Raw genomic sequence first — 460511 nt, forward strand, 5'->3', positions numbered from 1 at the left:
ATGTTACTTCCAATCCACACCGACTGTGATGTCCCACTGAGGAAGTCAGGGATTCAGTTGTAGAGGGAGGTACAGAGGCTCAGGTTTTTATTAGCACTGAGGGTATGATGGTGTTGAGCACTGAGTGATAATACTTTATACTTTATTGTCGCCAAACAATTGATACTAGAATGTACAATCATCACAGCGATATTTGATTCTGTGCTTCCCACTCCCTGGATTACAAGTATCAAGTATTATAAATATTAAAAATAGTTAAAATTAGTAAATATTAAAATTTTAAATTATAAATCATAAATAGAAAAATGGGAAGTAAGGTAGTGCAAAAAAACCGAGAGGCAGGTCCGGATATTTGGAGGGTACGGCCCAGAGCCGAGTCAGGATCCGTTCCAGCGGTCTTATTACAGTTGGAAAGAAGCTGTTTCCAAATCTGGCCCTACGAGTCTTCAAGCTCCTGAACCTTCTCCCGGAGGGAAGAGGGACGAAAAGTGTGTTGGCTGGGTGGGTCGTGTCCTTGATTATCCTGGCAGCACTGCTCCGACAGCGTGCGGTGTAAAGTGAGTCCAAGGACGGAAGATTGGTTTGTGTGATGTGCTGCACCGTGTTCACGATCTTTTGCGGCTTCTTTTGGTCTTGGACAGGACAACTTCCATACCAGGTTGTGATGCACCCTAGAAGAATGCTTTCTACGGTGCATCTATAAAAATTAGTGAGGGTTTTAGGGGACAGGCCAAATTTCTTTTGTTTTCTTAGGAAGTAAAGGCGTTGGTGGGCCTTCTTGGCAGTGATCTCTGCTTGGTTGGACCAAGTCAGGTCATTTGTGATATTGACCCCAAGGAACTTAAAGTTTTTGACCTGTTCCACAAAATAATAGCAGCCTGATGTGGGTATTACTGTTGCCCAGGTGATCAAAGGCCGAGTGGAGAGCTATTGAGATTGCATCTGCTGTAAGCCTATTGTAGTGGTAGGAAAATTGAAGCAGGATCAGGTGTATGCTCAGACAGTTATCAATTCCAGCCATGGCCAATTTCTCAAAGCACTTCCTCACAGCAGAAACGAGTACAACTGGGCGATAGTTGTTGAGGTATTGAGCAGTTCTTGGGTACTGGTATGATAGATACCCTTTTGAAGCAGGTGGGGACCTCCAACTGCATCAGTGAGAGATTGAGATGTCCTTGAACACTCCAACCAGTTGATTGGTGTAGGTTTTCAGTGCCCGACAAGATATACCATTGGAGCTTGATGCCTTATAAGGATTTACCCTCTTGAAAGATATACTGACATCGGCCTCTGAGACGTATACAAATTTGAAAAGTTTGAAAAGATCGGAAATACAAACATCAAACAAGTCAACAAATTCAAATATCCTGGCAGCCTAATAACAAGTGATGGCAGGTGCGACACAGATATTAAATACAGAATAGAAGTGGTGAAAGAAGTTTTCCAAAAAATGAAGAACATATTAACAGACAGAAAGATGAGCACGTACACCAAAAACAGAATACTGCAGTGCTACATTTATTCTATCCTAACTTATGGAATGCTGGACCATTTCTCCAGCAATAGAAAAGAGACTAGAAGCAGCTGAATTATGGTTCTACAGGAGAATAGTAAAAATATATGGATCACACACACATCAAATGAAGAAGTTCTCAGAAGAGCCCAAGCAGTTCGATCACTCATATCAGCAATAAGAGAAAGACAACTCAGATTCCTAGGACACATCATGTGGAAAGATGAACTAGAAAAACTGATACTCTCTGGAACGACTGAGGGGAGCAAACCTAGAGGAAGACCTCGGCTTATGTACATCAGAAGCCTAGCCAGGTGGCTACACATCGAGGAAATGGAAGTCATCCAAAAAACGACGGATATGGAAAACCATGGTCACCAAAATCTGCATTGGATATGGTACCTAGACAGACTGTGTACATTCAAAATGCTAATATTAAGTAGGTGACTGATAGCCACTGAAACTGTAGTTAATTGTTTATTATCTTTGTGCTTAGAAAGTACAAAACATTGTGTCAAGAAAGCGAGTTTTTAATCATCCATTCACCCAAAGAATCTCTTAGGTATTCCTAATGTATCTACCTTAATAAACTTAATTATTTTAATTGTTCAAAAATTTCAATTTTAGGTTTTAACATCAAAATCCCAGGGAAATTTAAGAATTATTACATTAACTTTGCAGGTTTAATTGTTGACAAGGTCATACAGTGATTTTGGCCAGCTATCCTAGACCAGCCAATCTGGCCCATTACATCTCGTTAGGTAGAAGTAACACTGGCAAGGCATCATTGACAAACCATAGCTTAAACTGAAAGATAGCAATCAACCATCATACTGTATTGTCGCATGCTTTCTGGTGATGGCTCCAATAGAAAACCCAGGACAAATGACTCATTTATTCACAGTGGAAAAAATGCCAGTAAGAGATTTAGACAATCTGAGGGAAAATTGGAGGTAATTGTATCCCCCCCAAGGTTGTTCCATTTATTATTCTCAATGTTAGAGTCAGAAAAATTTTCTGGTGACATGACCTTGTGAGTTGTTCAAGTCTGGGAAGTTTTGAGAACACACAGCAACCCTCATCGCGGGGTAGTAGCGGAAAGGGTGAGCGGCTTTGAGTTCCTGGAAGTCAACATCTCAGAGGATCTGTCCTGGACCCAACACACTGATGCAATCATGAAGAATACCATGCCAATAGTTCCACTTCATTCTGAGTTTAAGGAGATTTGGTATGCTGCCACAGACTCTAACAAATTTCTAGATGTTCCGTGAAGAGCATGCTGACAGATTGCAGCAACACCTGGTAAGGAAGCTCCAGTGCAGAGAATCGAAAGAGGCCGCGGAGGGTTGCAGACTCACCCAGTTCCAACAGGGGTGCAACTCTCCTTGCCTTTGAGGTGTCTAAAGGAGGTGCTGTCCACCGTTAAGGACCTTCACAATCAGAGATTACCCTCCTCTCATTCTAACTTCAGGGAGGAGGTACAGGAACCTGAAGGCACACACAGGGTTTTAGGAACAGCTTCCTGCCCTTTGCTCTCAGATTACCTGAATGGTTCATGAACACTGGCTCACTATTCCCCTTTTGCATTATTTAACTATCTATCCATTTATTTTTATTGTACTTTACAGTGATTTTTATATGTTGTGATCATACTGGTACAACAAAACAACAAATTTTACGACATACATCAGTGATAATAAAGCCGATTCTGAGTAACTACAAGAGATCTGTGATCTGTGCATGGTGTAGACCACAGGAGCACAATATGCAGCCTGTGGGATTGGTCTGCCTGGCCACCTGTGAACAGCAAGCCATGGATTCCTACCAAGAAATAGATGGAACAAGTGCATTAAGCCTGATCCTTCTTGCCAAAGTCCTAGGCAGCACAGAACTTCCTGTTGGACAGTTTAGCCACATGTCTGTTTCTATGTTCATGCTTACCAGCTAATAATGAGCCTCGAAAGCACGTGGAATTCAAAAGCAACATCTCACATTTTCAACATTTATTTTTTCTTGTTCTCCTCGCCTGGTATTTCAGATTTCTCAGAACCTACATCAGCACAGAACAGACCTTTTCTTACTCCCTAGCCTTCACCATCCAGATGAAGCTAACACCACTGCTACTTGTAAAAGCAGTCTCTCTTACCTGCAATCTATCAAGTTTTTAAACAAATCTTTTCACCTCTTCTTCCTTTTTACTGCAACTTAAAACTTATTTTATCTGTATTTTCCTTCAGTTCTGGTGAAATTCATTGACCTAAAATGTTATCTGTGGTTTTTATCACCACAGATGTTGTCTGATCTGCTGAGCATTCCAGCATTTTATTCCTATTTCACATTTCCAGCAGCATCGTCCTCTTTTAAAAAAAATCTTCATCCCTCCTTGAACTCTCCAAAAGATCTGTGCTTCATTATCGGTGGTCTTTCAACTACCAATATCTTTTAAGATGCTCCCTCATCAAGCTTTTAGTGTTGTTTTAAAAAACACACACACAATTCTGCGTCTGTAGCTGTATATCGATTTGGTGCCACATGAATCCAAGTTGTTGTTGCTGACTGACGTTGCTTCACGCTGGACGCAGCCGATCCCGGAACCTTTGGAGAAGCTCTCACGGCCGGAGGGAAGGAGTTGTCGGAGCGACGAGAAAGCGGTGCTGGACAGGTGAGTACCTTGGGAGTTTCTGGGGGTTGCTGAGTGGCGTCTTGATGTTGGCCGAAGCCCAGTTCGGTTGTCTGAGGCCTGGCTCGGGGTTTCCTGGAAAGTCGGCCGGGTCCTAGGCGCGGACCGGCAACTTGTCCCGCACTTGCTTCGCTTCCGTGGTGGCAGTGGGGATACCCCGGGCCCGGTGTAACACCGAGGGTGGGTCGCCTTAATCCCGTATTCATCCACCAGAGTTTGTCAATACACGTCAGGTGAGAGAGGTCAATGTGCTCTCTGTTCCTATTACCCGTCTGGGGATGAGTCTCACATCCTTCTCAGCAACACCGAAGGGCCGGGCTGCTTTACGATCCCAAGTCGACACCCTTACGGCAATCTAAAACCTACTTTGGGTCTTGGCGTGTTATGTAACGAGACAGTGAAGACCACCCAAATCTGTTTTATTTAAAGAGGGCCTGAGTAAGATTTTAAAGTTTGTAAGGCCATTTCAAGTGTGTGCTGGTAATATTTGCACTTAAGCATAGATAATTTAAAACGTGAAATCCATGGATTCTTGCAAGTAAGTTCTGTGGCCAAGTCAGGTGGAGGGAATTGTCAGACAACACATGACTGCTTTGAACAGTGAAACAGGCTTGGCTGTACTACTTGTGTTTGGCTGGAGCCATGTGATCTTTTTGCATTCGTGTGATGGTGAAAATTAGCCCATTACTCTAGTGAATATGTGTTTTAAACTTAAAACCTCGACACTTCTGACATGGAGACAAATGTGCTACTATTTGCTATTGCTGACCCCAAGAAACGGACTTTTTTGTTTGTATCGTGAAGGTATAGTTAATTGAGAATGGTGCACTGAATCATCGTGCCCATTAGATTTGTGTGCTTCTTGAAGATACCAGGAAGTTTTATTCAGTGATAGAGAAAAATAGCAAAATTACTTATTGGTGCATTTTATTTGTTAGTGTATGCATATAAATTCTCTTCAATAAAATATATTTCAAGGAGAGAGAAGATGCACCTCAGTGGTGATAGAACAGGCCAGGGGAATTAATTGTTCTTGCAAGGAGGAGGTGTGAACATATTGTTCCAGTTTTATTTGTAATCCCAGCTTCAGTTTATTCTAAGTAACTAATGTCCCTCATCTCTGGAAATTGTTCTGCTTGTTGAAATAATGTACTTGTTTAAGGACCACAATCTTGTCCTTTGGGAAGGCTTGCATGCCTCAATGACCCAGAGAGCTATGTTGGCTGGGGCCTTGTGCTTTGACTCTTCGTAGAGTAACCCATGTCAAACAGGTCAAAGGATAGAGGCCTGACTAAGAGTGGGCGCTCTGTCCTCCAAGTTCAGGGGTTCAGCTCAGGGCTAACTATGTACTCGTTTAAGTAATGTACACAAAATGCTGGAGGAACTCAGCAGGCCAGGCAGCATCTAAGAAAAAAGTACAGTCGATGATTCGGGCTGAAATGTACTATTTTCCATAGATGCCGCCTGGCTTGCTGAGTTCCTCCAGCATTTTGTGTGTGATACTTGTTTAAGTATTGAGCTTGTTTTTCTCATTGTAGTAGAGATGTGGAAAGGTGGATTTGGTTCTTACTGACAGCAAGGTGTCTGTGCTCATTACGGTCTGACAGCCAGTCTGCACTCTCCTAGTGCCTCTGTTCCAGGGGCAATTGTTAGATGAAGCTGGCTCCAACCACAGAAGGGCCTTTGCTGAATAATTTATTTTAAATTAAGCTGCTGTACAGAAAGCTAATTGTAATGTCATATGTATCCTGTGTATGTCGGCCTAGGACAATAAATCTGTTGAGTTTGCTTAGGAAAGCCAGAACAAGTCCTACCCGTGAAACTGCTGGAAAAACATTGACAGGTGCCTAAGGCCCGAGGCAAAGCTGTCAAAAGCTTTGAATACTTCTGTCATTCAGAAGCGTTCAAAAATCCAGAAGTTTCAAAAAAAAATCCAACATTTGAAAACATTTTGAATTGAAAATAAAGTTAAGCAACACCATTTTTAAAAAAAAAACTGACCCTTGCCTCAACCCCTAAGGCCATTCAACCCCACTGAAACTAGTGGAGGGGAATTGTTTGTGCCCAAGTAACTGGAAATCGGCGAATGAATTCCCCAATGGAAATAGTGTGGAAGTTGTAAGATGTTCTGGCATTTGCATGCGTGTACAGTAAATTCCACCCCTCCCCCAACTTTCTGAGATTTACATAGGGAACTGCGAGTTTCAAGCAGAACAGTCAGCATTTCCCTGCAAATATTCATATTTTTGTATTGTTACCTATTAAGGTGTATACTGATATCATATACGTTTATTGCTTTGTGAACACAGTACCTTTGGTTGGAAACAATGTTGTTTTAAGTATATTAAAAAAACTAAGTGATGGCAGTAGGGGAATGAGAAACCTGTTGGAAGAGCTACTGCTTATGGTAGTTAAGAAGCTGATCCATGCAAATTGTTGTTTGGTCTTATTTAGGAAAGTTATAGTGAAGTCTGTGATTTGCCTTAGTGCTTTGAAAGTGGAAATCTTCCAGCTCTGTGCAGAAACTGGATGAAGGCAAGTATCACATAGCTGCCGTCGAAAACACCCAATTTCTATTTCATTTCAAGGCAAAATATCAGAAGGTATTGGTTCCCATGAAATTACCCCCGATGGAAATCAGTATTGTCACAAAAAGAGAGGGAAAAGTTGGTGGAGTGGGCTGGATCTCAGGTGCACACGTATATTTAGTAATAAGTGCATTTGACAGTTTACTATTTGAAGTCATGGAGTTTAATATTTCTGCACAATAGTGTGACTACATGAGTGACGATTCTCATAGCAAGTCGAGTTTATTATCGTCAGACCTGAAGACATAGGAACAGGATTAGGCCATTTGGCCCACTGAGTCTGCTTCACCATTTCATCATGGCTGATCCATTTCCCTCTCAACCTCATTTCTTGCCTTCTCTCTGTAACCTTCCACGCCCTGACTAATCGATAGTCAACCACAGCTATGGTGAGGTACAGGTACAATGAAAAAAACTTGCTTCAGCTACATTGCAGGCACATAGACTCAGAAAACAGCATATATTACTAAATTAACGAGATTAAACTACACAGAAATTACACAAGTGTGAAGAAAAAAAGACTGGAAGATGACATTAGTGCATAAAAACCCCATGGTAATGCAAAGGGTATTTTGTAGTGTTCCCTTGCTGAGGTAAGATCAGGCCTGTTCAGGTAAATTCAAGAACCTGATGGTTGGAGGGAAGTAGTTGTTTGAACCTGGTGATGTAGGATGCCAGGCTTCTGTACCTGCCCTACTGTAGCCACAAGAAGAGAGCAGGAACTAGAAGGTGTGGATCCTTGAGATACCACTTTCTTGCGCCAGCACTTTCTTCAGATGCTGTTGAGGGCTGTGTCCAGTACTTTCTGCAACCTCTTGTGTTCCTGCGCTTTGGAGTTGCCATACCGGGTCAGAATGCAACTTTCAACAGTGCATTTGCAGCAGTTTGTTTAAGAAGTCGATGACATGCCTGATCTCCCTAAGCTTCTAAGAAAGTAGAGGCGGATTGCGAACATTCTTTGTGATTGCATTTATGCACTGGCCCCAGGCCAGCTCATCTGAGATGATGCTGAAGGATTTGAAGTAGCTATCTCCGATCCACCAAAGAGAACTGGCATGTGGTCTCTTGACTTCTGCTCTCTGTGTCAACAATGAGTTCATTGGTTTTGTTGGCACGACTGCGGCACCTTTCTGTCTCACACCTGTAACTCTGACTCATCATGACCCGTGACGATTTGAAATATGGCCTGTTATGGTGGTATCAAGCTGATGAACAGCAGCCTGTCATATGCATTTCTGTTATCCAGATGGTTCAGAACAGAGCAGAGAGTCAATGATACAGCGCCTGCTCTGGGCCTGTGGTGGAAATAGAGAAATTGAAGTGGATCTAGGTCCTTTCTCAGGTTAGAGATGATTTGCATCATAACTGATCTCTCAAAGCACTTCATTAGGGTGGATGTATGTGTTACCATACTCTAGTGTTTGAGGCAGGACTCTACACTCTTCTTGGATGCTAGTACTAAAGATGCCTTTCAGAAATGGGTAAAAACCTCCGACCACAGAAGCTGGAGGTTAAAGATTTCCTTGTCTACAGCACCCCGTTTGTCTGCCTAGGTCTTCAGCATTTGACCAGGTATACCACCCAGACTAGAGGCTTTGTGTGGGTTCATTGTCCTGAAGGATGCTCTGAAGCTGGCTCTGGTGATTGAGATCACAGGATTGTCAGGGGTCCTGGGGCTTGGTTAGGTGTGCCATTATTCTCCCTTTCAAATGCATGCATTGAGCTTACCTGGAGGTGGTGCATATGCAACCTGGTTTCACTTTGTAGGAAGTGATATCGTGCAAGCCCTGCTACAACTATTGAACTTCTTTCTGTAACTCTGGTTTTATCTGAAATTGTACTTTTGCACTTATGTTGGCTTTCCGATGTAGAACCTGTACAACTTGTATGACTCTGGATCTCCTGTCCTAAACACCACAGAGATAGCCTTCAGCAGGTTACCAACCTTGTGGTTTCCGCAGGGTTTCTGTTTGGGAAAAACTCAGAATGTTTTGTAGGTACAAGCTGATCCACACAGTTCTTTATAAAGTCAGTGACGACCGTAGCATGCTCATTCAGGTCCACTAAGTTGACAAATCCTTGAACGTGGTCCAGTCCAACGCAACACAGACACAAACAACAGGAATTCTGCAGATGCTGGAAATTCAAGCAACACACATCAAAGTTGCTGGTAAACGCACTTCCCGCTTCTCCCTCCTACCCAAGATCCACAAACCTGCCTGTCCTGGCAGACCTATTGTCTCAGCTTGCTCCTGCCCCACCGAACTTGTTTCTGCATACCTCGACACGGTTTTATCCCCCCTTGTTCAATCCCTTCCTACCTATGTTCGTGATACTTCTCACGCTCTTAAACTTTTCGATGATTTTTAGTTCCCTGGCCCCCACCGCTTTATTTTCACCATGGATGTCCAGTCTCTATATACTTCCATCCCCCATCAGGAAGGTCTCAAAGCTCTCCACTTCTTTTTGCATTCCAGACCCAATCAGTTCCCCTCTACCACCACTCTGCTCCGTCTAGCGGAATTAGTCCTTACTTTTAATAATTTCTCCTTTGGCTTCTCCCACTTCCTCCAAACTAAAGGTGTAGCTATGGGCACCCGTATGGGTCCTAGCTATGCCTGCCTTTTTGTTGGCTTTGTGGAACAATCTATGTTCCGTGCCTATTCTGGTATCTGTCCCCCACTTTTCCTTTGCTACATTGATGACTGCATTGGCGCTGCTTCCTGCACGCATGCAGAGCTCATTGACTTTATTAACTTTGCCTCCAACTTTCACCCTGCCCTCAAGTTTACCTGGTCCATTTCCGACACCGCCCTCCCCTTTCTAGATCTTTCTGTCTCTGTCTCTGGAGACAGCTTATCCACTGATGCCTACTATAAGCCTACTGACCCTCACAGCTATCTGGACTATTCGTCTTCTCACCCTGTCTCTTGCAAGAATGCCATCCCCTTCTCGCAATTCCTCCGTCTCCGCTGCATCTGCTCTCAGGATGAGGCTTTTCATTCCAGGACAAGGGAGATGTCCTCCTTTTTTAAAAGAAAGGGGCTTCCCTTCCTCCACTATCAACTCTGCTCTCAAACGCATCTCCCCCATTTCACGCACATCTGCTCTCACTCCATCCTCCCGCCACCCCACTAGGAATAGGGTTCCCCTGGTCCTCACCTACCACCCCACCAGCCTCCAGGTCCAACATATTATTCTCCGTAACTTCCGCCACCTCCAACGGGATCCCACCACTAAGCACATCTTTCCCTTACCCCACCCCCCCGCTTTCCGCAGGGATCGCTCCCTACGCGACTCCCTTGTCCATTCGTCTCCCCCATCCCTCCCCACTGATGTCCCTCCTGGTACTTATCCTTGTAAGCGGAACAAGTGCTACACATGCCCTTACACTTCCTCCCTTACTACCATTCAGGGCCCCAGACAGTCCTTCCAGGTGAGACGACACTTCACTTGTGAGTCGGCTGGGGTGATATACTGCGTCCGGTGCTCCCGATGTGGCCTTTTATATATTGGCGAGACCCGACGCAGACTGGGAGACCGCTTTGCTGAACATCTACGATCTGTCCGCCAGAGAAAGCAGGATCTCCCAGTGGCCACACATTTTAATTCCACATCCCATTCCCATTCTGACATGTCTATCCACGGCCTCCTCTACTGTAAAGATGAAGCCACACTCAGGTTGGAGGAACAACACTTTATATTCCGTCTGGGTAGCCTCCAGCCTGATGGCATGAACATCGACTTTTCTAACTTCCGCTAATGCCCCACCTCCCCCTCGTACCCCATCCATTATTTATTTATATACACACATTCTTTCTCCCTCTCTCCTTTTTCTCCCTCTGTCCCTCTGACTATACCCCTTGCCCATTCTCTGGTTCTCTCCCCCCCCCCCCCCCTTGTCTTTCTCCCCAGACCTCCTGTCCCATGATCCTCTCATATCCCCTTTGCCAATCACCTGTCCAGCTCTTGGCTCCATCCCTCCCCCTCCTGGCTTCTCCTATCATTTTGGATCTCCCCCTCCCCCTGCCACCTTCAAATCTCTTACTAACTCTTCCTTCAGTTAGTCCTGACGAAGGGTCTCGGCCTGAAACGTCGACTGTACCTCTTCCTAGAGATGCTGCCTGGCCTGCTGCATTTACTAGCAACTTTGATGTGTGTTGCAACACAGACGCAACTCAGGAACTCAGCTGGTCAGGCAGCATCTTTATCAGTAAAGAAGCAGTTGATGTTTTGGGCCAAGACCTGGTAAGGAAGGGGGAGAGAAACAGAATGAGAAGGTGGGGAGGATGACAAGCTAGGTGTTAGGAGAAGCAAGGTAGGTGGGGGAGGGTGGATGAAGTAAGAAGCTGGGGGGTGATAAGTGGACAAGGCAAAGAGCTGGAGAACAACAAATCTGATAGGAGAATGTATCATTGGAGAAAGGGAAGGAGGAGGGGCAGCAAGGGGAGTTGACAGGCAGATGAGGAGAAGAGGTAAGAGGCCAAAGAGGGGAAACTAAGAAGAGGAAAACAAGTGGGAAAAATTACTGGAAGTTGGAGAAATTGATGTTCATGCCATCAGGTTGGAGGCTACTTAGATGGAATATGAGGTGTTGCTCCTCCAAACTGAGAGTGGCCTTGTCATGGCAGAAGAGGAGGCCATGGACCAACATGTTGGAACAGGAATGGGGATAGGAATTGAAATAGTTGGCCACTAGGAAATTCCACTTTTTGTAGCTGGAGCTGTAGTGCTTGACAAAGTGGTTTCCCAATCTACATTGGGTCTCACAAGTGTAGAGGAGGCTGCACTGGGGGCACCATGGTCCAATCCACTGATGTGAAGGGTTCTTAGTACTTGCTGCTTTGCTTCGCTTGTCCAGCTGTTCGTTGTCTTCTCCACTGGTGCTTCGCTCTTCATTCTCTGTCTGTTCAAAGGTAAATGCACAGCTCGGTGGTTGGATTTACCAAGTGTGGATGGAACCAGTACATGTTCCTTTTGGTGGTATAGACCATAAGACCATAAAATATAGGAGCAGAAATAGGCCACTTGACCCATTGAGTCTGCTCTGCATTTCATTATGTCTGACCCATTTCTCCTTTCAGCCCCAATTTCCTGTCTCTCTCTTCTCCCCCCCCCCCCCCGCCATATCCCTTCAAGAGTCTATCAACCTCTGCCTTAAATATACATGAAGACTTGGCCTCCACAGCTGCATGTGGCAATGAATTCCACAGATTCACCACTCTCTGGCTAAATAAATTCCTCCTCATCTCCGTTCTAAAAGCTCACCCCTGTATTCTGAGGCTGTGTCTTAGACTCTTCCACCATAGGAAACACCACTGTATCAAGGCCTTTCACCATTCGAAAGGTTTCAATGAGATCACCCCTCATTCTTCTGAATTTCAGTGAATAGGGGCCCAGAGCCATCAAACACTTTTCATATGACAAGCCATTTAATCTTGGAATTATTTTTGTGAACTTCCTTTGAAACCCTTCCAGTTCCAGCACATCCTTTCTAAGATAATATGTCTAGAACTGCCACAATACTCCAAGTGATGCCTCACCAGTGCTTTATAAAGTCTCAACATTACATCCTTGCTTTTATATTCTAGTCCTCTTGAATAATATCATTGCATTTGCCTTCTTCATTACAGACTCAATCTGCAAATTAACCTTCAGGGAATCCTGCACAAGAGCTCCCATGTCCCTTCGCGCCTCAGACTTCTGTATTTTCTCTCCATTTAGAAAATAGTCAACCCTTTCATTTCTCCTATCAAAGTGCATGACCATACTCTTCCTGATACTGTTTTCCATCTGCCACTTCTTTGCCCATTCTCCTAATCTGTCTAAGTAGCCTCACTACTTCCTCAAAACTACCTGCCCCTCCACCTATCTTTGTATTGTCTGCAGACATTGCAACAAACCAATCAATTTCATCATCCAAATCATTGAGATATAACTTTAAAAGAATCAGTCCTACACAGACCCCTATGGAACACCACTAGTCACAGACAGCCAACCAGAAAAGGCTCCCTTTATTCCTACTCTTTGTCTCCAGCCAATCAGCCACTGCTTTACCCATGCTAGAATCTTTCTTGCAATACCATGGGCTCATAGCTTGTGGCACCTTATTAAAGGCCTTCTGAAACTCTAGAAACACAACATCAACTGATTCTCCTTTGTCTATACTGCTGATTTCTTTTAGATTATGAAGACACGTAGTCCTCTTTTATTGTCATTTAGTAATGCATGCATTAAGAAATGACACATTATTTCCTCTTTAAAGATCATTACTGTGCCTCTACAATCACTTCTACTACCTCTTTTAGAACCCTGGGGTGTACACCATCTGGTCCAAGTGGCTTGCCTACCTTCAGACCTTAGAGTTTCCCAAGAATCTTCTCCCGAGAAACAGGAACTTCGCACACTTCATGACCCCTGGAACTTCCACCATGCTGTTAGTGTCTTCCACAGTGAAGACTGATGTAAAATATTTATTCAGTTTGTCTGCCATTTCCTTGTCCCCTATTACTAGATCTGCAGCATTGTTTTCCAGAGGTCAGGTATCCACTCTTGCCTCTCTTTTACAATATGTACCTGAAGAAACTTTTGATAGTATCTTTAATATTGTTGGCTAGCTAACTTTTGTATTTGATTTGTACTTCCTTCATGGCTTTTGTAGTTGTGTTCTGTTAGTTTTTAAAATCTTACCAATTCTTTAACTTCCCACTAGTTTTTGCTTTATTGTATCCCCTCTCTTTGGCTTTTATGTTGGCTTTGACTTCTGTTGTTAGTCGCGGCTGTGTCATCTTGCTTTTAGAATACAAATTCCTCTTTGGGATGGATATATCCTGTGCCTTCTGAATTACTTCCGGAAATTCCAGCTATTGGTGCTCTGCCATCATCCCTGCCAGTGTCTTTTTCCAATCATTTCTGGTCAACTTCTCTTTCATGCCTCTGTAATTCCCTTTACTCCACTGTAATACTGATACATCTGACTTCAGCTTCTCCTTCTCAAATTTCAGGGTGAATTCGATCATGTTATGATCACTTACCCCAAATGGTTCTTTTACCTTAACCTTTTTACTCAATTCCAGTTCATTGCATAACACCCAATCCAGAATAGCTGATCCTCTCGTGGGCTCAACCATGAACTACTCTAAAAAACCATCTCATCGGCATTCTAGAAATTCTCCTTCTTGGAATCCAACATCAGCCTGATTTTCCCAAACTACCTGCATATTGAAATCCCTCATGACTGTTGTAATATTGCCCTTCTGGCATGCATTTTTTATCTCCTGTTGTAATTTGTAGACCACATCCTTACTGTTTGGGGGTCTGTATACAACTTCCATCAGGGTCTTTTTACTCTTGCAGTTCCTTAGCTCTATCCATAATGATTCAGCGCCTTCAGACTCTATGTCACCCTTTCTAATGATTTGATTTCATTTTTTACCAACAGAGCAATGCCACCCCCCTCTGCCTTCTTGCCTGTCCTCTCGATGCAATGTGTATCCTTGGACATTAATCTCCCAGCTGTAATCTTCTTTCAGCCATGATACAGTGATGCCTACAACATCATACTTATTGATCTGGAACTGTGCTACAAGTTCATTTTCTTTATTCCATATAACAGTGCGCATTCAAGTATAGCGCTTTCAGTCCTGTATTCGTCCTTTCCAATTTTGTCTGTGTTTTCTGCTGCAGCTCATCCTGTTGACTGCAACTTTGCCCTATCATCAGCCTCTCCTTGCTGGGAGTCTCATTATATATTGCCTCTGTTTGTAAACCAACTACCTCATCATCAGCACTATCACTCTGGTTCCCATCCCCCTGCCAGATTAGTTTAAACCCGCCTAAACAACTGTAGCCAAGCTGCCCACAGGGATAGTGGACCCCCTCAGGTTCAGGTGTAACCCATCCCTTTTTTACAGATCGGTGCCTTCTCCAGTAGAAATCCCAATGATCCATAAAACTGTACCCCTGTCCCCTGCATCAGTTCCTCAGCCACACATTCACCTGCCAAATCATACTATTCTTGCCCTTCCTGGCATGCAGCACAGGCAACAATCCAGAGATTACTACCCTGGAGGTCCTGTTTCTCATTTTTCTACCTAGCTCTCTAAAATCTCTCTTTTAAAACCTCATCTTGTCTACCCATGTCATTGGTGCCAATATGTACCAAGACTTCTGGCTGCTCACCCTCATCCTTGAGAATGCTATTGACCCAGTCTGAGACATCCTAATCCTGACATCAGGGAGGCAACATACCACCCTGGGTATGTAGCAGTGATCAAGCTTGTTTGATTTTTCTGATTTTGAAGGTGAAATGTTGATGCTAATTAGGCAGAGATTTCTTCTAGCTAACTTGTGATGACAAGGAAAGCGTTGAGCTACTCTGTTCTGCGCACAACACACTGAATTTCCCAAGTGCTAGCTTCACATCAGTTTGAGTAGGGATGTAGATGGCAGTAAAAATGACGGTGGAGAATGCCCTTTGTTGGATCCACGTATCTATTTTCTTTCTGTCTGTGTTGTATTTTGTGTTGCTTGTTCATTATGGGTGATTTGTGGGTTCGCGTGGGTTGGGGCGTGGTAGAAGTGAATGAGTATAGTTACGTATTCACGCTTCGTCTAAGTTCAGTTTAGTTTGATTGGAGCCAGGAAGAAGGCAGGGTGTGATTTTTTTTCTTGACCGCTATTGCTAACTACTGCTTACACTGCTTATTTCCTTATACAGGTGTCCCCCACTTTTCGAACGTTCGCTTTACGAAACCTCACTGTTATGAAAGACCTACATTAGTACCCTATTTTCGCTTTCAGAAGGTGTTTTTACTGTTACAAAAAAAAATTCAGCACGCGATAAAAAAATCAGCGCGCGATAAAAGGCAGCGCGCCCCGAGCAGCTGCTCTCCCCCAGATTCGGAATGGCATTGCTTTAACACGTGCCTGTGAGCAGCCGTTTGCAAGATGAGTTCTATGGTATCGGAAAAGCCTGAAAGAGCTCGTAAAGGTGTTACACTTACGGTAAAACTAGACATAATTAAGCGTTTTGATCGTGGTGAACGAAGTAAGGACAACGTGAGTTTGGCTTGTGGAAGCTGACGAACATGATGTTGAAGAGGTTTTGGCATCCCATGACCAAGAACTGACAGATGAAGAGCTGATGCAATTGGAAGAAAAAAGGATAACAATCGAAACCGAATGAGTAATGATAAAGTACGACTTTAATTTTGAAAGGGTACGTCGGTTTAGGGGATATTTGCAGGAAGGTTTGAGTCCTTATTAAAGAACTGTACGATAGAAAAATGCGCGAGGCTCAGCCGTCAAGCAAGCCTTCCACATCAGCCACAGCAGACGATGAACCTCGACCTTCGACATCAAGGCAGGCAGAGATAGAAGAAGATGAGCTGCCTGCCCTGATGGAAACAGATGACAAGATGACACCCCAGTGTCCCACCACCCCAACACCAAGGCCACAGACAGATATTGTACTAATTCGCGGAGAATGCAAAGGTAGCCGGGAGGCACACAGCACGTCTTTAAGAAAAAAGCCGAAATAAACATGCTAATTAATTAGGTGCCGCCGACACGTAATTGTCGGCCCAGATCAGAGACGACGCAATCGGAAATCGGCACTGATCTGGGCCGACAATTACAGGCGACACCTAATTAATTAGCATGTTTGTTTTGGCTTTTTTCTTAAAGATGTGCTGTGTACCTCCCGGCTACAGCTGGACCCCTGCGTTCTTCGCGGCAATGTATCGGTTAGCGGCCTGGAGAGTGGGGGCCACTGCACCACCCAACCTGCGACGACTCAGTCTAACACAACATCATAAGTGTGCTCAGCAAGCTATCTTCCCGATTCCCGTAAGTGATACTACACTGTACATACATTATTCCTACTTTGTATAGGCTGTGTATCTTTACGTGTTATTTGGTATGATTTGGCAGCTTCATAGCTTAAAGGTTACTGGAGAGTGCTTGTGCGTGTTTTTGCCAACAGCGCTTGCGTGAGATTTTCTGCCGACGGCGCTTGCGTGCGATTTTTGCTACGGAGAACAGTTCAGTAATGATTGTGGAAAAGTATTTCTACTTTATATAGACTGTGTATTTATCATATCATTCCTGCTTTTACTATGTGTTATTGTTATTTTAGGTTTTATGTGTTGTTTGGCATGATTTGGTAGGTTATTTTTGGGTCTGCGAACTCTCACAAAATTTTCCCATGTAAATAAATGGTAATTGCTTCTTCGCTTTACGACATTTCGGCTTGCGAACCATTTCATAGGAACGCTCTACCTTCGGATGGCGGGGGAAACCTGTATCAAGATGGTTACAAGATTGTTTGTCCTTGCTGTTTTCTTAAAGGATCAAACACACTCTTTTGAACTTTGGAACTTTATTTTTTGGAGTGTGTCATACAGTGTCAACCCCTGTTCTTAGTCTCTGAGCAATTTTGATTTGTTTTCAAGCAACTGCTACACCCTCAGTATGTAGAACGGCAGGCACTTAACTGCCAGGAGTTGCAAATCAGGTCAGCAGGAATGGGATTGAACCACATCATCTGTGAACCATGACAAATTTACCATGGATTTTCATCTTTTCCTTTCATTGATGCCACTGTCCAGTCCATATAGTTGAAGGAAAAGCCCTTTGCCTAGAGTACTGTGTCAGGGGAGTTGGAGATGAGCAGACTTGATGGGCCAAATAGCCTAATTCTGCTTTTACTACTTATGTCTCTGTGTAACAGAGATGCACAAAGTTCAAAGTAAATTTATTGTCAGAGTGCATGTATGTCACTATATACAGCCCCGAGGTGCAGGAAATACAGGGTTGTAGTTATGGGTGATTTCAACTTCCCTCATATTGACTGGCACCTCCTGACTGCAAAGGGGATAGATGGGGCTGAATTTGTCAGGTGTGTTCAAGAAGGATTCCTGACACAGTCTGTGGACCAGCCGACGAGAGGAGAGGCCATACTGGATCTAGTTCTGGGTAATGAACCTGGTCAGGTGGCAGACCTCTTGGTGGGGGAGCATTTTGGTGAGAGTGACCACAACTCCCTTAGCTTCAGCATAGCTATGGAAAAGGATAAAAACAGACAAAATGGGAAAGTGCTTAACTGGGGAAGGGCTAACTATGAAGGGAGGAGGCAGGAACTACCGAGAGTAAATGGGAAACAGATGTTCAAGGGTGAAAGCACAGAAGTAACGTGGAGGAAGATTAGGGGCCACGTGCTGGGTTCAGGATAGGTTTGTCCCACTGAGACGAGGAAAAAATGGTAGGAAAAGGGAACTGTGGCTGATGAAACACGTGAGGCAACTCGTCAAGAGGAAGGAGGAAGCATATGTTAGATATAAGAAGCAGGAAGCAGGAGGGGCTCATGAGAAATATAGGGTAGCCAGGAAGGAGCTTAAGAAAGAAATTAGGAGAGTTTGAAGGAGGTATGAGAAGGCCTTGGCATGTAGGATTAAGGAGAACCCCAAGGCATTCTATGCGTATGTGAAGAACAGAAGGATGACAAGAATGAAGGCGGGGCCGCTAAAGGATGAAGAAGGCAACATGTGCCTGGAGGTGGAGGAGTTTGGGGAGGTCCTAAATGAATACTTTGCTTCAGTATTCACAAGTGAAAAGGACCTTGATCAGGGTGAGTTCGAAATAGAGCAGGCCTGAGTGCTAGACAATTTGAAGATTAAGGAAGAAGAAGTGTTGGATCTTCTTAAAAACATCAAAATTGACAAGTCCCCAGGGCCGGACGTGATATAACCCAGGTTGCTGTGGGAAGTGAGAGAAGAGATCGCTGGAGCAGTAGCTATGATCTTTGAATCCTCTTTGGCTGCAGGGCAGGTGCTGGAGGTTTGGAGAATGGCAAATGTATTTCCCTTGTTTAAAAAAGGTAATAGGGAGAGCCCTGGGAACTATAGATCGGTGAGTCTTACGTCGGTGGTCTGCAAGCTATTGGAAAGGATTCTTAAGAATAGGATCTACGAGCACTTGAAGAAATACAGTCTACTCGAGTATAGTCAACATGGCTTTGTGAAGAGAAGGTTGTTCCTCACGAGCCTAATTGAATTTTTTGAAGAGGTAACTAAAGAAATTGATAGGGGTAGGGTGGTAGATGTGGCCTACATGGATTTTAGCATGGCATTTGTCAAGGTCCCCCATGAGAGACTCATCCAGAAAGTCATGAGGCATGGGATCAGTGGAACCTTGGCTGTTTGGATAAAAAATTGGCTTACAGGAAGAAAGCAGAGGGTAGTAGTGGAAGGAAAGTATTCTGCCTGGAGGTCGGTGACTAGTGGAGTGCCGCAAGGATCTGTTCTGGGACCTCTGCTCTTTGTGATTTTTATAAACGACCTGGATGAAGAGGCGGAAGGATGGGTGAGTAAATTTGCAGACGACACGAAGATTGGAGGAGTTGTGGATGGAGCTGTAGGTAGTCGAAGGTTACAAGAGGATATAGACAGGATGCAGAGTTGGGCAAAAAAGTGGCAGATGAAGTTCAATCCAGATAAATGTGAGGTACTGCATTTTGGAAGGGCAAACCAGTAGGCTGAGTACAGGGTTAATGGTTACTCAAGAGTGTGGATGAACAGAGGGACTTTGGGGTTCAAATCCGTTCATCCCTCAAAGTTGCTGCACAGTTTGGTAGGATAGTTAAGAAGGCCTATGGGATGCTAGGCTTCATTAATAGGGGGATTGAGTTCAAGAGTAGAGAGGTCATGTTGCAACTCAACAAATCTCTGGTGAGACCACACTTAGAGTATTGTGTTCAGGTCTGCTCACCTCATTATAAGGATGTGGAAGCTATGGAGAGGGTGCAGAGGACATTTACCAGGATGTTGCCTGGATTGGAAAACAAGTCTTATGAGGCAAGGTTAGCAGAGCTGGGACTTTTCTCTTTGGAGCGTAGAAGGATGAGAGGGGACTTGATAGAGGTCTAGAAGATTATGAGAGGCATAGATAGGGTGGATAACTAGTAGCTGTTTCCCAGGGCACGAATAACAAACACCAGAGGGCATATGTACAAAGTTAAGGGAGGGAAGTTTAGGGGAGACATCAGGGTTAAGTTTTTTACACAGAGGGTTGTGGGTGCCTGGAATGACTTGCCAGGGATGGTGGTGGAGGCTAAAACATTAAGGGTATTTAAGAGCCTCTTGGACAGGTACATGGATGAAAGAAAAATAGAGGGTTACGGGATAGTGTGGGTTTAGTACTTTTTTTTAAAGGAATATATGGGTCTGCACAACATTGAGAGCCGAAGGGCCTGTACTGTGCTGTAGTATTCTAGTGTCTAGATTCATTTTCTGTGGGCATTTGCAGTAAATACAAGAAACACAATAGAATTAATGAAACACTGCACCCAACAGGATGGACAAACAACCAAAAGGCAACAACTGTGTAAATACAAAAAGAAAAGAAAAAAAATAAGTGATACATATCAAAACAAGAGCTTAAGTGTCCTTGAAAGTGAGTCCGTAGGTTATGGGAACAGTTCAGTGATGGGGTGAGTGTAGTTATCCCCTCTGGTTCAAGAGCCTGATGGTTGAGGGGTAATAACCTAGTGGTCTTCCTCCTGCGGCTCCTTTCTGATGGCAACGACGAGGAGAGAGCATGGCCTAGATGGTGGAGGCCCTTGATGATGACTGATGCTTTTCTACGACAGCGCTCTGTGTAGATGTGCTCAGGGGTGGAGAGGGCTTTATCTGGGATGGACTGGGCTGTATCCATTACTTTTTGTAGGCTTTTCCGTTCTGCATATTTATAGAAGTTTGTCAGAGTCCTAGGTGACATGCCAAATCTTTGCAAGCTCCTAAGAAAGTAAACAGCGCTGCCATGCTTTCTTTGTAATGGCACGTGCTGGACCAGGAACAGATCCACTGCAAAGATAACACAAAGGAATTTATAGTTGCTGACCCTCTCTACCGCTCATCCCCTGATAAGGACTGGCTCATGGACCTTTGGTTTCTTCCTGAAGTCAATAATCAGCTCCTTGGTCTTGCTGACATTGAGTGAGAGGTGGTTGTGGCACTACTCAGCCAGATTTTCGATCTCCCTTCTATATGTTGACTCATCACTACCTTTGATTCGGCCAATGACAGTGGGGCTGTCAGCAAGCTTGAATGTGGTATTGGAGCTGTGCTTAGCCTCACAGTCATAAGTACAAAGTGAGTAGAGCAGGGGGCTAAGCACACAGCCTTGTAATGCACCAGTGTTGATGGAGCTTGTGAAGGAGATGTTGCTAATTCAAACTGACTGGGGTCTGCAAGTGAGGAAACTGAGGATCCAGTTGCACAAGGAGATTTTGAGGCCTAGATCTTGGATCTTATTGATTAGTTTTGAGGGGATGATGGTATTGAATGCTGAACACAGTTCTTTGGTACCCGGGCAGGTACTCTGGGTCAGATGTTTTCTGTGGGTTCACCTTCCTGAAGGCTGTTCTTATGTTGGCCTCAGACTGAAATCACAGGGTCATCAGGAGCTGTGGGAGTTTGTGAAGGTGGCTCCATGTATTTACACTCAATGTAGCCATAAAAGGCATTGAGCTCATGGGAGTGAAACCTTTGGCTATGTCGCTTGGTTTCACTTTGTAGGAAGTGGTAGCATTCAAGCCCTGCCACAGCCATCGAGCATCCTACTGTGATTCAAGTTTGGGCCGGATTTGCTTCTTTGTGTGTGAGATGGCTATCTGGAGATCATACTTGGACTTGTATTTTAATTGGTTGCCAGACTCTAATGCCTCAGGTCTGGCCTCAGCTGATTGCAGATCTCATGGTTCATCCAGAGCTTCTGGTTGGGGAAGACTGAATTATTTTGTGGGGACACACACTACGACTGTTTTTATGAAGTCTGTGACAACTGTAGTGTTCAGGCCTCTTGAGTTCTTGAGCACTGCCCAGTCCACAGACTTGAAGCAATCCCGTAGCCTCTTCTCTGGCTCCTGCGACCAGCTCTTTGTTGGCTCCACAAGTCAGGACTTGCTCTATTAGCTTCTGCCTGTCTGCAGGCAGAAGGACAGCCAAATGATTAGATTTCCAAACTGCGGTCTAGGGATCAAACAAAGTATTCTTTATGGTAGGATAGCAGTGGTCGAGTGCTTTGGGACCCCTGGAGCTGCATCTGATATGTTGGTAATAATTGGGCAGCGGTTTCTTCAAACAAGAAGTCCTCGACAATGATTTGAAAGGCGTCGGGGATGGCGGTTTCTTCTTTGCTGATGACATTACAATTTGTGGAAAAAAAACAACAGCCAACTGATTTTCAGTGCTGAAAATATATTGGAACAATTTGGCTCAATTTCTATATTAACCCGATAATCATCATCTCAATCTCATTAATCACTGATAGATTAGACAGTTGCTTTGCTTGCTTAAACATTGCCATATCCTCTCAGACTGTTATGCATGTATTAGATGAAGTATGCAATAGTTGTTGACTGTGGGGGTACAAGAGAAGCTAGCTGCAGAAGCGAGGGAACCGTGGAGCAGCTACAATGACTGGCGATTCATGTTTTTGATCGTGCTAACAGCGAATTGAAATTCTGTCCAGTAAAATCACAAAGTTGTGATAGTATTAAGTTTATCCACCAGGTGGTGCTCCATCAGCATCATTTCTAGTAACAGATTTTCACAAGTCTGAATACCATCCATCAAATTTATATGCAGCAGCCGCCTCTGTGGAATGAAAGGGCAATGATGTTTAATGAATTCATTAGTTGTTGTTTTTATGTAGTTTTTGTTTCCGTTATGGCAAACAATGTGATCCCCCTGTTCTTTTGCTCTTAGCAAACTATCAAGCGTGTTTAAACTTGGCAAAATCTGCTTAAAATTTGAATAATTTTGACATTTTAAAGCATTTATGTTGATTTTCCTTGTGCGTTTTTAGAGTGCACAAAATTAAGGGCAGCAGCAACAACAGAAACAAAAATTTAACTGCTTTTTAAGCTGCCTGATGTGACATAAATAACTGCTTACTGTTTTTTCCAACTTCAAGCAGAAGATGCTATATACCTGAATGGTGCAGTGAATACATTGTTTGTGGTTGCACTGTCAACCAAGTAGATCTAGCTAAACATTTGCTCCGTTGGTTCAGCTGAATTTCTAGTCAATAGTGATCAGAATATTGATGGTGATGCTCTTGATTGGGGTAGTGCCATTGATTGGCAAGAGTAGGTAGTTAGATTCCTTCTTGTTGGGGGTAGTTATTAATGGAAACACTTGTCTTGAGTCTTATTTACTACTTATTAGCTCATGTCTAAATGCTGTTCACGTTTTGATACATGTTGAGGATACATGCAACTGAATGTTATGCAGTCATCGGCAAATATATTTGTTTTGTATGACTCCACCCTCTGATGTTCTTTCCCTTTTGATGCCCATTTACTTTAGTTCAGCATAATTTGATGACATACTTGCTGAAACGCTAGCTTGATGCCAAAGGTAGGTGCTCTTAGCTCTTTAGTTCATATTTGGACCAAGCCTGCAATGAGATCTGCAGCCGAATAGTCATAGTAACACCCAAAGTGGGTTTCAGTGGGTATCTAATTGGTGAATCAGTGCTGTTTATTGGCATTGTGACAACAGTTTGTTACTTTGATGATTGAAAGCAGAATGATGAGGTGGTAGTTAGCCAGACTGCATTTATCCTGCTTTGTGTGAATGGAATACATCTGGGTGATTTCCCACAATATCAGATGTATGCCAGCATTGCAACTTCATTGGAATGGTTTGGCTAGAGGCATGTTTAGTTCTGGAAGGTAGGTTTTCAGTACTGGGATGTTGTATGGTCTCATATCTTTTGTGTGTGGTGATGACTATTTGTAAAGGCTTTTGGGCTTCAAGTGCCATTTGTGGCAAGGCATATTTGAAAAATGGTCTAGATTCACATCAAACAGTGCAAATTTCCCTATGAGCAATGTTCCTAATCATAAGATTGTATTAAAATTTAACTTAATGCCATCAGGCAAGATATTGTGAACCTCGTAATCTGCCTTTTATACAACATTGAGATACTCTGAACGTAACTACAGTAAGGTCCAATCACTAGTTTAAAGGAAAGAAAGCTTTTGATAATTGTTACATCGGATTACCACGTACTGTAATTTGGGATTTCGATTTTTTTTGCTTTAATTTCACGAATACTTCCTAAAACCTCATACTGTGTGAGAAAACATGGGATAGAAATGTTGTCCTTCATGAAATTAATCTTGTACTCTGCAGGCACAAATGTCATTGCATTGAAAAATATTGTATTCAATTTTCAATGTCATTATTTCACTATCTAATTTAAAGGAATTTATGAAAGGGAGTAATGTTTTTCTGTAACCTAATCTGATGTGACATCTCTAAAAAGCATGTGATTTATTACTGTTTTAATAAATTCTCTAAATGAAAAGCTACATGAATAAAGCAGTTTGAGAAATTAGATTTCTGCTCACCTTACACATTATGAAATTTGATCAATTAAAAACCTGGTATTAAGTTGTTCCACTTGACCCGAAACAGGAGTGTGTGGGCCATGGCAGTCAAAGCTCAAACTGGGCATGGCACCTGATGATGATGATGAAGTTCAATGTATTTCAATTGCTTGGTTGCTGATTTTGAGAAATCACAGATCAATTAGAAAATGTCCTATTTAGAAATCTGTGGCACTTGAACAAAGATATAGAAAACAGTAATGGGAGAAATTGCAGTTATACATAGATAATAACAATTGACTGGAAAAGACATAAAGTTGACTGGTCATGTATTGGTTTGGTATTTTTACTAAGAAATCGATTGAGGGAGATGGTTGAGGATTTAGTGAAAGTGAAGGATCTCATTCAAGATTCTTATTGTTCATGGCAAGCCTATCTCTCGACTTTTCCTGAACATCAGTGGATAGCTAGGTGAAGATGGGTTAAGAGAATTCGGAATTTAACTTTTCCAGCCTTGAACATTAACACAGAAAGAGGTGAAAATTGAAGCACTTTGGACAGTGGAGTAGTTCAACTGAAACATTTAGTTGCAGTGTTTGTCTCTTTTGTAAACTTGGTAACACAAAACTCTCAATTGCCCTTATACTTGCTGATTCATAATGGCTGGCAGTTAAACAGTGCCTCTTTCTTGCTTTTAGATAAATCCATGATCTTAAGCTGCCCCTTTTTTTCAAAATGCTTTCTAGCCCTGTATCCTTCCATGTGGTATCTGCTTTTTTCTTTTTGACCTCTAGGCTGTGATTTTAGTGGCCTCTTCTATATTGCTTGCTCCCTTAATAAAGCAGTCAGCATAAACAAAGACACCATCCACCCCAGACGTTCTCTCTTCTCTGCTCTTCCATCGGGCAGAAAATACAGAAGCCTGAAATCATGTGCCACCAGACTCAAGGAAAGCTTCTATCCTATCCTGCTGTTATAAGACTATAGAATGGTTCCCTGCTATGATAAGATGAATTCTTGACCTCACAATCTACCATATTCTGATCATGCACTACACTCCCTCTGTAGCTGTTAAGCATTCTGTTATTGCTTACTTTGTACTACCTCAAAGCACTGTGTAATGATTTGATCTGTATGATCAGTAATGCAACTCAAGCTTTTCACTGTATCTTGGTACATGTGACAATAAGAAACCAGCTCCAATTCCATTTCCAAAGCCCTAAGCTCTGGAACTTCTGAAACATCCGCGTCTTCACTCCATTTTGTTCCTTTTGGATATGCTCTTTAAAGTTTTCTACTTTGACCAATCCTTAGTACCTTTGTGCTAACATGTGATAATTTAATTCAATAATGATCCTTTCGTTGTTAGAATAATGTTCCTACATTAAAGGAAGCTCTTGTGTGCAAACGTATCATCTTCCTGTTTACCTTTTCAGAATAATGTATGAGATAACTTGACAGAAATATGGAGCTGAGGAGGTACTTGCCAACATTTCAGATTTCTCTATTGAGTATTTTTATTTGAATTTTTTTCCTCTACGTTGTTAATATAAAGAAACGTGTGAATGGCCTTAAGATAAGTAAATATTGTAAGTGGATAAATGTAAGTATTACGTAACAGCTGGTAAGACATTTGAAAAGTGTGTGATTGAAGAGCTACTATGATGGGAAGAGAATAGCTGTGTCAAGTGGAGCACAGTGGTGAATTTAGCCATTTTGGTCCCAGTTGGGAAGTGAGTATTGGGGAATTTTCATCTACATCATATCTTTCATCCCTAACCAGTCAAGCCATACCATAGCATTCCAGCCACAGCACACTCTGAGTTAGAGACGGCATTCCTATTCCACAATTAAGCACAGATACCTTCATTCTGGCACAGCAGAACACTTTGCCATGTTCATGGATGCTTCATATGGCCATTAAATGGGGCAGCAAACATATTGGGTTTGCTGATACCCTAGGTTTCAAGTCACCAGCCCCTGCATAATTTTTGATGATTCATTCAAAAACGAGTCGATTAAACTAAATTCTTGACAGACAAAAATAAAGAATTGGGTAATGTTAACATTTTTATGTTGCGATTAGGTTTTTAAATGGTTGAGTGAAGTTCATATGAGAAAATAGGTAACAATATTGCATTTGTCTCATAAAATATGAAATTTTACTAATCTAGTTTGAGTTGAAGTAAAAAGTTATTTCATCTCTAAGTGCTTTAAAGTAGCATGCAGAGATCCAAAGCCTTAAATCAGTGCATTGAAAAAGTATTCAGCCCCCATAACTATTCTCACATTTTACTATCTCATTTTCTAAATTTAAAATATATTGAAGTGGGATTTTTTGAGCTAATCTACAAAACATTGTAAAAAAGAAAATCAAAAGAAAAATATCCAAACCAAATACCAGTTTACCTGTTGTCAATTTACCAAATTAAAAACCAAAACTGTGAGGCTGACAAAGTATTCAATCGGTTTGTAATTACTACACTAACTTTCCTCAGATGCAATACCTGTTATTACCTTACCAAAATCACCCAATTTGTTGATGTAGAAAATTGGAGGATCACCTGTTTTCAATGAGTTCATAAGAATAAATAGCCCCTCTCTCTGTAAGGTCCAATAGTATGGTAGATTTTCAACAAAATGAAGACAAAAGCACATTCAAGACAAGTCAGGAAGTGATAATAGGGAAGCATAGACCTGGGGAAGGGTAGAAGACCATCTCAGAGGCACTGAACATACCTCAGAACTCAGTGCTGTCATCATGAAAAAGTGGAAAGCTATGAAATGGCAGCCACACTGCCTAGGTCAGGCCACTCCCTCTAAACTTAGTTGCCAGAGAAGAATGGCACTTGCAACAGAGGCTACTGTGACAACATCAGTCATTGAGTGAGCTGCAGATGGAGATGAAGTTCATGGCTTCACAATTTCTAAGGCCTTCACAAAAAGGGTATTTTTGGGTGGAAGAGTAGCAAGGAAAAAGCCCTGGCTTAAAAAAAACTTATCCTTGCACGCAGAGCATCACTTAGAAGATACTGTAAAGAATGTGGAAGAAGGTCTTGAGGTTGGATGAAACTAAAGTGGAAATTTTTGGCCTCAACACTATGTGGTATGTGTGGCATTAATCTAATATTCTGCAGCAGCCAGGAAACAGCATCCCTACTGTAAAGTGTGTGGAGATAGCATCATGCTATGGGGATGCTTTTCAGCGGCAGAGACTGGAAATCTGATTAGGATTGATGTAACGATGAATGCTGCTAAACATAGATCCTGGATTAAAAATATGCTAGCCTCTGCCAGAAGGCTTAAACTGGGGAGAAAGTTCGTCTTTCAGCAAAGCACACTGCCAGAGCAACCATGGAGTGGCTTCGAATGAAGAAAATTGATGTCCTTGCATGGACCTAGACAAAGTTTGACCTTAACTCAATCGAACATATCCAGCAAGACCTGAAGATTTCTGTTCACTGCTGCTCCCCAACTAACTTGGCACAGCTTCAGCAATTTTGCAAAGAGGACTGGGAAAATATTGCTCCATCATATTGTGCAGAGCTAATACAGACTTATCCAAAAAGACTACTAGCTGTAGTAGCTGTGAGTGATGGTTCAACTAAGTACTGAGCAAGGTAGGATTAATACTTTGAATTGCTGACATTTCAGCTTTTGAATTTTTAGTTGTTTATGCTTTACAATTTTTGCTTTTTGGGGTTCTATTGGGGGGGGAAGAGGAAGAAGCACGTGATTCACACAAAAGAAATTTCAGTTAACTCGATCAAAATCCCTGGTTGTAATATTCATTTATGTGAATAAGGGGTTGGGGGCTGAATACTTTTACAAGGCACTGTATAGACAACAAATTAGGCATTAGTAAAAGTAATTTAAATGTTTGATTTTCTCTGTTGGGACACACGGGTTAATTTTGCTTAAATGTCAGCTTATACAATGTTAATCTTCATTTAGCTTCTGAATTTGTTTTAACTTTCAGCAGAAATTTCCCAGTGGTACATTTTTCTAGCAATGATAATCTATTTGCACGTCAGTCTCCTGCTGTGCTTTATTTTTGTTTTCTGTTGGTACTGAAATTCCTTCATGAGAACAGCTCACAGAAGTTTGTTTCTTTCCTCTCGTCTTTACTTAATATCACTATTCACAAATAGATTTTCTTAGAATGCTCCTCTGCCCCCCTCCTCCCCTCTGAAGTTGATGCTTGGTGTCTGTGCATGAAAGGAAAATTTATTTTCCAACCAATTTTTTTTTAATGGTGACAGACTTGTATAATATTATCCTAAAGGCCACGTTCTGGGATATTCACTTTTGGCATGTTCTTAATGAAGTGTGTGTACTTTCTAGATCTCTTGAAGAGTTTCATAATGAACTAAAGAACTTTCCAAATGCAGGCACTGCTGTAACATAGGAATCATTGTAAGTAATACACTGAAAGCTAGATTCAACAAATAACAGGACAGCAAATCTTCTGGTACTTTATTTCAGTTTGAGGAATAGGACTTCTTATTCCTCTTCCACTGATCCGAATTAACACGTTTTTCTCAGTAATCAATGAATACAAAAAAAACGACAAGAATATATATGGAAATGATGGCTTTTCAATTGTCCAAGGGAAAAAGATTTGGATTCTTGGAAGCTGCTGTTTCTGAGCAAAAAGTTCTGATGTAGAATAAGTGGATCTCTTTGCAATCTCTGCAAGTCATTTTTCAAGTGCATCTTCAGGAGGTTGATTCGCTATGGAGAGCTTCAGCTGGTTGCTGGGCAAGTCAAGGATTCACCTTTCTTCGAAAGGACTGGCAAGTAGGCAGAGAGGGTGTGGTGATTCCGTTGGTAAAAAAATGAAATCGAATCCTTGGAAAGAGATGACGTGGGATTGGAAGATGTAAAATCTTTGTGGGTATAGTTAAGAAAGTGCAAGGGTAAATAGTACTGTGCTGTACTTTTCTATGTTCTAAAAAAACACTGATCAAAGTTGTATACAGGCCCTCAAACAGTAGCCTGAATGTGGGATATAAAGTTCAATGGGAAATAGAAAATGCAATGTTATGATAATCATGGGAGATTTCAATATGCAGGTAGATTGGTAGAATCAGGGTGGTGCTGAATCCTGAGAGAGGGAATTTGTAGAATGCCTACAAAATTTTTTTTTTAGAGCAGCTTGTGGTTGAGCCCACTAGAGGAAAGGCAATTCTTAATTGGGTGTTGTGAAATGAACCAGATTTTCAGGCAATATTAGTTGGATATGATAGTAACATGGCAAATAAGTTACCAGACTAATAAACTATACTCTAGATTAACAATCCTTGGTCTCTGGGCGAGCTGTTCGAGTTACAACTACAGTGCTTGTATACCTGAAAAATGCACTGGAGGGATTACATCGGAGAAGTCATTCACCAGGATGTTGGCTAGGATGGAGTATTTCAACTGTGAGGAGAGACTTGATTTGATGTGTTTCTTTTCCTGGTAGCAGAAAAAGCAAAGAGGGTCCTAATTGGGGCATACAAAAATATGGACACAGTTACGGCAGATATTGAGAAGTGTTTTTCCCCTTAGCAGGCATTTATGACCAGGGGATATAGATTTAAAATGAGTAGATTCAGAGGAAATAGAGGAATAATTTCTTTCACCCAGAATGATATTGAAATTTAGAACGTGCTGGATCTGGAACAGAAGTCCAGAGTACTTTAAATGCCATAGGGTAGAGAACTATGGGCCTCGTATTGGAGAATGGGATTACTATAGATACGTTCATGATGGTTGGAAACACTGGGCAGATAGAGCTGCTACTTCGCAGCTTTAGCAGATGCCTTCAGCCCTGACATCGAGCGCTGTTCAGAGTTTGCACATTTCTTCTGTGAACATATTATTTTCCTCTGGATGTTCTGGTTTCCTCCCATATCCCAGAATTGGGTGGTTAGGTAGCTGCTGCTGCTGAAAACTGTCCATGTGTGTGGGCTACTAGTAGAAGAATCTGAGAAGGGAGTGTGAGGTGCTTGGGTGAAGTGGAGTAGAGGCTTTGATGGGAATGTGTGGAGAATAAAAAGAGATTACTATAAATTGGTGCTTGATGATCAGCATAAACTTGGTGGGCTGAGGGGCCCTTTTCATGCAGTATAATTTTGATTCTGTGACTTTGACTTTCCTGCAATCATGTTCAGAAGTGGAGATATCGATTGTTGATTCCTTAACATTCAACTCTATAAGCATCTCTGTAGCCTACAGTTAGCAAGTCCTGGAAACATTTGGGTAAGAGCTGCTAACTGGCAAAATAACATTCTCAATATGCCAGACAGTGGTCATTTTCAAAAAGAAAGAATTACCTGACCTGCTCTTGACATTTAGGGCCATTACCATCACTGAAATCCACCACCATGAATCTTCTGGGACTCATTGACTGGCCGGAAGCTGAACTGGGTCACTGATATGCATATTCTGATGCTCAAGAACTTTGTATCAAGTGGCACCTCAAAGTCATCAATTAGGCCCAGGTTGATGGAATAATCTTCCCTTTCTCCCCACGACTCTCGAGAAGCTTAAATGCTACCCTTTTTTGATTGGTACTACTTTGATTCCCTTCTCCCCACTACTGCTGAACAAATCTTATTTAAATTTCATTCTTTTTGTATTTTGCCTTGGTTACTGTGATAACATCCTGCAAGCATGCATATTCTATCAAAGGGGGGGACGATGACGAGATTCTGGTACAAAATAAAACTGCCACCTGAGTATTCCATTCCAAGTTGCACACAATCTTTGCTAGGAAATACTGTTTTTAACTTTCACTCTCTTTGCTGTCCTTGATCAATAGGACTGGAAGCGGTTTATCATAACTTTTAAATGCTGTTAATTATGGGCAATAAATAATGGTCTTGCCAGTCATGCCCAGATGGCAAAGTAAAAGAGAAAATACAAAAAATCAGGTCATGTGGCTAACTGGCCTCATTTCAGAACTTCACTGTACCTTGGCACAGAGTCCTGATGAAGGGTCTTGGCCTGAAATGTTGCCTGTTTATTCCTTCTGTGGATGCTGCCTGACCTGCTGAGTTCCTCCCATGTTCTGTTTTACTCTGGATTTCCAGCATTGCAGAATTCCTTGTGTTCATCATTTCAGAAATGGTACTAGTTAATGAGTGCACGATAGAGGCCATACTTAAGGAAGCAGGCAATGAAAATAGTTTTCTATTAATTGTCCATGTTACTTCTTCAATGTTGCGGAATAATAGGTATACAGCTTTATATGTTTTAGTATTAATTGTTAGTGTTTTGAGTTCAAGGGAGGGTTGTTTAAGTTTAGGTTGGTACTTCCCATCTCAGCAATGCTGATGCTAATTTCAGTGTCACTGCTGAGGTTGGTGAAGGTTGAGTACAAAAGTATGAATTTGGGTACAGTATTTACAATCACCTGAGATTTATTTTCTGAGATGACTCTTGTATTCTGCCTGACACTCCCCCCCCCCCCCCCCAGCCCCCAGCCCCCAGCTTACTGAAGGGCCAAGTCTGTCATTTGCCTGTGCAAAGCTCTTGATCCAGAATTGGGTATCAGGCTTATACATTTCAAAGTCTACAATGTCTGTCAGAAGTGTATCTCAGATGAAAACATGAGATTTTCAGTTTAGTTTAGGATGAGCTGGCTTGTGTAGCCTCTCAGTTGAGCATGTGTGGAATTGTATCATTTTGGTGCTATTGGTGAAAATTTGTTGGAGAGTGAAGATGAAGATACTGAATCAGAATCAGGTTTATTATCACCGGCATGCGTCATGAAATTTGCTAACTTAGTCATAGTCATACTTTACTGATCCCGGGGGAAATTGGTTTTCGTTACAGTTGCACCATAAATAATAAATAGTAATAAAACCATAAATAGTTAATAGTATATGTAAATTATGCCAGGAAGTAAGTCCAGGACCAGCCTATTGGCTCAGGGTGTCTGACCCTCCAACGGAGGAGTTGTAAAGTTTGGTGGCCACAGGCAGGAACGACTTCCTATGATGCTCAGTGCTGCATCTCAGTGGAATGAGTCTCTGGCTGAATGTACTCCTGTGCCCACCCAGTACATTATGTAGTGGATGGGAGACATTGACCAAGATGGCATGCAACTTGGACAGCATCCTCTTTTCAGACACCACCGTCAGAGAGTCCACTTCCATCCCCACAACATCACTGGCCTTACAAATGAGTTTGTTGATTCTGTTGGTGTCTGCTACCCTCAGCCTGCTGCCCCAGCACACAACAGCAAACATGATAGCACTGGCCACCACAGACTCGTAGAACATCCTCAGTACAATGCAATACATGATAATGTAGAAAGAAAAAAGCTAATAAATAAATAAATCAATTGCAGTAAGTGTATATATGTATTTTAAGCAATCAGGTTAAAATAGTGGAAACAGAAGTAATATTTTTTAAAAAAGTGAAACAGTGTTTATGGGCTCAATGTCCATTTAGGAATCATATAGCAGAGGGGAAGAAGCTGTTCCTGAATCACTGAGTGTTGTGAGAATTGTGAAAGAAGCCTTCACTGCATATGACCAAAGAAGCCTTTAATTAGGTTGATAAAAGCAAGAAGCTGTGTAGTTTCATGTTCCCAACATTTCCCCACAACTGTTTTCTCTTCGTTTTTGTGTACACTGTACCCACTTCACTTAAAATCCAGAAACTATTAATATCTTGAGGTCTCACTGGAAATCATTTTAAATAGCAGCACACCTTGCAGTGGCAATGATTAAGGATTTTGTAGCTCAAAGGACCCAGCAGAAGTTTAACTTGCAGGAAGTATTGTCAATAGACAATAGGTGCAGGAGTAGGCCATTCGGCCCTTCGAGCCAGCACTGCCATTCACTGTGATCATGGCTGATCATCCACAATCAGTACCCTGTTCCTGCCTTCCCCCCACATCCCTCGACTCCACTATCTTTAAGAGCTCTATCGAACTCTTTCTTGAAAGAATCCAGAGATTTGGCCTCCACTGCCTTCTGAGGCAGAGCATTCCACAGATCCACGACCCTCTGTGTGAAGAAGTTTTTCCTCAACTCTGTTCAAAATGGTCTACCCCTTATTCTTAAACTGTGGCCTCTATATGTTTCAATCAGATCCCCTCTCATCCTTTTAAATTCCAGTGTATACAAGCCCAGTCACTCCAATCTTTCAACATATGACATTCCTGCCATCCCTGGAATTAACCCAGTGAACCTACGCTGCACTCCCTCCATAGCAGGAGTGTCCTCCCTCAAATTTGAAGACCAAAACTGCACACAATACTCCAGGTGGGGTCTCACCAGGGCCTTGTACAACTGCAGAAGGACCTCTTTGCTTCTATACTCAACTCCCCTTGTTATGAAGACCAACATGCCATTAGATTTCTTCACTGCCTGCTGTACCTGTATGCTTACTTTCAGTGACTGATGAACAAGGACACCCAGATCTCATTGTACTTCCCCTTTTCCTAACTTGACGCCATTCAGATAGTAATCTGCCTTCCTGTTCTTGCCGCCAAAGTGGATAACCTCACATTTATCCACATTAAACTGCATCTACCCACTCACCCAACCTGTCCAAGTCACCCTGCACTCTCGTAACATCCTCCTCACATTTTGCAATGTCACCCAGCTTTGTGCCATCTGCAAATTTGCTAATGTTACTCTTAATCCCTTCATCTAAATCATTAATGTATGTTGTAAATAGCTGCAGTCCCAGCACCGAACCTTGTGGTACCCTACTAGTCACTGCCTGCCATTTTGAAAAGGACCTGTTAATCCCTACTCTTTGTTTCCTGTCTGCCAACCAATTTTCTATCCATGTCAGTACCCTCCCCCAATACCATGTGCTCTAATTTTACCCAGTAACTTACTATGTGGGACCTTATCAAAGGCTTTCTGAAAGTCCAGGTACACTACATCCACTGGCTTTCCCATGTCCATTTTCATAGTTACATCCTCAAAAAGCTCCAGAAGAATTTGGTCCACCGCAAGTTCCGAAAATATGGAAAACCACATTGAATTAATTCAATGTGTTTGGGCATAAGCAGAGTGGGAAAACCAGAGTTATTGATAATATTTACTGTGGATTTAATGTTATTTTTAAAACAGCATTCTTGATGTATTTAAATTGAAGAAAAGAATGAACGAATTCCAATTTCAGGTTTTCAGTATCACCAGAGAACTGTGGATTGAGGAGGCTTTGATTTGGAATTGGTAGAGAAAATGTCAAGGCTTGGTTAATTTGTTGGGTTTGCATGTGGAGTGATGCATAAGTAGAGCTGGCCACCAGTAAGTCAGCAGAGGCAAGGAATGTTAGCTTTAAGCAGATGAATAAAAGTGGTGAAATACAGTTTGGTTAGAAAACAGTATGCATCTTTTGACCTGCCTGGGATGGGGTAAATGGTCACCTTTGGTCATGTACAATGCTGTGTTCTTTAATAAATCCGGAGGGATGGATCAAGTTAATCATGGTTTGATGTATAATCATTGTTAAGTGTTTATTCTGTGACTTGCTTGATTGTCTTATGAAGGTTGGGTTTCACAGTTTTACTCCTGGAGTGGTCTTTAATAATTTGTCTTTTCAGTTCAGTTTTAGGTAAAAGTTCGACTTCTAAACTTGCCTTTTTTATACGATCAAATTTAGTGCAGCTTTGCACTGTTGCTTATTATTATAATGATCAGGTGCTAACTTCTAGATGTAGCCAAAAGTTGGAAGAATTGATGTGTGTTCATGTTCGCTGTGAGTGTTCACAATTTCACACATTGTTTTCTTAAAATTTTGATGACATAAGAGATTCACCATGCCATGGATACAACCCACGGCTCGGAGCTTAGGTGGCTTCACTGAAACTCTCGGGGCTGCTATGGTATGCTTGGAATGCACTACACTGCAGTGACTAAAATAGATTTTTAAATATTTTATTTATTTGCGCTTCACTCTAAATGAGTTATTCTGTGAAGTACCAAGCTTCTTTATAGGCATTATTGCTTTTCAATAAATGGAGTGTATCGGTCCTGTGGATTCTCTTACTCTGTGCAGTGTTGCAATGCGACTTGTTGATAATTGGCTCCTCTTTAACATCATGTATTTTGTATGCTGGAGTTGTTGCTTGATTGGTTCCCATTTTGTTTGTAGAATTTAAATGCTTGAAAATATTTCATTACTGTGAAATAATGGTTTCTGTTAGTGGAATATAATGTCTTTTTTACAGTTTAGGTATTAGTTTTCTCATTTGTTTTGTAAAATGAAAAAAAAATTGGACACCCACTGAAATGATGAAACATACACGATATGCCCTGGAGGTACTTGTCATGAAAAAACATAAATTTGTGTAATTCTCATATATTTTAACATCTTTTTAATATTGCACATCATTCAATTCTGAGTGAGGAAAACATACAGGATGATTTATTTGTTTAGCTTGTGTTACCTCTGGCTTGTCTTTTATAATTGCATTAATTTTGAGATTTTTCTGCTTGGCTCACAAAATGAGATTATATGTAGTCACCGTGTTCCTACTATAGTAGTCAAGTGCCTAATAAGCACAGACAACCCTCTTGCGAATCATTTGCATTTATTCACAAGGAGCACTGAAGATGCCTAACAGAGAGAAGGACACAAGTGTGTTCTAACAACTTTAGGCTCTTTTTAAAAAAAAGAGTAAATAAAATTAACTGCAAAATTCAATTTGCATTAAGGAATAAAAACTAATTCAATATAATGTGCCCTTATCTGTCAGAGAGCTGTTATTGTAACAAAATGACTCAATCTGTGGGAGCAAGGGAACGCATGTTATAAAATAGTTTGATGGATAATAAATTTCGTTTTATGTATGGTGCCTTTAACACAAGAAATCACAAGTGATAACCAGCATTATCAAATACAAATGGACCATTATAAGGTATGAGAGCAGAAGCCGACAAAGTTGGCTTCTGAACAAGATGAGGGAACTTCAGAGGTGGTGAGGTTTAGAGAGGAGATTTTAGGGCTGAGTGCCAGTTAGTTAAAGGTACATTTAGAAAGTGACAAACATTGTTTTTTGTTGAAGAGCCTGGATCACAGAGTGTAGAGAAATCTGAGGGTTTGGAGACTGGGGGTGGGGAGGCCACTGAGAGATTTGAAAACGAATTTGAGAATTCACTGGAAATTAATTTTGGTCATGAACATTGAGGAGAGAACTGAATGGGTATTGGTAGGGTCAATAATGACATAATAGATTCATAGTATGGCCAAGTTCATGGTGTGGGAAAGGTCTTTGAATTAGCCAATATTTATGAAAATAAAAGAATGTGTCCTCCAGCTGAATAATTAGACATTCTGTCCATTTTCTGATGGAAAGCATGCTGGCATTGGGAAAATTCTATTGTCTAAAAACAAGTTGATTCTCATGAAAGGAACAAAATTTTTAGTTGATTGATTTCTGATAGTCTACATTAGTCTTTAGCTTTTATTGTACAATATTACCCTGGTCAGTCAAGCCTCTGGGCCTGGGCCTCTGTACCCCACTCTGCAACGAGTTCCTTGACTTCCTTACCAGGAGACCACAGTCAGTGCAGATAGGAAATAACATCTTCACCTCACTGACAATCAGCAGTGGCCCATCTCAAGAACATGTGTTTAACTCTCTACACTCATGGCTGTGTGGCTAGATAGAGTTGCAATGCCGTCTAAAAATTTGCTGATGACACAACTATTGTTGGTAGAATTTCAGATGGTGACCAGTGAGGTAAATCAGCTGGTTGAGTGGTCTTGCAACAACAACCTGGCACTCAATGTCAGTAAAACCAAGGGGCTGATGGTGGACTTCAGGAACAAGAAGTCAAGAGAACATTCACCAGTCCTCATTCAGGGATCAGCAGTGGAAAGGGTGAGCAGTTTAAAGTTTCTGCGTGTCAACATCTCTGAAGATCAATCCTTGGCCTAACACATTGATGCAATTACAAAGAAAGCATGACAACAGCTATATTTCATTTGGAGTTTAAGGAGACTTGGTTTGTCACCAGAGACTCTTGCAACTTTCTGCAGCTGTACTGTGTAGAGCATTTTAACATTGCACCGTGTGGTGTGGAGGGCAACTGAACAGGATCAGGAAAAAGCTGAAGAAAATTGTAAACCTAGCTCCATCATGGGCACTAACCTGCCTGCAATGAGGACATCTTCAAAAGGAGATGCCCCAAAAAGGCAGCATCCATCATTAAGGACACCCCCCCCCCCCCATCACTCAGGAATGTCCTCTTCTCATTGCAACCATAAGGAGAACATACAGGAGCCTGAAGAGTCAACGTTTTCAGAACAGCTGCTTCTCCTCTGCCATCGGATTACTGAATGGGCAATGAACTCATGTACACTACCTCACTTTTTTTCCCTATTTTGCTCTCGCACTACTTACTTGATTTAAATATATTTTCTTATTGTAATTTATAGTTTTTCATTATTGTGCTGTTACCATAAAACAACAATCTTCACAACACATGACAGTATTATTAAATCATTCTGAAGCATCTTGTTATAATGTTTAACTTACTTGTGCACTTCTTGGGTGCTACTCTATACTTTAGAGTTTGAACATGGCTCTACTTGTCCAAAATGTAGTTTTTATTTACTCTGTCATTCTTTGTTAAAAACATCGATATTTGAAACTTTTTTACGGCAGGGACTCTATATACTAGAAATAGATGAGTACATGTAATCTGTGAAGGTAATGAATTCAGTATTGACATTCAAGATACAGAACTTGAATTATGCAGCAGACCTTTAGAATGGAAATGAATAAGAGAGAATTTCAATTTATATTTGCAGATTTCTACCTTTGTCACCTGGAAATGAGAATCAATAGTAGTTTGGTGGAGAGGATGGGAATTAAAGTTAATCTCTTTCCTGAAGGTATTCCTTTCATCAAATGGTAACTACTTGATTTTTTCATTTACAACCTCATCCTTTGGTCTCAATTTCCTATTCAATTGAATGGTCCATTCATTAATTAATGAATGAAAGGAGCCACCTACCAGTTGTGGTTTCCCCAACAGGAGATAGTTATTTCCTCAGATCAGAATCAGAATCAGGTTTATTATCACCGGCATGTGACGTTAAGTTTGTTAACTTAGCAGCAGCAGTTCAATGCAATACATAATCCAGCAGAGAGAGAGAAAAAAAATAATAAATAAAATAAAAACATAAAATAAAACATAAACAAGTAAATCAATTATGTATATTGAATAGATTATTAAAAAATGTGCAAAAATAGAAATACTGTATATTAAAAAAGGTGAGGTATTGTCCAAAGCTTCAAAGTCCATTTAGGAATCGGATGGCAGAGGGGAAGAAGCTGTTCCTGAATCGCTAAGTGTGTGCCTTTAGGCTTCTGTATCTCCTACCTGATGGTAACAGTAAGAGAAGTGCATGCCCTGGGTACTGGAGGTCCTTAATAACGGACGCTGCCTTTCTGAGGCACCGCTTCCTAAAGATGTCCTGGGCACCTTGTAGGCTCGTGCCTAAGATTGAGCTGACTAGATTTACAACCTTCTACAGCTTCTTTTGGTCCTGTGCAGTAGCTCCTCCATACCAGACAGTGATGCAGCCTTTCAGAATGCTCTCCACAGTACAAATATAGAAGTTTTTGAGTGTATTTGTTGACATGCCAAATCGCTTCAAACTCCGAATAAAGTATAGCCGTTGTCTTGCCTTCTTTATGACTACATCAATATGTTGGAATCAATATGTTAGATCCTCAGAGATCTTGACACCCAGGAACTTGAAGCTGCTCACTCTCTCCATTTCTGATCCCTCTATGAGGATTGGTATGTGTTTATTTTCTTTGTTTTATTATTTATAATATTTGAGTGGTAAAATATAAAGAGTAAATTTAAAAAAAATTGTTTTCAGTTGAGAATTGTACTTGCTTAATAATTTTCTTTTGCATGCCTTTAGCCTAAACTGTCTTCACATATTTATTTAATTTAACATTACTTTCATCCAGCTTCTGTGGTTGTCTTCCTTGCACATCCTAATGTACCCCTAAATTGTTGTTATAAACGATATGGCAGTTTCAAAGTACATTAGTTGTCAGCGGTTTCCCATTGCATATTTGAACATTACATTGGGATTAGAAGGGCAAAGGACATCTTTGCCAAGGTATTGGTAGGAATGGAGTTCTTGCACACATAGTGGAGGAAACTGATCTATTTCAATGTGCAAAGAGCATCTGACTGAAAACACAATCTGGATGCTTTGCAACACACACAAAATACTGGAGGAACTTGGGTCAGGCAGCATCTATGGAAATGAATAAACAATCAACATTTTGGGCCAAGACCTTTCTTCAGGACTGAAATAGAAGGGGGAAGATGCATGCGCTCACTCTTTGAGTGCCCAGTCTTGAATTCTGTGTTGGAGAATTAAATCAGTGGGTTTGGAAACTTTTAATACAATGATAGTTTTTATGTGATGTCAGTGTTCAATTTTTAAGTGCTTCATGTTGGCAAATTAAATGGTTGGACAGCAGTAAATGTCAAATGTATTTATTGTTTTGCAGTCTTTTCACTGAAGAATGGATGGTGGGACTGAAGATGGCCATATTAAGAAGCGGTTTGTAACCGAGGCTGAATTAGAGGAAAGGCGCAAAGTGAGACAGGAAGAATGGGAAAAAGTTCGAAAGCCTGATGATCCTGAAGGTACAGCACTGTGTTCTGAGATGTTTTTATGTACCTGACCTTTTGAAGAATATGTAAAAGGGTGTGGAGCAAAAACTTCGCAGTTTGCTGATTATCACATTGACACAAGAGATGCTGTTACATTGAGGAATCTGCTCATATTTTTGTTCCATTTTGTGTTCTTTGTTTATCCATGTCGCTTCATTATTTTCAGTGTTGCATCTACTAAAGGAGTAATCTATTCTGATGGTTAAATTAGATATGAAACCAGGTACAAAGGTAAAAAGTAGAAGTAACTGATTTTAAAGGAATAGAAGAGACAATGAGCTAAATCCTCTTCGCAAACAGTTGCTATTTCAAATATTATTATAGACATTCATTTCTGGTTACTACTTTTGATTAAACTCTTAAGTGTTGCTTTGAAGGCAGCTGTGTTATGCAGTGCTTCAGTTAATGTGACCTGAGAGGCAGAGAAAATAACTTGTGCTGCTTCTCCCCCTTTTTTTGTTGGAGATACTAACTACGATGTTACACCTGTGACCAGTGTTGTTTTCATTGAGACAGTCACTCTATTCGTTGTATTGAAGTTGCATTAAAAGATCATTTACCTAAAACATATAACTGGTTCCTTTTCTCCTTATCTTAGTACCTCTAAAGAGGACTCTTCATGTCATCCAACACCTAAGTTTATGATGTGATCTGTGTACTACTTGTTCCTTTGCAGTAAGTGTAACCTTCTCAGAGCAATCAATGCTCTTGCAAATCTTTATGTCAACTAGGGTTGTTGCTTCATTGTGATTAATATCCTCTTTGTTTGAATTAACTCATTCCAGCACTTAATAAATCAGCTCGAAGTCTGGAACATTGCTAACAGTGAAAGTTAGATGACAATGGCAAAATTGACGAGGGAAAAATGCTTACTTTTTGATGTGAAATGGATTTAAATTTTCAGTTTCCATGTTGATTGGAAGAGTAAATTCAATATAAACTTACCATGCTTAAAAAGTCATATATCAGCCCTTGAGTGTATGTGTAACTATGGCAACTGTCCAAAATCATCGTGATAAGATGTTCTTCTTGATCCATATCCAACTGGCAACACTTCTTTCTCCTTCAGGAAGGGAATTTCTTCTTTAATTCACTAATGAAAAATACGCTCATGTAATAGTTTGGAAATTCCTCCCCACAGTGCAGTCCACTGCTGAGCAACTGTCTTGTCCCGTGTTTTGCTGGCTGGTCACTGAAAAACATTCCTATCTCTGAGACCGGTTCAGAGGAGATCCTGATTCCTTGCGGGGGTGGGGGGGGGAGGTGGTGGAGGCCTGGGGAGTGGGAATGGAAGTATGATGCCAAGAATAAAAGCTGATGGAACTTAGGGTTTACATTCTTGGAAGGAAATCACTGCAATTAAGAACTCTTGCACAACCATACTGTGGGTTGTGAGTGGGGGAAAATATAATTTCAAAGTGAGCATACTAGGTTTTAAAACATAATCTGGCTTTTGACCTCTTATTTAATCTAGAAACCAATCCCCTGTAAAACATCTCTCTTGGTATTATTAACAAATTCTTGAAATAGTCTGAATTTGCTCTTGTGCTCTTCACTTTGGAAAAGCTGGTTTAAGAAACAGCCACATTTTGCTGAGAACTAGACTCTTCACAAGAATTTTGGAAATGCATTACTCTTATCAACAGATAAGAAACTCTTAATTCATTTCAATCCAATCCAGCTTCCTTGATTATTGTGTCCTATTTCCCATCAAGTTGTTCACTTTTGTTATCAATGTTTTGGCCTGCTATTGAAAGAACAGACTTGTGTTTCGCAGCTTCACTTTTCTTGCTGTTCTGACAATGGAGAAAATTCATGGCAATGCTCAGAGCAGTTCAAAATGAAGATATGAGCACCACTGTGATACACTCAGTGGCCACTTTTATTAGTACCTCCTGTACCTAATAAAGTGACTGCTGAGTGTATGTAGTCACCTGCTGCTGTAGCTCATCCACTTCAAGGTTCAATGTGTTGTGCATTCAGAGGTACTGTCTGTACACCATTGTTGTAACCTGTGGTTATATGAGGTACTCTCGCCTTCTTGCCAGCTTGAACCAGTCTGACCATTCTCCCCTGACATCTTATTAACAAGGTGTTTTCATACACAGAACTGCTGCTCACTGCATGTTTTTTGTTTTTCACACCATACTCTGTAAGCTCTAGAGACTGTTGTGTGTCAAAATCCCGGGAGATCAGCAGTTTCTGAGATCTCAAACCATCCTGTATGACACCAAGAATCATTCCATGGTCAAAGCCACTTAGATCATACTGCTCGTCATTCCGCTGTTTGATCTGAACAACAGCTGAACCTCTTGACCATGTCTGTATTCTTTTTTGTATTGAGTTGCTACCACATGATTGGCTAATTAGATATTTACATTATCTGCATGTGTACAGGTGTACCTAATAAAGTGGCCACATAATGTACTGTTACCAGATATGTACCTCTCTGTTCATCCAGTCTAGTGCATTATATTCAGAACTTAGGCGTATAGTGTGAGACCATACTCTTAAGAATTGCATTGTAAAATGAGGAACTAAAGGCATTTTGCACTCATTTGTTCAATCCTTCAGACCTTGAGCTCCATAGTTCAGTCAGTTCAATTCTCTATTTCACTCTCACCATCTGTCTCTCATCTCCTGTAGTGTTCCAACAATGACCATTCTAGCTGAGGAAAATCACCTCATCTTCCATCTGGGCAATCATAGTGTTTTATATCTCTTGGACCGGGGTGGTGTTTATTTATTCTCTTTTTCTACTCTGTTTCCGTTCATCTCCTAATTATATCTCAGACATCCCACCTCTCCCGGAAGTTCCGGGAGCCTTCCGCATATTCATAGTGGCTCCCTGATGCCCGCAAATTATATACAAAATCACAGAAATCAATTTTTTTGAGAGCGAGAGAGAGAGAGAGAGAGAGAAAGTGCACGAGAAAAAGCAAGCGAGAGAGAGAGCGAGAGAAAGTGCACGAGAAAAAGCAAGCGAGAGAGAGAGCGAGAGAAAGTGCACGAGAAAAAGCAAGCGAGAGAGAGAGCGAGAGAAAGTGCACGAGAAAAAGCAAGCGAGAGAGAGAGCGAGAGAAAGTGCACGAGAAAAAGCAAGCGAGAGAGAGAGCGCGAGAGAGAAAGCAAGCGAGAACACGGGAGAGAAAGCAAGAGAGAGAGAGAAAGCAAGCGAGAGTGCGGGAGAGAAAGCAGGCGACAGCGTGAGAGAGAGAGAAAGCAAGCGAGAGCGCGAGAGACCGCCAGCGAGAGAGAGAGAGCGCGAGCGCGCGCCATGGCAGTGTTCCAGAAAAAAAGAAAATATAAAACGTATGTCACCCCAGACTACACTAAAGTGTACCCCTGCATAATAGGGGTCAAAAATAATTACAGTGTTGCTCGCTGCACTGTTTGCATCAGTGACTTTTCTATTGCCCATGGTGGGTTAAGACTGTAAAAGACATGTTGAGGTGAGATTAACAGGTGTCATTCGTTCATTAGCATAACTAATGTTATTTAAACTAGTTGACTAGCTGCTAAGGAGCTATTCTATTGCAGATATCCCACCTCTCTTGGAAGTTCCGGGAGTCTCCCGCAAATTGATGGTGCTACCTCCCTGAAATGAGTTTTTACAGGGTGGGATGTCTGATATCTCCTGTGTACAGATCAACTGTAACTAGCTACTAGTTGTATTACATCGGTCTCCAACCTTTAGCATACATTCCCTTTGTTTTGTCCATCCCTTTTTCTCTTCCGTGGAACTTAAAACATGTTTGATTTCTAACTTTTCCCGATTGCGATGAACAGTCAAAAACCTGAAATATTACCACTGTGTTTCTCTCCTGACCTACTGAGTAGTTCTGGCACTTTCTAGTTTGATTATTCAAGTGACAATTTTCTCTTTACGTAAATCTTTAAAATATAGGGGTCTGGTTTGAAAGATTTTATTTGCTCCCCACACTCCCAGCAACTGCTAGTTATTGAAATAAATTATTTGTAATATTTGTATTGTGCTTGATGTGAAGTTGAACTTCTAATCCAATGACCTGCTATTTGTCATGTCTGATTATTAAGTCTTTATGACATCCAGCTCTGCAGATTACTTTTGAAGATGGCTATAAAATAATTTGGCAAAGACATATTTGATAATCGGCTAACAAAATAAACTCCAGACAAAAACCAGTCTGATCTTGCATGGTATTCCAGGATGCTAGAGTGATTTTACAATATCTTGTTTTTAGTGCACGTATTCCAAGAAATCAACTGATGTTTTTTTTAAATTAAAGTAGATAATGAGCATTTTTTAATTATTTGGGCTTCTTACAATATATCTCGGCTTTGGTAAAAATAAATGGCATGTCCTTACCATCATACTGACCAAGTGCAGTAAATTTTATGGAGCTGGTCCCCAGTATAAAATTTTAAATTTGAATCAAGTTTTTATTAATGCAGCAAATGATAGTTGATCTCTAATTTTTACACATCTATTTTATACCTTTAATATAGCATCTTCCAAAACAATGAGAAATCTAAGCAAGAATCTAATTAAGAGAAGAAACAAGTACTGGAGAAAGAAATTGGTTGGGATCAAGGAGACATTGGATTGTGTCGAGGGAAAGAGAGTTTAAAAGAAGCAAGCGGGGGCAGTTGGTACATTTTGCATTTCACTTTTCCCGGGGAAACATTGGATTGCTCATAATTATGCACTTGGCAAGATCAAATAAAAAGAAGTTTAAGTGGAGCGGCCACTGTGTAAGTGGGTCAGTGTTAGAGTGGGGAGTTGAAACTTTACCTCATCGAGATTTTGATGAGGAGAGGCATGGCTGTAAATAGAATTTTTTTTTTTGTTATTTATCCTGTCTTTATTTTTTTATAGCTTATTTAGAACAGTGGGGATGCCAGGCAGGATAGTGGAATGCTCTTCTTGAAGGATGTGGGAAGGCAGGTAGACGTACAGTGTCCCTGAGGATTGTAATGTGGAAATAGATTTGCGGATCAAGTGACTGAAATGGAAGACACAGACGATGAGTGAGCACATTAACGATTTATTTATAAATGAACAGTAAAACATTAAACTGGGCATCTAGCTAAACAAGTGCTTGTAGACAAGCACTTGTTTAGCTAGATGCTCAGTTTAGAACTATAACACTAAACATACCCTTTAACCTTTTTTAATTAACAGCTACCCCATTAAATTTCCCCAAGTTAGAAAACTGCAGAACTAAGTGTGCTACAAATGAGTACTCAACTAAATAAATGCAGAGGTCCAATCTGTGTCAGCAGTGCTCTTTCCCTGTGGTTCTTCAGTGCTGGTCACAACTTCAGCCTGTAGCGAGCCCTAGAGTCAAAGGAAAGAGACGGAGTCTCTCACACATGCTATTCTTACACCCCCGAGGCACCCAGGACTGGAAACCGGTGCTGTGACGTGCAAGGTGACCAATGGGAAAGAGCTACCGCATCCTTTGAATGGGCCAATCAAGGACTGACACGGTGGAAGTGGGTTTTGACTGGTAAATAAGCCAACCACTCATATTGCAATGATTAATGCTGCAGCTTCTAACGAACTGTGTTCAAGAGTTAGAGCTGGCACCGGATGAACACTGTATCACTTGTGAGGGTGAGGGGTTGATAGATAGGACATACAGGAAGATAGTGCACCCAAGGCGCAGGACACAGATAAATGGGTGATTGTCAGGAAGGGGTAGGGGGTTAAGCAGATAGTGCAGAGTACCCCTGTGGTCGTTCACAACAGGTATACCTCTTTGGATGCAGTTGGAGGGGATGACCTAGCAGAGGAAAGCCACGTTGGTAAGGTCTCTGGCATTAAGTTTGGCTCTGTGGCTCAGAAGAGCAGGGGGAAGGAGAGGCAAGTTTTAGTGAAAGTGGATTCATTAGTTAGGGGAACAGAAAGGGGATTCTGTGGATAACTTTGAGATTCCCAAGAGGTATGTTGCCTCCTGGCTGCTGGGTCAGAGACATCTCTGATTGAATCCACAGCATTCTTAAGTGGGAGGGTAAGCGGCCAGAGGTCGTGGTCCATATTGGTACCAATGACATGGGTAGGAGGGGTGATGAGGTCCTGCAAAGTGAGTTCAGGGAGTTTGGTGCTAAGTTAAAGGACAGGACTTCCAGGGTTGTTATCTCAGGATTGCTACCGTTGCCACATGCTAGTGAGACCAGAAATCATACAGTTTAATACATGGCTACGGAGATGGTACAGAAGAGAGTGCTTCAGATTTTTGGAGCAGTGTGCTCTCTTCTAGGGAAGATGGGACCTGTATAGAAGAAATGGTTTGCACCTGAACTGAAAGGGGCCAGAACAGATAGTGGAGTGGTTGTGGGGAAAGGTGTTGTAATCCTACATACTGTCATGTGACCGGCAACAATGAATATCAAGTGAGTCAGGTTTTATAAAAACAAAACAAACATTTATTAAACTCTGCTCAACAATAGCGAAAAATATTCAAACGACTAACTTAACCGGAAGTTAGCTGCTGTACGGCAACTCTGGAACAGTTCTTAAAAGGGTGAATGTGAAAACAGTTCTTAAAGTCGTAAATTCGAACACAGTTCTTAGAATGGTAAATTCGAAAGTCCAAAAGGTTTATACAGTCAATTAGGAGAGACTTTCCTGAAGTAAAGAATTCCTCAAAGGCGTGACGTTACTGCTGATCCCAGCAGGAACCTGCCTTGTCCGCAGGATTCATGGCGATGGAAATAAAACAGTTTAAGGGAACTGACCTTTTCCTCTGGAATAGACACCGCAATCCTTCCTGCTTTAGCAGAGGATATCTCAAATGCAGGTCACTTTTTCTTGAATGAAGATTCAATAAAGGTCGATCCTCTCCAAAACTGCCAAAGGATATCAGCTTTACCCGACTCGGCGAATTCCTGTATTTTGGTACAGTCTTCACTCTCCAATACTACTTACAATAGAAAGTAGAACTCCACTTTAAAACAAAACTGCGTCATAAGACGAATACGCAGCATAACGGGGTATCTGACGAATTAAATAACGAACTAAACTGAAAGCTAACTGCGTCACCCCAGGGGTCATCACGTGATCTCACACTGGGAGGAAAATTACATTATGTGACCTCCACAAGACCATTACATCATGCTCATCAGATACTCAATTACATCATGGTCATAAGACAGTCATAAGATACGCATGAGGTATGTAACAATACAAAGTCAAGAGTCAAAAGATTGAGCATGGTGGGACTAACGTTCTGAGCTGCATATATTTCAAAGCAAGGAGTATTGTTGGAAAGGCAGATGAACTTAGGGCATTGATCGGCACATGGCGTTATGACCTCGTAGCCATTAGTGAGACATGGTTGCAGGAGGGCAGGACTGGCAGCTTAAAGTTCCGGAGTTCCATTGTGTTAGACGTGATAGGGTGGGAAGGATTAAAGAGGAAGGGGTGGCATTATGACTCAGGGAAAATGTCAGGACAATGCTCAGCCAGGACTGACTGGAGGCCAAATCTAGTGAGACTTTATGGGTAGAACTGAGGTGTAGAAAGTTATGACCATGTTATTGGGATTATATTATAGATCACCCAGCAGTCTGCGGGATTTAGAGGAGCAAATTTTTTGGGAGATTGCAAACTTGCAAGAAACCTAAGATTGTGATAGTAGGTTATTTTAACTTTCTACTTATAGTCTTGGACTCAGAGTCATAGAGAAGTACAACTCAGAAACAGGCCCTTTGGTCCATCTGGTACGTGCCGAGACGTTTAAGCTGCCTTGTCCAATTGACCTGCAGGTGGATCATAGTGCTCCATATCCCTCCCATCCATGTACCTATCCAAACTTCTCTTAAACATTGAAATCAAGCTCACATGAACCACTTGCACTGGCAGCTCATTCCACACCCTGGTGGCCTTCTGAGTGAAGAAGTTTCCCCTCATGTTGCCCTTAAGATTTTCACCTTTCACACTTAACCCATGACCTCTGAGTGCAGTCCCACCAACTTCAGTAGGAAAAGTCTGCTTGCACTTACCCTATCTATTCCCTTCATAATTTTGTTTATTTCTGTCAAATCTCCCCTCAATCTTCTATGTTCCAAGGAATAAAGTCCTAATCTATTCAATCTCTCCTTATAACTCAGGTCCTCCAGTCCCGGCACATCTTTGTACATTTTCTCTGTACCCTTTCAACCTTACTTAATCTTTCCTGTAGATAGGTGACCAAAACTGAGCACACAGCTCTAAATTAGACCTCAGCAATGTCTTATTGCAACTTCAACATAACATCCCATCTCCTGTACTCAGTACTTTGATTTATGAAGGCCAATGTGCCAAAAGCTTTCTTTATGACCCTATCTACCCATGCCACCACTTTCAATGAATTATGGACCTGTTTTCCCAGATCCCTTTTTTCTACTGCGCACCTCAGTGCCCTACTGTTCACTGCGTAAGACCTACACTGGTTGGTCCTGCCAAGTGCAACACCTAACACTTTTCTACGTTAAATTCCATCTGCCATTTTTCAGCCCATTTTTTCAGCTAGTCCAGTTCCTGCTGCAAGCTCTGATAACCTTCCTCGCTGTCCTCTACACCCTCAATCTTAGTGTCATACACAAATTTCATCCAGTTAACCACATTGTCATCCAGATTGTTGATATAGATGACAAACATCAATGCACCCAGCACCAATTCCTGCTGCTCTCCATTAGCCACAGCCCTCCATCTACTACCATTCTCTGGCTTTTTCTACAAAGCCAATGCCTAGTCCTATTTACTACCTCCTCTTGAATGCCAAGAGAATGAGCCTTCCAGACCAACCTTCCATGTGGAACCTTGTCAAATGCCTTGCGAACGTCCTTGTAGACAACATCTACTGCCTTGCCTTCATCAACTTTCCTGGTAACTTCCTCCAAAAACCCTGAAAGATTGGTTAGACAGGACCTACTGCTCCCATACAGTGAAAAGGCTGGTTGGAAAAGAGTTTGTTAAATGTGTTCAGGAAGGTTTCCTTAGTCAGTACACAGAAGTCCCAACTAAAGAGAGTGTGATACTGAATTTCTTATTAGGGAATAAGATAGGGCAGAAGTTTGTATAGGGGAACCCTTCATAATGCCATTAATTTCAAGGTGATTATAGAAAAGGACAGTTCTGGTCCTTGGGTTGAGTTCTAAATTGGAGAAAGGCCATATTTGATGGTATCAGAAAGGATCTGGAAAGGGTGGATTGGATAGATTGTTTTCTGGCAAAGGTGTCTTTGGTAAATGGGAGGCCTTCAAAAATTAAATTTGAGAGTACGGTTTGAATGTTCTTGTCAGAATGCAAGGCAATGATAACCGGTTTAGAGAATCTTGGTTTTCAAGCGATATTGAAGCACTGTTAAGAAAAAGAAGGAGGTGCATAGTGGGTATAGGCATACAGGAGCAAATGAGGTACTTGAGAAGTATAAGAAATGCAAGGGAACACTTAAGAAAATCAGGTGGGTTGAAAGGAGGCATAAGTTTGCTTTCACAGAGAAGGTAAAGGTGAATCATAAGGACTTATACAGATATATTGAGAGCAAAAGGACAGAAAGGGGCAAAATTGGTCCTCTGGAAGATCAGAATGGTAATCTACACGTGGAGCCAAAAGAGATGGGGGAGATCATAAATGGATTTTTTGTGTCTGTATTTACTTGGGAGGTGGACACAGAGTCTAAAGACATGAGGGAATGCAGCAGCGAGGTCGTGGACCCTATACAGATTACAGAGGAGGAGGTGTTTGCTTTCTTGAGGTAAATTAGGGTGGATAATTCCCCACGGCCTGACAAGATGTTCCCTTGGACCCTGTCAGGGTAAGTACAGAAATTGCAGAGGCCCTACAGAGATATTTTAAAATGTCCTTGGCCACAGGCGAGCTGCTGGAGGAACAGAAGTTAGCTAATGCTGTTCCATTGTTTAAGAAAGGCTCCAAGAATAAGCCAGGAAATTATAGGCTGGTAAGCCTAACATCAGTAGTGAGAAGGTTATTGGAAGGTATTTTAAAGGACCAGATATGTAAGTACTTGGATAGACAGGGACTGTTTCAGAATGGTCAACATGGCTTTGTGCGTGGTAGGTCGAGTCAAACCAGTCTTGGAATTTTTCAAGGTTACCAAAGAAAGTTGATGAAGGCAAGGCAGCAAATGTTGTCTACATGGACTTTAGCAAGGCATTTGACAAGGTCCTGCACAGGAGGTTGGTCAAGAAGGTTCAGTTGCTTGGCATTCAAGATGAGATAGTAAATAGGATTAGGCACTGGCTTTGTAGGAGAAGCCAGAGAAAGGCAGTAGAAGGTTGGCTGTCTGACTGGAGGCCTGTGACTACTGCTATGCGACACGTTAGGTGTTGGGTCCATTGTTGACGATATCGATGATAATATGGTAAACTGCATCAGCGTATTTGCAGATGATACAAAGAATGGGGATATAGTACAGCAAGGAAGACTATCAAAGCTTGCAGCAGGATCTGGACCAGCTGGAAAAATGGGCTTAAAATGGCAGATGGAATTTAATGCAGAAAAGTATGAGGAGGACCATCTAGGGCACGTCTTACGCGGTGAGTGGTAAAGCACTGAGGAGTGTGGTAGAACAGAGGGATATAGGAATACAGATCCATAATTCATTGAAAGTGGCATTACAGGTAGATAGGGCTGAAAAGAAAGCTTTAGTCACTCTGGCCTTCATAAATCAATGAATTGAGTACTGGAGTTGGGATATTATGTTGTAGTTGTATAAGACGTTGCTGAGCCTAATACGGAGTATTGTATGCAGATTTGGTCACCTACCTATGGGAAAAATGTAAACAGGATTGAAAGAGTGCAGAGAAAATTTGCAAGGATATTGCTGAGAGTCGAGGACCTGAGTAACAGGGAGAGGTTGAATGTGTTCGAACTTTATTCCCTAGAACGTAGAAGATTGAGTGGAGATTTGATAGAAGTATAGATAATTATGAGGGCTATAAGATAGGGTAAATGGAAGCAGGCTTTTTCCACGGAAATTGTGTGTGACTGTAACTAGAGGTCATGGGTTAAGGGTGAAAGGTGAAATGTTTCAGTGTAACATGAGGGGGACCTTCTTCACTCAGAGGGTGGTGAGATTTTGAAATGTGCTGCCAGCGCAAATGGTGGACGTGAGTTTGGCTTCATTTAAGAGAATTTTGGATAGGTACGTGAATGTTAGAGGTGTGGAGGGCAATGGTCCTGGTGCAGGGCAATGGGACTAGACAGATTAATGGTTTAGTATGGGCTATGTGTCTGAAGGGCCTATTTCTGTGCTGTGCTGTTCAATATCTCTGAGGTGAAAGTAATGTGCATGCTAAAAGTAATGCCAAAACCTGTCTAAAAATTTGGCTTTCATTTTGAGTTTCTTCATCAGAACTCTTTTTATATCAAGTGTATTTTGAGCTGCTATATGCTTCTAGCAATTTGCACTATAATTTTAGATTTCCCTTCCTTTTCAGGTAAATTCACCAGGTGTAATCCAATGACATGTACTACGTGTTGGTTAAATACCAGAGAAAATATGTGGGAATGAATGATGTGATGGTACCTAGGCAACTAGTAGGATCAAAACAATTACGGTGTTGATACTCTAAACAAGGCTTGAAAACATTGTAGTTTGGACTACTTTGCTGTAAGAACTGGATTTAATGAGTTTATATCGGAAGAAGTTGAGAATGCTTTGGTGAGGATCTAGACCTGAATTAGAGACAGTGCGCATGAAACAAACCTTTACCTGCCCTAGAACTACCTGCACGTATGTGATATCGTTGTGGTCCACGATAGTATTCCTTTCTTTGTATTTTTCTTCCTGCATAATAATTCTAAGCCACAGACATAATTTCAAAGCTTTGGTTGATAATAAAAAAAAAATCAGCAAAAGCAGTTTTGAATACATGCCAAAAATCGTTGAGAAATTGGAATGACTTGTGTATTAAAATAATTAACATTAGCACACTGCAACACAAAAATCAGACATCTTCATCTCAGTGATGGATGAGATGAATCAGTCATTGAGCTGATTAACTCTTGAGCTGACTAACTCTGTTCCCAGCTGTGCTATGTAAATCATTATTGTTTTCAAAAGAAAACCATTTTATTCATTATTAATAGAAAATTGTTCATCCCAGTTTGGCAAAAGGATAAACCAGGGAAGGTAGTGCACCCATGGCTGACAAGGGAAATTAGGGATAGTATCAATTCCAAAGAAGAAACATACAAATGAGCCAGAAAAAGCAGCACACCTGAGGACTGGGAGAAATTCAGAGGAGGACAAAGGGTTTAATTAGGAAAGGGAAAATAGATTATGAGAGAAAACTGGCAGGGAACATAAAAACTGACTGTAAAAGCTTTTATAGATATGTGAAAAGAAAAAGATTGGTTAAGACAAATGTAGGTCCCTTACAGTCAGAAACAGGTGAATTGATCATGCGGAACAAGGACATGGCAGACCAATTGAATAACTACTTTGGTTCTACCTTCACCAAGGAGGACTTAAATAATCTTCCAGAAGTAGTAGGGGACCGAGGGTCTAGTGAGATGGAGGAACTGAGGGAAATACATGTTAGTAGGGAAGTGGTGTTAGGTAAATTGAAGGGATTAAAGACAGATAAATCCCCAGGGCCAGATGGTCTGCATCCCAGAGTGCTTAAGGAAGTAGCCTAAGAAATAGTGGATGCATTAGTAATAATTTTTCAAAACTCTTTAGATTCTGGATTAGTTCCTGAGGATTGGAGGGTGGCTAATGTAACCCCGCTTTTTAAAAAAGGAGGGAGAGAAAAACCGGAGAATTATAGACCAGTTAGCCTGACATCGGTGGTGGGGAAACTGCTAGAGTCAGTTATCAAAGATGTGATAACAGCACATTTGGAAAGCAGTGAAATCATCAGACAAAGTCAGCATGGATTTGTGAAAGGAAAGTCATGTCTGACGAATCTTATAGAATTTTTTGAGGATGTAACTAGTAGAGTGGATAGGGGAGAACCAGTGGATGTGGTATATTTGGATTTTCAAAAGGCTTTTGACAAGGTCCTACACAGGAGATTAGTGTGCAAACTTAAAGCACATGGTATTGGGGGTATGGTATTGATGTGGATAGAGAATTGGTTGGCAGACAGGAAGCAAAGAGTGTGAATAAACGGGACCTTTTCAGAATGGTAGGCAGTGACTAGTGGGGTACTGCAAGGCTCAGTGCTGGGACCCCAGTTGTTTACACTATGTATTAATGATTTAAATGAGGGAATTAAATGCAGCATCTCCAAGTTTGCGGATGTCACGAAGCTGGGCGGCATTGTTAGCTGTGAGGAGGATGCTAAGAGGATGCAGGGTGACTTGGATAGGTTGGGTGAGTGGACAAATTCGTGGCAGATGCAATTTAATGTGGACAAATGTGAGGTTATCCACTTTGGTGGCAAAAACAGGAAAACAGATAATTATCTGAATGGTGGCCGATTAGGAAAAGGGGAGGTGCAACGAGACCTGGGTGTCATTGTACACCAGTCATTGAAAGTGGGCATGCAGGTACAGCAGGCGGTGAAAAAGGCAAATGGTGTGCTGGCATTCATAGCAAGAGGATTCGAGTACAGGAGCAGGAAGGTTCTACTGTAGTTGTACAAGGCCTTGGTGAGACCACACCTGGAGTATTATGTGCAGTTTGGGTCCCCTAATCTGAGGAAAGACATTCTTGCCATAGAGGGAGTACAAAGAAGGTTCACCAGATTGGTTCCTGGGATGGCAGGACTTTCATATGATGAAAGACTGGATCAGCTAGGCTTATACTCTCTGGAATTTAGAAGATTGAGGGGGGATCTGATTGAAACGTATAAAATTCTAAAGGGATTGGACAGGCTAGATGCAGGAAGATTGTTCCCGATGTTGGGGAAGTCCAGAATGAGGGGTCACAGTTTGAGGATAAAGGGGAAGTCTTTTAGGACCGAGATGAGGAAAAACTTCTTCACACAGAGAGTGGTGAATCTGTGGAATTCTCTGCCACAGGAAACAGTTGAGGCCAGTTCATTGGCTATATTTAAGAGGGAGTTAGATATGGCCTTTGTGGCTAAAGAGATCAGTGGGTATGGAGAGAAGGCAGGTACAGGGTTCTGAGTTGGATGATCAGCCATGTTCATACTGAATGGCAGTGCAGGCTCGAAGGGCCGAATGGCCTACTCCTGCACCTATTTTCTATGTTTCTATGTAAAAGTATATGAACAACTAATATTGAAGAATCTCAGAGTTGTGTACTTTGATAATAAATTAACCTTTGAACTTTTGAGTATTGGTCTAATAACTAGTAATTGAAATAATAATAAGACTAAAATCTGCCTCCTTTGTGGATTTATTTGTTAAATATTTCATTTTATAAGCCTGGAATCTATTTCTATACAAGTTAACATTGGAGATTTATACTTGATTACAACATTTATACCCAAATTGCTTATTTGATCTTCACATTTCCCCTAATATTTTAAGTAAAATTACTTTAATATAATTAGGGTGGCATGGTGGCATAGTGGATAGCACAATGCTTTACAGTACAGGCGACTCAGTTCAATTCCTGCCGTGCCTGTGAGGAGTTTGCTCTTATGGATGCCCATGCTGGATCAGAATCCAGATTATTATTTTAGTAATGAGGTTAGTAATCTGTGATGTGATCAGACAGGATCCCAGCAAAATCCAAGCCAATTCACAATGTGTTTGCAGTAAACATTACATTGATCCAGTTTATCCAGTTGTAAATAATGTTTGCAATATCTGTTCTAAGCTAATTATTTTATAACTGGCTCTAATGTGCAGTCATCTTGTAATCTTATCAACTTTGCTAATTACCCTATTCCCTCTCTGGGAAAAAAAGCAAATTGATATTTTTAATATTCTCTGCCATAAAAACTTAGGTTGTACGTATTACCAGGGAATCTGAAAGAAGCTTACAGTCATTAGCATGACAAAACAGAATGTACACAGTGACTTTGAATTATATAACCTACATCTTTCCTGCTTACCAGCACGAAAAATAATTCCATGACTAAAGAAAAGAACCTGTGTTCATTTAGTTTAATCAAGAAGTGATCCAAATACTAGTCATACAAATAGAATATGAAAGGATGCACCAAATATTTATTCAGTCCGAATCCAAATGAGGTTTAATATCGCTATCATGAAGTACAATGCAATACGTAATAAATTAAAAACTATAAATAACAAATATATGTGTACTATAAGTTATGTTAAGTACTGTGTATATATACAGGAATATAAAAATTAAATAAGTAGTGCAAAAATGAGGGAAAATAGTGTGGTAGTGTTCATGGGTTCATTGTCCATTCAAAAATATGATGACAAAGGAGACGAAGCTGTTCCTGAAACGTTGAGCATGTGTCTTCAGGCTCCTTCCACCACCTTGATGATAACAATGGTATATGTCCTGGGTGGTGGGGGTCCTTAATGATGATTGCTAGCTTTTTAAGGCATCACCTTTTGACGATATATTTAATGCTGGGGAGGCTAGTGCTCATGATGGAGCTGGCTGAGTTTACATCTTCAGAGCTTTTTCTGATCCTGCACAGTGGCTCCTCCAAACCAGACAGTGATGCAACCAGTTCGAATGCTCTTCGCGGTACATCTGTAGAAATTTGCAACTCCTTGTGAAATATAGCCTCTGTCATGCTTCTTTGTAATTGCATCAATGTATTCCAGGATAGATCTTCAGAGATGTTGACATGCAAGAACTTGAAACTGCTTCCCTTTCCACCTCTGAATATTTGATGAGGACTGGTGTGTTTTCGCTCGAATTCCTCTTCCTCAAGTAAACGATCAGTTCCTCGATCTAACTGATGTTGTGTACAAAGTTGTTGCGGCTGTACTCAACCAGCTAATCTGTCTCGTTCCTGTATGCCTCCTCATCTAAAATTCTGCCAACAATTGTTGTGTCAGCAGCAAATTTATGGATGATTTTTGATCTTTGCCTAGCCACACAAATGTGCATATAGAAAGAGTAGAGCAGTGGGCTGAGCACACATCCTTGAGGTGCATCAATGTTGATTGTCAGCAAGGAGAAGATATTATTTCTGATCCTCACAGACCACGGTTCCCCGTTGAGGAAGTCAAGGATCCATTTGCAGAGGCCCAGGTTTCAGAGCTTGTTAATTAAAACTTATTGAATGTTGAGCTGTAATCAATATACAGCAGTTTGAAGTAGGAGTTACTGTTGTCCAGGTGATCCAAGGCCACATGGAGAGCTAGTGAGATTGCATCCACTGTAGATCTATTGTGGCGACAGGCAAATTACAGTGGGTCCAGGTGTTTGCTCAGGCAGGAGTTGATTCTTGCAATCACAAATCTATTAGATCACTTCATCACAGTAGATGTAAGTGCCACTGGGCGATAGTAATTGAGGCAGCTCACCCTGCTCTTCTTGATCACTGGTATGATTGTCGCTGTTTTGAAGCAGTTCCATTGCTCCTGTGTTCTTATTCATGAGATTATTGTTCTGCTGCAGCATACAACATTGAGAGGGCAGAGTTTAAAGTTACTGTAGCTCTTTGACACAATGGAGATTTGGGTTAGCTTGTTTGAATGGTTGGAATGCCAGTGAAAGCTTGTATGTGTATGTACCTGATTGTTTAGTGAAGCCTTTAAGAGAATGGACTGTATTTCTTGAACACAGGGTTTACTGCATTGGTTTCGAGCTGGTGATCTCTTTGGAAACACACCCGGCAGAAGGCAATGGCAAAGCACTGCTGTAACTTGCCTCGTACGCGGTTCCCCACTATGTCAGAGAGGCATGAAGGGAAGTTGTCCGCTAACCAGAGAAACTCCAGATGTGACATACCTTTATGCATACTAGGTTTCAATTAGTACTTTATATGGAGCTTAAATTTTTTTTCACATCAGATCACGAATTGTGATTGTGGTGTCAAATGCAGTAAGATTTTCCACTTAATGTTGTGAGGGGTCTTTTATCCTATTCATTGAAACAAGTTTCATTTCTAGCCACAGAGAACATAATACGATCAAAATGTATTTAATCTCATTCATTTATCCCTCCATTTGGTTCTTAATTTATAACATTTCTTCTGGATCAAGAAGCCTAGACAGGCCTAATAAAACAATTCTTAACACTTAAATGACCAATATGTGTTTTTGTATTATTTACCCAGTGTTTCCCCTGGAAAAATTACTGATGTAAAATAAACTGCTTAAATCAAAAGCTAAATGGATCCTGTTAATATGCCATTTGGGAATAGTTCAGTTAACTAACATTAAATGAAAGATGACGTTAGAATTGTTTAACGCACTAATATTTATTTAAAATGATTTCTGGATTTAATTTAGAACAAATTTAAGTCATCTTAAGAATATTTTACTAATATGCTTCCTCCTTCCTGAACTTTGCTCGTTTTTAATTGTAGCTTCTGACCCTTCTGGGACTAAATAAGCAATAGTTAATTGACCATGTGGATTCTTGAAAGCCTTTCTGAATTTTTAACATACCAAATTTAAATGTGTTACAGGGCAATCCTTAATATCCATTTTTAACTCTCCATATAACCTGATGTTTGTATTCAAAGTGGCTGGCCATTGCTTTGGCAATACTGTCTTGGTTTGATTCATGTTTGTTTTTCTGCTTGTTCCACTTTGCATCGTGATCCATTTACATTCGTGCACCTTTTACATTTTAATTCATCCTGTTGACTGCTATTTTGCCCTATCAACAGCCTCTCCTCAATACACATTGCCTCTTTGTAAACTAGCTCCCTCATCTTCAGCAGTATTCCTACAATACTTGCACTAAAATATATGCAGCTTAGGACTCTAGTCACACCATGCTCAACCTTTTGATTCCTAACTTTGTCTGAGGTCTTACCAACATCTGCCTCCACAAGTGTTCTGGCAGTCTGGTTCCTATCCCCTGCAATTCCAGTTTAAACCCCACTGTGCGGCATTAACCTTCCTGCTAGGATATTAATCCCCCTCCAGTTGAGGTGCAAACAGTCCCTTCTGTACAGGCCCCACCTTTCTTGGAAGAGAGCCCAATGATACAAAAATCTTATGTCCTATCTCCTACACCAACTCCTTAGCCGTGTGTTAAACTGTATAATCTTCCTAGTTCTGGCCTCACTAGCACGTGGCACGAGTAGCAATCTGAGATCACAACCCTTTCGGTCCTGCCCTTTAATTTAGCACCTAACTCTCTGACTCCCTATGCTGAATCTTGTCACTCCTCCTACCCATGTCATTGGTAGTTACATAGACCACGACTTCTGGCTGTTCATCCTCCCACTTAAGAATGCTGAGGACTTGATCTGAGATATCTCGGACCCTGGCACCCGGGTGGCAACATAGCATCCAGGAATCTTGTTCTTGTCCACCGAACCTCCTGTCCATTCCCCTAACTAATGAATCCTCAATCACTACAGTCTTCCCCCTCTTCCCCCTTCCCTTTTGAGTCACAGAGGCAGACTCGGTGCCAGAAGCCTGACCACTGTGGCTTTCCTCTGTTAAGTCACATCCTCCCCATTCCCCCCACTCCTTAAATTTTTATTTTTATTGAAGGAATGACGCAATACAGAATACATAATGGATTACATTTTCCTCCATTTTGCTTTAATATCGTACCCCCAAAACAAACCTCCCCCCACCCGCCCTCCCCGAACATATCATGCCAGCTAATATATTTACAACACAACAATTCACAAATACAAGTACGGACATTTCACAACCATACCCCCACACTACTTCAAGACGACTGCTCACACACATCTGCAACATGTCAGATAATCCAAAATACACTTGTATTTACAATTCAACCACCCTGTGAGGTAAATTATAAGCATGTTAAATGGGAGGCAACTTCCCAAGTACAATCAAATGCCCTCAACTAGTAAGTAATTCCTTAAGACTCCCAAAATATGATAAGAAAGGTCCCCATTTCGAATAGAACTTTTTCACAGACCCCCTCAAAGTGAATTTGATCTTTTCTAATTTCAGAAAAAACAGTACATCTTCTAACCAAGCAGCAGCAGTTGGGGAAGTGGCAGATTTCCAAACCAGCAAAATTCTCCTACGGGCCAATAGCGATGTAAATGCAATAATATCCGACTGGCTTGCATTTAAACCCAAATCATCATCTGCCACACCAAATACAGCTATAAGCGGGCAAGGTCTCAGTGTCACCTCCAAAACCTCACTGATAAATTTAAAAACCAGTGCCCAATAGTCATCAAGCCGAGGGCATGACCAAAATACATGGACTAAACCAGCCGGAGAGAAGGAACACCTGTCACAGCCAGCGTCTGTCCCAGGGTATATGTCTGCAAGTCTGGCTTTACTTAAATGTACCCTGTGTAAAACTTTAAATTGTATGAGCCCCAGTCTAGCACATGATGATGAGAAATGAACCCTATTCAATACTTTTCCCCAATATTCCTCAGCCAGATCCATACCGAGGTCATCCTCCCACGTACTCTTAGTTTTATTTAGATTTTGAACTCCCAAAGACATCAGCTGAGAGTATAGTTCAGAGATCAGCCCTTTATTGTTAAAGCTAAGAGTGAGTTTTTCCCATAACATAGCAGGTGGTAGATCAGGAAAAGAGGGAAATTTTTCCTTGACAAAGTGGCGAATCTGCAGGTATTTAAAAAAAATGATTATGCGGAAGGCCATACTTACCGCGCAGGTTATCAAAACTATCAAATATGTTATCAGTATACAAATCCTTAATGCGCATAAGACCGTTCAAACCCCATTGTCTAAAAGCTGAATCGAATGTGGAGGGAGGAAATAAATGGCTTTTATGAATGAGGCCCAAAACCGAAGCTGATATGAACTTATAGTGGCAGCGAAATTGATTAAAAATTTTGAGGGTGGAGAGCACGACTGGGTTAGATGTGAATTGAGAGGATTTCAATGGTAAGGAAGAATACACCAAAGCTGGGAGAGACGAGGAGTGGCAAGACCGTGACTCAAGCAGGCACCAGATTATATCTGGCTGGTGGAGCCAAAATAATACTCTTTGAATGTTCGATGCCCAGTAATAATGAATAAGGCTGGGAAGACCCATTCCACCTACGTCACGACCTCTTTGGAGAGTGTGCTTATTAACCCTTGGGACCTTATTTTCCCAAATAAAGGAGGTTATAGCTTGGTCGACTGATTTAAAAAATAACTTAGATAAGAAAACTGGCAAACACTGAAACAAATAAAGAAATCTAGGAAGTATAGTCATTTTCACTGACTGAATTCTCCCAGCTATAGTAAGGGGTAAACTGCGCCATCTCTCGAAATCAGCCTTCATTTGGCTAACCTGAGGCCTGTAGTTAGCTTCAAACAGAGATGTAAAAGAGCGAGTAATATGTATTCCTAGGTATACAAAACCATCTTGAGATAAAGGAAAAGGCAAAGATTCCTGTTGGATCTGTAGGGCCAAGTTATTAATGGGAAAGCATTTGCTTTTTTGAAAGTTCAGTTTATAGCCAGAGAAAGCTCCAAATTGACCTAATAATGACACAATAGCAGGACTACTACCTACAGAGTCGCTAACATAAAGTAGGAGGTCATCAGCATTTAGGGAAACACGGTGTTCCATGTCCCCTTTTCTAACACCTTGAAATAATGTGGTTGACTTAAGTGCAATAGAAAGAGGCTCAATTGCAATTGCAAAACGAAGAGGGGACAATGGGCAGCCTTGGCGAGTGCCACGTGTTAATGGGAAATAGATCGAAAATAGTTTGTCTGTATACCTGCTAAAGGCGAGTGGTATAATCGCTTAACCCAAGCTATAAATATTCTGCCAAATCCAAATTTCTCCAAATCACTAAACAAGTATACCCACTCCACTCTATCAAGCACCTTCTCCGCGTCCAAGGAGATAACAACCTCTGGACTTGGAGAATCACTGGGTGAATAAACAACATCAGCCAGTCGACGGATATTAAAAAAAGAATAGCGATTTTTAATAAAACCTGTTTGATCATCTGAAATTATCTTGGGAAGGGGACGTTCTAAACGGCATGCAAGCACTTTAGCCAAAATTTTCACATCTACATTCAAAAGTGAGATGGGGCGATATGATCTGCATTGAGTCGGGTCCTTGTCCTTTTTAAGAAGTAGTGAAATAGCTGCCTGTGAAAGAGAATGGGGTAAGGAACCATTCTCCAAAGATTCCTGAAACACTTCTAGGAGGACCGGTATGAGCTTATCCTTAAATTTCTTATAAAATTCTATTGGATAACCATCAGGACCTGGGGACTTGCCACTCTGCATAGCCATAATGGCATTATTAATCTCTTCCTGCTCAAGAGCCCGATCTAGGTTCTCCACCTCCTCTGGTTCAAGAGTTGGTACTTCCAAATTATCTAAAAAACGTTCCATATTTGTTTTATCTGAGGGGAACTCTGAGGCATACAGAGAGGAATAAAAAGTTGCAAAGATGTTATTAATCTCTTTTGGATTGCTTGTCAAGTTTTGGTGCGTGTCTCTTATCTGGGGGATAAGTCGTGATGTAGCTTGACGTTTCAACTGATGAGCCATAAGCCAGCTCGCCTTGTCACCATATTCATAATAGAGGCCACGTGTCTTAAGAATTAATTGTTCTGATAGGTTTGTAGATAGAAGATTAAACTTCGCTTGCAAACCAACCCGGCTTTTATATAATTCCGCAGTGGGTGCCTCTGAGTATTTTCTATCCAAGTCCAAAATAGAGTGCAATAACACTTGCATTTCCTTCCTACGCTCTTTATTGGCATGTGAAGTATGAGATATTATTTGACCCCTCAAGTAAGCTTTTAAAGTTTCCCAAAGTAAAGAGTACGATACCGACTCAGTTTTGTTAGTCTGGAAGAATGTGTCAATGTTAGCTGATATATAACTACAAAATTTCTCATTAGAAAGCAAAAGGGTTTAAGTCTCTACAGAGGCCGTTCTCTAACGTTTAAAGGAAAATATAGGTCCAGTTTCACGGGCGAGTGATCAGATATAACTAGCTGTGTATTCAATGTCTAATCATTGGTATCAAGGAATTATCTATAAAGAAATAGTCTGACCTGGAATAGGAGTGGTGAACATGAGAGAAGAAAGAGAACTGCCTAACTGATGGATTCAAAAATCTCCAAGAATCCATATAACCATTTTGTTGCATAAACATCGAGAAAGCCTTTGCCATACCGGAAAATGTTCCCCTAGGGCAAGACCTATCAAGCAGTGGGTCAATAGCACAGTTCAAATCTCCGGAAAAGATTAGCTTATGTGTATTCAGGTTAGGTATTAATGACAACCTTATTTGCAAATTGGATATCGTCCCAATTAGGAGCATAAACATTTACCAAAATAACAGGTATCTGAAAGAGAGAGCGTAAGACTATAATAAAGCGACCATTAGGGTCACTGATTACATCAGATGGTGTGAACTGCATTCTTTTGGTGATTAATATTGCCACCTCCCCTGGACCTACTATTAAATCTGGAATGAAAAACCTGACTAATCCATGCTTTACGAAGTCTATTATGGTCCTCCACTCTTAAATGTGTCTCTTGTAGAAATAGTATATCTGCTTTTAATTATTTCAGATGAGAGAAAACTTTAGCTCTTTTAACCAGACCATTGAGCCCCTTTACATTCCAAGAAATAAACCTCACAAGGTGACCTCCATCAGCAGCACTCACGTTAACCATATCAAAAGGCACACAGGGCCTACAATCCAAAACAGTGCGAGGGCATAAGTTGCACACAATAACGCACAATGACAAGGAAGTCTGATCAATCCGTAACACACAAAAGAATAAACTGCCATGGTAATCCCCCAAAACACTCCCCCCACCCCTTTACACAAACAACAAAAAAACCCAATTAACCCCTGAAACCTAGATCTACCTTCCCAATTGAGGATGATCGCAGGCAGTACCCAACAAAAAACTTCCAAGGCGTTCCCCATACAGCCCAACTTCCAATCTAATCTAGGGTGGCTCCCCTCCTTAAAATTTATCCTATCACTTATACTACCTTTAATATAACATATAGGCTAACGATGACACAGGTCAAGCTAAGCATTAAGAACAAAAAAAAACACTAGGCAACTTAAACGCCTGAGATACAAATCCCAAATATTTACATTTTGCTGGTTGAAAGTTTTTGTTAATCAGTTTCGGCAGCATAGCAGTTCGACCCGATCGCATTCCACAAATTAAACTGGAAAAAATGAACAAAGGAATGGATTATGAAAATTAACAGTTTGCCTCGGCATGAGGCCCCTTCAATGCTGCATGAATAACCTAAAAAAAAAGTCATTGCTCTTCTCGTTCTTCTTCTCCCCAGCACGAATGGTAAAACTCTTTGGCTGCCTCTGGTGTATCGAAATAATGCTTTTTACCTTCATGCATGACCCGGCGCTGGGCGGAGTACAAGAGGCCAAACCTGACCCCTTTCCCGTAAAGCAGGGATTTCACCTCCTTGAAAGCTGCTCGTTTTTTTACCCAGCTCCGCACTAAAATCTTCATAAAAAAATCACGCGGTGTCCACGGAAATACAGCTCCTGCTTCCACCTATTGATGATACGTTGCTTATCTTGAAAGGAGTGAAAGCAAACCAGGAACATTCTTGGTCTTGTTTGCTTGGCTCCAGAGACACCGGATGATTTATGTCTGACTCGGTGAGCACGCGAAAGTACGAGAGGCCTTGGGAAAAAATTTGTCCCCAGCACTTTGTCAAAAAACTCGGTCATAAATTTAACAGAGTCCGAACCTTCCAAATTTTAAGGAATGTCGACCAATCTCAAATTGGATCTCCGCGACCGATTTTCGATATCATCAAACTTTCCCTTCAGAAATGCGTTTTCGCTCTGCAATGGCGGCTTCGGCGCTCACCAGTCGATCACTGTAATCATTCAGGCCATCTTCAACCTCATCAATGCGTTTGTCGTGCGACTCGTAAGAAGACATAATTTATTCCATGGTACCACTCACTGGTGATAAAGCATCTTCAAGTTCTCTTTTTAGGGCAGAATGCACCGCTTGCGTCATGTCAGAAATAAGTACTAAACGAAGCCTCTCCAAGTCATCGGGTAGCGCAGGTCCGGGTCCAGGTCCAGCAGCGTGCAACGGCGCCATTACTGTAACACCAACCTTCTTACTCGAGGCTTCGCTATCTTTTTCCCCAGTTTTACTTCGAAGGTACACTCTACTTGCCATTTCAATGTCCAGCTATGTCCCGTGTTGTTCACAGTGGTAAATATTCAGTTATCTGGAGCATACGGCAAAGATAAACAGGTAGGTTTTCAATAAAAATTGGGAGCCACTCTCACACGCACCGACTCACTCCATACTCAACCCACTCCTGACAGAATTCAAAGTGATATACCTGTTGTTGAGGGGGATGGCCACAGGGGTACTCTGCACTGGCTCCTTAACCCCTTTCCCTTCCTGACTGTCACCCAGTTTCCTGTGTCCTGCACCTTGGGTGTAACTATCTCTATATATGTCTTCAGCCTCCAGAATGATCTGGAGTTCATCCAGTTCACCCCCAACTCCTTAATGCGGATTGTTTGAAGCTGCATCTGAATGCAGTTCTTGCAGTTGTAGTCATAAGGGACATTGGAGGTCTCCCTCCCTTCTCACATCCTGCAAGAGGAGCATTCCATTATCTTGCCTGGCATCTCTACTGTCCTAGCTGAGCAGATATAATCAGAATCAGGTTTATTATCACTGACATGTGATGTGAGATTCGTTAATTTAGCAGCAGAAGTTCAATGCAAGACATAATCCAGCGGAGAGAAAAAATAATAATAATAATAAATAAAATAAAACCTAATAATAAATTAACAAGTAAATCAATTACATATATTGAATAGATTTTTTTAAAAATGCGAAAACAGAAATACTGAATATATTTTTTAAAAAGTGAGGTAGTGTCCAAAGCTTCAATGTCCATTTAGGAATCGGATGGCAGAGGGGAAGAAGCTGTTCCTGAATCGCTGAGTGTGTGCCTTCAGGCTTCTGTACCTCTTACCTGATGGTAACAGTGAGAAAAGGGCATGCCCTGGGTACTGGAGGTCTTTAATAATGCAGGCTGCCTTCCAGAGACACCGCTCCCTAAAGATGTCCTGGGCACTTTGTAGGCTCGTGCCCAAGATGGAGCTGATTAGATTTACAACCTTCTGCAGCTTCTTTCGGTCATGTGTAGTAGCCCCTCCATACCAGACAGTGATGCAGCCTGTCAGAATGCTCTCCACAGCACAGCTACAGAAGTTTTTGAATGTATTTGTTGACATGCCAAATCTCTTCAAATTCCTTTCTTTTTCAATCTTTTTATTAATTTCATAGAATGAAAACATAACATAACAATATTACAATATTGTAATATTGTAAATCTCTTCAAATTCCTAATGAAGTATAGCTGCTGTCTTGCCTCCTTTATAACTACATGGATATGTTGGGACCAGGTTAGATCCTCCGAGATCTTGACACCCAGGAAGGGAAGGTGAAAATAACTTGAGCTTTTCTTTTCTTTCTCTGACTGAACCCTCACTTCCCGGAAGATTCGAAGAGCTAAAGCTTCAAGATCACCGCTCTGACTCTGTTCACTCAGACGACGGCCGTGGTGACGATGGCCACTGCACTTGCCCCGGCCTTTCTGTAATTTGCTTTTGCTAATCAATCCCAAACACTGGTAGGTCACTTCTTTTTGCTGTAGAGGCCTGCTGCTGCCTCTTATACTCAGCCAGTGGATCTGATTGAAACCCCCTCCTCTCAAAATTTCTGATATCTGGTTGGGCGCTAGTAAAAGCTCTTTTTTGCTGTAGTGACCTGTTGCTGCCTTTTGTACTCGGGCATTGGACCTGATTGAAGTCCCTTCCTCCCAAAACTTCCAATGTCCGGATTTTCAGAAGGTCAAAGCCCTTTTCTCTTTTGGGTTACAATTTTTTTTTACATTATCCAGTTGTCAATGATTTGGATGATGGAATTGATGACTTGGTTGCAAAGTATGTCGATGATATGAAGAAAAGTGGAGGCGCAGGTAGTTTTGAGGAAGTAGAGAGGCTACAGAAGGACTTAGATTAGGAGAATGGGCAAAGAAGTGGTCGATGGAATATAGAGTTGGGAATTTTATGGTCATGTACTTTGGTAGAAGAAATTAAAGGGTTGTCTATTTGCTAAATGGAGAGAAAATACAAAAATTGAGGCACAAAGGGACTTGGGGGTCCTTGTGCAGGATTCCCTACAGGTTAATTTGTAGGTTGAGTCTATGGTGAGGAAGGCAAATGCAATGTTAGCATTCATTTCAAGAGGACTAGAACATAAAAGCAAGGTTGTAATGCTGAGACTTCATAAAGAACTGACAAGGCCTCACTGGGAGTATTGTGAGCGGCGTTAGGCCCCTTATCTTAGAAACTAGAGAGGGTTCAAGGGAGGTTCACAACAATGATTCCAGGATTGAATGGCCTGTCATATGAAGAGTGTTTGATGGCTCTGTGCTTCTATTCACTAGAATTCAGAAGAATGAGGGGTGACCTCATTGAAACCTATTGAATGGTGAAAGGCTTTGATAGAGTGGATGTGGAGAGGATGTTTCCCATGGTGGGAAGGTCTGAGACCAGAAGGGATAGCCTCAATAAAGGAGTTTGCTTTTAGAACAGAGATGAGGAAGAATTTCTTTAGCCAGAGAGTGGTGAATCTGGATTTTTTTGCCACAGGCAACTGTGGAGACCAAGTCTGTATGTACAAACGTTTGTATATTTAAGACAGAGGTTGAGAGATTCTTGATTAGTCTGGGCATGAAGGGATAGAACGCAAGAGATTGGGGCTGAGTGGAAAATTGGATCAGCCATGATGAAATGGTGGAACAGACTCGATGGGCCAGGTGGCCTAGTTCTGCTCCTATATCTTATGGTGACGTATATGTCCTTTGATAATAATTTTACTCTGAATTTTGGCTACTCTCCACAGTACATCTGTACAAGTTTGTCATAGTTTTAGATGACATACTGAATCTGTGCAAACTACAGGAGCCGTGCCTTCTATGTTATGCAACACACATCAAAGTTGCTAGTGAATGCAGCAGGCCAGGCAGCATCTTTAGGAAGAGACTAACTGAAGGAAGAGTTAGTCCTGACGAAGGGTCTTGGCCTGAAACGTCGACTGTACCTCCTCCTAGAGATGCTGCCTGGCCTGCTGCGTTCACCAGCAACTTTGATGTGTGTTGCTTGAATTTCCAGCATCTGCAGAATTCCTGTTGTTTGCGCTTCTATGTTATGGCACTTTCTGGCTCTGGTCACAAGACGGATCCTCTGAAATGATGATGCCAAGGTATTTAAAGTTACTGACTTGGTTAGGGAACATGACTTTTGAGCACTCTGAAGCCTGGAGTAACTTGTAGTTTTTGACATCATACAATCTGTAATTTAACTGCACTCTGCAGAGGTGTGCTCATGGTGTACTGAAGTTTTAGTGTTTCAGCAGACGTTCTTCAGTTTATTTCTATACACTAAAATTTAAGTTGCTGCTGGGCAGCATTTTACTGCACGAAATTTGACCTTGATGGAATTTGAGCATCCACTGCGGATCTGTGTTACTCTGTTTAAGGTGCTCTCTGAAAGAAGAAACTAAAATTTACGATTTTGTGGGAAGTCTGTGATCAAAAGTGAATCTGTCATTGGACAATTCATTGAGGGTTATAAGATATTGAAGCAAATTAGGGCAGTTGACCCACCAAGTCTGCTCCACCGTTCCATCATGACTGATTTATTATCTCTCCTAGTCTTTTCTTCATAACCTGTGATGCCCTGCTAATCAAGAACCTCAGTTTTAAAGATACTGAATGACTTGACCTCCAGAGCTACTGTGGCAATGAATTCCATAGATTCACCACATTCTGGTTAAAGAACTTCCTCCTCATTTTTGTTTCATATGGACATCCCTTTTGTGAGGTTGTGCCCTCTGGTCCTAGACTTGCCCACTATAGGAAATACCCTCTCCACAGCCATGCTATCCATGCCTTTCAATATTCAATAGGTTTCAATGAGATTCCTCCTCATTCTACTAAACTCCAGAGTACAGGCCCAGAGCCATCAAATGCTCCTCATAAGTTAACCTTTTCATTCCTGGAATCATTCTCGTGAGCCTGCTCTGGACCCTCTCTAATACCAGCACATCTTTTCTTAGATTTGTATCCCAAAACTGCTCACAATGACTTCAAATTTGCTTTCACCAATACCTCATAAAGCGTCAGCATTGCATCCTTGCTTTTATATTCTAGTCCTCTTGAAAGGAATACTAGCATTGCATTTTGCCTTCCTTACCACGGACTCTAGCTGCAAGTTAACCTTTAGGGAACTGCACGATGACTCTTGGGTCTCTTTGTACCTCTGATTTTCTCCCATTTAGATAATAGTCTATGCCTTTATTCCTTCTACCGAATTATATGTCCATACATTTTTCTACTCTGTATTCCATCTGCCTCTTTGCCCATTCTCCCAATCTGTTCAAGACCTTCTGCAGACTCCTTGCTTCCTCAACGCTACCTGCCCCTCCAGCTGTCTTCAAAACCTTTGCAAATTGACCACAAAGGCATCAATTCCATCATCTAAATCATCGTCATATAACATAAAAAGAAGTGGTCCCAAGGAACACCACTAGTCACCAGCACCAACCAGTAAAGGCCCCTTTTATTCCCACTCTTTGTCTCCTGCTATTCAGCCAATCCGAAAACCATGCCATTATCTTTTCTATAGTACCATGGCCTCTTATCTGGTTAAGCAGCCTCATGTGAGGCACCTTGTCAAAGGCCTTCTGAAAATCCAAGTGAACAACATCTACCAAATCTCCTTTATCTATCTTGTATGTTATTTCTTCAAAGAATTTGAACAGATTTGTCAAGCAAGATTTCCCCTTGAGGAATCCTGGTTGACTTTGGCCTATTTTGTCATGTGCCTGCAAGTATCCTGAAATCTCACCCTTAACAATGGACTCTAACATCTTTCCAAACACTAAAGTCAGGCTAACTGGCCTATAATTTCATTTCTTCTGCCTCCCTCCCTTGAAGAGTGAATTGACATTTACAGTTTTCCAGTCCTCCAGAACCATTGCTGAATCTAGCGAATCTTGAAAGATCATTACTAATGCCTCCACAATCTCTTTAGCCACCTCTTTCAGAACCTGGGGAGCAGTCCATCTGGCCCAGGTGATTTGCCTATCTTAAGATTTTTCAACTTCACAAGCACCTTGTTCTTAGTAATAGCAACTACTTTTGCCCTCTGACACTCTCTAATTTTTGGCATACTGCTAGTGTCTTCCACAACAAAGACTAATGCAAAATATGGACTCGTGTCAATAATAAAGCGGTTATTTCCCTTTTGCAAGGAATTTGCTAAGGTTTTTTGAAAGCTTTTAGACAAATATTGATATTCTTTTTGGTAACAGTTTATCTCTTTAAAATGTAAAGTGCAAATTCGGACATAAAATCACTGTGACTGATTGATGTAAATAGCCATACAAGCATTTGCCATTTTATTTGTTTTCCTAACTTCTCAGTACACACTAACTTGCTTTATCTTTTTGATTTGTGTAGCCAGTCTTCACTGAATTACTTTCACACTGGACCTACATTGTAGACAATACAAATAAAATGAATTATATCAAGTGTTGGTGATGTTGGAGTTCAACTGAATCAAATCTCTGCTGCATTAGAAAACGTAATAGCCAATGTGTGTCTAGCAAGCTTCCACAAAAAGTTTGATTTTTTTTCTCTGTAGCATAAAACGATGTTGATTGAGTTTTGATTGTTCAGTTCTGGGGAAGATCCCAACCTCTGTTTAGTTGTGCTGAGGGCGAGGATGAATAGAGTGGCTGTATATGTCCCTTGAACTTGCAGAAACTGAGCAAAACTGGAAGAAGTGCATCTTAAAATTCAGATTAGATGATGGTAAGTGAGATATTAATTTGTTAAAATATAGGGGAGTTCTGAAGTAAATATTCTGTCTTGATCTGCACTAAGTACCCACTTTTAGCTACATCTATAGACCTGCTTGTAAATACAAATATCTAATCAGACAATCATGTGGCAGCAACTCAGTACATAAAAGCAATCAGACATGGTCAAGAAGTTCATCTGTTCATTATACCAAACATCAGAATAGGGATGAAATGTGATCTAAGTAGCTTTGACCATGGAATGATAGTTGGTGTCAGACATTGTGGTTTGCGTATCTTTGAAGCTACTGATCTCCTGGGATTTTCACGCCAACAGTCTCCAGAGTTCACAGAGAATGGAACAAAAAACATCCAGTGAGTGGCAGTTCTGTGGGCAAAAATGAGAGAGGTTAAAGGAGAATGGCTTGACTGGTTCAAGCTGATAGAAAGGTGGCAGTTACTGAAATAATGACACATTCCAACAGTGGTGTGCAGAGGAGCATCTTTGAATGCACAACACATCAAACCTTGAAGTGGCTGGGCTACAACAGCTGAAGACCATGAACATACTTAGTGACCGCTTTATTAAGTACATCCTGCACCTAGTAAAGTAGCCACTGAGTATACATTAATTTATACACATGGGGCTGTGTACTAAGCCTCCTCCTTTAATCACCGTATACCCATGACTGTGTTGCCACCCACAGCTCCAATCTGCACATTAAATTTGCAGATGACACTACATTGATTGGCCTAATCTCAAATAATGAGGCAGCCTACAGAGAAGAAGTCATCACCCCGACACAGTGGTGTCAAGAAAGCAACCTCTCCCTCAATGTTGCAAAAACAAAGGAGCTGGTTGTGGACTGCAGGAGGAATGGAGACAGGCTAAATCCTATTGACATAAGTGGATCTGGAGTTGAGAAGGTGAACAGCTTTAAGTTCCTCGGCATAAACATCACCAAGGATCTCATGTGGTCTGTACCTACTGGTTGTATTGTGAAAAAGGCACAACAGCGCCTCTTTCACCTCAGACGGTTGAAGAAGTTTGGTATGGGCCCCCAAATCCTAAGAACTTTCTATAGGGGCACAATTGGGAGCATCCTGACGGGCTGCATCATTGCCTGGTATGGGAACTGTGCTTCCCTCAATCGCAGGACTCTGCAGAGGGTGGTGCAGACAGCCCAGTGCATCTGTGGAAGTGAACTTCCCACTATTCAGGACATTTACAAAGACAGATGTGTAAAAAGGGCCTGAAGAGACCTAAGACCTAAGTCACCCGATCACAAACTGTTCCAGCTGCTACCATCCGGGAAATGGTACCATAGCATAAAAGCCAGGACCAACAGGCTCCAGGACAGCTGCTTCCACCAAGGCCATCTGACTGACTAATTCATGCTGACACAACTGTTCATAGTTAACCATCTTGTTACTGTCCTGTTGTACATACTATTTATTGTAAATTACTATACATTGCACATTTACACATTTATTCTAAAGGTTTTTACTCCTCAAGTAGACGAAGGATAAAGTAATAAAGTCAATTCAATTCAATTATAATTGTGGCTGATCTTCAAAACCAAAATCACTTGGCTTCCATTCTTGCTTTAATACGTTTCTTGTCTTCTTAAAATTTGCAATTGCAATGTTCAATATGTTGCACCAAAATGAATGTTATTGGTTCCTGTATTGTGCTGTAATTTTGGAGTTACTGGATAGTGCATCAATAGCTACAATATGTGGAACTTGTGATTGATTAATGCAAATAGCCTCGAGCAACTCTGTATTTGTTTTCTTGACTTCTCATTTTGTACTCACTTGCTTTAGCTTTTGGTTTATGCTGAAAATCCATTGTACTCTTACTTTTAAGTGGGAGTGCAATCATGCTCATTCTTCAGTTATTTTGTTTTTCTATGAAAGCTTCTCATGACTGATAATGGGATAAAGCTGGTAGTGAATTGAATTGTGAAAAGCTGAAATTGTAAAAATTTGCAGTTAAATCATTGGTGAAGGAATCAATATAGATACATTTCCTGTTGTGCAGTGGAAGTAGTAAGTAACTATAATTTATTGCAGGTTAAAATTGGTGTTGTTCCTTTATTTTCATAGTCAGTACCTATGGGCAAGTGTATTTTTGTTTTGTAGTTCTGGTTGATTGATTTCAACTTTTAACATCCCCTCAATCTTATGCGGATGGCCTGAAGGACTTTTATACCTGATGAATAATAGCTTCTACCCGACCTTATCATTGGTATAAACATAATTTATTTTTAATCTCCAGCTTCCAGCAGTTGCCTTAAGGTTATAAGAGCATTTGACTAAACATCTAGTGAATTGAAAAAATTATGCTGTGCTGTGCTTTGGTACATTTTTAAAAGCTAAGAAATGTGAAGGCATGCATTCAGAGAACGTATTGGAAATGCAGGTTTGGTCAATTGAAGCCAATGAGCATTGCCACCTTGTGTCCTTTCTTTTTCCATGGTACATAGTGTATATAGAAGTATAGAATACAAACCTATTTATCAATCCCAATAACTTTATCAAGCCACTATCCTAGATGGTGGTAGGCTGCATTTTTTCTTTGCTTGAGAAGTCAGTATTTGGACAATATGTCTTGACAGTTTCCAGTGCACCTGAATCTACAGCCATCCGTGATGGATGTCAGGTCAGTCTTCTGGAAGGTGAACACATGGAAAGCACTGGGCCCGGGGGGTGGTGCTCCTGGCCATGTCTTTAGATCCTGTGCAGATCAGCTGGCAGGGATAGTTGTGTAAATTTTTAAACTCTCCCTGCTTCAATCTGAGGATCCCAACTTCTTTAAGAAGACACTATCATTCTGGTACCCAAGAAAAACAACATAATGTGCCTTGGCAAGTACCACCCATTGACTTTGACATCCAATATCATGAAGTGCTTTGAGAGGTTGGTCATGTCACACATCATCCCCAGCCTTCTAGAGAACCTCAACTCACTGCAATTTGCCTTCTGCCAAAACAGTGTCTGATGGATACCATCTCTCTGGCCCTACACTTATCTCTGGAGAATCTGGATAGTAAACATACCAACATCAGATTATAGCTTATTGATGACAGCTCCACCTTCAGTACTATAATTCCAAGTAAATCATCACCAAACTCCAGAACCTGGGAGTCAATGCCTCTCTTGCAACTGGAGCCTTGACTTCCTGACCAACAGACCGCACTCAGTAAGTATATGTAGCAGCATCTCCACCTTGATTATAAACATTGGTGCACCACAAGGTTGCACCCTGAGCCTCCTACTACTCTATTCCCTATGCACTCATTACTGTGTGGCTGGATCCTACTGTAACTCTTCTACTAGCTTGCAAATGATACCACTGTACCAGGCCACATCTCAAATGATGATGAATCTAGAGTGCAGGAAGGAGATAGAATACTTTGGGACGTGGGTGTCATTTCAACAACCTTTCTCGTAATGTTCACAAAGCTAAAGAGTTGGTGATTGACTTTGGCGGGGGTGGGGTGATGCATGTGCTCCTGTGTCCATTAACAGTGTTGAAGTCAAGAGTTTCAAGTTCCTCAGAGTGAATATAACTAATAGCCCACCCTGGTCCAGCCACATAGATGTCATGGCCAAGAAAACTCACCAATGCCTCTTGTCCTCAGGAGGCTGAAGAAATTTGGCATATCCCCATTGAACCTTAGCAATTTTTATTGATGCACCGTAGAAGGCAATCTACTTGGGTTCATAGTGGCTTAGTGTGTCAGCTGCTCTGCCCATGACTGCACAGATTTGTGGACACAGGTCTGTACATTATGAATACCAGCTTCAAGCAAAAGAAAATTTGCAGATGCTCCTCTCCATGGACTCTGTCTATTCTTCTTGTCACTTTAGTACATCAACCAGCATAATCAAAGACCCTACCGATCCTGGACATTTTTTCTTCTTTTCCTTTCCATTGGGTAGTAGATAGAAAAGCCTGAAACATGTACCACCGTGCTCAAGGACAGTTTCTATCCACCTGTAGTCACTCTTGAATGGGCCCTTTTGTATAATAAAATGGACTCTTAACCTCAGAATCTATATTTGTTATGATCTTGTTCACTTGCCCTGCACTTTCTTTGGAGCTGTTACACTTCATTCTGTATTGTTTTTGTTTTACCTTGTTCTACTTCCCTGCATCGTGTAATGATTTGATCCATATGAAGAGTGTGTAAGACAAGATTTTCACTGTTTCTTGGTACATGTGATAATTGTAAATCAAAACCAATATCAGCAAGCAAAACATACAACCACTTTACCACCATTTTTATCCAGCTGTGGTTGACTTGTTTCATGGCTGCAGTGAAAAGAACCGTTCATGTTTTTCTACATCCATGTAAGGTCTTGGGAGCCCCAGCATAAAACACACTCATGCTAATTGGAGAATTGGGTGACTCTATTTAAAGGCAAAGGAACAGTTGGCAAGTGAGAGACTTTTAAAAAGGGTGGTATCAAAGTTGACTGTTGAAATCGAAGCTGTGGTAAGGGAAAAGAAGGAAGGATATATCGAGTTTTGGCAACTGGGTACAAATGAATCTTTTGATTGAATATAAAAAAGTTTAAGACCAGACAAGAGTGAAATCAAGAGGGCAAAAAGAGGGTATGAGAGGGATTTGACAAGCAAGGTTAAAGATGATCCCAAGAGTTCTTCAGTGTATTAACAGTAAAAAGGTGACTCAGGAGAGACTAAGCTTATGAATGGAGCCACAAGATACGGCTGAGATTTTTACTGTCTATTCCTGATCACTTGATAGAGGTGAACAAGATGCTAAGAGGCACAGAAAGAGAGGGCAGCCAGAATATTTGCCCAGGGCATAAATGGCTAATATGAGGGGGGCATAATTTTAAGTTGATTGGTGGAAGGTATAGGGGGATGTCAGAGGTAGGTGTTTTTTTTTTAACAGAAACTGGTGGGTGTGTCTAACACCCTGCTAGGGGTGGTGGTAGAGGCAGATACATTAAGAATATTTAAGAGACTCTCAGGTAGGCACATGGATGATAGGAAAATATAGGCTATATGGGAGGAAAGGGTTATAGGACAGTATAATATTGTGGGTTGAAAAGCCTGTACTGTACTGTTCTATGTTCTCCTTGATACTTACGAAGGAGAATATTATGGATGACAAATAAATGAGAGATTTTTGGATCATATGCATATTATGAGGAAGGAAGTATTTGCAACTTTGACGTGCAAGGGGAGCTAATACCTGGAGCCTTATGGGAGGGCAGGGAAGAAATCACAGAGGCTCTTATAGAGAGATTTGCTTCATCCGTAGTCACTGACAAAGTTCCAGTAGACAATTGTCCAATTGTTTAAGAAGGATAGCAAGGACAGGCCAAGGAACAGCAGGCTGGTTAGCCTGACTTCAGTTATAGGGAAGCTACTGTAAGGAACTATGAGGGGCAAGATCTACCATCACTCAGATGGTAAAGGTCTCATCACGTATAGTGTGGTTTTGTGCTTGGGATGTCATGCGTCATGAGTTTTCTGAAGAAATCAAAAAGGGGAAAGATGAAGATAGGCGATGGATGTTGTCTCTATGGACTCTTAGTAAGGCCTTTGTCAAGGTCTGACATGGTAGGCTGACCTGCAAGGTTAGGTCCCATGGGATTCAGAGGGGAGCCAGTGAATTGGTTTCAGAATTGGCTCAGTGATAAGAAGCGGAGGGTGGTGGTTGAAAGTCAGTTTTCCAAATGGAGGCCTGTGACTTGTGGTGTTCCCCAAGGGTCAGTGTTGAGACCTCTGTGATTCATAATTTATGTAAATAATTTTTTTTATAAAACTCTAGCATGATTACACGAGGAATTCTGCAGATGCTGGAAATTCAAGCAACACACATCAAAGTTGCTGGTGAACGCAGCAGGCCAGGCAGCATCTCTAGGAAGAGGTACAGTCGACGTTTCGGGCTGAGACCCTTCGTCAGGACTAACTGAAGGAAGAGTGAGTAAGAGATTTGGAAGTGGAAGTGGGAGGGGGAGGAGGAGATCCAAAATGATAGGAGAAGACAGGGGGGGAAGGATGGAGCCAAGAGCTGGACAGGTGATTGACAAAGGGGATATGAGAGGATCATGGGACAGGAGGCCCAGGGAGAAGGAAAGGGGAGAGGGGGAGAAAACCCAGAGGATGGGCAAGGGGTATAGTCAGAGGGACAGAGGGAGAAAAAGGAGGGAGAGAGAAAGAATGTGTGTATATAAATAAATAATGGATGGGTACGAGGGGGAGGTGGGGCTTTAGCGGAAGTTAGAGAAGTCAATGTTCATGCTATCAGGTTGGAGGCTACCCAGATGGAATATAAGGTGTTGTTCCTCCAACCTGAGTGTGGCTTCATCTTTACAGTAGAGCAGGCCGTGGATAGGCATATCAGAATGGGAATGGGATGTGGAATTAAAATGTGTGGCCACTGGGAGATCCTGCTTTCTCTGGCGGACAGAGCATAGGTGTTCAGCAAAACGATCTCCCAGTCTGCGTCGGATCTCGCCAATATATAGAAGGCCTCATCGGGAGCACCGGACGCAGTATATCCCCCCAGCCGACTCACAGGTGAAGTGACACCTCACCTGGAAGGACTGTCTGGGGCCCTGAATGGAATCCCCTTCTCGCAATTCCTCCGTCATCCCCTTTTCGCAATTCCTCCGTCGCCATCCCCTTCTCGCAATTCCTCCGTCTCCGCCGCATCTGATCTCAGGATGAGGCTTTTCATTCCAGGACGAGGGAGATGTCCTTGTTTAAAGAAAGGGGCTTCCCTTCCTCCACCATCAACTCTGCTCTCAAACGCATCTCCCCCATTTCACGCACTTCTGCTCTCACTCCATCCTCCCATCACCCCACTAGGAATAGGGTTCCCCTGGTCCTCACCTACCACCCCACCAGCCTCCGGGTCTAACATATTATTCTCCGTAACTTACGCCACCTCCAATGGGATCCCACCACTAAGCACATCTTTCCCTCCCCCCCGCCCTGCTTTCCGCAGGGATTGCTCCCTACGCGACTCCCTTGTCCATTCGTCCCCCCTAACCCTCCCCACTGATCTCCCTCCTGGCATTTACCCTTGTAAGCAGAACGAGTGCTACACATGCCCTTACACTTCCTCCCTTACCACCATTCAGGGCCCCAGACAGTTCTTCCAGGTGAGGCGATACTTCACCTGTGAGTTGGCTGGGGTGATATACTGCGTCCGGTGCTCCCGATGTGGCCTTCTATATATTGGAAAGCGGCCAGAGCGTGAGTGGAAAGTGGCCAGAGCGTGAATGAACCAGTGAAGGAGTGGAGTTTTGAGGCTTTGACTCGAGAGGCTTCGACGAGAAGAGGTGGAGGACAAGCTAGCTCGCTGTTAGTTTTCACAATGTCTCCTGAGATGGTGATGTGCCTCTCATGTGAGATGTGGCAGTCCTGGGGGAACTCCCCTCTCCCGCAGAGTCACATCTGTCAGAAATGCATACGGCTGGGCGATCTGGAAGACCGTGTAAGGAATCTGGAGCAGCAGCTGGATGACCTTCGACTCATAAGGGAGAATGAGGCAGTCATAGATGTGAGCTACAGGGAGGTAATCACACCTAGGCTGTCGGAAGCAGGTCGTTGGGTGACAGTCAGAGGGGGGAAAGTGAAGGTGAGCAGACAGGTAGTGCAGAGCACCCCTATCGCCATTCCCCTGAATAATAAGTTTACCGTCCTGGATACTGTTGGCGGGGATGACCGACCAGGTGTGAGCCACGGTTGCAGGGCCTCCAGCACTGAGTCTGACCCTGTGGTGCAGAAGGGTGGGACGGAGAAGAGGAGAGCTGTCGTCATTGGAGACTCGATAGTCAGGGGAGCAGACAGGAGATTTTGTGGACGTGAGAAGGACACCCGCATCGTTTGTTGCCTCCCGGGTGCCAGGGTCCGGGATGTCTCTGACCGGGTGCACGACATCCTGGTATGAGAGGGAAAGCAACCGGAAGTCGTGATACATGTTGGGACCAATGACATAGGCAGGAAGAGGGATGAGGTCCTGAAGTGTGAGTTTCGGGAACTAGGCAGAAGGCTGAAGAACAGGACCTCAAGGGTGACGTTCTCAGGATTGCTGCCAGTGCTACGTGACAGTGATGGTAAGAATTGGAGGAGTTGGCAGTTGAATGCGTGGCTGAGGAGTTGGTGCAGGGAGTAGGGTTTTAGATTTTTAGATCATTCGGATCTCTTCTGGGGAAGGTGGGACCTGTACAGATTGGATGAGTTGCACCTGAACTCGAGAGGGAGCAATATCCTTGCAGGTAGGTTTGCTAGCATGGTTTGGGAGGGTTTAAACTAATTTGCGAGGGGGATGGGACCCAGAGCGATAGATCAGTGAAAGAAGTGCATGGAGTAAAGCCAGATCTAACATACAGAGAGGGTTTGAGGAAAGAGAAGCAGAATAAACTGCGTAAAGACAGTAAGGTAGAAGGGCTGAAATGTGTGTACCTCAATGCAAGAAGCATCAGGAACAAAGGTGATGAACTGAGAGCTTGGATACATACATGGAATTATGATGTAGTGGCCATTACAGAGACTTGGCTGGCACCAGGGCAGGAATGGATTCTCAATATTCCTGGATTTCAGTGCTTTAAAAGGGATAGAGAGGGAGGAAAAAGGGTAGGAGGGGTGGCATTACTGGTCAGGGATACTATTACAGCTACAGAAAGGGTGGGTAATGTAGCAGGATCCTCTTTTGAGTCAATATGAGTGGAAGTCAGGAACAGGAAGGGAGCAGTTACTCTACTGGGGGTATTCTATAGGCCCCCTGGTAGCAGCAGAGATACAGAGGAGCAGATTGGGAGGCAGATTTTGGAAAGGTGCAAAAATAACAGGGTTGTTATCATGGGTGACTTTAACTTCCCTAATATTGATTGGCACCTGATTAGTTCCAAGGGTTTAGATGGGGCAGAATTTGTTAAGTGTGTCCAGGATGGATTCCTGTCACAGTATGTGGACAGGCCGACCAGGGGGAATGCCATACTAGATCTAATACTAGGTAATGAACCGGGTCAAGTCACAGATCTTTCAGTGGGTGAGCATCTCGGGGACAGTGACCACCGCTCCCTGGCCTTTATAGTTATCATGGAAAAGGGTAGAATCAAAGAGGACAGGAAAATTTTTAATTGGGGAAAGGCAAATTATGAGGCTATAAGGCTAGAACTTGCGGGTGTGAATTGGGATGATGTTTTTGCAGGGCAATGTACTATGGACATGTGGTCGATGTTTAGAGATCTCTTGCGGGATGTAAGGGATAAATTTGTCCCGGTGAGGAAGATAAAGGATGGTAGGGTGAAGGAACCATGGGTGACAAGTGAGGTGGAAAATCTAGTCAGGAGGAAGAAGGCAGCATACATGAGGTTTAGGAAGCAAGGATCAGATCGGTCTATTGAGGAATATAGGGTAGCAAGAAAGGAGCTTAAGAAGGGGCTGAGAAGAGCAAGAAGGGGGCATGAGAAGGCCTTGGCGAGTAGGGTAAAGGAAAACCCCAAGGCATTCTTCAATTATGTGAAGAAAAAAAGAATGACAGGAGTGAAGGTAGGACCGATTAGAGATAAAGGTGGGAAGATGTACCTGCAGGCTGTGGAAGTGAGTGAGGTCCTCAGTGAATACTTCTCTTCGGTATTCACCAATGAGAGGGAACTTGATGATGGTGAGGACAATATGAGTGAGGTTGATGTTCTGGAGCATGCTGATATTAAGGGAGAGGAGGTGTTGGAGTTGTTAAAATACATTAGGACAGATAAGTCCCCAGAGCCTGACGGAATATTCCCCAGGCTGCTCCACGAGATTGCTGAGCCTCTGGCTTGGATCTTTATGTCCTCGTTGTCCACGGGAATGGTACCGGAGGATTGGAGGGAGGCGAGTGTTGTTCCCTTGTTCAAAAAAGGTAGTAGGGATAGTCCGGGTAATTATAGACCAGTGAGCCTTAGGTCTGTGGTGGGAAAGCTGTTGGAAAAGATTGTTAGAGATAGGATCTATAGGCATTTAGGGAATCATGATCTGATCAGGGACAGTCAGCATGGCTTTGTGAAGGGCTGATTGTGTCTAACAAGCCTGATAGAGTTCTTTGAGGAGGTGACCAGGCATATAGATGAGGGTGGTGCAGTGGCTGTGATCTATATGGATTTTAGTAAGGCATTTGACAAGGTTCCACACGGTAGGCTTATTCAGAAAGTTAGAAGGCATGGGATCCAGGGAAGTTTGGCCAGGTGGATTCAGAATTGGCTTGCCTGCAGAAGGCAGAGGGTGGTGGTGGAGGGAGTACATTCAGATTGGAGGATTGTGACTAGTGGTGTCCCACAAGGATCTGTTCTGGGACCTCTACCTTTCGTGATTTTTATTAACGACCTGGATATGGGGGTAGAAGGGTGGGTTGGCAAGTTTGCAGACGACACAAAGGTTGGTGGTGTTGTAGATAGTGTAGAGGATTATTAAAGATTGCAGAGAGGCACTGAAAGGATGCAGAAGTGGCCTGAGAAGTGGCAGATGGAGTTCAATCCGGAGAAGTGTGAGGTGGTACACTTTGGAAGGACAAACTCCAAGGCAGAGTACAAAGTAAATGGCAGGATACTTGGTAGTGTGGAGGAGCAGAGGCATCTCGGGGTACATGTCCACAGATCTCTGAAAGTTGCCTCACAGGTGGATAGGGTAATTAAGAAAGCTTATGGGGTGTTAGCTTTCATAAGTCGAGGGATAGAGTTTAAGAGTCGCGATGTAATGATGCAGCTCTGTAAAACTCTGGTTAGGCCACACTTGGAGTATTGTGTCCAGTTCTGATCACCTCACTATAAGAAGGATGTGGACGCATTGGAAAGGGTACAGAGGAGATTTACCAGGATGCTGCCTGGTTTAGAAAGTATGCATTATGATCAGAGATTAAGGGAGCTAGGGCTTTACTCTTTGGAGAGAAGGAGGATGAGAGGAGACATGATAGAGGTGTACAAGATAATAAGAGTAATAGATAGAGTGGATAGCCAGCACCTCTTCCCCAGGGCACCACTGCTCAATACAAGAGGACATGGCTTTAAGGTAAGGGGTGGGAAGTTCAAGGGGGATATTAGAGGAAGGTTTTTTACTCAGAGAGTGGTTGGTGCGTGGAATGCACTGCCTGAGTCAGTGGCAGAGGCAGATACACTAGTGAAGTTTAAGAGACTACTAGACAGGTATATGGAGGAATCTAAGGTGGGGGCTTATATGGGAGGCAGGGTTTGAGGGTCGGCACAACATTGTGGGCCGAAGGGCCTGTACTGTGCTGTACTATTCTATGTTCTATGTTCTATATTGGCGAGACCCGACGCAGACTGGGAGATCGTTTTGCTGAACACCTACACTCTGTCCACCAGAGAAAGCAGGATCTCCCAGTGGCCACACATTTTAATTCCACATCCCATTCCCATTCTGACATGTCTATCCACGGCCTCCTCTACTGTAAAGATGAAGCCACACTCAGGCTGGAGGAACAACACCTTATATTCCGTCTGGGTAGCCTCCAACCTGATGGCATGAACATCGACTTCTCTAACTTCCGCTAATGTCCCACCTCCCCATCGTACCCTATCCGTTATTTATTTATATACACACATTCTTTCTCTCTCTCTCTCCCTTTCTCTCCCTCTGTCCCTCTGACTATACCCCTTGCCCATCCTCTGGGTTTTTTCCCCCCCTCCCCCTTTTTCTTCTCCCTGGGTCTCCTGTCCCATGATTCTCTCATATCCCTTTTGTCAATCACCTGTCCAGCTCTTGGCTCCATCCCTCCCCCTCCTGTCTTCTCCTATCATTTTGGATCTCCCCCTCCCCCTCCCCCTCCCACTTTCAAATCTCTTACAAGCTCTTCCTTCAGTTAGTCCTGACGAAGGGTCTCGGCCCGAATCGTCGACTGTACCTCTTCCTAGAGATGCTGCCTGGCCTGCTGTGTTCACCAGCAACTTTGATGTGTGTTTCTAGCATGATCAGGAAGTTTGCTAATGGTACAAAATTAGGGGGTTTTGTTAATGAAACACGCTGCAATGAATTGCAAAGCGATCTTGATCAATTAGAGAGATGGGCTGAGGAATAGCGCATGGATGTCAACTTGGACAAGCATAAAATGGTGCATTTTGGGCAGTCAAACCAGATAGAGCTTGTATAGTGAGTGGCAGAGCACTGACGAGTATTGTGGGATGGAGGGACCTGGGAGTACAAGTGCATGGTTCACTGAAAACAGCCGCATAAGTAGACAGGGTGGTGAAACAGGGCAGTAAGTTTTGGAGTGGGTATACTACGTTTGCAGCTATAGGGGTCACTGGTGAGGTTGCACTTGGAGTATTATGTACAGTGTTGGTCACTGTTATAAGAAAAATATTATCAAACTGGAGAAGGTGCAGAAGAGATTTAAGAGGATGCTGCCCTGATTGGTTGGCTCATTGGACCTTCATTCCCTGGAGTTCAGGAGAATCAGGGGTAACCTTTTAGAAGTTTATAAAATCATGACGGTTATTGATAAGGATGGCCATAGTCTTTTCCCAATGAAGGTTTGGGAGTCAAAAATAGAGCGCACAGATGCAAGGTAAGATCGATAAGATTTAAGAGAACCATAAGGTAACTTCTTTACAGAGAGCACAGTGAATACTTGGAATGAGCTGCCAGACGAAGCGGTTGAGGTGTGTACAGTTGCAACATTTAAGAAGCACTTGGGTTGGTACATGGGAGGGAGGGGCTTGGAGGGTTATGAGCATGGACCACTGGGATTATAGGGAGGATGCTGTGATCAGTTGGGCCAAAGGATCTGTTACTGTGCTGTATTAGTCTATGACTATGACTCAATAATTTGTCTTTGGTTCATCTCTCAGTTTTTCAATAGGTGGGTTGATGAAGTGAGGACATTTTGAATGGAGAAGCAATTAACAACTAATGATAAGTTAGTAAGCCACATATTGAGATTTTCTGGAGAAAATATAGGTGATGTTATAAGCATTGCAGAGATTGCATTAAATTGCAAAAAGCTATTAACAACTTAAGATCGCAAGATCCTACATCTACGGACTCCAGAGCCTGCTGGCCCCGACGCTAGCAGGCATGAACTTCAGATTGCGGCCCCTGCCACTGATCTCGGCGGCTCCAACACCTGAGGGCATATTCAAAACCCGGACTCCAGCAACGACCATGGACACCTTCACAGCGATTGCACAACCACCAACTGCGACGCCAGCCTTGAACTCCAGGCCGGGTCTTTATGTGCTGCTGTTGTGACTCCCGTCTCCCCTTCCCCCACCAATACTCTGCAACCCCGTCTCCTTCAGATCCCATCGTCAGCTCCTGGCTCCTCAGAGGCTCCATCTTCCTCTCACCCCAACCCTCCCCTCTCCATTGACACCCCCAGCCTCCCCCCTCCCCCCTCTAATCCCAGCTCTCAAGATTCCAGCCTTGAATTCCAGGCCGGGTCTTTATGTGCTGCTGTTGTGACTCCCGTCTCCCCTTCCCCCACCACCACTCCGCAGCCCCGTCTTCCTCAGATCCCACCGTCAACTCCTGGGCCTTCGGAGGCTCCATCTTCCTCTCACCCCAACCCTCCCCTCTCCATTGACACTCCCAGCCTCCCCCCTCCCCCCTCTGGTTCCAGCTCTCATCCGTGCCGGGTCTTTACCATCCCCTCCGACCTTCAACTGTCGGAGGCAGAACGCTCGGTCCTCAGTAAGGGCCTCACCTTTGTCCCCCTTCGCCCACACCTCAGCGAGTTCCGTGTTCGCCACGATGCAGAACTTTTCTTTCTCCGTCTCCGAGCCTACTTCTTTGGCAGGGACTCTTCCACCCCCACCCATGACCCCTTCTCCCGTCTTCAACCCTCCTCTTCTTCATGGACAGCCCGCTCTGGTCTTCTGCCTGCTCTGGATCTCTTTATCGCTAATTGCCGATGGGACATCAACCGTCTCGACTTCACCGCACCTTGTCCCCATTCCAACCTCACTCCTTCCAAACGCTCTGCTGTCCACTCCCTCCGCACTAATCCTAACCTTATTATTAAACCCGCCGACAAGGGGGGTGCTGTTGTAGTCTGGCGTACTGACCTCTACCTTGCCGAGGCACAGCGACAACTTGCGGATACCTCCTCTTATTTACCCCTCGATCGTGACCCCACTAAGGAGCACCAGGCCATTGTCTCCCACACCATCACCGACTTTATCCGCTCAGGGGATCTCCCATCCACTGCTACCAACCTTATAGTTCCCACACCCCGCACTTCCTGTTTCTACCTCCTACCCAAGATCCACAAACCTGCCTGTCCTGGCCGACCTATTGTCTCAGCTTGCTCCTACCCCACCGAACTCATTTCTGCATACCTCGACACTGTTTTATCACCCCTTGTTCAATCCCTTCCGACCTATGTTCGTGACACTTCTCACGCTCTTAAACTTTTCAATGATTTTAAGTTCCCTGGCCCTCACCGCTTTATTTTCACCATGGATGTCCAGTCCTTATGTACTTCCATCCCCCATCAGGAAGGTCTCAAAGCTCTATGCTTCTTTTTGGATTCCAGACCTAATCAGTTCCCCTCTACCACCACTCTGCTCCATCTATCGGAATTAGTCCTTACTCTTAATAATTTCTCCTTTGGCTCCTCCCACTTCCTCCAAACTAAAGGTGTAGCTATGGGCACCCGTATGGGTCCTAGCTATGCCTGCCTTTTTGTTGTGTTTGTGGAACAATCTATGTTCCGTGCCTATTCCGGTATCTGTCCCCCACTTTTCCTTCGCTACATCGACGACTGCATTGGTGCTGCTTCCTGCACGCATGCAGAACTCGTTGACTATATTAACTTTGCCTCCAACTTTCACCCTGCCCGCAAGTTTACCTGGTCCATTTCCGACACCTCCCTCCCCTTTCTAGATCTTTCTGTCTCTGTCTCTAGAGACAGCTTATCCACTGATGTCTACTATAAGTCTACTGACTCTCACAGCTATCTGGACTATTCCTCTTCTCACCCTGTCTCTTGCAAAAACGCCATCCCCTTCTCGCAATTCCTCCGTCTCCGCCGCATCTGCTCTCAGGATGAGGCTTTTCATTCTAGGACGAGAGAGATGTCTTCCTTTTTTAAAGAAAGGGGCTTCCCTTCCTCCACTATCAACTCTGCTCTTAAACGCATCTCCCCCATTTCACGTACATCTGCTCTCACTCCATCCTCCCGCCACCCCACTAGGAATAGGGTTCCCCTGGTCCTCACCTACCACCCCACCAGCCTCCGGGTCCAACATATTATTCTCCGTAACTTCCGCCACCTCCAACGGGATCCCACCACTAAGCACATCTTTCCCTCCCCCCCTCTCTCTGCATTCCGCAGGGATCGCTCCCTACACAACTTCCTTGTCCATTCGTCCTCCCCCATCCCTCCCCACTGATCTCCCTCCTGGCACTTATCCGTGTAAGCGGAACAAGTGCTACACATGCCTTTACACTTCCTCCCTTACCACCATTCAGGGCCCCAAACAGTCCTTCCAGGTGAGGCAACACTTCACCTGTGAGTCGACTGGGGTGACATACTGCGTCCGGTGCTCCCGATGTGGCCTTTTATATGTTGGCGAGACCCGACGCAGACTGGGAGACCGCTTTGCTGAACATCTACGCTCTGTCTGCCAGAGAAAGCAGGATCTCCCAGTGGCCACACATTTTAATTCCACATCCCATTCCCATTCTGACATGTCTATCCACGGCCTCCTCTACTGTAAAGATGAAGCCACACTCAGGTTGGAGGAACAACACCTTATATTCCGTCTGGGTAGCCTCCAACCTGATGGCATGAACATCGACTTCTCTAACTTCCGCTAGGCCCCACCTCCCCCTCGTACCCCATCTGTTACTTATTTTTATGCACACATTCTTTCTCTCACTCTCCTTTTTCTCCCTCTGTCCCTCTGAATATACCTCTTGCCCATCCTCTGGGTCCCCCCCCCCCATCTTTCTTCCCGGACCTCCTGTCCCATGATCCTCTCATATCCCCTTTTGCCAATCACTTGTCCAGCTCTTGGCTCCATCCCTCCCCCTCCTGTCTTCTCCTATCATTTTTGATCTCCCCCTCCCCCTCCAACTTTCAAATCCCTTACTCACTCTTCCTTCAGTTAGTCCTGATGAAGGGTCTCGGCCTGAAACGTCGACTGCACCTCTTCCTAGAGATGCTGCCTGGCCTGCTGCGTTCACCAGCAACTTTGATGTGTGTTGCTTAACAATTTAAGTGATTAGACAAAACCCCACCAAATGGATTTCAATGTACATGAATGTGTGTTCATCAACTTAAACAGGCTACCTGCTAAATAGTAAACATCAGAAAGTATTGGATGCCCGAAGATAATTATGCCTCATGTTGTTATGTAAACAAAGTCAGCAGAGAGAAGTACTAGAGGGCTGTCAGAGGTTACAACGGGACATTGATAGAATGGAAAACTGGGCTGAGAAGTGGCAGATGGAGTTTAACAGGTAAGTGTGAGGTGGTTCATTTTGGTAGGTCAAATTTGATGGCAGAATATAGCATTAATGGCAAGACTCTTGGCAGTGTAGAGGATCAAAGGGATCTTGGGGTCCGAGTCAGGAAGACACTCAAAGCTGCTACGCAGGTTGACTCTGTGGTTAATCACGGGATTTAGTTTAAGAGCAGAGAGGTAATGTTGCAGCTATATAGGACCCTGGTCAGACATCACTTGGAGTACTGTGCTCAATTCTGGTCGCCTCACTGCAGGAAGGACGTGGAAACTATAGAAAGGGTGCAGAGGCGATTTACAAGGATGTTGCCTGGACTGGGGAGAATTCCTTATGAGAATAGGCTGAGTGAACTCAGCCTTTTCTCCTTGCGATGGAGGGTGAGGGGTGACCTGATAGAGGTGTACGAGATAATGAGAGGCATTGATCGTGTGGATAGTTAGAGGCTTTTCCCAGGGCTGAAATGGCTAGCACAAGAGAGCATAGTTTTAAGGTGTTTGAAAGTAGGTACAGAGGAGATGTCAGGGGTAAGTTTGTTAAGAGAGTGGTGAGTGCGTGGAATGGGCTGCCAGTGGCGCTGGTGGAGGCGGAAATGATAGGGTCTTTTTAGAGACTCTTAGATGGCTACATGGGGCTTAGAAAAATAGAGGGCTGTAGATAAAGCCTAGGTCGTTCTAATGTAGGGACATGTTTGGCACAGCTTTGTGGGCAGAAGGGCCTGTACTGTGCTGTAGGTTTTCTATGTTTCTATGTTTCTAAATGAAGTAGTCTCTTTATTCAACAAAATGAGAGGCAGCAGGCATCGTATGGAGACCCTTTTCAGAGGAAGAAGGTCTGCTTGACCCAACACTATGTGTCATTTTATATGCTAAAGATCATAGGACAATTCAGGACAATTCCATATTTACAATGTATCCACAATGCTTCCTTTGAACTACACACAACCTTTACATTTCCCTCTTTGCAACCACATTACAGACACCCAAATGAAACCCAAATAATGAATTTAAATCAGCACTGTCTGGTTTTCCAATTAACTGTGGTTCACAGTTCTTTGGAACCCATTGTTCAGAGCTGCATTTTAGATTTAATCTAGAGTCCATATTCAGATTTGAAGACTGGTGGTTGAAGTTATTTGCTATATGTGCTGACCCCAAGGATGCTTTAACACCTTCAATAAGTGTAGAAAGAATCAAGGTTATGGATAGGCATCTGTAATTAAAGGATTGAACTAACAGCAAGTGTCCATGCTGCCTTACTTAGACGACACCTGTATTATCAGGTAAGTTTTTGACCGCTCCACATTTGGAAGGCTATATTGGCCTTATCCTGAATGCCGTGTAGGTTTATCAGAAAGATAAAACAATGTGTCAAGCTATATGCACCGAAACAGTTTGTATTCCTGGGAATTTAATGGGTGATTTGGCTGAGGTTCCCACGATTAAAGGGGAAATTGTATGTTTTCTACTGATGGTGGAATTCAGTATTGGACATTGGCTAATTAGAACCAGACTAATCAGGAGTGAAATTTGGGAATTATTCATTTTAAATCTTAAGTTGATAGTTCAAATCCCATGGGTGAATGCATGTGAGGGAACGACAAGGACATTGTCACAAATTAGATATACTCACTGAATAACCAAACGGCTTTGAAGAGCTGAATGGTTTACTCCTTTTCCTATGTTTCAGTGCCATGTGATCTGGACTGAGACCGCAGCTGCTACGTTTGGCATCAGCTTGGCTTTAGAACTGGCAAGGAATAGACCTCAAATACCTTTGCATAAATTTGCTCATCTGATATCTATTGTATAGACTAGATACGGTTTTCATAGAATAATGGGTAACAAATCCCAGAATTTTTTTAATATTAATTACATTTTTCTCATTTTGGTGCAGGTCATTGGTTTTGATGCTGTTATATATTACAGAAATAATGTAACTCAGCAGACGAGTTGATTTTGCTTGTGCATTGCGTTGTGGGTGCTCTATGAACAACATATGTTCAGGGGCGCAAATAGATTAGATTTCTGGAAGTTGGTCTCATCAGCAACATAGCACTGAATTTGAAATCCAATTCCCAGTTTTAGCAGTAGCATTCCAAAAGCTGAATTTTCAGTGCTCTCATAGTGAATGAGCTCTATTGCTATGACAACCCAAAAGGGCCTGACTTTGGTCTGATGATCTCCAGGAACTGTGGCGCAGTGAAGAAAACATTCTCTGATCACTGTGCCCTTTTTGAAAAGACACCGAAGTAAACAGCTAGAATTTATAGTGGTTTGAGATCAATTCCTTAAAGTCAAGAAACTCTTGTACCCGAAAGTATTGTATAAGTATGAACAATGCTGTGGTATTGTTCTGTACTGAATTCAGTGAACCTCTGATCTAGTATTATTTTACAAGTCTGTATTATCATCACATGGCAAGACATTCAGATGGTCAAGCAAGCCAATTTGATACTGCTTAATTCCTCGGCATTGAAACATCACTCTATTGTAAATTGCATTTAAGAGTTAATGGGATCTCACTAATTAGATTCCTGAGGGTAAGGAGGATGTTTATTCACATTTTCTTGTGCTGCAGTGTTATTTATAGCATAGTTTCCAGTCAATTGGGTTGAGCATTTGGGCATAACTTGTACATGAAAATTGCAGTGTCCTCCTACAACACTAATAACTATCTTTTCAACATTTAACAAGGTTTTTACTTGCACTGTACAGCTTTTAAATGTAAACAGGCTGTAACTGACCAACAAATAATCAGAAGCACAGTTAGATACAATTTTGGAATAGCTTAATGGTCCTGTCCTTACTGATTATCTCACTGAGGGTAGGCAAACTAAACTCTATTATGTAGTGATGAATCTGCACACACCAACATCTTTCCTCAGCTTCATTGAATATTTCTTCAAGCATGGATCTTTTCATTTTTGGCAATATTACTTTAGGCTCTCTGCATTAGGTGACCATGCTGCGCACAATTCCTTAACCAACCCATTGAGGACTTGATCTATTTTCATACCTGTCATGTAATATTTCAAAAAAATCACTGAGATGCTCAGTTAAGATCCAGAGGGATTAAGGTTCATTTACAAGATAGCATATGTACTGTTGGCATGTTGAATTTTTAAGGTCATGGTACAAACTGTTGCATTTCAGAAGCAGGCACACCACATCACTCTGCTACCCAATATAATTTCAATATAAACATGGGGATACAGGGAAAATGGTATGAGACCATTTGATTTCCTGTCTATATATTGGTAAACTACATCCATCTTTTCAATCACTCTTCATTAGTACTCAATTCTGTGCCTTATAAGAAGAGTGCAATTACTGAAAAGCATTGGGGTTTCAGTCTTTGATTATATTTAAACATAGATCATTAAGTTTTTGGATTTTAAAGAAATCTAAGAATGTGATGATAAGGATAGTAAAATACTGTACTGATTGTTGTATTGGAGGGAGATGTGAGATTGCTGCATTCTGTGTTTCATGGACACATGGCACTCTCAAAATATGCCACATTCGGCAATCAGACCCAAAGACTTCCCAATACACTAACTGGACTGGACAGCTGGCTCAGAGGCAAAAGGTGGAGGTCTGCGCTTCATGATAAACTCTCTGTGGTGCTTGGACACAGTTGTCTTGTCACACACTTGTTCCTTCGACCCAGAGCATCTGATGATTGTGGCGACCATTGTCTCTTCCAAGAGAGTTCTTCTTCGTAATCCTGACTGCAGTTTACTTACTGCCAAAGGCTGATGTGAAGTAGGCACTCAAGGTACTGAGTGCCACTATCAGCAAAAAAGAAACAGCCACCCTGATGCCTTTCAGATCATTGCTGGAGATTTCAATCAAGCTTGTTTGATGAAATCTTGTCCCAATTATCATTAATATATCTCCTGCAGCACCAGGGGTCCCAACACACTTGACCACTGTTATATTACCATAGGGAATGCCTCCTGTCCAATCCCTTGACTCCATTTTCAGAAATCTGAAATAATTTGGCTGTCCTCTTCCTACCTGCATAGAGGCAGATGGAAATGAGTAAGGCTCCAGAAGTAAGGACAATGAAGAGGCATGGACTTTATATTAAAAACAAACAGTTTTTATGTCCCCATAAAAATCATTCAGAATCTTCCCTAACCAGAAAGCTTGGATGAGTCATGAGATCCACAATCTTTTGAGGGTCTGATCAGTGGTGTTCTAGTCTGGAGACCAAGTAAAATACAAGAGGTCTAGGTATGACATTTGAAAAGGCATCTCATGTGTGAAGTGACAATTCTGGAGCAAATTTGAATCACTGCAGGATGCTCAACAGTTGTGATGGCTTGAATGCTATCACCTCCTACAAAATGAAACCAAGCAACAGAGGTGACAACAAGGTTTTACTCCCATATGAGCTCAATGTCTTTTCTACTTGCTTTGACTACCAAAACATGAATGCACCTTCAGGAACTCCCACAGCCTCTGATGACTCTATGATTTCAGTCTCTGAGGCAGATGTGAGTGCATCCTTCAGAAGGGTAAATCCACAGAAAGCATCTGGCCCAGATGGGGTACCTGGCCCCAAGTACTAAACACCTGTGGTGATCAACTGGCTGGAGTGTTCACCGATATCTTTAACCTCTCGCTTCAGCAGTCTGATATACCCACCTGCTTCAAGTTGGCTTCAATTGTATCTGTGGTGAAGAAGAACTTGGTGACTTGCTTCAATGACTATCGTCCAGTAGCACTTACATCCATTGTGATGAAGTACTTTGAGAGGTTGGTGATGAAACATCAAATCCTGCCTGAGAAGTGACTTGGACCCACTCCAATTTGCCTACCGCCACAACAGGCCAGCGGCAGATGCCAGTTCATTGGCTCTTCACTCAACCCTGGACAGTGAAGAGGCATACATCGGGATGTTCTTCATTGACTACAACTGGAACTTCAATGCTATCCTCCCCTCAAAACTAATGAATGTTTCAAGACTAAGGTCTCAATATTTCCTTGTGCAACTAGATCTTTGATTTCCTTTCTTGCAGATCCCAGTCAGTTGCATTGGCAACAGCATCTCCTCAACAATCTCCATCAGCACAGGTGCACCACAAGGCTGTGTGCTTAGTCCCCCCCACCTCGCTCTACTTACTTTATACTTAAGGCTAAACACAGCTCCCATTCCATATTTAAATTTGCTGGCACCTCTATTGCTGGCTGAATCAAAGGTGGTGATGAATCAGTATATAGAAGGGAGATTGCAAATCTGCCTGAGTGGTATCACAACAACCTCTCACTCAATATCAGCAAGACCAAGGAGCTGCTTATTGACTTCAGGAGGAGAAAACCAGAGGTCCATGAGCCAGTCCTCATTGGGAATCAGAGATAGAGAGGGTCAGCAACTATAAATTCATCTGTGTTTTCATTTCAAAGGATCTGTCCTGGGTCCAGCATGTAAATGCCTTTGCTCAGAAAATACTCAAGTGCTTCTACTCTCTTATAAGTTTGCAAAGATTTGACACATCTTCAAAAATTTTGACAAACTTCTATACTGTTGATGTGTGGGGGAGATTATTTTTGTATTTATTTCTTATTTCTTGCATCCAAAGATGTAAATATCTTTATGTTGTGTCTCCATCACTATGTACTAACAATAAAGAAGGGATATGTGGAAGGATATTGCCCAAACGCTAAGATTGTATACACTTTTTTTTGTACAGTCAGATTCACAATCAGATCAATGTACACTGATAAATCTGATGGCCTGGTGAAAGAAGCTGTCCCAGAGCCTGTTGGTCCTAGCCTTGATGCTCTGGTACCATTTGCCAGATGATAGCAGGTGAAAAAGTTTGTGGTTGGGGTGGCTAGAGTCCCTGATGATCCTCCAGGCCCTTTTTACACACCTGCTGCTGTAAATGTCCTGACTAAAGTAAAGTTCACTTCCATAATACGCTATCTGGTTGCATTGTGACTGGGTACGGAAACATCAATGCCCTTGAACGGAAAAGCCTACAAAAAGTGGTGGGTGCAACCCAGTCCACCATGAGTAAAGCTCTGCCTACCACTGAGCCCAACTACATGGAGTGCTGTTGCAGGAAAGCCACAAATATCATCAAAGACCCCCCTACCATCAAGGGTATTCTCTTTTCTTGCTCAGGATCCACACCACCAGGTTCAGGAGCAATTACTCTTCAAACATGAGGTTCTTGAACCGGAGTGGATAACTTCACTCAATCTATCACTGAACTGTTCCCACAGCCTATGGACTCACCTTCAAAGTCTCTTCATCTTATGTTCTTGATGTTTATTGCATGTTTGTTTGTTTACTATTTATTTATTTCCTTTTGTGTTTGCACAGTTGGTCATCTTTTATACGTTGTTTGTCCATCCTGTTGGAGGCGGTCTTTCATTGATTCTGTTATATTTCTTGTATTGACTGTGAATGTCCCCAAGAAAATGAATTTCAAGGTTGTATATGGTGACATTATATGTATTTTGGTAATAAATTTACTTTGAAAATAGTGCTTCATGCAGCCATAGTCTTATTGAATTATGCCACAGGCTTGAGGAGCTGAATGGTCCACTCCTATTGATTCATATTTCTTTGTGTGCCTTTACTGTCAGTGTAACCAGTCAGGCCTATCTGTTGCCCTTTCTTCTTCAATAGTGATGTGGCCAAGCTTCGTGAGTGACTGGTGACACCAGGGCAGCCATCACTGGGCATTGAGTCTTAGTTGTCATTTGACCCCAGCACACCAATGAACAATGTTTACTCTGACATGATGATAACTCAATAAACTCAGTCAGGAGCTGCAGAGACAGGCTTGCCAAAGTTTGCCATGTGATGAGCCAAAACCCATCTATAAGTGGCCATCAACCTGATCTACTGTCCTGCACCGGTCGTGTTGTTTGAGGAACAGGTAGATCACATGACCCTCCTCCATCACAGCATGACCATACAAATGTGCATTTGGATTTGGGAAAAAATTAGCATGTTCCACATTGGAAGATGCAAGAAGAATTAATCCTGCATCTTGACTTGTGTTAAGTAACGAACAAAAATACCGTGTTACCTCCGCAGAGTTATTGGACAATACAGAATGGAAACACTCATTTAGCCCAACTAGTCTGTGCTGACCAAGATGCTCAACTAAGCTATCCCATTGACTGTATTTGGCTTATATCCTTCTAAACCTTTCCTATCCATGTACCTGTCTAAGTGTCTTAAATATTGTTAATATACCTGTCTCAGACACTTCTTTGGCATCTTATTCCATATACCCACCACCCTCTGTGTGAAGAGGTTGCTCCTGAGGTCCCTTAATTCTTTCTGCTCTTATGTTAGTTCTGTGCCCTCGTGCTTTTGATTCCCTTCCCCTGGGGAAAAGACTCTGTATTTACAAAATTTATGCATCCTATGATTTTATACACTACTATAAGGTCAGCTCTCAGTCCCCTATGAATAAATTTGTATCCTACCCTGCCTATTCCTCCAATACTGGCAATATTTTAGTAAAAAATCATTTTCTCTAACCAGAAATATGCAAAATACCAACATGTTGAATGCTGCAAATGTGCTCCTTAAGAAATGAAATTTCCCAGATGCCAGTAGTATGGTATGTAACATCATGAGCATAAGCAAAATGTGGCACATCAGAGCAAGATTTCTTCAAAATACAGCTTTGTACAACTCAACAAAAACCCTAGCTTCTCCACAGACAATGAAATCTAATTTATGTTTTAAAGCAGCAATTAATTTGCACAACAAGCCTGAGAAACTGGTTTCTGGGCTGTTTGTTGCAGAATGAATATTGCTAAGACAAATGGAGAACTTCTCTGCTCTGAATGGTAACTTTGAATATGCACAGAGAGGAAAAAGAGGACACGGCATATTTTTTCCATCATTGTGTAGCGCATTCATGATTGTCGACATGTCTGTTTGGATTATGGGAATTAAAGTATGACTTTCTGATTGTCAGGTGTAAGTGCTACGTACTTAAACCAAGGCTAATGTCTTGTTGATGCAACATCTGATGTTGTCAGGAAATTTGATCATACGTGAGCTGTGCAAATCTGAACACCAGTCGCATCACTTTCAGCAGATAACTGCTTAAACTTGTGCGATACTGCAATTGTATCTGTTTATCAGTATGAGTCACTCTGACCGTTTTTTCCGTTTCTATTACTACTTGTAATGAGTGAATTTGCTACTTAGTGTATAATCAGTAAATGTGCCCCAAAGCTCTTCAGATACAAGGTTTAGATTTTCTGATTGGCTGAAGGGAGGCACTGAGGGTAAATTCTTCCTTCTGGTGCTGCGATGTCCACTCTGGCAGGTTTATGAGTTATTCTGCATTAGTGTTGAATTAGCTAATCTCAACCAGGGCAGTTTTCATGACTGTGCTCTTTGATTTAGCACTCTTGGCATGTTAGCCTAGATCTCTGCTCCAATTAGACATTGACACCTGTTGGGTGTTGGGTACAGATAAGGTCTTGTTCACATGCATGGTTGAACAATTACCCACACTCACTGAATATTCTTTTAGCCGGTTTCTTGGGTAAAGCAACAGAAAGGCTGTGAAACTGTGTCCTTCTAGGAGGCATTGAAGTCACAAAACAAAGGAGAAAATTGAATGTGAATAAATGTTTTTGTGAATTACTATCTTAATAATAGTTGGGAGTTGCTGAAAATTTGGTGACTTGGAATAATTTGGTGCTTATCCAAGCTGTATCAATTGTTAAATATATTTTGTATTCCAATAATCTTTCAGTCACATTTTTTATAATACTTTTTGTCAATTGCTGAATGTGGTTAGCTTATCAACACTTCATTGTGATGAATCACTGATTTATGAAAAATAGCCACAAGGATTAAAATGTCCCTCAACAACTGTACAATGAAGAAGCACAATCTGTTCCAAGTGCTAATCTGAGCACATAATGTATAGTTATGTTTCTGGAGACAGTCTGTGGAATGCCATGCTGTATTGGCTACTAACTCTGAAAAGTGAACTGGATTGAAACATTGAATTATGTCTGTTGAAGTTAAAAAGTCCTTGATTGCAATATAAGGAGAACTATTTTCATTTTGTCACATTGGTTTCCAAATGAATTCCATTTTCAGTACACCCTCTATCCTAATAACTTTTGATAGGGAATTGTACCTTGAAGAATGAAACTTTGTTTCACCTCTATTATTCTATTCTCAACGGAAAAGGGAAATAATTCAACTATTTTCCCCTTGCACTTGCCAAAATTCTTTTGTTTTCATACAAAATATCTGCACGAGTAAACAATTAGTGAACAGGTTATAGAACAGGTTGCCATTTCATGTTCAAACAATTGCAGTGCTTGAATCTTCAAAGGTGCCTTCTGTGACATGGGCGCCACAGATTGAAATGTGACCCTTTGCTTAAAATTGAGGACCTTCTTAAATAATCCTTGGATTTCACCCAAGGAGACTTGTTTATTATAGTACTGGAAACACAACAGTATGTTCTCCAGTCAGTATAACCAAGGAGTGGAAGAGAATGATAGTCATTATCATTCTCTGAAAGATAGTGTCTTGCCTGAGTACGTCCATCTGATTCCCCCCACTGAGCCATGAGTGAGCCCTCACCCATCTGCTTAATATAGTACCAATGCAATTACAGTTGAAGTCAGAAGTTTACATACACCTTAGCCAAATACATTTAAACTCAGTTTTTCACAATTCCTGACATTTAATCCGAGAAAACATTCCCTGTCTTAGGTCAGTTATAATCACTACTGTATTTTAAGAACATGAAATGTCAGAATAATAGTAGAGAGAATGATTTATTTCAGCTTTTATTGCTTTCATCACTTTCCCAGTGGGTCAGCAGTTTACATACACTTTGTTAGTATTTGGTAGCATTGCCTTTAAATTGTTTAACATGGGTCAAACATTCTGGGTAGCCTTCCACAAGTTGCTCACAGTAAGCTTCTGGAATTTTGTTCGATTCCTCCAGACAGAACTGGTGTAACTGAGTCAGGTTTGTAGGCTTCCTTGCTCGCACACGCTTTTTCAGTTCTGCCCACAAAGTTTCTATCGGAATGAAGTCAGGGCTTTGTGATGACCACTCCAATACCTTGACTTTGTTGTCCTTAAGCAATTTTGCCACAACTTTGGAGGTATGCTTGGGGTCATTGTCCATTTGGAAGACCCATTTGTGACTGAGCTTTAACTTCCTGGCTGATGTCTTGAGATGTTGCTTCAATATATCCACCTAATTTTCCTTCCTCATGATGCCATCTATTTTGTGAAGTGCACCAGTCCCTCCTGCAGCAAAGCACCCCCACAACATGATGCTGCCACCCCCATGCTTCACGGTTGGGATGGTGTTCTTCAGCTTGCAAGCCTTACCCTTTTTCCTCCAAACATAACGATGGTCATAATGGCCAAACAAGTCAATTTTTGTTTCATCAGACCAGAGGACATTTCTTCAAAAAGTAAGATCTTTGTCCCCATGTGCACTTGCAAACTGTAGTCTGGCTTTTTTATGGCGGTTTTGGAGCAGTGGCTTCTTCCTTGCTGAGCAGCCTTTCGGGTTATGTCAATATAGGACTCCTTTTACTGTGGATATAGATACTTGTCTACCTGTTTCCTCCAGCATCTCACAAAGTCCTTTGCTGTTGTTCTGGGTTAATTTGCACTTTTTGCGCCAAAGTACGTTCAAGTCTAGAACCATAGAAACTACAGCACAGAAACAGGCCCCTTGGCCCTTCTTGGCTGTGCCGAACCATTTTCTGCCTAGTCCCACTGACCTGCACACGGACCATATCCCTCCATACACCTCCCATCCATGTATCTGTCCAATTTATTCTTAAATGTTAAAAAAGAACCCGCATTTACCACCTCGTCTGGCAGCTCATTCCATACTCCCACCACTCTCTGTGTGAAGAAGCCCTCCCTAATGTTCCCTTTAAACTTTTCCCCCCTCATCCTTAACCCATGTCCTCTGGTTTTTTTCTCCCCTTGCCTCAGTGGAAAAAGCCTGCTTGCATTCACTCTATCTATACCCATCATAATTTTATATACCTCTATCAAATCTCCCCTCATTCTTCTACGCTCCAGGGAATAAAGTCCTAACCTATTCAACCTTTCTCTGTAACTGAGTTTCTCAAGTCCCGGCAACATCCTTGTAAACCTTCTCTGCACTCTTTCAACCTTATTTATGTCCTTCCTGTAATTTGGTGACCAAAACTGAACACAATACTCCCGATTCGGCCTCACCAATGCCTTATACAACCTCATCATAACATTCCAGGAGACAGAATGCGTCTCCTTCCTGAGCGGTATGACGGCTGTGTGGTCCCATGGTGTTTATACTTGCGTACTATTGTTTGTACAGATGAACGTGGTACCTTCAGGCATTTGGAAATTGCTCCCAAGGATGAACTAGACTTGTGGAGGTCGACAATTTTTTTCTCTGAGGTCTTGGCTGGATTCCTTTTGATTTTGTTTGTAAACTTCTGACCCACTGGAATTGTAATATAGTCAATTAAAAGTGAAATAATCTGTCTGTAAACATTTGTTTGGAAAAATTACTTGTGTCATGCACAAAGTAGATGTCCTCAACGTCTTGCCAAAACTATAGCTTGCTAATATGAAATCTGTGGAGTGGTTAAACAATGAGTTTTAATGACTTCAGCCTAAATGTATGTAAACTTCTGACTTCAACTGTACATCTCAATGCAAATTTGAGATATGCATGTATGAAGTACCAATTGGACTATAAAAAAGGGGACTAAAACTTGCATTTAAACAGAGCAGCAATGTGCTGCTTAGCTACTGTTGTACAATTTTAATGGCAGGAAAAGATGTGACATTGCTATGTTCATTGTTAATCTTCTGTCAGCATCTAAACTGGATGGGGATGTTAGGAAGGTAAATAGTAAGTTTGTAATTCATCATTTTCAAATATTTGATTCTGAAGTGGGAAAGGGGGGACAGGACATTTGGAAGGGAGCACTGAAATGAATGAAATTGAGGCAAAAATGACATGTTAAAACATGGTAATGATAAACTTGAACTTTAACTGATGGATTTTTTTGTTATATGCAACAATTGTGTCTCCACTTAAGGTCATAATGTCATTTTATTATGCAGATTATTTGTGTCATTTCTCACTTAAATTGATGAGACTAGTAATTGCTGGTAAATTTCAGTTTTCATTATAAAATACTATTGGCTTCTGTTATTTTAGATGGCCTTCAGCAATGAATTACAGTGGTAAAGCAGAGCCTGTTGCTGTTGTTATAGAGGGGCCATCTTCAACCTGTGGAGCATTTTTTGGGAGATATAAAATGGATTTGTGTTCACTGCTTAAATTTAACCTGTGACAAAGAAGATTCCGTGAATTGATTTGCCCCAACTTAACAAACAAACGCATCTCCCCCATTTCACGCACATCTGCTCTCACTCCATCCTCCCGCCACCCCACTAGGAATAGGGTTCCCCTGGTCCTCACCTACCACCCCACCAGCCTCCGGGTCCAACATATTATTCTCTGTAACTTCCGCCACCTCCAACAGGATCCCACCAATAAGCACACCTTTCCCTCCCCACCCTCTCTGCTTTTCGCAGGGATCGCTCCCTATGCGACTCCTTTGTCCATTCGTCCCCCCCCATCCCTCCCCACTGATCTCCCTCCTGGCACTTATCCTTGTAAGCGGAACAAGTGCTACACATGCCCATACACTTCCTCCCTTACCACCATTCAGGGCCCCAGACAGTCCTTCCGGGTGAGGTGACACTTCACCTGTGAGTCGGCTGGGGTGATATACTGCATCCGGTGCTCCCGATGTGGCCTTCTATATATTGGCGAGATCCGACACAGACTGGGAGACTACTTTGCTGAACACCTACGCTCTGTCCGCCAGAGCAGGATCTCCCAGTGGCCACACATTTTAATTCCACATCCCATTCCCATTCTGACATGTCTATCCATGGCCTCCTCTACTGTAAAGATGAAGCCACACTCAGGTTGGAGGAACAACACCTTATATTCCGTCTGGGTAGCCTCCAACCTGATGGCATGAACATCGACTTCTCTAACTTCCGCTAATGCCCCACCTCCCCCTCGTACCCCATCTGTTACTTATTTTTATACACAAATTCTTTCTCTCTCTCTCCTTTTTCTCCCTCTGTCCCTCTGACTATACCCCTTGCCCATCCTCTGGGTTACCCCCCCCCCCTTGTCTTTCTTCCCGGACCTCCTGTCCCATGATCCTCTCATATCCCCTTTGCCAATCACCTATCCAGCTCTTGGCTCCATCCCTCCCCCTTCCACTTTCAAATCTCTTACTAACTCTTCCTTCAGTTAGTCCTGACGAAGGGTCTCGGCCTGAAACGTCGACTGTAGCTCTTCCTAGAGATGCCGCCTGGCCTGCTGCGTTCACCAGCAACTTTGATGGTGTTGGTTAAATTAATGTTAAATACTCATATATATGTAGATCTACACTAAATTATAGTTTCATTTTTTAAAAAACTGTTTCTTAGATCAATATTTCTCTTGAAATAATACACCTTTTTTGATAGCCAACTTTCAGACTCTTGATTAATATTTCTAGTTCTTCCTTTCAAAAATACTGAGCTGTATCCTGAAAGGATACCTTTTGTTCAGGATGCAGGGAAAGCATTGAGCGATGTGAGCTTGGTCAGCTATGTGTGCACAATAATACAATGAATTTCAGTTAATTGGGACACATCGGGACCCGTTCATTTTGGCCTAATTAAGGCGGCTGCCCCAATTAGCAGAAGTTTCATGGAAGTGGTTAAAAAAGTATAAAAAAAGATAAACAACTATTTAATTAAGTAATAAATTGTATTTAAATGAAATACAGATTAAATTAGAACACTACTGATACTACTACAGTACTATGTAGTACTACTGTACTGTGTATTATTTTCTAATAGTTATCGACAGAGGGACCCAGCTGGTGGCAAAGTGGCGTCAGCGTCAGGCTTCAGGACGAAAGGTCGCGGGTTCGAATCCAGCCAGCCAGCTTCCCTGCACACTTTCCATCCTTGCTGGGTTACGAGCTGGTGATCTCTTTGGAAACTCACCCGGCAGAAGGCAATGGCTGACCACTGCTGTAACTTGCCTTGTACATGAATCCCCACTACGTCAGAGAGGCGTGGAGGGAAATCGTCGGCTAACCGGAGAAACTCCGGATACGATGTACTTTTCCTTTCCTGTTGACAGAGGAACTTATCCAATGGACGTTGTTGTGTTCTTTTGATTGACTCTAAATGGGAAAAAAAAAGTCATGCAGACACCTAGTGTAGATAATGGACTGCCTTCATTTAATGTATTCAATAATTGCATCCTCCAAATCTTCACTTTCATTGTCACATTCAAGATGATTGTCGATGCCTTTGAACTCTTCATAGTTCCTGATCTGAAGTGTGGAATCGTTTCATTTTCACTCCTTGCCTTTTCTGGCATCTCTCAGCCTAAATGCTTGAAACCACAGTGAGCAAAACAGGTCTCAATTGCCTTAATGCTTATTTCTCTCCAGCAATCAGTTACAAAAATCGCTGCTTTTTGAACACAAATGCACATAACTGATGCAATTTTTAAAACTGTTTGCTGTAAGCACAGTGTAGTGTGTAATGGTTGCACAAGTGCAAGCAACCGGCGCTAGTTAAAAACTGCTCAGCCATAGTCTCCTGTCTCAATTAAGCAGCAGTGTCCTAATAAGTGAAGAGAATCCTGGATATTTTCTTGATTAGTTTAAAAGTTATTCCAAATAAGCGGCTGCCTGATTCACCGATGGCCTAATTAACTGGGATCCTCTGTACCTGTTTACATGCCCCTCAAGAAACGGTTAAATTTGTGTTTCTACCACAACACTGCCTTGATAGTTCTGATTAGCAATTAGAATGGTTTCAGAATTGCTCTGAAATATTGTCCTTACTGAGTTTAAAAAAAAAAGTCTTGTTGAAAATTAGGAACACAATTTTCTTGTGTCCATGAGTTATAGTCTATGACATCTGGGTTTTAAGCTATTGATAATAGTTAATAACAGCTTTTTCCTGCATATATTTCAAGGTAGAGTATTGGTTGCCAATCCTTTAATATTTACTTGCACTTTTTACAGAAATGTGCTGGAATATATTTTAAATTCCCAAAAAGTTACAAGACAAATTGATTAATTTGTAAAGAACTTACAAGATGCAGCCTTTAATTTTTTTATTTGTTCCATTTACAGAATGCCCTGAAGAGGTTTATGATCCTCGATCATTGTATGAAAGGCTTCAAGAACAGAAAGAGAAGAAACAGTCAGAATTTGAGGAGCAGTTTAAATTTAGTAAGGCTTCTTCTGGTATTGCTTCTGGGGACATGCAGTTAAAATCTCTGAATTATTGTGGCATATCTCTCAATATAACTACAGTATATCTTTTTTGGAAGTGAGGTGACTACAGGACATGCAGATGTTTGTTGAGAGGAAGGAATGTGTTGTGCAGATCATTGCGTATTATTTTGTAGTAGTGAACTGAGATTCATGAATTTGAATCACAGAAATAGATTGTTCCATTGCTTGGAGCTGCGAGAGATATTTTGGTCTTCCTGCACCATAAATTTTATGAATCTGTTCCATGATTCTTATTTCAATCATAAATTAAAATGTGTAGTGTATGTGTTTGCCTGAATCTATGTCATCACGTTGCATTTTTCGCCAATACAATTGATTTTGCAAATGTCCCCTCCCAACCATAACAACTTAAGGGTTTCTGTACACATATTAGTTTACCTACTATTGAACAACTTGCATATTTATTCCAATGGAAAGCACTGTCTATGAGGGAATTTTATTTTTAAGTTACATGATTTTTAAAAATTTTTAAGATAATTATTACATTCAAATGCTCCTAAATTTCACAAACTGTAACTACCATTGGCAAAGCTAGTGTGTGTGTATGTATCTCTCTTTTCCCCTCACACCTAAACTGTTCAGTTTGATGGGCAATGTAGTGGATGGATGGAACAACATTATTCCAAATTTCCGCCTGGTGAACTGTGTGAGGGCAGCAGTACCTTCACACAGCCCTGTACTGGTCGTAGGTTGTAAACTGGTGAAATATAGAATTGGTACAGCAGAGAAAGTAACCATTCAGCCCATTAGTCCCACACTACCTCTCAAAGTTCTGTCAACCTGGTTAACCTTTTCCTGCACAGTCCTGCAGTCTTTTTCTCCTGTCTCTTTATTATGATTGTTATATCCTCTAACTGTTTTAATGAGCCTAAAATTTCAATCATACTATTGTAGAGCTGAAAACTTGGGACTGTGAAGAAGGATAGGGACATTGTGTAGGCAGAGAGGATTAGTTTGGTTGACCATTGTTTCCTATTTAATTGGTTCAGTGCAACGTTTTGGGCCAAAGGGCCCATTACTGTTCTGTATCACTATAAAACTTTTTTCCATGCTCCCCTTAATTCTGAGTTTGTCTAAACTATGGGAATGTGATTGTGGTGGTGGGGCCTTGCTTCTAGCTGACAGAGGCATCTTAGCCTGAATGGTGGCTTCCTGCACTTCTTTGATTCTCTTCTATGATTCAAATTTTCATTGAAGTACATTTAAAGATATAAAATAGGAGGCGATGAACCATTCTTGCTTACAAATAATGGAGGCCTTTATTCATGACTATAGTGCTCAATTAACAGTACCATTTTTTGGAAAAAGGTTGAGGGCATTATTGGTGTGGGAACAAATGATTAATGCTTCCATTGTTTATATTGTGTTATTCTGCTACTCTCTTTCCACTTGGTAGTTTGCCAGGCTTTATTAGGAATGGAATTCTGCTTCTGCAATCACATCTAAACTTTACAATCACAGTGCAGTTCTAATAATCTGGCATCCTCAGGGCTTCGGTACTGCCCAGTTAAAAGATTTTCTAGACACACATTTATTTTACTTGTTACTCAGTAGTATAATCGTTTTTCCAGTGAACTTAGTACATTTAAAGGGGACAGAACCTAGTCAATTTCAGCTTGACCCTGAGTCTGGCTACAAATCTACCCAGCTTTCTGACCCCTGATGATTGTGACTCTTGCAGTCCACTTGCTTACAATGCTAATAAACTACAGCCAAGTATGTATTATTATACTTAACCAAGGGTCACTCAGTGGATAATGAGGAGTTAGTAAAAGGTGAATAAGATGTTAAACCAGTGGAAGATGTAAAACTTCAGATGCTGGATTATTGGAGGATTTTCACTGGATCTCCAGACCTGACTGATTATCATGTTGGATTATTATTATAATGTAAGGACCCATTTCTTTTATTTTGTCGTATGCTGCTGTGTGTATGCCAGATTGGAGAAGTAGCTCTCAGAATGTTATAACACCACATGAAAAATTACCTGTCACTTGGTATAAAAATAATCCTTATGCCTGCAGGATTTATCAAAATGTCTGCTGTTATGAAGTGGACCATAACCGTTCATTGGACATTTTCCTTTGCTGCTCTATGAACATCGGATTTGATTTAAACCAAAAATAACTTCAGATGCATGTATTAATGCTCAATGTGTGAAGAGATTGCTAGCTCGCCTGATAACAGCCATGTTTTATGCATAAGGAATGTAATAAATGTATTTACCTGTATGTTTCATGTTTATCTGTGATTTTATTTGCAATGCAGTACTGGCTATAGAAAAGTAAATCAGAATCCATTTTAGTGCAACATGATAAAAAAATAAATGTTGTCTTTTATATTCCATTTTAAATAATTTGAGAATAATTAAGTTCACTGGGGTTGTCTGCTTATTGGCTTTAATTTTGTTTTGATGAATATTAGTTGTGTTTTTATCATTTCATTCAGAAAATATGGTGAGAGGCCTTGATGAGGATGAAACAAACTACCTTGATGAAGTATCCAGGCAACGTTTGCTCCTGGAGAAGCAACGGAGAGATGAAGACGATAAAGAGCTGAAAGAATACAGAATATCCTTTTGTTCAGTATCAATTAAATTTTGATTACAGGGACTTAGAAAATTAGTTTCATTTCATCATAAAACTGAAAACTTGCTCCATTGTAAATTCACCTTAATTATTCCTCCATTTCATTTCATTTTTAGTGAATAAAAAGATTTGCCAAAGGTCCAGTATTTGGGTTGGCAACTAGCTTTGCTGCTGGGTTCACCAGTAAATTGAAGTAAACTTATTTTCATAGTCAACTATAAAGTCTGCAGCATAATTTCTTCAGCAAGCATTTTCTGACATTGGAGAATGCAGAAATCTAAGTGCTTATTGGATAATTTTACTGGTGTACTTTATGCCATAATTAAGTCACTCTTATCTCATTGTAGTCCTGTTTTTTCCCTTCTGTCGCACAGTCAAATGTGTTTTTTGATGTCACTTTATTGTTAACTTTCGACTCTCTTGTGCTTATCACCTTCCCCTATAGCTTATATCAAGAAAGGTTTGCTTATATCATGTATAAGCAAATTGCATTAAAGTCATGTCCTTTCTCCCCCCCACCCCGAGTTCCATATTTAATGCCTCCAGTCATGCTTCTGTTGCTGCCTCAGTACTAAAGTCCATTAAGTGACGCCATGTCTAATGACATCCTCCCGTGTTCTGAGTTGACGAGTAGTCTTTGATCTAGTTGATCCCAGCATTCTTCTTCGATCTAGTTGATCCCAGCATCCTTCTGCCTCTTGCTTCTGCTTCTGCGTTTTATCTTGCATCTTCCAAGATTCGATCTTTTTCCCCCTTTTTAGCAGCAGGGTCAAAAGCAGAGCCCCAGCTACCTTGTGCAGTTGATGTATATCACTGTTATCTCACTGTCTCTGATTGGTCATGCTATTTGTCTGAGGTCCACAGCAAGGTGAACAAAGACTGGGAGGAGCCCTGCCCGTGCCTTTGGTTCCCATTGCAAGCACTCTTCTCTTGTAAATGGAAACAAAACAAAAACTGCAGCTGTTGGAAATCTATAATAAAAACAGAAAATGCTGAAACGCTCTGCAGATCAGACTGCATTTTTGACTTGAAATGCTGGCTGTTCAGTGTTCCAGAGGGCTACCTGCTGAGTATTTCCAGTATTTTCTAATTTTAGCTCATTCATACATTGTGACTTGGCTATTTCAATGTGCTCCTTGGTAATAAAGTCACAAGGAAATGATCCCATTTTGTCCATGCTAACCATGAATACCTATCTGTGCTAGTTCCTGTTTACCAGCACTGGGTCCATAGCCTTGGTGTTCAAATCTTTGTTTAATTACTACTTCAGTGCTGTGAGGATTTCTTTCCTCTATTATTCTCTCAAGCAATGTGTTCCACTTTCCATCCACCATCTAGATGGAAAAAGTACTCTTCTCTAAAAGCCTTTAAACCTCCTACCTTAAATCTACACCATCAGCTTTTAAACGTGTCAGCTTTGGGAGAGAAGTTTTATCTGGGACTCTAACAGGACCACCCTTTCCCCACCACTCCTCCAACTCCTCTGCTTCAAGGAAATCAAATCCTGCCTCTCCTATCCCTCTTCATAACTAACATTCTAGATCTATCAGTATCCTAGTGAATTTCCTCTACAGTGTGACCATGTCCTTCCCATAATGTGGCAAACATAAATGTATACACAACTCTAGCAATGCCTAGCTATTGTTTTGTAAAGTTGTACCATTATCTTCCTGTTCTTGCACTGTGTGCCCCAGCTAATAAAGTAAGAATCATGAATATTCCTTTAACCACTTTATCGCACTGTGTTGTCATCATTGGGGATCTTTGGACTTGTATCCTAAAATCCCTCAGTTTGTCCGTGTTCCCAAGGGCTCTACTATTCATTGTGTCCATCCTAGACCTCCCAAAATCCCTTATCTGCCTATCACCCATTTGCCATTGGTTTGCCCATTTTACCAGCTCATCATTGAGTCTGTAGCCTATCACCACCCTTCTGCTATCAGCTATCAAGTATCTGCAAACTTCCAAATCATATTTCAGTTATTTGTGTCGATAATCAAGGAACCAATCCCTGGGGGCACCACTGTGGTCACAGGTTCCCAAATCCAAAAACAACCATTCACTACTTCATACCGCCTCCTATTATTAAGCCAAATTTGGATCAATTTTGCCAACTTCTGCTGGATCTCATGGACTCTAGCCTTTTGGAACAATTTCCTTAATGGGACCTTGTCAAAAGTTTTAAAGTCTATGTAGACTAAACCAAACAAGTGCTATCTTCAATGCATTTTATCTGTTCAATAAATTCTATCAAACTGGGCAGAAGGGATCTCTCTCTAGCAATGCCTTTTTTTTTACTAATTTTTATCTTTTATTCCTGCCTCTTTGAATTTTTCTCATAAAAGTCCCTGTAGCGACATTAGTCTTACTTGTCTGTAGTTACCTGGCTTATCCCTGCTGCCCCTCTGGAGTAAAGATACCATATTTGCTTTTCTCCAGTAATCTGGCACCTCATTTGTGGTGGAGTCCCAGCAATCCCTTCCCTTGCCTTCTGAAATAGCCTGGAATACACCTCATGAGGCTCTGGGGATTTATTCATCTTTAAGCCTGTTAAATCCTTTTTATTATGATAACATGTTCCAGAATTTTACTCTCCTGCTTCCTAGAATCTCCAACTACTATATCTTCCTCCTTACAGAGTACAGATAAGAAATATTGAAGACCTCTTCTATTTCTATCTTCCATCAGTTTAAGATTATCCAAAACTCTACTGCCCATGTGCCCGCATGCTCCAAGTCCCATTTCTCTGTTGTTCCTTTAATGTGAACCGAACTTGGTTCATGTTTAAGTCATGTCTATAAACTTTGAAGTTTAATTTTCCATATACATTTACATGTATTAGAAATTTGTGTGTTGGTGTGACATACAACAAAAATGATTATCAATTATATAAAGGGTAATGAGTTAAATAAAAAATAAGTTTGAGGTTGAAGTACGTATATGGAATAAAATGTGCAGAAGTACATAAATACCAGCATGTACTTACAATGTAAGTAGCATGATAAAAAGTAATTCTACTTTTATCAAGTGTTACCAACACTTTATTAAGTGTTGCCGGTGTAGTGTAGTTACTGAGGTAATAGAGAGGGGTGTTGAGGAGTTAACTAGAATGATTGATTAGATTACCAGCCTGGGGGAAGTATTTATTTATGAGATACAACATGGAATAGGCTCTTATGGCCCTTTAATCTGCCCTGCCCAGCAATGCCCCAGTTTAATCCTAGTTTAATTATGGGACAATTTACAGTGACCATTTAACTGACCAAACAGTACATCTTTGGGCTATGGGAGCAAACTGGAGTACCTGGAGGAAACCCACACATTCATGTGAAGAAGAATGCACAGATTCTTTACATGCAATGGCAGGAAATGAACCTGGGTTGCTGCTATTGTGAAGTGTTATGCTAACCACTACACCACCATGCCGCCCTCTTAGATGGTATAAACTGTAAAGCTTTTGTTTTAATATCCCTAAAGCGCTGTACAGAAGGGAGCTTTTGGAAAAGACAGTTTTTGGGTGAATAATGTCTGCAATGACTTTTTCTGCCTGCTTCTTTGTCCTGGACAATTCTTGGTTTCATTCACCTCCAAGATATTTGGCCTTGCCAATCTCTGTACTTTCCTTCATCACTTAAATTCTAAATTGCTTCTTGGACAGTAGCTTGTTGAACAATTCTGAATTCAGTCAATCCACCTTTGGTGGCTATGCCCTCATCTACAAAGGCCCTTTCTCTGCCTCTTTCCTCTTTTGAGGTGCTGTGATGTTCCCTCTGTTAATCTGTGCTTGTTTACTTATTTCCTTGCTTAAAGCAAAATGCCTTTGCTGGCATTAATTATGTTAATTTTGTATTAAATATTGTTTGGCACCACATGAAATGATTTGCTTTCTTAGAGGTGTTTTAAAAATGGCTAGATTGCTTTACTAATTTTTCCTTCTTTTGTTTCTTGGTTTCTGCAGTCCTGTCTGATAAGAATCCATGGATAGGCTGTGGGCTAGGTAGCTGAAGATCATAGTACATGGGAGAGATTATGTCACAGCTGTTAATGCAAATTGGAGTTTGATTGTGTTTTTTATCCAGAGGGTGTGAGCACATGAGTTATTGCATTCCAATCACAAACAAGAGAAAATCTGTAGTTGCTGTAAATCCAAGCAACACACACACAATGCTGGAGGAACTCAGCAAGTCAGGCAGCATCTATGGAAAAGAGTACAGTTGACGTTTCATCAGGACTGATGAAAGGATTCAGCCAGAAATGTTGACTGTACTCTTTCATAGATGCTGCCAGACCTGCTGAGTTCCTCCAGCATTGTGTGTGTGTGTGTTTCTTTCTTTCCCTCAAAGTTGATGTTTTTACTGATTGAAGAGACACTGTTCTTGCAATTCAATTTTTTTAAAGAATTTGTATAACAAATCATACGAGCATAGCTTATTAGTATGGAAAGGTTGGCTTGACTGCAAAGCAAACAGCTGGTTGCTGTTAGATTAAATAGGCTTATAGAAAAGTGAATAATAAAGTCTTGAATAATTTTGTTTTTAATAAACTTCACATTGGAAATGTGCCTTAATTACCTTTACAATAATGTGCTCATCTCTTAAAATGACCTTAATATTTGGGTCATGAAATCACAGAGCTCCTCGGCACAGAAACAGACCAATCAGCCCAATTTATCCATGCCGAGTAAATTGCCTAATTTAGCTAATCCACTTTGCCTGTGTTTGGCTTACATCCCTCTAAACATTTTCTATTTAATGTCTTTTAAATATCATAAATGTACGCACCTTTGCAGCTTCCTTGGGCAGTTCGTTCCATGTATACACCACTCCTTGTGTCCCTTTTAAATCTTTCTCCTCTCACCTTATACTTATGCCCTCTAGTTTTCGACTCCCTTACCCTGTAAAAAAACTGGGCATTCGGCTTAACTATCTATGGTCCTCATGATTTTATAAACCAATATAAGGTCATATTTCAGCTTCCAACTAACCAGGGAAATGAAGTCCAGGCCTCTCCTCATAACTCAAACCCTCTAGCCCCAGTAACATTCATGTAAATGTTACTTCTCTTACTTTCTTGAATCGCGAACAAAGATGACAAGAGCATGAAATTGGCAATGGTGCAGTTACAGCAAAGACTGTTGAAGCACTTAAGGAAGAAATATAATTGGACAGTGTGAAGGTAGAATATATTGAGTTGTGGAAAAATGAGGGGGGAAGGCCCATATAGAGTATAAAATGTTACAGGCTAGTTGGTCCACATTTTTTTATGCTGTACATTTTGTGTAATCCTATCTTTTAAAACTTTTTGGTCATTGCATTGTTGATAGCTTCCTGGAAAGTGAGGTACCGAGCCAGTTTTGTTCCAGGGGTTTTTTCAATGGGAGTGTTTGTAGAAGGCGGCTAGGGGACATATCCCTAACAATGCTTCATGCTTTAGCAGGCTGCCAAGGAGTCACGTTCACTTGTAAAACAGAATATACTGTAAATGCTCAGCAAGTCAGGCAACATGAGTGGAGAAAGAAACAGTGCTCATGAAAAGTCATCAACGTGAAGCATTAACTTTGATTCACTCTCTACGGATGCTACCTGATCTGTTGAGCATTTCCAGTGTTTTTTGTTTATTTTATTTCTTACAGGTTTCTCACATATTTACTTTGGAGCCTCCATTTATGTGATACAGGCAGGTTCCATTCTGTCCTTGCATAAATAAATAGAACATAGAATAGTACAGCGTAGTACAGGCCCTTTGGCCCACAGTGTTGTGCCGACCCTTAAACCCTGCCTCCCATATAACCCCCCCACCTTAAATTCCTCCATATACCTGTCTAGTAGTCTCTTAAATTTCAGTAGTGTATCTCCCTCCACCACTGACTCAGGTAGTGCATTCCACGCACCAACCACTCTCTGAGTAAAAAAGCCTTCCTCTGTGTACATACATCCATTGATGCTTCTGGACACATCTTCAGTGATGTTCCTGGAATCATCGGGTGTTTCGGGTCTTTCAACATCACACAACCTCCTCCAGGTGACCCAGCCGGGGCTGGCTGATCAGACCCCAGCTTGTGTCCAGATGGCTAGCTACTTATGACTCCATGGCTCCCCTCTCTTGAGCCACAGCCATCTTGAGGCCTTCTCTGCCGCATCGGTGGTACTGCAGATGGCTCTCCTCTTCCTCTCTCACTCGATGCCCAAAATGCTGAAGGCTGTAACTAAAGAACGGGCTATGAATCCCCTACAACCAACCTCCACTGGGAGACACCTCGCTCTCCATCCAGCCTGCTGACAGTTGCTGACCAGTCCTGCGTACTTGGAGAGCTTCCTTTCAAAGGCCTCTTCCAAGCTATCTTCCCATGGGACTGTCAGCTCCAGCAGCACCACTTGCTTAGTAGACTCAGACACTAGGACAATGTCTGGTTGCAGGATGGTGGCTGCGATATGGTTGGGGAACTTCAGCTGCCCTTTGAGGTCTACCAACAGCTGCCAGTCCCTGCAGAGGTCAGAATGCCTGCAGATGTTCTTTTGACAGGTATTGGCTGCTTCCCAGCTCTGACAAAGGCAATAGTCTGCTTGGAGGGTCGGGACTGCTTCGCCCACTCAAATCCTGCTCTGATGGCTTCAGCGATGGTCTTCAGGACCTGATCATGCCTCCACCTGTACCGTCCCTCACCAAGTGCCCTTGCACAGCTGCTGAGGATGTGCTGCAGGGTTCCTCGCTTGGAGCGCAGTGGGCACGCAGATGACTCTGCCTTGCCTCATGTGTGCAGGTTTGATGGGCTTGGAAGCACATCGTACATTGCCTGGATGAGAAATTAGATGCGGTGTGGTTCAGCTTTCCAAAGATCAGCCCAGGTCACTTTCCTCTCAACAGCATTCTTCCATCTTGTCCAAGCTCCCTGTTGCTTTATTCCCACCGCCTTGCAGACTCTCATCTCCTCCGCTACTGCTCTCACCTCCTCCTGAACTAGACGACGCCTTTCCTTCCCTCTGGTGTCCATTTGGGGAGTTGGAAAGGATCCTAGCCCAGCTCGGCCTTGTGTGACCACTTCCACCAGCCTCCTGTGACGCAGCCTCGCCTCTGCCTCTGCCTCCTGAACAGCTTCCTCTGCCCTCCACTTCCTGCCAGTACTTACTTGGATCCCTGCTCTAGCCACCTTCGGGTCACTTGAGTCCCTATACTCTAGTACTTCTCTGGCTCTTGTTACCTTGAATTCTTCCTCCAAGGATTTGAAGGGCAGTTGCAGTTTGTTGTGGTGTCCATAGGGTGCGATGCTGCTCAGGCTCTTTGGCAGCCCCAGCCATCTCCTGAGGTGGTTGCTAACCCTGCTCTCTAAGATTTCGACTGTCGAGATCGGAACTGCATAGACGAGGAGGGGCCACAGGATTCTGGGAAGAATGCCATGCTGATACACCCAGGCTTTAAACTTCCCAGGTAGGCCAGACTTGTCCACAGATTTCAGCCAGCCTTCCAACTCGGTGCAGGTTGCCTGAATGGATGTTGTGTCCCTTAAAGAGCTGTCAAAAACTTTGCCTAAGCTCTTGACTGGCTTTTCTGTGATGGTTGGGATGGCTGTGCCTGCGATGCTGAACCTGAACTTGTTCTCCACCTTCCCTTTCCTCAGCACCATCGACCTTAATTTGGCAGGTTTCAAACGCATCCGGGCCCACTCCACCAGCTTTTCGAGCCCTTGCAGAATCCTCTGGCAGCCCGGGACTGATTCTGTGGTGACTGTGAGGTTATCCATGAATGCCCTGATAGGTGGTTGCCATTGAGCGGAATTCATTCTGGGCCCTCTGCACCCTGGTTCAGCAGACTTAGTGAGCATGTTCATGACTAGGGAGAACAGTGTCACTGAGATAGTGCACCCTGTGATGATGCCGATCTCCACCTTGTGCCAGGTTGATGTAATTGCTCCTGAAGAGACCCTCATCCTGAAGTTGCTGTAATAATCAGTGATAAGGTCTCTGATTCTGCTGGGGACGTGATATTTGGTCAGTGTGAGCTGCACCAGCTTGTGCGGAATGGAGCCATATGCATTTGCCAGGTCGAGCCACAACACTGACAAGTTGCCCTTGTTCTGTCTGGCCTCCCTGATGAGCTGTGTCACCACACCGATGTGCTCCAGACAGCCCAGCATCCCTGAAATGCCACCCTTCTGGACTGATGTATCAATATAGGTGTTCTTTGCTAGGTAGGTGCACAACTGGTTGGAAACTGCACTGAAGAAGATCTTCGCCTCGACACACAGCAGGGAGATGATGCGAAACTGATCTATCTGGGTGGCATTTTCCTCCTTCGGGATCCACACCCCTTCAGCCACTCTCCACTGTTCTGGGATCTTCCCCCTTCTCCAGAAGATTCTCAGGATCTTCCACAGACGCAGCAGGAGTTTGGGGCAGTTCTTGTACACTTTGTATGAGGCGTTGCTTGGTCCTGGAGCTGAACTTGCCCTTGCTCTGCGGACGACCTCTCTGACTTCCTTTAGCTGCAGCTCTGACATGTCGAACTGCACATCCGGTTCAGGTGGGTCTATTAGGATGTTGCACTCTCCCAACTCCTGCTCTCTTTCAGGATCATTATATATCTTCTTCAGATGTTGGTCTATGTCTTCCTGTGAACAGGCCAGTGTCCCACTGTGCTTCTCCCCCAGCAATTCCTTGGTGAACTTGAAGGGGTTGGTGATAAAGGCAGCACGTTTTCGAGCCCTTTCATGACGCCGCCTCCGATGCCACTCTGCCCGGCAGAGGACCCTGATCTTCTTTCGTAGTATGCACATCAGCTGGGCCAAGCCAATGCGCTCCTCTTCTCCTGCCTCCTTGTATTGGGAATTCAGCGCTTTCATCTCTTGCCTGATGTTGTGGATCCTCAATGCTCTTTGGTTCTTCGAGTAAGATGTTTTGGAGCCTTCCTTCTCCTCTTCTCCGAACCGTTCAGCTGCAATACTAACAATAATTGTTGTCATGGCTTGCAGCTTCTTATCAACTCCTCCCTTCGCCGTTGCCTCCAGAATTTGGTTAACATCATCATCAAACTGCTTCCACAGTGAAGTCATGTTAGCTGCAGGCCATTTGATCCGCCTCCTGTTAGACTTCATGTTTGAGGGATTAGTTTGCGACACTTGGAGGTTCCGGGCACTATGGGGTGACTCCGGGCCTGGCCCCTCCTTCGTCTCACCAGGTTGGACACCTGCGCATTGTGCTGCTCCTGCTCCCGCCAAACACTTCATCCTCGCTTGGTGGATCTTCAAGCCGCGATTGTTCTTGCAGATTTTGCCACATGCACACTGCTTCCTCATAATAACCCCCTTGAACTTCCCACCCCTTACCTTAAAGCCATGTCCTCTTGTATTGAGCAGTGGTGACCTGGGGAAGAGGTGCTGGCTGTCCACTCTATCTATTCCTCTTAATACCTTGTATACCTCTATCATGTCTCCTCTTATCCTTCTCTCCAAAGAGTAAAGCCTTAGCTCTCTTGATCTCTGATCATAATCCATACTCTCTAAACCAGGCAGCACCCTGGTAAATCTCCTCTGTACCCTTTCCAGTGCGTCCACATCCTTCCTATAGTGAGGCGACCAGAACTGGACACAGTACTCCAAGTGTGGCCTAACCAGAGTTTTATAGAGCTGCATCATTGCATCGCGACTCTTAAACTCTATCCCTCAACTTATGAAAGCTAACAGTAACACCCCATAAGCTTTCTTAATTACCCTATCTACCTGTGAGGCAACTTTCAGGGATCTGTGGACATGTACCCCCAGATCCCTCTGCTCCTCCACACTACCAAGTATCAAGCCATTTACTTTGTACTCTGCCTTGGAGTTTGTCCTTCCAAAGTGTACAACCTCACACTTCTCTGGGTTGAACTCCATCTGCCACTTCTCAGCCCACTTCTGCATCCTTTCAGTGTCTCTCTTCAATCTTCGACAATCCTCTACACCATCCACAACACCACCAACCTTTGTGTTGTCTGCAAACTTGCTGACCCACCCCTTCTACCCCCATATCCAGGTCGTTAATAAAAAACACAAAAGAAGAGGTCCCAGAACTGATCCTTGTGGGACACCATTAGTCACAACCCTCCAAACCGAATGTACTCCCTCCACCACGACCCTCTGCTTTCTGCAGACAAGCCAGTTCTGAATCCACCTGGCCAAACTTCCCTGGATCCCATGTCTTCTGACTTTCTGAATAAGCCTACCGTGTGGAACCTTGTCAAATGAATCCATGTAGATCATATCCACTGCACTACCCTCATCTATATGCCTGGTCACCTCCTCAAAGAACTCTATCAGGCTTGTTAGCCACGATCTGCCCTTCACAAAGTCATGCTGACTGTCCCTGATCAGACCATGATTCTCTAAATGCCCATAGATCCTATCCCGAAGAATCTTTTCCAACAGCCTTCCCACCACAGACGTAAGGCTCACTGGTCTATAATTACCCGGACTATCCCTACTACCTTTTTTTACCATTCGCCTCCCTCCAATCCTCTGGTACCATTCCCGTGGACAACGAGGACATAAAGATCCTAGCCAGAGGCTCAGCAATCTCGTGGAGCAGCCTGGGGAATATTCTGTCAGGCCCTGGGGACTTCTCTGTCCTAATGTATTTTAACAACTCCAACACCTCCTCTCCTTTAATATCAACATGCTCCAGAACATCAACCTCACTCATATTGTCCTAACCGTCATCAAGTTCCCATTCATTGGTGAATACCGAAGAGAAGTATTCATTGAGGACCTCACTCCCTTCCACAGCCTCCAGGCACATCTTCCTACCTTTATCTCTAATCGGTCCTACCTTCACTCCTGTCATCCTTTTGTTCTTCACATAATTGAAGAATGCCTTGGGGCTTTCCTTTACCCTACTCACCAAGGCTTTCTCATGCCCCCTTCTTACTCTCTTCAGCCTCTTCTTAAGCTCCTTTCTTGCTTCCCTATATTCCTCAATAGACCCATCTGATCCTTGCTTCCTAAACCTCATGTATGCTGCCTTCTTCCACCTGACTAGATTTTCCACCTCACTTGTCACCCATGATTTCTTCACCCTACCATTCTTTATCTTCCTCACCGGGACAAATTTATCCCTAACGTCCTGCAAGAGATCCCTAAACATTGACCACGTGTCCATAGTACATTTCCCTGTAAAAACATGATCCCAATTCACACCTGCAAGTTCTAGCCTTATAGCCTCATAATTTGCCCTTCCCCAATTAAAAAATTTCCTGTCCTCTCTGATTCTATCCTTTTCCATGGTGTTAAAGACCAGGGAGCGGTGGTCACTGTCCCCCAGATGCTTACCCACTGAGAGGTCTGTGACCTGACCCAGTTCGTTACCTAATACTAGATCTAGTATGGCATTCCCCCTGGTCGGCCTGTCAACATACTGTGACAGGAATCCATCTTGGGCACACTTAACAAACTCTGGCCCATGTAAAGCATTGGAACTAATCAGGTACCAATCAGTATTAGGGAAGTTAATGTCACCCATGATAACAACCCTGTTATTTTTGTTGAGGAACAAAGCTGAATGCAAAAGGTAGAGGTTTGCATGATATGGAATACATGCTTTGAAATGTGGAATTTGGGCTCAACTCTGAGTACATTGAAGAATCCAACAATTTTATAGTTTTTGATGACCAACATCTTAACTATTATTTCATACTGGAAGCATATGCGGAACATCAAAATGATGGAGTGGCACCTCATACTGTTATCATGGCTCTACAAAAGATATTTCAGGGTATCACAATTTGTTCCCTGAGGACTTTCTCCCAATGAGTCATTCTTCTACTCTTCTTCAAGCTTTGTCCATCTCTGTACCCTCTCTGTTCGTTCTCAAGCTAGAGGAAACTCGTAACTTTTCAGCATCAGTGACTCACTTGTTTATACCCTTATGTTCCAGTATAGCTCATAACTTGGCCAATCGCCTCTCCAATAATGTACTGTTCTTTTGAAGATTTTAGTTATTGATCCAGAAAAGAGCAGGAAGACGCAGTGGATCACGGTAGAGTAGCGGTTAGTATAATGATATTACTGCGCCAGTGACCTGGGCTCAATTCTGCTGCTGCCTGTTAGGAGTTTATATGTTCTCCCTGTGACTCTGAGGGTTTCCTCAGGGTGCTCCAGTTTCCTCCCACATTCCAAAGACACCCAGTTAGGGTTAATATGTTGTGGGCTTGCTATGCTGGCGCTGGAAGCATGGTGACACTTGCAGCACAATCCTCGCAGACTTGATTTGACTCAAACCACACATTTCACTGTATGTTTCAATGTATGTGACAAATAAAGCCAAGTCTTTTTCTTTGTTTTGATGTAAAGTTATTTAATCAAACATTTAACACTGTTTCTCATTGCACAGATGTTGCCATATCTGCTGAGTGTTGGACACAGCATTAGAAGGTCTGGCCATTGACATTTCTGAATTAAGTAATCTAATATTAAATATTGCTTGTGCAAATTAATTGCCATCTCTACCTAGTTGTACTCCTCCACTACTACACTCCTGAAACACTACAAAAAATGCTAATCAACAAAATTTGTAGAGTACTTGTATCTTGATACATGTAGTACCTTATATATGTCTATGTTAAATATATCCTTTCATATTTTATCGTAGTTTTAGAATCAACTGTCCACCAGTTAAATATCTTTGGCTTGTGATTCAAGATCCACTTGACTTTTACTTGGTCACTTTGCTTGAGAGCAATTATAGCTTAACAATAAATTAATATGTTGTCAGTAATGTTTGTATTCTGTGAACAAATAAAATTTAGTCAGTCTGAGTCTGTTGCCTGTTGTAGGATTGCATTGTGACCATGATGTGCATTCTGTTATATTTTGACTTGCATGCGTTCTTAACATGAAACTTTGAAAGCACAAGGCTCAAATATCCAGACGTGTAATCTGCAGTTGTACGTTTTAAATCCTTAACTGTGTACTAACAGTGCCTGCACAAGACTAACAGAAAATGTTGAATCCAGAAAAGACACTGAAAGGAAAATGACTGCTAAACCAGCAGAGAATAAGCACAAGTTCTCTCAAGCACAGCTGTTAGCTGGAGCTGTAAAACGCAAAAGGTATGTATCCATGTGGGAAACGAAGTCAGTGAGGCACAATAAATATTACAAGCAATTAAAGATAATAATTTTCATTATGCTGCAATATTAACAGTGGTTCTGAAACTTGATCTTTGCTTATGCTAATCAAGTTCTATCTTTTACTGCTTTGAGTTATTTTCAGTATCAAGTGAGTATTATTTGATTGAATATTGTTCTTTTGGGTGCTTTGATGGTGCAATTGCCAGGATATTTGACTACATGAGACCTTGTATTTCAGGAACCCTTTTCAGTGAGAATTATTGTGTTACTACTTTATCTCAGGCGCACCTTTAATTATAGCCTCAGTAAACAGTTAATTTGGACATCCAGCATTTAAACTAGTGCTTTCTAATCTGTATGCCTTATATAGTTCAGGTTATCAATTTGCATGGGAGGTTACTGCTAGATCAATCGTTTTAGTTTAAGATTGAAAGAGTTTTACATGATGTGAGTATCAAACGTTTGCCTGTTTTTCAATCTTGTATGACATCTCATTAGTGTGTTGGTATATAGCTGAACTTGTTCAACTGCTCTATGCTTCAAGAGAAATTATTTGAAGAAACCAGACTAAAATTGTAATTTTTCAATCTTAGTTTTATATGCAAGGATTCAAACTGAAATTGTCAATTAGTACCCAGCGCATGGTACTCTATTCTTGGTTGGTGCAACTGTAACGAAAACCAATTTCCCTTGGGATCAATAAAGTATGACTATGGTCAGTTTTGTTGACAAGTCCTGCTAATCACTTGTTCACTCATTAAAAACTGGGTTCACACTTGTTAATCAGTGTGTATAAAGAGAAATATTTAAATATTTGTTTGAATGGTGAAAGCAGTTAATTATTGTGATAGATTGAAATATAGTTTTATTTTCTAGAGAGTTCATTTATCAAGACCAGTTTGATTTAAATTCACCACTTTTGCTCATGAAACCACCTTTTATTGAGCATCTCTGGAAATGCGACTCAATAGCCCCTCACTAACAGCCACTGGATTCCGCAGCGAGGAACCAACCTTTCTCCGGCTTCATATGTCTAGGGTGTATATGACTTTGGTCCTGCCAAGTCCATGAGGTTGGAGTGTCTCACCCACCCAGACCTCGGTTTTTGTGAATGTTGTGTGATCTACTGTCCCCCTGGCAATTGCCCGTCGGCAAGAAATAACAGATCGTACACTGCACACAATTAATCAGAAGTATAGTTAAGAATGTTATAAGAGGAGAAGATGGCGGCGCGACGCAGCTCGCAGCGGCCACTCCGGTGGTGATGTCTGTTATTTGTCAAGTAGGGTGCTGTGCACAATCCTGATTTGATGGAGACGGACGTGATGGCATGGAGGAACATCTGGTGAAACTTCTGAAATGCCTGCTTCGCTGCTGCTGCTACTGTGTTGTCCAAAATCTCCGGAGGGGAAGGCCCTGAGCCCTCGGCTTTGCTTGTTGCTTGGCGGCGGGGGCGGGGTCGAAGCGCTTGGCAGAGGATGGTGCTCAGTGTGGAAGGGCTGGTCGGAAGCTCGAAGTTTTCGGATGGACTCAGAGTCCGCTGTGGTTGGGTGCTTCCATTGGTGCTGCATCGGCAAGTTTGCGGCCCTTGGAGGTTCATGGCAGGGAGAGTTTCTCCCTTCTACCGTCTGCGTGAGATGATGGGGCTATCAGGACTTGAGACTTTTTTTACCGTGCCCATGGTCTGCTCTTGATCAAATTATGGTATTGCTTTGCACTGTTGTAATTATACGTTATAATTATGTGGTTTTATCAGTTTTAGTCTTGGTTTGTCCTGTGTTTCTTGTGATATCATTCTGGAGGAACATTGTATCATTTTTTTTAATGCATGCATTTCTAAATGACAATAAATGAGGACTGAGTGTCCTCATAATCTAATCTATTAAAGGAAAGAAAGAAAAAGAAACCAAAGCAGTCACATGCACACAGTGGAGCTCAAATCTTGCACTTGTCTGTAACACACGCGCTGGACCCTTGGTCTGTGTGAAAGCACACACCACCTTCCGAATGTTGCTCGAAATCCATCTTGAACAAACGGGCTCTCCCGCGCAAGTATTATTTCTTCCTCCTCGAAACCATTCATCTGCACAAAGAACTTTGTGCAACAGGGATAGCATCCTCCACCATCTTCCCTTCTGTCTTCTCCCAGCTCCTGCCAAGAAAGACCTTTCTGCCCTGCGTTCTCTAGAACCTTTTTCCAATTCCACCATTCTAATTGGCTGATACCACATTCCTAAGTTGAAAAACAAAAGCCTCTTATCTCAGCTCAAACCCAAACAGGTTAAAAGCAGAACTGACTGTGTTCTTATAGAACTGCTAAATTGAAATCCCTACAACGTAGCAGCAAAAATCTTGACCAGGGCATTACACTCATTTTTTCACCACATATTCTTTCTCTAGCTTCTCGTCTCTTTCAATATCTTTGATTTTAGGCTGTCTGTCTTTTTCTGCAGAGTGTGGAACAATTCTGTGGATTTAAATCCTTTTTTCTATTTCTTGTGGAGCTATAGTAACATATATAGTATTTGTAATTTTCTTTTTGCCAGAAATCAGTGTCAGTTTTGGACATCATCCAAATCCACCAGGAATGTCTCTAATACAGGCTCAGTCAAGCTTTCTCACATCTCCAGTGTTCAGGTTGTGATTGGCAATGAGCTTAAAATTCAGAATATTACTGTTTTCCTAACTTGATTTGATGAACTAGATATTGACTAGCTGCCAAGATTCTTGTGCCTATTTTGAAGATGCTTTTTTTTTAAAGAATAAGGGTCTTTTAAATGTGGGGTAGAATTGTTCAGTAAAAAAATCAATATAAATTTAATAACATCTGAGCACTGCCCCTTCATTTGATTTTTATCTATAAAAATCAGTTACTGGGTTGTAATATGAGCAGAAAATGTTTTACTATTGACACTATGGGTAGTGTAATCCTATTGAAATTTTGCAAAGAAATATATTTAATACAAGAATATTTACTGTATTCAGGCTTTAGTGTTTAACAACACATACTTTTTGGACAAAAAATGAACTTTTTGTAACCACCTCTCCATTGAACATTTTCAGACTTCGGCTTGTGCTATGCATTTGTAGATCAAGGTAATAACCAGCTTTGGCTTTGAATTAGTTTGGATAGCTATAGCTGGTCTGAACATCTTTGACATGGATTTTTGGTGAAGGCAAGTAAGGTAGTGTCAGTATATGTAGATATGGGACAGGGGATAATCCTCATTACTCCAGAAACTGAAAAAAAATGTTGATAGAAAATTGGAAAATCATAATTCATGGATAAAGAATAACTTTGACCTGTAGGATCCCAGTACAATATGACAGTATAGTTAGAATGGGTTTGAATAATGCAAGCATCATTCCCAGTTATTTAGAACCTAGAATGATATGGTAGCAGAGGCGAGGCAGAGTTGAGGTGACAGGGCTGGAGAACGAGGAAAGAACTGAGGTTTGATCAATTTAAGTGCCGGACCAAATCAAAGTGATGGGACCCAGGCCTGAGGGCAATGAACGGCCTGAAGTTTGGCCAAAGTGGCAGGCCTCATTGGAAAGGTGGGGTACCGGCCGTATCGAGGTTATGTGGCTCAGGCCCAATAGCATATCACAGTGTCAGGCCCGGGTCTGAGAGCAAGAAACAGCCCAAGGTTTAAGCGCTGGGCCAGATTGAAAAGGTCAGGGTGTCAGGGTTGGAGGCTAGGGATGGGCTGGTGTTCAGCTCACTGCTCTGTGAGGTCTACTTGTCTCAGTGCTGAACTGAGACTGTGGCCTACAACTGATGGACTACTGGATCGGCTGCAGTGATGACTCACTTTGTGACTATGGTCTCACTTCCATGACTTCAGCTGGTTGCATGATTTGTAATTTTTTCTGCACATCAGGTGTTTGATGGTCTTTTTTAATGGATTCTATTGGGCTTCTTTGTTTTGTGGCAACCTTGACGAATCTCAAGGTTATATGTAGTATACATACTTTAATAATAAATGTACTTAAACTTTGAACACTGAATATTACAGCACAGTACAGCCCTTGGCCCACAATGTTGTGCTTATCTTTTAACCTAATTGGAGATCAATCCTGCACTTCCTTTCTACATAGCCCTGCATTTTTCTTTCATCCAGGTGCCTCTGTAAAAGTTTGTTAAATGTCCCTCATGTGTTTGCCACCACCACTACCTGGCAGGGTGTTCCATGCATGCACCACTTACTCTGTGTGTGTGTGTGTGTGTGTGTGTGTGTGTGTATATATATATATATATATATATATATATAATATATAAAACACTTGCCTCTGACATCCCCCCAAATTTGCCTCCAATTACCTTAAAACTGTGCCCCTTCCTATTAGTCATTTCCAGTCAGGGAAAACATCTCTGGCTATCAACCTGATCTATGCCTCTTATCTTGTACACCCCTATCAAGTCACCTCTCATCCACCTTCACTCCAAAAAGAAAGGCCGTAACTTACTCAACCACTTCCATTGTCTCTTATCCCTTTGACTCTGGCTGGACTTGATCAGAACCTTCTATCAAAAGTGAATTTCAGTGCAAGGTTGCTGAATGACGTTAACTGTTTAAAGATTGAGTTGCACTATTAAACTGAAATGTGCACAATGTGCACAAATCCTGCTTATAATAATACATTTAAACCTATAAGTTCAACATATTTTGAATTGAAAGAGGACATACAAAATAGATACTCAATGGCAGGGGTTCCCAATCTTTTTTGCACCACGGACCGGTTTAATATTGACAATATTCTTGCGGACCGGCCGAACGGGGGTGGGGGGGTGTTCAAGTAGGGTTAAACTCACCTCAACATGTCTTTTACAGTTAGGGTTGCCAACTTTCTCGCTCCTAAATAAGGGACAGAAGTAGCAGTCAAATCCCGGGACACTTTACCCCAGGAAAGACTACCATGACCATGAAGCCTTGCGCGGGCACCTGTGTGCGCATGCGTGACATAGAACATAGAATAGTACAGCACAGTACAGGCCCTTCGGCCCACAATGTTGTGCCGACCCTCAAACCCTGCCTCCCATATAAGCCCCCACCTTAAATTCCTCCATATACCTGTCTAGTAGTCTCTTAAACTTCACTAGTGTATCTGACATGTGACGTGCGCATGCGCGTACGTACTGATTTTTTTCTCACAAATCGGTTTTACCTTCATCTTCCTGACTATACTGTACATTATTTCTACTTTATATAGGCTGTGTATTTATCATATCATTCCTGGTTTTACTGTATGTTAGTGTTATTTATTTTCGGTTTCATGTGTTATTTGGTATGATTTGTTAGGTTATTTTTTTGGGTCTGGGAACGCTCAAAAATTTTTCCCATATAAATTAATGGTAATTGCTTCTTCGCTTCACGCCATTTCGGCACAAAAGGTTTCATGGGAACGCTCTACCTTAGCAGGGGAAATACGGGACAAACCAATTTAGCCCAATATACGGGATGTCCTGGCAAATACGGGACAGTTGGCAACCCTATGTTCAAGTTCAACAGTGTGTGACAGGGATTGAGGAAAGGTGCAACTGACTTGTATCGTTTCCTCACAGCCCAGTAGCACGTGCTTTGTGGCCCGGTACCGGTCCGCGGCCCGGTGGTTGGGGACCGCTGCTCTATGGTGCTAAGCAATGTTACTGGGGAAAAACATTGTGTTTCCCAGGTAGTTGTGGGTCCACTTGCCAGTTGGGCATTGGAGCATACTCTGCCTCCTGGCTTATATTCTGTGTGGTCACCCCAGTGACCACACACCAGCTTTGACCTTGATCCACCAGTTGAGCTATTGTGGGCAGAGTTGTAAGAATGAATGCTGATTTTTTTCTCCAATAATTGACTTTATCAGAGCTTTGGCCTTCCCTTTCATGCTGGGTGACTCCTGAGCTAGCAGCAGAGCATGGCTTTTGGCAGAAATGTTCTTATGTGTGTGCCCCATGTTCCCTGGGGCATCTTGCTATGCAGAAACTTTCTCGTTGCCTTTGTCTAGGTGTTGTGTTTGCAAGGGTAAACTCAGATTTTTGTTTACTATCTGTAGCTGCTAGGAGAGTTGTTGAGCATTTCTTCAGGAATCTAAGCCATTCCAGGTGAAGTTGTGATATTTTGTTCCAAAGTCGTCAGGCACCTTAGGACACTTACAGAAACAGGCAGAGGTCCTGAATGTCCTAAGAAGTATTTTGCTGGCTGCACTCTGATCTTGGAATTCTTGTGTCAAGCACGGCAGCATCAGCTTGCAACTTTTCCAGCAAGTATGCTGCCCGCTGGTTCCACAGCTCTTTTTTTAATGGCAAGGAATGGCTGTGAGGGAGAGGGTCAATTTTCAGATTATCTTTTGAGTTAATTGAGTCTGCATGTGGTTTTAGTAGTTTTAATCTTTATTTAAAATAAGTCTTGAGTAGTTTTTGAATGTCTTGACTGTGGGGGAAGCCTGAGTCTGTAGCTCAAGCATTTTGGTAGGTAGGACTTGGACTTGCTATCTGTGGCTGAAGGGCTATGCCTTTACAACATTTCATTAACCGTGTTTGGTTGGTTTTGTTCATGCTGTTGCTGTTAAAAGATCAGATCCAAGTAAGCAGGACCTGGTGGATAGCGGAGTAGCAAGCTGAGAAATTTTGTTCCAGTGATTTAACATTGTTCCCGAATTTAACATTGGTAAGTTCCATCCACCTAATTAGTTAATGTTTCTTACATCAATTTATTGATGGTATACACTGTAAGTTCCAGTGTATAAGCTGAGAATTTGGCCCTAAATTTTGGTCCTAAAAGTAGGGGGTTGGCTTATACAGAGGTTGCCAACTTTGGAAAAACAAATACACGGAAGGCAGGTCATATTTATTGGCTGTTTTTGAGTCAAATACAAAAGAATACAAATACCCACTGGCAAACAGTAGCTGGAGATGCGGCCCTCATATTTCCAGCAGGAGTGAATGACTTGATTTCCAGACATTATCCATTCGTTCCACTGTTGACCCATGAATTCTTTGAATGGTTTGTTTAGATTCACATCTAGTGGCTGGAGCACGGACACCAAACCACCGGGGATGACTGCAATGTCCGTATTTTCAGCTTTCAATGCTGCTTTTGTCTCATCTGACAAGTGCGCTTTGAACATGTCCCAGACAAGTAGCAACTTTTCCCTCCCGAAACCTTCGGGACATCGACGCCACACCTCTTTAACCCACTTCAAGCAACCTGCTTCATCCATCCAGCAGTGTTTTTGGACATAAACAACAACACCCCGCAGGAATTTTCTGAGCAATCTTTGTTTCTTGTCTCAACACAGGATCACATCTATTGATAAATCGGGCGCACCAACTTCGCGTGGCTTTGAAATTTTCACTGACCTCGCGGTGTTTTACGGCCCAGTTCAACGCTTGAACTTGAATCATTTCTCTGGTGACAACGTACCCAGACGATCGCTGGTGATTCACCCGCTCTAAAACTACTTCTTCCAGTTCTGGCCACTAGCATGTTTCCCCACGGTTTGCACCTTTCGTCTTTGGCATTTCCCTCAGCATGTCCTCTGCCTTTCTCCACTCTCTCACTTATTTCTCGTTTACATTAAACTTAGCAGCTGTAGAATTATTCGTTCCTTTAGCAAAATCAACAACCGTCAGCTTGAAGCCAGCATCGGGGGGGGGGGGGGGGTTGGCTTATACGCCGGAATATGCAGTAATACAAATGAAATTAATATCACTAAAATTAAATAAATGCATGACTGTGGTTTTATCATTGCAAATTGCTTGTGAATACTCAAGTGAATAATTCTGGTGCTATAGAAATGAACTAACTTTAGAGCAAATAGAGAGATGATTATTGACTTTGCCTGGGGAGCAGAAACTAATTCTGTCCATTGTTTAGGTATAGGCAGTGGATAGTTCCAAAGAGAGATGAAGAAAAATATTTTCTTTATAAAATGAAATATTGAAGTGATGCTCTGTTCATTATTTATTCAAAATGCAGCAGTGTTAATTTTCAATACTAAATGAACAACTTTAAATAATTTTAGCTAAAAGCTCTCAGTTGAGTGCAGCTGCTGAAATTATCCATTAAGCTTATTATCATCTTTTGAAGAATGTTGCTTTGGCTGGACATATTTAGATATTTGGATCTGTAGTTGCAGCATTTTTCTTTAAACTGTTGCCCTGAAGAGCAGTAAGGGTGGATATTTTACTTAACTGGAGGCAATTATGTCCTGGATACAGAATGTCATTTTCCATAGCTACTGTGTTATTATATTTTGCATAGTTGCCTTACTGCACTCATTGAAATCAATTTGGCTCTGTATTCATGTTTCCCTTGTACAGCAATTAATGTAATTATCAGTGACAACTCGCTGAAATGTAACTGAAGAGCAGCTCTTCTGGAATAAAGTGATACCAATGCACATGGAGATTACAAACAACTTGTAGAAACAGCTCAGGCTGGTCAGTCTATTGAGCATTACTAAGCAAAAATTACTTGGATCAAATTTTGCCCCATTTGGGCGTATGTAGACTGAGTGTCTATTGGATATAATTATTTACTGAGACTTGGTAGTTAGAGAATTCCAGACATGCCACGCATGATTTCATGGAATGCTGATGGAACTGCTGTGTTAAGTTCCATTACTGGACCTGCGTTTGTCCTCTTGAGTGTCAAAATAAATTATTTAATAAGCTCATCCTCATGAGTAAGGTTAGAGTTCTGTTGATTCATTGATGCCAGGTTTGTCTCTTAAGCTTTCCTTTATTGTGTGCAAATTGTGCAATTCTGATAGGTTTGGGAATAATTGAGTTGCTTTGAAGTCTGCAATTTCAATGGTCTGCAATTTCAATGTGACATAGAATTGTTCCAAAAGATAAAATCAACATTATATCTGAAAAGGGAGCATAGTGAATTTAATTTTGACTGCTGTTGTGCATTCAATAGTTGGTTCAGTGTAATTGCCTAGCAGTTCTCATGATTTTATCCGGATCTACTTTCAAAAGAAAACTATTTTGGCTGTAAGCCTGGTATGGTATGCTTCGTAATGTGTTCATTTATTTACATTTTCAATTCATGTCTTTTTCACAAGTTATATTAATCAAGTTAGTGCTTTCTTTTCTTTCTGTTATTGAAGCAAACAAATGTACTGTGCCCAGTTTCACTGTTCAGATTGCATGCTTCACCCACATATAATAATTACATTAAAATGTAGATTTAAAATGTTGACTTTAAGAGTTTGGCATCTGAATATTTTAATACAGGCATTTTGAGAGGAAAATGGTACCCCAGAGAAAGCTTAATATTGCAATTAGGGAATGAAAGGTCTTTTCATCCCAATTTGAAGATTGGGTAAATTTAAGTGCAACCCTCTCACAGGGCTCATATGTGAACCCGGCTCGTTAGCAAACTCTCAGCGGTGAGAGGCCGCCTTTCAAAAGCAATATACGTCTAGGGTCAGTATGATTTGGGGTTCAACCAAGCAAGAAAGTTGGAATGTTCTGATTAAGGATCATTGATTGTAGTGAATGCTGTCTAAATGCTGCCCCATACACAGTTATTATTCACCAGGAAATGACAGATCATACACTGGCATAAAACACAAGAGTATATTTACCAATTTTCCAACTTCAGCAAATAGTTATCAGAAAAAGTAAAAAAAAATAAAAGGGCTCATTACAGTTAAACGAGTATAAATGTACACATAAACGTTGGAACTCATTTCGCTAGTAGCTAGGTGTATCACTTGACTCATGTACTGACCCCATGTTCTGCGTGAAAGACACCAACCGCTGTTCAAACTTCCCTCGAAGACCATCTCAAACCAACTGGTTAACTCAGGAGTATTGGCACTTCATCCTTGGGACCATTGGTCTGCACAAAACACCTTACAATAGAGCTTCGCCTTCAAGCCGCATTCTGGGGCATCTCCCCGTATGCTCTGCTGCACAGCTCCTGCCAAAAGACCCTAAACCAAATTACTGTCCTTCAAAATCTGATCCCACCCAGCTCTCTCGAATCTTCCATAACATCCCACTGGGCTAAAAGTTACAACATGTTACCTAAACAAACCCAACTGGCTGACACAATATTCCTAATCTGGACAAAATGGCTCCTTATCTTTAGCTGAAGCCAAAACACTAGTCTATGAAGCTTACTAACAGGACACACTGCACTTGAAAAAACTACTAAAATAAAAAGACCTCATGGCATAGCAGTAGAAATTTTAACCAGGACATTACATAAGATAGGATTGGGGAGGAGTTATGATGGGAGATGACTGAGGGTTGTTCAGAAAGTGGATTTAATGCAGACAGTGCTGTGGAACTTTGTTGCACACAAGATTCATGACATTTCACTGTGTATCCACTTACATGTGATAAGGGAACCTGAATCTGAAGATCCAGTAGGTGAAAAAGCAGTATGTCATGATTTTATTCTCAAGTCTGCCTTGTGTATTGAACATTCTTTGCAACAGAGTATCAGAGAAACTAAGTTGCCGAGCGAGAGAGAAAAATACAATAGGATTTCCTGGTGATTGGTGAAGTCAACTTCTTTCCAATGATGAAATGGATGGCATCCGTTAGTCTTGCGAGACCATGGATCTGCACCTGGAAAGTCTTGCTTCAGTTTCTCCAGGGCGCAGGCCCGGGCAAGGTTGTATGGAAGACCGGCTGTTGCCCAAGCAGCAAGTCTACCCTCTCTAGGCCACCGATGTTGTCCGAGGGAAGGGCAAGGGCCCATACAGCTTGGCACCAGTGACGTCGCAGGAGTTTCCAGAGTGAGGTTGAAAGCAACGTCAGACCGCCTTAGGGACTTCAGCTCCGGATTTGTCCTCAGGGTTTACTTCCGAAGCCTTCCAAAGCTGTAAGTGGGTATGGCCGCAAGGCAGCGGAGGTTTGAAATCGGAGTTTTCCCTCTTAGATGGAATGCCTTCCCAGGCTGACGAGCTCCATCTACCCGAATGATGAAATATAAACTAGTTAAATGTTCCTTCAGTCATATACTGTTGTAACACAGTGATCAAAAAAATTGAGATTTGCTGGTTATCTGCAAGACAGGCAGAAGTCTTGCATGAGTAATTTTATGTGTTGTGACTAGAAAAAAGACAAGTGAGGAATGCAACTGTACACTTAAATGAAGATAGCAGAGGGGAAGAATGCAAGGCAGTGGGATTCACTTGAATTTCTGCACCAATGACCTGGCATGAATATAATGGGCTCAATAACCACTTTCTACTGTAACTTCCACTATTTGTAGTAAAGTTTACAGACATCAATGAAGTAATGACCACAATGAGACAAGCAAGTTACCTTTCAGTTATTTATTTTCCCTTGAAAGAATGATTTGATTGTACAGTTTCACAGCCCTTGGTTGTGTCAAAGTACTATACCCAGTGCTTTGAAATATTCTTCTGAAATCACATAGAAATTGACAATGCACTTGACTACATAGTACAGGACAATGGAATCTTATACTGTCTATGCATGGATACTATTTAATTTACAGTTATTGAATATTTGAGATTCAGAGTGGGAAGGCTGCTTAAATTTTCTTAAATGTACTTCTTAAACTCGTGTAGAACTCATTGATAGATTGCACTAGACTGGGTGCTGCTATCACATTTATTTTCATTTTAGTTGGCCTTTCATATTGTGGAAGGTTTAATTCTGATGTTGGGATTTAATTTGAGATGATTCATCAAAAGAATCTTCTGTAGCCTTCCATTTTTTTTCATCAGTCACTCATTAAAAACTTTCAATCATACTAAATAGAATGTTCTGTTAATTTAAATTTTTATTATGTTATTTTTAGTTGGTAAATACAAACATGCAAAGTCATTGTATGTAATCAAGCAACATAATTGATAGTATTATGTGACATTTTGAAAATACTTCAGAACACTGCTGTGGGATAATTTATTGCCTATCCATCATTGCTTTAATTGGAAGTGTGATTTTTTAGTCTTCCAATGGAGAAGCTTCAGATATCAATAGGATGCCACTATGTCAGTAAAGCTGTGGTAATTTGGCATGTTTGTATAGAAAGGGGCTGTGGGAACCTGTGTCCCAATTGGAAAGAGAATGCAGAAACTGAGTTTCTGGTGAGTGGGGAAGGGAGTGCAGGAACAATGTTTCAGGTAAGTGGAAAGAGACCATAGGAAGTTAGGGGCTCAGGAGACAGCATTGCAAACATTACCTTGTGAGCCAGATGGTGAACCATCAACAATTCTTAGTAGTCAGATAGGGGATGAAGGAAGTTTTACTGTAATGTGGGACAGAAGTAATAGGTTGGAAGAAATTAATTTGGCTTTTATGAAAGTTTGGCAAGTTTGATTCTGTTTTCCTTCTTATTAATTCACTAGAAACATGTCATGTTGAATTTAAATTGGCCTAAGCAACTTATTCAATATCATAACAACCATTACCAACAGTCATTTTTGTGTGAGCTAAGCTGTGAAAGTTCATGAGGGAGGAGGAGTAACTGAAACATTTTTTTAATATTATGCTGCTGTTTAGTTTATCTATACTAAACAGAGTCTAATTTTATACCTCAAGATGTCACTAGTGCATCTAATTACTGCAGTGTGCAAAATATTTTTTCTCTAATCCATTGGTTTCTTCATGACAAAAAATGTTTAGGGGGAATGGCAAGCAGGCTTCCAAACTTCATTTGTGCCCTTGAGCTAGTTTTTCATTAGTGATTGAAAGGAGTTTGAGTAGGTGAGCTCACAATGTTTGTTACATCCTTCCTAGATAGCTGCAAAGAAGGACTTCATTTAGGGGTAAAACAGAAAAGACTAGAAACATTCAGCAGGTCAGGCAGCATCATGGAAAGATAATTAGTGTTTCAAATCCAGAACCCTTCATCCAAACTGACAAAAAGAATAAAAGGATTAGTCAAGGACTTCTGTTTGCCTGCTACTTTTTAATTCCCTATTCCCATCACATTCCTACACTGAAGTCTCTCCAACTGTTATAATGAGGCCTAATGCAAGTCTATGGATATAATTCCTTATTGTAGCCTTTTGGACTTGATATTGAATTTGAAAGGTTTTAATTTACTGTATGTTCAAGAAGGACAAAAGGAGAAGATTGTGATACCCTGAAGATGCAAAGTGCCAGATACAGTAGGAAATACAGTCACCTTTCTAAGCCGTTAGGTAGTCGGGGGGGGGGGGGTGAAGGCCGGTATCTAAAACCGTGTTCATTTTTTAAAATTGCTAAACTAGTCAGTTGTACACTGTGTTCCACTGTCCACACAAAAATCAGTCTAAATCTCTGTTTGCTACATTTCCATTTGCAAGTATCCCAAATATCCACAAGGTTATAAGGATACAGGTGGTTTGGTGTTTACCACAGTACACATTTATGATCGTTAAATGATCTTGAAACTAGGTGTAAACTACAAAACAAAAAGCAGGAAATAAGAGTTGTTACAAAAATGCTTTAGGACCAAATTAAATAATATCTGTAAACACAAATAAGAGAAAATCTGCAGATGCTGGAAACCCAATCAGCACATGCAAAATGCTGGAGGAACTCAGCAAGCCAGGCAGCATCAATGGGGAAAAAGTACAGTTGACCTTTCGTGCCGAGATCCTTCGGCAGGACTAGAGAAAAAAAAGATGAGGAGTAGATTTAAAAGATGGGGGAGGGGAGAGAGAAACAAAAGGTGATGGGTGAAACTAGGAGGAGGAGGGATGAAGTAGAGAGCTGATCGGTGAAAGAGATACCGAGCTGGAGAAGGGGGAGTCTGATAGAAAAGGACAGAAGGCCATGGAAGAAAGAAAAGGGGAGAGAGCACCAGAGGGAGGAAATGGGCAGCTAAGGAGATAAGATGAGAGAGGGAAAAGGGGGTGGGGAATGGTAAAGGTGAGGGGGCGTTACCAGAAGTTAAAGAAATCGATTTCATGCCATCAGGTTGGAGGCTACCCAGGCAGAATATAAGCTGTTATTCCTCCAACCTGAGTGTGGGCCCATCACAACTGTAGAGGAGGCCATGGATTGACATATTTGAATGGGAATGCAAAGTGGAATTAAAATAGGTGGCCACTGGGAGATCCCACATTTTCTGGTGGATAGGGTGTAGGTGCTCAGTGAAATGGTCTCCCAATCTACATTGGGCCTCACTGATATACAGGAGGCCACACCGGGAGCACTGGACACAGTAGATGATCCTAACAGACTCACCGGTGAAGTGTCGCCTCACCTGGAAGGACCATTGGGCTGTGTTTGGTAATGAGGGAGGAGGTGCAGGGGCAGGTGTAGCACTTGTTACACTCACAAGGAGAAGTGCCAGGAGGGAGATCAGTGGGGAGGGACGAATTGACAAGGGAGTTGCGAAGGGAGTGATACCTGCGGAAAGCAGAAAGTGGGGGGAAGGGCCAGGGGGCAGGGAAAGGTATGCTTAGGAAATCTCCCAAGAGGGAAAGATCCCGTCTCCAGTGGGATCCCACAACCAAGCACATCTTCTCCCTCCTCTCTCACTGCCATTCAGGGCCCCAAACAGTCCTTTCAGGTGAGGCAACACCCCCTGTGAGTCTGTTGGGGTCATATACTGTGGCTGGTACTCCTCTTGTGGCCTCCTGTATATCGGTGAGACCCAATGTAGATTGGGACACTGCTTTGCCGAGTAGCTACGCTCTGTCTGCCAGAAAAAGCAGTATCTCCCAGTAGCCACCTATTTTAATCCCATTTCCCATTCCCATTCCGATATGTCAATCCATGGCCTGTTGTGATGAGGCCACGCTCAGGTTGGAGGAACAATACCTTATATTCCATCTGGGTAGCCTCCAACCTAATGGTATAAACATCAATTTCTCAAACATCCGGTAATGCCCCCCCCCCACCACCTTCACCATTCTCCATTCCCTTTTCCCCCTATCATCTTATCTCCTTAACTGCCCATCTCCCTCTGGTGCTCCCTCCCTTTTTATTTCTTCCATAGCCTTCTGTTCTTATCTATCAGACTCACCTTCCTCCAGCCCGGTATCTCTTTCACCAATCAATTTCCCAGCTATTTACTTCATCCCTCCCCCTCCCAGTTTCACTTATTACCTTGTGTTTCTCTCTCCTGTCCCCTACCTTTTAAATCTACTCCTCATCTTTTTTTCTCCAGTCCTGCCGAAGGGTCTCAGCCCAAAACATCGACTGTACTTTTTTCCATAGATGCTGCCTGGCCTGTTGAGTTCCTCCAGCATTTTGTGTGTGTTCCTAAGATCTCTAAACACCATCTTAAAGAATATATAAAATGTAAGGTTTACGTGATCTGATTATTGCAGCAAAATGGTGCAGTAGGGAGTTCTTGAGGTTGATTGGATGAATCATGAAAGGGCAACAATTTTTGCTTAAGCAAGTTTCATATTTCTAATGGTTGAGAATCTAATGATAATTATGACAATGATCTTTCTCTGCAAGTTGTACTGAAAAATAACAGGAGCATTGCTGGCACCAACTGGAAGTTCATTTATTGGTGAATGAATTTAAAATAGTTATAAACAGGTTATTTTTCACTAAGCTCAGTACTAGGAAACATTGTGGCTTCCATATAATTAAAATGCCAGTGCTAAGTTTAACATGACAGTAAATGTTTCCTTTGTAAAGATTGCGACTGTATCTGGGTCACAGTCCAAATATCAGTAAAAGAGCTTCAGTCAGGCACTTCCGATTTTTAAAAAAAAACAGCATTTGATGGTTTTATTGACTTGAGTATTGGAAAATGATAAGAAAGTAATTAATGAAGTTAAAACTCCAGTTAGAATTCCATTCATGAAAATGCACCAATTCCTTGAGAAATATCTACCATAACAGTATCCCACAAAAATGCCAGTGGAGTTCAAAGTTCAACATAAATTCATGATCAAAGTACATATATATCACCATATACAATCCTGAGATTTGTTTTCTTGCGGGCATACCCAGTAAATGCAAGAATCGTGATAGGGTCAATGAAAGACCTGAACCAACAGGGTGGCCAAACAACCATTGTGGGAAAGGCAACAAACTATGCAGATAGAAAATAAAAAAGAAATAATAATAAATAAATAAGCAACAAATATTGAGAACATGAGATGAAGGGCCCTTGAATGTGAGTCCATAGGGTTTGGGAAAGTTTAGTGATGGGGCAAGTGAAGTTATCCCCTCTGGTTCAAGAGGTTGAGGGGTGAGGGATATCTTGGATTGTGTTTCTGGCGATTAGAAGATGGAAATGTAATCAAATGTTTTTATGGAAGAGTAATTGAACTGTGATATATGAAGGATACAGTACTATCAGGTGGTAGAATGTAACCCACAGTGTTTATATTTTGATAATGAGCTAATTGCATATATCTTAATTAATTTTTATTCCCTGTCCTTCATGTTACAGATGATATTGGTGACTGATTATTTTCAGTTTCTGTAGCTGTTGCAGTGTAGTATCATTTATGATGGATTTCTGGTCTGAAGTTGTGTAGTACATGGAGTCTAATTGTGAGGGAAAGATGAAGAACAGGTGTTGCAGGAAAAACTGGGAGATTTGTAGACCAAGCTATGCACATGATAAAGTCAGAAAACTGGAGAGTGAAAAAATTACTTATTTTAACTTCTTCCAATTCCTCTTTTCCAGTATTGCAGCAACTTGAAATTCTGTTCTGAGTAGTTTCTGTTTAAAAGGTGTGCATCCTTGCATAACTGGAAAAACCAATTTGTGCTGGCAGAGAAAACTTGTTAATGTGTTGTTAACCCACTAAGTGCACATAACTGCAATTAAAGGACACCTTTTTAATGATAAATTATAATCTTCATTTGGGGCAATCTCATCAATTGGACAGGGAATGGCAGCGGTTCTGAAGAGGATTTGGATTTTCTTTTGTTGGAAACTCAAAAAGGATTAAATTCTGTGAATTTGGCTACATACATTGCTTTTGGCTGCAGGTTTTAAACTTGGTACAGGTCGACCTTCACTAATCCGACTACCTGTAATCCGGTTTCCTCGATAATCCGGCACAGATTATGCTTAATGTGATCTTTCTGTAATTCGGCATTTTCACTAATCCGGCCCTCCTCAGGTCCTAATGGTGCCGGACTAGTGAAGGTCGACCTGTATTTGAGTGTGCTCCCCAAACCATTCTGCTGTTTCCATGGCTTCAAACCAAAGCTTTGTTGAAAGTAAGGATGCCGTTTTGCCATCAAGGTCTGTGACAACCCTGAAAAAAGCCATCCAACTAAGATGCACAGCCTAGCCTTTTCCATGAACCATGGAAATGAGTTGTTTTAATAACTGAGTCTTGAGGTCTCAGTGGTAGTATTAATTATTTCTGATTTCTTACGATCTAATTTTAACTCATTCCATTTATTTCTACTTGGGCATAAGAGCATTTCACCACTCCATCATGTGTTCCCTTTGCTGTCCGTACCATCCTTTCCCTGACTACTATTTTCTTCAGAATTTAAAACATGTTTGAGTTCTGACTTTCTTCTGGTTCTGGTGAAATGTAATTGACCTTGAAGCATTATCTCTGTCTTTGGCATCACAGATACTACCTGCCCTGTTGAGAATTCCCAGCATTTTGTGGTTTTCAGTTCTCCAGCTTTTGCAGTTTTTTTTACTTTACTATTCTTGGCTTCAGCAATTACATTTGTGTCTTGATTGAGATAACCTGAATTAGTACAGGCTTGGGAACACTCACTGGAATGAATAATACTTTGTAGTTTGAAGATCTTCATTATACAATTGAAATAAGTTTCTGTAAATATGCATGAGATTATTATCACTTAGATGATACTTGTTGTTTAATTTTAAATAAAATGACCGGTTTTAGCTTGTATATGCAGCTGATGGTTAATGCATTTTGCTAATCTTGCTATTCAATCCAACTGACCATTTTGATGGCAGTAAAATAAATTCTAAAGAAGCTCATTAAAGTGTGAATAGCCCATCAATTCCTGAGAGAGGGACATGAATAAGCAAAGGTTCAATCTGTCTCTCTATTATCTTAATTCAACTTCAAGAGCCTTTCACCATCTCTTGAATCCCTAATACCAACTAAGTAGGGAAGATTTTTTTTTCTTTGCAGAGTATCAAAATCTAGAGGATGTATATGTAGAGCATTTGGTAGGTGGATTGGTAGAGGAAAATGAGAAAATAATTTTCATCCTGAGAATTGCAGAGGTTTGGAACTCAGTGGCCTGAAATGATGTTAGAGCCAACATGTTCATCTTATTTAAACAGTCCTTAGTTGTAAATTTGAGCTGTGACCTACTGAGCTATTGCTAGAAGGTAGGATTATGTTGGGCAGTTCGGCGAAGGTTGTGCCACACATGATTCTGTTTCATCTAGAAGTTTATTTCGAATGCTTGAAGTGATTTCTTTTCTCTGAAAGACTTGCTTAAAATATACTTTGCATTCATATACTTAAAACTCACAGAAAACAGGCCTCTTGGCCCAACTCGTCCATGCTGACCAACTGAGCTGGTCTCATTTACCTGCTCTTGGCCCATATCCCTCTAACCATTTTCTGTCCATGAATCTATATAAAGGTTTTCTTCTCATGTTGTAATTATACACCCCTCTATCAGTTCCTCTGGCAGCTCAATCCACATGTGTTTGTGAGGATGGCCAGTTGCTCAAGGTCCCATTCTAATCTTAGTTAACCTTCTTTACTGTTCACTATTATCACTAGTTTTAGTGTCGTCCACAAACCTACTAATCATGCCACTTTGCATTCACATTTAAGCAATTCAGTTAGATGACAAACAACAGTGGAAACAGCACAGATCTTTACAATGCACTGTTCATTACAGGTCTCCTGTCTGACAAACAGCTCTCTACCATCATTCTGTGTCTTCATATCATCAAACTTGTTTTGTATCCAGTTGGATAGCTTGCTCTGGATCCCATGTGATCTGACTTTCCAAGCTAGCCTACCTTGTAGAAGAACCTGCTAAAGTCTGTGCAGAGGTTGACTTCACTACCCTTATTTATTTTCCTGGTCTGTTTTTCAAAAACTTCAATCAAATTCTTGAGGCATAATTTCCTATGCACAAAGCCTTGCTGGTTTTCTCTAGTCAAGCCTTACCTTTCCAAATCCACGTGGATCACATCTTTTAGCATCTCCTCCAATAACTTATCCTCCATTTAGGCTTTCCATTTTATAGTTCCCAATTTTTTCCGTGCAAACATTAAATAAGGACACAACATTAGGCTATGGATGATACAAATATCTCAGCCCTGCAGTTTCTTCCCTATCTCCCTACAATGTTCTAAGATACCCTTGATCAAGTTCTGGTTATTTATCTACTTTATGCAATTTAAGACCTTCAGCACCTCCTGAGATTTGCACTCTCTTCAAGACATCACTATTAACTTATCTGAGTTCCCAAACATCTACGCCTTTCTCCAGAGTAAACACAAATGTAAAGTATTTGTTTAGGACCTCACGCACCTCCTCTGCTTCACACATAGACCATCTCTTTGATCTTTAACAGGCTCTATTCATTCTCTTGTTATTCATTTGCTCTTAATATACCCAAATAATCTTTTTGGATTCTCCTTCATTTTACCTGCCAAAGCTATCTCATGTCCCCTTTTACTGATTTTGCTCTTAAGTGAACCCTTTACTCCCTGTTTTCTCAAGGAATTCACTTGATACCAGCTTCCTATACTTGACATGTACTTCAATATCACTTATATTTGTCATTACTTCCAATAGTCTTGATACTTAGTACTTAGGGTTTGCGCAGCACAACTGGCAGGTGCGTTTATTTTTAATCTCTCTCTCCCTCCCCCAGTGTAGAGTGCCCTCCTCCTTCAAATTATCCACCATTGTCCCTGTACCAAAAAAGACCAAGGTAACATGGCTGAATGACTGGCGTCCTGTTGCACTCACCTCAATAATAAGCAATACTTTGAGAGGCTGGTCAAGGATTATATCTGCAGCTTGCTACCACCCAAACTGGACCCCCTACAATTTGCCAACCGACACAGCAAATCAACAGATGACGCAATAGCCACTGATCTACATGCCGTCCTTACACATCTGGAGAAGAAGGATGCTTATGTGAGAATGCTGTTCTTGGACTACAGTTCAGCATTCAACACCATAGTTCCATCCAGGCTCGACAAGAAACTCAGAGACCTCGGCCTTGTGCAGCTGGATCCTGAACTTCCTGTCAGATTGCCAGCAGGTTGTAAGAATGGGCTCCCTCACCTCCAATCCTCTGACTCTCAATACAGGAGCCCCTCAGGGCTGTGTACTGAGTCCCCTCCTTTACTCCCTGTATACTCATGACTGTATCGCCACCCACAGCTCTAATCTGCTAATTAAATTTGCTGACAACACTACATTGATTGGTCTTATCTCAAACATTAGCGAGGTGGCCTACAGGGAAGAAGTCATATCTCTGACATAGTGGTGTCAAGAAAACAACCTCTCCCTCAATGACCCAAAAACAAAGGAGCTGGATGTGGATTACAGGAGGAATGCAGATGAGCTAACCCCTATTGATATTGGATGTTGGGTGGAGAGGGTAAAAAGCTTCAAGTTTCTTGGCATCCACATCACCGAGGACCTCACGTGGTCTGTACACACCAGCTGTGTGGTGAAAAAGGCACAACAGCGCCTCTTACACTCAGACAGTTGAGGAAGTTTGGTATGGGCTCCCAAATCCTAAGAACTTTTTACAAGGACACAATGGAGAGCATCCTGACTGCCTGCATCACTGCCTGGTATGGGAACTGTACCTCCCTTAATTGCAGGACTCGTGGTGCGGACAGCCCATCACATCTGTAGCTGTGAACTTCCCATGATTCAGGACATTTACAAGGACAGGTGTGTAAAAGGAGCCTGTAGGATCATTGGCGACCCAAGCCATCCCAACCACTATCTACTCCAGCTGCTACCGTACGGTAAGTGGTACCGCAGCATTAAAGCCAGGACCAACAGGCTCCGGGACAGCTTCTTCCACAAGGCCATCAGACTGATGAACTTGCGCTGACTTGAGTATACTTTATATTACATTGACTGTTCTATTTATTATGAATTATTATAAATTACATTGATTGCACATTTAGTTGAAGATGTAGCGTAAAGATTTTTACTTCTCATGTATGTGAAGGATGTAAGAAATAAAGTCAATTCAATTCAATTCAATATACCTCGAAGTATTATTCTGAATATGTGTGCTACATACACAGAGGTTTTTGTTTAATTATCTTACCGGATACCAAAACTTGTGCTTCACTTTGTCTCTGACTTTTTGTATGATTAAAATTTTACTTTAGGTTCTCACTGATTAATTTCCCTCTGTTCTGCTATTGTCCACTTTGTTTCTTAACTGCAGCTCTATATTTTGTCAAAGTTAAAAGTATTGTTAATCTTGTGACCTTCGTGATAATCTTGTTCCTTCACTTAACATTTATATTGTATTCAAAGTGTGTTTTTATTTGCTGTTTCAATGGCACAGGAGATTTAAGCTCCACCCTGTGTTAACCACATCCTCTGTCTCTTACTGCATTTCTTGTTATTGTGGTCTGCTGATTTAACAATAACATTTTCTGCTTCAAGGCAGTCTCCTTAGATAAGGAGCAACAAGCTTGCCTTGTCAGTCAGCACCTTCTCACAGTGTGCCACTATATAATTTGAAATGTTTAACTGTTAAAAAAATTCAAGTTACTCAGTCCTGTGTCTACTGTGGATTCCTTTGGCTTCCACTTTAATTAGAATGTCAACATGTTGAAAGCTTTCTGAAAGTTCAAAAGCATTTTTAGAAATTTTGTCCGGCAGAATATCCTGAACTTGTACAGGTATTTTCCAAGCTTTGGTGTGACTTCTATACTATCTGCTCTGGATAGATTATTATGTGTGAGGGGTTCTTCCACTGTTAAAAATATAAATCTTCGAATGAACTTTGGACTTTTATCTTCACCTTCAGTTTTGTAGTTACTTTCTGTTACATTTTAAATGACATTTAAACACTTGGTTCTGTGGGATTGCTTGATTTCCAGAAGAATATTAGCGCAGCCAACAATGGGAAAACTATTCTGCTCCTGTAGGGTTTTGTTTCCAGGCCTCTTCGAAACAGTTTGCAAATTTCATGACACATGCCGGTGATAATAAACCTGATTCTGATATATCGTGGATGATCCTTAATGGTGTAAAAAAAAATCATCAGTTGGTTGTATGTCACTTTGAAGCATCCCTAGGACAGGACAAGCACATATAAATACAAACTCTTTGCCATATTCAGGAACCATTTATTTCAGCTGTAGTTTTGGTACCTTTACTAACTCCTCAGGGTAAAGGTTTGGTCCTCTGTCTCTTGCTTTGTTCTTTTCTCAGTCGGGCATACTGTTTGCCGTTCAGTACTGTTGGTGTGAATCTTTCAACAAACTAGCCTGATTCAAACAGCATTGTATTGGCTCAACATTCTTTGTCTGCGATCTGGAAAATAATTTTAATTTGTTATTCCACAACTATTAAGTTTTAACTAATATAACTTAATGCATAGTGTCTTTATTTGATTTTGCTTGATCTGTCTTAGCAGCTGTGGCCAGTAATAGTGATAGTTCCTGAAATCTTAAAATAATTCATGGTGAATTTGAATGCATTATCAAACTCAGATAGAAGAAACAAATATATTAAAACCTTAATTCCACTTTTTCAATTTCATTTCTTGTCACTTCACTGTAGCTCAACAAGCTCTGAAACAGTCAAAAAGCAGAAGGTGGATATTGTCGAAGGAAGTGGGCAAGATGGTAAGTAATGTTTCCCAAATTATCTTTGTCATGTATGCCATCTGCTCCACATTTGTCAGTATAAACATCCAGAATATGTGCATAGTGTTCTCCCTGTGACGGGAATTTTTATTAATGTCCCCTCTGTTTTTAGCATTGTTCATGTCACAAATGTGCTTCACTGATCCAACATGCTATTTCAAAAAAAGCAACAAATCTCCCATGGAACTGAACTTAATAGATAGCAAACTCCAGCTGAGGTGCGGTTCAACTAGCTATTCCTTGCCTCTACCCAAGTGGAACCAATACATCTGACCCAAAGCTACTTTTAACCAATACCTGCTGACCCAGCTTACCAGCAGTATTAACTAGATAATGATCATTGCAGAAGCCCTAGCTGATTTCTTCCTTTCCTCTCCATTTCCCATGGAAGCTGAGCATATTGTGGCTCCTGTCAGGTAATGAGCCACCTTTGACTCCTCTTAGCCATGATCAGCTGGTATTAATTTTTTTACCTTTTGAATTTTACCTCAGAAGTTTGTGGATTCAAGTCCATTCCAGAGACTTGAGCACAAAAATCTAAGCTGAAGTTCTAATTACTCTACAGAGAGAGTTACGATATTGGAGGTGACATCTTTGGATAAGGCACTAAGATACAGGAGCAGAATTAGGCTACTTGGTCCATTGAGTTTGTTCCACTATTTTAAATTGATGCTAACATCACATTTGCCTTCCTCACCACTGATTCAACCTGCAAATTAACCTTTGGGGAATACTGCACAAGGACTCCCATGTCCTTTTGCACCTCACATTTTTGAATATTCTCTCTACTTAGAAAATGGTCTATACTTTTTATTTCTTCTACCAAAGTGCATGACCAGACACTTCCTGTCACTGTATTCCAACTGCCACTTTGCCCATTCTCCTAATTTGTCTAAGTCATTCTGTAACCTCTTTACCTCCTCAAAACTACCTGCCCCTCCATCTATCTTCATATCATCCGCAAACTTGGCCACAAAGCTAGAAATTCCATCATTCAAGTCATTGACATATAAAATAAAAAGAAGCATTCCCAACACAGACCTCTGGAACACCACATGTCAATGGCAGCCAACCAAAATGGCCCCCTTTATTCCCACTCTTTGCCTCCTGTTAATCAGCCACTGCCTTATCCATGCTAGTATCTTTCCTGTAATATTATGGGCTCTTAATTTGTTAAGAGCCTCATGTATGGCATCTTGTCAAAGGCCTTGAAATTCCAAGTACACAACATCCACTGATTCTCCTTTGTCTATCCTACTTTTTATTTCTTCAAAGAATTCCAATATATTTGTCAGGCAAGATTTTTTCTTGAGGAAACTATGTTGACTACAGCCTATTTTATCATGAACTTCCAAGTATCTTAAAACTACATCCTTAACGATCAACTCCAACACTTCGCAACCACTGAGGTGAGACTAACTGGTCTATAATTTCCTTTCTTTGACCTCTCTCCCTTCTTGAAGAGTGAAGCGACACTTGCAATATTCCGTTCCTCCGGAATCATGCCAGAATCTAGTGATTCTTGAAAGATCATTAGTAATGCCTCCACAGCCTTTTCAGCCACCTCTTTCAGAACCCTAGGGTGTACACCATCTGTCCAGGCGACTTATCTACCTTCAGACCTTTCTGTTTCCCAAAAATCTTCTCTCTAGTAATTACAACGTCACACATTTCTGCTCCCTGACGCTCTTGAACTTCCAGCATACTGCTAGAATCTTCCGCAGTGAATACTGATGCAAAATACTCATTCAGTTCATCTGCCATTTCCTTGTCCCCCATTATTATCTCTCCATCATTTTTCAGCTGTCTGATATCCACTGTCACCTCTCTTTTACAGCTTAAGTATCTGAAAAAGCTTTTGGTATCCTACTTAATGTTATTGGCAAGCTTACCTTCGATTTCCATCTTTTTGTTAATGATGACTATAGTTGCTTTCTGTTGGTTTTTAAAAGCTTCCCAATCCTCTAACTTCCCACAAATTTTTGCTCTATTATTTGCCCTTTCTTTAGCTTTTACATTGGCTTTAACTTCTGTTGTTAGCCACATTTGTGTCATCATGCCTTTAGAATACTTCAGGCTGCATCACTGTCTGGTATTGAGGGGGGTGGGGATCTACTGCACAGGGCCAAATGAAGCTGCAGAGGGTTGTAAATTTAGTCGACTCCATCTTGGGTACTAGCCTGCAAAGTACCCAGGACATCTTCAAGGAGTGGTGTCTCAGAAAGGCAGCATCCATTATTAAGGACCTCCAGCACCGAGGGCATGCCCTTTTCTCATTGTTACCATCAGGTACAGAAGCCTAAAGGCACACACTCAGCAATTCAGGAACAGCTTCTTCCCCTCTGCCATCCGATTCCTAAATGGACATTGAACCCTTGGACACTACCTCACTTTTTTTTAATGTATAGTATTTCTGTTATCTGAATGACTTTTAATCTATTCGATATGCATATACTGTAATAGATTTACCTATTATTATTTTTTTCTTCTATATTACGTATTACATTGAACTGCTGCTGCTAAGTTAACAAATTTCAGATCACATGCCAGTGATAATAAACCTGATTCTGAGCTCTTCATCTTTGGGATGTATATATCCCGCGCCTTCCGATTTGCTTCCAGAAATTCCAGCCATTGCTGCTCTGCCATCATCCCTGCTAGTGTCCCCTTCCAATCAGTTTTGGCCAGCTCCTCGCTCATGCCTCTGTAATTCCTGTTCCTTCACTGCAATACTGATACATCTAACTTTAGCTTAACTGAATCCCCTTAAAATTGCTGTGTACAATTTAAAGAATTAGAGTGTCCCCAGTCGCCTTAATGTTAGTATTTCAATTGATTTGCTTTTCACGTTACATTGAAGAGCGTCAAGGATAGTACAGAGTATATATAAATACAATTTCTTTGGTTTACTCAGAAAGCATTTAATTCAACTCTATTTTGGCGGCTAAAGGTCTGGCCATCTTTTATCGTGCCTTAACATACCTTATTTCATGTGGATACAGACTGCCACATTACATGGCACTTCTACTTTCTTCTAAACACTCTCGCACAGGTTTTCTGTCATCCTCAGATAAGACAGACGTGTGTGGCCTCTGACAGTAGTGGTCGGCCATGGGTACTGCACTTCTGGTAGTCATTGGTTTGTTGAGCAGCATCGACTGTGGCTGTTGAGGCTGATCCTGGAACGGCAGGCTCTGCCACAGTTGCTGCATGTGTAGGGCATCGTGGAATTGTTGTCCGCTGTCCGCTGTGCTCTCCATTTAGCTCTCTGCTCCTGAAACTGACTCAGGATCACCCTTTCGCCTTGCTCTAGGTGTTGCTGAAGAGTACCTCGCCATTTGTTGCAGTCATCTGCTGTATCCTCCGTGTTGATTTTTAAGGCTTTCATGTCGTGCTTGCAGAGGTTCTTGAAGTGAAGCTGGAGTCTACCAACGTTCCTCTTGCCTGTTGCTAGCTCTCCATAGAGGATTTTCTTTGGCAGTATTATCATCCTTCATACGACAGACGTAGCCCAGCCAGTGCAGTCTGTGTTGTCTTAAAAGCGTGAACGTTGAACATTGTGGGAAGTCCAGTGCAGGGCAGGACCTCAGGGTTTGGGACTTTGTCTCTCCAGGTGATGCCGAGGATGTAGCGAAGGCTGCGCAGGTGAAAACTATTGAGTTTCCTCTCCTGCTTGGAGTAGATGGTCCAAGTCTCGCTACCATACAGGACGGTGTTGATAACGCATGCAATGTACATGGCAGTCTTGGTCTTTGTAGCGAGTTTCGGATTCTCCCAGACCCGCGAGGAGAGTCAAACAAGGATCGATGCTGCTTTGCTGATATTACTATTGATTTCAGCATCGAGGGAGAGAGTGTCACTAATGGTCGACCCCAAGTATGTGAACTCGTGGACCACTTCTAGATTGTAATTGTCGATGGTAATGACTGGTGTCTCCACTCCGTTCTGGGCAAGGACATTTGTTTTCTTTAGGCTGATGGTAAGCCTGAAGTCCTTGCACGCCTTAGAGAAGTGGTCCATGAGAGTTTGTAGTTGCTGTTTGGTGTGCGAAGTTATAGCAGCGTCATCGGCAAAGAGCATGTCACGTATTAAGATCTTTCACACCTTTGTTCTTGCTCTCAGGCGCGCAGGGTTGAACAGCCACCCATCAGACCTGGTGTGCCTTCTGTCGATGTCCCAAACGCCTGCTTCAATAGCAGAGAGAAGAAGATGCTGAATAATGTTGGGGCCAACACGCATCCTTGTTTGACTCCACTACGAATAGCGAAGGGTTCTGATGAGCTGCCATCGTACTGAACAGTTGCCCTCATGTCGTCATGGAATGACTTGATGATACTTTGGAGTTTCGGGGGACAGCCGATCTTGAGAATCTGAAAGAGCCCATCCCTGCTGACAAGGTCGAATGCCTTAGTCAAGTCAATGAAAGTGACATAGAGGGGTTTCTGTTGTTCCCTGCACTTCTCCTGGAGTTGACGGAGTGAGAAAATTATGTCGACAGTTGACCTCCTTGTGCGAAAACTGCATTGGGACTCAGAGTAGACCCATTCTGCCAGAGCTTGTAGACGTGCCAGAGTTACACGAGCAAAGGCCTTGCCGACATTACTCAGGCGGGAGATACCCCTGTCATTGTTGCAGTTGCTCCTATCACTCTTGTTCTTGTACAAAGTGACGATTTTGGAGTCACACATATCCTGTGGTACGTCTCCCTCCTTCCAGCACTGACAGAGGACCTCGTGTAAAGGTTGGAGGAGTGAATTCTTGCAGTGTTTGGTCAGGTCTGGAGGAATCCCTTCATTGCCAGGAGCTTTCCCTGGGGCCAGACTGTTAATTGCCTTGCTGAGGTCCTCAGTGGTTGGTTTGGAGTCGAGTTCATCCATGACTGGTAGACAATCGATGGCATCAATGGCTGAGCTAACAACATTTTCCCTCGAGTAGAGCTCAGAGTAGTGTTCTGCCCAGCATTCGATCTGCTTGATTTTTTTGGTGATTATTTCACAGCTGGATGACTTCAGGGGTGCTATCTTGCTCTGCGATGGGCCAAGGGCCTTCTTGATACCATCTTGCTGAGGATGTTCTACGAGTCTGTGGTGGCCAGTGCTAACATGTTTGCTGTTGTGTGCTAGGGCAGCAGGCTGAGGGTAGCAGACACCAACAGAATCAACAAACTCATTCGTAAGGCCAGTGATGTTGTGGGGATGGAACTGGACTCTCTCACGGTGGTGTCTGAAAAGAGGGTGCTGTCTAAGTTGCATGCCATCTTGGTCAATGTCTCCCATCCACTACATAATGTACTGGGGGGCACAGGAGTACATTCAGCCAGAGACTCATTCCACCGAGATGCAGCACTGAGCATCATAGGAAGTCATTCCTGCCTGCGACCATCAAACTTTACAACTCCTCCGTTGGAGGGTCAGACACCCTGAGCCAATAGGCTGGTCCTGGACTTATTTCATAATTTACTGGCATAATTTACATATTACTATTACTATTTATTATTTATGGAGCAACTGTAATGAAAACCAATTTCCCCTGGGGTTAATAAAGTATGACTATGATTATCATACATCGATTTGATGTTGCCTGTCACAGCTGCTGTCTGAATGTCCTCACTGAGCTGGAGCCAGTACTCATTTGCGCACTGCCTTGCAGTCTGTTGCACTTTGCTTCTAGCAGCTTGAAGTGCCTGGAGTGTTTGATCGGATGGTGAGCGCTTGTACTCTGTGAGAGCTGCACACTTGGCTTCAATGACAGGAGTCATGATGTTGGACTTTGCCTCAAACCAGTCACTGCTCTTTGTGGTCTTTCTTCCAAAGATAGAGAGTGCTGATTTATGGATGGTGTTGCGAAGGTATGACCATTTTTCTGTTGCAGTATCTCCTTGTAAGGAGGTAGTCATAGTGCCCTGTACTGACTTGGCACACTGGTCAACCTTTTCTGACTGTTTCATCTGTGTTGTGTTGATGCGAGGTTTTCCAGTATGTTTGGAGTGGTGGATTTTCTTCAGACGTAGTTTGGTCTTGCAGCATACTAAAGCATGATCCATATCGCAGTCTGCACTGTGGTATGAGCGGGTGATTAGTACAGAGTTGATAAAAGAGCACCTGGTGATGATCATGTCCAGTTGGTGCCACTGTTTAGACAGTGGATGTTGCCATGAGACCCCGTACTGCGACTTCATCTGAAAGTAGGAGTTAGTTACACACAGGCTGCAACAGGTGCAGAACTCCAGGAGATGTTGTCCATTGTCATTAATTTGCCAATTCCAAAGTGGCCAAGACAAGACGGCCAGGAATCATTATCGGCTCCCACGCTGGCGTTGAAGTCACCAAGGAGAACAAGGTGCTCATCACTGGGAATATTCCTGACAACAGCTTCTAATTTGTGGTAGACCATGTCTTTTGCCTCAGAGGCAGGGTTCAAGGTAGGGGCATATACACTGACGAGAGATACTGGGCCATGACTGGTGTGTAGGTGGAGAGTTGTAAGTCGTTCTGATCCATTTTCTGGTGGCTCCACCATTTGCAACAAGGAGTTCCTAACGGCAAAACCCACTCCATGCTCGCGGCATCGCAGGAGTTGCTGTGCCAGTGACGGATACAGCAAGTCATTCGCCTTTGGGGTCTGACTCCGGATTTTTCCTCAGGGTTTACTCCCACAGCCTTTCCCGTGAGCAGGTATAGCCGCAAGGCAGTGGAGGTTTGAAATCGGAGTTTTCCCTCTCCTGGATGAGCTACCATCCGTGGTTAACGAGCCCCATCTGCCCGGAGCAACTGGTTTTAAGGTGCCAGTGGCCCGCCTTTGCTCCTTCTCCTGTCGGTGAGAACAGTTCCGCCGGGCATAAGAACAATGCCACACGTAAAGGCCAGGAGTTGGACTTGGTTGTCTGAGGCTGATTGAGACGCATGCCATGAACAGCATTTGTTTAGCAGTGGGAGCTCGTCCCCACTACCACCCTTCTGCTATGACTACCTTTGGAACTATGACAGACAACCACCCACTGGTATTATTGATAGTGTTTAGTTCTAATGTGTCCCAATTAACCAGAATCCTGTGTGTGTGTGTATAAAAGTGTAAAATGAGAGCAAAAAGAGAAGAACTCCTTGTTCTTCTTTTTGCTGAAAATGGTTCTTTATGACCTTGACCGTGTGTTTGAGGTAGTTGTCCTGCTGCAGAATGAATTTGGGACTGATCAGATACCTCCCTGATGGTATTGTGTGATGAATGAAAATCTTCTTGTACTTCTCAGCATTGACGATTCCATTAATTCTGATCAGATCACCAACTCCATTTGCAGAAATGCAGCCCCAAACCTGCAAGGAACCTCCGCTATGCTTCACTGTTAGCTCCGGACACTCATCCACGTAGTGCTCTCCTGTTCTTCTATGGACAAACTGCCTCCTGTTTGAGCCAAAATTTCAAAATTTTGCCTTGTCATTCCAAAGCACTTGCTGCCATTGTTCAGCACCCCATCCCTCATGTTTTTGCTCTAGATGAGTCTCAGCTTTGTTTCTGCTTTGGATGAATGGCTTCTTGGCAGCAACCCTTCCATGAAGACCATTTCTGACAAGACTTCTCTAGATTGTAGAAGGGGTGTATTTGGGTTCTAGTGGTTTTTGTGACTTCTGAGCTGATAGCAGTGCTGGACTTGTTCCAATTTGGAAGGGACATCAATTTGATCTATCTTTTACCTTCTGTGGCCGACCAATTTGCTTCTGGTCCTCAACCTTGCATTTTTCTTTGCGCTTCTTCAGAAGAGATTGGACAGCACATCTTGAAACCTGTGCCGCAAAATTTATGTTTGGGAGAGACCTTGCTGATGCAGGATGACCACCTTATGTCTAATTGCTGTGCTCACTCTTGTCACGGTGTAAAAATTGATGATTTGAAGATTAAACTGTCACACCTACCACACCCTCACCTTTTAGTTTGGTCATCCTTCACCCAGTTTGATTCCTGTTTCTGTTTCAGTTAATTAGTTCATTCAACTCATTATGTCATTGATTATTAGCAGCTGTTTGTTACCTTTGTTTAGTCAGGCACTGGGCTATATACTTACAAACTAATCATTTTTATTTGCAAACTGGTCTGTTATTTCATATTTTACTTCCTATAACAAAATATTCTTTGTAAAATTTAATTTTTTTGGACAACGAATGTTTGGAAATCTAAGAGTTGCTTGTTTCTACTGACACTAAAGCTGAAGACAAAAAATAATTATCTAAAACAAAATCTATATAAAAAATCTAGGGTGCCTACGACTTTTGCACCATGCTGTATTTCCTTAGCTATGTGAATCAGAACATAATTTTCTTCAAATTTCTGTCACCATCCAACCTGCCAGACACTGAGATGCCTTTGAATAGTACAAGTCAGAGAGAGAAAAAATTAGTGTTTCAAGAGGTTGTGGGCAAATCAAAAGACTTGGCTTGACCTTGAGGTGAAGCTTGTATAACCCCAACTTTTATTGATCCTGTTACAGCACAGAAAGTCCTTTTGCTGGGTAAAGCCTCACTGAGGGAATGGGAAAGTTTCCCCTTGCAATTTCCACTTGGAATATTGCTTGAGTGAAGTATGGGAAAATATTTCAGAAGTCATAAGTGAGCACAGTTGAAATTTGCTACAAAATACCTGGAAATCCCTATTGGTAGAAGTTGGATTTTTGAGATGCGCATTAAAAATATATGAGCACTGTTGGGTATATCAAATGCAGTGCGTCAGTGCTCAGAAATGACAAAATTAATTGGCAAATGGAGGTTCTGGATTGACATTTGGAATGTGATTATGCTTCTCCATTGCTGACATAGGAAATGTGTTACAAAATACACATGGACTAAGATGTTAACTGTCCTGTGCTACCACCAGTGGGATCATCAGTTGATCTGCCACCTGTCTTCAGGAGTTTCGGCCCGCTTATGATCAAGACTCCCTTGAGGTGGTGGGCCAGCAGTGCTAAAGCACCACCTCCCACTGGTGAGCTTAAAAACTTGGCATCTGCCTCTATCAGAGTTGTTGGTCACTTTCATCCAACAGATAGACACCTGAAGAGCAGACTATGCAACTACTGAAGGGTTTGCAAAAGATGTATACACTGTCTGACTATCTGCCCCTCTGGACATACTTGGTCCACACCCATGCTGATCCTTTCTCTGCTGCTCCAGCTACAGCCCTGCTGGTTGACTTGATCCCTCTTCCAGTGAAGCCAAGGTCACATACCCACTTCTGGAGAGTGAACGCAATAAACCCACGGCAGCCTACTTCGAATAGATAGCATGAGACCTTCCACCCTCTGTCTCTGCACTCTGATCTTAATTCTGCATACTTGGTTAACTTGCGCTCATGGGCTTCATCGATGTTGTCTTCCCAGGAGACTGTGAGTTCACCAATAACCGCTTCTCTACTGCTGTCAGACCATATGATTATATGTGGTGAAAGGTATTTGCTCCGGGAAACTGCCTCTCCCGTCCAGGTCGACCTTGACACACCAATCATTGGCTGAAGAAAGTATGCTTGATTGTGAGCCTGTGCTGTACACCCTTGACTTGGAGCCTCCTTTCACAAATGATATGTGATGTTCTGTGCAGCATGGGGCATGAGATAAGTTGTGCTGCAGTACTCTCTGCTCAACCGCTTCTGTTACAACTTTGAGAACGTTGTTATATCTCCAAGTGTGCATGCCGCTGGGAAGATTGACTCTGCATGCACTCAAGATATGTTGAAGTGTTCCCTTCTCTCCACAAGCAGCACACCTGTCTGTCTTATCTTCATACCAGGTGCTGAGGTTGGCAGGCGTTGGGAGCAGATCGTACGCTGCTCTGCATAGAAAAGAAATGCGGAGCGGTTCCATCTGCCACCGAACATTACAAGATAGATGTCATTGTTCAACACTTTCCCACCAGGTCCAAGCCCCTTGTTTGGCCAGGCCAGCTGTTTTAGTTAACGTCTTCTCCTCTTCTACCTCTTGTATTTTTTGTGTTACAAGCTCACGGCGCTCCTTACCTGTAGAAGATGACCACCACTTGTGGGTTGTCCATCCAAGTCCCTGGCCGCCTAGCTGGATAGCCCCAACCGTCTCCTTGTGCTTCAATCTAGACTCTGCCTCATCAACTGCTACACGGGCTGACCACTTCCTGCCTGATCTCACATCCGGCTGGGTGTTCTTGATGACAGGGTCTTTTGAGTCTCGAAGCATCAAGAATGATCTTACCTTGGCTACTTTGACCTCCTCAACAAGGGATTACACTGGGATGGTAAGCTTTGTCTGGCTACTGTGGATTGCAACATTGGTGAGGCTGCTCGGTACTCCAAGCCACCTCTTCACATACTCGTTGATCTTCCATTCCATTGCCTCAACATGGGACATTGCCACTTCATAGACAGTTAGTGGCCACATTATCCATGGCATCAGTCTGTACTGCAAGCACCACAACTTCAACTTGCCAGGCAAGCCACACTTGTCAACAGACATCAGACCTCTGCTGATCTGTTCTCCTGTCTCTTGAACCCTCTTGGTGTCTCTCAGCTCCTCTGTGTACCATCACCCGAGGCTCTTAACTGGTTGGTCCTGAATGGATGGAATCTCCTCTCCACAAAGGGTGAAATGAAAGTCAACCAGCTTTCCTCTCCTAAGAACAAGGCTCCTTGACTTCTTGGTCTTGAACTTCATTCTTCCCCAATCCATTAGCTCCTCGAGTCTAGATAGTACATTTTCCACTGCCTCCGTGCTGGGACCCAAAAGGGTGAGATCGTCCATGAACGCTCGTATTGGTGGTAACTCCCCTCCGCCATCAAGTGCGACACCTGGTCCCACTGATTCTGCAGCCCTCACAATGACCTCCATGGCTAAGACAAAAAGGATGGGTGAAATTGCACATCCCATTGGGATTCCAACATCCAAGCTCTGCCACCTAGTTGTAAACTGCTGAGTGGAAAACCTCATCCGGAAATCGTTGTAGTACTGCATAACAAAGTTCCTCACCTTAGCAGGAATCCATAGGAATTCCATCGCAAACTCAATCAGGACATGGGGAACAGAACCATACGCATTTGCCAGATCAAGCCAAACCACAGCCAGATTTCTTCTCAACCTTTTTGACTCCTGGATGGTATGCCATATCATACTAGAATGTTCAAGGCATCCTGGGAAGCCTGGTATTCCTGCCTTCTGCACAGATGTATTTGCTAATCCATTCTCTATCACAAATGAAGATGTTCTTTCTGCCAGAATGCCAAACATAATCTTCCCCTCTACATTCAGGAGTGAAATTGGTCGGAACTGATTCAATGTGGAAGAATTCTCTTGCTTCAGGATGTATACTCCTTCAGCCTCACTCCATGACAAAGGAACAACACCTTGTCTCCACACCACCTTTAACAATCTCCACAAGTATTTCCTCAGCTGTTCACACTTCTTGAACACCTTATACGGCACTCCATTAGGTCCTGGCACTGAGCCTGACCTTGCCTTTCTGATGAACCGTTCAACTTCTGCCAGTTTGGGTTCTGACATATTGAACTTCACTCCTGGCTTGGTAGGCTTCACAAGCCCTGAAATGTCAAGCAAAGGAGCCTCCCGCTGTTCGTTAGAGTAAGTGCTTGCCAGGTGATCCTCAAGTTGAGAGATGTTAAGCTGCCCACCCTTACTTTGTTCAAACAGTTTCTTTGTGAACTCGTGAGGGTTCTCAAAGAACGACTTTCTTGCCTTCTCTCTCTTCTTTCTCTTTTTACGTTGTGACTCTGCATGACGGAGTGATGCTAACTTTATTTGAAAATGCTCTCGGAGATCAGCAAGCCCTGGCTTGTCACCCTCACTTGCTACCTTCCACCTCTGTCTCAACGGTCTAAGCTCTCTCCTCAACCTACTAATCTTCTTCTGGTGCCTGCTTGGTTGCTGTGTAGGCTTTGCTTTCTTCAACTCAACCAAACCAAACTTGTACTTTCCAACATTGTAAATCATATCAACCATCACTTCCAACTTTCCCTTTGATGCTCCCCTGAGAGTGTTCTCCAACATCATACTGATATCCTCATCAAATACACGCCAAGCCTTCTCATCTGCCATTGCTGGCCACCTGACTTTCCTCTTCTTCTCTACCTCCTCACCACCACCATCATGCAAAGGATCTACCTGGGTACTGTGGTCTGAAACCTGACCTGGGTTATCTCTTGTCTGACCTGGAGTATGATGACTCTCTCCAGAGCGAATCGCTGTGGCTTGTGAATCAGCGGTTGAAAAGACCACATCATCTGTGCTTGGTGAAGTAATCTCATCTTCATCCACTGGGATGGTATAGCACCTCAACTTTGCTTGGTGGATTTGTACACCTTTAATGTACTCTAATAAACGGCTATTGTGTAGGAAACCTTGATTAGAAGTCCATCAGGGACACCTATTTGTTCTGCATCCAACGGGCTTTTCAGTAATCTCAAGCTATTTGCTTTGTGTCACCAAACCAGTGGTCCTGTGGATTGTGAGCTATTAATGTATTAGGTTGACCACAGAATTGATAGATGGATGTGGGAACATGTAGTTTGTGGGAAAATGTAAATCTTTCACATTGAGGACTGTTCTATCTGGAGATGCTAAGAAATTTACTGCGTGAAGCCATGGAATTTTGGATGGAGACCAGTGATTTTTCTCATTAGGGCTGAATTATTATTAAGGTAGGAAGTGTATGGAGAGATGATGGAAGGATTGTGATAGGAAGGACATTCTATCTCCTTCCTGTTCTTGTTCCACTTCTCCGTTTGGTCCGTGGATATGGGGGAGGGAGCAATATGGTTAAAGTATGGCTGGTACAGGGGTCTCCAACCTTTCTTATGCCATAGATCCCCACCATTAACCGAGGGATGTGTGGATCCCTGGGCTAGCAGAATACCGTGTACCTGTCCTGTGCCTGGAGAAAGGCTACGTGCAACATAGAGTTCTCATTCTGCTCTGACTCTTTATACCATGAAACTTCTGTTTAGGTAGCCTAAGCTTTTTATTAAGTGTTATGACTCGGGGCTTATTATACAATATATGGGGATTGCAGTTTTGTCATCTGTGGTTATTGTTCAACAAGTTCATTTAAAAAACTAATTAGCCTCAAAATCTCAAGGTTCAAAGATGAAGAGTGTTTTGAGAAAATTATCTCTGTTAATTCAATGTTCAGTCAAGCAGCATTGAATCTTAACTGCATTGTTGACTAATTCACATATCGTTTGTTCTCTTTGGATGTTAGAAAATGCTAAACTGTGGTAGGCTATGCTGCTTCTGACATTTAATTTGATTATTCTCCAGATGAAGTCTCTTGTGACCAAACACAGTTTTTCCCAACTGGTGTGAGAATCGAACATCCTTCAGCCTCTGTGTGCGTTGGGATACTACCAGGCCTTGGCGCTTACTCAGGGAGCAGTGACTCAGACGCAGAGTCCAGCTCTGACAGTGATATTATCATTAACACTGGAGGACGAATCATATCTTCAGTCTTTCGATCCCATCCTTTTCCTGAAAGCCCGTGAAATGCAGTGTTTGCGGGAACAATGTTATTTGTATAGAAGTGGATTGTAATACAAAGTTCCCTGTGTAAAATGGTAATTTTTGTTTGGACTGCTAAATCTTTGGCAATCGTGTAAAATACAAAATTTTGTGTCCCTGTTTCAGAACTTGACTACGTATTGCACAGTACATCACAGACTAAAGTGACTTGGGATTTGTGTCCAAAGACTAGATACATTGTTGAATGGATCAACATTTTAAATGTGAATAATTGTTTTTACACTAGGGTGTATTGTAAAAAAAAGACTTGCAAGTTAAGGCAGTGGAAAAACTAACAATGTATATCCATGGATAGGCCAGCTTACTTTGGAGGTTTTGGGCCATTTAAGAATTAAATAAATTCTCTGTTACTTCTGAATGTTTTTCCTTTGTTTGCCTTGTATTTTCTGTACATTGACTTTGCCACTCAGTCACCTGTGTGTTGAATTTTATTTAGGTACCTAATGTTCTGAACCACAGCTGCCAAACACTTTTCTTTTAGATATTCTTTTAGCTGCACACATTGTTTTGAATATACCTGTGATCTTTAACCATCTGTCTTCATATCATGCCTTAATCTTAATGGCTCCGTCTGTCTAAGTAGACAATGGATACACCCGTTCCGGGGCGCAGACCTGGGCGATGAATATTGAGATCCTGGGCTGCCCAGACATCAAGATCCCCCTCTCAGCCTCGCGGATGTGGTCCAAAGGAATGCGAAACAGTACATTTGGCATCAGCTTGGCTGTAGGAGCTGCCAGGAGGTGACGTGATATGTCATCCAACCACCTTAGGGGCTCCACTCCGGATTTGTGTAGGGATTACTCCTTAGCCTTCTCTTCTCCCGAAGATACCCACAAGGCAGTGGGATCCGTAACCCTGGATAGGGGCCCATACTGGGTACTGTCAGCCAGAGCCAGCTGAGCCCGGGACTCGTGTAGGGCAGGGTCGTCATGCCCTGAAGTAGTGAGATATGGAGCCACTACCCACATTACCACATCTACCTCTGTCATTACTGGTAGCTTTTTATGTGAAGTGTAAAGTATAGCCCATGTATAACAGACTCGGTGCTGCGTATCTGAGCATTTAATACTTTAATGATAAAATCAAGCTATTCAAAGAACCAAAAATAATGGGAATAATCATTTAAGTAATAGCTTTAAAAATTACAATGGAACCAGGGTGCTGGTAACTGAAACAAACAGCAGCTGATCGTCTTGACTGTTTTTTAGTCAGTGACCAAATACTGCTTTCTTTGCTGTAGTCTGTAAACTTGGCTGTGACAGTGAAACAAAATGACAGGCCAGGGCAGGGAGTTGACGTTGGTCAAAACAGTGGTGTTGGGATGATTAGTGAAGGGAGTCTGCAGTCCACAAGAAAGTTAGGTGTGTGGAAGCATTAGTGGTTCAAGTTCTATGGTCTTATTGGAATAAGGAATACTTCATTTTAGAAAGAACATATCCACCTTTTTATCATGTAATACACACAAAATGCTGGAGGAACTCAGCTGGTCAGGCAGCATCAAGGGAAAGGAATAAAGAGTTGGCATTTCTGGCCAAGACTTGGTTGGGCACAGTTCACTTTTCCCATCCCACCACAAACCCACTTCTCCAATAATCACCTAAAAAGATATGAGGCCATGGATATACATGTACGTGTTTACTGCATAGCATTAAAGTCTCAAACCTTATTAAAGAAGGCAATTTAAATGATGGTTATATTAAATTCCCGTACACACCTGAGATAACCTTTTGCAGATGGATTCAACTGTATGCTTTTAGATGAAGCAATTGGGGAAACTAAAGAGAATAAAACTTTTTAACAAAGTGGGTGGATAAACAGATAAACAGTGTTTAAGCTCAACACTTGGAGAAGTAGGAGAAGGTAAATACAGAACATGCGGTCTTTCTGTACAGAAACCTTCATTTTGTATTGATTTTTTTTTGCTCTGGAAGGAAGTGATAGTTACCCAAACAAACCAAATATGGGCAGGGCAGAAGTGAAACTACAAGTCAGCAGCCAGAAAAAATGAATAATACACACAAAATGCTGTAGGGATCCAGCAAGTCGGACAGCATCTACAGTGGGGTATAAACAGCTGATATTTTGGGCTGAGACATCGACTGTTTATTCCCCTCCATAGACGCTGCCTGACTTGCTGGGTTTCTACAGCATTTTGTGTGTGCTGCTCAAGATTTCAAGTGCCTGCGGAATCTCTTATGTTTATGAACAAGAAAGGCTGTTGCTGTGGGGAAGTTGAATGGCAGCACTGACATAATGAGAAGACAGACAGCGATGGAGCCATTAAGACTAATGTGTCAGTTAAGACTAATCAACAAGATCCAAATAAAATGTCGAAATGGATGTACTGGCTTTCTATTGTCTGTGAGAATTTTGGACAAGGGAAAAGACTCAGAGCTAAAAGAGAATCAGAGGACTTATTTTAAAAAAGAATAGAGATTGGTACTCAGATTAAGTTTGATTGATGTCATCCTCTGTGAACTCTGCAATTAAAGAGCACATGAGTTTGATGAAACCAAGGGACACAGTCAGCAGGATCAAGGCAACTCAGAGACCAAGATCAAGAGCATCTTAGTAAATATAAAAATGTAGGAACAAAAGGAATCTGTGTAAGCAGTCTCACTTGCACTACTTAGCAACTGCAACCTTGGTATATCAGGCAAATGGGACCTTCTTCCTGAGAGATCACAATGGTATTCCTTAGAAAAGTCCTCCAGAAATCTCTTGTGGTGTGGTTCATTTGGAAAAGCTGGAACAAATGCAACACTGGGCTGTTAGTGATAGAGGAGGTTGACTGGGATACTACACAGGGCTTGAAGTGAGACTGCATTAAAACCCTGATGTGTGTTTCAAAGCATGTGGAGTGACTGTCAAAGTGGATATTTTGTACCAGACTTGCTTATTATGGTGCTTGTGACAGGAGTCAAAGAGTTTTCAAAATGAAAGAATTGAATACTCTGCCAATAATATTAGGATACAAGACCAACAGTACATCACTTAATTATGACCACTGGCCGATTTAACACTCAATTACATCTGCCCAATGTGCTGTCACCCAGGCATAGCAGATTTGGATTTGATGTGCCTTGCTAGAGGCAGAGACCAAAGGAAGGATCTCTAGAAGGGAAGTGAAGATGAGGGTCTGCATGTTGAAATTTCAATGGTAAAACAGTGGAGAGGAACAGCATCTGAGAAGATAACTGTAAGTAAACGTTGGAGCAGAAATGCAGGAATGAAGCCCATCAGGTAGGTGTGATGCAACACATGAAGTGGGTTCATAGGTCTGTCAGCAAGTGTCCGAAGGGACGAAACTGCTTACAAAGATGTCCATCAATATATAACTAATGTGGGCAAGGGACACAAGGAATCGATCAGGAATATACATCTTTAATGTAACTAGATGTGCAAGGTTGTATTTTTGAAGGTAGCAGAACACAAATATACAATTAACCTATTTGTCATTGTATGAGCCTGTAGTGCAAATCTGTTTCCATTCATACAACATTGTGCAATTGTTTCTTGAGCAACTGGTTGATGGTTTGCTACTACTGGAGAATATGGTGTATATACTGTTGCAAGTAAGGTTTTCATTGCAGCTGTGCAATCAGGTACTTATGCAAATGACAAAAAGTTGACTTTGAAATGTTGTACTGTGCTTACAATTTTAACTGACCACTGCCTGCCACAATCTTGAGTGAGTGAAAGTGACATTCAACAGTAGACAAGTTTAGAGGCATCTCAGGGCATGATATAGACCACATAATGCTCATCTCAGGAGTTTCAATATTGCTGCATTATTTTCTAAAGTGACAGTGCTTCTGTGTACTTCTCTTGCCTAATTCAGCAACAATTTTTCTCTTAGATGTTTGCTGTACTGTATAACTGAGCAGGTTCACATCACAGATCACCCTGCCACACTGCTACTGCTGAATGCCAACCAATTTAGTATTTTCTGTCAAAAATAGATTGGCTAATTGTACAAAGGTTCTCCAACTTTCCTGCTGGCTGACTCTCCTAATTACTGTACTTTGTGGTGAATGCTGCACGAAGCTAAATATCTTCTATTGTAAAATGAGAGACTTTATTTTAGTCTAGAGTTAGAGAATTTGTTATTTTATCTACAAACCCCATTTCCAGAAAAGTTGGGATATTTTCCAAAATGCAATAAAAACAAAAATCTGTGATATGTTAATTCACGTGAACCTTTATTTAACTGACAAAAGTACAAAGAAAAGATTTTCAATAGTTTTACTGACCAACTTAATTGTATTTTGTAAACATACACAAATTTAGAATTTGATGGCTGCAACACACTCAACAAAAGTTGGGACAGAGGCGTGTTTACCATTGTGTTACATCACCTTTCCTTTTAATAATGCTTTTTAATTGTTTTGGAACTGAGGATACTAATTGTAGTAGATTTGCAATTGGAAATTTTATCCATTCTTGCTTGATATAAGACTTCAGCTGCTCAACAGTCCATTGGTCTCCGTTGTCTGATTCTCCTCTTCATGATACGCCATACATTTTCAATAGGAGGTAGATCTGGACTGGCAGCAGGCCAGTCAAGCACACGCACTCTGTGTCTACAAAGCCACGCTGTTGTAGCCCGTGCAGAATGTGGTCTGGCATTGTCCTGCTGAAATAAGCATGGACGTCCCGGGAAGAGACATCGCCTTGATGGCAACATATGCCTCTCTAAAATCATAATATACGCCTCAGAGTCAATGGTACCTTCACATACATACAACTCACCCATGCCGTGGGCACTGATGCACCTCCATACCATCACAGATGCTGGCTTTTGCACCTTTCGCTGATAACAATCTGGATGGTCGTTTTCATCTTTGGCACGGAGTACTCGACTCCCGTTTTTTCCAAAAACTAGCTGAAATGTGGACTCATCTGACCACAGCACACGGTTCCACAGTCTTTCAGTGCATCTGGGATGAGCTCAGGCCCAGAGAACTCGCTGGCGTTTCTGCATAGAGTTGATGTATGGCTTCCTCCTTGCGTAATACAGTCTCAAGTTGCATTTCTGGATGCAGTGACGGATTATGTTGAGTGACAATGGTTTTCCGAAGTACTCCCGAGCCCACGTGGCTATAATTGTCACAGTAGCATGACGGTTTCTTAGGCAGTGCCGCCTGAGGGCTCGAAGATCACGCGCATTCAACAGTGGTTTCCGACCTTGCCCTTTACGCACTGAGATGTCTCTGAATTCTCTGAATCTCTTCACAATATTATGTACTGTAGATGTTGAAAGCCCTAAATTCTCTGCAATCTTGCGTTGAGAAATGTTCCTTTTGAACTGACTAACAAATCTCTCACGAATTTGGGCACAAAGGGGTGAGCCACGACCCATCCTTGCTTGCAAAGACTGAGCCTTTGATGGACACTACTTTTATACCCAGTCATGATACCTCACCTGCTACCAATTAGCCTGCTTAATGTGGAGTCTTCCAAACCGGTGTTACTTGAATATTCTGTGCACTTTTCAATCTTATTTTAACTCTGTCCCAACTTTTGTTGAGTGTGTTGCAGCCATCAAATTCTAAATTTATGTATATTTACAAAATACAATTAAGTTGGTCAGTAAAACTATTGAAAATCTTTTCTTTGTACTTTTGTCAGTTAAATAAGGGTTCACGTGAATTAACATATCACAGATTTTTGTTTTTATTGCATTTTGGAAAATATCCCAATGTTTCTGGAAATGGGGTTTGTATTTATTTTATGAAGCTTTATCTTCTCAAGCCAATGTACATATTTTGATATAATGAAAGATATTAAAAAAATGTGATTAGCTAAATAAAATGCATCATTAAGTCAGAATTGCAGCCAGTTTAGTAACATAATTATGATTTGCAGAGAGAGTTTACAACATTTGAACGCTGTGCCCTGGCTTAGCAAATAGTGTGAATTCTTGGCAGTTGCATTGATGGAAAATTTTGTTGCCTCAGCACATTCAATTTTGGCAGATGGGTTGAATGTGGAAGACCCATATTGAAGCTTGCAAGGTTAAGGAAGCCTCTTCAGTGGGGCAATTTCTCAATGATCAATTTCCTAACCTTTTATTCATTTAATGGCTGGTTTTGATGGCATCAAGAGGAATGATTCAATAATCAATAATGATTTCAAAATAGTGCCATATAAAAAGTTGCTGCATAAGGTAAGGGGGTACAATGTTGGGGTCATTGCATTTGGATGGATATTCTTCGTGGGATTGAGGACGGATTACTTCCATTACGGTTCTGAGGTGAGAGATGAGGTCATTGGTGCCACAAACCCTGCCAGAAGTGGTGAAAGACCATTTGAAAGGTAGGGTGGTTGGGTAGTTTACAGGGCAGTGAGCTTTTTCTGCCATTTACACTGGACTTCCCCATTTTCTAGATGCATTGAATTAAGATCGTCCATTCTCCAAGGGTTCTCAAAATCATACAATTTTTACATTATGCTTGAGAATGTCTTAAATCTTTTTCTCAGACAGAGTTCCAAATAGAATGTCTACTTAAGGAATATAGTGCCAGGCAAGCAAACAACGTGATGCACTAAATGGATCTGCTGAGGGTAGTCATCACTTCAATGATAAAGTTATTGGCCTGGCATAAAGGGCTGACATTAAATTTCTGGTCCTTTTAGTGAATTTATACCATCACTGCAGCCCACTCCATGCATCCACCACTCTCTGTGCAAAAAACCTGACATCTCCTCGGTACCTCCCTGACATCTACTCGGTACCCACTTCCAAGCTCCCCAAAACTGTGTCCTCTCGTGCCAGCTGTTTCAGCCCTGGGAAAAAGCCTCTGACTATCCACACAATCAATGCCTGCCATCATCCCACACACCTTCATCAGGTCACCTCTCATCCTCCGTTGCTCCAAGGAGAAAAAGCCAAATTCACTCAACTCATTCTTATAGGGCATGCTCCCCAAACCAGGCAACATCCCTGTAAATCTCCTCTGCACCCACCCATACCCTCCATATCCTTCCTGCAGTGAGGTGACAAGAACTGAACACAGCACTCCAAGTGGGGTCTGACCAGAGTCCATAGCTGTATAGCTGTAACATTACCTCTCGGCCCCCAAAGCCAATCCCATACTTGATGAAGTCCAAGGCACCACATGCCTTGCCAACCACACAGTCAACCTGCGCAGCAGCTTTAAGTGTCCCACCGACCCAGACCCCAAGATCTCTCCGATCCTCAACACTGCCAAGAGTCCTACCGCCAACGATCTACTCTGCCATCATACCTGACCAACCAAAATGAACCACCCCACACCCATGAGTTGAACTCCATCTGCCAAACCCCAGCCCAGTTTTGCATTCCCTCATTGTAACTCCTGACAGCCCCCCTCACCATGCACAACATCCCCAACCGTTGTGTCATCAGCAAACCCACCAACCCATCCCTCCACCTCCCCATCCAGGCCACTCACAAAAATCACGAAGAGTACGGCTCCCAGAACTGATCCCTGATAGCTTTTCTATCTTTCTATAGGATGTTGCCGAGACAATATTGCTGGTTATATAGGAGGGTAAGGATCATACTGTGCAGTCATGGGTCTTGTGTCAGGACTGGGGTCTTGACCTCAGAAACCCTTACCCTCCACCATCAATAGTGAAACCTTTATCTTTGTTGAGAGGCAACTCCCTTGGTATGGCAAGTAGTCCATGTTTTTCAGGGCCTCTTTATTAGTTAGCAAGCAGTGCTATTCAGTGGTGGGCCTGCAAATGAATTTGATGTAGTGGAAGTTGGGTGTACGGCCATCCTCTTGTATATTGGCAATGATTTAGAGTTGGTCTCTGAATGGTTTCAAATGTAAATCCTGTCTGCGTACCACAATTTTCTGCTGCTAGGGTTATGGTGACCTCAGTTCTAGAGTGTAAGCGATACAGGTTGTAATGATTTTCCCTTTAGTCCTGTAAATTAGCTCCAATCCTGTGAGAAGCCAGCTGGATGTGTGATTCAGCATTATAGCAGTGGATTAGCTAACTAGCTGAAAAGAGATGCTCTACAGAAACAGCTAAAATTCTGGTTGGTAGCTAACTGATGGAATGCTACAGGGATGGGTATTTGTAATCTATGTTAATGACTAAGTTGAAAGGTAAAATTGTATTGTAGGCGAATTTGTTGAGGGTGCAAGGATCTCTGTTGAAGATAACAATTGGAGAGAAGGACAAAAATGTTGCGGGGAGTATGACATAGGGCATGTGAATATAAAAGCAGAATGTTGTTCAAATGGACAAAGACCACGAATGCTGCTTCACAGCAGATCCTTCTATGTATAACACAAATGATTAGGAAGGCATGTAGAATGCTGGTCTTTGGAGTGGAAAAGGGAAATCTTACCACAAATGTAAAAGGTATCAGTGAGGCACATTGCATAGTTATAGTTTCCATATTTTAGGAGGAAAATACCTGCACTTGATGCCGTACCGATAATGTTTACCATTTAATTTCTGGGTATGAAGAATGATTGAACAGCTTGAGCCTAGGTTCACCGTAGTGTAAAAGTGGTCTTATTGAAACAAATAACATCCTGAGAGGGCTTAACAGATCTATACTCGCGTGGTTTAGAAGCATGTGGGGGGAGGGGGGGTTCTCTTGAAACCTGTTGAATATTGAAAGCTGTAGATGGTGGACATTGAGAAGATGTTTCCTATAGTGGGGGAATCTAGGACCAGAGGACTCAGCTTCAGAGTAGAAGGGTGTCTCTTTAGAACAGAGATGAGAAGGAATTTCTTTAGCTAGAGGGTGGTGAATCTATGGAATTAATTGTCACAGGCAGCTTTGGAGGCCAAATCGTTGGGTGTATTTAAAGCAGAGGTTGTTGGGTTCTTGATTAGTAAGGGCATCGAAAATAATGGACAGAAGGCAGGAGAATAGAGTTGAGAGGATACAAAATCAGCCATGTTTGAATGGCGGAACAGACTCAGACCAAATTGCCTTATTCTGTCTTGTGATCTTACAGGAACAAGCGAGAAAATAGAGTAGAGCCCAAGACCAAATTAATCATGATCTGATGTTCAAAGACACTTGGCTTACTTCTGCTCTTATTTCTAACATTGTTGTGTTCTTAATTTGAAGTTGAATCTTGGACCTAATCTACCTCAAAGTTTTAGTTGTATGTCAATTCTCTCCTATATCTGCCATGTCTGTTCATTCTAGATGGATTATTTCCTATTTTTTTTCTTTATTACTAATAGTTTTCCCAGTGATGCAGTTACTTCAGGTAAGATGAAGCTTTTTCAACTGCAATTTGAAAAGCTTTCTGCCGCAAAGAAAACAGCGTGGGTGAGAAGAGTTAAGCTCTGTACAATATTACTCACTGAACTTTCTCTTGTATTGCACATATTACAGGTAAAAAGAAATGTCCAATTGTAATATCTTGACAAAAGTACAGTTTATTTAGTCATACGGACAATGTATACACAAAATGAGAGAATTTATCCCTTATCCTTTTTGCAAGTTGGTAACATTATTTTCAGTGTTTCGTTTAACAATTAAAAGAAAATCAGATATGTAACACCCAAAAATACAAAGATACACTCGATACTTTTTAACAGTGGTGACAAGGAAAAAAGTTGACCACTTTTACTTAGTGTTAATCATCATGCTTTTACAAAGCACCAGATTGTTCTTACAAACAAATTGAGTCATTGAAATATTTTTTTAAAGCAATGGAAACAAAATGTTACAAATGTGCTATGTGCTGCAAAACATGCAGAGATTTTGTAAACATTTTCAGGCGGGCTGGTCAGGAGTCATGCAAGTTTGAAGGGAAAAGGTTTGGTGTTAGGCTGAATCAGGATTAACCGGTGGAAGGTTTCTTTGCTTGAAGTACTGAACAACTTGCTGGGGTAGTTCTGCTAGGATAGATTTGGCCAAAGTTTCTTTAGGAGCCTGAATAACAGAGAAAAAGGATAAAGAAGTTTAATGTTCTTTTATAAACTGCTAGTTAGCAATTGAAAAGGGACACAAACTATAAAGGAATCCTCAGCTTGCATTGTTTCAAACCAATGTTAGTATTCATTGAACATCTTTTGATGTATAAACACAAGAAATTCTGCAGGTGCTAGAAAGCCAAAGCAACACACGCAAAATGCTGGAAGAACACAGCAGGTCAGGCAGCATCCATGGAAATGAACAAACGGACGATGTTTCGGGCCAAGACCCTTCTTCAGGACTGGGAAAGGAGGTTGGGGGAAGACCCCAGAATGAAAAAGGTGGAGGGATGGGAAGAAGGATAACCACAAGGTAAAAGGTAAAGCTAGGTGGATGGGAAAGGTAAAGGGCTGGAGAAGAAGGAATCTGATAGGAGAGGAGAGTAGACCATAGGAGAACGGGCAGGAGCAGGGGCACCAGGGGGAGGTGATAGACAGATGGGAAGTGGTAAGAGGCCAGTGTGGGGAACAGAAGAAGAGAGGAAGGGGGAGGGAATTTTTTTTACTGGCAGGACAAATCGACATTTGTGCCATCAGGTTGGAGGCTACCCAGAAGGAATATAGGGTGTTGCTCCGCCACCCTGAGGGTGGTCTCATTGTGACACAAGAGGAGGCCGTGAACCAACATGTTGGAACAAAAATCAGAATTAAAATGTTTGGCCACCAGAAAGTTCTGCTTTTGGCGGTTGAAGCGGAGGTGTTCAACAAGGAAGTCCCCTGATTTACGATGGGTCTCACCACTGTCGAGGAGACCTCACCCAGAGCACCAGATACAATAGGCAACCCCACCTGATTTGCAGATGAAGTGTTGCCTCACCTGGACGGGCTGTTTGGGGCCCTGAATGAAGGTGAGGGAGGAAATGAATGGGCACTTTGGCTGCTTGCAGGGTTAAGTACTGGGAGGGAGATTATTGGGGAGGGATGGATGGAGAAGGGAACCATGAAGGGAGTGATCTCTGCAGAAAATGGGCAGGTGCAGCATTTTGGCCGCTTGTAGGGCTAAGTGCCGGGAGGGACAATTGGACAAGGGAATCACAGAGGGAGATATCCCCGAGGGAAGCAGAGAGTTGGGGGTTGGTAAAGTTGTGTTTGGTGATAGGATCCCTTTGGAGATGGCAGAGTTGCAGGGGAATGAAGTGTTGGATGTGGAGGCTCATGGGGTGGTAGGTAAGGACAAGAGGAATTTGATGTATAAAAGTAGTCCACGTGGTTTCTGCTAAAGGAGCCATTACTGCATTAGCATAGGGTTTGTTATAACACCAACTGCAAAACCTGAAGATCTCAAACTTTGTGCATGATCAATTTATGTGAGGATCTGGAAGGAGAAAATACAGATTATTATACTCCTATATCACTAACAACAAACTCTTTCTGATTTTAACATGTTTTCTATCAGCTGAACATCTTTTGTAAGAAGGGGTTCTGGAAACCCATCGGAAGCTGAGTGACTGATGATCAAGATTGGAGAAACTGAAAAAACAATATGTGAACGGTAGGTAACATTTGCCCAACTTAAACTTCTTGAGTTAAAGATGTAAGTAGTTTAAAATAAGCTTAATGCAGGAAAGTCAACTTTAGATCGATGGTGCACAAATCAGTTTATTTTTTAAAGCTGAGTAACTAGGTACCATGGAGAAGTGGGAGAATTTGTATGTATTTGTTACTAAAAATGAGTGCATAGGTACAAATATTATTTTAAAAGGTTATGAAAAATAGACCTTTATTCCAATAAGTATGGAATCAAAAATGTGCAAGTGTGATGCCTCAGTTGTACAGAGCCTGTCAGAGTCTATTAGGAATACTGATCAGTCTAAGTACTGTACTGTAAAAGTTATATTGGCCTTGAAATAAAATTACACCAGGCTTCAGGAGATTAATTATAAAGAAGAGTGCAAAAACTCAATTTATATCCTCACAAATGGCAGAAGTTGAGAGTCTACTAAATGGATATCACCAAAGGGAATAAAGAGCTTTTATAGTACAGTAACCTTCGCGAGTGGTAAAATCTTACAAATGGAGCTTTGCCTCCTGACTTCTCTCAGTGGCATTTTCCACACACACTAGTAAAAATTCGAAAGCATCTCCCCGAACTCCTGTGGATGCTGTGCCAATGAAATTGACAGCCCTACAAACTTGGAGCAAAGGCTGTGAATTGGAACTGAGATTCAGTCATGACCCAACTGAATACTGAAATCAACTGGAAGGGCTAAATAGCCTACCGGCTACTATGTACCAATAGCAATAAAAACAAAGTGACTCTTTTGCTGTGCCATCATAAAAAGAAATATCCCCACAAATCAAAGTCCATTTAAAATATAAAAAACCGCTCTGTTCTTTAAAGAAAAGTAGGTAGCAGGTTGAAGACAGTAAGTAAAAAGTTGAAACACAAAATGGGTTTTAAAACTGGTTAAAAGGGAGAGAAATTTCCATAGCAGGAAACAGAGCAGAGGGATGTTTTAATTCTTCTAAATTATATTTTTGCATTTAATTCCATTTCAAGATTAATATCGCAAAAAAAAAACATTGATTAGTCCCTGCAGCTCAGCTACTGAAGTTCTGGACTGCAGTTGCTGTGATAGGATAGTTTTACATTACCTGTGATGTTTATTTCTATTCTGGCAGCAATCTTGTTGGGGGTGAGCTGTAGCATTGCTGTGGAAAAAGATTGAATAGTATCTTGGAGCAATAATGCAGCCTCATTTACTGCCAGTCTTCAGCTGAAACTGGTTTTGTTGTGGATGTGTTGCTTATGGCATTGAAGAGTACAATCCACAATGTTGTGCTGACCTTTTAACCAACTTCAAGATTAATCTCTCCCTTACCTCCATTTTTCTTTTATTCATATGCCTATCTAAGAGCCCCTTAAGTGCCTCTATCACCACCTCAGCAGCTCATTCCACACTCACACCTCTCTCTGTGTAAAAAAACAAAACCTGCCTCTGATGTTCCCCCCTATACCTGCTCCAGCACCTCTTGTATTAGTCACCTCCACCTTGTGAAAAAGTCTATGCCTCTTATCATCTTGTACACCTCTAACAAGTTGCTTCCTCTTCTCCAAGGAGAAAAACCATAGTTTGCCCAACTTATCCTCATAAGACGTGCTCTGTTATCCAGGCAGTATCCTGGTAAATCTTTACTCGCCCTCTCTAAACCTTCCACATCTTCCTATAATGAGACCACAGAACTGAGCACAATACTCCAAGCAACACACACAAAATGCTGGAGGAACTCAGCAGTTCAGGCAGCATCTACAGAAAAAAGCAAACAGTCGACGTTTCAGGCCGAGATCTTTCCTGCTGAAGAATCTCCTCCCGAAACGTCGACTGTACTCTTTTCCATAGATGCTGCCTGGCCTGCTGAGTTCCTCCAGCATTTTGTGTGTGTTACTTGGATTTCCAACGTCTGCAGATTTTCATTTGTTTGTGATTACAATACTCCAAGTGTGGTCTAACTACAGCTTTACAGAGCTGCAACATTATCTCGTGGCTCTTGAACTCAATCCCCTGAATGATCAAGGCTAATACACCATATGTCTCCTCAGCCACTGTTTCAAATTTCACCTACAACTTTGAGGGATCGATGAACGTGAACCCCAAGATCCCTCTGTTCCTCCATTCTGTTAAGAATCCTGCCATTAACCCTGTATCCTGCCTTCATGTTTGCCTTTCCAAAGTGAATCACTTCACACTTTTCCAGATTGAGATGCATCTACCACTTCTCAGCCCAGCTCTGCATTCTACCAATGTCCCACTGTAAACCACAACAACCTTCTACCCTATGTAAAACACCACCAACCATCATGCCTCTGTTCATCCAAATCCTTTATAAAAATCACAAAGAGCGGGGTTCCCTGTGAAACGTCACTGGTCTCCAAGCAATATACGCTCCATTTACTATCAGCCTCTGCCTTTGGTGGGCAAGCCAATTCTGTATCCGTACAGCCAGGTTTCCCTAGATCCCATGCCTCCTGATTTTCTGAATGAGCCTGCCATGGGCAAATAAAAATCCATATACAACACATCCAGTGCTCTGCCCTCATCCTTATTGTTTTTCACTTCCTCAAAGAATTAGGATTGTGGCTTGCATGCCATCACAAGGTAATGGCATGATGGAAGTTGTTTCTGTGGGCAGCTTAAGGGAGTCAGGGTAATGCCAAACAAGCTAATTCTTGACAGCGATGCAAGTAGGTGTATGGCATGCTTGTCTTCATTGGCTGGGGCACTGAATATAGATAAGATAGTCATGTTGGAGCTTTTTAAAATTTTGCTTAGGCCACACTTGAAATATTGTGTGCTATTCTAGTTACCCCTATTACAGAAAAGATGTAGAAGCTTTGAAAGTGTACAGAAGAGATTTAACGTGATGCTGTGTGGATGAAAGAGGCGGGAACTAGAAGGAGGAATTGGATAATAAGTCTGGATTATTCTTTGCCGGATTGCCAGCGGCTGAGGGGAAATGTGATTCAAGTTTATAGAATTATAACAACCATAGATAAGGTAGATAGTCAAGTCATTTTCCCGAGGTAGAAATATCAAATATTAGAGCGTATACATCTAAGGTGAAAGACAGAAGTTTGAAGATGATTGGGTCAAGTTCTTTCGTTTTGTACAGAAAGTGATACATACCTGGAACGTGCTACCAAGAATACTGGTGGAAGCAGATATGAAAGTGACATTTTAGAGGCTTTGGCACGCGGCCAAGTGGTTAAGGTGTCGGTCTAGTGATCTGAAGGTCGCTAGTTCGAGCCTCAGCTGAGGCAGCATGTTGTGTCCTTGAGCAAGGCACTGAACCACACTTCGCTCTGCGATGACACTGGTGCCAAGCTGTATGGGTCCTAGTGCCCCAGTGCCCCTCCCTTGGACAACATCGGTGCATGGAGAGGGGAGACTTGCAGCTTGGGCAACTGCTGGTCTTCCATACAACCTCGCCCCGGTCTGCGCCCTGGAAACCTTCCAAGGCGCAAGTCCATGGTCTCACGAGACTAACGGATGCCTAATTTAGAGGCCTTTACATATAGAAGCATGAACGTGCAGGGAATACATGGAAATGGACTATATGCAGGCAGAAGAGATTGAGTTTAATTTGACATTGAGTTTGGTGTAGACATCATGAGCTCAAGAGCTCAAACTTCTCTCTGGAAGACTCCTCTTACAGTTAGCCTTTGCTGTCGAGGGTGTAGCCACCTTGTTCCTTCAGCTGTTTGTCTCTTTCCTGTCCTATCTCAGTCAGGGTAGCGACGTCAGTGTCACAGCATCTGAGGTCTGGAGCTCAGACACCAGAACGACCTTCAAGACTGTAGCTGCCAGCTCTGTCCATGGGACCTCACATGGGAGGTGCTAGATTTAATACTAAGAAGTTGAAGAGGCCAGTGCACAATTTCTTCTGATATTAGTTCACTGTTCCACTAGCTACCAACAGGCTTGACAGAGTGAGCACTTGAATTCTTACACACCTTGAAGGATCGGCTCAAACACCAATACCATTCCCATTCTCTCCTCCTTGCTTTCCTCCTCTCAATCCTCCCTATTCCCAAATCCTCTTCTGTTTAAAATCCATCTTTCATTCAAACCTGACCCCTTCTTCGAACACTTTAACCCCTCCCTCTTTCCCTCCCTCATTTCTCCTTGAACCCTCAACTTATACAGTATGTCCTTCCCATCTACTCTCCTTTCCCATCACCTCACCACCTACCTCCACATGTCAACCCCTCACCCCATCCCCATCCCCATCCCCATCCCCTTCTCCTTCTCCATCCTCATCCCTTTCTCCTGCTCTCGAGCCTAGAGGACCACTACATAATGTTCCCTCTCTAGAGATAAACATGTTGAAACCATTCTAAATGTTACCAATATTAGGCAAAGAGCTACTCACCCCGCCCACCACACCACAGTGGCAATCAGGAGCAGGGGTAGCACTACTGATGTAACAAACGGCCCTGGAGCAAAGCCGACTAGATTAGGAGAAAGATTCAGAGGATGGAATTTAGTGATGAAATCAAGGGGTCTCTGCCCAAGCACACAGAAGAAGCAACACTCCCTGACATGCCCTGATGCACAGCATGCTGAGGACAATGTACACTGGCCAATTAACCTAGCAACATGTGAGAGGGAAGCTGGACCCCTGGGAGAAACCCACATGGTCACAGGAAAAACAGAGCATTACAGCACAGTACGGATACGCCAGCCCACAGTGTTGTGCCAACCTTTTAACCTACTTCAAGATCAATCTAACCTTTCCCTCCTCCAAAGCCCTTCATTTCTCTATCACACATGTGCCTATCTAAAAGTTTCTTAAATGTCTCTACCACCACTCCTGGCTGCCCATTCCATGCATCCACCATTAGTCTTGCGAGACCATGGATCTGCGCCTGGAAACTCTTCACTCTCCAGGGCACAGGCCTGGGCAAGGTTGTATGAAAGACTGGCAGTTGCCCATGCTGCAAGTCTCCCTTCTCCACGACACCGATGTTGTCCAAGGGAAGGGCATTAGGACCCATACGGCTTGCACCAGTGTCATCGCAGAGCACTGTGTGATTAAGTGCCTTGCTCAAGGACACAACGCGCTGCCTCGGCTGGGCCTCGAACTCACGACCTTCAGATCGCTAGTCAAACGCCTTAACCACTTGGCCACGTGCCCACACATATGCACCCACCACACTCTGTCTAAAAGAACTTGTCATGGACATCTCCCCTATACTTTCCACCAATCAGATTAGGCCCCTCGTACAGTGCCAAAAGTGGGGTTCAAAGCTGGGTTGCCGAGGCTGTGGAGCAGAGGCTCTACTAGCTGCTCCACGGTGTTGATAGAGGCAGTGGCCTGCACACGATACCAGAGGCAGGGTAAGTGACAAACACCACAGTGTCGATCAGCACCACGACCACCTGAACTGAAAACTGACTGACTCACAAAAGTGGGAAACAAGTTATCCCCACTGCCAATCAAAGAGTTCACAGTCTATGTTACAGGAACATTAAAGTGACCACTGTTGTGCAGTGCTAGGATTGAGTGTGTTCATGAGAGTGTAATATTTACCTCGGTGGCAATGGATTTGCAGCTTAATATTGCTTCTGCTGACAGGCAAGATAATCCTCCCTTTAGATGTTGGGGACGGTGTCTAGCAGATATCTTGTTTCTACAGCACAGATGCTGTTTAGTGCAGCTGGAACAAGTGTAGGCTTTCTTCCATATAGAAGTGTTGCAGCTGCATTAATTCTTTGCAAAAACAGAAAATGAAATGTGCATTTTCACGTGGCAATTGATTGCAAAATCAGAGAATGATCTGGTTTGCTTCTAATGTGCATGAGACTTAAGGAAGTCACAGCTCTGAATTTTGGTCCATGGAGGTGAGGTTAAATAAACAAAACAAAGACATCTGGCAGTATTAAGGCTGAAACATTTTTTCCTCTAGCCAGTGGCTACAGGATTAAACACTAGCAACAGTTCTGCACGTACAGTAATAAGATTCAGCTGCTCTGTCAGAGACTGAGATTGCACTCATTTCCTGCATGGATGAAAAAATTATTGACCAAGATTGAGGACAACACCAGTATTCATGCAGTAATGTTCTTGGCTCTGCATGTCATAATCTTCCACCACCAAATGTTTGAATAAGTTGGAAACGTAGAAGGCAATGGAGTAATTGATTCAAGTGATTTCTTTTAAGAAGGGAAGTGTCCTGTGTTGATGAGCATTGTTGCTGTTATCTTTTGTCACTGCCACCAGTCTTTCACTTACTGAACCGCAGTCACAGTGCTTCAAATCAAGGTGAGATTGTGAATTGTCGAACAACTTACAGAATTCAGCACAACTGTAGAAAGTGTCCTGTTTGCTGTGCTAGAGTGATTCATGAGGTCAGTTATTGGATTGCAAAGTTAAGCATTATTCTCAACTGACTCACAAGTGTCATCATGCTACATGACTCTACCAATCACGCACAGTTTCCTCTTATCCTTCTTGACCTCTATCCTTTTCCAGGACCTCCCCACTAGCATCTAGCAGCTATTTAATGTCTACTGGAGGCCATAGCTCCTTTCTATGCCACACAGTAACCTTAAAGTTCAATGTTCTGTATTTGCCAGAGCCCTCTCCCGCAGAACCCAGGGAAACACCAAGATCTGTTGAGGTTGTACTGTTGGAATTCATGAGGGACAATCAGTTGATATGTACAGTGGACTCTGGTTAATTGGGGCAACTGCTTAATAGGGACAACTCTTAAAGAATAAAAACAAATAAAGAAAATAGCTAGGATTCCATTCATGTATTTGGGACACTATGCCACTTAATTGGGGCAGGAGACTTGACAAGCATATTCTAACCAGTGTCATTCGTGTCCACTTGTGTGGCCGGTAGATGCTACAACATGCTTAGAGCAAATAATTTTTAAATAGCATCAGCTGCACATGTTTGCATTCAAAAAGCAATGATTTTTGTCATGTTACAATGAAAATGAAGATTAGGAAGATACAATCATTGAAGCGGTTGTAAGAAGGCTGTCCATTATCTGAACTAGTGTCTGCAAATGTTCCTTGAGGAAATTGGATGAATTCCTCCATTGATAACTATTAAGAACCAATACACAATTTTATAGTACTATGAATAGTGTTCTAATTTGCTCAGTAGTTACTTAAATGCACAATTTGTTACTCAGTTTGTCTTTTTTTAATACATTTTTAACTATTTTCATGAAACTTTGACTAATTAGGCAACCACTTAATTGGCCAAAATGTATTCTGAAGTGTCTCAATTAACCGAAGTCCACTTTACTTTTTCTTTCAGTAGACCGTTGATGAGGCATCATAACAGGTTACTAAAATTGGGAGTAACATATTGGTAAGGACTAATGAACAGAACACGGTGAGAAGGAATGAGAAGGTTGATTTTGGGTTGCGAGGCTGTGGGTGGTAAGGTGCTTCAAAGAATTGGTACTGAGGCTTCAGCAGTTGGCAACCTGTATCAATGATTTGTATGGTAGGTTCAAATGTAATGTCAGAAAATAGGTAGTATTGGAGAGACTTCAATTTGCAATCCTAACAGGTAAAGTGAACGGGGAAGGACATGGCAGATAAAATATAATGTAGAAAAATGCGAGATTATGCACTCTGAAAATAAAAACAGAAAGACAGAGCATTTTTTAAATAGTGAGGACCTGGAAGATGCCACTCGGGGTCTGAGAGTACAGAAATCGGAGTAACCTGTAGGTCTAGCAGGCAATTAAGAAGGCAAATTGATTGATAGCCTCTAATGCAAGAATACTTAAATGCAAAATACAATTTGCTCCAATTATATCGGAGTCTGTGAAACCAGATCCAGAATATTGTGTAGAGATCTGGTCTGCCAACCCAAGGAAGGATACAGTTGTAACAGAAGCTCACCATCTTGATTCTTGAGAATGGATAGGTTGTGAGAGATTAGGCCAACTGGGCCTATGGCTCTGTTTAGATAACTGACAGATGATCTTGTTGAAACCAACAAAAGTCAAGGATATTGGCAGGGTGCATGCAAGAGTGATGCATCCTGCCAATCCGCCCTCTTCCTGGGGCGTCTGGAACAGGTCACGGCCTTGGATAATCTCTTTCTCTATCCAGGATAGACATTAGGAGAAACTTATCACCCAGAACCTTTGGATCCCTCTGCCCAAGAGGACCAAGGAGGTTCAGTGGCTGAGTATATTCAAGACAGAGCAATATTAAAATAATATCTGAAATTGAAATTTTTCACCCAGAACCTTTGGATTCCTCTACCCAAGAGGGCCAAGGAGGCTCAGTGGCTGAGTATATTTAAGACAAAGAGAAATATTAAAATAATATTTGGGGTCAGAACAGGAAAGTGCTGCTGAAATAAAGGGTCGGTCACGAGCATGCTGAATGATGTGGGGCTGAATGGTCTATTCCTACTTCCATTTCTTAAATTCTGATCCTTTTATATTAGTCATAATGTCACTCATGTATTGAGGGAGTAGCTTCAAGCATTTTCTATGTACTGTTTACATCTCTCAAGACTTCCACTCTCTCAGCAACTGTGGAGCATCTTTCTTAAATTTAGATGTCTGTGGAAATTCATCTCCATTACACTGCACATCTGCTTCACAGCAGCATACAAGGTGAGATCCTAACCAATGGATTACAACAGACACGGTCTCATGCAGATCTCTGACAGGCAAAGCCATGCCGACTTTCTTAGCACAATGATACACCTTAACTCTAGCCAACTTTCCACTGGAAAGAGGCTAACTTACAGGACAAATGAGAAACTGTTCAACCTTGTATCACCTCCATTCCAGAACCAGCTTCAGCAGGTGACCATACAGTGCAACTCGAACCCAGCAAAAGCTCCCCGTCCCCTGCCATGGTGATCCCTGCCCTCCTGTGCACTCATTAGACCAGGAGTCTGCACGGCGAGTAACTCACAGCACTGGAGTTGTTCAGCCAATGCTGTCTTTGTGAAATCCGCAAGAAGGATATGTGTCCCAATGCGACCTCTCCGAGGCCAACACCCCCAGCACTGAAAATAGGAATAGGAGTGGACTATCAGGCTCCTTAAACCTGCCAAATAATATGATCATGATTGATCTACGCTGGCCTCAAGTCTTCCTCTGTGTCAGTTTCCCAGAACCATCAATTTCCTCAATTTTTCAAATTGAGTTACAGAGCCCATTTAGTCAGTGCTGAGATATTTGCCTAATCCTATTGCCCTCTATACTCCCTTCCTCCATGTACTTATCCAAACAACTCTTGAAACTTGAAATCGAACCTGCCTCACCACTTCCACTGACAGCTCATTCCACTCTCTCACTACCCTGTGAAGAAGTTCTCCCCCATGTTCCCCTCAAATATTTCACTTTTCACCCTTAACCTATAACCTTTAGTTAAAGTCTCACCCATCCTCAGTGGAAAAAAACCTGCTTGCATTTATCCTGTCTATACATCTATCAAATCTCCCCTCATTCTCCTACACTCCAGGGAATAAAAGTCCTAACTTATTCAACCTTAACGAGAACTCAGGTCCTCAAAGCCCAGCAATATCCTTGTAAATTTTCTTTGCGCTCTTTCAATCTTATTGATATTTTTTGTGTAGGGAGGTAATCAGAACTGCATAAAACACTCCAAAACTGGCCTCACCAACATCGTATACATCAACATACATCCCACCTCCTCTACCCAATACTTTGATTCCTGCAGGCCAATGTGCCAAAAGCTCTCTTTACAATCCTATCTAGCTATGATGCCACTTTCAGTGAATTATGGACCTGTATCCCCAGATCCTTTTGTTCCACAGTGCCCTCATGTGTAAGTCCTACCCTGGTTTGTCCTCCCAAAGCGCAACACCACATACTTGTCTGCATTAAATTCTATCTGCCACTTTTCAGTCCATTATTCCAGCTGGTCCAGTTTCTGCTGCAAGCTTTGCTACCCCTCCTTGCTGTCTACTACACAACCCCAATCTTGGTGTCATCTGCAAATTTGCTTATCCAGTTTACATTATCATCCAAACCATTGATGAAGATGACAAAGAAGGACCCAGCGCCAATCCCTGTGGCACACCAATAATCACAGACCATCTGTCAGAGAGGTAACTATCTACTAGCATTCTTGGCTCTCCTCCGAAGCCAATGTCAAACCCAGTTTATTACCTCATGCTGAAAGTGACTGAACCTTCTTAACCAACCTCCCTTGTGGGACCTTATTAAAGGCCTTGCTAAAGTCCTTATAGACAACATCCACAGTCTTTCTCTCACCAGTGTACTTGGGTAACTTCTTCAAAAACTCTGTAAGGTTCGTAAGACACAACCTAAAATGCACAGAGCCATGCTGACTGTATCCAATCAGGGCAGTAATTTCTGGATTACTTTCTTGCCACACAGTAGCGAGTGTAGAAGCAGAATGACTTGGCAGATAAATGTGTGGCTGAGAAGCTGGTGCAGGGGGCAGGGCTTCAGGTTCTTGGATCACTGGGATCCCTTCTGGGGGAGGTATGACCTGTTCAAAAGCGACGGGTTGCACCTGAGCCCAAGGGGGACCTATATTCTTGCGAGCAGATTTGCTAGGGTTGGAGCAACACCTCATATAACGTCTAGGTAGTCTCCAGCCCCTTGGTATGAACATTGAATTCTCCAACTTCCGGTAATTCCCTCCCCCTCCCTTCTCCCATCCCAGTTTCACTCTGCCCCCTCCCCCAGCTGCCTACCACCTCCCTCATGGTTCTGCCTCCTTCTACTACCCATTGTATTTTCCCCTATTCTTTCTTCACCTTTCCTGCCTATCCCCTCCCCCACCCCTTTATCTTTCCCCTTACTGGTTTTTCACCTGGATCCTACCAGCCTTCTCCTTCTCACCCTCCCCCCACCTTCTTTATAGGGCCTCTGCCCCTTCCCCCTACAGTCCTGACGAAGGGTTCCGGCCCGAAACAGTGACTGATTGTTTCCACGGATGCTGCCCGACCTGCTGAGTTCCTCCAGTGTGCTGTCAGGAGGGTTTGAACTAATTTGGCAGAAGGATAGGAACTGGAGTGAAGGGACACAGGATTGGACAGATGGTAAAAAAGCAAAGATAGCATGCAGTCAGATTGTCAGGAAGGGCAGGCAGATGATAGGACAAAATGGCAGCAGGGATCAGTGCATTAGGGATGCAGAATCAAAATGGGTAGCAAATATAGTATTCAAAATGTTATATCTCAGTGCATGGAGTATAAGAAATAAGGTGCCAGATGTTGAAGGGTGTGAGGGAAGAGGAGTGTGTGCAGTAACTATACAAGGGAGATGGTGCTCAAAAAGCTGAAAGACCCAAGGGTACATAAGTCACCTGAACCAGATGAACTGCACCTTCAGGTTCTGAAAGAGGTAGTGGTAGCGATTGTGGAGGCATTAGAAATAATCTTTCAAAGATCACTGGACTCTGGCATGGTGCCAGAGGACTGGAAAATTGCACTCCACTCTTTAAGAAAAGAGGAAGGAAGCAGAAAGGAAATTATAGACCAATTATCCTGACCTCACTGGTTGGGAAGATGTCGGAGTCAATTGTTAAGGATAAGGTTATGGAGTACCTGGAGACATAGGAAAAGATAGGACAAAGTCAGCATGGTTTCCATAAGGGAAAATCTTGCCTGGAAAACTTGTTGGAATTCTTTGAGAACATTACAAGTGGATCAATAAAGGGGATTCAGTGGATGTTGTATATTTGGACTTTCAGAAGGCCTTTGACAAGGTGCCACACATGAAACTGCTTACCACGTTAAGAGTCCATGGTATTACAGGAAAGTTACTGGCATGTTTAGAACATTGGCTGACTGGTAGGAAGCAGCGAGGGGGAATAAATGATCATTTTCTGGTCGGCTGCCAGTGACTAGTGGTGTTCCGCAGGGGTCGGTGTAGGGACCACTTCTTCTAATGCTGCATATCAATGATTTAGATAATGGAGTAGATTGGCTTTGTTACCAGGTTTTCAGATGATATGAAGATTGGTGGAGGGGCAGGTGTTGAGGAAACAGGTAGGCTGCAGAAGGACTTGGACAGATTAGAATGGGCAAGAAAGTGGCAAATGAAATACAATGTTGGAAAATGCATGGTCATGCACTTTGGTAGTAGAAATAAATGTGCAGACTATTTTCTAAACAGGGAGAAAATCCAAAAATCTAGGATGTAAAGGGAATTGGGAGTCTTGTGCAGAACACCCGAAAGGTTAACTTGCAGGTTGAGTTGGTGGTGAAGAAGCCAAATGCAATGCAACAGCCTCAAAATTGAAGGGTGACCTTTTAGAACAGAGGTAAGGAGGAATTTTTTTTACCCAGAGGGTAGTGAATCTGTGGAATGGTTTGCCAGAGACTGCAGTGGAGGCCATGTCCATGGATATATTTAAAGCAGAAATTGATAGTTTCCTGTTCAGTCAGGGAATCTAAAGATATGGCAAGAAGGCAGGTGTATGGGGTCAAGATCTCTGAGGATCTAACTTGGTCCCAACATATCGATGCAGTTATAAAGAAGGCAAGACAGCGGCTATACTTCATTAGGAGTTTAAAGAGATTTAGCATGTCAACAAATACACTCAAAAACTTCTACAGATATACTGTGGAGGGCATTCTGACAGGCTGCATCACTGTCTGGTGGGGGGGAGGGGTGGTGTGCTACTGCACAGGACCGAAAGAAACTGCAGAAGGTTGTAAATCTAGTCAGCTCCATCTTGGGCACCGGCCTACAAAGTACCCAGGACATCTTCAGGGAGCGGTGTCTCAAAAAAGCAGCGTCCATTATTAAGGACCCCCAGCACCCAGGGCATGCCCTTTTCTCACTGCTATCTTCAGGTAGTAGGTACAGAAGCCTGAAGGCACACACTCAGCGATTCAGGAACAGCTTCTTCTCCTCTGCCGTCCGATTCCTAAATGGACATTGAACCCTTGGACGCTACCTCACTGTTTTTAAAAATATACAGTATTTCTGGGTTTTTTTTGCACGATTTTTAATCTATTTAATATACATATACTGTAATTGAATTACTTATTATTCTTTTTTCTTCTATATTATTTATTACATTGAACTGCTGCTGCTAATTTAACAAATTCCATGTCACATGCCGGTGATAATAAACCTGATTCTGATTCTGAGTGGGATCCAGGATCAGCCAAGATTGAATGGCAGAGCAGACTTGATGGGCTGAATGGCCTAATTCTGCTCCCCTATGTCTTATGGTCTAATCAGGCTCTGTCTACTCAAATATTTATATATCCAGTCCCTTCGATTATCTTCCAAAAATTTACCCACTACTGACATTGGGCTCACTGGCTTATAATTTCTCAGCATATTCTTAGAGCCTTTCTTGAACAATGGAGCAACATTAGCCATTCTCCAATCCTGCAGCACCTCACCTTTAGCTAAGGATGTTTTAAATATCTCTGTATGGCCCCTGTAATTTCTGGCCTTCCACAAGGTCCAAGGCAACAACTTGTCAGGGCCTGGGGAGTTATGCACCCTAATTTACAAGCATCTCTGCCTCTGTAACCCTTATACAGTCCACGACCTCACTGCCTGTTTGTCTTAATTGTATAGAGTCCGTGTCCATCTCCTGGGTAAATACAGTTGTAAAAAATTCAATCAAGATCTCCCCCATCTTTTTCAGCTCCATAAATGACCATGCTGATTTTTAAGAAGACAAATATTGTCCCTTGCTATCCTTTTGCTCTTAATATACCTGCAGAAGCCCTTGGGTTTCTTCTTCATCTCGCCTTCAAGAACAACGTAATGCCTTCTTTTAGCTCTTCTGATTTCCCTCTTAAATGTTCTCTTGCATTTCTTGTACTCAAGTACCCCATTTGTTTCTTGCTGCCTACACCTTCCCCTCCTTCCTAACCAGGGTCTCAATATCTCACGAAAACCAACATTTCCTAAACTTGGTAGTCTTGCCTTTTAATCTGACAGGAACGTACAAACTCTGTACTCTCAATACATCACTTTTGAGCACCTCCCACTTACCAAGCATCCCCCTGCCAGAAAACAATAAATCCCAATCCACACTTGCCAGACATTTCTGATGATCAAACTTGGTCTTTCTCCAATTTAGACCAGACCTATCATTTTCCATAATTGTCTTGAAACTAATGGAATTATGATCACTAGATCCTAAGAGTTCCCCTAAACACATTTTTGTCACCTGCTCTATCTTCTTCCCGAATAGCAGATCCAGTATTGTACTCTGCCTTTTTGGGACCTCTATAATCATTAAGGAAACTTTCTTGAACACATTTGACAAACTCTATCCCTTCCAGCCCTTTTACAGTATGGGAGTCCCAGTCAATATGAGTAAGGTTAAAATCATCTTCTATCACAACTTTTTTTTTGCAATTGTCTGTTATCTCTCTACAATTTGTTCCTCTAAATCCTACGGACTATTGAATGGTCTAAATTATAATTCAATTAACCTGGTCATTCCTTTATTATTCCTCAATTCCACCCATATAGCCTCAGTAGATAAGCCCTCCAGTCTGCCCTGTCTGAGCACTGCCACAAAACTTTCCCTGACTAGTAATTCCACTCCTTCTCCCTTTAATCCCTCACACTCTAAACACAACAGGACCCCAGACCATTGAGCTTCCAGTCCTGCCCCTCCAGCGATCAAGTTTCACTAATGGCTACAATGTCGTAACTCCACATGCTGATCCATCCTCTAAGCCTATCTTACCTTACCAGCAATACTCCTTGCATTGAAATAGATGCAACTGAGAACATTATTCCCACCATGCTCGACCTTTCAATTCCTATCTTTGTATGTAGGCTTAACATCTTTCTCCACAACCAGTCCACTACCTACCCTGGCACTCTGGTTCCCATCCCCCTGCAACCCTAGTTTACACTTCCCCCTCCAGTTCAGGTGCAAACTGTCCTGTCTATACAGCTCCCTATTTATAGATATATATTATTTACAAATATCCTAATATTTAGAGATCTATAAGGCAGGGTTGAATAATGATCTTTCAAGCAAGATATCTCTACACACAATCAGCCTTGTTGGGCAAGTCACACCCAACACCAGGCTTCTGAAACAGACACTCTTTTCTGAGGTCCTGCAGGATAGTACCCCCACCATTTCATTGAATGCATGGCTCACACCTGACCAAAGTGGAGACATGGCATTGAAAACGTTGAGTCCATGCACCAGGACAAAAAGATGACAGAAGAGGCGTACCACCTAATAACTTACCCACCTTCCTGCCCCAATCGGTAACATACTTCACCATGAAAATCTCAATTATTGGTCGTGTTGCACTTGTTTGAATGGGATATAACAAGCAATCAGACGGTCAATAATCTAATGAGAATGCACAGTCGATAGGATGCATTTAATAACAAATTATGCCAGCCATTGTAATCTTAATGGAACCAACACAAAAATGAAGAGGGCAATTTGGGCTTCCAATGCAATGCTCTTAATTTAGGAATGCACTTAATTGGACCAGACTGGTGCTTGTTCTAAAGCGAGCAGAAGACAGCTCTGGATGAGAACAGCATTAACAGGAGTGTCTGAATAATCATTCAAAGAGCAACACAGCTCAGAAGAGGAAAGGCACTCACAATCACTGGAAACCAAAGCACTTCATTTGTGCCACATTAGCATGATATTCTGAACTTGTCACACAATAATACAAGTGTAAAGATGCTTTGCCATGAGACTGTTCAAATTACCATAATTTATACTGACTGGGCTATAACAGACATCCAACAATTAAACTGACATTTACCATGGTGAGGTCGGAGATTTGGACAACATACTATCAGGCATTACAGGAAATGACTCATTCGTATGCAGATAGTTGTGAATAAATCTGAGAAATAACATGAATTTCATAATGCAGGAATTATTGTAATATTTTCCCAATAGCTTATTTACTGTATATTTAACTCTGGGAGATGATAACTGACTAATTTGTCTCATGTAAAGGGGTCTACCTTTATAATAGTCCTTCACTAATTTCACAATTGCTGGCAGGGACACAACTTTTCAATAACATCTGTTAGTCAGCTGTATGCCATCCTTTGTGAGGGGCAGTGAATAGTAACCCGTACACTGAAAAAAGATGGGTGTAGGGGCAGGTAGAGTTGAGGAAGCAGGGAGACTGCAGAAGGAGTTCAACAGATTAGGAGAATGGGCAAAGAAGTAGCAGATGAAATGCAGTGTAGGGAAGTGTATGGACATGCACTTTGGTGCAAGGAATAAAGACATAGACTATTTTCTAAACTGGGAGCAAATTCAGAAAGCAGAGGTACAAAGGGACTTGGGAGCCCTAGTGCAGGATTCCCTAAAGGTTAACTTGCAGGTTGAGTCAGTAGTAAGGAAGGTAAATGCAATGTTAGGATTGACTTTGAGAGGACTAGAATATAAAAGCAAGGATGTCATGCTGAGGCTTTGTAAGGCATTATTCAGAGCACATTTGGAGTCTTCGTGCACAGTTGTGGACTCCATATCCAAGTCGGGATGTACTGCTACTGGAAAGGGTTGGGGATGATTTTGCTCCTGAGAGTATCGTCATCCTCATGAGAATGACCCTGGGAATGAAAGGGTTAATGGATAAGGAGTGTTTGATGGCTCTGGGCCCGTACTCGCTGGAGCTTAGAAGGATGAGGGAGATCTCATTGATACCTACTTAATATTGAAAGACCTAGATAGTGTGGATGTAGAGAGGATGTTTCCAATAGTGGGAGAGATTAGGGGCGTAGGCCACAGCCTCAGAATGGAATAGAATCCTTTTAGAGCAGAGATGAGGAGGCCAAGTCATTGGGTATATTTAAAGTGGAAGTTGATAGGTGTCAAAGGTTGTGGGGAAAAGGCAGGATAATGGGTTTGAGAGGAAAATGATAAAATGGTGGGCAGATTTTGGTGCTTATATCTTATGGTCTTATGGAGCAGCGTGACACATGCATGCACTGAGGTGGTGTCGTCTCAGCTGCTGGATCTGTGGACAAGGATTTACTCAAATATCGCCGTGATGATTGTATGTTCTAGTATCAATTGTTTGGCAACAATAAAGTATAAAGTAAAAGTACAGTTTGATCTCTCTTTCATCCAGCCACAAGATGGTTCTCAATCTGCTGATCATTATGGGGAATCCTGAAAGGTGGGTGGATTATGGTGCGTTGGCCAATGACCGAAGCAGAACTTACCACTTAACAGACTTTGATGAGGGAACTGCACAGAGTTGCTAGGAAGAGAATTGGATTTGATAGTCAACATGCGTTGGGAAAACTATCTCCTCTAAAGCAGCTTTAAGGCTTTGCTTCTCCCATTCAGATAATGTAAACCATAAATACAGAGACTTACATTTCGAAATTCCCGGAATGGTACAAATTGTACAATATCCCGCGTAGTTTCTTCCCCAGTGTATGATCGTAAAACACTATTGTCTCCATCCAGGAACTCCATTGCAGCAAAGTCAGCATTTCCAACCCCGACGATGATGATCGACATGGGCAGCTTAGCTGCCTGCACAATAGCGTGTCTCGTCTCATCCATGTCGCTGATAACACCGTCTGTTATAATCAGGAGGATGAAGTATTGCTGTGAATAAACAGAGAAAATAAGATCTCCCTCCTTAACAACCAAGAAAAATTTCAATAGATAAACATTAAATTGTACACGAGAGGAAAATCTCTGTGGGTCAGATGCACCATAAATGGGGATATCTCGTTAGGGATGTGCTGCAAGGTCAAAAGTGCATTTATGTATTTTAAGGCAGCTAATAATTTAAATCAATTTTTAGTGTTATATTGATAATAGAGAAACATTTGCTTGCCGTTCTCCCAACTATTCAAGTGCAATGCTGGTAAATAAAATTGAATTTTAAATGGTTTGAAGAGAGGTTCACCAGGATGCTGCCTGGATCAAAGAGCATATGCTGTAAAGAGAGCTAGACAAACTTGGATGTTTTCTCTGGAGTGACGAAGGCTGTGGGGAGATCTGAAAGAGGTTCATGAGATTATGTGAGGCAGAGATGGAGTAGACAATAGTGTCTTTTTCTCAGGGCTGAAAATGTTTAATACCAGAGGGGATGCATTTAGGGTGAGAGGGGATCATTTCAAAGGAGAAGTGTGAGAAAAGTTCTTTACACAGCCAATGGAGGGTGCCTGGGGTGGTGGTGGAGGCAGATGCAGTAGGGACTTCTAAGAGACATTTAGATAGGCACATGAACGTGAGGAAGATGGAGGGATATGGGCATTGTGTAGGTAGAAGAGATTAGTTTAGTTATCCATTTGATTACCAATTTAGTTAGTTCAACACCACAATGTGGGCCAAAGGACCTGTTCCTATGTTGTACTAATCTGTGTACTGATGTTAATTTGGTTATGGAACAAAGCTTCCTTATTCCCACAATAACCATACTTCACTAAGTACATGAAAGGGAAAATTATAACAATGCAAAATTATAAAACACTGAGAAATGAGGTTAAACATAAATGGTTACAAATAACACCTCTTGGCATGAATGTACATCAACAAAATCAAAAGAATTAATTACAGAGAATAACTGCCCAGTTAATCAGATTCTGCTTTATAAACTGCTCCACCCATCTTAGTACTGAGAGGCTATTGTTCCTCGTACCACAGTAGTCACAAGTTAGTTGGCCATTTGCCTCTTGTTTATATGTTATTCAGATTTAGTGGAGTGGCCTGCTTCATTTGTATTTGTTAGATTGATGAGTACAAGGGAGTTGAAAGTAGAAGTGGAAAATACATCAACATTATGACCATTCACATTTCTCTTCCCTTCGTTGGGGAAGGAAATGTTAGTGCTATGGAATTCCAGTGTTTATTTCCGATCTGGCCTCAGCTATTGGATCAGTAGGTGAAGGATTATAGCTGGATTTACACCTTCTTGATGGCGATTCAGGGTGTGTCATAAATGCTGGTTTTGGAGCCTGCATCACCTTAAGTGAATAAAAATAATCAATTGCCTTTGTCTAGGGAGACAGAAATATGGCTCTGGTCTCCTTTTCTCGCTGTTAGGGAGTTGCACATGGGAGAGGATGATATGTGAAGTGGGAACAGGAAATACTTAGGATCCAAACTAATGTGTATATTTAACTTGCATCTCCAAAAGCACGCACCCTTGACAGAATAGGGTGGAAAGTTTCAGCAAGATGGAATCAATTAGATATGTGAGACAACTGGTGCGACAGCCCAAGGACACATATCAACAACTTCAAAACCTTTTTCAGACAGACAGCGCATTCCATTAGTGCTATCAGACCAAACTTGAAACACAGAGCTGCATGGGAGAGAGGTGCCCTAATGAAAGCTATAAGAAACAGTGTAAGTGGAAAAGCTAGAGATGAAAGGAACAAATAAATATCATAGAGCGTTACAGCACAGAAACCCGAGGAGGACTAATATCCCTGCAGGCAGGTTTCCTGGAGCTGATGGGGAGGGTTTAAACTAAGTTGGTGGGGGATGAGAACCAGAGTGATAGGGTTGACGATGGGCAGTTGGCATACAAGTAGCTGCAGTGTGTAGTGAGACTTAACAACCACAGGCACGGCATTTTTGAGTTTTTCCCAGCGCTGTGTTGAACGACAGAAAAACACATAGAGGGTTTTGATGGTTCCAAAAAACGTGACCATCATTGTATCCTGCTTGGCTGCGTGTACACCCACCAAGTTGAGTGAGTGATTGTCGCAATTCACAAACACTGCCAGGTTGTTTTTCTCACTTATTCTTTGATGAACACCACTTCTGTGTCAAGCCATCACAGCAGCGTTGTCATAGCACTGTGATCGACAATCTTGTAGCTCCATTTCGTCCTTCTCTAGCTGTTTCAAGATGTCTTCAACCAAGCTGTCAGCATCCTTCTGGCTTATCTGGATAAAACCAAGGAAGGACTCTCTAAAACAGACTGTTTTCCTCTCAAAATCAACGTCCACATACCTCACTACTTCCGACATCTGCTCATGGTGTGCCTGATCAGGAGTCGAGTTGAACATGAGACTGAAACCATAGTACTTGACTTTACGAATGCTTCTCAGTAAACTCTGGTGAACAGTGGATGCCATTATGTGGATGAATTCATTCTGGACACCCGGTGAAAGATAAGATGTGGATCCAGGATGACTTTCCAAATGAGTGAGGTGTTCTTTTATGACAGGGTCAAAGATGGCCAGTAGTTTCAGTAAGTCAAGGAAATTTTCAACATTGGAGTCATCGTCTAGCTGAAGTGATTCCCTGTGTCCTCGCAAAGCCAGGTTCTGAGTCGCAAGGAATTTTATGCAGTGAAGGATTCTCATCAAGATATCACACCACTTCTGCTTTTCCTTCTCAATCTGTGACTGAAATACTGCGTCAATAACTCCTGTTTCCAGCTAAATTTCTTTCCATTTCTTTCCACTGTGTGAAGCATTCCTGATGATTCTTGGCATTTTCATGAACACTAATCCTTTCAGGTGCTTCCACTGGCTGAGTCGACTTTCCTGCTCCAATGAGGATTGATGGTCTGACCGGGAATAGAGAAGACAACAGATACAAAATGCAGACTTTTTAGAAGGGGAATAGACCAGCCATGAGCGAGTCACTTCCTCACCATGACCATTTCCCAATTTCCTCTTGAACCAAGTTTTGTTCATTGAGTGGTTATTTGTTAGTAGGAAAGGTCCCTCAGTGTTCTGGAAATACTTCAAATCCAGTTTATTGTTTCTGTTCTCAACGCATCAGGCAGAATTGCTTTTCCAGTATCCTTGCCAAACTTCAGAAGTCCAATGTCATGCTGTTCAATCACTTCTGGTATGACAGTTTGAGGCTCTTTGACACCATCCAGTTCACTAGGTTCAGTGTCGTCAGGTTCAATCTCATCAGGTAAAATCTCGTCAATAAACTCATCATCACATCCACCACCACCGTCTTCCCCTCCTGTCATGTCCACGTTCTCTGTGGCAGCCTCACTCTTAATCTCGTCATACTCGGATTTATCTGACTTGACTTCCTCCTCGGCTTGTGATGCATTTGTACTTGATCCACCTTTGGATTCTAACAAACTTGTAGTAGGTGCAGGTAACTCCAGCGAACGTGTCAAACTAATTGTTCCGGGCTTTTAAAAGAAGGGCATGAAGAACTTGCTCAACTTCTTGGCTTCCTCCGCCTCCAACTTTTGTCTCTTCCGTCCTTCAGCTCCACTCTCCTACTTCTTCGTGAAGAAACGTTTCACGGTCTTCTCACACAATGCTCTGAAATAAGGCCACCCTCGTGCTTCTCACCCATGATAATCAAAGACAGATCATACATATGAAGAAAATTCTTTTTTCACTATCCGAGGATGGTTTGTCTGACTTTAATAGAAACTGCTCAGTGTCGCCCCCGCTTCAAGTGGCACCCAGGGCACGTGCCATACCTGCCGTACCTTAGATACACCACAGAGTCCATTATTAAATATGAGGTTTTAGGTAACTTGGACACACGTGATGAAATAGTCAGCATGCTTTCCTCAAGTAGAAATCTTGCCTGACAAATCTGTTGGAATTCTTTGAGGAAATAACAGGCAGTTTCATGAAAGGAGAGTCAACAGGTGTTGAGCTGGATTTTCAGAGGGCCTTTGATAAAGTGCTGCACATGAGCCTGCTTAACAAGGTAAGAGCCCATGGTATTACAGGAAATATGCTAGCATTTATAGAAGTTGGCTGACTGGCAGGGGAATAGATGAGGCCTTTTCTGGTTGACAGCCAGAGACTAGTTTTGCTCTGCAGGGGTCAGTGTTGGTACCGCTTCTTTTCACATTATATGTTAATGATTTGGATGATGGCTTTGTGGCCAAGCTTGCAGATGAAATGAAGACAGTTGGAGGGGCAGGTAGTGTTGAGGAAGTAGGAAGTCTGCAGAAGGACTTAGATGGATTGGGAAAATGTGCAAAAAATGGCAGATGGAATATTGTGTAGGGAAACGTATGGTCATGCACTTTGGTAGAAGGAATAAAGTCATAGACTATTTTCTAAATGGGCACGTAATTAAAAAAATCAGAGGTGCAAAGTACTTGGAAGTCCTTATACAGGATTCCCAAAAGGTTAACTTGCAGGTTGAGTTGGTGGTAAGGAAGGCAAATGTAATGTTACCATTCATTTAGAGAGGACTAGATAACATAGGAAATCTCATGTTCTGGTTATATTATGTTAATCGTGAGGACTGTCCAATATGGGTCTTTTTGGAAGCCAACTCTGTTACAAAATTTTCTATTATTTCTCTTCTTGGATCCTCTCGTCCTCTATCTTTAAATAAATTAACTGACAGTTTGGTAGTTAAACACACTTTGAGGATTTGGCTACAGTTCAGAAAACATTTTGGTTTATTGAGATTTTCTCTTTCTAGTCCTATTTTTTCTAATTTTTTTAAACCATCTGCGACTGATCTGTTTTTTTGGAGAATGGGATAGATTGGGGATTAAACGATTTCAGGATCTGTTTGTTGGAGGGCATCTTTCTTCTTTTGTGCAGCTCTCAGTGAAATATAACTTAGCAAATACCCACTTTTTTCGCTATCTAGAGATTAGAGATTTCTTCTGGCTTGTGCCTGCGTGCGTGCGAATTTGTGCGTCTGTGTGCATGTGCACGTCTGCGTGTGCGTGCGTGCATCCGTGATGATGCCTTTTTCATGGCTTTTACAAGGTGCGGAACGAGAGAGAGAGAGATTGTGTGGCGCGCCACTCCTCACACAGACATTTTTGCAGTAATTCTCCCTTTATTTTACGAGATCGAGTTGTGATCTCGACACTCAACCCGGCATGGATGGAAAGCGTACTCAGGTGCGGACCCGACTGGTTTCGAACCCGGGAACCTCCGCTCCCAGGTCCAGCTCCGATGTCATTGTGCCACCAGCCCGCCCGAGATTAGTGATCTTTTAAGATCTGAACTGCATATATTTCCTACCAGACCTGAAAAGAAAATAATAGATGTAATTTTTAATTTGAAACCTTTTGATAATGGCTCAATATCTTATATTTATGGTCTGTTGTTGGGACTGAGAATGGCTCCTTTAGACAAAACTTAAAAAGATTGGGAAAAGGATTTACAGACTTCATTATCTGATGAGGCCTGGAGGGCTATTTTCAAAATGGTTAATTCTTCATCATTTTGTGCTTGTCATTCCCTCCTACAGTTTAAAGCGGAGCACAGGGCTCATATGTCTAAAGACAAGCTCTCTCGTTTTTTTGCAGATATATCTTCTTATTGTGACAGATGTAATAATGGAGAGGCTACATTAATTCATATGTTTTGGTCATGTTCAAGCCTTGAAAAAATATTGGAAAGATGCATTCCAAACTTTTTCTTTACTTTTTAAAGTTAATTTTAAGCCCAATCATTTGACTGCCTTATTTGGTATTGTTGAGGAAAGATCTATAATTTTGGAGCCTTCTCATTTGTGGGTACTGGCTTTTATTTCTCTTATGGCTAGGAGAGTGATCTTGCTTAAATGGAAGGAGGTTGCCCCCCCCCCACACACACATGCTCAATGGTTATGCGACGTTATGTCATGTTTAAATTTGGAGAAGATTCGTTGTTCGATTTCTGATTCTAATCAAGATTTTCAAGCGTTATGGGGACACTTTCTGAACCATTTCGAAAATCGTTGAATTGTTATTGTTATCAAAATATAGATCTGGGCTATTATTATAAAACACTATATGGTAAAGTACCCTTTTTTTGTTTTTTTTTTAACAACCAGCTTTGTCTTGGTAGTGGGGGTAGATTTTTTTAATAATATAATTAACCATATTATTGTATTTCATAATTCAATTTATTTTATTTGATTGATCATGAATATGGGATACCGTGATTGTATCAGTGTGATTTATATATAGTGCATTATGTACTACCTTATTTTGATTTATAATAAGTATCCTTATGAATTCTGTGTTTAGGTATATGAAATTTAATAAATTTAATAAAAATATTGGAAAAAGAAAAGAAAGAGAGGACTAGAATACAAAAGCAAGGATGTAATGCTGAAGGTTTAAAGGCATTGGTCAGACTACATGAGAGTATTGTGAGCAATCTTGGGCCTGTTACCTAAGAAAAGATGTGATGGCATTAAAGAGGGTCCAAAGGAGGTTCACAAGAATCACCCCAGGAATGAAAGGGTTAACATATAATGAGGTTTTAATAGCTCTGGGCTTGTATTTTCTGGAGTTTATAATAATCACGAGGGATCTCATTGAAACTGATTGAATATTGGAAGGCCTAGATAGAGTGGATGTGGAGAAAATGTTTCCTATAGAGGGTGAGTCAAGAACCAGAGGGCACAGCCTCAGAATAGAGAGACGTCCATTTAGAATAGAGATGAGAAGGGTTTTATTTAGCCAATGGGTAGTGAATCTGTAGAATTCATTGCCAGAGATGGCTGTGGATGCCAGGTCACTGAGTATATTTAAAGTGAAGGTTGATAGGTTCTTGATTAGTCAAAGCATCAAAGGTTACGGAGTAAAGGCAGGCGAATGGGGTATAAATCACTCATGGTGGAGCAGACTCAATGGGCTGAACAATCTCCTATGTTTTATGGTCTTATATAGGCCCTTTGGCCCTTCTACTCCAGGCCACACTTTTATTCTGCTAACCCTATTGACCCCCATCTGGACCATAGCCCTCTATACCCCTCCATCCATGTACTTATCCAAACCTCTGTTCAATGTTACAATTAAACCTGTATCTACCTTTTATGCGGCACACTTGCACCACCCTCCGAGTGAAGAATTTCCCCCTCAGGTTCTTCCTAAATATTTCATCTTTCACCCATAGCTTATGACCTCTAGTACCAGTCTCACCCACCTGACCTCAGTGGTGCATACCTTATCAAATTTCCCCTCATTTCCCTATGCGCCCTAGCCTATTCAACTTGTCCCTTCAACTGGGGTCCTCCAGTCCTGAAAAAAATCCTTGGAAATTTTCTTTGTACTCTTTCAACCTTATTGATATCTTTCCTGAAGTTAGGTGACCAGAGCTGCACACAATACTCCAAATTTAGCCTCACCGTTTTATACAACTTCAACATAACATCTGAATTTGTGTATTCAATGCTTTGAGTTATGGAGTCCAATGTGCCAAAAGCTCTATTAATGACCCTATAAATCTGTGTCATTACTTTCAAGGAATTATGGATCTATATTCTTAGATCCCTCTGTTCTATTGTACTCATCACAGTCCTACAATTCACTGTGTATGTCCTACCCTAGTTTGTCTTTCCAAAGTGCAACAAATCACACTTGTCTGCATTGAATTCCATCAGCCATTTTTCCAGCTGGTCCAGATTCCACGGCAAGCTTTGATAGCCTTCCTCACTGATCGCTATGTCCCAAACTTGGTGTCATCCACAAATTTGCTGATCCAGTTTACCATATTATCATCCAAATCATTAATATAATTGGCGAGCAACAACAGAGCCGGCACTAATCCCTGCAGCACACCACCAGTCACAGGATTCCAGCCAGAGAGACAAAATCTACTTCCTCTCTGGCTTCTTCTGCTCCGTCAATGTTGAATCCAATTTACTACATCATGCTGAAAGCCAAGCGACTGGGCCTTCTGGACACGGTGGGACTTTGTCAATGGCCTCGCTAAAGTCCATGTTGACATCATCTTTCATGGTAGCCTTCTCCAAAAACTTGTCAAGTGCCTCGAAAAACTTTGCCAAGTGCTTAATAACCCCAAATGATGTCAAGCTGTATGAAAGTCCCAACAAGCCCTGTTGTGTCTGTGCACAACTACATACCTATTAAATAAAAGCATGCACATGGGAGATGGCCTTAACTGGTGTATTCACATTGCAGTGAGAGAGGGAGTGAAAGCAATGTGCGCGCATAGTCAACAGATCTGTACATAGTACTGGGGGGGGGGGGTTATTGCTCTTAAAGAAACAGATTCATTAATTACAAGTCCCCCCTTGCTTTTTAAATCTCCTGCTTACTACAAGCAACAGTTTACACAATCTCAAGCTCCACATTTTCAAGGGCCTATCATTGTGTCAGGGCATCCTGAAACCCTTTATTCCATAACATACATAGACATGGGATGTAAAAGTAGTGAATGCTGACAAACAACGGCAGGTCCAACAGCATCTCCAGGAAGGGTTAATGTTCTGAACTTTGAATCACTGAATATTGTTATGTTTTTTAAAAATTTCAGGTTTCCAGTATTTGCAGGTTTTTAGTTTCTAAAGCTCTGTAGAAACGCTTTGGGGAACACAAAGGGTCAGATAGAAGAGATTCTGCAGATGCTGGATCTCTAGAGCAACACACACAAAACGCTGGAGGAACAGCGGATCTCAGGCAGCACCTGTGGGGGAAAATAAACAGTTGATGTTTCTGGCCGAGATGCTTCATCAGGACTGGGCAGGAAGGGAGCAGAAGCCAGAATTAGATAGCAGGAGCACAAGCTTGCAGGTAATAGGTGAGATTGGGATAATGTGAGAATCTGGGAGGTGATAGGTGAAAGAAGCAAAGGTCTGAAGAAGAGAGGAATTTGATAGGAGAGGACAGTAGACCATTGAATAAAGGGAAGGAGGCGGGGAACCAGGAGGAGATGATGGGCAGCCTGTGAGGGCACGGAAGGAGAAGGGAAAGGATGAAATGGTTACAGGAATGAGGGAAAACAAAACGGGCGGGGCCAGGACATCAGAGAGGAGTGGTTTCTGGAGGTTAAAGAAATTGAAGTTGATGCCATTGTTGGACACTACAAAGTCGGATAATGAGGAGTTGTTCCTCCTATCTGGGTCTGGCATCATAGTGGCAGTAGAGGAGGTGGGGAAGGCCATGGTCAGATATGTCAATATGTGGTAATGGGAAATGGAATTGAAATGGGTGGCCACCTGGAGATCTGGGCTGTTGGTAGGAGGAAGAGGTGAAGAGCTGAAGAATTAGGAATCTGATAGGAGAGGAGAGCAGACCAGGGGAGAAAGGGAAGGTTGGGGGTGGGGGGTTGCACCAGAAAGAGGTGATGGGCAGGCGAGGAAAAGAGGAGGGGTAAGACCGTTCCAAGTAGCAGACAAAAGAAATGTTGTTGAGGGTTCTGTACCAGCTCTTCCAGATGGAGGAGGAGAACTGGCTAGCTCTGTTGTTAGGAAAGAAGTGGAGAGCTCTGAGGCCTTCCTGATGGGGTAAGGTAATGTTGAGGAATCTAGGGTGGAAAGAAGGTCATCAAGGCTGAGAAACTGCGAGCTATTGAAATGATGGAGAGCGTGTGAAGAGTTAGAGAGGTAGGTGGGAAGGGACTGAACCAAGGCCGACAAAATGGAGTCGGGATATGCGGACATGAGTTCTATCCAGTGCAGCAGGAGCAGGCAGATGCGATAGGTCTACTGGGGCAGTTAGATTTGTGAATCTAACTTGGGTAGGAGATAGTAACGGGGTAGCAGTGTACGGGAACTATGAGGTTGGTGGCAGTGGAAGGAAGATCTGCAGAGGTGTTGGTGCAGAAGACGGTTGCCTGATGCTCCTTAGTGGGATCCTGTTCAAAGGGTAAGCAAGACGAGGCATCTGAGGGGGAGCCCATCTGGCCTCACAACAGCAGTAATGTTTACGAAAGAATTTCCACAGCTGAGAGTTTGAAACCACTGGTACCAATAGTTATGCAAAGGAACTCAAGGATCCAGAACAGTACGCTAGCACTTTATGGCTATAAATAATACATGGTCTATTAAGATCTTACACATTAGGATCTATCCATTCAATAAATTGTTGAGGCAGTGTTAGAGTGCAGTATTAAAATCACAGAAAGTCTCTCCTAGCATAATTTGTTAGTTTATTTTTTATGGCATAGCAAATTCTGAAGTAATATTCCATAGATTAAACATTAAATGTACAAGCAATATCTGAGAATAATATCCATTTCAGTTAATATGACACAAGAGGGCCACTCCATTCAAACCACATTGTTATTGGCAACTTTAATATTGAATCTCGCTGTTCTACCCAATTAGTCTGACCTGGCACTTTGGCAGAGGAAGACAATATTAATAATACTACAGTCCTGCCTATTGTCTTGTTACAAGCTACAACAGGTTTGTTAGCTCATTTCCTGGATTATTTGCTGTCTGTAGTGACTAGAAATCTATATGCCGAAGCCTTCTGGTTTACTATCAGCCAAAGCAGTACCACAGCTCCTTCATAAAATCATAGTGGATGTGGACAAGGTGTCAATAGCAGGAAATTTTACCCACAACAAGGGTAGACAAGAGGACTACCTTTAGGAAAGGAGGGAAGAGATCCAGAAGTAATATAAGGGGGACCTTCTTCACCCAAAGAATAAGTGGCCAAACATTTTAATTCCGATTCCCATTCCCGTTTCAACATGTTGGTCCATGGCCTCCTCTTGTGCCAGGATGAGGCCACCCCACCACCTCACATTTCATCTGGGTAGCCTCCAACCTGATGACATGAATATCGATTTTTCCTGGTGAAAAAAAAATCCCCCCCCCCCACTTCGACCTTTTTTCTCTTCTCACCTGTCTATCACTTCCCCCTGTGTCGCCTCCTCCTTCCCTTTCTTCTACGGTTCACTTTCCTCTCCTATCCGGTTCCTTGTTCTCCGGCCCTTGACCTTTCCCATCTACCTGGCTTCACCTGTCACCTTCTAGCTAGCCTCCTTCCCCTCCCCCCCACCTTTTTATTCTGGTATCTTCCCCCTCCCTTCTCAGTCTTGAAGAAGGATCTTGGCCCGAAATGTTGACTATTTATTCATTTCCATAGATGCTACCTGACCTGCTGATTTCCTCCAGCAGTTTGTGCATGTTGCTATGGTAATTTATCTATTTAGAGATACAGGCCCTTCCGGCCCGCTGAGCCTGTGCTGCCCACTTGACTAACTAACCTACTAAGCCATCCAAATTTAGGATGTGGGAGGAAACGGAGCTCCTGAAACAAACCCATGGGGTCACGGGGTGAAAGTACAAACTCCTTACAGAGCGCAGTGGAGTTGAACCTGCTTCGCTGGTGTTATGTTTTGTAGCTTCAAGGCATTAAACTAATTCAAAGAGTCTCATGGGAGTTTGAAAATACAGGTGTAGTCTGACTTTAGGCAAGGCACCCAAGTACCACATGGTTTGCTTATTTTATTTTATTTAGAGATACAGTGTGGAACATGCCTTTCCGGCCCACCGAGCTACACTGCCCAGCAACCCACCTATTTAACACTAGCCTAATCACGGGACGATTTACAATAACCAACTAGTGCACTAATTGGTATGTCTTTGGACTGTGGGAGGATGTGGTGGGGAGGATAGTTCTATTCCATAATGTATATCACTGACTCTATAAACACCAAATACTGTGACTTGGTGGATGTGAAATGCCACACAACCAAAAAAAAAAATCATGGACAAATGTACAATAAATAAACCTAGAGAATGAATCACCTAGACAATACCAAATACCTATGTCAGGATGCTGTTTATTGACTACAGCTCAGTGTTTAACAGCATCACTCCTACTGTTCCGATAGAAAAGCTCCAGAACCTGGGCCTCTGTACCTCTCTCTGCAACTGGATCCTTGACTCCTGAACCGAAAGACCACAAAGTGTGCGGATTGGAAATAACATCTCCACCTTGCTGACGTTCAACACTGGCGCACCTCGGGGATGTGTGCTTAGCCCACTGCTCTACCCTGCACCCAAGACTTTGTGGCTAGGAACAGCTCAATTGCCATCTACTAATTTGCTGATGATGCACCCATTATTGGCAGAATCTCAGATGGAGATGAGAGGGCGCACAAGAGTGAGACATACCAGCTAGTTGAGCGGTGTCCCAGCATCAACATTGCACTCAATGTCAGTAAGACCAAAAAGCTGATTGTGGACTTCAGGGAGGGTAAGATGAGGGAACACACACCACATAGAGGGATCAGAAATGGAGAGAGTGAGCAATTTCAGGTTCCTGGGTGTCAACATCTCTGAGAACTGAACCTGGATGCAACATATTGATGCAGCTTTAAAAAAAGCAAGACAGTGGCTACAGTTCATTAGATATTTGGGATGTCACCTCAAACACTCAAAGATTGCTACAGAAGTACCATGGAATGCATTCCAGCTGGCTGCATCACCATCTGGCATGGAAACAGGGGACTGCTGCACAGGATGGAAGTAAGCTGCAGAGAGCTGTAAACAGTCAGCTCCATCATGGGCACCTGACTCCGTAGAATCCAAGACATCTTCAAGGAGCGATGACTCAAAAAGGCAGCGACAATTAAGGATACTCACCACCCAGAACATGCTCTCTTCTCATTGTTACCATCAGATAGGAGGTACAGGAGCCTGAAGGCACACATTCAATGATTCAGAAACAGATTCTTCCCCTCTGCCCTTTGATTTCTGAATAGTTCAGTTAAAATATGGAGTGAGGTAGTATTCAAGGGCTCAATGTCCATTTAGGAATCGGATGGCATAGGGGAAGAAGCTGTTTCTGAATCACTGAGCGTATGCCTTCAGGCTTCTGCACCTCCTTCCCGATGGTAAGTGTGAAGAGGGAATGTCTAGTGGGTGCTGGGGGTCCTTAATAATGAACACTGCCTTCGTAAGGCACTACTCCTTGCGGATGTCTTGGGCAGAATCAGCCTGGGAATTGTGCTTTTGCTCTGCAGTGGGGCTCCTACACGCAACCACCCTTCATCCCGCTATTGAAACTTGGAGAGTAATTGCTGAGGGAAAAAAAAAACCCTCGCAGAATCTGGATTCCATTGTCAGAGTCAAGCCCCACAAATGCAAAATGGCTGTGTTTTGCATACACCACCCAAAACATATTTCCAGTACAATCCCCCCCACCCATAAAAAACTGGCCTCTGGAAAGCAAATGGCACCGTAGGAAACCCAAGCGGGATGGCGACAACACAGTGAGAAGCTGTGTCTGAAGAACAAGGGGGCTCAGAGTCAAATTGCTGAAGGCAACTTCCACAAAGTTATTTGAGTGAGTAATTGACACTCAGGATAGTTTTCTTGCTAAGCAGTTACTGAGCAATCGTCGGGGTGGTTGGGTGAAGAACAGACTGTCCTTTCCGGATGAACAATATCATGATTTGTGCATCCTTCCTTTATTTCAATCTATTGTGTGATCAATTGACACACTGAGACTCCAGACCATTTATGCCACAGTTAATTTAAAGAGGGACTGTTCAGGAAGAGAACATACTTGGGACAATCAGAAGGGAGCGAGTGGAGCTACTGTTAGATATTAGCGTGGTTCACTGCTGTGATGGCAAGAAGCCAATGCCAATTAACTTTTGAAAACAGAATTTCATCCTATCTGAATTGTGTTTGCATGGAATGGAAAATGATGACTCCAGGTCCTTGGATGACCTACTATAACTAGACATTGTGGAATTGGAACTAAGTGAAAAGTTAAATGAATGCTGCTGGGTGTGTCTTCCTTAATCCAATGGGAGAGGGAGGAGGGTCATGACTGAGGTATACAAGGAAAATGCAGACACCTCCTTATTAGGGAGAGAGAGAGCCTGTGGTATGTTAAATACTGGGTGAAACACAAAGCCTTTGGGGTAACTGCAAGTTTGTGTCTTTGCTGTTGCTTTGCTCACACTTGAGTGCTCGGTGGTGGGTACCGATGCTTTTTTTTTGCTGGTGGGAGGAGGGGGGATTGTTGCTTGTTGCCACTTACATGTGGGAGGGAGGGGAACTGGGGGGGTGGACTTTGGGGTTCTAATATTTAACTGTTGTTCATTCCTTGGGGCACTTCTCTGTTTTCGTGGATGTTTGCCCAGAAAAAGCATTTCAGGTTGTATATTGTATACATATCTCTGACATTAAATGTACCTTTGAACAAGATCGTGAGGGACGTGCAATAGATAGTAAGACATTTCTCTTTCATACAGATATATGAGGAAATAGGTTTAATTTAAGAGGTACAAGGTTGGCGGGTGGGGGAGGGGGTGCGTGTGAAGAACCTGAGTAAGAATTATATGATGCTGGAGGCTGGATGAAATTTGGACTCCATTCCTGAGGGACAGGTAGAGGCAGATATTCTTGAAGTGCTATGGCATAGCAGGCTATAGGGTAAACACAGGAAGATAGATTTAGTGTAGTCATGGAATACTACAGAAAAGAAACAGACTCTTTGTCCCACCTAGTCCATGCCAAACTATCATTCTGCCTTTTCCCATTAAACTGCACCCAGACCACAGATCTTCATACCCCTGCCATCCATGAATTTATCAAAATTTCTCTTAAATGTTGAAATTGAACCTGTATCCACCATTTCTACTGCAGCTTGTTCAATACTTTCATCACCCTCTGAGTGAAGAAGATTCCTCTCACATTCCCCTTAATCATTTCACCTCACACCCTTAACCCATGACCTCTAGTTGTAGTCTCACCCAACCTCAGTGGAAAAATCCTGCTTGCATTTACCCTCTGTGTACCACTCATAATTTTGTATGTCTCTATCAAATCTCCCCTCATTCTCCTATGCTCCAGGGAATAAAAGTTCTAACCTATTCAATCATTCCCTATAACTCAGTTCCTCAAACCCTGGCAACATCCTTGTAGATTTTCTTTGCACTCTTTCAATCTTATTGATGAACTGCACACAATACTTCAAATTAGGCCAGACCAACATCTTATACAACTTCAACATCTAAAATCCTGTACTCAGTACTTTGATTTATGATGGTCAATGTGCCAAAAGGTCTCTCCATGAGTCTATCAACCTGTGATGCCACTTCCAATGAATTGTGAATATGTGTTCCCAGATCCCTCTGTTCTACTGTATTCCTCAGTGCCCTACTATTCATCCTATAAGGCCTACCCTTGTCTGCCCTCCCAATGTTTGTCCTAGTTTGAAGTTGGGTATCTGCCCACTGGCAAGGATACAAAGGGCTGAAGGGTCTGTTTCTGTGCAATTTTACTCTGAGAAAAGAAAGGAAATATTAAGAGCATGTGCATTCTGTTTAACAATGTGTGTAAAAAATCATAATTGCAAATTTGCTCATTTTCCACACTAGCCTATCCTAAACCTGTGTTGTCTGAAGAAGGTATCCTCTTTATTCTGGGAAGAATTGTCTGACCAGTGTAATGTAAACATACAAGCCTCAACTAAGGGAAGTTCTTGCTAGATTTTCAATTAAATTTTGATACAGTAATGAAGTTTTAACATTTGAGCAGAAAGAATGAGGACCAGAGCAGCCTACGTGTAAGTTTTGAAAGTTGGCAGGGCACGTGGCTTGTCAAGCACCTCAGTGCCTGCTAAAGTTCTTACAACCGCATGCTTTCTCTGAAGCAGCCACACACGATCAAGGCTGACTTGCTTCCATTCTGGATTTGTGAGAACCACTGGATCGAAGTGTTGAGTGTTGGTTACCGTTTAGTAAATTTGTGAAGGTCCAGTAAAAGTGCACAAGAAGAATTAATGGAATGACTCTAGTTACAATATTAGAAACTGAGGCTCTTCTCTTTGCCTCTGAGGAAGTGTGCAAGGTCATGGCAGGTTTATTGAGAATAAAGAAGCTGTTCCCATTAGCAAGTACTGGGGATGCGGATTTGCAGTGATGGGTGAAAGGTGTAGAGGGACGTGAGGAACAACACTAATGCAGAGAGTGGTGATGATCTGGGATTCACTCCCTGTAAGGGAGGCATAATAAGTCCATCAAGGCCTTCAAAAAGAAACTGGATAGTCCCTTCATGGGAAATATCATTTGCACAGCAAGGGGTACAAACTTCAGGAACAGGATTGTTCTACTAGAAGCTGGCATGGATGAAGTGGGCTGAATGGACTTATTTTATGGTGAAGAAAGCTTCCTGCTGCGTCCTCCAGGCTTCCAGAAAGATGGATTCTTATTAATGGGAAATATGATTAGCAGAATGCTCAGCAATGGCTGATTCATCCCTGGGCTATGTGAGTGGAGTGTAGCAGACCAACAGTCACATGAGGAGAGCACTGAAGTGACAATCAGTCCTCAACAGCCCCTCCACTTGCTGCGTCCCAACACCTGCTGCAATATTAGATTAGATTAGATTCAACTTTATTGACATTGTGCCGAGTACAGATAAAAAGCCAATGAAATGCAGTTAACACCTAACCAGAAATGCAAAGAATAATGTTATTTACAAAATAACTGCGAATAAATAGTAAGTGCTACAGCACACAAATATAAAAGTACTGAGACAGTACAATATGGGTGCAATACTGCTTAGCGCTGTGATGTGAGGTTCAGCAGGGTCACAGCCTCAGGGAAGAAGCTCTTCCTGTGCCTGCTGGTGCGGGAGCGGAGGCTCCCGTAGCGCCTACTGGATGGGAGGAGAGTAAAAAGTCCATGGTTAGGGTGAGATGCATCCCTGATAATGCTTTTCGCCCTGCCCAGGCAGCGTTTATGGTAGATGTTCTCAATGGTGGGCAACTGGGTGCCGATAATCCGCTGGGTTACTATAAACAAAATGGGGACCAAACCAGCTCAAGGCCTAGACTGCATCTTGTTCATCCTGGAGGATGTTTAGCTGATGAAAACATGCCCAGAATGAACTAGGTTCCAGTTAAAGCCAGGAAATCAACTCGATCATGTGGAAGTGGCCCTTTCATTTCTCTGATCTCAGGTCAGGTCAGGTCCCAACTTTACGTCCAGGCTCCAGTTATACTATGAGTGGGTGAGGTCTGGAAAGTACAGAAAACATGTTCACACCCAAACTACACCAGAGCTTCACTGGCCACTTACAAGTTCTACTTAAGTCTTTTTGAAAGAATTTGTTTGTGTCTGACAGGAATGAAGGGAAGTCCCAGGTAGGCAGTAGGAGAATGCCAAAGTTACATTAGGAATGGAAATTACTGTTTATTCAGTCACAAATCAAAGAATCGCAGTAAAAACAACCAGACCCATTTTCCATGTATTGTTTTGAAGGGATGGTCTAATGAGTACAAGGAATATAGTAAGGGACAACAGTTTCTGAGAACAATTAAATACACATCTCAACAAGTATTTATCCCCACTGTCTGCCCATACTGTCACCCTGCTGAACACGCACTCTCTTGCTATTGACCTGTGAACAAGACCCACTGTTGAAAGAGGTCAATGAACTCAGCAGGAGTAAGGGCTGAATTTCAGCCCAATTAATTGGGCAATTGTTAAGCTCGTTCAATTTTCTATAAAATCGATATCCTTGTAACTTTCCTTGTTGCCTAAGCTTTACTTGGATATTGTTTTTCATGAAGTGTGAAGAGGTAAATGTTTAGCTGGAATTGATGGTATACGCCAGGGTCAAGGATGTCCTGGATTGGATCCACAGCCCTCTAAAGAGAGACGGAGAGCAGCCAGAAGCTGGGGTACACATTGGTACCCATGACGTAGGTAGGAAAAGGGATGTGACCCTGAAGAGTGAATATAGAGAGTGAGGTTTGTTCATTATGTGTATGACATGGGCGATCATGGACCATTATGGTTCTTGGCAAATTTTTCAATAGAAATGGTATCTATACAAGACAGGTGACCCTATCAATACTCTCCAGAGATAGTCTGCCTGGCGTCAATGGTCACATAAGCATGACTTGTGATATGCACTAGCTGCTCATACGACCATCCACCATTGTTCCCATGGTTTCACGTGACCCTGTCCTGGGGGCTAAGCACCTTGTCCAAGGGTGACCTGCAGGCTAGCATAGGGAAGAAGTGTCGTACACTTCCTTTGGTAGAGACATATCTCCACCCCACCTCCTGAGAGAGCTAGGTAGGAAGCTAACAAAAAACCTCAAAGGTAGTAATCTCTGGATTACTGCCAGTGCCACAAGCCAGTAGTTGGCTGCCTCAAGGGAAGGAATGGCTGCTGGATGTTCTGGGAAGCAAGTAAGAGGTGGGAGAGTGGCATTGCTCATATCAGAGCTACAGAATGGAAGGACATTGCGGAAGGATTGGCTACTGAACATGTGTGGGTGGAAGTTAGAAACAGGAAGGGAGCAGTCATTCTTTTGAGATTATAGACCTCCCCTCCTCCCCTCCCCACCCATCCCAATAGCAACAGGGACACTGAGGATCAGATTGGGAGGTCTGAACAGATTTCGGAAAGGTACAAAAATAACAGGGTGTTGTCCTGGATGACTTCAACTTCCCGAATATTGATTGGCAACTCCTAAGTGCAGAAGACTTTGATGGGGCAGAATTTGTCAGGTGTGTCCAGAAAAGATTCCTGGCATGATATGTGGACAGGCCAACTGGAGGAGAGGCCATATTGGCTCTCCTACAAGGCAATAAAACTGGTCAGATGACAGATCTTTCGGGAAACACTGAGCACAGCTCCCTCACCTTTAGCATAGTCTTGTACAGGGATAGGAGAAGACAAAACAGAAAAGTACTTAGTCGGGGGAGTGGCAATTATGATTTTACTAGGCAGAAACTTGGGAGCATAAATTGGGGACAGATATACTCGGAGTTGTACAATGGAAATGTGCAGATTGTTTAGGGAGCACTTGTGTGGGATTTGGCTCACTGAGGCAGGGAGAGGATGGTAGGGAGAAGGAATCATGGTTTGAAGTTGATAGGGTAATGAAGAAAGGGGTAAGGTGTGATGGTCTGTCAGCAGACTAGGTTCAAGAGCCACGAGGTGATGTTGCAGTTCTCTGAATTCTGGTGAACAGACCACACCTGCAGTGTTGTGTTCTCCTCTTATAGGAAGGATGTGGAAGCTCAAGAGAGGATGCAAAGAGGTTTACTAGAGTACTGCGTCCGGTGCTCCCGATGTGGCCTTTTATATATTGGCGAGACCCGACGCAGACTGGGAGACCGCTTTGCTGAACATCTACGCTCTGTCCGCCAGAGAAAGCAGGATCTCCCAGTGGCCACACATTTTAATTCCACATCCCATTCCCATTCTGACATGTCCATCCACGGCCTCCTCTATTGTAAAGATGAAGCCACACTCAGGTTGGAGGAACAACACCTTATATTCTGTCTGGGTAGCCTCCAGCCTGATGGCATGAACATCGACTTCTCTAACTTCCGCTAAGGCCCCACCTCCCCCTCGTACCCCATCTGTTACTCATTTTTATGCACACATTCTTTCTCTCCCTCTCCTTTTTTCTCCCTCTGTCCCTCTGAATATACCTCTTGCCCATCCTCTGGGTTCCCCCCCACTGTCTTTCTTCCCGGACCTCCTGTCCCATGATCCTCTCGTGTCCCCTTTTGCCAATCACCTGTCCAGCTCTTGGCTCTATCCCTCCCCCTCCCGTCTTCTCCTATCATTTTGGATCTCCCCCTCCCCCTCCAACTTTCAAATCCCTTACTCACTCTTCCTTCAGTTAGTCCTGACGAAGGGTCTCGGCCTGAAACGTCGACTGTACCTCTTCCTAGAGATGCTGCCTGGCCTGCTGCGTTCACCAGCAACTTTGATGTGTGTTACTAGAGTACTGTCTGGATTAGAAAACATATCTTATGAGGAGAGGTGAGTGAGATAGGGCTTCACCCCTTGTGAAGAAGGTGTATAAAATGTTAGGAGGCACAAGAGTACACAACCAGCACCTTTTACCCAGGATGGAAATGTCAGTTATGAGAAGACATAATTTTAAGGAGATGGGAGGGAAGTATACAGGTAAGCTTTTTATGCAGAGAGTGATGTGAGTGTGGAATATACTGCTGGGGTGGATACATCAGGGAGATACAAGTGCCTCATGTCGGAGATTGGGTGAGGGAGAGGAGGGGTGAGCAGTAGGATGAGGGAGTGGAGGGTTGAATAGAGGGGATAGGGAAAGGAGGAGTGAGCTGGAGGTGAGGGAGAGGAGGAGTGAGCTGGAGGATGAGGGCTAGCAGGTAGATGGGAAAACAGGTCAGGATGCAGAGGGACTGTGGTTCAGTGAACAACCAGCCATTCATGCTGGCAGTTGACCTATTTTCATTATCTACTCCAGACTGCAAAGGGTTAATAGCAAGTGTGGATCAAATGAGCAGAGCTGCCCATGTTCTTAGAAACAACCCAATGCTCACTGCCAATCTTGGCAACCCTGTCTGCAAGATAATTTTCATCAGAAGAAACATTGCAGAAATATATTCATCGGTTTCATTATATAAATTTAAATGCCCTGTCTAGCTAAAATTACTCATTAATAAAATTCAGGTGCTTCAAGCAAATCCTTTTAATTGGGTTCCATTGAACTATGTAAACCAAAATAAATAATACTGTTTGCAGCTGAAGACATAAATGTTTTCTTTCTCGAAATGGCCAGGGAAATTTAACATAAAAGCAGCCTTGATCTTTGTTTAAGATTCATAATATGTGGGACGAACTGCACATCAAATGAACATCTGTAACAAGCAAACTGTAGGTAAAGCTGAACAAAATGCTTGTAGAATACGAGTAAACTATAATTAGACACTGCTAAACTTCCCACTTTCCACAGATACAATTAAATTTTAGATCCATTATGAAAAGAAATTAATTACATAAAGTTATGTTGACTTCTCATGTCTGAATACACTGTCTTTTTGACAATCCTTTTAATCTTTCTGTATCTTGTTAGGCCTATAGCCTTCCTCAAGTCTTTGAAATATTTTGCATTATTCTTTTAAATTTAAGAAATATTTTGCCATTGTGATGGAGAGGTGGTGATTTTTAAAAAAAAAAGTACTGCAAGTTAACACAACTGTATATGATACTGATTTTGAGTGAAGTCAGCCCGTTGTGCACACCACATGCTCTGGAGCAATGGGAGAGCGTGTGGCGCCCACGTGCTGGGGTCAGGCGGATGAGTTGTGACATCATTGGATTCAGTTATGAGGTGACGTGGGCTCCCTCGCCTTGACGTACAGCAGCCGTGATGATCTGTGCTAGCCGTGAACAGAAGATGCTGGCATCTACTCTCTATTGGAAATCTAAGAATTAGGGTGGTGCAGTGTCACAGCCATTTGAGGCATTACTTCACAGTGCCAGGGACTCAGATTCAGTCCTGGCCTCCAGTGCAGTCTCTGTGAAGTTTGTACGTTTCCTGTGTGACTATGTGGGTATCTTCCAGGTATTCCCATTTTCTCCCACATCCCAAAGAAATGCAGATGGGTAGCTTAATGTGCCATTGTATAAGGCCCCTTATTATGAGCAATAAACATGATGTAATTGTAAGAACAGTATAAATGAGATGTCACTGGTCGGCACTGACTTGGTGGGCTATAGGAGTGGTATGTTGTATGGCTCTTATCATTTAACTCCGCATGCACACCACAGTTAGCATGATGCTACTGCAGCTCGGGACGTTGGAGTTCAGAGTTCAATTCCAACGCTGTCTGTAAGGCGTTTGTATCTCCCCCCACTGGGTTTCCTCCGGGTGCTCTGCTTTCTTCCCACAGACATACCAGTTAGTAGGTTAACTGGTCATCGTAAATTGTCCTGTGAATCGGCTAGGGTTAAAGAGATGGATTGCTGGGTGGTGCGGCTTGTTAGGGCAGAAGGGTCTGTTCTGCACTGTATCTCTAAATAAAAATAAAGAAAATAATGGAGGCAGAAACAGTGTTTCAGGTTAATGATCCATCAACCTTTTAAGCTCTCTTCTGTTCTGCTGAAAGGCCATTGACATAAAACATTGCACAGAACTGCCTTGCCAACATTTTCTGTTCTTACGTTTTCAACATCCATGGTAATTTTGCAATTGGAATTTGGAATTGGTTTACTATTGTTGCATGTACCAAGGCACAGTGAAAAGCCTGTCTTGCATTACGGTTCATGCAGTATTTTGTGGATCTTGGAAATTGATTCAAGGAAGGAAATCAATTCAAACATAATCTCAGCAGCAGGTGAGAAAGCAAAGGATCAAATGAATAAAAGGACATTTAGGACTGATGTTATAAAATTCTTCACACAAGAAGTGATGTGCATTTAATATTTTAGTAATATTTGAGTAATATTGTGAATATATTCTTTGGTTAGCATTCTTTGTTATGTATTTCATTATGGGTTATACATAAGAAGTACGTGAATGGCATTTGTATTTATGCCACCACATCATATGCGTGCGCCTCGCTTACAGTAAAAACAAAAGTAACACCGTTCTTCTAGGCCCATGCCTTTTTCTTGCAGTTAGTTTTATATTTTGGAGTTACAAAACATAACAGTGGTGACGAGGAAGTTTTCAATGAACCCGAGATGTTAGTTTAATGAAAAAACACGCAGAAAGACATACAATTAAAAAAAAGTAGTGTGCTTCCTTCAGAAAAGGAAAGACAATTGAGTTAAAAAAGGCAGAAAATGGACAAATTCAAAAACAGTGAGTACCGGGTGATAATAGTTATAAATTTTTTTAAAAAGAGCAAAAATGGCTGGCTACATTGGAAAGATTGACGTGTTTGTCTGCACAAGAGATAACTGGATTTTGTACACTGAGCAAATTGAACACTATGTCAAAGCAAATGAGCTATGCAATGAGAAACAAGTACCCACTTTGCTGAGTGCATTGGGTTTAAAGGCATACAGTTTGCTTAGAAGTTTGATTGCTCCAACCAAACCAGCCAAAATGAGCTTCACGGATATTGTAAAAGTAATGCAAGAATATTTAGAAACAAATTGCAGAACACTTCAGGTTTCGTAAGCGGAATCAAAAGGAAAGGGAGTTCATTTCGGCATACATGGCTGAATTGAAGAGATTGTCTGAGCATTCACAGTTTGGTAATGGGCTTATTGATGCACATGACAGATTGTTTAGTTTGTGGAATCTTACAAGAAATCATTCAAAAAAAGCTTCCAACTGAAACACAACTTACATTTAAAAGAGCAGTTGAAATTGCTGTATCAATGGAAACTGCAGAGACGCATTCAAAGTAAGTGTGAACAAAATTGCAAAGTCTGAGCAGAAACCATTCTGGCCAAACAAATTGTGTTACCGTTGTGGCAGGGGCTCACGCACACCAGACTAATGTAGGTTAAAAGTTGAAATTTGCAGAAATGCAACAAAGTAGCACACATTCAAAGAGCATGTCAGGCAAACAGAAATAAATGGACTGCGCAGGGAAGAGAAAACACTAAAAAATCAAGTTGCAGTTTCAAAAAGAGCATTAATCTGCATGCCATTGATGAAAAATCCGATAAATGATGACAGTGACACAACACTTGAGATTTACAATGTGAAAACTAACAGGAGACAAACAACATGGCTTAACCAGAAGTAAACGGCAAATTAATTAAAATGGAATTGGATGCTGGCTTGGTTGCTTCACTCATTCCACAAAATGAGTTTGAATGGCATTTCAAAGTTACTGAACTGAATCCTGCAGACATCCAACTGAGAACTTATACTGAAGAAAAGATAAATCCTGTCGGACTGACATTGTTATCAGCGATCGTGTGTGGTTCTTAACAGGGCTTGTAAGTGCCAGGGCTTGTAGGTAGTTAAAAGCAGGACAGCCAGCACTGTTGGGCTGTGATTGGCTGAGACAAATACCACTTGATTGGACATCTATTCACCATTTACATGCCACACCCTCTGCACAGAGTCAACTGAAAGTGAATGAAGAAAGGTACTCAATGATACCACTGCAGTGTTCAAGGATGCCATTGGAAAACTCAAACACATTAAGGGTAACATAGTGTTAAGTGAGAATGCCACACCCAAGTTTTACAAACACTGTTTGGTTTCTTATACCATCTGTGCTAAGGTAGACAGTGAGCTAGATTGCATGGAGGCTGAAGGAATTTTTTCCCCGGTTGAATAGAGCCCATGGTCCCAGTAGCCAAGAAGAATGAATCTATCAGGATCTGTGGTTAATTAAAGTCACAATCAACCCAGTACTAAAAGTAGATCAATACCCTCTGTCTAGTACAGAGGACATCTTTGCAAACCTTTCTGGAGGAGAACACTTCAGCAAAGTCGACTTAGCTGAGGCCTACCTACAGATGGAGATGGAAGAAGAGTCCGAGGTGTTTCTCACCATGAACACTCACAAAGGGTTTTATCACTTAAATAGGCTTATTTTTGGAGCAGCATCTGCACCTACACTCTGACTATAGACCATGTTCTGCAAGGCTGCCCAGGCACTCAGGGTTATCTGGGTGACATCACTGTTACCGGTAAGGATCACAAGGTTGCGTCTCAAAAATCTTAAGACAGCGTTAAAAAGTTTAAAAGAATATGGGCTCAGAACACAATGAAACAAGTGTGACACGTCCTTTGGCCTTGGGGCATCCATCACTGCTTGAATTTTCTCAGCACACTTGTGTAATTCTTGTGCATCAATGGTGTGACCACAGTAAAGGCCAATTTATACTTGTGTGTCAAATCGACGCCGTAGGTATGGCATAGCCATGTACCCTACCCCGTAGCCTGACGCGCACCTCCCCAAAAATGTAACTATACATCACGGTGACGCAGACCACAACAACTGTGATTGGACCGCTTGGTAACATCGCATTTCCTCCCACTTTGCAATAGCTTCCCATTGGGTGACTGAAGGGCAGGGAAGGAACTCTTGTTGCAATGTTTTCCATAAAGCTTTACAGACCTCCGAAATTACGGAGGACCCTGTGCTTGACGCCAGTTTGTAGCGAGCTGCTACAGCCTGTTGACTTCCACCTGAAGCTAAAACTGGAATGGTAATTGCCAGTCTCTGAGTATACTGTGTGTACACTGATGCGAAATAAATGGTTGGAGACGATGAACCAAATCGTCAAATCTACCTGCCAACATCTGGAAATATTTGAAATGCATTTCCTCGTCCATGATTCTCAGTGGCCGGACAAGCACAGAAAATTCACCCTCCTACCCTCCTTCAGTTTCAGTTGTCATTGTTTCAAATTTTAATTTCTTCGTGTTGGGTTTCAACATGAAGAAACTCAACACAGTGGCATAGAAACCCCACCACCAACTAGCGTTTTGGCAGTGAATTGCAGAGTAACACAGACACACCAACGCACAAGTATAAATACTCACAACGGCGTAGCCCACTTGTGTAGGCTAATGCGTAGGCTAGTACGTACAAGTATAAATCAACCTTGACTGATGCTTGGTTTAAAGAATTCACACTTGTTGCATTGTGTTCTGAGCCCATAATCTTCTAAACTTTTTAACCCGGCCTCGCAAGCCTTTATCTTACAATGAGTTTTATGTTTTGGAGTTACAAAACATTACAAGACAGATGGATTGGTTGGATTTAAGTGGGAATTTCTGCGGGTTCTGAATGCAACCGGTTGTATTTATTTGGTGAGCATTCTAACTGATTGCATCATAATCTGGTATGCAGGGGGGCACTGCACAGTATTGGAAAAAGCTGTAATCCAAGCAGAAACAAGAGAGAATCTGCAGATCCTGGAAATCCAAACAACACACACAAAATGCTGGAGGACCTCAGCAGGGCAGCATCTTTGGGGAAAAAAGTATAGTTGACATTTCAGGCTGAGACTGGAGAAAAATAACTGAGGAGTAGATTTAAAATGTGGGGGGAGGGGAGAGAGAAACACAAGGTGATAGGTGAAACCTGGAGGGGGAGAGATGAAGAGCTGGGAAGTTGGTTGGTGAAAGAGACAGAAGGCCATGGAAGAAAGAAAAGGGAGGAGGAGCACTAGCAGGAGCGGATGGGAAATGGTGAAGGGGGGCATTATTGAAAGTTTAAGAAATTGATGTTCATGCCATCAGTTTGGAAACTACCCAAATGGAATACAAGGTGTTGCTCCTCTAACCTGAATGTGGCCTCATCACAACTGTAGAGGAGGCCATGGATTAACATATTGGAATGGGAATGGAAAGTGGAATTAAAATGGATGGCCACTGGGAGATCCCGCTTTTCCTGGTGGATGGAGCGTAGGTGCTCGGTGAAGTGGTCTCCCAATCTATGTCAGGTCTCTCTGATAAACAGGAGGCCACATCAAGAGCACCGGACCCAGTATATGATCCCAACACACTCACAGGTGAACTGTCGCCTCACCTGTAAAGACTGTTTGGGGCCCTGAGTGCTAGTGAGGCAGGAGGTGTAGGGGTAGGTGTAGCACTTGCTTCACTTGCAAGGATAAGTGCCAGGACGGAGATTAATGAAGAGGGATGAATGGACAAGGGAGTTGTGTAGGGAGCGATGACTGTGGAAAACAGAAAGTTGGGGGGGGGGAGATGTGTTTGGTGTTGGGATCCCATTGGAGATGGCGGAAGTTTCAGAGAATTATGTGCTGGACACGGAGTTTGATGGGGTGATAGGCAAGGACAAGAGAAACCCTATCCTTGGTAGGGTGGCGAGAGGATGGGGTAAGAGCAGATGTGTGTGAAATGAAAGAGATGTGGTTGAGGGCAGTGTTGATGGTGGAGGACGGAAACCCCTTTCTTTGAAAAATGAGGACATCTCCTTCATTCTAGAATGTAAAGCCTCATCATGAGAGCAGACGGAGGAACTGAGAGAAGGGGTTGGTGTTTTCACAAGTAACAGGGTGGGAAGCGGTCTAGTCCAGGGAGTTGTGAGAGTCCGTGGGTTTGTAATAGACGTCAGTGGATAAGCTGCCTCCAGAGATGGAGACAGTGAGATCGAGAAAGGGGAGAGAGGTGTCGGAAATGGATCAGGTAGGAATTTGATGGCAGGGTGGAAGATGGAGATGAAGTGGATGAAGTTGATGAGTTCAGCATGGGTGCAGGAAGCAGTACCAATGCAGTCATCGATGTTGTGTTGGAAAAGCGCGGGACGGTCACCAGTGTAGGTTTGGAACATGGACTCCTCCACGCAGCCGACAAACAGGCAGGCATAGCTGGGACCCATGCAAGTGCCCACGGCTACACCTTTTGTTTGAAAGAAATGGAGGAGCCAAAGGAGAAATTGTTTCGAGTGAGGACAAGTTCTGCTAGGCAGAGGAGAGCGGTGGTGGAGAGGAACTGATTAGGACTGGTGTCCAGAAAGAAACGGAGGGCATTGAGGCCTTCCTGGGTGGTGATGAAGGTGTATAGAGACTGGACATCCATAGTAAAAATGAGATGATGGGGCCCAGGGAACTTGAAATTATTGAAAAGGTCCAGAGTGTGTGAAGTAGGTGGGAAGGTCTGAACTAGTGGGGGATAAAACAGATTCAAGTTATGCCGACATGAATTCAGTGGGGCAGGAACAAGCTGAATCAGTGGGTCTACCTGGACAAGCAGGCTTGTGGTTCTTGGGTAGGAGGTAGAAACGAGAGGTGCGGGGTGTGGGATCTACGGGGTTGGTGGCAGTGGATGGGAGATCCCTATAGTCAATATTGTTGGTGATGGTGTGGGGGACGATGGTCTGGTGTTCCTTTGAGGCATTCTTTTTGAGGGGTAAGTAAGAGGAGGTGTCTGAGAGCTGTCGTTGGGCTTCAGCAAGGTAGAGGTCAGTCCGCCAGACTACTACAACACCTCCCTTATCTGCAAGTTTGATGATGTGGTTAGGATTGGTGTGAAGGGGGTGGAAAGCTGAGCGTTCGGAAGAAGTTAGGTTGGAATAGGAGAGAGGAGTGTCGAAGTCGAGACAATTGATGTCCCGTTGGCAGTTGACAATGAAAAGGTCCAGGGCAGGTGGAAGACCAGGGTGGGGTGTCCAGGATGAGGAGGGTTGAAGAAGGGAGAAGTGGCCATCAGTGTGGGGTGGAGAGCCTTGCCAAAGAAATAGGCTCAGAGAGACTGAGGCAGCGGAAGAAGAGCTCAGCGTCATGGCGGGCACGGAACCCACTGAGGTGTGGGCGTGGGGGAACAAAGGTCAGGCCCTTACTGAGGTCTGAACCTTCTGCCTCGGAGAGGGGAAGGTCAGCGGGAATGGTTGACAAAGCTGAAGCCCTTACTGAGGTCTGAACCTTCTGCCTCGGAGAGGGGAAGGTCAGAGGGAACGGCGAAGACTCGGCATGGATGAAAGCTGGGATCGGAGTGTGGAAGGGGGTTGGTAGTGTCTGAGGGGAAAGTTGGTTTGGAGTGTTCAGGGATGGTGGGGTGAGAGGAAGATGGAGTCTCCAAGGGCCCAAGAGCTGTGGGGGGGGACCCGAGGGAGACGACGGGATTGCGGAATGGCGGTGGGGGAAGGGGAGACGGGTGTTCAATTGGCTCTTTGGAAGTGTCTGAGATTGTTGAACCCGCATTGATGGCCATGGAGTCTGGATTTTGAATCTGCTCTGGATCGTTAGTGGGGATCGCGGTCTGGAGGTTGTCAGCTCAGCCAGCTCCATCGTGGGTACTAAGCTCCCCACCATCGAGGACATCTTCTGAAGGCAATGCCTCAAAAAAAGGCAGCATTCAGCATTAAGGACCCCCATGACCTCTTTTCTTCTCGTTGCTAACATCAGCGAGCAGCTACAGGAGCCTGGAGATATACAACTCACATTTTAGGAACAACTTCTTCCCTTCCGCCATCAGATTTCTGAGTGGACAATGAACCAACCCATGAACACTGGTTCACTATTTTTGCTCTCTTGTTGGAATTTCTAGTTTTTTTTAACCGTACTGCACTGTACTGCAGTTGCAAACAACAAATTTCATGACGTACGGCAATGATAATGAATCTGGGTATCCTGATGCAGAATCTCAACATAAAACACGGACAATTCTTTCCCCTCCCCCCCTCAAAACCCATCTTTCCACTGAGTTCCTCCACCAGTTCACCCTTTCCTTATTTATTTCCTTTAATGGAGGCAAGCCTGGGACTTGCTGACACGTGCCAGTAAACAGACTGCAGTGGTGGAGCTCCAGGGAGCTCAGCTGGGAAATTCAGTTCTTTGCAGTTCAGACCAGACCCGGGACCTTTGACCTCACAGAGTTCAACAGGGATTGTGGTGCTGTGGCCAAGAAGCAGAGAGGAAAAGGAATTTTTTTTGAGTTTACTTTTCGTTTAGTGCCTTGCCAACAACCACTTGATGTTGGGCATGTGACCAAGTGGTTAAGGCGTTCCTCTAGTTACCTCAAGGTTGCTAATTCGAGCCTCAGCTGTGGCAGCATGTTTGTGCCCTTGAGCAAGGCACTTAATCACACATTGCTCTAGTCTGTGCGAGGAGTGGCGCCCCACACAGACTTCCAATCTGCGCCTTGTAAGGCATGAAAATGCCCGACGCAGGCCTCTCATGGTCTGAGTCGACGTTCCCTTAGTGCCTTTAATTATGTATTAGTGTTTGGAGTGCTTTTAGTTTCTCACATCTTAATAATTGTTAATTTCAATGGTATGGTGATAGGGGCAGATACATTAGGGACACTTAAGAAACTCTTTAGATGATAGAAAAATGGAGGGTTACGTAGAAGGGAAGTATTAGTTCCGTCTTAAAGTAAGTTAAAAAGTCAGCACAACATTGTGGGCTGAAGGACCTTTACTGTGCTGTAATGTTCTATATTTAATTTTTCAATTTTAGTGTTATTTTAATAAGTTTATGGAGTATCTCTGTATATCCGAGCCATATTTAATAACCAGAAGTAGGTGTACAATTTTGCCAAGTGGTTAAGCTTTCTGCAGTGTTTTGTGGGCAGAGTCACCCCGAGAGACTTTACTGGAGTCTGGAATGCTGAAGGTCACCAAGATCAGTCCTCCACAGCAAACAGCTAGTCATTGTGGGGTGCACGGAGTGATGGCAACAGATGACCAGTCTCCCTGTGGGAAAGGTTTGCACAATGGCCTTCAGGGTGGGGTAGGGCAGTCGTGGCAGAAACTCTGGAGTCACCAAGTGAGCAGCTGGAGGAAGTGATGGGGCTGTCCCACCTGGGTCATTTGGGGATCGAGTGGCTGACTTCATTCAGACAGACAACTCAGGTTATTAAATGAAACCTCATTTGGTCCACCACAAAATGTAGGCTATCCATTGCAGTTCCATTTCCCTTTCTGACATGTCGCCACTCCCCGCATGGCCTCCCCTGTCACTCAAGATGAGGCCACTCTCAGGTCAGATATACAAAACCTCATAAATCATCTGGATAGCCTTCAAGCTGATGGTATGAATACTTATTTCAAAAATCTTCCGGTAATTTGACAGTTGTCACGTGTGACCTACCAGTTTGTACTCCTCCTCCTCCCCCTACTTTTGTATTCTGGCTTGTGTCCCCATCTTTTCCAGTCCCGACGAAGGGTCCCAGCCCAAACCTTCAATGGTTTATTCCCCTCCGTAAATGCTGCCTGACCTGCCAAGATCCTCCAGCATTTTGCATGTGTTGCTCAAGTTGTCCAGCATCTGAAAAATCTCATGTTTATGAAAGCACTGCTCAAAGAGCAGAGGCAGCTAATATTTTCAGCCACATCACCCCCTCCCTCAGAAAAATACAAGCTCTCTCACAGTGGTTTTCAAACTTTTTCTTTCAGGTGACCCACTTTAACCAAATGATTCACTCTCACCACCTGATAATAGCAATGCACCAACTGTAAGACTAATTGTAGGTTAGAAGTTCAAGTAGTAAAACTTCGACAGACTTCTATAGGTGCATGCTGGGGAGTGTCCTGTCTGGTTGCATCATGGCCTGGTGTGGAAACACCAAAGCCCAAGAATGGAAAAGTCTACAAAAAGAGGTGGGTGCAGCCCAGTCCATCACAGGCAAAGTCCTTTTCATCACTGAGCACGTTTACAGGAAGTGCTGCCAGAAGGAAGACCCTTACCATCCATGCCATGTCCTTCTCACCATTGGGCGGAAGGTACAGGAGGCCTTAGGTCCTATACTACTAGGTTCATATACCCATATAACCATATAACAGTTACAGCACGGAAACAGGTCATCTTGGCCCTTCTAGTTTGTGCCGAACTCTTACTCTCACCTAGTCCCACCGACCTGCACTCAGCCCATAACCCTCCATTCCTTTCCTGTCCATATAGCTGTCCAATTTAACTTTAAATGACAACATTGAACCTGCCTCAACCACTTCTGCTGGAAGCTCATTCCACACAACCACCACTCTCTGAGTAAAGAAGTTCCCCCTCACCTTACCCCTAAACTTTTGCCATTTAACTCTCAACTCATGTCCTCTTGTTTGAATCTCCCCCACTCTCAATGGAAAAAGCCTATCCACGTCAACCCTATCTATCCCCCTCATAATTTTAAATATCTCTAACAAGTCCCCTCTCAACCTTCTGCACTCCAAAGAATAAAGACCCAACTTGTTCAACCTTCCTCTGTAACTTAGGAGATGAAACCCAGGTAACATTCTGGTAAATCTTCTCCGTACTCTCTCAATTTTGTTGACATCTTTCCTATAATTCGGTGACCAGAACTGTACACAATACTCCAAATTTGGCCTTACCAATGCCTTGTACAATTTCAACATTACATCCCAACTCCTATACTCAATGCTCTGATTTATAAAGGCCAGTATACCAAAAGCTTTCTTCACCACCCTATCCACATGAGATTCCACCTTCAGGGAACTATGCACCATGATTCTTAGATCCCTCTGTTCTACTGCATTCTTCAATGCCCTACCATTTACCATGTATGTCCTATTTTGATTAGTCTTACCAAAATGTAGCACCTCACATTTATCAGCATTAAAACTGCATCTGCCATCTTTCAGCCCCCTCTTCTAACTGGCCTAAATCTCTCTGCAAGCTTTGAAAACGTACTTCATTATCCACAACTCCACCTGTCTTAGTATCATCTGCATACTTACTAATCAAATTTGCCACCCCATCATCCAGATCATTAATATATATGACAAACAACATTGGACCAGTACAGATCTCTGAGGCACACCACCAGACACCGGCCTCCAATCTGACAAACAGTTATCCACCACTACTCTCTGGCGTCTCCCATCCAGCCACTGCTGAATCCATTTTACCACTTCCATATTAATGCCTAACGATTTAACCTTCCTAACTAACCTTCTGCGTGGAACCTTGTCAAAGACCTCACTGAAGTCCATATAGACAACATCCACCGCTTTACTCTCGTCAACTTTCCTAGTAACCTCTTCAAAAAATTCAATAGGATTTGTCAAACATGACCTTCCACGCACAAATCCATGTTGACTGTTCCTAATCAGACCCTGTCTATCCAGATAATTTAATATACCATCTCTAAGAATACTTTCCATCAATTTACCCACCACTGACGACAAACTCACAGGCCGACAATTGCTAGGTTTACTCTTAGGATCCTTTTTAAACAATGGAACAACATAAGCAATACGCCAATCCTCCAGCACCATCCCCGTTTCTAATGACATTTGAAATATTTCTGTCAGAGCCCCTGTTATTTCCACACTAACTTCCCTCAGGTCCGAGAGAATATCCTGTCAGGACTCGGAGACTTATCCACTTTTCTATTCCTTAAAAGCGCCAGTACTTCCTCTTCTTTAATCATCATAGTTTCAGAAACAGTTATTAGCCTACAATCATCAGGCTTCTGAACCAAGGTGAGTAATGTCACTCACTGAACTGATTCCACAACCTATAGACCTACTTTCCAGGTCTCTACAACTCACCTTCTCAGTGATATTTATTTACTTATTTACTATTTGCACAATTTGCCCTCTTTTCCCCATTGGATGCTTGTCAGTATCTGTTGTGCATAGTTTTCCATAAATTCCATTTTATTTCTTAATATTCCTGTAAGTGCGTGCAAGAAAATGAATCTCAGGGTAGTATATAGAGACATACACTGTACATACTTTGGTAAGATAGATCAACCTATTGATATGAAAACCAGTCTTCAAACTCCTTCCATTAACGCTGGAAAAGGCAGCTACAGTATACATAACAGTCAGTGAGGGGGGGAAAGGCAATATGTACAAAATGCCATGGACCAACATGTTGGAGCAATGGAGGTGAGGGGGGAGGTGTATGGGCTGGAGTAGCTCTTAGGCCGCCTGTGGGGATAAGTGTCTGGGCAGGTGTAGCACATATCCCTGCTACACCTGCCCAGACACCTCCATTCAGGGCCCCAGACAGTCCCTCCAGGCAAGGGAACACTTCTCCTGCAAATCCGCTGGGGGTGCCTATTGTGTCTGGTGTTCGTGATTCAGCCTCCTCTATGTTGTTGAGACCCATCATAAACTGGGGGGGGGGGCCGCTTTGTCGAGCACCGCCACACCATGTCAGAAGTGGGCTATCCCGACGGACAAACATTTTAATTCCAGTTCCCATTCTGACATGTCAGCCCACAGCCTCCTCTTGACCCAAGATGAGGCCACCTTCAGGGTGGAGGAGCAACACCTTATTTTCCATCTGGGTAGCTTCCAATCTGATGGCATGAATAGCGATTTCTCCTGGTAAACATATTTCCCCCTCACCTCCCCTCATCCTTTATTCCCTGCTCTGATCTTTTACTTCTTCTCACCGGTTTGTAACTTCCCCTGGGTCCCCTCCTCCTTCCCGTTCTCCTGTGGTCCACTCTCCTCTCCTATCAGATTCCTTCTCTTCAGCCTCTGACCTTTCCCGCCCACCTGGCTTCACCTACCAGCTAGGCTCCTTCCCCTCCCCCCAGCTTTTTATTTGGGCACCCCCCCCCACTTCCTTCTCAGTTGTTTCCATAGACGCTGCCTGACCTGCTGAGTTCCTCCAGCATTTTGTGTGTGCTGCACTGGATTTCCAGCACCTGCAAACTTTCTTGTGTTCACTTCCTTTATTGCAACTGGTGACCGTTTTTAATCTGGGATTAACACATTATCATTAACCAAGGATAGTGAGAGATATGGGAGGAGATTGCAGGTATACTATAACATCACACATCAACCACGATCTAATCGATGCCGGGACTCGCTTGGGGAGTGGCACAGAGCACACTCTGTTGCTATAGCTTAATAATGTAAATTGCCACACACTGGAGTAAGGATGAACAGAGTGATGATTGTTATGTGATCAGAGTTGTGACACAACAGGCCACCAGGATGCTGAATCAGCACTTTTATGGCCTGGGCCGCTACTGATGAGCCTTGGGAGTTCAGGCTTCAAGACCCATGGTGGTGTGATGCGTGAGGCACAAGCTCAGCCTCAGGAGATGGAATTCAGTGCCAGCAGTTGAGGTGCAGAAGCTCGGAAGGAAATGGAGGTGGAAACTTCGTCAACAAGGCTGCCTATTATTTGGGAAATCAAAAATTCAACCCATCTGTCCATTCACCAATAACCAGGTGACTGACGTTCCCCCTCTCACTGCCTGTTACAATTCCCAGTCCGAGCACCTTCTTCCAAATTTTCTTTTTTGTTACAAGCAACAAGGACAGTTGAGGAAGGTACCAAAACTGATACCATAATCCCTGTCTCAGTCTCACTGGTGAAGAGCTCACTCACAACAGTATACCCATTGAATTGGCAAACTGGCTCTGATCAAGGATCACACCTAAACTATTCTCTCTTTCTCCTTAACTCTGATGACCAAATTCTTTCATCTAACAAGTTAATTTCTGAATTTCAGTTTCCTTCATTCTTTTAACCACCTTCCCGATAATTTCACGAGGGAGATTTCCATAGCAGCTGAGAACCAACGTGCCTTTTGTAAAAAAAATATACCTTTTATATTCTTTGACCAACAGAAAGCAATTGCCAAAACATAATCTTTTAATAATTTCATTATTAGACAGTAAGACAATAAGAGATTGGAGCAGAATTTGGCCATTCAGTCAATGCAACCTGCTCCAATCATGGCTGACTTATTAACTCTCTCAACTCCATTATCCTGCCCTCCCCATAATTATTTTACTCCCTTAATAATCAGGAACCTATCAACCTCCACTTTAAATAGTGCAAACCCAAAGACTTGGCCTTCACAACCATCTATAGCAATGTATTCCACATTCACCACCCTCTGCCCAAAGAAATTCCTCCTCATCTCTGTCTAAAGGGATGTCCTTCTATTCTGAGGCTGTGCCATCTGCTCTCATATTGCTGGAGTAGATTATTTTTGATAGACTCAGTGGCCACTTTATTAGATACACCTGCTCGTTACCGCAAATATCTAATCAGCCAATCATGTGGCAGCAACTCAATGCTCAAAAGCAAGTAGACATGGTCAAGAGGTTCAGTTGTTGTTCAGACCAAATATCAGAATGGGGAAGAAGTGACTTTGACTGTGGAATGATTGCTGGTGCCAGACAGGGTGGTTTGAGTATCTTTGAAACTGCTGATCTCCTGGGATTTTCATGCACAACAGTCTAGAGTTTACAGAGAATGGTGTGAAAAACATAAATCACAGTGATGGGTGGTTCTGTGGGCAAAAACACCTTGTTAATGAGAGGTCAGAGGAGAATGGCCAGACTGTTTCAAGCTGATGGGAAAGTGACAGTAACTCAAATAACCAGCTGTTACTACAGTGGTGTGCAGAAGAGCACAACATGGCAAACCGTGAAGTGGATGGGCTACAACAACGGAAGATCATGAACATACACTCAGTAGCCATTTTATTAGGTACACGAGGTACCTAATGAAGTGGCCATGCGGGTAGGTATAATAGATACTTGCACAGAGTGAAACAAAACTAGATTACATACTAGTGAAGTTGCTGCCTCACAAGCTCTGTGATGGGATTTAACTCTGCCTGTCTGTGTGGATTTTGTACTTTCTCCATGTGTGACCCCCTGATGCTCTGGTTACCTGTCACATCCCAAGGTGCGGATCGGTGGGTTAATTAGCCACTGGGTGAGTGGTACAACCTGGGGCGTGGGGGTGGGGGTGGGGGAGGTTAGTAAAGGAGAATGGAGATTAGTGTAAGTGGACAATCAGTGAAGACTCAGAGGGTGGAAGAGTCTGTTTCTATTTTGAATGGCAAAGGCAACGCATCTTGCACCACCCTCCGTTCTGTTTTTGGAAGGCACACTAGGAATGGGTTAACAGTGAGCTGAAGGAACCCTACCACTTAGGCAGAGTGAACCTCCTCTAACGAGAAGAAGAAACGATGCCTCACAACATTACGCTTCAGCTTCAGCTTGAAATAATGCAGCACCGCCGACCACAGACAGACAGCAGCGGCTCAGTACACTTTACAATGCAAATCTGATCAAATACAGATCTTCACACTCTCGAAAGGGAACAACTTTAAAATCTGAACAACAGAAAAATTCAGGTGTTACCTAAGTCAGGGAAACACAGTATCTTTTGTTCAGAGTCCAGTAGAAGGAAATGCATTCCTGTGGTAATAAAATCCATGTCTCTTCATTGTGTTTTAAAAACAAAACTCATTTTGCAGCTCTGGGACTTTCTTTGGAAACACGCTGTGCAACTGTTTGATACAATTGTTCATTTTACCCCGATGCTAATATTGACTCTTCAGGAAATTGCTTACCAAGTATTCAACAGTCAATACTTTTTCAGGTGGGAAAGAAAAGGTAAGAAGGTGAGGGGGAGGGGTGAGAGATAGAGTGGGGGGGGGGAGAGAGGAAGGGGAGAGAAGGGGAGGGGGAGGGGAGAGATAGAGAGAGAGGAAGAGAGGGTGGAAAGGGGGAGGGAGGGGAGTGGGAAGGTAGGGGAAAGAGAAGAGGGGAGGGGAGAGAGGGATGAGAGAGGAAGGAGAGAGAGGAGGGGAGAGGGGGAGAGAGAGAGAGAGAGAGAGAGAGAGGGAAGAGGGGGAGTGGGAGAGATTCAGTTGCTAGGTTTAACACTGTTTCTCGTCTCTGCTCTCCTGGTTTTGACCATCACGTTCTCTACGAAGTGCATTGGAGAGCAATAAAGACACCTGAGTTTTGTAATCAAAGCTGTTTGAATTGTTTATGTTCAGAGGCAGTTACATTTACAAGACTTAAGCCATGCAAAGCAGCAAGGTGCTACTATAAAAGAAATCCTTTTGTGCATTTTAAGGAGATTTGCTTATGTAATGCCCTGGTTCACACCTTTACTGTTATGCTGAATGTATTTCATTTAGTAATTCTGTAAGAGCAGTCTGTTCTGCTTTCAGCCTGTTTGGATTATTGTTGAAGATAAGGGATGATGAGGAATGTGGGCCATCCAATTAGGATGCCAGAACTGGGGGGAGGTGTTTTTGGTGAGGAACATTGAGGTTGGTCTTGGGGGCTTTTGGTTGGTGGGAGATGAAGAGAGGGGGGAAGACACTGGGGAGAACCGGTCGTAGGATTCGACCTGGTGGGAGACCCGTTTGTTTGAGATGGATTGCAAGTGACGTTCGGAAGGTGGTGTGTGCTTTCACACTGACCGAGGACACAGCAAGTGTGAGAGGGAAGTTCAAGGACATTTGACTGTTTAATTAAAATGGGTCCTTTTTTGTTTTCTTTGCTAACCCTGAAGTTAAGATTCATAAATATAATTCCTTTAATCGTATGCCGTGTACTGTCTGATAACTCATGGCACGATTAGTGTAACAGAGTGGCAAATTGCGCAGTATCCGCACAAACCGGGCTTTGGGGTGGGAGAGCCGTCTCGATCTCACGAGTTTAGTAGGACTGGAGAATGTTTTCCCTCGACTTACACAGAAGGAAACCGGGGGTTTCACTTAAAAACGGCAGTTCATGTTCGACAGGCTGCCAGTTCAACAGCTTTGGGTCATTTTGATGAGGCAGTGACTGTTTACAGGAGGCAAGTCATGCGCATGAATGGCAAGGTGCAGCCCCCATCGATGGGAAGAGTGTTCGGCCTGTTTTATCAAGAGAAGTGTGTGGGGGGGCGGTGTTGGTGGGGGTTAGTCTATCAGCAGCCAGACTCAGGAAAGGGGGTGGGGGGGTAGGTGCTCTAGTCTATCAGTAGCCAGACACAGAGAACGTTGGGGGGGGGGGTTGTGGGGGGTAGGTGCTCTAGTCTATTGGTAGCCAGACTCAGAGAACGGTGGGGGGGGGGGGGGTTGGTGGGTTGTGGGAGGTAGGTATTCTCGTCTATCAGTAGCCAGACTCAGGAAAGGGGGTGGGGGGGTAGGTGCTCTAGTCTATCAGTAGCCAGACACAGAGAACGTTGGGGGGGGGGGAGTTGTGGGGGGTAGGTGCTCTAGTCTATTGGTAGCCAGACTCAGAGAACGGTGGGGGGGTGGTGGGTTGTGGGAGGTAGGTATTCTCGTCTATCAGTAGCCAGACACAGAGAACGTTGGGGGGGGGAGTTGTGGGGGGTAGGTGCTCTAGTCTATCGATAGCCAGACTCAGAGAATGGTGGGGGGCGGGGTTGGTGGGTTGTGGGAGGTAGGTATTCTCGTCTATCAGTAGCCAGACTCAGGAAAGGGGGTGGGGGGGTAGGTGCTCTAGTCTATCAGTAGCCAGACACAGAGAACGTTGGGGGGGGGGGGGTTGTGGGGGGTAGGTGCTCTAGTCTATCGGTAGCCAGGCAGAGAAGGAGGGGGTGGTTGGGAGAGGTAGATGTTCTCGTCTATCATTAGCCAGACTCAGGTGGAAATGTACTGTACATCATCCTGCATAGATTTTTAATCAGGAGGTGTGCTCCTCAGATACCCAAAGTATTCACAATAACAGACACAGCAGGGCACTGGTGTAATTGGACGTAACATTTGAAGAATTGCCCAGAATTAATTTGACCTACAGGATCCGTGTCAAGTCTAGGGAAGATGCCCATCAAAATACTGCTCCGAATATCTGCCACAAGTTCCAATTCTGCACGATTAGCCAGAGATGTCTACGCCTTACCCCACAGTGGGAGATGTTCATTTGCCATACCCACATCAGCATTTTGTCCTCACACCATGACCTCTGCACCTAAGGTTAACCAGTGCCTCCCACTTACCGCTGCAGCTTCCTGCTGGATGGCTTGGCTGGCAAACCTTGCCACGTGATTTATTACTGGCGAGAAGTTGGTGGGTCCGTAAAATCGAATGTGTGGCAGACAGGCTGTATATGCCTGGACGATCCCTTCTACACCTTTGGCAAGGAAATACCACGAGGTTAGATAGCAGCATATACATTTCAGTCCTGTGCTTGAACCAGATTGTTTATTAACACTTTATTTTTAATTATTTAGAGATAAAACATGGTATCAGGCTCTTCCAGCCCAACAGGTCCACAACACTCAATTACACTCATGTGACCTATTAACCCGTACATCTTTGGAACATGGGCGGAAACTGGAGCACCCAAAAGAAACCTATGTGGTCACAGGGAGAATGTACAAACTTCTTACAGACAGCAGCAGAACTGAACCCTGGTGCTGTAACAGCAGTACACTAACCTCTACGCTACCGTCCATTCAAGAAGCATTACTTGTAACTTGGGACAATTACATAAAGGGATTTATATTAGGCCCATTTTATGATCTTAACATAAATCCCTTTACACACTTCCCTCAAGCTAAAAATGTTTAAAGGCACCTCAAGCAACACACATAAAAGTTGCTGGTGAACGCAGCAGGCCAGGCAGCATCTCTAGGAAGAGGTACAGTCGACATTTTGGGCTGAGACCCTTCGTCAGAATTCCAGCATCTGCAGATTTCCTTGTGTTTGTGTTTTTAAAGGCACTTCAGTTGCTTTACACTTGGAAAAAAGATCCAGCGAAGTCAAGTTCAAATCCCACCTCGGCAGGCTGAGAATTTGAAATCAGTTGATACAATTCTGGGAATTAGAGGCTGGGAATGAGAGGGGCCATTTAGTTCTAGTGTTTCACTCATGGTAATTGAGGAAGCAAACCTGTTGCTTTGCATTTGCTGGTTGACAGAGTATACGTGGCTACAAGTCACATACACGCTGGGTTGACAAGCATGTCACCCGGGATTTGGAACAAAGCAATAGCAATGTTTTGTGAGAATGAAAACTCAGGCAAGGAAGCTCAGCCTCACTGATCCAATGTAACAAACATATTCCAAACTGTCAGCTCAAAAACACAAGAGATTCTGCAGGTGTTGGAAATCCAGTTTGTAAGGTGTATACATGTTTGAGCTGACAGAATAAAACACGCAACGTGCTGCAGGAATTCAGCAGGTTAGGCAGCAGTTATACGGAGGAATAAAGAGCCAATGTTTGGGCTGAGACCCTTCATCGGCTCCTCCAGAATTTTGTATGTTTTATACTGACGGCTCACTAACAAAGAGGATCAACATTTTAACAGAATTTTGGATTTTCTAGGAATTTGGATTAACGTCTAAATTTAAATGTATGGTGAAGATCTGAAATGGGGTGGTGAGGAATTTAATTCACTATTTACACTTAATCTGGGTGTAATTCACAATCTACATTTAAAATGGGTCCATTTTGGAGGATGCTAATTTGCTCATATTACAGCCTCCGTGTGCTGATGAAATAAATGCACCAAAGGGAGCCAGATTACTTCTCACATTTCCTAAAGTTGGTTCCAAACAGGCCAAAGGCTAAAATCCAGCAGAAGGTAATAACAGTCTGTTGATGGACAAGAATCACTGAGTTTGAACTAAAAGATAAGCACATCTCATGGAATCAGCTCCTGGACACTGAAGGATACACGGCAGAAGCTTTTATTGGCCAGGGCAGTTGAGAGGACAAAGGTTCAGGTTTGTCCAGTTCCTCCTACGCTTTGGATCCCTGCTCCATTCCCCAAGAGGAGGGTTGGTTACAAGTGCTTTCAGATTGCCCCCGCCGCCCCACTTTCCCCTCTGAGAGCAACAACGGACATCTCCTCTCTGTAGCAGTTCAGCAGAGCTGTGTTCCCTTGGGTCGATGCATCAGGTTAAAAGGGACGAATCAAATTCTTTTCTGATGCAAGCAAAGAAGAGGGTGAAAGATGAATGTGGAATGTATAGCCATGATCCTGTAAATTGCCAGAGCAGATTTGAAGGACTGATTGGCTGAACCCTGATTCACAGGTCACACCAAACACTTCCTCAGATCTGCTCATATTAAATGCAACTTGGATGACTTTAGCTCAGAATGTTTTAGAACGAGTACAAAGGTAAATGCCATCTTTATTTCTAGTTTAGAGTTATAGTAAGGAAAATAATCCTCAAAGAGACCTGGAAACAGGAAGGGAAGGAAGAATTAAATAAAAAGCTGCTTCTGTAAAAATCCTTTTTGGAAGCCTGGTGTTTGACTAAGTAGACAATGTCCTCCCAGGATTCTGTCAATGCCACACTGCAGATGAACACTAGAGTCATACGGGACAAAAATAGTCTCTCCAGCGTAACTCATCCAGGCTGACTCCATTTACCCAAACCGAAACCTCTCCTTTTCCATGTACTTATCCAGATGTCTTTTGAATGCTCTTAGTATGTCAGTCTCAACCACTACTTGTTGGTGCCTCTTTACAAATACACCCTTTGCATGAAGAAGATGCTGCTGACGACCCTTTTAAATCACTTGCCTCTGATCTTAAAACTAATGTTCTCCTGTTTTTAGCAAACTGTCCCTGGGGGAAAACACTAACTTCTTTCACCCTATGGATGCCCCTCATGACCTTATTTACTTTTCTCAGGTCACCTCACCATCTCCTATCGTATATTCCAGGGAACAAAGTCCTAGTCTTAGCAACCTCTCTTTGTAACACGAATGGCTTGAGAAACAGAGCCAAAGACCCTCCATCTAGGATAAGTTCTTCAGATGTTGACTGGAGTGCCAAATATTTCTACATTTTTTAAATTTCAGATTTCTAGCATCTGCAATTTTTTTTTGATTTTCATGAGAAAGATCAGGTCTGAGTTAGCTGGATAAAGAGGGCACTCGGTTTGGGTGGAAACTCTATGCTGGTGAACAAATGCAATGTGCCAGATCAGGACTAATAAATTGCTGTCTTATACATCCAGTCAAAACAATGACCATTAACACACATTGTTCAAAATCACGACATGCACAATTTAAAACTAGCTGCAAAAGATTTCAGCAGGAATTATATGAACAATTCTTGAAAATGAAAGCAGATTCCCTGGTTGATTATATTATTTTATGTATATATATTATATATATATATATATATAAATGCACTCGCCACAGACAAAGATCTCTTTGTAAATCAAAACCGAATGCTCCCAGGCATCATTTTAACAGAGCAATGAAGTCAGCGAGCAATATTAGCAGTAACTAGCACACTTGGGGGATTTAAGCAGGCAGTATCCTCACCACAGTCACTGCTGCTGACTAGAACTGGTAAAGGAAACACAATTAGCAGTAAAGAACACAAGGTAGAAGGGGAGAGATGAGAGACTTGAGAGAGTCACGGCATGAGGGGGCTGATGAATAGGAAGATACTAACCTGAACAGAAAGGATTTGTAGGATTGAAGTTAATGGCAAATTCATGGGACACCTGAGAACAGAAAAATAATGGAAAAAATTAGGCTGTGCCATTTTGATGGCATTTTGAAAACTAATAATATGTGCGAACGGCAAATTTGATTTTTTTTTATAGCTAGAAAGGGTGTGACAGTGCAGGGAACGATTGGCAACATGTTCTACGTGCCCCTGGTGGGCCACCCGCTTAAAAACTGCTAAAGATTGGATCCACTGTAATCCTGAGTGATATTCCCATCGTCAATTATGCTGAGAAAGGGCTTCCAACTTAAAGCATTAATGCTTCTCTCTCTGCAGATGCTGCCTGATCTGCTGGGCATCTCCAGCATTTTATAGCTTTATCGATGATGGACACTGTTTTCAAAGTTCAAAATAAACTTATTATCAAAGTATGCATGTGTTACCATATACAACTGAGATTCATTTTCTTGTGGGCATTCACGGTAGAACAAAGAATCACAGAAAAACTACACACAAATAAAGACTAATGAACAACCGATGTGCAAAAAAATACAAAAGGTGTAAATATAAATAATAGATAAATAATGCTGAGTTAACAATTCCTTTAAAGTTTTCAGTACCAAATCTCTCTTTCTTGTCGTTGTTGAAAAGGGTTCAACACAAACATCCATTTCCATTATTTTCACATCTCATCTACCAGCTTCAGGAAAGTTGTAGCTTTCACTGCTTTATGATGTTACATTGCATTCTTCCTCAGTGGAAGATTCCATATAACTGGGTACAGATAATCAATCATGCCTTACTGGTGGCTTTTCAAAGAAGAAAGATGTTACACAGACAGTATGTTTACTTAACAGGAATACAACAAAGCTAAGGAAAAATGTGTGGTGAAGAACAATTTGTATTAGGATGATGATATGTCCCAACGAGAACCCCACTTTATTATTCTCTTTCAGAATGCTAATCAGTCATTGCTGCATGCTTGCGCAATAGTTGATTTGTGAATACCATGGGTGGCAACTCAAAACCACAAACCTTATGCTTCACTGCAGTCTTCTTCTTAAACAGATTGAGGAAAATGCGGTCCAGCCTGACGCCAGTCGGAAGTGAGATTAGGTCCAAGTTTAAGATCAGGACTCAACACAAAAGATTCTGCAGGAACTCAGCGGCTAAGGTGGGAAATGAACAGTCAACATTTTGGGTCGAGACCCTCCATTTCTCTCCCTAGAATCTGCCTGACCCCTCCAGCATCTTGTGTGCTGTTCCAGGTTCCAGATTCTCTAGTTTCTTGTGTCTCTATTAAGGCTTGCTTGCCATGATGTAACAAAGATAAGGTGGATATTTGAGGAGGATGCTGCACCGTGTCCTTCTTGATTGATGGAGTCAAAGGCTTTCAAGGTCAAATCGATGTCTACAGTGGTCGATGCTGCTCCAAGTATTTCTCTCCAAATAGGCAACGCAGTGGGGATCCTATCTGTGAATGGGTAGAATCCATGCTGTGATTCTTGGAGCAGCCCCTTGGCCTCTGGGAGACAGTGTTTGGGGAAGACTTTCCCTGTGGCAAACAGCAAAGAGGCCCCACTGTAGAAAACATAATTGTATTTGTCCCCTTTCTTGACAAATAGCATGCAAGTATTGAGCTAGCGATCGTGATTGAAGTTCAATTCCCACTACTGTCTGTAATGAGTTTGTACTTTCTCCCTGTGACCACGAGGGTTTCCACCTGGTGCCACTGTTACCCCCTCCCACATTCCAAAGACAGAAAGGCTAGTAAGTTACGGGCATGTGATTTTGGCGTCGGAAACATGGCGACACTTGCAGGCTGTCCCAATCACATCCTCAGACTGTGTTGGTCATTGACGCAAACAACTCCTTTCACTCTATGTTTCGATGTCTGTCATCAAGAAGGATAATCTTTAATTTTAAATAAAGATGGTCACAATTATGGCATCTGTGAGGTGTCAGACATCAGAGATAAGATTGTGAATTAAATTTATTACCACCTCATTTGAGATTGGAAGGATAAAACATCAATAAGAGAAAACATGACATCTTCAAGCCTGTGGATGAGCATTGTTTAGAAATCTGTGGCAAGCTTGGAAGCCCAAAACTACCTCCTTTATCTTTGAATAATTTAAAGGACACGGACTAGTTTAAAATTGACAGTTTACACTGCTGGAGACAAAAAGCACAGGGGAAACAGCTCCATGGTGCATTATAGTTCTTTAGCCGTGTGTAACTGGAAGGATGGGAACAGAATAAAATTGCTGTCTTGTTGAATTGGTCACAGTAGAACATTTTGTACATAACATGGGTCTGCGAACCTTTCAGTTCATACAGAGAACACATAGAAATCTTTTACTTTTATGGCAAATAACATGATGTAAAACTGACAGAAAGGGTGAGACTGTGCCCAAACAACACAACTTACAGAAAACTGTTCTTTAAATATGACATAGAAAGCAGGCCATTTGACCCTTTGATCCAGTTTTGCCATTCAACACGATCACGTCTGATTCCCCTCTTCTGAATATCATATTTCTGCAGCTTTGATGCCCTCTGTTTCTCAGAAGCTTTGTACTTTTTCTTAAATAGAAAAGGTGACTTGCTCTCCTCCACAAACAGGAGAAGATCTGCAGATGCTGGAAGGTTCTGGCCTGAAATGTTGACTGCCCTCTTTTCCTAGATGCTGTCTGGCCTGCTGAGGTCCTCTAGCATTTTGTGTGCGTTGCTCTCCACCACTCCCTCTGGTAGGGAATTCCATCCTCTCTGTGTAGAAGTGTCTCCTCATCTCAACCAGATAGGTTTCTCTTCCACATTTTGAGCCTGAGACTCGTTAATCTAGTCTCCTACATCAAGAAAACACTACCACCCTACGCCTACTCTCTCAAGCCTCATTGTACAGTACATTTCTGTGTATTCTCTTCTTATTCTTGGAAACTCTACTGAAGAACTATGAAGAGTGACTCAATCTCTCCTCATTCAGCAATCAGTCTGATGAACCTCTCCTTTATGGCAAGTACAAGACATCTTCTTCTTGATAACAAGATTACAAGTGCAAGCAATACTCCAGATGTGGTTTGCCTGAGATCCTTTATAATTCTAGTAACAGTCTAGCTCTTGTACACAAAACCTCTTGTGAGGAAGGCTAACCAGCATTTGCTATCTGAACTCTGTTTTACCTGCACATTTGTTTTCAGTGGCTGGTGTGCAAGGCCACCCTGGTCCATTCACCAACCAGCATTCCTCAATAGGTCACCCTTTATGGAAAACTGTCCCTTTTGTATTTCTCGCCAAAGTGCCCAATTTCACATTCATCCATGTTACAGTTCATTTACCACATAGTCACCCAATCAATGAACTTGTACAAGCTACCTTGAGACCAATGCCTCTTGCTCAATATCCCAACCAGTCTTGTTCAAAGTCTGTCCTGAGCCTTATGGACTCATCAGGCCGGTGCTTGAGGCTAACCCCCAGCATTTTGCCGGTACCCATTTTCAGCTGGGTAGACTGGAGCAGTGTGTGGTTAAGTGCCTTGCTCAAGGACACAACATGCTGCCTCGGCTGGGGCTTGAACTCACGACCTTCAGATTGCTAGTCCAACGCCTTAACCACTTGGCCACGTGCCACACACAACCGGTTTTGTGGCACCAGCAAAACTTAGAAACATTACATATAGTTCCTGCATCCAAAATGGATGTGTAGTTTGTTAATGTCTTTTTATGCTTTGTTTGTCAAATTAGTACACAAGTTATAGTATCATTTCAAACCTAAATGGTTCAAAAAAGATCTTGGAGAGCTAAATTTTGGAATCAGAAATGAGAAAGGCCACCAGTGGGAATATTACCTCACTGTAGGAGCTGTCTTGGAAATGTAGCTTTGACCCCTCTTCTGCTACGTACTCCGTAAAAGCTTTGGTTTTAGTTTAACTGATGAGCAAATTGAATTGTGGTCACTAAGCACACAAAACCTCATAATGGATCTTGATGGCAAATCTGCAATATCTATGAAGATATCTTTGATGAAACTTACAGTCAGAGAGCAGTCGCAAAGGTAAGAGTTCCACAACAGAGCCCAGGAATTTGGGTAAGACTAGTGCAAATCAGTGCCAGAATGTGTCAGAAGGCACCCACTGCACTTGACAGGTACAATGTGTTTTAATTGCCAGAAAGAGATATTTAATTAATATCACCATGCATGAATAAAGCAATTGAAACTATACAATCATAGTGGTGCAATTTTGTTATGGATGGGGAATATTCCCAGTGAGAAGCCAAGAGGAAGGAGCTTGCTCACACAACACCAAGCCTGATGGAGAACTGGGCTAATGTAAAATTTACTGCATTAGCGAGTGGTTTTGATTTTGTTGGTCTCCCCTCTCACTGTGCGACACCTCCCTGCCCCTTTATTAGGGAGAGTGTGAGCCTCAGGTATATTGAGTTGTTAGATAAACGATCAGTTTTTGCGGCACACCAGATCATGGTCTCTCTTAGGGGTTTTGCTTGGCAGGTGGTGGGGGCTGGTGCTTTTTGCTGAAATAAGTGGGGGAGGGGGAGGGTCATCGCTTTGCTGCTTGTGTGTGGGGTGGGGGGGGGTGAAGGGGGCTTTGGGGTTCCAGTAATTTTATTGTCACTCATTCTTTGGGGTACTCTTCTGTTTTCATTGACGTTAGCGGAGCAAAAATTTCAGGATTTTATATTGTATAATTCTCTGATACTAAATGGAACTAGAAAACTTCAAACCAAAAATACGGCGAAATGATCAATGCAATCATGTGAGCATTGATTACCCATACATAAAGATAGACATCTGAGCTAGTTCAGCCAAGTGCCGTTGACATAGTAAACCTGAAATGATATTCAGGCAGATTATGGGAGATTTTCGGAAATCCCCACCAATTGCCCAACATTGAAGGGCAAAGACTGACTCAGAAAGTCGAAGTTAGCCTAAAAATAGGTGATCAGTACAGATGTTTTAAAGTCAGGCTTAAATGTACCAGTGGGAAAGTATATAGAAATGTTCCAAAACACCAGCAGACATGGTATAGGTCAGAATGCCACATCCAGCTGCAAAATAATGCACTGTAAGCCTTGGTGTGTCCCAGATTTTATTTAGAGGTACAACGTGGGACAGGACCTTCCAGCCCAACGAGTAACACAGCCCAGCAACCCACCGATTTAACAATAGCCTAATCACAAGGCAGTTTAGAATGACCAATTAACCTCCTAACTGATACGTCTTTGGAATGTGGGAGGTAACCAGAGCACCTGGAGGAAGCATACGCATTTATGGGGAAGACGTTCAAAACTCCTTACAGACAATATTGGAACTGAACTCTGAACTCTAACGTTCCGAGCTGTAATGGTGTCGTGCTAACCACTGCACTACCAAGCTGTCTGGTAACTCCTACGAATGAAAGTTAGGTTAAAGAGCATCACCTGCTGGTTGTCATTACAAGGCAGCCCATCTCTGTATAAATGTATCTCGTCCCTGTGCACCATCAGTGTGTTGCACTCTTCTCCTCTGTAACTCATCCCAACAAAGCCACAAGTGAGGAGCTGATTGCCGCCATCATCTTTGCATGCTTTAGGATCCTCCACAGCCATCTATGGGTTCACCACCTTCTGGAATAAGAAATTCCTCCTCACCTGTTCTAAAGGGAAGTACCTATATTGAGGCTGTGCCTTCTGGTCCTAGATTCCCCCACTGTAGGAAGCACCTTCTCCACGTCCATTCCGTGAGTTCCTCCATCATTATTCTAAACTCCAGCGAATACAAGCCCAAAGCTATCAAACACACCTCATATATTATCCTGGGATCATCTCAAGAACCTACTCTGGGCCCTCTCCAATGCCAACACATCTGTTCTTAGATAAAGGGGCCCAAAGCTGCCACAATACTCCAAGTGCAGTCCAACCAGGGCATTATAAGGCCTCAGAATTACAGCTTTGCTTTTACCAAACCAAATATCTTGTTACATCTCATAAACTTCTTGTACGTCTCCCTCCCTCTCTTTGCACTTCAAGCTCTCCTACCAAACATCCCCATCTCCACCATGGCCCACCTCTCCTTCTTCTGCAATGTCTCTAATGAGAGTGCAATTCTCTTGCAAGAAGGGCAGGCTGCTGCTTTGCAAAGAATAGTTAACATTTGAAGAGATTACCACAGCCACTTTGCAGTTAATGAACTACCTTTCCTGCTTTAATACCAGGACAACAGGCACATTCACAAAGAACATCCACCAAACTCCTACTAATCTCAGGCCTTTCATTCAATCTTACTAGGGCCCCAGTTAGCCAGATTAATACTTCCTGAGCAGCACAATTAGTGTACAGATTTCTTTCCTGCTGAAACACATCTCTAACTAATTAACAAGGACATTTGCATCTGGCAGATAAACATTCACAATCTGTACCGTGACACAAAGATCTGCCTGTTCTGCAAGCCACCATCTGTGGAAATTGAAGTGTTGGGAAAAAAGATGGATGAGGACACAATTTGCTTGAAAACTGATGGCTTCTCTCAATTTCTTTTTGCACTTAACCTTCTCACTCAGTTTCTCAATTTGCCATAGTCTTAAAATAACTTCAAATCAGTCTCAGAGAGATCGTCGTTACAATCATTCTAAAACCAAGGGCAAAATGAAGAGAGGCTGCAACAAATATGATTTCAGATTCAATAATTCACCTTAACAAAGTAAAACAGAACATCTAAATGTGTTAAAAGTAGGAATTACTCATTGAGAGATACATCCTGTCACAGAACTCCAGTGAAAGTGTGGGACTCTCTCTGCCAAAATAACTGTGAATTTTGGCTCAACCAATATCTAAGGAGGAACTGTGGGCAGGGAAACTGAGTACATCGAGTTAGGAAACTTATCAGCCCTGAAGTAGCAATGGTGGAACTGACTTGAAGTCACATCTACACCTATGATACTACAAACTGTATTTCGGTCCACGGAAAGTCACCCTCAGTGACAGTGGACAACTCATTCAGGGAAAATTGGATTGATTTCTCTCAGCGAGTGGGATTTTGGGAAACAATATAAAGTTTCCTTGAGGTACAAATGCATAGATAGTACGATTCCACCAAGCAAACTTTAAATCCAGGGCTCCAACATTGAATGATCACAGATGATGTGAACAATAAAAGATTAATTCACGTGTTAGAATGAACAGAGGAAATCCTCTGAGATACTTCTGTTTCACATTTGGTCACAAGTGTATACTGAAAAACGCACCCCTTCTGAGGAGAGGTTTGGAATTCCTGGATGTGGCATCACCCATTTTCTGTACCTCCTGTTTCATCCACTATCTCCCTCAACTACCTTCAATATTTTGCCCCAAACACCAACCCTTCCAAATGTGACAGGTCAAGCACCCTCCCATTGCCCCATTCACAAATGCCTCAGATTGTGTAGGAATCTACTATACCCCCAGATGTGACACATGAGCGACTTACCCCTACAATTGTCAAATAGAGTTTCAGGGCACAGAAACAAGTCATTCACCACACTGAGGCTATGCCAGTCAATCCCCATATTCCCATCAACTGTCCCAGGTTTTACCATTCACAGTGGCCAATCAGCCTATGGACCTGCACATCTTTGGGATGTGGGAGGAAATTGGAAAAATCCCAAGAGAACGTGGAATTCCACAAAGACTGTCGCTGCTAGACAGAGCTCAAACACCATCTAGAAATTCACCAATGACACCAATATTGTTGGCAAAATCTCAGACAGTGACGAGGAGAATTACAGGAGTGAGACAGTTCAGCTGGTCGACGGGCGTCACAACAACAATCCTGTGTTCAACGTCACTAAGAGCTAGGAGTTGATTATGGATTTCAGGATGGGTAAGTTCAGAGAACACACACCAGTCCTCACTCAGTGATGGAAAAGACGAGCAGCTTCACGCAGCTTGACGTCAACATCTCTGAGGATCGATCCTGGGCCCCACACATTGAAGAATGCTATATTTTATTATAAGTTTAGGGAGGATTGGTATGCCACCAAAGACTCTTGCATATATGGTAGAGAGCATTCTGACTGGTTGTGTCATGGCTGTGGAGGTGCTAATGAGCAGAATTGTAGTCAGCCAGGTCCATCACAGACACAATACAACGCGCCCCCCCCCACCCCAACAAGGACACCTTCAAATGGCGGAGCCTCAAAAAGGCAGCACCCATCACCAAGCTTACCATCTGGGCCATGCTACCATTGTGGCTACAGGGACCTGAAGACCCACACTCACTATCTTAGGAACAGCTTCTTCCCCTCCATCATGAGATTCCTCGCTATCCCTCTTTTGCACTGTTTATTTTTTGCCCTGCATTGTGCTGCTGCCGTAGAACAACATAAGGTTTTACAACGATAATAAATCTGATTCCCGCTGTACCCACCAATCCCCTTTCTCCAAACTTAAATATCCTCACCGTGCAGATAATTTAAGTGTTGTGCGCACAGATCAATAATGTCAATAACTGGATATGCTTTCACAAGCTTACTGCTTTTCTCAAGATATCCTTGTTTGAACAAAAGGTCAGTGACATTGTTGTCTCTGTACTGTCAGACAGAAAAATAGGGATCTTGTTCCCTTCACCCAGTGACCGTGTGAATACTTTGCTCCATTTCTTGATTAACTATAATCGGCAGGGTTTAGCATCACTAAGAAATCAAACCAAGTTATGGACAAATAAGAAAGGCCACAAGCCTATTACATTGACTTGTTTTAAGTCAGACAGCAATGTCCCAGTCAAATACTCATTCAGCAATCAGATTCCTTGTTAAGGGGAGACAACAGCAACCTTGTAAATGATATTATATGCAACTTTATAAATAATACGGTGCATCGGCCTTCATCAATCGTGGGATTGAGTTTAGGAGCTGAGAGGTAATGTTGCAGCTATGTAGGTCCCTTTGTAGTGTGTTATACTCATCAGGATTCACCGCAGAGCTTATAAGTCATCATAGTTGCTCGCATGTTTGCAGACACCATTTGGTGGTACTGCTGTTACTTTCGGTCATCCAGACCTCTTTGTTTTCTTCATTGACCCGTTTCTTAGACCTCTTACTTCCTTAGAAGTTTGCACAGGCTTGGCAAGTCAGCTAAAACTTTGACAAACTTCTATAGAATCATGGCGGAGGGTATCCTGATCCTCACGGCAAAGTATGGAAAAAACAATGGCCAGGAATGGATACAAAAAGGAGTGGATACAACACAGTCCATCACAGGCAAAGCCCTCCCCATCATTGATCACATCTACAAGGAGCGCTGCCAAAAGAAAGCACCAACCATCATCGAGGACTCCCACCAGGTTCAGGAACAGTTATTACCCTACAAACATCAGTCTACTGAACCAGCATGGATAACCTTGTTCACCTCAGTGCTGAACCAACTCCACAACCTATCAACTCACTTTCAGGGACCCTACGACCTGTGTTCTCAATATTATTTATATACTTTTAAAATTTATTATTTGCATGACTCATCTTCTTTTGCAGATTAGGTGTTTGTCAGTTTTTGTTTTGTATAATTTTTCATTAACTCTATTGTATTTCTTTATTTTCCTGTAAATATTTACAAGAAAATGAACCTCAAGGTAGTACATGGTGATATATACGTACTTTGATTACAAATTTACTTTGAACTTCTGAACTTCGAATGTAACATTACAACTTCCTGTCCTGTCGAAGACAAACCTTTTGCTCCCCTGGCCATTCTCCATGCCCCATTGCTTACAACATGGTCAGCCACTAGCTCTGTCTTCAATTGTGATGAATGTCGCCAACCTGAAACATTAACTCCATTTCTCTCTCCGAGGCTGCTGCATGGCTTGACTAACAATTTCACGGTTCTCTGCTTTTATGATGCTCATTTAAAATTAAAAGCTCTCAGCAGGTCTGGATAAACACTCTCACAGCTACTTATTAAGGGGTGGCAGAACAAATGCAAACTATTGTAAATAAGGGTTAATACCATATTTTAAAAGGCTTTACCTTCCAGTCAGGAGGTAGCTGTGCACCAAAACCTAAGGCTGGAAACATCTTGTCTCTGCAGGGTGATAAAAGGGAAGATGGATGAGTAAAGCATACAACAGATTGTTTTTGCAATAAAATGAAGATTGCTGATAATTCTTTCCAATTCCAATTACTTGAGAAGAGCAATAGCTGCACATGTGACATTTTAAATGTCAGTATGTTTCACCACTCCTGTGTCATTGACTTGAATTATGGGATTCAGATAGATTCTCATCACAAGATTTATAATAGTACAAAGAAGAAAGATATACATTGTCTCCTTGATGTGTATTGAAAAATTTCTCAAACAATCCATAAAACAAGACCAAATATTTAGAATGCACTGAGGAGAAAATACATACACGACACGCAAATGATGCAATATTGCCCATACACACATTTTATTCAGACTTCTTTTAAAAGAAACACACAAAGGATTCTGCAAATGCTGGAAATCTTGAGCAATAGTTATAAACAGTCAGGACTTGGAGCTGAGAATTTTCCTCCAAGGATGCCGTCTGACCTGCTGAGTTCCTCCAGAATTTAGTGTGTGTTACACTATGGAAAGGATGTAGAGGGAAGTGCTCCAAACAACATTAACAGTAAACAGTTTTTAATTCAAGTGGTGGTTATTTATAAGTCACAGAAAAGCATTCTTGTTTGTAACTGACTTACGTGAAGGGCAAAGGCTTCAGAGCAATGCCTTGCTGATTTGGAACACGACCTGTGCTTAACTAACCGATATTAGTTAACTAACTAACTGCTGTCTGTGGTAGCCCTGAGTCAGGAGGAGGTTAATCCACGTCCCACCACAGCGCTGAGTGCGTAATTCAGCCTAGCATTCGTATGTTAGGCTGAGGCAATGTTACATTGCATGAGGAATTATCACCTCAAGAAAGACGTTGAACTGGTGCATCGATGGCCTGCCCCCACCCACACTCAGGAGTGGGAACGATTGTACAATGTTCATTTCCATTTGTAAATACCCAGCAAATGACGCAGTCTGCTGAATGTCTGAACGCAGAGAGACCCAGACAACATTCAGACATGGGCTGAGGAGAGGCACATAACATCTGAGCCACACAAATGGCAGGCGATCACCATCTCCAACCACCGAGGGCCTAAATTCAAAGTTCAAAGTAAATTTATTATTGAAGTACATATATGCCACCATACACAATCTTGAGATTCATTTTCTTGTGGACTTACTCAATCCATCCATAATAGAATAATAACCAAAATAGAATCAATGAAAGACCACAGCAACTTGAGTGTTCAACTGGTATGCAAAAAACAACAAACTGTGCAAATACAAAATGAAAGAAATAATAATAATAATAATAATAAATAAGCAATAAATATTGAGAGCATGAGGTGAAGAGTCATTGAAAATGAGTCTATGGGTTGCAGGAACATTTCAATGATGGGACAAATGAAGTTGAGTGAAGGTATCCCCTTTGGTTCAGAGGTAATAGCTGTTCCTGAACCTGGTGGTGTGAGCCCTGAGGCTCCTGTATCACCATCCTACTGACAGTAATGAGAAGTCAGCATGTCCTGGGTGATGGGGGTCCCTGAAGATGGAAACTGCTTTCCTGTGGCAATGCCTCATGTAGATGTGCTCAGTGGTGGGGTGGGTCTTATCCGTGATGGATTGGGCTGTATCCACTACTTTTTGTTCAAGGGCATTACCAGCTCCTCATAACACTTCACCAGGGTGGATATAAGTGCTGCTGGATGATAGTCATTGAGGCAGGTTGCTATGTTCCTCTTGGGCACCAGTATGATTGAAGCCCGTTTGAAGCAGATGGGCACCTCAGACTGCCGAATGAAAGGTTAAAGATCTCAGTGAACAGTCCAGCCAATTGATCAGCACAGGTCTTTAGTACTTGGCCAGGTACCCTGACTGGACCGAATGCTTAATGTGGGTTCACCCTCCACAAAGCTGCTCACACATCAGCCTCAGGGACTGAAATCACAGGATCATCCAGGGCTGTGGCAGTTCCTGAACGTTCCTCCATGTTTCTATGGTGAAAGCGTGCATAGAAGGCTTTGAGCTTATCTGGAGGCTAAGCCCCATTGTCACCTACGTCACTTGCTGACAACACAAACAGCTACGTCAGGATGCTGTCCATCGACTATAGCTCAGCACTTAATGCCATCGTTCCCACAATCCTGATTGAGAAGTTGCAGAACCTGGGCCTCTGTACCTTCCTCTGCAATTGGATCCTCGACTTCCTAACCGGAAGACCACAAACTGTGCGGATTGGTGATAACACCTCTTCCTCGCTGACGATCAACACTGGCGCACCTCAGGGTTGTGTGCTTAGCCCACTGCTCTACTCTCTATATACACATGGCTGTGTGGCTAGGCATAGATCAAATACCATCTGTAAATTTGCTGACAATGCAACCATTGTTGGTAGAATCTCAGATGGTGATGAGAGGGCGTACAGGAGTGAGATATGCCAACTAGCAGAGTGGTGCCGCAGCAACAACCTGGCACTCAGTGTCAGTAAAATGAAAGAGCTGATTGTGGACTTCAGGAAGAGTAAGACGAAGGAAAACTTACCAATCCTCATAGAGAGATCAGAAGTGGAGAGAGTGAGCAGCTTCAAGTTCCTGGGTGTCAAGATCTCTGAGGATCTAACCTGGTCCCAACATATTGATATAGTTATAAAGAAGGCATGATATCGGCTATATTTTATTAGGAGTTTGAAGAGATTTGGCATGTCAACAAGTTCACTCAAAAACTTCTATACAGTATTTGTACCGTGGAGAGCATTCTGACAGGCTGCATCACTGTCTGGTATGGAGGGGCTACTGCACAGGACCGAAAGAAGCTGCAGAGGGTTGTAAATCTAGTCAGCTCCATCTTGGGTACTAGCCTACAAAGTACCAGGACATCATCGGGGCAGGTGTCTCAGAAAGGCAGCGTCCGTTATTAAGGACCTCCAGCACCCAGGGCATGCCCTTTTCTCACTGTTACCATCAGGTAGGAGGTACAGAAGCCTGAAGGCACACACTCAGTGATTCAGGAACAGCTTGTTCCCCTCTGCCATCCGATTCCTAAATGGACATTGAAGCTTCGTCACTACCTCACTTTTATTAATACACCGTATTTCTGTTTTTGCACATTTTTTGAAAAATCTATTCAAAAGACATAATTGATTTACTTGTTTATTTATTATTCTGTTTTACTTTATTTTTTTTCTCTCTCTCTGCTAGATTATGTATTGCATTGAACTGCTGCTGCTAAGTTAACAAATTTCACCTCACACGCCGGTGATAATAAACCGGATTCTGATTGAACTTTATAAAAGGTGACAGTAGTCAAACCCTGTCACAGCTGTCGAGCATCCTTTGTTGATTCAGATTTAGACCGGAATTGCCACTTCACCCGTGAGATGGCTTTCTGGAGATCATACCTGGACCTCTTGCAACTTTCTTGGTCACCAGATCTGAATGCCTCTGATCTGACTCAGCAGATTGTGGTTCAGATGTTCACCCAGGGCTTCTGGTTGGGAAAGACTCGGAATGATTTTGTGGGGACACACTTGTCTACAACTGTTTTAATAAAGTCCGTTACAACCATGGCGTATTCATTCAGATCCCCAGATGAATGTTTGAACACAGCCCGGTCCACCGATTTGAAGAAAACCTGTAACTGCTCCTCTGCCTCCCCCAACCATCTCTTTGTTGTCCTAATCTCTGGAACTTTGCTCTTCAGTCTCTGCCTGTATGCAGGTAGGAGAAAGACAGCCAAGTGACCAGATTTACCGAAATGCGGTCTGGGCATAGAATGCTGGGCACAGAATGCTGGGCACTCCTTATCTTAGTATAAAAGTGGTGTAGTGTGATGGGACCTCTGGTTCCATAGACAATAGACAACAGACAGGAGTAGGCCATTCGGCCCTTTGAGCCAGCACCGCCATTCACTGTGATCATGGCTGATCATCCACAATCGGTATCCAGTTCCTGTCTTATCCCCATAACCTTTGATTCTGCTATCTTTAAGAGCTCTATCCATCTCTTTCTTGAAAGCATCCAGAGACTTGGCCTCCACAGCCCTCTGGGGCAGAGCATTCCATATATCCACCACTCTCTGGGTGAAAAAGTTTTTCCTCAACTCCGTTCTAAATGACCTACCCCTAATTCTTAAACTGTGGCCTCTGGTTCTGGACTCACCCATCAGCGGGAACATGCTTCCTGCCTCCAGCGTGTCCAATCCCTTAATAATTTTATATGTTTCAATAAGATCCCCTCTCAGCCTTCTAAATTCCAGAGTATACAAGCCCAGTCACTCCAATCTTTCAACATATGACAGTCCCGCCATCCCGGGAATTAACCTCGTGAACCTATGCTGCACTCCCTTAATAACAAAAATGTCCTTCCTCAAATTTGGAGACCAAAACTGCACACAGTACTCCAGGTGTGGTCTCACCAGGGCCCTGTACAGCTGCAGAAGGACCTCTTTGCTCTTATACTCAATTCCTCTTGTTATGAAGGCCAGCATGCCATTAGCTTTTTTCACTGCCTGCTGTATTTGCATGCTCGCTTTCAGTGACTGATGTACAAGAACACCTAGATCTTGTTGTGCTTCCCCTTTTCCTAACTTGACTCCACTTAGATAATAATCTGCCTTCCTGTTCTTACCATCAAAGTGGATAACCTCACATTTATCCACATCAAACTGCATCTGCCATGCATCTGCCCACTCACCTATCCTGTCCAAGTCACCCTGTATTCTCATAACATCCTCCTCACATTTCACACTGCCACCCAGCTTTGTGTCATCGGCAAATTTGCGAATGTTACTTTTAGTTCCCTCATCTAAATCATTAATATATATTGTAAACAGCTGCGGTCCCAGCACTGAACCCTGCGGTACCCCACTGGTCACCGCCTGCCATTCCGAAAGGGACCCATTAATTGCTACTCTTTGTTTTCTGTCAGCCAGCCAATTTTCAATCTATGTCAGTACTCTGCCCTAATTTTGCCCACTAATCTCCTGTGTGGGACTTTATCATAGCCTTTCTGAAAGTCCAGGTACACTACATCCACTGGTTCTCCCTTGTCCAATTTCATAGTTACATCCTCAAAAAATTCCAGAAGACTAGTCAAGCACGACTTCCTCTTCGTAAATCCATGCTGACTCAGACCGATCCTGTTACTGCTATCCAGGTGTGTCGTAATTTCATCTTTTATAATTGACTCCAGCATCTTTCCCACCACCGACATCACGCTAACTGGTCTATAATTCCCTGTTTTCTCTCTTCCTCACTTCTTGAAGCGAGGGACAACATTAGCCACCCTCCAATCCTCAAGAACTGATCTTGAATCTATAGAACATTGGAAAATGATTACCAATGCGTCCATGATTTCTAAAGCCACCTCCTTAAGTACCCTGGGATGCAGACCATCAGGTCCTGGGGACTTACCAGCCTTCAGACCCAACAGTCTATCCAACACCACTTCCTGCCTAATATAAATTTCCTTCAGTTCATCCATTACCCTAGGTCCTTTGGCCACTATTATATCTGGGAGATTGTTTGTGTCTTCCCTAGTGAAGACAGATCCAAAGTACCTGTTCAACTCATCTGCCATTTCCTTGTTCCCCATAATAAATTCACCCATTTCTGTCTTCAAGGGCCCAATTTTGGTCTTAACTACTTTTTTTCCTTTTCACATACCTAAAGAAGCTTTTACTATCCTCCTTTATATTCTTGGCTAGTTTACCCTTGTACCTCATTTTTTCTCCATGTATTGCCTTTTTAGTTATCTTCTGGTGCTCTTTAAAAGTTTGCCAACCCTCTGGCTTCCCACTCGTCTTTGCTGTTATACTTCTTCTCTTTTATTTTTATACTGTCCATTACTTCCTTTGTCAGCCACGGCCTCCCCTTACTCCCCTTAGGATCTTTCTTCCTCTTTGGAATGAACTGATCCTGCACCTTCCGCATTATTCCCAGCAACACTTGCCATTGCTGTTCCACTGTCATCCCTGCTAGGGTATTGTTCCATTGAACTTTGGCCAACTCCTCCCTCATAGCACCATAGTTCCCTTTGTTCAACTGTAATACTGACACTTCCGAGTTTCCCTTCTCCCTCTCAAATTGTAGATTAAACTTATCATATTATGGGCACTACCTCCTAATGGCTCCTTTACCTCGAGGTCCCTGATCAAATCTGGTTCACTGCACAACACTAAATCTAGAATTACCTTCCCTCTGGTAGGCTCCAGTACAAGCTGTTCTAAGAATCCATCTCGGAGGGACTCCACAAACTCCCTTTCTTGGGGTCCAGTACCAACCTGATTCCTCCAGTCTACCTGCATGTTGAAATCCCCCATAACAACTGTAGCATTACCTTTGCGACATGCCAATTTTAACTCTTGTTTCAACTTACACCCTACATCCAGACTACTGTTTGGGGGCCTGTAGATAACTCCCATTAGGGTCTTTCTGCCCTTAGAATTTCTCAGTTCTATCCATACTGACTCTATGTCTCCCGATTCTATGTCCCCCCTCGCAAGGGGCTGAATATCATTCCTCACCAACAGAGCCACCCCACCCCCTCTGCCCATCAGTCTGTCCTTTCGATAGGACGTATACCTTGAATATTCATTTCCCAGGCCCTGTCCACTTGAAGCCATGTCTCTGTTATTCCCACAACATCATACTTACCAATTTCCAGCTGTGCCTCAAGCTCATCCACTTTATTTCTTATACTCCGTGCATTCATATACAATACTTTTAATTCATTACTCCCCTCACCTCCCATCTCAGTTCCTATATCACTTGGCCATACTGTACGATCTCTTCTTGAGCTTTCTGCTCTGTTGATTCCGCTGTCTTTCTTAACTTTTCTTATTCTCACTTTCCCTTTATCTCCATCCTTATGTTTCCAGTTCGTCCCCTCCCCCCCCCACTACCTAGTTTAAACACAGATTAAATATTGATCGTAATTGTGCAGTGCTTTCTTCATACAAGCCTGGTTGGAGTTCCTGACGATGACTTGAAATGCTGGGATTAATATTGAAACCTAGGTTTAACATTCATTCAGCAATACGACCATTGTCAGGTCCCCCATCCAAACCATCTGGTCCAGCCACATCATGTTGGTGGTTACAAAAAAAAGTCAGAGGCAGGAAATCCTGTAGTGAGTGATTTACCTCTTGATACACCAAAGCTTGTCCATTGTCAGGAGTTTGGCATCATTTGGCAGGATGAGTGCATCATTCTGAATATTTGCACCTTCTACCACTTATACGGTGTGGTGTCAGTGCATAAAATCTACAAACTGTGTGCCATTTCCTCAGTTGGTCAACTTTGACCACATCTGACAAATCCATGCACTCTACCAGCAGGGAGGACCAAGGCAGGTGTACACGTTCTCCTCCAAGTCACACACCACCGTGGCTTGGAAACACATGGACACCTCTTCACAGTTACTGAGTCTAAATCCGAGATCACACCCCGCCCATTCTAAAATACAGTAGGAGTACCTTCAGTAGAAGGCCTGCAGTAAGCATGGCTGTGGTCACGGCTAAAGAGTTCAAAAGTGCTGGTCTTGCCAGTGATGCTTACAGCCTGTAATCACAAACACGTTGACTTGTCATTTATTCACTGGTTATTCGTGGATTTTTATCTTTCATAATGGACTAATTGTGAAGGAGTTTGAGATATTCAGTGGATTGAATAAAACTAGCTGAATTCAAGACTGATTACCATGTTAAGATTCAAATTTATCTGTCACAGATACACAGAAATGTGTAGTTTGCGTTAAGAACCAACACATCCAAAAATATGTTGGGGGCAGCCTGTTACTAAACTTCTTGCAAAAAGTTCATACTCTGAGTGATGGCATGTTCTTACCCATTATATTTATTATATCACAGCACTGATAACAGATATGTATACCAGGGTAACATCTGCAGAGATTGGTGGACTCAACCCAATACATCCAAGGCACATCTCTTGCCACCATCGGTTGTACCAATAGGAGGCGCTGCCTCAGGAAGATAAAATCAAATACCCCCATGCCACCTTCTCGCAGTTAACAATGGGTAGGAGGTACAGAAGCCTGAAGTTCCACAACACCAAGTCCAAGAACAGCTCTTCCCTTCAGTTCTCGAACCATCCAGGACAACCCTGATCACCGCAGTATACTAATACTGTGACCATGTAGATCACTTTACACTAAAATGACTGATTTATTTGCTTGAAATTGTGTCCTTTTTTTAAAGCGTATAATTTGTGTTTAATTTACGTTTCTTGTGAATGCTGCTTACATAATAGTATGTGCCTGTAACTTCTTTCAGTGTTGCTGTGCATACGTGTACTTGTGCATATGACAAGAAATGTGATGTTGGCTTATCCCCAGTGTCACCAGACAGGCAGATTCTCTGGACTAGCCCAGCATAACTTTCATTTCTTTAAGATGGTACACAGTCTTATTACAAGTTTTCCGGAGAACCTGGCACATTTAAAGAGCACGCAGGAACTGGGGCCCAGACTAATTCCAAGATAGTCTTGGAATCATCAGGATTTCCAAGTTTCACTGTAGTCACAAAAGGTGTGCAAACCATGTTCATATAGATACAGCCAAAGGCTAAAAGTGGTTTAAATGTATATGCAAAGTTATATATAAAACAAGATCTATAAAGATAGTATTAAAATAGCTGGAAGGGGAATACAATATAAAGATAAATCCTAGCAGTAAATTATAAATACATTGACAGAAAATTGCTTAAGGAAAGTGTGGAACAATTTAATACAGACAAATATGCTACTGCAACACAGACAAAATGCTGGAGGAACACAACAGGTCAGGCAGCATCTGTGGGAATGAATAATCAGTTAACATTTTGTGCGAAGATCCTTCTACAGGACTGGAAATGAAAGGGGGAAAATTCCAGAATCAAAAAGGTTGAGGGAGGACAAGGAGGATAGCAAGAAGCTGATGGGTGAAGCCTGGTGGGTAGGAAAGTTAAAGGACTGGAGAGGAAGGAATCTGGTAGGAGAGGAGAATGGACCATAGGAGAAAGGGCAGGAGGAGGGGACCAAGAGGGAGGTGATAGGCAGGTGAGAAGAGGTAAGAGGCTAGAGTGGGGGAATAGAAGAAGAGGGGAACGGGAGGGATAAATTGTCTTACCAGGTGGAGAAATCGATATTCATGCTATCAGGTTGGAGCCTACCTAGACAGAACATAATATGTTGCCCCTCCATCCTGAGGGTGGCCTCATCGTGGCACAAGTGGAGGCCGTGAACCGACATGTGGGAACAGGAATGGGAAAATCAGAATTAAAACACTTGGCCATCAGGAAGTTCCGCTTTTGGCAGATGGAACGGAGGTGCTTGATTAAGCACTCCCCCAATTTATGATGGGTCTCACCACTGTAGAGGAGGCCATATCGGGAGCACTGGACACAACAGACGATCCCAGCAGATTCTTAGGTGTAGTGTTGCCTCACCTGGAAGGACTGTTTGAGACTCTGAATGAAGGTGAGTTAGGAGGTGAATGGGCAGGTGTAACACTTGCAGGGATAAGTGCTGGAAAGGAGATTACTGGGGAGGGACAGGTGGACAAGGAAATCAGGGAAAGAGAGAGCAATCCTTGTGGAAAGCAGAGAGAGGAGGAAAGGTAAAGATATGTTTAGTGGTAGGATCCCTTTGGAGGTGGCAGAGATTGTGGAGAATGATGTGTTGGATGCAGAGGCTCATGGGGTGGTTGGTAAGGACAAGAGGAACTCTATCACCGTTAAAGTGGTGTGAAGATGGGGTGAGTGTGGATGTTTGGGAAATGGTGGAGATACGGATGAGGGCAACATCAATGGTGGAGGAAAACCCTGCTCTTTGAGAAGGTTGATATATCTGATGTCCTGGAAAGGAAAGCCTCACCCTGGGAGCAGATGCAATTGAGATGAAGGAACTGAGAAAAGGGAATGGCATTTTTACGGGAGACATGGTGGAAAGAGGTATAGTTTAGATAACCATGGGAATTAGTACGTTTATAAAAGATGTCAGTCAACAGTTTGTTTCCAGAGATGGAGACAGAGAGATCAAGAAAGGGGAGGGAGGTGTCAGCAATGGACCAAGTGAATTTAAGGGTAGGGTGGAAGTTGGAGGCAAAGTTGATGACATTGATGAGTTTAGCATGGGTGCAGGCATCAGTGTAGCAGAGGAAGAGATGGGCAGCATTACCAGGGAAGGCTTGAAACATGGACTGTCCTACATAGCCAACAAAGAGGCAGGCATAGCTGGGCCCACGCAGGTGCCCGTGGCTACCCCTCGAGGCATGAGAAAGTGGGAGGAGCCGAAGGAAAAATTGTTGAGGGTGAGGACCAGTTCTGTCAGACGGAGGAGGGTAGTGGAGGAGAGGGATTGGTTGGTTCTTTTGCCAAGAAAGAAGGAGCGAGTTTTGAGGCCTTCCTGATGGGGATAGAAGTGTACAGGCACTGAAGATCCAGGAATTGAAAGTTACTGAGGAGATTGAGGACATGAGGAGTTTCGCAGATGTAGATGGGAAAGGACTGAACTATGGGGGATAGAATGGAGTTGAAGTAAGACGACATGAGGTCAGCGGGGCAGGAGCGGGCAGAAACAATGGGCCTACCCGGACAGTCAGGTTTGTGGATCTTGGGTAGGAGGTAGAAGCGAACAGTGTGGGGTAGAGAACTGAGTTTGGTGGCAGTGGATGGCAATTCTCCAGAGCGGATTGAGGTCAATGATGGTGGCGGAAACAGTTTTCTGATGGTCCAGAGTGGGGTCCTCTTCGAGGGACAAGCATGAGTGTCTGAGAGTTACTGCCTGGCCTCAGCAAGGTAGAGGTCGGTCTGCCACACTACCACAGCACCCTGTCTTTGGGTTTGACGTAAGGTTGGGATTGGTGTGGAGAAAGTGGAGGGCAGTGCGTTCAGAGGGGGTAAGGGTGGAGCAGGAGAGAGGAGTGCTGAAGTCGAGCTGGTCAACTCGAGGTGAAAAGATCCAGGGCAGGCAGAGCACCAGAGTGGGGTGACCAAGATGAGGAGGAGGGCTGAAGACAGGAGAAGGAGTTATCAGTGCAGGGTGGGGAATTCTTACCAAAGAAGTGGGCTCAGAGACGGAGGAAACAGAAGTGTTCGGCGTAATGGCCAACGCAGACTTCATTGAGGCGAAGGGGGACAAAGGTAAGGCCTTTGCTGAGGACAATATTCTGAGGTATACGTGACAGTGGTAAGCAATGTAGAAAGTGAAGACTTATTTAAATGATTAACTGCACATTGCGGGAAGAGGACAAATTATCAGTAGTGCACGAGAAGCCCATGGTAAATCAAGGGGAGCGGGATGGAAGAATCTAAGAAGGAAGAAAATTGGTAAATGAGGAGTTACTGAAGTAGCATGAGGACTTTCAACCCAGGATATTAAAACAGATAAATCACAGAGTAGAAATTAATCCTCGAAGGGTTGCATTAAATGTGTACATAAAGCAAAGGTTGCTTTTTGTATCCTGCTATTAAAATTGGTTTCCTTTGAAAATAGACAATAGACGCAGGAGTAGGCCATTCGGCCCTTCGAGACAGCACCGCCATTCACTGTGATGATGGCTGATCATCCACAATCAGTATCCAGTTCCTGCCTTATCCCCATTACCTTTGATTCCGCTATCTTTAAGAGCTCTATCCATCTCTTTCTTGAAAGCATCCAGAGACTTGGCCTCCACAGCCTTCTGGGGCAGAGCATTCCATATATCCACCACTCTCTGGGTGAAAAAGTTTTTCCTCAACTCCGTTCTAAATGGCCTACCCCTTATTCTTAAACTGTGGCCTCTGGTTCTGGACTAACCCATCAGCGGGAACATGCTTCCTGCCTCCAGCGTGTCCAATCCCTTAATAATCTTATATATTTCAGTCAGATCCCCTCTCAACCTTCTAAATTCCAGTGTATACAAGCCCAGTCGCTCCAATCTTTCAACATATGACAGTCCCGCCATCCTGGGAATTAACCTTGTGAACCTATGCTGCAATCCCTCAATAGCAAGAATGTCCTTCCTCAAATTTGGAGACCAAAACTGCACACAATACTCCAGGTGTGGTCTCACCAGGGTCCTGTACAGCTGCAGAAGGACCTCTTTGCTCTTATACACAATTCCCCTTGTTATGAAGGCCAGCATGCCATTAGCTTTCTTCACTGCCTGCTGTACCTGTATGCTTACTTTCAGTGACTGATGAACAAGGACACCCAGATCTCGTTGTACTTCCCCTTTTCCTAACTTGACACCATTCAGATAGTAATCTGTCTTGTTGTTCTTGCCACCAAAGTGGATAACCTCACATTTATCCACATTAAACTGCATCTGCCATGCAGCTGCCCACTCACCCAGCCTGTCCAAGTCACACTGCATTCTCATAACATCCTCCTCACATTTCACACTGCCACCCAGCCTTGCGTCATCGGCAAATTTGCTAATGTTACTTTTAATCCCTTCATCTAAATCATTAATGTATGTTACAAACAGCTGCGGTCCCAGCACTGAACCCTGTGGTACCCCACTAGTCACCGCCTGCCAGTCCGAAAGGGACCCGTTAATCACTACTCTTTGTTTCCTATCAGCCAGTCAATTTTCAATCCATGTCAGTACTCTGCCCCCAATACCTTGTGCCCTAATTTTGCCCACTAATCTCCTATGTGGGACTTTATTAAAGGCTTTCTGAAAGTCCAGGTACACTACATCCACTGGCTCTCTCTTGTCCATTTTCATAGTTACATCCTAAAAAAATTCCAGAAGATTAGTCAAGTACGATTTCCCCTTCATAAATCCATGCTGACTCAGACCTATCCTGTTACTGCTATCCAAATATGTCGTAATTTCATCCTTTATAATTGACTCCAGCATCTTTCCCACCACTGACGTCAGGCTAACCGGTCTATAATTCCCAGTTTTCTCTCTCCCTCCTTTCTTGAAAAGTGGGACAACATTAGCCACCCTCCAATCCACAGGAACTAATCCTGAATCTATAGAACATTGGAAAATGATTACCAATGCATCCACGATTTCTAAGGCCACCTCCTTAAGTACCCTGGGATGCAGACCATCAGGTCCCGGGGACTTATCAGCCTTCAGACCCAACAGTCTAAACAACACCATTTCCTGCCTAATATAAATTTCCTTCAATTCATCCATTACCCTAGGTCCTTTGGCCACTATTATATCTGGGAGATTGTTTGCGTCTTCCCTAGTGAAGACAGATCCAAAGTACCTGTTCAACTCGTCTGCCATTTCCTTGTTCCCCATAGTAAATTTACCTGGTTATGTCTTCAAGGGCCCAATTTTGGTCTTAACTATTTTTTTCCTTTTCACAAACCTAAAGAAGCTTTTACTATCTTCCTTTGTATTCTTGGCTAGTTTACCTTCATACCTCATTTTTTCTCCGCGTATTGCCTTTTTAGTTATCTTCTGGTGCTCTTTAAAAGTTTCCCAATCCTCTGGCTTCCCACTCATCTTTGCTACATTATACTTCTCTTTTATTTTTATACTGTCCATTACTTCCCTTGTCAGCCACGGCCTCCCCTTACTCCCCTTAGGATCTTTCTTCCTCTTTGGAATGAACTGATACTGCACCTTCCGCATTATTCCCAGCAACACTTGCCATTGCTGTTCCACTGTCATCCCTGCTAGGGTATTGTTCCATTGAACTTTGGCCAGCTCCTCCCTCATAGCACCATAGTTCCCTTTGTTCAACTGTAATACTGACACTTCCGATTTTCCCTTCTCCCTCTCAATTTGTAGATTAAAACATCATATTATGGTCACTACCTCCTAACGGCTCCTTTACCTTGAGGTCCCTGATCAAATCCGGTTCATTGCACAACACTAAATCTAGAATTGCCTTCTCTCTGGTAGGCTCCAGTACAAGCTGTTCTAAGAATCTATCTCGGAGGGACTCTACAAACTCCCATTCTTGGGGTCCAGTACCAACCTGATTCCTCCAGTCTACCTGCATGTTGAAATCCCCCATAACAACTGTAGCATTACCTTTGTGACATGCCAATTTTAACTCTTGATTCAACTTACACCCTACATCCAGACTACTGTTTGGGGGCCTATAGATAACTCCCATTAGGGTCTTTCTACCCTTAGAATTTCTCAGTTCTATCCATACTGACTCAACGTCTCCTGATTCTATGTCTCCCCTCGCAAGGGACTGAATATCATTCTTCACCAACAGAGCCTCCCCACCCCCTCTGCCCATCAGTCTGTCCTTTCGATAGGACGTATACCTTGAATATTCATTTCCCAGGCCCTGTCCATTTGAAGCCATGTCTCTGTTATTCCCACAACATCATACTTACCAATTTCCAACTGAGCCTCAAGCTCATCCACTTTATTTCTTATACTCCGTGCATTCATATACAATACTTTGAATTCATTACTCCCTCACCTCCCATATCAGTTCCTATTTCACTTGGCCATACTGTATGATCCTTTCTTGAGCTTTCTGCTCCATTAATTCTGTTGTCTTTCTTAACTTTTCTTATTCTCACTTTCCCTTTATCTCCATCCTTATGTTTCCAGTTCGTCCCCTCCCTCCCCCCCGCTACTTAGTTTAAACACACCCGTGTTGCAGAGGCAAACCTGGCTGCCAGAATGCCGTCCCTTTTGTACTATTCATCCTTACCCCAAAACATACCCCAGTGGTCCAAGAATGTAAATCCTTGTTTCCTGCACTAGTTCCTCAGCCACACATTCAGATCCATTATCTCCCTGTTCCTGCCCTCTCCAGCACGAGGAACTGGAAGCAAACCGGAGATAACCACCCTGGAGGTCCTGCTTTTCAGTCTTCTTCCGCGTTCTCTGAAGTCACGCTATAGAATGTCTTTCCTCTTCTTCCCCACGTCATTTGTGCCGACATGCACCACCACTTCTGGATGTTCACCTTCACCCTTGAGGATTCATTGCAATCGGTCCGTAACATCCTGGATCCTGGCACCAGGGAGGCAACACAGCATCCTTAAATCTCACCTGTTGCCGCAGAAACCCCTTCCTGCACCTCTCACTATGGAGTCCCCTACTACCACGGCTCTGACTGACGTCTGTCTCTTCGGCTTTGCTTCAGTGCCAATTTTCAACTTGCAGACCTATCCGCCTCTCAGACTGGCACTGTCTTCTGTCCTGACAGCTTCCAAGAGGGTGAACCTGTTTACGAGAGGACATCCCCCGGGGTCTCCGGTACTTCAAGCATCCATCCCTTCCTCATCGTCGCCCCGCCCCCCCCCTTCCAGTATCCTCGGTATAACGATCCCGCTGTAGGTCCTGTCCAGGAAACTCTCACTTTCCTGTATGAACCTGAGGTCATCCAGTTGCTTCACCAGTGCTGCAACATGGTCATTCAGAAGCTGAATCTGGACACATTTTCCACAGTTGTAGGAGCCAGGGGCACCATCAGCGTCCCTCACCTCCCACATCATGCACGCAGCACACTGAGTCAGCCTAACGGTCATTTCTTCACCTCTTCTCCCCCTCTCCAACTGTGGCGTAGTCTCCTCGCCAAAGACTCTCGAGCCAAAGACTTTGGAGAAGCTACAGTAAATATTCACACAATGATAATGAGGTTGAAAGGGGTAAATGACGGGGACATTACATTCAGATTCATTGATCACATGTACGTCGAAATGTGCAGTAAAATACATTGTTTGTGTTAACAACCAACACAGCTGGAGGCATCCAGCAAGTGTTGCCACATATTCTGGCGCCAACAAAACATGCCTGCCACGTTCGCAGAACAACAACGACAACAGGAATAAAAAACAACAGCCAAACAAACCCCAGTCCTCACTCCCACTCATCCACCCACACACACACAAGCAGCTCTCCAACCCCAAGACCGGCCTTCTCCGGTCCTCCAGCCTCCAGCGGACTTGCAGATGGCAGGTGTCCGACTTCCTCAGTGGACTTGTAGATTTGCAAACCCAGGGCTTCAGCCATTGGGCCTCAAACTTCAGGTCTTCCAATCGAGCCTCAGGATTCGACCTTCAGTTTTGACCACAGGGTCCACCAGTGAGGCCTCCTGGGAGCTTTGACCCAGATGACATTATGCAAAATCATGGCTTGTTTTTCTAAGTACAGAAAACTGGAGAGTTGATCCCATTCAGATGTTTAAAAGAATAAAATGATTCCATAAGGCAAATAAAAAGAAAGCATTCCTCATGTGTGGGGATCTAGAACACATCTGAACAACAGCACATAACTTCAACATGAGAACTATTTGGGTATGAGGTGAGGGAACAACTTTTCACATAAAGTGGAATAGAAAATTAAACTTAACTGCTGCAAAATCCTGACCTGCAATAATTACAAGACCTGGATTAATAGATTCTTGTTGTGTGATGGTGTCAACAAACACAACGCAATGTTGAACTGGGGTATTAATCAGATCAAATGACTAATGCATGGGGTTCAGGTAGCTGAGTGGCAACCTCAGTTCTCTCCTCAATGTCACATTCCAAGGTCACACAGCAGCTCTAATTCTATCTTGATTCAATTTGTATTTCTTCCACTGATTGGTTAGCATGCATAATTAATTGGTTGTAATTGATTGCCAAATGCTAATTTTTCAAAAGGAGGCAAACCAATCAAAATGATCAGTGTAGTCTAGGCTGCCAATTATTGTCTGAAATATGGGAGCTAATACAATAATTAAACATAAAAGTAGCAATATTTCACAATTAAATGGCTGTTAACTCATAATAAGACCATTTTGTGAATTCCATTTATATTTCTACTCGACGATCTCAGTTTTCCTCAAATGCCCAGACTTGTTCTTTTTCAATTGGAGCACATACTGTGTATAATATTTCTTAAAATTAATTAGGAGGACAAGAAACATCTCTGCCCCCGAAGATTTCTTGGATTTTAAATTAAATAACGTGCAGGTCCATAATGACAGGTAACGAAGACAGAATTACCTAGTACACTCAGACTTCCCTGAGCCATGTCCTGATCCAGCACTAATGACCTTCTATGCTAGAATGTTTAATGACAGTGATTCAGGGACAGATCAGAGAAAGGGGAAGACGGAACAATATCTCTGTTTGTCAGGTTCTTGATTTGAACGCTCTGTGTGGAAGACGTCTACAACTATTTGGAGTATGTCATTCAGTTCTGGTCACCCCGTTACAGCAAAGGTGCTTAGGGTTTGGAGAAGGTGCAAAAGAGGTTTACCAGGATGTTTCCTGGATCACAGAGCATATGCTCTAGAGGGACTTGGTTTTATTTGGAGCAGTGGAGGCTGTGAGGAGAGGTGACAAAGGTTTATAAGATTATGACAGGCATAGATAGACATTTTTGTCCTGAGTCAAAATGTCTAATCATAGAGTGCATGCTTTAATATGAGAGTGGGTGTTTAATGGATATGTGTGGGGCAAGTAATTTTTATACACAAGGTGGTGAGTGCCTGAGATGGTGGGGGAGGCAAATACAATAGATACATTTAAAAGGCTAATTAGACAAGTATACGAATGTGCTGAAAATGTAGGGATATGGATATTGTGTTTTGCAGAAGGGATTGGTTTATTTAGGTATTTAATTATTAGTTTAATTAGTTCGGTACAAAATCGTGGGCAAAAGGGCCTGTTCCTGTGCTGTACTGTTCTATACTAGAGAGCATGATACATCAGCGACAAATAAAATATGTGCATTGCTATACATTTTCAGCAAAGCAAAATCGTCCAGGTAGAAATGGACGTTCTTAAGAATCATTGTTCAGCTTCGAGGCTGAAGATTGACCATATAAATCAACTTAAATTTAGGCTTACAATTCTAAACAACAAAATGCCAACTCAGAGCAGCTGACATTATTATCATTAGTAACAATATTTCTGGGAGATTTAAGTCAGTGTTTAGTTGGTTGAGTTTGGAGTCATGGCTGAACTGTGGGAAATGGAACCACTAAGCTGGATCCATTAGTCACATTGCGGATGTAAACTAACAATGACAAACCAACGTGAATGATCTCAATCAGACTGTGTTTTGTTTTGAAAAAGATCACCAGTCTAGATTCTTGAAGCCATTTTAATGCTGCGAATAATCAATTTAAAGTATGTAGCTAGAAACTATTTTGAAATAAGTCCAAACCAACACTCAACCAAAAGATATGAACAGGAAGTTAGCAAGTACAGTTATTGAATCAAACCCTTTAGATGGGAAAAAAAAGTGATGTGTTGATACAGAAGCTGTGGTTATATGATTGGGTTTCACTGACCCAACAGCCTGATTTGATATATACAAATCAGGAGTATTAGTCAGAAGGATCAGTCTGAGGGCAACGTAGTTCAGCACTCTATTTGACATGTTAATATTATAGCAAAACTAATTCCTTCTGGTTGGCACCAGCTGTTTGTGTGTGTGTGTGTGTGTGTGTGTGTGTGTGTGTGTGTGTGTGTGTGTGTGTGCGTGTGCGTATCTCAATATACATACTTGATAAACCATTCTTGTTTGTTTAAAATAATTCATTACTGATTATATGTATAAATAGGTGAATTGCATACGTCATCACGCTACCATGTGATACATTCACACCTTGCTTAAATAAACACAAAGTTAGATTCACATTTCAGACTCCAGTGTCCTCCTTTGAATTAGTTTAATGTTTTGAAGTTGCAAAACATAACCATAGTGACAAGGTATTTTTAAAATGAACCTGAGATGGTAACCAACCTGTTAAAGCGCAGTGAGATGGTCGAACTAAAAAAAATGCACCGAAAGCAACAGCGAGTAAAAAAAAATGCAGCCAACATGCAGAGACAGCTATTTTTTCAAAGGCACTGCAGACGTGTTCTTCGCAAGGGAAGACACAATCAATTTATAAAAAAGAAAACTGAAGAATTCGTGGGTTCATAAAGAGTGAGTACCGGGTGATAATAATCATAAAAAAGTCAGAAATGGCTACATCAGAAAGATCAACACATTTGATTATACAATGGATAACCAGATTTTATACACTGAGCAAATTAAGCAGAACTTTGAAACAAATAAAATACCCAATGAGAAATGAGTATCATTTTTTGGAGAGTGCGTTGAGTTCAAAGGCATAATGTTTGCTTCAAAGTTTACCTGCTCCAACCAAACCATCAGCAATGAGCTTTGCTGATATTGTCAAAGTAATGCAGGAACATTTAGAACCAAAGCCATGGTTGATTGCACAAAACTTCAAGTCTTATAAGCAGAATCAAAAAGAAGGGGAGTTCATTTCAGCCTATGTGGCTGAACTGAGGGGATTGTCAGAGCATTGTCAGTTCAGTAATGGACTTAATGATACAAGGAGAGATCATTCAGTTTGTGGTATCTTTCAAGAAAACATTAAAAACTCCTAACTGAAGCACAACTTACATTTAAAAAAAGCAGTTGAAATCGCTATTTGAATGGAAACCACAAACAGAAGCACAATTGAGTTGCAGTCAAGCATGAACAAAGTTGCAGCGCCTAAACAGAAACCAGCCTAGCCAAAGAAATTGTGTTACCGTTGAGGCAGGGGCTTACATACACCAAACAAATGTAGACTTAAAGGCAAAACTTGTAGAAAATGAAACAAAGTAGGACGCATACAAAGAGCATGTTGGGCAGACAAAAATAAATGGACTGCTCAGGGAAGAGAAAAAGCTAAAAAGTCAAGCTGCACTTTCAAACCAAATGCTAATCTGCATGCTGTTGATGAAAACTGTGATAGTGATGAGAGTGACACAGGACTATGTAGCCTTGAGGTTTACTGTGTAAAAAATGAACAATAGACAAACAAATGGCTTACACCAGAAGTGTACAGTAAATTAATTAAAATGGAATTGGACATTAGTTTGGCTGTTTCAGTCATTCCACAAACCGAGTTTGAACGTCATTTTCAAAGACACAAAACTGAAGCCTGCAGATATCCAACTAAGAATGAATACTGGAGAAAGGATAACTCTTTTTGGGATTAGCATTTCTAAATGTGAAATACAACAACCAACAAGCCATTTTGAGTTTGTATGTGGTAAAAGCAGAAGGACCAGTATTGTGAGGGTGTGATTGGCTGAGAACAAATACACAACTTTGTTAGAGATCCATCCACTATTTGTATGCCACATCCCCTGCAATGAAGTCAACTGAAAGCAAGTTAAGAAAGGTACTGGATGACTTACAACTGTCTCCATACTGTACACCACCAATTGTTGCCCAACGGAGGACAAACAGATGTTGGTGCCAACTTCTGTACCTCTGGTTGGAATACATATTGGATCAAGGGAAGACCATGCTGCTCAGAGGAAGTGTGAAAGTGAGGAAAACAGTGGCCCAACTACAACAGCTTTTGTATGTAACATATCTGAGAAAGCCTCTGACATGTTAATCAGCCAGTTACTTGCAAAATGTGGCTTGGTAAGAGATTTAGTAAGAGCTGTAAGAGATTTCAAGGAGTTGGAAAGTTGCAAGTATTTAGCTTTTCTGAGGATAAAGAACCAGAATTTATTCTGCATGCATTAAGGTTATTGTGTCAACTTCAAGGGGGAGACAAAAAGCTGCTTGTAAAAGTAGATGCAAAGATTAAAGCCCGACTGGATGAATGGAAGGCCAAAAAGAAAGGAATCAATCAAGATACAAAAACAAGAGGATTCATGTTGTGGATGAGGATGCCAAGAGAAGAGATCAGATTGTAAATGTAGCAATAGAAGGATTAATATGAGAATACTCCAGTGAGCTAAATGGACCTTCAAAAGATCAAGATGCACAAACTAGAAGAAGCGAAATGACCGCTGTCAGAACCACTTCCTGCAGTCACAGAGTCAATCCCTACAACTACCACAGAGGAGGCCCCAGAACCTGAGACGGTTTCACAGCCACAAGTCTCACCAGAGTGATCCCCCTTGTCTGGAAAGACATTATCCCACAAGAGTAAGAAAGTCTCCACAGCGATGAAATCTGAATGGGACAATTAAAAATTTACTACGCTGTGGATGTCTGTATATTGTAGCTGTATTATACAATATACTGTGTACATAGTGGAGATGCATTCTACATTGAGTTGGAGTTCAGAGCTAAGCTGGGAGGAGTGTTTAATACTTCAAAAATATCTGAGCAATTGTGTGCATGCGTGCGTGCGTGCCTGTGTGAATGCATGCATGTGTGTGTGTATATATATATATATATATATATCGATAAAGCATTCATATTTGCTTCAAATAGTTCATTATGGTTATATGTATAAATATGTGAATTATATACTCTATCACACTACCCCGTGAAATATGCGCACGTCACTTGAAGTAAATACGAAGTTACACCCGCATTTCAGACTCCTGTGTCTTCCTTTTAATTAGTTTAATGTTTTCAAGGTACAAAACATAATACCAGCTCTGACCTCTTAATGACTTGATTTGATAAGTAGCCCAAAAATTGTACAGATTTACCTATCCGGCTTCTGTAAACAACTGCAGTTGCTTTTTGAGATTGACGGTTTTAATAAAAGCTTAAATTTTGCCTGATGGGCAAAGACTTTTCATGTAGAAAAGAGACCTGGGTATTGAAAACATTCCTAAAAATGTTGGCCTGCTAACAATCATTAAAGTGAAATGGAATAACTAAGATAAAATGCTTCTTGTTAGAGTTTTTTAAAAGCCTACTGATCTGGAGTTTTAAATTTTGTTATTTTAACACATGCAGCAATCCTTTGCAATTTTTCTGTTTTTTCCCCCTCCATATTTCCAGTATCATTTATTCCATTTTCAATTTACAAAAATAAAAATCAAAGTGTTAATGCCTCTGTCAAAGGCAAAGGAATAAATTCACATATTAAATCAAAGCAACAACAAAATGCTGGGTTCCTCCAGCATTTTGTGTGTTGCTCGGATTTCCAATATCTGCAGATTTTCTCTTGTTGGTTCATGTATTAAATGTTTAGTTTCCAGCTTCACTAGCAGTAATATTTACATCTTATTAAAATAGTAAGTTTGTCAACGAGGTTCTCATTATTTGATAACCAGAGCAATGGGCATTATGTTATAGGTTGTTGTCACTCAGAGATACCTTCCTTCATGTTTTATAACAAAGCATTAAATGTAAGGTAGGAGTGTAAGTAATTTTTTAGTTTTGCCAATAGCATCTCCAATCAACTCCATCTGGTGTCAGCAAATACAGATTGGGATACTTGAACCCAAATGTCAAAATCAGTTAAAGACACCCACTTGCATGAAGTACCGACAGGATGAGATAAAACAGAAAATAGTGGAAGAACATGCTCTGCAGTTACCCCTTGAATCATCTCAGATCTGAATTATTTACTGTTTCTCTCTCTGTAGATGCTATCTAACTTGCTAAGATTTTCCAACTTTTTCAGTTTTTACTTCAGAACTTTAAGTATCTGCAGATTAAAAAAAAGAGTATGAATTGTGTGAACTTTAACTTGAAAACTATCTGAAAGTTGCCATCTATAACTTTGGGCTTGCTAAGTTTAGGAAGCAGATAGATCTTCCTATTTGGTTCCTGGTTCACTTGAACTACAATTTTGCAATTTTGTCCTTTTTAATAGGGGAGAAAGCATTGAGCATCACTAATATTATGAGCTTGTTGAATTTTTCAACCCAAAGAAAAAAAGTATCAGTTAAAATTATAATCTTGCTTTGATTCTTTTGTTCAGTAATTCTTTCTCATATTACAGGGACCAATAAGTGCCAGCCCTGTTTGCAAATGGTAAAGTCACGCACCAATCCAAGACTCTGAACTAAATACAACCATTGCTTGAGAATCAATTACATTTCCTGGGGGTGACACATAATAATCAGTTTTAATGACATGAAAACTGTAAGAAAACAGTAGCCGAGTTTCCACAGAGATCCTAGATTTTCTCAGAACATCTTCCATTTCTGCTGAGTAACTTGGCCCTAGCACTACCTCACGAGTAAATGGGATTTCTGGCCAGGTTCCACTGAAGGTGACGCTCATGAGCAATATATTTTTGCAAAGAATTTTTAAAATTCGTTTGAAAAGCCGTGGATGAACCAGGAGATTTGTAGTCTGCTGAGGGTTAGATCTGTGGCATTTAAGTTTGGCGATCCAGGTCTGTATCAGAAAACCAGGTATTGCTTGCAGAGGGCTATTTCAAGAGGCAAGAAACAAATCCAGGCGAGGTTAGAGGTGACATTGGATACACGTCAACTCTAGCAAGGTTCGCAGGGCATTACTTCTGACAAAGCAAAAACCACCATCATGAATGGCAGCAATGCTTCACTCTCAGCCAAGGTCAACACCTTTTACGCTCGCTTTGACAGGGAGAATAAATCCACAGCCATGGGGATCCCTGCTGCAGCTGGTGACCCTGTGACCTCTGTCTTGGAAGCAGACGTCAGGCTATCTTTCAAGAGGGTGAATCCTCGTAAGGCAGCAGGGCCCGATGGAATACCTGGTTACGCTCTGAATACCTGAGCCAACCAATTAGTGGTTGTACTCAAAGATATTTTCATTCACTCACTCCTACAATCAGAAGTTCCCACCTGCTTCAAAAGGGCACCAATTACACCGGTGTCCAGGAAGAGCAGTGTGAGCTGCCTCAGTGACTATCGTCCAGTAGAACTCACATCTATGGTCATGAAATGCTTTGAGAGGTTGGTCATGGACAGAATCGGCTCCAGCTTCAGGAAAGACCTGGGCCCACTGCAATTTGCCTATCGACACAATAGGGCTACAGCAGACATGATCTCATTGGCTTTCCATGCTGCTGTAGGTCAGCTGGATAATGCAGGTACCTATGTTAAGAAGCTGTTTACTGACTATAGCTCAGCATTTAACACCATCTTTTTTACAGTCCTGATAGAAAAGTGACAGAACCTGGGCCTCTGTATCTCCCTCTGCAATTGGATCCTAACTGGAAGACAACAGTCTTTGTGGATTGGAAATAACATCAGTAATATCTCCACCTCACTGACAATCAACACAGGCGGACCACAGGGGTGTGTGCTCAGCCCACTGACTCTACACCCACGACTGTGTGGCTAGGCATAGCTCAAACGCATCTGTAAATTTGCTGATGGTAGAACGCTTATTGTCAGAATTTCAGATGGTGACAAGAGGACACACAGGAGTGAGATATACCAGCTAGTTGAGTGGTGTCGCAGCACCAGCTTTACACTCACCGTCTGTAAGACCAAAGAGCTGATTGTGGACTTCAGGAGGGTAAGACAAGGGAACACAAACCAATCCCCAAAGAGGGATCAGAAATGGAGAGAGTGAGCAGTTTCAAGTTCCTGAGTGTCAATATCTCTGAGGACCAAACCTGGATGCAACATATTGAGGCAGCTACAAATAAGGCAAGACAGCAGCTATATTTCATTAGGAGTTTAAGGAGATTTGGTTGTCAACTAAAACACTCAAAAGCTTTTCTACAAATGTACTGTGAACAGCATTTTGACTGGCTGCATCACCATCTGGTATGGTGGGGGGAGGCTACTGAACAGGATCTAAATAAGTTGCAGAAAATTGTAAAATGAGTCAGCGCCATCATGGCTAGGTACCAGCCTCCTTAGTATCCAAAAAATCTTCAAGGAGCGGTGCCTTAGGAAGGCGGTGTCCATCATTAACGATCCTCACCACCCAGAACGTGCCTTCTTCTCACTGTTACCATCAGGAAGGGTGTACACACTCAGCGATTCAGGAATAGCTTCTTCCCCTCTGCCATCCGATTTCTAAATGGACATTGAGCCCATGAACACCACCTCATTACTTCTTTATTTGTCTTTTGTTGCACTGCTTACTTTAACTTGACTATTTAATGTATACTTACCGTAATTCAGTTTTTTTTCTCCATATTTATCAGGTATTTCATTGTATCGCCGTGGTAAGGGTAACAACTTTCACAGCACATGCCGGTGATATTTAACCTGATTCTGATTCTGACACTGCCAGCGTTGGCATCCACATCCTGCCACTACACACACACCTGCCTAAGAATGGAAGTAAGTGATCACCCACAACTTAAGCTGGTGTTCCCATTCCATGCCCATTTTTCTGTATCCAATTTATTCTTTCCTATTCATATAGTCTCTGCTAAAACTGCAAACAGCAGGAGCATTTTCCTTGGCCTCACTGCCTTAAAACATGGGACAGTATAATACAGCATTTGCCTCACAATGTTTTTGCCAACGATGATTCTGAATTAAATTAGTCCCAGGTGACTGCACTTGATCCATTTTCCTCCATGTTCATGTATCATTTTAAAAGCCTCTTCAATCTGCTAACATGTCTGCTTACTCAGAAGCTCACTCTAGGCACCTGCTACTTTTTGTGCAAAAAAAAGTCTGCTCCACATATTTCCTTTAAATTTCCCTCCTCTAACTTTAATACCCTCTTGCATTTGACATTTCTACCTTGGAAAGAAGACTGATTATTTTTCTTATACCCATTTTTCTCATAATTTTATAAAAGTCTATCAGGTCGCCCCACAGCCTCTGGTACTCCAGAAAAAAAAATACAAATTTGCCCAAATTTTCCCTATATCTAATCCTCCCTAATTCAGGTGGCGTCCTGGTGAACCTCTTCTCCAAGTTCTCCACATCGTCCCTGCAAAGGGTGAGCAGAAGGACACACAATTCTCCAAATGCAGCCGAACTAAAGTTGTTTGCTTCTGGGGTGTTTTCAAGTGGAGACTCAAGTGACAGCAGAATTCTGATTCTAGTGAGGCAACGTGACTTCTTCCTGTAGTCAAACAATGAAGGAAAGCATGCTGTATGGCTTATTGACCACCCTGTTTCCCCTAAATCTTTGTGCTAACCCCCTGTGATTTAATTGTCTACCCATGCCCATCTTAGACCCCTCAATCATTGGAAATAATTCTGCTCAACTACCTTTGCCTCATCTTGCTGTAGCTTTAAGTGCATCTAGCCAGTCAAACCCCAATTTTAAACTCAGCCTCAATTATTCAAATCATTATTCGTTTTTGACGTGACAGCCTTTTTTTTGAGAGGTACAGTACAGTAACAAGCCCTGTTGTCCCAGCGAGCCTAAGCCACCCAATTACACCCAGGATAGAAATATTTCAGCTTGTTGAGCGGTGTCGCAGTAACAAACTTGCACTCAACATCAGTAAGCCTAAAGAACTGATAGTGGACTTCAGAAAGAGCAAGACGAGGGATCACACCAGTCCTCATAGAGGGATCAGAACTGGAAAGAGTGAGCAGTTTCAAGTTCCTGGGTGTCAGTACCTCCACGGATCTAGCCTGGATCCAACATATCGATCCAGCTACAAAGAAACCATGACAGTGGTTCTATTTCTTTAGAAGTTTGAGGAGATTTGGCATGTCACTGTAGAGACTGATCCCACTGTACAGACTGTACCATCAGGTTCATAATCCTGAATTAAACATCTCATTATATTCTAGACAGATAAAGATCAAAGGTTATCTTTGTTTGTCACGTGTGCATTGAACCATAGTGAATTTGTCATTTGCATCAAGTCAAATCAACAAGGACGAGGAATTCTACAGATGCTGGAAATTCAAGCAACACACATCAAAGTTGCTGGTGAACGCAGCAAGCCAGGCAGCATCTCTAGGAAGAGGTGCAGTCGATGTTTCAGGCCGACACCCTTTGTCAGGACTAACTGAAGGAAGAGCTAGTAAGAGATTTGAAAGTGGCAGGGGGAGGGGGAGATCCAAAATGATAGGAAAAGACAGGAGGAGGAGGGATGGAGCCAAGAGCTGGACAGGTGATTGGCAAAAGGGATATGAGAGGATCATGGGATGGGAGGTCCGGGGAGAAAGAAAAGTGGGGGGGAACCCAGAGGATGGGCAAGGGGTATAGTCAGAGAGACAGAGGGAGAAAAAGGAGAGTGAGAGAAAGAATGTGTGTATAAAAATAAATAACGGATGGGGTACGAGGGGGAGGTGGGGCATTAGTGGAAGTTAGAGAAGTCAATGTTCATTTCATCACGTTGGAGGCTACCCAGACGGAATATAAGGTGTTGTTCCTCCAGCCTGAGTGTGGCTTCATCTTTACAGTAGAGGAGGCCGTGGATAGACATGTTTCTTCCCCCCCCCCACACTTTTCTTTCTTCCCGGACCTCCTGTCCCATGATCCTCTCATATCCCTTTTGCCAATCACCTGTCCAGCTCTTGGCTCCATCCCTCCCCCTCCTGTCTTCTCCTATCATTTTGTATCTCCCCCTCCCCCTCCCACTTTTAAATCTCTTACTACCTCTTTCTTCAGTTAGTCCTGACGAAGGGTCTCGGCCTGAAATGTCGACTGTACCTCTTCCTAGAGGTGCTGCCAAATCAGCAAGGGTTGTACTGAGCAGCCCGCAAGTGTCACCACACTTCCAGCGGCAACACCGCACGCCTGCAACTCACTAACCTTAACCGTACGTCTCTGGGAATGTGGGAGCAGACGGGAGCACCCAGGGGAAGCTTGTGCAGTCACTTGGAGAACGTACAGTCTTCTCATGGACAGTGGCAGGAGTTGAACTCACCCCTCACAGCAAGCGATTACGCCAACTGCTGCCCTGCTGTGCCACTCAGATAAATCAGTGTCTGGTGCCTTCACATCTATGAGTAAATAACGTGGCTATGGACAGCCGAGGAAATTGGTAAATATGTTTAGAAAATATGTATATTCTATAAACCAGACACCCTATTCAGCAGTTCAGGTATCTAAGTGAAGAAACAAGTTTGCTCAGTAGGTGGTGTTTCAATTAACATCAAATTTATCATGTAATTTCTCTCTAATGTTTATTTATTCCTTCCCCCCATTTCACTTATCCTGTGAAAAATAACAGGACAATTGTAACCTCAAAATGGTTGTATTTAGAGAGGGCAGGAAGATGGAAATTAAAGATTGCCAATCCTGAACCCAAAGTTACTCAGTTCTAGATTCCAACAGTGTTGGGGAAACAAGTCTGCAGGATGCTTTTGATGGTGGGGGTCGAGGCAGGGGGAGAGGGATAATTAGTCCGTGTTAGGGAGTGGGATTGTTATGTCAGCAAGCTAATGAGACAAAATGTCTTAGGTTTGTTGTCTGTTCCAGAGTGAAAGCCGGTCAGTCGGGTTTTCCAGACCTTTGGTAGTTAGCTCAAGGAAAGAGACAAATACTTACACTCACTGTGTCTGAGCTGTGGGGATAACCTCCCCAAACACCTTGGCTTTCTGCAGTGTTTGAAATGTACACCCTACTGAGCCAAAGACCCAGTCTATCATTATTCTTTAGATCTGCAAACTCCTTGCACTGTCTCCTCACCCCCTCAAAGATATTCATTCCCTCTTTTATAACCCTTTCATTGGCATTTACCATACCCCACCCCCACCCTGCCATTGATCTCTCCATCTCCTAACACTGATGTCCTCTCCAAACCTCCAGTCACGCTTCCCACTTCCTTTCTATCCCTCGGTTGAACCCTGGTGTCAACTGATAAAGATGCCAACTTGGTGTCAGTGGGTGTCCACCTCCCTCCCCCCAGCCCAGTCAGGCCCCCTTGGCCTGCAGCTGTGAAAATCAGCAATCAGGCCAACATCAAATTCAAGGCGTGAGCGTCTCCCATCCAGAAACATCCTCGCGGATTGGATGCAGTTAATCACTGAGGCCAATATTTCCATTTCATGAAACAGGTGATTTATAATTCTGTCCAGTAAAGAAACAGCCCTCTTATTGGCTTATTTTTGAGAACTTCACCCTTCCATTGCTAAGAAAGAGAGCGCAATGTGAAGTCTCTGACGACTACATTGGGATATAAATAATTAACATAGAGACAGCTAAGAGAAAACATTGGTTTTAAAGGAATCATCTAGATTTTCCTGTGTTGATTATTACCCTGTGATCACTCCCCTATGTCTCTTATTGCGCAATATTCGGCCCAAGGTAGCTTAGAGATAGGATTGTCTTTACCTGTGAAGTATTTGATCAGCAAAGAGTCAAGCTATTTTTCTTCATGAACAGGAGAACAACAAAAAGATGGACAAGGTCCTACAGTGTAATTACTTCAAAGGTTATGGGGATAAGGCAGGAACTGGATACTGATAGTGGATGATCAGCCATGATCACAGTGAATGGCAGTGCTGGCTCGAAGGGCCGAATGGCCTACTCCTGCACCTATTGTCTATTGTCAAAGGGGATGAAAAGTACAGGGTAGGTAGGGAAAAGGAATTGCAATCTATGTGTAACTTGTGACGAAAGAGGGTTACAAAAAGTACACATAGACTAAGATGTTAACTGTCCTGTGCTGGCACCAGTGGGATCAGCAGTTGATCTGCCACCTGTCTTCAGGAGAAAGAGAGATAAGGAAGACAATGGAGCAGCATTTGGAAATGTTAATGAAGAGACGAGAGAGTTTAACGGAAGGAAACACCGGTCTGAGAACTGTCAAGATCGGCTCCTTTTTGAACCCTGAACTGTTTGAAGTGATGGACAGGCGATACCCCAGCAGGGGGATAAAAAGGGACAGGTTCACTAAGGCAGGACACACACGACACCACGAGGTAATGAGACCCTGGAAGCGGTGCACCTCCCACAAGTCGGTGGGAGTTTTTGGAGGGCTGGTTGCGGGACCAAGCCATAGACGCACAGGGTGGAAAGGTACGATCGGCGGGAACCTGGTGTGTGTCCGCCCTTGCCTGGGTGCCAGGTTCACTGCAGAGGAACGATCGTATCTGAAACGGAGGGGTCACAGTCGGTGACCTCAGAAGACATTACAAAGGGCTCGCCCAAAAGTTGACTGTGAGGAATATCGAAGGTCTGTTTGGAATCCAATTTGAATATTCTTTTTCTCTCTCTCTCTCTCTCTCTCTCCCCCCCCCCCTCCCCCCCTCCCCCCCCCCACGGCACGGCAGTGATTACTGTGAACTGAACTGAACTCAATTGAACTGAACTTTGCGTCACTTTGAAACTGGTCATTTACCCCTAGACGACGATAGAGCTTGATTGATCCTGTTATCCTAGTTCTGTGTACATGTGTGTTTATCATTGCTGAACTGTTGTATTTATTATCCTTTTGATTAGAGTACTGTGTTGCTTATTTCTTTAATAAAACTTTCTTAGTTCCAGTAATCCAGACTCCAACTGAGTGATCCATTTCTGCTGGTTTGGCAACCCAGTTACGGGGTACGTAACAAACTCTGTATTCTTTTCACGTGTGCTGGCCAATTTTCTCCAACCACTGGACTAAGGATTTCCTTTTTAGTTACCTAACCCCTTCCCTCACCTGTGTGCTGGGCCAGCAGAGTACAGACAGCTGATGAGTTTAGGCCCACTCACTTTAACCCACATGCACTGGCACCAACTATTATCTCCTGTTCTCTTCCCACCCTACATTGCCTCAGATCTGCCAGAGATCATTTAACTCAGCAGGAGATGGAGGTGTAACCCAAGACTTGTGTCGTAACCAGTCAGAGCAGCAGCTCCTGAATGTTTAGTGGAACTGTGCAATGTAATTGTTCAGAACATAATGCTCACGGGTATTAGTTCAAGACAATGGCACAGAAATTTGAACTTAAGGGTTAATGCAGCAGACTTACATGACAAAACCACTTAAACCACCGTTGATGCGCACTGTCACAAAGCACGACATTGCAAAAAGCTTCATAAAGCTGTTCTGCCAGCAGATACAAAAAAACTCCATCTGGAGTGGATCTGTTACCTTTGTACCTTTTTGAAGTACATTTTCAAAAGCCACAAACCTTAGTCATGCTTATTATTCACCAAGTCCCAGCAACACAAATGTTCACTTGCCTGCAAATTGTTCAGTTGTCTCTGATGAACATCTTCCTTTCCTTGATGCAGAATCCATGCTTTAATTTCTTACCTGACGTGTTTATTTTCAACCACAGGACGTGAACATTGCCAGCAACATCAGCATACTTTGCCTGAGACCCAATGGCGAATCGTGTTTAACTATTGCTAAACAGAGAGGTACAGATTTTTCTCTCTGCAACAACGAAGAGAGACTTATTTCCACATCATGGTGATATGTTACTTTGAGGGGAACTTGCAAGACCATGGTGTTTCTACATCTCCCGTCTCCCTGCGTGCGAGAGGACACAGGGTTGGGACATGTGCCTGTGAAGGTCTAGCCGAGTAACTACGGCGTACGTGGAAGCTGGCACACTGCAGCTGCTGTGATGGTGGATGGAGTGAGCTTTTGGTCCCGCATTAATCAAGCAGGTTGCTTCGACCTGGGTGGTGTCAAGGTTGTTCACGGAGCCTGTCGGGACCGCACTCTGACGGGTGAATGCCGGGTATCCTATCACATCCCAGATCTGTCCCTCATAGATGGCAGAGAGCCGCCTGCCTTCTTGTCAGCATGTCACGACGAGATACCCAGCCACCGACAGCTCTTGCAGCCAGAATTAGAATCAGGTTTATCGTCAGTGACTTGTGTGTGGAACTTTGCGACAGCATTACAGTGCAAAACATCAAAGTTCACTGTAAGTTACAATAAGAGATATGTAAAAATAAATATAATCATGAGCTAGCGTTCACGGTCCATTCAGAAATCTGACAGCAGAGGGGAAAAAGCTGTTCCTAAAACACTGAATGTGCATCATCAGGCTCCTACACCTCCTCTCTGATGGTGGTCCAATCCACTCTATATGGTTAAGCTGAGTGAAATAGAATTAGATCTGGTGTCTGCAAACTGGGAAGACACATGCCACTGTGGGCCATTAAGTGTCAATGGATTCAGAGTCCACCACAGGTTGTAACTGTACGTTTAGGTTAGGGAACCAGTCCTGGCTCATTGCAGGATGCAGAGGAGCGTGCTGGGAGCTCCACCCTGAAGTTAAGGTGGCAAGATGGGGAAGCCAGACGTGTGCTCCGTTGCGGCAGAGTGAATCCATTGCTGAACAGCTCAGATTAAAGCCCAGCACAAGGATGAACACCGCAGAAGCTCAAACAAAGGAGCAGGTCTGAAGCTCCTGAAAGATTTTTTTGGAAAGCTGCTGGCGGGTGGTGACGGGGAGGGTGTTAGATTTGAACATGCCTGAAGAGGGCTCTGAACAACTTGTACAGCACCTTGGTACCCTGCTCACTATTGCATCAGATCAGCATGTCAACCAAATCTGGGTGGAAGTTTAGCAACAAGGAAACATTGCTTAACAGTGTTTGAAACACATTTCAATAAATAAACCTGCAGGAACTGTTGAGTTTTTAAATCTAAAGGGTTAGTTTGGACACATGAACTTCTCTCAAATCCTGGGAATTATAAGTTTCCCTTCTGAATATTCTCTAAAAACAATTGTTTCCTCGTGTCACTTTCTCAATAATTAATTCAGGGACATGGCTGAACCTTTGAAGATATCTTTCCCCAGCATTAACAGCTAATGATGCTGACAGGTCCCTGACTGGGCTGCATCCTAAATCAGCTCATTCAGTTCACCTCCACGTAACAGAGTTACTCTGCTGAGTGTAGTAATTGAAAGGTGATGCATTGTGGTGCTGGTGACCTGAGTAGTTGCACTATTTAACTAATCACAACTTAATTGCCCCCCCCCACCTCCAAGTGGTATCCAGTCTCATTATGTATCAACAACCTGCTTATTGTCTGCCAATTAATGTTCCAGCTGTACCACTCATTTCCAAGCCTCCTGGCAGTCCTGATGCAGACATGAATGGGAGAACTGAATACCAGCCAATAGTAATTAGCTGCTGCCCACAGTGGGCAGAGTTTGATAGACTACACAGCACCTGGCCTGTTTACTCTACCCCTCTCTCCACAGATGCTGCCTGGCCTACTGAGCATTTTCTGATTCATTTGATTCTGTGACACAGGATGGCATCAAATAGCTGAAGCAAAACTGAAAATGGAATGACAGAGAAGTTACACCTGATATATCACATCGGATGACAATTGCAGTTCGTCAGGAGTAAGTCATCAGAGTTAAGATCACTTCACGGAACTGTATGCGCTGCGGTCTTCGAATATCTAACCAATATTGTCTTCCTTAATATGGCTAGGACATGGCTGACCATTGTTATTTCATAACTCTTCTTAAAATAACACAAGCCCTTCCAAGTAACAGCAAGGCTTAGACAACAGCTGAATTCGAGGAAACAAAACACAGAAATTGCTGGCAACAGGAATTCTGCAGATGCTGGAAATTCAAGCAACTTTTATGTGTGTTACAGAAATTGCTGGACACACTCAGCTGGTTCGGCAGAACCTGTGAAAAGAGAAACAGATTCTGACCAGTCTTCGATCCCAAATGTTAACTCTGCTCCCTTTCCACTGCCATTGTTTGACTTGCTAAGTTTTTCTAGCATCTTAATGGTTTTGTTTCAGATTTTTAGCATCTGTATTTTTTTTTAAAATCTGAAGTGTATCGACAGCTAGAATTGAATGACAAGTGGCAGGTATTGATTACTTTGAGAGAGAGCAGGCCAACAAATCCTCTTGTGGCCACAACACTGATCCCACCACAGTCATCATCTCCAGGCTCACCACAGACATGTGACAAAAACTTGCCTGGTTGAGCGTGACACGGTAGCATAGTGGTCAGCACGTTGCTTTACAGCAATCACAGGTCGGGGTTCAATTCCCGCCACTGTACATTGTCCCCTTTACTGCGTGGGTTTCCTTCAAGTAGACCGGTTTCCTTTCACACTCTAAAGACGTACGGTTACAGTTAGCCAGTTGTGGGTATGCTATGTTGGCACTGGAAGCCTGGCGATACTTACAGGTTGCCAAGCACAATCCTTGCTGATTTGATTTGACACACTGTATGTTTTGATGTACATGTGACAAATAAAGCTTATCTATCTCAACAGAACTATCCAACTCCATTCCTCCACTGCCCTACCAATTATTTCCCCCAAGCGCATCTCCAAGTTCCTTCTGAAAACCTCAATCTCCTTTGGCACTGTTGGAGGTGCGGTAGGCAGCAATGCAAAGCAGGAAACATCTTCCTGTAACTCTCTCACACTTACTGTACAAACAGCGAATTCCAAGTCCCTCAACCCTCCTCACATCCCATTCGCATCTTTTGTCCATAGATCAAGTGTTCTGGTCCCTGAACCCTCTGCTGATGGATTTAGCTTTCTTTCATTTACTATGTTGAAATATACTTACAATCTCGCGGCAGTGAGTCATAATTTGAAGTAATGAGTGAGCGAGAGACAACAGTGCAGAGCAGGAGCCATTTGAAAAGAACAAATCTCGTCAGGAGTGAGTTTTATTTAGGTCAATAAAAGGAAGGGAAGTGTAAGCCACTGCTGGAATGGGCCAGTCTTAGATTGGAAGGCTTTGGTTCAACAGGCTTGGGCAAGCACAGCTAGAGGCTCCAAGTGAGTTTTTCTCCCCTCTTTCTTTGTCCATTAGTGTACAGCTACTGCTCTGAGACGGAATACAGTCCAGAGTTCCTTGTGTGAGATGTTGGGACACTTGGAGACCTCCAGGCTTCCAGATAGATACATCAGCATGAAGAGCAGCTCCTGAGAGATCGTGCCAAGGAACTGGAGCTGCAGGCCGATGACCTTCAGCTCAAACGGGAGAATGAGGGGGTTATAGGTAGGAGCTAAGTTGCAGGAAGTAGTTACCTGGGGACTGTCAGGAGAGGGAAAGGGAATATGCAGCCCGTGCAGAGCACCCCGTGGCCATTCCCCCCAGTGAGGATATGGCTTAGGATATTGTTGGGGGGGGAGCTACCCACAGTGACCAAGTCTCTGGCACGGAGTCTAGCTCTGTGGCTCAGAAGGAAAGGAGGGAGAAATGGAGTGCAGTAGTGAGAGGGGATTCCATAGTTAGAGGAGCACAGCAGGAGATTCTGTGGGCGTGAAAATGACACACGGATGGTATTTTGCTTTGTAGGTACTAGAGGCTTCCGTTAGTCTTGCGAGACCGTGGATCTGCGCCTGGAAAGTCTTCACTCTCCAGGGTGCACAGGCCTGGGCAAGGTTGTATGGAAGGCCAGCAGTTGCCCATGCTGCAAGTCTCCACTCTCCACAACACCAATGTTGTCCAAGGGACCCATACAGCTTGGCACCAGTGTCATCGCAGAGCAATGTGTAGATTAAGTGCCTTGCTCAAGGACACAACATGTTCCCTCGGCTGGGGCTCTAACACACGACCTTCAGGTAGCTAGTCCAACGCCTTAACCACTTGGCCACATGCCCACACTACTAGAGGCAGGGATGTCATAAATCAGGTCCACAGCATTCTAAAGGGGGAGGGTGAGCAGCCAGAAGTCCTGGTACATATTGATAGCCAGTGACATAGGTAGAAAAAGGGAGGAGGTCCTGAAGAGAGAATATAAAGAGTTAAGTAGAAAGCTGAAAAGCAGGACCTCCAGGGTGGTAATCCCTGGATTACTGCCTATGCCACGCACCAGCAAAGGTAAGAATAGGATAATTTGGCAGGTGAATGTGTGGCTGAGGAATTGGTACACGGGCCAAGGTTTCACATGTCTGGATCACTGGGATTTCTTCTTGAGGTAGTTATGAACTGTACAAAAACAACGGACTGCAACTGAACCTGAGGGGAGGGTGGCAATATCCTTGCGGGCAAGTTTGCTAGATTTGTTGGGGATGGTTTAAACTAGTTTGGCAGGGGGATGCGAAGCAGAGTGATAGTGTTGAGGCTGGGGCAATAGGTATACAAGCAGATACGGTGTGTAGTGAAACTGGGAGGAAGGGAACACAGACGATAAGGACAAAATTGCAGCCAATGGGATGGGTTGAAGTATAACATGGGAGGAAAATCTAAAAGGGTGATGAATGCAGGGCTGAAGGTATTATATTTTGAATGCACTCAGTATATGGAATAAGGTAGATGATCTTGTAGTTCTGTTAGAAACTAGCAGGTATGATGTTGTGGGCATCACTGAGTTGTGGCTGAAAGAAGATCACAGATCTGTGCTTAACATCCAAGGTTACACACTGTAGCAAAAAGACAGGATGGTAGGTGGGGTGGCTCTTTTGCTTAAAAAATATAAAATCAAACCCTTAGAAAGAGGTGATATTGGATCGAAAGGTGCAGAATCTTTGTGGGTAGGGTTAAGGAACTGCAAAGGTAAAAAGACCCTGATGGGATTTGTGTATAGGCCTCCAAACAGTAGCTAGAATGGAGATAGAAAAGGCATATAAAAATGCAGTGTTACGATAGTCATGGGGATTTCAATATGCAGGTAGATTGGGAAAATCAGGTTGGTGCTGGATCCCAAGAGAGGGAATTTCTAGAACCCCTACGAGATGGCTTTTTAGAGCAGCTTGTGTTGGAGCCCACTAGAGGCAAGGCAATTCTGGATTGGTGGATTGGGTGTTGTATAATGAACCAGATTTGATTAAGGAGCTTAAGGTAAAGGAATCTTTAGGAGATAGTGATCATAATATGATAGAGTTCACCCTGCAGTTTGAGAGGGAGAAGATAAAGTCAGATGTATCAGTATTACGGTGGAGAAAAGGAAATTACAGAGGCACGAGATAGGAGCTGGCAGAAGTACATTGGAAGGGGACTCTAGCAGGGTTGACGGCAGAACAGCAATGACTGGAGTTTCTGGGGGCAATTCACAGATAGATACATTCCAAAGATTAAATAGTATTCTAAAGGGAGGATGAGGCAACCATGGCTAACAAGGGAAACCAAAGACAGCATAAAAGCAAAAGAGACAGCATATAATACAACAAAAATTAATAGGAAAGTTGGAGGAATGGGAAGCAGAAAGCAACTCAGCAGGTCAGGAAGCATCTATGAAAGGACTCAGCTCAAAACACTGGTCCTTTATTCCTCTCCATAGATGCTGCCTGACCTGCTGATTTCCTCCAGTATTTTGTGTGTGCTACTCCTTTTCATGGTTTGATGTACACGTGTACCCAAGCCCCTTTGTTCATTTCCACCCTTTAGAATTGTGCCTTTCATCTATATTGCTTGATGTTACTTCCCACTACTCTGTGTTAAATTTCATCCTCTTGTCTGTGTAATGCTGGATGAATCTACATGATCTTGTCCTCACCAGTGTGTCCACAAGACCAGCAAGAGACTGAGGGGTGCTTGTGACTCATTTCATTACTCAACAAGCCTGTCCCCTCAGCAACAAGGCACAGATCTGGACTATGATGCGATACTCCCCTCTTACATGGATGAGTACAGTTCCAAGCGTCACGACACCCTCCCGGACAAGGTGGCTCACTTGGCTGGTACCCCTCACCCCATCGAGCAGCTCAAGCACTCATTCCATCCAGCACGTGTGTGTGGAGCCTGCAGAGTGTATCACCCTGCCGCTCAGATACATTCATTCTACCACCAGTTTACCATGCAGTGTAGAACGTTTGACCCGACCGCTGTGGTCCATTCAGGATTCACTGTCCTCAAGATTGCACGTGGTGAAGCACAGCTCCAAAACCACTTTCAAACTGGCCAATGACAGTGCTGCTGTTGGACGTGTCACAGGTAGTGACAAGTCAACCACAACCACAACAATAACCTCGTGCTGAACGTCAGCAAAACTGATTGTTAACTTCAGGAAGGCGAAGCAAGGTGAACATGTATCTGTCTGCATTAGGGAAATTGGTGGTGGGGGTAGAAACTGACTGTCGACTTCGGGAAGGGGAAACATGATGAACAGGCATACATCTACATTATGGAAATCAATGGCGGAGAGAGACAGGAGCTGTAAATTCCTGAGTTTTAACATATTGGATGACCTGCCCTGAGTCCAGTACATCAGATGTAATCATAAGGAAAGCACACCAGTGTCTTTACCTTCTTTGGAGGTTAAGGAGGTTTATATTATCATTGAACACTCTAACAAACCTCTACTGATGTACTGTTGAAAGTACCCTGACCGGTTGCATCATAGACTGGTACGGCAATTTGAATGTGCAGGAACTGGAGAAACTGCAGAGGCCTGTGGACTCTGCCCAGTACATCACAGGCAGATCCCTCCTCACCTTTGATAGTATCGACAGGAGGTACCGCCTTAAGAAAGATTTCCACCGTCTGGGCCATGCCATCTTTTTGCATCACCAGCAGGCAAAAAGTACAGAAACCTGAAGTCCCTCACCACCAGGTCAAGAGTACTTACTTACCTTTAACAATTCAATTCTAGAATCAACTGGCAAAACCCTGATCACTACAGTTTAGCAACACCATGCACACTTTGACTACTTTACATTAAAATGAACTTTACTTTTTTGTTCTAATAGATGTTTACAATATATAAGGTTTTTCATGTAAATGGAGAATTTCTGACTGTGAAGCTACAGCAAGCTAGTTTTTTATTCCATCTATGCATGCATGTGTTTGTGAACGTAACAATAAACTCCATTTTGAGATCGCTCACGCACTGTGTTGGTGAAATGTCCTATCTACTGAATGCACCACTCTAATTCACCATGGTTACTTCATCAGAATGTCTTAACTCTGACATCTTCAAGACCAGCAATATTGTGTGAACATTATCATCTTCGAGTCACCCTCCACACATACCACTCTGACTAAATTTACATAGGAAAGGCAATGACTGCTTCCTTCCAGAAATGTCTGCATTCTGAAAAATGATTTTCAAAAAATATCTGTCCTAATCAAACTCAGTACAGTAGACCACCAGCAATTAATATAAATGCAGGCTTTGGGATATGTCTTCCTACTTCTGTGGATCACGCTGTCAAGTACAAAAAAAATTCTGTCACACATTAGAAAGGACAAATAAAACTAATGATTATCAATCTGCAGGAAAAACTACTCAGTAATTGGAAAAGCTTCCAATTATACTCAACACACTTTTCAACTCATTCTGACGACTGCTAAAAATAATCACCTTTCATCGGACTTCAGTAAGGCAGATCAATCAGCTTGGTAGCCTTCAGTGCAAGCTAACAGCAAAATAAAACATGGTAGATAACAGCATACAGAACCAGAGGACTTGTATAACAGGTTATCGTTCAGGGTTAGCTCAACAGGACATCTGTACAGAAGCCACTCTGTTCTTCAAATCCAACCAATTAACCATTAGACAAGCTTGTCATACACTCTGTGGCCACTTTATTAGGTACACTTGCTCATTAATGCAAATATCTAATCAGCCAATCACGTGGCAGCAGCTCAATGCATAAAAGCATGAAGACATGGTCAAGAGGTCAGTTCTTGCTTAGGTTCAAATATCAGAATGGGGAAGAAATGTGATCTAAGTGACTTGGACCAGGGAATGATTGTTGGTGCCGAACAGGGTGGTTTGAATGTCTCAGAAACTGCTGATCTCCTAGGATTTTCATGCATAGCAGTCTCTAGAGGTGATAGAGAATGGTGCGAGAAACAAAAAAAATTTCATTGAGCAGCAGTCCTGTGGGCAAAAATGCCTTGTTAATGAGATAGGTCAGAGGAGAATAGCCAGACTAGTTCAAGCTGACAGGAAGGTGACAGTAACTCTAACTATGTGTTACAACAGTCATAGTCATAGTCATACTTTATTGATCCCGGGGGCAATTGGTTTTCATTACAGTTGCACCATAATAATAAATAGTAATAGAACCATAAATAGTTAAATAGTAATATGTAAATTATGCCAGTAAATTATGAAATAAGTCCAGGACCAGCCTATCGGCTCAGGGTGTCTGACCCTCCAAGGGAGGAGTTGTAAAGTTTGATGGCCACAGGCAGGAATGACTTCCTATGACGCTCAGTGTTGCATCTCGGTGGAATGAGTCTCTGGCTGAATGTACTCCTGTGCCTAACCAGTACATTATGTAGTGGATGGGAGACATTGACCAAGATGGCATGCAACTTAGACAGCATCCTTTTCAGACACCACTGTGAGAGAGTCCAGTTCCATCCCTACAACATCACTGGCCTTACGAATGAGTTTGTTGATTCTGTTGGTGTCTGCTACCCTCAGCCTACCGCCCCAGCACACAACAGCAAACATGATCGCACTGGCCACCACAGACTCGTAGAACATCCTCAGCATCGTCCGGCAGATGTTAAAGGACCTCAGTCTCCTCAGGAAATAGAGACGGATCTGATCCTTCTTGTAGACAGCCTCAGTGTTCTTAGACCAGTCCAGTTTAATGTCAATTCATATCCCCAGGTATTTGTAATCCTCCACCATGTCCACACTGACCCCCTGGATGGAAACAGGGGTCACCGGTACCTTAGCTCTCCTCAGGTCTACCACCAGCTCCTTAGTCTTTTTCACATTAAGCTGCAGATAATTCTGCTCACACCATGTGACAAAGTTTCCTACCGTAGACCTGTACTCATAGAAACATAGAAACATAGAAAATAGGTGCAGGAGTAGGCCATTCGGCCCTTCGAGCCTGCACCGCCATTCAGTATGATCATGGCTGATCATCCAACTCAGAATCCTGTACCAGCCTTCCCTCCATACCCCCGATCCCTTTAGCCACAAGGGCTATATCTAACTCCCTCTTAAATATAGCCAATGAACTGGCCTCAACTGTTTCCTGTGGCAGAGAATTCCATAGATTCACCACTCTCTGTGTGAAGAAAGTTTTCCTAATCTCGGTCCTAAAAGGCTTCCCCTTTATCCTCAAACTGTGACTCCTCGTTCTGGACTTCCCCAACATCGGGAACAATCTTCCTGCATCTAGCCTGTCCAATCCCTTTAGGATTTTATAAGTTTCAATCAGATCTCCCCTGAATCTTCTAAATTCCAACGAGTATAAGCCTAGTTCATCCAGTCTTTCATCATATGAAAGTCCTGCCATCTCAGGAATCAATCTCAACCTCATCTCCCTTGCTGATGCATCCAACTATGGCAGAGTCATCCGAAAACTTCTGAAGATGACAAGACTTCGTGCAGTAGTTGAAGTCCGAGGTGTAAATGGTGAAGAGAAAGGGAGACAAGACAGGCCACTGTGGAGCCCCAGTGCTGCTGATCACTCTGTCAGACACACAGTGTTGCAAGCACACGTACTGTGGTCTGCCAGTCAGGTAATCAAGAATCCATGATACCAGGGAAGCATCCACCTGCATTGCTGTCAGCTTCTCCCCCAGCAGAGCAGGGTGGATGGTGTTGAACGCACTGGAGAAGTCTAAAAACATGACCCGCACAGTGCTCGCTGGCTTGTCCAGGTGGGCATAGACACGGTTCAGCAGGTAGACGATGGCATCCTCCACTCCTAGTCGGGGCTGGTAGGCGAACTGGAGGGGATCTAAGTGTGGCCTGACCATAGGCTGGAGCAGCTCCAGTACAAGTCTCTCCAGGGTCTTCATGATGTGGGAGGTCAATGCCACCGGTCTGTAGTCATTGTGGCGGCTGGGGCGCGGCGTCTTCGGCACAGGGATGAGGCAGGACGTCTTCCACAGTACAGGAACCCTCTGGAGCCTCAGGCTCGGGTTGAATACATGGCGAAGTACTCCACATGGCTGAGGGGCACAGGCTTTGAGCACCCTGGTACTGACACCATCCGGTCCTGCAGAACAGCATCTCTGAACACACAAAATGTTGAACTTTGAAGTGGATGGGTGACAGCAGCAGAAGACCATGAACGCAAGGAATATACTCGGTGGTTACTTTATAAGGCATCTCCTGTATCTAATCAAGTTGCCACTGAGTGCATTTTAATTCAGATTCAGTCCAGCAGATCCAAAAGTGACCTTGTGTAGGAAATGGACTACACCATTCAAAGCATGTAGCAACATATTCCTGTTATCATCCACTAAATTTTCCACGTTGCTAAACCTTACAGTTTATAGTGATCGGAAACAGTGATTTTGTTTGTAAAATATGTAAAATCTTATGATGACAATGAACAAGACTCAAGGGAATAACTCTCAGTTTGACGATATTACCACAAATTCAATTATTATGAATAATATTATGTTAATTATTTGATAGAACAAATGGAAAATTCACATTTATAACATAGAACAGCACAGTACAGCATAGGCCCTTTGGCCCACGATGGTGTGTCAACTCTTTAACCTACTCTGTGATCAATCCAACCCTTCCTTCCCACATACTTCTCCAGTTTTCTTTCAGTTAACTGCCTATCTAAGCCTTTTAACTGTCCTTAATGTACCTGCCTCCACCCCTGGCAGCTTGTTCCATGCACCGGCCACACGTATGTGAAGAACAGGAGGAGGCCAGAGTGAGGATAGGTCAAAACAGGGATGAAAGAGGAAACGTGCTAGGAGTCAGAGTAGGTAGGGGAGTTCCTTCATGATTACTTTGGGTTTCACTATTCACCATTGGGCGAGACCTTGATGTTAAGGAAGAGGAGGTGCTGGAACGTTTGCTGGATAGGTAGGTCTCCAGGGCCAGAGGGGATATGCTCCAGGTTACTGCAGGAAGCAAGGGAAGAGAATGCTGCACCTATGACGATGGTATTTCTGTCCTCACTGGCCACTGCAGCAGTGAGGGTGGAAAATGTTTTTCTCTTGTTGAAGGAAGGTAATCTGGAGAATTATGGATCAGTGAGTCTTAGGTCAGTGGTGCGAAAACTATTGGAGAAAATTCTTAGGGACAGGACTTACAAGCGTTTGGAGAAGTGTAGTCTGATTAGGGATAGTCAATATGGCTTTGTGAGGGGTTGCTGTTGTGGATGGTGTAGAAAGTTATCGTAGGGTACAATGGGATATTGATAGGATGCAGTACTGGTGGAAATGGCTAATATAAGAGGGCATCATTTTAAAGTGATTGGAGGAAGGGGTGCAGTGGGGATATCAGAGTTAGTTTTTTTGTTACACAGAGAATGAGCTGTCAGAGGTGGAGGCTGATACATCAGGGACTGCTTATGATCACTGTCATCTGTAAGGTTTAGCAACATGGAAAATTCATGGAATGATAGCAGCAATACACCACTACCTGTCCAGGACCCATCTAACATTATCCGCCCCATTTAAACCTTTTGCACTGAGGAGATACCAATCAATATTAGAGAAGCTGAAGTCACCCATGACAACAGCCCTGTTATTTTTGTATCTTTCCAAAATCTGTCTCCCGACTTGCACCTCCGTGCAATTTAGTTTGGATCTTAGAAGATGTTATTAGCTTGGATATTTCCGTTAATCTGTCATCGCCGTAATAGAACTTCTCTCAGCAGTGCAGCAAAGATAGCTTGAAGGGAGATAAGAATTTATTGCCCACCCACAATATACTGCAAATCTCATGGGCCTGACTGTCAATGCAAAGAATACCTCCAGCGACCTTTCAGTAAAGCTGGTGATCAGCTGCCTTCCTGAGTCACTGCAGTCCTTGTTCTAACTTCTGATCTGGGTGTTAAGCACTTATGAAGCACCTTGAGACATTTTACTATATCAAATATCAGGGAGAAACTCTTGTATACTGAATGCAGAATCATCACTAACTTCCATCCTTTGTCAATTAGGAACACAATCTGTTTTGCATGACGCAAACACTGGGAAGGTTGCTCATTTTATAGATTTTTAAACAGGTTAGGTAGGCTTGGAAATAGAAAGGTTATGATGTATAATGATTAAGTTACCAAGTTAGCATTTGCATCTGCTCTGTAGCTCTGGGGGGTGGGGGCACAATTCCTAGCACAGGTGTCCCCCGCTAACTGAAGGTAGAGCATTCCTATGAAACCGTTCGTAGCCGAAATGGCGTAAAGCGAAGAAGCAATTACCAGTAATTTATATGGGAAAAATTTTTGAGCGTTCCCAGACCCAAAAAATAACCTACCAAATCATACCAAATAGCACATAAAACCTAAAAAAACGGCACGTACACACATGTGCACACACCAGCCCGCGCAAGGCTGCACGGTCATGGTAGTCTTTCTTGGGGTAAACACATGTTTAAAGCGGGCGCCTTTTTGCTATATAAAGTAGAAATAATGTATGTAGTGTAGTTTCACTTACCAGAATCGGGAAGATTTAGCCAAAAGCTGATTTGTAGAAAAAAAATCAGCACGTACACGCATGCGCACACACCTGCCCACGCAAGGCTACACGGTCATGGTAGTCATTCTCGGGGCAAACACAAGTTTAAAGCGGGCACCTTTTTTCGTAAAAGCGAAAATCCTCCGGATTTCTTTCGGTTAGCGAAAACAGGTACAAACGTAGGTCTTTCATAAAAGCAAAGTGGCATAAAGTGAACTTTCGTAAAGCGGGGGACACCTGTAAATCCATCTGGAAATGATGGAAAAGTATAAAATTTAATGATGGTGGCCATCATACCCAGTGGTTGCAAAGACCCATCGGAGTCACAGGAGTTTGCTGCCCTTGTCTGGTCTGAAACATAGGCGACTCCAGACAGACAGATGTGGTTAATTGCAAGATGCCACTTCCATTCAGGAGGGTCAATAAATGAGGGCACAACCCAAAAACAAATGGAGACAAATCAAGACAAATACATGAAACCACAGAGCAGCCATGGTCAGACCAAGTGACAGTCTGAATCTCCTCAGTGGCCACCTATACCCAATAACGTGGTCACTGAGTGTACATGGTCTTCATATCCACTTCAAGGCTCGATGTGCTATGCATTCTGAGATACTCTTTTGCACTCCATTGTTGTAACACATGGTTATTTGAGTTACTGTCACCTTCCTGTCAGCTTGAACCAGTCCGGCCATTCTCCTTTGATATCTCTTATTTACAAGGTGTTTTTGCCCACAGAACCGCTGCTCAGTGGAGTTTTGGTTTTTGTTTTTCACACCATTCTCTGTAAACTCTAGAGACTGCTGTGCGTCAAAATCTCAGGAGATCAGCAGTTTCTGAGATACTCAAACCACCCCAATTGGCACCAGCAGTCATTCCATGGACAAAGTCACCCAGACCATACTTTTTCCCCATTCCAATATTTGGTCTGAACAACAACTGAACCTCTTGCCCATGTCTGCATGCATTTATGCACTGAGTTGCTGCCACATGATTGGCTGATTAGATTAACATTAATATTAAGATTAACATTAACGAGGTGTACAGGTGTACCTAATAAAGTGGCCACTGTCAGTAGTTTGCCCCGGTTGCTATGTTCACATAAATTAAAAGCCACCAATAATTAAGCCATCACCCCATGAGCAGAAGATTCCTGAACATTGCTGAATTATTGAAATCACGCCCGTCCAGACCTGCAAAAAAGTTTTGCTTGCTGGCAGTAAATCTGTCCCCCTGCCATTAATGCTCTGAAAAGGTGGCAGGAGGAGAAAACCAAGAACTCGCTGTTACTTGCACAGTTACTGGCGGGAAGAATTTCACTTTCTCAGTGCTTAAATCTATCAACTCAGAACAGCAATTTACAAGAGCTGGAACAGAGGAAGCAAAAAATCAAAATCTCTTCCAAGTACGTTAATTCTGCTAAAGTGACTGGCGCTGAACATTAGTCATTAGGTGAATCAATGAGTGGATTGACTGTATTCCATGTACTAAGTATTGCAAACCACATAATTGAAAAGCATTTTATGCCTGAATTAGGCTGCTTTTCTGAAATGTTAAACTTGGCTCTAATGGAGTGAATAGGAATTGCTCCAGTACTCTGCCTTGATAAGAACTATTATTACAGTTGGAAAAAGACTCTCCAAAATTGACTAACGTATGTGTTAAACTTACCGAGCTTCCAAACCCTTTCAACCTGCTTTCCCTACTAACAGCAAAGTGAACTCACGAGTCATAATCCTGGATGATCTGTCCCACTGCCCAAATAGCAGCAAGGTATTCATTTGATTCCATGGAGTTGATGTAATGCAGAGAGCTGGCATCACGAGGGTTTCCATTGGACGCTGTGAAGTCAATCCCAACCTAAGTAGAAAGCACATCATCGTATAAGAATTGCAATGAACTCCCACTTCCAAAGAAAAAAAGGCAAGTTTATTTCCCCTATTTCAAACCAATTGGCTCACAGGGTTTATTTGTTTCAATTCCAAGGATGCTGAGGGCCGGCAAGCAGAAGCATAGCCCCATCCTATCCTTTCGCGCTCTCCGCCCAACTTGAAAAAGACGGTGAGGCCCTCTTTAAATAAATCATTACGAAAGAACACACATTCCATCCTTCACCTGAGATACCATGCAGTCCAACACTTAGGGCAATACACCAAGCAGATATATGTGCTGCTTTTGAGACCTATGCCTGGCTGCTCTTAGCTCTGCCTTGTTTTCATGGAGGTGTGAATTAATTAATACCGTTATCTAAAAGTAATGGTGAGGTTTTAAAATATGCCAAGAACCCATAATCCACCAAGAATAATTGCTGCACAACCATATTCTCAGTTTTATTCATTTATTATTATTTTTATATTTGTACTGTGTGTTTTCTTCTGCCCAATGGCTGCCAGGCTTTGTTTGTATGTAGTTTTTCATTGACTGTATCATATTTCTTTGTCCTACTGTAAATGCCTGCAAGGAAATGAACCTCAAGGTAATATATGTGTGCTTTCATAAAAAATCTACTTTGAAGCAAGGGTTTTTGAAGTAATTTAATTAAGTTACAAAGAATTGTAAATATAGTCAGCTCCATCATGGGCACTAGCCTCCGTGGTATTCAGGACATCTTCAAGGAGCGGTGTCTCAGAAAGGCAGCGTCCCTCATTAAGGACCTCCGGCACCCAGGGCATGCCCTTTTCTCACTGTTACCATCAGGTAGGAGGTACAGAAGCCTGAAGGCACTCACTCAGTGATTCAGGAACAGCTACTTTCCCTCTACCCTCTGAATTCTGAATGGTCATTGAACCCTTGGACACTACCTCACTAGTTTTTTATTTCTATTTCTACACTACAGTATATGTACCTTACTGTGATTCACAGGTTTTTTTCTATTATTCTGTATTGCATTGTACTCTGCTGCAAAGTCAACAAACTTCACGACGTATGCTGGTGATAACAAACCTGATTCTGATTCTGAACTTTGAATCTCGTTGCCTCAAGCATTGCTGGCTACTGATGCATCATAAAATAACCCATTCAGCCCCCTGCCACCCATTCCACTGAGCACCAGCTACATTCCCGAACATCTCGCAGGCATCCACTCTTCATCTGTGAGCCAAAGTACAGGGTATCAGTGGCCAGTGCTGAATGTGGTACTCTCTTCACACCAAGAGTGGTCCATGAATTACAATTCATGTCAAGATTTCTCCATCTCTCATTCTCATTTACTCCTAAATGATGGTCACTGGGGTTGTTCATAACAACTGTACTGTTGCACAGGTTAAATCAGCTATCTGACGTAGAATACCACAACATAGCTTCAGATTCTTAACTGCTCTAGTAGGACTTTTATCTGATTGCTTAAATCAGTTAGGTTCTGACTGAGTGGAGCCACAACAACAATCTCTCACTCAACATCAGCAAAACCAAAGAGCTAATTATTGACTGCAGGAGGAGGAAACCAGAGGCCCATGAGCCAGTCCTCATCAGGGGAGCAGAGATCAAAGGTTCAGTAACTTTAAATTCCTTGGGGTTAACATTTCCGAGGATCTGTCCTGTGACTAGCACGAAAGTGCCTCTGCTTTCTTAGAAGCTGGTGCAGATTTGGCATGTCATCTAAAATTTGACAAACTTCTATAGATGCACAGTGGAGAGTATCCTGACTGGTTGCACCACAGCCTGGTATGGAAATAACTATGCCCAAGAATGGAAAAGCCGACACAAAGTAATGGATACAGCCCAGTCCATCACAGCAATGGATACATCCCCACCCACCGAGCATATCTCCAAGCGGTGCTGCCACAAGAAAGCAGCACCCATCACCCCATCATCCACGCCATGCTCTCCTCTCACTGCTTCCTTCAGGAAGGAGATAGAGGAGCCTTAGCTCCCACACTCTAGTTCGAGAACAGTTCTTACCTTCTCAACTGTTGGGCTCCTAAACCAGAATGGATAACTTCACTCACCTCAACACTGAGCTGATTCCACAACCGATGGAATCACTTTCAAGAATTCTACTCCTTGTGTGCCTTCTATCTAATATAGTGTTGCTCTTTAGTTCAGGATTGCAACCGTAACCCAGTGTTTATGGGTTTGTTCAAGCTACCATCTGAAATAGACATTAGCTTCACTCTCTTGACAAATCACGGGTGTGGTACTCATTTAAAATAGCAGATCTCAATGAAACCAGCCGCTTCCACTGGGACAATTTAACGCTGTTACTAAAATACATTTTACCCTACCTGAACATGGATCTGGACAGGAATGCTCCACATTGCAATGTTCAGGGTGCTATTGGAATTAAAATTGGTTTATTGTTGTCACATGTACCGAGATAAAGAGAGACGCTTGTCTGTTCATACAGATAAAATCACTCATGCTGCACTGAGATAGAACAAGGTAAAACAATAATAATGCATAATGAAGTGTATATTGACCAGCCAGACTAACATTTCTCCCTCTTCCCTGAACCCTGATGTGTCCACTGACAACCTCAGGTCAACTTGTGACTAGCACGCTGCCTCTTGGAGCTTAGTTTACAACCCTAATGTCGACTGCATCTTGAGAATGCCTGCTACCTGACTAGCTCTGGCGCATTAGCTTGTTTACCACAGGAAAACTCCTGCTATAACTCCACCTGCTCTCTATGTTTGAGATAACTGTCGGAGGCCCGATAAATTATGGCAAAACCTGACTCGCTCTGGATAAAAACTTGGACTACTGTGCTGCTGCTACTGATGCTGCAGGGTCGCTTGTATTTTACCAGTTGATTCAATCTCATTTCGGGCAGAAGGGGTTGCAGTGGTTGAGAGGAGCTGATATCATATTTCCTGGCTGTCACGTGATTGAGATAACAACAACAGAGTAAAAGGTACTAGGACAGAAAAAGACATGTGACCTGCGATTCGAAAAGTGAAACAAGAGGCATATTCTCACTCAAAGTTTCATTGCCCATCCTGCAAATTCCTGGACATAGTTCCCGAAGAGAGGCTTTTACCACACAGTGAACTTCCCACAGTGTTTTACTGAAGCCTATGCGATTTACTGGGTCTTTCTCTAAACAGTCTGATCCCTCCTGACTACCTTTTGTCTACATTAATCAGGGGAAGACTCACATCTAGTCAGTTTGCACCTGAATACACATACTGAATCTTTCCCTTCAAAATTTGATAAATATTAACAAAACATTGTGTTTGTGCAACCCACGATTTGCAAATTCAGTACAAAAAAATCTTTAAAAAGGCAAACCTCAAAACATCATCAAATATCTCTCACGACAGAGCTGAATTATTCAAGCAATTAACATCAGAAGATTCAGTTTATACTTATCATGTTTATTAAGAAATCCATGTAATTACTGTTTCAGAGACTGGAGTACAAAATCCCAAAGCTGGTCAGTATTTGTGCCTTCAGTCGTTCCTCAACTTCCCCACAGTCTGGAATGTTTCCAGTGCTTAAATGTCATACTTGTATCTTGGAGACAAACAATGGATACTCTGATCATAGTGGCTTTAATCATAATTTAAATCCAATTATTTTGATTACATAGCTCACCATTCTATTGGTTTTGTTGACTGCTGCAATACATCCAACATAAAAACTCCTATTTTGCCACTTATCTATTTCACTTCCACTTGCATAGACAGATTTTACATCTGCCGGTGTAAGATTTTGTTACAATGCTAACCTGCCCTCATACTCAATTTCGACAATACACTGGGTATTTTCTCAGATGTTTCATTTACTGACACTTTCAACTGAATTTCCACAGTCAAATCATTCATAAAAATGGGAAGAAAGCAGATTCCATGTCTCATAAGGTTCAATCACTATATCCCTGTGGTATAACTTCTCCTCAGCATTTACACCCCAATGGCGAATTTTACAATTCCCAGGTTTACCCTGCTCAGTAATAAGTGTAACGCGCTGTAATGTTTCACTGCTAATGTAATGGCCTCTCTGTAATGCTTCACGGCTAATGTAATGGTTTCTCTGTAGCAGCAATGTTTGGGTTATGACTTGAGATAACAGGGACTTTGGAATGTATGCTAGCCAATGAGAGGCACGTTGCTGTTTCTTGTGGGTCTGGGAGCAGGGATTTCGCGGCCTTTTGTTTGGTGGAAGATGGAGAGAGAAGATGCCGGAATGGGGAAGTCGTAGACTGCAGGGCAGAGTGGACTTGGAATGGGGTTGGGAGTCGACGACGCCCAGGGAGGAATTCGATGGAGAACGAACAGGCAGGAAAACCGTGAGCTCCAGCGTTGCAAAATAGACTGTTTCATGAGAATGGGCCCTTTTTCTTTTTTTTGTTTCTTTACTAACCCCATAGTCAAATAAAGAATTATAAAGTTCAGTCATTTAATTGCACATCGTGTACTGTTTGTTCATTCGTGGTACTGATTTGTAACAGGGGAGCACATCACGCAGCATCCACACAAACAAGATTTCTGAAGTTTGGCCAGGCTGGAGGCTGTCTTTCCTGAGAGTAAGCCGCAAGTCGAACCTGAGGGTTACATAAGGAACTATTACATACTTTTTGGAAGTTTGTTAGACTTGACATCAGCAGCATAGTTATGACTCCTTTGGTCCCCAGGTGATCTTTTAACCTTACTTCAAGTTTAAAATTTATTATTCTTGCTATTCTTATCATAACATTTTTCAGTTCACTTCATGATGACAGCAATACTGTGCTGGGATTTGAAAGTCTAACAGATTTCAAGTATAATGGAATATATTTTGAAATGCTTCCTAAAATGCTTGCTCCAGCAGAGTATCTTGAATGAAAACACAAGGCAAAAATACAAGAGATTTCGCAGATGCTGGAAATGCAGAGGAACCCGGCAGGTCAGGCAGCATCTATGGAGAGGAACAAACAGTCGATGTTGCAGGCCTCTACCACAGGAGCTAGATACACTTGCAGAGTTTCCCAACTAATTCATGGGAAACATGTACTTATGTCCCAGTCAATCGCCACAAACACTTTGATGGAAACTCAACCCCAGCACCACTGGTGACAGTGGCATGGTGAAAAAGCTTTGACAGTTGATTCCTACTGCTGTTAACAACAAAACATCTTTCATCAAAACCATGGAGCTTCTTTACTGACAAGCCTGAGTATTAGAATCTGCCATCTGGAGCAATGACATTCTAATTGATCTTAAGACCTTCCTCTGGGCAACTTCTCTGTAATTAACCCTAAGCTTTGTTGAAACAGCATGACTTTACAGTCAGACCACTAACAGCAACTGAATATGGCACGGTCCTTATAAGATATTGTATCCTCTAATTTATTGCTCCACAGTTCCAATAATATTTTAAAAACCCGACAAAAAGCTTAAGAGGATGGCAACTCATTGTGGGTCATTGCAACAACGACTGTTGATAAGGATTGTGAAGGTTTAGATCAGTGATTCTCAACAGGGGCAGTTACGTGTCCTAAGGGGAAGTAGATGTTATTGGAGGGCATTCAAGATTCTTGGGGGGTGGGCAATAAGTGGCATCCTATCTTGAGGCATAGACCTGACCAACCGTATCAACTCACTGCTGCCATCAACATATGATAGGCATACACAAGAATATATATTGGTGAGACCTGATGCAGACTGGGAGACCGTTTCACTGAACACCTACGCTCTGTCCGCCAGAGAAAGCAGGATCTCCCAGTGGCCACACATTTTAATACCACGTCCCATTCTCATTCTGATATGTCAATCCACAGCCTCCTCTACTGTCAAGATGAAGCCACACTCAGGTTGGAGGAACAACACCTTATATTCTGTCTGGGTAGCCTCCAACCTGATGGCATGAACATTGATTGCTCTAACTTCCATTAATGCCCCTCCTCCCCTTCTTACCCCATCCCTTATTTATTTTTATTTCCCTCCTTTTTTTCTTCTCTCTCTGTCCCTCTCACAATCACTCCTTGCTTATTTTCCATCTTCCTCTGGGCTCACCTCCCCCTTTCTTTCCCCCTAGGCCTCCCGTCCCATGATCCTCCCCCTTCTGCTGCTCTGTATCCCTTTTGCCAATCAACTTTCCAGCTCTTAGCTTCATACCTCCCCCTCCTGTCTTCTCCTATCATTTCAGATCTCCCCCTCCCCTTCCCCCTCTCAAATCTCTTACTATCTCTTTTTTCAGTTAGTCCTGACGAAGGGTCTCGGCCCGAAACGTCGACTGTACCTCTTCCCAGAGATGCTGCCTGGCCTGCTGCGTTCACCAGCAATTTTGTGTGTGTTATCTGATAGGCATTCCCAGTTTGTGTTAATTTTTTGTTTTAATTTATTTTATTTTATTTTAATGATGGATAAATACACACGGAGCAATCTCTCTGAGTCTGATGGTAGTGAATCCTTGAATTCTTACCCTGCTAAGAAACAGAAACTACAGAAAGTGCATCAATACAATGTTACATACCTGTGGTGTGGTTTTATTCTGTTCCATCAGATCAGCAATGCTCCGTCTGTCTTATTTGTAATATTAAACTGTCTAATGAAGCCATGAAACTATCAAGATTGCACTCTGAAAAAGCTACTTATGTATTACTCCGTTCCAGAAAATGAAAGAAGAATTTGAAAAGTATTGTACATTCGAGTCACTTGCAGAGCAAGCTAAAATGACCTTGATAGTGCTCTCATTGCTTCTTAGAATATTTCCATAAAGATAGCAAAGTGTGGAAAATCTCATACAATTAGTGAAAGATTAATAATGCCTGCTGTATCAGAAGTGCTCACAACTGTTCTCAAAATGGAGACCAGTATTTTAAAATCAGTTCCTCTGAGTAGTAACTCGGGAGCTCATCGTATTGACAAAATGAATGAAGACATTGAGTATCAACTACTCACAGAGCTACAAAAAACAGAATTTGGGATACAACTGGATGAATCAACTGTGTGAGACAATGAGGCATTGCTAATGGCACATGTACGGTTTATCAGAAATGGAAAAGTATATGAAGAGATTCTCTTTTGTAGAAAGTTAAAAACAATTGTCAACAGAGAGTCAATCTACAATGAAGTCAAAATGTATATTAAGAATAAAAGTATTCTGATTAGGAACACGATTTCCTGTGCAACAGATGGAGCACCATATATAACAGGTCACCATGCTGGTTTAGTGCCACTTATTTAAAAAAAATCCAAGTCTGTTTGCAGTCCATTGTGTAATTCATTATCGACATCTTGCAGCCAAACACCTCAGCCAGTGAATTTTTTCAAGCATGACTCTTGTAATATCTGCTATCAAAAAAATTAAAGCTCATCCATTAAATAGCAGAATATTTCACCAGTTATGCCAAGATAACGATGAAGAGTTTAAACACTTGCTTCTTCACACTGTAGTGCATTCGCTGACAAAAGGCTGCCACTTAAAATGTTTCTTTGATCTTTTTGACACTGTGGTTGAATTTTTACTCAAAATCGACAAAAGCTTGGGAAACAAGATTGAACTTCTACGTGGAGATGTGGCATACCTAGCTGATCTGTATGGCAAAATGAACTTCTAAATATGAAATTGCAGGGTGAGAATTACAATTTAATCCAGGCAATAAGTGTGGTGTCCACTTCCATTGGAAAATTGGAAATATATAAGCTAAACATTGGGGGAAGAATGTTCTCACAGTTTCCCTGCATGGAAAATACACCACTCTTTTTCACAGACAGTGATTTGCAAGAGTACTGCTTACAACTGCAGTCACTGAAGAAGGATTTTCAGAATCAATTCAAGGATTTGAACAATCCAGAAATTCCAGACTGGGTAATTAACCCATTTCTTTTCAAGGTGGAAAAACAAGAAAAGAGCTTGCAAGAAGAAATTACTGAAATTCAGAACGATGAAGAAGCAAAAATGCTTTTCAAAATTGTCGGCTTTTGCAATATGTGGCTATGCTGTCACTCGAAGTTTCCTGGTCTTTGGAGAAAAGACAATCTGCTCTTCATTTCATTTCCATCCTCCTACCTTGTTCAAAGAGGCTTCAGTGCAGGCAACCACATTCTCACAAAAAAACAGACACCCTTTAGACATTGTTACGAGTGGGGACCTGAGGTTTTTGCTGTCACAACTTGAACCAGGTATTTCAGATCTTATTAAAAACCATCTAGCTCAAGGATCACATTGATATCGAAGCTGCTGTACATTGCACAGGTACTGTGTAAGCTGGGTTTAAAGACAAATTTAAAGCAGAATCACTTTTCTCATGTTAGCATATGGTAAACAAGTTTTTCGCTGGAAAGTATACCGTGCCAAGAGGGGTGTTGGCAAGTATGAAAGTGCTTTAGGGGGATGTTGGGCTAAAAAAGATTGAGGAACACTGGTTTATATCCACTAAATCTACACCATTTCTATACAATAGAAAGTTATACTGGCATAATTTGGAGACAGATCAGCTGTATCCTAGGAGACAAGTAGATGACATTTCAAACTCAGCCAGATGTTGCGATCGTGGCATGATCAGGTCAATTTACCTTTACACGCTGCCTAAATAAAGCAAATGGGGAGTAATATCCAGGGTGGAGTAAAGCCAACCATCGCATTTCATGCTGGATGAGTTAGGTTAAAATTGGTTCCAACCCTCACTCCTGAACAGAGTGATGAAATTGTTGAAAGGGGCCGATGAAAGTTAGTGGAAAGTGGAAAAAAAATGGAAAGGATTTGTCGTGGTGATCTATATAGAGTGCAAACTCTTCTGGTAGCCAGTAATAACAAATCAAACTACATTAATGTGTAGAGTTTTGAATTTTATTTAAAATTCCATATGTAATAAGGGAAGGAGTCAGTACAGATTTTCCTGGCATGTTCTGTGGGAGTCTGTTGGGCTTGGCTGACTGCTGCAATATGGATTTATATTACTATAATTTCTTTTCCCTTCATTCTGATTGGCATCCAGACTGTAAAGTGTGACAATAAAATGTATGCTCTATTTCACCTTTACCAGAAAATGTGATTCAAAACTTCCCATGAGGCAGAAACCCTGTGATCACTGTCTCAGAGGCCGACATCAGAACATCTTTCAAGAGGGTGAACCCCTACAATGTGCCAACCCCTGATGGTGTACCTGGCAGGGCTCTGAAAACCTGTACCAACTGACTGGCAGGTGCGTTTAAAGACACCTTCAATCTCACTACAGCAGTAGGACATTCCCACCTGCTTCAAAAGGGCAATAATACCTGTGCCCAAGAAGAGTGGGGTGAATTGCATTAACAACTATTGCCCAGTTTCACTCATATCTATTGTGATGAAGTACTTTGAGAGCCTGATCTTGCTAGAATCAGCTCTTCCTAAGCAAAGACTAGGACGCACTGCAATTTGCCTAGCGCCTCAATTGTTCTACAGTGGATGCAATCTCACTGGCTCACCACTTGGCCTTGGATCACCTGTACAATAGCAATACCTAGGGTTAGGCTGCTGTTTATTGATTACAGCTCAGTGCTCAACACAATCATACCCTCAGTTCTAATCAACAAGCTCCAAAACCTGGGCCTCCGTACCTCCCTCTGCGTGGATCCTTGCCTCTCGCTTTGGAGGAACATAGGGCGGACTGGAAATAACATCTTCTCCTTGCTGGCAATCAACACTGGTGCACCTCAAGGATGTGTGCATAGCCCACTGCTCTACTCTCTACACTCATGACTAAGCAGTTAGACACAGGTCAAATGCCATCTATCAGTTTACCTGTGGCAAAACTATTGTTGGCAGAATTTCAGTTGGTGACAAAGAGGTAGGTGTACAGGAGTAAAATAAGTCAGCTGGTTGAATGGTGTTGCAATAATAACCTTGTATTCAACGTCTGTAAGATCAAGGAATTGATTGTGGACTTCAGGAAGGAGAAGTTGAGGGAATGCACACCAGTCTTCATCGGGAGATCAGCAGTGGAAAGGGTGAACAGCTTCAAACTCCTGCATGTCAACACCTCTGAAGATCTATCCTAAGCCCAACATATTATTCAATTACAAAGGAGGCACGACAGAGACTATTTTTCATTAGGAGTTAGAGGAGACTAGGTATGTCACCAAGACTCTCGCAAATTTCTACAGATGTACTGTGGTCAGCATTGTAACTTATTTAATTTGTTTTTAATTATACTTCTTAATGTAATTTATAGTTTTTTTATAATGTATTGCACTGTACTGTTGATGCAAAACAACAAATTTCACGACATATGCCAGTGATGTTAAACCAGAATATGATTGAACGCTAGCACCTCAAGCCAGTTTATCCAGGAAGCTCTCAAGGTTAGAGATTAGCAGGTTCTCCATCAGGTCAGATCTAAATGCAGGAATCTGCCCATACTCTAGGAAAGAACTGGGAATGACACTGAGGAGGGGAGACAAATCTCCTGGCAGCAATTTAGACAATGATTATCATTTAGAATGATCATAGAGATCACAGTTTAGAAGAGCCTATTCTAGGGCACACAAAATGCTGGAGGAACTCAACAGGTTAGGCAGCATCGAGGGAGAGCAATGAACAGTCGAAATTTCAGGCTGAGATCATTCACCAGGACTGGGAGGAAAGGGGGAAGAAATCAGAATAAGAATCTTCAGGCTGACAGACTCTCAGCCCTAGACTTCGATTGTGTATTCCTCTCTATACCTGCTGAGTCCTCCACCATTTTGTGCTGCATTCAAAAATGCCCAACAGCCCCAATGGCTACTGGAGGCAAAGCAACGCTTGTTGTATAAAAAAGACTCAGTGAAAAGGTTTTTTCAAAAGCATCTTATTGAGTTTGTTAATGACAGAGCTGTAGTCTAGCTGGTTCTGAAATCTTTCTGCCAGCGCATCTGAAATTTTGCCTCACAATTCTTTCCTCCAGAAATATACTTGATTCACAATATATCCAGTAAATAAAATTGGGGCATGCACATTGTCTTTTGATACATCAATGCTACTTATTATTTCCTCTTAAAACAATGCACCCATCAAGTGTTTCAGAGGCTGTTACCCAGAGCTTGCTGCCTCAGTGTCCACTGACAGTGGACTGGTAAATCATGGTCTTTCCCCATAGAGCTTTTGCAGTAAATTGGCAGGGCTTCCTGTCCCTTGGGATGTACCAGTCAGCAAAGTTCACTTATGGACACCTCCTAACACTGGAAGACCAATAATGTTTGGGTAGATAGAAGAGAGTCTTTCAGCCAGTTCAAGATCTTCGGGCAGCAGTTGATGGTTGTGTCAGGAGGTGCTCCAGGAAACAGGCCGTACAGCAAGGAGTCTTGTGTTATGTTGCTGATTGAAGGGAATTGCAACAAAGGCAACTGCATCTTTTCCCCAACCCTCACGGCAAATGTGCAACCCACAAGGATTTGCACCATAGTCATCTCAAAGGCAGTGTGCAGTGGGATTAAGGTCCCAACTACAAACCACATGAGATCATGGTAACTGTGTCTTAATTGCCTGAGGCCTCTTCTGCAGAATTCCCTCCCAAAGCTTCCTTCCTTCATTCGCTCTCACTTTAGCTCGATACTCAGACATCCCACCCTGCAAAAACTCATTTCAGGGAGGTACCACCACCATTTCAGGGAGGTAGCACCCCCACCCCCCGCAACACCATATCCCCTCCCCGCCCATCCCCAACCCCCCCCCCGCAACACCATATCCCTCCTCCCCCCGCAACACCATATCCCCCCCTTCCCCCCCCACTTTAGCTCGATACTCAAACATCCCACCCTGCAAAAACTCATTTCAGGGAGGTAACACCCCCCCCCGCAACACCATACCCCCCCGCCCGTCCCCCCACCCCCCCACAGCACCATATCCCCCCTCCCCCCCCCCCACTTTAGCTCGATACTCAAACATCCCACCCTGCAAAAACTCATTTCAGGGAGGTAGCACCCCCACCCCCCGCAACACCATATCCCCCCCCTTCCCCCCCCCCCGTCGACCTCCAAGGGTGCATGTAATACTTTGTCTAGTGATTTTGTCTAATCTGTAAACCAAGTTGGGTATATGCAGCAAATGTGACATTAAAATATGTGCTTATATTGTATTATATTATCATGTTTATTCTATTACAACTTTAAGCAAGTCTACAGGGAGTTTGGCCTCATCACGTAGGACATCAATAGCGTAGCTCCTTAGCAGCCAGCCAGCTAGTTTAAATAACATTAGCTATGCTGTAGTGACACCTGTTAAACTCACCTCAACATGTCTTTTACATTTTAACCCACCATGGGCAATAGAAAAGTCACTGTTGCAAACAGTGCAGCGAGCAACACTGTCATTATTTTTGACGTCGTCTGTAAAGCCCGCTCACAGAGAAAACTGATAGGTCTACTTAGCAGAGGTCTGCAATCGTTTTTGCACCGCAGACCGGTTTAATATCGACAATATTCTTGTGGACCGGCCGACCCGGGGGGGGGGGGGCGGAGGGGTGTTAATCACGACCGGAATATAGGTGATAAGTCAATAGCATCAGAACATTTTAAGTAACATTTGGATATTAAACACACAGCGCATATTTTCCCCGTATGAACATATAAAATCATTGCAACACACCAGTATCGCTGAATCAGTGGGAGCCCTGGGCTTGTTTTCCTGCAACAAGACGGCGCCATCAACGGGTGATTGGAGACAGCGATACTCGAAGCGGGTTCCAGTCTATACCGCAATTTAGTTTTCATTGCATTCATTGCAGAAAACTCTGCTTCGCAGCGATATGATGTTCGAAATGGAAGCAATGTTTTCAGTGCTTTCGTGACTACCTCAGGATATTTAGCCTTGACTTTGATCCGGAATGCCGGCAGAGATGTTATGTCAAACAAACTTTTCAGCCCATCGTCATTTACAAGCTCGAGGAGTCGATCTCCTTCCCGCGATGACATGGATGACACGTGGGTAATGACCTCTCGTGCGTTCAAGTTCAACAGGGCATGACAGGGAATGAGGAAAGGTGCAAATGACTCATATCGTTTCATATTGCCAAATCATATTGTTTCCTCACGGCCCGGTGGTTGGGGACCACTCTTAGCACGAAGGGAGACCAATCAAAATGCTCACTCTCCCTCTCCCTCTCAAAAAAAATCTATTTCCGGGATATTGTATATAATTTCCAGGCGTCAGGGAGCCACTATCGATATGCGGGAGACTCCCAGATCTTTCAGGAGAGGTGGGATGTCTGGATACTGTTGGAAGCAACCTCCATGGCCAATTGTTTGATCACTACTCTTAATATCTCTTCTCAAAAGCTCTGTGATGATTCTTGACCAATTCCTGACAAATTCCATTTATTTGAAACTCTTTGCCATCTTTCACTATTTTAAATGCATTTTATAAAGTCATCATTGTTAAACAGGAGATCCTGATGTTCAAATGTTCAAATTTATTAGTTTTTTTATGCTGTGGAATTGGTTCTTTCCACAGGGTTATGCAAAGTAAGCTTGGATAAACATAAAAAAAATAGCAAAGGTGATTACCAAAGTGCTATTGTGATAAAATACAGCATAAGTCCGTTGTCAAGGCAACAAGTCGCATTTGAAAGAATCAGAGCTCCAATCGCTCTGTATTCAGTGAAACTAACATCACCGAAGGTCTGGAGACAGCTTCTGAAAAACACAACATTTCTTACCTGCCTCTAAAAATCTGATTTTAAAAATACACTTGTGTATAAACCTGTAATAAAGATTTAAAAGTCACTGCAGGAATGCTGGTGCTATCTTTTTTGGTTAACAAGACTTGGCTGTCATTCAGAGATATGGATCTTATCAAACTGAAAAGCTTTCCAGATATTAACACAGGAATGAGAAAAGCAATTCAGCTTTGATACTCTATTTCAATCAAAGCACCCAAGAACAAAATGCTCCACCTCCAGGGTTAACCTTGCTCTAATTAAGCGGCTACCAAATGACACGAAAGTCTTAACGTTGTGACGATAGTGACAAGCAGTCCTGAGTTGCGGCCACGCTTAAGCAGTGCTGGCTCTCGTTGACTGGGTCAGGCAACTACGAACATGTCAGTACCGCAGCAATAAAGCCCAGCCCAACAGGCTACGGGACAGACAGCTTCTTGCCACGATCCATCAGACTTTTAAATTTACGTGTCTGTACACTGCGATGGTGTCATAACGCAAAGATTTGTACTCCCTCACGTTGTGGGATGGACGTAAAATTTAAATAAATTCTAATTCCAATTCTAATTCTTCAAAAAGGAGAGAAGGCTGTTGAGAAAGTGCGGCTGGGATCTCAATCACCAACGAGATAGCAACTCTGAGGAAGATCTGTAGCTTAGTTCGTGACTTGGCTTTGTGCCAGACTTGGTCCAGAGGACAAACCTTTTGTTTGTGTTGTTCTGCCAAGCATTGTGGACAAGTGATGTAGTACCGAATGTGTGGTGATACTTGGGGGCTGTTCCAGCACACCCTCTAGGGTGCTGGTTGTTGACACAAACGACGCATTTCACTGTACGTTTTGACGTATTAACGAAACATAAACTTGGATCCTGAGGCAGGAGTGAAAAGGTTGAAGAACAGATGAACTTGCTCCAGGAGATGCATCAAAACTGGAGGGAGAGCAGTAATCATCTTGGGAGCACAAGAACTTCAATCACACCATCAGTAATTTATTAATGAATAACTCCCCCCGGCTCCCATTTGCTTTCCATCCCTGCGGAGTATTGTAGACTCAGCTGGCTCCATCATTGGCAAACCCCACACCCCCACCCCACCCTCAAGGACGTTCTCACAAGGCGAAGCCTCAAAAAGCCACACCTATCATTGAAGACACTCAGCCCCCAGGACATGCTCTCCCTGTCAGGAAGAAGGTACAAGAACCAAAGACCCACACTCACCGATGCAGAAACAGCCTGTTCTCCTCCATCACTGGATTTCTGAACAGGTCACAAACACTACCCCATTCCTTGTTTTTTTTTGCACTATTTATTTATTTTGAAATTTATAGCAACTTATAAACACGGTAAAATCTGCAGATGGTGGAAATCCAAAGACACACACACAGTTTGTTCTCAGCTAAGTTCCTCCAGCATTTTGTATTTATAGTAATTTTATGTGTTTGCTGCATTGCTGACACAAAGCAACACATTTCACGTCCTGACGAAGGGTCTTAGCCCAAAACATCGACCATACCTCTTCCTGGAGATGCTGCCTGGCCTGCTGCATTCACCAGCAACTTTGATGTGTGTTGCTTAAATTTCACATCATATCAGTTAGAGATAACATACCGGGCTCTGATACTGTTCTGTGTGTACTATGCTCAGTCCTGGTCGCCTCACTACGGGAAGGATGTGGATACCATAGAAAAGGTGCAGATGATATTTACAAGGATGTTGCCTGGATTGGGGAGCATGCCTTATGAGAATAGGTTGAGTGAACTCGGTCTTTTCTCCTTGGAGCGACTGAGGATGAGAGGTGACCTGATAGAGGTGTACAAGATAATGAGAGGCATTGATCGTGTGGATAGTCAGAGGCTCAAATGGCTAGCTTGAGAGGGCACAGTTTTAAGGTGCTTGGAAGCAGGTACAGAGGAGATGTCAGGGGTAAGTTTTTTTTTACACGGAGAGTGGTGAGTGCGTGGAATGGGCTGCCGGTGACGGTGGTGGAGGCGGATATGATAGGGTCTTCTGAACAGGCACATGGAGCTTAGAAAAACATAAGGCTATGGGTAACCCTAGGTAATTTCTAAGGCAAGGACACGTTCAGCACAGCTTTGTGGGCCGAAGGGCCTGCACTGTGCTGTAGGTTTTCCGTGTTTCTATGTTTTGCTCTGATAATCTTCACTATTGGATTTGGGTGATCCCTGAGCCATGGGGCTGAATCCTGTATCAGGCTTTGAAACTCTGGCTACACTTACACCCTCAAAGTAATCAATCTTTATACTTAATCCCCTTGCTGACTGTGAACAGCCAAAGTAAGTCCTGACCTCTCAGTCCTTTTAGCCTGATGGGTTTATAATGCCAGAATGTTACAAGAGAACAGAAACTCAAAAAGCTTTAGAGATTCCTTTAGCACTTGAGCAGTACAGTCTTTTAAAACGGTGATCATATAGAAGAAAGCTTTTTTTTGAAGCCAACACCCCTGCACTTTAGACTAGGGGTAAAAATGGGACCAATCTAACATTGACCAATGTGAGGCAGGAGCATTCTGACTTTGAGTGATTTTGTTAGTACTGCAGGAGACAAATCATTGCTAGCAAAATAAAAACATAACCCTAAGGAAATACTATATTTAATTTAACACTCCATTTTGCTGCAAGACTTACAGGCAATTGGAAATTAAGGCTACAGAAACGGAAGAAGCAGTATTTATCTTGATTGCATGCTGAAATTGTCAGTTAGTATCGAGTATTCTTCAGTATAGAGAAAATAACAAATGAAATACTGATCGCTAGAATAAATTCACTTCAGAGTGAAAAAGGGCAGAGGGCTCGGCTGATTCCTACCCTGTGCTTTTCTGTCAAAACCCAGCATTCATCAGTCAGCACAGAAAGGAGTAGTTCACACTAACATCACTGTTACTTCATCTTGCAGTATCTCACATGTGTCCGAATACAAGCTCTTGTCAACAGGTCAGTGCTATCACATATTGCTAAATCTGTCACCTGTCAATACATGTTACTACTAAGTAATAACACTAAATGTACACCAAAAAAAAAAATTGGTTGCCATTTCCCCTGGATAGATCAGCCTTTTCACACCTCTTCTTTGGTACTACATTACTTATTATATTTATCATGGAGGTATGAAATATAGTTGGCTCAGTGTATAAATGCTCTAATCAATGTAGCACTGAACCCAATTCCAGGAAAGACACTCATCTGACTCCTGGTCGCTGTCAAGCCCCAGGTATTTAATTGGCGTCAATGCACCTTGAATGGACCTCTGCATTTTAGTATAAGGCAGAAAGTGCTGTGTACACAAAATACGAATGTAGATAAGAACAGGGTCAGCCCATGCTTTAATGAGCAAGTTCCTGCCCTAGGTTCGAGTATAGCCACTTCACATGATGTAAGTGTAGCCTCCTGGTGAGCCTCATGCTCGCTCAGCTTGCTTTCGTCTAGGGGGAGCAGCCTTTGGCCCCGCCAAACTGGGTAATCAAGTTTGTGTGGATGCTGTGTGATGTACCCCACCCACCAATTAACAGACAGTGCACAATGTATGATTTACAGATTACACTTTATAAATCTTACTGGAACTACGTAATTAATAGAGGTCCAATATACAAGGAAAGTAAAAGGCACCAAACTTATCAGAGTTCAACCACTTCGTGCACAACCATTGAAGCTCAATTAACGGAGTCTTCTTTCCACCATTCCTCTTCGGTTCTCCTCCCGAAAAGTCCTGGACCTCGGACTCCCTCTTGGGTCCGATCCTCGCCCAGCTTACAGCATCACTGTCATCACGTCTCCTCTCTCTGTCCCCATCACGCCTTCTGCCCAAAGCCCGTGAAAACAATAGCTTACAGACACACAAGAAAGAATAACATCTATCCCAATTGGTTAGCAAATGAATACAATTCCTGTCATCAGTAATTATAACTCAAACAAGCTGCTATCTCAGCAGTTAATATTACAGAGAAGCCATTTTATTATAACATAACAAAGAAGCTATTTCATTAGCCTTAGCAAATAACATGAAAGAAGAAACCCCTTACACTCTCCCCTCACCAAATTTAGTCATGTCCTCATGACTTCTAAATAACTCGTCAACCCTTCCTGCAGACACAAAAACCCAGTCCAGGTACAAACAGCGACATTGCTCCCCACACAGTAGTTCCTCAGGCGCTACATAGGCCAACCTATCTGGGAGTTTCCTAATCCTCCGAGACCTCTGTACCCCCTCACCTAAACCCTTCAGGCTCGGACACTACTGGGTCTGCTTGCCAACTTCTCTCTCAATCTCTCACTCGTGCCCCCACTGCAACTTGGAGCCCCCTGTCCCGTGTCCAGAGCCTCACTTCTTTTCCTTCAGGGTCCTGCTGTAACCCAGGCTGTCCACAGCTAGCCCTCCTCACTACCCCTGACTCAGTGGGAGAAGGGCCAAAAGTCTCTTCCTCAATCAAGGGGAAGTTAGCGAAAGGCAGCATGTACCACACCTCCATCTCATCATCCGTCAAATTTGTATTCTTCCCCATTCCCTCGATTGGTAGCTGCTGTTTGATTTTCTCCCAACTGAAGCACTTAGCCTGGGCTGCCTCTGCAGCCTCCTGCAATCGAGACATCAGCTTCTTCCCTGACTCCTCCAACTCTCGCCCCAGTCTCAGCAGTTCTGACTTACGCTTCGTGTTCATCTCCATCTGGGACGCAATTACACCACCAGCTTCTTCCAATCTGTTCTGGATCGATTTCTTGAGTTTCTGCTGATCCTTTCGAGGGTCGGTCATTGCTTTGTCTCTCTGGATTAATTCATCAGTAAATGACCGCAGTTTCGGCTTGGAATTCCGTTTCCCCGTCTCCACTTTGACAAGCGTGGACTCCAATTCTTCAATGGTTGTCCCAAAATTGCAGCACTCGGTCTCCAGCCTGCATTTCTAAGCGTTCAGTTCAGCAATGCAAATCTCCGCTCTCAGCCAAACACTCAGGATCTGCGTCCTTCTCCAGACCTGGCACTCGTCCAAAGAAAGTTTTACTTCGTTAACCCCTAGTCGCCCGGGATCCCTCACTCGCCTCGCTTCATAGTTTTCCAAGGCAAATCCCACTGCTAGGAGATCATCCAAATACACCAAAACTCCAAACAAGTCCACATCCCCCATGGTCTTCCTCATGCCCCACGGGAAGGTTGCAGGGGTTCCGGATATGCCCTGTGGCATCTTTTCGGACCAGAAGAATCCTAGGGGACCTATAACAGCCGTCTTCCCCTTGTCGGCATCACTCATCGAGATCTGGCAACATCCACCCCTCAGATCCAGCACATTAAACCACGTCGTACCACACAAACAGACTATATCCTCTTCGGCCCTCAGGACTGTATTCTGGTCAATGACAGTGCACCTGTCCAGAGTCCTATAATCCACACACACGCTGCCTACGTCTTCCACGGCTACAGGGTCCTGTTGCCGCGACCTCTTTCTCACCGAGGTGTCTTCAGTGGTCAACTTCCCTCCCTTGTGGTATTTCGGAGTGTCTACTAAGAGGGTCTCACCCTTCGATACTCCCCCTGGCGGGCCGTACCACCTCCGGCTCTCGTTTAAATTTGGTACCAGCCCCATACTGCTACACACGTCCTCACAAGCAGCCCGAAACACTGGGTGCACAGACAATGCCCCCAAACAGCTCTCACCCGCCTCCTCCTGGCAGGCTCCCATGCACCTCCTCACCAGCGGGGTGTTGGTCCCCTCCAGAATCGAAACACTGCCCGTTCGCACCAGGGTCTGGACACATCAGCATTAACGATTCACAACCCTCTGACACCCACACATTGGCCTCCAAGAACTCCAGTTTCACTGACCAATAACCATCGTCTGGATAATCACTGGCACTGGTACCCCAAATCTGCAGTGCCCTTAATGTTGTCAAGGGTAAATGCTTCAAATACCGGTTGTAAAACAAAATGTACAACAACTTGACCTGCACCCTGGTGTCGAGGGTGGCTTTAGCATAGCTTCCATCTATCCGTAACGACACCGGAGGGCGTGGTCCCTCTAAGCCTTCAGGAATAGGGTCTTTTCCTTTCGGGAGTTCCTTGCAACATTTCTGGAGATGTGCTCTCCCAGAGACCCCAAGCCGTTCCCCCACTGGGCCTCCACTAAGTTTCCTGACACCTCTCTGATCAGCTGAACAATTGAGGGAGGGGCTGATCCCCTCAAATGATTCCTCTGGCATTGCAAGCAATTTATCTGCCCCCCTAGCCAGAAAAGATACACTGAAAGCTTTTCCCCAATCTCCTGACACAGGTATAGAAAGTCCTCCAGGTACTGCATTTTACTTCCAGTCGAACTAAACGCATTTTCCCCTGCTTTCAGATAACTGGCAGCTGTCACTACGGGGTAATTGAATCTGACAATGTCAACAGCCCGCCTACTCAAACTTTCAACCAATCGCTGCCGCTCTCCCTCAACCGAGCTCTGCCACTCATCTAACAACTGAGAGATCTGCTTCGCCCACGTCTCGTACGCCTCCGCCCCTTTATGGGTGGACATTATCCCAAAAACCAGGCGGAGCCTGCCATAGCTGGAACATTTATTCGCGGACAATACCTCCAAATCAGACCATTCTTTCCTCTCTCTCCTAACAGTACGGACAGCCCATGGTCCCGCCTCACCTGGGGCACCAACAGACACTGGCAGTCCCACCACCAACTCGTCAGCGCTAGTCTGAACTCGAACAAAGACCTCCGGGGTACCAACAGCCACCCCACCCAACACTCATGCAGTAACAACCAGCAATGCCACAGAGGCACACCAGCTTTCCGCCCCCCGCAGCATGCATAATTTAAAGCGGGCGATCACACAGCTTCCACAGAATCCAAACCCAGACGATGGCCCCCACAATGTAGCCTCCTGGTAAGCCTCAGGCTCTCTCAGCTCGCTTTCGCCTAGGGGGGGCAGCCCTTCAGTCCCACCAAACTGGGTAATCAACTTTGAGTGGATGCTGTGTGATGTACCCCACACCGCCAAATAACAGACAATGCACAATGTACGATTTACAGATTACACTTTATAGATCTTACTGGAACTATGTAATTAATAGAGATACAATTTACAAGGAAAGTAAAAGGCGCCAAACTTATCAGAGTTCAACCACTTCGTGCACAACTGTTGGAGCTCAATTAACAGGGTCTTCTTTCCATCCATTCCTCTTCGGTTCTCCTCCCGAAAAGCCCTGGGCCTCGGACTCCCTCTTGGGTCCAGTCCTCACCCATCTTACAGAAACCTCTCTCATCTCGTCTCCTCTCTCTGTCCCCATCGCGCCTTCTGCCCAAAGCCCGCGAAAACAATAGCTTACAGACACACAAGAAAGAATAACATCTATCCCAATTGGTTAGCAATGAATAAATTCCTGTTATCAGTAATTATAACCCAAACAAGCTGCTACCGTTAACTCAGCAGTTAACATTACAGAGAAGCCATTTTATTAGCCTTAGCAAATAACATGAAAGAAGAAACCCCTAACACTAGAAAGCAACAGCGATGGAAATGGAATCCTAGTGAGCTCAAGCAGATTGGGTAAGAGGCAGATACAGTCAATACCACTTGCATTGTCTTGTTGATCAAGGGTGTCCTCAAACCCATTGGCTAGAAAGGTGTCTCCCATAATGCACAGTGTATTCCTTCAGGCAGACTTTGTGATGGGCTATTTTCCTTTGTCACTGAGGGCTGGGTTTCATTTCTTCCTCACATCTCTCCATAAGTGCTTGTTCCTCCTCCACCCTGGCCCTGCTTTACATTCTGTGCAGGTGGGTAGAAGGCCTGGGCTTTAGCCCCACTCAGAGACAAACAAATTAGGAGCTGAATTCAGCCACTTGGCCCCTCAAGCCACTTACTAGGATAATAACTGATCTGCTGCCACCTTAAAGTTCATAGCTCAAAGAAATTTTACTATTAAAGCACATATATGCCGCCAGATACAACCCGGGGATTCATTTTCTTGCAGGCATACTCAATAAATCATAATAGAATAATAACCAATGATAACCAATAATAATCAATGAAGGACTGGGAGTCAATCAATGTGCAAAAGACAACAAACTGTGCAAATACTAAAAGAAAGAAACAATAATAATAATAATAAATAAATAAGTTATAAATATCAAGAACATGAAATGAAGAGTTCTTGGTTGTGGGGTCATATTAAAACTGGGGCAAGTGGAGTTGAGTGTAGTTATCCCCTTTGGTTCAAGAGCCTAATGTTTGAGGGGTACTAACTGTCCCTGAATCTGGTGGTGTGAGAATGAGGCTTTGTACCTTCCTCGTGATGACAGCAGAAAGAAGAGAACATGACCTAGGTGGTGGGGGTCCCGGATGATGGATGCTCCTCTGCTGTGAAAACGCTTCATGTAGATGTGCTCAGTGATGGGAGGGTTTTACATGTGATGGAATGGGCAGTATCCACCATTTTGGAGGATTTTCCATTCAAAGGATATTTCCATACCAGGCTGTGACACAGCCAGTCAATGTACTCTCCACCACATGTCTATAGACGTTTGTCAAAGTTTCAGATGTCATGCTGAATCTTCACAAACTCCTAATGAAGTGGAGGAGCTGCCACGCTTTCTTTGTAATTGCCCTTCCATGCTGGGCCCAGGAAATAGCCATTAAAGCTACCTGCAATAGCCATTCATGCTTTAATCATAATCAATAGTTCCATTTAATATCAGAGAAAGCATACAATACACAACCTGAAATTCCTACTCTTTGCAGACATCCTCGAAACAGAAGAAAACCTCCCAAAGAATGAATGACAGAAAAAACATAAGAACCCCCAAACCCCCTGACACCTCAAGCACAAGCAATAGCAAGCGGCATCAACCTCCCCACTCCCACAAATTATTCTAGCTTAAAGCATTAGCATTCCCACCGCTCACCATGCAAGCAAAAGCAAACCCCCCTCCCCCGCCGCCCCTCCAAAGAGAAACTATGGTCTATAGTCCATCAAAAAATTACTGCTCACTCCAGCTTTTCAACAACCCTCTCTCACTAACAAGGGAGAGACAGATATCCCTCCTTCCACAGCGACAGGGGAGACGAGAGTCGCTATTTTGACGTTACAGTCAATCAGAAGCATTGCTTTTTTTACTTCGGCAAATTGATTACCAAGTGCAGAGCTCTCTCACTGTCTTCATTGTCCCAGCTCATGCTATGCTTCAATATGCAACACTGGTGAGAATTTGTGTCCACAGGGCCTCACAGGCGCCAAAGGCGCCCGACTTCAAGCCAAACCTGGACCTGCTGAAACGCGGCTCGTTGGTGAGCTCTTGTCTTACCTTTTAGGGGAGAATTGGTGGGTTACAGCTAAAAAAAAGAATTCTCTTTTATTGGATCTTGAATATGGACATATCGAGACAGTTAGTTCTACAGAACCAAGGATACAAAGCTGTGCAAGATCGATACTCTCGCTTTGCCTCAGCATTGACAACAAAAGGTGAATATTTTCCCGACCAAAGGAAGCAAGTTTGATCTTGAAGTAGTGTGGTTGGGGTGGGTGGGGGGGGGGGTGTTGGTTAGAAGAGGTGAGAAGTTCTGAATTTCAGTTTTAGGAGCAATGTTTCAGTATCTGCATGCCATGGTGAGTCCTGCTCATAAATGGTTGCTCACAGCAGTTCACAGGTTGAAACTGGGTGTTAATTTTAATGTTTAGAGCTGCAAATTGAGAGTTATTTTACAGCTGTCATTAACACTTGCACAAAGCACTGCCGACTGCAGCTGCACTTTGATATTTCAAAGAGAGGGCTAAAGTGTGAATAAACTTCTGCTGGCATGGTTACCAAATCCAGAAAGAATCTGGTCAAGAAACCAGCGACACACGAGACCAAAGATACTGGAATCTGGAGGGGTCGAAGATCGGGGGGCAGCAGAGATCACAGACAGGGAGCAGTGAGAGACTGTCTCTTTTTCTTGGTTCCAGGTGAAGAAACTGCTTCTTAGGAATTTGGGTCTCCAGAGAACAAGAAAATAGAAGCAGAGAGGGCTCTGTGATTAAATGATCAAGGCTGATCTAACCCCTATCCACAATTCCCCTTCTGTACTGGCTCCCTACAGATCTCAGTTTCTTCATCAGCTGTAATGAAGGATTTTTTTTTTGCCTTCCAACTCAATTTTCAAACTCAGTCTAAAATTGAGAGTGCTTCCTCAGCTAAAGCTTTTACTTACAGGCAGCTTTTAAAGAGCCAATTAGAATAGACAAGCACGGAGAGGGAGCATTAGCATCTCGAAGGGGCACTGAGTCATGTTAGTAGCTCTGTAGAAGCTCGGTTAGGTCATATTTGGAGCATTGTGCCCAGTCCTGGTCACTGCATTACAGGAAGTATATGGAAGGTTTGAAATGAATGCAGAAGAGGGTTTACCAGATGTTACCCAGACTGCAGTGTACAAGCTGGAAGTAGTCACTGGATAAGTTGGGACTGTTTTCTCAGAACCTCAGAGGCTAAGGTTCTGCCTGATAGAAATATATAAATTGATGAGAGGCAGAGATAGGCTAGGGCTACGGAGTCATTTCTCCTGGGTTGAGATGGGAAATACTCAAGGACATGTAGTTAATGTGAGAGGGGAGAAGCTTAAAGGAGATTTTTGAGGCAAGTTTTTATTTTAACACAGAGTGGAATTTGCCTGGAACATACTTGTCAGAGGTGGTAGAGGAAGCAGATATCATAGCAACGTTTAAACTGTATTTGGACAGACACAGAAACAGGAAGGGAATAGTTCAGATTGGCATCATAGTTGGCACAGTTATGGTGGGCAGAAAGGGTTATATTATTCTATCTTCACATTTATTCATTGCCCAACTGTTCCACAGTGCTGACTCCACACATTGCTCACATTTTACACTGAGCCTTCCACTGTATTCCTGACCTCGGATCTAACTTCGAACGGCACATCTGTCCACTCCCAACACTCATCTTGCCAGACAACATGATCACTAGTATCTGAAGAACCCATAGGAATTGTGTTGAAGGGGGAATAATAGGACTGATCACCTCACCCACACAGCCTTCACAGAAAGCCACACTGGTATCTAGACTACTCTGAGGAGCAAAGGCTACCCAGACTATGCCGCTGACTAAGATCTGTGATCTCTGGCACAGTCCCACACATCTCCAGGCTGCCATCATGCTGGAAACGAGACAGTCACCCTCAGCCTCCCAGACTTAGGAGGTTGTTGCTGATCTCTGCCACATCTGACAGCTTTCTACTCATCACTGCATTGCAGAACACGTCCAACAGCTATAGTCAGGGAGTCCTTCAGAGAGCAGGACGCTATAGCAGCGCACGCTTCCTGAAAAAAATACAGGTAGGGTTCAGAGAGGAAGCAGTTTCATTGCTATTAGATATCTGCCTGGATTTGCTCGTTGCAAGCTCAGCCAGATCAGTATCTGTGAAGTCACAATTTAGCAACAGCTCTGTGTGCATTCCATGGGACTATCACTGGATTGGGAAACATTTAAAATATCCTACTCATCTGAACAATTTTTAGTTGGAATCTATTCAATAGGCTATTTTTAATAAATATTGTTTACTTTCAAGAGATATATTGCCAAAGTGTATAATGAGGCTCTCACCACCCACCCCACCCCACCAGCTCAAACCCACTTCACTGACTGAAGGACTTGAAATCTCCTCAGTCTGTGCACATCAGTCAGCCACTACATTTTATCTTTGTTTTCATAGGCAATGTTTCTGAATAGCAGTGTGGTGGGCACTGTCTATTGTCACAGCTTGATGTTCAGCAGTTTTACAGACATAAAATTTTGACTGCCTTAGGCTCACAGCTGCTGTTGGCGTAGCCACTCACTTGCATAGGTATACAGTCTTAGCTATCAAGTTCCCCCCACTTACTCTTCAGAGTTTAAAGGCCTGGGGTGCAACAAGTTCATTTTGCAACTGCTCTGATGTGGCTATAAGCACTGTAACCTGCTATGCCTGTGCAGTTGTCTTCACAATATGTTTGCATTCCCATCCAGCAACGTGCCATGGTGTGAAATTGAAACTTCACTGCTGAAAACATGATTCCAATCGAGCTCATCTTGACTTAGTCAGTTTTTGCTATAAAGGGTTGGTCTGATTCATAGTCTTCTACAGTAATTACTGCTACAAATACTGTCCACTGTGCAGCACCAGCTACTCCATTTTCCCTACCGTCCATAAATGCACACAAGAACAGGTTGTTAGTGAGACCTTTGCTTTCTGTTAACAGCCATCTTTCTTTTCTTGTTAAATTTGATAGAAGATATGTTTCACCTCGACACTAAACTATCTGCAGCAGTTTTAATTTACATATTAATGCTCTGGTTATTGACTAAAGGTCTGTTTACTTGCTGCTATTATTGATTGTGGCATGGGTTCTGAAGAATTCCAAGCTCCTCATTGGTTGGAAGTTCATTCATACAAAAAGAAATTTTCCAGTCAATTTGAATTGCTGCTGGAATTCCTTCTGTTGTCTTAGCTTGGATCTTCAGGCTGCAAAGAATGCAATGCGATGCTCCTGTCTGCAGCTGCTTTCGGCTGTGAAGATGATGAAGCAATGGTCACTGCCACAACAGCAACGGAACCAGTTTAACCAATACAAAACACAGATGGTTTCATTGCCTTGCAGTCACCATGGTTCCGCGACTGTGCGCTGCAACCCTATCGATTGATTGCGTTGAACGTAATTCTCTTCTTGAGAGCATCCTGATTGGCTGTATCACTGCCTGGTATGGGAACTGCGTCAACCTTGATCGCTGGGCACTGCAGAGAGTGGTATGTACAACCCAGTGCATCTCTGGATGTGATCCCTCCACTGAGGACATTTACAGCAGCAAGAGCGTAAAGAAGGCCTGGAAGATCATCGGGGACACTGGTCACCCCAACCATAAACTGTTTCAGCTGCTTCTATCTGGCAAACAGTACCACAGCATTAAAGCCAGGACTAACAGGCTACGGAACAGTTTCTTTCTACAAGTCACTGTAGATCAATTTTGATGCTGCAAACCAACCTAAAACCTGAAGGCCTAGATAAAGTGGACATGAAGCAGGTCTTTTCAATAGTAGGGGAGTCTAGGAGCAGAGGACACAACCTCAGAATACAAGCACGTGCCTTTAGAACAGAAATGAGGAGGAATTTCTTTCGCCAGAGGGTGATGAATCAGTGAATTCATTGCCATAGACGACTGTAGGAGGCCAAGTCACTGGGTACACTTAAAGCGGAGGTTGATAAGTTCTTAATGAGTAAGGGTGTCGAAGGTTATGAGAAGAAGACAAAGGAATTGGGTTGAGAGGGATAATTAATCAGCCATGCTGGAATGGAGGAACAGACTCAATGGGGCTAAATGGCTAATTCGGCTCCTACGTCTTATTGTCTAACATATGCCATGCAAGAGTCATAAATATCATTGGAGAATCTTCCATCCTTATCACCAGTCGGAATGACTTTCACAGATGCTTTGAGGCACAGCATTTATATACTCAGAGATACCAGATGGAAGAGTTACAAGATAGAATCCTTAAAACAGTTCTGAGAACTTGAAACACCAGTTCCATTTCTCTTCCCATAGATGCAGCCTAAATTTTGACCATTTCCAGCACTTCTGTTTTAACCTTAAAACAATTTACATGTTGAGATATAAAGACTTTATGCAGACTGAATGCTACACTTTTGCAAAGCAAAGCTATCCTGCCTACTTGGATCACAGGGTGAATCCAGGGAAAAGTGTACACATAAAAATTACAGTAAAAATAAAAATCTTTCCCACCATTTTATACCATGGGATAACAGGAAAGAAACACAGATCGAATGGATGTAGAAGCAAGCAGAGATTAGGGGTGGAGGCAAAAGAAATGGAAGCCGAGTTCCTTTGGTTGGAGCCAAGCCTGCGAATCTCTGCAAGTCTGCTGGGAAGCCAAAGACCAATGTCTACAAACCCAAGTTTGAGTCTACCGGAGGCCTGCCCTGAGGTTAAAGTAGTGATTCCCATCGAGGGCAGTGATGTGTCAAAAGGAGACATTAGGGGAAATAGAAGTCATTGGGGGCAATCAAGATTCTGGGGGGGAGGGGGCGGTAAGAGGCACCCTAACTTGAGGCACGAGACCTGACCGACTGAGGCAATTTGCTGCCGTGGCCAACATGCGATAAGAATCCCCGTTTATGTTAAATTTTTTATTTTAATTTAGCCCCGTTAATGATGGATAAATACATATGACATGATCTCTGAGTCTGAAGGTGGTGGAGCCTTGACTTCCAGTCCTGCTAACAGAACCTACAATGATACACACGTGGAGTATGGCTTTATTCTGATCCCGTCGGATCAGCAACGCCCCATGTATCTTATTTGTAATACTGTACTGACTAACAAAGCCATGAAACCATCAAGATTGCAGGAACACTTTCATAAAAGACACCCTGAAAAGGTCACTCATGGTAGGTATACTCAGTTCCAGAAGATGAAAGAAGCACTTGAAAAGCGTAAACACAAGGAAATTTGCAGATGCTGGAAATTCAAGCAACACACATCAAAGTTGCTGGTGAACGCAGCAGGCCAGGCAGCATCTCTAGGAAGAGGTACAGTCGATGTTTTGGGCCGAGACCTTTTGTCAGGACTAACTGAAGGAAGAGCTAGTAAGAAATTTGAAAGTGGGAGGAGGAGATCCAAAATGATAAGAGAAGACAGGAGGGGGAGGGATGGAGCCAAGAGCTGGACAGGTGATTGGCAAAAGGGATACGAGAGGATCATGGGACAGGAGACCTAGGGAGAAAGAAAAGAGGGAGGGAGGGAGAAAACCAGAGGATAGGCAAGGGGTATAGTGAGAGGGACAGAGGGAGAAAAAGGAGAGTGAGAGAAAGAATGTGTGTATATAAATAAATAACAGATGGGGTACGAGGGGGAGGTGGGGCATTAGCGGAAGTTTGAGAAGTCAATGTTCATGCCATCAGGTTGGAGGCTACCCAGACAGAATATAAGGTGTTGTTCCTCCAACCTAAGTGTGGCTTCATCTTTACAGTAGAGGAGGCCGTGGATAGACATATCAGAATGGGAATGGGACATGGAATTAAAATGTGTGGCCACTGGGAGATCCTGCTTTCTCTGGCGGACAGAGCGTAGATGTTCAGCAAAGCGGTCTCCCAGTCTGCGTCGGGTCTCGCCAATATATAAAAGGCCACATCAGGAGCACCGGACGCAGTATATCACCCCAGCCGAATCACAGGTGAAGTGTCGTCTCACCTGGAAGGACTGTCTGGGGCCCTGAATGGTGAGGGAGGAAGTGTAAGGGCATGTGTAGCACTTGTTCCGCTTACATGGATAAGTGCCGGGAGGGAGATCGGTGGAGAGGGATGGGGGGGACGTATGGATGAGGGAGTCGCGTAGGGAGCGATCCCTGCAGAAAGCGGGGGGGGGGGGAGGGAAAGGTGTGCTTATTGGTGGGATCCCGTTGGAGGTGGCGGAAGTTGCGGAGAATAATATGTTGGACCCGGAGGCTGGTGGGGTGGTAGGTGAGGACCAGGGGAACCCTATTCCTAGTGGGGTGGCGGGAGGATGGAATGAGAGCAGATGTGCGTGAAATGGGGGAGATGTGTTTGAGAGCAGAGTTGATGGTGGAGGAAGGGAAGCCCCTTTCTTTAAGAAAGGAGGACATCTCCCTCGTCCTGGAATGAAAAGCCTCATCCTGAGAGCAGATGCGGCGGAGACGGAGGAATTACGAGAAGGGGATGGCATTTTTGCAAGAGACAGGGTGAGAAGAGGAATAGTCCAGATAGCTTTGAGAATCAGTAGGCTTATAGTAGACATCAGTGGATAAGCTGTCTCCAGAGATAGAGACAGAAAGATCTAGAAAGGGGAGGGAGGTGTCGGAAATGGACCAGGTAAACTTGAGGGCAGGGTGAAAGTTGGAGGCAAAGTTAATGAAGTCAACAAGCTCAGCATGCGTGCAGGAAGCAGCGCCAATGCAGTCGTCGATGTAGCGAAGGAAAAGTGGGGGACAGATACCAGAATAGGTTTGGAACATAGATTGCTCCACAAAGCCAACAAAAAGGCTGGCATAGCTAGGACCCATACGGGTGCCCATAGCTACACTTGTAGTTTGGAGGAAATGGGAGGAGCCAAAGAAGAAATTATTAAGAGTAAGGACTAATTCTGCTAGACGGAGCAGAGTGGTGGTAGAGGGGAACTGATTAGCTCTGGAATCCAAAAAGAAGCGGAGAGCTTTGAGACCTTCCTGATGGGGGATGGAAGTATATAGAGACTTTGAAAAGCGTTACAGGATTGTATGTGTGTGGCTGGGTGGGAGAGAGGAAAGGGGCTTGCTTTGCTGTTGTTTTGCTGCCTTTGTGTTCTATGTTGCTCTACCAAGGCTCGTGAGCGTGCTAGGTTGGCGCCGGAATGTGCGGTGACACTCGCAGGCGACCTCCTGCACATCCTTGGGCACGTTGGTTATTAATGCAAACAACACATTTCACAGTGCTTTTTGCTGTATAGGTGAGGAGAAACTTATGGGTTACAGAAATAAAAGGAGGAAAGAGAAACACAAATAGCCATGAGAGGTGGGGGCTTGTGAGGGTGAAAATAAATGGAAAGATTATTTGCAAGTTAGAGCAAGGTCACTGGTCGGGGGTGTAAAATTTATCAACATGCACATTGTTCATGCATCAGGACACCAAGATAATGGCTGAGAAAACCACTAAGCTGCTGACATGGGGGCCGATGCCTTCTATTTTGCTGTAAATGACAGTTGTTTACTGTAAATTTCTATTAAACCCTGACTACCAGACTGGCAGACCACAGTTAGTGCAGCTGCAGAGCTGTGTGTTAGACACGGCTATAAGCAGCACAGGGGACTGTACTGCCTCCCTTCTTGTTTCCCCTGTATACCTCGGACTTTAGATACAACATCGAGTCACACCATCTGCAGAAATTCTCTGATGCTTCAGCAATAATTGGGTGTATAAGGGAGGATGGGAAGATGAATATAGGGCCCTGGTGGAAGACTTTGTCAGATGGTGCAAGCTGAATCAACTACAGCTCAACATCAGTAAGACAAAGGAGATGGTGATGGACTTTAGGAGGACTAGGCCTGCACTGCTCCCTGCTACTATTGATGTGAGGACGTGGATGTGGTGAGGACCTACAAGTACCTGGGGGTGCACCTGGATGACAGACTTGAGTGGAGCACCAACACAGAGGCTGTGTACAAGAAGGGCCAGAGTTGCCTCTACTTCCTGAGGAGTCTGAGGTCCTTTGGAGTAATCAGGTCTCTCCTTCACATGTTCTACCAGTCTGTTGTCACCAGTACAGTCTTCTATGCGGTGGTGTGCTGGGGCAATGGCATTAGCACGGATCATGCCAACAGGCTCAGTAGACCGACTAGGCTCTGTTATAGGAGTTAACCTGGATACATTGGAGGCTGTGGTTGAACAAAGGATCCTACGGAAAATCTTTACAATTCTAGACAATGTTTCTCACTCTCTACATGCCACCTTAGCTGAAAAGAGGAGCACTTTCAGTAATAGACTAAGACAACTGTGCTCCTCCAAAGAACGCTATGAGGTCATTCATATCCTCAACCTATAGCCGGGAAGTAATGACCCCCTCCTGTTAGACAGTTGTGGTAACTTTTTTTTCATTTTTTCTACTTCTCTTTTAATATTTCTACCTGTGCACTTGTGATGCGACTGTGACACTGCAATCTCATTTGAGATCAATAAAGTATCTTTCTATCTATCTACTATCCCATGTGTGAAATCCTGGAGGCCACAGACTTCAAGCAAAGGTCTTCTTGGCTGCTAAGGTGCTTTTGGGCATCTCAAATTTAAGACTGATAATTCAGGAATGGAAGAAGAAACATTTTCTCCAGATTACTTGCATCAATCCCTTGTCCTGAAAGTTCTTCAGCAGAGGGAAGCAAGTGACAGATAAAAAACAGCATTGATAGTTAAATATAAATTTTTATCAGTGTGGCAAAGGGCAGAACATTCAATACTTTCACAATACAAAGATGAGGATTTATCAGCACAGTAAGTACAGAACAAATCATTTCACACCATTCTCATCACCATGGAAACCATGTTATCTTCCTGTATCACTTGCTACTCAAATGCGTATGAACACAAGCTCTTGATGATAGATGGACAAGACTGCTAAATGCCAAATATATCCCTATTAGGAGACATCTAACTATCCAAAAGATATTAATACAAACTAACATCAGAACTGCAAGAATATAGATAAATATAGCCTCTATTAGTGAGCATTTTCCAGACTATATTCTCATTGGGCAGTCTTCACATCTCTCATAAACACAAGAGATTCTGCGGATGCTGGAAATCCAGAGCAACATGTACAAACTGCTGGAGGAACTCAGCAGGTCAGGCAGCATCTATGGAAATGAATAAACAGTTGACATTTCAGGCAGAGATCATTCATCAGGACTGGAAAGGAAGGGGGAAGATGCCAGAATAAGAAGGTGGGGTAAGGAGAAGGAGGACAAGCTAGGTGGTGACAAATGGAGCCAGGTGGGTAGGGAGGGGGTGATGAAGTAAGAAGCTGGTAAATGATAGGTGGAAAACGTAAAGGGCTGGAGATGAACGAATGAACCTGATAGGAGAGGAGAGTGGATCATGGGAGAAAGGGAAGGAGGAGGAGAACTCAAGAGAGGTGATAGGCAGGTGAAGAGAAGAGGCTAGAGTGGGGGTCTAAAGGAAGAGTAGGGGTTTGGGAGGGAAATTACCAGAGTTTGGAGAAATCGATGTTCATGCCATCAAGTTGGAGGCTACCTAGACATAACATGAGGTGTTGCTCCTCCAACCTGAGAGTGCCCTCATCATGGCAAAAGAGGCGGCTATGGACTGACTGACATAGTCAGAACAGGAATGAAGATAAGAATTAAAATGATTGGCCACTGGGAAATTCCACATGTTGCAGATGGAGCAGAGGTGCTCGACAAAGCAGTTCCCAAATTTATGTTGGGTCACACCAGTGTAGATGAGGCTGCATCGGGAGCATCAGATACAGTAGATGACCTTAACTGCTTCGCAGATGAAGTGTTGCCTCACCTGGAACAACTATTTGGTGTTCTGAATGGAGGTGAGGGAGGAGGTGAATGGGCAGGGGAGATGAGTGGGGAGGGACAAATAGACAAAGAAACCATGGAGGGAGCAATCCCTGCAGAAAATGGCGAGTGGGTGGCAGTTGGATGTAAAGATATGTTTAGTGGTAGGGTCCCATTGTAGATGGCAGACGTTGCAGAGAATGATGTGTTGGATGCAGAGAACAGCCCATCCTTTTCCACCTATCACCTCTCAGCTTCAAACTTTATCCTCTCACCTCCCACCCCAACCACCTGACTTGCCTATCACCTTCTATCTTGGCCTTCTTCACCATCCCTCCCATCCTTCTTATTCTGCCATTTTCCCCCTTTCCTTTCCAGTCCTGACAAAGAGTCTTGGCCAGAAACATCAACTGTTTATTCATTTCCACAGACGCTGCCTGACCTGCTGAGTTCCTCCAGCATTTTGTGTGTGTTGCTTTGCTTCTCTCAACTGCATTTTCCCTTTGTTTCCATCACTGATCATTTCTCTTGTACTCCATGTATAAGACCATAAGTCACAGGAACAGAACCAGGCCATTCAGCCCATCGAATCTGCTCCACCATTCAATCATGTGTGTTTTATTTTCCCCCTCAACCCCATTCTCCTTGTAACCTTTGATGTCCCTACTATAGAACCTAACATCCTATGTCTCTCTCATCCCTCCATTCTCTCCTCCCTGTCCTCTCTTCCCTGTTCACTGCAATCACACAACATGTCACTCACTGGAAGCACACACAAGGCTAGAACACCCCTTGAGGTGTGGGATCTGCTTGCAGCCTCGCTATCTTTTGTCAAACTGCTTATCCCTTGACCAGTCACTATTCTTGAAAGTCCAGAAAACAGACTTGGAAATGAAATACATCTTGGCATCACAACAAAACGCCGAACTCATCCAAGAAAGAGTGTTTTTGTTTATTTCCTGCTCTCCCTAATGTTTACGGGTCCATTTCAGAAAATTACCAACAACCTAAATTGGGTTAAGTTTTGCTGGGACATTGGATTTGAGCTCACAATCCCTATTCCATCATTAGTTGTTCTACTACCTTCTTGTTAAACGTGCTAGCAAAGAGCTTCAGTCCTGGATTATTTGACTTGTACATGAATGCTCAGTGGGCATAGTTAACAAATATCCATGAGCTGGCTTCTGTTGGACTGGATTCAGAAAGGTTGAGGATGGTGCTGGTGACCAGAAATAGCTGGGGGATGCTTACACTGTAGGCATCAGAACAGCCTGGCTACAGTATCCTCACGTCAGATGGAAACTGGCTAGCCTGGAAGAACCTACCCTGAGTCCCCGTACCACAGTCTACAAATATGGGCAATTGAGCAATAGTCTCGGAAAGATATGCTGTTTCAGAGGCTGAAGAAACGATTTTAAGGGCTGTTGCTGGGACTGGAGGACTTGAGTTTAAGGAGAGATTGTACAGTCCAGAAAGAGGCTGAGAGTTGACCTTATACGAGATCACAGATAAGAGCTGTTCCCCAAGTTAGGAGAGCCAAAAACTAGAGGAGGTTGGTTTCAGGTCAGAAGGAAAGGAATTTAAAGTGATCTATTTTTTTTCCTATTTATTTAGAGATTCAGTACAGTGACAGATCCTTCCAGCACATCAAGTCCATTCTGCCCAATTACACCCATTGATTTGAAGAGTGATCAATTAACCTAATAACTCGTACATCTTTGGAACGTAGGAGGAACCCAGAGCACCTGGAGAAAACCCACACGATCACAGGGAGAACAGGCAAACTCATACAGTCAGCAGTGGGAAAACTAGTTTCAGGATGTTTAAAACAGAGGTGTTCTGTCAAGTAAATATGTCAGAATCACTCTAAAAATAACATGAGAAATACTATTAAAGATCAGTTGTAATAAAGTACTGAACCAAAATGGTACTAAGACTTTGCATCAAAACAAAGTGCAAAGCCAGTTGTTTTTGGAATTCCCACTGTGAATTAGTCTGTCATTGTTCAATTGAAAATGAGCTGTGAAGAGAAGATTTGCAATCCTTACATAAGTTCCGTGAGTGTCCATTTAAACGGATCAGCCTTCATCTTTGTGCCACAATGACTTTTTGGATCAAGTTGTGCATTCTGACGCCAGAGATCAAGAAACAAGCTATTGACACAAATCAACCAGTCCGGATCAGTCATCTCTCAAACAGCCCTGATGCGCAGTCTCAGGCCAAAATGCCAACAGTCGCTTTGCCTCCACAGATGCTGGCCTCACTCGCTGTTCTTCCAGCAAAGTTTTTTTTTAACCTCCGGGACCATCTGCAGTCTCTCTCCAACTACACAATAGGAATGCTGCATTGCTGATGGAGATGGGGATGGATAGGGTGAGGGCGTGGGGAATGGGGACGGTGGGGAAGATGGCAAGAGCGAGGGGGATGGGGAAGGCGAGGGCAAGGGTGAAAGAAACAACACAGAAAATACCCTTTAGCCTATGATTCTGCAATGACAAACTATCACCCTTTTTGCACATATCACATTTTAATTTCCCAACATTCTCACCTACTCTCACCAGATTCTACGTCTCTCTCTTTCTCTCTTTGGTTGTCCATTGAAATCCGATGACGACGTCCACTCCTTTAACAGTGAGATCTTTGATGACTATACAGTCCTATCCTGGACCCACAAGCTCTATTGCAGGTGAGACATGTATATGTGGTAGTGGTGGCAACCATGGCTGCATTTCTCCTGGCTCTCTTCTGCTGTCTTCTGGTTGTTCTTTCCATCTCCAGAATACGAACCCCATCCCTACACAGCTGTCGCCAAGTGGTACGGTCAGCAGCAACCTCCTCCAGGTCCTCGGGTCTGATCTTGCACTTCCTTAAAGCATTCTTCATCTGACCCCTATAGCACTTCTTCGGCCCTCCAGCTGAGCGTCGACCATGATGTAGCTGGCCGTATAACACTCTGTGGGGTAGCCGGCATGGGGGCATCCTTATCACGTTCCCCAGCCACTGCAGTTGACGCTGGGTGATCACGGCCTCAATACTCCTGCAGTTGGTCTTTACAAGTATTTCAGTGTGAGGCACCCGCTCACGCCAGGTAATTCCCAGGATGTGCTGGAGGCAGCTTATGTGGAAGTGCTCCAAGGACTTGGTGTGACGGCTGTAGGTTACCCAAGCTTCACAGCTATAAAGCAGGGTGGTGACACGGACTGCTTGGTATACGGTGACCTTTGTGGAGGGACGAAGGCTCCTGTTCTGAAAGTCTCTACGTCAAAGTCTCCCAAAGGCAGCTGATGCCTGTTTAATGTGGCTCTGGATGTCGTTGTCAATGCCACTATCCTCAGAGAGAATGCTCCCCAGATATTTGTAAGATGGCACTACTGACAGCTTTTCATCACCAACAGTGAAGGCAGGTAGAGTGGGTGGGACACTGGTACTCCATTGGCAAACCACTTCTGTCTTGGTGGTATTGACAGTCAGTCCCATCCTGCTGTACGCTCTCACCGCCACAGTCTGAAGATCCTCCGGAGTATGGGCCACAAGAGCACAGTCGTCTGCATACTGCAGCTCCAGGACCCACTCTCTGCGGAGTTTTGGTGGTTGCGTGGAGCCTCCTGATGTCAAAGAGGTTGCCATCTAATCTGATGTCCACTACACCACTGTTGTCTTCAATCTTCTACTACTCACTCAAACACTAGGGGCAACTTACAATGGACAATTAGCCTACTAACCTGCACATCTTTGGCGTGTGGGAGGAAAGCAGAGCACCTGTAGGCCATAGAGAGAATATGCAAACTCCATACAGACAATGACAGAGTTCAGAATTGAACATACAGCTCCACTAAATGAGCCACTGTGCTGTGCTGCTATAAAGCACCTTTGAATTGTAACATATACTATACAAATGTCTTCCTCCTATCTGCTGCAGAAGCCATTTTAGGAAGGAAAAAGCTGTCATTCAAAATTACATGCCTGAAAGAAATTCTTAAAGTTGACTGGAAATCTTCAGTCATGTAAAATTGTTTGGTCATTATAAAATAGGTTATCTTCACCAGATTAAAGGTAGACAAATTAAATGATGCATGCAATCTCTCAGAAAACATGTTACACTTTATGCCTCTATGTGAATTAATGTTGTTTAATGAGTCACAGCATTAATTTGAATCAAAATGTTACCAATAAAATTGCTCCATTTCTCATTTCTCCATTGCTAAATGCAGGAAGTATGGATGAGAGGGAAAATACAGGTCTCAGGCAAGGGAACAACAATATTATTAGTGCCTTGTAGCAATCTGAAGCTTGTAATCTGTGACACATACTATATTGATATTTTTATTAATTATGTGGAAGACCTCAACTCCATCAGCTAGGAACAATGTTGAGCAAACAGACTAAACCCTCTCACATTAAACTTCCCACCTAAAGAACAAAAACACATTGGTTCGAGTATTTCCTCTTGCAGGCTTTGGAGGAGGATTTCAGCTGAGGTTTGGCCCTTGTGTGAAATGACATGGGCCTAGGAATTCCACATCAAATTCTGATGTGCTTTGCCTGCTGAGCGGGATGACTGTCTTAAGTTCACTGAATATATAAAGTGAAATCCCACTAATGGTCAAATTTGGACCCACACTGGGTTTTGAGAAGTCTAAACTGTGTCCTTAAATGAGATGCCGGAGCCAATTTAGTAAACAACTGAAGAGCCTCAGCTTTTACTTCTTTAGGCCTCAGCTGGGCTCTAGGTGCAGGGCATTGATAGGGCACTGCTGGTGTGTTTGAGGTCTGCTCTATTTCAGAACTAGATTTCCCCCTGACCCCCAGTGGCCACAACCACACTGGCTTGTGTGCTTTTATTTTAGGTTTAGACATGTATGTTGACTTTGGTTGCAGCTTGCCAAGGAAGCTGAGTGAGATTGTTGATCTGATGCTCGCAGTCAAGTTGAGCTGCTTTGAGAGAGGCAATGCTCCAAAAACCAATACTACAACTTGCCTGTGCAGTAAGAGACAGAGGCAGACCAGCTCCCCCATGATAGGAAAGGCTATATATACTTCATCACCAAAGTTCTCTGTTTATTGTTGAATATTACAGTGCACTGTGTGTCATTACTCTACTCAAGCTCAGCAGCATGTTATGCTTCCAATCAAACAGGAATTAAGTAAGGAGAGTAACTTTGACAGTTGATAATCTGAATGTCTAAATGGTCGAATAATAATCTAAAGGTTAGCTCAACAGCAGAACAATTATAATTTCACATCTTGAGAGATGGTGACTCAAAATTCAGTTACAACAAAACACATATGCTACCCTCAGGTTTGGCCAACAGGCATTTGTCTGGGGTAAGACAGCCTCTGGCCCAGCCAAACTGAGAAATCTCGTTTGTGTGGATGCTGTGTGATGTGTTGCCCGGTTACAAATCCGTACCGCAAAATATGAGACAGTACACCGTATGTAATTAAACGACTGAACTTTATAAATCTTAATCTGACTATAGGATTAGTAAAGAAAATGAAAAGAAAAAGGGCCCATTTTAATGAAAAAGTCTAATGTGCACGTTGGAGCTCATGGTTCCGTCCATTCGTTCTCCATCAACCTTCTCTGAGCGTCGCTGACCCTCGGACCCTCGCTCCAAGGCCACTCCGGCGGTCTACCTACCCTGTCCACTCGCGTCTTCTCTTCATCTGACAAAAGACTGCGAAATCCCTTCTCCCTGACCCACAAGAAACAACATGCCTCTCATTGGATGGCACACATTCCAAAGTCCCTGTTATCTCTAGTCATAACCCAAACATTGCTGCTACAGAGAAACCATTACATTAGCAGTGAAACATTACAGAGAGGCCATTACATTAGCAGTGAAACATCACAGCCCGTTACACATAACTGTAATGGGAAATTGCTCATATTGATAGCCTGGACTTGTCAACCTTACAGAAGCTGCTTTCTCCTTTTAGAGACTGCAATTCAGTGCCCAGCTAAAAATCATCTTCCCACCGCAATAGAAACCCACCATGACTTTGTCCCCCAGTCTCTGATATGTAACAGTGGCTGTTGAATTCAGAGATACTCTCTGTCTTCTTATTAATAAGCAGAGCAAAATAATGGTCAGCTCATTCTAATGTATTGCTGTGTCCATCCCCTGTGCTTTATTCAGAGCTTGCTGTGGACTCTCCATTAGCAATCTGTAGTTTCAACGGCTCATTGGAATTAATGGGTCCCGAATTGGAACCCGACTGAGGAGGGAGGCAGGGATAGAGACAGCACAGAAGACAAAGAAAGAGAACTTGGCTAGAGCTGAGCTGCTCTTCCCTTTCCAGGCTTGTTTTCTCCTTTCTCTCGCAGGCTGCAGTTCCAAAGTTTGTTACGTCATGTGACTGAAGGGGCAGTCAGAGACTCCTTGCCTGGGCAAATGGACTCAGGCCTAGGCTTGCCATGACAACTGCCAGCCTTTGGGAGTAGAGGCAGTAGCTGTCTCTCAGGCAATCACCACTCAACCAATCAGAGACGTGCTTCAAACTGCAAAGCTGCAAACTGCATTGTGGTTTCACTCACTCTGGCACTGCAAATATTCTGCTCCCATTGTTTGTACACATCACTCACACACACACACACACACACACACACACACACACACACACACACACACACACACGTAATACTCTGCAAACTCTACAATTCACATTGATGTCATCCTACATGAAAAACTAAAGCAAAAGCCATCTTCATAGAAAGTTGAATAGGCACAGAGACAAAGCCTTTAATATACAGGAAACCTCACAGTTATCAGCAAGTCTGGGCATCCTGTGACCAAACTGTGAAGACCACAAACAGGAAACAAAGTCTCCTCTCTCCTTCAGTGATGACACTGCTCCATGCTATTTTGAGAGACCATCTGTTGTTGGTAAATCTTGTACATAGATGGTGAAGTTTTCAGTTAGTCAGAACCTTGGGGCTGGAGATTTCAGATTATTTTGGAGAAAAGCCCCATCTTTGCAAAAATGGCAGAGCCAATGACAAGGCCACCATCTCCAGAGGAGGAGCAGAAGGACTAAGAATAAAGAGATGATTCTCTACCACCCTCCCACCAAGGGTCTTCTCACACTAAACGCTACCCGCCAAAGGGGCAATGCATTCAGATGGAGGCTGTCCGAGGTAGCAAAGATCTAACAGCAACTATAGGCAAGGATGCCGACATCATGCTGGTATTGCTGTCGCGGCAGGGAGGACCATGGTCACGCTGAGCTTCTTGGCCTGTGGGCATGACAGGTGGTGGTATTGCATATTGAAGCTGGTTGCTGTGTACTCAACAGCATACACGTGGCCGATCCACTCAATCTGCTCTGCAGCTGAAAAGACCACCTTCTTTGTCTTCACGATGTAGCTCCAATGATTCCCAAGAACCCTTGCCTTGTTCAGCATGGAGCAGTCCTCTGTAATGCCATCTCCAAAAACCAACTTAACTTTTCCTGAAGCCAAGGACTAAAGCTCTCACATTCAGGGAAAGGTTTGGACCTGCACAACCCAGTTAACCTGAGTGCTGCTATCACAGATCGTCTTAGCCCAGTAAGGCAGACACCAAGTTGCACACTCTCTTCATTCAGTCAGAGCCAGCCCTCCAGCCTCTTGTACCAAGCAGAACTTTTCCTGGCCTGACTCCTATCCACTCAGGTTTGGTGTCCTTCCAGTTGCAGATCCTCACCGAAGCTGCTCTGTTAATTTCCAAGGCTTAGCAACTGGGATGTGAGCATCAGGTACAGCTGATGTCCTTTAGGGGAGGAATCCTGCAGTCCTTACCTGCTCTGGCCTACAGGTGACTCCAGACCCACAGCAATGTGGTTGTCTCTTAAACCCTCTCTGAAACGGCCTAGCAAGCCATTCAGTTGCGTCCAACCACTAAAAAGAAAATAATAAGAAACAAACCCAGACAGACACCCCATCATCAACCTGAGCACTGGAAACAGCATGGCAAAACCAGCCCTGTCGACTCTGCAAAGTCCTCCTTATTAACATCTGGGGACTAGTGCCGAAGTTGAGAGGGCTGTCTCACAGACTAGTCAAGCAACAGCCTGACGTAGTTGTACCGACAGAATCATACTTTACAGTTAACATTGCGGACTCCATCACCTTTCCTGGGTATGCACTGTCTCACCGGCAGGACAGAACCAGTAGAGCTGGTGGCACAGTGGTATAGAGTAGAGAGGGAGTTGCCCTAGCAACTCCCAACATTGACTCTAGACCCCATGAGGTCTGATGGCACCAAGTTAAACATGGACAATGAAACGTCCTGTTGATTACCACGTACCCTCCTCCCTCAGTTGAGGAATCAGTACTCCTCCATGTTGAGCAGCTCTTGGAGGAGGCATTGAGTGTGGCAAGGGCACAGAATGTATTCTGGGTGGGGACTTCAACTTCCATCACCAAGACTAGCTTGATAGTACCACCACAGACCAAGTTGATCAGGTCCTACTGGACATAGCTACTAGACTGGGACTACAGCAGGTGGTGAGGGAACCAACAAGAGGGAAAAACACACCTGACCTCATTCTCACTGACCGCCTGCCATGGAAACATCTGCCCATGACAGTATTGGTAGACATGACTATCGCACAGCATTTGTGGAGACTAAATCCCATCTCCACATTGAAGTAACCCTCTACACTGTTGTGTGACACTACCGCCATGCTAAATGGGATAGACTTCTAACAGATCTAGCAGCCCAAGACTGGGCATCTATGAGGCGCTGTGGGCCATCAGCAGCAGCAGAATTGTACTCAACTACAATCTGTAACCTCATGGCCTGGCATATCCCCCACTCTGACATTACCACCAGGCCAGGGCATCAACCCTGGTTCAATGAAAAGTGCAGGAGGGCAGGCCAGGAACAGCACCAGGCATACCTCAATATGAGGTTCACCCTGGTGAAGACACAATATAGGACTACTTGCCTGCCGAACACCATAAGCAGTCAGTAATAAACAGAGCAAAGTGGTCCCACAACCAATGGATCAGATCTAAGCTCTGGAGTCCTGCCACATCCAGCCATGAATGGTGGTGAACAATCAAACAACTCACTGGGAGGAGGAGGCTCCACAAATATCCCCATCCTCAATGAGAGGAGCCCAGCACACCTCTGCAAAAGATAAGGCTGAGGCATTTGCAACTATCTTCAGTCAGAAGTGCCAAGTAGATGATCCAGCTCAGCCTCCTCCTGAGGTCCCCAGCATCCCACATGTCAACACGCAGCCAATCCGATTCACTCCACATGATATCAAGAAACGGCTGACAACAGTGGGTACTGTGAGGGCTATGAGCCCAGACAAAATCCCAGCAATAGATTTGTGCTCCCGAACTTGCTATGCCACTGGCCAAGCTGTTCCAATACAGCTATAACACTGGCATCTATTCAGCAATGTGGAAAATTGCCCAGGTATGTCCTATACACAAGAAACAGGACAAGTCCATCTCAGCCAATTACTGCCCTATCAGCCTACTTCAGTACAGTACAGTAATGGAAATGGTCATCGACAGAGCTATCATGCAGCACCTACTCGGCAATAACCTGCCTACAGTTGCCCAGTTTGGATTCCGTCAAGGCCAGTCAGCTCCTGACCTCATCACCTCCTTGGTCCAAACATAGCCCTTGACATCAAGACAGCATTTGATCAAGGTGTCCCAGCTAAAATGGAGTCAATGAGAATCAGGGAAAAACCCTCCGCCTGTAGGAACCATACCTGACACAAAGGAAGATGGTTGTGGTAGCTGGAGGTCAATCACCTCATCCTTAGGACATCACTGCAGGGGTTCCTAAGGGAAGTGTCCTAGGACCAAACATCTTCAGCTGCTTCACTAGTGACCTTCTTTCCATCATAAGGTCAGAAGTGGGGATGTTTGCAGATGACTGCACAACGTTCTGCACCATTCGTGACTCCTGAGATGGTGAAGCAGTACATGCCCAAATGCAGCAGAATCTGGGCAACATCCAGGATTGGGCTGACAAGTGGCAGGTAACATTCACACCACTCGCCTGGATGAGCGCAGCTCCATCAACACTCAAGAAGCCAGTACAAGGCAGCCCACCTGATTGGTACCCCTTCCACAAGCATCTAATCCCTCCTCCATCGACAAACAGTTGCAACAGTGTGTACTATCTACAAGATGCACTGATTGGTACCCCTTCCACAAGCATGCAATCCCTCCACCAACAACAAACAGTTGCAATAGTGTGTACCATCTACAAGATTCACTGCACCAACACACCCAAGTTCCTAAGGCAGCACCTTCCAGACCCATGACCACGACCATCTAGAAGGACAAGAAGAGCAGATACCTGGGAACACCACCACTTGGAAATCCCCCTCCAAGTCACTCACCATCCTGACCTGGAAATCTTCATTGTTGCTGGGTCAGAATCATGGGACTCCCTCCCTACCAGCACTGTGGATGTACCTACACCTCAGGGACCGCAGCGTTCGAGAGGCAGCTCATCATCACCTTCTCAAGGGCAACTAGGGACGGGCAATAAATGCTGGCTCAGCTGGTGACACCCACATCCCGTAAAGGAATAAAATAAAAGCTCACTGTGTCTTCTTTGCAATGTTTGAACCACCTGCACGTTGTATGGAAGGGGTTTTGTGTGTTGAAGGAGAGGAGGAATATTGCAAGAGTGATTACAATGAGCACGCTGTCATCTTTAATTGCTCTGGTCTGTGGCCAGCTTTGGGCTCTGTGATGGTTAAGCTCCTGAACCCTAGCACTTTACTTCAAAGCAACTTACACATATCGCTGATGGGGGCTGTCAGTTCCTGTTGTGAGAGAGGAAAAGGGGTTGGTACAGTGTTTGTGTGTGCCTGTGTCTATGCGTGTGTGTGTTTGTGTGTCTGTGCGTGTTTATGTGTCTGTGTGTGTGTGTCTGTGTGTGCATGTGTGTGTCTGTACGTCTGTGTGTGTTTGTGCGTGTGCATGTGTTTGTGCCTGTCTGTGCGTGTCTGGTGTGAGAGTACATGCTTTGGATTAAGCATATATGTGACTGTATCTAGGTGCATGAGAAGAAAGTATGTGAAAATGAGCGAGTGAGTGTGTACGAGTACATTGAGTGAATATGTGTACGACTGAGAGAGAGAGAGAGAGAGAGAGAGAGAGACACACACACACACAAAGAGACGACAGAGAGACCCTCCATCATCCAGGGCTAAATATTTGTGTCTGGTGTGGGTAATGTTGTAGCAGTGGCATATGTGTGTCATGGTTCATGTGTGTGGTGCGTGCGCAGCGCACATGATACTTGCGTGTTCCGTGTGGCGTAGATGCCTGATTGCAATGTTGTTGCCAGAAGGGCTTGCTGGTTGTTTCCACTGACCATACCAGTGCACAAAATTATGAAACTTCTTCCTGCAGTGTGATGACACCTGTGGGACATCACCCCTGAAGTTTGGCTCTCTGGTCACCATCTCCTACTGGGGTTCACCTCAGCCCTTGGTGAACCTCTAGACCGCTTTTCCAGAGGGGAGGATACCTTTTCTGTCGTTCACCCTTCAATCATGATGAGGGTGCATCACATGCCTGTGCCCCAGCACACCACAAACTACACAGCTGCTTGGTGATGAATGTTTCTTTCTCCTCTGATGCTGACTGACCTGTTGAGCTCCACAATACTTTGGTGTTTTTACTTCAGATTTCCAGCATCTACAACACTTTGCTTTCCGGAACAATTTGCTGCCCGGGTTGGATGATGAGGAACTGGAGGAAACTCACATGGATCGAAACAACTGATCTAGCAGATCTCGTTAGCGTGATCTGTTTCTGTCTTTAACATCCTACCTAATGAAGGGAAGTGAGTTGTGACAGTCACCCTGGCAACGTGCTTGTCAGGAGGTCTATGGTAATCTGGAAAGAATGTGCTGGCTCTGTGATCATTAGTTATAAAAACAGGAGTCTTTTTTTTCTGAATGAGTCTGCCAGTTATGAATTTATAATGAACCTTGGCTTCAGATGGAGAGCTATAAAAAGGAAACAGCACAGAATCCTCCCAGCCTAACAGCTTTATAAAGAGGCAGCCAGATTTTCACAGACACCCACAGCTCGTAAAGGGACAAGTGTGTAAGCACATGTCACATTCAGATGGGAGGCAGCTTGTTATTTTACTCTTCAAGATAACAAATGATAGGCAATACTCCTGTTATTCTGCAATAACTCAGCCATCATCTCCAAAATAAATTTGTTAAGTGATCTGGAGAGTGCCCTTGCTTATGTGATAATTGGCTTTGATTTACTTGAAACCCAGTAAATGGCTTCTGGGATGTAACACGATTTATCACGGTCTGAAGACACACCAGAACACTGCCCGACAGGTCAAGGCTCCTTTTTCTTGGTCCTGGGCATTTGTTTTACTTCAACGGCAAGTCCAATAAAGAGCCAGTGGAGGGACAGACGATCAACAGAGGGGAAATGGAGATAAGAAGCCAAAAAGACCACAGTTCGGAGATGGGATAACGAGCTCCAACACGGTAGCCAATTAATATTTGAGCTGGCGGGATTCAATCACATTAAAAACACAAAGGAGATGATTCAATGATCTGTGCATTGAACACAAGGATGGACGATGGGAGGACGGATACCACCTGTGAGGTCATGAAAGCATAGATTTCCAGTTGGTCAAGCTCCCAACTGGCATGTGGAGTCAGAGCAACACACGGGGGCAGTCTATTGCCCCCTGAAGTATTGTGACACTTGCCATCTGGGCACACCCAAGGGAAAAGGAGTATAATTGGCATCGCTCAAGCACGTTTCCCTGTGAAAGTCGCAGGTAAAAATAAGTGCCAATAGTGTTAATTATAACACTTCGCTGCTGCTGCTACTATGTGGTCCGGAATCTCCGGAGCAGAAGGCTTCAAATCCTCAGCTTTGCTTGTTTCGGCGGCCGGGGCTAGGTCGAAGGTGCTCAGCAGAGGATGGCGCTTGGGAGGCTGTATCGGAGGGGCTGGTCGGAGGCTCGAAGTTTTCGAATGGACGGACCCAGTGTCGGCTGTGGTCAAGTGCTTCCAATGCATCAGCAGTTGTTGGTGCCTGGAGGTTTATGGCAGAGAGTTTCTCCCTTTTGCCGCCTGCTGTCGGGGACTCGGGAGTCGATCTACTCGGGACTCTGAGACTTTTTTTTTTACCGTGCTCATGGTCTGTTCTTTATCAAATCATGGTATTGCTTTGTACTGCTGTAACTATATGTTATAAATATGTGGTTCTGTCAGTGTTAGTCTTTGGTTTGTCCTGTTCTTCTGTGATATCACTCTGGAGGAACATTGTATTATTTCTTAATGCATGTATGCATTCCTAAATGACAATAAACGAGGACTGAGTTTTCTCATAATCTAATATCTAACCAAAAACACTCAACGTTTTAGGAGCAGTTTCGTTCAATCTGCCTTCAGATTTCTGAATGGTCAGCGAATATGTGAACATTGCCCCAGTAGTTTGGTTCTCTCTTTACACTACATATTATATATAATAAGTAATGTAATTGATAGTATATTTTATGTATTGTACTATACTGATGCTGCAAAACAACAAATTTCACAACACTTTAGTGACAATAAACCCGATTCTGAATGTGGATCCCTGGCACAGTACTGTTTTAGCACAAAGTCAAGACCCCATTTCTTCTCTTCAGGCTTCATTTCAATATCGTGTCAGAAGAAAAACATTGTTGCTTGACTCTTTCCAAAGACAGTGTCAGAAATTGATTGTCGACTGTTACTTGCGTCCATGCCATTCAATCGAAAATGCATTTTTACTGGAGTGAAAGGAGTAATGAATATTTCTTTGCAGTTCCACATCACGCAGGGAATCGTTCTGACACTTCACAACAAGAGTTGTGCGTTCAGCATCATCAATCTCCTCATAACACTCCTTTTGGAGCCCTACCGGGTAAATTAAGCTGGGTTCTCCTAAGGACTGTTGTTGGTTACTCCTTGAACTATTAGACTTTAACAGCTGCAGTGGCTTGGACCCCCCCAAGGTACCTTCTTGTATTTGGCCCCAAATGCTCGACATGGTACTGACATCTTCTCCACCCACCAATCTCATCCCTTGACCTCACCTCACAAACTCCCAGCTCCTCCATATCCCTGAGGCCCTGACACCCCCAAAGCTCTGTCTTCTGCTGAGGCCCTGGCCCATTAATCTCCCGAGACCCCTGACACTTGCCACTTCCACTGGCCTTCGAATCTCCAGCTCTCTGAAGTTCAAGCCTTCAGTCTCAAACTTCTGGGCTCCTGAAACCCTTCCCCCCCCCACCCCTCTAACCTCAACCACCCCAACCCCGCTCCTCTCTGGCAAACTCTCCTTTCTTTCCTTCACCTTTAATCCTCTGATGACCAAAACACACTCCTACCCCACACTCTGGTCTCCTCTCAGCCTCTTCTGTTCTCCACAGCTGTAATCGGCCTCTGTCTGCTGGCCCCCAATCTCTGGCACTGGGCAACAGCTGCCTCTGACTGGGACCTCCCAAGAAAGTATCTTTGGACCCTCCCCCCCCACCAATGCTCAATATTCTATTGTCTCCTCACCCACCTGCCAACCCCAGCATCTGATTCATCCTATCACAAGTGTTGCTGAAACAGTAACACCCTGGACCCAGAGTTCTACTCAAATTCGCAAAGGCAGGCCCACAACTGAAATGGCTGCCATAATCTAGCAAAGAACATCGATATATATACATTAATACTTTACGTTAGTTGCTCACTGTAAAAATTGCAGTTTAGATCCAGGAATGTCTGGTGTCACTGAGTCATAAATCATCCAGTAAATCAGTCAAGGTGACATGACCTCACTGATCTATTGGTTGCTCAGAAGTCGTAATAAGGGCCGATCTATCAGCAACAACAAAGGCAGAACTTCATGGCTTATGATCAGCAACACGGTTTTCTTTTTGTTCGTTAAGGATCTGACTAAAATACCACATTTGCCTGCTGACAAAAATTTACAAGGTAGCATTAAGGAAGGTAGTGAAGCTTCTACTTACAGTGAACATCAGCTGGCAACCGCCAAGGATATAATCCAGAAAGGAATAATTCCTGATGATCTGAAATAAATGACACCAGAACATGAGCATCTGTATAGTCCCGTTTACATATTTTAAAATAATTTATCGGCTTTTGTATAATGAGTTAATTTACACATTATTATAACCACAGGTCACACTGTTGCAGGCAACCTTCACAAATTATTCACATAATTAGTGTGCTAAGACTGTTGAAATCTTATTAAAATAGATTGTTTTGCTAATTTTTCTAGCAATTAGACTTGGAACAAAAAGCTGCATCTTAGAAAGATGTAAATTTTACCTTGCATGATTTAATAACAATTATTCCCGAATTCTTGTAAGTTTTTTTCTTCTTTTGTTTCTTTGAATTAATGCATTCAAATTCTACCTGAAAGCAGCAAAGGAGAATCTCTTTAGATTGTTGAAGAGAAGTGGAGGTTACTTTTAAAAATACTTTGAGGGCTATCTCCTTTGCAAACTGGAAACCAATCATTTCTTTTAACAGTAAGTTTTCTAAAGAATTAAATGGCTCATTTTGACTGCATGTTTTCCCACTGGAATCCAGAGTCTCACAAACATCCACCTCCATCCCTTCACTATTGCATCTTCTGTCAACTGAAAAGAAGCAGTGTACAAATGGTAGTCATGGAGATAACTCTGGCCTACAGTATATCATTCCGTCAGAGAGAACAGAGAAGGATTAAAACAGATGACAAAGGTATATGGACGAGGTGCCAAGAACGTGCTTACGATGAGCTGATATCTGCTTTAAACGCTTTAAGAACAAGGAGCTAGTATAAAGGAAAAAAACTGCAGTATCTGGAAATCCGAAATAAAAATAAAAGGCCCCCAGAAATAATCAGCAGCTTAGAAAGTCTCTGTGCAGAAACTAACTGCTTCAGGTCAGAAGTGGGAAGAGTTAGAGGTCAACTGTGCCTTAATTTGCAGGTGAGTGGCATAGTGACTTCACATCTTCAGTGTCTCAGGTTCAATCCAAACTCTCAGTGCTGCGTGTTCGACCTGTGGGGTCTTGTGGGTTTCTGCCGATATTCCAAAGATGCAGGTTTTTACATTAAATGTTCACTATAGATTGTAGGGAAGGTGAGGAAAATGGACTGGAACAGGTCCTGATGGGTGCTGGGTTGTTTCCATGCTGTGACTAAGAGAAGAGGGAAGGGGGTAAATTAACAAAGATAGTGGTCATACTGGAGTGGAGGCGGGTGAAGGGAGACTGAATGCCAGTGCCATCTGAGAGAGGGTGGTGAAGGCTTGCTAATTGCCAAATGCAGACTGGGCGACCGCTTAGTAGAATTTCTCCATCACATTGCGCCTGCAAATCCCCATCAAACCCCCAGACTGATCTCTCTGCCATTCTTTTACCATGAAGCCCAACGCCAGCTGCAGGAACCTCACTTTCTGATATAGCCTAAGACTTAAACAATAAATGCTAGAATTTCAAAGAACTGTCTTTTCCCAGCACATTGGAATAGACCAGCTCTGCTGAAAGACCTGCAGAACCTTCAGATGAAGTAAGTACCTTAAATTTTAAGGGACCTCCATCAGATTAAAGCAGCACTTCATTAAGAAAATACTTTAAAAGTTACAATGAGGGTACAAGACAGTACAATACCAAGAAAGTAAAATTGGAGGTGGTGTAACAGACTTGAGATTTATCCAATATATTCATTAGGTTTTAGGCCCAAGAGATTTAATAGAGCTTTTTATTCAAAATTGTGAAGGATGCGGATGCAATGAATGGAATTTGCAATCTCCTGTTGAGAGCAGGAACAGGAAGAATAGATTTAAATTTGCCAGTGGGTGAATAAGCAGAGAGGTCTGGAATGTTTTCCTACCAGGAATATTTGAGGCAGGGACAATGGCATATTCTGAAGGAAGAGCTGTAGAAAAATTTGAAGTAGTACTGTAGGGTGAGCCTGGAGGACAAGGAATAGCACAGAATCCAAACAGGATATGATCAGTCAAATGACCGGCCAGATGAGCAGTATTGGGCCCCTTATCTAAGAAAGGGTGTGTTGAAATTGGAGAGGGTTCAAACCTTTGTCTTTGTTAAAAGCCCTCAGCAATGCGTCATAAAGTGATATAACTCTTCAGACCACCATGCCCATGCATAGCATTTGGCCCAAATCTACACTGACCCAATTTACTCACTTTAGGTCTGTAACTGTCTAAATGTATTTCTTTAACAATGATTGTCTTTGATTCCACCATCTCCTCACAGAGAGTTCCAGGCATCAATCAAACTCATTCTATAAATAAAATTCTACTTAAATCCTTAAAACTCCTTCCTCTCACCATAAGCTTATGAGTGTTTCAACAGAACCAGATCTTGACCAGATCTGCATCTCTTGTTGCAGCAAGTAGTCTACAGTGTGCTTCGAAATGGAGCACCAAGCATTACCTCACTCCTCAGAGATCAGAGTCAGACTATCCTAGCTTGACCAAGTGTGGATCTCAGTAAAGCTCTTCAATCTGTTTACCAGCATGAATGACTTGTCTCCCTGTGTAGCATGCCACATTAACACACTTTTCCCATTACCAAATGACCTCTCCAGGTTCCACCCAAATGGATCATACACACACACCCAATGGAAATGAAGTTGGAAACTACATCACTGGTGAATGTGATTCACCACATATGACTGCCACTCACAGTAAATGAAGGAAGAAAAACTTGAGCTAATTGTTCACTGATTGAAGTATAAACTCTTCAAAGATTTTGTGCCTCCACGAGGGGTATTTTCCCAATGAGTTTAAATGAAATCAGCCTATTACTGAGCCAGAACCCATCGTTATCAGTTCATTATCTGAATCTTATTCCAGAGATTTTCAGACAATTTCCATGTTGCCTTCAAAGTCAACACTGAGGCAGGGCCACAAAGCGTAGGTGGGGTCGTTTGGATACATTTTTGTAAATGGATCTTCAACTTCCTCACAGACAGGACCCAGGCTGTAAAAATAGGAGACAAGCTCTCCTCTACAATCACTCTGAGCACCGGTGCCCCACAAGGCTGTGTACTCAGCCCCCTGCAGTACTCACTGTACACCCATGATTGTGTAGCCAAGTTTCCATCAAACTCAATATATATAAGTTTGCTGATGACACCACAATTGTAGGCTGTATCTAGGGTAATGATGAGTTTGAGTACAGAGAGGAAATTAAGAACCTGGTGGCATGGTGCGAAGACGATAAGCTATCCCTGAAGGTCAGCAAGACGAAGGAATTGGTTGTTGACTTCAGAAGGAGTAGCGGACTGCACAACCCAATTTACATCGGTGGTGCGCAAGTGGAACAGGTCAAAAGCTTTAAGTTCACGGGGTCAATATCACAAATGACCTGACTTGGTCCAACCAAGCAGAGTTCACTGCCAAGAAGGCCCACCAGAGCCTTTACTTTCTGAGAAAACTAAAGAAATTTGGCCTGTCCCCTAAAACCCTCACTAATTTTTATAGATGCACCGTAGAAAGCATTCTTCTAGGGTGATTCACAACCTGGTATGGAAGTTGTCCTGTCCAAGACCGAAAGAAGCTGCAGAAGATCGTGAACACGGCGCAGCACATCACACAAACCAATCTTCCGTCCGTGGACTCACTTTACACCGCATGCTGTCGGAGCAGTGCTGCCGGGATAATCAAGGACATGACCCACCCAGCCAACACACTTTTCGTCCCTCTTCCCTCCGGGAGAAGGCTCAGGAGCTTGAAGACTCATACGGCCAGATTTGGGAACAGCTTCTTTCCAACTGTGATAAGACTGCTGAATGGATCCTGACCTGGATCTGGGCCGTACCCTCCATATATCCGGACCCGCCTCTCGGTTTTTTTGCACTACCTTACTCTCCATTTTTCTATTTTCTATTTATGATTTATAATTTAAATTTTTAATATTTACTAACTTTTACTACTTTTAATATTTTTAATATTTAATTTTTGTAATCCAGGGAGTGGGAAACGCAGAATCAAATATCGCTGTGATGATTGTACGTTCTAGTATCAATTGTTTGGCGACAATGAAGTATAAAGTATAAAAGTATAAAACCAAGGTACTGGGTGGTGTCTCAGGTAGGTACCAATGTTCTCATGATGCAATCGCAAAGGAAGAGCAGCATATTTATCACGTGTCCGGCTGCGTATTCTCAAACAACAAAACAGATGGAAGATCATCTGATTATTATTGCCAGTGGAGATGGCAGGCTTGATTTTTGCTTTAACCATGATGCAGTTGAGAGTGATGATGAAGATGGGTGATGAGGAAACGGGCTGCAATACCTGGTGGTGGGCAAGGAGATCCCTCCCATTCCAGTGCTGGTGAAAACTTTGATATAAGATTGAGCTGAATTGTCCAAGTTCAGTTCAAGTTTATTGTCATTCAACTATACCCGCATACACCGCCAAATGAGGCAACTATACTCACGTACACCGCCAAATGAGACAACTATACCCGCGTACACCGTCAAATGAGACAACTATACCCGCGTACACCACCAAATGAGACAACTATACCCGCGTACACTGCCAAATGAGACAACTATACCTGTGTACACTGCCAAATGAGACAACTATACTCACGTACACCGCCAAATGAGACAACTATACCCACGTACACCGCCAAACGAGACAACTATATAAACGTATACCGCCAAATGAGACAACTATACCCGCGTACACTGCCAAATGAGACAACTATACCCGCGTACACCGCCAAATGAGACTATACACACATACATTGCCAAATGAGACAACGTTCATCCAGACGAGAAGCACAATTATGTAACACACACAACACATAAAGTAATATTATGCAATTAAATGAACAAATAACAAAGTTGATTTATGACACAGGTTATAAAGTAAACAGTATAAGGCTACTGGTGCTTCATACATGATGAGACCTGGGTGGTGGCAGGGAGTTCAGTAGTTTTACGGCCTGGGAAAAGACGCTGTTTCCCATCGTAACAGTACTTGTCCTAATGCTGTGGTAGCTCCTGCCTGATGGTAGGGGGTCAAAGAGATTGTTGGACAGAGAGGAGGGATCATGACAATCCCAAGAGCCCTGCGTAGGCGGCTCTTCTGACAAATATCTCTGATGGGTGTAAGAGAGACCCTCTCAGCAGTCCTTGCAATCCTTTGCAGGAATCTGCAGTCGGATACCTTACAATTCCCATACCAGGCATGATGCTGCTGCTCAGGACACTTTTGATGGTGACTGATTCTGTGAGACTGAGATCGCAGAAAGATTTGGTACTGAATTCCAAAGGTACGCTGTAGTACAAAGGAAGATCCCAGTTCAGCATGGCTGATTTCTAATGTTGAAAATTTTGACCCTTGGTTCTGGACGCACGAGTAAGGGAGACATCAGCTCTATGGCTATTCCACCAAGCTCTGTAGGAATACTTTTTGTTCCTAATGGGGACACTTCTTGTTCTTCTGAACTCAGTAGAAGCCTAATGTGCTTCCTCTTTCGTTATGTGACAAAGCTAACCTCTGGGAATAGGGTGAAGCTTTGTTGCACCCTATCATAAGTGAATTCATTCTCAGCTAGGCACCTCAGAGGAGTAAGCAGTATTCTAGGTGTGATCTCCCCAGGTCCTGGCTGGCACCAGCAATTCAGCACAGCAACAGGTCCTTCAGCCCATCTAGTCAGTGCCAAACCTATTATTTTGCCTAGTTCTATTGACCTGCACCTGGACCATAGACCCCATACCCCTTCCATCCATGGGGCAAAAAGGGGACAAGGCTTTGGTGGGAGCAAAAAAGGAGCAAGGCTTTGGTGGGGGCAAAGAGGGGGCAGGAAAATGGAAAAACCATAAGCATTCCTTTAAACAAATCAGAGGATAAAAGGGAAAATAGATGCTTATCAGCTGTTTGCATAGTATCAATGCATAGTATCAATATGCATTTAAAGTTTATTTGAGTTATTTAATAAAATTTCAAAAGTATTTAAATGTCTCTGAAAACATTGTGTAAGGGTTTCTTCTTTCATGTTACTTGCTAAGGCTAATAATGAAACGGCTTCTCTGTAATGTTAACTGATGAGGTAATGTTCTCTGTAACAGCATGTTTGTGTTAGAATTAGTGATAACAGGACTTGTATTCATTTGCTAACCAATTGGAATAGATGTTATTCTTTCTGTCTGTGTGAAAACTGTTAGTTGTGTGGGCTTTGGGGAGAAGGCACGAAGAGGATGAAGAGAGAAGACGTGGCTTGAGGAGACGGTTGCCGGACCCGCTAGTCCTGGGCTCGGAGCGGGAGCCCAGGGGTCGACGATGTGCGAAGGAGGATCAGCGAAAGGGAATCCATGAGCTCCAACGTTTGTGCACTGGACATGATTATGAGATTATTGGCACCTTTTATTTGTTTTCCTTTTCTTTTGTTTCACTACTAACCCCATACTTAAATATAAAACCTTAATTGTTTAACTGCACATTGTGCACTGAATATTATTTCGGGGTACGGATGTTACACAGGAGACACCACACGCAGCAACCACCCAAACAAGAGTGCTAAAGTTTGGCCGGAGAGGAGGCAGCACCCCCCAAGATCATGCCACTAGATGCAACGAGTGTTACAACAGAAATAAAGCACAGTAGAGAGTGAACAAAGTCCTGCTCCCAGCTGTCAAATCTCCACCCCCAAAGTTGACAAAAGTTGTGTGGAATCCCTTTTTACTCCAAAGCAAAGAAGCTGAATCTGATTTTAACTGCTGCAGTCGATCACCAGTTTTACTCCATCAGAGAAATTCCCCTTCTTAGTTCCATTCTTTTCCCACAAATTCCCTTCTTCAAAAGCAAACTTGATTCTCTCTGTCTTAGTTGTGATGAAGTACCTTTGACCTGAAGTGTTAACTCTTCCTCTTGCCATGGATGTTAAATGGTGTGTTGTTTTCCAGCATCTTGTTTTTTGTTGTACTTTCAAATGTGAGATAGAGGAGTCATAATCTCACAGCACAGACTTCCAGAGGAGTTGTATCAGATAGTGGTCCATAGATTAGACTATTACATTTAAATAACAAAGAGAAATGTAATAGAATTATTACTTTACTTCCCCTTACTACCCAGATTCAAATGGAGAAACGGTAAGTTACTTTTCATGATGAAAGAGGTATTGAGGAAAGAGGTCATGGAAGATCGATTGAACCTCACCATGAAACATTGAACTGCAGCCATCCTGACCAATAGAACAAACCCACAACCCACACAGGGCTTACGTCCACTGAACTAGTAATGGACAGAGGACCCAGGTTTGGTAGAGCAAGCAAAGGAGAGGTGATTAAGTGTCCAGCATACAGGCAACAGGGAAATATGTTTCAGTCTGCAGGATGGAGATTGTGATGGAACAGCTTGTGATCTGGCAGATCATAGACATGGTGATGGAGCTCAGAGTACATCATGACTATGTAAATTTAGGAATGATCCTTTGAAAACTGTGGCAAAATTCCTTGATCCACATTGACCTTTTAATGCTAGTACACATGCTCAGGAGAACAGCAAAAAACTTCGAGAGCCTGGACGTATCTGGCATCAATCCAGCTCGATAGCTGTCCAAGTCCTTTTGTAACAGAGTCAGTGTGTTTCTGACCATGTAAAGGTTGTTCTGCTCAGACACGTTACTCCAACAGTACCCATGCCCTCTATGCTGCAGTTTCACCCCATCAGAGAAATTCCCCTTTTGGATCTATGCCTTCAACACGAGCAGCACCAGCATAGCTGTGAAAAATCACCAAGCACACTGAAATCAGTAACTCAGAACTTCAGCTCGTAATAATTGTGATAAATCAGTATTTTCACATAAAAAGGGGGTGGCACAATGTAGTCAGTATAATATCACATATTAGCAGTGATTTTAGTAAAGCCTCCTACCCTCTTAAGAATCAAGGCATGCAACCAACTACACACTTAGAAGCAATAATGTTTTTTGGAAAGTTTCAGAGACAGTCCATAAAGGGCTTTGAGTAAAATGCATATATCCCTAGTGCTCCTGACATCTCACATATTTGTTTATAAACTCTATGAACTTGGGTGACAATTAAGAACCAATGGCCTCACACGTTTTATTACTACCGTCCTTCACTTTATTTCAGACCTTCCCCTTTGTTCTTTCCTTCTCTCTACAGTATCCCATGCCTCTAAACCGATCTTCTACTTTCCGACTATGTATTTTTTTTTAAAGCTGTTCAGCCCCGTTCACCATCTGGTTGTGTCAAGTAAATGACAATACATGTTCTGTAATAAAAGTCTGTACATGTTCAGTACAGATGCAACCATTGTGGCTCTTCTGGGAACGCTGATGTTGCCTCGGCATCAGCCAATGCCGATTCTCCCGTGATCTTTAAGTTCTCGAGGCTGTAGCGCTTTACACAGCCAGCCAGCCATCCCTTACTAGCTTTAAACTCCTTCCTCTCGCTCACAACACAAGTAGAGAATGAACGAGACGCGAGACGAACAACGCTCAAACGACGAGTGCTGGAGAGAGATTGAGGATCTGTGAAATGGCGGGAGGCTACAGCAGGCTATGCCTACACATCACTCCATTCGCATGGATTCAGCGTAGTGCTAGGCGTGCAGCAAATTCAAGTTTTGCTTTTTGGAACTTACTGGAATTTTTTTTCCCGAATATTTTCGATCTGCGGATATGGGGGGCTGACTGTAATTGAAAATCCAGCTACCTGGTCAAGTAAATATTTCCAGCACCTTGTTTTTGACTATTTTTTTTCTTTAAAAAGCATATTGTGAAGAAAACACTCAAAGCAGAGTGCTTGTGTTGTTGTTCCTTTCTGGGACTTGTGGCACATTGGGTGACACCTCTGCCATTTCTTCAGAATTTTGCCTGTTTTTTTTAACGACACTGAGGTGCCCGCTCAATGCTCAACCCAGCACAAACGGAAAGCATGCAAGGAGCTGGCCAGGTTTGAACTGGGACCAATTTGGTCTGTTTTTTTAATACCAAGTAATTCAAAGCCATAAAGTGTGGTGATTCATGTAAATGTTGCTTGTGCTAAGCACCTGAAAAAAAAAGATTGGTCTTCTTTGTCGCACGTATATCAAAACGTAGTGAAATGCACTGTTTCTGTCAACAATCACCAACACAGTCTGAGGATATGCCACAAGTGTTGCCATGCTTGGGGCACCAACACAGCACACCAAATCTTACTAACTCCAAATGTACATCTTTGGATTGTGTAAGGAAACCCACAGGCTCACAGGGAGAACGTACAAACCCCTAATGGACAGCGGCGGGAATTCAACGTTGATCGATTTTACAGCTGGTGCTATAAAACGTTGTGCTAACTGCTACACTAACATACCGCTCTGAAATCCATCTTTCTTGAAGTCAATAAAAAGCCTGTGACAAGCAGGATGACACAAATTAATGCAGTTGAGTGGCTATGACAATGTTGGGTCCAAGGAGTGGAAGGAGATTTTGGAAGTATAAAGACCTGGAAAATAATCATCTTCTTCTTCATGTGCCTTGCGCGTTACACGTTTGGGCAATCATGGTTCTTCACATCTAACGATCCCTCGCAGTGTCAATGATATCTCCCACACTTGGATCTGTTGGTTCTTTCAAAGTGTCCATATATTTTCTTCTTTGCCTTCCTCTTCCATGTTTCCCAGGCATTCTGCCTTGTAATGTAAGGCATTCTATTTTTCCCTTTCTGATGACATGGCCCAGGAATTTAAGTTTCCTCTCATTTAATGTTCTCATTAAAGATCTTTTTGTATGGGCACGTTGGAGTACTGTCTCATTAGTTACCCTATCTCTATATGATACTTTCAGCATTCTTCTAAGAAATCACGTTTCTGTTGTTTCTAAGTTTCTTTGGAGTTCTGGTGTTATAGTCCATGTTTCAGAAACGTACAGCAAGATTGACCAGATGGAAAATAATAAACAAAAACTGGGGAAAGGTGAACAAACTAGGTAGAAGTCCTGATGAAAGGTCTTGGCTTAAAAAATTGACCACTTACTCCCCTCCATAGATGCTGCCTGACCTGCTGAGTTCCTCTGGCATTTTGTGTGTGTAAAGCAAGTCAGGATCTGCAGAAGGAGACAGTCAATGGTTCAGGAGTGTGAACCTGCATGAGAACTGGAAAAGTCAGTTTTCTGATGGGCGAAGTGTACAAAGAGCATGCTGTAATAGGATGAACCAAAATTGCAGAAGGCAGGATGTGAACACAAGAGATTAGCAGATGCTGGAAATCCAGACACAAAATGTTGGAGGAACTCAGCAGATTGGGCAGCTTCGATGGAGATGAATAAACAGTCGATGTTTTGGGCCGAGACCCTTTCTCAGTACTAGGAAGAAAGGGGGAAGATGCCAGAATAAAAAAAGTAGGAGGACTAACTAGAAGGTGATAAGTGAAGCCAGTTGGGCGAGAAACATAATGGGCTGGAAAGGAAGGAATCTGATAGGAGAGGAGAGTAGACCATAGGAGAAAGGGAAGAAGGAGGAACACCAGGGAGAGGTGATAGGTAGGGAGGAGAAGAGGTAAGAGGCCAGAGTGGGGAATAGAAGAGGAGGGAAGGGAGAGGAAGTAAAAAGATAAGTGGTTAAGGTAGGATAATTAGCAGCATATATGGTGTGTTGTCCATAATAAGGTAGTGGGATTGCCCAGCGGGTCAGACTGATATACACAGGGTGAGGAAAGGAAATAAACATTGATGGTATATCCTCCAGCAGATGTGTGGTGTGCTGAGTTTGCCCAGCGTTTTCGGCTTTTGATTCAGATTTCCAGCGTCCACAATATGGCCATTTTGCACTAGTCTATTTAATCTTTAAGCAATAGGGGCTCTGGCTGGCTGCTAATCCATCTGCAACACATCCAAGGAAGCTGCCCCAGAAAAATGTAGTCAGCAATGGAAAGCGTGTAATTGTATTTCTGATTCAGCTGGACTGTGCAGCAAGTCTGGGAGGGTTAAACGGTGTCAATTACTCCCCTCAGATGCTGCTAAGTAACTTACAATGAACGACTGTGTCAATGAATGTGTACCTGGAAAGAGGCACTCTCCAATCCCAGTCAGCAAGAACTGGCAACTTAGACAGGAAATCTTGGCACCTCAACAGGAGAAGTGCAGTTTACAGAATTCACAGCAAAAGATGCCAAAGCTGTGAAAGTAAGAGTGGCTATGTCACATGGGGGAGAATAGGGAAGTTAATGTTGCCTCACTGGAAATAATAATTGTATTTTACTAACAACTGAGACAGATGTAGGGATACTGCCTTGAATCAGAAAGATACAAACATATAAAAATAATGAGCAGAGCTGCTGATCCACTTTAAATGGCATGAAACGCCACCAGATGGTCATTCTCCTCCACAGATTCTGCCCGACTTCCTGAGATCCTCCAGCATTTTGTGTCAGTGTGTGATGCCCAATACCACTGCCCAACACAATGCCCTGCCCTCCCCCAAGTAACCAGTTAGGGGAAAATCCAGGACCAGTTCTGGCCACGTGCACTTAAAAATTCCGCTCATCATCCTCAACACATACACATTCTCTTTAAATGGCCAGGACACAACATCGGTTTTACATGTGCAACCTACCACTAATGATTACATGACCAAGGCAGGCAGACACCTGTGAAGAAGCACAATCGATCTGTACCATGCAGTGTGATGAAGTGAAGCTTTACATAAGAAAGTACATTGCTATTCATGTTGTGCTGGCTCTGAGTCATGGCCAAAGTAATGTAATAACATCACTTTAAAATTCACTGTATCCAAACCTTAGCTTCACTGAATTTGTCATTCACCCTTTGCAAAGAGCAGAATAACTTCTGTAACTTTCACTTCTATTCACAAGCTAACATCTCCTGCCAAGGGAATGCAGTTGATTGTCTACCTTTTCAACCACACCTGGCTTTTTTCAGAAGGGTTGGGGAGGGTCACTCGAAATAAAGAGGTTTCTGCTGAAATTTTACAACTGGGTAACGTCTCACAGGGACAGTGGGGAAAAAAAACAGCAATTCAGCCTGTTCTCATTTGGAGGCCCTAAAAAAATAGGCACGAGAAACATACCCTTGCATGTGTGGCAGGTGACGATGAGCCTTCAGGGAGTAACTCAGAGCAAAATGAAGAGGTTTTGAAAGGAAGAGCTTAGGCTGGGAGTTTCAGAGTTCGGGGCTGGGAGTGGTGGGCAGGCTAAAGAACTTGCCATTCAGGTTGAGCTGAAGTGGGGGGATCAAACACAAAATAATCACATAATTTAAAAATAACAAAAGAGGAAACTGTATGTGTGAAGTTTAATCAAGTATCTGCCTAGAAACTCACCCCATCAACATCAGAGTATGTTGGCCCGGAAATTCTTTCTTTTACGCCTCCAAAAATAAAGGTGCTGGACAACTGAAAGCTGCTGAACTCCTAGAACAAAACTGTTCATTCTCTAGGCACCCGAGTCCCTGCAGAGAGATTCAACTCCTGACTCTCAGGTAGCTTTTTTGTCCCAGTCCATTTCCCTGGCTTAAACTTCCTCAAACAACATCAACAGCAATGCCACAAAAATTTCTCTGCAGTGAGGTTTACAATTGGTCTGAAAAACAACATATCTTATTTATAGAACAGCCAGTTTTTACTAAGCTCATTTTCCTGGAAATAATGTAATTTACAGCCGAACACTCAAACTGACTGACTTGTCCTCCCTGAGGTCTGTGATGTCCTGTCACCTCAATTATGCCCTGTACACGTACCTGGACAGCTCTGTTCAGGGTCACAGTCACTCTCAGTTTTCCAGCTTCATGGTTATTCCAAGGCTTCTGTTGCTGATCTTTGTCACAATTCTGCTGCATTGCATTCTCCCAGACGTCGTTCTCAAGGAGAGAAGAGCAGCCCAGAGACGTAAGCAGAGCAGGCTTGCCTAATGCAACTGCGCTCACACCCTTACACAAATACCTCCCTAAAAACCTGCTGCTACGTGTGCCTGGCCTTTCTCAGGATCTCTCTGGCCCCTGCACACAAAGAGCAGGCCTCTTGTGAGTGTTCCCGTCATGAGCATGCCCAAGCCTCCAGGTTCCTGGGAGCACTGCCCAAGACCATTCCCGTCAATGCAAAATCCATTTACTCCACTGCAGCACTCTTCAGTAGCAGGAAGAGTGTTGCCTGTTCTGTAGTGTTACCCGGAAGTGCTAAACCCACTGGTGGGCGAAAGCTGACAATATTAGACCGTTGGAGCCCTTGATGATTAGGGAGGCAAAGACTAAACGGTTTCAAGTCAGGTCTTGCCCATTCTCCTTGGTGTCTTCCTCTGACTCTCATGTCTCCAGCATCCAGCCAGCAAGTGCTGACTGTGCCTCCATTGGCCCAAGCAGCAACTCAAGTCAACCTCGAGTAGTGGAAGTTGGGGAGTCATTAAACTTCAGTTTGGCTGCATTTGGAGTAACGCTTGTAGTTGCGGTCATAGCGCTCCAGGATGGATGTGGAGGTTTTGGAGAAGGTGCAGAAAAGTCTCATTAGGATGTCATCTGGATTAGATGGTATTTGCTATAAACAGAGATTGGATAGACTTGACACACACACTAAATGCTGGAGGAATTCAACGGGCCAGGCAGCATCTACGGAAAAGAGCACAGCTGATGTTCCAGGCCGAGACCCTTCAGCAGGACTGGAGAAAAAAAGATGAGGAGTAGATCTCTTGTTTGTGATTGGATAGACTTGTCTGTTTTCCCTGGAGCATTGGAGGCGAACTGATAGAAGTATATAAAAACATTTGAGGCTTAGATAGGATAAATGGTCTTTTTTCTAAAGGGTGAAAATATCAGGTACTAGGTTCATAGAACAATAAAGCAATATAGTATGGACGCATGCCCTTTAGCCCAATGAGTCCATGCTGACTGCTGTACCCACATAGCTAGTCTCAATTTCCCGCATTTAGCCCATCTCCCTCAAAGCCTGCCCTGCCGTGTACCTATCCAAGTGCTTCCGAAATGAGACCATTGTATCTGCCTCACCCATCTCCTCTGGCAGCTCATTTTATACACTCCCCACCCGCTGCTTGAAGAAGTTGCCCCTCAGATCCCTTTTAAGTCTTTCCACTCTCATCCTAAACTTGAGCCCCTCATTTTGAATTCCTTTACCTGGTCGCACCTTCCCCAGAAGCGATCCCAATGACCCAGAAATCTGAACCCCTGACCCCTGCACCAATTCCTCAGCCACACATTCATCTGGCAAAAAATCCTATTTTTAACCTCACTGGTGCGTGGCACAGGCAGCAATCCAGAGATTACTCCAGAGAGTCCCTGACCCTGGCACCTGGGAGGCAAAATACCACAGGGGTGTCTCTTTCACATCTACTAAACCTCTTGTCTGCTCCTCTAACCATGGAATCCTCTATCATACTGCAGTCCTCTCTCCCTCTTCCCTTTGAGCCACAGCACTAGACTCAGTACTGGAAATCTGGTCGCTGGGGCTTCCCCTGGATAGGCCGTCCCCCAAAAGTATCCAAAGTGGTACACTTATTATTGAGAGGAATGGCCACAGGGGTACTTGATATTGCATGCTTTGGGTATGTGTTGCAAATAAGGCTAATGCTTATCTTTTAAACTTAATCTACTTCACACTTTTAAAAACAGCATCTCATTCCTTTCTCTTCAAACAGGCTCACCCAAACAACATCTGCTAGAGTAACACGTACACAAAATGCCGGAAGAACTCAACAGATCAGGCAGCACCGATGGGAAGGGCTAAACAGTCAATGTTTTGGGCTGAGACCCTTCACCAAGACTGGAAAGCAAGGGGGAAGAATCCAGAATAAGAAGGTTGGGGGGGGGGATAGAAAGAAATACAAATTAGAGGGTGATAGGTGAGGCAACATGGGTGGGGGAGGGGGAATGAAATGAGAAGCTGGAAGGTGATAGGTGGAAAAGGTAAAGGGCTGAAGAAGGAGGAATCTGATAGGAGAGGAGAGTGGAGCATGGGAGAAAGGGAAGGGGAAGGGGCATTGGGGGAGGTGAGAAGGAAGCCAGAATGAGGAATGGAAGAAGGGGGAAATGGGGGAGATGGAGGAAGTAACCTAGATTTGGAGAAATTGGTGTTCGTGCTATCAGGTTGGAGGCTACCCAGATGGAATATGAGGTGTTGCTCCATCAGCCCAAGAATGGCTTCACTGTGGCAGTAGAGGAGGACGTGGATCGATATGTCAGAATTGGAAATTGGAACTAAAATGGTTGGCCACCAGGAAATCCTGTGGGCAGAGCAAAGGTGCTCAGCAAAGCGGTCCCCATCTACATTGGGTCTCACTGATGTCGGGGAGGCCACACTGGGAGCACTGGATACAGTAGACGATCCCAAGAAACTGGCAGGTGAAGTGTTGCCTCACCTGAAATGACTGTTTGGTGCCCTGAATGAGCAGAGGGAGCAAGTACATTGGCAGATGTATAACTTCTTCCATTTGCAGAGGGGGAGGTTAGTGGGGAGGGACGCATGGATACGGGAATCTGCCATATTCCCTCAAAAGTTAGCTCTGTTTCAGTTTAGGACTGATCCATAGGTTACAGTCCTATTGTTTTCCGTCACTGTCTTAAAACTAATTGCATTGTGGTGACAGGAGTCAAAATGCCCTATGACTACTACTTCAATTACTTGCCCTGCCTCATTCCCTAACAGCAGGTTTGATATTGCACTCTCCCAGTTATGACCCTCAATATATTGATTCAGGAAATTCCTGGACAAATTTCAGAAATACCACTACATCCAAGCCAGTAATACACTGGGTCACCCAGTCATTACTGGGGAAATTAATACCTCCCACTAATGCAATCATGTAATTCTTCCAACTATGAGCAATTTATCTAACATTTCCTCCTCAAGTTCCCACTGACTATGGGGGGGGAGGGGGGAAGGGAGGGTTTGAAGGTGAAATTTATGATACAGTGCCACTAGAGTGACTCTTCCCTTCTTATTTTTAAGTTCTTGAGGGTTTTGCTTTAAGGTGAGAAAAAGAAAGTTAAGATTTGTGGAATGATAGCAATGTTAAAGAGGCATTTAGACAGGTAAATGAACTGGCAGGAAGTAGAGATAGGCCCATGTGCTGGTGGATAGTGGGCTGAGGGGCCTGTTTGAACAGAGAGAAGGTGCTCAACAAAGCAGTCCTGTTCCTCTCCTGTGCTGTTCCACGTTCTAAGCCAAGAGGGACGATTGCAGTGGCTACAATTGATAATGGAGGTTTCTTTAGAAGTAACTGCTTCTTCTGATTCAGGAATAGCTTCTTCCCCGCTGCCTTCCAATTCCTAAATGGACATTGAATCTTTGAACACTACCTCACTTTTTAAAAAAATATACAGTATTTCTGTTTTTGCATATTTAAAAAAATCTATTCAATATACGTAATTGATTTACTTGTTTATTTTATTATTATTTTATTTATTATTTTTTCTCTTTGCTAGATTATGTATTGCATTGAACTGCTGCTGCTAAATTAACAAATTTCACATCACATGCCAGTGATAATAAACCTAATTCTGAAACTTTGGGCAAAACAGAGCATCGGACAGGAGAAGGGTCTCGGCCCCAAACGTCGACTGGTTATTCTTTTCCAAAGATGCTGCTTGACCTGTGTTCATCCAGCATTTTGTGTGTGTTGTTTTGGATTTCCAGCACCTGTAGACTTTGTCATGTTAGGATTGTGACGGGGTCCTGAATTACCCCTATGAAGTGTGTGTGTGTGTGTGTGTGTGTGTGTATGTGACAGACAGAGACAGAGAGAGTTGTGGAACACAGACACCTTGTTAAAAAGAGAGAGAAAGAGAGAGAGAGAGAGAGAGAGAGAGAGAGAGAGAGAGAGAGAGAGGCGAAGACTGCTCAATGTTTGTTTATACTTTCTATAAGGACGCTACCTGCTTGTAAGTTCTTACAGGGAGAGAAGGGAGGAGCTACTTGAGAGACGGTTGGTATTCAGCACAGTGAGATATATAGAAGGTCAGATGATAGACCTGCAGACCCATGGTTTTGGACACAGAATGAGCTTTGTTGTGCCCACAGAAAAAGTGGGTTTTGGAGGATTGATCAGACGGATCAATCAGTGGCTCTCGCAGTGTGAAAAGGGTGTGACTGATGGGGAGTTATTTGTGTGTCCAACCCTTGCCTGGGTTGATAATTCCACCACAGAAGAACGGTCCCCTTTGTTGTGGTCACAGTTGGTGACTTCTAAAGGAATTCGGAGGACAACAGGAAGATCGACGGCGTCAGCTCACTTGAAGACTAAAATCTCTCCCTCCCTCTCTCTCTCTATCACTACTCAACTCAATACCACAGACCGAACTGAACTTTACTCATCATTGTAAGACTATCTATTTATCCCTAGACTTGAAGAAGCTTGGTTTTCATATATTTCCACACTTACATATATATAAAATCATTGCTAACCTATTTGATATATCTGCGTTTGTATTTCTGTATTGCTTAGTTACTAATAGATACCATTAGTTAATAGCAATACTGGACTCCAAAATGTTTTCCATTTCTGCTGGAACTTTAACCCGTCACGGGGTACGTGACAGGAGAAAGCAGGCTCCACAATTTACGCTGGAGACTGTAGTCCAGGAGCTGGAATGGAGGGGAGATGTCCCGTAGCCATGGGAACAGCAGGCCTCAGACACACACTCAGTATGCATTAGAGGCAACTCACCCTGAAAGTCAATGTCAGGAGTCACCATAAGGCTAACTTATGATGCAAAAGCAGGACATTTGGCCAAACACAACCAGTACTGTCTCCCAACAGAGGAATCCCATCCTTGCCTCATGGACTTGTAAGTGATCCTCTCTTATACATGCCCACTAACAAGTCAGGTGCTGAGACGGCCTATCCTGGGATTGGAGGACAGTGTCTGCGCCGGCTTAGATGGATGGGTGGGAGGGAGTGAGGAATGGGCTTGTGTTGTAGCCTCTGTGTGGTTCTGCCAAGCATTGGGAGCATGCTATGTTGATGCTGGAATGTGTGGTGACAGTTGTGGGCTGCCCCCAGCCCAGTGTTAGGTTGTGTGGATTGTTAATGCAAATTTTGTACACACGATAAATAAATTAATCTGAATTTATGTGAGCCACATATCAGAATCCGGTTCAATAATATGTTGTCAAATTTGTCGTCTTTGCAGCAGCAATAAAATGCAATACATAACTATAGGAAAAATGTGTATTACAGTAAATACGTACTACATATATTAAATAGTTAAATTACATAAATAGTGTGAAAATAGAAATAAAAAGGTTCGTGGGTTCGATGTCTGTTCAGAAATTGCACGGCAGAGGGGAAGAATCTGTTCCCGAATCGCTGAGTGTGTGCCTTCAGGCTTCTGTACTTCCTTCCTGAAGGTCACAATGAGAACAAGTTACGACTTGTGCCACACAGTGAAATTCAGTAACCTCGGGTGGCATGGCAGTGGGGCAGTTAGCGTAACAGCGTTACTGCGCCAGTGACCCGCCTTTCATTCTGGCCACTGTCTGCGTGTTCTCCTGGTGACCATGTGGGTCCCCTCTGGGTGCTTTAGGCTGCTCCCACATTCTGAACCCGTATGGGTCAGTAGGTTTACCTGTGGGTGTAATAGGGCTGTGCAAGCTCGTTGGGCTGGAAGGACTTGTTCCATTGGTGTAGCTCTAAATAAAATGTACAAATGAATCCTCCCCCCAGTCACTGTCAACCACATCCTCCAAATTACCCTCATACACAGTGTTTCTGTTCTACACCTCGTAGCTGGTATGCTACCAGCTAATTATCAGATCCGTTATGTTACATTGACTATTTGTCACAGTAAAAGACAGTGATATCTCAAGCAGTACTCAATTGAAAATGTCCAAGATGGCCCTTACACTTTGCTGCACAAAATGTGCAGTTTGTATTTTTCCTAATTTGTAATCACCGTTTCAGCCCCCCAACACTGACAACAATGGAAGGACAGGAAGAGCCGTTGAACTAATGGCAGACAGAAGCACATCACACACTCATGTAATGCTGCCCTGTTGCTATCATAATGAAAATACAAACTCAATTCATCAATTCAGACAGCTGCCAGTTTTAAAATTCATTCACAGCATGGTGCCATCAACAGAACAACCAACTTGAGCCCAGCTCAAGGTGAATAAGTGATTCTTGAACCATTAAAATAAAAATCAAAACTTGCCTCAATAAAATGTAACATGGCATTGATATGACTTTCATGTTGTCCAACACCCTTTGGAGCGTTACAATCCTTTGGAAGACCAGCAACTATTGTGTTGCCAGTGGTGTTGTACAGTGGACAGTGTGTCCACACCAGCCTCCTACCCAGCCCATTCTTTAAATAAATATCAGAAATAATCTGCACAGTGATATTTTAACAGCTAGCATAGTGCTAGCGACCTGAATTCAATTCCTGCTACCAATTGTGAAGAGTTCGTACATTCTCCCTGTGACTCTGTGGCTCTCCTCCAGGTGCTCTGGTTTCCTCCTACATTCCCAAGACATACAGTATTGCACAAGTATCTGAGGTTTCAAATATATAGCTAGGCTGCCCAGGACTTTTGCACACTGTACTACTTTTATGTATTGCACTGTACTGCTGCCACAAAAAAAACAAGCAATTTCATGACATATGTGATAGATGATAAACCGGATTCTGATGTAGATCTCTGTTGTGGACTGAGCATGGGAATGGGGCAGGGAGAGGGGAATTACAGTTGGGAAAAGGGGGAAGGGAAAGCGATGGAGCAGGAAACACCAGAGAGACATTCTCTACTGACCAATAAACCAACTGTTTAGAACCAAGTGGCCTTGCCTCGTGTCTCAGGGCTGGGTGTGCCTGCACCTCCGTCACTCCCCATCCCCGGCACTCCTCTGCTATCTGTCTCACTCCTCTCTTGCCGCGCTCCACCCTCACCATTCCCAATAACCTTTGCTCCCACCAGATTTACAAACTCGCTCTCCTCTCTACATTGACAAATACCGTCCTGTGCAAGATCTGTGATCAAGCTTCTCGAATAGGATTTGAACTGCAAACCACTGCCTTGGAGGTGAGAGTGCAGAGAACTAAAGTCTGGATAAGAGTTAAGAAATCGCATTAGACTGGTAAACTCCTAGCAACACAAGCAAGATAGTCATAGTCATAGTCATAGTCATACTTTATTGATCCCGGGGGAAATTGGTTTTCATTACAGTTGCACCATAAATAATAAATAGTAATAAAACCATAAATAGTTAAATAGTAATATGTAAATTATGCCAAGAAATTATGAAATAAATCCAGGACCAGCCTATAGGCTCAGGGTGTCTGACCCTCCAAGGGAAGAGTTGTAAAGTTTGATGGTCACAGGCAGGAATGACTTCCTATGACGCTTTGTGTTGCATCTCGGTGGAATGAGTCTCTGGCTGGATGTACTCCTGTGCCCAACCAGTACATTATGTAGTGGATGGGAGACATTGTCCAAGATGGCATGCAACTTGGACAGCATCCTCTTTTCAGACACCACCGTGAGAGAGTCCAGTTCCATCTCCACAACATCACTGGCCTTACGAATGAGTTTGTTGATTCTGTTGGTGTCTGCTACCCTCAGCCTGCTGCCCCAGCACACAACAGCAAACATGATAGCACTGGCCACCACAGACTCGTAGAACAACCTCAGCATCGTCTGGCAGATGTTAAAGGATCTCAGTCTCCTCAGGAAATAGAGACGGCTCTGACCCTTCTTGTAGATAGCCTCAGTGTTCTTTGACCAGTCCAGTTTATTGTCAATTTGTATCGCCAGGTATTTGTAATCCTCCACCATGTCCACGCTGACCCCCTGGATGGAAACAGGGGTCACCGGTACCTAGCTCTCCTCAGGTCTACCACTAGCTCCTTAGTCTTCTTCACATTAAGCTGCAGGTAATTCTGCTCACACCATGTGACAAAGTTTCCTACTGTAGCCCTGTACTCAGCCTCATCTCCCTTGCTGATGCATCCAACTATGGCAGAGTCATCAGAAAACTTCTGAAGATTACAAGACTCTGTGCAGTAGTTGAAGTCCGAGGTGTAAATGGTGAACAGAAAGGGAGACAAGACAGTCCCCTGCGGAGCCCCAGTGTTGCTGATCACTCTTTCGGACACACAGTGTCTGCCAGTCAGGTAATCAAGAATCCAGGACACCAGGGAAGCATCCACCTGCATCGCTGTCAGCTTCTCCCCCAGCAGAGCAGGGCAGATGGTGTTGAATGCACTAGAGAAGTCAAAAAACATGAGCGTCACAGTGCTCGCTGGCTTGTCCAGGTGGGCGTAGACACGGTTCAGCAGGTAGATGATGGCATCCTCAACTCCTAGTCGGGGCTGCTACGCGAACCAGAGGGGATCTAAGTGTGGCCTGACCATAGGCTGGAGCAGCTCCAGAACAAGTCTGTCCAGGGTCTTCATGACGTGGGAGGTCAATCCACCGGTCTGTAGTCATTGAGGCCGCTGGGGCGTGGCATCTTTGGCACAGGGACGAGGCAGGACATCTTCCACAGTACAGGAACCCTCCGGAGCCTCAGGCTCAGGTTGAATACATGGCGAAGTACTCCACATAGCTGAGGGGCACAGGCTTTGAGCACCCTGGTACTGACACCATCCGGTCCTGCAGCCTTGCTTGGGTTGAGATGCTAGAGGAGCTCAGCAGGTCAGGCAGCATCTCTAGAAATTGCCAAAGCCCTTCTTCAGGACTGACAAGGAAGGGGGAAGATGCCAGATGCCGGGGGAGTGGAAGGAGGCTAACTATAAGTTGATAGGTGAAACCAGGTGGGCGGGAAAATAAAGGGCTGGAGTAAAAAAAGAATCTGATAGGAGGGGAGAGTGGACCATAGGAGAAAGGGAAGGAGGAAGGGACCCAGAGGGCAGTGATAGTCAGGTAGGAAGTACCAGATAGGGAATAGAAGGGTGGGGGAAGGCAGGGAGGGAACATTATTTTTAAACCAGAAGGAGAAATCAATGTTCATGCCATCAGATTGGAGATTACCCAGAAAGAATATAAAGTGTTGTTCCTCCACCCTGAGGGTAACCCCATCTTGGCACAAGAGGTGGTCATGGACCGACTTGTCGTAATGGGAATTGGAATTAAAATGTTTGGCCACTAGGAAGTTCTGCATCTGGCGGACGGAGCGGAGGTGCTTAACAAAGTGGTCCCTAATTTACGACAGGTCTCACCAGTGTAAAGGAGGCTGCATCGGGAGCATCGGACTCAATAGACAACCCCAGCAGACCTGCACGTGAAGTGCTGCCTCACCTGGAAGGAGTGTTTGGGGCCCTGAATGGAGGTGAATGGGCAGGTGTAGACAAGGGAATCACGGAGGGATCGATCCCTGCAGAAAGTGGAGGGCAGTGAGGAGGCAAAGATATGTTTAGTGTTAAGTTCCCTTTGGAGGTGACGGAAGTTGCGGAGGATGATGTGTTGGATGCAGAGGCTGATGGCGTGGTAGATGAGAACAAGAGGAATGCCACCCTTGTTGAGGGGGAAGGAAGATGGGGTGACTGCGGATGTTCGGGACGCAGAGGAAATGTGGCGGAAGGCAGCATCAATAGTGGAGAAAGGAGAAGCACATCTCCGACATCCAGATGTGGCAGAGATGAAGGAACTGAGAAAAGGGAATAGCATTTTTTTTTAAAAAACAGGAGATAGGGTGGGAAGAGGTATAGTCAAGATTGCTGTGGGAATTGGTAGGTTTATAAAAGATGTCAGTTGACGGGTTACCTTCAGAAATCAAAACAGAGAGATCAAGAAAGGGGAGGGAGGTGGCTGAAATGGACCAAGTGAATTTAAGGGCAGGGTGGAAGTTGGAGGCAAAGTTGATGAAATTGACGAGCTCAGCCTGGGTGCAGGAAGCAGCACCAATGCAGTCATCAATGTAGCGGAGAAAGAGTTGGAGGGCATTACCAGTGAAGGCTTGGAACAAGGACTGTTCTGTGTAGCCAACAAAGAGGCAGGCATAGCTGGGGCCCATGTCCACACCGCGAGCAAAATGGACTGAGATGTACACCATGCATTGGGAAACACAGAAACCATCATTTTGGTCCATTATTCCATACTAATCATTAAGTGCCTATCTACCTACGAGCATTAAATCTATTGCCTCTGCATGTTAGTGATTCAAGTGCCTGTCTAGACACCACTTCAGTGCTGCAACTCTGCCTCCTTCTCAGTCAGTGCTTTTCAGATTCCAATCACCTTCTGGTGAAAAGATTCTTTCTTAGATCCCACTGAATATCTTATTCTTCAGCCTAAACCCAAGCCCTCTAGTTTTAGACACCTCTATTTATGGTGTTAATTTTCCAACTATCTTTTCTATGTCATAAACTGCGATGTTTCTGTTCTAAACCAAAGCAACACATTTCATTGTCCGCAGTCCTTTGGACAATCTTTTTTTAAAATTTAGAGGCACAGTATGGTGCATGCCACCCATGTGACTAGTTAACCTACTAACTTGTAGTCTTTGGAATATGGGAGGAAACCAGAGCACCTGGAGCAAACTCACATGGTCATGGAGAGAACATACAAAGTCCTCACATCGGTGGTAGGAATTGAACCCAGGTCTCTGGGACTGTAATACTGTTACACTAACCACTACATTACTGTGCTGTCCATCTTCTGGGTGGCCATATTTGTTCTCTTGAGTGGAAGTAAAAGATAAGACCAAAAGATATAGGAGCAGAAGTAGGCCATTTGGCCCATTGAGTCTGTACCCCATTCAATCATGGGCTGATTCAATTCTTCCAGTCATCCCCACTCCCCTGCTTTCACCCCATACCCTTTGATGCCCTGGCTAATCAAGAACCTATCTATCTCTGCCTTAAATACACTTAATGACTTGGCCTCCACAGCCGTCGTGGCAACAAATTCCACAGATTTACCACCCTCTGACTAAAGTAATTTCTCCATATTTCTGTTCTAAAAGGATGTCCTTCAGTCGTACCCTCTTGTCCTAGAATCCCCAACCATAAGAAATAACTTTGCCATATCTAATCTGTTCAGGCCTTTTAACATTCAGAATGTCTCTATGAGATCCCCCCTCATTCTCCTGAACTCCAGGGAATACAGCCCAAGAGTTGCCAGACGTTTCTCATATGGTAACCCTCTTATTCCTGGAATCATTCTCGTGAATCTTCTCTGAACCCTCTCCAATGTCAGTGTATCCTTTCTAAAATAAGGAACCCAAAACTGCACACAATACTCCAAGTGTGGTCTCTTATATTCTATACCTCTAGAAATGAATGCCAACATTGCATTCGTCTTTTTCCACAACTGACTCAGCCTGGACGTTAACCTTTAGGCTATTTTGCACAAGGATTTCCAAGCTCCTTTGCATCTCTGCATTTTGAATTCTCTCCCCATCTAAATAATAGTCTGCCCGTTTATTTCTTCCACCAAAGTGCATGACCATACATTTGCCACTTCTTTGCCCATTTCCCTAAACTATCCAAGTCCCTCTGCAGGCTCTCAGGGGTTTGGTAACACAAGAGATTCTGTAGATGCTCTTAAGACATCCTGGTAGTATTTATAAGTTTATTTTTCCCACCATTAGTGTGGGTATTGCACTCAAGGTAAACCTGTACTGTAAAGCGTTGCGCTAACCACTGCACTGCTGTACCGCTTCATGGTAATGTAGTGGTTAGCACAACGCCTTACAGTGTAGGTGACCCGGGTTCTGTTCCTGCCACTACTTGTAAGAAGTTTGTACGTTCTCCCCGTGACCACGTGGGTCTCCTCCACGTGCTCTGGTTTTCTCCTACAGTCCAGAGACCTACCAATTGGTAGGTTAATTGGTCATTGTAAATTGTCCCGTGGTTAGGCAAGGGTTAAATTGTGGGTTACTGGGCGGTGTGGCTCAAAGGGCTGGAAGGGCGCAGTCCACACTGAATCTCAATAAACATATAAAAAGTTTGATGCCTGCTGCAGTGAATGTAAACCTCTCTTTCCTTTACCTTATTTTCTCCAACAGAATTACATGGTCCTTGGGTAGCCCCGAGCAAACCCATCTCCATTGCAAGTAAATGCACTAGCACGAAAGCAACGTCAGAGAGAAACACTGAAGGAAACTGGCTCCCACACGGCAGCCAACCCAAGCAGGAGCAGTTGAGTCACGCGCAGGCATATTATTTTTAAACATGTATTTTGTGCACTGTGATCTGACATGCTGTGGCTCAGGATCACAATTCAGAAAATACTCAATAATACCCAGAAAGTGAATGAATGGGTTTTTGAAGAGAGTTGTAAGGGAGCTAGAATTTACCATGGTAACTGCATCTGTACACGTCAGATGCTTTAAGGTTACAGAATAGATTCTTTTCTACACGAAGAAGCAATATTTATTTTTCACTGTGTTACAAAGCACTTACCTCAGTAGCATGCAAACAACATTAGAATATATTTACACTCTTTGCCAATGTGCGTGTGCTTGAACGGCTGCAATACATAATGCCTCCCACCTTCCCCAGTTTTTATACTTTATTAACTCCCATCCTGGGGTGCTGTGGCAGCTGCACGGTGGAGACGTGGTGCATCGCGCAATGGTTTCGGATGTGATGCATGTCCCGGCATGTTGGAGCTGGGGTTTTAAATACAGGGAGACGTTTGTCTGCTGTGAGACTACAGCTCACTGCGCTGAACTGAATACAATGATGAATCATGTACAATATGGCCATTCGTCATAACTGTAGGTTTATTTCCGAACTTCAGTACTTCTCCACAAATTAGTCTGAAACTTAAATCCAAAATCCCTTTAAAGTAGGCGTGAATCCATTCACTTTAAACCCTGTAAGTGCAGGTATTTGCTGGAAGGGGATTTTTGAACACTTTAAACATTTTCCTGCTAATTGTGATCATTTCTGAATCCAAAAAAAAATTAATCACCGATAAAAGTTTTTAAAAAAGCTCTTTGCCAGATCTCATTTTCATCAAGAGGTGCCTTATTTTCATGATCAAGAGGTTTCCGTCGAGGTCCTAGCCTCCACAAATGAAAGCATACTCTGTGGTAGGTCTGCTCTTACACTCCAGCCACAAAGCCAACAGGCTCCAGCTTGTAGGCATTATTAGCCCTTCCACTCTAGTGGCAGCATCTCTGGGGCAAACATTAAGCTCTGAAAGACTATTCAACAAAGAGTTCAAAACTGATATGCCCATTCCCATCAGTCTTCTTTCTCTGTTTCTTTTTAATCGTCATTGTCATCCTCTGTCCCTCTAAGTCCCTTTCTCACCCTCTGTACCTCTCCCTCTGTCCCTGTACCTCTACAGTAGGCTCTCAACCTTTTTTAATGCCATAGACTCCTACTGTTGTGTATTTAATATTTCAAAAATATCTGAGTAATCTTGTATAAATATTGGTTGATTAAACATTTTAGTTTGTTTAATTACAGGGTAAATGTATAAATATGTTAGCTGTACATGTTATCATGCTACCAAGTGATATGTGCGTGCCTCACTGAAAGTAAACTCAAAGTCAGACCCACACTTCAGACTCCTGTTTCTTCCTTACAATCAAGTTAGTGTTTTGAAGTCACAAAACGTAACACCTACCATTAACTGAGGGTCCATAGCCAGCAGGTTGAGAACCCCTGCTCTACAACTTTTGTCTCTGTGTTGCTACTGTTCTCTTACCCATGGCCTTCTTTCGCTTCCTCCACCACTCTAACCCTCCATCTCAGTCCTTCCCTGTTCTCTCTTTACCACTCATTCTGCTGTCCCTCTATTTCTCCCTCTACCCGTCTCATTCTCTTGTTACCACAGGGCTGATGCAATAGAGATCATCGGCAAGAAGCCTAATGAATTCTGCCACATCTTAGCCGGGCGCTGTTTAACCCAAGTTGTGACATCCAAATCACCAATCAGACTCGGGACCACCTCATTCTCTGTCTCCTACTGTTGGCTTGGGTCAAGTACATTTAAAAAATGGGCACTGGGAGCCTTACAATGTAGAGTCAGGAAAAGAAGAGAAAGGATGAACACTTTCTAGCAGAATATTTTGGCAAGGCTCCTGTTTAACGATCTGTATTTATGATAATAATTTGAACAAATAGCTCAGGATATCAAAGAGAGCAGTCACAAATCTAGATCAGTCATTCAGAATTCTACCTGCTCTCCAGAGAATAAATACATGGCAACTTATTCCTAGATCTAGAAAGAGCACTTCAATTGAATAAATAAAGGCAAGAATCAAGAGCTGTTGATAAAATTATAAGGAACCAATCAGTTATGGGGTCTATTTTCATAATGAGTCAAATTTCAAGAGGATATCCTATATCGTCTGAAGTCCTGATGAAGGATCTCAGCCAAAAATGTCGATTGTTAATTCCCTTCCATAGATGCTGCTTGACCTGCTGAGATGCTTTAGTACTTTGAACATGTTACTTTGGATTTCCAGTGTCTGAAGAATCGCTTGTGAAATTATATATTCACCAGAATTGGCACCATATCAAAGCTGGTCAATTGGAAAGGCACCCAGAATTGCTTTAGGCAGTTTGAAATTATTGAAGGGTTGCTTTACACAGTGCAATCCTTTGTACTCAAAGCAAGAAAATTAAGCCTCACCATTGTAATTCTTCAGTCCATAATGGTCCATTGAATTTTTGGTCAATGGTGACTCACTGGATTGACAGTGGGAGGGGGCAATATGGTAAATAGTGCCAAATATCTGAAGTAGGTGACAAGATCCACTTCTGGGAGAGGGTCGTTGCTATGCCCTTACGTGATGTGACTATTATTGGCCACGTAGTAGCCCAGGCTCAAATGCTGTGTGTCCATTGCGGCTTTTTGTTGAGAATGTGCTAATGGAATTCAATATTGTGCAGTAATTAGCAAATCTCATTCATAACATTATGGCAGAAGGGAGGAGATAAATAATAATGCCCAGCGACCCTGTGGTGATATGTGCTGTGCACATCAGAGTCCAGCCATCTTGGTCTGCAGTGGTGCTGGCAATCGACATTAGAAGTATCCCATCCAGAACACTGTTTGCACCCTTCTTACTTCCAGTGCTGTCTCCATATATTGTGTGGCACGTGGCCAAGTGGTTAAGGCGTTGGTCTAGTAATCTGAAGGCCGCTAGTTCAAGCCTCAGCTGAGGCAACGTGTTGTCCTTGAGCAAGGCACTTAACCACACATTGCTCTGCGACAACACCAGTGCCAAGCTGTATAGGCCCTAATGCCCTTCCCTTGGACAACATCAGTGGTGTGGAGAGGGGAGACTTGCAGCATGGGCAACTACCGGTCTTCCATATAACCTTGCCCAGGCCTCAGTCAACATCGAAAAATCGATGGACAGCCGAAGAAGGAGCTGTCTCCATGTGTTACTGATCGTGGAGGAAACAGATTCATTGCCCAGGGCAGAACTGTGAGTGGTTCTCAGGAGGAAACTTGACAAGATTTCACATGTGATCTGGAGTTAATGCTGAAGGCACCCAGGGCTGAATTCAGAAAACGTGATGGAGGGCTCGAAACAAGATTCTGCGGCTACGTCAGACCCGCCCCAAAATGTTTGCAAGGATAATACAAGGCCGACTGGGTTGGGAGAAACATTTTCCACATTCAAATTGGTGACTAGATTAATTATAGGATTATAAAATAAGTGAAGGTTGGCTTAATTTGTCAAATGTGCATTGAAACATACAGTGAAGTGTATCATTTGCATCAAATCAAATCAGCAAGGAAAGCACTGGGCAGTCTGCAAGTATTGCCACACTTCCAGTATCTATATGGCACACCCACAAGTCACTTACTCCAACCTGCACGTCTTTGGAATATGGGAGGAAACCGGAGCGTGTGGAGGAAACCCACGCAGTCACAGGGAGACATACAAACTCTTTACAGACATTGGTGAGAATTGAATCTTACAGCCGACATTGTGCTAATCACTATGCTACTGTAGCACCCACAGACGGCTGATTGTCTACTGCTCTGCTTCAACACAGGAGAAATGGTGCAATACAGTGACTTACTCGGTAACCTCAGAGGGCATGGATGTTGACCCAGCAAAGCTTCAGACATTACCAGAACCGTCAGGTCAAAGAGAAAGTACTTGGGACAATACAAGCACAAAAGCGAAAATGGGAACTTAGAAGTTAGAAAACTAAAACGGCGAAAAAAAAAAATTTTTTTGCAGCTCTGCAGGGGAGAGAGGGAATCAAACAAATAACCCAACACCTTATCACTTAATGCAACAGGGAAAATGAGCCATATTTGGGATTTGACAGCTTAGCTCCCGTAATCGTAAAAATCAACAAGAACACTGATGATCAGCAACTCAATACCAAGAGTTGGCTTGCTCTGCGTGGACAATTGATGGGGACACAGAATGCAGTTCCACAGAAACCGCTCTTCTGCCCCGTTACATGAGGAAATGTAATTCGGAAATGTGGCTTTTCGAATCCAGGAGAAAAATGGAATGCAATGAGAGGACCAGAGAATTAGGAAAAGTAGCTAGATCACATCACAGTGATCAGTCAGAGATCCCAAAACCAAACCCCACGTTGCTACAACTACCTGAAGTCAATAACCTCTTCACTTACGTTGTAGCCCATGAACTGCTAATCAAAAAATCCCCAGGCAAGCATGATTTAATTGCACATTGCAAGTTTGACAGTGTTCGCATCACAAATGCCATCTGACTTTGTATAAGGAGTACAGTCACAGGATAGCATTGCAGAACTCCAATCCCCTTACAGAATTTCAAGGCATCAGTAAACATTTAGGCAGAACTGACTATGTACCTCTCCCGAGTCACCTGCTTCAGACATCTTGGCCACCGTGGTCTCGCACTCTCCGATAAAGTCATGTCCTCCGTCATTATCATAATCGTAGCAGAGAACCTGGAACAAGAATGGCAGATTAACACTTGCGCAAGTCAACTGATCAGCAGGCATTGATTTGGATTCTGGCCTATGGTGGTGATGAGCAGAAGGTGCTTCAAGTAACTATCACTCAAACATAGAAATTGGACTGAAGAAAACTCACATGTGCCTTTTTTAAAAAAAAATCATAAATAGCACATTTATGACTTGGGCATGAATTGCAGTGAAGGCACAGATTTTCTGATGATGCCTCACCAATTTTGTTTCTGTGCTTAGTAACTATGTGATTCGTGTAAATGGGTGTCTGGTCAGTGTGGGGAAACTGAACTGGGAACCTGCTACCATGATTCACCCTAATGTTGTTATCCGTCCCCTCTTGCATTCTGCATGCATGACATCAATGTGCAGAGCACATATTATTAACTGAACAGCTAAAATGGAATCAAGACAACACAATTTGCAGATACTATTTCTAACTCAGTTCCACAAGAGAACAGCAAACTAGGAATAATTAAATAGATGACAAGAGACGTACACTTATAATGTCCAGTGGCTATTCTACCCTATTGTTATTTTCACCAGCAGCAAACCTAGGAAAAGATCAATTGGTACCAGGGCTGCATTGTTATACCCCTCACGTGACCCAATTACCTGTCTGGACAATGGCATGTCTGGGTGATGCTGTAGTCACTTGCCCTCAAAGAACTGGTTATGTAGGGCAAAGAGAACACCCTTGTTTATTTTGAGCTCTGGGAGGTAAAGCCATGTGAAGGTGATGATGTTGAAATAACCAAAGGGAAATCTTTCCCAACATCAGGAGGAGCAGTCACCGGCGAACACAGTTGCTTGTAAGAACAATAGGAGAGGTGAGGAGAATTCTTGCCTGTGCAATGAAGAATCTGTACTGGGCTGGGTAGAAGGTAGTAGATACAGATACAGCTGTGCCCTTACAGATGAATGGGGGAGCGAGACAAATTCATGAAGGATACATACACATACTCAGTAACCACTTTATCAAGGGCCTCCTGTACCTAATAAAGTGGCCACTGAGTGTATGTTCATGATCTTCTGCTGCTGCAGCCTAACCACTTCAAGGTTCGACATGTGGTGCATTCAGAGATACTCTTCCACACGCTGTGTTGTAACGTGTGGTTATTTGAGTTACTGTGGCTATCCTGTCAGCTTGAAGCAATCTGGTCTTTATCATCTGACCTCTCTTCTTAAGGCGGCTTTTTCACCCACTGAACTGCCGCTCACTGGATGTTTTGTTTTTCACACCCTTCTCTGTAAACTCTACAGACTGTTGTGCGTGAAAATCCCAGGAGATCAGCAGTTTCTGATATACTCAGGCCACCCCGTCTGGCACCAACAGTCATCCCATGGTCAAAGTCACTCAGAAGATCACATTTCTTCCCCATTTTGATGCCTGGTCTGAACAACAACTGAACCTCTTGACCATGCCTGCATGCTTTTATGCATTGAATTGTTGCCACATGATCAGATATTTTGCATTAACAGAGTGCACAGGCATACCTAATAAAGCAGCCACTGAGGGCAAGTGCAGGGCTATGGGGAAAGAGCAGAGATCTAGGAGCAATTGAGCAGCTCTTTCAAAGACCTGGCCTTGGGCCGGTGGTCCAGTTGGTTCTCTTCTGTCCTGTATCATTCTGCAAGGACAGGTAGGTACAAGGCTATTCTAACTTCAAACAGAAAAAGAATTGCAATCTGGTGGACCAGACACAGGGAATAATTTACAAGAAACAACACACTGAGGTATCTAGAAATAGCATAAAATCTATCAAAACAGAGCTATGTAAAAACTGACCTGCAGCGTTTTTATCTTGCACACCACTGCATGTCTCATAAGTAAACACATCAAAACGAATGCAAGTTTAAAGATTGCTATTGTGAAGTTTCAAATTACCTTTATGTTTTTGTCCATATGACCATCACACAAGGACACAAGTGGCATGCCGAAAGGCTTCCAGATGGGATCAAGAGTATTCTTTATAACCTGGAAAACCAATGAGAGAATTGCAGGCAACTGTACAACCCACGGCCACGATCAGCCTCTTCCACAGGGTTTCTATGAAGTTGGTCCGGCTGTTCTTAATTTCAGATGAGCCAGTGAATAAAATTTTAAAAGTCGCATTATGAGGAGTATTCTGAGTTAACTAGATTATCCACTGAATTGAACCTAGTCACAGCTGAGCTTTTTGGTTCAGACTGCCTGAATCTTGAGTCTCAGGATAAGAAGCTATCATCTTCTCCATGCAGTAAACACACAGCAGCAGACACCAAGGCCTTGCTTCTGAGATTTGGCCCCACTGATTTCTCTCTCTCACACACACACACACACGCACACACTTTACTGTACATAACCAACAATCAACCTTTATTACCTACAAGAGAAAACCTGCAGATGCTGGAAATCAGAGCAACACACACAAAATGCTGGAGGAAATCAGCAGGCCAGGCAGCACCAACGGGAAAAGCACAGTTGACATTTCAGGCGGCCTAGTCTGCAATCTGTGCCGATTTCGCTGACGTTGGCTGGCATGGTAGAGTAGCGGCTAGCTTCAGGCTATTACAGTGTTAGCAGCCTCAGTTCAATTACCCCACTGTCTGTAAGGTGTTTCTATGTTCTCCCTGTGACCACCTGCGTTTCCTCTGGGTGATCTGGTCTCTTCTCACACTCCAAAGATTGCACAGAATGCTAATGGGCCACGTGGGTGTAAATGAGGGGCACAGGCTCATTGGACCAGGAGTGCCGGTTACTGTGCTGTACCTCCAAATAAATGAAATAACTACTACTGGGGGGGGGGGGTGTCCACAGAGAATGGAGGAGGAAGACAGACCAACAACATGGAGTTAAAAAGGGAAAGCTTCTGAATGCTGGTAGGTAACCTCTCCTGGAACTGCACTTTCACAGACAAATGTGAGAAGATGTAATTAAGCTTGGCAGCCATGCCCTTCCAGTCCAATAGGCTGCCAACATCAGTCATAAAACTAATCCTGAAATAATTTGCCAGTTGGGCAAGACACTGAAGAACATGTAACATCTGTAAAACCAGATGTTACAGGCAGCAGGAGAGGAGAATATTGAAAAAAGGATGTGAATTTTGCATTACTACAATTAACAAGTGCAAAGTGAAGGCCTACCTGTTGGACTCAATACATGATTGTAGTGTGCCCAGGTGTTGAGACAATGCAGCAGAATAAATTTCATTCTTCTGTTCAGATCTTGGGTTTGGAGCTGGTACTGATAACCACATCAAAGGTGCAGCAGTGACAACTTAGGCCCCAGAACACAAGGTATAGTTGTCAGCCCTTTCGGAAATCCTAGAGGCCCCCCCCCCCCGCCAAGGGCGTCAAAGGTTTGGGGAATGGGCCAGATAATATGCTTGAGAGGGATAATAAATCAGCCAGAATCAACTCGATTATGGTCTTAACAGCAAAGCTGGTTTCTGTCAAAGGATCACATTTATTGCAGATTTTAAGGCTAAACCATTAAGGAAATCTTTGAAGTGTAACTCACAGTGGGAGTAGAAGCCAGTCTTGGGTGGCAGAAGTATCTGTGACAATACACCCTGACCATTTATCAGTGAAATCAGTAAAGTGGAATACAGATTCAAAAGTGCAATAGGCAGCCAGTGCGGCGCCAGCTGCATTGACAATTTCTACTGCGTAATGACCAGGCTTCTTTTTGCCTTTGTTAATATAATAAACCAAACCTGCTTTCTAACTGAATCTGACAACAGAGTTTAGTTTTCTTGAAAGGTCAGTCCTTCCTGATGTGCTGTCCTCAGCTTGAAACATGCTTCAGTCTGGACTCACTATGCTCACACCTCTTAAATACCAACGCTGATTATTCCAAATCTCATTCTCAGTGTGGAAAATTCTATCTAAGTGCTTTGGCCAAGTGTTGGAACTCAGCATTTTAGGAACAGATTCTTCCCCTCCACCATTAGATTTTTGAACAGTTCATGAAGTTATTATTGTTATTATTTGCACAATTTATTTTGTAACTTGATTTTTACATCTTGCACTGCACTGCTACTGTAAAAAAAAAATAAAATTCTGAATCTCTGTCAGTGATAACAACCCTGACATTGAACAATATCCAGTGAAGATTCAGAAGGGTCTAAATTGTCAAGGCATCAACACAATTGGATTTTTTAATCAAAGGTCCGCAGCAGTCCCCATAGTTTTACTCAATTCAGGTTTGCCTGAAAACATGGGTTCAAGTCCAGCCCAGACAACCTGGGTTAAATCTTATCACTAGTTCTGAAGACTCCACCCAAAGCAGCACAAGTCAATGCATGGGTTGAAATCGACCACAATCCAGCACCTACAGACAAACTCATTCAGTAATCTTGATGATAGTGGGTGTGGGAAAGGAAAGTAAGAACAACTAAGTTTTCTGGCTCAGGCCAGTTTCACTCTGCAAGTTATTCATTCCATTCAAAGCAAGCAAATGTTTAATAGTAAAACTGCAAACGTCATCATCTTCAAAGTGCAGACAGTCACGCTGCCAAACATCATCCTCAATTAATATCACAGGAATATCCAGTAACCCGCTTGGGCAATCCTAGCTGTCGATGCAAGAGTCATGAGGAGGGGAGGACAGGCACATCGGGCAAGACTGGAATCATTTTCCCACTTATTGACAATTCCTCTCATAAATATGAGTTCATTTATTTCCTTCAGATGAAGACGACAGAGAGAAGCAATGTAAAAATAGAGTTGCACTAAAATGAGAATTGTCACACTTGACCTTTACAACAGAACCAGAAAACAATGAAATGATTCATATGCAGAAAAACCTCTCCACACAAGCTGTGATTTTAAAAAGGATTTTATATCATGCGTGTCTAACAGGACAGAAATTGTAACCAGGTACGCTTGTAATTGGCACATTTAAAATATATAAGCAATTATTGTTCCCTCCTCAGTATGGGCAATTTGGCAGCAGCACATGATGCTCGTTATTGCCACAGTTAATAGGATTGCGTGTATACTCTTTGCAGTGGATGAAGCACTAAGCAGTGTAATAATAGCTCATTCAGTAAATGCCAGCAAATTCACTCGAAGGAGCATTTAGAAAACCCCGGAAAGTCCTGGCTTATGCTCTAGCCTGAGCTGTTGAAGTGATGACAGTCATTTTCCTCCAGGCGCAGAGAAATAGACCCCTCGTCACCGCACCCCATCCGTGCTGTCAAGACGCTTACTCAGTTAGTCCCACTTGCCTGCATTTGGCGCCTAACCCTCTAAACCTTTTCTATCCTAGTGGTATCCTACCTGCCACAATCACTTGTTCCATATGCACATGATGTCATGTGAAGACACTACCTCTCAAAGCAAGCAAATTAGCAGCGTGGTGAAACAGAGGATCGTGAGATCCTCCTCCAGCGACCCGTCAAAGCTGCCAGGGTTGTTAAGGCAGCGTATGGTGTGTCGGCTCTTATTGGTCGGGGAATTGAGTTCAGGAGCCAGGAGGTAATTTGCAGCTCTATAAGACCCTGGTTAGACCGCGTGGAGCGTCATGCTCACTCCTGGTTGCCTCATTGTAGGAAGGATGGAGAAGATTTACCAGGAAGCTGCCTGGATTAGAGGGCATGTCTTAGACGGTAGGTTGAGCAAGTTAAGGCTCTTCTCTTTGGAGCACAGGAGGATGAGAGGTGTACAAGATGTCAGGAGGCATAGATTAAGTGGATCTATTTCCTAAGGTAGAAATAGCTAATATGAGGGGATATAAATTTAAGGAGATTGGAGTAAAGAGGAAAGGAATGTCAGAATTTTTTTTAAAAAACAGAGTGGTAGGTACATGAAGAACATTTAAATAAACTGTTAGATGGGCACATGGATGAAATAAAAAATGGAGGGCTACGTAGGATGGAAGGGTTGGATTGATTTTAGAGTAGACTACAAGTTCGGCACAACATTCTCGGTTGAAGGGCCTGTACTGTGCTGTAATGTTCTATGTTGTGTGTGTAAGGGAAGCTTGTGCAGTTCGGTAAGTCAGGTCTGATTTACATCCTTCTTTTGATCCCTGCTTCCAAATGCAATTTGGCTCAACACTACGATACCCCCCCCCCCATACTCCACACTGCAGAGCCGGGTGCTGATTTCCTGCAACTCATCTGATTCAAAGTGGGATTTTGCTGAAAAAAAAACAAGTTAGTCTTCTGTGCCTAGAAATTATAATTGCACTATACCCTGCGTTCACTGAAAAGCAAAATGTAAAGGACCTTCGGAGACTCACTGCAGGTGACAGAAGCTGAGATCTTCTGCTGTGCTAGTGTGTTGACCATCCTGGTCGTGCACAGTGGTGACCCACAGCATCCAACAGACACCCAGGCAATGCTTCCTGGCCTGTCGATACTGCAGATGATTCTTGCCCAAAGCAGGCGTTGTGAGTGTTTGGGAGGCCAAGTGTAGCATTAGAGGGCTCCCATCAGGGCAGCTCTCAACCCAGAGAGACCAGTGTATGTTTCGGGGTAAGGATGATTTGTACAAAAGGGACGGGTTGCACCTTAATAAGTGGGGCACCAGCATTCTGGCAGCCAGATTTGCCTCTGCAACACGGGTGTGTTTAAACTAAGTAGCGGGGGGGAGGGAGGGGACGAACTGGAAACATAAGAATGGAGATAAAGGGAAAGTGAGAATAAGAAAAGTTAAGAATGACAGCAGAATCAACAGAGCAGAAAGCTCAAGAAGGGATCGTACAGTATGGCCAAGTGAAATAGGAACTGATATGGGAGGTCAGGAGAGTAATGAATTAAAAGTATTGTATATGAATGCACGGAGTATAAGAAATAAAGTGGATGAGCTTGAGGCACAGCTGGAAATTGGTAAGTATGATGTTGTGGGAATAACAGAGACATGGCTTCAAGTGGACAGGGCCTGGGAAATGAATATTCAAGGTATACGTCCTATCGAAAGGACAGACTGATGGGCAGAGGGGGTGCGGTGGCTCTGTTGGTGAGGAATGATATTCAGCCCCTTGCGAGGGGGGACATAGAATCAGGAGACGTAGAGTCAGTATGGATAGAACTGAGAAATTCTAAGGGTAGAAAGACCCTAATGGGAGTTATCTATACGCCCCCAAACAGTAGTCTGGATGTAGGGTGTAAGTTGAAACAAGAGTTAAAATTGGCATGTCGCAAAGGTAATGCTACAGTTGTTATGGGGGATTTCAACATGCAGGTAGACTGGAGGAATCAGGTTGGTGCTGGACCCCAAGAAAGGGAGTTTGTGGAGTCCCTCCAAGATGGATTCTTAGAACAGCTTGTACTGGAGCCTACCAGAGAGAAGGCAATTCTAGATCTAGTGTTGTGCAATGAACCGGATTTGATCAGGGACCTCGACGTAAAGGAGCCATTAGGAGGTAGTGACCATAATATGATAAGTTTTAATCTATAATTTGAGAGGGAGAAGGGAAACTTGGAAGTGTCAGTATTACAGTTGAACAAAGGGAACTATGGTGCTATGAGGGAGGAGCTGGCCAAAATTCAATGGAACAATACCCTAGCAGGGATGACAGTGGAACAGCAATGGCAAGTGTTTCTGGGAATAATGCGGAAGGTGCAGGATCAGTTCATTCCAAAGAGGAAGAAAGATCCTAAGGGGAGTAAGGGGAGGCCGTGGCTGACAAGGGAAGTAATGGACAGTATAAAAATAAAAGAGAAGTATAACATAGCAAAGACGAGTGGGAAGCCGGAGGATTGGGAAGCTTTTAAAGAGCAACAGAAGGTAACTAAAAAGGCAATACATGGAGAAAAAATGAGATACGAAGCTAAACTAGCCAAGAATATAAAGGAGGATAGTAAAAGCTTCTTTAGGTATGTGAAAAGGAAAAAGATAGTTACAACCAAAATTGGGCCCTTGAAGACAGAAGCGGGTGAATTTATTATGGGGAACAAGGAAATGGCAGACAAGTTGAACAGGTACTTTGGATCTGTCTTCACTGGGGAAGACACAAACAATCTCCCAGATGTAATAGTGGCCAAAAGTCCTAGGGTAATGGATGAATTGAAGGAAATTTATATTAGGCAGGAAATGGTGTTGGATAGGCTGTTGGGTCTGAAGGCTGATAAGTCCCCGGGACCTGATGGTCTGCATCCCAGGGTACTTAAGGAGGTGGTTTTAGAAATCGTGGACGCATTGGTAATCATTTTCCAATGTTCTATAGATTTGGGATCAGTTCCTGTGGATTGGAGGGTGACTAATGTTGTCCCTCTCTTCAAGAAGGGAGGAAGAGAGAAAACAGGGAATTATAGACCGGTCAGCCTGATGTCGGTGGTGGGAAAGATGCTGGAGTCAATTATAAAAGATGAAATTACAACACATCTGGATAGTAGTAACAGGATTGGTCTGAGTCAGCATGGATTTATGAAGGGGAAATTGTGCTCGACTAATCTTCTGGAATTTTTTGAGGATGTAACTATGAAAATGGACAAAGGAGAGCCAGTGGATATAGTGTACCTGGACTCTCAGAAAGCATTTGATAAAGTCCCACATAGGAGATTAGTGGGCAAAATTAGGGCTCATGGTATTGGGGCCAGAGTACTGACATGGATTGAAAGTTGGGTGGCTGACAGAAAACAAAGAGTAGCGATTAACGGGTCCCTTTCGGAATGGCAGGCGGTGACCAGTGGGGTACCGCAGCTGTTTACAATATATATTAGTGATTTAGATGAGGAAATTAAAAGTAACATTAGCAAATTTGCCGATGAGACAAAGCTGGGAGGCAGTGTGAAATGTGAGGAGGATGTTATGAGAATGCAGGGTGACTTGGACAGGCTGGGTGAGTGGGCAGATGCAGTTTAATGTGGATAATTGTGAGGTTATCCATTTTGGTGGTAAGAACGGGAAGGCAGATTATTATCTAAATGGAGTCAAGTTAGGAAAAGGGGAAGCACAACGAGATCTAGGTGTTCTTGCCCATCAGTCACTGAAAGCGAGCATGCAAGTACAGCAGACAGTGAAAAAAGCTAATGGCACGCTGGCCTTCATAACAAGGGGAATTGAGTATAAGAGCAAAGAGGTCCTTCTGCAGCTGTACAGGGCCCTGGTGAGACAACACCTGGAGTACTGTGTGCAGTTTTGGTCTCCAAATTTGAGGAAGGATATTCTTGCTATTGAGGGAGTGCAGCGTAGGTTCACAAGGTTAATTCCCGGGATGACGGGACTGTCATATGTCGAAAGATTGGAGTGACTGGGCTTGTATACTCTGGAATTTGGAAGGCTGAGAGCGGATCTTATTGAAACATATAAGATTATTAAGGGATTGGACATGCTGGAGGCAGGAAGCATGTTTCCGCTGATGGGTGAGTCCAGAACCAGAGGCCACAGTTTAAGAATTAGGGGTAGGCCATTTCGAACGGATTTGAGGAAAAACTTTTTCACCCAGAGAGTGGTGGATATATGGAATGCTGTGCCCCAGAAGGTAGTGGAGGTCAAGTCTCTGGATGCTTTCAAAAAAGAGATGGATAGAGCTCTTAAAGATAGTGGAATCAAAGGTTATGGGGATAAGGCAGGAACTGGATACTGATAGCGGATGATCAGCCATGATCACAGTGAATGGCGGTGTTGGCTCGATGGGCCGAATGGCCTATTCCTGCACCTATTGTCTATTGCCTATTTGTCTATTGTCAGTGTTGAAAGCCCACCCATCAGGGAGGAGGTCCCTTTTTGTCAGACTTTCAACTGGTCCTCAACTACTTCCCACCCAGGTATTGCACGCCACCTAACATACTTGGCTGTTCCTCAGTACTGGCTGGCTTCGCACCCCAACCTGACAATCCTCATCCGGCCTATCAGCTTCTTCTCCCCACATCATTCCCCACTGAACTCCTTATAAACCATCTCCTAGCTTGCTGCCTGATTCCCTTCCTGACACCTGGACCCCCGATTCGTCTGCACACCCACATCCCACCAATTTTTGCCCCTCTTCCTGTGTTCTCCTCATGCCCAACCTCCCCAATACTGTGAGCCAGACCAATCGGATACTGCTCATCCATTTGACCATGGTGGAGCAGTTTTCTTGCTCAGTAGGAATCAATCTGATGAATCTTTGCTGAGCGTCCTCCACAGGAAGATTATTCCTCCTTGTACAGGGAGACCAGAAACAATGAAATGAAATTGGTTGACGCAAGTGGAGCAAAACACCCCTACATTTGAACTCAAATTGTTTTACATTAAAGTACATTGTTTGCCATCCTGATTCATTGCTATAGCTAATCACCAAGTTTCAATGATTTGCATACAAGGGTACCTAGTCATTAAATTTCAATCTCTCACCATTTATCAAAGAAAATCCTCACTATATTCAGTCAACCTTATTTTTACCCTTTGCTACTTTCCCATAGCCTCCTACAACTCCCTGGTCTCTCTACATTCTCCTTACAACTCAATTTTCCCTCCACTTTTGTATTGTACTTAAATTTGGTCCCCTTATCCAAACACTTTGACCCCTGTGGGCTCTCTCGTTTATCCAATCCTATTTTGATTTTCTAAGTGCCCAGTACAACTTGGTTTTTAACAGATTCTAGCATTTTCCCTGCTACTGAGGTTAAGTTAGTAGTCTTTAATTCCTCTGTTTTTTCTCTTTCTCTGGTTTGCTAGTACTGTAAAGCATTGCGCTAACAATATCGTACTGGACAATATACAGTGGCATGCAAAAGTTTGGGCACCCTGGTGAAAATTTCTGTTACTGTGTATAGTTAAGTGAGTAAAACATGAACTGATCTCCAAAAGTCATAAAGTTAAAGATGAAACATTCTCTTCAACATTTTAAGCAAGGTTGGTGTATTATTTTTGTTTTGTACAATTTTAGAGTGGAAAAAAAGGAAAGGAGCACCATGCAAAAGTTTGAGCGCCCCAAGAGATTTGAGCTCTCAGATAACTTTTACCAAGGCCTCAGGCCTTAATTAGCTTGTTAGGGCTATGGTTTGTTTACAGTCATCATTAGGAAAGGCCAGGTGATGCAAATTTCAAAGCTTTATAAATACCCTGACTCCTCAAACCTTGTCCCAACAATCAGCAGCCATGGGCTCCTCCAAGCAGCTGCCTAGCACTCTGAACATTAAAATAAATGATGCCCACAAAGCAGGAGAAGGCTATAAGAAGATAGCAAAGCGTTTTCAGGTAGCCGTTTCCTCAGTTCGTAATGTAATTAAGAAATGGCAGTTAACAGGAACAGTGGAGGTCAAGTTGAGGTCTGGAAGACCGAGAAAACTTTCCAAGAGAACTGCTCATAGGATTGCTAGAAAGGCAAATCAAAACCCCTGTTTGACTGCAAAAGACCTTCAGGAAGATTTAGCAGACTCTGGAGTGGTGGTGCACTGTTCAACTGTGCAGCGATACCTGCACAAATATGACCTTCATGGAAGAGTCATCAGAAGAAAATCCTTCCTGTGTCCTCACCAGAAAAGTTTGCAAAGGAAGATCTAAACAAGCCTGATGCATTTTGGAAACAAGTCCTGTGGACAGATGAAGTTAAAATAGAACTTTTTGACCGCAATGAGCAAAGGTATGTTTGGAGAAAAAAGGGTGCAGAATTTCGTGAAAAAAATACCTCTTCAACTGTTAAGCACAGGGTTGGATCGATCATGCTTTGGGCTTGTGTTGCAGCCAGTGGCACATGGAACATTTCACTGGTAGAGGGAAGAATGAATTCAATTAAATACCAGCAAATTTTGGAAGCAAACATCACACTGTCTGTGAAAAAGCTGAAGATGAAAAGAGAATAGCTTCTACAACAGGATAATGATCCTAAGCACACCTCAAAATCCACAATGGACTACCTCAAGAGGTGCAAGCTGAAAGTTTTGCCATGGCCCTCACAGTCCCCTGACTTAAACATCATCGAAAATCTGTGACTAGATCTCAAAAGAGCAGTGCACGCAAGACGGCCCAAGAATCTCACTGAACTAGAAGCCTTTTGCAAGGAAGAACGTGTGAAAATCTCTTAAACAAGAATTGAAAGACTCATAGCTGGCTACAGAAAGCGTTTACAAGCTGTGATACTTGCCAAAGGGAGTGTTACTAAGTACTGACCATGCAGGGTGCCCAAACTTTTGCTTTGGGCTCTTTTCCTATTTTGTTATTTTGAAACTGTAAAAGATGGAAATAAAAAAGTAATCTTGCTTAAAATATTGAAGAAATGTGTCATCTTTAACCTTATGCCTTTTGGAAATCAAGTCGTTTTTTACTCGCTTAGCTATTCACAGTAACAGAAATTTTGACTCGGGGTGCCCAAACTTTTGCATGCCACTGTAAATCTAAAATTGTTTCCTTGTTGGTTTTTCAGCACATTACATGTAAAACCTTCTTATATATTTTGTGAACACACTCTACACTATTAATGTGGAATTTGGTTTGTTTTGTCTATATCCGTTTGAAGATCGATAGACACCTCTCACTCAAAGTTTCCACCCACCACCTGAACCAATTCTATTGTTGCGTTATTTCCGAACACATGATAAACCGTTCCTCCATTCCACTAGCTCAGTTCTCACAACGTGTTTGGCAGCTCAAACTTTATTCTGCCTGGCAAGTGGAATCTTAGAGTCACTGATCATTCCCAGTGCCTCAATAGTTGTCTTGGTCCTCAATTACTCCTTGAATTTTTTGCAGGTTAGCAAATTGATTCCATCAGTAAATCAACTACTTGTCCTCAATACTTTGGTAGGAATGAACCCATTACCATATGCACATCTACCTTAACATTTTACAGTATAAACCCTGAGGTACAACTTCTGTGAACTATGCACAATTCCATAAGATGCAAGAACAGAATTAGGCCATTCGGCTTGTGAGTCTATCCCACCACTCCATCATGGCAGAGTTATTACCCTTCTCAATTCCATTCTTCCTGTAAACTTTGACACCCTTACTAATCAAGAACCTATCAACATCTGCTTTAAATATACCAAATGACTTGCCCTCCATAGTGATCTGTGGCAGTGAATTCCACAGATTTACCAGCTTCTAGGTGATGCCAACAGGCTCAATAAACTGATTAGAAAGGTTGAATCTGTTGTAGGAGTCAAACTGGACACACTGGAGGCTGTGGTAGATCAAAGGGCCCTACGGAAAATCCTGACAATTCTGAACAACGTTTCTCACCCTCTGCAGGCCACCTTGGCTGAACAGAGGAGCACTTTCAGTAATAGACTAAGACAACTGCTCTACTCCAAAGGGCGCTATATGAGATTATTCTTACCCTCAGCCATTAGGCTCTATAACGAGTCAACCTATAGCCAGGGAAGTGATGACCACCCCGCCTCCCCCCCCCCCACCACCGCCATTAGACTGTTTGAGGTAACTTATTTTTTATTTTTTCTTACTTCTCTTCTAATATATGCATATCGATGCACCTGTAAAGCTACAGTGACACTGTAATTTCCTTTGGGATCAATAAAAGATCTAACTATCTCTGGCTAAAGAAAATCCTGCTCATCTCTGTTCTAAAGGGACAACCTTCCATTCTGTGGCTGTGCCATCTGGTCCTGTACTAGGAACAGTTTGCAAGCCATTTCATGATGGCTTGGGAATCCAACTGCAGTTTGCAACACTTCATGAATCGTTCAACTACGATTAAAAGGAAATGACAAAAGGAAGGATAGATGTCACTTTCCAGTGAGGCACACTAATATTCCGCAATACCCTTCAGAAACTTATTCTTTTGAAATAAGCCAATGTCTCAAAGTTTCAAAGTTTGCTCTGCAATTTATCAGATTTACAGCCAATTCTGCAGATGCATGTTATTTTCTTTAATGAGCCTCTTTCAATGAGCAGCCTTTACTTGGTGTTCACTTGGTTAAAAGGATGCTCCTAAATAAATAATAACTTGATCATGTAAAGTGAATTTACCGCATGATTTTCACATTTTCAACCCCAGCGCGCTGGAGGAAATGACTATGCCTAACACAAACCCGCGGCTGAACTCCTTTTACTTCCAGGATGAACATGGAGAAATGCTGATGTTATACAAAAAAAATGTTGCTCTCTTTCATGTAGCAATGTCAGGCCATTTTAGTTTCAAAATGGAGTGCCTCTAGAGGGGCCAAAGGGATAAGGAAAGATAAGAGGAATAAAAAAAACAGGTAAGTCACAAACCAGAAGATCAAGTGGAAGGGAATCAAAACAATAGGATTGTCAAAGACTGGAGCTTGCCTCCCACAACCCTGATTTGTCTCAAAGAAAGTTTCAGCAAAATTAAATATTAAACTGTGATTTCTGATTTGAATTTGAAGTGTTGAATACTATTTCTACAATGCTCCCAAGTGATCATGGCCTGTTAGTCTTTGTCAGCATCACTGAATAAGGGAGAAATAGTAGCAGGGGAGGGCTTCCATGTTCTTCGTTGAGAATAGTCAGTTCCACCCACCAGATCTTTGGTTTGACAACTCAGTACGTCACTCTGCCTTTTGATCACCGGTGGGGTCGCTCTGCTGATTTGGTCAGTCTCCCCTCTCCGGCAGCAGAGTGATCCCACTGGTGATCAGAGACAGTCTCCCTTCTCCGCAGCAGAGCAATCCCACCGGAGATCAAAAGGCAGACTCCCCTCTCTGGCAGCAGAGCGATCCCACCGGAGATCAGAGACAGTCTCCCTTCTCTGTAGCAGAGTAATCCCACAGGAGATCAAAAGGCAGACTACCCTCTCTGCAGCAGAGTGATCCCACTGGAGATCAAAAGGCAGTCTCCCCTCTCTGTAGCAGAGTGATTCCACCGGAGATCAGAGAGAGTCTCCCATCTCTGCAGCAGACCGATCCCACCGGTGATCAGAAGGCAGTCTCCCCTCTCCGGCAGCAGAGCGATCCCACCTGTGATCAGAAGGCTGTCTCCCCTCTCCGGCAGCAGAGCGATCCCACCGGAGATCAAAAGGCAGTCTCCCCTCTCTGGAGCAGAGTGATCCCACCAGAGATCAGAAGGAAGACTCCCCTCTCTGCAGCAGAGCGATCCCACCGGAGATCAGAGACAGTCTCACCTCTCTGCAGCAGAGCGATCCCACCGGAGATCAGAGACAGTCTCACCTCTCCGTAGCAGAGCGATCTCACCGGTGATCAGAGAGAGTCTCCCCTCTCTGTAGCAGAGTGATCCCACCGGAGATCAGAAGGAAGACTCCCCTCTCTGCAGCAGAGCAATCCCACTGGAGATCAGAGACAGTCTCCCCTCTCTGCAGCAGAGCGATCCCACCGGAGATCAGAGACAGTCTCCCCTCTCTGCAGCAGAGCGATCCCACCGGAGATCAAAAGGCAGTCTCCCGTCACCGGCAGCAGAGCAATCCCACCGGAGATCAGAGACAGTCTCCCCTCTCCGCAACAGAGCGATCCCACCGGAGATCAAAAGGCAGTCTCCCCTCTCCAGCAGCAGAACGATCCCACCGGAGATCAAAATGCAGTCTACCCTCTCCAGCAGCAGAGCGATCCCACCGGAGATCAAAATGCAGTCTACCCTCTCCAGCAGCAGAGCGATCCCACCGGAGATCAAAAGGCAGTCTCCCCTCTCCGGTAGCAGAGCGATTCCACCGGAGATCAGAGACAGTCTCCCCTCTCCGCAGCAGAGCGATCCCACCGGAGATCAAAAGGCAGTCTCCCCTCTCCAGCAGAAGAGTGATCCCACCGGAGATCAAAAGGCAGTCTCCCCTCTCCGGCAGCAGAGCGATCCCACCGGAGATCAGAGACGGTCTCCCCTCTCCGCAGCAGAGCGATCCCACCGGAGATCAGAACAGTCTCCCCTCTCCGCAGCAGAGCGATCCCACCGGAGATCAAAAGTCAGTCTCCCCTCTCCGAAGCAGAGCGATCCCACCTGTGATCAAAAGGCAGTCTCCCCTCTCCGCAGCAGAGCGATCCCACCGGAGATCAGAGACAGTCTCCCCTCTCCGCAGCAGAGCGATCCCACCGGAGATCAGAGACAGTCTCCCCTCTCCGCAGCAGAGCGATCCCACCAGAGATCAGAGACAGTCTCCCCTCTCCGAAGCAGAGCGATCCCACCTGTGATCAAAAGGCAGTCTCCCCTCTCCGCAGAGGAGCGATCCCACCGGAGATCAGAGACAGTCTCCCCTCTCTGCAGCAGAGCGATCCCACCGGAGATCAAAAGGCAGTCTACCCTCTCCGCAGCAGAGTGATCCCACCGGAGATCAGAGACAGTCTCCCCTCTCCGCAGTAGACCGATCCCACCGGAGATCAGAGACAGTCTCCCCTCTCTGCAGCAGAGCGATCCCACCGGAGATCAGAAGGCAGTCTACCCTCTCCGCAGCAGAGTGATCCCACCGGAGATCAGAAGGCAGTCTCCCCTCTCTGGCAGCAGAGCGATCCCACTGGAGATCAGAGACAGTCTCCCCTCTCTGCAGCAGAGCGATCCCACCGGTGATCAGAGACAGTCTCCCATCTCTGTAGCAGAGTGATCCCACCGGAGATCAGAAGGCAGACTCCCCTCTCCGCAGCAGAGCGATCCCACTGGTGATCAGAGAGAGTCTCCCCTCTCTGCAGCAGAGCGATCCCACCGGAGATCAGAAGGCAGACTCCCCTCTCCGCAGCAGAGCGATCCCACTGGAGATCAGAGACAGTCTCACCTCTCCGCGGCAAAGCGATCCCACCGGAGATCAGAGACAGTCTCCCCTCTCTGCAGCAGAGCAATCCCACCGGAGATCAGAGACAGTCTCCCCTCTCCGCAACAGAGCGATCCCACCGGAGATCAAAAGGCAGTCTCCCCTCTCCAGCAGCAGAACGATCCCACCGGAGATCAAAATGCAGTCTACCCTCTCCAGCAGCAGAGCGATCCCACCGGAGATCAAAATGCAGTCTACCCTCTCCAGCAGCAGAGCGATCCCACCGGAGATCAAAAGGCAGTCTCCCCTCTCCGGTAGCAGAGCGATTCCACCGGAGATCAGAGACAGTCTCCCCTCTCCGCAGCAGAGCGATCCCACCGGAGATCAAAAGGCAGTCTCCCCTCTCCAGCAGAAGAGTGATCCCACCGGAGATCAAAAGGCAGTCTCCCCTCTCCGGCAGCGTAGCGATCCCACCGGAGATCAGAGACGGTCTCCCCTCTCCGGCAGCAGAGCGATCCCACCGGAGCTCAGAGACTGTCTCCCTTCTCCGCAGCAGAGTGATCCCACCGGAGATCAGAGACAGTCTCCCCTCTCTGCAGCAGAGCGATCCCACCGGAGATCAGAAGGCAGACTCCCCTCTCCGCAGCAGAGCGATCCCACCGGAGATCAGAGACAGTCTCCCCTCTCCGCAGCAGAGCGATCCCACCGGAGATCAAAAGGCAGTCTCCCCTCTCCGCAGCAGAGCGATCCCACCAGAGATCAGAGACGGTCTCCCCTCTCCGCAGCACAGCGATCCCACCGGAGATCAGAGACAGTCTCCCCTCTCTGCAGCAGAGCGATCCCACCGGAGATCAGAAGGCAGTCTCCCCTCTCCGCAGCAGAGCGATCCCACCGGAGATCAGAGACAGTCTCCCCTCTCCGCAGCAGAGCGATCCCACCGGAGATCAGAACAGTCACCCCTCTCCGCAGCAGAGCGATCCCACTAGAGATCAGAGACAGTCTCCCTTCTCCGGCAGCAGAGCGATCCCACCGGAGATCAGAACAGTCTCCCCTCTCCGCAGCAGAGCGATCCCACTGGAGATCAGAGACAGTCTCCCCTCTCCGGCAGCAGAGCGATCCCACCGGAGATCAGAGACAGTCTCCCCTCTCTGCAGCAGAGCGATCCCACCGGAGATCAAAAGGCAGTCTACCCTCTCCGCAGCAGAGTGATCCCACCGGAGATCAGAGACAGTCTCCCCTCTCCGCAGTAGACCGATCCCACCGGAGATCAGAGACAGTCTCCCCTCTCTGCAGCAGAGCGATCCCACCGGAGATCAGAAGGCAGTCTACCCTCTCCGCAGCAGAGTGATCCCACCGGAGATCAGAAGGCAGTCTCCCCTCTCTGGCAGCAGAGCGATCCCACTGGAGATCAGAGACAGTCTCCCCTCTCTGCAGCAGAGCGATCCCACCGGTGATCAGAGACAGTCTCCCATCTCTGTAGCAGAGTGATCCCACCGGAGATCAGAAGGCAGACTCCCCTCTCCGCAGCAGAGCGATCCCACTGGTGATCAGAGAGAGTCTCCCCTCTCTGCAGCAGAGCGATCCCACCGGAAATCAGAAGGCAGACTCCCCTCTCCGCAGCAGAGCGATCCCACTGGAGATCAGAGACAGTCTCACCTCTCCGCGGCAAAGCGATCCCACCGGAGATCAGAGACAGTCTCCCCTCTCTGCAGCAGAGCGATCCCACCGGAGATCAAAAGGCAGTCTCCCGTCACCGGCAGCAGAGCAATCCCACCGGAGATCAGAGACAGTCTCCCCTCTCCGCAACAGAGCGATCCCACCGGAGATCAAAAGGCAGTCTCCCCTCTCCAGCAGCAGAACGATCCCACCGGAGATCAAAATGCAGTCTACCCTCTCCAGCAGCAGAGCGATCCCACTGGAGATCAAAATGCAGTCTACCCTCTCCAGCAGCAGAGCGATCCCACCGGAGATCAAAAGGCAGTCTCCCCTCTCCGGTAGCAGAGCGATTCCACCGGAGATCAGAGACAGTCTCCCCTCTCCGCAGCAGAGCGATCCCACCGGAGATCAAAAGGCAGTCTCCCCTCTCCAGCAGAAGAGTGATCCCACCGGAGATCAAAAGGCAGTCTCCCCTCTCCGGCAGCAGAGCGATCCCGCCGGAGATCAGAGACGGTCTCCCCTCTCCGCAGCAGAGCGATCCCACCGGAGATCAGAACAGTCTCCCCTCTCCGCAGCAGAGCGATCCCACCGGAGATCAAAAGTCAGTCTCCCCTCTCCGAAGCAGAGCGATCCCACCTGTGATCAAAAGGCAGTCTCCCCTCTCCGCAGCAGAGCGATCCCACCGGAGATCAGAGACAGTCTCCCCTCTCCGCAGCAGAGCGATCCCACCGGAGATCAGAGACAGTCTCCCCTCTCCGCAGCAGAGCGATCCCACCAGAGATCAGAGACAGTCTCCCCTCTCCGAAGCAGAGCGATCCCACCTGTGATCAAAAGGCAGTCTCCCCTCTCCGCAGAGGAGCGATCCCACCGGAGATCAGAGACAGTCTCCCCTCTCTGCAGCAGAGCGATCCCACCGGAGATCAAAAGGCAGTCTACCCTCTCCGCAGCAGAGTGATCCCACCGGAGATCAGAGACAGTCTCCCCTCTCCGCAGTAGACCGATCCCACCGGAGATCAGAGACAGTCTCCCCTCTCTGCAGCAGAGCGATCCCACCGGTGATCAGAGACAGTCTCCCATCTCCGTAGCAGAGTGATCCCACCGGAGATCAGAAGGCAGTCTCCCCTCTCTGGCAGCAGAGCGATCCCACTGGAGATCAGAGACAGTCTCCCCTCTCTGCAGCAGAGCGATCCCACCGGTGATCAGAGACAGTCTCCCATCTCTGTAGCAGAGTGATCCCACCGGAGATCAGAAGGCAGACTCCCCTCTCCGCAGCAGAGCGATCCCACTGGTGATCAGAGAGAGTCTCCCCTCTCTGCAGCAGAGCGATCCCACCGGAGATCAGAAGGCAGACTCCCCTCTCCGCAGCAGAGCGATCCCACTGGAGATCAGAGACAGTCTCACCTCTCCGCGGCAAAGCGATCCCACCGGAGATCAGAGACAGTCTCCCCTCTCTGCAGCAGAGCGATCCCACCGGAGATCAAAAGGCAGTCTCCCGTCACCGGCAGCAGAGCAATCCCACCGGAGATCAGAGACAGTCTCCCCTCTCCGCAACAGAGCGATCCCACCGGAGATCAAAAGGCAGTCTCCCCTCTCCAGCAGCAGAACGATCCCACTGGAGATCAAAATGCAGTCTACCCTCTCCAGCAGCAGAGCGATCCCACCGGAGATCAAAATGCAGTCTACCCTCTCCAGCAGCAGAGCGATCCCACCGGAGATCAAAAGGAAGTCTCCCCTCTCCGGTAGCAGAGCGATTCCACCGGAGATCAGAGACAGTCTCCCCTCTCCGCAGCAGAGCGATCCCACCGGAGATCAAAAGGCAGTCTCCCCTCTCCAGCAGAAGAGTGATCCCACCGGAGATCAAAAGGCAGTCTCCCCTCTCCGGCAGCAGAGCGATCCCACCGGAGATCAGAGACGGTCTCCCCTCTCCGGCAGCAGAGCGATCCCACCGGAGCTCAGAGACTGTCTCCCTTCTCCGCAGCAGAGTGATCCCACCGGAGATCAGAGACAGTCTCCCCTCTCTGCAGCAGAGCGATCCCACCGGAGATCAGAAGGCAGACTCCCCTCTCCGCAGCAGAGCGATCCCACCGGAGATCAGAGACAGTCTCCCCTCTCCGCAGCAGAGCGATCCCACTGGAGATCAAAAGGCAGTCTCCCCTCTCCGCAGCAGAGCGATCCCACCAGAGATCAGAGACGGTCTCCCCTCTCCGCAGCACAGCGATCCCACCGGAGATCAGAGACAGTCTCCCCTCTCTGCAGCAGAGCGATCCCACCGGAGATCAGAAGGCAGTCTCCCCTCTCCGCAGCAGAGCGATCCCACCGGAGATCAGAGACAGTCTCCCCTCTCCGCAGCAGAGCGATCCCACCGGAGATCAGAACAGTCACCCCTCTCCGCAGCAGAGCGATCCCACTAGAGATCAGAGACAGTCTCCCTTCTCCGGCAGCAGAGCGATCCCACCGGAGATCAGAACAGTCTCCCCTCTCCGCAGCAGAGCGATCCCACTGGAGATCAGAGACAGTCTCCCCTCTCCGGCAGCAGAGCGATCCCACCGGAGATCAGAGACAGTCTCCACTCTCTGCAGCAGAGCGATCCCACCGGAGATCAGAGACAGTCTCCACTCTCTGCAGCAGAGCGATCCCACCAGAGATCAAAAGGCAGTCTCCCCTCTCCGGCAGCAGAGCGATCCCACCTGTGATCAGAAGGCTGTCTCCCCTCTCCGGCAGCAGAGCGATCCCACCGGAGATCAAAAGGCAGTCTCCCCTCTCTGTAGCAGAGCGATCCCACCGGTGATCAAAAGGCAGTCTCCCCTCTCCGGCAGCAGAGCGATTCCACCAGCAATTAAAAGACAGTCTTCCCTCTCCGGCAGCAGAGCGATTCCACCAGAGATCAAAAGGCAGTCTCCCCACTCCGGCAGCAGAGAGATCCAACCGGAGATCAGAGACAGTCTCCCCTCTCTGTAGCTGAGCGATCCCACCGGTGATCAAAAGGCAATCTCCCCTCTCCGGCAGCAGAGCAATCCCACCGGAGATCAGAGACGGTCTCCACTCTCCGCAGCAGAGCGATGCCAACGGAGATCAGAGACAGTCTCCCCTCTCCGCAGCAGAGCGATCCCACCGGAGATCAAAAGGAAGTCTCCCCTCTCCGGCAGCAAGCGATCCCACCGGAGATCAGAGACAGTCTCCCCTCTCCGCAGCAGAACGCTCCCACCGGAGATCAGAGACAGTCTCCCCTCACCGGCAGCAGAGCGATCCCACTGGGGATCAAAAGACAGTCTCCCCTCTCCGGCAGCAGAGCGATCCCACCGGAGATCAGAGACAGTCTCCCCTCTCTGCAGCAGAGCGATCCCACCGGAGATCAGAAGGCAGTCTCCCCTCTCCGCAGCAGAGCGATCCCAGCGGAGATCAGAAGGCAGTCTCCCCTCTCCGGCAGCAGAGTGATCCCACCGGAGATCAGAGACAGTCTCCCCTCTATCAAAAGGCAGTCTCTCCTCTCCGCAGCAGAGCGATCCTACCGGAGATCAGAGACAGTCTCCCCTCTCTGCAGCAGAGCGATCCCACCAGAGATAAAAAGGCAGTCTCCCCTCTCCGCAGCAGAGCGATCCCACCGGAGATCAAAAGGCAGTCTCCCCTCTCCGCAGCAGAGCGATCCCACCGGAGATCAAACGGCAGTCTCCCCTCTCCGCAGCAGAGCGATCCCACTGGAGATCAGAGACAGTCTCGCCTCTCCGCAGCAGAGCGATCCCACCGGAGATCAGAGACAGTCTCCCCTCTCAGCAGCAGAGCGATCCCACTGGAGATCAAAAGGCAGTCTCCCCTCTCCGGCAGCAGAGCGATCCCACCGGTGATCAGAAGGCAGTCTCCCTTCTCCGCAGCAGAGTGATCCCACCGGAGATCAAAAGGCAGTCTCCCCTCTCTGTAGCAGAGCGATCCCACCAGTGATCAAAAGGCAGTCTCCCCTCTCCGGCAGCAGAGTGATCCCACTGGAGATCAGAGACAGGCTCCCCTCTCCGGCAGCAGAGCAATCCCACCAGAGATCAGAGACAGTCTCCCCTCTCCGCAGCAGAGCGATCCCACCTGAGATTAGAGACTGTCTCCCCTCTCTGTAGCAGAGCGATCCCACCAGAGATCAAAAGGCAGTCTCCCCTATCCGCAGCAGAGCGATCCCACCGGTGATCAAAAGGCAGTCTCCCCTCTCCGCAGCAGAGCGATCCCACCAGAGATCAAAAGGCAGTCTCCCCTCTCCGGCAGCAGAGCGATCCCACCGGAGATCAGAGACAGTCTCCCCTCTCTGTAGCAGAGCGATCCCACCGGTGATCAAAAGGCAGTCACTCCTCTCCGGCAGCAGAGTGATCCCACCTGAGATTAGAGACTGTCTCCCATCTCTGCAGCAGAGCGATCCCACCGGAGATCAAAAGGCAGTCTCCCCTCTCCGGCAGCAAGCGATCCCACCGGAGATCAGAGACAGTCTCCCCTCTCCGCAGCAGAGTGATCCCACCAGAGATCAGAGACAGTCTCCCCTCTCTGCAGCAGAGCGATCCCACCTGAGATCCAAAGGCAGTCTCCCCTCTCCAGCAGCAAGCGATCCCACCGGAGATCAGAGACAGTCTCCCCTCTCCGCAGCAGAGCTATCCCACTGGAGATCAGAAGGCAGTCTCCCCTCTCCGCAGCAGAGCGATCCCACCGGAGATCAGAAGGCAGTCTCCCCTCTCCGCAGCAGAGCGATCCCACCGGTGATCAGAGACAGTCTCCCCTCTCCGCAGCAGAGTGATCCCACCGGAGATCAGAAGGCAGACTCCCCTCTCCGCAGCAGAGCGATCCCACCGGAGATCAGAGACAGTCTCCCCTCTCCGCAGCAGAGCGATCCCACCGGAGATCAGAAGGCAGAATCCCCTCTCCGCAGCAGAGCGAACCCACTGGAGATCAGAGACAGTCTCGCCTCTCCGCAGCAGAGCGATCCCACCGGAGATCAGAGACAGTCTCCCCTCTCCGCAGCAGGGCGATCTCACCGGAGATCAGAGACAGTCTCCCCTCTCCACAGCAGATCTATCCCACTGGAGATCAGAAGGCAGTCTCCCCTCTCCACAGCAGAGCGATCCCACCGGAGATCAGAAGGCAGTCTCCCCTCTCCGCAGCAGAGCGATCCCACTGGAGATCAGAGACAGTCTCCCCTCTCCGCAGCAGAGCGATCCCACCGGAGATCAGAAGGCAGACTCCCCTCTCCGCAGCAGAGCGATCCCACCGGAGATCAGAGACAGTCTCCTCTCTCCGCAGCAGAGCGAACCCACCGGAGATCAGAGACAGTCTCCCCTCTCCGCAGCAGAGCGATCCCACTGGGGATCAGAAGGCAGACTCCCCTCTCCGCAGCAGAGCGATCCCACCGGAGATCAGAGATCGTCTCCCCTCTCTGCAGCAGAGCGATCCCACCGGAGATCAGAAGGCAGGCAGCTGGCGCTCATCTTCTGCATTTGCCTCAGTGTTGCAATCTCCCTTGTTGCTTTAATCGGTGAACAATGGAAGTTTTAATTAGCAAAATGTAATCAAACATTGGTTTGTGCCCTCAGCCTTCTGACAAGGTTCACACACTCCGCTTCTGTCTCCTGGCATCCTCTCAGGGACTGCAGAGTGCTGAAACGCCCAAACAACCTCCAAACTGCAAATCACAGGCTCCAACAGTTCCAGAATCTCATTCAATACAAAACGCCTTTTGTGTTAATAACCAGCACACCCAGGGTGTGCTGGGAGCAGCCCACAAGGGTCATCACAGGTTCCAGCATGCACACAATGCTCTGTGGAACAACCACAGAACAACAGTAAAACAAACCCCTTTCCTCACACTCACCCATTCACATACACTGTCCTCCAACCCGGAACAGGCCATCTTCGGCCTACAGCGGACCCAGATTTGCAGATATTGTGCTATCAACCTCTCCACCCGACATTTGTCATCTCGGGGCTCCAACCAACTAGCCTCAACTAATTGTCTTTGATAGACCCTTGGGCCTCGATCCTCAGCGTCAACTCCAGAACCCGTTGATCACCAAATACTAAGCCTCGGCCTCTGGTCTCAGTGATAACGGGGCCCTAAAACTAGACCTCGAACTGTAGACCAACAGATTTGCATACCCAAGGGGTCACAGACCTCATTCCTCCCACTCAGACAGAACTCCAACTTTGAAACCTGCCCACATCTTGCTGACCCAGGGTGGGGGTGGAGGGACCAGTCCTCATCTGACCAAGAAGCAGGGAGCAGAAGCTAAGACTGTGGCTTGAGCTCTAATACCCCCACATCGTCATCTCTAAACCCTAACATGACCTTTAACTTCCTCCTCTGTCCCCAAAAGCATCCCTAGTGAACTTGTAGCTAAACTGGACCCATGACTTCATCAGCGACCGCAGCTCAGCGTCAACTTGCAGAAAGCCTGTCAACAACCCATCCACAGAAAATACTCGGCATGGAAGCAGACTGGAACACTCCACTTGATAAAGTCTGAAGATTATGTCACAAGAAAATTGGTGCAAGAGTAGGCCATTTTCTCAAGCTTGTCCCCACCATTGAATGCAATCATGGGGGATCTTCCTCAAGCCTCAACTCCTTTTCTGTGAAGTTGCCAATAGGCATCAATTCCCTATCAAGAAATCTGATGGCTGAGGGAAAGAAGCTGTTCCTAAAACTTTGAGTGTGGGTCTTCGGGCTCCTGTACCTCTTCCCTGATGGTAGCAATGTGAAGAGGGCAGGTCCACTGTAGACCTGTTGAGCTGGCAGGCAAACTGCAGAGGCCAATATATCTAATTAATTTTACTTTTAAACTATTTGGATGGAATAGCATTATTTGAAAGATGGTGATTATGTTGTAGCCTCACTGAAATGATGAATATGTTTAATCACACAGATTGTAAAGCTTCTCCAAAAATACCCAAGGCTTTTCCCTTCTGTCCATAGTTCTCATTAAAATGCAATGTAGACAATATAAATCCTTAAGATTGATGCGGAACCCACTGAATGATCTTAATGCCATTGTGGGCCACCTCTCTGTCAGCAATGTTTCTTTTTGATTTACTTCTGGGGTCTTTGGTGTCGATGAAAATTCCTGGCCTTGCCCAAACCACCAGTTATGTGCTGAGGGGCAAGTGCGAACCAGTGGCATGAGGCCCACCAATTATACTGGACTATTAGATTCACAAAATCCCCATTGAATGCTAGTTTAGGTGGACAGTGGATATACTTGGCATAATAAGATAAGTTTAATTTGTATACATGTGCTAGATATAAAGTACCTCACAGCCCATTTCATGGCTAATTTGAGCAAATTAGTTTAAGACAAGCTAATGAGCCACATCTTCTGGAAGGGAGGGAGTGTATCTCTGTAATGGGTTTATCATTATAATGTCAAATGTTGCTCTTTGCAATTTGTCTATTGTGACAATCACTCTACAGCGGACCTGTCCCCTTCTCATTAGGGAGGAGGTACTGGAGCCCGAAGATGCACACTCAACTTTCGAGTAACAGCTTCTACCTGTCTTCCGTCAGATTTCTGAATGGTCCATAAACCCATGAAGATGACCTCAGAGCCTGGAGAGTGGCCAAAGTTTTGTCAAGTGATCAGCAGCTGGACCAAAAGGTTGCCACAGTCAAATTCTGCACAACTCCCGATCCGCTCATTGTGTCTTGGACAACCATAGCATCATTATTCCTTTCATTTCTAAGCAGGAAGGGTTCAAAGTTTGGTCGAGGTTAGATGACCACTTTCATTCCATGTCCTGTCTGGGTACAAACTGCTGTGCTGAGTGTCCTTACAAGGGTGTAAACAAAGGATCCCGAAGACCAAGCAGTGGGTTGGAAAATTCATCAAACCCCTGTCCAAGGGAGTCTCGTATCTACTCTAATGTAACAAGGTCAAATCACATTGTGCAACGACAGACAGGATTTGATAATGGTCAGATATTGCTGTTCTTCAAGGTATAATGCCCAGGACATAAAATAGATCCATGGAATTTAAAAATAAACACTAAAAATGTGCAACACCCTGGGAAAGGTTTCACTGCTAATGTAATGGTCGTTTTGTAGAAGCAGCGTTTGGGTTATGGTTTGAGATAACGGGTGCTTAGGAATGTGAGTCATCCAATCAGGGGAGCAGTTTTTGTGTTGTGTGCCTGACACCGTTGTGAGCTGAGGTTCTTTATTCAGTGGGTGATGGAGAGGAGATGCTGGAGAGAACCGGTCTAGGATTCGACCCAGTGGGGGACCGTGATTCGATGGAGCAAGGTCCCGAGATCTACTGAGGAACAGAGAATATGACTTCTGGAAGAGTTGATCTCCAACTTGTGCACATTTGACTGTTCAATTATAACGGGCCCTTTGTTTTTTTCCCTTCTTTTCTTTACTAACCTTTAAGTTAAGATTCATAAATATAATTCCTTTAATCGTCTGCAGCGTGCTGTCTGTTATTTCTTGGCACTGAGTTGTAAGACGGTAGCAAATTACACAGCATCCACACAAACCGGGGTTTGAGGTGGGAGAGCCGTCTCAATCTCACGGATTTGGCGGGACCAGAGTGTGTCTCCCCTATACTTACGCAGCCAAGGAAACCAGCGGGATTTCACGTGTCAAGTCAAATAGGGTGACTGCTTCGCTAAGCACTTTTGCTCCATCTGCCATGCTTCACTTGCCGTATGCTATGGTCATCTACTGTATGCGGCGCTCCCAGTATGGCCTCCTGTATGTTGGTGAGACCTGATGAAGACTGGAAGATCACCTTCGCCCTGTCCGCTACAGAAAGCAGGATCTCCCGGTGGCCATTCATTTCAATTCTACTTCCCATTCCGACATGCCAGTCCATGGCCTTCTCTACTGCCACAACGAGGCCACATTCAGGTTGGAGGAACAACACCTTATATTTCGTCTGCGTAGGCTCCAGCCTGATGGCATGAACATTGATTTCTCGAACTTACAGTAATTGCGCCCCCCACCTCACCTCCCTTCACCATTCCCCATTCGGGTTTCTATCTCTCACCTTATCTGCCCATCATCTCCCTCTGCTGCTCCTCCCCATTCCTTTTCTTCCATGATCCTCTCCTATCAGATTCTCCCTTCTCCAGCCCTTTATCTCTCCAATCCACCAATCAACCTCCCAGCCCCTTACTTCACCCCCTCCCCTTCTCCTGGTTTCACCTATCACCTACTACCTTGTACTTCTTCCTCCCCTTCCCCCAAGTTCTTACTGATTTCTCCCCTTCCTTTCCAGTCCCGATGAAGGGTCTCAGCCTGAAATATCAACTGTTTATCTTTTCCATGTTACTAAACCAAATAGGACCTTGGTATGTCTCTGCTGAATGAAGGTACCTTCAATAATGTGGTATGCCCCTCCACACAGCATCAGAGAATACAAAGGCCAATGGATGAATGAAAATGTACAAGTGTATTTCAGTAAAATATAAAGAGACAAGTAAATGGGGAATGCAATGAATGGGATTGCCACAAGAGGTAACACAGATTCAGTATGCTGAATGACCTCCTGTTTCATGAGAAATACAAGATGGCAAGGAATACTGGTAACATCATTAAGGAAATCCTAATTTTATAAACACACAAAAGTAAGCAAAAAAAGCACCAAAAGGACTGGATGCCGAGATGTAGGCAACAGCCTGGGAATAGGAAGAGGCTAGAAAACATTTGTTTATAGAAGTATGGGACTCCAAAGAACCAAGATGTCATAATGGACAGAATAGAGGAGATGGGAAGCTTAGCAATTTGCAGGTTTGCATAAGATACAAACACATGAAAAAGAAATTCAAGATCTTGCATTGATACATAGAAACATAGAAAATAGGTGCAGGAGTAGGCCATTCGGCCCTTCGAGCCTGCACCGCCATTTATTATGATCATGGCTGATCATCCAACTCAGAACACCGCCCCAGCCTTCCCTCCATACCCCCTGACCCCCGTAGCCACAAGGGCCATATCTAACTCCCTCTTAAATATAGCCAATGAACTGGCCTCAACTGTTTCCTGTGGCAGAGAATTCCACAGATTCACCACTCTCTGTATGAAGAAGTTTTTCCTAATCTCGGTCCTAAAAGGCTTCCCCTCTATCCTCAAACTGTGACCCCTCGTTCTGGACTTCCCCAACATCGGGAACAATCTTCCTACATCCAGCCTGTCCAATCCCTTAAGGATCTTATACGTTTCAATCAGATCCCCCCTCAATCTTCTAAATTCCAACGAGTACAAGCCCAGTTCATCCATTCTTTCTTCATATGAAAGTCCTGCCATCCCAGGAATCAATCTGGTGAACCTTCTCTGTACTCCCTCTATGGCAAAGATGTCTTTTCTCAGATTAGGGGACCAAAACTGCACACAATACTCCAGGTGCGGTCTCGCCAAGGCCTTGTACAACTGCAGTAGTACCTCCCTGCTCCTGTACTCAAATCCTCTCGCTATAAATGCCAGCATACCATACGCCTTTTTCACCGCTTGCTGTACCTGCATGCCCACTTTCAATGACTGGTGTATAATGACTCCCAGGTCACGTTGCACCTCCCCTTTTCCTAATCGGCCACCATTCAGATAATAATCTGTTTTCCTATTTTTGCCACCAAAGTGGATAACTTCACATTTATCCACATTAAATTGCATCTGCCATGAATTTGCCCACTCACCCAACCTATCCAAGTCACCCTGCATCCTCTTAGCATCCTCCTCACAGCTAACACTGCCACCCAGCTTCGTGTCTTCCGCAAACTTGGAGATGCTGCATTTAATTCCCTCATCCAAGTCATTAATATATATTGTAAACAACTGGGGTCCCAGCACTGAGCCTTGCGGTACCCCACTAGTCACCGCCTGCCATTCTGAAAAGGTCCCGTTTATTCCCACTCTTTGCTTCCTGTCTGCTAACCAACTCTCCACCCACACCAATACCTTACCCCCAATACCGTGTGCTTTAAGTTTGCACACTAATCTCCTGTGTGGGACCTTGTCAAAAGCCTTCTGAAAATCTAAATATACCACATCCACTGGTTCTCCCCTATCCACTCTACTAGTTACATCCTCAAAAAATTCTATGAGATTCGTCAGACATGATTTTCCTTTCACAAATCCATGCTGACTTTGTCCGATCATTTCACCACTTCCCAAATGTGCTGTTATCACATCCTTGATAACTGACTCCAGCAGTTTCCCCACCACTGACGTTAGGCTAACCGGTCTATAATTCCCCGGTTTCTCTCTCCCTCTTTTTTTAAAAAGGGGAGTTACATTAGCCACCCTCCAATCCTCAGGAACTAGTCCAGAATCTAACGAGTTTTGAAAAATTATCACTAATGCATCCACTATTTCTTGGGCTACTTCCTTAAGCACCCTGGGATGCAGACCATCTGGCCCTGGGGATTTATCTGCCTTCAATCCCTTCAATTTACCTAACACCACTTCCCTACTAACATGTATTTCGCTCAGTTCCTCCATCTCACCGGACCCTCTGTCCCCTACTATTTCTGGAAGATTATTTATGTCCTCCTTAGTGAAGACAGAACCAAAGTAATTATTCAATTGGTCTGCCATGTCCTTGCTCCCCATAATCAACTCACCTGTTTCTGTCTGCAGGGGACCTACATTTGTCTTTACCAGTCTTTTCCTTTTTACATACCTATAAAAGCTTTTACAGTCCGTTTTTATGTTGCCTGCCAGTTTTCTCTCATAATCTTTTTTCCCCTTCCTAATTAAGCCCTTTGTCCTCCTCTGCTGAACTCTGAATTTCTCCCAGTCCTCAGGTGAGCCACTTTCTCTGGCTAATTTGTATACTGCTTCTTTGGAATTGATACTATCCCTAATTTCTCTTGTCAGCCACGGGTGCACTACCTTCCTTGATTTATTCTTTTGCCAAACTGGGATGAACATTTGTTGCAGTTCATCCATGCAACCTTTAAATGCTTGCCATTGCATATCCACCGTCAATCCTTTAAGTGTCATTTGCCAGTCTATCTTAGCTAATTCACGTCTCATACCTTCAAAGTTACCCCTCTTTAAGTTCAGAACCTTTGTTTCTGAATTAACTATGTCACTCTCCATCTTAATGAAGAATTCCACCATATTATGGTCACTCACACCTAAGGGGCCTCTCACGACAAGATCGCTAATTAACCCTTCCTCATTGCTCAAAACCCAGTCCAGAATAGCCTGCTCTCTAGTCGGTTCCTTGACATGTTAGTTCAAAAAACCATCCCGCATACATTCCAAGAAATCCTCTTCCTCAGCACCTTTACCAATTTGGTTCACCCAATCTACATGTAGATTGAAGTCACCCATTATAACTGCTGTTCCTTTATTGCACACATTTCTAATTTCCTGTTTAATACCATCTCCGACCTCACTACTACTGTTAGGTGGCCTGTACACAACTCCCACCAGCGTCTTCTGCCCCTTAGTGTTACGCAGCTCTACCCATATCGATTCCACATCTTCCCGGCTTATGTCCTTCCTTTCTATTGCGTTAATCTCTTCTTTAACCAGCAACGCCACCCCACCTCCCCTTCCTTCATGTCTATCCCTCCTAAATATTGAATATCCCTGAACGTTGAGCTCCCATCCCTGGTCACCCTGGAGCCATGTCTCTGTGATCCCAACTATATCATAATCATTAATAACAATCTGCACTTTCAATTCATCCACCTTATTACGAATGCTCCTTGCATTGACACACAAAGCCTTCAGGCGCTCTTTTACAACTCTCTTAGCCCTTATACAATTATGCTGAAAAGTGGCCCTTTTTAATGCTTACCCTGGATTTGTCGGCCTGCCACTTTTACTTTTCTCCATAGTACTTTTTGTTTCTACCCTCACTTTACACCCCTCTGCCTCTCTGCACTGGTTCCCATCCCCCTGTAGTGAACTAACCTCCTCACGTCTAGCCTCTTTAATTTGATTCCCACCCCCCAACCATTCTAGTTTAAAGTCACCTCAGTAGCCCCCGCTAATCTCCCTGCCAGGATATTGGTCCCCCTAGGATTCAAGTGCAACCCGTCCTTTTTGTACAGGTCACGCCTGCGCCAAAAGAGGTCCCAATGATCCAAAAACTTGAATCCCTGCCCCCTGCTCCAATCCCTCAGCCACGCATTTATCCTCCACCTCATCGCATTCCTACTCTCACTGTCGCGTGGCACAGGCAGTAATCCCGAGATTACTACCTTTGTGGTCCTTTTTCTCAACTCCCTTCCTAGCTCCCTATATTCTCCTTTCAGGACCTCATCCCTTTTCCTACCTATGTCATTGGTACCTATATGTACCACGACCTCTGGCTCCTCACCCTCCCACTTCAGGATATCTTGGACACGATCAGAAATATCCCAGACCTTGGCACCAGGGAGGCAAACTACCATCCGGGTCTCTGGACCTATACAGTACCTATCACAATCTCGGAACACTCCCTATTGTACGGCAGACAATTAAATAATTTAAGTTTGTTTGCCGTTAAAATATTAACTGAATGCAGCAGTCATGTTGCACACAAGACCCCTCACACGATCCGGGAGATGAATGACCCATGAATCCATTTTTATCGAGTTGGGGTAATTATGATCTTGGGCAATAATGTAAATGGCAATGCAGAATAAGTCACCCCTGGGAATGGAAATGGGATAAATCCCCTTCCCATTTCATTAAGAACAATTGAAAGAGGAGAATATATATCAACAATTCCAGAGTAGCAAATTAAAATAGAAACCAAGGGTCATATGTAATGGTGTCTGGTCTGATACTGTCCATTTCTCATTAATCAAAATTAAAATCCATAATCCACTACATTTTGAAGCTTACCTTGGAATCAGAAGCCTTGGTACTACAGGTTTGTCTTTAAAAGCATTAAAATACTGTGATGTATTTTAACACAAAAAATGCAAATCTTTACAAAGATTTTCTGCAATAAAGCCTTGAGATAGATCCAGACAGAACTCAGTGATGCTGACAGCCTGTAGAAAAGTAACCAGTAAAGTGTTGCTGGTAATTCATGTTGTAGTGTCTCTGTATACATCTTGTCAATTGATCGCCCATCAATCGACAACTTGTAATTTTAAAACTCAGGCAGCGTGAAGAGTAGGTCCATTCACTAAGTGTACGAATGAATAATTATATTCATGAGGAAGCGTATTAGGATAACTCCGTGATCACAGGCGTAATGGATTTGACTCAAATTTCAGCACAGGACTACAGGCGGAATCAGACTTGAGCAGAATGCACTGATCGTGTTTCGACGTGCATCTGATAATAAATTGAGATCTCGAGATCATCGGCTTACCCATTTTCTGTGTGACTTTTAATCTCTAGATTTCCAAAAACTTGTATTAGAAAGTAACAGACACAGCCCAGTCCATCATGGTTAAAGCCCTCCCCAACACTGAGTACATCTACACGGAATGCTGTCTCAGGAAAGCAGCATCCATCAACAAGGACTCCCAGCATCCAGACCACGCTCTCTTCTTGCTGCTGCCTACAGGAAGAAGGGACAGAAGCCTCAGGATCCACACCAGCAGGTTCAAGAACCATCAGGCTCTTGAACCAAAAGGGATGACATCACTCGCCCCATCACTGAACTGTTCCCATAACCTATGGACTCCGTATCTCATGCTCTCGATATTTATTGCTTATTTATTTTAATTATTATTTATTTTATTTATTTTTGTACTTGCATAGTTTGTAGTCTTTTACACACTGATTGTTTGTCCTGTTGGGGGAGGTCTTTCATTGACCCGATTGTGTTTCTTGTATTTCCTGTGAATGTCCACAAGAAAATGAATCTCAGGGTTGTAAAAAGTGACATATGTACTTTGATAACAAATTTACTTTGAACCCATTAACAACATCGGTCAACAAGTAACAGATGCAATTATACGCATGGTGAATTAGTCATTGTTAACTGTCCAGTGATTAGGCAAGGGTTAAATCGGGGGTCACACGAAGGGGATGGATAGTTGGACAGATAAATAAATCAATGGGAGGACTCAGCTTCCACCAAAATGCTTTAGTGTCCATTCTCCCCCTCCCTCATCTCCCTCAGTATTTAGCCCTTGCCCTATCCCCCCACACATGCCCACCCCATTTATATAATTTCATGAGCCAGATTTATTTGACATAAACTAGAAGCATTGTTTGCATAGATGCAGAGAGGGAGAGTTCAAAGTCAAAGTAAATTTATTATCAAAGTACGTGTATGTCACTATATACTACCTGGAGATTGAGTTACACTCAGACCAAACCACAAAGTAACAATTTGTCCTGTCACAAGGGCCATGGGCTTTCATAGGACCCGGGACATATAGGAATGACCACATCAAGAGGAATTTGAAATCACACTTATGTTTCATGCAACATTACAAAAGAGAGAATTCCATCCAGCAAGACATCAAAAAGAGAATTACCTCTGTTCTATGTACTAGCATCCATTTCCCATCTTCTTCTTGTTTGTAGAATTCTAAATAAGGGTCAGATTTCCCAAAGAGATCCTAGAAATATCAATTATTTAATTTAAAAACAAGCCCTGGTCAAATGCCAGCTTTTTATGATAAAAAATATATTGGTTCATTATTCTTGTGAACAGAAACAAAAGTCAGCAATGGGGTTAGAAAAATATTGTTACATTGCATCGGATAGGAGGATGTACATGGCCTTATAGAGCAACAGCAAATGACTCAGATTATTGGCATCCACCACTATTGACAGAGCTGGCTAGCCAGTATTACGTATGTGGGAATTTGAGCTCCTGATATGGCAGAAAATTAATTGATATGGCTGCCAATGTAACCTGCAGACTGCAGCAACATTCAAGCTGCCGGTGAGTGGGGAACAAACTAGCAAGGCCTCATTCCTGCATGGGAAGCCCCGCAAGAGGAACCCTTGAAACAAATCTGTAGAGTTCAGCAGCATGATAGCTGACATTACAACTTAACAGTCTGTTATGGAAGCTCACAGGAAATAAGAACATCTCACTGAAGATACCTAACAGGGTGTTGCAACCTACTGAGTGCAAAGTCCACTAGCAGCAACGAGTTACCTTCCTTGGATCAACATTACTTTCACTATCATCTTCACTGCTACCACACTGGTTTACAGAGCAGTGAAAAGGGAAAAGTCCCCAAGAAAAAGTTTTGTCTATTGAAGTGAAGGGATGGTAGCATTTTCTAACGTGCCCTGTAGACACCCCATCCATGTAGTTAAGACAGTGCATACAGGGAAGGAAGTCAACGGAGACAGCTGTCCATGGAGAGGAGTCAATGGGTCCATTCAGCAATGGAGAGACATGAAAGGGCACTTCTAATGATAAGACAATAAGATAAGAGTACAATTAGGTCATACAGCCTCTCGAGTCTGCTCTGCCATTCCATCACGGCTGAATGAACAGGAACAGACACTACTAGTAACAAAGGTCATTGTGCACATCTAACGATGGACACGGCTGACTATGAAGAGACTTCCATGAGCACAGTCACATGAAGTCCATAGGCACAGTTTACAATGGAGTGAAGATAATAGTAATTTTCAACAATAGAGGAAAGTCTGTGAACAGAGAAGTTAATATGCTAATCGATTAATGGAAATGTTATCACTCTGCGCATCCAACAACACTGGGAAATTCACAAGTTTGAAAAGAAGGTACAAGTAGGAAAAGAATCCTATGGGCAAGCAATATTGTCAAGAACTGGCCAACATCTCAAAGGGTCACTTGGCCAATTCCAGCTATTTTGAGAACAAGTTCCTGCTTAAATTGTCCACAAAGAAGGTTTATTTTATTCATGAATACAACTACCACAATCTCCAGTTGCCTTTAAAGTTTCTTCAAGGATGGTACCTTGGTGCTCTCACCAGTTGGTGAACTGCACTGATTACAGTAATCTTAAAGCCCATAATTATACAGTTCAAACTGTTCAGACTAACAAACATCCTCAGAAGCACAAGTGAAGCAAGAATAGAAGTTAGAACGAATGTGAAAAATGTTTCCAGTTACTTTATTTCACCTCAGCACAAATGTACAAAATTACCATGGTGTAACTATTTTAAGTATCAATTGTAAATATATTGAACAGTAAAAAGGAGTTTATACTGATCCAGGCTATTGGGGGATACAGCGATGGTTCTGCATGCTAATGACAATTATTTTACAAGTGTGATATTCTTCTTAGGGACGTTAGATTTTGCATAAATCACCCATCCATAGCTAGCAAACAGCATATTCCCTGCAGTTCAGAGTGTGCACACTAACCTCTAACTTTACCTCCAATGCAGCCAAAGCACAAAATGGTACAGGGATACAGTTGAAGTCACTGATTATAATTTACATGCAAAGTCTATGCAGGGTGCATTAGAGATCTTTCTTCTGTTACTACACAACTTCCAGGCTTAGGGTGGATATGTCCCTCCATCAGTATCACTCACAAGCGATTTTCACAGCATTACAGCAAGATAATTAAGAGGATATTTATTTGCTCCAGAGATTGAATACTTAAAAAATAAATCACCAGTGTTCCCAGCCAAATCTAAAAGGGCAGAGTTGCTCTTGAAGCCCTTGACTGAGCACTTCAGAGGAGGGACTTGGGCACTGCCACTTCTCACTAGGCTTTTTTTTTAGAATTACCCAGGAGATTCTGCGGCTTTTGAGATGAGGTACAAACCTTTAAAGTATCGTGCCAAAAAGCTATATAGCCAAAAGGAAGTCTATAGAAGTCAAAACCACAAAAAGTTCACCACGGTGTTTTAAAAGAGTTTGATTTCACAGGAACATTTTGAAACAATGGTCAGAAACATAAATGGAACAATTTTGATCATTTAGTCCTTTACAAGCCTTGTCCCCAAGTACTGTACCTTTTTGTCCAGATTTTTGCCAGCCATGCTAAGGGTGATTACTCTATTATCTGAGATTTCTTGGGCACTAATCTGTAATGACAGAAGCAGAATTATTATTTCTAAACATTTCTCAGGCAGATGTCAATCAATGCAGCAGCTGGGTGGCAATGGTGAAGTTAGAATTCATAACAGGGAGAAGCTCGATTAAAGTTCAGGTCTTCACACCTCCATAATTTTCCTATTTGAACATAGATCAACCACTTGCACTGGAACAAATGTTACTTGCCTACTTAAGAAAATACATATTTCCCCTCCCAGATATGGTGGGCTGAAGGTCTTGTCCGTGTGCTGTACTGTTCTACGGACATTAAATTCCTGTTAGATGCTAAAATGCAAGAGGAAATCACATTCGATGGCATTGAAAGCTTAACATTTACATTCTAGAAGGTAGTAAGGGAAGCTTTTAATCTATCCTCCTTGCCTTATATAAAAATGCCACTGAGTTTTTGCTTAGGTTCAGTAGCTTTGCCTTAATGACTCTGAGGAATACATCACTCCATGCACCAATGCACTTCTACTAACAGTGCTGGGCTCCTGCTTTACTGGGTCAGGTGACTTTATATAAAGCATGCATACCTTAGTCATCGAGCACATCCACTTACCAGTGTGCTTTCAACTACAGTTCTTCATTCTCTCAATTCAAGCTAAAATACAAAGCTCATTGGATCACAAGTAGAGTTGGAGAGGCTATCTAAAACTCTTTGCCATTTACTTTGCTTTAAACACGGATTGTCAGCTTCACCATACCATTATTGTTCCTTTTCCAGCAGGTTTCCCATTGGTTAGGAGAAGTGGTTGTGTCATCTTCTTGCTTGAAACAATCTGTGCCATTAATCAAAAAAAGTTTACTTTTAACAGACAAGTTTAAGTGATCAAACATCATTCTGAAACGACTCCTAATTTCATACATACCGCTCCGAGAGTACATGAAAATTCTCCAAGAAAGTCATGCTCATAAAGCTGTTTACTGGATTTATCTTGGTCAAACAAGGCAAACTTCAGTTTCTGCACTTCTTCAAAATGATAGTCCACCACAAACTTCTTGGCAAATACTGGGTTTAGATTGTTTACAGCAGTTTCTGTTCTCCCAATCTGTCAGAGAAAAAACGTGTTCAACAGGAGTGGTTTGATAACAGAAAACTTAAAAAATAAGTAAATCACATAATGGACACTAATTTTCCTGTCACGTTCCAAACTACAAGAGGAAATCATGTTTGATGGCAGTGAAAACTTAGCATTTGTGCTGCTGTTAATACATGTTTTACTTCATAGCCATAATTTACCTCTAACTTATTTTTATGTAATTCATTATAATTGTTTTTGTTACATGTTGCACCAACACACCACAGCAAATTCCTAATATACACAGATGTATATGGCAAATATAGTTGTTCTTTGATCCAAAAAGTAATTTTTGAATCCTCCTCACCTTTTTACAAAGGTATCACAAGTTCACACCTTGGGTCTGAGTTCAATAGTTTTGCCTATATGACCCTGAAGAACACCAAGGTACATGTCACTCCATAGGTAGGGGTGCTTCTAGTCTAAATGTCCTTTATCAAGATAGGTGACTTTATACCAAAATATTGATTAGCACTCAGAATTTACCTGTAGTCATCTTATTGTATTTTTATAGGAGTGACTCAGCTGGGACCACACGACTCATTGAGGTAGAAATGGTTAAAACTAGTGCATGATGGGATACTTGACCACTCAGAGGCAGCTGGAATTAAGGCTGCTGGTGCAGGTCGAGGATAACCTTGAATGATAAGTGCAGCGCCAGGAATTCAAAATAAACAGGATACTGGAACCAAGGAGGACGACATGTCTGGGCTGAATCAGGAGTCCTGATAGCAGGGAACCAAGAAAACTATTCGACTCACGCTCAGAGATAACAGGCGTCTTGTAAAAGATTGATCATGCACTGACTGTGGGATGCCAAACAAAGTCATGTGAAATTGTTTGTCTTGTTGTATAAATATGAGCTACATATAATCTAAAAATCAGAGCTCTGGTGGTAGTGGAGGCTGCTGCAGACTCTCCATGATAGCATGTTAATAAGTACTTAAAATGAAACTCGAAGTCACCCTGGTGTTCTTAGTTAGTATTCCCACAACACTCACAAGGCCCTATACATTCCTTCATATGCATTTCAAACAACATAGTTTGAGTGATCCCTTATGGGCAAGATGCTGCACTGAGCCTTGTTCTGCCTCATGAAGCAGGTGCAAGACCAGAAGTGGAAACTGATCCCAGTAAAGCCACTGAGTCTAACAATCTTTCAGCCAACCTGGTGAAATATGAGGACCTACTCTTCTAGCTTGCTTTGGGCCTCAGCTTGGCAGTAGAGAAAGCGGGATGTGGACAGTTCGGTGTGGGAATGGGAAGGGGAGTTGAAAAGACGTACAACTACAATATAACCTCAAGAAATCCACTGTGGACAGACCTTTGGAATTTTGCAAAACAGACAGTTGGTCTCACCAGTGTAGACAAGCCCACACCATGAGCAGCAAGTGCAATAGACAAGGTTGGAGGTGGTGCATGCAAATCCCTGCCTTATCTGAAAGAGCTGTTTAGGTCCGTGGGATGAGAATGAGGGAGAAAATGTACAGATAACTGTTGCACCTCCTACAGTTGTAGGGAAAGCTGTAGAAGGTACGGGGGAATGGGATAGGAAGACCAGTAAGTGACGGACAGAATGTTCCCTGTCAAAAATCGGGAAAGGGTGAGGTAGAGGTGAAGAAAGAGGAAAAGATATGACTGGTGGTGGGATCCTGTTGGTATTAGCAGGAATGACAAAAGGATGAGGTGGTGGATATAGAGGCTAGGCAGGCAAAAGCCGAGGACCTGGGGAGCTCCGTGCTGGAGGGAGAGGAGCCGTGGGAAGTGGCGGAAGCAGTCACCAAAGAGAGGTCAAGCACCCAGAAGGATGGTACAGAAGGCCTGGTGCACAGGGCCTCAGGTTGAAAACAGGTGCAGAGACTGAGAATGTTGGATGATGTTCTTAAAGGAGACAGGGGTAGGATGAGGTTTAGCTGAGGTATCCTGAGCCGAGTTGAGAGCTATGGGCATGCCATACTGGTGCTGGAAGCATGACGACACTGGCGGGCTGCCCACTGATTTGATTTGGTGCAAATGACGCATTTCATGTACACGTGACAAACAAAGCTAATACCTTTTATCTGAGAGGGTCTGTGAAGTTATGGAAGAAAATTTGTGGCTAGTTTGTCTCTAGAGATGAAGAGAAAATGGATAGGAGTGTTGAAAATGGCCAAGCTGAATAAGGATACAGTGAAAGTTGGTGGTAAAATTTTTTAAAAATTGAATTCCACAATACAGGAGGCAGCACCAATAAAGTGTTTGATGTAGTGGAGAAAGCTGCAGAAGGTGCCAGAGAATGTTTGGAACCAGGACGGCTTCATATAGTTAACAAGAGGAGAGGCATGGCTGGGGCCTATTTGAGAGCTTGTGGCCACACCTGTGATCTTTTTTCGAAAGTGGGAGGAAATCTAAAGAGAAATTGTTGAGGGTCGGCAGATGAGCGTTACTGAAAGGAAACTGGTTGGGTCTTTGCTCTAGAATGAAGTACAGCGTCCCTCCCTGGTGAGGAAGGGAGTTGTATCTGGTGTCTGCAGTGGAAATGAGGCAAATGGAAGTAACAGAATGGCAGAGGGAACAAATGGTGTCCAAGATGCAGGTGGGAATGGACCATATAGCGGGAGGCAGGATACCATCAAGGTACATGGAGATAAGTTTGGTGGGGCAAGAGCAGGCAGAAACAATGTGCCTACCAGGGTAGCACTGTTTATGGATCTTAGATAAGAGATGCAAGTGAGCAATATACAGGTGGAGCATTTATCAAGGCCAGAGCTGTGGAAAGGTGATCTGATGTGATAAGATCTGTAAACGTCTGGGAGACGTTGGGCTGCTGTTCATTGGTGGGGTCATGGTACAGAAGAAAGCCAAGGGTAAAGGTCAGTGCACCAGACCATAATGGCTCTACCCTCATTTGTGGGTTTGGGATGGAGCTTCACCCTCTGTGTTCTGTGGTCACCGGAGCCCATCACTTCCTGGGCAGAAGTAGAAGCCAGTTTCACTTCAACAGTAATTGTCCAATCGTGTAGTGTTTGATGACAGAGGTCACAGCTTCTTCTGCAGTCTGGGTGGGGAGCATCACAACATCCTGCAGCTCCAGTCGGAGATGCCCCTTTGGTCAAGAAACTCAGCATGGAGGCAGCAAATGCAGATGGAAGGTGAGAAGTTACATGATACCCATGAGCAATGCCTTCTGTCGTGGTTGGTAGCGAGACCTGGCTCCTCCTCTGCAGCACCATGGAAGGCACTGAACTACCTCATGACCTGTTGCCGTACTGGTCAGGAGGGAAGTCTCCTGTCATTCATACGGTGCAACGTTGGCATTGTGAGGATGTTACAAACAGCCCAACGCAATGTAGTTACATGAGGAAAAACCTGACACAGATCCTTATCTCCATTCTCCTCCCAGGCCCATTCTTCCACTACATCCCCTCCTCCTCCTCCTTCCTGATCACTCCTCAAATTCCCTTGCCACCTCATCAATCTCCTCGCATCCGTACCCCACCAGGTAACCATCAAGGATCCCACCAGTAAAGTCAAACAGAAGGCAAGTTATGACGAGGTACTGTACATATCATCTCTCCCTCCCTCCAGCCCCCACCCCATCTGAAGGTGATACTTCAGCTTATTCTGTTCCACTCCTTGGTTCCTCTTTAGATCTTCCACTCATCTCCATTTCCTGCAATGCTTCCCATGCAAACATTTGAAATGTGCAAAAAAAAATGCTGATTAAGCTGCACTTCTACACCCACAGCCCAGCTGAATCAGTCCCATTATTCACTAACGTCGACCTACCTCTGACCATTTTCCATTGATTTCCATGAACACCACACAGAAAGGGTCTGATTTTGATGTGACGTCTCTGTCCAGGAGATTCTGGCCAGACACAGACAACTCCACTTTACAGACGCAGTACTCGACTGAGCTGGCGAGTGGTACAGGGACAGGGCCCGAGGTTACAGTGTACGCCATGTAGCCTTCTGCCTGCAGGTCTGTGGGTTCCACAGAATTGCAAATGATATCAAGTTAGTTACCTTACAACGTTGAACAGCAACCACAAAGCAATCCCAAAACAATCAGATAATATATTATCTCTGCATATAGTGTAAACATTAAAAACAGACCTCTAAAACCACCTTAGGTTTTGATAGCCCTTCTAAAAAACAGGGTTTCTGCAAAGCCAAGGAAAATGTGCTCAGAGCGATTATGACACGTGAACATACAGAGGCTCCTAACGTGACCACAGTCTTAATAATGAAATAATGTGCATTGACTAGCAAATTGTCTTTTATCTTCCATCCTGCTCCACAAGGCTTAACATTCGTCTTCCGTCATCATATGTATGGAAAAGTGTACTTCCTCCTTTTCCTACGGTTTCTAAGGTGAGCTCCAGGAAGCAGGTTCCTCATTTCCCTTCTCCGATTCCATTCACAAATTCAGTTTTCAAGAAAACCTGTTGAGGAATGTCAATTCCAGTTTTGTGAAATGTCTTCCAACACTTTCAACTTTTCTGAACAAATAGAAAGTTATAAAGGCAGTGCTGGAAACCCTCAGCAACCCAAAGAGCATCTCTGGAAAGAGAAAGGGTTAATAGTAACAGTCAGCTGAAGGATGATCAGATCGAAATGCTACTTCCTCCGCAGATGCTGTCTGATCTGAGCATTTCCCTCAATTCCTGTTTCTATTTCCAGCACCCGCGGTCTCCTGATTTTCAAACAAATAGGTGTGCATCCTTCAACTTCTGGTGATTATCATGGAATACAGGACCCCCATTAATATCAGCTTTTTTCCTCCATTGTTCATTAGTCTCACCTGATCACAACATCATGACTGAAAGCACTGTTTCATTTTAATTAATTTGTCAAGACCTCAGAACTATCGAATTCTTCAGAGGTCAAATACAATTAGCCTTCAAAATACTTAAATGGCCAGGTAGTTCAAAGCTTTTAAGGACAGTCCATGAACCCATTACCTCATTATTTCTCTTTTGCACTGTTTTTACAATTCTTATTGTAACTTACAATTTTTTTATGTCTTGCACTGTACTTTTGCCACAAAACAACAAATTTTGATAATAAGCTTGATTTGGATTCCAGCTTCCCTCCCTTACCACAATCCGCCTAAGGGACCCTCGTGTTTTAGGTACCTGCAGCCTCTAAAGCCATTCTCCATTTCTTAAAGAGAATGATTCTGGGAATGAAAGGGTTAACATATGAGGAGCATTTGAAGGCTCTGGGACTGTACTTGCTGAAGTTTAGAAGAATGAGGGAGGGGGATCTCATCGAAACCTTCCGAATATTGCAAGGCCCAGATAGTGTGGATGTGGAGACGATGCTTCCCATGATGGGGGAGTCTGGGACCAGAGGCACAGCCTCAGAATACAAGTACGCTCCTTTAGGACAGGGGTGAGGGGGAGTGTCTGTAGCCAGAGGGTGGTGAGCCTGTAGAATTTGTTGCCATAGTCGGGTGTGGAGGCTAAGTCATTGTGTATGTTTAAAGCGGAGGTTGATAGGTTCTTGATTAACAAGGGCATCAAAGGTTAAGGGCAGGAGGCAGGAGAAAGTGGTTGAGGGGGATAGTAATTCAGCCAAATTTGAATGGCAGAGCAGACCCAATAGGCCAAATGGTCTAATTCTGTCCCTATGTCTTATGGTCTTAAGGAGGAGGCACAATGTGATTGCAGGAGCAGAAGGAAGTTTGCTGAACCAGGTGTCAAGGCCTCAATAACATCGCATACAAGAGGTGGAGAAAAGGTGGTTGGGGAGGGAGGGGAGGAAATGAGATTTGGCTGCAGAGGCCCAGGAAAACCTCCATACAAACTGAGTGGTGTGTGTGAGCCTGAGTGCCCAGATGAGTACCATATGAAGGTCAGTGACTGGTGATTGGATGCCCAAATGCCAACACTCACTGTGCACCACTAGCCCAAAACACTGCTCCCTGAGCTACACTTTCAACACTCACCCGTCCTCCAGCATTGCTGGGTGCACCTCACATACTGCTCCCCAGCCATCCCTCTCAACTGGCACACACTGGCCAAACCCACCGCCAAAAGTAGCAGTCAAATACGGGACACTTGTGTTTACCCCGAGAAAGACTACCGTGACCATGAGGCCTTGCGCTGGCAGCTGTGTGCACATACATGACATGCGTATACGAGACTTGCACATGCGTGTACGTGCTGATTTTTTTTTCTACAAATCGGTTTTGGTAATTCTGTTCAGTGAAACTACACTGTACATACATTATTTCTACTTTATATAGGCTGTGTATTTATCATATCATTCTTGCTTTCACTATACGTTAGTGTTATTTTAGGTTTTGTGTTATTTGTTAGGTTATTTTTTGGGTCTGGGAACACTCAAAAATTTTTCCCCATATAAATTAATGGTAATTGCTTCTTCGCTTTACGCCATTTCGGCACAAAAGGTTTCATAGGAACGCTCTACCTTAGTGGGAGAAATACGGGACAAGGGCAGTTCCGTATGGGAGAAACCAAATTAGCCCAACATATGGGATGTCCCGGCAAATACGGGACAGTTGGCAACCCGACAGCTACCATCTCCACTCTCCCTCCCCCCCCCCCCCGCAATAGATGCTCTTCTTCCATTGCACATCAGGGTGGCAAATAAGCAGACAGGGAAACAGCTAGTGCTGGAATAATGTTATGGACAAGCAGTGCTGGAACAATGTCATGGAGGAGACTGCACTCACCATCAGTCACTGAGACTGTGGTCAGTGAAAGAGCTAAAACAACAAGAACAGCAATATATAATCCTCCCTCTATATCTCAAACTCCTCTGATTGATAAGCTGAGGATAGTATTTATGTACATGTCTTCCTTTGCCTTCCAGCTCTCCTCAACTCTCACCTTGTGTCGTTTCCCTCTAGTAAAGGTTCAGCCTGCCCAGTCCAAGAAAAATAAGGCACTGTTACAGACCTTACACAATGCAAAGTGAATGGTGCTTTTAACAGGCACCGCCACTGACCCAACAGTGAGGGCTGGCGCAGTAGCCTAGCGGTTAGCACAACACTCTACAGCAGCCAGCTGTAAGATCCAGGGTTCAATTCCCAACATTGTCTGTAAAGAGTTTCTACGATCTCTCCATGACTGCGTGAGTTTCCTGACCCTCACACCTTCCAAAGATGTGTGGTTAGGACTGGTGAGTTGTGAACATGCATAGTGACACTTGTGGGCTGCTCTCACTGATTTTGACTTGAAGCAAACAATGCAGCAGCTCACTGGTTGTTTCGATGGACAAATAAAGCTGATCTTGTCCAATGACCATCCTGTTCTGAACTTGTAGCTGTGGCTGGAACATCTGGTAGAGTTTAGTGAAGTGGGGACATCTCACCCAATAATCTTTGCAAAGGGTTCAAGGTAGGAGATACGCTCCAGGAATACTCAAATGCTCCTGCCAGAGAACCCCTCCATTTTGATCTCCTCCCACCTCCAGGGGCACGTCCCTTTCAGCATTTCCTTTACCCCTTCTTTGCGCCATAGTCAAACATCTGCATGCATGTTTGGGAGAAAACTCTTCGTGCCCTGGCACTCTACCCCTTGTAGATTTTAGCAATTCCTGCTGAAGGAGGTTAAAGGAGGGTCTCTGAGCCTCAAGTTGCAGCGCTGGAACAAAACCAGCACCTCATGTGTTTGATGTCACATAGACACCTGCTCAACGCTGCTTGAGAAGACTCTAGCCATACACTCGTTAAAGGCCTCACTAACGTGAAGCCCATCTGACTTACACCACAAATGTATGTGTATGTTGTGACACTACTTTGTAAATCCCACCAGCACACAGCACAAGGCAACGGAGTTCAGATTTTACCTCCGGTGTCCTCTGTAGGCAAGCTTGTACATTCCATCCTAGTGATCGCGTGGATCTCTTCCGGGTGCTCCGGTTTCCTTCCACATCCCAAAGGTGTGCGGGGTTAGCAGGTTAATTGGTCATTGTAAATTGTCCCGTGATTAGGCGAGGGTTAAATCTGTGGGTTGCTGGGCTTGAAGGGCAGGAAGGTCCTAAACTCTGCTGTATCTCTAAATAAGTAAATCCTACAAGTGGGAAGCACACTTAACCCCATTCTCACCTGTTATCTTCCTTCTTACAACTTGAAAGACAGTGCTAGTGACTGCTTGGTGAATAATTCCTGTTCATTTGATCTTGTGCATTAACCAGCTGGCTGAATTATCTCAAGTGCCGGAATCGCCATTAAGGAAGCCACACACACAACATTGTAATGCTAATACAAGAGCTAGCGACCTAGGTTCAATTATCGGTGCAGTCTGTAAGGAGTAGCTGTGCTCTGCCCTGACTGCATGGGCTCTCCCTGGGTGCTCCGTTTTCCTCCCACATGCCAAAGATGGACGGTTAACCGGTTAATTGGTCACATGGGTATAATTGGATGGTACGGGCTTGTTGGGCCGTTACCCTGCTGTATCTCCCATTTTAAAAAACTAAAATGCTGGATCACAAGATGAGGGGGAAAAAAAGTACAATTGACACTTCAGGCCAAGACCTTTCATCAGTTCTGATGAAGGGCCTTAGCCTGAAATATTGACTATTTTCCTCCAGAGCTGTTGGCTGACCTGCTAAGTTCCTCCAGTACTTCGTGTGTTGCTCTAGATTTCCAGCATTCGCAGAACCTCTGGAGTCTCTATTAAGGAAGCAGCTGTTTTGAAACGTGTTCAGAACAGAATTTTTTTCCAATGGCTATCTTGTTGCTGGAAGGAAGTACATGCTTGTTGATGGTCTCCAGGCTTACTGAGCAGAGAAAGCGAGGAGTAAGTATGTTAGGTTGCACAATCACAATGAAATTAGATTCAGCATAGGAGATGACAAAAAAATGACAAATCAGTGTTTTATCTAACTAAATGAAAGAAAAATTAGCATATGGAACTACAAATTAGTAATAGAGAGATTGAGGTTGGAAACAGGAAAAGCACATGCTCATTCCAGAGTAGAGAAAAATAAGGCAATCTTGAACAAGCAGGAAAATCTGATCAAATTGAAACTTTTTAAAAGCATTTTTTAATACTACATATAAATTAAGAAAAAAATGGGAGAAAAATGACAGTTGGGAAAACTACAAACAGAGATTTGAAAGGCTAAATAGTTTTATTCTGGTTGATCTTCCAAAGAATTGCACAATACAAGGGGATAATGGGGAAATGAATTTGAGAGTTAAACGACCAAGGGACTGGGCAGAGAAATTGGTCGCTGTAATCAGGAAGTAATTGTAGCAGGCGCTGGAGACTACCCAAGAGAAGTAACACCAAAACATTATTGAATGAAAACCTTTAGAAACTCCTTATACCATTGTGACCATTTCCTTCCCTTGCCACAGCCATTTCCCCAGGCTGAAGCAAGTCATTTGCAGTCCTGTATATCTGCTGAACTCAGAGCCACTTAACTCTGTCTCTTTCACTGTCCAAAGTAGAGAAATTTTATCCTTAATTCTGTCACCAATAAACCCAACTAATCAACACTCCCTTTCTTCACCCTCTATGAACTTCGGTTCTTCCACAGCTCTGACATTAAATAGGCTATCCCCTGCCAAGCCCCCGCACTGTGTGTAAGAATAAAAAATCTATATTGGAGAAATTATGGCTTCTTGATGCAAACTGGACCAACATGTCATAGCATCAGAACTACAGCACCAAAACAACCCCTTCAGTCCATCTAATCTAGGCTGAACTATTATTCTGCCTAGTTCCATCAATTCACACCTGAACTATAGCCTCCACAACCTTCCCAACCATTTCCCTATCCAAGCTTCGCTTTAACGTTGAAATCAAACCCAGATCCTCCACCTCCACTGAACACTTGTTCAACACTCTCACTACCCTCTGAGTGAAGTTCCTCCTCATGTTCCCCCTAAACATTTCACCGTTTACTATTAACCTACAACCTCTAGTTCTAGTCTCACTCAGTGGAAAAAGCCTGCCTGCATTTATCCTCTGTACCCCTCAGTTTTGTATACCTCTATCAAATCTCCCCTCATTCTCCTATGCTCCAAAGAATAAAGTCCTAAACTATTCAAACTTCCCCTGATACCCTGGTCCTCAAAGTCCTGGTAATGTCTTGTAAATTTTGTCTATACTCTTTCCATCTTATTTATAACTTTCCCGTAGATAGGAGAGTCCAATGCAAATTCCTCATTCTTTCAGTCATACTTCTACGACATTATGCTGTCCAGTCTCTGACATTTTTCTATCTCCACCAACATTTCTTATCTTAGACTCTTGTGGATCCCCTCCTTCCTCATGACCTGAACTATGAAATAGCGAACAAAGTTAACATTAACAGGAGTTAACATTTCTGATTAATGACTCTTCCTCTGGTGACTAAAACCGTTTCTCTCACTACAGGTGCTGCCTGACCTGCTGAGTATTTCCAATGTTTGTTTTTAAAACTCAAATCTCCAGTAGTAATGGAGTTTTGATTTTTAGACACAGGTTATCTATTCCTACCACTGGAAAATCTATATTTAACAGGCACTGTAAATCAGCAATATTATGAAATATAATTTTAAAATACTTCTGTCTCTGCTGTGTTAGAATTAGCAGACGCATGGAACAAAACAAGTCCTTGCGAATATGTCAAAAGATAATGAGGTACGAGTGTCATATAATGGGACTCAAAGGTCCCACTGAAGAAGCACTCTGCATACATCTAATTTATCTCCCTCGACATGATCAAACAGGTTGAGACAATCCCTTGCCAGTGCACAAAAGGTGTCTGCAACAAAAAGCAGCAATGCAAACTGGGCTGAGATAAACTATCAAAAATATTTACATAACTACAAAGAAAGATTATGTAAACAGGATTGGGCGGATCAACCAGCTGTACACAGCGTGTCCTGGGCAAAGCACAGGGAGTTGTATTCAGCATCACTACCACATCACTGAGCTTGATAAAGAAGAGACCTAGTAATTAAAATAGAAAAACAACAATCACTTGTATTTAATAGCTTTTGGCGAGGATATACGATAAACAGACTGGTTGATTCATCTGTATGAAACACTTATGCATTTATGGGTGAGGCTCTTTCATTTGCCTCAAAATTCCTATCTTGATTCACATCTTCTATCCCCTTTCTAATACTTATATTAGCTTGGATCAGTTTCAACTCATGTTTACTACTTTATTGAGCTTTTAAAACTGTTGCCCACTTCCTCCTCTCCTAAGGGTACCTCTCACTTTTGCACACAGTGAAGGTGTGCTTGGATCTCCATTTGTAATGATACTGGGCTTGCTGACCACAAAGTTCTAAACTCAAAGACCGTAAACCCCAATGGATATAAATAGCCCCTAGAACCCTGACTAAAGGAAGGCTATACTGTAACTACCCAATCTTCAAAGACCAGTTCACTTCACTGTTCATTCTCCAGGGCAAGTTTAGCTACCAACATCCATGATTTGAGTGGTGGGTCCCCTCTCCATATCAAGGAGAAGGCCTATTTCTTGCTGAACTGTATTCATCAATTTCTCTTGTGCCTCAGTTTTTTGGGATAAACACAAAAGGTTTTTCATTTTTCCAGTTTACATCTATTGTATAATGGTTTTGACAATTGAGCACAGTCAGGCATGAAAGCTCTAACACAATTCACAGTCTAAGGGTTGATCGTAAGGCTTTTAGGGTCTTTAGATATCCTACTCGAATTGTCTAAACTCAGAGGTTAAACCACATCCCTGAGTGGTAATTGTCATACCTAGAAAATTTACACTTGTGCCAGAGTTTAGAATTTTTAATGTTAATTACATAGTTTCTGCCTGTCCCTTTCAAGAAGTAGGTGTGACCAGAATCCAATGGCCAGATCTATGCAAGATTTATACTTTTATGAGCAATCCTTGCAGTAGTTGCTGCAATTTCTGCTGCTGTATCAAATTTCGCTAAAAATACGAGCTTTGTCATATGGAAAGGTGAGACAAGGAATGCCATTTGTCGGATGGAATATTTTGATTAGATTTGTTGCTGAAATCTCCTGTGCAGTTTTTACTACATTAACATTAGCCCTCTCCTTCTTTACATTTTATTTTCCCAGAGCTGCAGAAGGGGGAGTGAATGTTTGGGATGGGGTCTGTTCCTTTGTATATGTAGAGGGTGAAGGACGAGGTGGGCCTCCAGCTATGTGTTCAGTTTCATACTCTTCTCCACAGTATCGATGTTCCCTCTGTCCCACAAGGAGCATCTTGGTCTCTTCTGCAAAGACAGGGGCTGCTACTAAACATTGGGCCAATGCCTAGAGCCCAGCCATCTAGATTGTGGGTGAATATCTTTTCCTAAGGCAGATTTCCAGGGAAGTTTTTTTTTGTTGTTGACATCTTCCTTGTTGAGGGGCTGGTGTAGAAGAAACTCTATGATTGCAATTGACCCGAGGAATGAGGTAGGCTTGATGACTTTGTTATTGACCCTGCGTTCACTTTAGAGGGAAAGGGGAAAACCCTGTGCCTGCAGCTCATTGTGTGGGAATAAGCAGTAACCCTGCTACCACCATGTAGTGCACAGGACCCCTTTAACAACCTCAAATTATTCTTGTGTCAGGTACTGATTAAAGGCAAATCCACACATGATGCAGAGGATTTCACTAAGATACGGGGAAACATTATAGATTTATAGAATGACCCAAGTCCCAGTCTGCCCTCGACATTTGTTTTCCGATCTTAAGCTGCTATTAAGCCTCATCTTTTGACCATTTTACTCAACAGAGTACCGAGTCCTCTGTGTACATCTCCACCATTTATTTCCTTAAAAATCCACACATATCTGATATGATTTCCACACTCATGCGGAGGTGGTAGCAAGGTTATGGGAATTGTTGGATATGTTGGGGAGTATTGTAGGTTTCAGCAAATAAAACAAAGTGAGGCGTTTTATTATTAATGAAACCCGTAACACATTTTATAGAACTCCTAAACACAAAAGCGTGCTAAAAAATCATTATGCAACAGCATCATCACGTCAGACCAGCCTCCTAAAGCGAAGCTCCAACACAACGATGGTGGTGAATTATGTACATTTCTCCCAGTTACGTTACCCTACAAGTACACGCCCCTCCTCCCATAATTCAATAAAACCGAGATTGACAGCCTGTCTGGAGCACAGACGAGCCGTCTGCCTTGGGTCCTGTGTTCCTTGGGTGGAGGAACGGCTGGTGCCCCTGGCTCTTCCAGAGTTGTACTGACACACTCATGGTCACGTTGTGACAGCAGGGACACGTCAGTGGAATACTCCAAATCTTGGTGGGCTGATTTAAGGCAATCTACCAAAATATGTCTAGATTTACCCCACTTATCTATGATAAAAGTCTTTTCTCCCCATTTCCGAACACAGAACAGGCCTTCGTGAGGGAGCTAAGGGGATGTTGATGTGCATAATTGTGGACAAAAACAAATGAGGTAGAGTACAAGTCAACAGGAACCCAAGAGTGCTGTATCCCATGATGAGAGGTAGGAATAGGTGCAAAGGAATTGAGTTTACTGAGGAGGGTGGAACGCTGTTGAGAGGCCAATCAGACAGTCGTGGCATCAGGAAAGAAATCACCTGGCACTCATAATGGCTGTCCGTACACCAACTCAGCAGCAGACGATTGCAGGTTCTCTTTTGGAGCAGTTCTGAGCCCCAGCAGGACCCACGGGCGACGATCATGACAAAACTCATCGGTCAGGGAACCCCTCAGAGCAGCCTTGAAGGAGCGCTGAAACCGCTCGCACAGGCCATTGGACTGCAGGTGATACGCTGAGGTTCTAGGCCATTGCAGAAACTCAAAAAGGGATTATCACAACTGCTTTGGAAATGTCCTCTGAGCACACAGGCACCTGGTAGTAGCTCCTAACTAGATTGACTTAAGAAAAAAAAATTAACTTTTCAGCTAAACATGCAGAAAAGTCTTCAAATTGTGGGACCAGATAACAATCAGGAGTAGTGGCCTCAGTAAGGTGACGGTAACCACCACATGGGCAAAGCCCAGAGGCTACTCAACCAGCATACAATGCCAATTCTTTCCATGTTGGCAAACTCAGCTTTAGCAGTTGGCAGCTTTTCTGGGTCGAGTCCACGCACAAGGGCATGGACTGGTGGGCCTGTTTTGGGAATATGGTGCTCAACGCCATGCTTTGTGACTGTAGTGGAGAATGTGGGCTCGGAGAGGTTTGGGAATTTGCCCAGCAGTCGAGCGAACTCGCATGCGGAGGAGCACATGCTTGACAGAGCCGTGGGGAACTTACTGGGTAGCTACCCTGCTGCCCCCAAAGTCCATGACATCCACAAACCAGCATTTCTTAAGATCAGCTAAGAGTCCTTGACACTGTATCAAGCAGAGGTCTAGGTATTTTAACTAGGACGAAGTCCCATGTGTAACGTTGCCCACTGAACCAGAGCATCAGCCATTGTGTCCCATAGGTCTGGATCTTGCTACAGTCGGCGGCCTCCAGCAAGGTTTCATCCCTCTTTACCTCCTGCACAATAGGCGATGCCAGCAGCACACTCACTTGAGCACCCCGTCACACAGGAAGAGTCGCCCTGAAAGGGTGTCCATAATGAACAGTAGACGACCCTGGCAGCTGGAACCCATGGTGTTCACAGACCTCTGATGTCCTGATACACTGGCGCTGTCAAAGCTGCAAGAGGCTCAGTATTTCCTGGTGCTTGTGCCAAAGTGAGCGTGGTTAAAAACACAGGCCCAGCGTTGGCTGTTTCTCAGCTGCAGACGTCCTTATGCTGGGACCTTGCTGACTGGGCTTATTGAGGTACAGGAATGAAGAGGAATTATGCATTGCTGCCTAGCTGAGTGTAAACCATCAGCCATTTTAGTAAGTTCCCTATAGTCCTTCACGGGTGCATTAGCGAGGGCTATGTGAACTTGATCAGGCATTTGCTGCATGAAGAGTTCTTTAGAAACAAGACAAGGATGGAGATCTCCCAGGAGACAGAGCATACAGTCCATTAGCTTTACAGGCCTAGCATCACCAAGACTGGGTAGGGAGAACAACTCAGACTCCAACAGTCCAAAAGTCTGTGAAAAATGAGTTTTCAGCGATCGGTATTTATTGTGTTCAGGCAGGTGTTCAAGCAGACTCACCACTCTCATCACCATGGAATTGCTGAGCAATGCTACCAGGTAGTACAATTTGGTGTCGTCCGTGGAGATTTCTCGCAGAGCAAACTGGGCCTCAGTTTGTACAAACCAAGTGACGGCATTTTACCCCCAAAACTCTGGCAGTTTCGAAGCAACTGCATTGGCCAATATGTTCAATAAATCTGCTTTAGAATTATTCCATCAGGGTCACCAATGTAGGTTTTTGCAGATAAAACAAAGGGAGGCATTTTAGGCTTAATGAGACCTGTAACACATTTTATTGATCTCCAAATCCTAAACACAAAAGAACACTAAAAATCTTTATGTAACAATGTCATCTTGTCAGGCCAGCCTCTTAAAGCAAAACCCCAACTCAATGTCAGTGTTTGGGAATTATGTACATGTCTCCTAATTACATTACCCTGCAGTATGACCAGCCCTGCAACCTCCCAGCACTTTGAAGCAGCCACTTCAGAATTCCTTCAGCATTGGCTGGAGACGTGGTGCATACTGCCTTCAAACTCTGAATAGCCCAAAGTTCAAAAACCTGATGGAAAGTTTGTACTGTGGAAGCTACAGTGGCTCTCTATACAGAAACCTGTCCCTGTATTCTTCTTTTACTGACTGCAGTCAATCTTTTTAGTATTTCTAGTGCATGTTCCCAAGCATCTGTTCTCCATGGATCATTACTACTTCATGCTTGCCCAGAAGGTGTACACAATATCCCATGCATCGGGTTTAAGATATGGGTCACTCAGATTTTAATCAAACAAGTATGTGGTTCCCAACTGGATGCTTGGTTTCTATCCAAAATGGGGCCAATTTGTTGTCTTCAGGCACGAATTATTGCTACGTGGTGGGCTCCGGTACAAATTGTGGTGGTCTGAGTCCAGCAAGTTGTACAGCAAGGTTGGTGTGTCTAATTTACCTCATGTTCTACCCCTTCATCAGTTCAGCCTTGACTTGAAGAGTAAAATATTCATCGTGTTCAAGTTGAGGAACAGTTGGGGTACTATCCCATTTTTCCAATGGTTCAATTTAACGTCAGAGAATCTATACAGTATACAACCTGAAATCCTTACTCTTCACAGACATCCACGAAACAAAGAAAAAGAAACCCAAAGAATGAATGACAGAAAAACGTTAGAACCCTTAAGCTCCCCATCCCCCTCCCCCCCACTTCAGCAAAAGCAACAGACCCCCCCTCCATAACCCACCATACAAACAATAGCAAGCCCCCAGAGACCATGACCCAGAGTACATCAGCAACCACCATCCATCCCAATACTTAGAGCTCGCAACACGCCCTCTCTCTGACTAATGAGAGATATTGCTCTTGGCACAGCGAGAGGAGAGGCTGTTTCAATGTTACAATCTGCCAATACTCACTGTTCCTGCTATATTATTTACACATTCATAATATTGATCCCCATTTGACTGTGTAACTGCTAGGAACCAGGATATCAACCATTTCATAGTACTATGTGCTGTAGCACCTGTCGAGAGCTCTCTGAGTTGGGCTACTGCTAAAATAATTCTTTCTAAAATAATACTTTTGGTATAACATGACCTTGATGATGCAGGGTTTGCTGACTACAAAGTTCTAAACTCAGACAAAGACTTGAGCCCTGTTGGATATTAATAGCCATGAGTCCCCTCACTTACAGGAGGTTATATATTGACTATCCAATCTTCAAAGACTAGTTTACTTCTCTGTTTATTCTCCACTGCGAGTTTAGCTGCCAATACTCACTATTTGAGCAGCGTGTCTCCTCTCCATACCAAGGAGAAGATACTTCCAGCTAACAAAGTAGCTTAAACACAGGTTATTTATTTTCAGTGACACATATTTAAATCCAAGCAGCATTCTTAAAACATACTTCGCATTCACTGAACATTTCTATTTTGAATATTTCCAAATTACAAACCATTTCTAAATCAAAGAATATTCAAAACACAACTATAGTTCCTCTAAACTAAAAAGACATAACAATGCAAAAGAACAAATCGTCCATTGCAGACATCAAAGCCAGAGGAATGGATTCTAATTCACCCCGTGTTTCTCCCATGCTTCTTGATGTTCCTACCCAATTCCTAATAAGCCTGGGTGAACTGCTCTCTACATGTAATGCCCTTTTTCTTTGACACTTGGGTGACTTCGCATGTATATATTTCCTGAGATTTCCTTTTTACCGAAACAGTCTAAAAGCTTTTTGGAGATACAGACACCAGCTACCTACATTTAATGTCGCAAAGCTAACTTCATTGAGTACATACATATTCCAACTATAAATACATCAGTTATTTGACATGCCAAATTAAATCATTCATCTGGTCTGCAAGCTTCCTTGAACTAATGTGCTTGAAACAAACCAAATTAAATAACCCATTGTCTTATACTACACCCTCTTGATCAGCAAAAAAAGGTTGTGAGTTAATAGTCAGTTCCATAGAAAGGGCTTATTTGCTGTTTTTTCTTAAACTTCAAGCTGATTACTGCTCGTCATTTACATTTTAAGAACTGAAGATTGATTCCTATTTACAGTCAGAAGCTAAACAACTCATATAAGCGATAGGTGTTGTGTTTAGAAAGCCAAGCTTGGCAAAGCACAAGGTCCACTAGCCCAGGAAGTGAATATCCACCACATATTGTACAACCTCAAGTACACTGAACTGCAGAGAAAGGTGCACACAGAAAAGGCAGCACACAGTGGGATAAAGCCCAGCTCAATGCACTAACCTGCTGCATTTACTTCAGGTCCAGATTGTGCATGCAATACACTGTAGTGTGTTAATTTCGGAGGAACTTAAATTTTGTTACCTTTTGTCAGATTGCAGGAGGGAGGATGCATCCAAAAGAGCTCAGAACTGCAGATGCTGGAAATCTGCAAATAAAAACAAAACATTGCTGAATACACTCAGCAGGTTGGCCAATATCTGCAGAACTGTCATTTCAGGTCAATGGCCTTTCATTAGATGGTGTCCAACTCATCATGTAGTTTTAAAATTTACCTTTTTCCATTACAAAAGAAATACAGTTTGGGCCACTTAAACCCTGTTGTATCTGTATACTCTAACCACAAACTCAAAGCAGCCTCTGTCACTAAATGACATGCACATATGTAATTTCCCTGAGAGGGGTGCCATTCAAACTTAAAAGGTCACATTATAAATAAATATTGAAATCCTTTTTCTGTTTATTTGCATTCATCTCATATTGCTCACACAAACTCAAGAGCTGAAATTTAAACTCTTCCAATGCATCTACGGTTCTACTGCTCGAGCCCCACAAAATGCAAAAGTTAAATCAGCAATTGGAACGGAGATATCACATGACAGAATTCTCAGTTTCTGTCCATGTTTGGCTACTCCTGTTCCATTTGTCCAATAAACTGCCATGCTTTTCCCCATTTCTCAGTAGTCCTCACAACATTACATTTGGCATTGTGAATACTAGAAGCAATAACATTGACAGATAAGGGATAAAATGGGGCAAGCCTCTTTCACTTTACATTTTATAACTTAAAATTCTTATGAACATTGAAGGAGCCTTCAGACTGGTTCTCACAGTTTGCATGCCCCAATCTCTTCATTCTAGACTCAGGAAAACCTTTTATATCTACTTAAGTACTTAGTTTTTAAAAACCACTAAATCTTTTTACTTATGAAACAAAAAAAAAGTGCTTGGCAAGAATTTTTTCTTAGGCTCTTATAGGTACTCTGAAGGAAGATGTTAGGAGAAATGTAATGCAGAGCTTATATTCTTTTACTGGTAGTGTGGTGCAGAGGCTCAGTGAGACAATGTTGATCCCACACAGATCCAGCGATCCAGGCTCAGCCCTGACCACAACTCCCACTTCGACATTGCACACGTTCCTTGTGTCGGTGAGAGTTCCCTCCTACATCCCGAAAGCATGCAGGATGCTGGGTTAATTGGTTTCCTAATACACGTGGTGGAGATACATCTCTAACAGAGGAGGTGTAGGGTGCTACTCCCCTCCGCTAGCCTGCAAGTCACCCTTGGGCAAGGTGTAGCACCTGCTTAGATCAGGGTCACGTGAAGCTATGGGAGCAGGTGATGGGTGGTCGTAGGAGCAGCTGGTGCACCTCAGAAGAAAGCAACGGCAAAATACTTCTGCAGAAAAATTTGCCAAGTTTAATCATGGTCATGGGACCATGATCATCTACATCATACAACACCACACATAATGATGCTGATGAATACATGTGGTAATGGAGAACCAGTCGGGAATGGATGGACATGGTAGGGAGTGAGTTACAGAGAAATGATTGGAGGATAGAATAGATGACGCTACACTGACAGATGGCACAGTTTCAGCGGCCTTTTTCCATATCATGAGAAATGGAAGATATTACACGTAATTGTTGTAGCGTGGATGAAATTACCGGAGAGACAGAGTCACTGGTAGATACAAATACTTGACACAACAAAGTACAGCAGGCATCTCGAGACGCTTTCCGCAGAAAGGTCTGCTAGCTAAAATGTGGGCTCGATATTTATATGCTAAACACAAAGGCAATCGCTACTTAAAAAGTTACAGATAATGCTTCCTTTTGAAGCTACATACAACATCACACCTTCAGATTTCATCCTTTCCTTCTGACGCCAACATGTCTGTGTTGGTATCCACAGCCTTTAGTTCAATCCACAATACATTTATTTGGCATTTTACGTGCTAACATAGAAGACAATTAATAGTTATAATGTATAGATAAGACTGTCTTCGAAACTACAGCATCAGGCACCAGAAGCATCTGGTATTTACACCTTTTAGGAAGCCCGTTGTGGTGGACTCAATCCACAGTCCTTTGTCAAACAGTTAAAATAGAAGTCCGGTGGCCAAAGTCATTTAAGTGTTAACAAAACATCTACCCAAAAAGGAATCCACTCTGACAGTAATCATTTTATAATAAAATGCAAAAGCACTCAGAAACTGACAGTGATCTTAAGCTACCTGCAATGTTGGCAAGGGATGAGAAGGCCATTGTTCTACCACAGTGGATTCATCTAATAAGTAGGAAGAAATCTCAAGTGTGAGGGATCTTGGCATCCCCAGCTTAAAAGGTTTAGATGTTTGTTTAAAAACAAAATAAAGCAGGGCCTTTTTACAAGTGTATGTTGTCTGGGAGAGTATGCATTAATCAGGGCTCTTTGTACAGTGGCAACAGACAAGAGCATGCAGTTGTCATCAGGCCACCAACTTGGGAGATGAAAGGAAACTGGAAACTCGAAACTCGTCCCTCATTAAAAATCCACTTCAGTCAAATCTGCCTCAGGATCATCAGTGTAGTTTTCAACACTAATCATGATTGAGGTACATTCAGTGACCCCTCATACCTAATAAAGTGGCCACGAGTGCATGTTTGTGCTCGAACCCATCCACGTCGAGGTTCAATGTGTTGTGCATTCAGAGATGCATGTCTACACAGCACTCTTACAATGTGTGGTTAATTGAGTTAATGTCACCTTCTTGTCAGTTTTAACCAATCTCGTCATTCTCCTCTGACCTCGCATTGACAAGGCATCATCATCCACAGAACTGCTGCTCGCTGGATTTTTTTTTGTTTCTCACACCATTCTCTGTAAACGCCAGAGACTCGTGAGTGAAAAATCCCAGATCAGCAGTTTCTGAGATACTCAAGACACCCTGTCTGGCACCAACAATCATTTCACAGTCAAAGTCACTCAGATCACATTTCTTCCCCATTCTGATGTTTGGTCTGAACAACAACTGAGCCTCTTGACCATGTCTGCATGCTTTTATGCATCGAGTTGCTACTACACGATTGGCTGTGTAGATATTTGCATTAACAAGCATGTGTACAGATGTACCTCATAAAGAGGATACTGAGTGCAAGTTCAAGCTAAATAATGATAGAGGGAATTTGGCTTCAATTTAATTTGAGAAATTAAATTTATCCAACTTCCAGAAGTGTTTAATATTACTCTTGCAGCCAAATTTCTGTTGAGAATGTACTAGTCAGAGTATTAGAGTCACATTGCACAAAGGACCCAGAACCCACATCAACCACTGAGCACTAATCCCATTTTCCAATAACAGCATGTGGCTTCCTTTGTCATTTCAAGTGATAATCTAAATATTTATGAGATATTGCATGTGCACCCATCTCCTTAAACAAGGTGTTTCAACCACCTCAAGTCCCTTCTACATATCTTACCCTTTATTTTAAGCATATACTCTCTGCTGATGCAAGGAAATACATCTCACCATCTACCCAATGGCTTTAGTCACCCCAGAACCTCAAAAAAAAACAGAAGAAATATCACAGTCAGACCCGTCCAGAATGGAAACAGGTCCTGAGCCAATGCCATTTTCCAGAACTTGGCCCAAATCCTTCTGTGGGGTTGCATTTCAAGTGCACAAACTATATCCTGATGGTTTGACATCAGGCTCAGCAGGTGAGGCTTGCCAAGTTTCCCTGTAAGTTACTAGTTCCTGCACCCCGAGCCTCACCAGGGATCTGGATCCCAAGCACCCCTGAAACTTCCTGGGTTGATCAGAAGATTCATTATAATACTGTATCACATCTTTAATTAAAGATATTGGGCTGTTAGTACTTGAATAGCATCCAATAGTCCATAAAATCTGTGCAAAGTTGTGAGTGCATTGGACTAATGGAGTTTTACTCTAACTCCTAAACATTTTGAGTTTACCCCCCTCTACCACCCCAGTAGGTTCCAGGTTTCAAACTCCCTCAGGTGGCTTGATGAAACATTTTGAAAAGTCATGAATATAACATATAAAGTTCAAAAATAGAATAAATAATAATGGTCAACTCAAGTCTGCTCAGGCTTATTTGGGATATTCAGTACAAAGCTGACAGCTCACAGACCCAACGGTCAGACTGCCTTTAAAATGCAACGGTGCAGAACACATTACAATTTGTTACCTTACAAGGAATATTTGAAGTACACTAAAATCGATATCAGCTAATATTTCAGCTGGGTGCAATTACGATAGGCTCAGACATCTCAGCCTTTTCAAAGGAAGTGGATCATTTTCAAAGGGTAATCCTGTTAAAATTTAAACACGAGGCTCGGATAATCATAATGAATGCTATGATCCAAGTATGCATCCAAACATGTCTGAAAGCAGCAGGATCGACAAGGTCATTAAGATGGCATGCAGTGCACTCTCCTTTCCAACACGGGCGCAGAACACATGAGCAATGATGTACGACACAACTACTGAGGGTCCACAGGTTACAGATTTCACATTAGCATCAGAAATGACACATCACGAAATTTGTTTTGTGACAGCAGTACAGTTCAATACACAAAATAGACAAATATTACAACACAGCATATTTTTAAGAACAGTACAAAAGAAAAGAGCAAAAAGGGAAGGTTTTATGGGTTCATTCACCATTCAGATATCTGATGGTGGAGGGGAAGAAGCTGTTCCTAAAATACTGAGTGTGTGCCTTCAGGCTTCTGTACCTCCTCCTTGATGCTAGCAATGAGAAGAGAACATGTCCTGGGTGATGGGGATCCTTAAAGATGGATGCCGCTTTTTTAAGACATCGCCTTTTGAAGATGTCCTTGGTGGTGACCCAATTTACCTCAAATTCTCCCAGACTCTGCTCTCACATATTGTACTTCAACCTCCTGAGAAGGAAACAATGCAGGGATCACCGACAGAAACGGCCAATGCTTTCGCCAAACTCTCCTTCAAGAGGTATCAAACATCACAAATCCTGGGCCACCACCTCTCAATGATAACCTTCTTGCTTGTTATCTGTACACACACGTCTTAATTTAGATGAAGATTTGTCACAAGTTGCTGTTGGTAAATAGCACTCCTTTCACCGACACTGGCCTTCCCCAGTTTGTCCTTTACAAATAGGCCCCAAGCTCAAGGCTAAAGATTATAGGCCTCAATTTTGAGGGGAATTGTTCATCTCTGACTTGCAGAAAATTCAGTTCATAGGCAGTTCCTTTGGTAGTCTGGGGATCTGCTATAAACAAAACATTAATACTGCATGCAGTTCTGGTCACTCAGCTATAGGATGTGATCACACTTGAGAGGAGATTCAGCAAGATGTTGCCCGGCTTGGGGCATTTTAGAAATAAATAGGAAATTGGATAGTTGGGTTTGCTGTCCTTGGAGAAGATGGAGGAGATGTTGACTGGTATGTACAGAATGACAAGGGCCAAAAACAGTACACATCTTTCTCTTTAGCCGGAGCACCTTTAACCAGAGATCAGATTTTGGGCAAGAGATTTGGATGGGATTTCAATTACTTCACCCTCACTAGAGGATAGTTGAATGGATTGACCTAATCCTGAAGAATCCGTTACAAGACTGAATGGAAACAACCAGGAATAAATGCAAACTTAAACCAAAAGAGCATAAACTAAGTATATGGACAACAAAGGAGAGGATGGTTTGAGACAGTGAAGTCAGAAAAGTCAAGAAAGGAACCTAATGGAATATGAAAAGATTCCCTAGAAACACGAATTACACGAGGATAGATATCCACCTCTTTGATGGGAACAAGAGGATGGAGGTATAATTAACAAGCCTTTGCCATCTCTCTCAGCCAACACCATCCCAATCACTCAATTCTTCCACCTCCACCACATCTGCTTTCAGGATGAGTCTTTTTTCATTCTAGAATGAAGGAGATGTCCTCCTTTTTCAATGAAAGGGCTTTCCTTCCTCCACCAACAATGCTGCCCTCAACCACTTCTCTTCTATTTCACACATCTACTCTTTCCCCATCCTCCTGCCACCCTACCAAGGATAGGGTCCTCTTGCCCTCACCTACCAGCCCACCAGTTTCCGTGTCCAGCACATAATTCTCTGGAAATTCTGCCATCTAAACGGGATCCCACCACCAAGCACACCTTTCCTTTCCCACTTTCTACTTTCCACAGGGATCGCTCTCTATGCAAAGCCCTTGTCCATTCTTCCCTCCCCACTGATCTCCCTCTTGGCACTTGTCCTTGCAAGCGGAATAAGTGCCACACCTGCCCCTACACCTTCTCCCTCACCAGAATTCAGGGCCCCAAACAGTCCTTCCATGTGAGGCAACACTTCACCTGTGAGTGTTTAGGTCATCTGCTGTATTTGGAGCTCCTGGTGTGGCCTGTATATTGGTGAAACCCAATGTAGATTTGGGAGACCACTTCACCTAGGCTCCATCTGCCAGAAAAAGCAGGATCTCCCGGTGCCCGCCTATTTTAATTTTATTTCCCATTCTGATATGTTAATCCATGGCCTCCTCTACTGTCACGATGAGGTCACACTAAGGTTGGAGGAAAAACACCTTATATTTCGTCTGGGTAGCCTCCAATCTGATGGCATGAACATAGATCATTATATACTGATGGCATGAATCACCTGAATAATCGATTCACAATTCATATAGTGATGGCATGAACATCGGGTCATCATTTTCAAGAACTTTACAACTCATGCTCTCAGTATTATTTGAGCAACATTATTATTTTGATTTTTTTTTGGACTTGCAGTTTGTCTTTTTCACATTAGTTGTTTGTCAATCTTAGTGTAGTTTTCATCGATTATATTGTATTTCTTTGTTCTATGTGAATGCCTCCAAGAAAATGAATCTCAAAGTAGTATTTGGTGACATATAATGTATTTGATTAAAAAAATTACTTTGAACATTGATTGTCTTTGGTCTGTGCTACAAAACTAATCGGTTTAGCTTCCAGTCCTCACCACAAACTTCCCTAGCCACTGGCTCAATTATCTTTGTTTTGCCATGCTTATTCCCAATTGTTTCTTGTTGGTTTTTTGGGGATTAGTACAGTTTCAAACCATGTAAGGGGGTTTCGTCCCTTACTGCGTAGGCTAACTAAAATGGCTTCTTTGTTATATTATACTCGGGAATGCTTCTTTGTTATGTTATACTGGGGAATGCTTCTTTGTTATGTTAAATGCTGAGAAAGTCTGTAGCTGGACATTTGCTTGGGTTACTACAGATAGCAGGGTGCTATTAACCAATTGGGATAGTTGTTATGATTTTGGTGTATCTGGAAGATTTGTATGCACGGGGTTTTGGGGCAGAAGGCAGGAGAGCGAGACAGAGGATGGACCAGGTGCTGTGATGTCCGCTAACAGGGTCGGACCCCGAGGAGGGCGTTCGGCGAGGAGGGGAGACAGAGACGGACTCATGTGGAGCGTCTGGTCGACCACCGTTGTTGGCCCCAGGTGACCGGTCGAGGTAGTCCAAGGGGTCACAGGGTGAAGAAGAAGGGTCCTGAGCTCCAACTATTTTGTGCACAAAGAGATTGAACTTTGATAAGTGTGGTGCCTTTTATTTTCCTTTTATATTTTAATCTCTATTAATAATATAGTTCCAGTAATATCTATAAACTGTAAATCATTTAATCATATCTGGTGTATTGTCGGTTATTTGGGTGGGGTGGTGTACATCACACAGCATCCACACAAATTAATTACCCAGTTTGGCAGGGCCGTGGGTTGTTTCCCTAGACGACAGCGAGCCGAGCGACCCTGAGGGTGGCCAGGGGGGCTACACACTCACTTCCTTCCCCAACAACCATGGCTCAGCTCACCTGCTGCTGAAGTCCTCATCCAGCCCTTACCTCTAGAATCAACTGTTCAATGTTTTCCTGTATCTCCCATCTTCAGTCTGCATGAAGTTGTGCTCACTACCTACCTTTCACTGTATCCAAATTCATGCATTGCCCTTCAATTGAAAATCTCAGAAATACATTGCCCTGTCAGAATATTTTTTGATTTAATGATTTCTCCATTTTCAAATCTCTCCACCATCCTTGTTCTCCATTTCTTTAACCTCACAGATGAAATCTAGACTGAAGATGGCAAGTGAGGCATGGAATACAGAACAAACTATAGGATGATGGCCAGTCCATACCATGGACAGATAAAGGCAGCAAAGGTGTTAAAAATGTAGCTGAGGATATACTGGAATTCACCAAAAAGATTCACTTAACTAATTTCAAGATAAGAAGGTCATCTTATCAAAAATAAGGCAAAAAAAATAAATTATATCCTTCAGAGCTTAAAATAATCAGGGATGATTTTATTGAAATGCACAAGAACCTTAGGGCGTGTAATCAGATGGAGTGAGATGTTTCCACTAGTGGGAGAATTTTGAACAAGGGAACAGTTCCCAGATTAGGGTGTAGTCATTTAAAATTGAGGCATGTAGATGGAGCAGTGATGACTACAGGTATTGAATGGTGGGGTTAGGCTTGAGGTGCTTACTGACCTACTTCTGTTCCCTTTTTTTAAAAAAATGTTCTTATGAAAAAAACAAAATAATTTCAATTACTGCTCAAGGATCAAGAATCAGGAGCAAGGAAGCCACAATAATTACATATATAAACTAATTTAGGTTACCTTACTATAAATACACAAGATTATTCAACTGAATAAATATTTTCCTTGGAGTTGGGTAAACACATAGATAAGGAGAACAGCCAAGTATTGGAATTCTGTGCTAGTCTCCGACTTTGGAAGGTTCTGTATTCATATCAATTTATTGTTTGTTTCACATGATACAGGAAGACCACATTTGAAAATCATCATTATTTTGATTATCCAAAATTCACTGATACTGAGCAACTAACAGAACTCACAATCCAACTGCAACAGCCAAAATTGGACTTAGATTTGATTTCATGAATGCTTCCTGGGTCAGTCATGTTGGTCCCTCAAAATCTACTAATTCTATGATATCACAGAATACTGCACTCCTTACCATATATATCTGCACTAGTTCAAAACACGTTGGAAATTAAATTGAGGCTGTCTTCTTCTTCTTCAGTCCCTTGACATGGAAAATGATTCTAGGAAATGCAGGTTGAATACCACATCTGAAGATTGAAAATCTGAAAACCTCAGAAATACAATTATTTTTTGAGTGCTGACATGATGTCTCAAATGGAAAATTTCACAAGGCACTGGGAAGGTTTAGAAGTCTCTGTGCACCATAGACAGTTCTGAGAAGTGACTTCACATACGTAATGAGCAGAAATTAATGAAAAATAGAAAAACACTCCATAAACTGAAAAATGAAGATCTCAATCGAATATTGAAAGGGTGTATTAGTAGGCACCAGAGAGAACATGTGCCACAATGGTAATCTGATCATGAAACAAGCAAAGATCTATCGTGACAACTTGAAAACTGAAGGTAATTGTAAATAGATAGATAGACATACTTTATTAATCCTGAGGGGAATTGGGTTTCGTTACAGTTGCACCAACCAAGAATAGGGTATAAATATAGCAATATAAGACAATAATTAAATAATATGTAAAATATTACTTAAATATTAAGTAAGCTGTTTACAGAAATTTAAGAGGCACGGCATTAAATTTTTTAAAGCTTCTGCTGATCACAAAGCAGCAGAGAAATTCATTGATGAGTTTGCCAGGATCATTGCTGATGAAAATCTAACACCAGAACAAGTTGGCAATGCCGTTTGTATACCTTCCATAAAACCTTAACAAAGTAAAAAAAACAAATATTGTGTACTGTAACTTTTTAATCAAAGCACGACATTGTAGGTGGAGATTGAAAACCTGCTGTTATTGTTGTTCAACAGCTGATTCAGGTATTCTCCTGATGCTGTTGTGCTACTTTGGTAACCTTGCACACGTGTTTCATTAAATTAATAGTATGTAATAATTGTTATCATTAAGTACATATGTGTGATGAACAAAGACTGCTTACAAAGCAGATATATTCAGAGTTGGAAAGGATGACGATTGCAAGCTATTTTATCATATATTCCAAAATCGGAAATCTGAAAAACATCTTGCCCCAAGCATTTTGGATAAGGAGCATTCAACCTGTACTGATGAGCAGAGATACCTTGCTGGACCATGTAGGCATAGAGTTACAAACTGGTTCAAAAGGCATACAATATACTTTTGTTGGCTGGGGTATCAAATATAATAAGTTGTGATACATCTTTATAGAAAAAAGTTAGTTATGCTGTTGTACTGAATGCACTTTCCGTTACTACTTTATAAAAAAGACATACTTTCACTAGATGATACATGGGAGATTTACCTGGACGATGCAACACTTCAGCTATGAGGAGACTAGATATCCTTGGGATAGAGAAGGGATGACTTAACAGAGGTATAAAAAATGAGGAGGGGGAAAACAAGATCATGCTGGGAGAAAGATCATGGAGAGCCTCATAGCAATGACAGATGACTTTCTCCCCCACTTCAGCTGGCTGACAGGTTGTGTACAAACATCAGCATCAAGCTCAGAGTTGTGGATGGGGAGGCTTCGGTGTGTCTCTTGCAGATGCTGAGTGCCTCTGAACTTGAGAAGTTCCATTCTGCTCTTGGCTCTCAGTGGGATAGGGGCTTTGGTTGGTTGAACACAGGTAGCCTTAATGATGCTGATGAGCCCACACATGGTCCTGGCTGTCCACAAGCCGTTGGGCCTTTTGTATTCTTTGCATTGACTAATTCTTCTACACATACAATATGTGGAACAGGAGTAGAACACTTGTCTAAAGCTAGTTCTGCCATTTAACAAGATCCTGGGCTGATTCAACTGTAATCTTAACCTCACATCCATTTTCATTTGTGCTGTGTAGTTATAATTCTATAAACTGTTTTATGAAGTACGTGCCCAAGAAAGTTAATCTCACCATTGCATATGGTGACATATATGTAGCTTGATAAGAAGTTGACTTTGAACCTGCATTAACCATTCACCTCCTTACTTGTCAAGTAATTATCACTGCCTTTAAAATATTCAAAGGCAGTTTCCATTGATGTACTCATTGATGAAAAACTCATTGTTGCTGTTCCTACCTGCACAATGTTGTTGTTTCTTTAGCATTTGTCTAGCCGAGGGCAAGTTGCTAGCTCGCTGCTCAACTCAGCACAGACGGAAAGTGTGCAAGGAACCGGCTGGATTCGAACCCTGGACCATTCACCTCAAAGTCTGGTGTAGATGCCAATACACTACCTGCCAGCTCCAAAGACTCAGTCCTCAAGAGAAAAAAAAAGAGTTCACCCCATTTCCGCTTTAAATGGACAACTTTATTCTGTATTTATTTATTGAGATAAAGCATGGAATAGGCCCTGCTGGGCCTTCAAGCAGCACCCACCCCCACCCTAATTAACCCTAGCCTTGACTTTGGTCTGTGGGAGGAAACCGGAACACCAAGAGAAAAGCCACGTACTCCATGGGAAGAAACGTACAGACTCCTTACCGATGATGTTGGAATTGACCTTCAATGCCCTAAGCTGTAATAGCATCATGCTAACTGCAATGCTGCTATGAGTGGCATCTTCTATGAAGAAACATCAACACATCTACTGTAGCAAAGTCTCTCAGGATCTTGTATGCTTCAGATGCCTGCAGAACTGTCCTTTAAGAGGCCTGTGTTGAGTGGTTAATAAGCTGGCTCGATCTCCCAGTCATTCTCATTAATGCAGTCCTGGTTCTTCTTGGTGCCAATGCCAGGCTTCAGGTCAGGCCATAATGCTCAGGTCATTCTGGGGCTCCTGCTGGATGAGTCCACAGACTGTCTGTGAGGCACCTACCTGTGAGGAATTACCACAGTAGACTATTGACAGTGATTTATGTTGACAGGTGTGGTGGTTCCGGTTTGTTAAAGGAAATTAAGCAGTGGTCAGTCCAACAGTCACTGGATTCCATCATGAAGCTGATTTGAAAATCCTTCTGATCCCCTCTTGGATGATATAATCTAAAAGGCTCAAAAAAAAATTGGATAGCCACTTCTAAAGTAGCAATAAAGAGGGATATATTAATTACTTGCAAATATTTGTGCCTTGCAGATAAACAAATTGATTACATTCTGTTAAAATTGTCGCACATTTATCTGTGAAAGGTATTAATTGGCCAACTGAAAATTCATACCCTAGCTTCCATGAAATGAAACAATTTTATTTGGGTATTTGGATAAGAATGAATGATGACATTGACACCAAGGGTGAACGTGGGAAAGAGATTCATTATATTAACGCTGCACTTCAAAAATAACTCATTGCATAATTAAGGAATTTAAAACATGTCCCATTCTCAGAAATCCAGAGTACACAAGTTATTAAAATAGGCATTCCTTTGCATATAGAAATACAAAACCAGAGATACTGTTGGCATCCTGTATGATCTCACCTACCTACCCATAATGGATACATTTTCAAACAGGCTTCCAAATTAATCAGACCAACCTATTGCCTTAGTTAGACACATTGTCTTAATAACTTTCACTGTCACAAGTAAAGTTGGGATAGTCCCACCTCCATAACCTGCTCCAAGAGAGCATGAACGATCACAATGGGGGCCATCAATGCCATTTTGACTGCACTAAAGCCATTACTGAACACATTTTCATGGCATTTACAGTCACTACTTCCTCAAATAGTTTGGGGGTGAACTTGGCATAGAACATTCAATAATGCACAACACAGTAGTGTAGAGGTTAGGGCAATTCTATTAAAGCACTAGCTGTAAGATCATGGTTCAATTCCAATCACCGTCTAAGGAGCTTGTATGCTCTTCCCATGACCATGTGGGTTTCCTCTGCATGTCCACGTTCCCTCCCACAACTCAGAGATGCACGGGTTAGGGTTAGTGAGCTGTGATCATGCTATGCTAGACCTGGAAGCATGGAGATACTTACAGGCTCCCAGCACAATCCTCATTGATTTGATTTTATGCAAACAATGCATTTCACTGTATGCTTTGAAGTACATGTAACAAATAAGTCTAACCTTTGAAACTTCTGGCCACTCTTCCAAAGTTTTCTTTTCAAGTATTCATTTGGGGTTGGAAGTCTGCCTGTGTGGGAAGTGGGGAAATAGCTTGTTTCACTGTTGTCTTGTTTTGCTGTTGCTGCTTGTGTTCTGCTAGACCCCGTGGCCTTGCTACCATGCCGGAATGCGTCATGATGCTTGTGGGCTGCCCCCAGCACCTCCGTGGGCGTGGGTTGTTAATGGCAACAATGCATTTCACTTATCTTTCAACGTACATGTGATAAATCTGAATTGGATAGTCAATTCTTCAGTCTCAGAACTATAACAAATATATTCTAGATTCAATGATTCAAACCTCCATCCTTAAATAGATAGCAGTATATTAAGTGCCTTATACTCACAGTTTTGGTCTCACCCAACTGCAGAAGGTGGCACTTTGTGGAGTTACAAAGTGGTTTTACAAACAAATTAAGGATCTGATGTGGGGTCTCAACTCCAGAAGCTAACAAATCTTTCCTCTGCCCCCGCCAGATACTGCTTAGTTCTTCCAGCAATTCCAGTTTCACTTCTAATTCCAAATTCTTGAGCTCCTTATGACTCTAAAGATGCAACATGATGCTGTTAGACTGCCAGTGGGAGAACGTGTGTTCAAATTAGACAAGAAACTGAATGTTTTGATGTTAGCATTGTGGCTGTATTTCAAGTGGGAGAAACTGAGCAGATTTACTTAAGCTATTAATGCTGAAGATATCAGGGATCTAACTTGTATAAACATTGACCTGAGTCAGCGAGAGCAGAAGCTGCAAAGAGGCTTCCTTACGACACAATTAGCACCTTTTGCTGAGAGACTGAAGAAACTCTCACTATGGAACTGCCAGGCTGCCTGTTTCATGCTATTACCCCTCTTGTCTACACTTACAAACCCACACAATTAAACATACTTAGAGAGCAACAACCCACCTACAACCTGGGAATTTTCTCACACTTTATTCCGCTCCTGGTGAAATATTAGCTGAGTGGCAGCTTTATAAAGAGCCGCAAATCTCGTGTTTAAATTTGGGATGCTTAAAATAAAGCCAATTACCACAATGTCTGCGTTTCATTATTGTTCCCAATGGTCATCGCTCAACACAAGCAAATGCAGAAATGTACCCAATCTGACAGGGATTTCTCCGACAGCCTCCAGAGGGCATGCCCTATCCCAAGTTCTCAAATACATTACACATCTACTGAAATCTTACCCATGCAGCACATTTTCTTTTGCAATCCTAAACTGCGAATGACGACCGCCATCTTAAGCACACGGAGAGCACAGGCGAACCTGGGGATCGGCTGTCTGCAGTGTGGGGGGCGCAGCAGTGGTGTGCACACAGCAGTCTGCACCATGTCCCGACATCCAGACTGGGTGGACTAGTTTGCCTTTCTCCCATCTCGTTCACTGCTTCAATAGGCGGCTAAACCAGGCGAGGGTAGGCAGCCAGCCACATACCCCAGTGAGATGGGGACACGTCTATTCTAACACGCAAAGGCAGCGCCTTCCAGGAGAGCAAATGGCACGACAAGGCACAGAAGTAGTCATGGTCGCCCACTGCAACCAAGGAAGACGCTACCAGTTGCGACCACTATTCCTATCACTGGACCCAGAGTTTCGAGAGTGGGACAACAGAACTGTCCGAGTGCAACGGCTTTTCCACTTTAAAAACTCTTCTGCACACGTTTCAGTGTCATTGTTGGATACAACAACCAGTCTCTTTAATGTCAATGTCCGCTCTGAACACAAAAACTGTAAAATCTACCAATGGACTTGGGCATTGATTTCAGGAGATGCAGGTTAGTACAAACACTCTTGATCGAGAAGTATTTAATTCTTCTCTGTGGTGGGCAACTTTTTACAAAGAAATGAAATGGAACAACTTTCACATAAAAATTTACACAAATATAATAGTATACTTTGCAAAATTTACTTTGCTGTAATTTTATCATGACAAAACAGATTATGTTACTGTTGCCAGTTTTGCTGAACCCTATTCAAAAATTTCACACTGAATGTTAATGGAAATATCTGTAGGGAAGATGCCAACTATGCTGCAGCTGGCACAGCAGGGGACTGAAAAACCATTCTTGCTGCTGTCTTGCATTCAAGAAAGCACGATTCTGGATTTGAATCAATGCTAAGAAAAAGAATATACCTTTAAGTGATAGTAAAACATCAACTGAAACAGTCATTAAAATTTCCCTATAGAGTATACAGCAGGAAAAAAAAAGGTTAGATAGATCAAACAAGCAAAGTTTCCCTGAATTGACCAACCTGGGGAGAATAATAAAACAAACCAGCAATCTCCAAATTCTGAAAGAAAAACAATTATCACGTAAGGCAACATCTGCAGAATTGGCTATCAGTCTATCAACAGAGCAAACTTTCAAAGGAGGTAAAAAGAAAAAAAGATTAGCTTTGTTTGTCACACGTACATCAAACATAGTAAAATGCATTGTCTGCATCAAATCAAATCAGCAAGGATCGCTCTAGGCAGCCTGCAAACTATGGTGATGCACAGTTCTGTCGCCAACACAGCATGCCTGTAACTCACTATCCCCCGCCTGTGTCTTTGGACTGGAGCAGGAACCCCACACAGTCACAGGGAGAACACACAAACTCGTCGCCTGTGTCTTTGGAATGGAGCAGGAACCCCACACGGTCACGGGGAGAACACACAAACTCCCTACAGGTAATAGCAGGGATCAAACGGGATCACTGATCCCTGGCTGGTGCTGTAAAGTGATCATGCTAATCACTATGTTACTGTTGACATTATCCCTTTATGAAATATCACACCAATTAAATCTTACACTGCTGTAAGCAATATTTAGAGATACACTGCTTTAAGGGTTATATTAGACATGTCAAATACCAGTTCCAACATCACTGTAGCCATTGAAGCAGCTCAGATGCCACAAAATGCTTCACATCATAGACACTCGTCAGGCTGAGGAACTCAGTAACTAGCTTCAACTATCCTCCTTACAGACAAAGCAAATTGCACTTGGAATTCCTAGCATCTCATCCATGCACGTACGAACCAAAATCATACTCTGCACATTTACCAGACATGCAGACAACTTTGCTTTGATACTTCTGACAAACACAGTCTAGCCTGATACATGTACAGACTCTGACATAAATACATTCTAAATTGACATTGACAAAACACTCTCTACTCATATATACACTGCATGATTAAAGGCATTTTCTGTCTGCAGTGACTCAGTAAACATCCTAGACAACTTTAAGAGAGTTGGAAAAAGTCTGACCCATTTAACCACTCAAGACGTATCTGCAAAGTACTGGACAGCAGGTGAGGTCCTGGAGGGCTGGAGGATAGCTCATATAATTCTACTGTTTAGGAAAGGATCTAAGAATAACCCAAGAAATTGTAGGCTGCTCAGCCTGAAATCAGTAGTGGGCACGTTATTGGAAAATATTCTAAGAGACCAGATATACACCTATTTGGATAGACAGGGACAGATTAGGGATAGTCAACATGGCTTTGTGCGTGATAGGTAGTGTCTAACCAATCTAATGGAGTTCTTTTTGAGGACGTTACCATGGAAAGCTGATGAAGGCAAGACTGTGGATGTTGTCTACATGGACTTCAGCAAGGCATTTGACAAGGTCTCCCATGGGTGGTTAGTCAAGAAGGTTCAGTCACTCAGCATTGAGGATGAGGTAGCAAAATGAATCAGACATTGGCTTTATGGGAGAAGCCAGAGTGGTAGTAGATAGCTGCCCCTCTGTTTGCAGGCTTGTGACAAGTGGTGTGCTGCAGGGATCAGTGCTGGGCCCACTGTTGTTTGGCATCTATCTCAACGATCTGGATGATAATCAGAATAATTCTTACCAATTGTAAATGGCAGACAGAAGTTAAAGTAAACAGGTGAGAGTTGTTGCACTCTGGGTGGACAAAGCAGAATAGAATTTACACGGTGATCTGTAGGACACTAAGGAGTGTGGTAGTACAGAGGGACCTGGGAATACAGATCCATCATTCCTTGAAAGTGGTGTCATGGGTAGATAAGGGTTGTAAAGAAAGCTTTTGGCACATTGGCCTTCATTAGTCAACGTGTTAACTACAGGAAGTTGTACAAGACATTGGTTGAGGCCAAAGTTTGAGCACTGTGTGCAGCTTTGGTCACCTACCTACAGGAATGAAGTCAATAAGATTGAAAGAGGGCAGAGAAAACATATAAGTATGTTATCAGGACTTGAGGACGCGAGTTATGGGAAAGGGTTGAATAAGTGACTTTACTCCCTAGAGTGTAGAAGACTGAGGGGACATTTGATAGAGGTATACAATATTATGAGAGATATAGCTAGGGTAAGTGCAAGCAGGCCTCTTCCACCGGGGTTGGGTGAGACTAGAACTAGAGGTCATGGGTTTTGGGTGAAAGGTGGAATGCTTAAGGGGAACATGAGGGAGAGATTTCTAAACTGAAATGGTGAAATAGCAAAGAAAGCACGACAGTGTAGCTACTTCCTTAGAAGGCTGTGGAGATACTTTATACTTTGTCGCTAAACTATTGATACTAGAATGTACAATCACCATAACGATATTTGATTCTGTCCTTCCCGCTTCTGTCCGCCAGAGAAAGCAGGACCTCCCAGTGGCCACACATTTTAATTCCACGTCCCATTCCCATTCTGATATGTCTGTCTATGGCCTCCTCTACTGTAAAGATGAAGCCACACTCAGGTTGGAGGAACAACATCTTATATTCCGTCTGGGTAGCCTCCAACCTGATGGCATGAGCATCGATTTCTCTAACTTCCGCTAATGCCCCACCTCCCCCTCGTACCCCATCCGTTATTTATTTTTATACACATATTCTTTCCCTCTCTCTCCTTTGTCTCCCTCTGTCCCTCTGACTATACCCCTTGCCCATCCTCTGGGTTCCCCCCCCTCACCTTGTCTTTCTCCCTGGGCCTCCTGTCCCATGATCCTCTCATATCCCCTTTGCCAATCACCTGTCCAGCTCTTGGCTCCAACCCTCCCCCTCCTGTCTTCTCCTATCATTTTGGATCTCCCCCTCCCACTCCCACTTTCAAATCTCTTACTAACTCTTCCTTCAGTTAGTCCTGACGAAGGGTCTTGGCCTGAAACGTCGACTGTACCTCTTCCTAGAGATGCTGCCTGGCCTGCTGCGTTCACCAGCAACTTTGATGTGTGTTGCTATTCTCCAATCTAGTTTCAATTTCCAGCCTTTTCCCCATATCCCTTGATACCCTGACTAATTAGATATCTATCAATCTCCTCCTTAAACGCCCTCAATAATCGGACCTCCACAGCTGTATGTGGCAACGAATTCCATAAATCCACGACCCTCTGGCTAAAAAAATTTCTCATCTGTTTTAAATGGGTACCCTCTAATTCTAAGACTATGGCCTCTTGTCCTGGACTCACCCACCAAGGGAAACAGCCTTTCCACATCTACTCTGTCCAACCCTTTCAATATTCAAAATGTTTCTATGAGATCCCCTCTCATTCTTCTATAGTCTAATGAATACAGTCCAAGAGCCGACAAACGCTCCTCATATGTTAGCCCCCGCATTCCAGGAATCATCTTCGTAAGTCTTCTCTGAACTCTCTCTAATATCAGTACATCCCTTCTTAGATAGGGGGGCCAAATCTGCACACAGTATTCCAAATGAGGTCTCGCTAGTGCCCCATGAATTTCCCATGAATGCTAATGAGTGTAGCTTAGCTGCTACATTATTACACACACACACACACTCAACTGAACACCACTCCACTCCCTTTGCAATTTTTGCTCATTTCTTTCTCAATTCCTGCTAAAACATTGTTTACATTTACATTTTTATATTGTAATTTGTCCTTTACTGTGCCTATTGTCTTGTTTATTAACTACTGTACTGTCTTGCATTGTTTTGTACACTTTATGTAGCCCAGTGTAGGCCTGAAGTCTGATGTAGTTTTGTGTTGTTTCACGTAGTCTAGTGTAGTTTTGTGTTGTTTCAGGTAGCACCATGGTCTTGGAGGATTGTTGTTCAGTTTTTAATGTGTACTGTACCAGCAGTTATGGTTGAAATGACAATAAAAGCGACTTGACTTATTCATCTGCTGCAAAATGCTTTGGTGAAGAAGGTATGAAAATTGCTTTGAAAATACAAGTTGTTTCTCACTATGTGAATATAATTACACTTTTTCTTTTAACTGGTTAAAAATAGAATAATGTACCAAGGTATTTTGGAATAAAAGCACCCATATTTTCTAAAGGATGCAAGACGAGGCTATCAGAATAGATACACTGCAACTCCTGCAATGAATGCTTCATCAAAAGCTTTGCAAAAGGAGCATTATATGCAGGAACTTGCTATACTTAGTGTTGGAGAAGGGGTGCAGTTGTTGGAACTGCAGAATCCAAATACAGCCAGAGCCATATAGCACAGAAACAGGAACTCAGCTCAGCCGGTTCACACTGACCAAGATTCCCACTTGCACTGTTCATATTTGCCCACATTTGGCCCTCTAAACCAGGGGTTCCCAGCCTTGGTTTGTTAATGCCATGGACCTCTAACATTAACTGACGGGTCCGTGGACACCAGGTTGGGAACGCCTGCTCTAGACCTTTCCGGTCCACGTGCCTTTTACAGGTTTTAAATTCCATTCTGACAAAGAGCTCTCGACCTTCAGTATGAACTCCATTTCTCACTCCACAGATGCTGCCTACCAGCACAGTGCTTCGAAAGTCTTCCAGACCTCTTTACTTATTGGACCTGCTCCACATTTGGATCTCTATAAACTATCTAAGTAAAGAACGAGCATTATACCTGGATAGTGTTTGGCTGAAGACTCATCTACATCACAATCTGAACTGTAGCCCCTTTTGTAAAGTGCTCTGCATCATCACAGTCCTAAAAGGGCTACGTAAAACACAAGGCTTTCTTAAACTAGAAAGAGAAGCTAGCACTGAAGCTTTGGTAAATGACTTCACGGCTGTCAGTTTAAGACAAAAAACCTTTTAATGTTGATAAGCTAGAGGCTACTTCACATTTCTAGAGCACAAACTGTACAATTAAAAATTACACACGCATTCTGTAACTGCATGTTAACCACCATCCCTGTGCTAAAAGCACATGCTGGGAATGATGAATATTCTCTCGATGATACACGCAAATAAATTTGTCTGCTAATGGCATTTTGGTTTAAAAAAAACAATGTAACCTTTGCAAAAAAGAGCTGTTCTTTTGGTGCTAACATCCTTTCACGTTCAAATATAACGCTGTACTGTGAAGATACCAGTGTGAAATCATTCTATACTTAACTTTAAGATCACATAGCAACCACCACACAGTAAGGTGCACAATATAGTATTACAGATGTAACAATTTATTGATCCTCTAATACTTAATGGTTAAACTAACCTAGTTTTTAAAAAAAAAGAGGCCAAAGCAAACCTAATGACCTCAGAGTAACCTTAATGCTGACCTCTCTGGAAGATGATTACTTAGATTTAGGGCAGAGTATCGGATGTTGTATATATGGACTTCACTAAAGTTTTAAATAAGGTTTTTCATGGTGGACTGATCCAGAAAATTAAGACAAGCAAGATCCATAAAGATTTGTTACATTAATTCAAAATTGACTTGGCCACAGAGACAGTAGAACTGGAAGAAGGTTGCTATTCCGACTGGAGACGTGACCCAGAGTGCTGTGCAAGGATCAGCGCTGGGAGCTAAAAATTATTATGACAAAGGTGCACGTCAGCACTAAAGATCACTGGCTGCAGACTACAATCACTGCAGAACTTGCATGTGTTCAGAACAATGCAGGCAGGATAAATCATTGCGGACACTACCCACTCTGGACCAAAGTGCACAGCACCGATAGCTCACACATAAAACAAAGTAACATTACCCCAAATAAATCAACAAATAATAAGGTGAATTCACAACACAAGTTAAAAAGCAAACAGTGTAATGCCACTGGCACATCATACATACATGATGAGAACTGGGTGGCGACAAGGAGAAAAGAAATTGTTTCCCATCCTAGCAATCCATGTCCCAATACTGTGGTGCCTCCTGCCTGATGGATTGTTGGACGAATGGGAGGGATCATTGACAATGCTAAAGGCTCTGTGTATACAGTGCCCCGATAAGTCTCCTGGATGGTGGAAGAAAGACACCGATGATCCTCAGCAGACTTCATAATCCTTTGCAGAGTCTTGCAGTCAGACGCCTTGCAATTCCTGTACCCCTTCCCCTAAACAATTCCTGCAACTTCGATTAAAAACCAAACTATTTTTATAATGCTATTTACATAGTAAATATCAGCATATACTTCCAATGTAAATATGCACATTTGATTCCATATCCATACTATTTACATAACCTATGATTTATATGATTCTTTATAATTGATAAATGCTGTTGCTCTTTGTTGCATGTTGCTCCCTGACCAACACACAACAGCAAATCCGTAATGCAAACGCGAGGAAACCTGCAGATGCTGGAATTTCAAGCCAAACACTTAACAGTTGCTGGTGAACATAGCAGGCCAGGCAGCATCCCTAGGAAGAGGTACAGTCGACGTTTTGGGCCGAGACCCTTCATCAGGACTAACTGAAAGAAGAGTTAGTAAGAAATTCATAATGCATGTCAATGCACATGGCAAATAAAGCTAAACCTTGAGATGGGCTGATTAGCAAATCAGCAGACAAGACAAACTGGCAAAATTGGGGGATTATGAGGGGAGGTGTCAAATGATTCAGGATACAGACTAGATGAGAATGCAGCTGGAAAAATAGCCGACAGAATTTAACTCCAACAAAATGAAATGATGCGTGCTAGCATCAGAGCAAGGGAAGAATTAACAGGAAATGTAAAGTGTGAAAGTCTCTGGCTCCCTGAAAGTAGCAACACAAGTAGACAGGATGATAAATTGCCTGCCTCAGTAGGGGTGTCAACTACAAGTTAGGAAGCTACAATTGGACTATCACTTGCAGTTCTGATCACTGCATTACGCACAGGATACAGAGACTTCAAAAAGGATGCAGATGCGGTTCAGTGGGATGGTGCCTGGATTGGAGTGCAAGGAGAGGTTGAACTGACTTGGATTGTTTGTCTGGAACACAAGAGGCCAACAGATAATCTAACCGCAGCTTATAAAATTAGGCGAGGCAAGGGTGCCATGGTAGTGCAACCGTTAGTGTGATGCTATTACAGTTCAGGGCGTTCCGGAGTTCAATTCTGGTGCCACCTGTAAGGAATTTGTATGTTCCTCCCACAAACCAAATGGGTTTCCTCCAGGTGCTCCAGTTTCCTCCCACAGTCCAAAGACGTACTGGCTAGCTGGCTGTTGTAAACCATCCTGTGATTAGGCTAGCACTAAAATAGGCGTGCTGCTGCTGGGCAGTGCGGCACGCTGGACTGGAAGGTTTCGTGCTGTATCCGTAAATAAATACATAGATGGGATGGACAGGAAGACTCTTGCCCCAGGATGCAAATGTCATGTACTAGATAGCATAGCTTCAAAGGTGGGGAGGAGAAAAAGTTCAAAGGAGATTTATGAGGCAAATTTTTTTTTAAGTAGCACGTTAGTAGCTGCGTGGAAAATGCTGTCAGGAGTGTGGTGGGACAGATATGATGGCAACAGGGATTCAGACAGAGAATGGAGGGATGGAGACCAGAGGCAGGCAGATGTGCAGTGTAACTGGACACAGATAGCTGGGGCTTAAGGTCACGTTCATCTACTATACTGCTGTATGTAGAAGTCTCTTACGCACAGGTAAGCAAATGAGAAATTTCTTTTTTAAACCTATCACTATGTTAAATGTTTTAAGTATTTCTACAAGCTTTCAAACTAGAGTATTTCACAGAAGAATAAATCTTTTTTTGTACTCAAGGCTACAATGTTGTATAATCCCCTCACAATCTAGTTCCTGCAAGTACCTTGCGCAGGGGCACACGAACTTTACAAAAAAATTTAAAAGCAAGAAAAAAAATGCTGGTATCAAGAATGTAAAATGTACTTCAATAAAGTGTCAAAGATCACAAATGAAGCAGTGTTATTCCTGCCAAAGGGATTTTTATTTAAATACAGATGCTCGCAGGTGCATAGAAAACATCATGGAAAAAGGCACACATGAAGTGCCAATTGCGAGCTGGTATTTTAGGGAAATAGAAGCTCAAATTGGCCGTCCAGCCTCTGCAGTGGTATTAAGAAAGATCACAGCTTCTCTTTAACTCAATTTCCTTATTGTCCCTAATTTACTGATCTTTGTCTCAAAATTATTAAGCATTATCTCCTCAGGTGGTCAATCCCAAATATTCACTACTCTCTGGTGAAAACAACTCCCCCCATCTCATTTCTGAATGGCTGACCTCATATTTTGAGACTATAACTTCTGATTCCAGTTAGGCCAGCCAGGGTAAAATCATCTTCACATCTGTCCTGTCAAGCCTCATGGGTCAATAAAATCATCCTTTAAAAAATTTTACATCTCTCATGTAACACACCACCATTCCAGGAATCAGTGGGGTGATCCTTCAAACAGAAGAATAAGAGGCATTTACAACCTTTCAGAATTTTCAATTCATCACCAATTAAGCACTTCTGAATGGTAATCACTTTCATTATGGTGGACAGCAAGGCAGATTATCTTAACACAGCAGGCTCTCTCCAGATGAAGTAAGAAAATCACATGACGCAGAATCCTAGAGGAAAATTGTGACAAAGTATCTTTCTTTTAGTAAAAATAAACAGGATGCAGTTATTGTCAACAAGACAACATTAATCACCTATGCCAAAATTCTCGCGAAGTCAATGGGTTGATTTTTTTTTAACCTGATGAAGGTACTCTCAAATGTTATGGGAAATTTGCCAGAATGCCTCCAGATTATGCCACCACATGGGGCCATACAGAGGATGTTGAAGAATATTCAACACACTGGAATTAAACACTGCCTTGACGCCAAACACAAACACATTCAAGCAATGGAGACGGACTGGACAAGTGCGGCGCCTCTGGAAGTGCAAGAGTCAGTAAGATGGTGTCAGATGATCCTGTGCCGAAATTCTCCCGTCGTGGAGCCAGACACAGTTCAGATGGGTAAGAGCGCGAACAGTCGGTGGCCAAACATAATGTGGAGAGTACATTTCCAAAAAGGGTTGGTCGCTCCTGAAACAGAGGTCCTGGCGAGATATTCGCTTCGGAGCGACACTCCATCACATTTTCTCACAATAAAAAAGACTGAGCATCTATAACCAACTGTACACCGGCTTCAATGGGAAACACACTGTTTCACTGGCTTCACCTCGGACTCCAGATGCCAGATGCTCCCATCCTGGGTCACCACCTCAAAAGGAACAAATGCAAGGCCAAAATAGTCTCGTTTTTCGTCAACATAAAATCATTTTAATGCCGGCGGTGAGCCCCGCTCTGAAGAAATGTTTCGCGCCACAGGTTGGTATCAGCGTTGACACCGGTCCCACGTGTAAAACATACAAGGCAGGCAGACGGAGCCAGGATCGGGCAGCTGCGGCCGTCACCCACCCGAGGCGTCGGCTCCGCTGCCCTCTCCTCAGCCGCTGCCCGACCTACTGAGCGTTTACGGCGCTTTCCGGTTTAAAATTCCTGTCACTAGTATCTGCAGGTTTTTTTTGCTTTTTTAAAAATTCCACGTGTTTCTGGAACCTGAGCAGGAACAAATGTCCCGGACTCACCTGGTTTAAAAAAATGTGGAGTTAAATCTAACCGGAGGGCTGGGAATGACCAACTCATTGTCTGTTAACGCCTTGAAGACTCAGCGGGTTGGGCATTAAAGTCGATTTTATTCGCAATAACCGAGGTAACTTGATTCTGGTTCCAAGTCACTTGAACATTCAGCAGCTTTGGTGCTGTTCAATTTTGATAATTTAGTTCAAAGCGCCGTCATGGTTTTCGAATCTAGCAGTGGGTGAGATTGGTCGTACCGAGTGATTGGATTTGTACATTTTATTCGCGGGAGACAGCAATCAAATCAAAACTGGGTATTGTTACAAGTTGTTTTCGCACATACAAGGACCGAGGTAGAGATCTGAGGTGCGATTAACTATCTCAAATTGCAAGCGGCTGATCCCGGGAGGAATCTACACCGGGTAATGAAATAGGAAACGTAGTTAGCGACAAGAGTTAACAACGACTCCACACCTACCGTCCGCAGCTCTGGTTAGTTCGTACTCCCTCGGATCTGTTAAGTCCTATCGGTCAGGAAGTTACTCGGCTTCCATTCGGCAGCAGAAATTGAGTTAAAAATTGAATTTGTCATTTAAGACAGACCAGCCACGGGTAGGCGGGAAGCGGCTGAAATCAACGAGAGGGAAAAAAGAAACGAGTACCGAATTTAAAATTGCTTTAGGCAACTCCAATTTGTCAGTGAGTCTCGGTTACTACAGCGGGCGGCGGACAGACTCTCTTGAGATGTCACAACCCTAGTCTAGCATCAGCGACCATTTCCTCCGCTGAGAGCCTAGTTACATCGCCAGCAAACTTCCGATCATCGTTTTCCTCCTACCACAAATATTGCAGACGTTCAGTTAGGTCTTCCCCTGTTTTTCTGTCACACACTCAGATGTCGGGAATTCTGCCTCGTTAGAGAGTGGACGACTCGAGCAGCAATCCCGCTCGCTCTCCTGTGGCAATGCAGCTCACAGACAGAAAGTTGTGCTTTCGAGAGACTGCCCAATCGCTAATCATGAGCATCAGAGCAGACTCCCAACAGCGTTACCGCTGTCGCTTTAAAGTCTCTTCAATAAACACACCCACTATATTATTGTAATACGGTGGTTTTCGCCTCTTCTGTTAACCCTCAAGGTGACGCGGGAGAACCCGAGGCATCGGCCCCCAAACATCTAGTGAACCAATAGACCGAAATCATACAAAAGTTAAAAGAAACAAAAAACGGAGTAGCTTGACAATTCCGTGTTCCGCCACGCCTGCCGATCCCGGGGTGCACGCCGCTTGCGAAAACCACGTTGCTTTTATCATTTTCACTCAATTATCTTCACTTATTTTGGAGCAAGGTTGTGTCGTACTGTGGATTAAAATGTTGTCTCCTTAATCCCATGATTGTACCAGAAGGAGCTAGAACACCAAGGAGAACATAGCAGAGATAATTACAATTAAGATGGGAATGGTTAAATGAACATATGTATATATATCTTAAACAGTCGCATTTTAACCTTAATCCCACGCCTGTCAATCTTGGTGACTGACAGATCCGGCATTATAATGGTATCGTCATGCCAGTACCTGCACCAAACATGCCCGATCTTTACTCAGACAGGCAGAGGCAGGACGTTGGGGAATGTGGTTAAGATCTCCCGGGTAGCTTTGTGGAGGAGCGCGGTTGGTTTTAAGGTTCTCGCCCTGTCAATATGGCTGTCAAAATTCGAGCATTCACTCACTGTTCTTACACTTGTATCTATCCACATGGCTAGTATTTTCACGTGGATAGAGCTTACTTGGGAGAAATCCGCTGGAGTTGGATGCACGTTTATTAGTGTACCGGGGCAGTGGATGGAGCGGGTTAAACACCCAAAATGTACAGTTATTTCTCTATAACCGTCCTCAGTGCAACTTCTCAAAGGGAAGTGAAAGGCACCTGGAGAACATTTCCCAAACGCATGATCTTACCGAACAAGAGAAAGGCAAATGGAAGTTAACCAAAGAACATTAATATGGAAAGGATGTAGCGTAGAATTGATCATATATAACCAAAGGGGAAATATTACAGCAAGAGACTCCCTGGGATGTACAAGAAACCACAGAGAACAGATAACACAAAACGTAGAACAATAGAGTGCAATATAGGCCCTTCGACCCATTATGTTGTGCGGACCTTTTAATCTATTCCAAGGTCAATCTAACCCTTCTTTCCCACGTGGCCTTCAATTCTTCTTTCATCCATGTACTTATCTAAGTGTCTTTTAAATGTCCCTAATATATCTGCCTCCACGCCCCCCCCAGCAGTGCATCCCATGTACCTTGCACTCTCTGTGTAAAAAAAACTTGACTCTGACATCACTAAGTTTCCTACAATCACCATAAAAGTATATCCTCTAATATTAGCTAGGTGTTGGCTGTCCACTCTATCTATACCTCACATCAGCTTATACACGTCCTTCGTGACTCCTCTCATCCTCCTTTGCTCCAAGGGGAAAAGCTCACTCAACCTGTCCTCGTGAGACATGTTCTCCAATCAGGCAGCATTCTGGTAAATCTGCTCTGCAGCCTGGCTTAAGCTTCCATGCCATACCAATAATGGCGTGATCAGAGCTGAACAAGTGTAGTCTAACTGGAGTTTTATGGAGCTACAGCATTACCTTACAACTCCTGAACACAATCCCCCAACTAATGAAGGCCGACATACCATACACCATTTTAACCACCCTATTAACTTGTGCAGCAACTTTGAGGGGGCACCTATGGACCTGAACCTCAAGACCCCTCGGTTCCTCCACACTACCAAGAATTCTGCCATTATCCTTGAATAAAGCAACACACATCAAAGTTGCTGGTGAACACAGCAGGCCAGGCAGCATCTCTAGGAAGAGGTACAGTCGACGTTTCAGGCTGAGACCCTTCGTCAGGACTAACTGAAGGAAGAGTTAGTAAGAGATTTGAAAGTGGGAGGGGGAGATCCAAAATGTTAGGAGAAGACAGGAGGGGGAGGGATGGAGCCAAGAGCCGGACAGGTGATTGGCAAAGGGGATATGAAAGGATCATGGGACAGGAGGCCCAGGGAGAAAGACAAGGTGGGGGGGGGAACCCAGAGGATGGGCAAGGGGTATAGTCAGAGGGACAGAGGGAGAAAAAAGAGAGTGAGAGAAAGAATGTGTGTATAAAAATAAATAACGGATGGGGTACGAGGGGGAGGTGGGACATTAGCAGAAGTTAGAGAAGTCAATGTTCATGCCATCAGGTTGGAAGCTACCCAGACGGAATATAAGGTGTTGTTCCTCCAACCTGAGTGTGGCTTCATCTTTACAGTAGAGAAGGCCGTAGACAGACATATCAGAACGGGAATGGGATGTGGAATTAAAATGTGTGGCCACTGGGAGATCCTGCTCATCTGGTGGCCACTGGGGGATCCTGCTTTTACTCCCTCTGTCCCTCTCAGTTAGTCCTGACAAAGGGTCTCGGCCTGAAACGTCGACTGTACCTCTTCCTAGAGATGCTGCCTGGCCTGCTGTGTTCACCAGCAACTTTGACGTGTGTTGCTTGAATTTCCAGCATCTGCAGAATTCCTGTTGTTTGCGTTTTAAAATTATCCTTGAATGCTGCCTTCATGTTTGACCTTCTGAAATGTGTCACCACACTTTTCCGGATTGAACTCCAGCTGCTACTTCTCATCCCAGCTCTGCATCCTGTCAAAATCCTGTTGTAACTTATGATAACCTTCTACACAAACCACAACTCCATCAATCTTTGTGTCATCTTAAAACTTATGAACCTGCCCTTCCACTTCCTCATTTATAAAAATCACAAAGAGCTGGGGTCCCAGGACAGAGTCCCACTAGTCAATTAGGCGCTTTTCTTGTAGCTTCCACCATGCTATTTCCATGTTAGCTCATGATGATGGGTGTGGGCTACTTAAGGGCTGTTCTAATGCTTTGACCAGATTACTGGGGGGATTGGATTGGGCACTTGCTGTGTACAGATTGTGGTCAGTGCACCAAAAAAAGCATGATGGCTTGTGTATCCTTTGCAAATTACATCATAACTCAGATAATATACAATTCTTCTTCCTGCCCAGACAAACAGAAAATTACCATAATTAATACTAATTTTGATGTACAATATTGTTTCCCCATTGCTTGAGTTAGGTTCCTTTAGGTCCTTGCTTCCCCACCACCACCAATTTAATTGGTTAACCTGGATGGTTGAACTGGGTCTAACTAATGCTGTGAATATATTGACTATTGCACCACTCTGTCAGAGTGTCTGCAGGAGGAGGATTTGGTGATGGAAGAGAGGAATGTAGGAGAGGAGAGGGAAATGAAGTGAGGAGATTGGAGGTGGAGGATGAAGGAAGCCTTTTACATAATAAAAAAATCAATCTTGAGCTGGAAACTGAATTAGTGTGTATAAAATAGAATAACTGAGATGAACAATGTAATTATTGTACAATCATTTCTGAACCATGTAGCATTTACATTTCTAATTATCATGCTGTTGTTGCTTTGACCTATGCAAGCAGTAAAATGTGTGTGAACACTGCATGAAACCTTTGAGTAAACACAGTCAAACATTTAGTCCCACACAATTAGGTGTTGAATCCCATGGCACTGAAAGGTCCTGATATGCCTTCTGCAGTTTTTTTTATTCCTCTGTGGTTACTTGTTTCCTATGGCTTATTTTCATAATATAACAGAATGAAGACATGGGTCATATACTGCTCTGTAGTAGTCCTTCTAAAAGCTTGCCTAAATTCCAAAGGAGCAAAGCAATTCCCACCCTGCAGCTTAGATATGACTAACAAACTGAATCCCCTTTGCTCATTACACTAGCAGAATGTCCCTCTACTTGTTGGATCACTAAAATAATTGAATAACTTGAACAGCACAAAGAAGCTATACAGTTTTGGTTTTAAAGTCTTTAATAATCAGATAGGACCTGATACGATAGACACGGAGAAGGTGTCCCTGCTGGCGGCGAAAACCACAGTTGAGCTCAAAACTTTAGCACTCACCAGTAAGTCCATCTGGGTGTTCAAGAATTATCTTGTTACCCAGAGAGAGTTTAGAATGTTGAACTCTGGGAAGTCTGATCACCTGGCTGTACTTCTACTCCCTGAGTATAGGCAGAGACTGAAGACTGCAGCACCAGTAGTGAGGACCAAGAAGGTATGGACAAGGGAAGCACAGGAGCACCTACAGGACTGCTTTGAATCGGTGGATTGGACTGTATTCAGGGATTCATCTTCGAGCTTGGATGAGTATGCTGCAGTTGCTACCAACTTCATTAAAACCTGTGTGGATGAGTGTGTGCCTACAAAGACCTACTATACATTCCCAAACCAAAAGCTGTGGATGAACCAGGCTTCTGTTGAAGGCTAGATATGTGGCATTTAAGTCTGGCGACTCAGGGCTGTACCAGAAAACCAGACATGATCTGCAGAGAGCTATTTCAAGGGTGAAGGGACAATTTCAAGTGAGGTTGGAGGCAACATCAGATGCACAGCAACTCTGGCAGGGTTTGCAAGACATTACTTCCTACAAAACAAAACCCAATAGCATGACTGGCAGCAAAGCTTCACTACCAGATGAACTCAACGCCTTCTATGTCCGCTTTGAAAGGGAGAATATAACTACAGCTGTGAAGATCCCTGCTGCACCCAGTGACCCGGTGATCTCTGTCTCAGAGGCCAATGTTAGACTGTCTTTAAAGAGAGTGAACCCTCATAAGGCGGAAGGTCTCGATGGAGTGCCTGGTAAGGCTCTGACAACCTGTGCCAACCAACTGGCAGGAGTATTCAAGGACATTTTCAACCTCTCACTGTTATGGGTGAAAGTTCCCACATGCTTCAAAAAGGCAACAATTAAACCAGTGCCTAAGAAGAATAATATGAGCTGCCTTAATGACTATTGCCTGGTAGCACTCACGTCGACAGTGATGAAAAATGCTTTTAGAGTTTGGTCATGCCTAGACTGAACTCCTGCCTCAGCAAGAACCTGGACCCATTGCAATTTGCCTATCATCACAGTAGGTCAACGGCAGATATAATCTCAATGGCTCCTCACACGGCTTTAGACCACCTGGAAAACACAAACACCTATGTCAAGGTGCTGCTAAATCGACTATAGCTCAGCACTTAATACCATCATTCCCACAATCCTGATTGAGAAGTTACATAACCTGGGCCTTTGTACCTCCCTCTGCAATTGGACCTTGACTTCCTAACCGGAAGACCACAATCTGTGCAGACTGGTGATAATACCTCCTCCTCGCTGACGATCAACACTGGTGCACACCTCAGGGGTGTGTGCTTAGCCCACTGCTCTACTCTCTCTATATCCATGACTGTGTGGCTAGGAATAGCTCAAATACCATCTACAAATTTGCTGATGCTACAGCCAATGATGGTAGAATCTCAGATGGTGATGAGAGGGCGTACAGGAGTGAGATATGCCAACTAGTGAAGTGGTGTCGCAGCAACAAATTGGCATTCAGCATCAGTAAGACAAAAGCACTGATTGTGGACTTTGGGAAGGGTAAGACGAAGGAACACATACATATCCTCATAGAGGGATCAGAAGTGGAGAGAGTGTGCAATTTCAAGTTCCTGGGTGTCAAGGTCTCTGAGGCTCGAACCTGGTCCCGACATATCGATGCAGTTATGAAGAAGGCAAGACAGCGATTATATTTTATTAGGAGTTTGAAAAGATTTGGTATGTTAACAAATACACTCAAAATCTTCTGTAAATGTACTGTGGAGGGCATTCTGACAGGCTGCATCACTGTCTGGTATGGGGGGTGGGGAGAGCGGCTACTGCACAGGACCGAAAGAAGCTGCAGAGGGTTGTAAATTTAGTCGGCTCCATCTTGGGTTCTAGCCTACAAAGTATCCAGGATATCTTCAAGGAGCGGTGTCTCAGAAAGACACTATCCATTATTAAGGACCTCCAGCACCCAGGACATGCCCTTTTCTCACTGTTACCATCAGGTAGGAGGTACAGAAGCCTGAAGGCACACACTCAACGATTCAGGAACAGCTTCTTCCCCTCTGCCATCCGATTCCTAAATGGACATTGAACCCTTGGACACTACCTCACTTTTTTAATATATATTATTTCTGGGTTTTTTGGGCACAATTTTTAATCTATTCAATATATGTATATTGTAATTGGTTGATTGATTGATTTATTATTATTATATTTTCTTCTTTATTATGTATTGCATTGAACTGCTGCTGCTAAGTTATCAAATTTCATGACATCTGATAATAAACCTGATTCTGACTCTGATATTAAGACTACAAGTGCTGTCCATTAACATTGAGACCCATATGTAGTCCCTGATATTGAGACAACCTGCACTGTCACCTGATAATGAGACTACATATGTACCGGTAGACCCCCAACATCAAGACTACCAGAATGTTGTCCCAGTGTCCTCGCCTGCATGAGTTAAGATAACTGTGCAAGCAGGTACCAGGCAATAACCATCTCGAATAAGATGAGTCTAATCATCAGATTCAGGTTCATTTATTTTTCACATATACATTGAAGCACACAGTCAAATGTGTCATTTGCATTAGCAGCCAACACAAACTAAGGACGTGCTGGGGGCAGCCCGCAAGAGTTTCCACACTCTGATGCCAACATAGCATGGCTACAATGTTCAGCAGAGCAACACAGAATATAACAAAACAGAACTTTGTTTAGCTTTCCACCATCAACATCCTGGGAGTCAACTTTTTTGAAACTTAGCTCTACCAGAAACATAAATACTGTGACTACAAGAGGAAGTCAGCGCCTGGATACTGGGGAATTGGCTACACGCTGGGAGATTGTCATATATGTGCGATGCTGGGACACCACACAACCCAGCACAAAGCAATCTACTTGTTCAATGCCTTTACCACCAACTTCAACATGCACTCCCTTCATGGAGGCACCGTGACCACCAGGTGCCCAATCCATCACACCGATGCACTGCAGCAAGTCAGCAAGACCTGTTCAATATCGCTCAGACTTTGCCCTCTGCCACTTACAGGAATGCATGCTGCTCGTACGTCGGGGTACCACTACCTCCAAGTCCCAAAGCATCTCCACTTGGACATATATTACTAATCCTTTATAACAATAATTATGTGGTGAGGGCTGTGGAATTCTTTACCCAATAATACTTCAGCCACAGGCTACCACCTGTGAAGGATAGTTGAGGAAGGGAATAAATTCTGATCTTGCCAGCAACTCCCACATCCTGTGGACTTTTTGCAGTTTCATTTTAAACAGATTCAGGCAGAAACAAAACAAGACAACAACAGCAAAACAAGCCCCTTTTCCACACTCTCGCCCATGCAACACACACACACACACACACACACTCTTCCAACTCCAGGACGGCTGCCTCTGTGCCTCTGGTCCTTGGCCCCGGACTCTCAGACTTGCAGACATCAGGCCTCCAGCTATGGACCTCACTGGCCTCTAGGCATCAACCCAGGACTTGCTGATCACGGCTTTGATCTCTGGGCCTCGACTTCCAGACTTGTACAGACCTCTAACCCCAATGATCTGGGTGTTGTCACCAGCACTCAGGACTCCTTCGGGCTCAGCAACACCAGTTTCAGTCTTCTACCTTCAGATTCGCCGAGCTCTGAACTTCGACCTTCAGCTCTGCCCTCAGGACTTCACCAACATCTGGCTATTGACCCCAGCATTTGCTGATCATGGGTTTGACTTTTAGGCCTGGAATTTAGGACACACATGGACCCCTGACTCCAGTGACCTTGGGGGCCATTGGCTGTCGTGACTCCTGCTCATTTAAATCTCTGACCTGGGACTTGCTGACCTGGGAATAACTGGTCTTCTCAGCATCTACCAACCCAACCTCCAGGATCACTGACCGTCGACTGCAGAATGCTCTACCTGGACTCTGAACACCAGCTCCTGCCTAGACTCTTCATTTACTGTCCTGATCTCTAACTCCCCTTATCCCTGTCCCTAAACACTACCCGTCCCCTAAACAATCCCTACAAACCTAAAAAAAACAACTGGGTCTGACAGGTATCACATCTTGGTGCCATCTTGACACAACATTAATGGGCGTCACAGATAGGCACCATCTTTTTTGGCGCCTAATCATGAATGACCTCCAGTTGTTCACTCAGCCAACACACACAAAACGCTGGAGGAACTCAGCAGGCCAGGCAGCATCTACAGAAAAAAGTACAGTCCACGTTTCAGGCCGAGACCTTTCAACAGGACTGGAGAAAAAAAAGATGAGGAATAGACTGAAAAGGAGGCGGGAGGAGAGGGAGAAACACAAGGTGATAGGTGAAACCGAGAGGGGGGAATTTGATTGGTGGAAGAAATACAGGGCTGCAGAAGGGAGAATCTAATAGGAAGGCCATGGAAGAAAAGGGGGGAGGAGCACCAGAGTGAGGCGATGGGCTGGCAAGGAGGTAAGCTGAGAGAGGGAAAAGGGAGTGGGAAATGGTGAGGGGGGGTATTACTGCAAGTTCAAGAAATCGACGTTCATGCCATCAAGTTGGAGGCTACCCAGATGGAATATAAGTTGTTGTTCTTCCAACCAGAGTGTGGCCTCATTACGACATTGGAGGAGGCCATGGATAGGCATATCAGAATGGGAAGTGGAATTAAAGTGGGTGGCCACAGGGAGATCCTTCTTCTTCTGGTAGGTGCTCGGTGAAGTGGTCTCCCAATCTACGTCGGGTCTCATTGATATACAGGAGGCCACGCCGGGAGCACCGGACACAGTATATGATCCCAAACGGATTCACAGATGAAGTGTCGCCTCACTTGGAAGGACTGTTTGGAGCCCTGAATTCTCCATAGATGCTGCCTGGCCTGCCGAGTTCCTCCAGCATTTTGTGTGTGTTGCTTGGACTTCTAGCATCAGCAGATTTTCTCTTGTTTGTGAGTGGTCTGCTCAGTCGGTTGGGCAGGATTACAGCACATCTAATTCTAGTGGCTGACTAATGTTCTAAAGGGAAGCAATTCTGCTTGTACTTGAATCAACTACATGGTTCCAGATGGAAAACACCAGTCAATGGATTTAATTGCCCAATACATCTCAAGACAACTGGGCAGATTTTTACTAATAATTGTGTAATTGGTCTAATATTTCCCATCTGGAATCTCTGATTACCATAAATGAACCATCAAGATGCAAACAAAACCACACAGTAACCTAGCTATTAAACGATCATTGGGACTAGATAAGGAGATGGGAATTAAAAAATATATGTAAAGAGACGACATAATGGAAGTGATGCCAAGGTTAATCTCAGGTGTGCATGGAAGCATTATTCATTTGACATAATTGCAAAAGTTATAACCATATATTTCACAAAATGTTGCTTTACTTAAGATTGTACTTCTATGAGGTAAAAAACTACAATCTTAAATAAACATTTTGTGAAACATATGGATATAATTTTGCAACTCTTTAAATAAAAGCACAGCTCTGCATCAAAGATCCTGTGGATCAATGACGTAGATGGGATAAGGAGTATTGACGATGATATTGTGACAGCTTCCCTCTTCTTCTGCCTGTTGTTTACAGCATTTTATTGCACTGCTAAGAGATAAAGAGGATGACCATGTTTGAGAGCAGGAGACGTACAAAACATTCAAACCTCGTAAGATAGATAAAAGATAATAGATCTATTTATCATTCAACTGCTTTCTGTTGATGATAAACAGGGTGCAAATTCACTCTCTCCCACTTTGCACTGTGGGAAAATTTAGGTTTTTAAGGAAAATTTAATTTTAAGCTCGAGTTGAATTGAATAGACTTTATTTACTTACATCTTTCATATACGAGGAGTAAAAATCTTTAATGTCTAAAGATGCAATGCGTAATTTATAATAAATAGTATATACAACAGGACAGTCAATATAACATAGAAATACAGTTGTGTCAACATGAGTTAATCAGTCTGATGGCCTGATGGAAGAAGCTGTTCCGGAGCCTGTTGATCCTGGCTTTTATGCTGCAGTACCGTTTCCCGGATGGTAGCAGCTGGAACAGTTTGTGGTTGGGGTGACTTGGGACTCCATTGATCCTTTAGTCCCTGTCTTTGTAAATGTCCTGAATAGTGGGAAGTTCACATCTACAGACGCGCTGGACTGTCTGCACCACTCTCTACAGAGTCCTGCGGTTGAGGGAAGTACAGTTCCCATACCAGGTAGTGATGCAACTAGTCAGGATACTCTCAATAGTGCCTCTATAGAAAGTTCTTAGGATTTGCGGGGGGGGGGGGTGCATACCAAACTTCTTAACCATCTGAGGTGAAAGAGTCGCTGCTGTGCAAACATTTATATATATTTATATATATATATATGTATATTTATGTTTAATGAACACAAAATAATCTGCAGATGCTGGGGTCAAGGCAACACTCACAACATGCTGGAGGAACTCAGCAGGTCGGGCAGCATCCGTGGAAAGGATCGGTAAAAAGGTGATAGTACAGGAGACAACGGTTTGATAAAAAAGGTGATAGTACAGGTCCTGATGAAGGGTTCCGGCCTGAAACGTCGACCAATCCTTTCCACGAATGCTGCCCGACCTGCTGAGTTCCTCCAGCGTGTTGTGAGTGTTATTTATGTTTAATAATGGTGGGGTTACAAATGCAGCATAAGCTAATACTTCTATTCCTGCTTTAAGACTGATATTGTTAAACTTCCAGATTATTATTAAAATATTTTCATGACAGGCAATTATGTAAATAATGACTACCTGAAAAATTAGAGTATCAATATATTATGATAAATGAAGAGTATGATAAACACAGTTTTGCAAAAACAATACAATTAGAAACAGAACATATATACTGAAATCATATATTAGCATTGAAACACTTTGCGAGTACGTTGTTAAAGTGTACACTTGTAAAAAAATGGTGTTTCAACCCAATCATTTAGTTTTTCTACAATGAGAAGAATTTGTGCTAAACATCTTGGAGTTTTAAATATGAATTTTGTTTACTTGGAGAGTGAAAAAGCATTAGTCGTGAACTCCTGAATGCATGAATAAACAGTGGATTCTGCTATAAAACCAAATGCCAGAGTCCTCAGTGAGGTTCAAGAGCATCTTGGAAAGAGATGTCTCAGGTTGGAGAGCATTCAATTTCCTTTGTTAGAATCCCAGATGAAAGGTCTCCAACCTAAGACATTGGTTCTGTTTCTCTTTTGGCAGATACTATTTACAGCATTTTATTCCAGCTTTACAACATCTACAATTGTTTTCACTTTTAACGGATTCTACTAACTGCACCTATTTGTGAACCTTCAAAGAGGCTAAAATGTAAACTTTTTCCTGGGCTCAAGCACATTAGAAATCAGGCACAGAAAGAGTGTTTCAATACTTTAACTGCAATAAAATACTAAAATACCTTTGTGCTTGTCATCTGATGTCCTTGTATGTGGAAAAGAAGTTTTCCGTAAATTCGATTGTACTTTTGCTCCTGAGAATGCCAACTTGAAAATAAATCTCAAGGTACTATAAAGTACCATATATGTACCTTGATAAGAACTTTACTTTGACTTCTTGAAGGCTTAGCAAATGTCACAATGAAGTTCTTTGAAAATCCCTTTCACTACTTCAGACAAAGTATCTCACAAATGGTGTATAGGAGACTGTGATTGAAATGTGCAATGTTCTCCACTGCATTAATTAACTTGCTCCACATTAGCACTTGAAATACCACAAGGAATGTATTTGTTCATAAATTAGGCGCTAAAATGTTATCTGATTGCGTTAAGGTTAATGTGTGAATGAACTGGAATGAAAACATGGAGAAAAATCTCAAATCTGTCATGCTTTTGGAAGCAACCTGCATTCAAATCACTGATTATGCATAAATAGAAACTCCAACTGCAAAAACCGCAGGATCATGGGCATTTATATGTTAGTGCAATGATATGATTTTTTTAAAAAATACTGTGTATTGCCAGAACCAGCAGGCTAATTTCACAGGATGGCTGATGACAATTGCAAATTAGCTAATGACAATTTACCAGTATCACATAGTTATCGAAATAATCTGAATTATTTCTCTCTTCAGTGATGTAACCTGTTATATAAATGGTCACCTTGAAATGAATGTTCCAATGATTACACTTGCCGGATCAATGATATCTCGGGCATTGTTGTTCTATCGGCATTATTGTGTGAAATCGCAGTGAGCCCCAGAGATCGGATGGAACTAGAATTCCAACAGACTGAGCAGGAAACACTCAGTAGATGTCTGGAGAGGAAAGAATTAGCATTTCAGACTGATAATCTTTCTTCAGAACTGGACGAAGTTTGGAGTTACATTTTATAGTCAAAGTCAAAGTAAATTTATCATAAAAGTACTTGGAAAAAAGTTTTCCTTAAATTCTATGGTATATGTTGCATATACTACCTTGAGATTCATTTTCTTGCAGTTATTTACAAGAAAATGCCAGGAATACAATATAATTTATGAAAAATTACACGTAAGCAAAGACTGGCAAACAAATAATGTGCAACAGGAGACAAAGTTTGCTAATGAAAGTACATAATACCTTGGACAAGTGATGTCGAGCCCCTGAAAGTGAATCTGTAGGTTGTGGGATCAGTTCAGGCAAGTACATTGCTGGAAATGATAAAATGCGGGAGGGAGGAGCAATGGAGACAAGGGCAAAGTTTCTATGATTTGGTGGAGGCAGGAGACATTAAATAGCCGGCTGGTGGCGTAGTGGCATCAGCGCCAGAATTCAGAGCGAAGGCTCCCGAGTTCGAATCCAGCCGGCTCCCTTGCACGCTTTCCACCCGTGCTGGGTTGAGCATCGGGCTAGCAACTCGGCCTCGTAAAATAAGAAAGCCAGCTAAAAAAGCACCGTCATGATGGCGTCCCGATGACTCCACTTGGAGTTAGGGGCTTTCTTCTTCTTCTTCTTCTTCTTCAGGAGACATTAAATAACAATCTTCTGCCCCACCAGCCCTCGTGTTCAATGCATCGGCTCTCAACCTTCCCTTCCTCTGGTACAATGTTCCTTCCAACCATATCATTCCCTCTTTTCTTCCAGCATCTGATGGCATCATAGTTGGCATTCTGATGCCATGAGCCCTACCTGGCTCTCCTTCCCACTGGACTATCCACATGAATGCAAGAGATATGTCAACTGTTCCTGAAACCTCCACCCTCAGGTGGAATCTAAGTATCTACTTCCACTTACTTCAATTTACTCACCATTTTAGCTGTACAGAAATGTCCTTTGTTCATCTTCCAGGACGTGTCAGCATTTATGGTCCATCGGTAACTGTTCTTGAGGAGAGGGTGATGGTCTTAAGCTACTGATAAACTTCTGGTGAGTGCTGTGGAGTAGGAATTTCCTAAAGCATCACTACACGCTATCATGTATAAGAAGATGAGAGGCATTGGTCATGTGGATAGTCAGAGGCTTTTTCCCAGGCCTGAAATGGCTAGCACGAGAGGGCACAGTTTTAAGGAGCTTGGAAGCAGGTACAGAGGAGATGTCAGGGGTAAGTTTTTTACGCAGAGAGTGGTGAGTGCGTGGAATGGGCTGCTGGCAAAGGTGGTGCAGGTGGATATGATAAAAGATTACCAGACTCCTGGACAGGAACATGGAGCTCAGAAAAATAGAGGGCTATGTGTAATCCTAGGTAATTTCTATGGTAAGGACATGTCCAGCACAGCTTTGTGGGCCGAAGGTCCTGTATTGCGCTGTAGGTTTTCTATGTTTTTATCACTTCAAAGCGTGAACCCCCCTCTCAGATCTCTTTAAAATGGACAACAGTACAAATAGAAATCAGGAGAGCCAGACAAAGTTAGCACAGCATGCAGAGAGAGGAAAACAGCACTCAGAGGTAACAATGCCTAACTGGATGCAATGGAGAAAGGATTCTGGAATAGCACCACTCTCAGGTTGGAGGAGCAACATTTTATATTTTGCCAGGGTGGCCTCCAACCTGATGGCATGAACATCGATCTCTTGAACTTCTGGTAATTTATTTCCCCTCCCCCTTCTTTTATCTTAATTCCCCAGTAGGGTTCCCTTCTTATCTCTTCTCTCTTCACCTGTCCATTTCCTCCCTCTGATGCCTCTCCCATGGTCTACTCTCCTCTTCTATGATATTCTTCTTCTTCAGTCCTTTATGCTTTCCACATATAATGTCCCAGCTTCTTGCTTAATACCCCTCCCCTACCCACCCCTACCTTTTTCCTCACCTAGTCTCACATACTACCTTTCAACTTGTACTCCTTCCCCTCCCTCCGTCTTCTTCCCCCCTTCCTTTCCAGTGCTGATGGAAGTGCTGAACTGTTGACTCTTTATTCCTTTGCATGGATGTTGCCTGACTGGCTGGGTTCCTCCAGTATTTCGTGTGTGTTACTCTGGATTTCCAGCATCTTCACAATCCCTTGTGTAATGGAAATATCCTGCTGCTTCCATCAAGAAGACACAGTCAGAGGAGAGGAGAAGCTTGCAGGTGACCAGGAAGCGAAAAGCTCCGTTTCCTATTTTTCTTCCAAGTACAGTCAAGAAGGAATGTAAAGACCTGAATACTATAGATCAGGAAAATTAAATCCCTTGGTTATTATGGCTTAGGCCAACTCATCACTTTTACTCTGTCTTATCAATTTATCCCAGTGCTTTTTACACCACCCAACTTTCAGCAGCACTGACATTTCACTCCCTGTGCATTTAACCCCCATAGACGTTCACCTGTGTCACACCTCAGTCATCAGGCAATGGTACCTGTCATATAGGCGCTCAATCTCCCAGCACCAGCTACAATAACCAAGCTTATAGTCAGGTGGGCCACCCACATTCTCACCTAATTCTCACCTCCATTTCAGTGTTTGTTTTCCAAACTCTCAGAGGACCTGTCCTGGATGTATTAAAATAAAGGTTAATTCAAATTGCTGCAAAACCTCTCATTGATGGTTTGCAGATTACTGTGGTACTTACCCATCAGTCTGCATGAATTATGACCTCCACCAGTAAGGTGGTTTCCTCGTAGGCATCCATCTTAAATTGCTGAAGTCAGGTTATGAAAGCCACTTAATATTAAGCAATTTAATCCCCAAACTGCTTCCAATTTACCTGTTGCTGGGACCTTAATTCTGAAGATTTATCAAAGAATGAGGAAGCTAATCAAAAGTTGTGGCATTCCAGCACACGTCCTAAAGAGGAGTTCACATGACGGTAGTGTAATGGCTAGCAGAGTTCACTGGGTTGATGAACGGAGTGCGCAGTCGGAAACCACCACAGTCTCTCACAGGCAACGCACTCTGACTGATTCAGAACTGAAGCAGGAACTTTCGGCCAGCTTTCGACTGAACTGTTCATTTAATTAGCCCTGGCAATCACTATGGAGCTCTATACTGTACCCTTCTCTGAGGATTGTCACCTTGTCCTGGTGGACAGGCATGTGAGTTCCTGAGATGCAGAGAGCCATGCTCTTGCTAGGGCCACCCACCCATCTCGGTGAAGTCAAGGAGTGATCCAAGCAAGACCTCAGCAGCTGACTGGTGGAAGATGATGACACGTTATGACGGCAGTGAAGGTGGACGAAGACTGCAGCAGTGACGGGTCCCCGGTCATCTTGCATTCCGTGCCACTGGACCCTGAGACCATTCTGTCAAGGACTGGGTGGTGGCTGCTCATACATCAGCCTCCCAACATTAAACAAAGTCACGCAGAAGCATTCTCCATTAAGGGAATTCGCGCCAACACCCCGGGTTATCTGGACCCTGAATCGGCCTCTACAGCCACCTGACAACCCACTAGTTGACAACCCCTTGGGAGAAAGTCAAACTCGGCTCGAGTTATCGCTCTACTGTTATACAGTATGGAATTCAGCTCCAAAAACACTACGTTGCACCTGCTTCTGAAGTTCATTTCTGTTTGCAGAATAAAGCTGCAGTCTCCACTCTGCACAATATAACTACTCACCCTCTCCTGCCCACTAGCTTCATCACAATTCCTTTACAAATCAGATCAACAAAGGAGATCTCATTTAAATAGCAACTCACAAACAAAACACTAACTATATTATATTTGGAGTCTGTTCTGATCTTGTCTGTCAAAGATTTGATTATTGTAGTTCATAATTTCAATATGGGCGTTGTTCTAAAGAGCAACTTGCATGGAAATTGTACTCAGCACTGGATGTAGCAATATAACTGCATTTTGGGATTTAATGACATAAGGTAGTCGGTCCTGCAGCAATACTCGTTTGTGGCGTAAAGCATACTGTGCAAACCATCCACCATTTTAGCTGATTCATCAACGGCCTGTTACATAATATAATAGATGCAATGTCAAAATCAGCTGCGTCGACTGACTTTGGTATGAATTTTGCTCTTAGCCTTCAGTCTCTGAATGCCTCATTCAGACAATGGATGGTGAACACAGCAGGCCAGGCAGCATCTCTAGGAAGAGGTACAGTCGACGTTTCAGGCCGAGACCCTTTGTCAGGACTAACTGAAAGAGGAGCTAGTAAGAGATTTGAAAGTGAGAGGGGAAGGGGGAGATCCAAAATGATAGGAGAAGACAGGAGGGGGAGGGATGGAGCCAAGAGCTGGACAGGTGATTGGCAAAGGGGATATGAGAGGATCATGGGACAGGAGGCCCAGGGAGAAAGACAAGGTGGGGGGGAAACCCAGAGGATGGGCAAGGGATATAGTCAGAGGGGCAGAGGGAGAAAAAGGAGAGTGAGAGAAAGAATGTGTGTATAAAAATAAATAACGGATGGGGTATGAGGGGGAGGTGGGGCATTAGCGGAAGTTAGAGAAGTCGATGTTCATGCCATCAGGTTGGAGGCCACCCAGACGGAATATAAGGTGTTGTTCCTCCAACCTGAGTGTGGCTTCATCTTTACAGTAGAGGAGGCTGTGGATAGACATGTCAGAATGGGAATGGGATGTGGAATTAAAATGTGTGGCCACTGGGAGATCCTGCTTTCTCTGGCAGACAGAGCGTAGGTGTTCAGCAAAGCAGTCTCCCAGTCTGCGTCGGGTCTCACCAATATATAGAAGGCCACATCAGGAGCACCAGACGCAGTATATCACCCCAGCCGACTCACAGGTGAAGTGTCGCCTCACCTGAAAGGACTATCTGGGGCCCTGAATGGTGGTAAGGGAGGAAGTGTAAGGGCATGTGTAGCACTTGTTCCGCTTACACGGATAAGTACCAGGAGGGAGATCAGTGGGGAGGGATGGGGGGGACAAATGGACAAGGGAGTCGCGTAGGGAGCGATCCCTGCGGAAAGCAGAGGGGGGGGAGAGAAAGATGTGCTTAGTGGTGGGATCCCGTTGGAGGTGGCGGAAGTTACGGAGAATAATATGTTGGACCCGGAGGCTGGTGGGGTGGTAGGTGAGGACCAGGGGAACCCTATTCCTAGTGAGGTGGCAGGAGGACATTTTACACATTTTAATTCCACATTCCATTCACATTCTGACATGTCTATCCACGGCCTCCTCCACTGTAAAGATGAAGCCACACTCAGGTTGGAGGAACAACACCTTATACACACCTTCTATTCCGTCTGGGTAGCCTCCAACCTGATGGCATGAACATTGACTTTTCTAACTTCCGCTAATGCCCCACCTCCCCCTCATACCCCATCCATTATTTATTTTTATACACACATTCTTTCTCTCACTCTCCTTTTTCTCCCTCTGTCCCTCTGACTATACCCCTTGCCCATCCTCTGGGTTTCCCCCCCACCTTGTCTTTCTCCCCGGACCTCCTGTCCCATGATCCTCTCATATCCCCTTTGCCAATCACCTGTCCAGCTCTTGGCTCCATCCCTCCCCCTCCTGTCTTCTCCTATCATTTTGGATCTCGCCCTCGCCCTCCCCCTCCCACTTTCAAATCTCTTACTAACTCTTCCTTCAGTTAGTCCTGACGAAGGGTCTCGGCCTGAAACGTCGACTGTACCTCTTCTTAGAGATGCTGCCTGGCCTGCTGCGTTCCACCAGCAACTTTGATGTGTGTTGCTTGAATTTCCAGCATCTGCAGAATTCCCGTTGTTTCAGACAATGGATACCTGCTCTCCTGTGCTTGTGGTGACAGATGAGAGAGGTGAATTTTCTGTGTCAAATATTCCAAGAAGACGTACCTGCAGGTGGAAGATCAAAAGCCACCACGGTCTGAAAAGTAGAGCTAAAAGTGCTCTGAGCAGGTTCAGAGCCTGCTGCATTGTGTACGAGTGAGTCATCAGATAATTGTCACAAGGCCCGCAAAGTTCAACCACAAGATCGTACTGAATGCCTCCGCCAATGCAGCATGCAAGGGCACACACACAAAAGGCTGGAGGAACTCAACAGCTCAAGCAGCAGCGATGGAGAGGACTAAGCAGCTAACGTTTTGGGCCGAGACCCTTCATCAGGAGTGTCACTTCTGTGTGCGGGCAGACAGAGAACTTTTGTCTTTTCTCTAGCTGATTGTTCAGTCTTAACATGAGAACTAACTTTCTTATACCCTGTCTCGAAATAACCCAGTGTGAAGCTGTCTCTAAGTCTTCACATACACTTTGGTTTAAGGTAATATTGCAGGATACATTCTTTCTATCTGTGATTTGCAGCATATGCTGGTCTTGAATCATCATCAGATTAGTTTGGTGATTATTCTGGCGTTTGCCTCTCTCTCCTCTGGGTGCAATACTGTGAAACAGCACATACTCCTGCAGCTTCTGAACTGTCAGATCTTATTTTTAAATGCATTAATAAAACGTTGATAAAGTCTTGAACACTTCATGCCTGGGCTACTATTTAAAGAGGTATCAATGCATGACAACAGAGATGGTCATAACTGATTAACATGGACATCTCTGTGCTAGTAGGCACAATTTTTAAACACTTACTCATTGACTAGCAGCCGAATTTGAGAAGTGTGTTCCAGAGTCAACTTTTGTAGCAATATCACAGAAATATGGACAACCTCTCCTCCATGGTCCATCCATTCTTCTTGTTGCCTCCGTAAAGCAGTCAATAGAATCAAAGACCCCACTGAATCCGGACACTATTCTCCCCTCTCCCTTCGGACAAGAGATACAAAAATCTGAAAGCACATACCACCAAACTTAAGGGTAGCTTCTATCCTGCTGTTATAAAACTATTGAATGCTCCCGTAATATTATAAGTTACACTCTCGGCCTTATTAAGACCTCGCATCTTATTGTGCGCCTGCACTGTCTCTGTGACACTTTATTCTGCGTTCAGTTTATTGTTTCTGTTAGTACGGTCGCAATGCACTGATGTGATGAATTGATCTGTATGGGCGGCAGGCAGAACAAAGTTTTTCACCGTACTTCGATACTTGTGACGATAACAAACCAATCTCCAATTTACCAATTTAATGAGGTTGAAGGGTGTGTCTGTTGGTTGCTGCCCTTCATTTTTCGAGTTAGCAGCTAGAATCACATGCCCACTGTGCCTTCAGATAGGTGGAATCTACACCCCGACTTTGGGGAAAGCTTTAGGCCACTGTGAGGAGGTGGTTGAGGAAGACTTTGGCAATGACTTCCCCTACTGGAGACAGCAGAGAAGCACCAGTGTATTTCCTGTGCTCGTATTTATTATTCATTTTAATTGAAGATGTAAATATTATTTGAAAAACTGATTTTTTCTGGACCTTTGAGGTCAAGTAAAAGAGGACAAGGTGGGTGTGGGGGAGGATAACAGTTCTTTTCCCTTAGTCATTCCTGGAGGACAATGTTGGGTGCTGATCCCTGCTTGACCTTGAAACAGTGGTCGGGGATGATAGTGACAAACGTGATGCCAGGCTACTGTGAGGCAGATGTGGACCCTGTGAGAACGGAGCAGCACCCACGTGCTCGCCCCTCAGGATAGTGGGTGACCTGGAGACTCACACAAGTTGGACTCTAGAGCTACTGCAGGTACAAAGCCCAGCTGATAATTGTTCATGGCCCTCTGCGGGGAGGGTCTTGCAGAAGCCTTGCCCAGTTGCAATCTTGCATTTCCGTAAACGCACTGCATTGAGGGTGTACTGGTAAAAGAGGGGAGTGAATGCTCAGGAGTCTGAATCAAAGGGGCTCCTCTGCTACAAATGGCTCCCAACTGCTTGGGTGTTGTCGGAGGTGAACTCATTCAGGCCAGTGGAGGACGTGGAGCTGAACTGCTGCATCCTGGTGAATCCAGCACATTGATGGCTAGGATGTTGAAAGGTGGCAACCTATCTGCAGAGGTCAAAGGTTTATTGCAAGGGGGGAAAGTGGCCAATTCATTCTCTGAGCAATGAATTGGCAGTTCCTCATTCGAACTGAAAGGCCAACTGTCTCTCCTAGGTGACTCATCCAAAAAGGTTCTCACAACAGCACCTGTGGCTGAAGCTCAGGGCTGAGCCCCAGGCCGTAAAGGACGTAGCACGGCATTACGTAACAGGTGAGCTTCTCTTTGCACGGGGTATGAATGGACAGCACATTAGAGCAGTGGCTCGCACATCGTTTTACAGCAATCCCCTTTTGGGGTTTGATTCCCACCGGGGTCTGTGAGGAGCTTGTACGTTCTCCCCATTGACTCGTGGGTTTCCTCTGGGTGATCTGGTTTCCTCCCACATTCCAAAGGCATACAGGCTAGGCTCAAAACTTACCCTTATTCACTAGCGTTTGAATCGTCCTGACGTGGCTGATTTTTGGCTTGTGCCTAGGCTCATGTGTTGTTTATTTCGTGCCTATAAGCTGTATGCCTTGTTTATATGTGTTTCTTGTATTTGTGATCTTAGCTACCTGCTATGGTTTGTACAGAACTTTGGTCAACATGAGTTGTTTTTAAATGTGCTTTATAAATAAATTTGACTTGACTTGACTAGAAACATGGCGGCACCTCTGGGCTAACCCAGCACAACCCTTGCTGATTTAATTTTATGCAAGCCAGGCCTTTCACTGTATGTTTCAGTGAATGCACACATGACAAATAAAGCTAACCATTAATCTTTACCTTTACCCCAGGAAATCCAGGCAGGACAATCCATATATAGGGGTCTGTGATGTAACCAGTAACCTGTTACAGTATAAAGAGCAAAGGTCTTAACCACCAAGCCACCGCCTCGCACACCCACCCCGGTAGCCTATGTTGTTTGACATGGCAGCTAAAAGTCAGAGAGAGCCACATAGTGGCAGAAGATAAAGGTGACCTGCAGGCTGCCCGGGCTTTGGGCAGACCATGGAAGTTATCTGTCGACCGCTGGAGACCAGTGCAACGCTGGCGGAGAGAGACCTCTTGTGGTCACACTGGAGTTTTGCAGCATTCAGACAATCTCTCCACATTGCCCCATTAGGAAGCTCACGGCCAGGGCTCCGGACCATCCTCTACTACTTTCTTCCCAAGAATAGGGAGATAAATTCACCCTTCCTGAACCGCAGGAATTCTATCATCTTCCTCAGGCAGTGGAGCACTATGTATACAGCATATCACTGGTCTGGTATAGAAACACCAACACCCAGGGATGGAAAAGGCTAAGAAAGAGGTGGACACAGCTCAGCCCATCACAGGCAAGGCCCTCCCCACCCACCAGTGAACAAATTTACCTGGGACACTGCCACAAGAAAGTAGCATTCATCATCAAAGATCCCACAATCCAGGCCAAGCCCTTTTCTCACTACTACCATCCAGCAGGAGGTACAGAAGCCATTGTAGGTCACAGACCATCATGTTCAGGAACAGTTATTACCCCACAAACATCAGGCTCCTGAACCATCTTGGATAACTTCACTCACCACTACTCTGAACTGATTCTGTGACCTACAAACTCACT

At 43.4% G+C, this 460511-nt stretch overlaps 2 protein-coding genes across 5 annotated transcripts; one reads left to right on the forward strand and one right to left on the reverse strand.

Moving 5' to 3' along the window:
• Positions 1-4069: 4069 nt before the first annotated feature.
• Positions 4070-153863, forward strand: psme3ip1 (proteasome activator subunit 3 interacting protein 1). The gene is made up of 7 exons (XM_072279460.1): positions 4070-4175; positions 39688-39826; positions 101391-101489; positions 104004-104125; positions 117084-117217; positions 139883-139947; positions 153248-153863. The coding sequence occupies exons 2-7, from the start codon at positions 39703-39705 to the stop codon at positions 153466-153468; spliced, it is 765 nt and encodes a 254-aa protein (XP_072135561.1). The 5' UTR covers positions 4070-4175; positions 39688-39702; the 3' UTR covers positions 153469-153863.
• Positions 153864-162911: 9048 nt separating this feature from the next.
• cpne2 (copine II) lies at positions 162912-438742 on the reverse strand. Of its 4 annotated transcripts, none has more exons than XM_072279461.1 (17): positions 438200-438742; positions 413050-413113; positions 398945-399141; positions 394967-395146; positions 394802-394876; positions 394013-394084; positions 391576-391659; positions 359881-359970; positions 357876-357974; positions 328497-328583; positions 328175-328234; positions 280314-280447; positions 234802-234856; positions 224808-224859; positions 221386-221519; positions 182251-182487; positions 162912-163412 (listed from the first exon to the last, which is right to left on the reverse strand). In XM_072279461.1, the coding sequence occupies exons 2-17, from the start codon at positions 413078-413080 to the stop codon at positions 163305-163307; spliced, it is 1695 nt and encodes a 564-aa protein (XP_072135562.1). In that variant the 5' UTR covers positions 413081-413113; positions 438200-438742; the 3' UTR covers positions 162912-163304. The 4 variants fall into 4 exon arrangements, with proteins under 4 accessions (XP_072135562.1, XP_072135563.1, XP_072135564.1 ...); XM_072279462.1 differs by having other exon boundaries at positions 412969-413113; XM_072279463.1 differs by lacking the exon at positions 391576-391659.
• Positions 438743-460511: the final 21769 nt, after the last annotated feature.

This window comes from Mobula birostris, chromosome 15 (genome assembly GCF_030028105.1).
Source record: "Mobula birostris isolate sMobBir1 chromosome 15, sMobBir1.hap1, whole genome shotgun sequence".
Classification (NCBI taxonomy): Eukaryota; Metazoa; Chordata; class Chondrichthyes; order Myliobatiformes; family Myliobatidae; genus Mobula; species Mobula birostris.

Bases quoted from the DNA above. Each gene is read 5' to 3' on its own strand.
- psme3ip1 (XM_072279460.1), top strand. From the start codon at position 39,703: ATGGATGGTGGGACTGAAGATGGCCATATTAAGAAGCGGTTTGTAACC. The intron at 39,827-101,390 runs GTACAGCACTGT...TTCCATTTACAG, and splicing joins AAAGCCTGATGATCCTGAAG to AATGCCCTGAAGAGGTTTAT. The intron at 139,948-153,247 runs GTAAGTAATGTT...ATTATTCTCCAG, and splicing joins CGAAGGAAGTGGGCAAGATG to ATGAAGTCTCTTGTGACCAA.
- cpne2 (XM_072279461.1), bottom strand. From the start codon at position 413,080: ATGCATCCTCCCTCCTGCAATCTGACAAAAG. The intron at 395,147-398,944 runs GTAGGTCGACGT...TTTCTCTGACAG, and splicing joins TCAATGGAAAATGGTCAGAG to ATTGGGAGAACAGAAACTGC. The intron at 394,085-394,801 runs GTATGGTGAAGC...CTGTCATTACAG, and splicing joins CTGGAAAAGGAACAATAATG to ATTAGTGCCCAAGAAATCTC.